We start from the raw sequence: 576716 nt of genomic DNA, 5'->3' as shown, positions 1-576716 counted from the left end.
CGGCGCGAGGAGGGACTCGCCTACCCCGCGGTGGGTCCGTCCTACACCTTCACCGCACACTGGCCGCCCATTGCTTAGTTCTACAGCTGTAAGAACACTGGGCGCAGGTGCTGCACCCCACTCGTTTTACTTATGGGAAAAACTGATGAGGTCTGAGAGGTGCCTGACTTGCTGCAGGGAGCACACAGGCCTCAACGCCCAGCTGTCTGGCAGGGGCGCTGGGGTCTTCGCCACCTCCCACCCCACCGGCCCTGAAACAGGCACAGGGCTGGTACCTGCTGTGTAACTGATATGGCTTTGTGGACTCCCAGGTCCCTTTGGCCTCTGACTGCTCTTGTTAAATGCTCGTGTCCTACCTAGTAGGCTGAGGCCTCAACCCTGGGCCTGAATTAACTTTAGTAGAAGTGTCCGACGATAACATGGTCAGAGAGATATGTTAGGGTCTATGAGGGAGGAATAGCGGCTGTCTGGCTCTTAGCAGATTAGATTCGTTTTAATTCCATTTGGTGGTCCCAATTTGCCCTTCATTAACTGCATAATGGAACATGCATCATGCATCATGTTTACTGCAGGCTTGCTGTGCGCCAGGCATGGTGGAGGCCTGAAGATGCAGGCAGGGCTGAGGGCTCAGAGAGTGGAAGGCGCTGGGGGCCCTGTGCGGTCAGCGGTGCATGGGAAGGGCTGCTCTTTACCAGGAGGCTCAGCTGAGGACCTCTCTGATGTGGGGCGACCAAAGGGACAGGGAAACAGCTCATTCTGAAGCCTTGAGATGAGAGCAGGCTAGGAATGGAAGGAGCAGCTGGGAGGTCAGTGTGGCTGGAGCAGGGTAAGGCGGAGGGTGGGGTGGGCCAGCCAGGGTCAGCCAGGGCCAGCCAGGGTCAGCCAGGCTGCAAGGACAAAGATCAGGCAGCTACTCTGCATTTCATTCTGAGTGTGATGGAGAGCTACTGGGGGCTTGGAGCTCTGACAGGTTCTTTTTTTGCATGTACATTTAAGGGGTACAAGTGCAGTTTCGTTACATGAATATTTGCGTAGTGATGAATTCTGGGCTTTTTGTGTACAGACATTTTTCAAAAACAGGTATACACCAAAATCTCAGAAATCACCACTAAAGAACCTATTCATGTAACCAAACACCACCTGCTCCCTAAAAACCCATTGAAATAAAAAATAAACTTAAAAAAATCCTTGAAAAAATACTATGCCACTCCCAACAGTTTTATTTATTTTTTTAACCTAAAATATATGTTTGAAAAGTAAATAACAAAACAAGATACACAAATGACTTAGGTTCTTCAAGGATCACTCTGAGGGAGGGTGGCAGCTTTGACTAGGATGTAGTGGAGGAGCTGGGATGAGTGGTCAGATTCGGAATTTGTTCTGAAGGCAGAGCCAACAGCATTTGCTGATGTATTGAGTGTGGTAGAGGAAGAGGGAGTTGTTTGGATGAGTAACTGCTCTGTCTAGGATGTGGACATCTGGAAAAGTTCAGTGGCTATGGATACTTCAGGAGGTTCAACCTGGGGAAGTTCCTGGCAGGAGATGGATGTCAGAAATAAATGTCTTCTTTGCAGCCTCTGCAATAGGTCTTGACTCTGCTACCTGAGTTATCTTTCTAAAGGTGGTTTAGTTATTTGCCTTTGTCCCAGACCAGCAATATGTCCCATTATCTTTAGACTAAAATCCAAGCCAGCCGGTGGCCCTCAAGGCCTCAACTTACCTTACCCGTCCATCTCCAGCCATTTCCTTCCCTGCTTGTTAATCTACGGCCTAGACACGTCAAACCAGTCTTCCCCATTCACCATGATACCACAAATCTCACATCCTCTGACTGGGTTCATGCTCTTTCATGCTTCCCTACTTTTCAAGAGCCTTTCGAAATATGATTAAAATTCTGCCTTCTCCAAGTTCGCCTCCCCAATTCTTCACAATGGAATTTTTTCTCTAATAAAACTTGACTTGTACATTTAGTCTAGTCTTCATCTAATTCTTCCTTGTAACACAGTTAGATCTCTTTAAATATATACAGCTGTCCCTTGGTATCCTTGGGGGATTGGTTCCAGGACCCCCTGCACATACCAAGATCTGAGGATGCTTAAGTCCTTTACATGAAATGGTATAGTCATTTCAGGTAACCTATGCACTTCCTCTCACATACTTTAAATCATCTCTAGATTACTTATAGTACCTAACACAATGCAAAGGCTATGGAAACAGTATATTCTGTATTTTTGAAATTTATATTTTTAAATTATTTTTATTTATTTATTTTACATTTTTCTATCTGTAGTTGGTTGAATCCACAGATGCGGAGCCCTTAGATGCAAAGGGCCAACTGTATTTTATATATATTTATATTGTATCTTTGTATGTATTATGTTATAGTCAAGTAGCATGATCATATTATTTTTATTAATATACTGTCTCTGGTATTAGATTAGGCGCTCTCAAGGACGAAGCCGCGTCTTACTCTATATCCAAGTTTAAGCCAAATTTTTAGACTTCCAGTAGAGGATTTGAAGCATTTTGATAAGTAAAGTTAGGAAGGGGCCAAGAGAGCAGTTCTGGAGCATCAATGCCCTCTGGCTATTGCTGGTAGAAGGAGGTGAATGTCAAGTGCTTTTAAAAACCTGTAAATAGGGCAGCTAAGTTTCAGATGCAGCCATCGCTTTCCAAATAATCTAGTGGTCCACCATATTCCCCAGCATCCTTTGCAATCAGATTGGTCACATAACTAGCTCTGGTCAAAGAACTGTGAGTGGGAAATCAGATGTGTCACTTCTGGCTGAGGTGCTTGGGAGCCAGTGCCGTCTCTCATCTCTATCGTGCCCTGCTGCAGTGATCCTGCAGCCACGTGGTGCTAGGTAGATCACAGAATGAGTGGGGCATGGATGCAGACTCCCCAGAGGGACGAGGGCCCTGCCATCTCCCGTCATACTTTACAAGAACATGAAATCAATTGTTTGCCAAACCACTGTGATTTTGATGTACTTGTTACATCATTATAGCCTATTCTGACAACTATATCTTCTCAAAGTAAAGCTAGTAAAATCTCACACCGTGATTAGCTACCTGAGAAAGTCATGTAAGAATTGGTCTATCCGTAGAATTTGCAGACATCAGACATCAGATTCCAGGTGATTCAGAGAAGGAGCTCATGGAGGCAGAAGTAGAATATGATTGTAAACAAAGCAACAGCAGAAATCTAATCAATTGTAAGGAACTGTGTTTCAGAAGGGGGATGTAAAAACAGAGATGAAGAGCCAGTAGTTAGTTATTTCCTTGAGACAGGGTGTCTCCTGGCTGAATGGGAGAACAGCATCTGAGCCCTTGAGAAGATGTAATTGTATGTGGAGATGGACATACCAGGCTGTTTTGGCCAATAACACAACACACCCAGGTTTCATAACTTCCTGCTCTTGCTGTGAATCCATGCCTGCCTTTTAACCTTTGATAATTCTCAACTTGCCATTAGTTAGTTCAAAGGAGAGAAGGTCCTCATGTGCTATCCCATGTATTAGCTGACTTAATTGATAGATCATTCTCATTGTGAAGTAATTTTCCAACAATCTGTTATTTGTAGTGACCCTTGTCACCAGGTCACAGGTCCACCCCAGTCACTATCATTTAACATTGCTTCATGGGGTTGTGCATTGTACAGCATATGCAAACTTTAGATGTGTCCAGGGACAGAATTGGTTGGGAAATGTTCAGCTTTGTAGATATGATCTCATGAGCCTTTACATTAAGGCTGGAGGCCCCCAAACACAGTTGCATAGAATATTCTCCTTGAAAACAAATTTGACTGTTTAATTGAAAAACTTATAGACCCAACCAAAAACAGACTCCAGTTTTGTTCATTTAAGTGAATTTTAGGGAGGAGAGTCATGCAAACATACTATAACTCTGCTGTTTTCCACAAAAATCTCAAGAAAAATTTGGATCACCAACAATAGGTATATTGGCAGCTATGTGTTTGAAGGCTACCAACAAATCCATACTCATATATAGTTATTTCTCAAGTATGAGAATCACAACTTGGAGATTTTCAGTTCTCTTTTTATCTTTCTAGTTTCAGATTTGAACATACTGAGTTAGGTTCTCATATCCCAAACACCAAGTTCCAAACTAAAAACAGAACAAAAATCTTTGTTACTTTTTTAATTGTAAAAACAATATATATATATGATATGAGTTTCTAAAAGAGTAGAAATATAAAAAATAGAAAGTGGAAACCTTCCTACTTCCATCCCCCAGAAATAGCCACTGTGAATATTTTGGTGAATATCCTTCCAGATCTTCTCCCTACACGTATACAGCCATATGTGTTATTATTTACACAAATGGGATAATTTTATGCATGCTGTCTTGCAGTTTGCTTTTCTTTCCTTTCAGCAACATATCTTGGGCATCTTTTTCATGTCAACGCACATTTGCATTTTTTAGTGGCTGCAGAATATTACATTTTATGTGTGTACTATAATTTATTTAGCCAGTTTCCATTGGTGGATATGTGGGTGCTCTTAATTTTTCACTTTTATAAGCAATACTGAAATGAATGTTCTTGTGTGTGTGTGTATATATCTCCTTAGGTACTATATGGTATTACTATAGTTAAATTTCAGGTAAGAAAATATTGTATCAAAAGATTTCCATATTTTAAACTTTAATAGCTTTTACCAAAAAGTTTATGCCAGTTTACACCCTCATCACCACCATGCTAGCATCTTGGTTGGATTTGATTTGATAATCTTATGTAATAGAAGCCTCAGGACTAGTGTCCACTCTGCAAGGCATCATTTTTGACTTACTAAAATATAAATATTACTCCATAGAGCTCCATTTTAATTGTGGTTTGATAGGGACAAGACAGTAACAGTGCTTTCCATGCTGAGTGGTGATGCCTAGGGTAGACCTGTTATCTGGCAGCTGCCTAAATGGCTGGCCAGAGGCTTTCAAAAAGTGTCATCCGCTGACTACACACACACACTAAACCACTGCACATGTACAAGGTTTGCCACACTGGCCGGAGTGGGAAGGTCTTTATTGCAAGCCTACCTTTTGCAAAGAAGTCTGTGGGGTTAAAATAGAAAGATCCTTAACTTCCATACTTGCAGGCTCTGTACCCTTGGGTGTGTCACTCATTCTCTGAGCTGATTTCCTCATCGGGCAAATGGCGTCCTGTGAGAATTAACTGAGACAGTACGTGCAACTCCTTTCCACAATGCCTGACACGCAGTATTTGCTGCATAGAGGTTTCCGGCGTGAATTAACCCTCTTCTGACAATCTTTATCAGCTAAGCATTCTTCCTCTGTGGACAGAGGAGCTTTCGTTCAAGGACGGATATGGTTTGACTGTGTCCCCACCCGAATCTCATTTTGAATTGTAGTTCCCATAATCCCCACATGTTGTGAGAGAGACCTGGTGGGAGGTAATTGAATCATGGGAGCGGTTACCCTCATGCTGTTCTTGTGATAGTGAGCGAGTTCTCACGAGATATGATGGTTTTTAAAGGGGCTTTTCCCCCTTTTGCTCGACACTTGTCCTTCTTGCCGCTATGTAAGATGTGCCTGTGCTCCTCCCTTGCCTTTTGCCATGATTGTGAGGCCTTGCCAGCCATGTGGAACTGTGAGTTCATTAAACCTCTTTTTCTTTAAAAATTACCCAGTCTTGGGTATTTCTTCATAGCAGTATGAAAATGGACTAACACAGGGACCAAACCTCACTGTGACAAACACCTCCAGTTTTAACCTCTTTCCTAGAGAAAGGTATTTAGTTTTTGGAATCTTCTATTCCTCTTGACTTGTTTGCAATATATTGGACATTAAATTATATTGTTGAACAGTATGTGTTTGTCTAGAGCAAATTTCTCTAAATATTCTAACCATATACATTTGGTTTTGCCATGTGCATCGTGAAATAGGTCACGCTACTGTTTGGCCACATTACAGAGACCTAGTTAATTATGTTTAAATCTACCTATTGTTTTCAAAGGTAGCTCTGTTGACAGTGATTCCAACGGGATTGACTTTAGCCCAGTGATACAGTGCTGGTTCTATAAGGCTTTTCATACTGTGCTCATGTGAAATTGCTTCCTGGGTAAGCTGCTCCGAGATTTAAAGAATCCGTCTTTCTTCTTTTGGTAGCTGCCTGGTGGTCTGGCCAGGCTCTTGCTATACTATGGACCATTTGACCTACTTCAGGGTGCTCCAAACTACATTGCTTACTATCTGGAAGAACCAGAAGGGTCCTGATGAATATGTAGGAGGCAGCTGCAGAGGGACACCAGTGTCCTGAGTGTGACATTACTCAGAATTCTCACTAAGCTGACTCTATAGAGATAAAGGCATCAGGTTTCCCAAAGGTCATTCCTAGAGAAATACCTATCACACAGAAAGCTGGTGTGAAGACAAGCCCTAGACAGAAGTGAGTCAGCACAACCTACTCAACATACCCTGCTTTTTAAAAAAAAAATTATTATTATACTTTAAGTTCTAGGATACATGTGCACAACGTGCAGGTTTGTTACATAGGTATACATGTGCCATGTTGGTTTGCTGCACCCATCAACTCGTCATTTACATTAGGTATTTCTCCTAGTGCTATCCCTTCCCCAGCTCCCCAATCCCCGACAGGCCCCAGTGTGTGATGTTCCCCGCCCTGTGTCCATGTGTTCTCCTTGTTCAATTCCCACCTATGAGTGAGAACATGTGGTGTTCGGTTTTCTGTCCTTGTGATAGTTTGCTGAGAATGATGGTTTCCAACTTCATCCATGTCCCAGCAAAGGACGTGAACTCATCCTTTTTTATGGCTGCATAGTATTCCGTGGTGTATATATGCTACATTTTCTTTATCCAGTCTATCATTGATGGACATTTGGGTTAGTTCCAAGTCTTTGCTATTGTGAATAGTGCTGCAATACACATAGGTGTGCATGTGTCTTTATAGTAGCATGATTTATATTTCTTTGGGTATATACCCAGTAATGGGATGGCTGGGTCAAATAGTATTTCTAGTTCTAGATCATTGAGGAATCGCCACATTATCTTCCACAATGGTTGAACTAATTTACACTCCCACCAACATTGTAAAAGCATTCCTGTTTCTCCACATCCTCTCCAGCATCTGTTGTTTCCTGACTTTTTAATGATCGCCATTCTAACTGGTATGAGATGGTATCTCATTGTGGTTTTGATTTGCATTTCTCTAGTGACCAGTGATGATGAGCATTTTTTCATATGTCTGTTGACTGCATAAATGTCTTCTTTTGAGAAGTGTCTATTCATATCCTTTGTCCACTTTTTGATTTTTTTTTTTTCTTGTAAATTTGTTTAAGTTCTTTGTAGATTCTGGAAATTAGTCCTTTGTCAGATGGGTAGATGGTAAAGATTTTCTCCCGTTCTGTAGGTTGCTTGTTCACTCTAATGATAGTTTCTTTTGCTGTGCAGAAGCTCTTTAGTTTAATTAGATCTCATTTGTCTCTTTTGGCTTTTGTTGCCACTGCTTTTGGTGTTTTAGTCATGAAGTCCTTGCCCATGCCTATGTCCTGAATGGTATTGCCTAGGTTTTCTTCTAGGGTTTTTATGGTGTTAGGTCTTACATTTAAGTCTTTAATCCATCTTGAGTTAATTTTTGTATATGGTGTAAGGAAGAGATCTAGTTTCAGCTTTCTACATATGGCTAACTTGTTGTCCCAGCACCATTTATTAAATAGGAAATCCTTTCCCCATTGCTTGTTTTGGTTGGGTTTGTCAAAGATCAGATGGTTGTAGATGTGTGGTGTTATTTGTGAGGCCTCTGTTCTGTTCCATTGGTCTATATATCTGTTTTGGTATGAGTACCATGCTGTTTTGGATACTGTAGCCTTGTAGTATAGTTTGAAGTTAGGTAGCATGATGCCTCCAGCTTTGTTCTTTTTGCTTAGGATTGTCTTGGCTATATGGGCTCTTTTTTGGTTCCATATGAACTTTAAAGTAGTTTTTTCCAATTCTGTGAAGAAAGTCACTGGTAGCTTGATGGGGATAGCATTGAATCTATAAATTACCTTGGGCAATATGGCCATTTTCCTGATATTGATTCTTCCTATCCATGAGCATGGAATGTTCTTCCATTTGTTTGTGTCCTCTTTTATTTCGTTGAGCAGTGGTTTGTAGTTCTCCTTGAAGAGGTCCTTCACATCCCTTGTAAGTTGGATTCCTAGGTATTTTATTATCTTTGTAGTAATTATGAATGGGAATTCACTCATGATTTGGCTTTCTGTTTGTCTGTTATTGGTGTATAGGAATGCTTGTGATTTTTGCACATTGATTTTGTATCCTGAGACTTTGCTGAAGTTGCTTATCAGCTTAAGGGGATTTTGGTCTGAGACAATGGGGTTTGACGATGGGGTTTTATAAAAATACAATCATGTCATCTGGAAACAGAGGCAATTTGACTTCCTCTTTTCCTAATTGAATACACTTTATTTCTTTTTCTTGCCTGATTGCCCTGGCCAGAACTTCCAACAGTATGTTGAATAGGAGTGGTGAGAGAGGGCATCCTTGTCTTGTGCTAGTTTTCAAAGGGAATGCTTCCAGGTTTTGCCCATTCAGTATGATATTGGCTGTGGGTTTGTCATAAATAGCTCTTATTATTTTGAGATACATTCCATCAATACCTAATTTATTGAGAGTTTTTAGCATGAAGGGCTGCTGAATTTTGTCAAAGGCCTTTTCTGCATCTATTGAGATAATCATGTGGTTTTTGTCTTTGGTTCTGTTTATATGCTGGATTACGTTTATTGATTTGCGTATGTTGAACCAGCCTTGCATCCCAGGGATGAAGCCCACTTGATCATGGTGGATAAGCTTTTTGATGTGCTGCTGGATTCGGTTTGCCAGTATTTTATTGAGGATTTTCGCATCGATGATCATCAGGGATATTGGCCTAAAATTCTCTTTTTTTGTGTGTGTGTCTCTACTAGGCTTTGGTATCAGGATGATGCTAACTTCATAAAATGAGTTAGGGAGGAGTCCTTCTTTTTCTATTTATTGAAATAGTTTCAGAAGGAATGGTACCGGCTGCTCTTTGTACCTCTGGTAGAATTTGGCTGTGAATTCGTCTGGTCCTGGACTTTTTTTGGTTGGTAGGCTAATAATTATTGCCTCAATTTCAGAACCTGTTATTGGTCTATTCAGATATTCAACTTCTTCCTCTTTAGTCTTGGGAGGGTGCATGCATCCAGGAATTTATCCATTTCTTCTAGATTTTTCTAGCTTATTTGTGTAGATAGTATTTGTGTTTATAGTATTCTCTGATGGTAGTTTGTATTTCTGTGGGATCAGTAGTTATATCCCCTTTATCATTTTTTATTACATCTATTTGATTATTCTATCTTTTCTTCTTTATTAGTCTTGCTAGTGGTCTGTGCATTTTGTTAATCTTTTCAAAAAACCAGCTCCTGGATTCATTGATTTTTTGAAGGATTTTTTGTGTCTCTATCTCTTTCAGTTCTGCTCTGATCTTAGTTATTTCTTGCCTTCTGCTAGCTTTGTCTGCTCTTGCTTCTCTAGTTCTTTTAATTGTGATGTTAAGGTGTTGATTTTATATCTTTCCTGCTTTCTCTTGTGGGCATTTAGTGCTATAAATTTCACTCTACACACTGCTTTAAATGTGTCCCAGAGATTCTGGTATGTTGTGTCTTTGTTCTCATTGATTGCAAAGAGCATCTTTATTTCTACCTTCATTTTGTTATTTACCCAGTAGTCATTCAGGAGCAGGTTGCTCACTTTCTATGTAGTTGAGTGGTTTTGAGTGAGTTTCTTAATCCTGAGTTCTAATTTGATTGCACTGTAGTCTGAGAGACATTTTGTTGTGATTTCTGTTCTTTTACATTTGCTGAGGAGTGTTTTAATACCAATTATGTGGTCAATTTTAGAATAAGTGCGATGTGGTGCTGAGAAGAATGTATGTTCTGTTGATTTGGGGTGGAGAGTTCTGTAGATGTCTATTAGGTCCGCTTGTGCAGAGCTGAGTTCAAGTCCTGGATATCCTTGCTAACCTTCTGTCTTGTTGATCTGTCTAATATTGACAGTGGGCTGTTAAAGTCTCCCATTATTATTGCTTGGGAGTCTAAGTCTCTTTGTTGGTCTCTAAGGACTTGCTTTATGAATCTGGGTGTTTCTGTAGTGCATACCCTGCTTTTATTTAACCACTCTCAACGGTGCGGAGGCTAGTTAATAGTATCCCTAACTTTCTGATAAGGAAATGAGAACTGACAGGATGACTAAATTGCAGGAAATTTATAGAGCTTGGGCTTGATCCTAAAACTTGTGGTCCAGTACCCTCACCACTGGGGGCTGGGGGTGGGGCCTGGTATGGTGGCAGCACCTGAAAGACTGTGTCACTGGGCTACAAATGCAGGAGGCCCAGACACAGTATCCACAGCACAGTGTCAGGATCCAGTTGCATGAAGCTCAGGGGGAACATGTTTTAGCGGAAACCAGATTGGAACTTGAGGAGAGGCCAGTTCAGTGGTAGGGATGGCTGAAGCCAGAGGTGGAAGGATTTCAACGGTATCAAGATGCTCAGGGCTCACCTCAGAGATACCAATAACTTCACCCATCCTGAGATATTCTGGGAGAAGCTGGAGGCTATTAACATACTGTTTCTTCAGGGTTTGTTTGTGTACAGGCAAGGCAGAGGCTCAGGGGAAAGAAGCATCATAGTTCCAGGTTAGAGGGGCCGTGAGCGGCAGAGATTGCAGAGACTGCAGAGACTGCACGCGGGGTTCACAGTTTGCTCCACAAACTGGCCCTGCTCAAGATGCTCCTCTGCCTTCCTTGCTTGACCTATGCACCACTGATTGAGTGCAGTGAGCAATGCCAGTAAGACCAAACTGTGCCAGGCTCCACGAACGTGCTCTGAGTCCACTCCACTCAGTTCTCTCCTTTCATGTTGCAACTCAATCAGTTCATTGTTGAAATGTGCACTGTTCAAGTGGTAGACTTCTGTTTCTGAGGAAATTTCTGAGCTGAGATTAAGCTGCTGCATGATTTCAGCCCCCTTCAAATTTAATCTCTGCTCATGGTGCTATTTATTCTGCAAAATCATTTGTATATAGCACATTTTCTTCATTATAGTCGCCAAGAATCCAATTACACTAAGGCTCTTGATACAGAACCATGATCTTGGATCATACTCATGACCAGTTGATTGGTTAACTGAGAGTTTCCCTATCTCCTCTCCCCCTATCCCAGCCCTCTAGCCTCAGACTAATATCTAGAAGCTTCTGGAAGACTGATAACAAAATGTTTTTGCAAAGAGAAAAGTTTGCTTTTTTTGAGCTGAGCTTTGGATAACCAAGTTTACTTACAGTCTGGCAAAGAATAACCATAGAAGGCACAGGCCTGGCTCAAATTCTTTCTCTTAAAAATGAATGTTTATATTGCTCTGAATTAGAAGATACTGAGGGTGATGGAGTGGGATAGGCCACGTAGGACTTGCTATAAGGTAAGGAGTCCTGTTCTTGTAGTGATTTAGAGAGAAGCAAAGAAAAGTGGCACATTGGAAGGCCAGAGGAATCTTTTGCATACGATGCTGTGTCTTTTACAGTCTTGTTTATCTCCTGGCCTTCATTTTTATTTTTGTGGGAATTAGAGGTAGGTCATTTATACTGCAATGTATAGAGATGATTAATAATTGGGGTACTTTTGACTAGCATTTCTCTCTCTCAGACTCTTTAGGCATTTGGGTAAGTAAATCAAATATATTTCACTTACATAAAATTGGAACAAATTGAAAGCTAGGAGAGAAAATAAAATCAGTAAAGCCTTGGATTAATCAAGCCTCTAGATCCAACAACGAATATACAGGAAAACAAGAAACAGAGGAACATGGTAAAAGACTATGGGATGAGGTTAGCAAAATCCAGATATAGGAAACTGGAAAGTTCTTCCTCTTTCTCCTCCTCCTTTTTTTTCTTCTTCTTCAACCCCACCACCACACGAGAAAAATGAATGAGGGAACCTGTAATTTAAAACAATCTTAAGTGATACAATAACCAATACTAATGTATGGAACTTAGTTGTATCCCAATTCATATAGTAAACTACATAAAAGATTATAAAGATAATTTTAGGACAATGAAGTACCAATGAACACCCCTAATAACAGATCTGGGCTCTAATATCACTTCCCACTAAAAGGAACCAGGGTTCCTAGGAAAAGTGGCCAATTTCGGGCATGATTTACAGTGTGCATATAGAAAATCTTGTCCTATCAGATAGCAAGGAAGGCATCAAAGACTACTAGGGTCATATTAGAAAAACTGAGAGCTAACTTGGCTAAAGATGGGGAAATCTGAGCATCATAAAGAATTACTGTGGTGAATAAAAATGGTTCAAATATGTTTAAATTTATGAGTTCATAATAATACTCTTAAAAGTAAAAATGAATTGATCACCATAGGAGGATGCCAAGGAACCAGCTTATTATTTGAAACTAATTGAGGAGAAAGAATCAAGCATCTACTCTGCCTTTCTAATATGAACTGTACCATGAGATAGCTAAGTAGAAGATGAAGAAAGTTTCTCATTATAGAAGTATTCCAACTAATAACTGAAGCGAGGAATATTACCATTTTGTAATCCCTAATGAATTGATGGATCTAGGCATTGAACATGAATGAATAGTAATATCACAAAGCTAGCGATAACCAGATGCTGTGCATCTCCCAGTGGAAAAATGGAAATCCTGTATGACATAGGCTTGACAAGAATACCTGAATATGATTAAGCCTCTAGCTCTAACTACCGATGTATAGGAAATACGGATGACAGGGAAACACGCTAAACTACACCACGGGGCTACAATCGCCAGAATCCAGACTGTAGGGACCTTAATAGGGCAAACAACCCAGTTTCTTCAAAATGTATAGCAAGGAAAAAAGTAAGAAGTGGAAAAGGAACCATTAAAATCACAGCAGACCTAAAGGACATCAATCAATTGCAATGTATAGATCTTTAAATTCCATTTTGAAAAAGTATCCTCATTTTTTTAAACTGTGAAAATATTTTTGACATTTATGAGTTAAGAAAATTTAAACATTGTGTAAGGAATTATTACTGTGTTGCCTGTGATACTGGTACTGTAGTTATGTCAGAGTCTTTATCTTTCACAGATACGTTTAAAATATTTACAGAAATGACATAGGGTCTGGGATTTGCTTTGGAAGTGTAGAGGGATGGGGATGAGGCCAGAAAGACCAAGGTTGATGGTTGTTGGGGTCAAATGATGTACATATAAGAGACTATTGTGCTATTTTATCTACTTTGGTGTAGGTTCGAAATTCTGCATAATAAAAGTTAAGAAAGAAAGATATGGACATGTGAATACCGACTCATGTTTACTTGTATTGAGTAATGTTATTTTTTAAGCATGTTAGTGGTAATTTAGATTTACATATTTAAAAATATAAAATGATTTCTAAAGTTTACTTCAAAATAATTAGTGCTTGGGGGGTAAAATTGCAATAAAAGTAGCTACTTTTGTATACGTTTGAAAATTTCCCAAATTTAAGGTAACATACAAAAAAGAGGCCAGGCTGCAATTGAAGAAAAAAATTAGGATTGCAGCAAAGAATAATGAATGTAAAAATGCCTTGTATTTATGACTAAATTGAATGAAAGCCAAGCGTTTATTTTTATTATTAACATTTCTCATGCTAAAGTTTTTGGTCATTAAAAACAAATCCTTGGCTGGGCGAAGTGGCTCATGCTTGATATCCCAGCGCTTTGGGAGGCCAAGGCAGATGGATCACCTGAGGTCAAGAGTTTGAGACCAGCCTGGCCAAGGTGATGAAACCCTGTCTCTACTAAAAATATAAAAATTAGCCGGGCATTGGGGCACATGCCTGTAATCCCAGCTATTCAGGAGGCTGAGGCAGGAGAATTGCTTGAACCCGGGAGGCAGATGTTGCAGTAAGCCAAGGTCGCGCCGCGGCACTCCAGCTTGGGGTACAGAGCGAGACTCCGTGTCAAACAAACAAAAAACAAAACAAAAACCAAAGAAACCCATCGCAAAAGCTTAACATGAATCCATTTAAGGCAAAATGAATAGAAATATGAATCTAGTGATGTTAGAGAATCTTCTTGGTAGCAATCTTAAAATAAAATAGAGAATTCCTCTGCCTCATTTTCTCCTTCTATATCAATTGAAGATATGTGATTGGCCAAAGAAAAGATTGTCCAGTGTCTTTTATGTAATCTTCATCCTAAATTAGTTTCCAAAGATAAACTCAAAGTTTATTAGAGTTAGACAAATTCATATGTAAAAAATAAGTCAAATCACATATTACAAAAGAGAAAAGATAAGCATCCATGTAGGTGAGCTTTAAGATGTATTAGAACAAGATGAGAAGGATTTTAAAAATCAAAATAGTAGGAGCTATAAAAGACAACATGTCTTGATTATATAAAGTGTTAGATTTTGGAGAATGAAAAATAAATATAGAGGTTGGCAGTAAGAAGAAATTTGGCAAATTCAGGGAGCCTTAACTTGTGGAGTTCAAAGGTCTTAGAAGCAGTGGGTGCTGTGGATTGCTTGCTCAAGCTCCATTCTGCTTTCCTTCTAGTTGGAGACACTGGAAATCTAAAATTGACATCTGCCAGATTCCCTTGCAGCTAGGATTCTGAATGAGAATTAGGTTCTGATAATTGTGTACTCCTAGGCTTTGGATCTGGAAGGCAGAAGTGAAGTGGAAGCCATCTTTCTTCCTTTTTTCTTTTTCAGTGAGATTGTCCTGCAGCAGCATTGCAGTATGCCTTCTTCAGCTTCCTGGGTATTGAGACATAGTTGCAGAGGCAGAAGCAGGTGTGGTGGCTTCCTGATTGTGGCCTGTTGATCTCTGGATCACAGCTATGGGAGAGAGTCTTGAAGCCATAGCTTCAATAGAAGCCTCAGAGTAAACAGCTCACCCACTGGGACAATCTGTTGTTCTGGGAGTCATTGCTCTAAGGGTCATCCACAACTTGTCTTTCAGCCCTTCCAAAGACTTTGTAAGCACCTAATTCCCTGTATTAAATATCTTTCTGCTTAGTATACCTGAAATAATTTTGCTTCCTGTACTGTACTCTGATAGAAACAAGCAGTGTTTAAATTTTTTTCAGGCCTTCACAAATGAAAGGCTTGTTGAAATTCACCCTCCCTTCCCCACACACAATCACCAATGCCACTCACATCTTCCCTGTGATCCCCATGTCCTGTTCTTTCAATTCGCTTACTCTTTCTTGCCAGTGGTCCCCGTATTGCCAGGTATCAGCAGTCAGGAAGGGACCTAGATTTGAGAGTGGCCAGCTGGAGAGAAAATGCTAGGTTGCCCCACACTTGATTGCCTCTAGGTTCAGATACAGATGCAACTATCTTGGAACTATGCTAAATTCTCCCTCCCCATAACATCTGTTATTACAAGAATCCTAAAATGTAGAGCTTTTATCCCTATTCAAGATGGGGCACCCAAAGCTCAGAGACTTTAAATACCTTGTCCAATGTCACATGGTGCTTAAGTGGCAGATCCAAGTTTGGACACCAGTGTTATCTGATTATTGAGTGAGCTTTTGAAAATGCACAAATGGGCTGGGCACAGTGGCTCATGCCTGTAATCCTAGCACTTTGGGAGGTTGAGGTGGGTGGATCACCTGAGGTCAGGAGTTTGAGACCAGCCTGACTAGCATGGTGAAATCCGATCTCTACTAAAAATACAAATATTAGCTAGGAATCGTGGCGTGTGGCTGTAGTCCCATATACTCGGGAGGCTGAGACAGGAGAATTGCTTGAACCTGGGAGGCAGAGGTTGCAGTGAGCCGAGATTGCACCATTGCACTCCAGCCTGGGCGACAGAGTGAGATTCTGTCTCAAAAAAAAAAAAAAAAAAAAAAAAAGGAAAAAAAAAAAAAGAAATGCACAAATGCAGTTATTCGGCAAATATCCTAGTTTAGGTCTATAATCCTGCCAAGGATTGAGTGGGAGCTGAACAAGAAACAGAATGATTTCTTTTTTCCTATGCTGGCGATAACAACCTCCCCGATTTTCTGTTGGTTAGTGGGAGACAGTCGAGGAAGACGGGATGGGAAAGGCCAAAAAAGCCAGTGAACAAAAGAGATTAAGGGGCGTGGGAATGAGTTGGTACTAGGGGTGGCAGAGCTGGGTGGCATTAGCATTTTCACAGTGCTGGCAGTGGCAGTGATGGTAGCAGTCCTGGTGCTGTTAGTGGTGGCTGTTTGCTGCTGGAACTTAAAGGTTGGTGAGCAGATTTAAAGCTGCCCAAAGTGTAACATTGCTTCTCCCTAGTTGGTCATTCCTGCTCACCTTTTTTTTTAATCTATGATGAGCTTCATTCGATAGTGAAGGTGAATGCTTCTTTCTGCCCCAGCAAATCCCAGACAGCTCAGCCAGGCTGCAAGTCTTGGCGGCGACACAGACACCTGTCTTTTCCATGTGAGTTAACTCACACTCTGGCTATAGACTCGTATCTCCGGAGTTTTGTTCTGGGACTGTGCTGATGAGTACTGGCCCACCTCAGCTTGACAATAAGTCTGGGATCTAGAAGACCTGGTTTGAGATCCCAGTTCCACAACTTTCTTCTGTCCAGGTGATTCTGGCCAAATTCCTTAACCTTGATGTGCCTCATCTCTTTTAGAGATGTTTCTTCATCTCAAAAACAAGGGGAAATAATACTACCTCACATGGGTGGAATGTGGATAATTGAGCTATCTATCTAAAACATTTTAAGGCAGATGCTTAAAATATGGTATCTATGCTATTAGCTATCAACACTCAACATGGAGTCAATGCATTCTCCTACTTGGGGAAGCTGATGAGAAAACAGGTGAGAATCAAAGTGTATTTTTTAATTGATCAGAACAGATTTTCCACAAAGAAACTCCGTTTTAAACTCATGTAAATAGTCCTGTTTCTTATAAATGAAGTGTTGATTTTTGAGATGGCAAGGGCAAGATGTACTCTTAACCACTTACCATCTGGTGTAAAACAAAACAAACAACAGCCAAACAACTGGTGTTGGCCTGGCTGACTCTGATCTGAGGTGTCTGCCCACAGCCTGATCAAGGCCTGGATGCACACTTCAAAAATTCATAGATTCAACATGACTTCCTCTTAAGAGAAGCCTGTCAACCTAATGAGTCATGTTAAAATAATTCCCGATTGTAAAAATGCTCATAAATGTTATTCTAAATAGCTCATGTGCCATTAGATTTAGTGGTGTCACTGAAATTTTATTCTGTTCTTCCTTTTATCATAAATATTTGTGTTTATTTTAACATAATTTACACATAATCAAGGCTTAAATGATATGTTTTTAAAGGAAATGAGGGAATTGATCAATCTGTGGATTTCCCCATTTCTGTTTATAGAACGTCTCACAAAGTTTCTAGATCTAGAACTCCATGAGAACAAAAACATGAAAATATCTATATGATTAGAAGTCAAAAACCACATATTTAAGTGAGACATTTTATATAAAATGCTCACACAGTGGTTGACTCATAGGTCACATCAGTAAATATTAGTTTCTTTTGAATATTTACTGGTGTCTTGTCTTTCTCTTTTTCTTTTTTTTTTTGAGACAGGGTCTCACTCTGTCCTCTAGGCTGGAGCACAGTGGTGCAGCCACAGCTCACTGCATCCTCCGCCTCCTGGGCTCAAGTGATCCTCCCTGCTCAGTCTCCCAAGTAGCTGGGACCACAGGCACGTGCCAACACACCCAGCTAATTTTTGCATTTTTTTTTTTCCCAGAGAGATGGGGTTTTACCATGTTGCTCAGGCTAGTATTGAATTCCTGGACTCAAGCACTCTGACCACCTAGGCCTCCCAAAGTGCTGGGATTACAGGTTTGAGCCACCATGCCCAACTATCTACTGGTGTCTTAATTTGATGATTCTAACTCATACTATGTTCAGAAATTGTGTTTTCTTCACGTTCCAAAGGATTCTTAATATTTCATTTCTTTCCATCCATTGGCTATTGAGACCATACCAGCTGTGGATAACCCGAATATGATATAACCTCATAGGGGTAGAAGTTGTGTGAAGTTGGGAAGACTGGAGTAAGATGGAATGTTCTAGTACTGTAAGGAAAGGAGATATTACCTTTTACCAGGGTACGAGTCATGTTATAAATGTTTGCTTTGAGGTTAGAAGTCAGGTCATCTCTTTGTGTACTCTTTGGTCTTCACTAGTAATTTGTTAATTCAGTCATCAAGCATGTAGTTAGTAGCCAGACACAACCTTAGCTGTCTCCTGTCTCCATCTATAAAATGGTTATCATGCCCACCCTACTGTCAGAGTATAAATATTTATTGGAAGATAATTTTAGCAATAAATACACAAAAAAAGACATGGCCCCTACCTTCATATAATTGATTGTCTCGCCTTAGAGATGAAAGTGAAAAATAAATAATATCGTGAGAAAAGTTTTTGTTCCCTAAGAATTGGATACAGACCCACAGGCAATGCAGCTGCTACTTTTGTCACTGCATTGCTTGCTAATCATGTTCCCTGGATAGACCTGTCCTTTCCCTTCCATGGCCCAGATCTCCTGCAGCTGCATGTTGGGTTTGAGAGGGCAACCTTTCCAGACAAAGATCATTCTTTGTTATGGGTACACACATGGCTGGGTCCCCCACCAGAAATTTCCAATAAGCCCTGAGGGTCCAGTTGTAGCATAATGAGAAGTGAAATAGAATCATACTCCAGAAGTTGAGCTTTGAGTCTTGAGTTGTATTTAGTGAGTTTTTTTTTTTTTTTTTTTTTTTCCTGAGATGGAGTCTCGCTCTGTCGCCCAGGCTGGAGTGCGGTGGCGCCATCTCCGCTCACTGCAAGCTCCGCCTCCTGGGTTCACGCCATTCTCCTGCCTCTGCCTCCCGAGTAGCTGAGACTACAGGCGCCTGCCACCATGCCCGGCTAATTTTTTGTATTTTTTAGTAGAGACGGGGTTTCACCATGTTAGCCAGGATGGTCTCGATCTCCTGACCTCATGATCTGCCCGCCTCGGCCTCCCAGAGTGCTGGGATTACAGGCATGAGCCACCGTGCCTGGCAAAGTTGTATTTAGTGATTGTTTCTGAAAGGCCTTCTGCTCTTTAAGCTGCAGCATGATTTGGTCTTCTCTTTAGTCACATAAGGGTTATAGCCCCCAATGAGAAAACCTGGCTACTGATAAGATGCTTACGATTTTTTTTTTTCCAGGTAGTCCAGGTGGGTCAGGAAGCAGGAGTGGAGGATGTCTTCTTGACCTATGAGATAAGAAAAACAAACCCATCTGAGGCAGGAATGGCATTTGTTCCAATGCCTAATTTTAGAAGCAGAATGTAAGGAGATGAGTTGAAGCATACATGCGTACATGAGTAATACCAATAAAAAGTTGAGATGGAATGTTCTTGTTCTCAACTTGAATGCTGGGCTGTGGAATCAAAGTGCACAGGATTTTGCAAACAAATAATTGCCTATAGATTATCATTTTCTACTGGAGGGTCTAAGAAAGTCTAGCTGGCTCCCTGTGAACAAGGAAACAAACTTGGTAGGAATTGAAGGATGAAAAGTAACTTTTCCTACGTGAATCATCCAGGAAACAACAAGGAAAGGGAAGTAGAAAATCCCCTGATGGATGACTCCCTTGATTAGATTTTTGTGGTGCTCTGTAATCAGGGACTCTAAAAAGACGTCTTAACTCTCAAAGGAAATGGGAAGACTAAAGACTGTGTAGGTGAGGGATGTCAGATTTGTGGTGTAAATGCCATCCTCCTTCTTCCTGTGCCATGGCAGACATCACCAATCAATCGTGACACTTTTTTCTCCTAAGCTCCTCAATACTGTATTTTAAGACCGAAAAATCACAAAGATCACCTCCCTCTGTGTGAAATCTCCCTTTGTCCTATTGGTTGGAATAAATTAGAATCATGAGACAAGTGACTGATATTTTAGTCAAAGGATTTCATTCTACCTTTTTTCTAATGTATCACAACAGTCATGAAGCCTCTTAAAGAGAAGCTTATTTTGGTGACTTCATTCTATTTCAGAGACTGGTCTTCTGATTTTTTTTTTTTTTTGCATGTTGAGACTAAGGTTGGTTTTCAAAGACAGATTCACACTAATCAAGCTTTAAGAAATTGATGTATAGATGAAAACACCACTATATTAGTTACTCATTGAGTATTATATTTGCATTAGTTTGACCTGGACATCATCTTTCTGTGAAGTAAAATTATAATTTGGAAGTTGTTTTGGAGTTGTGGAAACAGAACTAAACAAATCAGTTGCCTGAATTCATTAATTTATTTATTGTTCCGGTTATTCCACATTGAAGGCAAGGTGTCTCCTCTCATAAGGCTTACATGGCAATAAAGGAAACAGAAAAACAACAAATAGGCATGGTAATTTCAAATGGCATTTAGTGGTATAAGCAGTGTAGAACAGGTATCATGATAGTGAATTAGATGTTTAATAGTTTCACACTTCGTTAGCTGACTGACCTTTCTATAATTCATACATTCCCCATCCCTAGAAGCTGAATAACTGAGGATTTCGTCTAGGATGTGCCTTCTGTTGAACAGATATTTAATGAGGACTACCAATCACACCTGTGTGTGTCCATTGCTTACAGCTGCTCTTTGGATTGATCAACATGTCCCAATACCGGGGAGTAGCATAGAAAAGTGGTTGAGAGCATGAGCTCTGAAGTTTACAGATCCTGGGGGGTGCCACTTTTATTCATTCAACAAACGTTCATTGAGTATGTACTATGCACCAGGCAGTGTACTAGTGCTGGAGACAGGCAGTGAACAACAGTCCTTGTCCCCACAAAGCCTCCTTTCTAGTTTGGAGAGACAGAGAGGGAGAAAATAAATATAAATGTTACTGGTGGTAAGCATTAGGAAGATGAAGCAGTATAAAGAAATAGGGAGTGACCCAGGCAGGGTGCTACTTTGGGAAGAGTGGTTTAAGCACAGCCTGGCCTAGGAGGTGACAGAAGAGACCTGAGTGAAATGAGGGTGCAAGCCAAGAGGATCTTGGGAGAAGAAGGATCTTGAGAGAAGAACATTCCAGGCAAAGAGCCTGAGCTGGGAGCATGCTTGGCATGTCTGTGGGCCAGCCAGGTCATCCTGGACTGCAGTGGAGTGCGAGAGGATGATCCAGTAGGAAATGGAGTTTGAGAGGGAGACAGAGGCCAGATCATGTATCATCCTATTGGCTATGGTGAGGACTTTATAGTTCAAATCAATTGGGAAGTCATTGGAGAGTTTTGACTTGAGAAGTGTCACGGTCTTTGCTACATTTTTAAAGGAGTCACTCTGGCTCCTAGGTGAAAAACAGACCGCAAGGGCCAAGAGTGGAAACAAGATGGCCAGTAAGGAGGCCGATGCAGCGAGAAAGGAAGTCAGGATTGGAGACGCAATTGACTTGGGCCAGGGTGATATTGGTGGAGGTAGGGGAGTGGTGTGATTCTGCTTGTTACTTGAAGTTAGTGCCCAAATGTGATTGTAGTTAATACTGTGATTTTCCAGTAACGTGGTGGCCACGTGTTTGATCTCACAGCCTGCCCCTGTGGCCTCTTCACTCCCATCCAGGTCGATGCCAACCCAGCTGCCTCTCACCACTTCACTTGTCTTCACGGAGCCATGGGGGAACTTCTGGGCCCCGACCTGCAGCCCACCAGCCATGGCGACCCAGGCCATGTCCTCCAATGATCCATCTCCTCGCATCCCATGCCTCCTGGGCACCACTGTTCCTGCTTCATGTTGCAGATGGCAGACTGCCCTGGAAGGTCCCAGCAGCATGTGCTCAGCCGATGGTTTGGGCTCCCCATACCTAACCCAGTGCCTCTAAAGCCCCTGAGGCCCGCTTTGAGAGATGCGGGACTTAGGCGGTGGGGATCATACTCCTTGCCCCCAGATTTCTCCCTCTCTCTGTCTTCCTTCTCTCCATTCATCAGGCGAATGGGTGAGACCTCTTTCAGGCAGAACTCCGGGAGCAGGTTTGCCAGACTTGCCTTCTGAAATGCTAAAGAAAGGTAGAAAGAGGGATTGAGGAAAACCCTTTCTCTCCTAACAAAACCTTTCTGTAGCTTTGATAATCCTATTGTAGATGCTCACGTTGAACCTGTACCTTTCTCTTGGTGTTTACTTTCACATCCTAGTACTCCACCCCCAACACTCCTCCACTCACTAGGAAGAAGGTCATTTACGGAGAAGTGCATAAAACAAAAGCACATAACATATAACCTAATTGAACATCATCACTTTCCCCCGTTGTGGTCATGTTCCCCCTACGCGGAGTTGCCTCTGCTGGAGGTAGCTTCAGGGCGGGAAGGGCTCCGTTCCTTTGCACGGCGCCAGGCCTCTCCCTTTCCCTGATTGTTTGGCTGAGGAGAGTTTGGAAAATCTCCAGAAAATTAAAACTAATCTGAAACAGGCTATAAGTGGCATGGGAGAAGCGGGAGGTGTGGACACGGGCAACCCTGCCGTGAGATGGAGGTCTCTGAGTGTCGAAAGCGAGTGATCTGCAGACGGACAGTGCCCACGGGGCAGTCGGCCTTCGAGGGCAGCGTGGGAACATGCGAAGAACAGGACCCCAGCCTCCAGCTGCAACCAGGTCAGTCCCTGTTTTCAGCACCACTGGGGAGGCCTCATGGGGAAAGAGGGTACAACGGGGCTGGAAGTGAATTTAATGGGGGTGCGATTTGGAAGTTGAGGGTTTTACTCCAGCAACTGCTTAGTCGTTCGGATACAACTTCATGTTAAACTACGAGGCTCAGTCCTTGATCAGTTAAATAGGAACAATGCTGTAAAACCTCTGTCCAATCTACTTCACAGGCCTCCTGGCAATGCACATAAAAGGGTTGCATATATTCCTAAGCTGGGACCAGGAAGGGTGGGAGGCAGACGTTATCCTGAAGAGAGACAGAGAGCTAGTCGTCAATTTTTACCACGTCACCTGCCTGGGAACCCTCCGCACTTGCCTGGGCCTAGGGTCCAATGGGCTTCCTGTCTCTGACCAGAGGTCGGGAAACAGCTCTGTGCGGGAGTTGGCCGGATCTGCTGAGTGGGGTCGTCCTGGGGTTGATACTTGTTCTTAGCAACAGGCATTTCAAATGCACAATGCATGATTGTAGCCCTTGGAATGCAGGATTTTTGAGCAGCGATGTACAGGTTGCCAACTGTAAAATATCACGATGTTCACACTGGTTCTAAAGACATGCAGAGAGAAGGGAATAATTCTGTATTAAGACAAACCTTGCAATCTACCCTCCAGAGCCTTCTGGAAGAAATTAGAATCATTTTAAAGAGGCCTGCATTAACACAGTGGGGCATTCATTCCTTTTATTTTATTCCTTACATATTCACAATTGGAAAATTTTTATCATTCTGGAGTTATTAAGTAGTATGGGGGAAGAGTTACTTATTTTTACATTTATTTTTGAAGGAGGCTTTCCTTATTTCTTTTCATGTTAAAAAATTTACCCTCTCTGAAGCCCTTTTTTTTTTTTTTTGGCGTATGTGTGTTTCTCAAAACTTGGCATGAGCATGAGAGCTGACCTTTAGCTTGAGGAGGAGGAGGAAGTGCAGTGAGGGGCAGCTGCTGAGGGCGTGGAGGAGGCAGGATGACTCAGTGTCTCTGCAACGCCCTCCTCTCCCCTCTCGGCCGGCCGTGAGCCAAGCCTGTCCAACCAGTGCTGCATCAGAGAAAGAAATCCTGCAGAAGTGACCGCTGTGGTAATGACAGCATAAGTAGTTCCTCTTTTGAAGTTTTAATGCTCCTGAAGCTGTGGGAGAAACAGTCAGCTTTCAGATTCCTCCCTCGAGTACTGGCAGACCATGAAGAACTGTGTTTTCTCTCCAAGACACACCAGAGTGGTTAAAAGGGCAAAGAATGATTGGACTTTAGGAGCCGAAAAAGGACTAGAGGCAGACAAATGGACAGTATTTCAAGGGTGGGCCCTGGGTTCACAGTGACCTTGAACCCTCACCTTGGTTTCTGGCAGCTGAGTCTCCATAAGAGGGGGCCACTGCATTTACTGTCTGAGAACTGCAGTTTCTCTCTCTGGCTAAGTAAAGTTGGTCACTGACTATGGGGCATACTGTGGTCATCTCTCTGCAATGAAGGAAGCTCTGTCTTCCTGACCCCTTTCCTACCTAACTGAAATTGAGGGGTAATTGCCTCCTGCACCCATATTTTCGAAATCTCAACTCACATACACACCATCTTTTGCTCTTGACTTCATAACAGCAATAGTAGCATGTCATTATCTTTATCAGCAATGGCAAAACCAGCAAAATGAGCACTTACTATGTATAAGCCTAGTCAAAGATAACAGATGCAGAGAGAGAGAGAGAGCGTGAGAGAGAGAGAGATATTCTTTCAAGGGTCTTACAAGGGATTTGAGAATGAGGCCATTATTCTTTCCCCAGCACGACACTAAAACTCTTCTCAACAAAGTTGTCAGTGACCTGCTAATTGCCAATCCCAGCAAACACTTCCCAATACCTTCCTGAAATGGTTGATGTGACCTCATTATTTGAACACCCTTCCCTGAATGGCCAGGACAGCACCCTGCCTTGGCTCTCCTGCTACCTCTCACACCACACCCTGAGGTCAATTCTTCCTCTTTCTGTCCCATAATGTAGCTGTTGTTTCTCAGGGTTCCACCTTTGGTCTTCTTGTCAGTCCTCAATTTTCTTTTTTTTCTTAGCTACTTTGCCTAATCCTGGAGGATTTCCTAGAGGTACTGATATAAATCCCAAGCAGTTTTGAGACCCTCTGGACTTCTTCATCCTTCTAGTTCTTAGCATCTGCATCTATAAAATGGGGATGATAATGGTACTTGTTTAATTGGACTGTTGTTAGGATTTCGTGTAAAGCACTTAGAAGAGTGCCTAGCACGCAGGCAGTTTTACATAAATATCTGTTGTTAAGTTTGGGCAAAGGACTAATGGAAAATAAGTTTTTGAAGGTAAGTTGGGGCCTTTTGCAGAGACAGATGGTTCTTTCCCCAAATCTAGTATTTCCTTCTTCCAGAATCCCCCGGTGTCACCCAGTATCCCTGGCCTCTCGATGCTACCACAGTGGCTATGTTTTTCTGCAGTTCAGTATACCTAGAATTGTGCAGGAAAATTCCTCAAGGTATTTCTCTATTTCATGGTTACCTGCCTCTCTTGGAAAGGTGGAAGAGTGGGAGAAAGGAGGGAGAAGAAAAACTCATATTTACAGAATGCCCACTGTGTATTTAACAGCAAATATTTATTGAGCACCTCTAGTTGTTGGGCCTTTGAACATTTCATTTCATTCTTCCAAGAACCTTACTGGGAGGGTATCCTTCTGCTCATATTGTCAGCGAGCACTCTGGAGGTGCTCATTTATTCCTGCATATGCATTGGAAAGCAGGTTATTCTTTAAGGTTTTATGATGGGTGGTTCTTTCTCAGCATTGTGTGCATTTGATTCACAGTTGGCCGACAGATAATGAAATTTTCCAATACTCTGATGTAAGCCCTGGAATGATGACTGTGTGTGGGGTTGGACATTGTCTCGAGTTCAGCACCCAAGGATGTTTACCTGCTTGTGGATGCAGTAAAGTCTGCCTCCAGTCACAGGCCCCAGTTCTTTCTATACCTGGGTCTTGATGTAGAAATATAGAACATGGAATACTGGCTCAAACTGACATCCATTCTACATTCATTCATTCATTCATTCATTCATTCATTCATTCATTCAACAAAAACGTAATACGCTCTTGTTTGGCTAAACACTGGAACTGCAGAATCGAAAATCCTTTGCCCCTGCCCTGAAGGAGCTCACATGTTGCATAGCATTCCCAGGATCAAAAGATAGGTCCTACCTGGTCACAGTGGCTCATGCCTGTAATCCCAGCACTTTGGGAGGCCAAGGCCGGTGAATCACCTGAGACCAGGAGTTTGAGAGCAGCCTAGGCAATATGGTGAAACAAAAATACAAAAGTTACAAAATACTGAATTGGCTGGGCATGGTGATGTGTGCCTGTAGTTAGCTGGGCATAGTGGTGTGTGCCTGTAGTCCCAGCTACTTGGGGGGCTGAGGTAGGGGGATCAAGTTAGCCCAGGGAGGTGGAGGCTGCAGTGAATCATGACTGCACCACTGCATTCCAAGCTGGGTGACAAGGTGAGACCCTGTCTCAAAAAAAAAGGTAGGTGCTCCTCAGCCAGGTCAAAATCAGTTATCAAATACCTGGAACTTCATTGTGTAACCCGTGGCTTCTGTGCAATTTTGCTTTGTGGTTGTTCTTACAAAATTTCCTCCTTTTGCTTTGTATGACATCAGCGCCCTTGAGGAATAAGACTCTTGAGAGCTGGAACTGTGTCCCCACCAACTGGTGCAGTGTCTGCCACATAACAAATTCAATGGCTGCTTGTTGAATTGATGTATGAGGTACAAAGAGTGTTCGTTAATATTAGTATGCATTCTCTGTAGATACCAAACATGAAGCCCAAAGACATTGAATTGACAGTATATTTGGAATATGCTAGAATTTAGATTTTCTGATTTCTAGAAGTTCTTTATAAAATTATTTATTTATTTAATTTTTGACCTCAGGTGTACAGGGTTGAATTCAACACACTTTTTGAGTCATGAGTCACCAAAATTATCATGCCATGCATGGCCTGTCTGTTGGTTACATTTTATTTTTTTAAATTTCCTTATTTACTGTTCTCTCTCCACTGACATCCACTCTAATTCATTGTATGAGTCCTTAGAGATGTATATTTTTGGAGGCTGTATAGTGTTTGGACTGTGTATGTGTAGTGCTTAATGTCCAAGCATTTGTGGTGCTTAATTTCCAAGCATTCACAGATTTTCTAATTACCTTTCTGTTATTGATTAAAGAATAGATACTGTAAGATTTCAGCCTTTTGAAATGTTCCCAGGGTATGGACTAGGATATGTTCTATTTTGGTAAGTTTCCATGCAAATTTCAAAAGAGTGCATATTATTTAATTTTGGGGTGTAGTGACTAATATATCTCAGTTAGGTTATTGTGTGGTTCATATATTTTACATATTGACTTTATGTCTGCTTTGAGAAATATATTAAATATATTAATGTATTAAAATCCTCCACAAAGATTATGCATTTTTACTTTTTTTTAGTTTTGCCTTTTTGTTTTATATGTTTTGAGTCTATGATGTTAAGTGCTTAGAAATTTAAAATTGCTATATCTTCTTGGTAGAAGCTTTTACACTTATGAAGTGTCTCTATTTCTAGGAGTGCTTCTTGCCTTAAAGTCTACACTATCTAATATTAGTATAGCTACATCAGCTTTTTTTGGGTTAGGATTTGTATGATATATCTTTGTCATCCTTTTACTTTCAGCATTTCTATTTCTTTATATTTAAGGTGAGTCTTTTGTCAGCAGTGTATAGTTGAGTTTGGCTTGATTTCTCAGTCTTTCAAATGGAGTGTTTAATTGGTTTGCATTTATTGTCATTACAGGTATATTTCGGTTCATCTCTACTAAAAAAAATTAGCTGGGCATGGTGGCAGGAGCCTGTAGTCCCAGTTACTTGGGAGGCTGAGGCATGAGAATTTCTTGAACCCAGGAGGCAGAAGTTGCAGTGAGCCAAGATTGCGCCACTGCACTCCAGCTTGGGCAACAGAGTGAGACTCTGTCTCCAAAAAAAAAAAAAAAAAGAAAGAAAGAAAAAAAGAAAAAAAAAGAAAAAAAAATGTCTGCAAACATATTAAGCATAGTTAAATAGTTAATTTAAATTCAATGACTGATAATTCCATTGTCTGAATTTCCTCTAGTTATTTCTTTTTTCCCACTTCTTGGCTTCCTAATAAGTATTTTCTTCTCATTTGCTTGGTTATTTGAAGGTGTGTTTGTGTGTGTGCTAAAACAGATAAAACAAAATTTGCCATCTTAACCATTTTAAGTGTACAATTCGGTGACATTATTTACATTCAAAATGTTGTGCAACCATCATCAAAATGTTTTCATCACCCAACCAGAAATTCCGCCCCTGTTGAGCAATTACCCTCTATTCTTGCTTTCCCTCGGCCCCAGGTAACCTCTAACATACTTTCTGTCTCTACGTATTGGCTTATTGTAGATATTTCATATAAGTGGTATCATACAATATTCTCTTGTGTCTGGCCTATTTCACTTGGAATAATGTTTACAAGGTTCATCCATGTTGTAGCATGTATCGGAACTTCATATCTTTTTATGATGAAATAATATTCCAGTGTATGTGTATATCACGTTTTGTTTATCTATTCATCTGTTGATGGATACCTTGGTCGTTTCCACCTTTGGACTACTATGAATAATGTTGCCTTGAACAATGGTGTTCATATATTTGTTTGAATTCCTGTTTTCAGTTTTTTGGGGTATATATTTAAGAGTTGAATTGCTGGGCCACATGATAATTCTACATTTTTTTTTTTTGTAGGAATTGCCAACTGTTTTCTGCAATGCCTACACAGTTTTACATTCCTACCAGAAATGTAGGAGGGTTCCAATTTCTTCACATTATTGTCCACATGCTATTTTCTCTCCCTTTCTCTCTCTCTCTCTCTGTGTGTGTGTGTGTGTGTGTGTGTGTTTGCAATTATAGCCATCCTAGTAGGTATTAAGTGGTATCTCATTGTGGTTATGATTTGCATTTCCTTAATGGCTAATGATGTTAAAGATCTTTTCTTGTGCTTACTGGCTATTTGTATATCTTCTTTGCAGAGATGTCTACTCAGGTCTTTTTCCTTTTTTTTTTTTTTTTTTACAATGGGTTGTCTACTAGTTGTTGAGTTATAGGAGTTCTTTATATATTCTAGATATTAGACCTTGTAAATATGTGATTTATAAATGTTGCATTCTCTTCAGACTTGTTTTATGTTTTGAGACCACATTGTTAAGTACATAGATATTCATTTATCTTCATATTCTTCTTGAGTGTTTTACCAATTTTTCATGTTCCTCTTTGTCTATTATTATGTTTCTTACAAAACGTTGTGTGACAATTAATTATGTTGGCTTATTTTTGGTTCAGTTTTTTCTGATTATCTTCATTACATTTTTAATGATTATTAAAAGGGTGCCCTGCAAATGCATAATGCTGTATAAATTAAAAAATCTAAAAAAAAATCTAATCTGATTGGTGAGTTCAACTCATTTACATTTGTACAATTCCTGTTATATTCTTTATTTTTTGTAGAGATGGAGTCTCCCTATATTGCCCAGGCTGGTCTCAAACTCCTAGCCTCAAGCAATCCTCCTGCCTCAGCCTCCAAAATCATTGGGACTATAGGGCTTCTTTTCTTTTAGGTTCTTTTTCTGTGTCCATGATATCTGCTCCCTCTGGCATACATTGTTAAATGAGCTGCTGTTCTTGTTTAATGACTCATTTTTCCTCCTGAATCATATTGCCTTGGAACTGTATTAGGGACCCTTTCTCTGTTTGTACCTTTTCCATAACAGGGTGACTTTGCTTCTCAAAGACCTTCTTAACTCTGCTTTGAGCTGCTCCAATGTGTCCCTTCATTTCCAGCAGGCACTGGGCTGGGCTGGCATTGCTGCATTTAGATGATGGGCGGATACTGATCTTCCCAGGTTCATGTTGAGGAAAGAAAAGGGCAGAGACTGACAGCTCTCCCTGGCCTCCATGCTCATCGGTGGCCTGACCCTCCTCCAGCCTAGTATGCCGTGTCCGCATAGCAACCCAGCCACCTTCTGTGTTCTCAGGTGAGTCTCACAGCAGTAACACTGGGTTTTGGGGTTCACCACATTTCTTTTTGCTCCCAGGGTATCTCAGAATTTGGTTCAGGGGAAGAAGCAGCAAAGTGCATTAACTCATCATCTTATTGGAGCTTTTTCAACTACTCTCCTGCTTTGATGCACTGACTGATTGGATGGAGTTGGCTGATGGATCGACAGATTTCTTGCTCTATACCCAGCCAAAAAGTTTTGGTTGTGAGTGGGAATTTCACATTTCCTTATTCTGAGTGGGTAAATGACACTACCAACTCAGTCTCACAAATAAAAGTAAATGTAAAAGCTGGATAATGTAGCAGACCCACAACAACCCTGTTAGAGCAAAGAGATTCCATCTGTGGGAGATGGAGGAAGGAAAGGCATCTTGTTCTGTGCCTGCCTCCATCAGCGCTACTTGGGCACTGTCCTGGTACCCTACATCAATGAGTGCTTCTCTTCAGACTTGCATACGTCCCTCAGCCCATGGATGGCATTCTGTCTTTCTCCCTTTCTTTTCTTTTCTTTTCTTTTCTTTTCTTTTCTTTTCTTTTCTTTTCTTTTCTTTTCTTTTCTTTTCTTTTCTTTTCTTTTCTTTTCTTTTCTTTCCTTCCTTCCTTCCTTCCTTCCTTCCTTCCTTCCTTCCTTCCTCTCTCTCTCTCTCTCTCTCTCTCTCTCTCTTTCATTCTTTCCTTTCTTTCTCCTGTACTGGTTTGCATACGTGTATATTTTTTATTTTTTATTTTAGTTTAAGTTCTGGGATACATGTGCAGAATGTGCAGGTTCGTTGCATAGGTATACATGTGCCATATGGTTTGCTGCAACATCAACCCATCACCTAGGTTTTAAGCCCTGCATGCATTAGGTATTTGTCCTAATTCTCTCCCTCCCCTTGCCTCCCACCCCTCAATAGGCCCCAGTGTGTGATGTTCCCCTCCCTGTGTCTGTGTATTCTCATTATTCAACTCCCACTTACGAGTGAGAACATGTGGTGCTTGGTTTTCTGGTCCTGTGTTAGTTTGCTGAGAATGATGGTTTCCAGCTTCATCCATGTCCCTGCAAAGGACATGAACTCATTCTTTTTTATGGCTGCATAGTATTCCATGGGTATATGTGCCACATTTTCTTTATCCAGTCTGTCATTGATGGGCAATAAACATATGTGTGCATGTGTCTTTACAGTAGAATGATTTATAATCCTTTGGCAGTTTCAATGCTCTGGGATGCTGCTGCCACCCCCTTTATTGGTGTCATCCTGAATGCCACAGGCTGCCTTTAATTTAGACATCAGCTACGCCTAATGTGTAAATATGAGCACAGTGCACGGTTCACTACCAGGAAGTTCCTCTTGGATAGGGAGTCTGTGGAACAGCCTTATGCCTGCTCTCTGAGACAAAGTATTTCTCTTAGAGACTGGCCAGCTTTTCGCGTAGGCAGTGCTGGCCGGAGTGAGACTGTTTCTTTGCAGGTGAAAACTCCAGGCTGTGCTCTTTATATCCATGCAATATCCAGGTGGGTCCAGATGCAGGCAGCAGCCTGGCGAGGCACCCAGAGGAATTCCAACTCTGTCAGATTTAATGGTGCATAAGCAATGGGAACAGAAATTTTAAAATTTGAATTAAGCACTGTAACTGGTGAGCACTGCGTAGCTGCGAGTAATACAGAATTGTGGAGTGAAGCGGTTTAGAGAAGGTATTTCACTGGCCTCTCATATGGCATATTTTCAAATCTCTAACAAAAACAATAACAATGACTAACATTTGTAAGAATTTTGTACCAGGCAATGTGTTAAGAGTTTATCTGGATCATTTCTTTAAGGCACACAAAAATCATGAGATAGTCATAGTTATTAATCCCATTAGACGAATGCCAAATCTGAAAATTAAAGAGATTGACTTGTCCCATGTCACACAGAAAGCAAGTGGCAAAGCTGGTTCGACTGAATGAGGAGTCATGTGCTTACTAACTAGCTGTATTGCTGCTTAGCACCCAGATCCTCCGTTTGAAGGTGCACTGCCCATTATGGGTTAATCGACATTTACCATGGGAAAACTTGCCCCTGTATCGTTTTTGAATTGCTTATATAATAGGCCTTTATTCGCACAAGCGTCTGGTCTAGAAGAGTAAGTGTTCAAAAAGAAGCAAAGGTGATGGAGAGGCAGAGACAATTTAACAGGTTTCCTTTCTTCTGCTGCCATTATTGACCTTTTGCTCCTGGGCTTCTATTTCATTTTTCCTTGGCAACAAACTGGGATACACCAGCAAAGACGAACACAGCCAAAGTGCAGCTGCTCCAGGTCAGTGGGTAAGATGGCCAGACCTCTACTGCCAGGGATGACAATAAAGCCACACATGATCCTTAAAAATTCAGTTACTTGTTTAGCTTCTCTGTGCTCCCCAGTGTGAATGAAGACGGAGAGTTTCACTTACGTTTTCTTTTGCCATTTCAGTATTTTTCTCCTTTGTGTTTGGTGAACCTGGGCTAGTGTTTTGGATCCGCTTTATTTTTTCATGCTATTTTTTTCTAAAGTGGAGAAAGTAGAATGTTTCAAGCCAGGCACCCTTTCCATGTATCTTTAGCCCAGGCATGTTTACAGATAAATGGAATAACGTACTTCTTATTTATATTAGATTTACCCACGTGGAATCCCTTGGATATTTTGAGGAAGTCAGCAAAACCATGCCATGCATTTTCTCTTTGAACCATAAGTTGTCTTTAGCCAAACTAGATAAAACAATGGCCAAGGGTGAGAGTAAGTGGACATATTGTGAGATTTTATCCTGCAAAGCTGATCCTAAGCCTACTAAAGCAACTCCACCTGGCTCCATGGGCTTACTTGGGAATGTTGGAAGGACTCTCATTTCAGGGTAATGCATACCACGAACACAGGAATGAGGAACAGAGGAAAAGAAATAAATAAACCCAGCTATTTCACCTACTAAGATTTGGAACTTGGAAAAACATTGGCTGTAGCTTACAGTGAAGTTAAAATGGACTTTTTTTCCTGCATTCGTTCTGAAAAACATACCTGCACAGCCTTCTCTTTTATGACTTGAGGACTACTTTTCAAATAATCCAGGGGAAAGAGAGACCTCAATGATGTGATGTCATCTTGATTCTCCTTTCAATGAAAATCTCAACTTTTGTTAATGAATTAGGTTCCAATCTGTCAAAACACTGAAAATGATGCAGACATTGTCAAAATGGTGACATCTGGATCTGGTACAGGTGTGAAGTTGGGTGAAATGTCTGTTCATAACTTTTCCTGATATATTTTCAAGTCAAAAGCACCATTTGGGTAGCAGGGAAAGGACTGAGGCCCACTAAGCAGTTTTCTCTAAGTTGTGGGCTTCCCAGTCGTGCCGGCTGAGCCTCTGCTGCAGGTCGAGGTTGGTTGACCGTCTTGGCAGCTAACAAAAGCTGAAGTAGGTGTCTCAGTGGGAGTGGAGCACAGCCGTCGTCTCCAGGGGCTGTGTGTGCAATGGATGTGAATAGAAGCAGGTTTCAGTGAAAGCCTTATGACTGAGCTTTTTGCTTTTATTATTTGGTTTCCATGGTAAGTCTTTTCAAAAGACTTGGATAACAGTGTCTTTATATACACAGGAGAGTAATATGATGAAGGATGCTGTACATCAGCAAGGGCTCGGGAGTTTACAAAGTATGCTGTGCGCAAGGCCTCATTTGGTCTCCACAAAAGTGCTATGGAATAGGCAAGGATTATCATTTCTGTTTCGCAGAGGAGAAAATGGAGGCCCCCAGAGGCTAAAGGGCTTATTCCAGGCAATACAGTGAGAATGTGCTGCCTCCGGTGTTATCAGGCAACTCCACGGTGGTTTTTAGAGGATGCTCTGCAAAGGCCAGGTTCAAGGACGCCATCTCAGGCTCAGTGGCTGCCCTCTCCCTTGCAACCCCACTTAATTAGATGAGTTCCCAGTGGGAATGGTAACCACACGGGGCATGGAGAAATATGTGGGGCTTTTTAGTTTCAGTCACTTGAGGTGGCGGAGGGGGGACCACTGATATTGGGGATGGGGGCCAGGAATACTAAATATTTTGTGCAACAGGACTGTTCCACAAAACAAATTCTTTCTGGAATGTTCAATAGCATCCCTGTTGAGCAACACAGAAGAGTATATATTTTTTCTTTTTAAAAATACATATTAAGTTTATAATATGATTATATTTGAGATAAACAAGGTTTTCCCTGTAAAAGTGGACATGTGAAAATGACTGGACTACCTGTTTTTTGAGATACCTTCCAGCTCAAAACTCTGAACTATTCTTGACATCCTTGTTTCTGGCTTTCCCCAAAGGTACCACAGAGAGGGGCTCCGACCTTTTCTCTCTGGCCTAAAATTCCAAGATGGAGCCCTACAAACCTGACTGTCATCAAACTGGCAGGTAGGTTGGGCTCCATGCATGGACACTGGACCTTGCCAGTTTGAACCACCCAGGCTGGCGATCCTTAGAAACCTTGCTGCAAATTCTGCAGTTCAGCCGACAATCAGGCTAAGGACGCAGGCACCGGCTCTCCTCACTCCCCTGCCGGGAAGACCTGATGCTCACAAATTTCTCCATCTACTTGAAAGCTGCTTTTCTGTGCAGCCTGGGATTTTTCCACAGAAAGCGTTAAAGTTGGGGGTGGCAGGGAAGAGGGTGTTGCACACACATGAACCTGTCTGTCACAGCCGCACACTGGTGAGAGCTGAGATGTGACAGTTTATTTGCAAACCCCGTGAGTGGTGCTGGCAACATCTCGTTCCTTCTCCAAGCGTCTGACCGGCAGGGCTTCCTTACATCTGCTGCCGGCTGCCTCCCTGCAGGAACTGGGAACCACGGAGGAGTCTGCCATTCTTCTCCCAACTCTTACCTATACTTGGTGACAGAAGGAGGCACCGTTGTAGGTCAGAATAGAAACAGAAAGCACTTCAGTGCTGCCATCATAATCCTGACAGACGGTGCTTGTCAAGCATGTCACACACCTCACAGCCATTCTCTGCTCCTCACAGGGGGCCTCTGAAGGGAGTCTGTTTCCATTCCACAGATGAGAAAATTGACCCTTGGAACGACCCTGTAAACTGTCCAAGATCCCACAGCTTCGAGGTGATACAGCCAGCCTCCTACCCACATCTGTCTGGGCTGAAGAACATCTTCGTGGCCGTTGCCTACCTTGCCTCTGAAGCTGAGGCTGCTGGCTGACTGTCTCATCTGAGGGTTTGTTTCTGGCCGTTTATTTCAGGTCTCCTTGATCTTGTGCGAGGACTCCTAGGGTCACGAGTGGGCTGGCAGCCCAGGCTCCACGGGCTTCTTGCTCCCTGTCACATCCTCTCATCTAGCCTGGTGACTGGCACAGAGAAGGTCCTTAGCCACCCTGCTGAATGAACACACCGGACGTCTAGGCTCCCCTCGCATATCTGTGCAGCGCCAATAACCACATCCTGTTGTAAATTCTGCCGCCTCGCTCAGACAGAGCAGCTTCTAGAGTGTCAAGGAGGAGGATGGTGGCCATGGGCCATGATGGCATGTGCGTGACTGCAGTGGAGAGGACGCGGCACACAGAGGACAGTGATTGGAGGAGTTGGATGCATATCAGGTCATGTTCCAAAAACGCAGTGACCTCAGGGCCCTGCATTGCCTGTCCCTGCTCCTCTCGTACTCAGGGCTGGGAGGAGGGTGAGGCAAGTGAGGCACTAGCTCCAGGAGCAAAATGTAAGGGGGTTCTCCATTCTCAAGATGGACACTGTGCTGGGCCGTAGCAGAGCCTGAGGCAAAATGGAGAATCACTCATACTGATCCTGTCTTTATCTAAAATATTGATGTTTTATCATGATTTTTTGTGTTAAATATGATTAATTAAAATATTATTCATCTTGATTACTGAGCTTTTTGCTGCCCTTTAATTTTTTTTTTTTTCTTTTTTTGAGACAGAGTCTCATTCTGTCACCCAGGTTGGAGTGCAGTGGCATGATCTTGGCTCACTGCAACCTCCGCCTCCCGGGTTCAAGTGATTCTCTTGCCTCAGCCTTCCGAGTAGCTAGGATTACAGGCATGTGCCACCATGCCCGGCCAATTTTTTGTATTTTTAGTAGAGACAGGGTTTTTCCATGTTGACCAGGCTGGTCTTGAACTCCTGACCTCAGGTGATCCGCCTATCTCGGCCTCCCAAAGTGTTGGGATTACAGGCGTGAGCCATGGCTCCCAGCCTGCCCCTTAATTTTGTACCCATGGCAAATGTCTGCTCTGCCTGACCTCATGTCCCTCCGCCCCTGCCTCCCTCCTCCAGCCAGAATGTCCACTGCCCTTGTGGTTGAAGCCTGCCAGCTACCTGTTAGCCTCAGGGCCTTTGCACAAGCCACACTCTTTTCCTGGCCCTCCCTTTCTCATATTTGTGTGGCTCCTTCTCAAATCTCCTTTAAGTCTTGGTTGGTTAATTGGCTGCTTTTTTTTCTGTCCTCTATAGTGTAAATACTATGATATGGCTCTGTGTCCCCACCAAATCTCATCTCAAATTGTAATCCCCATGTGTTGAGGGAGGGAGGTGATTGGATCATGGAGGCGGTTTCCCCTTGCTATTTTCCTGATAGTGACTGAGTTCTTATGAGATCTGATGGTTCATAAGAGGCTCTTCCCCCTGGGCTCACACTCGTTCCTGCTGCCTTGCGAAGAAGGTGCCTGCTTCCCCTTCCACCATGATTGTAAGTTTCCTGAGGCCTCCCCAGTCATACGGAACTGAGTCAATTGAACCTCCTTTGTTTATAAATCACCCAGTCTTTGGTAGTGTCTTTATAGCAGCGTGAAAACAGACTAATACATAACAGGGAGGCAGGTGTTTGCATCTGTGATGTACCTTTTCCTGGCTGGGTATGTGGTAGATCTTCAGTAAATATTTGATGTATGAAAGAATAAATAAATATGAAAAATAGGTATAACTATTGAGGAGCTTAAACCACAATTAGGAGTTTTAATTTGACTATGACTCAATGACTATGATCCCTTTTAATTTGAGGTCATTGAGGTCATAGTCATTGAGGGACAATGACTATGATCCCTCAAATTAAAAGGGATAGACTTTTGAAAAAAGAAAATAATATGCAGCTACTATTTACATGTGCAGGTGCTATGCTAAGTACCTTTTATGGATATATTATCTTATTGAATCTTCACAGCAACCCTATTCTCCCACAGTTTTCAGTTGGAGAAAGTGAGATTGAGAGAAGTTAAGGATATGCCCAAGGATCAGGGTCTTGGATTTAAACATAGTTCTGTCTGAGCTTTAGCAAGGATCCTTGATGTTTGTAGAATGTGTGGGGTAAAAAAGAGATCGAAGGTTGGTGGAACACGAAAGAAGTAGTGTGTGAGATGAGGGAGGAGAGAGGCAAGGTGTCAAAACAATTTTCCGTCACTGGTTGCATTCCTCCACTGGCTCACTCTATCTACCTATCCACAGGGTACAAAGTCCAGGAAGGATTAGATGGGCTTATTGCCAATCAGTGGAAGGCAGGTCAGAACTAGGTTAAGAGTGGCTGGTAGACAAGTCATTAACTCAGCTAGACTGAACTCTGTTGAAAAAAAATGGGTTCAGGACTTCTGTTTAAATGAGATTGTAATCTGATTAGCAGTGGTCATCTTTCATAATAATGAGCCCCCAGTATTTATTTATGAGTTGAGCTCATTAACCAGGTCCATGCCAGTAGCTCTCAAATGTGATGGGGTAGGAGAATCTTTTTAGAGCTCTTTGAGGGACGATGGCACTGTCGAATAGAAAGAGTAAGCCAGGAACACCTTGGTTAGCATCTTGATTCTACAAATTACTTAACCTTTCTGAGCCTATTTCTTCAGGGATATGATGATGATAATCCCTTTCTTACCGGGTGCTGTGCAGATTTTCACAAAGCACCTAGCCTTATACCCGACATACAGGAGGTGTACCGTGGATGTTTGTGTCCTTTACTTTTTTTTGGTCTTTTTCTTGTTTTTCTTTTCAGGCTGGTCAGAGGGAAAGGATAAAAGGGGTGAGAGCAAGAGCTGAGAGTGGGTGACCTTCTAGGGAACACTGGCTAATAGGGTTAGAGATGCCCCTCAAGTATTGTTGCTTGGTTACACAAGCACAGATTTAAAAATCATACCAGATAATGAAATGATATTTAAAGAACACTGTTTCTCTAAGGAGTTCAAACAAGTTTTACACACATGGTCTCATCGACCCTGGTGGAATCCCTGGGAAGACACTGGAATCTCCATTTTCAAAAGGGGATGGAGACCTGGGAAGGACTAGAGACATACCTGGTCGCTATGCTCCCTCTGTTCCCTGCTCGGTACTGTTTTGTGAGCCCACATAGCAATCAGGGCCTGGCCAGAAAATAAGTGATGCCTTCAGCATGCCTGCATGCCAAGTCCCTGTAATCTTAAGCACCTTAATAAAGCAGTGGTTTCTTATGGGGAAAGTACAGCTTTCCAGGAAAGGTTTCTTGAAATGAATTACTAGAACAGCAACTTCATCTTGTTAGAATTAACGTGCTCTAGTAGAGCCCACGAGGGGATTTGCTTCATTCCAGAGTTCCAAGAGGGCAAGTTGAGAAATGCCTACTCAGTGTTAATGGTTTCTGACTAATCCACGGAATCAAAAAACTATTGTTTTTCTTTCCTGCTCCTTTTGCTTTTCCTTCTCCTCCTCCTTCTCTTCTCCCTCTTTTTCCTCCTTCTCCTCTTCCTCTTTCTCCTCCTCCTCCTTCCCTTCCATCCTTTCTCCTCCTCCTCCTTCCCTTCCATCCTTTCTCCTCCTCTTCCTTCCCCTTCTTCTGTTTCTTTTCCTCCTCTCCCTTTTCCTCTTCTTTTTCTTCTCTTTTCTCTCTTCCTTCTGCTATTTTATTTTTATTTCTTTGTTGGCCCAGGGCCATTAAAATGGACAACTCTTTGGAATGAGATTGGTTAAGAAGAAGAACTGCAGGCATAAAATTAGGGCACGACCTTGGAAAAAGCTAAACTACAACTGGAGTAGACTCCAAGTCCTCTAGGACTAAGAGACAACAATTTGTTAATTGTTTCAAAGTTGATCTTGATTCTGGAATGAGGCAGAGATCATCTGGTGGCCGCAGTGTATCTTTTACTCATCTGTTAGATGAACAAAGAAGGTGACCTTTGGTCCTCCCTTTGGGAGGCAGGACCCAAAGACTCAAAGTTGCTGGGATGTGTTTGACTTGATTGTAACAGCCCATGTTCCTAAAAAAGGAAAAAAAGGAAGCAACAGACAGAACCAAGGGTGGTTGCCAGTCTGTAATCTCTCTTGAAACCATCCCATCTGTTGAGCCACCATTGCTGAAGCCACATAAAAGTACTTCCATTTTAATTCAAATGTTCAGCGAACAGTTAAATAGCCGCCATATCCTAGAGTTTTATATTCATTCATTTGACAGGCATTTATATACCAGGCACTGGAAGAGATGTAAGTCATATAAAGATGGGAGGCCAGGTGCAGTGGCTCATGCCTGTAATCCCAGCACTTTGGGAGGCCAAGACAGGTGAATCACGAGGTCAAGAGATCGAGACCATCCTGGCCAACATGGTGAAACCCCATCTCTACTAAAAAATACAAAAAATTAGCTGGGCATGGTGGTGTGCACCTGCAGTCCCAGCTATTTGGGAGGCTGAGGCAGGAGGGTCACTTGAACCTGGGAGGCGGAGGTTGCAGTGAGCCTATTGTGCCACAGCACTCCAGCCTAGCAACAGAGAGAGACTCCATCTTAAACACACACACACACACACACACACACACACAACAAAAAAACAACAAAAGATGGGAGGGGGCAGACAGCACTTTCACTGATTTTCTTTCATTTACTCATCACAACAGTCTAATGAGGCTGAATGGATAATACTCCCATTTTATAGGAGGTGAACAAACTTCAGAGATGACTAAAATTTGCTCAGAGTATTAGGAGAGTATAGTATAAGCAGGGATCAAATTCTTACCTTCTGAAAACAAATGATAAAAACTAATATCATTGAACACTTACAGTGTGCAAATGCACCGACTTAGGTGCTTTACATGTACAGTATCACATCTAATTCTTACAGCAATCCTACAAGGTAGTTGCTATTTGTATGCTACCCAGCTTAGAGATGAGCAAACAGAGGCACAGAAAAGTTCATGTTTGCTGAACACATGCTCCCTTAGGCAGAGGGAGAGTGGAGCCAGCATCACACTCAGCCAGCATAGCTAAGCCCGCTGGTGCTGTCAGCTACTGAGGGGACTGAACTGCCCTCTGTGAGTGGGCTGTGAGTTTCAGTTTCTTTTTGTGAGGAGCATACGAGCCCTGATTTATTTGCAATCTCTTGATTCCAGCATGCGTTCAGCAAACATTTATGTTCCAGGCACACTTTCTGCTTGTCCTCAGAAGTGTTCCTTTTTCGGCTGTGATCACTGTGTAGCCTGGGTGACAGGGACGACATTGTGGGGTGGGGGATTGGCTTGTGGATGACTTAGTGCTATTTTGTGGGAGTTCTAGAAGGCGCTAGTGGTGGTCACAGTGACTCCCACTGCTGTCGCTGCACCCCTAACGGTTTTCTAGGCACTTGCTCTGTGTTGTGCACTGTGATAAGCAGCTGGAAAGCATTAACTCATTTAATCCGTACAACCTCTTTATTAGGTAACTACGGATATTATGCCCGTTTTACAGAGAAGGGTGTGAGGTGTCTCTCCTTAGAGACTAAGCTACTGACAGTCACTCAGCAAATAAATAGCAAAACTAGAGCATCGGGCAAGACAAAGGCCTTCCCTTCCCCACCTCTTGGGCAGGCTGGTCGGTCTGGCCTTCCACAGGAGCATAGCTCTGTAGGCTGCAGCCCTCTCCTGGAAGCACAGCCCGGTCGGCTCTCCTGTGGGACTCCCTGCTCAGCCTAGCGCCCTGCCTGCTCATGACGACCCTGGGCAAGGGCTGTCCGGTGGTTTGGCCAAGGCCTCCCTGGAAGAGTCACAGTCTAGGGGCTGCTCTTGTGCCTTCTGCCTGATTCCCTCAGGGAGACACATGTGCCGGCCAGGGCAGGAGAGGGCAGGCACAAGTATGTTAATCTCCAAGTGAGTAACTTGGTTTACTTGTAACTACACAAGTGGACCATTTTTCTGGTTTTATTCACTCAAAAAAAAAAAAAAAAAAAAAAAAAAAAAAAAAAAAAAAAAAGAAAGAAAAAGAAAGAAAGAAAGAAAGAGAAAGAAAGAAAGAAAAGGCATAACTTGCTGAGTGCGGAGGCTCACACCTGTAATCCCAGCACTTTGGGAGGCCGAGGCGGGCGGATCACCTGAAGTCGGGAGTTCAAGACCACCCTGATCAACATGGAGAAACTTCATCTCTACCAAAAATAAAAATTTAGCCAGGCCTGGTGGCTCATTCCTGTGATCTCAGCTACTCAGGAGGCTGAGGCAGGAGAATCGCTTGAACCCGGGAGGCGGAGGTTGCAGTGAGCCAAGATCGCGCCATTGCACTCCAGCCTGAGTGACAAGAGTGAAACTCTGTCTCAAAAACAACAACAACAGCAACAACAACAACAAACAACAACATAACTCAGGGGCTGTTGGTAGAAAAGGCAGGGGGAGAGACAGGCGCTTTAATGTTTTAAATGTGTTAGACCCTAGGTGGTGAGGTTGCTGCCATCACCCGGAGTGATGGTCTGCAGAGGAGGGTTTCGGTTTCTCCCAGGCCTAACAGGCATAGGCCAGGCGGGGAGAGCGGCAGGCAGTCACCGCGGCCCTGGGTCAGGTGGGAGGGTTGGGCTAAGGCCTCCCAGCCCAGGGCGGGCTGCTCGGAGACAACCTGCTCAGCCCAGAGCTCAGAACAGATGGGCAGATCCTACTTCACCTGGACTCCTCCAGTGCTCCCAACCCAGAACGCTGCCTGGCCTCTGCCACCCACAGAACCCAAAAGGACAAGAGGAGACGGGGCTGGGCCTGAGAACTGGGGTGCTGGACTCGGAGGCAGCTGTGAGGACCGACAGAGCAGGCCGCCCGCTCCTGTGTCCTAGCTGAGGCTGAGGTCCAGGGCTGGGCCGAGACAGCCTTGGTCTGAGGCCCCAGGGGAGGATTGGTTGCATGAGCAAACCTCTCAGAATGGGACAGCGGCAAAGTCCCCGTTCCTCATTTGGTGGGGCAAGAGCTGGCAGGACACATTCTCCCTGGGGAGGGGAGCGGAAGGATCTGGGGCAGAGGTGGCGGCTGGTGCCAAGTTCGTGGGAGGGAAGCTGCTGCTGCGGGGACTAGGAGGGGAGGAGCCACTCCAGGCCTGGCCACCGACAGTCCCAGATGTGGAAGGTCATCCAGTGGACTTTTCTAGCCTTTGTTTGTGAAGAACTAAGAACTGGACAGCTTGTCACTCGGGGCACATCACTGGACCATGTGACACAACTCAGGAAACAGGGAAGTTCAACAAGTTTAGGTTTCCAAAATCCAGACAGCCTGAGCTTTAGATAACGGATTTATGTCTGGGACACCGAGCACTTAATCCAGCACTTTGGGACACCAAGGCGGGCAGATCACTAAGTCAGGAGTTCGAGACCAGCCTGGCCAACATGGCGAAACCCCGTCTCTACTAAAAATACAAAAAATGAGCCGGGCGTGGTGCCACACGCCTGTAGTCCCAGCTACTCGGGAGGCTGAGGCAGGAGAATCATTTGAACCTGGGAGGCGGAGGTTGCAGTGAGCCGAGATTGCGCCCCTGCACTCCAGCCTTTGCAAGAGAGTGAAACTCCGTCTCAAAAAAAAAAAAAAAAAAAAAAAAAAAAAATCACTCAAAACACTTGAGGCTCCAGGCTGGGGTTTTCTCATTAGCTAATCTCCCAAGTTATTAAGATACATAGATTAATAGGTATGATCATGAGATCAATAGACATAGAGATAGATATTTGTATTATTTTTCTGATTATAAAAATAATATGTATTTTAGAAAATTACAAAGATATACAAAGTCACAGAGGGGAAAATTTAGAATCACCCATAAATTTAGAGAGAACCACTAGAAAGATTTTTGTTATTTAGCCCTCTGGGATGAACTTTATGCATTTGAGCAAATACATATAAATACATGAACACATATTTATACGTTATTTTTACAAAAGGAGTTGTACAATACAAACTTCTCTTAATCTATTTTGGACATTGCTAAGTTTTTTTATATCATTATGTTTAAATGGCTGCTTAGTAGTCCATTGGATGGATGGATGGACAGTAATTTTAAAAATTAATTCGCTATTGTGGGACATAGATTGTCTCCACTTTTTCACTATTAGAAACAAGCCTGAACTGTACATCCTTATAGAAAACCTCTCCACATTCTGTGTTATAACGGGTGCAAAGTTAGTTGTGGGGGGGACCTTTGAATTTCTGAATCATACGTTAGAAGAATTATGATTTGCACGTGGGAGCTTTGCTGCCTGCAGGAGTCAGGGCTGGGATCTGGGAGCCAATGGAGTGACATGGCAACTTCACAAATTAACCAAATTTTTATTTGGATTAATAAAACAATGTCCAGAAGAGAAAGTGTCAGGCCCTGACTGGAGAACTGTGAAAAGGTCTGATGATAACTATAACAGGGGAATTGGCAAATGGGAGTTTGTCTAGAGAAGGACACAGGCTGGTGGAGGGTTCTTCGAGGGAGCCCTCAGAGCACTTCCAAGTTTGTAGACTTGAGGGTGCCCTTTTGGCCACAAAATGTGTGGATTTGAGCTTTTTCAGTCATAACAGACCAAAACGTTGAAGATGGAATGCCAGCAACTGATTCAGTTGAAGTCCTGTAGCTTTCTGTAAAAGAACTCTAGAGGGCAAGTGTGATGACCCCATGTTCATCATAGGCCAAGGCTTTGTCTTGTCCATCATCCTTAGTGCCTGGCTTCCATCTTGATGATTACCTCATGGTCGTATGTGACAGCTGGACTCCAGACATCCCTAGCCATCACATCTTTGTCTCAGGCAGTGCTGGTATTCACGCAGAATGCATAGGTTTGGCTAATTAGTTGTTTTAACATCAATGTATTTCTGAACAGCTGGGCAAAGAGCCACTGCCTCTTGGCATGCCTGATCGTCTCGAAGATCCAGCAACTAAAGAGTTAACACAGGCTCCAACAGGACCCTCCAAGATTGCTCAGCCCTAAGGCTGATGTCCATTGGAATGGTTGAACCTGATCAAAATCACCCCCATATCCAGCTAGGGAGGCAGGAGGCTCACTTCCCAGGGGAGTTGGTCTCCTTGGCGGAGCCTTTCCTAGAAGACCTCCATCAGCTTTCATTCAAAGTTCTTTGACTGCCACACCTGCAATGCAAGCTGGGAAATGTAGTTCTGTGCTAATAAGGTGTCCTATATTTCCAACCATTTAAGGTTATTTCTCTAAGGAAGCAGGGGTGTTGAGCAGGCGATCATTGGCCCCTTCTCAGAAGAGTGAACTCTATGGTAGCTACAGTGTAAGAGGCTCAACCTCTCACACTTTAGTGTGAATAACATCTCAAATTAAGTCAGCAACATATTAGGGGAAGATAATTCTTCTTCCCCATTATAGTTGCTGACTGTGTGTGTGTGTGTGTGTGTGTGTGTGTGGTTTGGGAAGGAGAAGGGTGGATGGAGGGGCAGGGGTTATACAGTTGGGATGTTGGATCTCCAGAAAGAAAAGAAGGAACAGATTCCTATTTCTGATTGTCAGGGAAAAACATGACACTTCCCTCTGCTGAGACCAACTGCCTTAAGAAAACCCCTCCTTTAAATAAAAACAAACCCCTGTTTAGAACAAGAATAGATAAATAAAATAAAAACGAAACCTTTCCCCAAAGCTGGTAGAAGTTTAAATTGGAAGGCAATTTGGCAGTATTCAACAAAACAGAAAATTCACACACTGTTTGACCCAGCAAATCCACTTCCTGGAGTCTACCCTAAGAAATATTCATTTGCCTGTGTGAAGATGTGAGCACAAAGATGTTGATTGTGTGTGGTTTTAAAAGGGGGAAAATTAGAAACCACATGAATATCTATCAATAGGGGATTTGTTGAACCAAATTAGGATATATCCATTCTGAAGAATTAAAAGAATGAAGCAGGCTTATTGTATCATCATAGGAAAAAATCTACAAAATATAGTTGAAGGAAAATATGCAAATTGAATAACAATTAGAATGCAAATTTAGTATATTACTGTAAAAAATAAAAGTGTATGCATATAAATGCCAGTATATAAAAGGGAACTAGGAGAGGACCTCACATTGTTGACAGTAGGAAGGTAGTAGGGGCGAATGTTGAAGGAACTTAGAAGCTTTGTTCTATATACTGCTTCACTCTTTCAATCAAAATGTATTCATGAATTATTTGTGCAATTAGAAAACTCATGTTGACAAACTGTAGAGTCTGTTGGAGCAGGCAGCTGGAGAGACACATCGGGAGTGGTAGGTAAAAGACTGTTGCATTTTCAGTACAGCATAAAAATAATGTAATACTAAAATGAATGTCAATAAACCTATGATAATAACATAAATAACACAGCAAACTTACGTAGTTCTTGTTATGAAGATGGACAGTTCTAGACACACTACATACATTCATTTATTTAATCTTCATGATAACTCAATGAGATTCATGTTATTATTAAATATTTTTATTTCTCTTTGACAAATTAAGGAACCAAGGCACAGGGAGGTGAAGTAAGTTGCCTGTTTTAGGCTGTTTTTGCATTGCTATAAAGAAATACCTGAGAGCGAGTAATGTATAAAGAAAAGAGGTTTAATTGGCTCATGGTTCTGCAGGCTGTACAGGAAGCATGGTGCTGGCATCTGCTCAGCTTCTGGGAAGGCCTCAGGAAGCTTCCAATCATGGCAGGGGTGGAAGGGAGCAGACACATCACCTGGCCAGAGCAGGAGCAAGAGAGACAGGGTGGGGAGGAGGTGCCACACATTTTTAAATGACCAGATTGCAGGGGAACTCACTATCATGAAGCCAACACCAAGCCATGAGGGATCCACCCCCATGATCCAAACACCTTCCACCAGGACCCCCCTCTGCCCAGCACTGGGCATTTCAAGTCGACAGGAGATTTGGGTGGGGACAAATATCCAAAGTACATCATTGCCTAAGGTCACATTGCTGCTACGAGGCAGAATAGGGAATCTAACCCAGGTGTTCTGACTGTGGGGCTAATGCTCTTAACCCCATTCAGTGCAGCCTGTGTGCAATGGTGGCATTGCCTGTAGTTTACAGAGAAAATTCACATACATCATCACATTTGTTCTCAGAGGGGTTACTGTCTGCCCCCTGTGCCCAGCCCAAGGCTAGCTGCCTTACAGTTCAGCTCGTTCACGCTGAACTGTTCACCCCTCATGACTCATTCCCTCCACCATGCCCGCTGACGACTGTTCATTACTCTTCATGGTCTCCATGACACAGATGAAGAAACAGGCTCAGGGACTTTACAGCATTTTCTCAGATTCTCATGGCTGGCGTCTCAATTTGGGATTCCCCCAGAGCAGATGGACAAGGATTTAGTTGCAGGTGGCTTATTCGGGAGGGAATGGGGGTGTGAGCATTAGCGCAAGATGGGAGGAAAGCCAGTCACGTGTGTTGAGGACAATTATACTGTGGGACCTGGGCTTTGTCCTGCTGAGGACCTGCTGAGACAATGCAGAACAGACCACTGAGGGCCGGGGCGGGGGGTGGGCATTTCTGGGGCCAAAGAAAACCCCAGGCAGAGGTGCAGGAAGCTGCTAGCTTGTCCTGGGACTGCCGGCTAGCTGGTCGCAGGGATGTAGACGACCATTAAAGTTGATAAATGGAGCAGAATCAAGATTTGAACTCAAGACCCTCTTGCCTTGTCATCCACCGACCCATCTGAGGAGTGCAGAGCATGGCTCTGGAAACTGAGTGCAAGAGGGAGTTCCCTGGCTGCTTTCCTAGTCTGAGTCCTTTTGAGAAGGGGAGGATTAACTGAGGGGGAGAGGAAACCTTGAAAAAACTGCTTTGCAGCAGCTAACATGGTCCCTGGCTCTTTTTTTAATTCCTTATACTTGCCTTTAGGCTTGCTTGTTCCTTTAGGTCTTTACTGCATCGTTCCAGAGAGACCTTCTGTGCCACACACTACAGTTGCACCCCCTCCTATGCCGCTTAGCACTCACCACTGCCCAACATAGGAAGTACTTTGTCTCCCTCTTGATTCTCGCTTTCTCCTGTGTTGGAGCATAAACTGGACAGAGGTAAGACGTGTTCGCTGCTCTATCCCCAGTACCTAGCACATGCCTGCCATGTGGAGGGCTTCCAATAAGCATTTGCTGGTGGAATGATGAAGAAGGAAGGGGCCCTGGGGAGGGGGGTAAGGATCTCCATGGAGAGCAGCATGGTGGGGGGTGGTAGAGATGGGGTAAAAGGATGACAGGGACCCTCTCCAAACAAACCTGATCTTAATCTATTTTTTATTGAAAGCCTGTGGTCCCCAGACCCTCCTTCTACTCTGGCCCTGCTTTCCTGACTGGGAGAGCAGGCTTGCTGGCCTGGGTGGAGGATGGCATGGGTTTGGGCTTTGAGAGGCCTGGGGTTGCCTCTCTGGTGTGCAGAAAGGGAGGGAAGACAGTTGCCAGCTGCAATGCCCAAGAGCAGGGAGCAGGTGCCTTGGCAGCTGGGCCTTGACACAGGCAGCAGAAGCTTCCTGCTGGAGCCACAGCTTGGCCTTGCAGCCTGGGAAAGACGGGATAAAAAGTGAGGTCTCTGTTGCTCTGCAGTTGGGCCGTGGGCTGCTCAGCCAGATGGGAGTTTAATTGGCTTCCTGCTCCCATGCAGGTCTTGGCTCTCTGGGGTCATGGTCTAGCTTCTGACCCCCCACAACCCCTGGGACAGGAGCATCTTTTCCCATGAGGACCCTAAGACCCTAAGATTATAGCTTCAGATCACCACATGCTTCCTTGCCGCAGCCTTCTCTCACTGCCTATCCTGGTCCCTGGGAGTGCCGTTCCCTTAAAAACTCACCGATGGCTGCTTTTAGTTGAGCAGCTTCCAAGGTGCCAGGCCCTGTGCTAAGGGATTCCTGCCTATCTCCACCCTTCACCGTCAAACTCCCTGTGAGACTGATACTGTTATGTTTCCCATTTTGCACATGGATACGAATGATTGCAATCATTTGTTGAGGGTTTTCCACGTGCCAGGCACTGTCCTAAGCACTTCATATCTGTGACAGATTGTGTTCTTGTTCCCGAGCCTTTGCTGCCCCTCCCGGTGGGGCCATCATGCGCTCCACCCTGTTGACAACATGTGTGACTTGTTTGGCGAATGGAATGGAATTGGAAGTGACATACTTCTGGGTAGAAGCTCCAAGAGCCACTGCAGTTCTGCCTGTCTTCCCGCCACATCAGCCCCGCCTGGCGCAGATAGGGGCGGGTTCCTCTGTCTGGTTCCCAGAGTGCAGACAGGCAGCCAAGCCACACTGAACATGGAACGGGAGCAGGACATCAACCTTTGTTGTTGTAAGCCACTATGATTTGAGGGTTGTTTGCAGCATAATCTATCGAAAGCTGGTGGATACAACTTGCATTACCACATCTAATCCTAAGAATAACCCTGGAGGGCAGGTATTCATATACCCATTTTCAACATTAATACTATAACTCTTCTAAATCCTGGAGGAGGAGTCTGTGCGGCTCAGCCTCTATGTAGAGTCAACTTTAAAGAAACACAGGACAAGAGCCAAACTAATTACAAGGGAATTTTATTCTTACATCTTTAGAAAAAAGAGTCCAAATGTAGCTCTCAATTGAATTCCCTCTGCCCTCCCAACCACTTTTCTTTCACCCCCAGCTGCTCCCCAGCCTGACACAAATGTCCCCGACTTCTCCCCTCTCTGAGCTCCTTATTGCTTTTCTCTCCTCCTTCCCTCACCAAAGCAGACCTTTTTTTTTTTTTTTTCCATTTACAAAAAGCTTGGATACTCCTTCTCTGGAGAACTCAATATCTGCTGGTTTTCAGGATAGGCAGGTTTTGCACCCGCCGAAGAGCCTCCTTTCCACACCACTGCACCAGGGTCCAGCCCCCAACATCTCCTAGGACAGACTAGATGACTTGGTCAGCTCTGATCCCAGCAAGCAAGAATCTTCTGCTGAAATAAGAAAGAAGAGGGGAAATCAGGCTGGTAGAATTCTCACTGATGGGCAGTGGGAGGGAGGGGCAAAGGCTGTGTCAACCCCACGTTAATATTTACCCTGTTACAGTAGTAATAATAGTCGCTAATATTTATTATGCATTTATGTTCCAAACACTATGCTAAGCCTTTTTTTTTTTTTTTTTTTTTTGAGATGGAGTCTTGCTGTGTTGCCCAGGCTGGAATGCAATGGCACGATCTCGGCTCACTGCAACTTCCGCCTCCTGGGTTCAAGTGATTCTACTGCCTCAGCCTTCCGAGCAGCTGGGATTACAAGCGTGTGCCCCCATGCCAGGCTAATTTTTGTATTTTTAGTAGAGATGGGGTTTCACCATGTTGGCCAGGCTGGTCTCGAACTCCTGACCTCAGTTGATCCACCTGCCTCGGCCTCCCAAAGTGCTGGGATTACAGGTGTGAGCCACCGTGCCTGGCCACTAGGCCTTTTATGTACGTTTATGTCATTTATTCCTTATTGAAACCCTGTGAGATAATGAAAGTCCCCTTTTAGAGACGAGGAAGTTGAAGCATAAAGACATTGAGAAATTTGCCCAAGGATATAAGCTAAGAAGTGATAGAACCGAGGTTCAGATCCAGTTCTGAATCCGTGGCCTCAGTCTGTCACCCCTGTGCTGACCTGTGCTGATGCAGTTGGCTCAGAGCTCCAGTGGCTTCCCAGAGCCCCTGGGACACATTGCTAGCACCTGAGCATGCCTGGGAGCCCTCCAGGCTGGTCCCTGCATATTTCACAGGCTTGGTCCCTCTCACTTCGTCCATCAACTCCACGGCCATTCACTTCTCTCAACATCCCCGAGGTGCCTTGCTCTGTTTCCCTTTGGGGTCCAGATCTGCATGAGGACACCTGTCGGTCCAGCCTGTCAGTCTCCCTGGTTAAGGGACCCTGATCTTTCAGACCACAGCTTTCTTCACCTCCTCTGGGCTCTCCTGCTGACAGCCGTGCTCTCATGCTCCTTGCTGACTGTCCACAGTGTTTCTCCAGTTGCATGTGTGCCCAGGGCACAGCACAGGCCTAAGACAGAGTGTGTGCTGAATTAATATTTGTGTAGTGAATGGATGACTGCTGTTTGGTGTTCAGTTTGTGTTAAATGGATTATTTTGTTACTCTACTGGATGATATTTCCTGGCTCATGGTTCCAGGCCACATCTGTGGTGTTCACTGTCTTCCTTCTGGTCTGGTGATGTGGTTTGGCTGTGTCCCCACCCAAATCTCATTTTGATTTGCAGTTCCCATAATCCCCACATGTCGTGGGAGGGACCTAGTGGGAGGTAATTTAATCGTGGGGGCAGTTACGCTCGTGCTGTTCTTGTGATAGTGACTGAGTTCTCATGAGATCTGATGGTTTTATAAGGGGCTTTTCCCCCTTTTGCTTGGCACTTTGCTGTTGCCACGTGAAGAAGGATGTGTCTGTAAATTTCCTGAGGCCTCCCCAGCCATGCTGAACTGTGAGTCAGTTAAACCTCTTTCCTTCATAAATTACCCAGTCTTGGTATGTCTTTATTAGCAGCATGAGACCAGACAAATAACACCTGGTACTTGACCTTTTCATATTTGCCACATGTGATTTTCTGCCTTTATCACCTCCAAGCAGACCTGTTTTTTTCCCATTAACAAAAGTCTTGGATATCCCTTGTCTGGAGGAACTTGGTATCTTCTTTCAAATTTTTTTTCCAGGATAAACAGGTTTCATACACCCTGAGATAACTTATCAAGAAGGCTTCCTTCCACACCCATTGACCCAGGCAGGGTCCAGCACCCCCAGTGTCTGGATGAGTCCCCAGCCCAGAGAATGTTTCACTGGAGTTAGCATATCATAGATTTGTCACATAATGTTCTCTGCACTCCAGGCATCCATGACAAAACATGGATATCAGTCTCATCCAAAGAATAAAAAAATTATTTTACAACTTACAGCCAAAAACAAAAACAGGAAAGAAAAGAAAAAACCAAATAACCAACAAAAAAATGGCAAGCATTGGCGGCTTCATCTGAGGCTTCGTCTTTCCTTCCAACTCGAAGAGAAGCAGGCGGTCATACAGCTTCCCATAGAACCTTGGAATTTTCACATTTGCTGCTTCAGAGGTGCTGGCTGCATCCCCTGTGTCTCCCCAGGGCCAGGAGAACTTTCCTGCGCTTGGCATAGAGAAGGTTTGAGTGGGGATGGGAGGGGGAGAGTGGGCAGGGTCTGGAAAGCTGCTCCTTTAGGTCCTTTCACCCAGACTGCTATACACTTAGGTATACTTCAGACCTGTGCATCATCTGATTTATACCAAGTACAGATTGACAAGGGGGCACGCACAGTCATGGCTGAATTCTAAGCCTGAGAGTGGAGATGCTATTGGGGCCCAGCAATGTGCTCAGTTGACATATAAGGCTCCAAGTCAATAATCCCTCACATACGCTCAAAATCTCTACAAGGATGAACTAACAATGATTGTTCTCCAGGCACCGTTCTAGAGGCCTTATATTAGTGCTTCTCAAACTATGTCAGAATCACTGGGAGGGCTTGTTAAAATGCAGATCACTGGGCTCCATCCTCACAGTTTTGGATTCAACAGGTCTGGAGTGGGACCTGAGAATTTGCATTTCCAGCACATTACCAGGTAGGCTGAAGCTGCTGGTCCAGGGATCATGTGTGAAGAACCATTGCCTTACATGTGCTTTCTAATTATATTCTCAGAAGAACTCATCTTTGAATTTACAGGTGAAGGTTAAGGATGGAATTCAAGCTTCCATGGCCAGTAACTGAGAGAGCTGGGATTCTAGCCCACCGTCAGCTGATCCCAAAGCCTGTTCTCCTTCCCTGTAGCCGCTTTATCTTCCCATCACACCTCTCTGCCTTGGGAACTTTGCATAAAGACAAACCAACAAACCACCAAACACAATCACAAACACTTAAAGGAGCTGTTCCCCGTGTAGCCCTCTGCTACTTTTACCTCCGTGATAGAGACAAGCTAAGTAAGATTTAGTGGTATGACAGGCACGTAACAGTCCATGACTGCAAATCAAATGCTTGGCGGAGCTGGGGCTCGAGAGTCTGATTTCTGCCTGGTAGGGAAGTCCCAAGGCTGCAGCGCGTTTTAATCGAGGTGCAGCCGGATCAGGGATGCAGTTTTGAAATGGTCTGCAGCCATGGCAGCCTTCCATACTGCTTCCACGCTCCACTGGCCATCTCTTGGCATAGCAGGGAACGGCTGCACAGCCCCTGCTCTGGAGGGCGCCTCAAGAGTGGCTTTATAGGAAGCTCTGGCACCATGGGACCTTGCTTAAAAGCTGATGAATTTGTAAACAAGCAGAATAGCAGCTGCCAGACAGCTGGGAATCTATAGTCCCAACCAAATGGGCCAGCAGGGAGGGATGAGGAGAGTGGAATTTTTTCTTTTTATTTTTTTTTTATAAGACTGAGAGAATGGCATGTAACATTTAGCCTTGCAAGTAATACAGACATCACATTGAGAAACGTCTATGGGCACACATCTGTCTCTTGCAGTCATCTTGGGACCCGTGGGCACACTCTCCATCAGCCACATTGTCTTCCATTCCCTGGGCGAGGGCTGTCACATCAGCATTGTTTCAATTGTGACATTGACCGTGAGCACGGGGAACGGGTAAACTCACTCCTCCATGGTGCTTTAAGTACCTTTATGCATAGGAAAAAATCAAAAGATTCCTAAGGCACAAGAGGTCTCCTTCTCCAGTAAGAAAAACCAAATTTTATCAGAGATTTGGTTCCTTTTTAATAGTGATCCAGAGATTTTTATGATGTTTCTTGATTTCCTCTGCAAATGTTTACCTCTCAAAAAGTGACAATGAAAGTGAAAATGGTAATAACCTAAAGGACAAGCTAAACTCGAGGCAGGAACATCAGTAGCATCTTGGTCAGACATTAAAAATGAAAAATAGGAAACATACTCAAATCTTTCAAAGACTGGGGACTGGATAAAAGCTTGAAGAACTCCTGGGAAAAAACTCTTCTGAATAGATTTCAAAGCTCTGCTGAGCTGAATGACAGGAGGATTTTTTCTTTTTTTTCTTTTTTTAATGGAAAGAGTTATATGTACCACTTCTCTGGGTTCCGGGAGAAACCCTTTTTATTCACTGGCAGCGACCACCTTCCCTGGACCTCCTGTGAACAGCTTTTCCTTTAGCCTTTTCTGGGGTAAGACCTGACAATTCAGAAATACTGAGTGTCTTTTCATAAAGCCAGTAATGAATCCATAGGCAGAAGGACAAAATTGCATTGTGTGCAGATTCATTACATTTCATTGACGAGGCCTGCAGAAAGGTACCAAGTACTTTCGCACCATCAATGAACCCACTAGTGCGGTTGCCAGGCATGCATTGTCAAACGGCTGATGCTCACCTCTTTCAGCGCAGACACTTTTAATTCTCCCTCTGTCATACTGGGTGGAAGTCTTCCTAAAAAGAAATCACATAACAACTTTGCCTTATGTCTCGTTCCTTAGGCACAGAAACTATAATACAGAGATATCTACCAGGGTTATGTGCCCTAGAAGACCCTAGTTCTTAAAGTTTTCCTTTTGCCTATTCTGCTGCTGCTAGGTTTTCCTTCAAAAAGGAAACTCTCACTGTTCTTAACAGTGGCTGCGGAGGATTTGGACATCTGTATGGAAATAGGGAGGCACAGTAACTCCAAGGTTAGAGACTGTTCACCAGCTCCTTCGAAGAGGGGTCCCCAGTCACTATGTGAATCAGGCAAGTCATAACTATGCTTGAAGAAATAACTCAAAAGACACACTGTTTTTCAGGGCTGGCACTTCTGAAAGTGATTTTGCTCAGGAATTTGAGGGGGAGAAGCCCTCTTTTGCTTGGTGTCACTAAAAGTCTTTTATTCATCACATTGCTACGGATGTGGATGTGTCAGGGGTGCGGCAGGGAGGGCTTTCAGAGCTGAGTGCCAGTCCCTCTCCTGGAGCTGGGGCACCTAGAGGTGGCCTCACAGGTGGCTGGCCTTCGATTGTGAGCTGGGAGTGAGGGGAGAGTGCTGGTGAGCATGCAGCAGGTCCTGTAAATTAAGAAGGCACCCGTGAGTGTCTCCCCATGTCTCCATAGCCAGTCTCTTTTCCCTACCATTTCTCAAAGGACTCTGTTTCTCTGCCCTCCCTTCAGATAGTTATGAACTCAGGATTTTCAACCTTAAGTAGTTTTCAATGTCTGAAGCCCGAGTTGTAACAACAGCCCTTCTGATGTTCCACTTCTCTGGTATTCTAGTTCCTTTTTCGATGGTGATGGGTGTTTAAAGCCATTTTCTGGCTTTAGACATGTGGCTAGTTTGTCTCTTGAGCTGCCTGACACTTGTTTGTGGTCTGTAAAGAGCACGTGAGTTCATCCTCGGAATGGGGTGAGTGGTATCTACACAGCAGGCTTCCTGAAACAGGGATTGCACAGATTTTTCCAAATGTTACAGTAAAAGATGAGAGATCTGAATTCAAATAAGTGGACTGAGAATCATGGGATTCTTTAGGGAACATGTATTTTACAGATGGGAAAAAAGAGGTCCAGAGAGAGAAACTGATTTGCTGAGTGCCACTCAACCTGTGAGTGGTGAGGTGGGCACATAAGCCAGGCCTTCTGATTTCAAGTTTAATGCCCTGCGTGTTACTGCCCTGTCTAATGTCCTTTGATTGCTGGAGTAGTTTCATTTCCAGTGGAATAATTTCTTAATGCTTGTGACCTACTAATTTAGGAGGAATTAAAATGTACTAACATTAACATCAGTTACAGAAGATTTTTTTTTTTTTTTTTTTTTTTTTTTTTGAGGCAGGATCTTACTCTGTTGCCCAGGCTAGAGTACAGTGGTGCAATTGTGGCTCACTGCAGCCTTGACTTCCTGGGCTCAAGTCATCCTCCCTCCTCAGCTTCCCAAGTAGCTGGGACTACAGGTGTGTGCCACCACACCCAGCTGGTTTTAAAAATTTTTTGTAGAGATGGGGGTCTCGCTACGTTGTCCAGGGTGGTCTTGAGCTCCTGGCCTCAAGTGATCTTCTGCCTTGGCTTCCCAAAGTGCTGGGATTACAGGTGTGAGCATTTAAAAAAAAATAAAACATAGTGCCAGGGTCCTGAAAATTTCTTGATTTTCAGCCTCCACATTGCCCTGCCATATGCAAAGCTTATTTAAGACTAGAACATTTCCAAACTACTTCACTTTTCACCATGGAAACTATTTGGTAGATCCAAAATGAGTTTTTTTTTTTTTTTTTGTCCATGTGTACATCAAAGAGTATTATAACTCAGAAAAAAAGCATTTACCTGCTCTTGGGTTAGAGGAAATTAAAGGAATGAAAGAAAATATGCATGGGGGTGTTAGTTATCACACAGCAGCAAGAAGCCCCGGGTCAGTGTTTCTTCACTGTGAAAGCAAGTTTGAAACTTGAGCCCAGATTACACGATGAACCCTGGCTTCTAATCTTAATAACTAATATCTCCTAAGTTAACTTTTCCTCCATATATTCCTCTAGTTCTAACATAGCACTTTAGAACACTCTGATTATAACAGGAATTTCTCCAGGGATACAGGGAAATTTGAACTTCTTAGCACTTAATGAAAAACTCAGGTTTAATTTAATCCCTGTGATTGGGCTGGTTTAATTAATTTCTCATAGCACTTAAAACTTTGTTGATTTACCTGACTCGTGATAAGTTTGCTTCCAGGCAGTTTTTCTTTTCCTAACATCAAGCTTACTAAGAATACTGAATTGAAGTCATGAACTTAGGTGAAAAACAATCATGCTTTGCAGCCAGGGTTGCCAAATACTTCACAGGACATAATGATACTAAAAGAAAAAAGTTTGTTTATGTGAAATTCAAATTTAACTGGGTGTCCTGTATTTTGATTTGCTAAATGTAGCAACCCTAGTTGAACTTTGTAATAGATGCCCTCCTGAAATTTTGTGGTAGAGATTTTGCAAATAAAATCATAAACGTTTTGGGGAGCTGAATGTCTGTCCTTTGATAAACATGTGCATAACAAGTTCAGATTTTATATATATCTGGCTTGCTTTAGGTGCAGTATATCTGTGTGTTTTATAAATTCAATTAAAAAAACGTTTACTTTAAATATCAACCATTGCTTACCCTCCTTCACCTAGCCACAAATTATACAATTTCATAATTTGCAAACTTCACAGTACGGTTTAGAAGTATGCCATTGTTCATTCATGCCAACATTTAGGTGCCTACATTTCATGACTTTTGAGCCTCTTTCATGAAAACCCTAGCCTGGTGTGAACTTTGTGAAATTTTTCTGGAGCTCTCTGAGCCACTAACCCAAAAGAGTTCCACCTAGGACTTTGGTAACCACACTAACAACACTTAATAAATGCTCACTGTATACGAAACCATGTGTGTGCTCTCTGTATGCATTATGTCATCCAACCCCGATGCTCCTATGCCCAAGGGTACTGTTATTATTTTCATTTCACAGAGGAAACAAAAGGCCCAGTAACTTGCCTATGGATTCACAACCAGTAAGTGAAAGTGCCGGCATTTAAACCCAGGTCTGATTCCAACATGCCTTTTAACTCTTACCCACATCAGCAAGTTCCCCACTCCCACCATAGATAAGTTGGGGGCTTGTGGTGGGCCTTGTGGAGCATGGGAGGTGTAGAAGCTCACTGAGAGAAGGAAGAACCAACGGGGGTCTACTGCAATCAACTGGCGAGGGTTGATTCTGCGGCACCCTACGAAGAGCTAATGTAGGAAGGAGTGCGTTGTTTCCATTCTCTTAAGAGATGTGTTTGCAATAGAAAGCCCAGGATTTGAAATTCACAAATTATTTACAAATACTTTGAAATGACAGTGTCTATGACTTCTGCGTACATAAAAGTCACCTGGAGGACTTGCAAAAGGATTCCTGAGCCTGTGCTTTGAGGTTCTGATTAAGATTCCAATTCAGGCTGGGCGCGGTGGCTCACGCCTGCAATCCCACCACTATGGGAGGCCGAGGCGGGCGGATCACCTGAGTTCAGGAGTTTAAGACCATCCTGGCCAACATGATGAAATCCCATCTCTACTAAAAATACAAAAATTAGCTGGTGTGGTGTTGGGTGCCTATAATCCCAGCTACTCGGGAGGCTGAGGCAGAGGTTGCAGTGAGTTGAGTTTGTGCCACTGCACTCCAGCCTGGGCAACTGAGCGAGACTCCATCTCAAAAAAAAAAAAAAAAAAAAAAAAAAAAGATTCCAATTCAGTGGCCCTAGGAGTCTGAAAGCAAGACTTGCTGCTTCATACTTTGCAGGTTTACTTCACTCAGTTGCATGTGTGAGCCAATGCAGACACACTTTGAGAAACCCAGATAGAGACTGCGTTCTGCGAGGGCAGAATTTGAATTACGTATCTTTGTATCCTCAAACCTAGAACAGAGCTAGACACATGGTAAACATCCAAAAATTACTGAGAGGGAATTACAATGAATGATCTTAATAACTAATTTATTAATTAAGGGTTTCCGTTGACATTTCGGGCAGCTTGAGAATAACCAATTATAATTCTAATCATGACTACAGAATTTTCTTCTGGGTTTTATGACTATAGAGTTTTCTTCTGGGTTTTACAAGTGTAAGAGTTGACTTTGATCTCCTGGGTCTACATTTCTGGGGTGGGGAATGGGCTGCTGGTGGTGATGAGCATGTATTTGTATTTGTGTATGGTGAAATCCTCGCTGTTCTTTTTCCGTGAAACCAGTGGGCACACTTCTTAGGATGTGAATATGCATCTCTGCATTGCTCCTTTGCACAGTTGACACTGGAGATTAGAGTTGAGCTGTAAGCTTGTAAAAAGCCTTTGAGGAAACCCTTAATGAGGAACTGATCCTTTTAAATTCAAGTCTAATTACTTTTACAGCAACATTTCTATTTTGGATGCTTTCAATGAATAAAGTCTCTTTTATGCCATTGATGTAATACTAGCCCCTCCATTGCAGCAGAAAAAACACCCAACACGTGCCTGACAGATAGACGCCAATGAGGGAGCCGATAACTCTTTTCTGCTTGAGCAGTTCACTTGATTTCAAAGGCCACCAGGAGAGAAAAGCTTGGATCCCACGTTGACAAGCCCTTGAAAAGACTTCTATCTTTTTTCTGCTATCCAGTCATTTGCTTCCTCTACTCTCGGTGGGGTGACAAGCAACCTCAGGCCACAAGCCTTTGAGTGTAGTGTCCTATGGGTCCCAGGGAAATTGGAAGGGGTATTGCGGTCATTTTAGTCACACAGACACATGCCTTTTCAATATCTAATATTTGATGGAAGCCATTTGGGGGCACTCTGGCAATTGGGTTTTCACAAATTGGATTTTGAGACATAACAGACACTAAGGAGGTGTTTTACAAATTGTCCCCACCATAACATAAAAAGGTTACTTTAAGAAGCATCTCAGGGCTGGGTGCAGTGGCTGACACCTGTAATCCCAGCACTTTGGGAAGCCGAGGCGGGTGGATCATGAGGTCAGGAGTTCGCAGATCAGCCCGACTAGCCTGGTGAAACCCCATCTCTACTAAAAATACAAAAATTAGGCCGGGAGCGATGGCTCACACCTGTAATCTCAGCACTTTGGGAAACCAAAGTGGGTGGATTGCCTGAGGTCAGGAGTTCAAGACCAGCCTGGCTAACATAGTGAAACTCCGTCTCTACTAAAAATATAAAACATAAGCTGGGCATGGTGGCAGGTGCCTGTAATCCCAGCTACTGGGGAGGCTGAGGCAGGAGAATCGCTTGAACGCAGGAGGCGAAGGTTGTAGTGAGCTGAGATCATGCCATTACACTCCAGCCTGGGCAACAAGAGCAAAACTCCATCTAGAAAAAAAATAAAAAATAAAAAATAAAAAAATTAGCCAGGAGTGTGGTGCATGCCTATAATCCCAGCACTCCAGAGGCTGAGGCAGGAGAACTGCTTGAAAACCCAGGGGGCAGAAGTTGCAATGAGCGGAGATTGGGCCACTGCACTCCAGCCTGGGTGAGAGAGCAAGACTCTGTCTCAGGGTGTGGGGAAGTATCTCAGGTTGGTAGAGGAGAAATGAAGTCTGAATTTGTCTCTACTAACCTCCACCACAACAGAGTGTTTTTTTTTGTTTGTTTGTGTTTTTTTTTGTTTTTTTTTTTTGTTTTTTGTTTTTGTTTTTTTTTAATGCAGATAGCACTTTCTGACAAGAGAGAGGAAGGCAAAATGGGAAGAGCACTAAATTAGGAGTCTTTCACTAATTTACCAAGCTCACCTGAGCTTCATCTTGAAAAAAAGCGTCTGTGACTACAAAACCTTCTATAAATATAAGGTGTTAAAATTCTGGCATCTACTCCCTGAATAGTGGGTGAAGGAATAGAAGGCTGAGCTGCATGTGGGCGGAGGTGGCATGAATGAATTGTTTATGTTATGGAGAGAGGGTGTGCTGACCATTCTCCCACCAAGTGTCTGAGATAGTCGAGGGGTGTCGCCCATGGCCATCAGGTGATAGTACTGGGTTCTGGAGAATATGTGGTCAGCGAAGGCTCTGGGCCAAAACAGAGGTCAAAATAAAACAGGTACCAGATTTGCCACTTGTGGCTACATGACTGTGAGCAAGTGACCTAATGACTCTGATTTCCCTTTTTCTCATCTACAAGAGCCATCTGCAGGGTGCCTTGTGCTAAAAAGCACATCATAGCTGCTCATGAAATCAGAGTTATTGTTAATTACAAACAAGGATTCTTTAGTGTCAGGCGTTGGCTTGAGGTTCTAGCTGCCACAAGTCTTTGTCCAGTAATTCCTGCAGTTATTTAATTGCATGAGGTGGGTTCTTTTTGATGCCTCTTCATTAGCTATTCTGTGCTGTAAACATGGTCCTCGTGGACACTAAGGTCTTTTTCCCTTCTTACCATCAGGATAGTTCTTATCAATATGGGTGTTCATTTGTCATGATGGATAAAGAGAAATGAGAGAAAGGCCAATAAGAACATTAAAACCTTAAAAGTTATGGAAGTTATGGAATCTCTGATGCAGTCTGTGTGCTGGGGTCAGACTACTCAGGTGCAGATGCTGACACCATTAGTTACTTGTCGCATGACCTTGGGCAAGGTACATGACCTCTAAGCTGCAGCTTACTCATTTATAAAATGGCGATAATAATACTGTTTGTAATGTTTATATAGTATAGGAGAGAGTCATAAATCCTTATAAGAATTAAGGTAAAAATATATGCAAAGTGCTTAGCATAGTACTTACTATGAACTGCTATGAGAAAAATGTAAAAGAAGCTGGAGATAAAAGCTGAAAAGTAGCTTGGAGACTATCTAAAGTATATTATGAAAATGTAGAATGTCATAGAAAATGAGATGAAGTTTCAGCAAGAAAGATTAGGTCATGATGAAGAATAACATGACTCTAGGGGTGATTAAACACTTGGGTAGAATTTCATCCTGCTTCTGATTTCTTATAGGTTTTTTCCTCTAGTTCTTAGCTTTTGTGGAGCTACATATTAATAGAATAGCAACCAAAACAAAACTTGAAAAAATACAGTTAGAGACATTTGCTCCAAATACAACTCATGGCAAATACAGTTATAGTCATTAATACCATCATCATTGAATGTCAAAGTGCTCCTGCTGATTCCACAGGGAGTAGCTGGGATTAGGATTGGGCATGAGATGACAACACCAAAGACAAAGCCCACCTCCTACGTGCTTAGATACAGAGGTAAACACCGTAGTCCTTGCCTCAAGAAGAACCATCCATCTAAAAAGGGACATCAAGTAGTTAGGGAAGGTAGGAACACTGGCTGTGTATGTAGCATTTGGCTGAGAGTGGACTGGGCTCCTTGCATTTGTTGCTCATTTGTTGCTCATTATCCCCAGGAAGTGCAGTTCAGAAGGTAAGTTAAATAGCATCTCCCAGGCAGAGAGTTAAATCCTGGTTAGACAGTATTGAAATGCAGGTCCCTTTGATGCTGCAGAGTTTTCATGATGCCTCATAGCCATGCACACGTGGTATAGAATGCCTGGTGTTACCTTAGGTCAGAGATGATCAGTGAGGCCCAAACGAGAGGTGAAGGGGGTCTGAGAGGGCTCTGTGTGGGTCTTTGAGGAGGAGCTGGGAGTTGAGCGGTGTTCTGAGAAGGGGTTATCCATCAGACTCTTCTCAGGCAAGAGACCTACTCAGGTTTACTTAATTAATTGGAAAGATGCTGGCGGCTCATGGAACTGAAGAAAACGCTGAGGAGGAGGAGGAGGGCTGGGGCGGAGTTTTTTAGTGAGTGGGAAATGTAGGAGCCAGAGCAGGAAGGTGGCCACCTTCCCTGTCGGCTACATTGTCCGCTCCCATAGGTTTTAGTTCTCAAGTTTCCTGATTAAAAAAAGCCTCCTGACTTCTAGAGTTAAGAGAACAGAATCATTTCAATGATTCGCTCATGTTGTCTTGTTCCGGCCTCATCACTTCCTTTCCAGTCAAAACTCTGGGCTCCTGAGCTACCCACTAGGTAGTTACAAACATGGAGTGTGAGTTCCTCTGGACTGGAATATGAAGCAAAGCCATAGGCAGCCAGAGTGTGGGGCAGGGTTGGGGAGTGGTGAGTCAGAGGAAGACAGAGGCCTTGGAGGTTAGGTTGGAGGCAGGAGGGAAGGTGGCGCTACTGACAGTCAAATCCATTGGGTTTGGGTGAAAAGGTCACCTGTAATTCTTTTTTGTTTGTTTTTTAGAGACAGGATCTCACTCTGTTGCCCAGGCTAGGGTGCAGTGGTGCCACTATACCTCACTACAGCTCAAACTCTTGGGCTCAAGCGATCCTTCCACCTCAGCCTCCCTAGAAGCTAGGACTACGGGTGCACACCACCACATTCAGCTAAATGTTTAACATATATGTTTTTAGACAGGGTCTTGCTATGTTGCCCAGGCCGGTCTTGAGCTCCTGTCCTCAAGTAGTCCCCTGCCTTGGCCTCCTAAAGTATTGGGGTTGCAGCCGTGAGCCACCACACCTGCTGTGCCTGGCCTCTTCCACAATCTTGATGCCTTAGTCCACTTGTGTTGCTGTAACAGAATACCACAGACTAACTTATAAAGAATGGAAATGTATTTTTCACAGTTCTAGAGACTGGGAACTCCAAGATTAAGTCACTGGCATGTGGCATGGGCCTTCTTACTGCATTCTCACATGGCAGGAGGCAGAAGGGCAAGGGCGCACCTAGCCGAGCTTTATGAACCTCTTTTAAAAGGGCCTTAATTCCATTAATGAGGGAGCAGACCTCATGGCCCGAGCACCTCTTAAAGGCCCCCTTCTTCATACTATCGGATTGGCAACAGCTGAATTTTGGAGGGGATTAAGTTTCAACATGACTTTTGGAGGAGACAGAAGCATTCAAACCACAGCACTTGAAAAGGAGCATTTTCTATGGAGGAAGAAGGGTGTTTGGGGTATGTCCTTTGGGTTATTAATTACAGCCAGAGCTCTGAGCGCTGACCTTTCCTGTTCCTTGCTTCCTGCTGACTCGGGAGAATTGTAACTGGTTAGCCAGGCTCCTGGGACTGTGGAAGACACAGCTTCACCTGAGAGAGTGTGGGTGGCTGGGCGGTGACTGATAACGCCTTTGGTTTATCTGTTCCACTCCATCCTTAGTGAGAATAAACCAGGTGCAAGTTGGAGGTGCTTCCCCCATCTCAGGATGAGGAAAGAGTGGTGTTTGGGAGAACAGATTCCAAACCTTGTGTTTGAGCAGTAACAGAGCACCTGGGTTGGGCTTGCAGGTATCTGTTTCAGGTGTGCTGTCTCTCTTAAGCCAGAGCAGCAGGGGAAACGCTAGGGAGGCGGTGTGAGGAGAAGGACGCCTCTGTGAGGAGACACGGCGACTCCCTTCCATGGTGAGTGGCCTTACCTGTGGAGGCAGCTGGCAGTGTGCCTCCAGAGGCTGGATCCTTTGATCTGCAGTCATATTGCTGGAACTGCCACCACTTATTCGGTTTGGAGGTTCTCAACCCCGAGCCTTCATTAGCATCGCCTGGAGAGTTTGTGAAAACACAGATTTCTGGGCCCTATTTCCAGACTCCCTGATTTAGTGGGTCTGGAGTAGGGCCTGAGAACTTGCGTTCTGACAAGCTCCCAAATGATGTTGATGCTGACGGTCCATCTGTTGACAATATCTTGGGGGCCACTGCTGCAAAGCTTGTTTCCTCAAGTGCCCACCACCCTGAAGTGTTCTCAGGCCAACAAGACATGGAGCCTGGTGAACAAGTCAGAAGACAAAATCCTATCGAGGATCCTGATACGGTTTGGAACTGTGTCCCCACCAAATCTCATGTTGACTTGTAATTCCTTGTGTTAAAGGTGGGGCCTAGTGGGAGGTGATTGGATCCTGGGGGTGGTTTTCTCATGAATGGTTTAGCACCATCCGGACGGTGCTGTTCTCATGAGAGTGAGTTCTGGTTGTTTAAAAGTGGGTAGCACCTCCCTGCCTGCCCGTCTTGCTTCTACTTTGGCCGTGGGAAGTGTGCGCTTCCCCTTTGCCTTCCACCATATTTGTAAATTTCCTGTGGCCTCATCAGAAGCTGAGCAGATGCCAGCATCATGCTTGCTGTGCTGCCTGCAGAACCGTGAGCCAATGAAGCCTCTTTTCTTTGTAAATTACCTGGTCTCAGGTAGTTCTTTATAGCAATGTGAGAACAGCCTAATACAGATCTCAAAGTAAACTCACTGAGAGACTCCAGGGAAGTAGAGGGCAGAGGAAGAGTTTAGGGCTGCAATTTGCCTGGAGCAGAATGCATAACAATTGTTAGCTCTGGTATGCTATGGACAAGGTGACTTTTCGTGTTGCATGTCACATGAGGAGTTTTCCCCTGGTTTCTGGGAAAGACGTTGCACTGAGAAAAGTATTGCAGAGAAATCTGTGTCTTTCATACCCACCTGCTACATTTAGACAATAGACATCCTTTTAGAAAAGGATGAGGTATTTCTGTAGCATCTATTAGGTGCAGAACAGTAGGGTAGATACTTTGCAAACATCGCTTCCTGCAATTTTCAAAAATCTGCAAGGTCTGTATTGTTTTCATTCTATACATAATGAAACCAAGTCTCGGAAGGCCGAGGCGGGTGGATCATAAGGTCAGGAGATCGAGACCATCCTGGCTAACATGGTGAAACCCTGTCTCTACTAAAAATACAAAAAAATTAGCTGGGCATGGTGGCAGTCGCCTGTAGTCCCAGCTACTCGGGAGGCTGAGGCAGGAGAATGGCGTGAACCCGGGAGGCAGAGCTTGCAGTGAGCCGAGATTATGCCACTGCACTCCAGCCTGGGTGACAGAGCAAGACTCCGTCTCAAAAAAAACAAAACAAAACAAAACAAAAGCAAGAAATACACCAGAATCACAAAGCTGGTAATTGGCAGAGGCAGGACTTAAAAACATGTATCATTCTTATCCCAAATCTGTGTTCTCTTGATTTATCATTGGAAATTCAATGTTTCCTTTACAAAATCATGCAGTTTTTAAAAATGAAATATTACTTCTTAGTTTAAAAGCAAGGTTATACGTTCAGGACCAAGAAGACATAGGCCTGAATATGTGGGAGTTATAGATAGAGGGATAAAGAACATAAAACATGCCAAATTAGGACATCAGAGATATTGATATTGATCTGATTGGCTATTATGGCTTCTTCCCTCCTCTGTTCACTCCGGTAGTTTTCTCAGGTAAGAGTTCAGAAAAACTAAAATAAGATGCAGAGGGAAGACGTGGTGAATCTTATATGTAAAGTGCTTAGAACAGCACCTGGTGCAATATCGATGCCCAGTAAATGTTAGCTCTCATCACCATCATCATCTTCACTTCCGCCATCAGCACCAGGTGCTTCTGAGGGTGAGGGTAGGAATTAGGTGGGCACCAGCAGCAGTGGGCAGAATCACAAAGGAAAAAAGACATTGCAAAGAGCAGCCTGCAATGAAGTCACGGAAATTTTCGGAAAATTCTGGGTTGTGATTTAGAAGGCAAATATGACTCGATCGACGGAGCTGTGTTGGAGGAATTCGCGGGGGTGGGAGGTAGGAAAGTTGTAGACATCTGTAAGGCAGAAAAATGGATCAGTCAGGGAGAAGTGCTTGGGGAGCCCTTGTATTTCAGGAAGGGAAATACCAGCTAGGAAGGGAATTTGAAATTTGGGTTCCTCTTGCTAAAACACAAACTACCTGGTCAGAAGACTCATCCAGCATCTGTCAGGGAAACTCTGGGTAGTGTCTACTTGTTGCTGTACTTAAGGCAGTCCTTGGAAAAAAGCTTGGCAGGAGCACTTGACAGAGATAAATCTACTGACGGAAGGTGCCAGGACAGAAATGGATGTGGCTGCACACGTGGGGATGACTGGTGGAGGGGCAGGTGGGCTGTGAAGAGGGGCCAGGCTGGGGCAGCTGCGGCCAGGCTGCCAGAAACCGGTTTCCACACTGCATGAGGAAGGAACGCTAGGGGAGGGGCCGGACTACTTTTTGTAGGAGGCTAAAGGGAGACAAGGACAGAGCTGCCAACTGCCACGCATCTGGGGAGATCAACAACGGGCCAGATGTTTTAGACACAACCTGTGTGGCCACCTGAGCATATGCCAGTTATCAAGACAGATGATACGCAATAGCCAACTGGGGCACTAGGCTGTGTCTTTCTGAACTCACGGGCTGTCTGTGCCCTGCATGCTGATGTGTGGGACATGCAGAGATGCAAGTGACGCAGTGCAAAGTGTGTGCTGTTTCCGTAGCTAATTAGGAGCCTGGTGACAAAGCAGGAGCCTGGCAGAGAGGTGAGAGAGGGGGTCTGCGGGCAGCCGTCAGAGCCTGGTGCTGGGTATTCTGTGCTAGGATTGATGGATTGAGGCTCCAGGGTGGAGCCATTCTAGAACGTCCTGTTCCTGTCAGATCTGCAGCAGCAGGCGGGTGATGTGGCCTTGATTTAACTCTTGTAAGACTGGCCTTTCTAGCCTGTTTCAGCACACTAGGGCCATGTGACAGAGGATTCTTGGCACGATTCACAGAGGTCTCGGTACTTAACAGCCTCTCATTTTCCTGCTAGTCCGAGGGAGTTTGTACTGTGAGTTTTTCAATCAGAAGCAAGCAGCCCTGAGATCTGTGGCTGGCCAGCAGTCCTTAGGGAAGAAGCTAGCTGCAGCCCAGCACCCTGTGCCTGTGGCAGGCAGGCTGGGGAGGATACTCATTTGTCCAGGAATGGTAGGTTCGAGGCCCTTTGGCCATCCTGTTGGCCATCTCCAGCCTCAGCTGAGTAAACTCCCTTCCCCCGCATCCCAAAGTTTGAACTCAGTCACTGTTTTAATGTGAATCAACATAGGAGGGAAGTAAAAAAGAGCTTGCAAGTTAACACAAACAAAACTTCAGCTCACAGAAATCCAGACTAGCAGGCGCTTGGGTGGTGCACTGCAGGACACCCCAAATCACTCGCTCCTGGATCCCTGACTGAGCATTTTTCTAGAGTCAGTGTTAGTGATGGAAGAAAGGAATGAGGAAGGGGAGAAGGTGTCTGGAATGTGAGACAGCGAGTGGAGGGTTGCTGAGGTGGAAGGAGAGAAGCAGGATGTGGGCCCCAGTGGAGGAGGAAGGAGGCAGGGTCCTTGGCCTCAGCAAGTGCAGGGATTGCCGGTGACAAAAGAGGTCTGTGTCCCTCAGCCGGGCAGGCAGGGGAATGAGGCCTGGAGGTAGGGTAGAGGTGGCCAGGGGTTAGGACACGGAGGAGCTGTTTGGAAGTAGATTATTAACAGGATCCCAGAGGATCTGCAGGGGGAGTTGGGTGGGGAAAGCCCAGGGAACAGAGGGCTTGAGAATTGCCTGCATATTTAGAGGACTGATGAAATCACGTTAGAACAAAACCACTGGGCCCCAGTCTGAAGTTTCTTGCAGGATGATTAGAAAACATGGCTTGAGGGGACTTTGCCTTGAGAGGGTCCTCCATAGCTACTCCATTTTTTGTTTGTTCGTTTGTTTATGGTTACTCCGTTTTTTGCTTGTTTTCTTAAATCTTTTTTATTATTATACTTTAAGTTCTAGGGTACATGTGTACAACGTGCAGGTTTGTTACATATGTATACATGTGCCATGTTGGTGTGCCGCACCCATTAACTCGTCGTTTACATTAGGTAATGCTGTTTGTTTTTTAATTCTCATTTTCTCAGGTAAGAAACTGTCTGCCTGGTTATATCAGGCAGACAATATCAGATTGGCTGGTTCTTCCAGGTCCGTATAACATTCCCTGTTTGTATATTGAGAGCCATCTCATAAATACATTCCATGACTAGGATTATGCGTGTCCTGCTGTTTCTTTGCTTCTTGACATTCTCAGCAACTGCGCCTCTCTCTGCATTGGGCATTGTCTCCCCAAGCCCTTTAGCGGCAGCGAGACTGCAGGCCACCTTCAAGGCTTATTAATTTTAGGCAAAGTTTTCAGGTTGGCCATCCTGGTGCAAAGGAAGCAAAGTATGGGAGATTTGTTAGACTCATCTGGCCAATTCCTTTTCCGTTTTACATTCTCTCCAACTACGTGTTTGTTCACAGCAAGTACTGAGCATCAATTCCACACCAGGTACTATTTTGGGCTCTTGGGGTTATCCAGGTGAGTGTAGCCCTGGCAGCCTCATTCCTCCTTCTCTGCGCAGCTGGGTTTCCAGGAAGCATTCAGGGAGCTTAACATTCAGTCGTGAACAATAAGGCATTTTTTCTGAATAACCATGCTATAGGGCAGAACGTGATGAGTCCTCTAAGAGGTGTCTAGATTGAAATGCTTTGGGAGTTCAAAGGAGGAGAGATTTACTGTGCACGTCAGAATTGTATGGAAGCACAGGTTGTACTGAGAGAGGATAAATAACCTATTCACTTCATCGTAATATCATCCATAAAATATTATTGACATGGCTGGCAACACTGTTAATACTGTTTGGGCATTGCGAAAAAGTCTGATGTATAAATAACCATGGGTTCCTAGAATCACAGCATCTAGAATGTGAGCGTGGCAAGCAAATTTGGAAGACATCCAGTTCAACCTCCTCATTTTGCAAATGTATAAACAGATGTCCAGATAGGTTAAGCCAATTGCTCAAGATCATAGAGCTAGTTTTGTGGCCAAGGCAGGGGCAAAAGCCAGCTCTTCTTACTCACTGTCCCCAAAGCTCATCTCACACTGGAGTTGTGACATCAGCCCTATTCTGCCTCTGCTAAACAACAGGCCCTGAAAAATATTCGAACGACGTAGGTGGTTTGTGTCCCTGTCTCATGTTTCTTACCAGAATACCATCGGAGCTCCTCTGGAACATGTCCTTGGCTTCTCAGAGTGTGAAGTGTGTGTGACAGTGCTTTTCTGAGGACTCAGGTGACCTGGAGGCTGGAGAACAGCATGGAGCAAGGAAAACAAAGATGATGTGCTGGAGTGTGTGTTGCTTTTATAATTATGTGGAAGAAAATGTAGAGAAATGTGAAAGGTAAGATCTGACCACTTTGACCCCCTCTCCTCACACCAGCCTACACCCCACTTTCTTGAAGACCCACTCTGCAGCTTAGCAGCCAGGTGCCCAACACAGCCTGGCTTCAAGAAGGGAGCCCAGCCTGCCAGGTTTGTTCTCTCTCCATCGGTCTCTGTTGGCCAGTCTGTCCAGGAGTCACTCTGTCCATGGGTCAGTCTCTCCTTCCTTCTGACTGTCTTCCTATCATTCTTTCTCAGTTGGTCCCTCTCACTCTTAAGGGCTGCCTAATTTCTCTTTCATCATGTCTTTGCTTCTCTCCCAGCCTCATTTCCAGTTTTGGTTTCCTCATAACTAAAGTGTGCTGTGGCCCCAACATGGCATCCTGACTTCTTTTCAGAGTCTGCCTCCAAGCTTCTGGCTGGTCTTGCCACATACCCCAGTTCATATCCCTTCACATTACATCAAGCTGGCTCAGTCTGTCTCTTCACCTCTGGCCAGCCAATGGCAGACCACCTTGGTCAAGTGTGTCCTCTGGACCAATTGCCCCAGACCAGGATTATTTAAATACAACTTGTCCATCTGCAGTTGTCCTTAAAATCTGATTTATAGAGGGTTTGTGTGGGCTTGGCATCTCTGGCGTCCACCCGTTCTGTCTAGTGAATTGTCCTTCTTCCATGATGCCAGTGGTGATAGATCTCACCCTCCTCTCATCCCCGGGCCTGTTGTTGTGGAGTTTATGAGGCAATTCTGCAACTCGATGGCCTTGGGCCATGGAAAGGCCTGCCACTCATTTTCTGGCACTAGAATGGAAGCTTCAGTAGTATAGGAACCCCTATTTAGGCATTTCAGTTAGGCTTGGCATACTGTCTTGCACGGAGAAAGCTCAGAATAAGAGAGAGATTCTAAAGTATCTTCCACAGAACGAATCCGACAAATTTCCAAGGCTCCTTTGGAAGATAAAATCTACTTGGGGGAATGGGAAAAGGATGTCTACATAGATTTAGAATAACGACCACCGCCATCATCATGATCCTTGACAGAACCTTTATGCCAGGTGCTGTTCTAAAACACTTTAATACTTGATCTCATTTAATCCTAACAACAGCCCTGTAAGATAACTGTTACTATGCCCTTTTTACCTTTAATGAAGAAACAACCTCAGGGAGATTAAGAAACTCACCCAAGGTCACAGAGCTAGTAAGTGAAAGAGCTGGATTTCCAACTCAAGTGTGCCTGATGCCAACTCTTATCTAAGTTGTGGACGCACATGGTCAGAATGATGACATGCTCTCCCCAACCTCTCATTCAGCCAATGTGAGAGGGCAAGGCGTCTTCAGCAACCATTTCATTCGTAAACATACATGTTTTTATCCTTGGTCTACGCAATAGTACTACCACATAGGTAATACCAGTGGGTGCTGGGTTTTTTGTTTTTTTTTTTCCTCTTCTACATATTCTTTCCAAAATAAATTATTAATTGCCCCTCTTCTAAATCTTATGTCACTGTCTTTAAGGCCTGTATCTGAATTGCTGTTAAAACGTCTCTTGGACTCGTTCCCTGTGACATTACAATCTGGGTTCCTGTGGCGTAATCTCACTTGCTGGTTTTCCCCTTTGCATTGCATTTGGGTGATGAATGGCCCTTTGATGTTCCTGGCATCTGCCTTCCTGCCTCAGAGACTCACTGCCTGGGCCCTCTTTGCCCTGCTCATGGTGATAGAGCTCACCCTCCTCTGATCACGGGCCTATTGGTTGTGGAGTTTATGGAGCACTTCTGCAACTCAATGACCTTGGGCCGTGGAAAGGCCTGTCACCCGTTTTCTGGCACTAGAATGGAAGCTTCAGCAGGACAGGAACCCTATATAGGCATTTCAGTTAGGCTTGGCACAGTGTCTTGTATGGAGAAAGCTCATGCAAGACAGTTTGCCTTCCACGACAGTTGAGACTCAGAAACACTTGCATCCATGGCACCTTTGAACATTGCAGTTTGCCTCTGTTTCACTGCCCTTTCTTCTGGTTTTCTTCACTCTGCCTCTTCTGTTCTTTGCTCTAGCCTGCTCCTGTTCCCTGGCAGCTCCAGCCGCCATGCAGCAAACAGTCACCGGTCTTCACTTTATCCTCAGAACTGGTGACACAGCAGCTACTCTCTTCGTCTCTGTAGAGACTTCCTCCAAAATTTCCATGACTTAACCCTTTCTCCCAGACTCCTCCTTGCCGCTCATCACGGCTGAGGCTCCGCTCAGATCTGTTTCCCTCAGTTCTTTGGGAAAGCAGCTGTCTGACATGGATGTGCATTTGTTTAGCCTTTTCTATGTGCCAAGCACAGGTTTGTGTAGTCATAGAGTTGGATAACATAGTCTTAGGTGATTTCTTCTTTTTTGTAGACAGTGTCTTGCTATGTCACCCAGACTGGAATGCAGTGGCACAATCACAGCTCCCTGCAACCTCAAACTCCTGGGCTCACGCAGTCCTCCCACCTCAGCCTCTCAAGTAACTGGGACTACAGGTGTGTGCCACCATGCCTGGCTAATTTTTTAAATGTTTTGTTCTTTTAAGAGATGGAGTTCTTGCCTTGTTTCCCAGGCTGCTTTTTTTTTTTTTTTTTTTGGAGATAGAGTCTTGCTCTGTCACCCAGGCTGGAGTGCAATGGCAAGATCTCAGCTCACTGCAACCTCTGCCTCCAAGGTTCAAACAATTCTACTGCCTCAGTCTCCTGAGTAGCTGGGACTACAGGCATGCACAACCGTGCCGAGCTGATTTTTTAATATTTTTAGTAGAGAGGGGGTTTCACCATGTTGGTCAGGCTGGTCTCGAACTCCTGACCTCAAATGATCGCCCGCCTCGGCCTCCCAAAGTGCTAGGATTACAGGTATAAGCCGCCGTGCGGGTGTTTAAAAAAAGAGAGTTGATTTTTTAACTCTTTGGTCCACATAAGCACAGCCTCCCCTACTATCAACATCCCACACCAGAGTGGTACATCTGACATATTCAATGCACCTACCTTGACACATCATTGTCACTCAAAGTCCACAGCTTACTCTAGGGCTCATTCCTGGTATTGTGCATTCTGTGGGTTTTGACAAATGTATAAAGACATGCGTCCACCATTGTGGTATCATCAGGAGCAGTGTCACGGTTCTATACATCCTTTATGTCTTAGGGCTTTTTAAAGCCTAGTAAAAGACATTGGAACATAAACAAAAAATCACACTCCAGTTTTAGTAGTGTTGAAATAGAGACATAAATAAAAGGATGTCTGAGCATAAGGAGGAAATAGCTAACGCTCTTTAGTGGGATCCATGAGAAGTTTTGGGTCCAGGACATTGGAAGTCCATTTCTGCAAAGGGTCAGGGTGTTGTGAGACATGTGAGGCTGAGGTGACAGCTGACCAGGGCACTCAGGCACGAACACCCAGGCACGTTTAATGGACCTCAGAATGTGGTGTAACAGAGTTGGTTAAGAACAAAAACTCTTCCATCAATCCCATAGATAGAAATTCAAATCTGACCCTGCAACATACTTCCTGTGTGATCTTGGCCAAGTTACTGGACTTCTTTGAGCCTCAGTGTCCTCATCTGTAAAATGGGCATGATAATAGTACTTGCTTGTGGAGATGCTCTGAGATGCCTGAGAGGTATGTAATATTATCCCAGTGCCTGCCCTATGGTTTGGGGACTCATATATCAGCTCGTGGTGTAGACTGAGAAGCTGAAAATGGGACCCAAAGGCAGACTGTAAAGCCCATGGAATTGTATTAAGGAGTTTGGAATCTATCCTCTTGCTCAGTGACTTTCAAATCTTGACAGTACATAAGAATCATGTAGGAGTTTATTAAAATGCAGGTTTCTTAGTCTTTCCCTGGTATTTTTTGTTTCAGTTGGTCTGGGGTAGGGCCCGGGAATCCGTTTTTAGTGATTCTGATGTAAGTGGTGCAGATCACACTTTAGACTAGATCACTGGGAGGGTATAAGGCTTCTTGTAATATCTGTGCAAAATAAATCAAGAGTTTACAGAGGCAGAGAGAGGGTTGAGGCTTTCTGATAGTCGGGCTGCAAATCGCTCCGTGGAGCTAGAGCCAAAACTCCAGGCAGGCTTCCTGATTTCAAGCCTGGACTCTTTCTCCTTTGTTCAAACACCATCCACACAGTGCCACAGGAAGCCAAACCCAAGCCTCAGCCACTAGGGTTAAAGGTCTGAACAGCTCGTGTGCCCTGACCAGCTCGGATCTCTTCCGGCCACTGCTTTCCTTCTTCCCAACCCCCTCCCCCAACTACTTTGTGGATTAAGCATAAAAATGCCTATGGGCGTCCAGGTCCTGAATCTGACTCCTTGTAGGGCTGAGCACAGATTTTTAGGAAGGGAGACCAGGCACCCCTATAGAAAGAGCTTTTCATCAAGAGCATCAGGCAGCGCGTGGAGGGCCTCACCTGGTTCTTCCTCCTGGGCTTGGGCACGCTCTCCTCCCTGCTTGGCCTCTGCTGAGGACTGTATTTCCTTGAATTCTGCCTACCTAATCCCAGCGGGGCTACAAGCAATTGTCTGCACCAGTCCTCATAGGAGGGTGCTCCCTGCCTTTTGGCAGCCGGCGCTATTTCTCTGAGCTAGGTAGCCTGCTCTGTCTCACTAAGGTTTACAAAGAGAATCCTCCATCCCACCTCTTTCTGGAAGAGGACTCTGAGACACTGAGGTGAAGGCATGGGCCCTTGTTCACAGAGGGTGCCACTGAGTCCTGGAGGAGTCCCTGCCCTGGTTTCCGGTTTATTCTTAAATCTTCGAAATCATCCAATCCCCCCTCATCTTTAAATTCAAAAGCATAGAGTGCTAAGCACTCAGGACCTCTCTTTTTGACTTGTCGGCTTTTCCTGGCAGAGATATTCCAGAGCAATTTCACACAATTGGCTCAATGCTTCCTCTCCATTCTCCCCCCAAGTGCCTTTCAAGGAGAAGTGAAAACCCTGTGTTAAATGGGCATCCTGGGGCTGGGAGAGCATCAGCTGCCTTGGCCCCAGGTCATGGACGGAGCTTATAAACTAACAAGCGCTGAAAGCGACTGTGAAGGCCATGGCCTCAGAGAGCCACTGATGCTGAGCCTGGGGCCGACATGGGCCCATGCTGGGGCCAGTTACCACGGCCAGCCTTACGCTTTCCGGATACTGGAGGCTTTGCAGAAATGATACATCGAATTCGAACTTCCCAATGCCAACTGGGGCAACACAAACATAGGCCAGCTATTTATGTAGTTTCCCAGAGGCATATGGGAGAGCAGTGGTCTGGAGGGCTGTGGAATTGTCTCCTGTCTGTTAACTGTGACAATGACTGGACTGACCTAGATGTAACATGCCCTGCACTGCACTCCCTGTGGCTGTTGCTCTTTTGCTCTCATGCTGATGTAAATAAAAGCAACCGTTGAGGGAGCATTGGCTCTATGCGAGGTACTTTATATGCATTATCTCAAGTCATAACAGCTGGGGAGCTGTTCCTCTCCTATTTTGCATAGAGAGGCCAAATGGTTGACCCAGGGCAACTGCACAGAGTTCATACCCAGGTTGGCAAGAGTCCCACCTGATGGTGTTCCTGAACCCAGGATCCCACGTTGCATTGCCTTCCCTGGAAGTCAGAGTCAGGTCATTATCCTGAGTGACAAGGAGGTTGCTTAGTAACCTAAACCAATTGAAAAGCATGAACTATGGCTTGACAGATGACTCAGGGTAAATTGGTTCCAGTCCTGGCTGGGCATGTGCAGTTCTGGACATTCCCAGAACTCATGGAACTACTTGGAAAGAAGGTAGTGAGAGGGAATGAGAGCCAAAAGAGAGATAAAGTGCTGGGACTATATGTAGACAAGAGTTTGTCTACACAAACATGAAGGTTTTAAATTACACTTGCCTCGTGATTTCCCCTTCTATTGCTGCCTCTGTCTGAGGTTTCAGCCGCAGCAGCAGAGCTTCACCAGCTGCTTATGCATCCGGAAGGGCAGTGCTTGGGGACTCTCCCCGCTGACCAGGCACCCAGACCAGAACAAATGGTCCAGCCAGTGGGATTTTATATTCAACATCATTATTATTATAGGTTACTATTTTTGACATGTATTTTGTTTGGTGGTTTACTTGTGATTCCAGAAGAACTGGTTATCAGTAGTGCCATCCTCCTCAAATATCTTCAAATACACACTCACCACCATCCATGTGTGGGTTGATTAAGGAGCAGACATTCATTAGATCTGCAGTCTCCTGACCCGATGTGCATCAGAATCACTGGGAGAACAAACAAACAAAAATGAATCCAAAACAAGCAACGAACAGACAGATTCCCAGGTCTTGCCAAGTCCAAAGATTGATTTGGTGGAGAAATTGTACTTTGAAAGCTGCCCAGGTAATAATTCTGGCACATAACCAGGTTTCTAAAATCTTGAATGAACTGTCTTGGGCAAACAAAGGAATTCTAGTTTTTTATCTGCCAGCTTTTTAAAATTTCCCGTCTTTGGATGGAGAGTGTTACATTAATCACAAACTCCCATGGTCAAGGTGATAGCAAAACAACATTGTATTCTGGTTGGAACCTTGGAACATTCAGACCTTAGAGAGAACAAGCAAAACATTTTCATAATCATGATGTCATGTGGATTGAAAGTAGAGTCTTGATTTGAGTTCCACTGCTGTCCATAAACAGCTGGGTGGGAATTTGGGTAAATCCCTTCACTTCTCTATAGCTCACTTTCCTTATCCCTAAAATGAGAGTCTTGTTTTATTTCTGAGTTTCCTGCTAGGTCTACAATTCTGTGACTAGCATCTCTGCTCTCTGGAACATTCTTTTATGTCCAGTGACTTAAATCAGATTATCAAATATTTATTGAACACCTGCTATGTGTCCAGAAACTGAAATTATTTGAAAAATTGGATCTGCGGGGGAAAGAAGGGGCTGAGAAGGGACAAATACTAGTAAAGAGAAATGGATGGAGCTCAACAACTAAGAATTTTTGAACTCTAATAAGTGTTTCTACTTTCTTGCTTAGAGCCATTTTGTGTGGGTAAAGTGCAGGTTACAGTGAGACAACTGGCTGAAAGCAGCAAATAAATATAACCTGATAGATGGTAACCGAGGTACTCAGCCCTTTGGATGACAAATATTGCTAGGTGATAAAAAGCACTAATGCATCAGGTGTGAAACTGCTGCTTCAGGAAAAATGTATTACCAGAAGGGAAATACTGGTGATTTGACTGACAGGAACAGCTGGAGGCCCCTATAATTGTCCAGATAGAAAGCAGGAAAAAATAAAAAAGAAGTTGTGTGCTATATGGAAGGACCCGGTGTGAGCTGTGTCTCTCGAATGTTCTTGTTTCTGAAGGTTTCTGCAGGTGGTTGATTCTATGAGCTCTCGGTTTCTCCCAGAGCTCAGACTTGAGGTGTTCCTCAACAGTGGAAACCGCCCCCCAAAAAGCCCTCAGTGCAGTTCTCCTTTCTGTGGAGGAACCAGTGGTGGTTTTTGAATGGCTTTTTGAGTTGCACAGGAGTGCTAATGGTGGAGTGGGTGATAGGGAGCAGGCAGGCATGGCAGCACCAGCTGCATTGCCCTAAATGAGAGCCAGTCTCCTCCGACCTGATGGACATATTGGGGGCTCTCCATGAAGCACTGGGATGAGTTTCCCAGTTGGCAGAACTTGTAAGCTACTTTGCTGGCCTTAGTCACCCATTTGGCAAAATGAAGTTAGGCAGAGATTGAGTGCTTACTAAGGCCAGTTTGGCTGGAGCAGTGACTGTGTTCGGGGTGAGTTTGCTGGATAATTGATACGGTTTGGCTGTGTCCCCACCCAAATCTCATCTTGAACTGTAGCTCCATAATCCCACATAATCCCTATGTGTCGTGGGAGGAACCCAGTGGGAGGTAATTGAATCATGGAGGTGGGTTTTTCCTATACTGTTCTTGTGATAGTGAATAAATCTCATGAGATCTGGTGGTTTTATAAAGGGCAGTTCCCCTGCATGTGCTCTCTTGTCTGCCACCATGTAAGACGTGTCTTTGCTCCTCTCTTCCCCTCCACCATGATTATGAGGCCTCCCCAGCCATGTGGAACTGTGAGCCCATTAAACCTCTTTTTCTTTAAAAATTTCCCAGTCTTGGATATGCCTTTATTAACAGCATGAGGACAGACTAATACAATAATGTAACCAGATTTCCTGATACAGAGAATGGGCAGATGGTACATTTGTGGTTCCACACTCTCCTCCCAGAAGACAGGATGGTGTGGAATGAGTAAGAAGTGTAGGGTCCACCTAGAGAAAACTCACCGAATCCTCATAACAACTTCCTGGGTCAGCTGCTATCACCCACAACTTTGAGAGGAGGACACTGAGGCTTGCAAGGTTCAAAAGTCTTGCCTCAGACCATATAGCCAAGGAGAAGTGCCAGGGGACATTGAGGTGTGTGTTTGAAGTCACCTCCCTGGAGCTGAATACTCTAGAAGAGCCTAGACCTGGAAGCAACCAGAACCTTCTCTGGGTACCATGGAAACCAGTAGCCTGGGAGTCAGACCCAGCTTTGGCATCGGAGGAAGAAAAGGAGTGGGAGTCAGCCTTAGGGAGCTGTGATAGGATCAGCAGTTCTTCCCAGGCCTCAGCTTACAAGTACCTCCGGCCTGTGGGATCAGTCCGAGATCGAAAGGTGAGGAAGGACTCTATTTAATCTCTGGCCACAAACCTCCTGCAAGAGCTAAGTAAAAGCCCCTCTGGCAACAAAAACCAGTGTCATAAAATACTGAGCTGCACCAATAGGTAATATGAAGTCATAAATAGTTGAATTTCCAAAATTTATAAAGAGAAATATAAATAACTCATTATTTTCCTATAATGTATACCAATTCACATCCCTCAAAATTTAGGGATCACAATTTTACCCTCTGAGCTGAAGAAAGTCAAATATGCAGAGTAGGCGCTCCATAAACATTCCTTGAATGAATAGATGAGAAAGGAACAAAGACAAAGTTATGTTAGGCATTCATTCCTTGTGTCCAGGGATAAAGGCAGAAGACTGCTCTCCAGAAGAGAGCATTAATACAAAACAAAACATGTTCTTTACTTCTATAAAGTTGCTGAAAACTTGAGGCGATTTTCTGATTGTTTAATATAATTTACATTTTGCCTGTCTAAAGCAGGTGTGTTCCTACTTCAGATCTTTTAGTAAAGCCTACTGTCCACAAAGAAACTGGCTAGAGCGCTATCAGTGGCAGATTTCTTCTTCCCTTTTTTTTTTTTTTTCTTCCTTGGCAGACATCTCAGATAGAGTTTCTTTCTGGTATCTCTCTCAGGATATAGACCCCAATAAAACGTATGGCCTCACATAGCAGCAGCCTCACCGGGTCGCAGACACATGTTTAGAATTCCTCAGTCTACTGTGAGGCTGGCAAAGAAAGCCCCAAGCAAGAAAAGCAGACACTGGGCACTTTTGAACTTATTCTGGGTATTAAAGGAGCATTAAATGAGAAAGAGTATGTGCAAATAGCAGCCAGCGATTTCATCTGACTCGGGAGAGCCTTGTCATAGGAGGGAGTGGGTACACAGCTATGCGTGCAGCCCATGCATTTCGGAGGTATTTCCTAGGCAAACTGCATGAAGTCTGGCATGTGTACCTGTTGTCCTCATGTGCAGAATGAAGCCTTCTGTAAAAGGCAGTGAACCGGAGCTGCATCTGTGTCTAGGGCATCTGTGCCTTCCACCAGGTGGAGAAGTTCACAGCAGTTTGGATTTTTTCTGCCCAAGACCTGTCATTCAGCCTGTATCCGTGGGGGAAGGTAGACCGGTTGCCTGTGGCTGGTGTCCATTCACAGTGGTTGATGACGTGTTGTACCTGTTGTTGAATATTTTGAAAATCATACCTGCTCATACATATTCTCCATAATATCGATTAGGGGAGAATCTCTAGTCAACTTCTACAGACCTCTGTTCTTGTCTTCATCGTTAACTAATGGCTTTAAAGAAATGGTAGAAAATGCCACTTGGAGACCAAATAAAGTTGAAAAATTGAACTTAATCTCACTCTTCACTTGGATAATGTCTTGGGTCTTGGCTTAAACGATATTTCTCTAGAGAGGCCTTTCATGACCCCACAGCTAGATTAGGCCCCCTCCTACTGCTCCCATAGCTCACAATACTTCTCCTGTTAAAACATCATTCTACTCCATTGTTATTACTTGTTTTTGTGAACACTTATCCTCCTGGACTGTGAGATGCATAAGGGCAGGGACTTCACAGGGCTTGGCACCTAATAGGTGTTGGACTAATATTTATTGAATAAATGAAAGGAGTATTTATTCAATGGTAGATGTAATGCCTGTCTTCAAGGGGGTCATTTTAAAGAAGAGACAGTAACAAGTCATCAGGTGTTAGGGGCACAGATGGTGCCTATACAAGGTGCAATCAGAAATGCAGTGAGAGGCACAGTTAGATCATAGGCATACATGTGCCATGGTGGTTTGCTGCACCTATCAACCTATCATCTAGGTTTTAAGTCCCACATGCATTAGGTATTTGTTCTAGTGCTCTCCGTCCCCTGGCCCCCCACCCCGCAACAGGCCCCAGTGTGTGATGTTTCCCTCAAAAAGGGATTTAATTCTATGGGACTTCAGAAAGGAGGTTTAGGACCAATGACTGGAAGCTCTCAAAAGCCTAATTTGGCTAAATACACATAAAAATTTACCCACTAGGTAGAATTTTCAGAAACAAGTGGGACTTTTATCAGTTTGGTGCACTTGCTAGTTAATTTTCATGAGGGAAGGGAGCATTTCTGTTTGGTTCAGTATTAGATTTGTGGTCCCTGTATAGTGCCTGGCACACAGCATTTATTCAACAAATATTTATTAAGTCAATGAATGAAGGTGGTATTGAATGAGCTGTGAGTTCCTTTCTATTCCTGATATTATAGAGCTCTTACATTGTTATATTCTAATTTATTCTTTTAATATCCCCTTATCTCACTAGACTATGAACTCATTAAGTCAGAGGTTATGTTTTAATTGTGTCTTCAATGTTCAGTCTAATTCTTGGCATGTAGCAGGTGCCCCACCAGTATGGTGATCATATAATTTTTTATTCAAACTAGGACATTTTGGGAGTAAAGGGGGTGCTGACCAGGTGCAAACTGATACCAGAGTATAAACTATCACTGTCCAGACAAACCAGATGGTGTGGTTACCCTAACCAGTAAGCACTTGTTGAGTGTATGAAATGTAAATGCGTTTATGGAATACATAGAGGCAGGCTGTACTAATGTTCTTCCTAATATGGAGATTAAAAGAACAATTCTCCAGGAATTCTGCCCACTGAGCTCAGTTGTTTTCGACTAGACACACAGAACCCACCTAGACTTTCTTTCATGTGGCATTTAAATCTTTAAGTTGATAGACTGCTTCCCCTGTGCTGAATTTTCTCTTTTCCAGCCTAAACATTCCCTGTTTCTGTCACCATCCCCTCAAGGTTTACCTGGAGGTTAGCATGACTACATTTGGGATTCTCTGGTTCTGAATGTGCTTCCGTTTGATGAGGTCAGTTTAGGTACCACAGGCGTTGGCTCCCAGAAACCACGGGTCTCCATCCTCCGAGATCCAGCCACTCATTTCTCCCCATAATTCAAGTTCCTCGACTCCCTCCCTTTCCCTGTCTACCCAGCCTTGTCAGAGTCTCTAGGGCCACTTGTCGACCATGGACAAGGGACACTTAGAAAGTTCTGAGTCAACATTCTATAGCTCAACCTCATCTAAGCCTTGCCACGGGTCCAGCCCTCACCTGGTGACCTGATTCTCACCAATGTGCTCTGGCCTGGCTCCAAGATCCAACTCTCTGTGGCCCCTTTCCGGTGCCCGGGCCCTCTGACCTGATTCCTTGGCCTGACTTCCTGTGTCAGTCACCTAGCGAGGACTCACCTCGTTCTCACTGGTCTATCTCCCTCCTGCCCCAATGATAAGGCCCCAGCTTACTCCGCCCTGCTGGAAAGCATAGAATCCATCAAGTATTTGTCTTTCCAGGCCCTGACCCTCACCGCCCACCTGCAAGGCTGGAGCTCGGGTCCTAGCTAGTAAGTCTGGATTGGGGGTTCTGCCTGCTGGCACCTGCAAATAACTGTGCCATGGTACATTCTCTGGATGTGGCACAGTTGCTTTTTCTCTACCTCACCGATAATCTTCGTTCATCACCTTTCTTCCTTTCTTTTCCCTCTCTTTTATTCTCACTGGTTTTCTGTTCCCCCCAACCCCTCATTCACCTTCTTCTTCTTTTTTCCTACATTGAATTAATCTCAAAGAACACACATACCTCTCAGTTCTTCTGTTGTTGCTTGTTTTTATGGGATGGGAAAAGAGGAAGCAGGTTCCCCAGGAGTCTGAACTGCTTACATGGAGGGGCCGTGTTCTCCTTCTTCCACATGCATCCCCAGTGCTGAGAGCTCAGTGATCTACCCACAGGCACACTGGCCAATCACTTCCAAAACAACTGAGCGATGCTGAATTTTGATCGTCTTGTTCCTCTAGTGGAAAGAAATCTATATATGTATACATCCTTTTATAAAATTGCTAGAATACCCTGAAGAGGGAAGTGACCTTTTTCAAGTTAAGTCACTGTAGATCCTTGAGCTACCTGTTTCATGAATTCTAAAATGAAAGTTAAAGCCTCTAAAAGGTTAATAATCTCAATGGCAGAGGGAATTTTTTTCAGATGAGGAGGATGATCTTTTTCATCAGCTTCTAACATCGGGCTAATAGGCCCAACTGTATTTTCAGAAAAAGAAAAATAGAGATGGAGTAACTGGAACAGCATTCTGTTTTTAACTCCAAAACATTGTTCCTTGCTCTGTCTCTACCTAGTGATGGAATCCTAGGAAAGCCATTTCATCTCTCCAGGTCTTGCATTCTCATTTCTACAATGAAGATGTGGGCTGTGTGGCTTCTAAAGCCCCCTGTAGCTTGAGCATGTTGTGATTCAACCCAAACACGAAGCAGTAACTGCGGTTTTGGGCTTGTGGTGCAGGTAGGTGCAATGTTTTCTGTGATTGTAAGTGACTTGCTAGCTATGGAAATGGCAAGCTCCAGCTGAAAGACAGTCTCACTAGGATTCCGTAGTCTGGAAGTTCCCATAGCCTTGTTTACTGGAGAAGCTGCCAATATACTGCAGCAGTTTAGAGCTCAAAGGACCAAGGTGGGGGTAAGGCACTTTTATTTCCCGGCTGTGTGACATTGGACATATTACTTAGCCACTCTTAAAGTCTCATGTGTCAAATGGGAATAATGAAAGTGCCAACTCTGAAGGGGATTGCGGGAAGTTTTAAATGTTGACATGGTTCTTGGCACATAGTATGTGATCAGTCAATGTTAACTGTTGCTATTGTTTCTTAGCGGTGATACGATGGCCTTGGCATGGTTAATCTCTAAGGGCCCATCCAGCACTAAATAACTCTAATTATTTCAACTTTGTGGAAAATGTAGTGGCAGATGACCTTCAGGATGTTTGGTTAGCTGGCATTTGGGGAACGAGGCCAAAGTTCACATGAGGACTCCAAGTCTATGACAATAGCAAATGCTATTTTGGGGTTATGTGACATTTACTGACATAATGGAGCCTTTTGATTAAACACACCTCGAAGCATTTCTAGTTTGCAACTGCACTTGTGTTTTTCTGGGAGGAGGGGAAGCCAGGAAAGTATTTTGTGGGACCCTCTGCTACAGGCTAAGGAGTTGAAGCTGTTAACCTCCTAGAGACGCACTGCCCAAGGCAAATGGTTCCTTTAGTGAATCTGAAATGATCACAAAGGAAGTCAGGTAGTCTCTGGGCATGGACTGGACTGGGCAGCGCTGGCTTAGGGCTCTGTTTGGCCTCCCTGACAACACAGCTCTGGGTCCAAAGTCCAAAAAGCCTAGAGGCTCTTTGCAGGATCTGCTTTCAGGAGTCTTGGACTTGTGTGAATGGTTATTCTTCTGGGTGTTCTGTCCTGTACTCGGACAGTACTGGACATCGCTGGAGACTTTGTTACTTTCTGTCCAACCTCTGATGTGCTTCTGCCTATGGCTTAGCCTAGGATGGCTCAGCTGGAGCAGCATGGTGAAAAGTAGCTTACATGTGTGCACTGACATGGCTGGGCTGGCCCGGCCTCCTAGCAAAAGACACAAGTGATTCTGAAAAGATGTTCCAACACTCAGTGCTCAGGATGATCATCTGTTAAGGTACTCTCTTGCTTGTTCAGGTGATCTTTGGATCTGTTGTATCATATGCCTTACTTTTAAGGTCAAATTAATAATTAGAGTAAGTTTTTTTTTTTTTTTTTAAATCAATGGAAAACATAGTAAGTCATTGAGAGGAATGATACATATGGATTCAAAGGTTATCTGTACTTAAGAGTAAACCACAGAATCTGTAATTCAAATGGAATGACCCGTTAACTGTATATAAGGGAAGCAGGGGGTTAAAGTACCTGGAATGTTTAATTTGGTACATTTTATTTTGTTTTATTTTGGAGACAGAGTCTTCCTCTGTTGCCCAGGCTGGAGTGCAGTGGTGCCATCTTGGCTCACTGCAACCTCTGCCCTCCGGGTTCAAGCAATTCTCCTGCCTCAGCTTCCCAAGTAGCTGGAACTACAGGTGCGCGCCGCCACACCTGGCTACTTTTTTGTATTTTAGTAGACACAGGGTTTCACTGTGTTGCCCAGGCTGGTCTCGAACTCCTGAGCTCAGGCAATCCACCTGCCTCGGCTTCCCAAAGTGCTAGGATTACAGGTGTGAGCCACTGTGTCTAGCCTTGTTTTATTTTTGAGACAGAGTCTTGCTCTGTCACCCAGGCTGGAGTATAGCGGTGCAACCACAGCTCACTGCAGCCTTGACCTCCAGGGCCCAATCAGTCCTCCTACCTCAGCCTCCCTAGCAGCTGGGACTATGGGTGTGCACCACCATGCCTGGCTAATTTTTGTTTGTTTGTTTTTTTTTTTTTAATAGAGATTGGGTTTTGCCATGTTACCCAGGCTAGTCTGGAGCTCTTGGGCTTAAGTGACGCACCTGCCTCTGCCTCTTAAAGTGCTGGGATTATAGGTGTGAGCCACTGTGCCCAGCTGGGCCAGGTCATCGCATTTGAGAAATCCCCTCCATCATGTCCTCCACCCTCTGCATCTTTTCCTTGATGGGCAATGCCAATCTTCTTATATGAGAATGGCACAGAGTGATTTCTTGTCAGGTTTAGAGGTGATCTGGACCTTTCTGTTGGCTTCAGAATTACCCCCGGATCTGTAAAACAACACAATCAAGCACCAGGTTGAGGCTGCTGATTAGTGAGATCGATGATGTGATTGAAAGCATTAAGATAAGTAGGATTTAAAAAAAAATCCGGTATTCATTTCAAGGCCACATAATCAAGGTACAATTAGAACAGAAGTTGGGAACTGAAAGTAAAGATGCCAAATAAATCACATTTTGACCCTCAGCTCCCACCAGTGACTTTTTATGTCTCGGTCTCCAAGAGAAACTGATGATCACCTCCCCGGGGTGGGCTGCTGAGACCTACCCCACAGCCTCCCATCCCTGCTCCACCTCTGCTGGAGTGGGCTCGATGGTTGAGCAAGGTACCTTCCTTCTTATCTCTGCCACCTCCGCTGTAAGGGCTTGTATTTGCCTGGCTCTGATTTGTTTCTGGTTGTGTTGATCTACTTGTCATCTCTCCAGCATGGGGCTATGGTTCCTCTCTTGGACCAAATATTGGCTTTTGCCCTTACTCTCCCCTTTTTTTTTTTAATTCCTTTTTTTGGAGACAGTTTGCACAAGTACATTTACTAAACATGTCTTCTTTTATAAATTGACAGGTAAAATTATATATATTTATCATGTACAACATGTTTTACAATATGTATGCATTGTGGAATGGCTACATTGATTTAATTAACATTTGCATTACCTCTCATACTTCTTTTTTGTGGTGAGAACACTTAAAAATCTATTCTCTTGGCAATATTCAAGAATTCAATATGTTGTTCATAACTTTAATCACATGCTGTACCATAGGTCTCTTGAATGTATTCCTCCTGTCTGAAATTTTGTATTATTTAACAGACATTGCTCCAAACCTCCCCGCCCCCAGCCCCTGGTAGCCATCACTCTGTTCTCTGCTTCTGTGGGTGAGCCAGTCTCCGAGTCTGCTGCTTGCATCTCTTGCCTGGGTGTCGCCCTCCTGACTTGCACTGACCTCTGGTCCCCATGCCGCTTACCTGCTTCCAGCCTCAGCTGTGTCCCAGCCTGTCGGTATCTGTGTGCTTCTTGGTTTCAGTGTGTTCCTGACCCTGGTTTGCTTAAACTTTCCCGTCCCTACCTCTCATCTCATCCCTTTTTACATGTGGCTGTCTCTGGGTGATGCCTCCGCATGCCCAGTCACGCACCCCCAGCTCTCCTCACGGGACACTACTGGCTCTCTGCTTATCAGGCATGCCACGGAAAAACACTGGGCCAGAGTCAGATTCGAGCACAGACTTCCTACTTGCTAGTTGCATCATCTTAAGTCACTTGGTCACTTTCATTCTGTGTTTCCTCATCTGCAAAATGGGAATACTACTACTACTACTAATAGTAATAATAATAATAATAATAATAATAAATACCTACACAACTTACTTAAAAAGTGATTACTTGGACTAATGATGGTGGGCATATTTTGTATTTTTATTCGCTATCCATACTATCTTCTCTGGTGAAGTAGCTATTTAAATCTCTTGCCCATTTAAAAAAAAATTGGACTGTTCTCTTTTATTGAGTTTTGGGAGTTCCTTATATAGTCTAGACACAAGTCCTTTAGCTGATAAAGGTTTTGCAAAAATCAATCTGTGGCTTGTATTTTTATTCCTTAATATTATTTTTAGAGGAATAGAGGTTTTTAGTTTTGAAGATGCTCAATTCATTATTTTATAAATGTTATTATATTTTCTTTTGTGTCCCATCCTAAGCTTTGCCTACCCAAGGTTGCAAATGCGTTTTGCAAGGGTATTTTCTTTTAAAAGCTTTATTTTTCTTTACATTTAGGTCTATAATTTATTTTCATTTTGAGTTAATAGTTGGATATCAAAAGTGTGCGGTAGGAAAAAACAAACTGATTTTTCCTATTATATTATCAACACTCAACCGAGAACATGTCTGTCCACAGACAGGTGGGGATTTTCCCCACACATTAATTTACTTCTCTGGTGGACACCAACTGGGTGTTGTACAATTCTGACACTAGCTGGAGTTAGAGTCAGATCCCACAGATTAAGAGTTGAGTCCCAAAACCCTGACACCTCTCTACCCACCTTCCCATGGCTACTGCAAGTCCAGGCCTCTGGTACTTCCTTTATTTTATTTTATTTTTGTGAGACGGCATCTTATTCACTCTGTTGCCTGGGATGGAGTGCAGTGATGCAATCTCAGCTCACTGCAACCTCCACCTTCCAGGTTCAAGTGCTTCTCCTGCCTCAGCCTCCACTAGTAGTTGGGACAACAGGTGTGCACCGCCACGCCCAGATAATTTTTGTATTTTTGGTAGAGACGGGGTTTCACCATGTTGGCCATGTGGTCCTGAACTCCGGGACTCCAGTGATCCACCCACCTTGGCCTCTGAAAGTGCTGGGATTACAGGCGTGATCCACTACGACTGGCCCCTAGACCTCTGGTACTTCTGACCACTGGCTATAAACCGGGGTGCTCATGACCCCCTTCTCAGGTTCAGTCATTTGCTAGAATGACTCACAGAACTGAGGGGACCACTTTTCTTGCTATTGCTGTTTTATGACAAAGGACGTTTTAAAGTATGTAGATGAACATCCAGATGAGGATATACGAAGGGTTGGGAAGGGTCCAGAGTACAGGAGCTTCTGTCTACGTTGTTGGGGTGCACTACTATTCTGGCATGAAGATGTGTTCTTGTTCAGCAACCTGGAAACTCTCTGAACCCCATAGTTCAGGGCTTTTAATGGAGGCTTCATCACATAGGCATGACCTATTATTAACTCAGTCTCCCCTTCCTGGAAGAGGAGAGGTGGGGCTGGAAGTTTCAAGCTTCTAACTGTGGCTTGGTCTTTCTAGTGACCAACCCCCATCCAGGAACCCACCAAGAGTTGCCTCATTAGAACAAAAGACACTCCTACCACCCAGGAAATTCCAAAGGATTAAGATCTCTGTGTCAGGAACCAAGGTCAAAGATCAAAACGAGAACAAAAGCTGCACCTAGCACCCCTATTGCTCAGGAAATTACAAGGGTTTTAGGATCTTTGTGGCAGGAACTGGGGAGGAAGACCAAAATATACTTATTTCTTAATAAAAATCACAATATCACAATGTGAGATCAAGGTTGAAGTTTATCATTAGCCATTAAGGAAATAACAATGAGATATCACAACACACCTATAAGAATAGATGCAATGAAAAAGACTCACCATACTGACTGTGGATAAAGGTTTAGAGGAACTGGAACCCTCATGCACTCCTTGTGAAAAATGTAAAATGGTACACCTACTTTGGTAAACAATTTGGTAGTGTCTTCAAAAGTTAAACATATACTTACCATATGACAGCCACTTCACTTCTAGGTATCTAAAGAACTGAAAGCATATATCCCTACAGAGACTTGGACACAAATGTTTACAGGTGCTCGATTTGTAAAAGCCTCAAACTGGAAATAACTCAAATGTCCATCCATAGGAAAACAGATAAATAAATTGTGTCATCTCCATACAATGGAATACTATTAAGCAATGACATAGATAAATCTCAAAATAATTATGGTGCATGAAAGGATACAAATACTGTATAAATCCATTTATATAAAAATTCTAGAAAATGCAAACTAATCATCAGTAACTGTTAGATATGAGCTCTAAATTTCTTTTCAGAGAATTAATATGTCAGTATGTTCAATATTTTTAAACTTAACTTCCTCATAAAGCAACTTTTTCGATTTCGTACTCCACCCTGACTCGATCACCTGCTCCACCCTAACTCATTCCAATCACCTGCTCCACCCTAATTCATTCCGATTACCTGCTCCACCCTGACTCATTCCAATTACCTGCTACCTGCTCTGCCCTGACTCATTCTCAACCCTGCATAGCCATTTCCCCCCCAGCCCCCGCCACCAAAGCACTCACCCTGTCATTCTCTTTAAATTAGCCAATCGTAATTAGTTTAGCCTGTGCAGTCTAACTCTGGCCAATAAGGGAACGACACAGCAGCATCAGGGATAAGAACCCCTTCGCTTCCCTTGTCCAAGTGTGTGCTCACCATTGCTTCATCTGTAGGAGCGCACCTTTCTATAGAAGCACCTTGCCTTGCTGAGAATTAAAATTTTATATTCAAGTGCTATTTCTTTTGCAGCACCGAAACTTTATATATAACAGTAACAGAAAGCAGATGGGTGGTTGCATAGAGATGGGGGTGAGGAAAACATGGCATGATTATGAAGAAGCAGGAGGAGAGTTTGTAGGGTTAGGGATAATTTCAATGAGAATGTGTGATGGTTTCACAGGAGTATACATGTATAAAGATGTATCAAATTATATACCTAAACATGTACAGTTTATTGTATATCAATTATACCTCACTAAAGCTTCTAATATTGGTGTAAATATCCACCAATGTTAAAAAAAAAAAAAAAAGAAAAGAAAGGGATTACAAGGCCCCGGTGAGGTGATGTTATAGGACAAAGAGGTTCGTGTGCCCACTGCACAGTAACAGGCTTATCACACTGAGACAGCAGAGATGCAGCAGAGAAAGAGTTTAATGAAATGATCGCAGATTGCTGAGTGAGGACATGAGAAGTGAACCTCAAATTCATCTCCTCAAGGAGTTCTGGGCTGGGATTTTTAAAGGGCTCATGGAGGGCAAGGGGCTGGAAAATTGGGTTTGTTGATTGGTCGGGACAAGGGAGATGAAATCATCAGGATGTGGAAACTCCATTCTTCGGTGAGTCAGCTTCTCTTGGGGTTGCTCGGACCAATAGAGTCTGTGGGGTTCTTCAGACCAGCTGATGCAGTAGTTTCATCAGTGCGTAACACCTGAAAGAATGTCTCAAAGGGAAAACTTAATGTTTCATGATGTTCAAGTTGCTATCTTTAGAAGATTTAGGGGAACTGTAATCTTGTAACAGGGTCTGCATGATTCTAGGACAGCAAACACCAAGCAACCATAGTTTTAGGAAGCAGGTCAGAGAGTAAGTTGACTTAATGATTCATGTTAAGTGTGCTGCAAACTTGGTTTATTTTTGTTTCTCTCCCTCCCTTCTGCCCTGATTAATCTTATAAAGCTTATAGGGTGGTTTCAGTAATGCCCAGGAAACTAAATTGATAGCTGTAATCTGTTCTAGAAATGTACATTGTCATTATTATCTATACCACATAGACTAGGAAAGTTTCCTGCAAGGGAACTAGACACAGTTTCTGAGTGTCCTTAGACTTTAATTTTCCCAACCCTGCCCAGTGGAAAATGTCAAATGTCAAACTATAACACCCACCACTGGCCTGATTGCGTGAGGAAATCCAGACCCTTGAGGCTTTCTTTCAGGCCTTGACCTATCCCAGACCCTCAGCCTGCCCCTCACTCTCAACAAACGACAACATGGTGCCTCAAAGTGCACAGTCTTGCCTTCAACCAGAATAGGAGTTCTCAGCCTGGTTGTATGTGGGACTTCACTGGGGAGCTCTTGGGAAATGCTGATGCTTTGGTCCCATACCTGGAAATTCCTATCCAGTTGACGTATATTTTTAAAGCTGTCCGGATGGTTCTGAAGTGCAGCTGGGGTTGAGAAGCACTGAGGTGGAGCCTGGACCCTCTTCCCTCACCTGCCCCACCCCTGTGGCCAGGTCAGCTTGGCTCCTCTGTGTTTTGTTTCATTTTTGGTTCTCTATTACTAATATTAATAGACGCAAAGACTAAATATCAATAAAGGCCAAAATGAGCGAAGAAAGTGGCAGCCCTTTTATTTGCAAATATGCACGCACTCTCGGACAAGGTCCACTGGTCCGCGAGAAAGGGCCAGGGAAGTCGCGCCTGCGCTCTCGGGTGATGTTCTCCGGTCCACGAATGCGGGGGGCCGAAGAAGTCATGCCGGCTCCTGCCGGTGGCGGACTTTTATGCCTGGGAGCTGGAAGGGGAGGAGTTTGGGGCGTGTGTGTAGGAGTGGCTTCTTGAATTTCGGTGTCCCCGGCTTGACGTCATTCTGCGCATGCTCAGTTGATTTGGTTCTTTTCCCGGGCACGGGAAAATCTGTGATGAAGAACCCAGAAACAGTAGGGACTGCTCCATCTTGTTCACCTTCCTCCATCTTGTCCCTTTTTCCTCACCCAAACACTCTGCATCTCAAACTTTCTGTTCAACTAGTGATGGAAAGCAGTCCAGTAGAACTGGGTATGATAGTAATAGTAATTGACATTCAAATAGCATTTGGTCTTTTCCCAAAGGGCTTCCATGGGCATTTTCTCATTGAGTCTCATGGGTAACTTGAGAAATAAGACAGGATGACTTTACTAATAACACTTAATTGCCCTTTTCCTAATTAATTGTAAGTGCAGTAAATGGTCATTTTAGAATATTTTAAGGAAAAAAATGCTGAAATCTATGAAGAGAAAAAAAAATCTATAATCCAATCTCTCAGAGAAAACCAGTATTAACATTTGGTTCCTTTTAATGAAGATACAATATATACACTTAATTTTTTAAAAACAACATTGGCACAAGCTGTACCAGTTGTTTGTAACCTGGTTTTTTTTGTTTGTTTGTTTGTTTGTTTATTTTTCCCATTTAATACATTGTAATCATTTCCCCATATTGTTTTTTCATTTTCTTTTCTTTTTTTTTTTTTTGAAACAGTCTTCCTCCATCACCCAGGCTGGAGTATGGTGGCCCAGTCTTGGCTCACTGCAACCTCTCCCTACCGAGTTCAAGAGATTCTTGTGCATCAGCCTGCCGAGTAGCTGAGATTATAGGCACGCACCACCACGACCAGGTAAATTTTTGTATTTTTAGTAGAGATGGAGTCTTGCTATGTTGGCCAGGCTGGTCTTGAACTCCTGACCTGAAGTGATCTGCCCACCTCGGCCTCCCAAAGTGCTGGGATTATGGGCATGAGCCACTGTACCTGGCCCATTTCCCCATATTCTTAAATATGCTTTGAGAATAATATTCTTATTTTCTAATACATTACATGGAAACATCATGATTTTTTAAACCAATTTCCTAATGTTTAGCAGCTTGTTTCCATGTTTTCTGTATGAAAAATAATCATACTCTTTTGTGAAGTAACTAGAACTCTCTAGTTGGGGATATAAATTCATACAACTATGTTAGAAAATGTTTGACAGTATCTACTAATGCGGAATGTGTGCGTACCCTATGACTCAGCAATTCTCCTCTCAGGTGTGTACCCATAACAATGCGTACATATGTTCAACAAAAGACAGGTGCAAGAGTTTTCACAGTGGCACTGACTTTGGCCCTAACTGGAGGCAACATAAATACCCATCAACAATAGAACGAATAAGTTAACTGTGGCATATTCATGCAATGGAATACAACGTAGCAATGAGAATTAACTAACTACAGTGACATGTAACAATATGGGTGACTCTCCCAAACATCACTGAGTGAGAAAAGGGATACACAAATAATATATACAAAGGCAGGCACCATTAATCCATCCTCTTAGAAATTAGGGTAGGGGTTACCCCCTGGGGAATGGGGCAACAAAGGACTCTGGGTTTCCTTCTTGATTTGGAGATTCAACTGAACATGTTCACTTTATGAAAACTCATTGAGCCATATGTTTATGACTTGTATTTTTTTCTGTATGTTTATTTCAATAAAGTCAACTAAAATCTCACTATATTCTTACACATAAACTTTTTTGTTGTTGTTGTGGCTCTGTCACCCAGACTGGAGTGCCATGGTGCAATCTTAGCTCATGGCAACCTCTACCTCCCAGGCTCAAGCAATCCTCCTACCTCAACTTCCTGGGTAGCTGGGACTATAGGCACATGCCACCATACCTGGCTAAGTGTTTGTATTTGTTTGTAGAGATGGGGTTTCACCATGTTGCCCAGGCTGGTCTCAAGCTCCTGGGCTCAAGCAATCTACCCACCTTAGTTTCCCAAAGTACTGGTACTACAGGTGTAAGCCACTGTGCCTGACCGTCATAAACTTTCAAGACAACTATTGTTGCCTTGTCCTTTGTCTGGTGAAAATGTGGCTTTGAGAATTGTATGGGCTGCCTTGTGTGTTCCCAAAGTTCATATATTGAAAGTCTCATCCCCCGTGGCTCAGAATGTGACTGTGTTTGGAAATAGAACCTGAGAGGAGGTAATTAAGTTAATATTGGGTCATTAGGGTCCGCCCTAGTTTCAAAGGACACAGACACACATAGAGAAAAGGATAACTGTGTGAAAACACAGTGAGAAGGTGGCCACCTCCAAATCAAAGAGGAAGATCTCTGAAGAAACCTAATCTGCTGACGCCTGGATCTCGGACTTGCAGTCTCCAGGATCATGAGAAAATAAATTTCTGTTGTTTAAGTCATCTCCTCTGTGGTATTTAGTAATGGTAGCCCTAGAAAACCAACAAAAATCGAGGAAATTTTGTTCAACATTGCACATGGAATAAGCAGCTGAGCAGGACTTGGATATCTGCCATCTGACTTCCAATTTTATAGTCTTGCCATTGCCCCCAGTGTTTTCTCTTTCCGGAGAAATTGATGGTGGTGCCATGAGGCAGCAAAGGAGAGCACCATCTCCATGGACCAACCACTGCTCTGAAGAGGACATGTGAGGCCAGATGTGGTGGCTCACACCTGTAATCCCAGCAGTTTGGGAGGCCGAGGTGGGTGCATCACCTGAGGTCAGGAGTTTGAGCCTGACCAACATAGAGAAACCCCGTCTCTACTAAAAATACAAAATTAGCTGGGCGTGGTGGTGCATGCCTATAATTCCAGCTCTCGGGAGGCTGAGGCAGGAGAATCGCTTCAACCTGGGAGGTAGAGGTTGCGTTGAGCTGAGATCGTGCCATTGCACTTCAGCCTGAGGCAACAAGAGTGAAACTCCATCTCAAAAAAAAAAAAAAAAAAAAGAAAAAAAAAAGGACATGTGTATGACGACGCAGGCCACTTTATAAAAACAAATCAAAGCATCCTTTCCTTTGCTTGCTGGGGTGTGATGGGTGTGATAACTGTCACATTCAGAGAAGAAGACTTGCTGGAGAAAGAAAATTTCTTTTCCCCAAAACTTACAACTTTTCAGTGAGCAGCAGTGCTTAGTAATTAATTATCACTGGTTGTTACAAGTCATGCCAGTTTTCTGAAACATCCTGGGAAATGTCTATGGGTGATAGTAATGCTATTTCCTGTTCCTCTTGTTACTTCCATCCTCACAGATTTGGACTTCTGGGAGCTGAAATATTTTGTTTTTACATTTATCTGTTCCCAGTGATATTATAATGTTCTCAGTTTAAGGGCTTATCATACTAGGACTTCCTCTGGATGTTAAAACATCTGTTTCTAACTCTCGAAGAGAAAGGAAAAACACCCAACTTATTTGACTTTTAATTATAAATACAATAAAATAAAATGTATGTGGACCAGACCACCTTCTGGAATTCTCCTGATAAACAAGTGGATTAAAGGGATGTGAAAGAGATTTGGAGTATAAGCAAGGAAAGTTATCCCTCGAGGTCTTAATTGATTCTACTTTGGAGGATGTATTCAGTTTTCTTTCAGTTCAGCAGTTGGTTGAGGACCTATTCCTTGTGGGATATCATATCACAAACAGCATGGAGGAAGGAGTCTTTTCTGTTACAAATGTATGAGTTTGTATGGATAAGTAGATAAGTGACTCCACCTCTGATTTACACAGTTTACTGCCTTCAGAGAGTTTTCAGGATGCGACATAGGAAGGAAGAACCCAGGAGGGGACTGGTGGGTTTCCTGAGTTGAGAAGACAGACTGCTGAAAGGTTTCCAGGCAGACCATGGCAGCTAGAGTTCAGAGGGCAGAGCACAAGACACGAGGTTGCTGCACAGAAAGAGAACTCCAGAGATCTACAGAGGATCCTGCTTGAGGATTCAGGTGAGTGTGGACCGGTATATGCAAATGAGGAAATCTACCTGAAGCTAGGGAAAGAACCATCCAAGAGGATTAGAGAAAACAATGCACGGTGCTCACATAGGGCCAGGAATAATGACTGTTTACGCCAGCTAGACTGGAAAAAAATCCATGACATATGGGGCATTAGGTAGAGTACTGAGACTATCAGTAGTGGAATAATTAGCTGCAGATTGAGCATTGCTTGGATTCTGTCTAACAAATCTTACAAGCAAGACCTAAAAAGATAAAGCTTCCAGATACCATAACTGTATATCAGAATAACATATAAGAATATTTATAGAAACACAAAAATACCCAGAAACATTATAACATTCACAATGCCAAGTATCCAATAAAAATTACCAAGCATGAAAAGAAGCAGTAAAATACAAAATGAGAATAAAAAGCACACTTATTTTTGTTAAGATTAAGTGCAAAGTTGACACATATCATCCAGAACTGATATAGATGCTAAAATTAGCAGACAAGAATATTAAAATGGTTATTATAATTTTATTCAATACATTGAAAAAGATAATTACAGACATGAAATATATAAAATCTGTAAATCAAAATTCTTGAGATGCAAACTACAATATCTGAGATGACAAGTACAGCAGACAGAATTTATGGTAGATTACACATCACAAAAGTAAAGATGAGAAACTTGGAGGCATAGACATAGAAACTATCCAAAATGAAACACAGAGAGAAAATAGACTGAAAAAAAGAGCCCCAGTGGACTGTAGAAGAATGGCTAAAAGTTTTCTAAATTTGATGAAAACTATAAACTCCACAGATCCAAAGTTCAATGAACCCAAAGAACAAGACATACAATAAAAACTACAAGTTAGATTATAGTTGCTCAAAATTAATGAGAAAGAATACATCTTAACAGCAGCCAGAGAAAAAAGACACATCACATACACAAGGACAAAGATAAGGATGGCAGAAAATATCTTCTTGGAAATTATTAAAATGAGAAGATAGTGGAGCAATATCTTTAAAGTACTAAAAGGAAGAAACAAACCTGTCAACCTAGAATTCTATACTCCAGAAAAATCTCTTTAAAAAATCAAGGCAAAGAAAAGACCTTTTCATATATGCAAGAGTTGAAACAACTAATTGCCAGCATATTCGCATTATAAGAAATTTTAAAACAAGATTTTCAAGCAGAGAAAAATAATATCAAATGGAAGTCTGGTTCTACACAGAGGAATAAAGAGCACCAGAAATTTACAAGGACAAAGATATACGATTTTTCTTCTGATTGTTATTGAAATATCTTTAAAAGATAATTTGCATCTTAAACAAAAATAACAATGTAGTGTGGATTTTATTACATACATGAAATTAAAATGTGTGACAGCAAATTAGAACATAAGTGAAAGAAAGAAAATAATAAAGATCAGAATGGAAGTCAGTGAAGTGGCAAACAGAAAAACAATAGCAAAAAGCAATGAAACCGAAAGTTGGTTTTTTGAGATAATAAATAAATTGATAAACCTATAATCAGGCTGATCTTCAAAAAAAGAAAGAAGACACTTATTACCAATATCAAGAATGAGAAAGATGACGTCACTAGAGATATTAACGGAATAACAGGGAAATATATAAACAACTTTAGGCCAATAAATTTGACAACTTAATTGAAATGAGAAAACTCCTTGAAAGGCAGAAATTACCAGGCTGGGCATGGTGGCTCATACCTGTAATCCCAGCACTTTGGGAAGCTGAAGTGGGTAGATCACCTCAGGTCAGGAGTTCAAGACTAGCCTGGCCAACATGGTGAAACCCCATCTCTACTAAAAACACAAAAATTAGCCAGGTGTGGTGGCAGGCACCTGTCATCCCAGCTACTTGGGAGGCTGAGGCAGGAGAATAACTTGAACCTGGGAGGTGAAGGTTGTAGTGAGCTGAGATTACGCCCTTGCACTCCGGCCTGGGCAACAGGAGCAAAACTCCGTCTAAAAAAAAAAAAAAAAAAAAAAGGCAGAAATTACCAAAGCCCACTCCAGAAGAAACAGATAATCTGCATAGCCATATTAAATTTGCAGTTTAGAAATCTTCCTATAAGGAAAACTTTGTTGGAAATTCTTCCAAACGTTTAAATAAGCAATAATACCAATTCTATATAACAAATCTCTTCTAGAATATTGAAGTGAAAGAAATATATGCTAACTCATTCAATGAGACTAGCATTATCCAGATACCAAACCCAAGAAGACATCACAAGAAAAAAAGCTATAAAACAAAAAAATCACTCATGCAGATAGATGCAAAACATTTAAATCAAATTTTAGCAAATCTAATCCAACAATGTATAAAAGGGATAATACATCAGGGCCCAAGAATGCTGGCTTAACATTAAAAAAAAATCAATCAATTTAATTCACCATATTAAAAAACTAAAAAGGCAAAACCACATTATCATCTCAATAGGTATAGGAAAAAAGTACAGGATACAATCCAAATCCAGTGTGGAAAAAGGCTCTTGATAAACTAAGAGTAGAATGGAACTTCCTCAACCAGATAAAAAGCATCTACAGAAACCAATAGATAACGTTATACAAAATTAACTTAAAATAGACTAGATATCTCAATATAAGGTCTGAAACAATGGAACACCTAGAAGAAAACATGGGAGAAACTGTAGCTGACCTCAGAACGGGGGAAAAAACCACAAGAATTGTCCAGCTGGAATGATGCTGCTATCTTTGGAAAAGTAAAGATTGGCGGTAGTGAAGGCAGTGAAACAAACAAGAGTTTCTTGTGCTGCCCCTCCACAGAGGCCCTTGAAAACTCAATATTTTTTCTTTGTACTCTGTACTTAATAGTCCTTGTAAACCGTAGCATGTCTTTATCAAGGTACAACAGCCAATGTAGGTTAAATTTCAAGGGAACCAATCATTGTCAACGACTGCGGGGACTGTGGTAGTACACGATGTGCAGAGAATATGACCCACTGGAGGTACTGTAGCTGGACAACAGGCTGTACACGTGCAGCACAGCAGGGCCTTTATACCTGAAGGAGGACAGGGTCTGACATTTGGATTTCAGTGCGTTGTCCATCACAGGCAAGGCCAACAGTTCAACACAGTATATGTGGGGGAAGTGGAACCTGTGTGAAGAACACATATTTTATATCATACTATGTGTCAGGCACTATTAGGCACTTGATATCTATTAGCTATTCATATAGGATCCAGTGTTATTATTATTTTCATGTTAAGCTCATGGAAGTTACATTATTTGTCCAAGGTCAACAACTGCTAACAGCTGGTGCTGAGGGTTGTCTTATCATTGTGGTTCTATATTTTTAAAATCTTTTCCATTTTATCAACTGTCTCCATAAGACCAGGTTCACTAGGTTGCAAAGAATGGTATGCATATCTCTCTAGGACGTGAAGAGCATGGGCCCAGAAAAACTGTATCCCTTTATGAAAGGGCAGCTGTTAAAAAGCCTTGGCAAATCCCCAGTCTCCTAAGTTTTGGGGGTGAGGCCATATATCTGCCACAATGGGATACCTGGAATGTATTCTGTATGAGTGTTTCTTAGCAAAAAGATGTAAGGGTGACCCCATCTTTGGCCTTGAAACAAAAGAGATTTATGAGCAAATATGGTGTTGGTGTTGATTTCAATTGGACTCAGCATCACAAGGCTGGGTAGAGGTGATGAAAAACAACAAATCATGGTGCTACAGAAGAATTTTGTGACTCTTTCGGGCAATTCATTTCTAATGGCAGCTTATCTACTGAATAGAGTTTCAATACTGATGGAAATAGTCTCGTCTGGCATTGCTTGCAAAGTCAGTTCTGACACGTGGAGAAGAAGTGAATCAAAACGCTGTGATTTTAAGCAGAGGGGCGAGCCATTCCTGCTGTGATAATATTCCAGATTCCCATAAAATAGTACCTTTGGCTAAAATTTTCATTGTCGTAGAGCTTTCAAAGCAGTCACACATTGCCTAATTGTTTTTATATGAAAGTATAAGCTAACGCATAAGTAGATGAAAATATTTTTCCTCCTTACTGGTTTTATTATCTCATAGTATGTCCAGAGAAACATTTTTAAAGGGCCCTTACTATCTTTTGTTTGTTTATTTGTTTGGGTTTTTTTTGTTTGTTTGTTTTTTTGAGATGGAGTCTCACTCTGTTACCCAGGCTGGAGTGCAAGGGCATGATCTCGGCTCACTGCAACCTCCGCCTCCTGGGTTCAAGCGATTCTCCTGCCTCAGCCTCCCAAGTAGCTGGGACTACAGGCATGTGCCACCACGCTCGCTAATTTTTTGTATTTTTAGTAGAGACGGGGTTTCACTGTGTTAGCTAGGATGGTCTTGATCTCCTGACTTCATGATCCGCCCGCCTCTGCCTTCCAATGTGCTGGGATTACAGGCGTGAGCCACTGCACCCGGCTGGGCCCTTAGTTTTTTAAAAAAACATTTTTTAATCAAGGCTTTCAAAAATACAGCAGAGATTATCCTTATCCAGATTTTCTTCATTTATCTCCTTTTTTTTCCTCATTGATGAATATCTTTACCTCTATCTACTTGAAAGATCTTTTTCAGTGAAAATCACTTTAGATCCTTTTAACAAAGGTCCCTGGTGATTATAATAAGCTTAACACTCTCATGAGATATTTAAAGCTCTGTTCAATGTAGATTCAGCCTCCCTTTGTAGCTCCCAATATGCTCCTACAAGAATTCTATATCATAGACCATTTCAGCTACTTATAGTCCCTGAATACATACTGAAAATTTCTGCCACTGCTTATGCCATGCTTTCTGGCTGGAATGCCTTTCTTCATCCTATTTCTGGCAGGGAAAGTTGTACTTTTTGGGCAGACCCTGACTCTCTGTTCATCTAATGGCTAGACTACAGTTAAACTACATTTCCCAGCCTCTCTTACAGTTAGGTATGGGTGTAATTGATTTGTACCACTTCCAGGTCTTACCTGTAGAAACTCACCACATTCATTCTTCACTTGCCCACTTCTTCTGTCCATAAACTGTGTATAAACCGCATGCAAATATGACAACTAAGCTATGCATTTCAAATATTGATGATGGCAGAATCATCATCCGTTTTGTCCCTAAAAGATGGAGTAGCACAGAGCCTCTCTATGATTTTGAAGTTTTTATGCATTAGAAAAAATTACTTTTGACAACCCAGTTTGCTAGGGCTTCTTTAAATGCTTATATTCCCACAGTTCCCTCCTTGGCTGCTGTTCTACTCACTCTGTGTATTCCCCTTGTCGGGTGCTGCCTTTCCCCTGATTTTAGTTTCATTGAGAGGCCACCCCAGCCTCTCTGCCTGCTGCTAATATGTCATCGTTTGCATGGATAATTTTGTCAGCCTCCTAACTGCTTTCCCAGCCTGTAATATATCCCTAACAGTGACGGCCATGATCTGTCATATAGCCCCATGTGGTGTGTGGCCACCCCTCTCCATTCCCAACATGCGTTTATTTAATGTGCCGTTGCTGTAGCAGAGTCCAGTCTCCTCTGTGTGACTCTCCTACTGGCCCTGCCTTCCTCTCCCATCTCCCGTCTTGCTCCCATTCTCTTGTACTCTTTGTTTTAATCAAACTGAATTACTTTGCTTGGCTGTGCTGTCCCTCATTGCAGGTCTCTGTATGTGCTACATTTATTCAGCATGGGCTGTACTTCCTCTTCCAGGAAGCCTTCCTTGACCTCCACTCTCTCTCAGGCTGGGTTAGGAGTCCTCTTCAATGCTGGAGAATCACCCCGTATCTCCTTTACCATATTCCTTAGTACACTTACTTGTAACTACTGTTTAATTTCTCTACCTCTCAAATGAAGATGGTATTATGGTCAAAATTGTGTTCCCCCACCACCAAATTCCTATGTTGAAGTCTCAATCTTCAGAAACTCAAAATGTTACAGAATCTGTAGATAAGGTCTTCCAAGTGGTGATTAAGTTCATATGAAGCCCTTAGGATGGGGCCCTAATCCAAGAGGACTGGTATCCTTATAAGAAGAGGGAGAGGTACCAGGGGTAGGTGTGCACAGAGAAAAGACCACGGGAGGACATAGCAAGAAGGTGGTCATCTGCAAGCCAATGAGATGCCCCAGAGAAACCAACCTGCTGTCATGTGGATCTTGGACTTCCAGCCTCCAGAATGGTGAGAAAATAAATTTCTATTGTTTCAGCCACCCAGTCTGTGGCGTTTATTATGGCAGCCCATGCAAACTAATACAGATGGTGAGCAATTTGAGGAAAAGGTCGCCTTGTTTCTCTTGGGATCCTTATCATAAGCCCCAAGCCTGTCATATAGTAAAGACAAAATACATGTTTATGACATCTCTCAACTGATTAATTCATTGATTGATCAATAAATAAACAAATTTGACATGATAAGTAAATAAGATACAGTTTTGAGGAAGTTGCTTTGATATGGTAAATTGGAACCCTATTATGCAAGAACTTGTAAATCACAGATGCTCAGAAAAAATTTGTTGGTTGGAGAATGATAGGGTCATATCACAGCACTGTTTTGTATTTATAGAAGCTTTTCTCTAAGACAAACATGGCTCTGGATTCTATTAATACGTCCCTGTGTGAGCTGCAGTGAAAAGCACTAATCACTGGGATTTTTCTGGGGAGGGACCTGAGGTGACGGAGGTGACACACAGCTTGCCCAGAACCTGAGTGAGCCACTGGCCCAGCTGGCATGGAGGGGAATGCCAAAGTGTTCCTGCTGGCTGGCAGAGTGCCGCGTCCTACAGCCAATGCCTGTAGATAATCCTTACAAAGCTCTCATAAGATGACTTGGCCATACTTGCTCCAGAATGACAATAGCACCTGGAAGGCACATTCAGGGATTATGCAATGGCGGTCAAGAAATGGCAGATTTGAGGAGAAAGGAAAGATCAGCTCATCAGAGTTTACATAACAGCAAACAACAGGACACAAGGTGAAGGCAGGACCAATCAGACATCCAATGTTTCCTATCCACAAATGTGACAGTATCTGAAAACTTCTGAATGGCAAGTAGAAAAGCTTGTTTTTTTTTTTTTTTTAAACATATGTGGCACATTTGGGCAAACCTGAGCTAGGAACAAGCTTGGTCAGAAGGGAGCAGGTTCACTATTGTCACATTCTTCGAAGGATTTCACTGGATGGGAAGTGACTGGATTTGGCTGGGGCTGTGGTTTAACAGGCACACATGCACACACAAATAAGCACACATGAAGTTGGAGGCTGCTTGTGTGGCTCCAGAAGTACAGTGTGCCAGGACTTCCAGAGAGAAGAAGACCCCCCTCTGGACTGAAAAAAGGGTCATGCAGCAGCCTGCTAAACCTACAGAGTTCAGGGCATTGAACCAGCCCACGCCTGTGCACAGCTGGTGACAAGCACTGGTCATTAGCATCAGTAGTGATGAGAGAACACTGTAGGATAGTGTGCTCAGGGAAAGAATGCAGGTAGACTCAAGCCAGTGGTGAATGTGTTGATAGTCACGGTGGTTGCTATGGATAGGGATCAGGAGACGAGGTTAAATTTCAGTTGTTAGGAGCAGATACCATCTGCAGTAAACAAAGAGGGCTTGCTAGGAAACAGGGCAGTGGTTCACAGCCAGCACATGTTGCTGTTGATTCGTGGAGCTGTGGGCTCACTGGACTTGGGAGGGTCCTGAGACCAGATTAGGTGATGCTGTCACTTGTATTCATTCACTTGACCAATATTTATTGAATGCTTTAATGCATGGATCAACAACTACACTAGTTGGTGAAAATTAGACAGTAAAAACAGTAAAAATAGGAAACCTTGTCTCCTGATCTAGCCTAGTGGAGGATATAGGGAAAATGAAGAGGCCATTGCAGTACAGCATCCTCCAGGCTCCTAAGGGGGCAGCAAGCTGGGCAATGAGAGCTCACATGGGCCTGATGGGCAGATGCTCTCCTCACTCTCTAAAGGAAGTGAGACCCACAGGGAGATCTGAAGGATGAGAGGAACTGAGCCGGGGGGAAAACGGAGGGCTAAAGAGTTTACTGCAAGAGGGGACAACGGCTGTACGTTGGCTCAGAAGAGTCAATAGTTCTGAAAGGCTGGACTATTCAGTGGTAGAAACAAGGCAGAAATAACCTGGCCAGGTACTGGTGAGGCTTGTTTCTCCTGGTGGTGAGGACGATGAGCTGGCAGGCTGGGCCTGTGGGGCTGATGTTCAGAACACAGAGCAAGGCAGGAGGCAAAGACTGGGGAATCACTCACATGCAGCTATTAATCGAAGGCCTGAGAGTGAATAAATCCCCCCCTGCACCCCGCCCCCCGGAGACTGTCTGGGATGAGAAGTGAAATCCCAAGAAACCCTGACATTTAAGGAGTGGGCAGAGTCCCAGGAGCACCCAACGCCAACTGAGGCAGAGAGCTGTGAAGAAAACCATGGGTGGTGACAGTGAGGGTCAGCAGGTTTTAAGAACAAGGCCGTGATTGACATTGGAAATGGGGCTGAGAAATCGAGTAAAACCAAAACAGAGAAAAGGGTCTACTCAGCACCCTGGGATGGTAGGTGACCTTGGTCAGAGGCTTCCTGATGATTCAGACATGGGGAGGGGAGTAGAGGACTGAGTAGGAGGTAAGAAAACAGTGTGGCCAGCTTTTCTAAGCCCTTTGGCATGATGGCAAGACAGAGATGGGTTGGAACTGGAAGATGCTGGTGCGGAAGCATATTTTTAAGATATAAGAGATGAGAGTATATTTGAATCTTACTGAGGGCCATGGAAGGCTAGAATATTTTGGCAGAGGTAGGGGTGGCTTCCTCTGTTTAGGTCTGCTGTGGCTTCTGAGAAGAGCGGGTGGAAGATGTGTCCTACATTATGGCAAGCCCAGAACACGATTTGATGTGTGCGGGGGGCAAGGGACTGAGCTCTGGGAGCAGACGGTGGGGGCTGAGTCCTGCCACTTGCATATCCTGGCCGTGCGATCTTCAGCACGCCACTTAATCTCTCTGAGCCTCAGCTTCTTCATCGGCAACAATAAAACCTATGTCATAAAGCTATTTTAAAAATCAAATGCAATGGTGTACATAAAGCTGTCAGCGTAGTGCCTGGTGAATGTGCATCTGTGTCTAGCTTTCTTATCAGTCATTCCACGCCAGAAGGATGGCTGCATGTCTGTAGCCTGTCCATTCAGTGAAGATGCTGGGAGCCTCCTCCAGGTGTCTGCCTCTATCGTGAGCAGGATGAGGGTTCATTGTCTGTGCTCTAAGGTCTCTTTCCCAGTCCGAGATGCAGTGTGCAGCTCCCTGTTGATCTCTGGGATGTCAAGGTTGTATTTGCTGCATGGAGAGCCTCTGGCAGAGCCCAGCTGCTGGCAACACACCTACAAGATGCGGTGTAGCAGGGCTGGGTGACACCTCAGGGGAAACCCAGCTTCATGACTCTTTGCGGGAAGCTCAGCCTCCTTTTATTTTGTTTTTGTTTTCTGCAGGCAGGAATGTGCTTTCTGCAGGCAGGACTGCGCTCCCGGAACACTATATGCTACTTCTGAGATTTCTTCTTTGTTTTTGAACATCACCACCATGTCTAGTGTGATGTAAAGGGATTCCTCATTTTCTAAAGCAGATACTATGTTTCTTTCTCTTTTGCTGCCTGCTCTCTAATTCCTTCCAGTGGAGACCGTGGCTGTCTTTTTTCCCCCTCCCATTAGAGAGTTCAGTGGGCTTTTCCCTGCTGGAATCAGAGACTCTGGGATGGAGCTGGGGGATTTGTAGATAATCTAGTGACCCGACAGGAAAACGAAACTCAGGTCACACAGCAAGTAACTGAGTGGCCAGTCCAGGACTCAAAACTCAGGCCTCCTGACTCCTGGCCCAGTGCTCTTTTCAAAGCATCCTTCCATAAACCACGAGGATTTTAGTAATCCGTCCATCTCTCTGCAGCCTCCCTGAATGTCACTAATATTAAATACTCATCTGATACACCTTGCACACCTCCTGTGAGGCAGGTCTTTTCTAGGCACTGGGGACTTATCAGCAAACCAGAAATAAATCCCTGCTCTTAAGGGTCTTATGGTTGAGTGATGGGAGACATAATAAACACAATAAATAAACAAATGACAGATTTTCCACAATGTCTCTCCAGGGAACATTTTCTCAACAGAATGCTTCTTGTTTTTTTAAAGCCCAAGCTCCATAAATGTATATGCCTTTCTATACAATGCTTTTGAGTCAAGGATTATATAGAAAAACATGTATATTTATGACCACCTAGCTCAGTACAACATTTCAATGAAATGATTTGCAGAAATAGTCTTGAGTCCCATTCTAAATACTGTACAATTTCTTGAAAGGCATATTGAGTGTCGGCATGGGGTGTGTGTGTGTCTTGGTGGTTGTTAGAACTAAGAGGGGAGCCACTGCAGGTTGTCAAGCAACTCTTTGTTGCAAACATGAATTTTTTGGCGACCAGGAAGCCATGCTCGAGGCGTTTTACATTCTAACATGAAAGTTCATTATTTATGTACAGATAGATAGGTGTTTTGCTGTATATTAGTTACATTTAAAAATTTGATTGGGAGTCTTGGGTGGTGGATGTGAAACATTGTAGCTTTTCCCAGGTAAAGTCATGGGAAAGACTCTGCGTTAGAGTTTTTGTGCAGAAGACTGATTTTCAAGAATCTCTTCTTGATATTAAATATGTGGTTGGAAGGTGAGAGGTGTTAGAAAATACTAGACCTGAATTTGTTCAGAGTCTCCTGGCAATGCCTGGTTGAGACTGGTCTCAGCCTTAGTGTCCCCATGGGTGACAGGTCCCTTTTGTGGGGGGAGCTAGCACAGAAAACGGCCGTAGAGTCAGATATATTTAGGTGGGCACCCTGGCTATGAACATGTCCTTCCCTTGGCTCAGTGATGATGACTGTGACCACTTGCAAAATAACTTCAACAGGAAATGCAAAGTGATTCTCTCATTGAGTTCAATGTGAGTCACTTGCCAGGAGAGGTGGCTCAATTCCATGAGCCTTTTCTTTTTTTTGAATGGTAACTATGGAATGGTAGGAAGTGTCCTACAAAGGATTTCCTTTGGTCATTGTTGTTTTTTTTTTTTTTTTTTTTTTTTTGCTTAGGAAAAATATGTTATGGGGGAGGGATAAGAATCTCCCCCACTTTGTGAGTTCTGTGATTCAGAGTTTAAAAGGCCAGTGACAGGATCTGGGACACAGCCTTGGTTTCCTTCTTGTGTGAGATCTCGTGCTTCATATGTCTGTCCCTTTAAATATTGGGACTGGTGCTCCATATTCTGTCTCATGTTTATACTTGGTCACATGGGTGAAAGGTGGTTTCCTTGAAGCTAGACTCTGTGCTAAGGGAAATACTATGCGTTGGAATAAACAAATCCTAAATTTTAGCTTGTAGAGTTAAAAGGTCACTTCTTCCTACCTCCTTCCTAAGCAGAAGAACCGCCCCCTCCCCGCCCTCTCCTAGTGACAGCTGTGAGGCCAGTGTGCTCCCAGCCTATCTGATCTTGTGTGGGTGTATTTGCCAGGTTTTCCAGAGACAGAACCAACGGCATGTGTGTACGTATAGAAAGAGATTTATTTTGAAGAACTGATTCACAGGATTATGGAGGCCGGCAAGTCCAAAGTCTGCAGGATGAAGACCCAGGAGCAGCCAATGCTGCGGTTCAAGTCTGCAGGCCGTCTGCTGACGGAGTTCCTTTTTGCTCATTAGTCCTTTGTTTCATTCAGGCCTGCAAATGATTGGATGAGGCCCTCCCACATTAGAGAGGGTGATGTGCTTTACTCAAAGTCCACCCATTTAAATATAAGTCTCATCCAAAAATCCCCCCCACAGAAACATCCAGTATAATGTTAACAAGGTACCTGGGCCCTACAGCCTAACCAAATGGACATAAAATTAGCCATCATGGTGGGGTTCAACAACTAAAATATTATATGTACTAATGTTCAGCAACTAAACCACACACATACACACATGCGCACGCACACACACACACACGAATTGGACTCCCCCTCTGTGGAAGGAAAGGAAGGGCAGGCCTTGAGTGAGGACAGCCTCTTCTCTCTCCTTTCCACCTAGGATGGGCAAGGGCTCTGGCACCTGGGCTATGGCTGATTAAGAGCAGCCTTGGCTACAGAGACTTTAAAAGCTGGTGGTAGCCAGTTGCAGCCTGCCTGCGGCCCTAGGTTTGTGTAGGGAAGAAAGGCAAATAGCAGATGTGTGAGTATGAAGAGCACGCGTGCACATACACACACACATACACGTGGGAGGCAGAGTAACAGAATGGTTGGTGGTGCACAGAGTATATGGGGTATGGAGCCACACCGCCTGGTTGGAATTCCGGCTTATGCCAGACTTGCTGTGTAACTGTGGGCAAGCGATTTAACCTCTCTGTGCTCAGTTTCCTCATCAAAATAGGGAAGGAATTCATACATCCTAGGCTGTGAGGATTAAATGAGGTAGTAGCTGTAAAGTGCCTGTAAGATTGCCTGACACGTAAGTCCTGGACAATATCAATTCTCGTTATTATCCTTATCATGTACACAATCCTCATCAACTGTCTGTGTTCACATATTACACACGGTTATTGGTAAGCAAAGGCAACCTATACTTCTGGCAAATACACATACAGTGGGAATTTTATGCCAAAATCTTTCTAATGTATGCTTGCAGGGGCCGTGCTGGATATTGTTTCATAAAAAGATATTTTTTGGTACTTTATTAACAAAATTCCATTGGGTAGAAGCCAGGTCATATTCACTCTAAATTAAATTAATGTTTTCTTTTCTTTTTAAAGTCAACAGCGTTACAGCAAGACGCTTGCATGGCATTGGAGTAAATATAGCCTTTTGGGTGGGCTTTGAGGATCACTTCCAGCCAGACAGCCTTTCTGCTGGGGAGGGGGGAGTGCAGGAGGTCTCCGCCCTTGGTTGTCATACACTCAGTGAGCATGTCGCTAGCCACCTGAGGCTCAGGTGTGCCTGAGGCTGCCGGAGCTGGCGCGGATAATGACAGCTGGTGGGCTTCAGTGTGAGCTGGCTCCTTCTCTCTGATAAATGGCTCCACAGATGCTGCCAGCTTCATGCTCAATTAATCTCAGCTGAATTGATCATCCAGTTATAAAGAAAACCATTAGCAATAAAGCAAAACTTCCCAAAGAGCTTTTATGGGGAGGAGGAAAGGAAGTGAATTGGTTTTTTGTTTTTTTTTTAATTTTTTTTTAAAGAAATTAAGATGATGAACTGTGTTTGAAAGAACCCATTGCCAGCCTTCTCTCTACCCAGCTGACTCAACCCTAAGGGGGTGGGATAATAAGTAATTTTTTTTCCCACCTAGTTATCTCAAGAATCTTTGCAAGAAAATTTTGTTTTTAAATAAGCAAGCACACATAAAGCTTAGCATGTGCCAGAATTTATTTTAAGCTGAGGAACTTTACATACACTGTATCAACTCATTTAGCTTTCTGACAATGTGGTGAGGCAGCCATTTTACAGATGAGGAAATTGGAAAGAGATGAAGTCACTTGGCCTGGACCACAAGTGGCTGAGCTGAGATCCACAGCCTGTGCTCTGGGCCGTTTGCTGAATGAGTTCTGTGACTGTATAGCCAGCAGGGCAGATTCCTAGTGGGCCGGTCCCCTTCCCTGCCTCACCTTTAAGTCAGGTGCTCATTGCCTTATTCCTAAAAACTCACATTCATATTTGTAATACCACATGCACGTTCTTTGAAAAGGTAACGTTGTCATGCAATACATGTTTATGTTAGGGAAAAAGAGCAACAACGGAAAATGCTGAGAAGGAAACAGAAGAAGATATTAATTACTTGTATTCCTCCATCTATGATTATCCTTTTTAACATTTTGGTATAGTTCCTTCTAGGGTTTTTTTTTTTTTGTACGACATCCTTTCCTTTCAAGCAGTAATGAACTTATACAATGCATAGTATTTTGTAGCTTGTTTTTTTTTTTTCACCCAGCAGCGGAGTGTAAATGCCTTTCCATTTAAATATAAATACATTGCTATGACATTGTTTTTAGTTTGTAAAAAGTATTCCACCATATGGATATGCTACAATTTACTCAACTAATCCTTTTTGTTTTGGACAACTGTTTCCAAATTTTGAAATTAGAAATAATGCTATTATGCAAGTAACCAGTAAGTGTATGAGATGGTGCTTATGTTAATTCGCTTGATTTAGCCATTCCACAATGTGTATGTAGTCCAAAACATCATGTTTTAACAATACAATTCTTGTCAATTAAAACTATAAATAAATAAAGGCTACTGTGAACATTCTTGTAGCATAATCCATATGTATATTAAAAATATTTAAATGAAATTGTTAGTGGCATTAATTCTTAGTAACTATAAATTCCTATTAGTTCAAAAGATTTATCTAAAAATCACTACCAGTTTTCCTTTCAAGATACTTTCCTATTAATGGAAATAATCACTGGGATCAGTAGTAACTTCTATATTTTTCTTATACATGAATCTTGATTTCATTAAAATTGTATGAATCCAACATTAAAACTGTTGTGCATCATTTTCTAATTTTTTAGGAGCTAACATATGAACAAAACATTAGGAAAATGACATATTCTTGTAAACTCTCAGGAGGCTTCCTTGGGAGTCCTCATTGGTCTCTGTTTCCTAATCTTGTTGAAGATTTAGGACTGCTATTCCACTTTGGGGCAATCCCTCTGCACTTCCTTTGGCTCAGGCACTCAATTTGCCTCTTTCCTGAAATCTTTCCTCAGCTTCCTGCCTGGGTTTCCATCTCCTGGAACTTCCCTTCTCTAAATCCATTTGCACTTTGCTATCACAGTTAGCAAACATGCCAGTCTGAAATTGCTCAGATACCTAAAACCTTTTGTCATTAAAAATGGAAAGATTAGAGTAAAACCAGAGATTAGTGTGAGCATCAAGGTATTAACCTTCATCTACCTCCTACTGCTCTAGACTGCACACTCTGTCCAAGCTTAAGCCAGGGCCTTGCGTTGGGCTTTGTCTATCAATAGATAGAAAGAGCTCTCCTCTACTGCTGGGGGCGCTTCCAAACCTCTTTCTGGGAGATTTGGTCTAGGCCCCAGGCAGTGGGGGTGCCTCAGGCCACTTACTCTTCTGGACCAAGGGCTGAGATTCTGCTCATCAGCAGTCTTTTTTCTCCATCCCCCTGCCTCCCCACAACCAGGGTTGGCCAGTCTGAGCCCAGATGCATGTTTTCAGTGTGTCTGTAGAAAATTGTCTTCTTCCTTTAAAGAGATCTTTAACTGGGGAAACATAAATGGTAGGAATTTACAGCCAGCTCAAGGGACAGAATGACACTTTGCTTTCTCACAAAAAAGGCACTTGCGAGGGGTTTTAACATGTTAATATAGTACGGATGGAACTGGGCTTGAAAAAAGATTAATTGAGCTCTCAGAGTATCTCTTAAGGTTGTTGGTGTCTTTGGAGAGTGTGTAGCTTATCATAACTTTGCATATTTTACATTGTTTTATCCAAAAAAGTAATCATTCTCTTTCCTTCCCTTTGAAGGCCCTATATATGCCTGTGTATACAGAAGTTATAGATAACGCCAAAATGCTTCAGTTGTTTGGTCCAAAGGGCTGCACTTACTATGTGGAAGCAATTGAACAGAAAGATGGAGATGTGGATTAAGTGAAGACTGTCTCAAGCAGTTCGATGGAAATGACAAACAGTGCCCATATATCATATGGAGATATAGGCCCAATGACGTGGTTCTTTAACTGGCATATTTTTATAAAAATCTCTTTAATTCGCCTGATGCTTCAGTGTATAGAACACTGCTATTTACCTCACCTCATTTTAACTCAGGGAAATGGATTCAGAGATGTTAAGTGGTTGGCCCAAAGTCACATTCTCTAAGTGGTCAGGGTTAGACCTATGACTTTGGATCCAAGCCTTGCCACTCATATGCAAGTGTCATTTGATAAGAGAGATTTCTGTGCCATCATTTTCATTGCCTGTATATGTGGATTTATTTCATTTTATGGAGCTTCTAGCTAAAATGTTGAGATCAAGTTTTCAGTGTGAGCCTCCAAACTCCACCCTGCCTAGTGCAGGTATCTTCAGGGAAAGGGGAGAAATGGTCTATAAGCTCAGGCTGTGGGGAAGTGGGCCAGTGGTAGTGTGGGAGACGGGTGGTCTTCACTGGTGTTGGGGTGCAAAGTGCAAATGTTAGGGGTGGTTTTCCTCAGCATCCCCCAAAACTGTTCTTGTGGGGCTACTGGATGTCCACTGAGTAAGTGGTTGTCCACACCAGAGAGCTTGGGTTTGGACTCATGAAAGGGACCATTTGGGAGGGTCCACAGGAGATGGGAGAGATAATGGAACTAATTTTTTCTATGGTGCCATTGGGGTGATAGTTCTTATCTTTAGTAGTCAGGTAACTCCTTGTTTCAGGACAAAGTAGCAACACTTTTACAGTGTTATTTGATGTGCAGGTACTGCAATTTCCTGAGAATGTATTTTAAACTTCTTTTCTTTACTATCAATATCTGGGTTTCTTTCTAGATTGGTTTAGAATGTAAAAAACAAAACAAAACAAAACAAAAAGTGACATTGAGGAACAAGTCGACCTTAAAGGTGTCTACAGTTGTTCTAAATACTGCTTGGCAAAGGTTATAGACAATCTTAGAGATGAGCAAAAGTCAGGAAAATCAGGATTCTTGACTACTGTGACTGACCCTGCAAAGAGGCTCCATACGGGAAGGTGGAGCTGAACAAGGGGTTGAGGAAGCACTATATCTTCTGGTTTTTCCTTTCCACACCTTTTCTTGGTTGGCTTTCATGAAACCACCTGTGCTGAGGGAAATTCATGGAGGAGCAAAGGGAGTGGGAAAGTGAATTGAGTTCTGTAGAGTGGATGGGAAGCCTCAAGGTGTGTAGGTCAAAGTGCCATTTGAAGTGGAGATTTCTAACTTTGCTCTGTCTCACACTTTTTTACTGTCTTTTCTTCCCTTTGCATGAGGCAAGAACCTGGATTTTTCTATTAATGATAGTGGAGAAAAATATTTCCTTTCCTTATTTTTCACTGATTGAGTTAGACTCTTTGGACAAGATTTAAGCTTAATGTACACTTGATTCATGTAAATTCAAACCATAAATCTGCCTAACAACCAGCTAATAGTCATCCTCTCCCTTTCCACATTCTCCATGTTAAGAGCTCTGAAGAATCATTTCTTAAAATAATGATGATGGCATACCTATGGGTGCTGCTAATAATACTACTTTTGAAAGCTGGGACTATGGGATTGGTGACTGTTGTAAGGTCACCAAAATAGTCGAATAGTGAGCTGGAGTCTCTATCTACTGATTGCCTTTTGTTCTTTGATAGGAGGGAGGTGAGATCCTGAAAGAGGATTCTAGATAGGAAAGGTAGGTGATTGTCAAGAAAGGTGCTGTCTGGAGACTGGGGGTGAAAAGTGAAACTGCCTTTGCAAAATAATGACAGTAAGAGAAATCTGACATGGTTGCTTCTAACCTCTAATATGTCCTTGGTAATTCCTGGGTCTAGACGAAGCTAACTTTTGGACAAATTTAGTTTATAGTTTAATCTTAAAGCAAGGATGATAATAGCCCTTCCCAAAACTAAACCACCTTTGTAAAACTAATGAAGGTCCACAAGGTTAGGATTATGAGAGAAATCTGAATTCTGCTGAGATGTAGGCATAGTTAAATGATAACCAGTCATAGTTCTGGAGATCACAAGATTTGTAACTTCCTCAATTAATCTGGTGAATAACATCGCTATTGTGGAACCTAAGATTGGTCTTTTGTGATGTCTTTTCAGACTTTTGCATTTCTGATGATTGGCTGACTCCACCCAGACCTGTGATTTATGACTCAACTGGTCCTGTGGCCTGAGTGGACTCAGTGCACAAGAATCATTTTCCATACCATCATGATGGCATTCCCAGCCAATCAGCAGCACCCATTCCCTAGTCCCCTGCCCACTAAACTATCCTTGAAAATCCTAACCTCCATCGGTTCAGGGAGGCTGATCTGAGTAAAAACTCCACCTCCTGTGTGGCTGGCCAGCCTCGCATCAGTTAAATTCTTTCTTCACTGCAATGCTATGGTCTCAATGAATTGGTTTTGTCTGTGCAGCAGGCAGGAAGAAACACTGGGCAATTCAGGGGCTCATCCGAGATCTGTCATTTTAGGTGCCTGCCCACAGGTTGTCAGCCCTGCACCAGTATGACGGACTTGGAGATGAGTTCTGGTGGCCACTTATTTTTCTTTGGAATTGATGGCCATCCCTGGTGCTGCCCCTGACCATGGGGCACTGTCAACCCATAATGCTTAGGACTAATTGCATAGAGAAACGGTTCCTTGAAAGACGTCTTTAAACTGATCTGGTGAGTATTCTAAGTGCAACCAACACTTCCTTCTCCCAATTGCTTTGGCTTTTTTGGGAATATTGATTCTGTGCCTTCAGGGATCTCTGCTGCATCTCCCTAAACAGTAGAAAGAGTCTTGGTTTGGGGATATTTCTCCCCATTAGATGGAGAATAGGAGGTTAGTTTGGAAGAATACTCTTCTGGTCTGGAAACTGGTTTAGAATCTTGGTTTGGAAGGCCTTTCTGTTTGTCTTTACCTCATTGTTTGTGTTTGTATGTATGGAGAAGATTCCCTGAAGGAATTACTGACAGAAGTCCAGCAGGCTCTCCTAGTTTGGTCAGTCACATTCAGTGGACCCTCAAGGTGACTGTCTACTCTTCCATCTTTCCTGGAGACCACCCATTGAAACTCCTGGTTGGAGATCATCCCAACCCAACTTTGAGTGGATCAAAGATGACAGGGGCCAGCAGGGGCAAGTTGGAGCCTTGCCAGGTGGATCCTTGGGTGATAAACATGGTGATTAGTGTCTGTGTTTTGTTGCGTGTATTTCGTTGTGTGTATTTTGCTCCTATCAGAATGAGAAGTGTTAATTCAGTCCCCTCACACAGTCTGTTGGACGGCATCTCACAAAACTGAGAGGTTTTGCCTCTGGTTCCATAAAACAGAAAAGGATGATTTTCTTTCATAATGCAGCTTGGCCTCTGCAGCTATGGTGCCATTAAAAACCAATCTACTCTTCTGGAAGCCATGCAGAGAGAGGAAACCCAGAAACCTGGCAAGTTGGCAAAACGGTAAGAATTTCTTACCATCCAGGTATGTGGCCTCTCTCTCTCTCTGGCAAACTCATTGAGTGAATGGTAAAAATCACTGTTTGTCTCCTCTGCAAAATTCTGATTAACAGGAAAAAGGATTTGTGAGAAGTGTCTTAGGCTGCAGCAAATCTGTGGTACTTTGTGCTATGAGTTTGTCTTTCTGTGTTGTTCTGTCATAAAGAGGGGTACCATAGGATAGAACATGGGCCTGGGACCCTGAAAGACTGCCGTTTGATCTGGCTTTTCAGAATGGTCAGCTACAAACTTTGCTGTGGGTCCCTGAAATGAAAACCAGATGAGGGTTCCCTCTTGTCTTATGTCCTTGGGAGCTTGACCTTGTGACTATGTGGGAGTACTCTCTTGGTCTCTGCTATCCGGAGGGCAGGAATTTTCAGGTTTATGCCAGGCAGCTGGTCTGAAAGGACTGGGACTCTCTTTATCCTGAATGTGTCAAGCCCTTGGGTGAGTTTTGTCTTAAAAAGTCCCATCCCTACTAGGCTTTTTGTCATCTTTTCTACCTTAAGCCCATTTTTGACAAAGAATTTTTAGAGATCATGGGGATGCCCCCTCTATCCTCTCTCTCTAAATACCTCTTGCTTAAATGTTAAAAACCTGGAAAGTTATCACTGGGGCTTTAAAATGGCTTTTGAATTGAGTTGCTATTTGAACAGAGTACATAATAATAATAATAATCATCATCATCATCATCATTATCATCATCTTGGAGATCTCTTATTTTCAACAATTGAAAAAAGGTTGAAATTAAAAGAAGGATGCATAATGTCATGGCTAGCCTTAGAAAACTCTCTTAAGCAGTGAAAATCTTTTGTAAACTCAAAAATGACTGCTCCAGGCTCCTTCTCGGAAGCATAATGGTGACTGTCCTGTGCTGTCTCTCAGTAGCTAAAGTATTGCCCTTTCACAATGGTGACTGCCTCATGCTGTAGCTCAGTAGCTAAAGGTGCTGACCTTTTGCAATGGCAGCCTGGATTCAATTCCTGGTATAAGGAGTGAGTCCTTTCTGGGCTGATACTTGTGGGACTTTCGCCATTTATTGGGTCCTTTCCCCTCCATGGACTTTCAGATTTCCTGTCTCGAATTTTCCTTTCTCTGAGCCAGCCCTTGGGCAATTCTAGTAAAAACTGCTTGCCATCTCTTTGGAGATATCTCATGCATCCATAGTTAAGTCATAACCTTAGTTAAGGCTTATTGGTTTCACTTGGGAAAATACTTTTGGGGGAAAAAATGCTTAAACACGAGAGGTGTCAGCTGTTCGTCCTGGCTAGAGGCTGGTAATAAGAGATTTAAAAAGATTTTTTTTTCTTTTCTTTTTGAGATGGAGTCTTGCCCTGTCGCCTAGGCTGGAGTGCAGTAGTGTGATCTTGGCTCACTGCAACCTCTGTCCTCCAGGTTCAAGCGATTCTTCTGCCTCAGCCTCCCAAGTAGCTGAGATTACAGACCCAAGCCACCATGTCCAGCTAATTTTTGTATTTTTAGTAGAGACGGGGTTTTGCCATGTTGGCCAGGCTGATCTCGAACTCCTGACCTTAGCTGATCTGCCTGTCTCAGCCTCTCAAAGTGATGGGATTACAGGTGTGAGCCACCGCACCTGGTCTAAAAGGACTCTTTTAAAAAAGAGTTCTATCATTAAAAGTCAGCCTAATTAAAAGTAGATATTCAAGCTTTTAAAAATATATACATATGTATATACACACACATACATACATGCATACATACATACATATATATATTTAAGAGCCTTATACTTTTTCTCTTCTTGGATCTTGTTTTTTTTGTGAAAAAGGTTTTTTTTCTTAGTTGACTGAATTGTACCTCCACTTATTTTTGTCTGTCCACTTGCCATCCTGGTTGTCCACAGGACAGGACCTAAGGTAGTTTCTGGCAGTCTAGGACTCCTTGGGAGAAACAGAGGAAGCACCACATATCCTGTTTTGGGAGAAATCTCTGTTTTCCTCATGGAACCACAGGACTTGTAAGCAGACAGATCCCTCTCAAAATCGGAGGCTGTGCTCTCACTGAGTTACCTGGTATTTTTGACTTTTGGGAGCATCAGAAGTGACTTTGCATCATGAGAGAACTCTTAGCCCTGGTGTGTAATCACTAGGTAGGAAATATACTTTTAAGCATGGCTAATGGCCGTTGCTTAGAGTGAGTGGTCATTACTTCAGGTGATACTCCTTTGTCTGTTTCGGATGAGAAAAGCATGCTCTTAGACACCTATGAGGTGTGAAATGGGGAGGGTGACCTGATTACAGAGTGAGCTGATTGGCACTGGGCTGCCCCATAGCCTCAGGAAAATGCCCTTACAATGAGATGCACAGTGGAAGCATTGCACTGTCTTAGCCCACGGTGTTTCTTTCTTGTTGGGGACCCAGGATTCGCTGTGAAAATGGGATCTGTTGATTCTTAGGGATCTGTTCGGCTTTCAGCTGTGCTTGCCTCTTAGACCCTAGAAACGACATGCTTTCTTGGTCCTGCTCCTTAAAAGGCTCTACCCTAAAGCTAGCAATTTAATTAAAAAATTTACATTTCTAAGGAAATCACCACCTGTAAGGTTGTCTGCTTTTCCTGGCTGTTTTAACTGAATTTTTTTCTGACACATTTTTCCTTGGTTTGAGTAAAATATGAATTCCCTATTTTGTTTCACCTGAATTGTCCCTTCAGAGTTGCCTTGCTGATGATTGTTTAGGACAGGAATAAGTAATTAAGAGACTGATGGTCTAAAATGGGAAAGAGAAAATTAAAAACTGGCAAATGAAGAATCTACTACTCTACCAGATCTGCTTCTGTCTGTATATTTCTATGTGTTGTATGTGTGATGTTTCACTACCAAAGTATATGAAAGAGCTCTAATTAATTGGCTTAAAGAAGAATAAGGACTTCAGTGAAATATTTTACGAGAAAAATAAAAACTTGAGTACCTTTTAGTGCACATGGCTTTAGTAATCCCTGGTAAATAAAGACAGTTTTAAACATTAGTGATAAAATAAAAGCATCTTCAGAATTTAGAGATTTGATATGAATTAGGCAGGTCACATACTGTCTTTGGTAGATGTTTTAAGGTCAAAAACTGCTTGCATGATTTTTTGATAATTATTTGACCTGTCTATTTTACAACCATTAGATTCTAGGTAAGGCCTGGGGGCATGTGGAGTTAGCCATGCCCCCTGGCTGTGCTGGGAAAAGTCAGACATTGCAGTTCTGTGCTTGTCCTGGGCTCTGTAATCTGATACATGGTTAAAATTGCTTACTTATCTGGTTCTTCACCAAAAATAAAAGTTGCTAAGAGTTAACCTTGTAACATATGTAATTGGGACTACTGGAGAAACGGTTTTACATGCAAGGTTTGTAAGGCCAGTAAAATGTATTTTGGTAAAAGATTATAAGAAGGCATGGAAATATGATTTTTGTTAAAGGGAAAGTAATTTTGTCTAGTTTAGAGGTTTTAAAGATTGTCTTAAGTTAAAAGAATGATAGGACAAAACTGAAGGTTTAAGAAAGTTGTTAAATATTTGTGCAATATTGATCTTGTAAAAAAAGTTCTGTGGGCTGGGTATGGTGACTCACACCTGTAATCCCACCACTTTGGGAGGCCAAAGTGGGCAGATCACTTGAGACCAGGAATTCAAGACCAGCTGGCCAACATGGCTAAACCCTGTCTCTACTAAAAATACAAAAATTAGCTGGGCGTGGTGACGTGTGTCTGTAGTCCCAGCTACTTGGGAGACTGAGGCATGAGAAGCACTTGAAAACAGGAGGTGGGGCCGGGCACGGTGGCTCAAGCCTGTAATCCCAGCACTTTGGGAGGCCAAGACGGGCGGATCATGAGGTCAGGAGATCGAGACCATCCTGGCTAATACAGTGAAACCCCGTCTCTACTAAAAAAAAAATACAAAAAACTAGCCGGGCGAAGTGGCGGGCGCCTGTAGTCCCAGCTACTCGGGAGGCTGAGGCAGGAGAATGGTGTAAACCTGGGAGGCGGAGCTTGCAGTGAGCTGAGATCCGGCCACTGCACTCCAGCCTGGGCGACAGAGCGAGACTCCGTCTCAAAAAAAAAAAACAAAAAAACAAAAAGAAAAAACAGGAGGTGGAGGTTGCAGTGAACCAAGATCATGCCACTGCACTCCAGCCTAGAGGCCATGTCTCAAAAACAAAACAAAGTTCTGTGGGTGTGAGCAAGTTGGCCAAAATTTGAAGAGAGTTATTTGGTTTTTCTATAAATGAAACATTAATATAAGAAACACATTGGACTTCATTCCCCTACTACCTCCACCAGAGTGGATGCTGGTATCCACAGCTGAGAGACCTGAAGAAGGTTCACATCACAGGACTCTTTGCAGACACTCCCCAGTACCAGCCCAGAGCCTGGTAGCTCCACTGGGTGGCTAGATCCAGAAAAGAAATAACAGTCACTACAGTTTGGCTCTCAGGAAGCCACATCTCTAGGGGAAGGGGGAGAGCACCACATCAAGGGAGTACCCCCTGGGACAAAAGAATCTGAACAGCAGCCCCTGTGCCCCAGATCTTCCCTCTGACATAGTCTATTCAAATGAGAAGGAACCAGAAAACCAATTCTGGTAATATGACAAAACAAGGTTCTTTAACATCTCCAAAAGATCACACTAGCTTACTGGCAATGGATCCAAACCAAGAAGAAATCTCTGAATTGCCAGAAAAAGAATTCAGAAGGTTGATTATTAAAGTCAAGGAGGTACCAGAGAAAGGTGAATATCAACTTAAAGAAATTTAAAAAGTGTTACAGGATATGGACAGAAAAATCTCCAGAAAAATTAAATAAAAAACAATCACAACTTCTGAAAATGAAGGACATACTTACAGAAATGTAAAATACACTGGAAAGTCTCAGCAATAGAATGGTACAGGTGGAAGAAAGAACTTCTGAGCTCGAAGACAAGGCTTTCAAATTAACCCAATGCAGCAAAGACAAATGAAAAGAATAAAAAAAAAAAAAAAAAAAAAAGAAAGAAAAGAAAAAGAACAAAGCTTCCAAGATGTTTGGGATTATGTTAAATGACTAAACCTAAGAATAATTGGTGTTCCTCTTTTACACTGTTGGTGGGACTGTAAACTAGTTCAACCATTGTGGAAAACAGTGTGGCGATTCCTCAAGGATCTAGAACTAGAAATACCATTTGACTAAGCCATCCCATTACTGGGGATATACCCAAAGGATTATAAGTCATGCTGCTATAAAGACACATGCACATGTTTGTTTATTGTGGCACTATTCACAATAGCAAAGACTTGGAATCAACCCACATGTCCATCAGTGACAGACTACATTAAGAAAATGTGGCACATATACACCATGGAATACTATGCAGTCATAAAAAAGGATGAGTTCGTGTCTTTTGTAGGGACATGGATGCAGCTGGAAACCATCATTCTCAGCAAACTATCACAGAAACAGAAAACCAAATACCACATGTTCTCACTTATAGGTGGGAATTGAACAATGAGATCACTTGGACACAGTAAGGGGAGCATCACACACCGGGTCCTATTTTGGGGAGGGGATAGCGGGGAGGGATAGCATTAGGAGATATACCTAATGTAAATGACGATTTAATGGGTGCAGCACACCAACATGGCACATGTATACATAGGTAACAAACCTGCACATTGTGCACATGTTCCATAGAACTTAAAGTATAATAATAAAAAATAATAATAATAATAATGAAAAAAAATTGGTGTTCCCGAGGAAGAAGAGAAATCTAAAAGTTTGGAAAATATATTTGAGGGAATAATTGAGAAGAACTTCCCCAGCCTTGCTAGAGATCTAGCCATCCAAATACAAGAAGCTCAAAGAACACCTGAGAAATTCATTGCAAAAAGAGAATCTCCTAGGCACATAGTCATCAGGTTATCTAGGGTCAAGACAAAGGAAAGAATCTTAAGAGCTGTAAGGCAAAAGTACCAGGTAACCTAAAAAGGAAAACCTATCAGATTAATAGCAAAGTTCTTAGCAGAAACCCTGCAAGCTAGAAGGGACTGGGGCCCTATTTTTAGCCTCCTGGAGCAAAGCAATTACCAGCCAAGAATTTTGTATCCAGTGAAACTAAGCCTCATAAGTAAAGGAAAGATACAGTCTTTTTCAGACAAACAAATGATGAAAGAATTCACCACTATCAACCCAGCACTTTAAGAACTGCTAAAAGGAGCTCTAAATATTGAAACGAATCCTTGAAATACACCAAAATAGAACTTACTTAAAGGATAAATCTCATAGGAGCTATAAAATAACAACACAATGGGAAAAAAAAAAAAAACCCACAAGGTATTCATTCAGGCAACAAATAACATGATGAATAGAACAGTACCTCATATCTCAATGCTAACATTGAGTAAATGACCTAAATGCTCCACTTAAAAGATATAGAATGTCAGAATGGATAAGAATTTACCAGCCAAGTATCTGCTGTCTTCAAGAGACTCACCTGACACATAAGGACTCATGTAAACGTAAGGTAAAGGGGTGGAAAAAGATATTCCATGCAAATAGACACCAAAAATGAGCAGGAGTAGCTATTCTTATACCAGACAAAACAAACTTTAAAGCAACAACTGTTAAAAAGACAAAGAGGGATATTATATAATGATGAAGGGAAGTGGCCAACAGGAAAATATCACAATGTTATATATATATGCACCTAACACTGGAGCTCCAATATTTATCAAACAATTACTACTAGACCTAAGAAATGAGATAGACAGCAACACAATAATAGTGGGGGACTTCAATATTTCACTGACAGCACTAGACAGGTCTTCAAGACAGCCAACAAACAAAAAATGGATTTAAACTACACCTTAGAACAAATGGACTTAACAGATATTTACAGAGCATTCTACCCAACAACTTCAGAATACACATTTTATTCATCAGTACATGGGACATTCTCCAAGATGGACCATATGATTGGTCACAAAATACATGTCAATAAATTTAAGAAAATCAAAATTATATCAAGTACTGTCTCAGACTACAGTGGAATAAAATTGGAAATCAACTCCAAAAGGAACCCTCAAAACCATGCAAATACATGGAAATGAAATAACCTGCTCCTGAATGATTGTTGGGTCAACAATGAAATCAGGATGGAAATTAAAAAATTATTTGAACTAAATGATGATAGTGACACAACCTATCAGAACCCCTGGGATACAGCAAAGGTGGTACTAAGAGGAAAGTTCATAGCCTTAAATGCCTACATCAAAAAGTCTGAAGGCACAAATAGGCTATTTAAGATCACACTACAAGGAACTAGAGAAACAGGAACGGAACAAACCCAAACCCAGCAGAAGAAAATAAATAATAAAGATCAGATCAGAACTAAATGAAGTCATTGTATGAAAAAAATACATGAAAAAGATACTTGCATATGCATATTTATGGCAGCACAACTCACAATTGCAAAATTGTGGAAACTGCTCAAATACCCATCAATCAATGAGTGGATAAAGAAATTGTGGTACATGTGTGTGTATCTATACATATCATAGTTGTTCTGGAACTTTTGTCATCTACAATTGTTTTACTTTTATCCTTTTCAAAAAGTGATTTATAATAAACTATAAAACGCTGACAGGTGCTCTTAAATGCAGGTTTCTGACAACTTTGCCTATTATTCCATTGAAATAGAGAGAAAACTTCCAGGATTCTCAGGAAGAGCTGATATGTTCACAAATATTAAGCAGAACAGGAGTTAATTGCATGGACTGTACTAATGGAAGGTAAATAATCTTTTTTTATGAGACAGAGTTTTACTCTTGTTGCCCAGGCTGGAGTGCAATGGTGCAATCTCAGCTCACTGCAGCCTCCGCTTCCTGGGTTCAAGCAATTCTCTTGCCTCAGCCTCCTGAGTAGCTGGGAATACAGGCACCTGCCACCACACTTGGCTAATTTTTTTTGTATTTTTAGCAGAGACAGGGTTTCACCATGTTGGCCAGGCTGGTTTCGAACTCCTGACCTCAGGTGAGCCACCCATCTCGGCCTCCCAAAGTGCTGGGATTACAGGCGTGCGTCACCATGTCCAGCCTGGTAAATAATCTTTTTATGACTTTTTGTTTGAAACTTCACTGATCCTTTTTATAAAATCCTCAGTTGGTTTTAAGAGGCTTTTAAAAGGTCTAATCTGAAATTCCTTATGAAAAAAAAAAAAATCCAGAAAAGCCAATTTAGAAAAAGAGCCTATATAGCAAATAATCATTCTTCCTATGCTTTATGCAAATAATTAGGCCAAATATAATAAAACTAAAACTTATTTTGCAAATGAATTTGTTCTACTGTGATTCATCTTTGGTAGAAGTGAAAAACTGGAGAGAGAAAAATTACGTTTCAGAAAAACGATAGTACACCAGATTCCAGACTTGGGCATTGGTTTTGAGTCTCTGCTGGTGACCCAATACCTGATTGATTCTTGGTGTCATTCACCTGGATCCCTCAAGGCTTCAAGTCAGTTCTATAGGGTTTCACTCCTTATGTTAGGACTCTTATAGTCTGCTATTCTCTTAGGTGTTGTACTAAAGCTGTGGTTAAGAGCACTAATGTTTTTGTTATGCAGACCTTGGGATCCCAGCCGGGCACCCTTGAACAACTGCAAAACTGTTTCACTCCTCTCATCCTGAGAGCAACCTCTACCCCAGCTATGCCCACTGTCAGCAGGAAGAAGTTAGAGCTGTTCTTGGCCTTTTTTCATCTCCATAGCTCATACCTCAGGATTGAGATGTGCTGAAACCCAAGGAAGGAATTGAAATTGCCTTTGCAAAATTATAACAGAAAGATAAATCTTATATAGTTGATGCTGTCTTGGTTCTAATCTCCAAGCTGCCCTTGGACATTCCTAGGCACAGAGCAAACTAACTTTGGGGAAATTTTAGTTAATAATTTAACCTTAGAGCAAGGATGAGAATAGTCCTTCTCTGAACTAAATCACCTTTGTAAAACTAATGAAAGACCACAAGGTTAGGATTATGAGAAGGGTCTGAATTCTGCTAAGATGTAGGCATAGTTAAATGATAATCAGCCATAGTTCTGGAGATCACAGGATTTGTAACTTCCTCAATTATTTTTGTAAATAACATTACTATTGTAGAAACTAAGATTGGACTTTTGCAATGTCTTTTTGGACTTTTGCATTTCTGATTACTGGCTGACTCCACCCAGACCTGTGACTCATGACTCAGCTGGTCCTGTGGCCCCCACCCAGAGGTGGACTAAGCACACAAGAACCATTTTCCACATCTTCTACATTTCCCCCATGATGGCATCCCCAACCAGTCAGCAGCACTCATTCCCTAGTCCCCTGCCCACCAAACTATCCTTGAAAAACCCTAACCTCCAAGGGTTCAGGGACACCAATTTGAGTAATAACTTCATCTCCTGCATGGTGTGGCTGGCCTCATGTCAGTTAAACTCTTTCTTTACTGCAATGCCATTGTTTCAGTGAATTGGTTTTGTTTGTGCAGTGGGCAAGAAGACTCCATTGGTTGATTACAGGAGTTTGTCTTTAAATTGATACCTTAATAGTCTAAAACATAAGAATGAAAATTTTAAAAGACATTTGCCTTTTGGGTATTGATTGTATTTACTTCTTTTTGATAAATGTATAGTGGTGCATCATTAGGCATTTATCAAGTACCTGACAGGGGCCAGATGCAGTGTAGGGCACTAAAATTAACCCTAGATTATCTCTGGTATTGGTAAGCAGGGAGGAACATCATCATTTATTAATTTTCCAATGCTCTTGAATTGCTACTGGAGTTCCTGCTAATCAATACAATTGATTCATTTGAGTGTCATTCTTTTTCCCTTCTTTGTCTTCTGGCTGTAGTGAGTGTGACTGGTGATCACCTAGAGCCCAGGCTTCAGAAAGTTGCACCGTGTAGGAGGCAGAGTCTGGGGCACTGACCATCCACAATCAGAACTCAACACTCTTGAGCTCCTTGAATGCTCAGTCAGGAAATTCTGACATCCTTCAAATTCAAATTAATTACACCTTGGTTCTTTATTTTTAAAATGAAGGAAACTTGCAAAAAAGTACATTATAAATAAGTTGAGTGAAATAGAAATGGAAAACTAGAACCAAAGAAATGAGTCTATGAATATACTAATTGCAAGTAATTTGCCTTGTTTGAGACTTAAAGTTGGCTTTGAGCTTCATGGAAGCCTAGACAAAAGGGAAATAGGATGAACTGTGTCTTTATTCACAGCTCCCTGAAGGAGATAAATCTGACCATGCACCAAATCTCAGAAGGATTTTTATGGGGCTGTACTGGGAAAATTTGGATTTGAGGGATACCTGCATTTCTCACTGAAACAATGACCCAGAGCAAATTATTAATCATCTATAGCATGATCGAGTTTCCTCCTCATTCTTCAGTGCAGTTAATAGTAACTGCTCTTCAGGGTTGCTGTGAGAATTAAATGAGGGGCTTGGCAGAGTGCATCTTGCATGACTATTGATTGGAATCAGTCTAGTTTTTCATCTGTAGGGGCCTGGTTAAATAAAGGCTGATACATTTCTTCCATGGCATATTGCATCTTCCTTCTTGCCTCACCCTCCTGTCCCCAACCACACCCTGTGTCAATGACTCTGTCGTTGATCCCAGGAGAGGTGGAGTGTATTTCCCCATCCCACCCATACTGGACTTGACCATAGGACTTGTGTTGAGCCATGAGATGTAGACAGAGGTGACTTGAGGGACACTATGTGTTTCCATTCACTCCTCTTGAGCTTCTGCCATCACCATAAGAAGAATGACAGTCTCTAGAACAGACATGGGAAGCAGACTGGACCCAACCTGAAGCTCAGAGTCAAGACAAGACCCTCAGTGTGAATGAAGAAAAAGATAGTTGTTGGGAGTCATTGGTGATTTGTTATACATCATTACTGTGACAATAAGCTGGCTACAGTGGCCTTCTATGAACAAACCTGGAAGACAGCTGTAATATATTAAGTGAGAATAAAAGTTTATAAAGCAGAATAATATAAATTCTCCTTTAGTAGGAAAATATAAATGACCTCATTTTGTTATAAAAGAGTTTGCTTATACATATAAATTAAAAAGTGTGAGGGATGGCATTTACATATTTAAAAGTATAAATTTGAAAACACACATTTATACACATTGAAAAGAAAACCATAGGTAATTTTTCTTTATTGCCTTTCTGTGTATGTGCATGCACACACAGTGTGAGTATGTGCACATGAATTAAGAAAGCTTAACAGACCAAACACGCAGCTTCAAAGCAGGCTGCCACTGCAGCAAAAGTAGTGGCCACCATGTCTAGGGGTGTCTAGGAGAATTTGTCTGCCTGAATTTTTTGCTCAGACCTGCCCTTGTTGAAAACAGTCTTTCATTCTCTCAGCTACCTCTGGGCCAAGGAAGCATTGCCCAGAGCTGCACACCTAAGAAGTAGTGTCCTTAGGGGTAGAAACCAAGTTGATTTGCTAGCTTGCATTCTTATTTCCTTCCAGAAATATCTGTGCTGTGGACTAAGTACTTGGGGAGGCTGGAGTGAACAAGATGTTCTCAGAGAGCACTGGGAGATCAACTCCCAGACTAGCACTTGGTCCATTCTGCATGTGTCTCTACTTTATGCACACACACACACATACTTTTACATATATGTGTAAAGTCATCTTATAATCAATTTGCTTCTCTCTTTTTAGTGCAGTCTATATAATTATTTTTCTGTCTGTCTTTTGGCTCCCTTCATCCTCCCCTTCCTGTCCTATTGAATGTTCCATCCTTCCACCTCACCCCAACATACCCACGACAACAAACTTGTTGGTCTCGTGTATTTTTCTTTATGACTTTCTAAATGATCATGTGTATATCACATGTAGACATCTTTGTGGTCATATATCCATATCATATGTCAGTATATCCAGGCATATTCTGGCATCAGGTAGAGAGACTTGTGTCCTTGCCTCTACAGAATCCAGTGGTCACTTTTTATTTTACAAGCAGAGTAGAGACACATGCAGTTGACCGTGTCAAGGACAAGTCAAGGCCGGGTACCCAGGCAATGCCATTGAGATTCTCCTGCCCCACAGTTCTTCCACCAGCCCCTCTGTTGATCTTAGCATGCTGATGTTGCCCTTTGCCAGCAGGTGACTGTGGCTCATTTAATACAAATGCAAGAGTGTCCCAAATCACAGAGCCACGTGTACCATGACCTGTGGGGCTGGGTGAGGCTAGGTGGGCATGACAGGCAGGCAGCAGGAGGACCACTGGCCCAGTACATCACAGTCACACTGACTTTTTTGATCAAGGTGACCAGTTTATATAATATCCAAACTGAAAACTGTCAAAAGTGAAAGGAGGCTCATGAATCATTCTATCAGGAAAACAGATATAAATTGACACTTTCCCAGGCAAACCAAGTCATATTGTCAGTCCTTTTGGTGCCAGTGGGTGGAGATGAACTGACCATGTCTATAGCTTTGTGTTATTCATCTTTATTTTTTAAATGTATTAGAAGTCCCCACCACTGCTAAGCCCCAAATGTACATGGCCCATGCCTTTCAACCTTTGGGAATCCCTGGTGCATTCAAGTCACATATGTCACCTATTCTGTTACCTTAGCCAGGATGTCACCCTAGAGAGGGGATTGCCAGACAGGGTGCTCTAGCCTGACTCTACCTGAGGGATCCTGTGGGGGCTCCCCTTAGCTCAGGTTTCATTATCTCTAAAAGGTAGGGTTCAAGCAGGTGGTGCCTTCCATTTTTCTTTCTCCAATGTAATCTGGCTGTAACTGCTTTCCATTAGACAGCTATGATGATTCCCAGGTCGGCTTTCTCTCTGGCAGCTCTTCAACGTTTTGTAATTAGCACTGAGCAGTTACCACGATGACTGTGACCCCCGAGTTCCTTCCTTACCTAATTTAACAAATTGCCTCTTGCAGTCGACATTATTTTTTCTGGAATTGTCATCCACAAGTCAATTTTCATAGGCTGAAATCTCTATCAGGTAAAATGCTTATGAAAGAGATTTCTGTTTAATTGAATTTTTTGATTTAATGAGCTTTAAATAATTTTTAAATAATTTTACCTTTCAAATATGGTTTCTAAGTTAATGGGCCAAAATGTGACATTATATGGCATCTGGACAATACTCAGCACAGAGCTTAGGACATAGGGATGTGTAATAACTTGTTTTTTAATAATGTCACCACCACTGTCTCCTGTTGAAAGCAGTTTGGGTGAGAGTGAGGTTATGGGCCCTGGCACCAGGTGGCTTGGACATGCACACTTGCTCTGCCAGCTTGCTATCAACAGGACTCCGGCAAGGCACGTCACAATTCTGGAGGTGTAATCTTGCCAAATGGCCACAGTAATAATACCTATGGCATAAAATTACGGTGAGAATTAAAAGTTATAATACATTAAAGTGCTTACAATCATGCTTGATACATAAAAACTATCCGTGTGTGTTTGCCACTATTACTATTGCAGTTAAGCATTGCCTTTGTGCTCAGAGTTTTCCATGCATTAGCTCAGTTAATCATTGGAAAGAAATTTCATTCACTTACTTATACATACTTATACTTATACATACTAATTGATCATTAGTATTTTCTCTTTTCTGTATTTCAATCCCAGCACTTTAGGAGGCCGAGGCAGGCAGATCAATTGAGGTCAGGAATTTGAGACCAGCCTGGCCAACATGGTGAAACCCTGTCTTTACTAAAAATACAAAAATTAGCCAGGCATGGTGGTGGATGTCTGTCATCCCAGCTATTCAGGGGGCTGAGGCATGAGAATTGCTTGAACCCAGGTGGCGGAGTTTGCAGTGAGCCGAGACTACAAGATTGCGAGATTGCAACACTGCACTCCAGCCTGGGCGACACAGCGAGACGCTGTCTCAAAAAAAAAGAAAATTCTGTATCTCTTTAAGTGACATCAGCATCACATCAACCACGTGGATGAAATCTTTGATTCCTCTCTCTCTTGCTGTCCTTGCCTTCACTCTTTCTGTTCCCTATCAGATCAGGTGGGTTCAAAATCTGTCTCATCTTTTTCCTCAGTTCCTCCTCTTCCTGTCCCAGACTGGGCTCACTTGGCCATTAACGTGGCTTCCTAACTGGTTTCCCAACAAATGTACTTTATATATGGGCATCCAAAATATCTTCCTATGGCATACCTATGAAGAAAGTTCAGCCTGGAGTTTAAGTTCCTCTACTTTTTGATCTTAAAAATCACCTACTTTTTGGTATGCTCTCCTAACTAGCCTTCTTGGTATACTTTGTTACTGCCAAACTGTCTTCAAACTGCCCTCTTCTGTCCCACTTAAAATCCACGCTGCCCACCTCCCTGGAATGGTCATCTTGTAATTCATATGAATACTCTTCCCTTGTAAAATATTAAAAAATTATATAGAAGGAAATTCTTTGACCAGGCCCCTACCCAATCTCATCCCCTCCTGCTTCTCCTGAGAGATCAGCATCATTCTTGGCTGGAGAGGCACCTTCCACATCCTTTCTGTGCATTTATGTACATACACATGCACTTACAGAGAATGTATGGTGTGACTTGTTTTGTGTGTGGGTGTGTCTGTGACATAAATAGTATCACACCGTAGTTAGTATCAAACTGCACTTATCATTCTGCAACTTGCTTTACTCACTCAACAATCTGTCCTAGCAATCTGTCCATCAAGATGCATCTCAAACGCTACTAGGAATTCCCCCAAATTTTATGTTTCCATTTATTGGAAGTGTTCTCTTGACTGAAACTTCTTGAAATCTCTTAAGACAGTTTCTTCTTTTATATGTATGTGAGTATGTGTGTGTAGTAAGATTACGAGTGATTCTAAAAATATTTGTACTTTTATTGATGCTTTTCTATAATTAAAAAAAATTTAAACTGTCCCCCCAATATTATATTTTAAACAAATAGAAAGTAGTTAAGAAACACACATGTACACACACATTCATGCATGCACACACACATACATGTGTACATATATGCTATGTTAGTCCATTTGGGCTACTATACCAAAGTTGCATAGACTGCATGGCTTAAACAACAAACATTTATTTCTCACAATTCTGGAGGCTGGGAAGTCCGTGATCAAGATGCTGCAGATCTGGTATCCGGTGAAGGCTGCTTCCTGGTTCATGGAAAACTGTCTTCTCATTGTGTCTGCACAGGGTGGAGGGCAAAGAGAAGAGTTCTTGTGTCTCTTCTTATTAGGATACTGATATGGCTTGGCTTTGTGTCACCACCCAAATCTCATGTTAAATTAAGATCCTGAGTGTTGGAGGTGGGGCCTGGTGGGAGGTGATTGGATCATGGGGGTGGTTTCTAATGGTGTAGCACTGTCCCCTTAGTGCTATCTCGTGATAGAGTTCTCACAAGATCTGGTTGTTTGAAAGTGTGTAGCACCTCCCCATTTGCTGTCGCTCTTCCTCCTGCTCCCACCATGTAAGGTGTGCTTGCTTCTCCTTCACCTTCCGCCATGACTGTAAGTTTCCTGAGACCTCCCTAGCCGTGCCTCCTGTACAGCCTGTGGAACTGTAAGTCAATTAAACCTTTTTTCTTTGTAAATTACCCAGTCTCAGGTATGTCTTTAGAGCAGTGTGTGAATGGGCTAACACAGACACCAATCCTATCATGAGGGCTCCACCCTCAAGACCTAATCATCTCCCCAAGGCCCCATCTTTAGATACCATCCACTGGGGATGAGGGTTTTAACATGAATTTTGAGGGGACACAAACACTCAGGGCATAGCTCGGGCATCCACATATTTTCCTTTCTTTGCTGTAATTTTACACTATCCAAAAACCTAACTATTAATTTATGTTCCCAGTGACCTTGATCCTGGGAAAGTAGGTGCCATGGACAGAGAGGGAGGCCAGCATATAGGTCACCAGGAAAAAGTGCCGCTGCTGCAAACTCTCCCAACAAGCCCAACCTCATCACCGAGTTATGAGGAGAGTGAATCTTAGATGAAAATCCACCACCCCAGGCTGTGTCCAGCCATGCTGGAGCCTGAGCAAAATGAAGAATGTGTGCCTCTGTGTACCTTTATTAATAGTTAATATTTATATTATTATATCATTAGTATAGATTATCTTCTTTTCTCTTTTTTAATTTTTTGAGACCGAGTCTTGCTCTGTCACCCAGGCTGGAGTGCAATGGCGTGATCTCGGCTCACTGCAGCCTCCACCTCCTGGGTTCAAACTATTCTCCTGCCTCAGTCTCCTGAGTAGCTGGGATTACTTGCACCCACCACCACGCTTGGCTAATTTTTGTATTTTTAATAAAGATGGGGTTTCACCATGTTGGTCAGGCTGGTCTCGAACTCCTGACTGCAGGTGATCCACTTACCTTGGCCTCCCAAAGTGCTGGGATTACAGGCGTGAGCCACAGTGCCCAGCCTCATATATTATCTTTTATAAATATATTTACTATACATTATAAATATGTATTATATATTATATAACTGATTATAAAAATAGATGATCTATAAATACATATTATATAATTATATCATATTGATATCAAAAGCTAATAAAAGTTGTAGTCAAAAACCATGACTGTATAATGCCCACCCATATTGCCTAATCTGTGTTTACCATCTTCAGACTTCGTAAACCTGCTCAGTGGAGGCAGCCCCAGGCAGGGGTCCTGGAATCTCTGGCTGATTAGAAACAACTGTTCTTGATGCACAGTAATGCTGGGCTATAAAACAAACATCAACAGCCTGTCTTTATTTAAAACTGGGTATTTTGTTCATCACAGATTTTAAAAAATTGCGTTACAATATTTGCTTCGGCACCGTTTTAAATTTTGCACCAGAGGCGAACGCCTCACTAGGCCCACTGCAGTCTCAGTCGTGCTGCCACACAGACAGCCACTTATTCACTGAGCATTTATTAACAACCAAGCACAAAAGTGGCTAATGGAAGCTGTTCTGGAAGCTTGATGAGGTTCCAGCTGTCTGTCCACACCTTGTGTAAAAGCTGTGTTCACCAGAGGCAATTTCCTTGGGTTCCAGAGTCAGGCTCCTGTACTCTCATGGCTAGCAACCTGCAAGGAGAATCCTCCAAAGTCATGTCTGTTTACACAGGACTATTCAGGAGCTTGCCTTGTGCGCCATCCCTCAGGACAAGGGCTACAGGCCTCCTTAGATTCTTATACCCTGTTGCTGTAAGAGCTGGGAGTGTCTTTAAATATTTTAATCAACCCACATTTCTTTTTTTTTTTTTTGAGACGGAGTCTCGCTCTGTCGCCCAGGCTGGAGTGCAGTGGCCGGATCTCGGCTCACTGCAAGCTCCGCCTTCCCGGTTTACGCCATTCTCCTGCCTCAGCCTCCCGAGTAGCTGGGACTACAGGCGCCCGCCACCTCGCCCGGCTAGTTTTTTGTACTTTTTAGTAGAGACGGGGTTTCACTGGTTTAGCCAGGATGGTCTCGATCTCCTGACCTCGTGATCCGCCCGACTCAGCCTCCCAAAGTGCTGGGATTACAGGCTTGAGCCACCGCGCCCGGCCATCAACCCACATTTCTCAGCTACCTTGACTTACTTTTTACCAATTTCCAACATCCATCGTGATATTCAAGAAGTCTACTTTAATGAATTAGAAATTTCATTGATAACATTCACTCTGCTTATTGGCAAAGCCTCAGATATTGACCAAGGTATGGACTAGGGACATTCTTGTGATGGCCCATACCGGAATGTTGTCTTTCTGATGTAGGTGAGCAGACCACCCCTGAAATGTGGTTTGTCTTTTGGGGCAACCCTAGGATAAAGCTTGAACTAATCGGCACATTCAAAACATTATACTAACTTTGCTTTAAGTTTATTAAAGTAAATTGCAGCCTCTATAACAATTACACATGGTGAATGGACACATGAATGATCTGGTTTACCCATCTCAGTTTGCTGGAAGTGTGGTCATCCCGGGGATATTAAACCAACCCACATTCATACTTGGTAAGCTCAGCTTTCAGGGTAGAGACTCCAGGGGCCCTCCTGCCCTGTCATTCATCTGGTGTTCTCTTCTGCCTTGCTGTTCATCACAAGCCACAATATCTGCAGACTGGTGTGCAATCAACAATGACAACAGACGTGGCTGTCTGAACATGGTGGTGGTAGCATTGAGCAGGGGGTGCCAATGGGGAAAATCAGATGCTGGACTAGAGTGAGGGAAGATGTGCCAATCACTTTGGGTCTGACCCCAGCAGTAGACAGCATGAAAGAGTCAAGTGGCCACGGAGGTGTTAGCCAACAGGACCCACTGCAAAGGAACTGTGGGAAGATCGGGGGTCCCAGAAAGTGAACTAGTGAGAGCTCCAAGCCAAGAAACTGTGACTTAAGTGTAAAGCCCTCCCTGGCTGATGTGACAGGGGTACGTCCTCCCACACACTGGGGCACAAAGCTTGGTACATGCTCAGCACTAAACCAAGGTTCTGGGGTGAAGAGACCATGTTGAGTTTTCTGTGCCCCAGAGGCCCTGGCTGAGTGGTCATTCCAAAATTCTGTTGCATTCAAGACACACACACACACAGAGAGAGAGAGAGAGAGAGAGAGAGAGAGGACTCACTCTATGCCAGACTCAAGATACAGCCCCCTGGAATTTATTGTTCAACATCAAACTCAGCAATTAGGGACTCATTCTCTGGAGATCTGAAACATTCTAAAAGAAAATGGCAGGAATAACTCCTGGTTAAACAAAGACACACGCTTCCTTGTAGCAAGTTACCAGCTAGCCAACATTTTAATAATAGCTATTAACATGGATTGAATATTTGCTGCGTGGTATATTTAGCCAGGTATTTGGTATGCATTAATTTATCACTGTGTCATGCATGAGAAGATTGAGGGGATATGTCACTTGCCCAAGTTTAGTGGTAGAATTGGGATTTGAACTGGGTCTTTTCCCAGAGCCTATGCTCTCAGCCTCAATTATTATATATGGTCAACAGTACTGAAGAGTTTATCAGAAGAATGCGTGTGTTCCCTTGTTTTGCACCCAAAAGATGATGCCACTGTGCTGACACAGGAACTGTGAGAGTCCTTTCTGCTTAAGTCTAGAATTAATGGGCAATCTTGTTGAAACATCTGACTTTTGAAAGACTAGTGATTTCTTGATAAGTTGAGGCAGCTGTGAGCCACATTGGAAAAGCGGCTCTTACCACCAAAATAATCTGAAGACGAACAAAATGTGAAATTTACAGCCCAAAGTATAGCTATTTGTTTATTAAAAAAGAGAAGCTTAAATGAATGTGTTGTTTTGAACTGTCTCAAAACTCATCCATATACTTTATATTATCATATACCCCAGTAAATATTGGGTTAATTTCTGGCTCACGTCTTGCTTGTTGGATGAACTTAGATCACTCGGTTTCTTTGATTCTTTAGTTCTTGTTAGTAAAACAGAGAATTTTGACAAGATTATTATCTCATAATTTGGGATAAAAGATAAATAATCCTTTTTATTATCTGTCCTTCTCCCATCTTCCTTTTAAAGTTTAGAAAACTTTTCCAGTAGAATAAATTGCATCTAAGTGATTTTTTTATTTTAGTTTTGATTTTTTTCAAGAATTAGAGACATTTTTAACAGCCTATGTAACCTTGGCTGAACATGAGAATAATATAATGAAAGAATAGAGGTGTTTTAATTTGACCCATCACCATTTTGGACAAGTACATGATTTCTATGACAAGTTTTGAAATATTGCTTAAGCTAGTCTAGAAGTCTTTAAAATTCCAGGTAGGTAACTGAGGGACTAAATAATCATCATGATCCATTTTACTTGTAAAATTCAAGTCTATGTCTCTCTGTCAATTTGGCATCTCCTACTGTATTGAGGAAGACGCTGAGGTCCATTTCATTTCAGTGATTAATGCCCCAGAACTTCATAATGAATACATTGTAGACTTCCAAGTTCCTATTCCCCCTCTACGGTTTCTGGACTTCAATATGTAACCAGAATTTATTTTGAAATGCAGACAATTGTGCGTGCTGATGCAAACATTAGTAAATCATTTACTGCAAAATGGTCATCATTAAGAGGTAAAGTAATACTTTACAAGTTAAGAAGAAAATATGCAAAGATGTTTAACCACTAGACCTGATCAGATCATTCCATTAATGTGTCCATTTCAATCTTGCTGCTTTGCATTTCTTCAACCTGAAGGCCTTCATGAATGCCACAGTGGATCTACTCTGCCCTCCTCTTGCTACCATCACCCTCCCCAGGAGCTGGAAATCATGAGCTTTATTTCAAGATCCAGCCATGTGATCATAGATGGCTGTGTGGTCTTGGAATTTCAGTCTCATCATCTGCAAAGTGGGGACGATGCTTTCCTATATATTTTACAGAACTATCTGGTTCAAACAAAGCAATGCATGTAAAAGGTCTAATTTAATTATTTATCAAAGGTTAGTGCACTATAGAAATGTGAGAGGCTTCAGTTAGACCCAGCGGTTTCTTAGAAGTTCAAAGAGTTACATAGTTAAAAGTTGGTTAATAAATGATTAATTTGGCAAAATATTTGAGGTAGTGTTTTAATTTCCCAAAGCGATCACATTGATTATTTCTGTTTTCTCCTCATAATAGCAAGATTGGCCAAGCAGTACAGGCATAATATTCATTTTCTTTTCTTTTCTTTTCTTTTTTAACTAGCTAGTAAAAGGTAAGAAAACATTTATTGGAGCATGTGCACCTGGTGTCAATTTTTTCTCCCAATATTATATTATGAAATTTTCAAATAAGTAGAAAAGTTGAATGAAAGACTCTACCAAGAACACCTACAAACCCAACCCACCATCTAAATCCTACCATTAGCATTTTGCTACTTCATTTATTGCCAATCTGCCTATATATCTATCCTTCCATCCATTAATTAATCCTTCTTTCTTTTGGGATATATTTCAATGTTCCTTGCAGGCATCAGTAAACTTTCCCTTAACCAGTGAAACAGCATGGATATCATTAACAGGAGTTTGACATCTTCTTAGGGTACTTTATTTTCTCATTTATGTAAGTGGGGTCTAATTTAATGTTATAAAAATTATGCCATAGTATGCTATTTTGTGTGTGTGCTTTTTTGCTATTGAAGTGGCGAAGCTCTCTTTTCAAACTAATTCTCATGCAGAAGCTGGCATGTGAAACAGATACAAGCAGAGCTGCTTTGGAGGAAAAGGAAATGGGGTGTGGAGTCCCAGTTCCTGAGCCTTTCCCTCCTTCCCTAGTCACTCCTGAGGCCCCTCATAGAACATCTCGGCTGCCATGGACTATTAAAATTGGGTGAATTTCTTAACTTCATGAACCTCAGTGTGATCATCTATAAAAGAGGGCTTTGGAGGCCGGACGTGGCGGCACATGCCTGTAATTCCAGCACTTTGGGAGGCCGAGGTGGGCAGATCACCTGAGGTCAGGAGTTCGAGACCAGGCTGACTAACATGGTGAAACACCGTCTCTACTAAATATAAAAAATTAGCCAGGCATGGTGTTGCATGCCTGTAATACCAGCTACTCGGGAGGCTGAGGCAGGAGAATCGCTTGAACCTGGGAGGCAGAGGTTGCAGTGAGCCGAGATCGTGCCATTGCACTCTGGCCTGGGCAACAAGAGTGAAATTCCATCTTAAAACAAAACAACAAAACGACAAAGAAAGAGGGCTTTGGAAGTAGCTATTTTCTCAGGCCCTTTTGAAACTGTCCTCTTCTCTCATTCCAGTGGTGTTAAAACACTGCAGATTCTATAGACTTTCCCCTTCACAAGTCTTGCAGCAGACAGTTTTCTCTTGTTTTAATTCGCTCAGTGCAAGAAGACACATTTAAGACTGTGCATCTGAATGCCTGAAGTAAAAACCACAGTCACATAGGGATGTGTGTGGAATGGAAGAAAACTGGAAAAACAAGAACCTGACCTAAATGGATGGCCAAATAGAGCAGCCTGCACATGCAGGACGAGTCTATCAACACGGTGTGCAAGCTACCCTGCCCATCTTCCGGGGGCTTTGCCAAGTCACAACGGAGAACACCTCTCTGGAATTTTGGTGTTCTGACAAGAGTGAAGTTCACTAGGGATACTTACATTCTTCTGGTACCTCCCTGAGATACACTGCTTTTGCGTCTGTGGGAGGACAGATCCTTCCTTCACTACCTGGGGAGCCAGAAGGCTGTATCACTACCTGGGGGCTCAGGCAGGCTGGCCAGCAGCATGGGCATATGAGTGAGTCTTGGGTGGGAGCTGAGGCTGGGGCCAGGCTGGGCTGGAATCATATGAGGCAGAGAATAAGTGTGTTTGAGGAAAGGAGCAGGGCTTAGAGCCATAGTAAGACCATCCCTGTTACCCAGATATGAGAGGAGAGGGAAGGCAAAGTTGAGTCAGAAATTGAGCTGCAAAGCAAGAACTAGGAGAATGGGCCCAGGCCTGTGCTGGGAATAGTCTTGGTTGTCCAGAGGTCATTCTTACTAGATAGTAAGTGCTGTACTAGAAGCCCTGTGAGGATAGGAGTGTGCCCAGAGCCTAGGAAACTGGATGGTAGGCTGTAGATAGATGCTCAATAAATGTTTATTGAAGGAAGGAAAAAGGAAGAAAGGGAGGGAAGGATGAAGAAGGGGAGGGAAAAAAGAAGATGGGATGGTTGGGTTTATCTGAATTGTAGTCGGTCAGGACGGGCATCTAATACCATTGCTAACAGCAGAGTGAGGTTGTCCTAGAGAACTTAAATCTAACCTTTTCACCCATGACCATTGCTTCAAACATATTTTGACCACAACTCACAGTAAAAAATAGGCTTTACATAATGACCTGTACACACATGAAACAAGTCTCTTAAAATGTGAGGCATTCCAACAATTTCCATCCCATCTGGAATGGTTAATACTGAGTGTCAACTTGACTGGATTGAAGGATGTAAAGTATTGATCCTGGGTGTGTCTGTGAAGGTGTTGCCAAAGGAGATTAACATTTGAGTCAGTGGGCTGGGGAAAGGCAGACCTACCCTTAATCTGGGTGGACACCATCTAATCAGCTACCATCATGGCTAGAATAGAAAATAGGCACAAAAACGTGAAAAGGGGAGACTGGCCTAGCCTCCCAGCCTACATCTTTCTCCTGTGTTGGATGTTTCCTGCCCTTGAACATGGGACTCTTCAGTTTTGGGACTTGGACTGACTCTCCTTGCTTCTCAGCTTGCAAATGTCCTATCATGGGGCCTTGTGATCGTGTGAATTAATACTTAATAAATTCCTATATATATATATATATCTCCATCCTATTCTATTCCTCTAGAGAACCCTGACTAATACAGACTTTGGTACCAAGAGTGGTTCTAGAGGAACAGAATATTAATAATAGCGTTCTTTCATTGGTTTTGCAGTTTCTGGAGTTGGCGGCTTAATATGATTAGACCAAAAATGCTAAGGACTCTATTTATAATAGTATGGAGAACACTGACAGTCCTTGGTGTGAACTGTTTAGAGAGTTATGCAAGATAAATGCATTTGACACTCCTGATTCATCACTCGTGAGAGGCAAGGAGTTTAGTGACTCTATACATAATACCTTTGATTATATGTGGAGAACCAGGGAACATAATGAAGCTGGTTGGCTGCTCCTAAGTTCAGTGGACAAAGTGATGAAAGAAAATGAACCCTTGGATTCTAACTCCTGGCTTCAGAAATAGATATTGAGCCTCAAATCTGCTAAGATTGCCCCAAGTGACAGTTTTATCTCCTATGGAGAAAGAGCTGAAATAGTAGAAAGATAGACATAAGCTCTTATCATGTGAGTGGCTGACCTGCAACGGAAGGTGCATGCACAGCCTTGCCAGGTGTCTACTGTTAAAGTGAGGGCATTGATTGGAAAATAGTGGGACCCTGTAACTTGGAATGGGGACGTGTGGGAGGACCCTGATGAAGCTGGGGACACTGAGTTTGTAAACTCTGATGAAACTTTTTTGCCCGAAGAAACAGCTTCCTCATCCCCAGTAGTGGCAACATCCCCTCCCCGTCCCATGCTGCCACGAGCCTTTCCACCTTTGTCTGAGGAGATAAACCTTGTGCTACCTGAGGCAACAGTGATAGCCTCCCCTGAGGCAGTTGCCAGGCAAGATAATGTTGATCCTCCTCAGGAGCCACCCCCAATAGCCCTGTTTGCTTCTAGACCTATAACTAAACTAAAGTCCCGGCAGGCCCCTAGAGGTGAGGTTGAGAGTGTGACCCATGAGGAGGTGCGCTACACTTGGAAAGAACTGCTTGAGTTCTAATTTATATAAGCAGAAATCTGGAGAACAGGCATGGGAATGGATATTAAGGGTGTGGGATAGTGGTGGAAGGAACATAGAGTGGATAAGGCTAAATTTATTGATTTGGGCCCACTAAATAGGGACTCTGCATTTAATGTTGCAGCTCAGAGAGTTAAAAAAGGTTCTAATATCGAGACCATCCTGGCTAACACGGTGAAACCCCGTCTCTACTAAAAAATACAAAAAACTAGCTGGGCGAGGTGGTGGGCACCTGTAGTCCCAGCTACTCGGGAGGCTGAGGCAGGAGAATGGCGTAAACCCGGGAGGCAGAGCTTGCAGTGTGCTGAGATCCAGCCACTGCACTCCAGCCTGGGCGACAGAGCCAGACTCCATCTCAAAAAAAACAACAAAAAAACAAACAAAAAAAAGAACCAAAACAAACAAACAAACAAAAAAACCCAAAAAGGTTCTAATAGTTTATTTGCTTGGTTAGCTGAAATATGGATTAAAAGATGGCCCACTGGCTGTCCCTCTGGAGAACCCTGACTAATACACCATCCTATCCCATCCCATCGCATCCCATCCCATCCCACCCCCAAAATACTGACTTGTAACCCACGAATTGGAACACTCTAGATTCAGTTCCTTTTATCTCTTCTGGTACATTATTTTTGCAATGATCACTTTCACTTCCAGAACTCTTATTCTCTCTTCTATATGGAAGTTAATCCTCTCTTCCTGTCAGCATAATCAGGTTCATCCTGTTTTATAAAAAGCAAATGTGATTCTTCACTTGACTTTTTCCCTTTCTAGTTACAGCTCTTCACAACACCTTCCTTTACAGGGATAGCCTTCCCATAAGTGATCTGTGCATGCTACTGCCTTTGTATTCAGGCTTTCCTTCCTCACCCCCTGCACCTTCCTTAACCTGCAGGGTTATCTTCCTATACCATTTTCTCTCAAAGAATTGTAATGGCCTTTGACTATACCTTTTATTCTTCCTTCTCCTTATTTTTCTCCTCCTCCTCTTCTTAAGTCCAACCCTTCTTGATTTTGGATATTTTTAAACCCTATTCTCTTAATAAGCATCTCTTTCTTTGATTTATTTTTATTCATGCATGCATTTATTTATTTTATTAGCCATTCACCATTGGTTTAAGAAACATTTCAATGGATAAAATATGGGACAAGGTGCTGAAGGGAAAACGAAGATGAATAAGATGCATAATTTCTTCCCTCAAGCACCTTAAAGTATATGAAAGGACTTGGATTTACTCAGGTAAATGTCCAGTACCACAGGCTGGAGGGCCACTTGGATGGTGGAATGTGGTTAAGGACTCAGGCTCTGGAGCTGGACAGATCTGGATACAAATTTTGCCTCCATCTGTTTCTAGTCATCCGATGTAAAGCAAATAATCTCCCTTCTCTAAATGTCAGTTTCCTCTTCTGTCAAATGGTGATTGATATTCATGATACTCACCCATAGAAATGTTGTGAAGATTACATTATCTCATTGAATCCTCACAAGATTCCTATGAGGTAGGTACTATCATTAATCCCATTCTACAGATGAGGAAATTTAGGCTTAGGGAGATTGTACTGTCTCTAAGTGGCAGACCTGAGATATGAACTCAGGCATTCTGACTCAAGAATCTGTGACCTCAACCACAAGAATACCTTACTTCTCTGGTCTCTTAAAGTCCAAACTCTAGTCCTTAATGATACAAGACTGGAACGTAGTATTATCAGTATTTGCAAAGCTTATCAGGCACTTGAGAGGCTGATTAACAAGCCAGAAGAAGATCACTTTATCAATTTACTGTTCATGAGATGAGACTGTGCATCTGCACACAATACATTCTCTCCTGCAGATAAGGACATCAAAAAACAATGATAGCTACAATCGCCTGGCTGTATGCTATGCACAGGGCAATTTACACATACAGGCTCATCTTATCTCACAACACTCTAAAGTTGATTTTATTAGTCCAGCTTCACAGATGGGAAGATTTTTAGAGTGCACAATAAAAACTCAACACATTTTAGCTGCTACTGGTATAATAATTAGTAATAATAGTAGTACTAGGAGCGGTGGTGATAATGTTAAGGATTTTTCCTGGTAGTTCCTACTGGTAAATATCAGAGGCAGGCTAGAAATGAACCCAGGTCTATCTGATTCCAGAGATCACATTTTTCATCATCAAACATTACAAAAGTCTGGAGTCGAGGCAGCAGTAGACAAAGGGGACCAAGTTTTCCTATGGAATGTTTCGTCTTGTCCGAATTGCTTCTATTCCAAAAAACTATGTCTAGCAAAGAAAAAGCTTTCCTGGTAATCAGTGACATAATGATGGGATTCCTTGGATGACAACAGATGAATATGGATGGAGTGATCTTGATGGATTCCTTTCTCAATCAACTATCCAAGTTTGACTGATTTGATGCCAGTCGAATCACACTATGATTGAGTAGGTTAAAGCTTTCTTTTTTTTTTTTTTTTGAGGCAGTGTCTAGCTTTATCACCCAGGCTGGAGTGCAGTTGTGCCATCTTGGCTCACTGCAACCTCTTCCTCCTGGGTTCAAGTGATTCTCATGCCTCAGCTTCCCGAGTAGCTGGGATTATAGGCATGCACCACTATGCCCAGCTAATTTTTGTATTTTTAGTAGAGATGGGGGGGTTCACCATGTTGGCCAGGTTGGTCTTGAACTCCTGGCCTCAACTGATCCTCCTGTCTTGGCCTCCCAAATGGCTGGGATTATAGGTGTGAGCCACTGCACCTGGTATGAAGCTTTCTTTACAAGGCTTGAACCCAGAACTTTCCTTTGGTGAAGGTGCCCTGATCCTCTTTCCTAGATTCTAAACATGTTATTATTATTATTATTTTCATTAACTTTTATTTTAAGTTCTGGGATACATGTGCAGGATGTGCAGGTTTGTTACATAGGTAAACGTGTGCCATGGTGATTTGCTGCACAGATCAACCCATCACCTGGGTATTAAGCCCAGCCTCCACTAGCTACTCTTCCTGATGCTCTCCCTCCCCGCTCCCCCCGACAGGCTTCAGTGTGTGTTGTTCCCCACCTCATGTGTCCATGTGTTCTCATCGCAGAACATATTACTCTCGTACCTTATCATATTATTCTCTTCTCTTATCTGGATCTCTTATCCTGTCTCTTACAATGAGGTACTTCTTCAGAGGGCTCACGTGTGATGGTATATGTGGGGTCTTAAAGGAATCCTAATGCTGACCCAGGCCCCTGGTTGGAGGAGTATTTTGAGGAACACTTATTTCCATGTGAAGAGAGACTTCCTGATGGCAAAGTGGAGAGAACTTTACAGTTGATATTGAGGGGTTTGGGGCTTTATGGTGAGCCAGTGAATAAGCAGGAGAGGTGTAAGAGAACACTGGCATTGGAGCTTAGCTATTGGGGAAATGATGGTAAGACAGCAGCAACTGAAAAGAGAGGAGCAGAAAGAAATAATTTCATGCTGCTTTTCTGGAGAAGAAGTAGAGAGTCTGACTGTAAGAGGACAAATAGGGAAGATGACTTCACTTTCACACACCGTGGATTTGGAATGTGGCTGGAGCTTATTTTACTTGGATGTCTTTTTCTCCCTTTGCATTGCAAAGCAAATTTGATTAGCACAGCTAAAATATTTGGCTAAGTCATATATATATATATATATATATCCTTATGACTTTATACAAAGGAATAGGGTTTTAGACATTTATGCACAAATATATAAATATTTACCAAAAAAGTCTTTAAAGGATTAAACACATTTTACGAATATGATAGGAGAAAATTGAGAAGCAGATAAAAATAGAGTTGAAAAATTTCAGCTAACCATAGTAATTAAGTTAAAAATGAGCTGAAAATGTGAAAATGTAGGGAATGCATTTGAAAATTGTTTCTGAAGCAGTAAAACAAAACATTCAATATTATTCAGTAATGTGGCTGCATTTGGGTACAGATATCCTTTGTATATGGGAATTTTAACATGTTTAAACTGATTTACTCTACTAGAAGAAGTCAGTAATTCATTAGGACACATGGTTGTGATAGGCCGCTTTGATACGTTTAAAAGAAGTCATGAGCTTGGACATACAATCAAGTAAATGAGTGAAAACAGAGTGGAAAGCTATGTTTTGCAATCAGAGTCTGTGCTTTCACCACTGTAACACATCAGCAACAGCATAACCAACGATAATAGAAACAAAACCAAAGCCAACTCACCATTTTCAGATCAGCATTTAACACACAAGTTTCCCGAAACTTCTGGGTATTTGGAAATATCGAGGAGCAAGGTGAAGGCCAACGAGGTAGTGTTGAATGATGTGTGCATATGGAGAATAATGCAGGGGAATGGCTGTGCAAACAAGAGAGAAAGAGCAAAGGGCTCAGGGCAGAGACTTTGGAAACACCAACACCTCCGAGACAGAGGAAGAAAAATAAAGAATTGGGGCATTTCGACAGGGAGAGGAAATGGGAAGTACTGGAGAAGCCAAGGATTCTCTAGGTTCATCAGGAGGGCATTTGGCAGCATTGGAAACTGGAGAATCACAGAGAACGGGGTCTGAAAGCACGTTGCTGGACGTGGTCATCGGGGGTTACTAGAGCAACAGTCACAGAGATCAGTGAGCGTGAAGGATGTCAGGGGTGAGGTGAGTTGGAGGCCAGGCAGAGGGTACCTAAGAAGACGATGATGATGGAGGAGAGACAGAGGCAGAGAGAGAGAGTGAAAGAGACAGAATACCTCTCATTTTGAATCTTGTAATCACGTTTTCCCTATAAGCTTTGGGAAGGCCAATATTTAGTGAGACCAAAAAAAAAAAAAAAAAAAAAAAAAAAAACAGAGTGTAGAGGATATGAACGAATTCTTGATATCTGAGAGCCTTGAGGCCAGTATGGGCCGGCAAGCATGGAGGAGAAAAGTTCAAAGGCAGCACATTCAAATGCGTGTTCTGCAAAACACTTGTCTGCAGGATGTTAACACATGTTTGGTGAGCAGAGAACTGAGTCTCTCCTCTCTTACAAAATGGTTTGAGTCCTCTCTGTCCCACAGGAGAGGAATTCTCAGAGTCCATTGCCTGCATCCTGAACAAGGGACTGGCAGGTCTGTCCTTTGTATTTCCACTTCATTTCTGGTTTACTGAGGGTTGTGTGTGTGTGTGTGCGCACGCACGCGCGCCCCACAAGTTCTCAGCAGAATTCTTTCCTATGGGACATCTTGCAGCTTTATTCTCTGTGACTGTCCTTGACGGGAATGACCCATGCTCTATTTTCCAAATTCAAGTGATCATGGGAGTCCTCCTTCACAGGGCTCCTTCTATCGCCTGTTCTGTGAATCGCACTTTGAGAAGGTTATAAATGAGATGAAAATGACAGGAAGGTTCTTTAGAAAATCTATAAAATGTATCTGAATGAAGAGTGGGAGGAGGAATGGCTGCTCTGGGCGCCTCTTGTGGCTGAGTGTGCCAGGAACAGTAGGTACCTCTGGAAACAGGGAGAAAATTTCAGCCCAGTGATGTAGGGAGGCTGCCCGGGGGGATGTCAGCAGTCTCATCCAAGAATGGAAGTGAAAGGAATTTTCTTTTCTGTAAGGCCTTGGAGCTGAGATTGCTCAGGGAAGGACATTGCCTAAGGAGGCCCTGTGGGCGAGGCTGGAAGAGGTCAACTCTAATAACGCTAAGTGGTTGACATCTGTCCTTTTACCAGGGAGACCCTGGATTCTGCTTGTTGTAGTGAAGGCATCCGTGTACCCCTACACAGTTGCCATGTTCCCAAGCTATTTTCAGAGAGGAGAGTGCCCGGGTGACAGTAGCATATGCTCCTCATTCAGGACCGTGGTCTAAGGAAAATAATTCTGCTTCTTCCTTGGATGGTGATGAAAGGGCAGATGTTAGTGTGGATATTCATCAACCCACTCATGGAACAAATATTTACTGGGTTTTTACTGTGTGTGAGCACCCAGTAACAGGAATGAGATCAAATTGATAAAAAGTGAACAAAAAAGTAGTCCTAGATCTTCTAAACTTGGAGTCTAGCAGAGGAGACAAATAGCCCTACAGCTGAAACGAGTGGAGCGAGACCCCCGGCACAGGAAGTTCAGAGAGATACAGGAGGCCTAGGAAAGGCACCATCTCAGAGGGCAATTTAGGGTGGATGTGCTGGGGGACAGGAGACTGCTGTCCAGGCTGAGGGCCGAAAAATGGGATTAGACAGGTAAGGTGGAGGATATATAAATTCCAGGCCCAGAAAAGAATATTTTTGAAGATCCAGAGGTGAGAGAAATGATACTCTGTTGGAGGAACGAAAAGACATTCAACGTGGGTAAACATAGAATCCCGGGTGAGGGGTCAGGGTGGGGATGGGGGAGTGAGAGACAAGGCCTAGGCAGGCACAGCCCAGATCACAGGACAGAGATCCCGGCCCCTCACAGCAAAACTACCAAGCCTGGGCCTCACTCTCAGATGCTCTGATACTTTCTGGTTTCTTCCTACACTGATTTTGCCTGCTTTATTCTCCTCTCCAGCTCCCCTTCGCTTCCTCCACCTTTTAAATCTGCCCTTCAGAGAGCTTGACTCATCCTGTAGGGATGGGGAGTTTGGGGGTCATCCTGGGAGTGACCTGCCTGCTGTGGTGGGAGGACGGCAGCCAGGCAGGTGGACCCTGTGCTGCGAAGTGATGGTCCTGGGTTGTAGGAGTTACCTGAGGCAGATGGCCCATCAGGAAGGTTTCACAAGGGTGGGGATCGTCCAGAGGACAAGTGAAACGTGGCAACAGGGAAACTGAGCGCAGACAACAGGAGGACACTGGGACAGGCGGTCTGTCGGCGATGGCAGGGGGCTGGCCATCGGGACCATGGTACAGGGGGTCCTTCTTACTGGATCTGGAATCACAGAAATGAGAATCTCATTGAGGGAAAAGGCACACCAGCGAGTGTGACCTGAGGCTGAGTCACTTGGACTTGGGAACCTGGGATGCTCCAAGCTTCTGGTTAAGGACAACCAGAGATTCTGGCAGCCGAGGTCAGGGGCCTCGCTCTGAAGAGAGAAGGAATCTAGGCCAGGGAGCCATGGAGGGCGTTCATTTTTCTGCTTCCAACTCTCACCTCTTTATTGGGTGCTGTCAACCTTGACCTCTCCCCTGTTAATGCCTAGTGAACTCTTTCTCTTCCTTCTGCTGTCAGCCTGAATGTCTCCTCATTGAAGCCATTCCCAGTCCCCTAGCAAGGCCAGGGACCCCTTGCTGTGGGTTCCCACACCTCTGGGGGTTCCCTCAGCACTGTCTGTAGAGTTATCAGAGCAGTTACTTGTCTGTCCTCACTAGGCAGGGAGTCCCGTGAGGGTAGGGTCTGTCTATTCTGCTAATCATTATATTTCCACTGTCAGCACCCAATAAGAGCATGACAGTATCTGCTGAAAGAATGAATACATGAATATTTCCAAACGCCTGCAGGACTTCTGTGAGATGACTCTCACCGCCATTTCCACAGGCTCAAAAACAACTGTCCTTCTTTCTCATTCTCTGTGTGCATTTTATATCTAGGCTGTTGATCGGAATGGAAATAAGAAGGGCTGCCGATATGAAGGCTATGTGCATACTTCAAAAACACACCCGCGTTCCCCACGGCCCTCGGGTCGGGTACGCTGCAAACATTAAATGTGCTTTGAAAAGGGTCAGCTGTGCGAGTCAGGCAGCAAGGGGGCCTCGGCCCAGCTTTGTGGAAAGCTGCCTTTTGGTGCACGCGCACTGCCTACTGCCTGGGATTCTGACAGTCACACAGCGCTCCGGTGGAGGTGACGCTAATGATCCAGGTGCCCTGTGCCATCGCATTTGAGAAAAGTGCTGTCCTTAATAAGGCGGTAAAGCACGTCAAGATGAATGCCGAATTCAGGCCAGTGCGGGGAGCAGTTGACGGTGCTGGGAGAGCTCTTTGTTTCTCTCTGGCATGTGGCTGCGCAGCCTTTGATGTTAGAATTTTGGCTCATTAATAACTAATTTACATTTCCCAGACAGCAAATTGTGATCTGACACAAATTTATAAAAGAACTCCAAATGGTGAAACTCTCTTCTACAATGAGTCCTTTGTGGGCTTTTTCATTTTTTCCCCCCTAACTTAAGGAGTTTGTGATTAAAATTTTAATGCCATCATTGAAATCTCTTGGGCTACTTAAAAATAAAACACCATCTTATTTCCTTCCTCTCAGAGATCATGACAACTGGCTGTTCCTATGTGGATGCTGTAAGTGCTACAATTGCTTTTTCATCTGTTCTGAGCCTCAGATAAAACAGGATGTCCTTAGAGGGCCAGAGGAAAGCCCTGGCGAAGGAACTGGCAGTGATGGCAGGAGGGCGGAGGTGCTGGGCTCCTTAGCTTCTGCTGCTGCTTCTTTTAAAAGAAACAGGGTCTCACTCTATTGCCTAGGCTAGAGTGCAGGGGTGTGATTGTAGCTCACTGCAGCCTCAAACTCTCGGGCTCAAGCCATCCTCCCGCTTCAACCTCCCAAGGAACTGAGATGATAGGCACACATCACCATACCTAGATCATTTTTAAATTTTTTGTAGACACAGGGTCTCACCATGTTGCCCAGGCTGGTCTCGAGCTCCTGGCCTCAAGAGATCCTTCTGCGTTGGCCACCCAAAGTGTTGGGATTACAGGTGTGAGCCACTGTGCCCCGCCTGTGCAGCTTCTTGATGCTTCTTTGCAGGTTACTGGGATGGCAGAATTTGCATGAGCTCATCTCTTTGGTCTTTAGGAGTTCCAGGGGTGACTCTCACTTCTCCAGATGCCTAAAAGCCTGAATAGGTTATTTTGGCAACACAAATAGGTGAATCAGAGCTACCAAGATAAGGGTTTTATAGATTTATATACATATATGATGTTTCCTCTTGGCTACATCTTGGAAGGCTGAACGCCTCAGGGAAAACATGGCGCTTTTTGTGTTTTACCTCATGTTTCTTTGGGAGAATATACAGGTCAAAGGAAGTTGCAAACTAGCTCTTAGAAGGCAAATCTAGGTGCATCTTGAGCTTCCACCTCCATCATTTATCTTTGCAAAAGACTCTGTCATCTTGTGTGTTGATGACTCACAGCTCAGTGGGGGAGGCCGGGCAGAGCTGCTCTGCCTGTGTGAGAAGGAGAAAATGCCATGTGTACCCAGCCACCTGGAAACACCTTCCCTGACAATAAAGGGAAGACTGTGCTCTAGGGAAAGAGAGGACAGACCAGAAAAGTGGACCAGACAGCTGGCCATGGGGAGAAAAGTGGGGTGGAGCCAGGACACAAGACATTGGGTGGCTTGGCTGATTGCATCACATCTGGCAAGAGGCTTGGTTCTACTGAGTTACTCTTTGCTTGGAGAAATAGTTTAGGGAATAGCCATGGGCTTGTTGTGTGGAATGGAGACATACCCGGAAAGAAAAGATTTTTAAATTGGCACCACTTGAGGTCAGATTTTAAATGGTCACACAGCGTGAGCCAAATTGACTACATGCAGCGAAGCAACAAGCCCCCCGGTTGCTTATATTATTTTAATAACAGAAAGAATGCATTAGGAATTCCAGGCAAGACTTCCACCTGGACACAGTCCCAGATTCTAACTCATCTATGCATGCCTTTTCAAATCAGCTTTTCACGAAGAGGCTGTTTTCTCTGCAATCTCTTCCCTACCCATAAAGGAATCTGAGGTTCCTCCTTCCAGCTTCGGTTGTAGGAAGCAAGAACCCGGAGAGTGCTGCCTTGAGAAGGGTGGCTCTGTGGAAGGCCACTAAGAAAACTGCCATGCAGTCCAGGGTGGCCTTCAGTTCAAATAACAAAGCCTATCCTGGGAGGTGGTGTAAGGCATGCCCGGCCCCTTTCTCTGGCTCGGACTGGCTTGGACATGGTGGCTCCTGGAACCGAGAGTGAGTGTGGTGGTTGCTCCTGTCAGTCTCTGGGATGAGGCCTGGGTGACTCTGAGTGACGTTTTGGCTCCGCTAGCTCCACTCATGTGGCAGGAAGATGCCTGTAGCTCCTGCCGACCATTCTGAGAGCCACAAGGCAGGAAGGAAAACCATGCGTGTGGCCTGATAATAATTAGGGTCCTTCCCTATACCTGGAACATTGCTGACACTGAAAAATGAATGCTGCTGTCATGCTTGTTAATTTTACCCTCTTGGGTCCCGAATGGCTCACTTAGCACTTGACTATTTTTCCAAGTCACAGAGACCAGACTAGATTTTTCTGGAAGGGAGTCATTTTTGTTCTCAGCCACAGATGGATCAAAAAGAAAAATCTCATTGCCGTAAACATGATGGACCCTCCTGCCTGTGTTGTACTCACCTTCTTCAATCTGGGGGGAGTCTCTGGAGTCAGGTTAGGTTAGAGTCCTGATTCTACCAGCACTTGCCTCTAGTGAGCTTGGATTTGTTACTTAATCTTCCTGAGCTATGTTTCCCTCATTTGTTGAAAAAGAAATGATAACAGTTGTTAAGAGGATTAATTGCAAAGTTCTTAGCACATGGCCTAGCTCATAGGAGGTGCTCAAAGGGAGTATTGATGTAATTAAGAGACTTTCCTTAGAGTCAGGTATAAGAAGTCTCTGGAAGTGGAATCCTGGGAAGTGATGAAAGGGGAATACCCTAAGTTGCTCCCCTGTGCCCACTTCTGGGGAGATGTCACTATTATTATGGCACCCAAATTTCTGGGTGATTAGGGATCTGTGTTAGACCCAGATACCAACAGGAAGTGGCTCTTTCTGCCGATGGTGTTTATAACAAACCCCACAGACCAGTTCTCATAAAGAGAACCCAGCCTCCTGGGCAAACTCAGCTGTGGAGTATGAGCTCCTCTAAGGGAAGGACCTCATTTGCTTTTGTGCACTATTTTGTCCTATGCAGAGTATGGCATATCATGGGGACTCAGTTTGAGGTGATGAATGTGATGATGGAGGAGCACAGAGCTGAGGGCCCTGTATCGATTCCTGTGTTAAGCTGCAACTCATGTTCTGCTGAGCACAGTCAAGGGAAATGGAGCTTGCTATCAGAGGATATGCTCTTGGTTCTTAGGGACTTGCTTTGGGAAACTGCAGAGACACAAACTAAGATGGCTTTATTAATAGAAGAAAATGTCCTGGCACATAGACTGCTCAGGATGTAGAGAAATAAGAAACTGATCCAGGAGACAGCTGTATCTTAGCTACACTGCTTAAAGATTATCACCAGTTTCTGAGGGGGAGAAAATTTAGGATCAGGTTCAATTGTCCAAGAATATCTAGTGAAATAATAGGCAATTCTCATTACAGAATACCAGTCCAGTCTTCTCGAAAAGTCTTATTGTCAATTTCACATGGTATTCAGTTAAAGACTTCCTCCAGATACTACTGACTGTTAGAATCAAGCCTCTAGCCAGGTGCGGTGGCTCGTGCCTATAGTTCCAGCTACTCAAGAGGCTGAGGCAGGAGGGTCACTTGAGCCCAGGAAATTGAGGCCGCAGTGAGCTATAAGTGAGTTACCGCACTCCAGCCTGGGTGACAGAGAAAGACCCCATCTCTAAAAAAAGAAAAAAAAAATTAAGAACCAAAGATCTGATATTTGAGTGGGAAAAACTGAGTGTGTTAAAAACATTAATCCTGCTTAGGTGGGATATATGGTGCAGAGGAATTGATCTGCCCTCGGTAGTAATACTATGTATTATATTTTTGGCTTTGTTAGACCATAGTCACATCTGTACTTTCATTTTATCCTCACATTACGCATGAGAGGTTAGCAGGACAGGGAGAGTGACTAGTATTGTCCTAATTTTGAGAAATTCAGGTTACAGTTTACTTTACTAGGAAAGGGCAGATTCTGGGTTTAGTTGGAGCAAGAAACTTGAGTCCCCAGCTGCAGGGTTCTTTGTCTACATCCTGTTAAATCATGGTTTAAACTGTCCAGACTGAAGACTCTGTACCTTCAGTCATGTCATGGGTCATGCTTCTATCTTCCAACCCAGGAGGGTGGCCTGGTGGGATAGATAATCACTGCTACAAGAAAGGGTCTGGGAGGGGCAATGACAGATGTACATGAAGATGAGGAGAGGGAAGAATTTTCAAACCATCCGTGCATAGCTGGCTTTTGCTTAACCAGAAATCTCATCTTCCAGAAGAATTTGGATCACGGGGGCAGGTTTTGAAAGGGGATCACTCAGTGTAAGTGGTGTCTGTGAATAGCAAAAGCAGCAGCTGAGCCTTGTCCAGTTTGTTTGCCCAGCCAAATCCAAAGAATCTGGGAACGTGATGATGACAGAAGCCTTGGGTAATCACTGCAGCCATCACATATTTTGATTTTCATCAAGTGACTAGCATGTCCAGACAGAGAGGCCTTGCTGTCTGAGCCATCTGGTCAGTCCTGGAAGGACTGGCCATCTGGGAGTCAGCACAGAGCTCTTGATGAGGGTTTCTCCCTGCAGCTCTGGCCAGTGTCATGAGTCTGCTGAGGGTCAAGGGTGCGTTTCAAGTCTTATGGCTTCCAGGAAGCCTATGGATGGCTTAAGCCTGGAATGAGCGGAGCCAGGTGGGGAATTCTTGCATAAGCTCTTTGAGAACATAGGGCACATGGATGGGCTGGGATATGACGGGGGCAGAGTATGCTGAGGTTTTAGCTCACAGTTCAGATTGCTGTCTTGTGGTGACGTGAACGTGTTTTTAATCACGTATAAACTCCTTCACTTTGGCACGTGATAGATATTTGGACCTTGTTTGCCATCAATTTTGAACCTCCTTGGGATTAGGGCTGCAGAAAGAGTCAGCACCTGGCGGGGGAGAACCGTGTGCAGACACAGGAGGGCAGGGGCCTGCTGGCTGCTTATTTCATTGTTCTCATTAAGCCCATCTGTGACTTCCAAGTAAGTCCTCTGCATAGTTATCCACCTACCTCCCCCTCTCTTCTTTCCCTGTTGTGAAATTCAGGAGATGAACAGCAATGCTACTCTTTGATTTAGTGTCTTTGAAGCAAATCTAATAAGATATCAAATAAATGCAGCAGTTTATTATCTGAAGTGCATTTTACCCATTAGCTGAGGGTGGTGGTGGTTCTTTGTGTAAAACAATGAGGGCATTTTCCTGGATGCTGGAGTCCTTCAGGAGAGCTGAGGGGCCCTCCTTTGCCCACTCTTTGTCTAGAGCTGTGACTTAGTAATGTGAACTCCAAGAATGCAGTAACAGAGGCTTCCCATTGTCTTGCTATCACACATGTCAAGGTATTGCTCTGTTTCTGACAATCAGGTATTCCCAGAATTCTTGGGAAACCTGGAAGTCATTTATAGTGATTTCTGGAAAGATATACTTCTCCATGCAACCATTATGGAGAACACGTTGTGATAATGGAAAATGTTTCACTGCAAATCACAAAACTCCTGATGTGGAGGGCCCATGGGGTCATAGAAAGAGTGTAGGCTTTGGACTCAGACCAAGGAGCAAGTCCTAGCTCTCCAACACTGTGACTGGCCAAGCTTTGGTTTTCTTGTCTATCAAATAAGGCTGTAACAATTGCCTCATAAGGCAGTTGTGGGGATTAAATGAGGGACGGTCTGTGTTGATACTTCCTAGATCAGCATCCCTAATCCCTCTAGTCCAGAAATGCCTTCTGAGTTCAGACCTGTGTCTGCACCGGGATACCCATCCATGCATGTACCCAGCATGTCCCCTTCCACACTCACTCTTTCTCTCCCTCACCCTCCAAACTACCCACTTCCTCCTGCACATTCACTGTAGTGAAGGGTTTCATTATTCCCATTGTCCAAGCCAGTAACAAGTCACTCTTAAGTCTCCCCCTCCCTCAAACTGGAAAATTCCATCAGTCACCAAATTCTGTGAATTCTGCTTCCCCTATATCATTGCTCTCTATTTCATCCTCCCCACCCAAGGCCACACTCCCTTAATCCAGTTCCTCATCACTCCTTGTCTGGGTTATTGCAAAATGTTCCATTTAAAAATTTATACTGCCACCAGAGTGTCACACATCTATTAAAAATCCTTGGCCAGGCGCAGTGGCTCAAGCCTGTAATCCCAGCACTTTGGGAGGCCGAGGCAGCTGGGTCACGAGGTCAGGAAATCGAGACATTCTGGCTAATTGGTGAAACCCTGTCTCTACTAAAAATACAAAAAACTAGCCGGGCGTGGGGGCGGCGCCTGTAGTCCCAGCTACTCGCGAGGCTGAGGCAGGAGAATGGCGCGAACCCGGGAGGCGGAGCTTGAGTGAGCCGAGAACGCGCCAGTGCACTTAAGCCCTGGCAGCAGAGCGAGACTCCGTCTCAAAACAACACCACCGCCACCACCACCAGAAAACAAAAAAACAAATCCTTAGCATCTCCTTCGTGAACTTCAAGGGGAAGTTTCAATTTCTTTGGCTTGGGAGAACAAGCTCTCCATAAGGTGAGTCCTTCCCTTCTGTCCAGCTCCATTTCTCACCACTTCTGTGTTCTTACCCTCAGCTGATACCAATTGAAGTACTTCGTGTTCTGTAGGAGTCTCCTGGAGGTTCCTCCAGGATTATCTGTTCTCTCGGCTTGAAATGCTTTTCTACTCCCTGTTCACCTCACTTATTCCTATCTGCCATTCAAGCTTGAGGGTCACCTCCTCTTGGAAGAGGATTTTGAACCCTACAGGCTTAGTTGGATTCCTTCTCTCTGTACTACCACCATTTCATAGACTTACGCATTTATGAGAGTTGATTTTTTTCTGGTCTGCCTTCACTTGAGGGCAAGAACTGTGCAGCTTGGCAAGATCAGGCCCTAGCACAAGCCAAGCGCTGGTGAACGTGCAGTACGAGTTTACAGAATGAGAGAAGAGTATTGAAGGCGACTCCTAAAGAGCCCGGCTCATGGGACGAACTCAGTAAAACAATCTTCTCTCTGATTTTGCCGCTAAATAGGTAGCCAACTTGGGTAAGACCTATCACCTCTCCAGGCCTCAAGTTTTTCATATGAAATGAAATTCATAACTAATTTAACAAACATATAAAATTTCAAAATTCAATATAATATAAATCTGTAAACCAGTAAGAAATAAATGGAAAGTAATTTATAATAAAATTGCCTGTATTCCATAGGTAAAGGCATGCCTATACAAAGGCATTGTGTTTTCTCAAATGTTACTTGTCTTTTTTATGTCAGTTTTAAATATTTTTACCTATTATTCATTCTGACCCTAGTAATATTCTCCTTGCTTAGGAGATCTCTTGTTTCCGTACTTTCAATATTGAGAAATTGGTAAAGATTGTTTTACTGAGCTCCTCCTATGAGCCGGGCTCTTTAAGAGTCACCTTCAATACTCGCCACTCATCCTGTAAACACTGAGGCACAGAAGGTTAAATAATTGATCTATGGTCACAGATAGGACATGGGTGATCCTGGATTGTTTTTTTGTTTGTTTGTTTGTTTTTGAGACAGGGTCGTGCTCTGTCACCCAGGCTGTAGTGCAGTGGCGCGATCTCAGCTCACTGCAACCTCCACTTCTCATAATAAAGTGGTCAGATACTTGCACCTGCCTATAATGAATAACTTTGGTTTTCAGAGCAGTAAGACTAAACTATGTTTATACTTTTTCTTTAAATTTGTCATTTGGAATAAGGGTGACATAAAAATATTTGTAAATTAAAGTGGGATAACTTGGAACGAACAGCTGAAAGTGCAGACTGTTAAAGATGTTTTTGTATTGGTTATTCTCATACCACAAGAGGCAATGCTGCTGGTAACACAGTTTTCTACATGAATGTCCAAAGTGGTAGACAACTGTTGGTAAAGTTTCAAGCAAGACATCACAATTGTCTTTGGATTTTCAGTGTACTTGCATTCCTAGAAAATTCAGTATTTACTAAAATAGTGCAAAAAAGTGCATTTATATATAGAATGAAGTTAGGCTGTAGGCTAAGTTAATCACAAAAAGGTTTTTCACTTACATGAATGTGTAGCATCTTAGAAAGTCATGCAGGAGGTAGCACAATTCTCTGTGGGGTGGGGCTACCCTGCACATTGCAGGATGGCTGGCATTTCTGGCCCTCCCACGTTAAAGAGTAGTAGAGCCCCTTGCATCAATGAAACAGAAAAATACCTACACAAATAAATTTCCAAAACACCTTCTACATGCTTTCTAGGGAACTAGATGAGCTGTAATGCATTGTGTAGTGATGAAATGCTATCTAAATATCCATCCTCTATGGAAAAAAAAATGTACTTCACCCAAATTGTCTAAAGCTAAATATTATAAAGTGAATTTGCTCCCTGTAATTAAAACTTTGTAGCGTTAGGAGGAAAGTCACTAACTTTCAATTAGGAAATAATTAAATGTTAAATGAATATACAAAGGTAAGCAATTTTATGACCTTTGAGACAAGGGTTGTGTTTTCTCAAACGTTACTTGTCTTTTTCACGCCAGTTTTAAATATTTTTACCTGTTATTCTGACCCTAGTAATATTGTCCTTGCTTGGGAGATCTCTTGTTTCCGTACTTTCAATATTGAGAAATTTACTCTCTTCCCCTGCATGCTTACCATTTATAATTATGACATCATCTGACACCAGTTAAGTTAGGATTGCTTGATGATCACTGGTTGTTTGATCACTGTGCCTTGAACCCATTTCTGATTTAGTCTTTATACCACCTAGCTGGGATTATTTTTTTCAAGTCTGTCTCCACTGTTAGTGGGATCTTCTTTACCTAATGTATTATTGTCTGCCTTAAAAGCAGGCGTCATATGTTATTCATGTTATTATCTCCAGAGCATACCCCAATTATCAGCTACTAGCCAGTACTCAATTAACATTTGTTGGATGAATGAATGTAGCATGTGATGCGCTTCAGCCTGCAAATCTCATAAATATAAGATTCGAGGTCCATAAAACAAAGGAATCTTTTAACTCATCATTTCTGATTACTTGAAATTCTGCATTATTGAGGCTACTTAAAAGGAGCATAAATGCTGAGGTGAGGGAGAAAGGGAGGGTTATTGTTTACACAGTTTCAGATTTGCAAGATGAAAAAGTTCTGGGGATCAGTTTCGCAACAATGTGAATATACTTAATGCTACTGAACTGCACACTTAAAAATGGCTAAGATGGAAAAGTTTATGTTATATATTGTACCACAATAAAAAGGAGGGGCCAAAAAGGGGAGTATAAATATTTCCTTCTTAATTGGCTCCCCTTTCTGTTGATGGTACCACCATTCTACCAGGCTTCCCATCAGGAAATTCTGGAATCACCCTTGACTCTTTCCAGTCCATTACATGTCATATAGACCAGTCACCAAGGTTTGGCTTACTAAGTCTCTCAGATCTGTCCTTTTCCCTACTTCTACTTAAATAATCATGTCATCATATGACACTTGAATTAATGCAAAAAACTCTGATTGGGGTTCTTATCTCTAATCTCTTTTCTTCCCAAATGACTTTAATCATACTGTGGATGTTCTGCACAGGGAGCAATCATGGCTGTCTCCTGCCTAGAGTCAAGTTCAATCTCTCTAGACCCAGATCTTTCCAGTTTCCCCCAGTCAGACTGTACGCCCTCATTTTTACCACTCTCCTCCCCCTGCCTGTACATCCTCTCCTGACGTCCTGTATCAGGGCTCATTTATTTGCTGGTCATCATACCTTTTCTTGCTTTTGTGGCTTTCCTCTCCCTCCTCTCTTGCCTGGAAACCTTTGCTTCCTTTCCATGTATGTTGCATGTATCCTCCTGAAAAGTTTGCTTCCCCCCACTATTCTTCTGGAAAGGATTCTCTTGAGACTCCAGCATATCTTGAATTCTCCTATCCTGGGATTCTTGTATCATTTGTAGCCCCCATTGTATAATTGGGTACTTTATAATGTGCTGCAAATCCTTGCTTGCTTTCATGTACACAAGTCTTCTTATAAGACCGTGAACCTCTTGTCAGGGGCTGCTGTCCATTTTATTTGTAAACAACACTAAGCTTACTACAATGATGAGCTGTAAAATGTGACCCACCGATGAACTGAATCTATGAATATAGTTGTAGTTTGGGTGCTTAGAGAGAGGCTCAGCAAACTTTTTCTGCAAAGAGCCAGATAGTAAGTATTTTAGGCTTGTGGGCCATATGGTCTCTGCCACAACTAGTCAAATCTGCTGTTGTAGTGTGAAAGAAGCCATAGACACTATGTAAGTGAATCAATGTGACTGTATTCCAATAAAACTTTATTTACAAAAATAAGTTTGGCTAGAGGGCTGTTTTCTGACCCCTGGCTTATAGAGGGAATAGAGACACTCCCTTTGTGTCTCTATTCGTTAGCTTAGTTGCAATCCTAACATTTCTAACCCTGGCCAATAGGCTGAAAAAACAGTGCATTGCCTCTGTTGAAGAACTGATCAAAGCAGAGGGCTACTGCTTAGGGACATGCAGATCGTGCATCGCATAGCTCCAGAATTGCCACGAACAGCCCTCTTGATAAACAAGATCTTTCTAGGGCAGATGAGTCCTGTTGTGCATCATGGGCAGGAAACACAGCTGTCATTGATTTGAGTATCTTCTGTGTGCCAGGTATTCTATACATTGTATGTCACTTCATTAAATACAATTATCCTTTGAGGTATGATGTTACCATTTCCATTTTTCAGATGAAGATACTGAGGCACAGGAGATTAAATAATTGATTCATGGTCGCAGATAGGACATGGGGGATCCTGGATGGTTTGGTCTTTTTTTTCTGAGATAGTGTCTTGCTCTGTCACCCAGGCTGGAGTGCAGTGGCACGATCTCAGCTCACTGCAACCTCCACTTCTCAAGTTCAAGCGATTCTCCTGCCTTAGCCTCCCCAGTAGCTAGGATTACAGACCTGTGATACCACACCTGGCTAATTTTTGTATTTTTAGTAGAGATAGGGTTTTGCCATGTCGGCCAGGCTGGCCTTGAGCTCCTGGTCTCCAGTGATCCGCCCACCTTGGCCTCCCAAACTGTTGGGGTTACAGGAGTGAGCCACTGCGCCCAGCCCTGGACTGGTCTTTCTGACACTGAGTTTGTGTTCTTTCCACTCCACCATCATACAGTTATTAACATAACAACTCTGGTGCATCAAAAACTAAACTGAAGGTAATGCTCCTGACAAGACAGACTGATGGTAGCAAGTTCTATTTCTGGTCTTATGATCTTAGCTGAAATTCTGCAGTTAAGTTTATTAATTATTACATTTCTTCTTATACTCATTAGGCCAACTGGTGAATAATGCACTTGCAATGTCAAGTATAACTTAATCTCAGAGATCTTACTTTAGAAATAACCACTCACCTGGATGTACCAATATTTTTATGCAGTAGTAATTTTAATACAAATTGTAGTCTCAATGTAAGCTAAAAGGAAATTTAAATGAGAGTTAAAATAATAAATTTTCTTGTTGTAGTGTTTGTCTTTGTTGTGGTAAGTCAATATGAACCACATTGAGTTTTGAAAAAATGGTCACCTCTTTTCTGTACTTACAGCCATCCTCAGGGTAGTCAGATTGTTAAGGGAAGATGTTAAAGAAAACTATCTCAGTAATTCACAATCCCCTTGTGCCCAGGTTGTATTACTCAGGCCAGAAGGGAATGGAAATAGGGGAAAAAATCATATTCGTTTTAGGATTTTTAAGCTTGAGTTTCCTAAGGCCAAATAACTGCATTTGCTGTTTGTTTCTATCTTCTTTTCAAAACAAAGTACACGTTCAGATTCCTTTTTCCTTTCTTTCTTGCTGTTTTGTTTATTTCTTCTATTTTCCCGTTTTCTTCTTTTTCTCTCTCTCCCTCTCTCCTTCCTTCCCTCCTTCCTCCCCTCCCCTTCCCTCCCTTTCCCTTCCCTTCCCCTTCCTTCCATCTATCTATCTATCTATCTATCTATCTATCTATCTATCTATCAATCAATCAATCAAAACTCCAGGTTTTAATACTATTCAGTGGACTGTGTTCTCCTACTGTCATTGTGTCTGTTGCGACACTGAGTCTGTCTTGTCTGTGTTGTTTTCCTCAGTAGTCTTTAACATATACCTGCATCCCCAAATAATTGTGGTTATCATTCTTGACTAAAAAAAAAAAAAAAAAAAAACCAAGGTATACAGACAACTTGTCTTTTGCAGTTATACTCATTGTTGTCTTATCCCAGCATTCCTGTTTTATTGTTAAAGATGCCAGGAAGTGCGGAACAGTGGGAAAAGAATCTCATTGCACTTGGTGCCCTTTGTAGTGGTTTCCCAAAATACTGGATTAAACAATGACAGTGACAACATTAAAAACACACTACAACTACCAGCCATAGAAGTTTGCAAACCCAAAAGATCACTGTCCTCCTAGTGCTGAATACAGGCTAATGTGTTGTACTTTTGTGCACATGAAAATCAGGGACTTGCTGGGAGATGCTTCAGTTTTGGAGCAAAAGGCTTCAAAGGCTTACCGCCCAATAAATGAGGCTTTGAAGTGAGATGGGTGGTGTGATGATGAGAGGAAGCTCACCCCTCAGCGCAGCTACTCTATTATTCCAAGCTTTTGATTTCCATCTGCAAAGCAAACAAGGCCCCCTGGTGCTCTGACTTACCCCAGGTTATCTTTTACAGGCAGAAAGGGCTACATTTCCAATGAAGCCAGAGATGTTGCTAACCAGTCCGGTTTGTTATATATTCAGGCATCTGTGCACTTCTTATTTTGATTTAGTTATAGTCACAGTGCCTTTTGACACTGCTTTTTGTGTGAAAATTGGAGCTTAAGGAAATGTAATGGTTTGATTATATACTGTGGTGGCAACCACTGAGCGACTAACTTCACAGCCATTCTCAACCTTCTTTCTCCAGCAATAGCAAATGAGCCAGTTATTCACTTTCCCAGCTGCCTTCACAGCTAGGGTGGCCATGTAGCCCATTTCTAGCCAATGTTGATAGTAGTCCTGCTGGCTTTTGGGAAACCTTTTGCTTTCCTTGGTAAAGGGGACAGTTGAGATGGTGCCACCTTTTCCTTCTTTTTCCTGTCTTATATGTAGATAAGATGATTGGATCCTCTACAGCCATTTGGTGATGAATCAGTGACAATTATGAAGACATGCTAAGGATATTAGAGATGGTGGAAGGAAAAGATAGAAAGAGCCTAGGTCCTTGATGATTTTATTGAACACCTAAACCAACATTATTTGCAACTAGTCTTTGGGCTGCTTTGGTATATGAGAAAAATAACTCTCTACTTGTTTCAACTCCTATTAGATGGGTTTTCTGTTACTTGCAGCTGAATGCATTCTTAACTCATGTAAATAAAATAGCCAATCAATGGTAAGAGCAGAGGGTTTTTGACTTCCACTTTAAATTTGTGTGACCCTGGCAAGGCACTAGTCTTTTATTTATTTAATCAATGAGCATATAAATAAAATTGTAAATCAGCCTTTAGAGTTTGTAAGCTCTGACCTCTGTGATCTTTGTGGAGTACTTAACACATTATGCAGTAATTAATGATGACACCAAGATACACACAAAGGTACCACTTTAATTGAATACTTTCTTGTGAACTTCCTCAGCGCAGCTTATTTGGTAAAGCATAATCCTCTTTCAGGGTCCCCAAGAATACCTTTATTATAGCAGAAGCACCTTTTCTCCTAAGTTATAGGAAGTTTTAATGAAAAATGCCTTATACTATTGAGTGCTATCATATTAGCCATTGAGTGTTAGTTGTACACACAAACAACAAGAAATTCTGGGCGATTAAAGTTCACAGACCTGCATATTTTACCCACAACCAACAATATGTTATTTCTTTTCTGAATCAGACATGTGAGTTCTGAGATACAGTTCTTTTTGTGTTCAGCCTTCATGGTTTCTGAAGAATCTAGAGGAAATGCCAAGTCTCATAGGAAGCCAGGAATCTCTCTGTCTTGCCCCAGTAGGACTATCTCTTCTTTTCCCCTCCCTACTTTCTTAGACTTGGCAGTAGTCATTGCTTATCTCTCTCCCTCCAAAGAAAACAAGTCGCCAAATTCATTTTTTATTTCACCAGTGGGAGGAAAACTCTCTTACTTTTGTTTAGTATTCACAGGATAGTCATTAAATGTGGTCAACAGGACAAACTCAGGAATTAAGAAAGACAGATTCCCAGTTTCTAACACTATCTTCTTTTTTTTAATGTACCTATATTCTGAAAAACCACTGACCTAGTTTAGAGATAAGATAATTCCTTGTAGTAAGAGCGAAATACAAGTCTGGAGAGCTATACACTGCATACACATCATCCTGAAATGAGAATTTCTGAGCAGTTTGACTTTTACAAGTGTTTGCTTGGTATAATCATATGGTTTCCAGAATGTGCCTCCCTTCCTATGAAAACCTTGGTACTAGAACTTTTAATTGCACCAGGAACGTTTGTGTGTATATGCCTGCCTTCCTTCTAGATTGTAAATTCCTAGAGGGGATCAGTAGGCTTTGATCTGTCTCTGTATTCCCTGACATTGCCAAGTGTAAGATTTTATACTCATACGATAACTGATAAATGTTTGTTAAATTGAATTCTATCAATGCATTTGTAGCTTTGGAATATCTTGATCTTTGAGGTGAGTGACCTCTGAGTCATATACTCAGATGATTCTTAGCTAGGCTTCTGGGATTGTATTGAAGATCAATTTGTTAGTATCACCAAGCTCTGATTACTTGATGTTATATAATTATGCTGCAATTAAACTAAAAATAAGCAGCATATTTAAATAACTCTAGCAGAATTAAGGTGACTGGGTGATTCACACAAATGTCCCTGCTCCTCTTTTCTTGGGGATAAAATTAAGTGTATCATTAGGAAAGTTTGAATCTTTCCAATATTCACTGGCCTCATTAGAGGCAAGTACACTTACTGGCAATTTGGATTGATATGGAAAATAAAATTAGGGCATTAGTTTCCCTTTTAAAAGTGCCTATAAATAACATGGCTTTAAATAGATTTAAAGTCTGACTCAGTTTTTGAAAATTCAGTTATAATCTCTGAAAAAGAAAACAATAAGAAACTTCTATAAGTGGCCTCTTCTGGGGAGAACTGGGAGCCGAGGTGCCAGGAATGGCAGAAAGACTGATTTCTTACTGAAAACCTCTTTGTGTACATTTATTACCTATTTCAAGATAAAGACATAAGGAAACAAACAGATAAATCTCAATGCAATTTTCAAAAGGAACAAAATTCGAAGTCTTGCACAACCCGATTCTAAGACTTACTATAAAGTTGAATTATTCAGATAGTGTGGTATTGGGGTAGGGAGACAAATATAGATCAATGGAACAGATACAGAATCCAAAAATAGACCCACACACATATGGCTACTTGAGTTTTGATGAAGATGTGAAGTTAACTCATTCAACAACTAGATTCCACCAGGAAAAGAACTTCGACATTTACCTAGCATTACAAATGCCAAATTAATTCAAAATGAAACATAGACCTAAATGTAAAAGCTAAAATGATAAAACTTGTGGAAATGAAAATGGAATAAGATCATTGTGACCTTGGGTAGGCAAAGATTTCATAGGACACAGAAAGCAAAACTATAAAATGAAAAAAAAGAAAAAAAATGGACTTTATCAAAACAGAAACTTCTGCTTTTCAAAAGACATCATTAAGATAATGGAAAGCAAGCCACAGACTGGGAGAAAATATATGCAAATCATAAATGTAGTAAAAACATTGTACCCTAGAATATGGGCAAAATATTTGAAGAGACACTTCACAAAGAAGATACACCAATGGCCAATGAACTCACGGAAAGATGCTAAACATCAACAGCCATCAGAGAAATGCAAATTCAAGCCACAATGGGAAATTCAGATGACTGAAAATACTAAGTGTTGGTGAGGATAGGAAGCAACTGTAACTCTTTACATTGGTAGCTGAAATGTAAAATTTACTGCACTTTGGAAAACAGATTAGGCATGTATTGTAAAATTAAACATACCACACAACCTCTAGCAATCCCACATCTGGGTGTTTATGCATGAGAAATAAAAATACATTCACACAAAGATGGGTCCTTGAATGCTGGCTTAGTTTCCTGGGTTGCTGTAACAAACTCAAATTACGACAAACTGAGTAGCTTTAAACAACAGAGAAACATATTTTCTCACAGTTATTGAGAAAGAAGTCCAAAACCAAGGTGTGGACAGGGCCATACTCTCTCTGAAGGCTCTAGGGGAGAATCTGTTCCCTGGCTCTCTCTTAGCTTCTGGTGTTCGTGGCAACCCTTGGTGTCCTTTGACTTGTAGATGCATTATTCCCAGCTCTGCCTCATCATCTCCTGGCATTCTCCCTGCAGGCCCCTGTGTCTCTTCTCTTCTTACAAGGATGTAGTCATATAGGATTAGGGCCCACCCTGATGACTTCATCTTAATTCAATTACATCTTCAAAGACCCTATTTCTGTCTGTGCCTATCTGTGGCATTCACAGGTACCAGGGGTGAGGACTTCAACCTGTCTTTTTGGGGCACACAATTCAACCCACAACAAATGTAGACAGCAGCTTTGTTGGAAACAACCCAATGCCCATCAACTCATGAATGCATAACCAATTCTGATACATCCACATAATAGAATATTACACAGCAATTGAATTTCTATATAATAACAGATGAATCTCAAAAGGTTTTGCTGAGTCTCAAGAAGCAAAAGCCAAAGAGTACACACTGTGTAATTTCATATACATGAAATTCTAGAAATGACCAATCTAATCTAGAAATCTCTCAAAAAGCAGATTAATGTTTGCCTGGGGTTGGGGGCAAGGGAGCGTGGAACTGTTGGATTGATTGCAAATTGGCATTAGGTACTTTTTGTAGAGATGGAAATGTTCTATATTTCAGTTTTAGCAGTGGTCACAAAAGTGTGTAAGTTTGTCTAAACTCACTGAACTGAATATTATCAAACTGAACACATGTAAATTATATCTCAATAAAGTTTATTTAAAAGTTCAGTTGCAAACAACTATTTAGTAATCTATGGCATAAAGCAAGAGTTATCTTTTTGAATGAATTTACATTCTTATATGTACTCTGAATAAAGTTTGATTGTAACATCTATAGAAGGCAGTAGAATCTACCCATTTACCACTGGGAAGTTGGGGGGATGTCTATGCCTTTTTTTTTTTTTCCCTAGTGCCCTTTATCCATCTTCTGGAAGTAGCATTCCCTCTTTTTCCTTCTTTGGGTGAACTGCCTCTTTCTCATTCCAGCCACATATTTTTAGGTGGTCTTCCAGTTGTAATGGACTTCTTGCCTAACCCCACCCCCTTTGCCTCCCACCTTTACACCTTCCAACTCTGCCACTCGGAGCACATGGAGAATGTTGACCCACAGTAGAAGATAATAATGCTGAACTGGTGCAAAGAAGCCACAATAAAAGGAGGAGGAGAGAGGGAAGGTCCAGAAGTACAAAGTCTCTGGCCTCAGAAATCTGCCAATCATTCTCCACCTCCTTACCCCATAATTCCCGGTTTCTTGAGCCAATAAAGTAACACAATTTTACTTTTTGTTGAGAAGTTACAGTTAAGTTTCTTCCAATTCCAACCAAATAAATCTTCATAAATTAGGATTAAAAGAATTGTATTCACCCTAATCAGGCTGCCTCTTAAATCAAAGGGGGCAGTTTCTGTAAGAACACCCACCAGTCTATATATTTTCAAGTTGTCAATATTACTCTTAATGAAAGTCAGCCTGGACTTCTCTGTTTCCCAATACTCCAGTACATACTCATGCCTAGTATACTGAAGCTCTGACCTACTTTCGTTTCATTTTTTTCAATTTTAATTAATATGGCATAAAGTTGGGTTAGACACTTTGGTGGCTGTCTTACTTGTTGCCTTACATTAAGCATGAAGGCAACGACTTAAAACTAAACCTGGATTTTAAAATATAAATTGCCATCAAGCGGGGTTTTCTTCATCGAATGCTTTTGCAGGTGATAGTTTCAACCCCTAAACAAAAATGTAGATTTATTGCTGTCCAATTAAATTCTGATATTTTTTTCCTTTCTGATGGTTTAGAAGACTGTTGAATCTGTATTCTGTTATCTGTAGTACTCTTTTCAGTTCAGTTTCATCTATTAGTTTAATGAGCAATAAAGTAGAAAAAACACCTTTTCATGTGCATCTATATCTGTTGTGGTGTCCTCCTAAGAGCTCACCAAGGTCTATCTAATACTGCTTTGGGAATTTCCCTGGAAATCCACAGGAAGCTTACGGATTGGGAGCCTTTGCCTTGCTATGAACAACCAATTCTCCCTTTTATGACCATCAGGAAACCATTCGCTATATTTAACCTTTGGCATTTCCTCCATTCTCCAGGGTATTTAGAAACCCACTAAGGTGTCTCTCTAATCACTTCTTCAATGCTTCTGGTAGTTACTTTGGGGCCTACAGGCTTATACTCATTTTAAGACACTTAATGCTTTCTGAGTACATTCTCATCGACCTGGGTCATTAGTTTCCTCCTGTCTGAGTCTCATTATCCTTGGTGCAGAAGTTAGAAACAAAATGAAAATATAGTTATTAATTTCCTGAATCCCCTACATGACTGAATCCCTGGAGCATCATTTTCACCTTGTGGGCCTTTTGTGAGGGATCAAAAGAGATGGTATGGGCAAAGTACTTTGTGTAAGGCAATGGTAGTGATTTCTGGGCATTGCCCCAGAATCACTGCCCCTGGCGTGGACACCACTGATAGAGCAGGTTCTGTCGGGAGTGAGGGGTATAACTTTCTCCCTAAAGAACAACAGCTCTTTAGGCAGATAGTGTCTCTGCCCATCCTGTTGTTGCTTCCAGGAAAGGTCAAGGACAAGGTTTCAGTTCCTGAGAAAGACTGACACAAAGTCCCAGTTTCTGAGGGTTTTGTCAAAAGGATTCAGGCTTGGTTCTTGAACACCAAAAGGGTGCCCCATGATGGAGGGCAAGGGTGCTGAGACTCAGGGACACCAGTGGTCACTGGTGGGTCACTGCATCCTCAGTCAGATGAATGTGGCACTAGAGTGGCTTAAGATGAGAACAGCAAAAGTCTCGGCACAAATGACTCTGTTTGACCACTCACACTAAGAGACTTGACCAAACTCTAGAACATCTTCTATCAGCTCAAGGCCACATCCCTAAGATGAGGACACCAACTTCCTTAAATGCCTGCCTGAGAAAGTTGTGCCATGCCAAAAGCATCTGCTGCATGTTCCAGCCAAAACCTGACTGCAGGCCCCTGACTGCCCCTTTCTTAAAGCATTTACCTTAGAAAACTTATGATTGTAAACTCTTCCCCTGTCCCTTTAAGATGTATCTTCTGCAACCCAGGAATGCCTTTCTCAAGGACCTGGGAGCTATACCTTTGCAGTGAAATCATCAGGAAGGAGAGGGCTGCTGCTCCTAGTCTCTGTGGGAGATGCCTAATTACCCTGCCCAATCTCCCTGGAACATCCTCCAGGACTTTTCGCTTGGTACACCCCAGCATTGAAAAAGCCTCTGCCTTTTCTTTCAGTGAGGGTTAGCTCAGTTTATGCTGGAGTCTTTCTCCCCTGTTGCAGTGGTCTGAATAAACCTGCCTTGTCTTTTTTAAACAACTGTCTGGTGAATACTCTCTCTTTGACAAGGAAATCATTACTGGTCTGAGATACTGGGGTAGAACCAAACTTTATGGGATGGGAGGTAAAAGTAGATCCAGCAGTGGTGGGCCAAGGTGGCAGAAGGAGGAAGAAGGAGGTAGTATTTAGCAATGATCCACCTAGAGGACAAGCTGGAGAGATGCCAGCCTGGTGATAAGAGACAAGGTGTCAGATCAATGAGTTGATAACAACAACAACAAAAAAGCTCATAAATTAAGAGAAGCCAACAAGTGGCCTCCAGTAGTTGTACAAAACTCTATCTTTAGCTCTGTTACCCTTTGTATCGTAGTTTAGAGAACCATTTAAAAGCCATCTGTGTAGCAGTCATGATGGCATGATTATAATTCCAAATAATCTTAACAGTTTGATTAAAGAGCTAAAATTGTCAGGATGAAATCTAAAGGAAACAGAAGGGTGGAGAATCTAATATTCTAGGCAGAGCAGGCTATAGAATTTGCAGGGCCCAGTGCAACATGAGAATGCAGGGACCCCAGCCAGGACAGAGAAGTTATCTCCCTGTCAAACAGGCCCACTGCGCCAATGCACATCAGGGGTTGGTGGTGGGGGACGATCCTCAAGGAACTGCAACCTTAGTTCCAGGATACTTTTCATGCTTGAGTAGTTAAAAGGCTGACTGTGCTGTGGCACTGTGAGCCCAGGTTAGGACGCTTCCACCTTGCCATGGCCCAAGTTTCTACAGGGTACACGCTTGACCTCAGCTCTCTCTGGCCCATGCCCAGGCCCTTGCTGAGGGTGAAGGTGGCTGTGGGGCAAGGACAGGGAAGTGGAGTTGAGAGGGACCAGGAACCCATCTCAGGGAGGCAGGGAGGTGGTGGGAGGTGGGACTGTGCAGCAACTGAGGCTCCAATGGCCCATGGACTGACACAATGCAAGTTCACAGGCGCAATTACTAAGAACTTCAAGATGGTGACGACGGAGCATTAAGCCACTTGCCCTTCTGAAAGTGGAACCCTGTGTGAGGGCCCTGGTCTTACACCCATAAAGCTGACCTGGATTCAAGGCTAGAAAATAGTATTGAAAGAGTAGAAATGAGAACCCCCTTTTTTTGTTTGTACAAAACACTTTGAGTAGATAGAATGGTTCTGTAGGGGAATGAGAAATGAGCTTAGGAGGCAGGTTGAGCACTAACTTTAGAGAAGCCAGAGTGGGGATGCATCCACAGAGAAGACATCGTCTATAGAGAAGATTGGAGAGCTGGGGAGTGACAAGGTGAACTCGGTATTTTAGAAGAGGTAATTTCCAGTGAATGTCTTTTAGAAGCTTGTGTCTTTCAACTGTTCTTTTTTGTTGTTTTCATACATAAAAACTGAAGGAACACTTTTTTTTTGGATCAAAGAAGAGCAGTTGCCTGGAAGACCTTTTTCACTCACTTTTTCCTACTGTTCTGTGCCCAAAATCTACTGGAACTTTTGACATTTTTGCTCTTCTTTGCCTCTGGATTTTAATGCTAGTAAATTAATGTGTAAGATGTCGGCAGAAAATGACTTTCACAGGACAGAGTGACCTTGCATTTTTGGTCAGGAGAAAAGGAAAGCAGCAGACACATTAATTGCTGAATTACAATGAACCTTTCTATGAGCCTTTGAATCTCTCAGAGGAATCAAAACAAAACAAAATTAGAGCAGCGATATCAAGCAACCAGCTTTGCAGGCAGACAACAGGTGGAGATAAAAGCCAAATGCTCAACTTCTCTCAAATATCAGAAGAAAAAAGTGACTTCTGTTTCTAAGGGACTGGAAATCAATTTTCATCTGTATTCCTCTCAACTTAGCAGTCATTTAGAAAATCAGGCATTTCCATGGCAAATACACGTGCACACGCCCACACACATGCACACATGCACAGGCATGCCCCAGAATACTTACTCCACTTAGTCCATGTCGTTGAAGCTACTAGAGAACTGGTAATACAGTTTAAACAGAAGTTGTTGAAATGCTAGTGTTGTGAGAAAGAAAACTTCACCAGAGTGGCTTGTAGCCAGAATAAGATTTGTTTGTTTGTTTGTTTTTGTTTTTGAAATAGGGTCTTGCTCTGTCATCCAGGATGTAGTGTAGTGGTGTGATCATAGCTCACTTCGGACTCAACCTCCTGGGCCTAAGGGATCTTCCCACCTCAGCCTCCTGAGCTGGGGTACAGCCATGCACCACCATGCCTGGCTAACATTACATTTTTTTTTTTTTTTTTTTTTTTTGTGGAAATGGGGTCTTGCTAGGTTTCCCACGCTGGTCTCAAAACTCCTGGGCTCAAGTGATCCTCTCACCTTGCAGAATAGGAACTTTTATAGTGCTGAAAGCATTTGCCAGAAAAAAAAAATCTCTGGGTTTCCCTAGAGACAGAAAAATGGATGCAACCTTTGAATGGAAGAGTTTTGCTTTCTCTTTGTCATTCTTTCACTTGCATCACTGGCCTTGAGAACTCTACCTATTTCCTTGGTTGCCATGTTCTGACTGAGAAGATGAGACAATCTTTCCCCCTAGTTTTCCTATGCATTTTAAACTAGCCTCAGCCACTGTAAAGCTCACTCTACCCTTCAGAGTATGTTCTCCTTGCCTTGGTTATGTGCTCTTCTCATTCTTTTGAGCAGCTTTTAAATATTTTCAGCTTTTTGGACAGCTCCCTGCATAAATACACACATTTATGGAGATAGCACTACTGTTCCTTTGTTATTGGGTGCTTTTTCCTTGTATAGACAGGGTGGCTTTTCTGAGAAAGTATGGTTGAAACAGGATCAGCAGTGGAGTGAGGCGGACCAAGGTCCCAGTCCTGGCACTGTCCTTTGTTGTCTCTGTGACCTCTATGCAGTCACCTGGCTTCCTCCCTTCCTGACAATAGGGATGGTGATGATGCCCTCTCATGGGTGTGTTGTGAACATGAAAAAAAATCATGTGTATAAAGCACATGAACATAGTAGGCACATGGCAAATGTTACCACATGCTTAATTCACCTGCCTGCCCTCTCAACTGTTCATAGAGTCTTGAGCCATAAAATCACGTGAGCAAAATGTTTCAGGTGAAAGCCCGCGCCCTGTTATGACCAGGCTTCCTTTCCTGCATATCAGACATTGTAAGATGGCAGGTTTGCTTCTCCTCAAGATGTCCAGCAATTTCAATGAAAACCTCTTAGTTTTTCTCAATGAAGTTCAGAGAATCCACTCTTTTGTTGCTTCCTTTATTAGATGAGGGTTGAAATTATCATCAGGGCAAGACTGGAAACTTGGCTGATGATGTGTTTCTGAGACACCTCTTCTAGAAGATGCCCTAACCACTGTCACAGACTTCCTTGGGGCCATTTTGTGATGTCCATCAGGAACGGCCATGTTCCTTATAACACAAGCCCATAATCTTTAATTTCATAAGTTAGAGTAGACTCAGTGACAACTAGTCCTGCCATCTAATTATTTTCCCCCAAAAAGCCTTTCATATTGAATATTTTTAAATTAATTATCTTTTTTTATAGCTATGTCTCAATAGCTTTTGTCAAATAACAACTGGATACTATGAAACAACATTCATCTCTCTCTCTCTCTTTTTTCTTCTTCCAATGAAACATTCCTCTCTTTTGACGTAACATTTTGCAACCCATTTTTTATGGAAATTTTATCAGGAAGTTATGAAACTTAAAGTTACATGGGTGCTGCTGCCCCTTATTATTTTCTAGCTGGAGTGAGAATTTGGTAACATGTACTGAAAACATTTATTTAAGTTAAAATTATTATGTCCATATTCTATAGTGTATGACTTTAATCATCCATTTTTTGTATATAATGTGGGATCTGCATTGAAGAGAATCAATATTCTCCTTGGTCCACCTGCATTTAGAAATTAAATACTTGTCTTTTGTAGACAGTGGTTGTGCTTCTGACTTGCAACAGAGAAGAGCTCCTTTATAGAGACTTCTTGTTAAGTTTAACTTCAAACTTACTGCTGCTCAATAATTAGAACACACATAAACGAGAGAGACAATATTTATGAAGCATTGCTGAGAAGGTATGCAACCCATTCTATTTGATACACTAAAATCTTTCCTTGGTTTAAGCTAAAGATTTAAAGTTCCTGAAGCATTACACTATCACTCTATGTTGAAGGACATTGAGAAAAGCAGACATGTAGAATTTACTGCTGTATTTATTATAGATACTGTTGCTGAGAACAGTATTCACTTCATTACTACTTGTCCTCTTTACAAGACGAGGGAGAACTTTCTCTTAATTCTTAGGATAAGGCATGTGCCAGGGATTGATGGTTTGAATATGGTTTGTCCACATCAAATCTCATGTTGAAACTGGATTCCCAATGTGGCAGTGTTGGGAGGTGGGACCTAATGAAAGGTGGTGGTTGGATCATGAAAGCACCACCCTCATGAATAGATTAATGCCATATCATGGGAATAAGTGAGTTCTCACTCTCACAGAAATAGGTTAGTTCCTGCAAGAGTGGGTTGTTAAAGGTGAGGCTGCCTCTTGTGTTAAGTTTCTTTACACATGCCTCACACCTTTCTGCTTCTTTGCCGTGTTGTGATATAGGACATAGCCCTTCCCAGAAGCTAAGCAGATGCCAGTGTGATGCTCTTGGACTTCCCAGACACTAGAATTATGAGCCAAATAAACCTATTTTCTTTATAAATTATACAGCCTTGGGTATTCTATTATAGCAACACAAAATAGACTAAGACAGTACCATAACTGGCTTTCTCTATTATTATCTTGTGGACTCTATGAATCATTTAAATGTTACATTTTCGTCTTTGCTTGGGCTACAGAAAGCTCAACACCAAATTTGCAACCTACCTTTCCTGAGTGTGCAGAGTGTATGGTAACCTCATATCCACCTCTCTCCCAGTGGAGAGGGGTCCCCAGTGGTCTGGGTGCTCTGCCTGTCTCCAAGCTTCTGCACCTTCATCAGCAGAAATAAAGACCCTTCATGTGTCACATTCTTTAGTAAGAGAACAGTTCTTCTTTTCAATATTCAAAGCTTGGCTGCCATTATCTCCTTGAGATCATCATGATGTGTGCCTTTTATTATCCTTACTTATCAGTTACCACTAGATATGGATAATTCCTAAGTCGGTTCTCATTGCCTGATTTTCATCCCCTAAGGGTCTCCCATTCCCTTCTCTAACCCCATCTCCTATCTCTCAACACTTTCCACATTTTCTACTGTGATTTCCAGAGCTCTGGGTCAGTCATTAGAAAGACCTCCCATATTTCCACCACTTCTAATTCTCTTCACCTTCTTCCTGTACCTGAAATTTGACTCTCTGCTGAAGTCAATATTTTTCCAGCAGTTTTCTCAAGTGGGTGTTGTTTTCTTTCTCACAACCCTCCTACCACTGGGCCTAGAGGTGGGGTGCTGTCCTTCTTGCTCCGCATTACTCTTCTAAACCATTCCAATCTGTCGTCTCTGCTCCCTCACCCCAGCTATGTATTTTATACCATCAGCATATTCCACATCCATCTCTCCTAGTTTCAGTCATCCAGAGACTCCTTCCCCTAGGTCATTCTCTTTCCTTTTCTGAAGATTTTAACTCCTGGTTCACTGACCCTCTCCTCACCATAGTCCTTTTATAATTATAGGTGAATTCAAGTAGACATCCTAATGCATCTTAGTTCCTCAAGTTTATCGTCTTTTACCCAACCTCATACTCTCAATCCTTTGCTCATATCCTAAAACTTGACATTACCACAAAGGATCGGAAAGGAAATAAGCACAACTGAGTGGCTTAAAACAAGACTCATTGATTAGCTCAAGGTTGTGTAGGTTAGACATCTGGGCACACTGGTGGGATTCTCTGCTCAGTGTCTCACCAGTCTGCATTCTCAAATGGCCCTCACATGGTTGTGGCAGACTTCTGTTACTTGAGGTTGTGGACTGAGGTCCCCATTGCCTTGCTGGCTGTCAGTCTGGGCCATTCTCAGCCCTTATAAGCCACTCACATTCCTTGACACGTGGCCCCCTAAATCTTCATAGGCAACAATGGAGACTCCCTTTTCTGTAGGGTGCTTCTCATGTTTTGAATGTCTTTTATCATGGAGAGACCTGTCCCTTGTAAGGACTCACCTGGTTAGGTCAGTTCTTATTGGTCAGTTCTACATGTCTGATTAGGTCAGACTATCTGAGGCTAACTTCCTTTACTTAAAGTCAGCTGTGCTATATAACATCACCCAATCACCTATGCAATATTCATATCTTCATAGGTTCCTCCCACACTCAAACAGAGAAGACTATCCAAGGGCTGAGTCATGAGAGAAGGGGGGTCATTTTAGAATTCTGCCTACCACACCCTCAATGTTCTTAACTTGAAGAGTTCTATTCTTAAACTACCACCTACTATCTCTAGCTCACTTCCTCTGTCTCCATGACTTCACTGATACTTTGAACTCACCAGAACCTACGATACATCAATCTCCCACATTTTTATGTCCCTCATCCCCATCCTCTCTTTACTGCCCTCCTTTATCAGCATATGGTCAATCACCGTAATCACTCATTGAAATATACCATTAGCTCTCTTTTCTTCTCTCCCTTTGTTTAATTTGCCTGACAAAATCCCAACATGGTTAAATCTGACTCTACTTTTTCCTCATTCCTGTATCCATGTAGATTAAAGTGGCTAGAGAAAAGCATACTCCTATACTGACTGATCATCCTTTAAACCTGTGAGTACTAATTCAAACAGGTTCTTAAAGCTGCCCAGCACTCATAAGACATTTCCCTACAATTAGATACCCAAACTTTTAGACATAGGACAAAGGTATTCAACAATTTTTTACTTACAGATTTCCTAAAATAATTTTTAAAAACTCTGTACCCACTTGCATATTTTACATTGATATTTAAATTTTCATCAGAAATTCAAATAGTTGAAAATCTTATTACAATGTATTATATTTTTAAAACTCTTTTACTCCAAAAAACTCTTTTACTCCAAAGAAATATCAGCAATATCATAGCAATTTGATATCCACTATTACCATTAGAAATGTATAAATAAATTGGGCTGGGCACGGTGGCTCATTCCTGTAATCCCAGCACTTTGGGAGGCCAAGACGGGCGGATCACGGGGTCAGGAAATCGAGACCATCCTGGCTAACACGGTGAAACCTCGTCTCTACTAAAAATACAAAAAATTAGCCTGGCGTGGTGGTGGGCGCCTGAGGTTGAGGCAGGAGAACGGCGTGAACCCGGGAGGCGGAGCTAGCAGTGAGCCGAGATTGCGCCCCTACACTCCAACCTGGGTGACAGAGCGAGACTCCGTCTCAAAAAAAAAAAAAAAAAGAAGAAAAGAAATGTATAAATAAGTTTGTATCAATTAGAAATTTTATATCATTCTTTTTTCCTCATTGAATTTATATTTCCACTCCACATATAACACAGAATTGTATAATATATTTTATAATTTAAGATGTTTTGTTGTTCGCATTACTGCAATCAATCACATATGTGATTACATGTCCTGAGTGGAAGGCTTTAAATGTTTGATTTTTTTTCTGACTTAAGGTATCATTACAATCATGATTATTATCTAATTAATCAAAATTATGCAAATATCTATTTTAGTAAATTATCACTAAATATAAAATAATAAAATTTGAAAGCTACATCTTACAGTAAACATAGAGCTGATGTGTATTTCCCAACATTTTATTTTGGAAAATTTTAAATTCACAAAGTTGCAAAGATGACACAATGAACACCTATATATTCTTCACCTAAATTCAACAATTGTTAACATTTTCTTGTATTTGCATCCTCTCTCTCTCTCTCATTTTCTTTTTCCATGGAACCTTTTGAGACTGTTCAAATGGCGGTGAGGACATGCATCCATAATAATACAATGGAAGGCAGAGTACATGGGCATGATACAGATGGTGGGAAAAATGTGGTAGGGGACATATGGAAGCTTCTATTTTTTTTTGTGTGTGAAAGAGGAATCAAGAGGAAGGAGGAGGAGTTGTTGGATGTTTATAAAAAGGCGAGAAAGTATGAGTCATATTGACCCGTGGACTTGTGTCTCGGGTGGAGAACCCCACTTGGAAGTGTAAAAAGACCTTTTTTTTTTTTAATGGGGTACAAGATCATGTAGAGTTTTAAGCAATCCATTTCCATGTGTATTTCCTCCTTAGAATTCTGCCTGCCACTCCCTCCATCTTCCCAACTTCAGGAATCCCATTCTTAAATCACCACCTATTTGCAACTCGTTTCCTCTATTTCCATGACTTCAACAATGCTTTGGACTCATGTTCTCCTTGATGCACTTTCTTTATGAGCCTTTTAGGACACCATATTCATCTAGTTTTCCTTCTGCCTAATTGTTCACTCCTTCTGGGCTTCCACTGCTTCTTCATCCTCAGTCCTGACTGCTAAATGTTGAAGCACGTATGGCTGAAACCTTGGACCGCTTCTCTTCTCCCTCTGTACCATTGTCTATATTATCTCATCCAGTCTTATAGCTTTAACAACCATGTATGTGCTCACAACTTCTCGATTTGTATCTCCAGCCTGACCTCTTCTCTCAGTTCAAGATTGTGTATCTAACTACCTAAATAAAATCTTCACTTCTCTGAATAGTAAACATGCAAAATGTTTTAGTCAAAACCAAACTCCTGCTTCTTTTGTCTCCAAACCTGCTATACCTGAGGTCTTCCCCACCCCATTTATAGCAATTCAATTCTTTCCAGTGCTCAGGTAAAAAATGTCAGAGTTACTCTTTATTTCTCTCTCTCTTTCAACTCCCATTGCCAATTCATCAGCAAATTCTGTTGGCTCTACCTCATAAACATATTCAGAATCCAGCCACTTCTCATCATCTCCACTGTTACCCCCTGGACATTGCCACTGCCATGCCACACCTGGAATTACTACATCAGCTGCCCTACATTCACTCTTACCTGTTCTCAACACAGCTATAATTCTGCTGGCTGCTCAGAATCTGCCAATGGCCAGAGTCCTTACCATTGCCTACAAGTCCCTTCCTGACTGTCCCCATTACCTCTCTAGGTGCACCTCCTGCCATCTCACCTACTCCCATCCTGTTCCAGCCATTCCAGCTTCTTTGCTGGATGCCCAAAGTGCCAGGCATTCTCTCACCTCATGCTTTTGCACCTGCTGTTGTTGCTTACAGGCCTTATGCACCTGAGAGGTTCCAAATCTTAATTTTTCATTAGCTCTACCTCTGACTATTGCTCTGGAGAGCCTGACAAGACCAAACTAGGCTCCAGCCCAGAAATGCACTGACACCATGACACTACACAGGGTTCTTTTTGGCCACTGCTATGGTTTCTGACTTGCCCTGACTCTTGTGACCAGGGCTTGGCAGCCACCAACATCATACTGGTGGGTGGTCCTCCCAAGGTGGCCAGTGGCTTGGATGGCCCCATGTCTTATGAACCTGATCCAGTCTGTCCCATTTTTTTGTAGACTGGTGAGGTGAGTGAGCACAAATACTGTTTTGGGTTGGGGGATGGCAGTCAACTATGATTTTTGGCTCTTTCCTCTGATATTGGCATGGATCACTCCTGATCTCTGCTCAAATGCTGCCTTCTCAGTGAGGTTCCGCCAGCAGCCCAATTTAAGTTAGCACCCCGCCCTGTTTTAGTAGTACTCCCTTTTCACATTCCCTGTTTCATTTTTCTTCATAGCACTTATCTGTTTTACTGTGGTTTACCTATTTGTTTATTATCTCCATCCAGAAAAACAATGATTTTTGTCACTGCTAGATCCCTATACTATCTTTTCTTTAACATACTTTCCTGTATGCCTCTCCCTCAAGTTTGAGAATATCCATAGAGTTAGATTTCTTCTTGATATGTAATGTAACTCTGCTTCCCCACCCAACAAAGCTATTTCTTTTGACTTGAGTTTGAGCATAACTTCTGCAACTGCATCTCAACTAGGAGCTCCAGACAACCAAGGTTTTTTATTTATTTATTTATTTTTTTTGGGGGGGGCACAAGCTAAGTTGTATCAACCAATTCCCTTATTCATAACTCGTAAATGAACATTAAAATCTGATGTCATCAGTATTGCTTCTGACTTCTTGGCTGTTTACTGTTTCGAGTGAATTATTGGGTACATCCCATCCTGTTTTCTCCTTTTTGAGACTGACGCCCTCCGTGTTAACAAGCCTAGGTTCTCTCTGTTTTCTACTCTTCCACATATACTTCATATTCTACTAGCCTGCCCTCCTGCCAAATTATTCTGTTGGCATTTTGAAATTCTTTACCTTAGAAGCTGGGAAAAAATTGGAGGCTGAAGCATGGCATCATTAGAAGTTTTTATGGTTGGGATAAATCACTTTTATATTTTTACAGATTTGACAACCCAGCTTTCAAAGGCACAACTGTAAAATGACACATATCGGAAAATGTCTTGCTGGAGCCCATAACCTATGCTATCAGATACTTCACCCATTAATTATTTTCTCCAGCAAATAGAGGATTAGAAAGTGGCTGACAAAGGTGCTAAGAACTGATTCAAGACAGTTTGCATTTGCACGCAGTTTAAAAGCACATTCGGAATGATTTCCACCTTGTAAATGTGTCAGTTATTATTCTATGGTGTGTAACAGCATGGCAAGAATGATATGGTTAATGCAATAATATAATCTTCCATCACTTTTATGAGATATTTGCATCCTTTTATGCAACACCTAATTGACAATTGCCCCACCAGTCCTCCCCAGTGGGACCACCTATTAAATGGAATTTATGGTCGTTGCCTTTTAAGTTAGTTAGATGACGTGAAGTGAAAATCTATTTTAAATGATGATTGATGAAATCTTTTCTCTGGCTGGAAAAATTACATTTCAAAAATACTTGTTTATTGTGTAGCTCCTGCTGAGTGATAGCATCAATGTGTGTTGTGTTTGAGCGACCCTTTCCCGTTGTATGGTTACCTGCTTCTGTTTGAAAGCACCAGTCCCTGCCCTTGCTGCAGCCCTTCTGATGCATATCAGGACACAGCCAAAGAAATGCCTATTCTCAGGAAACACATACCTCTCTTTGCCCCAATACTCCAGATCTTCTGTATCCTGCACATGCCATCTCCCTCATCTCTCAGCTCTCACTGGTTGTCTATCTCCTTCTGCTAGAGTGTCAGCATCAAGAGGACAGTGATCCTGTTTTTTTCATAGATACATACTCTAGCACATGCTAGGTACTCAACAAATATTTGCTAAATGAATTAATGAATCAATATGCTGATCCTGGCCTTGCTATTTAAGTTAGCAGCACCCCCCCCCCCCACACCCATTTTAGTAGTACTAAAGAACTCAATGTACCTTGCTGGCCTTGCTGTTTTTGTGATTTTGAAACAATTTCATTTTTATCCTCCCCCAACCTGTTAAACCCTAACTCTACAAAACCTTTGAGTTTTGCAGTGAAGCCCAGGAATAGATGCTTTATATATTTATTGTTTAAATGGGTGGATGAGCTACTGCTGCAGCTAATAACTGGCGCTTCTTCCAGCTTGACTGGTGGGTGGTCCTCCCAAGGTGGCCAGTGGCTTGCGTGACCTCCATGTCTTATGAACCCGATCCAGTCTGTCCCATTTTTTTGTAGACTGGTGAGGTGAGTGAGCACAAATACTGTTTTGGGTTTGGGGTTTGGGGAGGGCAGTCAACTATGATTTTTGGTTTGGTCAAGGATCACTGTGGAGATCAATGTCCACATCTTTTTGAGTCACAGGACCAAAACAGATTGGATGGATGGTCAACTGGCTCTTTCCTAAGCTGTAAGAGCTGAACTGAGGAATTTACCTCATTATAGTAAATGTGAATTATAGGGAATGTGAATCTACCACGAGCTCACTGATATCGTGACAGTCCTACGAGTTCTCAAACACAAGGACCACATCTACCTTGCTTGCTTGTGTAACCCCAGTGCTTGGCATTCTTCCCTTCAACAACATCCACTGTGTTCTGTGAGCAGGAGTTGGTATTTGGCAAATGTTGTTGAATGAGTGAGGCCATTCATTCTTTTTTCTTGTTAACACTAGTTTAAGGGCAGGTTCAGGTTTTGCGGAGCCTGAAGCCTACATACTTTGTGGGAGGGATCATCTTTAAGAAAAATAATACAAAATTACAAATTAGGTATGAATATATTTATTTGGAATGAGTAAAGATATTGTAACAAATTACTGGAAGCTTAGAAGTTCATATCTCTTCTTTTCAAGCTCTTTTTGGCCATTTTGCCAGAAATGCTTTCTTAGGAATACTTCCCTCTTCTGAACTGTCTTTCCCTCCTCATTTAGAATTCTTTAAATGTGTTAATTATTCCTTGTACTACAAGGCTGATGCACCTGAGGCATTCCAAATCTTAATCTTCATTAGCTTCAGAGTAAACCTATCTCTGACTATTGGTCTTGAGAACCTGACAAGACCCTAAAAACTAAAGGGGTGGGAATAGGTGGAATGAAAGAGGATGAAGTTTTTGACCAAGGTAGGCCATTGACTTTCCGAGAAACTGTAGAAACAATTTGAAGCCCAAACCAGACTCCAGCCCAGAAATGCACTGACACCATGACACTACACAGGATTCTTTTTGGCCACTGCCATGGTTTCTGACTTGCCCTGACTCTTGTGACCAGGGCTTGGCAGCCACCAACATCATACCTTTGGGCTGCTATTCAATCAAGCCTCAGGCATACATAGAGTTGAATAAATTCCCATGCTTTGTAATGTATTTGTCAGCAATCAATGGGGCTAATGTAAGGTCAGTTGTTCTTTCTCTCTCTTTCTCTTTCATCTTATTTTCTATCTTCTCAGAGAGGAGAACAATAGATGAGTGTCTATGTCCTTTGTTCCTCTTCTGAAACCCAAAAAGAAGCTTCTCAGAGTCATTTATAGGAACACGGATAGTTCTGTTTGCTTTTCTCACCTTACGTCTTCCCAGTTGTTTCACAGATCTGTAAGACCACATTTGCATCAAACATTGGATGTTATAGATCTCTTCCATAATATTTCTGAGATAAAAAGCTCTGTAGGTGCAGTCATGTAGATCAAGTGAATTCAGCAAACGTGTATGACACTGTACAAAGGATGTAACAGGGAGTTTGGATAGACATGGAACCCTGCGGGGAGCCTGTGCTCTGGAAAGGGCAGACAGAGAATGGCAAATGTATTTTAGAGCTATAAGACGAAGCAGATGACAATGATGTATAACAAGGAAAGTTAAAACAAACTTGTGGGATGTAGGGTGTGTAGAGAGTTATAAGAATTCAAGAGGTATAAAGAGCGCATTGAGTTCTAAATTCTACACGAAGAGGGTAACATATTCTATGGAACTTTAAAAAGAGGTAGAATTTCAGCATACATAGATGGGCTGGGAGAGTAGGAGAAAGAGCAACGTTCCAGGCAACAAGCACAGCATGAGCAAAAAGAAGGGAATCAGAGGAGCATGGGGCAGTGTGGAAGAATATGTTGGGAAAGGGTTTTTTAAAATTAGAAGGAATAAATTAGGTAGAAATTATGGATGACCTTGAAGTATTGGGCTTACCAGGTGATATGAAAAGAAGTGTGCTATGTTGAGAAAACTATGAAGCATGGAGTGAGGAGGTCTGAGTTGGATTCTGATGTTATGACTTGTGAACTGACTTGAGCAAATCGTTAAATACTTGGAGGCTGCCCAGTAGAATGGTAGGGTAATGTCTGAACTGGTGGTTACAGGATTATGGTGAGGCTCAAAATAGAGGAAATAATGTTTGGTCATTAATGCTTGCCAGAAACACATATTCAGTGTAGGGATATCGAGGGAATCAGGCATACAGGGTTATGTTCTCAAAGAGTTGGCATGTTGGTGCAGAGAACCAGACGAAACATGCACAGACCACCCCAAAAGAAATAGTAAGACAATTTCAGATAGTAATAATTGCTGCAAAGTGGGGAGAACTGACAACTGGGTAAAGAGTAATGAGATATGGGTAGGAGACCTAGATTTTTGGTGCTTTAGCTGCAACAGTCAAGGAAGGCTTCATGGAGGAGTAGACGACTGACGAAAACAAGTCAGAGATGTGATGGTCTGGGGCACTGGAGCTCCAGGCAGCGGTAACAGCAAGCCTATGTTTTAGGATCAGCAGGAAGGCCAGTGTGGAGGGAGGGCACAGGGAGGAGAATGGAGGAGATGAGCTTCTTCAGATGGTCAGAAGGGATGTCTTAAGACCATGTGGTCTTGGGAAAGGAGCTTTTTTCCCCATTCCAAGAGCAATGAGAGACACTGGCTGGTTTAAAGCAGGGGAAAGGCACAATCCAATTTATTCTGTGAGAAGAGAATTATAATGGGATGGGAAGGGAAGGAGGAGATAGCCAGGAGATTTGTAATAATTTAGGCAAGGAATGGTGGTGGCTTAAAAATGGTGGTTGTTGGGTGACTGAAATACATGGTGTGATGGTGAATTGCATGTGCAGCTTGACTGGGCTAAGGGATCCCAGATAGCTGGCACAACATTATTTCTGGGTTATTATTTCTAAGGATGTTTGTAGAAGAGATTAGCGTTTGAATTGGTAAAGTAAAGAAGTAAAGAAGATTGTGCTCCCCAAAGTGGGCAGGCCTCATCCAGTCTGCTGAGGGCCTGAATGGAATGAAAAGAAGGAAGACTGAACGAAAGGTGAATTTTCTCCTCATCTGAGCTGGGCCATCCATCTTCTCTTGCCTGCCCTGAGACACTGCACCCACCCCATCCTTTAGAGTTGAACTGGGACCTACACCATTGTCTTTCCTGGTCCTCAGGCCTTTGGATTTAGATTGAATTACTCCACTAGCTTTCCTGGTTCTCCAGCTTGCAAATGGCAGATGGTGAAACTTCATGGCCACCATAATCATGTGGGCCAATTCCTACAATAAATCTCTCTCTCTGTCTGTCTCTTCTTCTTCTGTCTTTCTCTCTCTCTACATGTAAATATATACATACACACACATATATATGTATACACACATATATATGTGTGTGTGTGTGTGTCTGTCTGTCCATCTGTTTCCTGTTGGTTCTGTTCCTCTGGGGAACCCTAATTCAACATAGTTGGATTTGGGATATTTGGGGCATTACCATAAAATTGCTGATTAGATGTGACCTTAGATAAAATGCTAAATGAGAGTGCATTATGATCTGAAAGTCCTGTCTACATACATATGAAGTATTAGCATTGCCTGGCTTGAAATACTGAAAGTTGAAGATTATGAGTTTGGGAGTGGCAAGAAGCAGCACCTCAGGATGTGAATCAGGTAACACCACACAGCACAAAGTGAAGAGGCAGAACCCAGGAAGGAGAACATGAATCCGCCCAGTGCTTCTCATCTTGAACTGGCACATGAATCATCTGAGGATCTTGTTAAAATGCCGATTCTGATTCTGTAGATCTAGGGTGAGATTCAAGATCCTGTATTTGTAGCAAGTTTCCAGGTGATGCCAAAGCTACTGCTCTGCAGGACACACCTCCAGTAGCAAATTGTTCAGGAGGATAATTCAGGCGTAAGTTAAGGAGGGCTTAAACCCGGTCGGGAGTGTAAGTAAAGAGAGACTTTTCTTTTGTAGTGGAGGTAGAGATTGAAGAACAGAAGAGAATCATTTAAAAAAATGATGTTTTAAATCAAGTTGAGCAAGAAACGATTGGGTAAATCATATAAATACTGAAATCAGCAGGAGGTTTGGGGAAGGCATTTTCTAGATCCAGTTATTTTTTCTTGTGCTACAGCTTGGGATCTGACTTGGGTACCTGGGTTGGGAAACACCCCTAACCTATTCAGTTTCGTCTGGAGGGATAAAGGGTCAAAGTTTCCATTTTCAACTCCTCTCTGTTAGAACAGAGAGACTACATATATTTAAACAGCCCCAAGTGGAAGGAGGACAGAGACCCTTGTTCCAAGTAATGTGATTGGAATTTGAACACTAAATCATCTTGCAAGTCAAGAAAGGCCAAGTTTTCTTGGACTGTGGAGTCTTAGTCCATGCCTGTTTATTGCTGAGTGTCCTAGAAGGCCAATCCTCATTCCTCTCTCCAACACATGACATGCTGCTGGCTTCAGATATTAATACCATAAACCCTTAGAACTAGTACCAATGCATCTGTATACTAATATTAACAAGAGGCCACATTATTGAGCATTTGTTATGTGCCTAGCACTCTTCTAAGCATTTTATGGATATTATTTCATTAAAAGCTCACAACATAAGGAGGAAGGTATTATTATTACCTCTCCCCATCCTAAACACCACCCACCGCCATTTTATTAATAAGAACATGAAGTTTTGCAAGGTTCAGTGGTTTGCCGCACCCCCACAATAGGGTGGCAGAATTAGAATTCTGAACAATCCATCAAGTAATTCTTTCAACAAGCAAGCCCTGGGAGTCTGGTTCCAGCAGCCTCACCTCAACCATTTGTAAAATGGTTTCCCTGGCTGCACATCTACAAAATTATTGTTCTGCTTACCTGGAGTGAAAAGTTGACCCAGCAATTGGGATATCTAGGCTCCGGTCCTAGCTCTGCCCCTAATGATCAGTGTGACCTTAAGTAAAGTACTCAAATTCTTTGGAACAAAATTTTCTCATCTAGGAAAACAGGAGATTGGATGAGAGAGTGCTTTCTCAATCCCTGATATCCGTTAGAATCAATGGAGGGGACTTTCGCAAACACTGATGCTTCCTCTTCAGAAATTCCAATTCACACAGTTTGGTGAAAGGCTGAGGCATTCGAGCTCTGAAATAGTTTCCAAGGGATTCCAGTGGACAGCTGAAGATGAGGGCCCAGATGATTGATCACTCTTTAAGGAAGGTCCACACCTTCCACTGTCTTCTTAAGACTTCATCATACACATCTCTGCATGATGTGTGTGTCTAACTCTTGGGACCACCAGAGCGAATTTCATGAAGGTTTTTATTCTGGCCACAAAGCTGAGTGGCTCTGTGGTCTGCAGCATTGGACATTAGGGAGGTCTGATCTGGTAAGAAGAATTTCAGATTTTACAGGTGAAAAATATGAATATGGGAAAGAGGATTCATTTTTTATTTCTTGGTAAAAGAAGCTCCGTCTCGGGTTGATAGCTATGTGCAGCAAACCACTGTGGCACATGTATACATCTATGTAACAAACCTGCACGTTCTGCACATGTATCCCAGAACTTAAAGTAAAATAAAATAAAATGAAAAAGAAACTCCATCTCTAGAATGGCTCCTCTGAGGAGACTGAAGCAGCCCTGGTACTTTGTGTGCTGAGAAATAACCTGCAGTTGAGAAATGTACTAGACTCCAGAAGCACCCGCCTCGATTTGGCCAGGAAAGTGCAGTCACTGGATGTCTGAGATATTACGCAGTGACATGAATGTGAGGCACGGGTGCTACACGGAAATTATTTCTTCTTTAGGGTTGGGTGTTGAATATTCTCCTGGGCCTCTGGGAACTTGTGCTCCTGTGGGGTACGTGTGGCAGCACCTGGAGCCCCACAAAACCCCACTGGATGGAGGTAGCATCACGACCAGTAACCCTCGCCTGAGGGTGTTTTAGCAGCATGATCCCTCCTCACAAACTGCTTCAGTACCTTTTATTTTAAGATGATTTAGTTGTAAGGATTGGGTGCATGTCTCTAGGTTGTCCCGACAGAGTTAAGCCTGGGTGGATGCCATTTGGATCCCCACCTTTTCTCACTTCTGGTTCTGAACTGCTGAACCCAAAGATGTTTGCCTTTCCGTGGCAGGATGACATCAGCGAGGAGGCAGTTCCTTGGCCGAGGGAGCCAAGTCCTCAGACACCATCTCGGAAGTAGGACAAGTACATTTTGTTTCTGCGATTCAACCCAGAGAACTGCTTGGTCCCTGAAGCCTGTGCCAGATGTGTTTGCGCAACCTCAGCAGCGGCTTCCAAAACGTAGTTCAAGAATTTGCCAAGGGTGTCATTTCTTTTGGGACTGAAGATACATGGATGGCATGACTCGTGCTGGCCAGACACGAGTGAATTGGAGGCTCAAACCTCAGAAAGGGTTAGGGTCCAAAGTGGCAATCTCCCTGGCTAGGCTAGAGGAGACATGAGACATTGCTCCAATACTCACCCCAGTGGGGACACACAGCTGTGGAGAACATTGAGATCAGGTTGGCCGGGGCATGGTGCCATCTTGTTTTGGCTAGGGGCATGCTAATGCAGTGGAAAGGAGCAAGAAAAGCTACCAATTTGGCTGTGACTCCTGAACATTTGCTCAGCATTCTTGAATCCTCCTGGTCAAAGAGAATTTCCTTGCAAGTCCTTAGACTCCAGGCAATGGTATAAGAAAACACACATACACACACACACACACACACACACACACACACACACGCAGAGTTTAAACCCTTTAGGAGATAAAACTCATCTGTTGTATGTGTATCCACATACATGTGCTACAATTGGGAGAAATACAGGACTGTAAAAAGTGTGTGCACATATAAATGACCAACATTTTAAAGGCTAAAATGGTATCTTTCAAAGGCCAATCTTATAATAAACTCTTAAACCTTGTAGTATATTACGGTTTATAGAACAACTTCACATCTCATCCCATCAGCCTTACAACTTTGGGTATGTATTAGTTTTCTCACTATTTTAACACCTGAGGAAATTAAAGAACAGAGAGGTTAAGTGACTTGCTTAAGATGGCACAGCAATTAAGTTCCAGAATCAGGGTGAAAAACAGGTTAGAAAAATCCCTATCTAACCTCCTTGCTACATTGGCTCTCTAGTCTTGATGTTAGAAAGACTGAAGGCCAATAGGCATGTGACTCATCTGTTTATAAGACTAGATGCCGGGAGCTGATACCTCGAAGTGTGGTCTGAGGGCTGGCAGCAACATCCGCTTCACCTGGAAGTCGTTTGGCAATGCAGAATCTCAGGCCCGCCCCAGACCTTCTGATTTTTAATCTGCCTGTTCACAGAATCGCCTCGTGATTCATGGGCTTAATCGAGTTTAGGACACCCTGGAGGAGGGAGCTAGGGTTTCAGTCTTATTTCTGCCACACTCAAGAGCCCCTAAGGGCCAGAACTGCATCATCTGGGGAACTAAAAAAATGATTATGCCAGGATCCCAGGCCTACAGTTCCACCTCTGGAATGGGAGTTGGGTTCACTTGCTTAGAATACTGTCCCGGCGGTTCTCATATGCAACCAGGCTTGAGAACCATGCGAACGGATCATCTCTGAGGTTTCTTCCCACCTTTTTTGAGTCTGTGAGCCTGGTTTTAGGGGGTGGGCCTATATATGTCTCGCCCCCACCTAGTGCTTTAGTGACATTTCAGCGTTCGTAGAACATTTTGTATTGAACCCAACCTTTTTCCTTCTGCTCAGAGACTTGACTTTAAAAAGCATCCCTGAGGCTGGGCGCAGTGGCTCACGCCTGTAATCCCAGCACTTTGGGAGGCCGAGGCGGGCAGATCATGACGTCAGGAGATCGAGACCATCCTGGCTAACATGGTGAAACCCCATCTCTACTAAAAATACAAAACAAAAAATTAGCCGGGCGTGGTGATGGGTTCCTGTAGTCACAGTTACTGGGGAGGCTGAGGCAGGAGAATGGCGTGAACCCGGGAGGCTCAGCTTGCAGTGAGCGGAGATCGCGCCACTGCACTCCAGCCCGAGCGACCGAGCGAGACTCCGTGTCGAAAAAAAAAAATTCCCTGAGTAGGTCAACCTCATGTGGTAACTATACAGATTAGATGGGGTATTTGATTCCCTTCCTCTTCCCATGGCAAAAACGTTAAAATGTCAAGGAAGAGGTCCCAGCCTCCCTGCTTCTATCTGAGTTTCATGCGGAAGCCCCTGGGATCAGGAGGAAGGACCCACACGTCCCACTCTTTAGATGAAGCTCTCATGTGTCTTTAGGACTGGCGGAACAGTCAGTATATTGCCAGTGCCACCAAGAACACCATGAGAGCCGGATCCCAGGGAAAGCCTGGCTGATTTGGGTTAGGCATTGAAAGCTCAAAGACGTGATTGTGTTCATTGCACCTCTTAAGGAAAAAAGCAAAAACCAAAACACAACCTACATTTTCCCGTGTGTACAGAGTCATGCTGTAAGATTTGGGAATGCGCTCACTCTCCTCTGGAGCCATCTGCTTGAATAGCAAGAGAGAAAATTCATTAGGGAGAGATTAAGCCCGGGTCAGGAGAGGACAGCTGTGCAGCCCAGGCCGCTGAGCCAGCCCATGTGTGAAGGAGCTCGTAATCCTAGACGTCCCATATTTCACTGCTTTTTTAGATATGCAGGGATGACGCCAGGCAGTGGGACCCAGACTGATTTACTGGGTTTGGCAAAACAGTCTAGAAATTGATGGGGGTTTCTTGTAGAGTCCTGCCCTGCTAGTGTTAAGGCAAGCCCGGGTGCTCATATTTTCATCTGACATCTGTGCTTGTCAGGTCTCACACTGGACATGTGAGGACACGTGCTTAATCTGGGTGCCACACACACAAAAATGGGCAGCTGTCGCCATTCCTGGCTGCCACACTTGTGCCTGCTCACGTCTCACTTTGCTCACTGCCGTTCCTTTCTCCTTCACTCTCTGCTTCATGGCTTAGCAGCTGCATGGCTAATTATTTTATTTTCCCCTCCTAAAACTTCTTGGATGTCTCTCATTACCTCTCTCCCGTTTCTTCCCGACCCAGCTACTCAGGGCAAAATCCAATTCCTGCAGTGAAGTCTCCCACTCTCTCTCCCAAGTTCAGGATCCAGAGAACCAGGAAAGACTGGGGTAGAGCCTCTCTTGGATCTTGGGCTAGAGGCAGAGCAGGTTTTGGGCTCTCGGTACCTGGAGTCTTCAATGCTTAATCTCTCCACATAAATTGGCCGTCCTTGGCCACTGCATGGCCCGTCAAGGGTGTGATCATCCATCTGACAAAGAAGAGGCCAAGGCGAGGAAGAGTCCTGATCTCTCTGCACGTCTAACAGTGGGATTGGGATGGAGTGGTCGAGTGGCCCTTAGATGACAAAAGCCAGCGGTTCTCAATCCTGGTATATTTCAGAAACCTCCAAGATATTTTAAAAACATTCAAATTCCTGGGCCCCACTCCTGGGATTCTGACCTTATTGGGCTGGGGTGATGTCGGGTGTCAGTATTTTTTCATAAGCTGTGGGCTAGTTTGAGAGGCGCTGCTGTTGCGCCTTCCTTGGGCAGGGTCTTAAAGAGTATCAAATCGCCAAACCCCTATCTCCAAGACAGTGGGCATGCTACTTCCTGAATTCCAATTCTAGAGTCCATGTAAAAGGGAACAGGGTAATCTCATGTTTGCCAATCCAATGGGGGAAGGCCAGTATGAATGAAAGTGTTGGGGAAAATGCAATTTGGCTGCTGCCTGGCACATGCAGTGGCTTATTAACTGCTAACTAAGTGTTGCCTGAGAGTGCTCCTGGAGGGGCTGGCTGTAATGAAAAAGATGGAGGAATCCGGCTCATTTGTGATTATACATTAGTACAGCTGAAGTGCTGCTCACACCTATAGCTCTCCTTATGAGTGTCTCTGAGGCCAGTCTCTGTGCCGGGGGCAAACTTTCCATTGCTTATTCAATTACGTTGTGTCTATAGCTAATAGCTTTTAGATTTGCCTAATTCTTTTGCAAGGGAACACCTCTGGAATGGCTACTATTTGCATATCTGTCTGAATTACCCTTTCCTTAAGAGGAGAATGGGAACTGCCACTCTTAGCTGAGCTGATTGAGGCTGTGGAGAGAGGAGGAGCTGAGGACTCCTGCCTGTGGAATCCCAAACCTTTGCCGCTTCCAGCTGTCCCCATCAAACTGGCCCCGAAGACAAGTCAACATGCCTGTCTTTCCTTGCCCATAGTGGAAGCCACAAGTCCTCTTTGTGCCTTTAGACATCATCTCCAACTATGGCAACAGATGGAGAAGGAAAGATTTTTTAAAGGGACACTTGTACAATGGCTACGATCCCCTGTAAAGAATCTAGGATATCAGGGCTGAGAGATCCGAAATGTCACCTAGCCTGAAGTCGTATATTCAAATGTGCACGTAGCCCCATCTAATGGAAATTTCTGTGGCCATGATAACATTCTAAAGCTGTGTCCCATGGGGTGGCCACCAGCTGCCTGTGACCCTTGAGCACTTGGAATTGGCTAGTGTGACTGAAGAACTGAATTTTAAAGTTTACTTAATTTTAATTAATTTAAATTTAAATGTAAGTAGCCACATGTAGCTAGGAGCTACTGGGTTGGATGGACACAGTAGGTCTCTGTAGAGTGAGGCAGGGCAGGTCAATGTTTGAGGTGACCCGAGGGCTCAGATAAGCTCCCACCCAGGACGTGGTTGGGACTCATGTCCTATCTAAGGAACGACTCCTCTCCACTGCCACAAACAGTTGCGAAGTCGGAAGGTGATAGGCTCAGGGATGAGATATTTCTAATTTTTTAAGAGAAGACAACAATTTAGGTTTTTATTTGAAATCTACTGAGTTTTAAATGTTGGAAACTACTCAAAAATTGTAAATCACTTGTGACTTTTCTTCTAGTATAACTCCATTTTACTAGTGAGGAAACTGAGACTCAGGGAAATTCCAAGTCTTCTCCAAGGTTATGAAGGAAATGAGTGAGCCAGGCTTCCTTGGTTTAGGATTCTAGGTCTACCCTCTCATCTTGAAATCAGTATTCGTATTAGTTCTGTGTATTCTCATTCTAGACAGTATCTATTTTTATCCTCCAGACACTTTTATTTTGTCAGACTGACAGAATTTATCCACTCATCTTATTCTTCCAGGCAGCAGGAATCTTCCCCAAGCATCTGAAGTACCCCCGTGGGAGAAGAGAGAGAATCTTTGCTCTTTGATTTAGGGGGCTGGAAGCAGTCTGTCTAGAGGTCTAAAATTTCTTTGAAGTCTCATATTTTATCTTTAAAAAAAAAACCCATGCAAACTTGGCAGCCTATTCTTTAATATATTTGTGCTTATTTAATATTAAGACAAAATTCCCCTTCAAATTTAGTAAAACTGAAGTTTTAAAGAGAAGCAACCGTTTTATCTTGTGGTTTCATGAGTCATCTGGCCCACAGCTCCTATCATTGGGCACCTCAGACTCCAGTTTGAAAAGTGCTGATGATGCATGGCAAACGATTTTAATGGTCAATTTACAGTTCTCTGCCATTCCCACTTACCATCATTTCATAGGTAGAGAGGAGACTTCTTTCTTGGGAATGTCAGGATTTCTAGTCATTTCCAGGAAGATGTGAGCAGTTTGGGGGCATGAACTTGGATCCTGTCTTATTATCCTTGAATTTAAAATATGTCGAGGGCATAAATACAGAGATAGGGGAAAGCAGAGGCTGTAACCAGGAGCAAAGAGAGATCAATCAGTCCCTGGCTGTTTGAATGCCATTGTTTTCCAAGGCTGTTTTGTCTTCAAAGGAAAAGACACAGCAGATGTTATGGAAGTCGTGAGGAAGGAAACTGTGCTGTGGGGAGATAGTAAAAATGGATGTGGGTCATCTTTCCATAGCATGTTCTTTAGGCAGGTCAGTGTGGGGAGTGTTGTGATGGATATTCTAGCTCATGGACATATACCTTGAAGGGGGAAGGTGGGAGCAAAGGTAGGTCACTCTCACAAAGAGAAGCCATGAGCTTTTCATCCTGGGTCAGTTTTGTTGCTCTGTGGCTTCTTGGTGAACCAACTTATCATCTATGTATTTTGCATTATCTCCTTTTATCTCAAAGACTTCTAGTCAGGGATTGCATTGGGAGTTATACCTGATGTAAATGATGAGTTGATGGGTGCAGCACACCAACATGGCACAAGTATACATATGTAACAAACCTGCACGTTGTGGACATGTACCCTACAACTTAAAGTATAATAATAATAAATAAATAAAAAAAAAAAAAAAAAAAAAAAAAAAAGACTTCTAGTCAGTTAAAGGATGTAAAGAAAAGTTCGAGAATCCTGACAGTGAGTTTGTAGCTTGTCATGGCTTAAGAGAGGTAGTAGCCGAAGAGCAGTAGCAACGTAGCCTGAACATTTTCTGCTTAGAGGAGAGGTGAGGAAAATGTGGGAGGCTTTGCGTGTCTATTGTCCTCCTCCACAGTGACTGACGCAGGGCGCGGTGCCTCGTGGGTTGTCCTGAGTGATGGATCTTACAGGGTTGCTCTGAACAGATCTTTGGGACCTTTTGGTCTCCTCCTTCCTATATTTTGTTTTATGTATTGGTTTTAAATCTTGAATTTATCAGGTGACATCCACAAACTCCCAGATAGTTTCAACTATCACTCTTCCAAATTCTTGTGTCCCCGAAACATCACCCCCATATTTTGAATTGCCTACCAGATACATCCTCCCTATTGATAACATAAGCATCTCAAAGGTAAAATTTGCTAAACAGAATTTATCATGTTTCTCCCAAACCTGTTCTATATCTTACACATTTTCTCTCAGAAAGTAGCGAAACTGGCTCACTCAGTTTCTCAAGTTAATCCTTCATCATCTTTGCTTTCTCTTCTTTCTCTCCGACCACATTCAATTTCTTGCTTGATTTGTCAAATTTCTCCTCATATGTCTGGTAACATTCTCACTGCTATGATTTGATTCATATCATTATCATGTCCTGTCTAGACTATTGCTGTGGCCTTTACACTGTTTCTTTTCTTTTTTCTTCTAACCATTTCTCTCTCTCATCTCTGGGGTGACTTTAACACCATCTTCCTGCAATTATTATTATTTTTTTAAGATTCAGTATAACCATCTCTTGCTTCCAATTCCATGTTGACCCCTGCTGTTCCAGGATAAGGTGTAAATTCTTTGTAAAAGTTGCAAGATTTGTCACAAACTGAGTCCAATCTAGTTGTCCAGTCCATACTTTTGCCAGTTTTCACCTACATACTCGACAATCAAGCCAGCAGAACTGCTCGCCATTCCTCAAAGCTGGCATCCCATTTTGTGACTCTAGAGGCATTATCCCCTCTGCCCAGGATGCTCCTTCCTTTCTTTTTATTTTCTATTCATCTTTCAAGTCCAGTTTCAAATGTCAACTCCTTTTAAAATTTTCCACAACACCATTAATCTGGATGAGCTATCCTGTCTCTTGTACCCTCCAGTGCTTTGTCTATGACTCTTTTACAACAGTGATGTTTTGTAATTTATGGGTTTATAATTTATCTGTGTTCTCTAATAGATAGTGAGATATGGAAGACACATACCTTGTTCATCTCTGTCTCCAGGGCCTGGCACAGTTTTACTAGTCAACTGTGAATTCCTTTAGAGGAGGAATCACATCTTATATATTATTATGTCATCAGTGCCCAGCATAAGTGCTCTCTAAATATTTATTGACTCAATGAATCAGCAATGCCCAGAAATCAAATATAGTGATATCTAAGTCTCTCTCCGTCCCCTCCATTTTGTGGCCTTGGGAAGTTATAAATCACTGCTGGGAACCAAGACTTCTGAAGTCCATCACGGTGCCACACTTTCTGTGTTTGTTTTATTTGTACCCAGAAATTATATTAAGAATAGTGATAGCTATATTTATTGAGGGCCTGGCATGCGTCAAGTTTTGCATTAAATATTACCTCATCCAATTAGCATTTCTTTAAAGGCAGCTATGATTGAACTGAGGGCTATCATCAGAAAAACCCTGGAATTTATTTAAAATTACCTCGTGCACATCTGAAAGTCTCAAATTATTGTTTGAGCCCCGCAGACATTACACCACTAATCCTTTTCTAATGATCTCATCTTAAGAAATAGCACCGGCAGGAGGACTGTGGAGCCTCCCCCCATAAAGACGTAATGAGCAGATGTGAGTATTTACATAATATCTCAGAATGATTTCAGGGCATTTTAGACAAAATACACAACCACTTAGATTTTGCTGTCATTGCAGTTATCTCATCACTCTTCAGAATGAAATGGAGACGGAAATGGAAAAAGCAAAAATCTAGGAGTTTTTGGATGTATTGCACTTGGTTGAGCTACTTAAACGCTTTGGGTTTGTACCCAAGTGCCACAATTAGGAAATTTGGCTCATAGAAAATGCAACCATTAACGCTTCGAGCAAGATATCAAAAATTGATCTGAGGTAGAAACAACTACATTCCAGAGACCATTTTGAAAATGGCTGCTACTTCCCGTTTATGGTGGTAGAGAACTGACGCTCCTAGGGTGAGATAAGTTGCCAGATTACCTATTTCTGACTCATACGCTATTTTTGTTTAGTATTTTATTTCTCTTTTTTTAACTTCACAAATCAGATATCACATTTATTATTTTGTACCTTAAAATGTTTACCTGCATGTTTATTATTTTCTTTACTTCTGATTTCTTCTTGAGAACCATTTAATTCCTTTTGAGATCATTTTCTTCTTCCTGAAATTTATCCTTTAGAAGTTCCTTTACTGAGTGTTTGTTGGTAAAAATCTCTCAGGTTTTTCTTGTTTGAAAAAATGTGTTAATTTTACCCTCATATTTGAAGGATAGTTCTTCTGGGTTGACAATGATTTTCTCTCAGTGTTGTTGCTGTTAGTGAATTAGCTGTTGAGCCAATATTCTTTGTAGGTTATCTGTCTTCTTCTCTGTGTACTTCTTTGTCTTTTGTGATTCTCCAGTCTCATTGGATGTGTATGGGTGAGGATTTCATTAGGAATGTTGATGTTCATTGGGCTTTATGAATCCGAGGATTATTGTCATTAATCAGCTCTGGAAGGTCTCATTCATGATCTCTTTGTCTCTCCTTCCCCATTCTCACCATTGTCTCCTGTGGTACTTCCTTTTGATGTGTGTTAGAACTTTCCCCTCAATCCTCCTTGCCTTTTAACCTCTCCTTACTATTTTTTATCTTTTTGTCACTGTATACATTTTGCATTTTGTGTAATTTCTCTTTATTTTTTGAGACAGAGTCTTGCTCTGTCACCCAGGTTGGAGTGCAATGGCGCGATCTTGGCTCACTGCAACCTTCGCCTCCTGGGTTCAAGTGATTCTCCTGCCTTAGCCTCAAGAATAGCTGGGATTACAGGCATGTGCCACCACACCCAGCTAATTTTTGTATTTTTAGTAGAGATGGGGTTTCACCATGTTGGTCAGGCTGGTCTCAAGCTCCTGACCTCAGGTGATTCACCTGCCTCGACCTCCCAAAGTACTAGGATTACAGGCGTGAGCCACCCCACCTGGCCCATTTTGGGTAATTTCTTCAGCTTGATCTTTGATGTTACAAATTTTCTCTGTAGTTCTGACTAGTTACTTCAGCTTTTGTTTCTCAAATTTCTAACTGATCTTTTATCAAAATCTGTCTGATTGTATTTGGTAGTCTCTTTTTTCTCTGCCACATTTTCTATATGATGTTTCTTTTTCATTGTTATAAAAACATGAAATTAATTGCCCTCAACACATTTTTAGGGTACAATGTATTGTTAACTATAAGCACAATGTTGTCCAACAGACCTCTAGAACTTTTTAATCTTGCCACCTTTTACTTTCTTGTGTTATTTTATTTTATGTTTTGTTTAAGGCTAATCAAGTGAAGCAGTGGGAGTGGAGAAGGAACAAAGACATTTGTAACTGGTTGTGATCGATGAGTTGTAAACACCACTGCACTCAGTCGGACCAGCCACCACCTTTCAGTTTTTAAACATATCAAACAAACATATCTTACATTCTCATCTGATAATCCTGTTCCTGTATTCTTATATGGTCTGATTTTGCAATTGGTTGGTTCTATGGATCCTTCTCATGGTGACTTGCTTTCCTTCGTGTTTTGGGATCTCTCGATCTCTGTCTCTGTCTCTGTAAACACTAGTTACTTGGAACTTTATTGCAGCAATTTTCTGAGACATGGGTTGAAGTCTATTCCTTTTTAACTACATGTTTGTCTTGCATTTTTGGAAAAAATTCCAGCCCCCAAACCTCTTAAATGTAGGCTTATGGATAGATATTCTCTGAGGAGATGTTTTTTCCCACTCATGTTCCCCTCCATCAAGGGACAAGAACAAGACAGACTTATATCCAGCTTCTTCTTTGGTAGATTTTATTTTTTAAGTTCACTTATTGAGAGCGTTTTCCTTCTGAGGTCCTGTTTGTTTGTTTGTTGCCACGGTTCAGTCTGACTTTTCATCTCTAGCCAAGGATTGTCTCCTGTCTTTTAGGCACAGAGCCAGTTAAAACCCAGGCTCAAGGTATCCAGTGGTCTTCAGACAACACAGAACAGCGCTGGCTCCAGTTGTAGCTTACCTCCCTGCACTCATGTCTTCTCACTGTTTCCAGCCTCTCAGAATTGTCCTTAATTCCTGCCAGCTCTACCATACATTTCAAAATATATTTTAAAGGTATTCAGTGTTTCATGTATCTCTGGATCTCTAGTTAGCCATATTTCCAGGAGCAGAAATTTCAAGAGTGACTCCTTCCATATCTGATTAATACGATAGTTGTCATTACCATCTCAAAGTTGAGAAACGCATGCATCAACAGGATAAGTGATTTTCTTGATAAGTAATCAGTGTCTACACCAGATCCTGCACCAGGATCCTAGGTATCACCTTAGCTGACAAGGCAGCAGCATTTGTACTAGCTTAGATGCAGCAGATATTCAAAAGGCAGATGATGACCTTGCTTCATACTTCTTTGAGGTCACAGAGTTATTTAGATAGGAAATCCCTCATCTTTTCCCTGCCAAATCTGCCAACACACCTGCTTCTGTGCTCACATCTTCACTGCCCTGCCTTCTGGTTCCATGGAAGAACTTTTTGTTTTTACCCAAGTCGTCCTTTTCTCCCTGCACTTTGGGTCACTTCCTTCTCACTATGTCCTGGTTTTCCTCCTTGCAATCATCCATTTTATTTGCTGCTTCACCATTTCTCTCTCTCCACTGTATTATTATCCTTATCACGAGTGTTCCCACTTAAGAAATTCCACTTTATGACCCCACCTCCACCTCCAGCTACTACTTGCATCTGCTGCTCTTTGTAGCAACGAATTGAAAATTTATTGAAGCCATGGTCTCTACTCCTTTTTTCCATGTTTTGTCCTCAACCATTCCAACTGGGTTTCCATCTCTTCCAACTGCTCATGTCAACATCACCTTTGTGTCATCAAGACCAATGATCACCAATCAGTCCTTTCCATGCTTGACCTCTGCCAGCATTTGGCACCACTAACTAACTATTCTCTCTCCTTGAAACATTTTCTTTTGTGGCTTGCATGGCACCTCCCACCCTGCTGGTCTTCCTCCTACCATGAAAGCATCCTCTGTTCTTAATTCCTCCTCCTCTGCTGGACCTTTAAGTTTTGTTGTGCTCTGGGCTCTGAGCTAGACTCCCCTTCTCTTCTCTGCCTACACACACCTCAGGGTGATGCTGTATTCCAATGGCTTTTAATGCTAATCATGGACAATGATTTTCAAATCTGTATCTTCATTGGTTAATGGGTACCATGTATGTTATTTGGCTACCCTAAAAGCCCTGACTTGACCACTGTACAATCCATACATGTAACAAAATTGCACATCTGCTTCATACATTTGTATACATTAAAAAAAAAAACAAAAACAAAATCTCTGTTCTTCCCCTAAGCAGCCCAAGGTGATCTGTTAAAATGGTTCGCTATTCATTTGACCCAGAAAACTCCACAAAATCATGCAAATCAAGAGGTTCAAATCTTCTTGTTCACTTTAAGACCTCGCGTGATCTTCCCATACATGAACTGTCCCTGACACATTGAGATGATCCTCACTGAAAAGGAACAAATGGCTCTTAAACCAGAAGAGGAGGTTGCACAGAAGAAAAAGATACCCCAGAAGAAACTGAAGAAACAGAAACTATGGCATGGGAATAAATTCAGCATAAAATAAATGCAAATAAAAGTTAAAAAAATCTGTATCTACAACTCTAGTCTTTCACCCAGGGACCCTCAGCATCCCCAACACCCAGAATAGTGTCTGGAATACAGTGCAGAGGCATGAATACTGAGAATGCAAGAATCAGAAGACCAAACAGATCATCTCGAAAACTTTGTCTGAAGCCAGAAGTGCTTCCAATCAGGCAAAACGGTGGTACGTTTTGGAATTACTGCCCCTCACCTGGCACATGCTGGCATTTTCAAAGACTTAATGGCAAAAATCCATGAAGTTCTTGGTATCCCTTAGAAGAAAAAATTCAACCTAAGTCTTCTCTTCTGTAAAGCTTGACAACTGACTGGTTCAACCTACTGTCCCTTTAAGTACCCAATGTTTTCTTACGGAATAAATCACTTAGCATGTGAAAGAAATTCACAAACCCTGGGGCAATCCCCAGCAGAGCACTGAGGGGGCAAATATTTTTCAAAATCTGGACTGATTTATTTTCAAAAAAGAAAGAGGTGTATATGTATGTGATTATGTGTGTGTTTGTGTCTCTATATGCATGTGTCTCTGCACATGTGTCTGTCTATGTGTGTGTATGTGTGTGTGTGTGCACGCATGCATCAGGGGAGAGAGGTGGTGGTATGGAGTGGGGAGGGGGCACTGACTACCACATCAGTGGAGGAAGGACGGGGAAGATAATCTTCCTTACAAAGGTAAAGCCTGTCCAATGTCATGTCTGGGAGGGAAAATACAGATTGCTTCAGATATAAAATCAGGCCCTGGAATCGCAAGGTCTACAGAAGATTAATTAATGTCATGTGTACTTCAACCCAAGGCATTCTCAGATGGAGTCCTGCAGGGGTCCCCATTAGGCCTGGGCTTATTTGAATTCTGGCTAATGCTCTGGAGGAGGGTGTTGCCAGTCCACTAATGACTCTGAATCACATTAATTTTGAGGGCTTAAATCATCAGTGTAGACTGCAAAAGAATGCACATTGTATTAACTTTCTGTTGCTGCCGTAACACATTACCGCAATTTAATGGTTTAAAACAATGTGTATTTATTACCTTACAGTTGTGCAGGTCAGAAATCTGACAAGGATCTTGCTGGGCTAAATTCAGGGTGTTGAGGGTGCTGCATTCCTCTCTGAGGGCCTTAGGCGAGGACTTCTTTCCTTACCCTTTCCACCATCTGCAGATCTCTGGTCCTTACAAATAGCCTGCTGCATTTTACGACCAGGATTGGGACATCAACTCTTTCTGATGCTGTTGTCTCTCTCAGGCTCTCTGCAGCCAGGAAAGCCTCTTACCTCACCAGGGCCCTTATGATTACATTACGCCCACCCATTTAATCTAGGACACTGTCCCATCTCAATGTCCTTAACTTTAGTCGCATCTGCTGAGGTTTGCCATGTATGGTGACTGTATCTACAGTCCTAGGGGTTAGAATGAAGTTATCTTTGTGGGGTGGCAGCATTCTTCTGTTTACTGCACAGGTAAAGGGATTAGAAGTCAGAGCCAGGTAAAACTCCATCCCCCAAATGGAAATGAATGCAAAGAGGGAAAATGGCTGATCCAAGCTGTTGGGATTCAGCAGGCCAGGGATAAGGAGAAATTGGAGGCACAGTGCAAGCAGAGAGCTGAGACACATTTCAACTGTGAGCAGGAAGCCAGCCACGTAAGTACCTTTCTGGGCTTGGCCCAGAGAACCCATTCTGGGGAAAGGTAAGGGCCAGGCCATTGCTTCACGAGTCTATTAATATTCATCTTAGTGTTTGTGTTTAGTTCCAAATCCAAAGTTGGACTAATGTGTCTTAAATAATAAATTATTTCCTTGCGTAGGGTGTCTTAGAAGGAGACTTCAAGAGAGATAAGCGTGCACGCTAATGGTTAAAAGGAAAGCAGGAGAGGCCTGAGGACAATTTACAAAAATGATGTCTGTGAACACACCCTGAAAGCATAGCCAAGGAGTCTAATGAGGAATAATAGACCAAAACGAAGGTTACTCAGTTTCAATCAGGTCTAAAAAATAAAAACGATTGAAATGGGGACTGTGGGAAGCAAAATAATAGTGCCCCGAAGATGTCCAAGTCATAATCCCTGGAACCTGTGAATATATCACCACATATTTTGGCAATATCTGGTAAAGGGACATTGCAGATGTGATCAAGATCTTGAGAGAGGGGCATTTCCTGGGTGATCTGGGTAGGCCCAATGTAATCACAGGAGTCCTAAACAATGGAAGAGAGAACAGAAGAGTAGAGAACCAGAGAGCTGGTAGTATGAGAAAGACCCGGTCTGACACTGCTGACTGAATGTAGGGGAAGGGACCATGAACAAGGATTGTTTGTGGCTTCTAAAAGCTGGGAAAGGCAAGAAAATGGGTTTTCCTTGAAGTCTCCAGAAGGAGGCCAGCCCTGCTGACACCTTGATTTTCACCCAGAGAGACCCAGTTTTGACTTCTGACACTCTGATCTGCAAGATAATAAATTTTTGTGGTTTGAAGACACCAGGTTTGTGGTAGTCTATTACAGCAATGATAGGAACTAATAGCAGGAACGTGCGTCTCTTGCGGTCTGTTTCCTGTAACAGAGTCTAAGGCTAAATGGATGCTCGCTCAGAGTTTGACTGAAGGAAAGAAAGAAAGAATGAATGAATAAATGAACACATAAACTATGGAACAATCTTCTCATCCCAGAACACTTGGAAATGATGTCACTACTTTGCTATTTAAAGGTCTTTTTCTCTTTCATAAGCTTTCTTTGATTAGGAGCATAGAACACCAACAAACCCACAGACACACACACTCTCAGAATACACACAGATACGCATGCAAATAAAACAACTGTGGCTTCCAAAAGACACGCAGAGGCTCCCCACTACCCCCTTGATGTTTTTAAGTTAAATTAAGCCTGGGTTGGAGAAAATAAAAGGCTGACCTGTTTGGGACCTCACAGTGGTCTGGTAGGATGGCCCATAGCACCTCTAATGTCACAACTCAGGCTGTGAAATGTTCGGAATCATATGACCTTAGACTCTTGGTTCAGGCTAATTAAGCCTCTTCTGACCGTACAGAATGTTCTGGTTTGCAGCAGCGGTTGTGCAATCATTTAAACCGTACACCTTTGCTCCAGAGAGCTAGTTTGATTCTCTCTGCTTCTCTTTTGTTTTTCTATGGAGAATCCAGGCCCAGGTGGGCTGTTTCCTTTTAAATAGATAAGAATGTAATCTACTTGGTGCTCTCATGAGATGTCTGGGATTGTGGCCATCAAGGAGGCTATTTTCAGAGGTAGGCAGTGGGATAGAACCAGGCAGTACTTCCACCCTGCAAATCTCCTCTGTGCCTAACGGCCTCTTTCTTCCCTCCTGGGGAGGGCTTACCTACACGCACTCTGTATAAGGGACAGTGGTGGGAAAGGTCACTGGGAGTCAGTGGGAGAAAATGTTGTTTTGCAAATGAATCTCTGTCCACAGAGTTAGTGTGGGAGGGAGAGGAGCAGGTTATAGTTTAAAATTTATTTTATCAGATGTTCCATAAGCATGAACTGAGCTTAATGATCAGCCCATGTGACTTGGGTATTATGGTGTTATCTTAAAATTACTAGTGAATCCTCACTACGGGTGAATAAGGAAGAATTCTCAGAATCTGTGGAAGTGAGGATTGCTTGAGGCCAGGAGCTTGAGACCGGCCTGGACGGCATAGCAAGACCCCATCTCTACAAAAAAATGAAAACAGTTAGCTGGGTGCTGCAGTGAGTTATGAGTGCACCACTGCACTCCAGTCTGTGAAACAGAGTGAAACCCTGACTCCAAAAATAAAGAATTCTCAGAATTCAAGTGTGTGGTGTCTACATATTTCCCACAATTTCAGCGTCAGCTTGGACTAACGTTTTTACAACTCCCAGTTCTGCAATGGCGTTAGAAGTTTTCTCAATTTCAGGTTGCTTTACCAACTGTCTATCTAAAGTGATGAAGATCTTGGAAAAGAGAGTAGTGCTTTCATTTTGGGGCAAATTGCTTAGCTCATCTCTGCCTCAGTTTCTTCATCTATAAAGTGGGCATAATAGCACCAGACGTAAACAGTTGCTGTGGGTATTAAATGACTAGTGCATGTGAAGCTGCCAGTGTGGTGCCTGCCTCGGGGTGAGTGTTTGGTGAAAGTCAGCTACTCTTGTTATTGACAAATGCTCATGAGGTACAACCACGTATCCGGTAAAGGCCAGGTGACTGAGTACAAAGATGACTAAGACAGAGTGTCCTGCCCAAGGAATTGTTTGCAGCTTGTTTGGGGGAAAGATATGTGAATAAATACAATTAAGAATCATGGATGCTGTTAAAATTGTGAGTAGGGTAGAGTGAGAGGCCCACTGTGCCTGGGAAGGGTTTGAGGGTAGTCAAGAAGGGCTTCTAGATCAGACAATTCTGGAGCTAAGTCTTGAAGTATGAGTAGGCATTTACCAGGCAGATGGGTGGAAAGGCCATTCCAGTGGGAACAGGAAAGCATCCCTTTCTCCCTGCTTGCTTTAGCACCTATCACAGAGGGCCTGGCAGTGACGCCTGGTGGCACAACCTGGAGCATTGCCTGCACACCCCTAAACAGACTATTTACTCACCCTTGCTGCCACCTCATTTTGGTTTGCTGAGTGTGGAGGGCATGACCATGTACAGGGCGTAATAGAGACGAGAGCAGCCCTCCAAGATAGCTCAGTGTTGGTGATCACAGGCCTTACAGGGAATGTGGGGAAGACCCTGCACCCCAGCTTGGCTTCTTCAGTGGCCTTTCCCAATAGGAACTTTAACTCTCTGCAAAGTGATTGACTGCAGCCATGCCCGGACCTTGCTTGTAGGGTGCACAGGTGTAAGAAGGTGTGAGAGGTGTAGGGAGAAAAAGTACACCATAGGTTTGATCTCTGAGAAAGTGGGCTCCTTGCACAGACACATAAGAAGTCTCCTTAGCAATTGCTCAATAGTAATTAATTCTTCCATTTCTCTGGCCTGAAAATAAGACCCTTCACAAATTATTCTGAATCTAACTCTCAAGACATTACCTTCTTTTGCCATTCACTGTATTCAAATGGTACCACTCGCCATTCCATTAATATTGATGTCTTTCTGTCTTCATAAACTTGCTTGTATGAGTCCCCCCTCCTGGAATGCATTACCCTCTTACTCAGTGCTCAGTTTGGATGTTACATTGACTTACGTAGAGGCAGAGGGAATGAAATGTTAGAGGTTACAGGGACCTTGGAATCTTCCACTTCTGCCTCCTCACTTTGGGGAAACCAAAGCCTAGGGAGGTGATGGGTTTATGTTAGACCAACATTAAAATTAGGGCTGAAAAAAAAAATCTCCTGGCTCTTAATTCACTATTCTTTCCATGTGGCAATGCCCTTCATTCACTTTCAATAACTTCTCTTAAAACACTTTTTACATTCCATTTTGTTTTACAATTTCTTTTAATTGTATTTATAGCTCTGAGGGCACAGCTATAAATCATTTTAGTACATCCCACAATATTTAACATAGGCTTACACATGGTAGGTGCTTACTATGTGTACTGAGCTTGAATGAATGGATGGATGGGTGGGTGGGTGGATGGATGGATGGGTGGTCAAACAGATGGATGAATGGGTGGATGGATGGGTGGGTGGATATGTCAATGAATCTTTGGATAATTACTGATGTAGCAGTGCTCCAAGAATCTGCTCAGGTGTCCTATTATTCCCATAGAAGACTTTATCTGCAAATGTGTGTGTAATATAGCAGAGGTAAATAGAGTTGCAGGTGTGGTTTGCTCTTTTTCTGATGTGATGAAGAAAAGATTATGGAAGGGGGCTGGGTGAAGAGTATACCCTTCCAGGTGTGTAGGGTAATAATAATAACATAGCTTCTTATTTGTTCCAGGTTATGTATTAAGTACTTCTGTGTACATTATCATCTTTAATCCTCATAGCAACTTTATGAAACAAGTGTTCTTATTGCAGATTTGCATGCATTTAAGGAAGTTGAGTAATTTGCCAAGGAAATTACAGAAGTAGGACTTGAACCCAGGTTGTACTGACACAGAAGCCCAGGCCCTTATCCACTCTACGGAGCTAGGAAATGTCAGGGTGGCAGCTGGCTGCGAGGCCTTGGAAATCTTAGCTACTATGTTTGAACTGGGTCAGGCCACTAATTTCCTGAGTGGGCAAATCACTTAATTTGGCTTCTTGGTTTACTCTATGGTTTAATGGAAGTAATAGAATCTTCTTAGCAGGAGTGCTGTGAAAATTAATGACTGTGTATAAAGTGCTTTAAGATAAAGATTTTCAGATCAAAGGAGCTGGGGAAAGGGAGTTTGGAGTGCCATTAGGAAAGAGGGAGGACCTTCTGCTTATTCTATTTCCATGGACTGGTTGGTGAGTGGGCAATGGATTTGTAAAAAATTCAGCTTCAAATCAATTTCCATTGATGAAGAGTTCTGGGAAGGAAGTATAACCTGGTAAATAATTTCTAGATTTAATTTTCACACGTTTATGAAACACTATTTTTAGCACTATATGATTTTAAAAGAGAATTACTGTGATGAATTAATAATGATGGTAATTAAACACCACTGGGGAACCAGGGGAAAAAGTACACCATAGGTTTGATCTCTGAGTCAGCCTGACTCCTTCATTGACAAACTCAGCATGTCGTATTCTTCTTCTCCGTCTGCTTGCCCTCGGTCATGGACATGGGAAAGGGACAGAGAAAGAGAAACTCTTTGTATGTCACCACATCCCCTTTCCCCTTCTCTCCAGACAAGACCCTCTCTCTCTCTCTTTTTTTTTTTTTTTTTTCCTGAATCTTGCTCTGTCACCCGGGCTGGAATTCTGTGGCATGATCTCAGCGTACTGCAACCTCCACCTCCTGGGTTCAAGTGATTCTTCTGCCTCAGCATCCTGAGTAGCTGGGATTACAGGCATGCACCACAAAGCTTGGCTCCAAACAGGAGCATCCTGATTTTTATAGGTAGGTGTATTAGTCAGTTTTTCTGTTGCTATAAAGAAATATCTGAGTCTGGGTAGTTTGTAGAGAAAAGAGGTTTAAGTAGCTCACAGTTTTGTAGGCTGTACAAGCATGGCTCCAGCAACTGCTTCTGGTGAGGGTCTCAGGAATCTTCCAATCATGGCAGAGGTGAAGTAGGGAGCAGGTGCTTCAAATGGTGAGAGTGGGAACAAGAGAGAGAAAATGGGGGAGGTCCCAGACTTTTAAACAATCAGATTTCACGTGAACCAACTGAGAACTCACGTATCACCCAGGGTATGGTGCTAAACCATTCATGAGACATTCACTCCCATGATCCAGTCACCTCCCACCAGGCCCCACCTCCAACAGTGGAGTTCACATTTCAACATGAGATTTTGACAGGACAAACATCCAGACCTGATTGGTAGAATTTCTGTTCCTTGATTTCTTCACCCTTTATCAAATTGTTGGTGACCACAACACATGCCCTGTTGAATTGAAACAACAACAACAACAACAACAACAAACAAGCCCTTGGCCTTTTCTGTCCCAGGCAGGCACTACTGTAGATTCACATATGCTTTCCCATCCACTCCTTTGTTCATAATGATGGAATATTAGCTCTGTGCCAAGTGCTGCTCTAACACAGGAAGCACAACGGATGTGATCCCTACCTCATGGAGAGACTCGCTGTGAAGTAATCACACTGCTAAATAATTAAGTGGTGATGAGGGATGACAAGAGTGTGGAGGAAAATTGAACAGAAATGCAAAAGCTCATGATAGAAGACCATGACCCAGTAGGGCGAGGTTAAAGAAGGCTCCCTGAGGATGTGATTTTGCAGTGAGTCTGAAAGACAAGCAGGAATGAACAGGATGGCCAGTGGGCATTTTCTGTGCTAGATGTGTGGGATGCTGAGATGAATAGAACCGATAGCATAGCCCTGATCTCAAGGCGCACCTACTCCCATCAGGGAGATAAACAAACACACCAGCGGTGACAGCACTCCACGGCAGGTGCTGTAGATGGTGGGAGGAGGAGGGCTGGGGCATAGAATCTTACCCAGAAAGTCTCCAAGGAAGTCAAACTGTCTGGGGTGTTTGAACGGTTCTGAAATATAAGTGGGATTAGAAGATGAATGGCAAGGGGACTGGGGAGGGAAATAAAGAGGGGACATTGTGTGCAAAAGCGCAGATTGCTGAAGCATCCCTTTGAGAAAGGACAAGAAGCTTTTCAAATCCAGAGCGCGGGGACCTGTTGAGGAGTGGCAGTAGCCAAGTTAGAAAGGGCCTTGTGAGTTACAGTAAGGAACTTGAACTTGATCCTTTTTTCTGTGGAGAATTATGAATTATGTAGGGATTTTAGTCAAGTCAGTGAAGTGATGAGATTTGCACTAGAGAGATCTCCCTCTGGCAGGAGTGGGCTGAAAGGGCTGGGGGAGGCCAGAAGCCACATTAGGAGCTAACATAGAAAGCATCGAGCGTGCAGATAGGAGAGAAGGCAACTTCGGAATGACCCTGCGAGGTGGAGTTGACTGACTGCACCTGAGTGGAAGAATATGAGAGGGAAGTCAAGGACAAGATTGTTTGCAACAGTCACTGAACAGTGACAGAGCTTCACCCCACACACAGAGTGTCCTTGAGGACTCCTGCAGCACAACTTCCTGATGGATGGTTTAGGTTCTCCAAATATTTTTGACCATAGAACCATTTCTATTTTTAATGTATTACGACGTTTACTAACATCCAGAGTGATCTTGCTAAATTTAAAAGCTGAGCATATTGGTCCCTGCTTAAAATCATTCAGTGATTTTTGGGTAAAGTTCAAATTCCTTGCCTTTGACCTTGAGGCCCTTCTTGAACTACTGTTTGGCAGGACCCACTTTGGGAGAAGGGTTCCATGACGACTCTATTTGTGGTTCCTCTTTTAGGAAAATGTCTTTTCAAATCTTTTGCCTATTTTATTTGGTTGATTTTCTTTTTATTATTGAGTTATAGGAGTTCTTTATGTAATTTGTGTATTTCTCTTATCAAGCATCTGGGCCGAAAGTGTTTTCTTTCAGTCTGTGTCTTGAGATAACAGGAGGATGTGAAGGTTCAAGGGAAATGATGGTGCATTGAGTTTTGTACAAGATGAGTTTGAAATGCCTGAGGGATATTCAGAAGCAGATTCCATAGAGACTATCTTGGTTAAATTTCTACGTTTTCAAAGAGGACAACATCTTGGCTATTGTCAAGACCTATGCATCTATGCCTTAATTATTAACACCACTTGCTGTCTACATTTTAAGTTGTGGGCCAAATACTGAAACCAAGAAGCCTTTATTATCCAATCCTATGAATAACTTGGTTTCGAGAAACAATAAATATAGGAAGATACTTTTGAATAATTTGCAGCAAATATATTTCTTTAGATGTTCAGATCTTCACTTGCAAACGAGCCAGACCGTCAAACAGTTGCATGGTAGAGTTGTAATGTTTTGGCTCTTAAACACTCATTTTATTGTATTATACCTTGGCATTATGTCTCAGCTTTATAGAAGAAGATTTTAAATCACATCTATGTGCAACCTGTTGTTGATTCTAGGGTAGGGATGAAGTCTAAAACTTCCTCCCAAATATCCAAAATATTACAGAGCCAGGTTCCCTGCAAGACATTTTTTAGGACCTAAAGAGAATAAATATTTAGTTTGCTTTTTATTCAGATTTGGTAAATCTAGCAGCTATCATATTTCCCTTTGAATTGGCTGATATGAAGCTGAGATAATTCAACTGTTTAGGATTACATGGGCTCCCTGTGACTTTATGATTTTCTTCACTATATCTTTCCTTTGATATTTTAATCCTTCATCAAAATATATGTAATATATATAGTGACCTGTTTCAATGTTCCGTGGAACAAGGTGAGGAGTAAATACTTAAAGAATACTCAGTGAAGATGGTGTGAAGGTACTTGAATATAATGGCTAGAGGGTATTAGGGAGTTCTCATTTAAAAAATATGGATTTGAAGTCATATTAGTGCAAGGGATCGTTGATGCTCTGGTGATAGATGAAGTTCACATGGGATGATGACAAGGGCAAGAGGCAGAAACTAGGGTGATGCATGAAGAGCAAAAGAAAGCACAGAGAACACAAAGGAGGCTGGGAAAAAATATTTATGGAAGTGGGAGGAAAAGGGTGGTATAGTACCAGCAAAGAGTGTTATCACTAAAGATGGGGGGAGGAATTAAAATAGAGAGAAGGGGTCCACAGTGTCAGCTCCTGCAGAGTTCAAGAGAAATAAAGACTTTGGATGTGGGAATATGAAATCTGTTGGTGGCTTTAGCTAATGAAAGATGTCATTTGAGGAAAGAATCCAAGTACAAAGGAAGAAGTTGAAAATGTAGAAACAAAAGGGGGAAAATTGGTAAAGAAAAAACCTTGAGGAGGTGGAAAGAGATGAAATTCAAAGCAGAGGGGGAAGATTTGACCTTGAACAAAAGAGGGAGACCATATCTACTAAGGCTGAGGGCAGAGAGAATGGACAACATGGGCCAGGCATGGTGGCTCACACTTGTAATCCCAGCACTTTGGGAGGCTGAGGTGGGTGGATCATGAGGTCAGGAGTTTGAAACTAGCCTGACCAACATGGTTAAACCCCGTCTTTATTAAAAATACAAAAATTAGCTGGGCATGGTGGCACACACTTGCAATCTCAGCTACTCAGGAAGCTGAGGCAGGAGAATCACTTGAACCCAGGATGCAGAGGTTGCTGTGAGCCAAGATCACGCCACTGCACTCCAGCCTGGGTGACAAGAGTGAAACTCCACCTCAACAACAACAACAACAACAACAACAAAAAAAAAAAAAAAAAAAAAAAAAAAGAAAGGACAGCATGGCAGAGGCCAGGCAGCTGTTCACCAGACTGCCAGACCATTTTTCTTTCTTCTTCATATGCAGCCGGGTGACATCCTAGTCTTTTTTGCCATTGGGTGCAACATATGATTGAGTTCCAGCCCTTGGAATGTGATTGGAAATGCCGTGTGCCACTTACTAAAATTCCCATGCATGCTCCTCTAGACTCCCCTTCTTCTGATGGATGTGGATGACAACCTTAAAGGAGGCTTTGAAGATCACATGGTGGAGATAGCAGAGCCTCCTTCAGCCTGAGTGCTGGATTTTCTGTGTTGAGCAACTCCTTATGCTCCTAGTTTCTTTCTCCCCAGCTTAGAATCACCCTGGATTATCACAGGAGCGAGATATAAACTTCTCTTGTGAGAGTCATTAAATAACTACAAGTTGTTGCCTGTCACAAAGGTTGTAGGCTATAATGATCCTGAATTAAAGAATAACTTTTATTAATAAAAGGAGTTGAGGGAGGGCCTTTTTGAGGAATGGTATTTAGGCAGAAAGCTAGAGGATAAGAAGGCAGATGTGCAGAGAACCAGGGGAGAGAATTTCAGGGTGAAGAGTGAGCACAGAGTCTCTGTTGGGGGAGGCAAGTCTGTGTGTGAGTTGTCAGAAGTCCAGTGTGATTGGAGAACAGTTTGTGCAGGGATGACGAGGGGAACTTGGATAGTTTGGCAAGACCTGGATGGAGTATGCCTCAAGATCATGGCGGGATGTTTGGAATTTCTTCTGAGTACAATAGGAAGCCATTGAGTGGTGCTAGGTAGACGAACAACTTGTTTACTTTAAAAGCTCATGCTGGCTGCTATGTGCAGGAGGAGGGGGTTGTGGAGGAATGGAGAACCCATTCATAAGCCTCTATTTTATGGTCCTAATGAGAAATGTTGGTAGTTTGGATTACAGCAGGAATGTTTGAAACAGAGAGAAATTGATTAAGTGCGAAGTTTTGGAGTAGACCCAATAGGATTGGCAATAGATTGAATGTGAGAGTTGAGGAAGAGGGAGGGATAAGAGATGACTCCAAGATTTCTATTTTGATCATTTGTGTGAATGGTGGTGCCAATGAATCAGTTGAGGAAGATGGGAAGATCAGTTTTTAGGAGACAAATCAAAGCATGTTTGAATAAGTGAAATTTGACATGCATTGGAGTATGCAAATGGACATGTAAGTAGGTAGATTGATGTAGAAGCCTAATGCTTAGGGACAGAGCAGGTGAAGATGGAAATTTGGTAATCATGAGAGAGATTAAAATTCATGAGACCGGGTGAAACCACCTAGATGGAGGGGAGCAGGAGCCCTGAGGAATGCTGACATACCAACAGGCAGAAGAGGAGAGGAGGAAGGAGGCTGTGAAGGGACAGCCTGTGAGGTAGGAGGAAAGCCAGAAGAGGGCAGCTTCCCAAATCTAACAGAGGAGAAGGCTTAACAAAGGAGGCCATGGCCCACTGTGTAGACAGTTAATGAGAGATCAAGGAAGAAATTGTCCACGGTAACAGAATGTTCTTAACTGATGGCCTCGTTTTCTTAGTGGAGTTGGAGGGGGTGTAGAGGAACTGAGATAAACCAAGGTTCACAGGCAGAGGAGAAAGTTTGGCTCACAATTGTGGGAGATGGGAGAGGAAGGGGGTCAGGGGAATGGGAAAGGGTCACTGGGCAGAGAGTGTTAGAGGTGAAGAGGGGCAGCCATGGGCAGTTGTTGGCCTCAAGTGTCTGGCTCATGAGTATGTTTCTGACTGACATGTGGATTATTGCCTCCTGGAGGCCCCTTTCCTTGTTTATTCCTCCGGAGTTCATTTTCTGCCCTCCCCTCCCCTTCCCTCCTTTCTCCTCTGAAAGAAGCCTCTGCCAGTCTTGATCTAGTGCTTGGGTGAGATCAGCACCGTGGGCTGGTGAAACAAGGACCAGCCCAGGATTTCTAACACTGGCTCTACCACCCACTCACTAGGTGTCTTGGGGTGTGATGCCAAGCTTCTCTGCCTCCTTTACCTTATCTATAAGGTAAATAAATAAAACAGGGGTAATAGTATCAGCTTGCTCTCCTTCACAGGGTTATTGTGAAGATAAATCAAGATGAAATATAGCCATTTGTACATGGCTTTTCACTTTTTTAAAGTGCTTTTTCAAGTAAAAGTAAAAGCACTTTGAAAAAGTGAAAAGCCATGTACAAGTGGTCAGGCTACCTTGAATAATGTGTATGTTCCTGACCTCTCCCAGAAGGCGAAGACTTGGCACACCTTTCAGCTCCACATCTGTCCTATCTCTTTTCTTAACTTCTTCCTGGCTTGCCTTACGCACCTGTAAATTACAAACAACACTATTAGCTGTTTACCTCTCACAGTTGTTTGTAATTGGGTATAAGGTGTTTAAAAGAAAGCCCTGAATAGGGTACAATGTACAAGTATTCCGGTTCTGTATATGTTTATATATTGGTCATTATCTTTATTCAAGTCTTCATCCAACAAATATTTATTGCTTTTTAAACTATATTCCAGACATGGTACAAATGACAAAACAATACAGAGTTATTTCCCTCATGGACTGAAGTCTTTAGTGGGAGACAACCAGATAATCGTTATAATATAGATCAAGAAAGGGGGCTATAGGAACATCAATGAGGGACACCTAAGCCAGAGTTGTGCCATCATGAAAGCTTCTAAAGGAGTCACTTAGTGGAGGAAGCAGAAAGGAACTCTGCTCTGCAGTTAGCCTTCATTCCCAAAAAGCACCCATTAGAGGAAGTGTGGATTCACAAAACCCATGCCTCATCTGACCATGTTAATCTTTCCTTCACATCCTTTTTCAGGGTTAGTTGGTGGAGGCTCAAAAGGATTAATTTTCCTTTCCCAGCCCTCTCTTGAAAGGGAAAATGATAATAAGTGGCTCAAAACCATCCTGCTGAAAAAGAGAAAAGCTGGGTGTTTCCCTAACTTAAATGCCAACCCTTGAGGAATTGACATTGACAAAACTGCCCCTCTCAATGAACATGCCCCACCATTGTCCCTAGAGCTATGGATTCCAGATTTCCACTTGTTTCATGTCACCTTCTTGCACTGGAAGACGCAGAGCTTGGGCTTTGTGGCCATGATGAGCCCTATCTGCAGGGTGGATAGTGCTTGGGATGACAAGCACCCCTAGAAAGGCAAGCTCAGAGTGTCCAGTATTGCCTTGGGCCCTGGACACTCTGCCCTTGAGTGGGCTGTTTGGTGCATAGAGCAAAGGGCTATTTGTGCCCTGAGTAAGAGTTCAGATTAAAGGATTTATATAAGCTTTTTGTCTATGGGCCCTGATGGGTGCCTGCTGTCCAGATGTTTTGCTGAACAGATGTTTTGCTGGACATCTCTGAGTGGGCATGTTGCGCTGACTTTCCCCGGAGGCTGCTCCACATGAAAACATGCATTGTGAGTCTCTTGTTACCTGCTCTGCAGAGTCAGTGGCTCTCTCCAAAGTGATGCTGTAGGCCGAGACATTTTAGACAAAAATCAGCTAAAACGTTAATGAGAGCCTGGGAAATTCACATTGCCTATTCTCCATGCATCTCTGCTCTCTGTTGCTGTGGTGATATATCTGCATGGAGCATGAGGCCTCGTGGCTTTAATGATGCGTTTTAGATGAACATGCCCCTAGTTGACAGGTATGAATCCCCCTTGCTTTAATGGAACCATAGCCCGTAATGCAGCTATTAACTGGTAGGTTTTTATTTTAACCTCCTGTGCTTTTCAGAAAAATAATAAAAGAATTTCCCCAGTGAGGGAATATGGAGTTTAGGTTTTACTAAACCCAAGTGATGTTAAATCATCCTTTTTGAGCATGCTTTGTCATTTAACGATGGCCTAGTACAGAGCATGCCCCCTAGTTGGGCATAGTAAATGCTGGTTCCCCCTCCTCCCTAAGTGACTGGCAAGGAATTTCGGCCTCTGGCCTGGGTTCAGAAAGGTTGACTTGGGTTCTGGATGGGTTGTTGGTGTAACAGAACTGATGGAGTTTGAGAAAGGAGGTGTTCTGTTATCTTGTGTTGGAAGACATGGCTCATCCTGTGATTATCTCTCCACACAGGTGTCATCTGTTGAGACCTGGCGGCACCACCCTTTATCTTGCAGGTGTGAGAATCACTGCTTTCTTATGCTTGTAGAAGTTGGAAAGGAAACTCTGCCTTTCTGTCTCAGAGGCTGCCTGCAGCCTGCTGATCTCTGCTTGCTGTACACAGGACAACCCAGTGGCTGTTTCCCCAATTCAGTGGATCTCAGTCTTCCATGGGTTTCAGACGCGTCCGGCGTCTGTGTTAAACTGCAGATTCCACAGTGCCACCCCCGTAGTTTTGATTTGTAATATCTGGGGCAAGCCTCCATGTGTCAAGAAATACCATGTCCAAGCTTTGTAGTTGAAGGGGATTCTGCAGGTTTATAAGACTAAGACTAAGAGAAAGAAGGCAAGGGTTGGTACATCCTCTTATCACTGCTGTACATTGGCTATGTGTCCAATGCTCTGCGTGTCAAATATGCTATGTGACATTCATTTCTTCAATACCCACTAGGTGCCAATCCCCATGCTATGTGCTGGGAATACAGAAATGAGCAAGAAATAGCTCCTGCACTACGAGATTCATACTCCAGTGTGTATGGGCAGACAAATACAAATCAACTACAGTACATGAAGACAAATGCTGCAATAATGTAGCCTAAGCCCAGCCTGGGGCAATTCATCAATCCAAGGAGCCATGGCATAGAAAAATATTACCTACCTTTTATTGAGCAGTTATTATAGCCTGGGCTTTGTCTTACTTACATTAAGTAAATTTATTACAACAAACCTGTTAGGAAGGTAAGGAAAGAGTTTTGGGTTATTAGCATAGTTTGCACAAGGGTGCCTAGTTTATAAATAGCAAAGCCAAAATGTTGTTGCCAAGGGCCATATTCCTAACAGCTATAAAGTCTTTCTAGAGGGAAGGGACATATTATTTACTGAACATATAGTATGTGTCGGGGTCACTTAATTGAACACTTGTGACATTTCTGAGGGTGACCAGAACTCTGTAAAGGAAAACACTGCAAGCACTGGTAGGCCAGGCACACCCATCTGGATGCCACCATTACATCTATTAACCAGAGCTTGAATGGATGACAGGTATGCTGGGATATTGATTTCCTTAGCTTTCCTGCTGGCTGGGCAGGGCTCCTCACCTCTTCACTATAGCTCCCTAGTCAGTTTACCCAGCATGCTCACAATCAGGGCACAGGCTGCCCTGGTCTCTATAACCTTGCCTCTACAAGCAATGGATGCTACGTATTCAACAGATGTTTCAGCCCAGAGGTATGATGGGGGACTGCACTTTGCATTTCCATCCTCTGGCCACTTTTGAATGTGAGTGAAGTCTCCCCCAGTCCTTTGAATGAGACGCATCAGGTTGGTAGGTTAGTGCTTGGAGAAAGCCCCCATCTGCTGGAACAGCAGTTAGACTTTTCAGTTCCTCACAGTCCATTTGCATCCCACTGACTCACTTTGCGCACATTTTGTCTGTTGGGGTTTCAGTTGAAGACACCCTTCTTCACTTCCTCTCCTCAAAACGGTCATGTCTTGTGTTCCAAGAAACACGGCTGCTCCAGTATTAGCCATGTGTCATGGGTGGCCCCGGCACCTCAACCTGAAGATGGGCTTCATGGACAAGTCCTTAATCAATGTGCAATTTCTATTTTTCTTTTTTATATGTTACTGTTTGGGGCCAATTATATTTTTAAAAGGGCACTTCTTTTTCTCTTACTAGGTTCATCAAAAACAGGAAGTCAAAGGTCTGAATACTCTTCCTGTGAATCAACAGAGAAAGCTTTCTCATCTGAGCCCATGAATACGCAGCCTAGGGTCACTGACTTGTGAGAATGGAGGGTTGCAAGCTGGACCCTGGGGTATCAGGCAGGCAGGTATGGGAGATGGGAGCTGTCTCTCCCTTAAACCTGGGAGGTACTAAGTAAAAGAGGCACACAAGAAATGGTGGAGTGACAGGGGTGGAGCCAGGGCAGGAACAGCTTCATTCCAGGGTGCTACGAATAAGGTAACAGGAAGTGCTCACTCGCAGATCAGATGTACCATGCACTTCGGTAGCAGTGCAACTAGAATGACAGTCCTGGCCTTCTGGGGAGCTAGTGAGAGGGGTGGCTTCGTGTGGAGGTGTGGCGTGGTGGATGTAGGACATGGGTGCATTTCCACACATTGTGCTGGATCAAGCACACACACACACACACACACACAGACACAGAATTGTTCCACAGATCCCTTTGGCCTCGCTGATTCAGTCCAACACTGAATCACAGGTTATTAATTCACGATTAGCGATATACATTTCAATATTAACCAATGAGTCATAGGATCAAGAATAGAAAAGGGACTGATATGGTTTCAAATCATTCCATGATGTCACTGGGGTTGAAAGACAGTCCTTTCTTGACTGCTAAGTCGGCTGCTTGCTAGAGAGGAGCCATTCCGCCTGCTCTTGTCAAAACAGGCCTATGTGCCTTCTGTACCAGCCACCTGCGTGCTTCTTCCCAGAGCAGAGGTAGGGTGAGTGAGATCATACGTAGAGAATGCTGGAAGATCTGGAAACAAAGGCCCTCTACATCTAGAAGCTATTCGGTCACTATCCCCTGTCCAAAAACGCAGCCTTTTCTGCCTCTGTTTCTGAGTGCTGAGAAAGCATAATAGCATCTGTGCCAAACCTGCCAATTCCTCTCATTCCCACCAGCTTTACCTGGAAGCTGTGCTCAGGCCAGGCTCTGAGCTTCCATCTGAGCGTCTCTTTTTCTCTTGCCCACACTTTGAGCCTGCTTTTGGCAAAACCCTGGCCTAGGCACCAGTTTCCTCTGCATCGCTGACTCTTATGTGCTGAGCCAGATATCTGGGGTGGCCCATAAAAGCCAGTCTTTCTCTGAAGATGTCATTTGTGGCCTTTGGCCTTGTTCATCTCTTCATTTTTTTCATCTAGATTGTATTCGAATGCCTGTCCCTATGCCATCTACTGTGGGGTGAGTTGGGGGGACAGAGGAGGCTGTATGACTCATGTTCTTGTGTTGCTTCAAGTCCAGCAGCAGATCAAGTCTGTCTATGCAGCAGATACAAGGGACCAAATGATCAACATGATTACAGGAGCTATCTCACCATAGGGATACCTATGTAGGTAGCTTGTGTCATCTGCTGCCAGATCTAATGGTTAAACTGAACCCAACTCTCCCTTCCTGTGAATTTTAGTCATTTTTCCAGATTCCTTTCTCTGGAGCCGCACACACACCCCCGTCTTTCAGAATGAGGGGTTTTTGGGTATGTGAAGATGACTATCTTTCTTCCACTGCCTTCTCTTCCAAGGGTAATAGTAGTTTCCTAATTCTCACCTGTTTCACCCATGTCATTGGGTCCAGACCTGTCCCTGTTTGATTGCTCCCTTCTGAATATATTCCAGCTTCTCAATGTTCTTATTGAGTGGGAAATCTAGAACAAAGTACAGTATTTCAGAAATATAAACAAATGAAGAATAATAAAAATAATAAAAAGGAGCTTTGTTGTGTGTGTGTGTATGTGTGTTTAACACATGGGTAGAGAGATGGAACATGTTTTTATTTCTAATTTTACATAATGCAAATTCAGTTCAAAGACTTCTCAGTACAGTATAATTGATTTTGACTTTCTTAGATCATAATATATGATATTTTTATTCTCTAGTGTTTTTATGCTAAGTTCTAAGAAAGCTTGATGAAAATACCTGACCTACTTCTCTGGGCAGGTACTGTGGCTATCAGGCTCTCAAGTCAATCTTAACTTCCACTTGACCCTCCTCCTGTGGTCATGGCCTTAGCACCTTGAATGGTAGATCCTCCACAATGTGTCCATTTCTAAGTAGCTCCCTAATCTAGTCATATATATTGCTTTCTTTCCATGTCAAAGCTATAACCAAGACCTGCTTTGATGGAGACAGCTCTTGAGAAGACTGGCATAGATTATTCACTGAGTGGCTTCAGGATTGGTCACTCTATTCATAGTCTCTGTGACTAGTGCTCAACCTGAGTTCATTCCTTTCCTATACTAGGGAGTGCACAACCTGTGCAACCACACATGGCGCCTGAATGCAGATTGCCTGTGATGTCTGCCTTTAAAGTACAGACCAAAAATCCCATTTCTAGTCTGTCTTGGGAGACGCTGTTGATATTTCCAAATATCTGGGTTGTAGGTATAGTAGATTGGCATTAGGCATTTATTCCAACTATGTATCTCCCAGAATCCCTTGCAGCTAGAGTCATGGAAGCAAAGCAGTTTCCATAATTAGATGTGTCTGTGCAAGATTTGAAAAGAGGAAATGTGATGAAAGGAGAGAGTTCTGCAGCTTTGATGGCTTTTGCTGGCATGCAAGGTCTTGAAGATGCAGTGCTTTTGTGCAGCAATATTCTACTGTATAGCCACAGGCTTCATGTGAGTAGATAAGCGATTGTAGCAGCCTGTTGGTAGTTTCTGGATCTCACAGCTCCGGGGTTGTGTTCTGGAACTCAACCATTCCTGTGGCACCCCCACCTTCTAACTGGGGTAGAGGGAGCAGCTCCCTTGAAGGCCGGTTCAGCAGTGTCATACTAGAAGGCATTCCTGGATCCAACATTCAGCCTACCTTTCCAGCCCCTCCAATAGTTGTATGAACACTGAATTCCCTGTACTAAATCCCTTTCAGTTTAAAATAGCTAAAATAATTTCTGTTTTCTACCTCTGAGTTCTGCCAGATAGATTTATCAAAGGCAGTATAAAAAAGGCGATTTCAACACTTACTTTAACCTCAATTAAAAAGTGTTTTGTGACTGTTGCTAATGACTGCATCTCAAGAGCACTGTAAGGACTTGAGTTCTAGTCCTGTCTCTGCTGCCTATGTGTCTGTGTGTGTGACCTTGAATAAGTCACTTCAGCTTTCAAAGTTCTTTTCCTTGTCTATCAAACTGGGCACATAACGCCTGCTTTGTATATGTGCCCATGAGTGGAGAGAACGTGAATGAAAGTGGGCTTAGGGCAATAAAATGTGACTGCTGTCTTTTTTCCTTAATATGATCTAGTCTCCCTATGAAACCCTATCCCTTCCTCAAGGAAAGTACTAGTTAGAAAATGTCTATTCATCACAAAGTGAGACATAAATAAAATATCCTGTCTTACATTTTGTTCAGGATTTTCTACGGCTAATGTGTTTGTCCATTTTGCTTTGCGTAAAGGAAGACCTGAGGCTGGGTAACTCATAAGGAAAAGAGGGTTATCTGGTTTATGGTTCTGCAGACTGCACGGGAAGCATGGTGTTCGCATCTGCCTCTGGTCGGGACCTTGGGAAGTTTTTACTCATGGTGGAAGACAACGGGAGCTGGCATGTCACATGGCAAGAGAGGAAGCAAGAGAGAAGGAGGAGCTGTCAGGCTCTTCTTAACAGTCAGATCTTTCATAGACTAACAGAGCAAGGACTCAACTCATTACCATAAGGGATGTGCCAAGCCATTAATGAAGGATCCACACCCATGATTTTAAAAAACCTCCCACCAGGCCCCATCTCCAGCCTTGGTGGATCACATTTCACATGAAATTTGGAGAGGACAAATATCCAAATCATATGAACTATTTTCAAACCAAATGTCCTGAGACAATCTGGAGAGAGAGTTGACATACATGCAGATGTTTATAAATGAAGAGATAGAAAGTTAGTGATTTGAAAGTCAGACAACTATCAAGATAAACATTAATATTATCTACCATGTCAGTTTAACGGCTTTCCAACAGATCTTGTGGAAAAGAGAGTCAGTTTATAACATCAAATAATACCACATTGATGGCAAACCATTCATCCCCCTAGTTAATATATGTTGAATATTTGCAATGTGCAAAGTTTTCAGTTAGATGTTGGGGCCCTATGCTAGATGTTAAAATAAGTATATCAGGGGAAATATTACCGTATATAAATTATACATCAGTTAACATGACTAAAAAGAAGACACAAAAATACCTCTCATAATAGGTATTCATTTTTCATCCTTAACAAAGCCTGTTTGTCGTGAATAACAGACTCACTGCACAATGTACTATAATTCATGTCTCTGTATAATTCATTGCTCTTTGCCACACCCATGCCTGCCTTTGTGCCACCATTGCTCTTCATGGAAACCCCTTCCCCATCCATCTCTGCCTACCCAATTCTCAGCTCCTTTTGGGTCCTACAGACTGTGAGAAAGCTTTGTTAATTCTCTTTAACCCAAATTAATCCCTCTCTGCTATCATAGTCTTTCATATATGTTGACCCTAGTATATACCATTTTTCTGTCTCGTATGAATTTTTTGTATTATTTTCCAGTTATTTAGATACATATATGTATATCATATTTATGTTTGCTATTTTAGTTAATAGAATTTGGCATAGTATAGCAGTAGGTAGTTAACTAAGTTTGTTGAATTCGATTTTGAATGGATCTTATATCTATTTCACTGTACTGAATAGTTGAAAGAAAACAGCCATAAAATAGATATTGGTGGGGCCAGAGTGAAAAACAACATCTAACTGTCCATCTTTCCTGTCATTTTCTGTCCTCTTTCTAGCCTCTGCTTGCCTACCTTTCCATGTGAACAAGTGCACACCCATCTTGTTTGAGGCAGATAATTTATTATCATAGGCAAGGGCTATTAGAGTGATAAGAAATGTCACCCTTGGGCTTGGTGCAGAGGTTCATGCCTGTAATCCCAGAACTTTGGGAGGCCAAGGTGGGTGGATCACCTGAAATCAGGAGTTCAAGATCATCCTGGTCAACATGGTGAAATCCTGTCTCTACTAAAAATACAAAAATTAGCTGAGCGTGGTGGTGGCAGGTACCTGTAATCCCAACGGCTCGGGAGGCTGAGGCAGGAGAATCACTTGAACCTGGGAGGCAGAGTTTGCAGTGACCCAAGATGGTGCCACTGCACTCTAGAGCAAGACTTTGTCTCAAAGAAAAGAGAGGAAAAGAAAAAGAAATGATGTCACCCTTTAGCTTAAAGTTTAATTCTATATAGCGCTAAGTGCATGACATATCAGGGAGGAAAAAATGTATAATTTACTTAAATCCTGATTAAACGAAATGAGTGAAATGCATAGGTGTATTCTGTAAGCGGTTATCCTGTTCACACTATTGAATTACTAGTTAATTCTAAGGGATGTATAGATCCCTTTGAATTAAGAAAGAGAATGAGAACAACAGAAAACCAGGAAAAAGACATATTCAAGAAAGAGTAGAAGGCTTGCAACTGCCCGCCTGAAGAAGTGAAATCTAAGGAGTCATTAAAAAAAGATTAATATTTTTAATAAAATGTAATACATTCATATAGAGTTTTAAGGTGTATAATTTTTTTACATATATCCTCTCATTAGACCTTCACAGAAACCCTACGTGGTAAGCATTATTCTCTCAAGTTTGCATATGAAGAAATGGACTTTAGTCCTGTGATAGTGTCTTTTTGACCTGTGCACCTACCAAATTTCATTGTAAATGATTTAGAGAAATATGCCAACCTGAAAAATTTATCAGCTACCATTTTATTTCAAGGTGTCAGACTGTACCCCTCATAAACTTCATACCATTCGGTGGTAGCTTTCCAATTAGGGTCAGAATCAGTCAATGTTACCCTGGAGCTGACAGAAAACAAAACGATTTTCTTTGAAATGAGAAGTTTGCTCTTTGTTCATGTGGGCAATAATGTTGGCATGACCATGATGATGAAATATGCATTCAGCTTAAAGTCTGCACAAAACAAAGGATGCTAAACATTCTAATCCAGATGTCTGTTTCCCTCTCTGCTTTGTAGTGTGTATCCATGCCAAATAGATACGGAGCTGGAAGGGGCATGACTCGAAATGCTCTGGGTTGATTACAGGTGAGTGAGAATGAACTCTTGTGTACTTTCAGCTCTCTGTCCAGCTGGTGTGTCACCAACTAGAAACCATCCAGAAGCATGAGCTGTGTGATCTCAGGAAAGAGATTAGGCAACAACTCTCTTTTGTTTCAAATAGAGGCATGAAAAAGTAAAAAGGTATTACAAATAAGCAGAATTTTTGCAAGTTAGCTATTCATCTGTTTAGCTAAGAAAATATCACTGTGCCATGCTCTGAGGACACACAGATAGAGACTGCACGGTTCTCATCCTTGAGGAGCCCACGACCTAATGGAGCACATGAATAGGCAAAAAAAAGCCATGCAAGAAGAATGTCTACAAGAGTGTGGAAGTGAGAGTGATGACCCATTTGAAGGGATGGGAAGCCTCCTAGAGCAGGGGATGCTGGTGGGTTCAGAAGCTAGTTTTAGTTAGTGGAGAGTAGGAAAATTATTCCAGGCAAAAGGATTAGTGTAGGCAAAGCACAGGAACAGGGTCTGGATGATTTGTTAAAATGGGCAGTGATTCATAAAATATGTGAAAAAATCCAAATTAAATTGGAGGAGAATACACATAAAAATAAAGAGAATTTCTAAAAGATGCTTCCATACTCAAAAGCTTACCTCACATGCCTCACTCTGGGGAGCACAGCTCCGGAGCAATGTGTCTCAAACTTTAATGATGTGCATAAAATTTAAATAGGAATCTTATTTAAATACGAAGTCTGATTAAGTAGATCTGAGGTGGGGCCTGAGATTGTGTATTTCTAACACGCTCCCAGGTGATGCTGAAGCTGCTGGTCTGCAGACTGATCTGGGGCTATGGATAACAAGTGGAAGAAGGGCAGGTGATAAGCCCAGCAACCCCTTAGAGGCCAGTGGTGTATGTGTGTATGCAGGGTATTGCCATGAGCCAGATTTGATGCTCTTGGGCAATGGGCAGCAACCAAATTTGTTTTGTTTTGTTTTTGAGACAGTGTCTCACTCTGTTGCCCAGGCTGGAGTGCAGTGGCATGCTCTCAGCTCACTGCAAACTCCACCTCCTAGGATCAAGTGATCCTTCCACCTCAGCCTCCTGAGTAACTGGGACTACAGACATGCAACATCACCCCAGCTAATTTTTTTGTATTTTTAGTAGAGACAGGGTTTCTCTATGTTGCCCAGGCTGGTCTTGAACTCTTGGACTCAAGCAATCCACCTTCCTTGGCCTCCCAAAGTGCTGGGATTACAGGCATGAGCCACCATGCCTGGTCAACCAGTGTTTTTAAACAGAGCAGAGACAAGATCATATCTGTGGCTGGGAGTGGTGGCACAGGACTTGAGGGTGTTGTCAGTAATCTTGGGATGAATACTGGGGGCCTGAAAATCACCAATGACAGCAAGCAAGAGAGGAGACAGTGGATTCAAGAGATACTTAGGAAGTAAGACAGAACATTATGATTGTCTGGGTTTGGGGGTGGGTGTGAGTAGAGGCAGGAGGAAGAGAGAATGACTTTTTTTTTCTTGAGATGGAGTTTTGCTCTTGTTGCCCAGGCTGGAGTGCAGTGCCAATCTTGACTCACTGCAACTTCTGCCTCCCAGGTTCAAGCAATTCTCCTGCCTCAGCCTCCCGAGTAACTGGGATTACAGGCACACGCCACCACGCACGGCTAATTTTGTATTTTTAGTAGAGATGGGGTTTCACCATGTTGGTCAGGCTGGTCTTGAACTCCCAACCTCAGGTGATCCACCCGCCTCAGCCTCCCAAAGTGCTGGAATTACAGGCGTGAACCATGGCGCCCGGCGGGAGAGGATGACTTCTAACGATCCATCATGGAAGAGAGAGGTTTGGTGTTGCTACGATGAGGTATATCATGCAGAAAAAGGAATCAGTTATGTGCAGAATAGAAAGGAGCCTATGTGTCATCCAAGCAGAGCTCAGAAGGCAGTTATGATTGGGAACCAAGGTCCAGGAGATCTGGACACAGACCTGAGATGTACAGGTGCCATGACACTATGCAAAGAAAGAAGAAGAAAGCAGAGAAATGAATGCAGGATTCAATAAGAGATGGTCTAGGGTGTAGGAGGAGATCAGCAGACAGTGTTATAGCATGTAGAAGCCAAGTGCTTCAGGAATTAGGTCATGTCCATGTCAAACACTGCAGAATGGTCACATAAGGATGAGGATGGATTTAGCATTCACGTAAGTGTTCAAGATGACTTTCGGGAAATGAGTTTCAGAAGCATTGTGGATGAAGGCCATGTATTAATGGGTTAAAGAGAATGTGGTAGGCAGAATACACCCTACCCCTCAAAGATGTGCCTGCCTTAATCCTTGGAGCCTGTGAATATGTTATCTTACACAGCAAAAGAGGCTGCACAGTTGCGACTAAGGGCACAGATTTTGACATGGGGAGATTATCCTGGGTTATCTGGGTGGACCCAATTTAATCCCACGAGTCTTTGTAAGTCAAAGAACCAGCAGGAAGAGTGTAAGAGAGATATGATATTGGAGATGGAGGAAGAGGGCCATAGGCCAAGGAATGTGGTGGCCTCTAGATGCAGAGAACCGTTCTCAGTTTATAGGCAGGAAGAAAATAGAGACCTCAGTCCTGCCAGTGCAAGGAATTCTGCCAACCACCTGAATGAGTAGGAAGTGCAGTCTCTTCTGGGACCTTCAGAATGGAGCGTGGCCTGCTAACACCTAGATATCAGTCTGCTGCGATCCATACCAGACTTCTGATCTATAGAACTGTAAGATAATTAACTGGTATTTATTTTAAGTACGAAGTTTCTAGTGATTTGTTACAGCGGCCACAGGAAAATAACATAGAACCATTAAGACTTAAGAGTAATGATAACAATGAAAACGTCAACTACTCTTTCAAGATGTCTGATGGTTGAAAACAAGATTCTGATACCTGGAAATATATTAACAGGAAAACCTTTGGAGTCATTTTCTTTGGAGTGGGAGTTGGGATGGTTTGCTGCAGACACCCAGATGTTTGATGCTATGTCCTTTTATCTTCACCTGCATGAGGCCGCTTGAGATGTAAGTACTGCTATTTACTGCAGGGAGTATCGTACACCTCCCCAGACCCCACATTTGCAATTTATGTATTTATATATTGACTTTATGTCCTAGAGCAATTTTAGATTTGTAGTCACACTGAGCAGACGGTACAAGGATATCCCACACATCCCATTCCCTTCCACACCACCTCCCCTACTGTCAATATCCTGAACCAGAAGGGTACATTTGCTACAGCGGAACCTATACTGACACATCATTATCATCCAAAGTCCAAAGTTTACATTAGGGTTCACTTTTGGTGTAATACATTTTTAAACCTAAAAATAGAGAGGTCCCATCAGCAACCTTTCGATGCTCGATTTCCTTCTTCACTGATTTCACGGCTATCGTCACTACATAGCCCATTGGAGCCCACACCATGGCTTGATATGGGTGTGCACACGCAGTCAAAGGCACCCTTAATGCTTGCTGCTCTGCAGCCTTCGACGTCTCTTGCTCAGCAGTCCAGCTATTACAGTAAGTGCTTAATGTGTGCTCCAGCATTATTGTGGTATCATTTGGATGATTGCATGCTGGGCCGCACAAGTCAGAGGCAGCAAATGCATTAAAGGCTCATCGTTATCGGCTTGCTGGGGATGCAGTTGATGGAATGGTGGTAAACCTCAGATGTTCCGCTGAGACACAATCCTGTTTGTACTCTTTCCTCACCCTGTCCCTTCTCCTTATTTTCTGTCCCTCATAGAGGCTGTTTCTCTATTGTTTGATGCAAATGTGTAGCCTGGCTGCTTTTCTCATCTTGCCCACCCGCTGGGATCGTAGGAATATGATTAGTGAAGAGATTGTTATTGGCTTTCAAATGAGAAAGGGTTTGGGGGCACTGTAGTAATGGGTCAAGGGTGTTTTTAAACATCTTCAGAAATAGGTATGTACATTTCAACGTACTTTGAACATATGTACATTTCAATGTACTTCAGAAATAGGTATGTACGTTTCAACTCCTGTGAGTATTGCAGTTGTTCCAGCTGTACTCATTTGGTGCGAGAAGCAAGACCTACGTGTATTTAATATGTACTAAATATGCCCTAGCTATAGATTCCAGTGCCACACCACTGATTTCTTAACACTAGTGAAGGTCTATAAATCAAAGCAAGTGCTTCCTTTACTTTTTCTGCATCCATCTATATTTTTCTTTTTCATCTGTTATATGAAACTATTATTATTTCGCATTTCTTTATGCTCAACCTTCCATCCAATTATTGGACACATTACAGGATGCTAGGCACTGGACTCATACAACTACTAACCGTAACAATTCTATTTATGATGATAAGGATCATTGGTCCTCTTCTGTCTCTCAGGTGCTCTGTGGGACTGAGCAGGTGTCCATGGACACATGCATGCTTTTAGGGGCACACCCATGCTCTTCTTTCCCACAGAGAGGCACAGAGCTGAGCATATTGCTTCAGACCCAGAAGAATCTCCTCCATCCCAATTGGGTACAATTGTGAAGGAAATGTGTTGGAGGAAGTCACCTTCTGTAAGCTGCTTATCCATCAGGTTGCACTCTGTGTGGGTGTGTATCCTTCCTATCTTGGCTGTCTTAGGTCTCCATATCCTAGGCAGTGGCCAGGTCAGTCTTTCTTACTATGGACATTTGGGCAATACAGGTACTGGACAATATAGGTAAGTTCACAACTAATTATCTCCCTGCATTTGCTCCAGATCTGTGGACCAAATCCCACTTACAAACTTGTCTTTTTCCTATCAACACTAACACGCCACACCTTTTTTCTCCTCACCTTCTTGGAATTCCTTGATGGCTTTCTGATATTTGAGGCTTGACAAAATTTATTCCTGCACTGATTCAGCAGCTAGGATTTATTAACTACTGTGAAACAGCAATTTTGCCAGGCGATGAAGATACTTAATTAAGACAATGTTTCTGTGTTCGAGAAGCATTGTCTACCTGTGACCTATTTTTAATGTATGTTTCCCTGAGTTAGGGGCATTCGACTGGTATGTACTAAGTGTCTTATTGGATGGTTCATCCTGGAGGAGTGGCTGATGGAGGCCGGAGTCAAACTAGGTGTCTGGGCTCATGTCTACTTTCTTCTGAGTATCAGAGGGCAGACTCTGATGTTCTCAGAGACAGATGTTCTCAGAGTCTTCGGCTGGAGGAAATGCCCTTGTTAATGCCATCTGTTGACCTGTAGGTACCACGTAGACCTCTCTAAGGGCCTATGGCTCATCAGGAGATCTGATGGACACCTGAATCTCACAAAGACTGACCTATGGCACTGTTGTGATGGGCAGGTATAGGCACATCTTGAAACATACCCATAAATATCAAGTTTGAATATTTTCAAAATTATAAGCTTGTATATAGCTTGTATATTTGCATTGTAATCCATTTGTACAGTACCTAATTCAATGCTAGCAATTGCTAATTTGGATAATTGTACTGATATAAATAATTCCTCTCTTTATTGTATGTAACACTGTGTCAGTGATATAAAAGCTATGTATATATATACATATATATATAATATACAGATGTATTGAAATAACTTTTCTATTTGTAAACATAATGGAATCATTATAGAATGTCACCCCCAAGGGAAGGAAGAAATATGTGTGAGCACTTTCAGGGTAGTTTGCCTACATCTGAGCAGTTGTAGATACTTTGGTGGTATAACTGGTGATGAAGAAGGAGGGAAGTTGCAGAGGAAAGAAGCCTGGAGATGTTCGGGATGGCTTTTTGAGTTTTCACTGGAGTCAATTGTGGTATGGCTTGGTTTTGGGGATCTCTGGGTGAATGCTGATTGGAGTCAATTGTGGTATGGCTTGGTTTTGGGGATCTGTGGGTGAATGCTGATTGGAGTCGACTGTGCTAGGGCTTGGTTTTGGGGATCTGTGGGTGAATGCTGATTGGAGTCGACTGTGCTAGGGCTTGGTTTCGGGGATCTGTGGGTGAATGCTGATTGGAGTCGACTGTGCTAGGGCTTGGTTTCGGGGATCTGTGGGTGAATGCTGATTGGAGTCCACTGTGCTAGGGCTTGGTTTCGGGGATCTGTGGGTGAATGCTGAGAGGGGTGTGTGCTATTGCTTAGGCACAGATACCTGAACAGAACAGATATGGATGAGTGGTTCAGGGGAGGAAATATTATCTGCCTTCTTTTCATTCTGCTTCATGCTAGGCAGGGCAGTGATGATTGGTTTTCATTCAACTTGTGCTCCAAGAGTACCTCAGAAAATGGGGAGCCATTTTTCCCCAGTTTTGGTTTTTAGAGGTTGATATCCCCAACTGGCTATGGTTGGCTGTCAGCCTTTAGCCTCAGCGCAGCCACACATGATTTCACGTCCTCTGTACATTCTTGGACGGGAACCTTCCCCTTTTACTTCCAGTGGACACAGAACACTTCAGCTATGGGTATCCATAACTACTTCCTCCCGTATCTGAGGCTTTCTTGGCTCTGAAACCTTCCTGGGTTTGCTGACCTCACCCCTGTGAGGAGGAAGACTGGCCTGGCTGCTGAAAACATACATGTAATTGAAGGAATTCTATTAAGAAAAAGGAAAAGAAAACACACACACACACACACACACACACACACACACACACAACAAACTCAACCAGATACATCTTCTGTGGCCATTGTTCAATGCTGGGAATCTGTGGTTTGGTGCCATGGCAGGGAAGGAAGAGTGACTGTGAGAGGCATTTCCTCACTGAAGATTATAAAGAGTGGGTGAGGCTGGAAGTGGCTGAGCAGAAATGGAGAACAGTGTCTCCCTCCAAATAGAATGATTTGGAGGGAGTTGATTTGATGGAAATATGTAACAATGGGAGCTCAACAACTAGAAATCTCAAAACAAATTGAAACGAAACACCATTATCAGCACCTAACCAGCCAGGAGCTTCCGTAGAATCCAAGGGTTCCACCCCTTACTACGCATTAATTAGCTGGACCCATCCATCTTCCGCAGCGTCTCGGCATCCTCACTCAGTGATACATTCTAGTCAACCTTCCTCACAGCGTTTCAGCATCCTCACTCAGTGATACATTCTAGTCAACCTTCCTCACAGCGTTTCAGCATCCTCACTCAGTGATACATTCTAGTCAACCTTCCTCAGGCTGGAAAACTTTGCTCATGTCTCACTTGAATCTCACCTGCTGCAGCTGAAGTTCATTTCTCCTTGCTGTGTTCCGGTGGACATGGAAAAGAACCAGTCACCGTTTTCTCCTTAAGAATCCTGCGGACATGTGATGAGTTAAAAATACATTTTCCCCCTGCCCACCCCTACTTAGTTGTTCAGAACTCTCTGAATTGGTAAATTCTGGAGAAACTCTGTTAAATCTTTATGCTCAGGGGAACAAGATCTAGTTACCAAGCAAAATTAAAGTGCAGCAACAACACCCCTGTTCTGGTTTGTCAAGGAAAACCCTCCGCCTGGACTTTCAATTTCCAAACAGAATGCAGCACAGTTTAAAGAGTATTTTGTTTTCCTTTTCTGGAACCCATTGTGTGTCGCATCAGAGACAATGAGCTGCTCATACAGCTGCATTTGTCCAAGTATTACACTTCCCATGCAGGTCCGTGTTAGCTTGGAAGACAGTAAAACCGCTGGGTGAAGTGTGTGTGTCCCCGTGTGTGTGTCTGAGTGTGCGCAGACAGGGGTGCCCGGGGCGGAGGGCTGACTATGCCGTTTTCTAGCTCGAAGCATCCACGGCCTCTTTCTTTCAGGCTCAGGAGGCTATCCCCACAGCAACACTCACACACTGTGGAACTGAATAATCGTTGGCAAGATCTAGGGGACAGTAAGCCAGATTGGGCGGGGAGAGCATTCCATTATTATAACACAATGCCATAATAGGATACAAAATTCTTTTCATATTAATTCTTATACAACAGGAATCTTAAATCTCGACTTTTACAGTGAAAGGGGAGGTAAAATGCAACCAGCTCTTTGTTGTATTTTTGTAACTAAAGTAATCTTATTCACCTTGGGGGGCCATGTGGGCCTTAGCTGCCTGCACTCTGCTCCCTCTGCGTCTAGAAAGGCTTGCGTTTCTCCCAGGGAGAAGCATGGAGCTCATTCACACCGCCAGGCTCAGCACCTTCTCTCAGAGTCCCTCCCTGCGTGCGGGTGCTGCTCTTGGGAAACCGCCCCTCCCAGAAGGCTGTGCTCGTTCTTCTTGCCCCATGACCAGCATGCCTTTGGGTGTGGATTCAGAGTGTAACCAGGCCTCCTCCAAGGACTTGGGCTGGCAGTGCCTGCAAAGCTGATGGGGACCACATTGGTCTCTGAGTGACTTCAAGCCCCCACCCACCCGCCCCCGAGGTGATGGCGAGATGCTCACTGCTAGGGCTGTGGAGGGCAGGAAGCCCTCCTTCCTGGACCACTCTTCCTGAGCCTAGCAGAGCCCAACATGTACCTTGTCCATGTTGTTAACAGGCCAACTCACAGACCAGGCATGGACACTGGGACCCAAAAGCTTGAATGCTATTTCTAACTTGGCTGTGTCCCTGGGCTTTGGTTTCCTACCACAGAGCCTGGGTGGAGAAGTCGCTGGGCAGGGGCTCAGTTAGGCGGCCGACTTGGGGTGGATACCGGGAGACGTGGGGATTTCGCTTCATAAAAGTGTAGAAAATGAGTTTAGCAGTCTTTGTGACCTCGTCCATCTAACTCCAATCTCTGACTCTGGCCATGGTAGGGATTAAAACATATTCAAATAAACCCCTACAAACTCTGTAGCGTTTCAATATGGCTTTGATAGGAATTTAAACTCTTCTCCTGAATTCATTCTTGTACTTATTCTTGGAGCATACATTTATTTAGAATATTTAAAGAGAGCCCTTCCTAAAAATCTCCATAAACTTTAAGTGCAAATCAACAGCCTTCTCCAAGCCTCCAGCTCCCCATGAGATCAATTCCTTCTCAAGTACCCTACAAGTTAGGGGCTGCCCAGGCAATATTTCAAACCCGTTTAATAACACCTTGCGGGGAAATGATGACACATTTTCTTATTTTCCATTAGTTTTCTATTTGTTCTTTGAATGAAAGAGACTCCATATGTAAGTGTGATTATTATTCTCTGAATTTCCTCTGTGCAAGTTGGGTACCAGAATCTCCTGGGTTGTTTGAACAGGATTCAGGCTTGAATTTCAAGGCCAATATCAACGAAGGAAAGCAATAAAATCCATGAAAAATTAACATTGCTAAAGAGTACCACAGGCCCCCCAGAGCTACAACTCTGAGGGTCACCAGTAAGTGACCATGATTTAATGAAGTGGCGCTCCCTCTGATTAGGAAGAAGTGGGCCTGGCATCTTCTACAGCATAAATACCGTGTTTCTGAGCATGCCAAGCCAATGCTTTCAGCGTCTGAATTTTCTCCCAGCCTGAGTGAGCTGGCAGTGGACAGCAGAGGACATTCCACTGAAATCGGGCCATCGGGAGCTGAAGACAAAGGCAGCTGATTCAAGTGCACCAAATTGGAGTTTCTCTAATCAAATATATTAAACCCACCATCATTCTTGATTGTTTTAATGGGAAGAAAGGGCAGCTGTGGCCTTCATTTTCTAAGCATTTTATTTAGTGCCATGGGGGTTGGAGGAAGGGGAGGGGAGGGAAAAGTGGGTAGGAAGGGAAGAGAGGTGGAGATGGCTAAGAAAGCTACAGGAAGCTAATGTCTTTTGTCTTAAAAGTAAAATGATTTTGCATGCTGTTCAGATCCACACGGAGAGTTCCCAGAGCTGTTACTCACTACGAAAACCTTAAGATAAGCAGTTGATAAAGCACTTTTTCGTAGGAGTAGAAAAGCAGCCCCAGACAGACCGGGGCTTGGAATACTCGGGTAAAGAAACCCTGGTGACTAGCATTCAATGGATCTGCTTCACTGGTTACGTGGGAGCCTGCTCAGTGGAGCATTCCCCCCACCTAGCCCCACATATATTTATGCTTTGTATAAAAGGATTTAATTTTCAAATTTCACTTGCAGGAACTCATCTCCACTCCTTTTATAACCTTCCAGGCTAAGAGCAGAATTCACAAAAAGCTTTTCTCACCATTTGAACAATAGGATTTGAAATTCTAGTTAAGAAACTGATGTCCCAATCTTTTCTTTTCTTTTCTTTTTAAATAGTTTAACAGATGGTCCAAGGGTGATGTTTCCTGGCCAGAGTGCAGTACCACATACAGTGTCTTGGTATGCACCTCCAGCTTCAAAGCAGAGCTTGGGGGCGTGATGTCACTTCCTCCAGCTGCTGAGTTGATAACAGGATGAACCTGAACAAGATAGGAACCAGACACTCCACTGTGTAATTAATTATTTCACTCCACTGTAAGGCAGGAGACTTAGGTAGACACTGTTTTAGTACTTGGAGCTTGAATGCACTTTGCAAATGAACAAAGGTCTGGGAGCCGTGGTGTGGGGCTCGCAGGCTCACAGGCTCACACAAGCTAACGTGAGTCATCTGGAGAAAGGGCTTTGGAAGCTGGTGCCTGTTACAGCCTGAAGCCAGCCTGTTTCTGAGCTGGAACGTGAAAGGCAGCTGGCTGTGTCAAAGGGGCAGAGAATAAAGCCGCAGTGTAAAATGAAGACACAATTCAGCAAAGAGAAGATGCTATTAAAATGGTTTCTGCTCCTCCAGCTTCTTTTGGAGGGCCCCCTTTTGGAAACAAATGATTCTGTTCTTTAAAAAAAGGAGGTGGAGGTTCCTTTCAGAAAAATGTTATTGGACTCTTTTTAAATGTCCCTATTTGAAGGGAATTAAAGGGAACGGCATAAGGCAGCGTCTATATACTCAGGGGCCATTGTAGCAAGTGACACAATGCCGGCTAAATGAAGCCCTCTATCCTTTGGAGGAAATCTAATAACTCAATCAATCAGCTCCAGTCTCCAGGCATCCACGGTGGGCCTCCAGCCCCTCCAGGGAGGGTCCTTCCTTTGCCATGAGACAGCTGGGCGAGGCAGGCTTTGGGAGAGGAAGAAATTGCCAGTGCATTCCTCCCCACACTCCCTCCCCACTCCCTCTCTCACACACAATGCCCTTTTGTCCCTATGACCCCCATCCCTTAGCATGGCTTGAGCTGGCCTGGAGGCGATTGCCAGGGAGCAGCTCAGCTCCCAGCATCTTCTTCTTGCAGCAGCTCTGTGGGACAGGCCTCCTCCACAGCCTTGGAGTTGTATCAGGAACTCTGGGGAGGTATCAACTGTTCTCAGCTTGCTCTGGTCTGGAGGGTGCTGAGGATGGCTGTCTCTTTTCATCTATGGATAGTACCTGGGGCACAGCTGGGATAGGGGTGGGGGTGAGGGTGGAGAGGACACCAGGCAAGCGATTTAGAGACTGAGTGGCAGCCAAATTTGGTGATGAATTTAGCTCTATCACCAAATGTACTGAGTAAGCCTTAGGCAAGTAATCTAACCTCTGCTGTAGCGCATTCTTCTCTGCAGAATTAGAGGCTGGTGGAGTCAACATCCAAGGTCTGTTTCTGGTCCAGTGCTGTGAACCTCTCGCTGGTAACTGAGGAGATAGGATAGGAAACATCATGGGCTTCTGAGTCAGATGGGCCCTCAGTTTGTATTCTGCCTTCACCACCATGTGGTTTTGTGCAAGGTATAAAGCTTCTGTTTCTCTTTTGAAAAAATACTGGGTTAAGTCGTATCTACCATACAAAGATGCATAAGTTTTATGATCCGAATTAAAAGACAGAGTCTGGGATGATGCGCAACACACAATACATCCTTCTAAACATCAGCTTTCCTTGTAACCCATCTGACATTGAATGTCAAACAACTACTTAATAAAATCCACATTAGTTAAAGAGACTTGAAATTTGAAAACCAATTATATAGCACTTCCATGTCATAGGTTACATTTCCTAGACATTTCAATATCAGAGACAAGTAAAGTTGGAAAAACAAACAAACAAACAAACAAACAAACAAAAAATTAATCAGGATTGGTAGCAAGGTAGAACTACCAGCTTTTAAAATTTTGGCCAAGTAAGTTTGTTAAAGCAAAAGTCTCATCCGCCCTTTCAAAAACAAGGTCACAATGACTAATCAATCTTCACTAGGGATGGACACTTGTCCTAATTAAACAGACATATGTAGGTCACACATGTATTCTTATTATACATCCAATGCATATGAACGTTGTCCTTCCATTCCCTTCTATTTGCAATTCACTGTGGGTGTGTGACAATTTGTCCCATTCTGCTACCAGGATGGGGCTGTTTGTGGGAAACCACGGTCTTCATAAGTAAATTTATTTATGTACTTTTTTGTGTAAACTAGTCTCTGCTACTTTCCTTCTTTTCCCTTTTTACTTTTCTCTCTAAGCCCCCTACCCCTGTGTACACCCCCGTGTGCGTTTACACACATAACGCTTACACCCCCGTGTGCGTTTACAAACACACGTAACGCTGACACCCCCATGTGCGTTTACAAACACATAATGCTTACACCCCGTGTGCGTTTACACACATAACGCTTACACCCCTGTGTGCGTTTACAAACACACGTAACGCTTACAGCCCCGTGTGCGTGTACAAACACACGTAATGCTTACAGCCCCGTGTGCGTGTACAAACACACGTAATGCTTACACGCCCGTGTGCGTGTACAAACACGTAACGCTTACACCCCCGTGTGCGTGTACAAACGCAACGCTTACACGCCCCTGTGCGTGTACAAACACACGTAACGCTTACACCCCCGTGTGCATGTACAAACACATGTAACGCTTACACCCCCGTGTGCGTGTACAAACACACGTAACGCTTACACCCCCGTGTGCGTGTACAAACACACGCAACGCTTATGGTGCACTGGGCGCCCAATCTACCCCGATTTTTTCAGAAATGAGCAAACGGAATCGCAAGTGCCATCCATTTTGATTCTGTGCCCTTTCTCCCTCCCACCTGAAGTGAAATGGAAAGGGTTGCTCCCTCCCTTTTCTCGGGAGCCTCCTGAGCCCTCTCTAGGAGAGAGGACCCTCCTTTCTGTAGCCTCCACTGCATTTCGGGGCTGCCTGGCTGTGCTGACCCTTGTGGGCAGAGAACAAGGTACACAGAAAGCAACAGCAGCCTCCTCCCTTCCCCTCCTGTGGCCTCAGTGGGCTTGGGGCATCTGGAGGGCTTCCGCCCTCCCTTCTCGTCTCAGTCGCAACTTCTCCTCCTGTCCTGGCAGAAGTCCTAGGAAAGAAGGGCTTTTGAGTCAGTCGGTTTGTCTCCGTGCTCCTTTCCTTCTTGGTAGGAGAAGGCAGGAGACCCTGGGTTCTTTCAGGAGCTGGGAATCTGGATCGTCGCCCCCCAGCTCTGAGTCCGGAGCGAGGGCTAAGCGTGCGGGAGTGGGATGGGAAACTGGACTGCTCTCCACCTCCTACTGATTTGAGTTCTCACACGGCGGCCTCATGTGTTGTGAATTATAGAAATGCCAGACACACCCACAATTAAATATAAGCACCCAAAGGCTCTTGAACGCCAGTGTTAAGGGACTTTGAATGCTCCCTTGTTCGCGCCGCCTCCACACGGCTCAGTTCCCTTACACCCAGTGGAGTGGAGCTTCTACCAGCATGCACCCCACTGGGCTGGCCTGTTTCTGCTGCTTTCCTTTACCTTTCTGCCGCCAGGAACTACGGTGGTGCTGGGATCACATTTTCCTTGCAAGGGCAGTGACCCTTCTTGTAGACATATTTCGTCTCTATGGGAGGTCTCTCTATGGTCAGAAAGGAACACACAGAAAATTCATTAAGCCCAATATCCAATCTCTTTCTGGGGTAATAGATGTCAGCGCTACTCGCTGAGATCTGAGTCAGAAATCTGCAGCCTCCTGTAGCTGAGTGCGGCTGAACTCATTGATCCAGCTGGCCGGCCACACGGACATGCAGTGCGGTGCCACCTCTCTCCTCAAGGGGCCCAGACCCTGCAATAGGCAGATGGCAGACACACACAGAGGGTGGCCGGGGCCTTCGTCTCTTCTGTCTGTTCTCTCCCCCACCCCATGCTGTTTGGTGGAGCAGGTTCTGGCAATGCATGGGGGGAAGGAGCCAGCGAGGAAGTGGGGTGGGGTGCACGTTTAAGCTGGGCTTTATCTTTTTTGGGCTTGTGAGTCTCTTTTGAAGTGATTTGGACCATAAAGAACAACGGTGCTTGTTTTTCATTTGGGAGGCTTCACAAGAAGCGTCTTAAGTGTTAAGAGACTCACTGAGGTTGGCGCGCTCTCTCTTCATGTGGTTCACAGTTCTCATGTTTTACTTATTTTTGATGTGGTGGCTGTAGCCAATGAAAGCTATTCCCCAACCCCCCTCCCCGGGCCCAGTTCAAAGTTATAAACTGAGAGTTTTGGGTTTCTGTCTTCAACGTTTCCTCTCTTTGAGGTCTGTGTAGGACTAAAAATGCCAGTTTTTCAGTCACTCCCAGAGCCTTCACAGGGGCCAGTGGATGGAAGGAACATGGGGGGACATTTGGCCTCCTGCCTTGGCAGGTATCCCTGAGTGCAGACCAGGTTCCAGGAACTATGCTAGGAGCTGAGGATGCTTTGGGCACTCCCAGCTTACCTGGGGACAGAGGGAGGACTCCACCATGCTCTCTTGAATGCCATCAACATCCTCTTAAATTGGCAAATCCAAAGACTCTTTTCAATTTTCATAATCCTTGACCTCCTTCCAGTTCTAGGTCCTGGTGACCCTCCCATCTTTATTCATTATTTTATTCAGTATGTACCTAATAAGTGGCTAGTTCATGTGCCATGGGGAGTGGCACAGCATCATGGTTAAAGGCAGGCTCTGGTGTCAGAGCGTCTGTTTGCACAGCCAGCCCTGACTTGCCTTAGATGTGCGACACAGGTAAGTTGTGCAGCCTCTCTGGGGCTCAGTTTCCTCACCTATTAAATGGAGTTAACAATATTACCTATCTCATAAGGTTTTGTGAAGATTAGATAATACAAGAGACATGTTTAGAACAGTGCCGTGGCACATCCTAGGTGCTCAATAAATAATGGTGACTGTTACTATGATTAGTATTATCACTGTGTTAAGCACTAGGGATATAGCTAATAGTCACGGTCTCTTCTCTCCCAGAGCTTACAGGCCAGTGATGCAGGCCAGTCATCCAACAGGTGAAAGTGAGTTGCTCCAGTGAAAACAGCCGGGACAGAGCTATGCTCTGATGAGCTGTGCTGCTCACTGTTCCGCATTCCCCGGTCTCTAACCCTTCTTTCTCTTTCTCCACCCCTGACTTGTCTTTCTCTTTTCTTCTACAATGTAACGACTCCACAGGATTCTGTCTTTATTTCTTTCTCATGCCCCCTACACCTACTTCCAGACTTTCCAATAGGGCTAGCAGAGAAGCCTCAGGATGCATCTGAATATTTCACAGCTGTCACCCAGGAGTCATCTGGGGCAGGGGTGGAGCAACTTACATGTGCAGGCTTCCTTGTGACAGGGAGGTGGCTACAGATGGCCTCCCTGCTCAGCAGTCAAGTCTCTTGCAAGTCACCTAAGCTCTCTACGATTCCGTTTACTCATCTCTAAAAAAGGAGAGAATCCCTTATGTGAGGTTAGTTGAATACACACATACATACACACATACCCAATGTACATATATATACATATATACACATATATGTTCTCAATTAAATATACAGTGTATATGTACATATAAACCTATATACATAAATATATGTCTATGTGTATATATGCATATATTTATACATATATACAGATACATACACACATACATATAAATTTTAGTATACATAGATGTGAAAAAATCTCAGTTCCATGCCTGACCAAAAATAAGCACTCAGTCATTGGTAGCTGTAGCTGTTATTACGAGCTGGAGCTTTTGTGTGGATTGTGGTTATTAAAGCACAGTTTCTGAAGTATGGAAAAGTAGCCCTGTACAGTGTAACTCAGCCTTGTGTAGTCACTAAGCAAGGAATATGGAGACAAAGTTGACCATGACAGGGTCATGTCCTTAATTGGATTCACAGGGCAGATTGGTGCACAGGTAACTATAACGCAAGCCATACTCTAGAAGACAATCAAATTGAGGAAGTCCAGAGGGGAAACAATTCTTCTCAGGCTGTCAGAGAAGGTATCTTGAAGCTCAGGCATTTGAACTTACAGAATCAGAAAAATAATCATGGGTGGATAGGGGTGGAGGGAGGGCATTCTTAGTGGAAGGCAGAAGAAAGTGTTTGAGCCAAGGCACAGGTTCAGGCAATCTTGTGGCTGGTTTGGACTCTAACCATCTGCTTGGAGTGCAGCAGACATTGAGGGGCTATTTCTGGAAAGGCAGACTGGAGTCTGCGGTAGAGGGTTTGAAGGCTGTTAAAGAGTTTGCAGCCAACCACACTTTTGAGCTACAAATGCATTGTCCTAGAATAACTCAAAGGATCCATCAGGAAGATCCTAGCTTTCAAGGAGAAGACAGATTTAACAAAAGGAAGAGAATTTATAAAATAAGGAAATAAAACTGAGTTGAAGCAAGCCAGCAACAGCATCTTCTTTGTTTCTACTGGCAAAGGACTCTGACATTAATAGTCACAGTGCCATGGCTGCCATCAGATTAAAATTGTCAACAGATTTCTATGTGTAATAGAAACTTTAAACTTTTTTTATTACTTAAAAGAAAAACATGGAGCCAAAGCCACAGACATTTTGGTGTTATTAAGCTTTGGTATTTGAGCCTGGTTATGTTGAGGTAATAATCTCAACACCAATCTCTTTCCCCATCTGATCCATCTTCTGTACACAACAGAACTTTCCAATAGCTCCTTACTGCCGAATAAATAATTTTCAAACTCCTAAGTTTGATTTACATCCGCTTTACTCCTTTAGCCACTTCTCCTTGTGTTCCCCCTACCCCTGAAGATTTATATGTTGAAATCCTAATCCCCAGGATGGTATTGGGAGGTGGGCCTTTGGGAGGTGATTAGGTCCTAAGAGTGGAGCCCTCATGGAAGAGATGACTGTCCTTATAAAAGAGGCCCCAGAAAACTCCCTCATCCCTTCTGCCATGTGAGGACACAGTGAGAAGACAGCCATCTGTGAACCAGGAGGAAGAGGGCCCTCACCATACACAGCATCAGCTGGTGCTTTGATGTTGGGCTTTACAACCTTTAGAGCTGTAAGAAATACATTTCTGTTGCTTTTAAGCTGCCTGGTCCATGGTAACTTGTTACAGCAGCCTGAACAGGCTAACACACCTTGTTGTTCTTATGAGTCCTTACCCTGAATGTATTTAACTCCTCATAGTTGCTTGAGCATGCTCTGCTCCTGTCTGCTCCATGCTTTTGCAAATATGACTCCCTCTTTGTCTTCTTGGCCTAGTTAATCTCTTCTCTTTACCCAAAGCCCTTTTCTGAGGCCACCTCCTCTGAGCAGCTTTCCTAAACTCCTGTCTCAGGTGATGCTCCTCTTTGGCTCTCACATAGCAACCTGTGCCTGTGCTTGCAATTGCAACTCTTCCACCTTATTGCAATTGCCAGTTTAAGTTAACATCTTACCCATGTGCTCGCGAGCTCCTGAGGGGAAGAGCTGCTTCTCTCACCCTTATATCCTCAGTGCCTGGCACACAATATGGATTAGAAAAAATTGTTACCTAATTGATGAAGAGCAATTTGATAAGCCCAAAACATATTGTTCATCTCAATAAGGCATTAAGATATTTTCAAGGACTGGAGACAGCACCTAATCTTGAATACTTAGTATGAAAGAAATAAAATAATCCATCCTTCAGGAAAAGGCAGGGCCTTCTTGAGGATTTAAAAAATGTTAACTTTGACTGAGGTCAGTGTATAAATGCGGTCTTAGACTTTCTTGCTTCAAAATCAACAAATCTGTAGCTAAAAATTCAGATTTCTGTGCCCCTACTTTACATCTCCTAAATCAAATCCCTGGAGGATGGAACCTGGAAATAGGCATTTTTAACATGTTCCCTTAGTGATTCCGATCTACTCTCAAGCCTTGGAACCCCTGATGCAGGCAAAGTCTCAAGTCAATGCAATTGTAATATCAGTTTGGGAGCTTGAGAAGGGACAATGCACATCGATACAGTTTTTATGGTTCAAGAATTCTCAGTGATACTCAAACCACTAGAGTAAACTGTATCCCATGCAGGCCATAATAGGAGAGCAACTAGACTTCAGCATGAACTTTCTCTTTTGCTTCCTTAGTTCTGTGATTTTTGACACATTTAAAGAACAAGGAACGGGACCAAGATTTTCTGAATGTTACATTATCTGACTTGGGTATTGGAACAAGGACCATAGACATGAGCAGTCAGAACAATTTGACAGGCAAGTGAAGGTCATTAGAAATGGCCCCACCGTGGAGGGAGTGGGGAAGACCCGCGTCCCTCGATTTGCAAACAGAAATAAATAGACCACTCTGTAGGGCCCCAAGTAACAGTTTTCCAGTGTTTTGCCACTTTCTGGTTCCAAAGAGCAAACGATAAATCAACAGACAGGGGTTCTCAGCCTCCTCGTCAGAGGGCCTCCATCAGACTGTGGCCTTCCCTCAGGTTAGAGAAGATGGAGAAATCTGAGGTTGTGGTGACTCTGGTGTTACTCAGGTGTAGTTTCCATTGAAAACAGGAGACAGAGGGGGCTAGGGACATCTGGCTGGGCTTTTCTGTTCTATCTCTTACTGTACGAGAGGGTTGACCTGTTCCTAGCCTTGCTTCCAGCCTACTGTTTCCTCCCTGCGATAAACTGGTTCGGTTAGTGTAGAGAGGAAAGGCTGTGGGCCACATGGTAACTGAGACGAAAGGGAGCTAGGTGGTTGTGCCTCATCAGGGTGCTTTGCTAATAGGTGATTCTGGTAGCATGACATCACCATCTGGGGATAACACAGATGTGGAGGTAAAACTGTATTCAAGATAATGCTGTAACTGCAAGGAGACAAGAAACATCAACAAATAATAGAAGCAAGAGGTTGGAAATGTCCCTTATCTGTGAAACTAAACACAGAAAGAAAAACTGAGTATATGCTGCCAGATGGCTAAAGAGAAGATTAAGGGATGTGTCTCTGATGAATAAGGAGCTGTGATCTATTTCTTCATTTTATATATTTTTATTTTTTGAAATTGATAATGAGTTAGAAAAACCTTGGAGATTAAGTTGACCTAGAAGCAAAGGAGAACATTATTGTGTTTTTTTCTAGTCATTTCCCCCAACACTGAAGGTCAAAGAGACAAATTCTTTTTCTTTTCTTCTTTTCATTCATATACTTTCCCCTTTTGGCTTTAAATTTTGTCCTTGAAAATAAAATGGCTTTAGCTAATACAGGATTCTAATCACATTGTAAGACTATCATGATACAACTGTAACCTTTGACAGTGCAAATCTGCAAGAAGTGGCAAGATGCAGTGATTAATATTTACTGTGCAGGTACTTTAAAACTCATTTGCCCTGAAATAACCAAGAGAAAGTTCTGTATGATAGAACTTTATCTAAACTCTCACTTACCTTGTAACATCTTTAAATTCTTGCTAGTACAATCTAGAATAAAGGAAGTAAAGTCTAGAATAAAAAAAGTCAAGTAAAGACCCTCATAAAAAATATAAATCCTGGCTTATGTAAACTCAATGTATCTATCCAATTACCATAATAACAGAAAAAAACCCAAAAGCTAAAATAAGGGGTGATTGTTTGTATTTCCATTGATTTTTCAGATTTGCTGCAGGATTGTTTTAACCGAATATTCATCATAATTTACTTCTCCATTTTTTTTCTGCACACAAAGTTTAGGGATAGACTTAGCAAACAAAACAAGTATATATAATTACCCATTTGTTGAATCAACATGTCTCTTATAACTCTGTTCTTTGACTAGTTAGGTGTCACTTTTTCAGCTGTTGCTTTAAAAAACACTGATACCAGGCAGGTCTTCATGACCCTACCAGACTGACAACCAAGGACTGTTGTGGTGTTTACATTTCTTGGGTAAGTACAGCTTATCTGCCTCACATGCTGTGGGTGTAAGATTCTGGAACATAATCTATTATATGACTCAGTATTGTTAAGCACTGAAGGACTTCATGTGTCCATAGCTAGTTAGATGCATGTTTGCCACACATGGCCTCGCCACATGTGGTAGCTTCCCACCTTGGCTAAACTCTCTCTCTTTTGCTTATCTCAGAAATGTGTTTCCAGACTTCTCAGTGAGAATGGCATTTGGGTACCTGTTATATTTCTAGTTGGCTATCCCTGAGTCACCAGGGTATGCCAAAGCATCACATGGCCTTTTATTGTGATGTTAGACTGAATGCGATAGATGTGATAGACTGAATCATATCCCCCAAAATTTGTATGTTGAAGTCTTAAGCCCCAATGTGACCATATCTGGAGACGGGGCCTTTAGGAGATAATAAAGCTTAAATGAGGTCGTAAGAATGGGCCTCTAATCCAGTAAGTCTATGGTCTTACAGGAAGAGGCAGAGCTCTCTCTTTCTCTCTTTCTGCCATGTGAAGGCACAATGAGAAGGCATAGTCTTCAAGTCAGGAGAGAGTCCGCACCAGAATCCAACCATGCTGGCACCCTGATCTTGGACTGCCAGTCTCCAGACCTGGGAACCAGTGAATTTCTGTTGTGTAAGCCAGCCAGTCTATAGTATTTTGTTATAGAATCCTGAAAAGACTATTACACATGTAAAACCTGGTAAAAAGAAACTGCTGAGAGGGAAATTTCTTCTAACTGAAAATACCTTGCCTCTTTCTATTCTATCTTGGAAATATTATTCCCTGTTTCTTCTACGGTGTTATGACTACTTGTGGAAACCCTAACAATTCTTATGCTAATATACAACATATACTAAGCTGTCACTATAGCCTAAGCACTGCTTGTGCCGTAAGTGATTACGCAGTGTTTGGTATGTAAGCCAGACGCTGGTCTAAATTATATTAAAATGTTAATTTTTATAATAACTCAGGCTGTTAATATTATCACCCCCATTTTACACAGGGGTAACTAATGTTTTAAAAAAAGGTTGTTTTGCCAAGGTTATCAATAAGCAAGCTGCAGAGCTTAGATTCGAACCAGGAAAGTGGTTTCAGAGTCCAGACTGTTAACCCTTCTGTTATCTTGCCTATGAAAAGTTTGTTATAGCTCTTAAACCACACCACAGTCCTACAAGGCAGCTGTTATTAGTTTCCTTATTTTGCTGATGGAGAAACTGAGGTACAGAATGGTCATGTAATTTTCCCAGTATCAGACAGTCCAACCTGAGCCAGATAATTCTAGAAGCATCCAGCCTTTTCTCCTCTGTGGGTCACCTCAAGATGACAAGGCTGGAGGCTGACTGGCTTCTGCAGGTGGTATTTAAGAACTTCCATGCAAAGGGTCGAGGTGGTTAACAGCTACTGAAGAAGAGGGTGTGTGTTTCAGAGAAGCAGACAGAGGTTTGTAATATTTTCCAGGCTGTGGGTACCAGATCTATGCCCTACTGAGTTCCGTATGCTTTACCCAGGGACTACTGTCTCAGAGGCAGTGAGAGAATTCAAATCTGGGCTCTGACTGTCAGATTCCATGTGTTCAGGAGTCGAAGCTTCATCTGGAGCTGGAACAACTTCTCTGGTTCAAAGTCTGCAGTGCACCTGCAGATTTCCCATTAAACTGCCTGCTGAATCAGGAATAATGATTCTCAGGGGGAAGAGATATTATTTGCATTTGAATTAATGTTGAGTTCGGAGTCACAGATTCCTCATCAAGAAGGATTTAGAGCAATTGCTGATATCCTGGGGATCTGTGACCAGCTCATTATTTTCATCTCACAGGGTAGTACTAGCATTTTAAATTTTTTTCAAGTCTTCTTTCGAAAGTTTGGCTCTCTTTATCCCCATGATCATAATTATAATAATTTTGAAACATCAGTCTGCTCAGATATCAAGGTGTTGAACGGATAATTTCACTTTAATGAATTTGTCTCATATGGGCTTATTTTCCACATCTGTCCTAAGCTGAATAGCTAACTGGTTAATATGAGAACTGTTCCGTTTCATTAGCTTCTCCCTGTTGATTTCCTTGAGGTGGAACTGATGCATTGCCAGTTGCAAGCTCTGTCAGCTCTTTCCTTTTAGGCAAAGCACGCATCCAAATTCTATTCTAAGGCACTGATGCCAACTAAGAAGAATAAAAAATGAAATAGTTTGATCATCCAGATAAACTGCAGGATTCCATATACCCAGTGGCTTCTGAGAGATTAGCAAGTACTTGATACAAACGTCATAAACCCTTGTACCTGAGGTTGTGGTGGGTAAATCGTACAAGTAAGGCCACAGAGCCCTGGCAGGGATGGGTGTGGGCTGAGGAGTAGAGAGTGAGAAAGAGGTTTGGCTGGTGAACTCGGGAAGGGAGAGGACAGGGAAAAAGAAGGAAATAGAGTGGCAGTGGACCCAGGAGGCCTTGGTGAAGGTTTTGAGTTGGAGTATAACATTTCCAACCTTTTAGCACTTTGGGAGGCCAAGGCAGGTGGATCACCTGAGGTCAGGAGTTCAAGACCAGCCTGGCCAACATGGTGAAACCCCATCTCTACTAAAAATACAAAAAATTAGCCAAGCGTGGTGGTGGGCACCTGTAATCCCAGCTATTCAGGAGGCTGAGGCAGGAGAATCGCTTGAATGTGGGGGGTGGAGGTTGTGGTGAGCCGAGATTGTGCCATTGCACTCCAGCCTGGGCAACAAGAGCAAAACTCCATCTCAGAAAAAAAAAAAAAAAATCTAACCTTTTAGGAAGGATTGTGGCAGTGGCTAGGAGGGTATTTTGGGAAGGAGTTTAAGGTGAATGAAACTGTTAGTGGATTACTTAACCTCCTGGAGAGAGAAGGGTGGTGCCTCCTTCATGGGGCACTAAGTTCAGCTAAGATGGATAAATGATCAGTTAGGATGCTCTGTCTCTAAATGAGAAGATGACAAACAAGAAACAGGCAGATCACCTCTCACAGCAAGAACCAGAGTGCACTTAAGGCCTAGATGATTCCAGACTCTGTTCACAAGGACCCAGGTTCTTTCTGTCGTTCTGCTCCGATGTCCTTGGCAGTGGTTTCATTCTCAAGCTTGTTCTCCTCTAGGCCATATGATGACTCCCAGAAAAGATTGGGGCTGCACGCTTCCTTGCTCACTGTCCTAGGGCAGGGGAAGGGGAGACTCTGTCTTCATTCATGGGAGAAAAATTCTTCATTTAGAGTCTGATTGGGCCAATTTGGCCAAGAGACAGAGAAAGAATCAAGCACATATGAGGCCTTGTGCCAGAATCCTTGTGCATCTTCCTTCCTGTCAAGTGGCAGCGTGGATGACAAGCTGTAGGATGTGCCTGTGTGGCTCTCCCTGCACCCACCAAGTTGTTCCAGCTATGAAGTAAATAAAGGTGACACCACGGCCAGCAGGAAACGAGCTGCCAGGCCATTCCAGAGAGACTTGAAACTCCTGATGGGGCATAAAGGGTTAAGCAAGTTTGACAGCCTCCTTGTCAGGGGAAATGGAAGACAGTGAAAAGGATGGAAGATACTAGTTTAGTGGTAAGGAGGCCACTTAATGAGTTTAATGCCAGTCCAACTTTAAACTAGAGCAGCTTCTCAACCTCAGTACTGTGCTACTCACAACTCGGAGTCGGACGTTTCTCCATCGTGGAGGGCTGTCCATGATGGAGAAACACATAAAGGATGTGTGGCAGCATCCTTGGTCTCTACCCACTAGGTGCCAGTAGCATCCCTCCTCCCCCAGTGTACAACCAAAAACATCTCCAGAACATTGCCAATGTGCCCCGTTGAGATTTTTGTGCCCTCATTGAGAACCACTGCCTTAGAGTGAGGCAGGAACTCAAGTGGCCAGGAATTATGGAGCTGGTTAGATGCTTCTCTCTAAAATGTTGAGGGACTGACAAAGATGACCAACAACGTACAGATTGCCTTATAGCTGCAGAATTAACTTTGTGCCCACGTGTGAGGAAACTTCCAAAGGAGGTTTTAGGATCAAGAAGCCATCTGATTAAAGCACTGACCAGGGCCAGGTTATGCAAAAAGGAGTATAGGGATTGATTGAGAACTGCATGGAATATAACTAAATAAGCATGAACAGAAACCTGTATTGCATGTGTATAAAGATGATAACGCTGAAGACAGGACTACAAGTTGCTATGTACCTGGTAAGTGACAGGAACTGTGGCAAACACAGATTATACCCAATTTAGAATCCCACAACTACCCTGCAAGGTGACAGTTGCCCTCATTTTATAGATGAGGAATCTGAGGGTTAGGCAGGCCCTGTGACCTACTCAAGCTTCCGCCACCAGTTGTGGTGGAGACAGGCTAAACCCCAGTTCTGTCTAATTCCAAAGGCTGTGCTGTTTTTTCTACAACATATTATATATGATCAGAATGTGGAGTGTGTGTTCCACATAAACTACCATGAGAACTCAATTACCATGTATTGAGTGTATTATATACATACATATCAAATATGTATATCATATATGTATATAGGTAGAGATGCTCTTAATGCATAAGATCACGTGGTAGCTCACAAAACTTTATTAAATTCATAAAGCAGCTGATATTTACTATTAGAACCCCAAAACCCTCATTTGCTGGGAGTTCAGAGTCCTGAGACCCCTTGAGCTCTTTTGAATCCAAGATAGGAGGAGATTGGGTCGTAGCAGCCGGCCAGCAGCTGTGTGTGGAAAGGGTTTGCTGCAGGGGCCGGCACTGGGAAGGAGCCCCCTAGGCAAAGTCTGTCCTTCTCCTCCTTCTCCTTCTCCTCCTCCTCCTCCTTCCTTTTTTTTTTTTTTTTTTTTTTTTTTTTTTTATCATGGAGTCTTGCTCTGTCACCCAGGCTGGAGTGCCATGGCATGATCTTGGCTCACTGCAACCTCTGCCTCCTGGGTTCAAGTGATTCTCCTGCCTCAGCCTCCTGAGTAGCTGGGATTATAGACATGTACACCACGCCTAGCTAATTTTTGTATTTTTAGTAGAGACGGGGTTTCACCATGTTGGCCAGATTGGTCTCCAGTTCCTGACCTCATGACCCACCTGCCTCGGCCTCCCAAAGTGCTGGGATTACAGGTGTGAGCCACCACACCCGACCTGGCAAAGACTCTTGAGAACCGAGACGAAGATTCTCTAGAGCAGCTCCTTAAACTTTCATGGGCAAAGAAGTCATCTACTATTTAGTTAAGCAGATTCTTATTCAGAACCTAGAGTGGGGACTGGAATTCTGCATTCCTAATGAACCCAGAGTGCTGCTGCTGGTGCGGGTCACCCTATGAGCAGCAGCAGCAGCAGCAGAGAAGGAAACCTTACTCTTCTGAATGGTTCTCTATAAAGCAAGTCCATTGAGAAAGGAACTGGCCATAAAGAAGCTACGAGACACAAGTGGGCCAAAGTACTAAGATGACCAGTGGAGAGGCAGGGAGCAAGGACAAATAGGACCTTCCCCATCTGATAAACTATCAGATGGAGACAGAGAGAGAGGAGAGAGAGAGAGAGACAAGGGGCACAGTGTGACTTGAAACATTAGAGAACAAGGGTTTTGGAGGAGTTTGTAAAATTACAACTTCATACAGCAGGTAGTAACTTATGAAACTTGTCATCTCTAAGTAGAGATTAAAAATATAGTTACAAAAATGCTATAAATAAAATAGTAAATGACATCCTCGCAGTAGGTTACTGAGGGAAGGGAGGCTATGTTGGAACGTCTCCCTAACTTTTGATGTTGACACACATGTAAGCTCTGTGCTCATAGATTCTAAACCAAAATTGGGGATTTATGATTCAGCAAAGGATTCTGTTTTTTTTTTTTTTTTTTTTTTTTTTTCCCTGTCTATCTCTGGGTGTGAGAGATACTAGAGAATGCGGTATGGATGCTAGGATATTAGCATTTCTAAGAACTTTGGATGGTTTTTGAGAACAAAATGTTAAACATTTGAAGCCAGTGTTGTACTGGGAGTATTGTACTGTTTGTGGACAGTTCTTCAGATGTTACCTTGGGCCAAATTCCCAGGTTATTCTAGTAGTACAGGGTGTGTGGAATGAAGACTGGACATGTTGTTCTGTGCTTTGGAACTAGGTGGTCTGGACCTCAATCCCTCTATGCCAACTCTCTATTCCACTACATCAGTTCCTCTTCCCTTACTTCCTAAGGTGGCTTTAGGATGTGTCTTTAAATATTCCTTTCATTGCATTTCCTAAACTCACTTGTTTATTTCACAAATATTTGTAAATTACTATGTACCCAACGCTGGGCAAATAAAAGTGAACAGAACACTCTCTCTCCTCTCATGAAGCTTACAATTGAGTGGAAAAAAGATGGGCAACAAAGTTTGTACTTACTTCTCTTACTGATAACTTATTTAAAAAGTGCTAGGAAGCATGTACACAGTTACACACACCTGGGGACAGCCTCAGTTTGACGGGTCCCAGCAGGCCTCTAAGGAAATGCCTTTCCAGTTGGAACCCTGAGGATGAGTGGGAGCTAGCTTGACCAAGAGTAAGGAGATAAGAACGCTCTAGGGGTATGGCAAGATGCAAAAGCAGAGAAGAGCTTGGAAGCTGGTGTTGGTGGATATCATGATTGGAGCTAGGAGTGCTCTATTTGCTGAAACTGGAGAGACTGTTCTTAGGGGGCCTTCTACACTGAGGTCCGTTCTGGTTCCCTCCTGCATGGACTGGAAATCCATCAAAAGCTTTTGAGCAGGAGTCTGCCTTCATTTGCTGTGGGGCTTGGAATATTCTAATACAAAACCCACGACGGAGACTTGCTACTGAGGCTTGGGTTTGGACCCGGCAAGCTCAGCTGCCCAGTGGGCACCCAGATGGGCAGAAAGAGCTTCCTCCGTCACCCACTGGGATAAACCGAATGGGTTCTTTGTCATGTCCAACCTGTCAGGCACAGGCTGACTTTGTGACAGAGAAGAGGGGTGGTATGAACACAGAACACAAGAAAGGAAAGAGTTATGCATCTCCATCATTTATCCTTTGGCGTAAAGTAGGCGTAGTGAGTCCCACACAGAACCCTCAGGCAATTGCCATTAATTATGTTTTGTACTAACAGAGTCTTCTTCCAGGAGTAACTAACAGAGTGCTGTGAAGACCTCAAAAACTATTTTATATTCTGCATTCTCTCACCTGCATACAGTATTCCCTCAGGTTTGGGGGATAATTTATATTATTATCTAAAATGATTAACCACTTAATGGTAGCTGGTAGATTAAGCTTGAAAAACATTTGTTTTCAATGTCTTACCATGATGAATTAGGAAAATAATTTGCTTTCTCTGTCTCCTTTTTAAAAAATCATCTTATGATGAATGTAATTGTTTAATTTGAAGGATGTACATTCATATTATTCTCATATACCTTTGTCCTCAAGCTAGAAATCTCTTAACCCATAGACAGGGGGCTGACTTAGCCATACTGCTGCTTATGAATCAGATATTCCTTAGGAATAAAAGGGTATGAGTTTCAAACTAGAAAAGGCAAATCTTTCCTTAGCTTATAGACCCCTAGTTAAATTTTTCTGGAGATCCACTTGCAGTCTGGGAAAAAAGGGGAAAGATGGAGCTTGGAATTCTGTATAGTTTTTAACCAAAGAATTCACTTTTCTTATATCTGTTTACCATAAAAAGTTTTCAGAAAGAAATTCGTATACTGTTGTACTTCCCTCTTCACCTATATGCCCCCCAAAAATATATCTCAAAGGTGGGATCCTGAAAAACAAAACAAAACAAAACAGATGAAATTCAGTGTTTGCCTCTATGGGAGGGCAAGTATTGAATTAGAAACCCAACTGTCAAAGACTCTAAAGTCAGTATAACTGAGAACTTTGGTTAATTCCACCCAAAAGTTATCCCCATTTGTTTGTTTTCTGAGTGTCTTAAAGCAGTTTGGGAAGAAGTTGGGGCCATCATTTCATTCCAGCTATTTTGAGGTGAGATTTTCCCCATCAATCGCCACAGAGGAAGAGCTTCTCCAGATATCGTGTGGACTTGGAGATGAGGGAGAAAGTAAATGCTTAGATTTGCATGTCACATGCTTAAGGCACTGGGAGATGGCCTAAGTTTAAGGTTTCTGTCTCTGTGTGAGACCTCAGCTCGAGTGAAAACATAAATAGCAGCTCTAGAAGTTCCAAAGAGAAGTGCCCGTGATACACAGAAACAATGTTAGAGAATGATCCTCTGCTTCATGATCAGCGATAACAATAATTAAAGGGTTTTGGGACCTTGGTGGTCACCACTGCACTGTTTAATAGTAATTATTGGGTAATTACATATTATTATAGCAGAGATATATAATCATATAATTGTTATTATTAAGCATGATGTTGACCATTGCGGTTCCAAACCCATCTTCATTTGTGGGGCCTCTTTTGGGATGGTAATTGAGATAATAAGGGATAAGGTAGAGAAGAGGGAAAGTGACTGGGTGGGGGCGTGTTTGCTTGGCTCAGCTAGAACAAAGGGCTGGGAGACAGACCCTGAGGAATCAGTGACATCTGTGCTGGAGCGGCTGGCTGGCTGGCATCTCCGACTGACCCGTGAGATAATTATACTCAAAGAATTCCTGGCACAGAGTTTTCTGGCTTCATTTCCCTTCACTGACTTTGCAGAGTGTCTGACAGTGGCATTGCATGAGGGCACAGAACAAGTGTCCCCGCCTCAGTCTCTACTCTGTGAGGTGCCTGCGAACCCAGGAGATGTGGGGGACAGAGAGGTGGGTTACCAAAGACAGCTCAGACCAGGAGGACAATTTCCGAAGCCTGTCACTGTGTCTTATTTTATTGTTCCTCCGGCAGCCCTCAGAGGGGAGGCAATGTGTTCTAACTCACAGAGCCCGAGAGACTTAGAGTCCAACCCAAGTGCCAGCTCTCCCCATGCTGTGTGGCCTTGGGAGTGGGTTGACTTAATGTCACCTGGTGTGTCAAGTGGGGGAGAATAACGTCCTCTGTGCGAGGTGGCTGCAGGGATGGAGGCCAGGTGTGCACAGCACCTGCAGCGGCCTGGGCTGGGATGAGTGTGAGTGACAACTGTGGGCAAAGGTGATTCTGGACTGTCTCTGCCATTTCCTCAGGAGAGAACCGAGCCCCAGGGAGAATGGGAAGTTAGCTCTGGGTCGCCAGGGTTTCCAAGTGGCAGCCCTGAGATCAAACTCCTGCTCTTGTCATCGGGGGCTGGGCTCCTTACACGGACGGACTATGACCTCCCTCCATTCAGGCTGCCCCCGTGGCAGTGGCCCTCGGGCGGCTCTGAGGTGCAGGGTTGAGCTTTCGGGGGCGTCCTCTGTTTTTCGGAGTAGCGGGCACGCCAAGGCTTGTTTGCCTCTGTCTTGAGTGTCGCCCTACAGGGAGGAGTTGCTAAGCAGTGAGGGAGCCTCCCCAGGAAGAGCCGCGGAGGCGAAGGAGGTATAGTGCGGGTGTGGCCGAGCCCCTCACCCCGCGCAGCTCCCCCTCTGGAGGGATGACGAAGTTACAGGAGTCTTCAAAATGGAGGTGATGGTGGGAGCTAAGCGATGAGAACGCATCTCACAAAGAAGTGAGTAACACACACCGGGGCCTACTAGGGGGTGGAGGGTGGGAGGAGGGACAGGATCAGGAAAAATAACTATCCGGTACTGGGGTTAGTACCCTGCGCTTAGTACCCCAGTGATGAACTAGTCTGTACGACAAACCCCCGTGACATGAGCTTGCCTGTGTAACAAACCTGCACACATACCCTGGACCCAAAATAAAAGTTAAAACCACCACCACAACAAAACAAAATGGAGATAATGCCCCAAATCATTCCATAAATAAATCCATCACTTACTCACAAGCACATTTTCAAATACTCAATAGGAAAATGGCCCTCAAATACACACATTTAGAGTAAGAGACACCATTGGGAGCAGAAGAGGATTCGCCTCTGTGGTTTCTTCCAAGAACATTCCTCCTGGAGAGAAAACCAGTTAAAATTAGATGGAGGAATGCAGGAAAAAAAAAAAAAAAGAAAAAAAAAGGATAAGCCAGCCCATGAAATTAAGTCTTTAAAACTAAGCGTTGAGTTTCTCTGGTTCCTTCCATCCTGAGAACTCACATTATTTATATCTTCCTTTAATAGGAAAGAAAAGTAAAAGGTATAGCTAGTCTCTCTCAGTGTGGGCAAAGTCACATCTTAAAATAAGGATCTTATGACTTTCATTTACTCAAACTAGTGCTTCTACCCCTAGACTCTATGATTAACAAGAGTTTTCTTTTGTCTAATATGTATATGAATTTTTCAGTCTCCTCAGAATCAGAACATCAATTTCTGATTTTCTTATTTTACTGTAAGAGAATATAAGGTTGGTGTGAACAGGAGGTAAATTTAGCACTGAAATGAATAACTGGCCTGGGATCTGAGAAGTTGAAGGGTAGAGTGGTCATTTTGGGTAGATCATTGCAGCCAGAAGTGATGCGTGCTGGGTATTTTTAAGTAGTACTTGACATTTGGAACCCTGGGCAAGTCTGGTTGCTGTGGCAGTATTGAGTCAGCCACAGTGAGTCAAGAGAAAGTCACCCTTGGTGCTACCACCATTGCCAGCAAGAGGTTCTTCTTTCTCAGGTGAGTTTCACTTGATTTGTCACTGGCTATAATTCATGGGGGAGCCAGAGGAGGAGGCTCATTTCGTTGACTGACTGGTGTTTCAGTGACCGTGTTGGAGATGTGGCCATAACAAACTTGGACCAAGAGTTATAAGACTAGGTTCTGATTTTGACCTATGGTTAGGGAGACAATATACTTTATCTTTTAAAGGCACTCTTGAGAGTCAAAGGAAGCCCTTTAGTAGTTATTATGGAAGAACCTATGGCAATAGGGATTGCTAAGGGCAAAGTGATGCATACAGTTAACCCCACATTGGTCTTGGGTGAGTCACTTAACCTCTTTGACTCAATTTCATTAATTTTGAAAAAAAAATTCTGTCCTGTCTATCTCAAAGGCTTTGTGGCTCAAATGAAATAAATGTAGAAGATGTTTTGAAAACACCTTCAACTTTACACATTTACAGGTAATTTCCAGATGTCCAGAACAGAACTTGGTGGCTTAGCACTCCTTTACAGTGCTGAACCTGCTGATAAGCTCTAAGAGTTCCCATTTTTGATGACAGAGAAACTGCTTCATTGTCGTTTTCATAATCCTTGTACCCCTGTGGAGCCAATATCATTAGTGGATTTATCTTTTCGTGTAAGGAAGAGGTAGAACGTTCACCACCCAGTGGTGGAGGTTATACAATATCCTCATTTTCCTCTCCTGGTCAGAGAATGAGGAAGAGAAGTTTTCTTACTAGTGTTTTGAGACTCCTAATCATGGTCACAAGAATTAGCATCAGAAAGCCAAGGAATGGCATCAAGTTTGAGGTTTTTGTGTGGTTTTTAAAACGTTTACAGAATGACTGGCTATCCAAGCTCATCTGTCTCTGCTTATAACTATTTTGGTGGTCTCTAAGTGGCAATAATCAAAATATCACTGGTTTTGTGCCATATAATTTCTTCATAACACAAAGTCTAAATATATTCCTCTTGGCTTCCTTGGAAGACTGTTGCTGTAAGTGTGGGCTATGGTGATCTCCCCCACATAGTACTGGGGGGCCCTCTTGGAGTATCCATGGCCCCCCAGAGCCTAATTCACTGCTGCAAATGCTGACTTCGACTCAGAGATAGAAGCTGAAGATTTAAGGTCAAACAACAAAAAATATTAGGAAACTTGTTATAATTACATGGTGGGAGCACAGTATGCTGGGAGCCAAATGTTGATTAATGTTAATTTTAGGGCAAACAGAGGGAGAGAAAGACAGGAAAAGCAAGTGGACTCCAAAGCTAAAAATATTCTTGAGTTGAGACTCAGCATCGATGGGTGTACAATCTGATAATTACTCCTGAATGGTGATTACCTGTTCTTACACAATTAACCTTGAGGCTCATCTGGACTACTGGATCTTCTTTCCTGGAACGTACCAGTCACTGTGATTCACAGACCACTGAACTAAATCCAGAAATGCCTGCACACTTGGTGACTCCACACTGCCCATTCAGAACAAGTATCTTCTCTTTCTGGAATATAGGAGAGAGATTGTTCACTAGAGACTAAACCTGTTGGGAAGGTAATAAAGGCAGCAAAGTTGCAGATACTTGCCTTGATGAAGGCGATGTGATTTAGAAAAGAGACACAGAGGAACTTACAGCTTCCCTTAATTAAGGTCACTTGAAGAGCCTTCCCATTCTAGAGTCCCCTCTGTTTCACTTGGGAAAGCCTGGACAAGAAAATGTAAATCAGCCCTTCAGCATTCTGGAATTGATTAGTACAAGTTGTATCCAAAATAAAGAGAAAGTGAGAGACCCAGGGAGGCAAAAGAAAGATCTTTAAGTCTGTGAATGTGAAAGGAAATGTAATACTTTAAACCAGAACTGGGTTGAAATGACATGGAAGTGAAGGGTGGGGAAGGGGAGAGAATATTGTGCTCTTTTCTCTTTTAGAGACCTTCTGAGACTTGGCAGGACTACAGTCAGTCATAGCTAATTGATTTAATTCCTTTTCTAGAGCAGATATTGTTGGTTGCTTAGCAGTGGCTATCCTCCCTTTCATCCTTGGAACAGAACCCAGGCTTTACTTGGAGAATCTACCCTCCTCCACACTGTTGTGTGGCTGGCCATTCCATGTCTTTTCCAGGCACTGGTTTAGGCAAGGGCCTGTCGTGCGGTTTTGCCCAGTGACATGTGAAGGAATGATTACTGGATCACAGGGGCACCTGGGAAACCATTTTGCTTATAAGAAGAGATTGCCAGGAAGAAGAGGGAGCCAGCTTCAGCCTCTTCTCCTGGATGTAAGTGTTTGTATGTGGGGCTGGAGGCTACTATCTTGCTTCCATGAAATGAGCTAGCTTTAATACAAGCCAAACTGTTGAGTGGGGGGGGGGGGGGGGGGGGGGGGCGGCAGAGCTGAAAGAAAGGACCTTTGCTCACCTAGGAGATCTAGAAGCCCATGGATTAACTAACCTTGGAGCTGTTCTGCCTTGGAACTTCTGACTAGATGGACTAGATGAATAAGTCCTTTGTTGCTTGTAGCAGTTGAGTCAGGGTTCTGTTACTATTGGCTGGAAACATCCTAACTGATATAGTACATTCGTAGGCAAGTTATATCAATTTCTTTGTCTATATGAGGAGCCTCACATTCTTAGGAGGGAGTTTTCTGGACCCTCCAGTGGACAATGCACAAGGTTAGTAATAACAACGATAATAATGAGGTTGGGCATGGTGGTTCATGCCTGCAATCCCAGCACTTTGGGAAGCTGAGGTGGGAGGATTGCTTAATGGCAGGAGTTCAAGCTTAACAGTGAGCAACGATCTTGCCAATGCACTCCAGCCTGGATGACAGAGCAAGACCTCATCTCTAAATTAAAAAAAAAAAAAAAAAAAAAAAAAAAAAAGATGACAATAATTTGCACTTATTTAGGTTACATACTTTCTGAAATACTTTTACATTGATCCTTCATAACAGCTCTGGGAGGCAGGCAAGAGGAATATTATTAGTCTTATTTTCAAGATCAGAAAACTAACACAAAGAGGCAAAATGAGTTATCTGACATGTCTAACGACAGGTTGATGGCAGAGCTAGGGTAAAACCTAAGTCTGGGAAAGAGAAATGTTTTGACAGTGAAAAAAAAGTAAATGTAGGAAAAGATTTAAAAGCATGGACTTTGGAGGCTGCCAGAACTGGGTTTAAACTCCTACCCTACCTCTTGTTAACAGTGGGGTCTTAAGACAAGTTACTTAAGTCTCTCAGAACTTCCTCACCTGTAAAACAATAATAATAAAACCCATATCACCAAGACATTTTAAGAAATATAAGGAAAAAAATGTACTGCAAGTACTGAATTCAGTGCTTGGCATATAATAGACTTCCCTCTCCTGAGTACTACTCATCTCTTATGAAAGAAATTGTGGTGACCCTGTCCTTGAAGCTTTTAAAAGATGAAATGGGCAACCATGAGTCCCAACCAAGGCATATAACTAGTTAGAACTAATTATTTCTAGAAATCCTTCAAAATGCATGAGAAGAAAAAATAAAACAGAGGATTAACACTGAAAGTATTTCTGGCCAGTTGATGAAAGCAAGTGATAGAAAACAGGATGCTGCATAATGGAGACAGGGCTGGGTAATTTATGTGGGAATGAAAATAAGGCCATAAAAACAGGCCAGGAAGGAGCTGGTGATGTACAAGTATGGAAGAAAAGGAGCTTGGGGTCGTAGTGGTACGCAAGCTAAACGTAAGTCGGTTGTATTTTGCTCTTATTAAGAAAAAGGCTGTTGTGGCTTTGGAACTCATGAACACACACCCAGCATGCGGGAACACAAACTTATCCTCCCACCCTGTCCAGCATCTGTCAGGCCTCTCTTAGAGCTCTACATTCTCTGTGGCCCAGGCTCTTAAGTGAGATGAAGTGACCAAGAAGGGGTTTGAAAAAAATCCAGGGAAGGCAAATGGAAATAATTAAAGGGCTATAAAGCAGGACAGAAGAAACTGCAACGATTTCTCTTGTGGAAATAAGGGCAGGCAGGGAAACCACTAATTTCCACGCATGAAGGGGTGCAGAGGTCAAGAATGGCCTTCCACTCTTCTGTAGCCTCCGCACCTGAAATTTTTTTGAGTGCTGACTTGATGCTCAAAGGAATGCTCACTGGAACATTAGGATTTCAGATTTTCAGGTTTGGGATGCTCAGTCTGTGGTGCCTGTTAGTACTTACACAGTGCTTAGGACATAGGAATACGTCCATTAATATTAGCTATGATTATTGAGTAGGTAGAGAGTACCAACTTACTCATTTCAGGAGATGCTTTTCAAATCCCTTAGTCTTGGACTCCCAGCTCTAGAGGTGGTGTTAGCTCACTGTACTGCCCCACCCAAACTTTCCTTCCACGTTAACTTCTACTTCTTCCCAACTACAGCCCACCTGAAGGGGGAGAAGGGGTAGTTGCCGTGGTCATGTGGCCTCAACTCTGCCCTGTTCACAAGGTGGAAGATGTATACTTCCTGGCCCTGAGTTGGGCTGCTCATATTCTGTCTCTCCTCCCCTTACTTTCTTTGAGGAATTTCAGCTAAGAGACACAAGAGACCAGGACTCAACTGGTGGTGGTGTTGAAAGTTGGGAGGTCGTATAGATGTGATGGTGGAGACCTCCTTGTTAGGACTGGCCATGTAGACCAAGCTGGTCTCCAGATTGGAGACAGTGAAACAGAGAGGAGTGTTCCCTGCCTGGCAAGCTCCCCATTGTCCTGAGGCCTGGATATACTTCTTCCAAATTCTCTATGAGAAACCCCTTTGTGATTTGAGCTGCTCTGAGCTGCATAGTTCCTTGAAACCAAGTGACTCCTATCCTGAATACTGGCCCATGATCTCCTCTGTCAAGCCTGATAAGCCACTCAGTAAATGTCGATGGTGATGACAATGATGATGACAAGAAGGAAGGGAGGCGGACAAGATGAAAAATCTGTTTTAGAGTCTACGTGCTTCTTAGATACTGCTGTGTTCTTCTGAAGCCATCTAAGAGGGTGAGGGGTTTTTGTTTGTTTGTTTTGTTCTGTTTTCATCACTGCCCTGCCCTAGCTGTGGGTCAAGATGCACACTTGGCGAGTTCCTCGTTTTCTTGGATAACAGGAGAACTTCAGCTCCAGCTCCTACTAACTTCTCTCAGTCTACCCCTTACTCCTTTGTCCTTTTCTTTTTTCTTTAGTGTCTTTGACCCATACCTTTGGTGAGCTAGCATCCATCATTCAGCTGAACCCTGGGTCCATCAGGCTAACACTTCTTTAGTTTACAGTTCTACCAATTAGCATCATGAAATTACCTTTTATGGTTCCTTAAAAAGTGGAGATTCCATCTTTTTTCGGAGATTTGGTTCTAAGGTCAGTGTGTGAGGCAAAGAGTGAAAGCCTCTTATCTTATCCTAAAGTAGACAGCAGTATATGTGGCTTGTGTACATAAGCCTGTGCAGTAATACTAGAGTATACAAGATTAATAATACATGCAGTAATGTGGATTGTCTGGTAATGACTTTTATACAAAATAAATTTCCTACTTCCTCTCTCCCTTCACCTCTCTTTTGGCTGAGTGCACATAATCTACTGCACAGGACAAGCCCTGAGCTATGCTGAAATACCCTGTGTTTTCTGACCTCAGGGGCTCCCAGTGTGGGAGAGGACATGTGTCATCTCTGGTTTGTTGAGGAAGTTCCTATGGTGCTCCTGTCTCTGTGCACACTTTCCTTACAGATGCTTCTGCAGCCCTGCAGGCAAAATACCCATCTGAGACCTAACCAGGGAACTAAAGGAAAAATGAGGAGCTGGGAAAGATGCTAAACAGACAATTAGCCACCGGGGCAACTGCTATTGGCTTCCCTGCACAGACAGATTGTGAAAAGTTGGGGGAAGGGAAACCGAGTGGAAGGGCAATGGGGGGCTCTCCATCCCTGGATCGTTTTGCCTGCTGCCTCTGCTTTAAGAGTCAGATGTTAAACGGAGACAGCTGGAGCCGCTGGTTTTCACCAGGTGTGGCTAAGTTTCATATTGGAAACTGGCAATTCCTCTGAAAACTTAGATTGCCCTTCAGATACTGGTAATGCCACCCCCAGGAATAAAAATGCTCTTGTGCCCCCAGAGAGCAGGCTGTCTATCTGTATGTTCTTGCAGTAACTCAAGCCTGTAATTCCAGCACTTTGGGAGACCAAGGTGGGCGGATCACCAGAGGCCAGGAGTTCGAGACCAGCCAGGCTAACATGGCAAAACCCTGTCTCTACTAAAAATACAAAAATTAGCCAGGTGTGGTGTCCTGCACCTGTAATCTCAGCTACTCTGGAGGTTGAAGCAGGAGAATTGCTTGAATCCTGCAGGCAGAGGTTGCAGTGAATCGAGATCCCACCACTGCACTCCAGCCTGGGTGACAGAGCAAAACTCTGTCTCAAAAAAATAATAAAATAAGTTTTGAATTCAACATGACTGACTTTTAAATAAAAATCACCTATCATGGTTTACCATATGTCTGATGAAATCCTGTAAAAATGAAATGCAGATCTTTGCCATTCACTCTTGAGCAAATACATATGCTGTCACATCTCAGAACTATTTATTTCTCCTTATTTCAAGTGTGCCCAGTGCCATCCATCCAGATGCACATCAAACACACAAGTAAAAGTGGAACAGAATTTCTCAGTCATTTGAACATTTATAATTTATTTGTAACATGGAACAGATACAATGTTTTGGAAAATAAGAAAGGAAAAAACTCAAGAGACTATGGGCCAGACGTAGATCTCCTAGGAGCTGGAACCTAGATTCAGGGGTTGGCAGATGTCATTTGAGCCTTACTCAGGCTCTGTCCTGCCTGGGGTCATTGGGTAAGCCACAGGACTGCTCAGTGACTCATTTCCCTGACCCTCCCTGGAGAAGAGTCATTGTGCCTCGGTCATACCACCTTGACCCAGGTTGATGATCAGAGGACTGAGATAAATAAATGCTTAAAAGCAAACTAGAGTTCAGAAAGTTTGTCTTATATGTGTATGATTTCCTGCATCCTTTTGAGCCTGACAAGTGGCTTATTAGTTACTTTCAAGAATATTGCAGAAAAAGCTGTTCTGAAGTGGTTGCTCCTCTAAACCTGAGTCTGCTGTCCACGATGGAGGCAGATTGGAGCAAGGTGTGGGGGAAGCGCTCCTCCACGGTCTGAGGCCTGGAGAGAGCCTCTCCACTGTGTGGAAGTAGGTGTGATCAGAAGGTTGGGACCAAATAACTTTGCTGCCCCCTCAAGGGGTGTCAGAACTGAAGCCTCTGCACTGGAGCATGTGTGGTTGTAGCTAGCTGCCGGCTGTCCTGGTCTCCTACCAGCTCCTTAACATTCTGGCTTCCTGTGTGGCCCGGCAGCATCCCTGGAGAGGCAAGACTTTCAACATCCCTTGAGGCCAGGCAGCTCTCTGTAACAAAGAAGAGGGTACTCCACACCACCACTGTCACACAGTTAGACCTGCCTATTGCCCAGGAGAACACTTACCCAGAGGTTGGCTCTGACGCTACCTAACTTGTCAAGCAACCTCCTCTGTGAAGAAAGGAAAAGCAGATTCGTGCCACGCACTGAGCCTGGCTCTGGTTCTCCACTCCATTGGCTCTTACACGACACAGGCCAGGCCCTCCACAGAACACATGGAACGTTCAAACCGCCAACCCGCCTGCATCAACAGCATAATCAGCTCAGCTTGCTCTTCCAACCAACAGACTCCCCTTCTATGGCTACAGGAATCCTAGAATTCTAGTTGAGGAAGAGACCTTGAAAGATCATCACATCCACATGCACATTGCAGAGATGCCATTACACAGGCCAATGACTTGGCCATAGACAGTCTGCAAAACTGGCCTGTCTCCTGCCTGTGTGCACTGAGGGTTTGGGGTGGCAGCAGGTGGTAGTAACCCAGGATTCTTAAGTCTTGGCTCAGAGACCTGGTGTGGTGACACTCACCCCTCTGCTGAGCAGAAGCCCTGTGAATTCCTCCCTGAAGGCTACGCCAGTCTCTATGCAGTTGTCTCTTTCTTTTATGAGGCCACCTGTATTAGTCAAGGTTCTCTAGAGGAACAGAACTAATACACACACACACACACACACACACAGACACACTCGGGAGTTTATTAAAGAGTATTGATTCCCACAATCACAAGGTGAGGTCCCACAATAGGCCATCTGCAGGCTGAGGAGAAAGGAAGCTAGTCTGAATCCCAAAGCTGAAGAGCTTGGAGTCTGATGTTCCAGGGCAGGAAGCATTTGGTATGGGAGAAAGATGTGGGCCAGAAGATCACCCCTTCCTCCGAGAATGTGAGAGCCTGTGTATTAGCCTGTGTATTATGGCACCTTGGGCTGCCATAACAAAGTGCTGCAGATGAGATGGCTTAAGCATCAGAGATGTACTTCTCACAGCTCTGGAGGCTGAAAGTCCAAGAACAAGGTGTCAGCAGATTAGGTTTCTTTAGCGGCCTCTGCCAGCTTGTGGATGGCCACCTTTTGGCTGGGCCCTCACATGGTTTTTCTCCTGTACTGATCTGTCCTAATCTCCTCTTCATGTAAGGACAACTGGCTGAGTGGGTTAGCACCTGCCCTAGAGATCTCATTTTACCTTAATTGTCCCTTTAATGGCCCTATCTCCAAATGCAGTCCTAACCTCCTAACTGGAGGTTAGGTCTTTAACACATAAATTTGGGGAGGGGGCATGATCCGGCCCATAACATCTTGCTTGTATTTCAGCTGTCTGGAGCCCACTCTCACCTTCTCCCAAAACACTGGGCTCCCAAATGCTCAGGAAATGATTGACCATGCTGGAAAACAAGAAGAAGGAGCCGAGCTCTCTGCCCACCTCTCTGGTGGGCATGGACGGCAGCAGGGTGTCCCTGCCTGAGCTTCTTTTCTCTCTGTTCCTTAGAAGGGAGCTTCGGGCAGGAAGAAGGGCTCAGTTCACAGCAAGGCAAACTGAATCCCTGTTCCCCAACAGCTGTCCCCCTTCTGGTGTGTTGAGCCCTCCTGTGTGAACGTTAGCAGTTGTTCTCATGTTGGCAGCCCCCAGCATTCGGCCTGTGGCTCCTGTAAGTGGCAACTCTCAGGCAGTTATTCTCACCTAATCACAGTAGTAGCTGCCACTTATTAGATGCCTGGCATGTGCTGGGTTGGCTTAGTGCTAAGAACTTAATCAAATATTAGAATATTAGTCCCATAATAATCTGGTGAGGTCACTATTACCACTCTCCTGTTAAAGGTGGGAAAGTGAAGATTTTAGAACGGCTATGGGTCATAGCTGGGGAATAGAGGAATTCAAAGTTGAACCCGAGACTTGACTTCAGTGTTTCACTTCTAACCTTGACATGGTACTGCCTCCCTAGCTAACCCCATCAGCTTCTCTTTCAAAATCCTGTGTATTTCTATGGAACATTCTCTCACCTTCTGGAAAAATTCTCAGGTTCTAACCCCAGTGTCACTCTTTCAGTATCATCTCTTGAAGAGAGAGCTCAGACAGTGCGGTGTAAAGGGGGGAGGGTGAACTTCAGAGTCACGGTTGGGTTCAAATACTGGCCATACAGCTTACCAGCCATGTGACCCTGGGTAAGTTACTTCACTCAAATAAGCTTCAGTTTCCTTCTTTGTAAAAAGAGATAACGTCTGTTTCACAGGGTTGAAATAGATAAGGCAGGCCAAGCCTCTTGCATATTGCCTAGCGTGCAGTAGGCGCTCTGAAAAGGCAGACTTGGGCTAAAGGGGACTCAAGAAACATGACAATTAAGTACATTGGGGGCCTTGATGGGATCTTGGATTCAAAAAAGTACACAAGCACACATATTGGGGCAAATGGAAGAATTCAAACGAGGACTTTATATTAGGTAATAGCATGGTATTAGTGTTAAATTTCCTGAGTGTGGTCATGGTATTGCGGTTACAGAGGACAATGTCCTTCTTCCTAGGAATTACATGCTGAGTCACTAGGGACCCCCGGAGAGTGTCACAGTGATTCATGCTTACTTACAATTCTCTGGAGAGGAGAATGCTTGAAAAGAAAGAGCCAGTTTCATAGTGAATATCTGACATAAACTCTCAAATGGTTTATCAAACTAATACAGATGTGTGTATATGTGCCCATGTGCACACATACACCGTGGGAAAGAGAATGCCAGTGTGATAAAAACAGGTATTCATTGTGTGATGGTTGCAACGTTTCTGTAGTTTTGAAATTTTTCAAAATAGAAAATTGTGGGTTGAAAAGAGCTTCATGCAGAGTGTGGACAGTGAGCCTGTAGAACAGCACAAGGCCCATGGGCATTTATTTTTCTTTTTCTCCTGGGCCTGGAATGTCATAGGACTGCCTCTGTCCAGGGCAGAAGAAACTGCCTCCCTTAGTGTATTTCCCCAGAGGGCCTCCCCACACCCACCACCACCTGGACTGCAACGCAGAGCCCACCTGCTCCCTGGCTGTGTTCCTATTCCACATTTTAGAGGTTTTCATAAGCCCACATTTAGGGTTGCCAGATTTAGCAAATAAAAGTACAGAATGCCCAGTAAACAATGAATAATATTTTAGTGTGCCTCAAATATTGCATGGGACGTAACTTGTACTGGAAACAGTTATTAATCTGAAATTCAAATATAACTGTACATTCTATATTTAATCTGGCAGCTCTAGCCCTATCACCCTGTTGCCTCCCACAACCAGAGTCAGGTCATCTATGAAGACTGAGTCTTAGGAACACAGTAGAGAGATTTTCAGCCCAATGGCAAGGTTTGCAAACTGTTGCAGAGACCCTAGGCCCTCTGCCCTACGACTTATAAAGGAAACATACAAAAGGGTTATTGGTTGAGCCAGGATAGACTCATGGGCCTTAGGGAGAGAAAGAACTGTCCCAGAAGCCCTACCAGGGTATCTAGGCTGATTCATCTGGGTCATGCTCATGTGGGTGTGCCCGAATCCTGGGCATCTGCCTCCTTGCCCAGCTCCTTACCTCTCTCCAGCTGTGCCAGCCTCATACAGCCAAAGGGCTGTGAGCAGTGAACCTGAGGCTGGCCTGCTTGGGTTTGAATTGTGGCCTTACCACTTACTGGATGGGTGCATTCAAATCATCTACCCTATCTCAGTTTCCTCATCTGTGAAACACAGATAAGTAACAGTAACTCCCTTGCAGAGGAATAACTGAGCTAATATTTGCAAAGTACTTGGGACAGTGCCTGGCATGTAGTAAGCCTGGTATAGGTGTTTGTTAAATAACTAATCTACTCGGGGAGGAAGACTAGTGCTGTTGTGAGGTCAGCCTTGTGGCTTGAGGCTGGCAGAGCCTATAGGGGCTGTGCCTTGAGTGTCTTTGGTGACACAGGCAATGGGCTGAGCATTCAGTAGGAGTAAGTCAGGAAAGTGATGTGGTGGCAGAGAGGCTGGCAGCTATGAGGTGTGACTGTGTCCCCATCCCAGCTGGTTCCCACCTAGTAGAACTCAGGCACTGGGGGAAAAGAGGCTGAATGTGGGCTATTCTGTTTATTTTGTGTGTGTTTTCTTTTAAATTTGAGATGGAGTCTCACTCTATTGCCCAGGCTGGAGTGTAGTGGCATGATCTTGGCTCACTGCAACCTCCACCTCACAGGTTCAAGCGATTCTCCTGCCTCAGCCTCCCAAGTAGCTGGGATCACAGGCACACACCACCATGCTTGGCTAATGTTGTATTTTTAGTAGAGACGGGGTTCCACCATGTTGGCCAGGCTGGTCTTGAACTCCTGACCTCAGGTGATCTGCCCGCCTCGGCATCCCAAAGTGCTGGGATTATAGGCATGAGCCACCGCGCCTGGCCAGCGTGGGCTATTTTGGAAGTAACTCTCAGGAACTATCCTATTGCCATGATAATTTACTCAAAGTGTCTCCTTCACTCTCGGATTCTTTTCTTTCTTCCAGCTGGTACCCCTTTCCTGTTCTCTTTAGTTTTCCATTTTGTTTCATAGCTTCTTCTCCTCCAGTCTGACTTACGTTTCTTCACCTTATTCCTGGTTTCAAAAAGGAAAAAAAATCGCTTACACAGTGTCCAGGGTTATGGTTGGGGCGGGTCTGTTGGCACCCCCAGCCAGTCCCACGCCACTCTGATCATGGCACATTGCCTACAGAACAGGGGCTGGCCTCAGCCTTGCAGTCCCAGAGTGGATGAGACCTTAGGGACCCCAGGAGAGTGTCACAGTGGCTCATGCTTACTTACAATTCTCTGGAGAGGAGAATGCTTGAAACAAAAGAGCTGTTTCATCAGATACAATGAGACATGTGAGTGCCATGTGGCTCCTCGATCCCTTCCTTTCCTCATAGGCAAATTCTATGAGAAGCTGAATTATCAGAGGCATAGACATATAGGTATGTGATTCTCAAATTAAACAACATGAGCCCCTGATAGGCTGAGGTGTGCATCTTGACAACAGGACTCCACTTGCCACCTGCTCAGATGAGTGTGTCCTTCAGTATGGATGCTGTGGCAGATTGCATTTTCCAGAGATGGTAGCAACAATATCTGTTGTCTCATGCAATTTTCTGCAAGCAACCTTGCCACTCCCCCATCAAGAGGTGGAGTTGAATACTTTTACCCTTGAACTTGGGCAGGCTTGTGACTGCATGGGCCAATGGATCTGAAAAAAGTGACGCTGTGTCACTCCCGAGGCTCAGTCATAAAAGGCAGTGCAGATTTTGTCTTGTTCACTGGACCACTCATGCTCAGAACCGTGAGTTGCAATGGGAGGAAACTGCTTACCCTGAGGCTACATGCTGTGAGGAAGCCGAGTCACACCCAGAGAGGCCGCATCTAGGGACTCTGATAAGCAGTCCTGGTTTTGGAATCATCCCAGCTCAGGGCCTGAGTGAAGGGGCCTCCAGATGCTTGCAGTTCCTAGCGTTGGAGTCAACCCAACCTTCAAGTCTTTCCAGTTGAAGTCCCAGATATCATGGAGCAGGGATAAGCCCATCCCACTGTGTCCAGTCCAAATTCCTGACCTGCAGAATCCATGGGCATGGTAAAATGGTGGTTGTTTTAGACCATTAGATTTGGGGTTAGGTTTTTACACAGCAACTGCAATGAGAACCGACACATTTCCCGTTGGCAGGGAAGTGTTTGCCTCATTATTTTCCTTTTCTTACGCTTCCATGGCTGATTAATCCTTCTTATTATTGACATATTTGTCATGGTGGTTTCTGCAAAAATAATATTGCTATGAAAATAGAAATCCAAGATCTAAGACGTAAGTTACGCACATTCCCATCTCCTTAACAAATATTTTTATTTGTCCCAGCTCATCTTTTCTTTAGATCCATGTGTGTTTCCTACTTGCTTGCTGTGTAACTGGAAGTAAAGAGTCAACAGTCCCTCTTTTAATGGCCTCTGACAAAACTGTGTTTTCCAGAGTCCAGCCCAGGCTTGTAAGATTTAAAAAAATACCCTACAGTTGCAATTAGACCTTGTTCTCCTGAGATATATATTTTTTCTCATTAAGGTTGACTTTGGATATCATTGAAATTGATCCATTGCATATTAATTTAGTTTGAGGACCAGGGGTATGTTATTTACCTAATTTGCAAGTTGTTGGTGATGGTTGGCACCCACCTTCTTTCACCCCCATATTCTGCCTGCACTAGCTTTCCCTTACTTGTTTTCTTTCCTCTTATTTTGATATTTTTGCCCAAGATGGGGTTGTCAATCATATTGTCTAAGACATGGGGGTTTAATGAAATTTCAAATATCTAGATAACTTGGAATGTGGACTTAGCCTAATAAGATGTTTATATGATCTAAGAGTTTAGAAGAGTCTAGACAGAATTCACGATGTATGTTTCCAGTTTTGAAGTCTTCCCCTACCACTGACTTGACAAATAAAAATTGTACATATTTACGATATACAGCATGATGCTTGGAAATATGTATGCATTGTGGAGTGGTTAAATAGAACAAGTTAACATGCGTTTTATTTTGACTGAGAGACTTTTATTTATTTTTTACTTTGAGAGCATCTTTAGATTTGTGGAAGATGAAATGCAAGACCAGAGCTGGGGTTAGGGTGGAGTGAATGTGGCATGATTGCCTAACTACAGGGTTGGATCTGTCTTTACTTAAAAACTTAGTATTTTGTTTATGGTGAATTTGCCTTCATTTTCATTTTTTAACAGATTGCTTAAAAACATTTATCTTGACTGCTGAATTACAGGAACCCCTTTAAATTTTGTATCCTAGGCAAGTGCCTGCCTCACTAGCCCCTCTCTGACAGGACCACCCACCCGGTGTTTTTAAAGAGTTATTCTTGTTCTAGCTCTTGCTTAGGGACAAAGGACACAGGCCTTCCTGAACTACTGCTTTTTCTCTTCCTCACGCTTGCTGCACTCCATCGTCACCTTTTCTTAACCTTGGGGGGACCCCATCCCATGAAAACACTGAAACATGGAGTTGATGCTGCACCTGCAGCAGGAAATAAAGGACTGAGGCAACCAACAGGATTAATCAGGGCACAAGGTGACTCTCAGTTGACAGATGTGGAGAAATGAAATGGCTTTTTTTCCCATGAATTATCAGAGCAGTTATTGTAATATTCCTATTCATGCTAGATGTCCAGAAATGGCACTCCACTGTGACTAGTGCTAAAGGATAACATTTGATGCACATGTGTTGATGCATCAAGATGGTCTGGTCAAATATAAAAATCAGTTTTTAAAAGCAAGTAATAGCTGCCCCACCTGTCTCCTTCCTGAACCTCCCCACCTCGTGTGTGAGAACAGCAGTCTGAATTTCAAGGGTGAAGTATGGGCTTGTGTGAGACTTTGGAAGGGGGGAGGTTATCTGCTTCACCATTCATTTCTAAAAGATAAAAGCTGAATTTTTTTTTTAAACATGACAAAATATTCTTTCATCAAAATAGTTGTATCAAAGCGGCAATGTCAAAATGTCATGCCTTGACTTTGCTGATTCTAGGTTCTCAAACTGTACTTGTTATTATGATTGTTAATTTCACCTGAAATTTACAATGTAATAAAACTTTGAAAGAAAAGTTAATGAAATGGCAGATTTCTTTGACATTATGAACATATGCATACACACACACACACACACACACACACATATATATATGCTCCTTTCTTCCTTCCTTCCCTCCCTCCATTTGTCCCTCCCTCCCTCCTTTCCTTCCTTCTTTTTCTCCCCACCTCCCTCCCTCACTCTCTATCTTCATCTTTAAAATACTGAAAGTAATTTGGGTTGGCCTGTTAGCCATTTACAGTAATGTATTATGCATATCCTAATGAACCAGATACAGTTTTGTATACATTTTAAAGATGGATAAATTTGTTTGAATAATGGCAGTCTAAGGTTTTGCTTGGCCAGATTAGACACAAAGGAGAATATCTTTTTCCAGATGTCTCTGGGCTTTGGCCAGTGCGGTCTTCTGCTGCATAGAGAAAAGACACGTTAAGATAGACTGCCATATAGTACATGGCACATCAGAACATCAAAGCTTTTCTTTCCAGAACATGTTTTGACTGTAGCTTAATTCACTCTGTAAAGGAATTTAAAATAGATTCTTTACCTATAACATATATTTGACAACACTTTGAATTTTAATGTGAACCTGTGCAATGTAGACACAACTAAGTCTGGCAGCCTATTAATGTCACCAATAGCACATTTTATTTATAGAATTTACCCTCTCCCCAATTCTCAGCTAGAAGCCCATACACAGTAATTAAGCCATTATAAAAACACAATAGGATATAACATAATAGAACCATCCTGCTGTCAAGGCACACAGAGCAGCGAAATCAGGATAACACAGAAGAACACAATGCTTCCAATTCAGTTCTGCTGCAGAAATGTCACAAACTAGTACCCTCCCCAGGTTAAGTAGCAGGGGGAAATTACTTCCACAGACAACTGGGTTAATATTCAGAAAACGGCAAACTGACCAGCAAACTAATCAATCAATCAACCAATATCGATCAATCGATATCGATGTATTTGTATTCAAGAGTCTTACAATCATATTGTGAAGTAAGGCTTAAAATGAAAATACAGTACAACAATGATACCAGGTATGTCACAAGAAGGATGGGATTAAGCAAAGGATGTGCATAAAAGCAAAAGGAGGCCAGGTTCCTATGTGTAGAAATGCCAGGGAAGTCTTTACTTGAGGAGGTAGGGCTTGAACTGGGCTTACAAGGAAGTGGAAAATTTGGACAGAAAAAGAGGAAAAAGGAAATGGTATGAAAAAGGAAAAATATTGTGAAGGCAGACATTCAAGAAAATACTTATGTGCAAATACTTGGTGCAGTAGTTCCCAAAATAAAGCATTAGACAATTAAACTATGGATATATTGTTTTCCTTTTAAAATGTAGCAATGCTCTGTTATTATCAAATTATTATTAGCAATTTTATATAGGTATAAAATTGTAATAGATGTATACGCTCCAATCCATAAAAAATATTTATATGTAACAGAGAAAAAAGATTGGAAGAAAATACATCAAATGTTATAGTATTTTTTAAATGAGTGATAGTAATATGGGTAATTTTATTTTTTTCTGAGAAACTTTTTGCTTTCCAAATTCTAATTTAAACAATGACATTTCTACAGTGAAGAAAGAACAAAGGGAGACCCTCCCAAAAAAAACCACTAGAAATACACTTTAAAATGGCATCTATATATAAATTTTATATTCTATCATTCATTCATCCATAGACTAATGGACAGTGTATGTTAATAGGAATTTTTTGAAACTATCTGTAATGGACTAAATTACATTCCTCTGACATTCATATGTTAAAGCCTTGACCCCAATATGACTGTATTCGGAGATGGGAGCCTTTAAAGAGGTAATGTGAGAACATAGGGTGGGGCCCTAATCCAGTGGGACTAGTGTTCTTATAAGAAGAGAGATACCAACGATGTGTGCACAGAGAAAAGGCCATGTGAGGACACAGCAAGAAGGTGGCCATCTGCAAGCCAAGGAGAGAGGCCTCAGGAGAAACAAAACCTGCCAATGTCTTGATCTTGGACTTTCAGCCTCCAGAACTGTGAGCAAATAAATGTTTGCGTTTAAGCCACCCAGTCTGTGGTATTTTGTTATAGCAGTCCTAGTAGACTCACATACTATCTCTACAGAACTTACATCATGTGGAAAATATAATTTGTCCACCTATTTATTTTACTATAAAATTAACATAAAATAACTTGCGACATTCATCCACCAGAATGAAACTTCCATACCAGTTATGTCTCCTACTCTGGATAATTTATTTTGCTGAGCACCACCAGAAAATTGGCCATGGGTCATGGAAAAAGCTGCAGGTTGTACAGGGAGACCCAGAGGACCTCTGCAGTACCAACAGACAGAAAAGGGTAGCACTAACTGGCACTGCTGATGCTGATGTCCTGAATAGGCCATCCAGGTCGGAGATTCCATTTGATTTTTTTTCTGAATATGTGACTCTGCCAGATCTTCCTTCAGGATTGAAGGAACTGTTTCCGTAGCTTGTGGGCCTGCTGCTGGCTGACAGCACTCCACTGTCAGCCCTCTCTGGGCACTGAACTCTACAAAGACAGCCTCCTTACCCAAGAGCCACCTGTCTAGGACTAGCCTCCATTCAATGACAGGTCAGTGAAGGCAACTAATGATCTGACTCCATACCCCAACTGATGATGTCTCTGAAAGGCCAGTCCAGTTTTGGAGCTCCCTGTACAGTGAACTGAGACCTTTTCAGAGTCCACAGCCCAATTTTACCCTCTGGCAAATCCTGTTTCCTTCCCTTCCTTGACAGGTGTTAGTCCCAAGACCGTGCCGTAATAAATTTCTTATTTGGTAGTGTCTGTTTCAGAATTTCTAGGGAACCAACCTGCAATATTTCTCCATTTGTTTGCACCAGCTATTCCTGCCAGAAAACCAGGTTGCTTATCTATGTAATTGCAAGGCAATATTCTGTCCATCAAGGATTATAGTTGACCTTTTGTGAAACATCTACGTGTCATTTCAAGCCTTCTGGTTGAGAAGGGAAATTTATTTTATCCCTGATTTGATTTCCTACTGAAACTGTCCTTGAGCACTTGGATTAAATCATGAATTTTTTTGTAGTTCTATTGGCCTTTCCCACGAGGTAGCTTTGTCCTCATCCAGCATTAGGAGTTTGAAATGAGAGCCTGATTGGGTCTCATTTGGTCCTAAGTGGTTGGTCTATCTATATCAGAACTGTAAAATATAAAATGTCAAATCTCAGAAGTACCTTAGAAGTTATCTAACTCTAGAAGGACTGAGGGATTTTCATACACGCTTTGACTTGGACCAGGTGGTAGTGGCTGTTGGAATACTGTCTTGAGAAGGGCTTAGCAGAAAAGAGCAGAGTGGGTTATGGAAGTTGGGCAGGCATGGGTGTGGAGTAGGGACTGGTGCAGTCACCTCACGGACATCCCTGATAGTCCCACTCTCTCATATCACTGGAGATGAAACTGGCTCAAGGTGAGACTTACCCAAGGTTGTGCGACTGGTTACAGGTGTTTGGACCATAACCGGTGTGCCCCAACCAACAGTCCAGACTTCTTCATCTCATAGATGGTATATTTAGCATCTTTGGCTACACCTCCTCTGTTGCAGGCCCTGGTCTATGAGAGCACATGGGATCTTGAGTCAGATTCTTGTCCTCTCCTCCTTCCTGACTGCCCTCTGTTGCCATAAATGAGCATGACGCCTTGGGCCAAACACCTACAAATAGTTTCTGTTTCTTCTGTGTTTCTTGGTTAAACTCAGCAAAGTTCTAGCCCTTGGAAATGGGTATATCCAGCAAAGCTCTAGCCCTTGGAAGTGCGTATATTTGATAGATTAATTTTCTGCCTCTGGCCTGCCTCCCTTCTCATTTTTTTCATTTATTAATTTAACAAAATGTTTAGGGTAGTTGTTATTGGGAATATTAAACTTCCTATCTAAAGACCCCACTAATATCTTTGAGCAGTGACTTAAATGTGTAGTAAGGACCAACCTGCCTTGAAGGGGACATCTTTCCTCTTCTTTTTCCTGCTAGTAGCATCCTTTTCTTCACTAGGGAGTTTCCCATTCCTTCCCTTTTCACATGGTTCTGTTGGAGCTGTCAGTCATACCAGCCCTGGCCTGGCTTCCCTGGGTGGATATTCAACCAAGCTCTGGGTGTGGTGTCCACATAATGCTCCCGCCCCAAGGGTCGTGTTCTATCCTCAGAACCCTTGAGTATGTTTTACATATTCATTGCCGTTTACATAAGTATGCTATTTATGTATACATTGCCATTATGTGGCAATGGGGACTTTGTAGATGGAATTAGGGTTGTGGACTTTCAGCTGGAGATTCTCCTGGATTATCTAGTTGGGTCCAAAGTAATCACATGGGCTCCTGAAAGTGGAAGAGAAAAGCAGAAGGATCAAAGAAACACGATAACAAAAAAAAGAAGCAGGAAAGATTTGAAGAATGAGAAAGACTTGACTCACCATGACTGATTTTAAAGCTAGAAGAAAGGCCTATCACCCAAGGAATGTGAGCCCTTCAAGAAGCTGGGAATGGTCCACAGAGGGAGACAAGTAGGGAAACCGGGATCTCAGGCCTACAAGCACAAGGAACTGAATTCTGCTAACAAACTGAATACACAAGGAAACAGTTTTCTCCCGGAGAAAGGAATGCAGCCTTCTGACACCTGGATTTTAGTCTAGGAAGACCCTAATAGGGTTTGACCTTCAGAACCATAAGGTCATACGTGTGTTTTGTTGTAAGCCACTAATCCTGTGATAATTTGTTACAGCAGCAATACCAAATGAGGACTCAGGCTAAATCTCCTGGTCACAGGAATTGGTCCAGGGATGAGCATGTGATTCAAGCCGTACCAATGAAAGTCCTTCTTTCCAGACTCCAGGAAAGAGGTCTTTTTTCTTGATGGGAGCTATAAGGATGTGTGGTCCTGGAAGTGTAACTCTGGCCCCAGCTAAGTGGAAAAGCTCATAAGAACTGGCACAACACACCGGCAAGAGCTGTGACGGGAGTCAGTGCAGGTCCCGACAGGGTTCCTCCAGCCACTCCACCCCCACCCTTCCCAGTCACATAAGCCAACTAACTCCTTCTTTCATTCAAATTCATTTCAGTTGGCTTTCAGTTCCTTGACTAATCTTGTTCAGTCCCTTTAGAATCCCAGTCCTTGGTCATCCATACTTAAAAATCCCATCTTCTCCAGAAGGAACCCAGCAGTCACATATATTCTCTTGGAACATTCGCAGGAATTATTCCATCAGATAACCTGGTTGTCACTGAGTGATGACAGAGCCCAAAGGAAATGGTGCACACCGTAGGAAGTTCTGGTAGAAGACAGGGAGAGGAAAAGACCTGGGTCATGGGGGAAACATTTCGACCAGGGAGGGTAGAAGGAAGGTGTAATGTTGAGTGAATGAGTGATGAGGGTAGAAACAAACCATTGCAGCCCTAGACATTGAGAGAAAAATGGAGGTTAAAAAAAGAGAGGGGAGGTCAGGTGCAGTGGCTCATGCCTGTAATCCCAGCACTTTGGGAGGCCGACGTGGGTGGATTACCTGAGGTCAGGAGTTTGAGATCAGCCTGACCAACATAGTGAAACTCTGTCTCTACTAAAAATACAAAAAAAGTTAACCAGGTGTGGTGGTAGGCATCTGTAATCCCAGTTACTTGGGAGGCTGAGGCGGGAGAATTGCTTGAACCCAGGAGGCGGAGGTTGTGGTGAGCTGAGATCGCGCCACTGCACTCCAGCCTGGGTGACAGAGTGAGACTCCATCTCAAAACAAATAAATAAAAATAAATAAATTTAAATAAGAGAGAGGGGAGATAGCAAATTCTCAACTGTGTCTCGTGTCTCTCCACTCCTATTAGACTTTTCAGTCATTCTTGACTCTCATTAGTCCCGATAATGTATTCCAGTCACAGTTTCTGGAGCAGGTGTGTCAGCAGTGGGCCCATCCTAGGGGAGGGAGGACACCTATTCCTGGATGTCCTCCATGAGCTGCTGGCAGTGGGCATGGACAGAGTGCCCACAGTTTTCTGGAACATCCCACGGTAGAAAAAGGAGAGCCACAGAAAAGCAACACAAAACAATCTCCTCGTGCAGTTTGCTTATTGTTGGAGTTTGAAATTCTGCCAAGTGCTCATACTTCTTAGTTGTCAGCAGTTTAGTTTTAGACAATAGAGAAAACAACTCTTTTGGCTTCTACCTAAACTTTAGCAGAGAAAAGAACAGCTTCAGGAGTTGAACTCAAATGGTCTTCTTACCTTATTTGCCCCGACCCCGAGTTGCACTGCGCTAGCAAAGAATGGAGAATGTGGGGCCTGGAAACGCTGTGTTTATGAGACGAGGCTTGGGCTCACACATTCTCTGAGTCACAGCCTCTGGAGTTGGTGGTGATTAAGTAGGGATGTGGGAGGGAAGCACTGTGCCAACTTGAGAACCCCCTTTTTGGACTCAGCATTTTAACCAAACTCGAAAACTCAAATCTTTCAGCTTTAGGAGTTTATTTTCTCTTGGAAAATATCTGGATCCTTTTTATTTTCTGTAAGAGGGAAGGAAAAGGCCAAGAATAAAGATGACAGGTTTACTTGGACATAAAATCACTGTTGGACAGCTGTTTTTTGCTGAGTTAAGTGTCAAAAAGATCTGTAATTTACAGAATAAATTTTCCTGAAATTACACAGGGGGTGGATAATTGACAGCAAACTGCTTGAGCTATTTGGCTGTGGCAGTGTTGCCCTTTCAGAGAACTTGGGTCCCTCCCTTCCAGTCCAGAGCTTCTGGGGCAGAATATTTATTTTGAGCACCAGGGTCTGACCCACACCTGCTCAAATCTTCAGTTCCCAGCTTTGCCTAAAGGCCCTCACTTCTGAGCAGCCATGAGGCTAGCTTCTAGTTTGTTTGTAAGATCTCCAGGCATCCATTTTGATAGTATCATTGAACATTTAGTATGTGAATCTCAAGAACGCTTGTAAAGAATTTGAGTTTTCTATGGCCTGGAGGGGAAGGAAGTTGTATCCTCCCTATTTAGTAAAGATGATTGACAGCTTTCCTGTATACAACAGGCTACCTGTCAATTGGTGGCTTTACATCTTAGAGGAGGGCTCTCTGGAGTTTTCCATTCCTGTATCTATGTATCAGACCCATGGCTGTCTGACTTCCCTATTTTCCGACTGGTTTGGCAGAGATGCCTTATTACGTGGTTCCTATGTCACTGTGGAAAATGGCTTCTTTCAAAATAACATTTTACATAGCCTGGCTTTCTTAATTAATGTACTGTGGGGAGTTTTCTTAACTCTGACTTGTTCACTGGCTTTCTTGTGCTGGTGTTAGGACTCTACATCATCATTAATTGACATTAATGACATTACCTGATATTTAGGTAGCACCAGATCCACCTTTAAAACCTGAGGATAAATTATAATTTGTTGCAATACATAAGGAAAGAAGAGAATCTGGAAGGAGTCATGAAGCACAGGGAGTGAGACCTCCCTGGAGAAGCTGGCATAAGCTTTGATTCAGCCTTAACAGGATCCCATACATCTCAACGCAGAGAGAAAACAGTTTCCAGGTGTGGCACCAGGCTTCCCCACACAGGGTCCTGTGGCACAACCCAGCTCACTGCTCCATGCCACAGAGTCCCTCGCTGTAGGAGCAAGAATTGGGTCCACTCAGGGTCCACTGGGAGGGAGAGTTTTATGTTCATGGTGTTCAAGTGTTCTGACGTGGGAACACTATGGGGAAGTTCCCTTCCTCTGATATCAGACAGTCTGTGAAGAGGTGAAAGCTCCCCAGCGAGCAACCTTTCCCCGGCCTCTCTTGACTGAAGTGGAAATGATGTCTGAGAAGAATAAGCCAGTCGATGAATTCATTCTTTGAACTTCTCTGACTGGGAAGTGGTTCTGAGACTTTGAAAATCTTCAAAGATCTCAGCTCATGAAATCAATAGTTCATTTTTTAAGTTTCCAGAGTTAAGACAAGCATTCTACTCAGAAAAGAGTGGGAAGGTCCTCCTAGTTGAAGACCCAGACACTAAAAAGAATATTAAGCTAGGAAAGCTATGGTCCCTGCCCTTAAGGTACTGTCTAGGGAAGAATGAAAGTCAAGACTGCCCATGGTCCTGGAATCAGCACAGGAGTCAGAGGTGAGAGCAGGCACATTGGGCAGGGAGTGGGGGAGGAAAAACAGGGAAGGGATAAGGGCCTTTTCCGTGTAAGTGATTATATATGCCAAAAGTTGAGTGACAATGGAAATAATCTGAAATACGTCCCATCTGTGTGCATTTCTTGGCTGATAATTTTGAAACAAGGTACTAAGACTAATGACAAACAATTTTTTTGATATTTTCTTTTTTTTAAATTTTAGTTTAAGTTCTGGGATACATGTGCAGAATATGCAGGGTTGTTACATAGGTATACATGTACCATGGTGGTTTGCTGTACCTGTTAACCCATCATCTAGGTTTTAAGCCCCGCATGCGTTAGGTATTTGTCCTTATGCTCTCCCTCCCCTTTCCCCTCACCCCCCGACAGGCCCCAGTGTGTGATGTTCCTCTCCCTGACACATAATATTTATTAAGCACTTACTAGGTATCAGGTATTATGCTATGAATTACATGAACTCTCATGAATTATCTCATGTAATCCTCACCATAAATTCTATGAGCTTTGTACAATTATACCCTCTCTTTTTCAGACAAGAAAACTGAAGTGCCAAGAGGTCAAATAACTTGCCCAGGGCCCCTCAGCTAGTTGATGCAAAAACTAGGATATAAATCCACAGTTATCCGACATTAGTGCTTTTCCTCGTACTCATCTTTTTTGTTGGATTGCTTGTTTTTGATTTTTGTGTGTTATTGAGACCTGAGCAACAGTCTTACGGCCCTGGATCCTGAAAGAGTCTGCCAGAACCGAGGACGTTGTCATGCGTCTCTGTTTCGGAGTTGTGTGCTGCACAGCAGAAAGTGAGCATGGCTAGTGTTCGCCTATCTCCAGGATCATCTGCAGGAGGCCTGGCCTGTGGCGGGCACTATGCAGGGAGCGTTTGGATGGTTTTTCCCTCTCAGTCATGCTGATTCCCTGATCCATCTGCCTTGTTGGCTCTTAAACTGCAAACAGGAAATGAAACTGAAAAAAGCAGAAAATGGTGCTTTCAAGAAAAGGAAAAGCATCTTCTTTGAGGCAGTGGCACTCTGAGAAGGAGAGTGATGACTAAGAGGTTTGTGAGACGCTGTTACCTGGTGATGAGGAGCCACAAAAACTAGATGCAGAATAGGAGTGCCATGTGTGCCTGTGCATAGCTGGAGCCCAGGCCTCTTGTCAGTGGAGGGTGGAGTGTGAGTTGTCAGCTTCAAGCAGGATGTCAACTAAGCCTGCAGCACCCTGAGGGCAGACAGTTGAATAAAATGCACGCTTGATGAGAATGTTCAGCTTACAGATGTCACTAAGCTTCAGCCACGGTTGCTAAGAGCAAATAAATCACTGCTTGCAACACTGGATCCCACAAACCTGATGCTCTCTTTTCTCACCCATGGGGGAGAAGAGGTACAGGATAAACCCTGTTTTTGGCAGTCAGTCTCAGCAATATCATTTTGTGTTTTGAAACTGCTAGCAAATCATGACTGAGCCAGTCCACTGCTTTGAGCAGGTAGTGGTGGACTCTTCCTTTTGTGTTACCGACGAGAATCCCAAGAAGAGCAAAAATCCCGAGACGCAGGGAAGTAGACAGGCAACACCAGAGTCCCCAGCTCGTCCTGCATTTATTCCCTCTGACTCAAGATGGCAGGAGTAGGGTGTGACTGTTGCTTGATCCTGGGAAGGGCAGGATTGCATTTTTTCCTGACTTCAGTGGTCATTGTTCTTTAATGTTGTATCCGTGGGCGGCATGTGATCTGTTAGAGTCTAGGGGACCTGTTCTTTCCTAGTGAAGAAACATTGCTCCAAAATAGCAGTGGTGTTTGCAAACAGCAGACATAGGTAGCAAGCAAAGGATGCTCTGCTACGTGTGTGCCTAGGTAATCCTCCCACATATATTTTATCTTAAAAATATGTATTAAATTATAAGACTCTTAGAAAATACTTGTCCCTATACTTGGGAAATTAAGAAATAATACAGGCATCACCTCACCCTCCTCACTTCCCAGTTATTATCATGTTTGCATATGAATTTCTACTTAGGAAATTTCTTCACATCTGTGGTACAAGTCCACAAACATTTGCTGAGCCCCTAACACCCCTAACACGCACTAGCTACAAAGCTGGCTGGAGAAGCTTTGGGAAGTTTTGGGAGTGTCCATTTAACCAAATGGTGAGTAACTTAAATATGATTTTTAAAAAGTAAAACAAACGGGGTTATACTATGGGGTAGAATTTTAAAAAGTGGATGAATCAAATTTTAATACAAACTGAGACTTCAAAAAGGGGCTACACAGCTTCTGTGTGAAGAATGGATTAAATGGAGTAGAGGCAAGAATGTCTCCAGCGGCCTTTGCAGTTGGTTGAGGTAGACCCCATGGCAGATGAAAACCAAATGAGGTCAGTGAGTGAGAAGGGAGAAAACAGGGTGGAAGACAGACATTCTCATAAAGTGGAGCTGAGAGGACTTGTGATTGGTGCAGATGCACGAGAGGCAGAGGGAGGCGTTGATATTATTGACTGTTTTCCTTGACTAATTTCCAGAAATTAGATGTGTTGACTCTGAAGCCACATCGCAGCACTTCATCTTGCCCCATTGCCACATGATAATGTGAAGAGCAGTAATCCTACCAGCTCGTGTTGGTGCCTTCTTGTTACGTGCTAGGCATCATGTGACCTCTTCCCACGCGTTCTCTTCTTTAATGTTTACATCCACCTATGAGGTAGGCTCTATTCTCGGACTTCTTTCACTGATGGAAAAAACTTGAGGCTCAGAGAGGTTAGGCAACTTGCCCAGGATTGAACAGTTGTTCATATGTGCCAGCACCCAGGTGACTAAAACACCAAGAAGGTATCTTCCAGGATGAAGGACCATACATAAATACAAACAGCAACTCCGCAGTTTTATTAGAATCCATTGACTATGAACCTTTCTGCATAATCTGCTTTGTTTTGGATGTTAGTAACATACCCCACTTTACGTACCTTCTATAACATTTTAACAATTTTGTAAGAAGCCCTCTTAAGAGGTATAAACCCCTGACTTCTTATACAGAGAGTTTTGCACATCGTTCAGCCTTTTGTTGGAACTTCATTTTGCTATCAGGAACATCCATAGTGTAATTGGGAGAGAACTGGCATGCTGAGATGAGCAGGAGGCCAGCTCTTCCCTGTTTCTCTAGAGCCCACCTCACTCCACTGCAACCTCCATTCCCACAGCCTCCATCCCCATCTCATCACTCACTCTGATGCCACTTCCTTGTCTGCCGTCTGCTGAAGCTTCCCTCCATCCTCCCTCTTTTATTTTTCTGTCTCCTCTTCCCAGCATTTCTCAGCTTTCACAGGGAATGTGCTGTCTTGTACTGATGCTAGGGCTATGATATGCTGAGTGCCAGACACTGGGAGAGCTCTACTTCCACGGCCCTGCTGGATCCTCACTGCAGACCTAGGAGTGTCTCATTCTGGTTCCAGCAGAGAGCAGCAGGCTCAGGAGGCAGCCATTTACCTCAGCAGGCATGCCCACTGCTCTTGAGTGTGGAGCTGGGGTTCAAACCCACGTCTCCTTAGTTTCAGTCCTGCTTCCTTAGGTATAGGGAGTGCTACCTGTAATAAGGAGGCCCAGGGAAGGCGATTGCTCTTGGTCTTCCACGTAACAAACCCAGACATAAGCTTTAGTCTGCGCTGCTTCTGTTATTTTTATTATGGCAGTGACAAGCTCAAGGGCCATTCTTAGGGAGGCTGTTGAGTCCTGCCTGGGAGATGGTAAGGAGCACAGGTTCCAGAGGCAGATCACTAAGGCCCAGCTTTTCATTTCCACATGCTTGTTGCCCGGTGTGGGGATAATACCGGTACCTAGCTCATCATGCTATACGAGCATACACAAGTATACAAGGAATATTTAAATCAGTCTTACAAGTAATGATGATAGTAGTAGTAGCAATGATGATGGTGATGATGATGATGCAATGATGGCAGCTTGCTCCATGTCAAGTAGTGCTCAAGTGCCTTATGCAGAATAACACACTTACCCCTCACATGAACCCTCCGAGGCGCTGTGATTTTCCCCTCAGGAGTTGAGAGAACTAAGGCACAAAGCAATGAGGCAGCTTGCCTGAGTGCGCACATCGGGGAAGGGGTGGGGATGCGGTGCAGGCCCAGGCGGCCCTGCTTCAGTGCATGTCCCACGCACAAAGCGCAGGATATCCTGCTCTGCCATTTGCCGGGCAGAGCTACTTTCTCTGTCTCTCTGCCCGGCTCCCTCACCCTCACTTTCATGTCTGGGTGGGGTCTTTATGGCTTCACTCTCATGCCTCTCATTCACTTTCTCTCCTTCTCTCCTCCCTCTTCCTCTTCTGTTCTCCCTCCTTTGTCTCACTCGCTCTTCTTTCCAGTCCCCAGTTGTCTTCTGTCTCTAGAACCTGGGGTTGCTGCAAGGTTGCCTCCAGGTAATGGAGCTGTCACGTGTGTCTTGCCCCCGCTGCGTGGCCGCTACCCCCATAGCCACGCCTGCTCCTGAGCTCACTGGCTGCAGAGCATGAGTTGTTACCTTGCCACCCATGAAGCCTATGTATCATAATTGTTTATTTTTTCAGTTGAAAGCCAAACGATGAAGCTAATAAGGTTCATGCTGGGAACAGATGTTCTTACTTCTGCCCAGATGCTGTACATGACAAGGACTTGCTGGGACTTGGTGTCAGCGAGACTCTTGTACTTTCATTTGAAGTGTTTCTGGCTGAAGGACTCTTAGGAAGGGCTGAAAAGTCACGTTGTCCTTATATGCAGGAGCTGGGCACAGGTCTTGAGGGGTAGGAGGTAGCCATCCTCGGTACTTTATAATCCATCGGCTTCATGAGGACATCATCCCATGCCTATTTGCAAACTGCCTTTGTTCGCATTTTATAATGACGCATTCAGATTTTTGCTTTTCTGGTTGTTTCAATCTCAAGCTAATTGGCGGTGAACAATTCTTCCATTTTCTGCTTTATTTCCTCATCTCTCCCTACTTGGAAATCAAGAAAAGTTTTTTCTCCTCTCATTAAGAATCTTAAAAGATTATGCTGATATCATTCATTCATTCAATGTTTATTGAGTTCTTTCTATGTATAAGGCACTGGGGTATAAAACCGGATTTCTTCTTTTACAGCATTTACATTCTAGTCAGGAGAGACAGATAATAAACAAATAAATAAACAACCTAATTTCAAATTAGAGGAGTGCTGTGAAGGAATGAAACAAAAGGATGAGAGAGAGAGAGAGTGAGTGAGAGAGAGAAACTAGGACACAAAGTTTACTTTATGTAATGTAGTCAAGGTAAGTATTTCTGAGGAGGTGACAGTTAAGTCGAGGTGAGGAAAGAACATTCCAGCAGGAACTGGCAAGTGCAAAGGTCCTGAGGTAGGCAAGAGCTGGGGAGCTGAAGGCACAGGCAGAAGGCCAGTGTTTTGGGTACATGAGAGTAGGCAAGGGGAGGCAAGATGAAGTCAGGCAGGAACCACATCTTATAACACCCTCAGATTTCCTCTTCCACCCCTTCCATAATTTCTAAAGTCAGTCAGCAAAGGATGACTGACTAGAAATCATTCCCTGGGATTTGTCTTTGAGTTCTGGTCTCCTCCCTGAACCACTGGGCAAGTAGTTTGTAGCAGTCTGTCATTCACCAGCTCTCTTCATGTATACTTTGTCCTAAGGGCTATGATGCAGAAGGAGAACAATATAAACTTACCTATATAAGTCACAGATGGACTTCTTTAAATCGGGCTTCCAGACTGTGGTTAAATTGGCCACAGCCACAGCTGACATTTCAAAGTATCATGCCAGGGTTCCAGCATTGTGCTCGTTAATAAATTGTCTTGAGACAGAGATAAAATCTTGCTGCTTGACTTACATTGCAATGCGTATACACAGACAGGGGAAATGTGTGAGTTTTAATAGCATTGTTGAAGCCAGGGAGGTGTGTGATGATGATGGCATGCTCTGACTCCTGACAGCTCCTCCTGCTCCCACGAAGCTGCTCCTCATTCATCCCACTCTGAACAGGCAGAGCCCGGGGTTTCATCATGGAGTAGCTTCAAGTTGTCTGTGGCTACATGGTCAGCACCGTACTGGGGACCCCCAGGCAACACTGTGTGGTCCCAGTTTCAGAAGCAGAGGCTGTGGTCTTTTCACAGAGCCCTGGGCCTTTTCAAGAACTGGCCAAGCTTCCCTGGACACAGGCCACTGACCCAGCTTGGCTATAAAACCTGCGTTAAACCCATCTTCAAAGATAAGGGACAAGGTTAGCTCAGGCGCTTATCTGATTTCATTCACGAGGAAACTAGATCTACATGTGGTCTAGAAACATCACCAGGTGAGACATTTTGATGTACTTTGTGATGATGATTCCAACTAACCCAGTGATAGGCATTTCTAGGTTTCCCCTGGTTACTCACCAAAGTCAATCCCTGTGCACCTGCCACACTCCATTGCCCTTTGATACCTGTATGCCTAGGGATGGCTATCCACACCATCAAACCAAAGGTATCTCATTCTAGCTAATGATAGGCCAGGCATGCACTGGATGAGGGTCAGGGAACTGTCAGAGATGAGAGAGAAGCAAGGATAGAATGGGCTTTGAAGAGGCAGGGAGCTGCCAAAAAATGTCCTCCAAGTCACAGGAGAATTGGACCTCAGAACTGTCCTACTCAAGACAAAGGTAGGTCATCTGGGCTTGGAGGGATGCTTCTGTAACAACTGGAGGTTGTTACAGAAGGTACAAGAACAGAATTTGAACCTTTCTTGGTGCAGCTAGAAGACCCGTAACTGCTGTCTTTAAATATATAAAGTGGAAGAGAGTGTTGGCCTTGTTCTTTGTGACCCTGGAAGGCAGAACTCCACCAATAACTGTAATGATACATTAATGTATGGCATTAATTGAGTGGACACTATATCCAGGAACTGGCTATACTGTACAAGCAGTTCTTTAACCAATCCTCACCCTAGTTCTCCAAAGTAATTAATGACTGGATCCCCCTTTTACCCATTAGGAAACAATAAACTGAGACACAAAGAGGTTATGCCTTTGCCCACGGTCACACAGCCAGCAACAGGGAGAGCCAGGATTAGATTCTGTATCTCTCCAGCTCCAAAACCCATCCTATTAATGTGTGCATGTTGTCACATTGTGATTTGACATAAGGAATAACATTCTTAAACAATGGAAAGAGAAGAAGTGGGCTCCTTGTGGCCTGAGGTGCTTCAGCTGAGACTGTGCTCGCTCAAGAGAAGTCTGTAGGGGGAATTCTCATGCTGGGGATTGTGCAGAGATGTAGTTTCAGGATTGCTGAATCCTGTTCTAACCATAAGACTGTGTCATGACTGCTGGAGAGCTAGGGCGTCAGGGGCCAGCTTGTTCCCAGTTGACAGGGAGATGCGGAGTTCAGAAATAGCCTAGACTCATCTCATTGTTCCGTTCTAGATCAGCAATATGTTCTAATAAGGGCCAATATGTATATTGTCTTCTTTATTACACACACTTCAAATCTGTAGGAAATAAAATTGGAAACCGTGAGATACTGGCCTCAGAGGATGCGGCTGTCAGTGACTCACTTTGTGTTTTCAAATGATATCCAGCCTGAGCTACTTCTTACAGTAAAAAGTACCACAGTTATTAAGTAAGGCTTTTCTGTATGAAGAAGCCCTTCTTTTCATTTGTCAGAAATGACTCCAAGCTTATAAGCACACTGCTTGATTTCCCTATTTTTGAATATGGTGATTCAGGTGAAGAAATGGTGGAAAAGGGGAGATGGATGCAAGTAGAAAAGAGTTCTCGGCAGAGATGCACCAAAGCATTGACCTCCTAGCCTCCCAGACCTATTGGAGGCCCCACCCCAACCTTCGGACATGGTTTCTCTTGGGTCTTAGAGGGAAGGGAGTCCCCTTTTGTCTACACCTTGGTTGCATAAAGGTAGCAATTAATATTATTCACTTGAACCTTTGGAAACTGCCATTTTTATGGGTTAAAATGGTCAAATATTGTCATAATTATCATTATTATATAGAATAACATTAACAATACTAATAATTGAGCAAGTAGTGGGGCATTGAAATTTACTCAATAGTACTCAGATTTGCAAGGAACTAAAATGTGCTTTGATTTCCTCTCAAAGCCTAATTTCTCAGTAGCAGAACGGCAGATGAGGAAGGGAGAGAACACTTACATTTTCCAATTTCATGTAATTCTGTGTCTGATTTCTAATGGCCTCTTGCAGGTTAACATAGTTTATTTGGGGAAGCTGGGGAAGTCTTTGTGGATTTCTGTTGCCCTTCTTTTCTTTCTCTTCTTCTGATGGTGCCTGCATCTAAAGGGAAGCCTGTGTGGCACCATGATGGCAGGGAGAAGTCCTCAAGGGTGTCCTAGGTGCTTGCTGGCCTCACCTGAGACAGTTCTCCTCTCTCCTGGGGCTGGCCATCCTGCACAGGTGTCCATGAGGGCTCCTGTGGGAGTCTATGGACGGGGCCTCTGCTTCTGTCCAGAGATCCTTGGATCTGCAAGCCTCTTGTCCTTGACCTTCTGCCCTTTCTGATCTTCTGGTCTTTGCAGCATCACTGGGGCCCCTGGATGCTGGGAGACCTTCAGCCACATTCTCCCCACCCGCCTCTATCATGTGAGGCTAAGGACGTGGCTTCTGTGCCCTCCCGAGGTCTGTGCGTTTCTACCTGCTCCCTCACCCTGCTGGCTGCCCTGAATCCTAACCCGCCTTCCACAAAAGTCTTTTAGTCTTTCTGATTGTACCCAAGGAAAGAAGGACCTGACATCAGCACTCTGGCCATTTCCTAAACTTGTAAAGAGTCTCTCTCTACTCCTCACCTCACCCTGACTCCTCTTGAGGTTCACTTGAGGGCTAGTGAACGAAGAGTTATGGGGACCCCCTCAGAGCTGACCAGTATCCTGTCCTCTCCTCTGTTCCTGCCTCCCTCTTCTTCTTCCCTTCTAGCTGGAAGGAGCATCCCTTAATGTCCAATCACCCTCTTTTCCCACTTGATGGAATATTTCTACTGATTTATTTATGCGTTTCTACTTTATGACCTTCTTTAGCCTAGGTGGAATTAACTTTACCCTTGCTTGGGACAATAAGCCTTGGAATTTCAATAGGATATATTTCAGAAACACTATTCTCAATGTCTACAAGGGGCGAGATACGGTGCCAGCCACAAGACACATATTATTTGATTTGCTCGTCCTAAAAACTAATAACAAACTCATTTTACGGTGATACAGTGCATGTGGAGAGATGGCATGATTTGCCTTGGGGTCACACAGAATGAATGGTGCCAAAGAAGCAGGATTTAGACCCAGACCTGCCAGACTATGAAACATGAGGACTTCCCATTACCTGTGATCCTCACCTGCCTGAAATGTCACTAATACATCTGTGGCATACATATCACACAAATACAGTTTTAATGGGACCACTATATATTTATATATGTCAGAGAGCATGCCTCTGAGGGAAGCAGGAACCTTGACTTCTGGTAATTTTTTTTTTTTTTTTTTTTTTTTTTTTTTTGAGACGGAGTCTCGCTCTGTCGCCCAGGTTGGAGTGCTGTGGCCGGATCTCAGCTCACTGCAAGCTCCGCCTCCCGGGTTCACGCCATTCTCCTGCCTCAGCCTCCCGAGTAGCTGGGACTACAGGCGCCCGCCATGGTGCCCGGCTAGTTTTTTGTATTTTTTTAGTAGAGACGGGGTTTCACCGTGTTAGCCAGGATGGTCTCGATCTCCTGACCTTGTGATCCACCCGTCTCGGCCTCCCAAAGTGCTGGGATTACAGGCTTGAGCCACCGCGCCCGGCCGACTTCTGGTAATTTATGTAATATTTCAACTCATAATGTTCCTTCCCTCGGTTTTTTCATTTGTCAAATCTAAAGTGTGTTTCCTCTCCCTCACCTCTGAAAAGCTCTGTTGACTGCCTGAGCCTTTTGCCGACCATTAGGTCAGTCACCAACTGTCCCAGATGGGAGTCTGCAGAGCTGGAGCCTCCCAGAGTCAGGTTTCCTGCATGGTGTCTTCTCTGTCCAGCCCTACAAAGTCTAGCCCTGTGGCCTCCCTGTGCCACATTAGTGTTGACTGAATGACTGGCTGGCCGAGAGAAGCTGCAGGGTAGACAGTTGCCTCTGGCAATAAGAACTGGAGGGCATTGTTTTTGTGTCAAAGTGATGGTGAACCCTGAACTCCAGATGCAGGTAGGAGGAGCTCCAGACTCCACAAACACTGGCAGCTCCCACAGACCAGCTAATGGGTGGTGTGAGCTCAGTCTGAAAAAGAACAGTTTGTCACATGTCGGGCACCTGGCCTGGGCCTCCACATCAGACAGTGGGGATCATCCCATTCTGACCATGGAGGGCGATGACTAAGACATGAGCTCAGTGTGGCTCTGACCACTGCTGCTTCTCCCCATGCCAGCCTGTCCACCCTGGGAGTGAGCTTGGGGAGAAAAGGCCTGGGCAAGATCCTCCCACTGCCCTCACCCATACAGATTCATTTATGGCACAAATGCCATGATTGATTCAGGGACAGAATAGATCCCACAGCTATGCCAGGCCAGAGACCCAGACTTGGATACCACGGGGCGCTGTGTGGGCTCACAACAGCACTGACATGTGAGCTGGCTTGTGAAGAGTGAGCTAGAGTTTGCCAGATGAAACATGGAGAAGGTATTCCAAGGAAGAAGGAAGAGCAAATGCAAAGGTGGGAGAGTGGAAATGTGTGGCCTGGGTGGGGTCTGGAGAGTGCTTTGTTGCGGGGCCAGAGCCCATTACACACGTATGCTTTGGAGACAGCATTTCCTCCTCCCCAGTGCACTTTTGAACGTCATCATGATGACACATGTCTGCTCCTCTTCTTTGGTCTCTGACTGTTTCCCAGTGTCTCCCTGCATGGGGCCACCCTCTTACTCCAACCTATGTCAGCTTACCCTCATCCTTAGCCCCAGTTGTTGACCTTTATCTCTTAGGAGGGATCAAAACAAAAGAGCTCTGGTTTAACTCAATTCTGGATTCTATCTAGACTGTTTCCCAAAGACTTTTGCCTGGTTCCCATGGACTCATGGGTAGGCCCATAGACCAAAGGCCTGCCTAGTTTAAAGAATATTTCTCCAAATATTTCAATCTTTTTCCTAACTTTAGTTTAATGACTGTAAGACTTCCCTGGTACAAGCTGCCTCTAGATTGATTCTGTATTCATACAGAGGGGCTAATTCTTCCATTATTCTCTGAACAAAAATCCTGCTTCTAATTATTTGTGGTTCCCCAAATTGCTTCTGTCTCTGTCTCTTGGCCCTGAAGCTTTCTCTCATGTATGGCTGTATATACCCTGTGTTCTCAATTACTGGTTCTTGGCACAATCTTTTGTGTTCTCCATAATATGTCAGATCACAGGTACTTCCATTCATTCATTCATTCATTCATTCATTCACTCACTTATTCAGCAGATACTTACTAAACACTATGTGCTAGGCATTGGGAATGCAGAGGTAAGCAAGACAAAGTTGCTGCCATCACAAAGCTTTTATTTTAGTGAAGGGAGACCCATAATATCCAAATAGAGAAATCAACAGGCAAGATCCTGAAAGATTCTGAGATATGCCAGGAACAACAACAACAAAAACACTGTGGGAGAGAGAGCCTGGTGGGACAGATGAGGCAATAGTGGGATGACCTTTCAAGAAGCAACCATTTAACATGAGAAGTTAATGATGAAAATAGCCAGGGAAAGAGCACTGCAAGAAGGAGGAACAGCGAGAGCAAACCAGGTGGTAAGGGAGAAAGCTTGGAGTCATGCAAGATGGGGTAAGGTATGCGAAGAGACAGAATAGTAAGACAGAAAAGCCTGGCTTTGGAGAGCAAGGCAAGGAATTTGGGTTTTCTTTTGGGTTCATTCTCTGTTGAACAATATTATATGGGATCTGCATTAGTAAGGACGGATTCATTAAAAATAATCGCATTGAAAGATCCAACAAGCATGTGATTAAGATAGAGGCTTCAGTGAGGGTACCAAGTTCTACTTGAGAGCCAACTTCAGAGATAGAATTTCCTCCTGTTTCTTGCAGTGTTCAAGGGGGCTACAGAGAGATGGCTAACACTGCTTAAATGGCCATCATCAAGCAAAAACTGTGAAACTACCCAGAGGATAGCCATTGCTACCACCCCTTTGACCTGGCAGCATGATCCTCTCTCTTGAGAAGGGGTGTGTGTTGGGTGGGGGTAGAGATAGGGCTTCTACAATGTGCAGACCTGCAGAAACCCCCATCCCCACCCCGACCCAACACACACCCCTTCAATCTGCTGTGACTTGGATAAACTACAGCCATTTCGTTTACATTTTATAGAAGAAATATATATATATTTTACTATTAAAAAGTTGTTTTTAGCTACACTGGCATAGATTTGTTTTGTGTAAAAGTTCATTTGCTGGAGATAGCCCCAATTCAAATGTGTGCTGCCACATCTACTCATTTTTTTTGCAAATTTTAGGCTAAAGCTTCTCTTGCCATCTCGGGTGAACTAGATCATTTCCTGGGCCCCCCAAGTTGACCTATTTATTTTAAAAGTTACTCTTTGCAACTGCTTATCTGTATAAATCAAAATTTTCTTAAGTTGGTGTAACCAGAAATAAAATAAAATGGATTCTGAGGTTAACATAAGACAAGAACTGCCTTTTTTTTTTTTTTTTTTTTTTTTTGAGACAAGGTCTCACCCTATCGCCCAGGCTGGAGTGCAGTGGCACCATCATGGCTCACTGCAGCCTTGACCTCCCAGGATCAAGTGATCCTCCTGTCTCAGCCTCCTCAGTAGCTGAAACTGCAGGTGCGCACCACCATACTCAGCTATTTTTTTTTTTCCCCAAAGGGATGAAGTCTGTCTATGTTGCCCACACTGGTCTCCAACGCCCAGATTCAAGCAATCCTCTTGCCTTAGCCTCCTACGGTGCTGGCATTAGAGGAATGAGCCACTGCACCTAGTCTGCCCTCTTAATATAAGCAGCAACTGCTTAAAATATTGAAATGGCTTCATTGTCTTTATTTATTTAACTTTATGTGTTCTATAAATACTGGCACTCACTGAAGAACTATTGTCATAGGAAAAAAAGTAACCCCAAGTGAGGACAAGAGTAAGGAAGGCATAGGCAGGTTTGGAGCTTGCTCTTTATGGGCCCTCCTCTGGTCTTGGAGCACCAACATCTTTACACTTGCCTTTGACATTGGTTATAATTTCAACAGCTATTCCAATATGCATATACACAAATGCATATACATTTACATATACATAAACATAGGCCTTTATACGCATATACTTACATATACATATATATTTATTTGTTACAAAAATATTTCGTGAACATTCCTGCCTTCAGTCAATTGACTGACAGATGTTTGAGTCTCTACGATGTGCCAGACACTATTCTAGGGGGTAGAATTATCGCAGTGAACAAAACAGACAAAAATCCCTGCCCTGATAGTTTTCGTTTTGTTGGGGGAGACAGATAATAAAGATGACAAAAAATATATAGAACGTTAGATATTGACACATGCTAAGGAAGAAAGCAAAGCGGAGGAAGAGAGATAGGGAGCGGGGGAAGGGTTAGAATTTAGATGGTGGTCAGAGAAGCTGAAATCTGAGCCAAGTCCTGAGAGAGAGGAGGGAGCAGGCCCTGCAGGCAGGAGGAAGAGCAAGAAATGATTGCACAGGGGGAAGAGTCCATATCTATGTCCTTATCTCTGAATTGTAGAAGCATAGGTAGCAAGAAGCAGAAGCTTTTGACACCCATTAGCAACCCAGGCCCTGCCCCAGGGGCAAGCTGTACAAACAGGGGAATGTGTCTCCTTCCAGGCTATCTTTAAACATTCTTAAGAAACCAAACACTAAATATATTGTCTAATGAACTGATATTTTTCAAATTACATCTTTTCACATCATTCTATATAAACGTGAACATACTCCATTAACTCCAGTAGTTCTACAGTATGCTGTTAGATGCTTCGGCCATATTCTGCTTAACCATTCTCCTGCTTTTGGACCTTTCAGTTGTTTTTCACAATGATTAAAGATATTGCAGGAAACATCTTCATGTGCGTATGAACATATATCTGTATGATAGAGTTCTTACACAAAACATTCATGGGAAGTTATTTTCTCCAATTAAAAGCTTTTAAATGAGTTTTATTAAGCTTTGGTTAATGCCATTTTGCCAAACCCATAAAATCATGTTAATAAAAGGTTAGGAAAAAACTCCTCTAGGGTACTCTTTCGCTTCTTTGCCTTTTGCCATATGCCAAAAAGCCTTCTTCTTCTTTTTTTTTTAAAATAAATGATTTTCTTGCCAGCAACTGCTTCTGGTGTAGCTGGAAGCTGAACATCACAGTGGGGGTAGTCAGGAAGGTTTTGCTTTGAATTGCATAATTTGGAAAACTCTCCTGCTATGGTAGTCATGTTTTTGCAAGATTCAATGAACTTTTTTTTTTTTTTTTTTGAGATGGAGTCTCTCTCTTGTCACCAGAGCTGGAGTGCAGTGGCGCCATCTCAGCTCACTGCAACCTCCACCTCCTGGGTTCAAGTGATTCTCCTGCCTCAGCCTCCTGAGTAGCTGGGATTACAGGCACCTGCCACTACGCCCAGCTAATTTTTTTGTATTTTTAGTAGAGATGGGGTTTCACCATGTTGGCCAGGCTGGTCTTGAACTCCTGACCTTGTGATTCACCCACCTCGGCCTCCTAAAGTGCTGGGATTACAGGTGTGAGCCACTACACCCGACCAGATTCAATGAACTTTCCAAAGGCTGCTTCTCTATCCATAGCTTGCTGCTGTAAAACCAATGACAGCCTGGCTACCTCTCCTCCTGGATGCCTTCACTTCCCTAGAGCTCAGGGCTCCATGGAGATCATTTACTCAGGTCCTTGGGGTGTCTTCTTGTCCATGTTGTAGGCCTGATCCTGCTTTATTCTTTCTTACACTTAAACCCTTTCCCCTTATGAACAAGATACCTTAGAGATGATAATAGAATGAGCAGTTCACCCTCATACTACACTGGTGTGTTTGTGTGTGTGTGTGTGTGTGTGTGTGCACATGCAGGGTCCAAAAGCATGTGCTTCTTGGATGACTGATAAAATGCCATTTCACCTTTGTCTAATGCAGTAATAATAACCAAGAGTCGCAAATATTGTTGAGCACTTACTTTGTGCTAGGCACTATGCTAAGCCCTCATCCTTTTATTTCATTCCCATAACAGCCCTACAAGGTAGAAACTATCCTCCTCATTTATACAGGGGAAAATCAAGAATTAGAAAGTAACTACCTAGAGTACATGCAACTAAAAGGTGACAGGTCTGGGGTTTGAAGCCAGGTCTTTTGGACTCTAGAGTCCTCCCGTCTTGACCGTTGTGCGTTCTGCCTCACCTCCAGCATAGGCTATCTTTGAGGGCTTTTCCTGTTGAATGAGCTTCTTCTCTGTACTCCTCTGATGCAAGTCAAAGCCACAACCATGGGCCAGTGCTGGGTTTCAGAGAAATGTGATGTAGCTGTTTATGGCAATGCTGGTAATAACCATGACTCATCTTCCAAGACAGACCTACTATGTGGGGTAGAGAGGAAGAGTGGTTTAGAGTCAGAGACCTGAGTTAGAATATTGGCTATATAACTAAATGAGTAGTATGATCTTTCTTGGTTTCTTAATTTGGAAAATAGCAACCATAATATCTTCTTTATAGCTTATTGTGAAGGTTATGTGTATAGTACCTGGCATAGATAGCACCTACTACAGGATGTTTTTATTATTTATTATTATCTTTCCAAGGGAGTCAGATAAAGTTCTATGGGAAGAAACAGCGTGAGTTTGAGTTCCTAACTGAAAAGACACAGAAGTTTTTGAGAACTACAACATGGATGAACCTTGAAAACATTAAGCTAATGAAAGAAGCCAAAGGCCACATACTGAATGATTCTATTTATATGAAATGTCCAGAACAGGCAAATCCATACCAACAGAAAGTAGTTTAGTGGTTCTCCAGGGCTGGGAGGTTGAGGGGAAATGAGGAGTGACCACTAATGGGGACAGAATTTCTTTGGGGGGGGCAATAAAAATATTCTAATATTGATTGTGGTAATGATTGTACAACTCTGTGAACATATTTCAAATTGTTGAATCATAGACTGAAGTGAGTGAATTGTAAGGTACTATACTTATATCTCAATCAAAAAGTATTAAAAATAAGTTTCTGGTATACGTTTAGTTAAAAGAAATGGATAAACATCATGCTTATATTGAATACGTTTCCCTGAAAAGACATATCTTGCCTTTTTCTTAGCCAAGGCACTGAGAAGAAAGTATCAAAAAATGGATATTAATTTTTTTTTTTTTTACAAAAAAGCAAAAGGCAAAACAAACTCAGGAAGAGAAGCCAGACGGAAAAAAATAGAAAGCCCGGAATGAGCCTGCCTATAAGTCTCCCCTTACCCTGACTCATGCTCAGCAGGGCATGCATTTAAGCTGTTTGTTACACGGGTGATGGATGTGCTGTGACTCATCCACACTGTCTTATAGGGACTCCATGTGACAAAATGGCCTCCAGGAAAAAGCACTTTAACCTTGCCCCATGGGCCACACAGATGTCTGCACATTTGTGAGCCACGGAAGTGGAGGATAACTTCTTGTTTGTGGAATCAAACCCGGGTGTCTGAATCCCAATGAACTGACCTATCCAAGTCCAGCTCTAGCTATTTAATCCTCAGCAGGTATAATACCTGCCAAAATATGAGAAGATGCAGAAGTTACTTGATCATAAACATATTGTTTTGAAAAAAGAAAATAATCTATAAAAGCACCCGGCCCATGTGAGGACCTTACTGGAAGTTTTTGGAATCTGTTGTTGTTGGAATGAATCCAGCCACAGAAGATCTTGTCTCCATGACTTTTACATAATTAGTGAATTCAGCAGAAAAAAATAAAAAAGAGGTGAACTTCTTTTATGACATAGAAATAATTTTTATTTTTGTAGTCCTTACAGTTCATAGAGTGCTTCTACGCCAATGACTCCTTAATTTTTGAACAACACTATGGGGGACATGGACTGCTAGAGAGCAGACTCAGAGCGGGTGAGTGGTTTTCAAGGCCACATGGTCAGGGCAGGGACTAGACCCAAGTCCAGTTTTCTTCCCAGGACACGTGAGCTGGAATTACTTGCCCTAGTTGATGAACTCAGTTTTTCAACTTTGCGAGGGATTACACGGATGCTCCCTAGCATCAAAGAATATTGTTGGTAAAAACATTACATATGACAATGATAGGGGGTGGCCAACTTAGCCACTACTTCTTGAAGCCAAATAAGTGTGAAAGCCTAAGAGTAGAGAATTCCCCTCCCATGGCGAAAGGAGCTTAACAAAGGGGTTAGGAGTGCAGGTTTGGAACCAAATTCTGACTCCACTACAGCTTCATCACCTGTAAATTAGGGGTAATATCACTACTATATAAGATTGATTACGGGTAATATCACTACTGTATAAGGATTGAGTGTGCTGCTCTGTGCCAGTGTTTAGCACAGTGCCTGACAGAGAGTATGTGCTCATTAAAAGCTATTTTTTATTGCTCACTTCTTTCTTCTACTTCTCTTTGTTTCATTCACTCATTATCCTCTTTACTGTCATTTGCTTCAGAACATGCAGGATCATCTCATAACAACTGTGAATTTACACCACTTGTGAGGAGGCATATCCACAGGATTCCGTATCTGTGGAATCAGGGTAATCTGACTTTAGGAAGGAATGATGAGCTCCTCTTAGCTTACTTAAGAGTTGAAAGCTGAGGCCAGTCTGGCTATGCTTGTCCTCTTTCTCCAAATGTTATTCACTGATCAAGTCAATTCTCCATATATTTTTTTCTATCATTTGTTAAGCCCTAACCATGCTTTGAATTTAAAGCCAAGGCAGTTCTACCAGTGAAGACTGACTCATCCGCTGAGCGGGAGAGAGCTGGTGGCTCTTTCAGCGCCAGGTCACAGGAAGCACAGGTCAGAAATTGAGGCAGGAGAATAGGGTCTGGAGGCAGGGAACCTAAAGCTGATTCACACTGACTTTCTAGAACTAAATCAAAAGGAAAACCCTAACTATCCACACCCAAGTAACAAAAGGACCAGAGGCTACTCCCTTTGCAATGCTCCCCTTTTCTGTGTGGCAGAAATGGAAAGTACCTTTGATTGGTCCCCTCCCGCAACCAATCAAGCTATTCGCAGGCCAAGTCTTCGTTTACATAGGAGTATAACTTTGTAACTTCATTTCAGCTTCTGATTGGTTGCTTCCTGCAACTAATCAGATGTTTGCATAGGGCGTAACTATGGAACTTTGCTTCGGCCTCTGATAGGTCCTCTTCTGCAACCAGTCAAACTGACAGTGGGCCACTACTTCATTTACATAGGGTGTATACCAAGTAACCAATGGGAAACCACTAGAAGGTATTTAAACCCCTGAAAATTCTGTAACCATGATCTCAGCTGCTTGCTTGGCCCACTCCCGCCCTGTGGAGTGTCCTTTTGTTTTCAATAAATCTCTACTTTTGTTCATTCTTTTTTTGCTTTGAGGATTTTGTCCAATTCTTTTTTCAGGATGCCAATAACCTAGGCACCCTCCACTGGTAACAAAATGACCAAAATAATTTACAGCTGGGCTTGGGGATGGACCATCTAGAGAGCACATGGCACCAGAAGGCCAGATGGTGAAATGAGAAACAGGATTGATGTTAGTGTGAGTCACAAAGGTAGAGCTGTGGTCAGAACCAGAAGGCATGGCCATGGCCTTGCATCCCCATAGGCCAAAGGAGGTTTGCCCTTCTTATTTGTTTGCCCTCCTGTCAGAAGTCCAAACAGGACAGCAAGTACAGGTAGACAAGACAGGTAGGGTGGGCGTCACAGCTCAAGACCTCAGTCATGGAGGCTAAGGCAACAGGCACCTCAATGTTGCAATCTAAGCTCTCAGAGACAGGCCTAGGGTTGAGCGGTTGAGACATTAGTGCAGAATCTGGGATAGGTGAGTGGTTCACTCAACTCCCCACCACACACTGGGGAATGGTTGTGCCCTATGTCAGGGGTGTCACTCCTCTAAGCTCCAGGCAGGCCCAAGCTAGCAGATGCAGATGGTTGCTTCTCCTCCAGGCAAAGCACTGTCATTCAGAGACTGGGGCTTACAGCAGAGGGCCCTAAAGGAAAACATACTAGCTTTCAAATGCCCTAATTTATTATCGACCTGTCTAAGAAATGAGAGGTAAATGTAAACTAATAAGAGGTTCGAGTTGAAAATCTTTTGTTTTCTAAACTACAAGAGTTACTGACCCATTAATCAACTCTGTTGATCAGCAAAGGCTCTCTGACCCCGGGAACCAATCACTACAGCTGCAGGTAATCTCTGTGTGGCCCAAACATCCATCCTCTTATCTTCTGCTAAATCTTTTGGTGGTGTGCACCTGTGCAATGAGGTGAACTACGTTCTTTGCCATTTGTCCAGCTTAAACCGGTTCTTGCTGTAGGTGAATGTTGATTACAAATCTACCTTGCATGAACTGTTAATGGTGTGCTATTGGGGAGAGTAGAAAATACTCTGAAATGCATCTCTGTGAAGAGATGAATTAAGTATGCAGCATAGTGAGAAGAGCATTGAGTTAGGATTCAGAGACCTGAATTCCAGTCTTGGCTCTATTAACTAGACTGTAATCTGAATTGGCCTCAGTGTCGCTGACTGTTAAATAGGGATAGTACTTTCACTGTCACAATGATCTGATGAGATAATGCAGGTGGAAGGATTTTGGAAACCAAAAAGTACTTAATTCTTTCATTCAAAAGCATTTGCTAATAGCAGCATGTTTGCTAACTAAACGCAGCAGGCCAGGAGAGGGCAAACAGATAAAGAAAATGAACAGAGTTGGCATCATTTGGGAGTCCATGCCGACTAGAGGATGAGGCTGGGCCTCAACTTTTATGAGAGAAGGAAGCATAATGGGGAGGTCTAGGCAGAGGAGCAGCATCTGGCGCCTTGGGAGATGAACTGAGGTGGGAAGGAAGAGGCAGCTGCTTCAGGTTCAACAGGCAGAGGTTATGTCCAGGAAGCCAGACTGCAGGGACCAGAAACTACAGCCAGGAGCCTGAAAACAGAAGATGAGAGGTTCAGGAAGGGGGACCTGGGAAGAAGTGGCCAGTAACCCCAGCTGCTATTCTGCATCAGCAATAAGCAGTCTGAATGGAGAACAAGCACTTTCAAAGTTTCTTCCCCTTTCCAGACCAGTTGAACAAATGGCCACAAAAGCAAGCTCTAAGAAGCGTGAAATGAAGTAGTGGTTCTCAAACTTGAGTGCGCATCAGGAACTCCTGAAGGGCTTCCAAAGACACAGGTGGCTGGGCCCCACCTCCAAGGTGTCTGATTCAGGCCGTCTGAGGTGGGGCCCTCCTCCGGAGTATTTGCATGTCTAGTAAGTCCCCAGGTGCTGCTCATCTGTAGGGTCTGGGGAAGACACTTAGAGAACCCAATAAATTGCATCAGTGATTGTGAATTCCTAACCCAGGAGAGAAGGGGTAAGCAGAGGGAGCATGTGAGGAGCACCCTGGCTCCCTTCCTTCAACCTGCCTTCTGCAGCTCTTCTCACCTGGTTCCAGTGCAGGCTCAGACCCACCCAGGGAAGGGTCCCAGGCCAAGAGCCCTGGTGTGGATTGCACTGCTGCTGCCTTCTCCATCTCTGATATGGGGCATGGGCAGATTAAGTCTTCACCAGAACATCTGGTGCCCTTTCTGCTTTGCCTCAAAAGACACAGGGATGCTTAGGACAGGTTTAGAACTGCCACTTACAGACACACACAGTTTGGGGGTATTTTTTTGTTTGGAATATTGCAAGTGAGAAGATCATGGGCTGTGCCATGTTAAATCTCTTATCTGATGCTTTGTCTGCCTGCCTTCTAGAGTTCCATGTTCTCGCTTTCTATGATTCTTCTGCAGTAATGGTACAACTTAAACTGGGGGATGTTGGGGGTCAGTTTAATATCCATTCTGGCAAAGTTCTCTTTGCATAGTTTTAGCAATATGATAGATCATGCATGTAACTTCTTCCTTCGCCACCCCTCACTTCCTGTCCCCACCCTCAGAATACACCCAGAGGCTTACATTCTTTATTCATTATTTTCTAAATGCTTTGGTGGTGAAGAGAAAAAGACTATGTAGAATAAAAGAAGTGAACTGCTACTGAGGCCCGGAGGAGGGAGTGGGGATTGGCATGACTGGGACATAGAAGTTTCTCTAAACTGGTATTTCCAAACTTTGGCTACTCATTAGAATCACCCGGGAGCTTTTTGTAACCACTGATGCTCAGGACATGGAATTCTGATTTAATTGATCTGGGGCCGGGACCTTTGCATTGGACAATTTGAATCTCCCTGGGGGATTCTAATGTGCAGCCAAGCCTGAGAGATTCTGTTTGCAACCAATTTTATTAACAACACCTGGCCACTGAGCACAGCTGCATTTTTGTTCAACTCCTTTTAACAACCACAAGCCACCTATGGAGTAAAAGTCAATGCTGCAAACCTCTAAATTTAGACAGGTAAGAACAGAAACCTCCTCTAGGTATCTTAAGACTAAGTGGGGTGGCTCATGCCTGTAATCCTAGCACAGCAGGAGACCGAGGCAGGCAGATCGCTTGAGTTCAGGAGTTTGAGACCAGCCTGGGCAGTATGGCGACACCCCATCTCTACAAAAAATGCAAAAATTAGCCAAGTGCGATGGCACATGTCTGTAGTCCCAGCTACTTGGGGGGCTGCGGCAGGAGAATCGCTTGAGCCCAGGACGTCAAAGCTGCAGTGAGTGGTGATAGCACTACTGCACTCCAGTCTGGGTGACAACGTGAGACACTGTCTCAAAAAGGACTCAATGGGGAAGATTTTAAAAAATGCAAGTTCACAGAGCAGCAACAAAATCTCAGGCTGGGGAAAACAGAGACTGAGACCAATTCAGGGACATGAGCCAAAGAAGGTATCAGAACCAAGAGAGCAAACTTCCAGGATCAGGGATGAATAAAGCTTGATTCTAAAGCCAATTGTCACCCAAGTCAAAAACTCTGTATATGTCCCATGTTCTGGGCCAGTCCTGGGTGGGTGGGACTGAATTCATCTGGGGTGTTCACCACCAGGGTACAAAATATGGGAAGCTAGACGGGTCTTCAAAGGGAGGAGATAAAAAGTAAAGAGTGCAGAGAAAATAATTTGGTTTCCATGATACTCCACAACCAGTTCCACTGTGTTTTATTCACCAAATCAAATATTTTTGATGTTTTATAGATACAGCCTGAGACTATGGTACTCCAAGCACAAACATTATCTTAGAGCAGTAATTCTCAAACTGTAATAGCACAAATGAATTCCCTGGGGATCTTGTTGAAAAACAGATTGATTCTAATTCCATAGACCTGGGGTGGGGCCTGAAGGACTTGAGATTCTGCATCTCTCACAGTCCTCGCAAGTGATGCTAGTCTGAGTAGCAAAGACACAGAGGACAGAGATGGTATTTATTTACAGCTCATCGAAGAACACCTTGAAGAAACCTGTCTAGCTGCTATTGACGTGTTGGTTGACACCTGTGTTTCCTCATTCCTCAGCTAATTTAAGGGGGTCTATGGTTTTTGCAGAAAGTCCCATTTCTTGAGAAAAGTAACTTTTTGAAGACATTAAGTACTGGAACATACCTATTTCGTGTCACCCCCTCAGACACTACCTCTCTTTCCCCACATCTTTCCCCTATAAAACCCTAATATTCTAAAGACTGAAACTAGACTTGCATTGACCTAGTGAGGCAAGAAGCCCAAATAAGTAACCTGTTACCTGGGAATGGAACAGCAATTCTTTCATAAATGAATGTCAATGAGGGATAATTTTCTGCTGTAGCAGAATTTCTACACCTGACAGTTTTCTTAATATACTTTAATTAAGAGGTTAATCTGTTGTAGAAATTGCTTTTCTCTGAAGCCACCTGAAATCAATTTAAACTCAATTACAAGTGGTTAGCTATTGTTTGTGTGGTTAAAGATTAGAGAATCCATTTTTGCTTGTCAGGAGCCATCAGAGCGAATTTTGAATGTCACGATCAAAGGAGAGTCTGAATAGTTGAGTGCTCTTTAATGGGCATAGAGAAACCATTAGAAAATGTAATCAGTCATATTTGATGACTTGACCTTGGGACTCAGCTAGAAAAAGGTCTAATCATGTCTGTCCCATAAGTGACATCAGGATGGCTCTGCTGAAATTAATTGATCATTATGTACTTTCTGAGAGTCTAATATACCCTATTTGATGGAATATAAATTGCAAAAATAATCTGTAAATTATATAACAAGCTTCAGAGTACATTTGCCCTCTGTCTCCTTAGCAGAGATTAAATCTGACAGCTAGTTTCAAAATGATCAAAATTGCTTAACTCCTTCAATAGTTTGGAATGCTTGAGATTTACAAAGGAAAAAAAAAATCTATTGCTCGGCATGTGCCCAGTCTATAAATTTGAATTAGAATCCATTCTCTATCAGTAAAATGTAGAGATGAAAAGAGGTCTGAAAAGGTTTTCTGGGGCTTGAATGCATTATTTTATTCAATTGCTTAGTAAGGTACTTAGCTGTTATTAAAAATTTGGATGCATGTCAGAGACAAGGAAGCTGTTTTGAATCCTATCCACTTCAGTGCTAAGTATATGAAAGAATTAGATGCCTCTAATAAGCCAGGCAGCTTGCTAATGTGATATCCCACAGACTGGCTGAGCCACTCACAATGACAGTGCACTCCACTGATTATCGGTAGGTTAAAGGTTCCTCGTCATCCTTTCAGGTGTCAGAATGATGATTCCAATTACCTCCCTCTGTTTATGTGTGCTTTTCTGGGATCGAGACATTCTGCCATTATAATGTACACATTCCATGACATTTTGGTTAAAGTTGCAGAAAGTCTCCCTCTAGAACTACCTCTCCCACTTCGGAGAATTATTCAAATAAGTTTCCTTTGGGCTGGTACTTTTTTATATTTGAAATAAACCCTTCTAGGATTTTTCTCCATAAATGTTGAATGGTTAACTATTGAGTAGAAGAAGACCATCTGTTCTTGCCTAATTGGCATAATAAAGGAAAACCACATTTTTGGAGCCTGGAAAAAAAATATGTGTCATGAAATGGGCTCAAGCTAGTGTTTTGCATAAGAGACTATGCTCTAGATGCCAGGACAGTGGTAGGTTTTCCAGGAGAAGGCTTTCTGGGAACTGGGCCTTTGTTATCTCTTGGGAGTGGAGTTAGGGGTGGCTCAGCTATAGGAACCATATTTATTATGTTAGGGCTCTGAATGACACTATGTAGATTCAAATCCTGGCTCTATCACTTGCTAACTTTGAGTCTTGGGGCAGATTCCATAGCCTCTTAAAGTCTCAATTCCCCCCACTGTAAAGTGGAGATAATCTTCATAAAATGAAGATTATATGCAATAATGCGTGTAGAATGCTTGATAAGATATCATGCACATAGGCTTGCTAAACTCTTCATCGTAATTAAAGCATACAATGATTTGGTGTCTATTTTTTCTGAGCCCTAAATTGGGATATATGATTTGAGAAAGGATTATTTTTCTTGGCTTGTTAAATTTTTGATATGAAGAGTCTTACAAAGATACCAAAATACTGTATTCGATTTTTCATTTCACAAGTCCTCTTTATAACAACTTTTCCTGGAGTGAGGATGGGGATGAGGGATAGGAAAGGGTTTCGAGACAAGGTCTGCACTGGGAGGCAGGGGCCTGAGCTACTGTCTCAGCTCAGCTGTAAATCAGCTGTGTAAGGTTGGGAGCAAGAAGTCTGTTTCTTCTTTGGGCTCCGATGATTTGTGTAAAATGACAAGGTTGAAAAGACTGTTGAGATCGTTTGGAGCACTGAATATCCAAGATTCTATATCGCTGATGGTTTCTGCCAAAGTCTTTCCTGCCCCACTAGCCATGACACGGTCTATAGGCAGAGGATGGACACATACATGGCTGCATGGGTAGTGGTGGTGACCCCACACCTGTGGCCTTCAACTTCATGCTCCCTGACTCCTCTGTTCACAGCACATGGTCCCATGTGCATGGCTTCTTGTGGGTGGCCACTCACTAAGGCAGCCTTTAGGAACCATGGCTTTCTTTAAGAAATATCAAACAAAAATCCTACACTTCCTCTCTTTGTGCCACCCTGGGAGACTCTGATAAGCCTTCTTCAAAACCCCCAGTACCACTCCCTACGTTACAGGATATTATTTTGGGAGTGTTGCTTTGTCCTACTTTGTTCCACCCCTCCCTAGATGCCTACTCCAGCAGAGGTCATAAAAGGGCATTCATTAAGGGCCAGGTTCCCTAACAGGAGTTTTCACAATTGCAATTAGTTTCCAACATTTAAAAATAAAAGGATATTACATAAAACCCAGATTGCTGACTTCTATTGAAAAAATTTAAAAAGGAAAATATGACCAGAGTTTTCCTAAGAAGGATGACCTGGTCCCTACACCAGAGGGTGAGGAGTCAGTCTGGGATCTGAGCAGGGCAACGCCCTGGGTCCCCACTCCAGGAAGTCTCAGGAGCACATTGAGCACTGTCCCTTCTCACCTCTGTTAGCTCCACAGGACCATCATGTTCAGCAGTCACCTTGAGACCCTTGCTGGTAGAGTGTCAGGCACATAGGCTTGCTAAACTCTTCTTCATTATTAAGCAAAGCATACAGTGATTTGCTGTCTCTTTTTCTCTGAGCTCTAAATTGGGAGGCATGATTTGAGAATTGTTTTTCCCGGTGCCACTTTGGAAAACCTCACTTCTGTCCCCCGACTTGCTTCAGTCCTGAAGTTACCTGCTGGGCATTTTCCCCTTCCCTTAGGTTCATCCCTGAAGTCAACCTTTATGAGTTACAGTCCTTGAAGAGTCCATCCTTGTGATCACGCACATCCCTGGAACAGGATTGCACTTTGAGCTTTAAATAAGATATGCATTTAAAGACCAAAGGCCCTGAGCACACGTTTTGCTAAGAACTGGGAGGAATGAGTTTGAGGACACATAGCAGCTGGGTTGGGTTAGAAGATTAAACCAAGAATCTGAGAAGGGTGGGAGTGAGGGTGGCAAGAGACTTCCAGCTTTTATAATCCTCCCTCAACTGGTTCTGGAGTTCTGAGTGGAAGCAAGAGGCAGGGAGAAATGGGGCATGAGCCAGCCCTGTTTCATATAGTGATTCTCCTCTTGCCTAGACTAGTTCTATGCAATGTTTTGGGGGCACTGGTGCTTCCAGCCTTCTGCTGTCTATAAGGTGACAAAGAATCCTCTAGGGACAAGAGGACAGTGGAGAAGACACTTGGAGAGGAGACTTGGAGCAACCTCTCTGCAACTAATTTTAGGACAGAAACACATGCAAATAATTTATAGCCCCTGGACCTGATTTTCCTCAGATGCTAAAGTGCCTTTTAGCTGTGGATTTCTATAATCTGGTTTCATTTGCTGTACCTTGAGAATTGTGTCTTGTAGCCTCATATAAGGGCCCATCACTAATATAAGTATGCATTAGACTTTCCATCACCTACCACAGTTTGTTTGCTAAAAAAGCCACAGGTAAGTCCTGTCGAAAGCAATCCAGAATAAATTGTACTCTAGAGAAGGTTTGGATTAGAACCACAGAATCATTAAATTAAAACTAGTGAGGACAATACTGGGGGTGGCTAACGTCAACCCGTGAGACCAAGTTCAATGTGCTGGTCAATGACTGACCTCAGAAGGAGTCACAGGCCACGAAATCAATATCTACATTGTAACTTCAATGCAATATTCAGCATTACTTTAAATTGGGTCATTTACTTGAGGACTTGACTACTGAACCGAAAGCAAGAATAGATGCCCGGAGAGTACACGTGCAGACAAAGGAAATTCTGACTGAGGGGATAATCTTCATTGATTTAGTCATACAATGAAAGTTTTCACTCTTGTGCAAAATACTTTAACAGCCAAAGGCTTTTTACTTTGTACTCTAAAAGCTCTAATGCCATTCCCCTAGAAATAGCAAGCATACTATGTCACATTAAATTCCTTCTGTCAGCTGAATATTTTGGCATGGAATTTCTGGGTTGAATCATTTTGTCCAAAAAAGAACAAAAAATAGGTCATTTACTTTTTCTCTCCATAATTCTTTTGTTAATTCACTGGTTACTTCAGCCAAATCCTATTGAAGAAATGTGGCTTGTGCCACACGCAGATATGACAAGAGGTTTGAGTTCTCCACTAAAGCTGTCAGAATATTTTTTAAAAAATAGTTAAAAACACACATCCTGCCAACCTTATACAACCGTCGTTTATGTATATTTTTCTCTAACCTTTTTGCATGTATATTCATATGGCTGTAATAAAAGTTAACGCATAATATTTTCTTTTGTCCTTTTAACTTCCTAAACTTGCTACGTAGGCTTCATTTTTAATGACTGGAGAAGAATCCACCCAGTGAATATACCATTGTGGTAGATTGCAAAACTGCCCCTAATTCTTCACCCCTCCCTGTTTCTACATTCTTTGCAACGTGATTTTGCAGTTTCTCCCATTAGGGAGTGAAGTTTATTTTCCAGTTCCTGGAATATGGGCTGGCCTTGTGACTTGCTTTGGCCAAAAGAATATAGCAGAAGTGATGGGGTGCCAGTTCCGAGCTTGTGCCCCAAGAAGCCTTGTGCACTTCTGCTTGCCTCCTTGGAATCTTGCTGTAGACAAGCTACCATCATTGAGACTTCAGAAAAATCACAAATGAGTGGAAAGAAACCTCAGAAACCTCAGTCTTCCCAGTCATCACAGTTAAGTCTTCCTAGACCCGTCAGCTCCCAGCCGAACTGCCAGCTGACCTCAGTTGCATGAATTCAGCTGAGACTAAAAGAAACCCCTAGCTGATTTGTAGGCTTATGTGCAAAAACAAATGCTTGTTGTTTTAATCCAAAACAACAAAGTTTGGGGGCAGTTTGTTAGGCAGCAGTAGCTAACTGATATACCCACAATCCTCTTATTTCCCTTTTTCTTGTTTATGTAGACATTTCCAAATGTTTTCTATTATAAACTAAAGTGGTAATCAATATCTTGATGCAAGTGGAGAATGTTTCTGTGAGTCTTCATTTGCTTTAAAAAAAAATGGACAATTACATTTTAAGACCTGCAACTTATCAAATACTATGTAATTGAGTGAAATTCTGGAGTCATCTCTACAAAATTATCATTGTCAAACAAATATAAGCTTTCATATTGCATAATTATTTCATGTAATTGTTGTATATGTAAATGAATGTAGGACCAGTAAACATGTATTTTTCTTAGGAAACTTATGGCACAAGTTCCTATCCAACCTCACACCAGACAAATCTCAAGAAACCTCAGAAGCTCATAGAAACTTATGTGTTGGCCTAGCAAACCCTGAACATATTGACTCCTTCCAGATGGTTCCAAATAATAATCCATATTATTTTTTTTTTACCAACCCATCTTTTCTAGAGAAAAGATGGCTACCCCGCCCAACATTTGGCCACCTGCTGCAACGGCCAAACCATTTGTGGGTAAGTTGTGACTACTCAGAAGGCATATTGGAAGTGGTTCTCTAGCAAGTCATTTGCCTAAATGAAGTCATTCTAATTAATCTAATGACTGCTTCATATAAGTTGAATGGCCTAATAATAATAGCAGCAATCATTTATAGTGCTTTTTCATTGCATGTATATAGGCCTTGCCCAGTCATGCCAGTCTGAGATGGTTGATATTTGAGAAGTATTGTCTAAGGGAAATACTGACGACCAAAGGTCTATTGCAATATAGTCATGTTATTTATTTTAGGTCCCTTGGTTCATTATTATTATGGTCATTATTGGTGGTGGTGTTTTGTTGTTATTGAGATCTCTTCAAGAGAAAGAGACATCATGAAACACATTTTTGGAGCTTTGAAAATCTGTTCTTACTGATATTGTCATTTGTGTTTTTCACCATTTCTTATATAATGAACCAGACAATAAATTCTGTTTAGATTTTGAGGCTGTTTTATAGTCTCTCTCCTTTGACAAACTATTAAGTTTCCTTTTACTAGCTATGGAGAATTATAATTGTCTTGTTGTCCCCTTTTTTGGACTAACAAGGAAGCGTAATCACATGTGTATCTTCAACTTAGAACATTCTACAACTCTTCCACTCCCTCTGTCCTTTCCTCCATGACTTAATTATTATTTGTGTCTTTACTATAATGGTTCTATTACATTTACATATTTTTGTAGGCTCTTGGACTGCTTTTTGGTAGTATTCCTGCCCTATCCTGACTATGTAGGCCTCTGGAAAATTCTTATTTATTCTGACCTTTTATCTTACCAGAAAATAGAGATATCCTCATGGAGTATAGTACCACGTGGCTCATCACTCATTTTGCAGAGAAGCGAAAGCTCAGAAAATCTGCCTACTGAGATGGTGTTCTTGTGGCAGGTGACAGAGCCAGCTCTATATCAGAGGCCCTGACTCATGTTCTCTTTGAATTACTGAAAATGTGAAAACTCCCTGTATATCATTTCAGACGGTGTAAGGGGCTTCATTTTTTAAATTTTAATTAAAATCTTTTTTTTTGTTGTTGTTGGGGGGGGGAGACAGGGTCTCACTCTGTCACCCAGGCTGGAGTGCAGTGGTGCAATCTCTGCTCACTGCAACCTCTACCTCCCGGGCTCAAGCAATCCTCCCACCGCAGCCTTCTGAGTAGCTGGGACTACACGTGTGTGCCACCACACTTGGCTAATTTTTAACTTTTTTCGTAGAGATAGTGTCTCCCTATATTATTCAGGCTGGTCTGGAACCTTTTGTCTCATGTCATCCTCCTGCCTCAGCTTCCCACAGTGTTGGGATTACAGGCATGAGCCACCATGTCTGGATTGGGGCTTCCTCTTTAGAGAAAGATATTAGAACTTTTTTGTTATGTATCAGTGAAAGTTATATTTTCCAAGCATTCCTGGCATTTAGTCCTTCTTACTCAAATCCAAGTCCGGAGGTCGGTGAGATAATTATCAGTTTAAGTCCTGAATTTTGTAGTGTTCTTTTTCACTTACGTAATTTCAGAATCTTAAGTTCCACTCACTAAGAAACCAAGGGTCTGGGTTATCTGGTCCAAGATTCTCCCTGTCTCTACCATACCATCCTGAGACTCCAGACTGGGAATACTCACAAATCCTCTATATTCCCCCAGGGGCCACTTGTCACTTTTCTATGGATGGAAAGAGAGAGATAACCCTGTAAGTGCCTGCCTCCCTCTCCCCAGGCAGTTGGTATCTCTGGGTAGAGTCACTGGGGGAAAAGGGCTCCTTGCTCCCCTCTGCATCCCATGTAATTCTCCCGCATCCATCAATCTCCAGTCTTCTCAGGACGCTTCTGGGGCAGCACTGTCTTGTGAGACCTGGGGCTCTTATATATACTCAAGGCCTGCTTGGGTCAGGAGCCTGTCTGAGTGACCAGGTAAAATTAGACCTAGCTTGTAAAACTGGATCATTTGTATCTGAGCTGCCACCATATAGTAAAATCGCATCTCCCTAAAGGCATGTTTTTTAAAATGATCCTTTCATATGTCTATATTGAATACAAGAACTTAGCTGAACTCAGGAACTAATAAGCATCAATCATTAGCTGTATGCTAAAAAGCTTTCAAGTATTTTTTGCAACTTTTTTTTTTTTTTAAAGAATGCCTAGTGAACTATCTCAAATCAAATAGATATATAAGTGCATTTTATTGAAAGAAACTAGAATCTCACGGCCGGGCACGGTGGCTCACGCCTGTAATCCCAGCACTTTGGGAGGCCGAGGCAGGTGGATCACGAGGTCAGGAGATTGAGACCATCCTGGCGAACACGGTGAAACCCCGTCTCTACTAAAAATACAAAAAAATTAGCCAGGCGTGGTGGCGGGCGCCTGTAGTCCCAGCTGCTCGAGAGGCTGAGGCAGGAGAATGGCGTGAGCCCGGGACGGGGAGGTTGCAGTGAGCGGAGATCATGCCACTGCACTCCAGCCTGGGCGACAGAGCGAGACTCCATCTCAAAAAAAAAAAGAAAGAAACTAGAATCTCAAAATGTTCTCTGAAACAAATTGATTAATCAGTCTCTGCTTTTTCACTGCCTCATGATCAGAGTTTCCTCTGATAATAAAGCCCTCTGTCTTCTTATTGCTGCTTTTACTTGCTCCTTCAACAGGTTTTTCCTTTACTGTCTAAATAAAGAAGAATTCGTGCACAGTCTGAATGGGTCAGAATTTTATCCCATGGCCATGTGGGAGCTCCAAGATGTGATCTCTGGGTTGGTACCTCACTTAAAATCAGAGGCTACCTATCCGTGAGAAGAGGACCTAGGTAAGGTGAAGAATGTGGGAAGGAAGACAGAAGTGGTAAATCTGAGGTGACCCAGATGAAAACAAAATAATGATTACGTTGTTGGCTAACACTAATTGAAGACCTATTTTAGGAAGTCATTTAATCTGCCTCCATTCTCTTTTTTAAACTTAATTATCTATTTAAAAATTCCCATAAATATTTACTGAATGCCCTTATAATAGGTATTTGATTAGATTCATTAATTCGTTCATGCCTTCTGCGAGCTGGGTAGTGACTTCCGTGTTGGGGATATAGCAGTGAAAGTAGCAAAGTCCCTGTTCTCAAAATGTTTATATTCTAGTGGGTCGTGGGGCAGACAGTAGACAAACACATGGCATGTCAGGCAGTAATAAGTGCAACAAGGGAAAATATATCATGCAGGGAAGAGTTATAGTGATAAAGGCGGGGTGGGAAGAGAAAAGACTTTTATACTGGTGGTCAGAAAGAATGTAAATATAGGTTTTTGTTGGAAAGTTTTGGAATTGTTAGATTTGTTTTCTTAGAATATATTCAGATAATTTAAATCCCTTTTGGGCAGCAATTCTGAAATTGGGACTGTAACTTACTGAAAACCCCCTTGCCGTGCATTGGTACACCTTTAGCCATGGGACCTGGAGGAAAGGAAATAATCTCAAGAACCCTGTAGCATGTAACCCCAGAAGTCACCTTGTCCTTAACTTGTAAAACACCCTTTGTGGCTGGTCTGACGTCAATCAGCAAGGGTTGGTGGATGATTCATCACCATGTTCATACCATTGTTGGTTCGTGTTATTGTTTTTCTCCTCACATTGTAGTTAATCATTTGTTGGAGTTGGGTTAAACACTCACGTGCTTTATTAGGTCTTTTCCTACAGTTTCATGCAGGCCAACTCCCTTGTGAAAATGTAGGTGTGGATTGGGTTCTATTTAGTTTGAGGCTGTGTTTCCTTTTCCCCAAGGGGCCAGCACATTGAATTGAGAGGCCAGAATAAGGGAACCCAATTTGTAAAACAAAAATCATGAGTCTCCATAGGTTGGAGGACAGCATGCCACTCTTTGGTACAAGCAAACTCACCTGGAAGGTCTTAGTTCTACTCCAAAATTACCGTAAAGTTTAAAATAATTCCATAATAAGGCATTAACCTGAACCCTCATCAGCAGATAACAAGAGAAGGGAGGACAACCAGGATTTAAGACTAAACACGAGAAGGATGGAGACCAGACACCACTAGGATTTCAAAAACCCAGATCTGTTTTCAAAATATACTCTAACCCCAAGTTTCTGAGTTGAAAAGTCACTCCTAAGCTATGCAGACTTGAAGGGAATAGCTTAATAAAACTCTCCCACTCCCTAGCCAGGGTGAGGTACGGTCAAACAGCAGGAGGCCTTTAGCAAGTCTTTCTTTCCTTTTTATATTTTCTTCTAAAATATCCTCCTTCTTAGCTTAACAGCAAACAAGACAGACACTGCAGACCTGACTCGCTCCGTTTGGATTGAGACACTTTCTTTCCACCAGCTTGTCAGAAGACTCTTTGTCTTTAAACACAGAAAAAGATAGATCTCCCCACCATCAACAGCATATTTCTGACCAGGCTCCAAATGAAACTTCAGACCAGACTGGATTCTTTCAAAGCCAGGCTGAGCTTAGGCTGGGTCCTGCTTGCAGAAACTACTAATGACTTGCTGGTAACCACCCAAGTCCAAAAAGCCTACAAACACTTGAAATAGGGCTTTAGAATTGAAAAAGAAGTTTCTTCTCTTAGTTCACTCAACACCATCTGGCTAGCTTTTATAATCCTTATTGCACTATGATTAATTTTTTTATACCATAGATTTCTGCTAATTAATTGTAATTACCAAGGACAGGAAATTTCAGTGTGACCAGATCATGTTTATTCAGAACAGCAAAGTTAGAGAACTGTGCTTAAACAGATGTTCTCAGGATTATAGAATTTTAAAAGCTGGGTAGAACCCCTGAAATCAACCAGTTCAAATAGTTCACTTAATAGATGAGGAAGCCTGGGCCCAGGCTGTGTAGCCAGTTAGGAGCAGAGCCCTTAAGAGAATCCTGACTTCCACACTCCCTGTCCAGGTATGTTTGTACTATGTCCCACTGCCTTTGAGAATGGGTGCGAACCAGAAGCAGCCACTTCTCTTCTTTTGGGTGGATTCATCAAATTCAGGATGGAATTTGGTCAAAATGTCTCATTGCATCATCATGTAGCTTTGAAACTCCAAGTTCTTTGGACATAGAGTTCTTGTCTATGTGATGTGAACCAATAAATTCTCTGGAAAAAAAAAAAATTAGTCCAAACACTTGGCTGGTGTCTGAGAGGGAAAAAAAAAAAAAATCTAGGTGATTGAATTTCTTAAATCAAATTAAGCAGCTGTTTTTGCATCTTGTGAACACTCATGTTGGGTCTAGATAAACTTGTCCAAAGCTGGGACTGGGCAATTGAATTGAAAGGAAATTGTGTGGCAGCTCTGTAGCACGTGACTTACCAATGCTTGCCGGGCTTCTGGGCCGATGGGGAAGCTGCTGCTGTAGTCCAGTGGTTTTCAAACTGTCAGTCTACATGTTTATTTTTAAACAGCACAATCCTTATTTCAAATGAAGTATTTATGTGTATTGTCTACATGTAAAATAGATAAGGGGCATATTTTTGTTTAAAGTGATAACTTTCTCTTTACAAACAGCAATAAATGAGAAAAATAAAATGGGCTTAACGTACTAACATTTGAAATTGTGAGTTACAGGAATCCATTTTAGTCATAGAGCAGTGTTGGCACCTAATTTGTTTCTGCATGTGGATCTACTGGCACAGCAGCTCACTCATCTGGTGTAGCCAGTACTGTACATGATCGGGCCCGCAGGAAGGATGCATGCATTGATTGCTCCTGGCTTGTGAGCTTGTGAAGGCAGGAGCTATATCTCAATTCACCATTTAATCTACCCCACCCCAAAATGGCACCTACTATCAGACTTTAACAAAGTAGGCATCCAGCAAACAGTGGCTGCATTAGGAGGTAATGAGCTTGCACCTGATGAGGTTAACTAATGGTAGTGTACTGGAGAGCTCAGAGGAGCTAAGAGCTATGGTCAGGTCAGTAAGTTTAATGAGATACTCTTAACTGCATCATGAAGGTTGCATCAGAACTGAATGTGCCAGCTTGGTTCGTACAAACTCTCCCTCCTTCTTGCGTAATCTAATTAATGAGATTCTCTTCATTCAAGTGGTCATCAGAACAGGGACATTTTTCAACTCTTTTTCTAACGTACTGTCCTCCCCTTTCAGCCAGTAATAAGCTGCATAGATTTTATCTCCTATATGGACCTTTTTGGCCTCTTTAGACTATTCTTTTTGCTAATGCTTGGGCTTAGGCCTTTATCATCTTTCACCTGGACTATTGCAATAATGTTCTAACTGACACACTTGTCTCAAGAGTCAACCTTTTGTAGCCTATGTTGTGCTTTGTTATAAAATCTATTTTCTAAAAACCCAAACCTTGTCAGTTAAATCACCTACTACCAAAAAACCTTCAATGGCTTCATAGTGTCTATTGGTTAAATTTCAAACTCCTCTGCAGAGTATTCAAGGCTATGCTTTGCCCTCTGTCCCCACTGCCCCACCTCATGAGACCCTTACTTTACCAACGTGGTGGACACAGGTCTTCTTGGGGCCTCTGCTCCTTTGCTTGTGTTCTTCTGCCTGAAATGGCCTTGCATGCTCTCTGCCTCTGATGCCTGTCTCCCAGTAGACAGCACTTCACATCAAGGCAGCTCCGTGTCTGTTTTGCTCAGTGTTTTATTCCCAGTGTTATGTACAGTGTCTGGCACAAAATTGTTATCCAGTTAATATTTGTAGAATAATTAGAAGAATATAAAAAGGATGATAAGTACAATTTGCATTGAATTAATATTCAACTGCATTTCCATTACTAGGAGGTAGTATACCATTTAGTATACTTTGCATTGAATTGACACTCAACTGTATTTCCACTGCTAGGAGGTAGTATACGTTGAATGAGACTGCTCAATTCAATTCAGGACCAGACATAATAGAAACACAAAGATTGGTCAGACATCATCTCTACACTGTAGAGAGACAGTCTGAAGTAATCAGTGCTGGCAGAGAATGTGATAGCCATCAAAAGAACCAGGCAGACTATAATAGGTAAAACGAGGTAGTGGTCTCCTTACTGGATTCCTATGATTTCTGTCCCTTCCGATATAATCTGCATGTATTTCCCAGATTCATCTTTTCAAGTGCTCTTTTGGACACATCCTCCCTCATCCTAAAAATCAAATGCCTTGTGACCCTTGTTAGTGACAGATAGAAGTCCAAACAACTTATTAAAGCCATATAGTTTTCCCAAAGGATCCCAAAGGATCTGACTGTCATGACCTGCCCTTGTGGGATTCTGTCTTGCTCCAGGGAACATCTTGCATCCCACAAACCTATGTTGCTCCATTCCTGGAAGGAAGAGCCATGGCATGAGGCAGCAACACCGTCCTAGGAGCAGTGGTCGTTTGTGCTGGTTCATGATACCCTTGCTTGTCTGGATCCTAGGAGGCAGGTCTCAGTCTCCTAGACTGAACTCTGTTTTCTATCTCTTGCTCTACAAACTGCCCCGCCCCCAATCAAATCATATATTCAAGGTGTTTCTCAGAAAACAACTGGAGTTCCCTGTCCTGGGCTCTCCCTGCCTTATAATCAGGAGCTTGTAGAATTATTTCTTAGCTTAACTTACATTGTTTTCCAAAGTCTGCTCCCTCCCTACTTTATAGCAAAGATTCTAGCAATTAGAGCTCATCAGAATCATCCGAGAAGCTTACTAAAATGCAGATTTCTGAGCCTCACCTTTGAGAATGATGAGTTTTAAATCAGTATTCTGGTTGATTCTGATGCAAATAGTTCACTAACAACACTCTGAGAAACATCTAGAGTGTGGTCACCAATAGTTCTTCCGCATGTATTCATTCATTCATTCATTCATTCATCCAACCACAAACATTGGCATTTCTTCTGCAACAGAGCTTTTGTAACAAGAATTGGATATGATGGGATCAATTAATTAAGAATAATGGATTACAGTTACTGTTTATTCCAAACAACTGTATTCTAAAACCACTCAGTAATCATACCTTCTTAAGGAAGAAAATGTTCGAATTTGCCCTGCACAGCTGCTTGGAGAAGCTGTGTAGTTTATTTGGCTCATTAGTGAATGATAAGAAAATGTGAGCAACTCTGCCCTTACATGGTGATAGGAAAAGAAATGCCTTTCTTAAGCTAGATGAATGGCTTTGCTCAAAGATGTTTGGTTTTGTAAAGCTATGCTCTTATATATGTATTTTTAATTCCAGAAAGAAAAAAAAAACTTTGTAATCACACATCTGAAAATTTAACCCCTAAGTCCCTATATGATTTTTGATAAGTAAATGTTTGCCAAGAACATAAATTTTAAAGTATAGAGAACAAATTGCATTAGTTCTTTTAGCCTACTAAGTTCCAAATACTGTGATAGGGTCACAATGATAGAATGACAAACAGGACTTGCTTTTTTGGCCTGAAAGAGTTTATCAGGGTTTATGATGATCATAGTTTCCCAAACCAAAAATTAGGAGCTGTAATATTATATATAGTCTTCCAAATCTGAATGTGAAATTATTCAAATTCCTGAATGCACATTCCTCTTTCTGTATGAATTCACAACTTCAGCCAGACTGATCTATTCACTATCATCAACCTTGCCACGCACATTCCTGCCACCTCTCCTTGGTTCTTTGGAGTACCCTCCTTTCTCTTGTTCTACTCATCTAAACCTAACTTTATCCAAGATCCAGTTAATGTTGCACTTCCTTTGCGAAGCCAACCTAAACCATCTCCGACCACAATGAACTCCAGTGCCCCTTTCTCCCTTATTGTCTACCTTCTTACTTGGCATTTAACAGACACCAAGGCATTATTACAAATCTTTTTACACACAGGCTACCTCCCCAGTTACACTACCGCACAATCCTTTGGAGGGCAGTCATTATACCTTATGTGTCTTTGTAGTTTGATTGGGCGTAGCCTCTGACCCATGATGGGTACTCCTTAGACCTAAGGTATGGATGAGAGGGTGAACATTGTATGTATTCTATGTTTACCAAATATTCTTCATTATTGTCCATTCTGTTATGCAGATTCTGAATTTCAGTTATGTCTACAATATCTAGTTTCAATGATGAGTGTTGTCAGGTTAATAACCCCAAGCTATCACCTAGGAGTAATGTCTGTTTAAAACCAAGAGTTTCAAACTCATGCCTTCCTGGGGCAGGCAAGTAACCAAGTTGGACTATGTCCATCCAGCTCCATGTTTTTCCCACAAGGGAACACCAGGAAGATCAACCAAGCCTGTCTGTGTGATGGCCACTTCTGGCTGGTGGGCTGCTGGGTTGCAGTCTCTGCTTAGAGCCAGCTGGGCTGAGCAGGTTCATGCCTCTGCAGTGTATAATACTAGGCCTCTAGCTCTATCAACTCTCCATGGTCTTTTAACCCATTGCTATGGAAGTTTGTTCTCTGGTTAAGGCCCTTTTGCCACCCAGATCCAAATGCAATGCTTGACTGAAACCAAGTACAGAGATCTGTCTCCAGGTCTACCCTAATGAATTTATGTCTATCTCTAGATAGATCTTTATTCTCAAAGATCAATACAAGCTCACCAGGCAAAGCTTTTTGTTGCCTTTCCTCTGAATTTGACAGCCAAGGGTGCTCCAGCTAGTTCCAACTCTCTGCTGCCCTTTACAGGTCCTTGACCTCATTGCCTTCACCATTTAGCTGGGTTGACTCTCTTGAGTTCCAAAAAAAGAAATAAAGAAGATCTTGTGGTCTGTGATTGATTGTGTATTTTGTGTCAAGTGATTTTGTGTGTGTTTGGCCATTAATTTTTGTTCCGGTTGTGTGTGGGGAGGTGATTTTTTCTTAACTTACTTTCAATTGTAGGCACATTCTGGTCTTTCTTCTTTATGTATCCACCGTCTTTCTTTTCTTCAACTTAAAACAGCAATGCTATAAAGTAGAAGAAGTTGGCTACTTTGGTAAAAACAGAATGGTTTAACCAAAAGCACATGAAATTTGGGGTGAGATAGATCTAGGTTTTAATCCAGCCTCTACTAATCATTGCCTCCATGAACTTAAGCAATATTATTATGGTTTTTCCTCTACAGAAAAGGGCATTATGTAATCATGCGCAAGCAAAACTGACTCATAGATGGTGCTCAATCCTGTTTTTTTTTCCTTCCTTAAGAAATATTTTCACTTTGAGTAAAGTAGCCACAGTATCTGCTTTCTTGCTATAGAAATTAGCACTCACTGTGTGGGAGACATTTGTAACCTACTCCCCTCTCTCCCTTCTCCTTCTTCTTCAGTCTGTGGTCTCTTGGATTCAGGAAAGAGCATATACATTGGGCAGATGTTTAGTCAGCAACTGAGCAATTACTTTCTCCCATCCCTGACTAAAGGGATGGCCTGCAAGCTCGGGTAGCATTCTTAGACTGTGAGCCACAACCCTTATGCAATGTTAGCTCTATGAAAACGAGGCACCCTGCTGTACCCTGTTAAATGACACTGAGTCTGGGATGGCTCCTTGGAAGACTTGCTTCTACTTCCTACCTATAATAGCTATGATTCTACTAGCACCATCATAGTACAGGGCAGGACCTGATTCATGTTGTGGTTTGTTGTCAGGCATTTTACCCATTATATTATGTAACCATCAGGAGAAACTTGTATGTTAGGTATCCTTCCCATTTAACAGATGAGGCAGCTGAAGCTCAGAGAGGTTGAAGTTCTTGCTTAGGGTCATAGAGTTAGTAAAGGTCAAAGATAGGATTTGAGCCAAGTTCTGACCGGACACAAGTTTGTACTTGTATGGATTGTGTTCCATTGCCTCTAAAAAGCAAGGGATTCTGAGAGTCAGCTAGTGGGGAGGGCAGCCTGCAGGGATATAGATCTTCATTCGGCTCCACATGGAGCCACAGGTATTTGGCATCTCTCATTGCCCTATGGGGGCTCGTAAAGAGTAAATTGAAGGTCAGTTTTAACTGCTACTCCATAAAATAATAATGTCAGATCATAGCCTTTTGTCTGTTGCTGTTCCAGTGTTGATTGATAGGTTACATTTTTAAAGATTGCATCGGCAATTCATGCTTTATTACTCCTGAATTAGCGTAATGCTTCAAATCATCTTGTAATTCAGAATAATTATCTATAATTAAAAATAAATTCTTGCAGGGTGAGAATATCAATTCCTATTCAAAACCCTTTACTTTGATTGTGCCTATCAGCCTCTACCCAGCTCCTACCCAATAACTCTGAGCACTCGTTGTGGAGCTAACTTTGCTCTATCCAGTACTTTTGTATTTTTTGCACCATTGTGTATTCTCTTTTGAGATCAGCATTCCTTTAGGTATTTTGCCTTAGTTGATGCTCTTAAAGATACTGGCTTTTGTTTGGTTGGTTGAGTTAATTCACTTTGAGATTCTGATGAAAGCTATGAAACATTCCTTTGAACAAAAATCACACAGGCACATACAGACAGATCGTGCATGGAATTTCAGGAGACTCAAGCATCCCCTAGGACTCAGGTTCTCTAAGTATGTCCCTGACCAGCAGCATTAGCAGTACTGAGAACTTGTTAGAAAAGTAAATCCTTTGGCCTGACTGAATCAGAAACTTTGGGGGTGAGGACCAGTAATCTGGGTTTTAACAAGGTCTTCAGGGGATTCTGATGCCTGGAAGTTTGAGAACCACTACACTAGGAAGAGTTAAGAACTCTGGCCTGGCAGGATGTCACTGAACATGCTGGAATAAATATTAACACTTCTGAGAGCAGAAAGGGTAATGGATCCGTGAAAGCTCTGAACTTATTACCTTCACCGGGTGTTAACACCTGTTTCATGTTTCAGACTAAGGATCCATTTTCTCCCATGGGAGCAAAGCCAGTGGCACTATCATCTTCCATGTGGAGAGGTGAAGAACCAGCTGGGGACACCCCCAGGGAAATGCTCCAGGTGTCTGGAAATATTGAAGAAGATAGAGGAAGTGATAAAAATAGGTGGATTCTCTCACTAGGTACATACCCATACTTAGATGGCCCACCTGGCCTGGCCTAGGAGTCACCTTTCCCTGAGGCAGGCAAGTGCTGGAGACTCTCATGCTATACAGCAGAGTCTGAGTATGATTAGAGAAAACACAATTTGGTACTTAGAGTTTCAAGAGGACAGAGATGAGTCCCAGCTGCTTGGGAGGCTGAGGCAGGAGAATCGCTGGAACTCAGGAGGCGGAGGTTGCAGTGAGACGAGATCATGCCATTGCACTCCAGCCTGGGTGACAAGAGCAAAACTCCATCTCAAAAATAAAAAATAAAAAAAATAAAAAAAGAAGTCAGAGACTGACTTTTAGAGTCAGTCTCTAAGTTTTTCCATGTAGGAGATTGTATGTCTCAGCCAGATAACTGTCATTAGATTTAATCTTTTAACTATGCTTCCATGCCTGGGTTTTATGATGTGAGTAAAATCTAAGTAAAGTTACCTAGATTCATAAAGAAGTTCTCATTTAAGACCTGAATTTCTCTTGAGCAAACACTTTCATACACACAGTTTATTGCACTAGATACCATAATCATTTACCCTCCATGAGGACAGAGACCTGGTTTCCTTGCTTATGGTGAGTGCCCAAAAATTTTTTGGCTAAATAAGTACATTTATTATCTCATTGAATTTCAAAACAATGCCCAGAAATCTGACCTGAGAATTATTAGGAGGCACAATTCTTCCCCTCTCCATATTTGTATCTTAACCATAAAGTGAAAAGATCTGGCCTTTTATTTTGCTGTTCACAAAAGGGAGGAGTACCTGGACTTCTCTGGCAAGTTTGGGAAAAGGAACTCTTGTTTCATGCATCTGCTCAGACACAGAATGTGCTCTGCTCACTGCTTGCTTATTGCAAAGGCTTCTGGGGTGAGTAGACTTGAGTTACTTCAGTTTGACTAATACTGATGTGGCTAGATTTACCTATTTCCAGCATGAAATATTCCGAAGTCCATTTGGTGATGGGTCTGAACTACATTATCCAGTCCAGCTTTATCTATGCATAGATAAAGATTCTCTTCTGTCTGACCTCTTTATTTCCTCCATGGCTTCAGCACACCAGTGCTAAGGACGGGTGCTATTTAGTATCCAAATAGAGATTGCAGCCTTCTGAGATGTTGCCTTTCCCTGTTATATTTCATGCACTTGTTTCCTGAGCTGACTAGGTTTGAACACTTTGTTTTCTACAGATCCTGGTAGAAATCTCAGAGTTCCTTTTTTCCTCTGAAACTCCTTCCCTGTTCCAGCACTAGTTGTTCTGAATGTTCCAGTTGCTTCCTAATGGAGTCCTCAGAGTCACTGGCTAGAGAAGACTCCCTCATCCCCTAGCTGCTGGCCTTATCCAGGCTTCTAGTACAAGAGCTGCCTCAAGCAGACTGTGTCCTGTACACACCACACAATCTTCCAATCCACTGCAATGTATTTGACCAGGGGTGGACACTGGACCCATGAGTAGAGGCTCAATGGAATCAAATTTTCCATGGCTTGCAGTCTGTGAGGTAGTCTGGTACTAAAGCAGTGTTCAAATAAAGTCAGAAAATGATTAACTAGGCCCAAACTGGAATTCTTCTTTGAGGTAACTGAATTGGAGATATAGACAAATGTCCAGTAGTTGGAAGGACAGCCTAGGAACAAAGGTGCATAAGGGAGCTGGAATCTGACTGTAACTGAGGCTTGTTAAGGAAGAACACCAGAGAGAAATCACCAAGAATCTGCTGCTGGTTGCTACATGGGTAATCAGGTTGCTAGAATTGCCATGGATCTCAAGTCTAGTCATGTTCTACCTCCAATACTTTTGGGAATCTGGATATGTCTTTTTCCTTCGCAGCCAGTGAAACCCAACAGAGACTCTCATAATCCATGATGCTTCCATTTTTCTTTCCTGAATTCCCTTTCTGCTTCTCCAGCCCCCTCAAGAAAATTTCTGCATGGTATTCCTCAAACAAATAGAGCATCTCTCTCCATTCCATACCAAGCAATTCTGTCCATGGCTGGGTTACTCCCCACCTCACATAGGACCTTCTTGGCCTCAGGGTCTTGTGTAATTGATGGGGTGGAATAGAGGAGGAAGAGTAGGGCAGATGTGGAAAATACATCTTGGGGGCCGATCTCCATTCTTCGATGTGCCTAGTTTGGCTCAAGTATTTGTAAGAAAATACTTGTGCCTAGTTTGGCTCACAAGTATTTGTAAGAAAACATTTTTTGAATTAATTTCTAATGTTTGAAGAGGATATTCCCTCCTTAAAAGTTCAGATTTCTGGATTCTCTTAAACTTTGCATGCGTGATGATACTGGGCCTCCTTTACCCCGAGCACAGTCGTTCAGAGCTGGGTAGCGGCCAGCCAGCCTTCTCCAGTTGAGCACATCCTTAGCACTCGTTCCTTCCTGGCCTGCCTTGGTCATGTATGTTACCTCTCTGACATTTGCTGTCATTTGACTTTGCGCTCACTGATAGAGACAGAATGAGGGAGCAGATGTGGAGGAGAAATGGAAGAAGTTATTCATTAAGCCAGGGCTAGGAAGAGCGCTAAGGAAGAAGTTCTAAGGATGGGAACCCAGCAATGTCATTGAGTTTGATGAGAAGGAGATCATTGATGGTTTCCATGAGTCCAAAAGTCAGATGGCAAGAGAGTGAAGAAGCTGATGATGGTTATGTAGGGTATAAGAAATCCAAAGAACTGAGCCATGAAATGCAGAAGAGAGGTATGACAGTTTCAGGGATGTAAAATAGTGACCACTGATCATGTCTTCAGAATGAGACCCATGAAAGAAGATAACAAAGAAGGTCATGCTTATACTATGAAGGAAAAATAGATGTTGTCCAAAAGGGAGGTGGCATATCTATGACAAAATACATATGGTAGATGGAGCATTCTGATTAAACATGGGGAAGATTAGTTTTCCAGAGCTAGAGAGGGTTCATCTGTCTCCTCTGCGATTTGTAGACTCTGATGGCATTTTGCTCACGTTTTAGTTTTCCTTTTAGAATGGAGGGAACCTGAAAAAGTTTTGGTTCACCATCGATAGCAGTAGGTTCCATTAAAAGAAGATCCCCACGGTAGTTTCTTTTGTTGAATATTGTCCTGTGGCACTGTTTCCTTTTCTTGGTGCCCTTAGGAAGATCACATATGCAATTAGCACCTCAAATTTACATAAATACATTTGATTTACTGAAAATACTATGTAATAGCCATTAAACATCATTTGTGTAGCCTGCTTGTAATCACTGAGAATTATGACTTCTGTTTACAAAATCCATGTGCCTCAACTCACAACTGCTGAGACGTTAACTTCCTTCAAGACCTTGAGTAGACTTGGTTCATGTTCTACTTCCTTACCTTCCTAGGAGTCTTACTAAATATACCCACTTCTGTCTTCCTCAGGCTCCCAGACTAAAAATATTAGCTATTGAATAAATACGTAATTATTCATCGGGGCTGAGTCTTCACACAAAGCTGTGATCTGCTCTTTATCTTCTCACATAGCTGTGACCAGCACTTGAAGGAAGCCAGGACAGTTCTTTTAGATTCTCTTCCTTGAAATGCCACCTCTTCCTTCCTCGGTGGCCTCACACTCCTCAATTCCTGCTTTTTTGAAAGCCATAAACTAGGTGTAATGTTTGCCTCCTTGGCTTTATCTCTGCCTGAGGCACCCAAATGCCCTCCTGAATTTGGCAAGAGAAGAGACTCCCTGTGCTGGTGGCTGCTATCTTATTTCTACTCCTCAACTCTGATATTCCCCTAATCCCATCTTGCGACTTGGCTACTTTTCCCAGTATAAACGCTTTTCCGTATGGCAACTCCCACAATGCACTGCTGGGGAGTTTCTCTGTTTACGGTTTCCTATGGGTTCATTATATTTATTTGATGGGGAAGGTTTCAATTACACCTCAGCCAGCTCATCCTCTTTAATTCATACTCCCACTACCTGCTCTTGTTACCTGTCCTCCTAAATATTCGTCACCTATGTGAAGGTAATAAAAAGATCCTTCTGGGTTATCTCCAATTGTATGTCTCTTTTCAAATAACAACTGATTGCCTGAGAGAAAAAATTAAAGTCTAAGGGCAGTGAGCGATTTGTAGAGTGTGCAGCATCTACATTCATTGGAGCTGGAGAGATCTTGGAGAGAATTTAATCTAAATTCTTACTTTCCAGATGAGGCCTAGGGCAGAGAAAGGATTTACTCCAGATCATTTTATTCATTAATAGAAGATCTCCTGCCTTCCCACACAAGACTCCACACATGCATGATTCTTTTTTGGATTTTTATTTCTGCTATGATGACACAGTCATATTTATGTAGTCCTATCTACATACAATGTAGTCGTGTGTGTGTATGTGTGTGTGTGTGTGTGTGTATACATATGTACCTGGAGAATGGTTCCCAAACCTGTCTGAATCATCAGAATCAACTGAGATGCTTTTTAAAAAGACAGTAGCGAGGGTTTCTATCATATGTGCTGAAACAGAGTCTCTGAGGCTGGGCCCTGGAACCCAAGGTTTGGCCTTGGGGTTGCTGCTTGATAGAGTTCCCTTGCCCTCCCACCCTCTTTTCCCCTCCCATAAGGCACTGCATTTTCAAAGATTGGCCCCAGATTTCATAACATCATGAAGAATGTGAAAGGGACCCTGGGTGGGTTTCCTATGTTGTCATGGTAGAGTCCAGCATCCACAACAAGAGAGGCGTGCATAAGGCAGCCTGCTGCCCCAAACGCAAGGCCCTGTAACTTTAAGCAGAGCTTAGCAAGCCTAGTAACTGGCTTTGTTTGTGTGTCTACGTGGAGGAGGAGACCAGCTTGTGAGCAGTACCTGGAGCCCGTGGGCGTTCTCTGGGGAAGCTGCTGCATGAGTCAGGCCTGAAGAGGGTTGGGGACTGGAGTCCTTGACGCACTCAGCAATGATTCAGGGGCACAGCCGAGACCTCGGCATGCCAGGTTAAGCGGGTAAACTACTCTCCCTGGCAGAGTGGGCCCTGGATGCATAGTAGGGAGCCATCTTGACTTGAACAGCTATATAATCAGCACTACCAGTAAAAGAGAGGGAGATAAGACAGTTTTCTCCTGGAACTTGCCCTGGGGTCTGAACACAAGGAAGTGGAATTGTGGGGTCAAATGGTCTAGGAGATCTGCTCCCAGTGAATAAACAAATTCACTAAGGCGTTAGCTCTAGAAAGATTTTATAACTTAGCTGGATGTATTTCAGGGTGATATCCATCAGCCAGATACAAGAGGTAGGGGATCTAAATCCCTGAATGTGTTTTGGGGGTTGAATAAGTCCCTTCTGTTGTCAATGACTTGGGACAGTCCTGGGTGAAAGAGGTGAGGTTGATCAGTGACATTCAGGCTGCTTCTAGCCCCGCTATGCACTATATACATATCTGAACTGAGTTCAGGTACTCCTTCTTCTTGATCCCTCTGAGCGTGAAATATTGTCCTCTTTGACCCTGCAGTTGCCCAGTGTGGGACAGTGCTCATAAATATTCACTCTCTTCTGATTTTATGACTCTGATTGTACCCAAAACCTTGCTGTCTGGCAGGACAGCTAGAGGCTGAGACATAAGAGAAGAAACAGTGTGTCACTCAGATTTTTTCTGGCATCATTTTTGCTCAGAGTTGGAAAGTGCCTCTCCTGCCACATACCTGTGAATCATTTAGAAACCAGGACTCACAGAACAGAGGGCGGACTTCATGCATAACCAAAAGGTTTCCTGGAGGCCGATAAGCTGATACAGCCAGAACAATTGTCTCTTTCCAGGTAGACAAAGGAGTGCAGGGCATATGACCTTTACGTATTTTTGTTTGTTTCTTTTTACCTTGGATCCTTTAGCCATTCTTGTTGGAGAGCCAGTCCTGGGAGAGGGGGTTTTTGACTAAGCAGCCAGTCCATGTTGAAAGAAGCATTGTGGGGCAAGTGAGCTGAGCCCCATCGTGTAACGACAGTTACAAGTTAGTGGCTTGGCCCCTTGTGTCAGTTTCTCCACCACCCAGGCACGGGTGGGAGCAGTAGGTGTGGGCTCATTGAGTTACAAGGAATCATGACCCATGATAACCAGGTCACATAATAAGGGCTGGGTTATTGCAAGAAACAAGGGGTAATGACGAAGGAAGTTCTCTCATAAGAAACTGCTGTGTGGTTAGTCCACATAGAGACTACAGCTGGAGGGATTGAGGCTCTTGGGAACTTGGCACTTGGGAGGCAGTGAATCCCATGCTCTGCCATTTAAGTGGCTTGGCCAACCCTGGTTTCGATTATTCTCGATGTATGTGCTTTAGCTTCTCCTCTTACCACCGTGACTTAAAGCAACTTCTCTACACTGTATCTTCTGCTCAATCGTAGTTTCCACTTTCTCACAATTTTGACTTACTCTACACTCCACCTAACTCAAGGCTACTCATTCTCTCTTTCAACCTCAGCCCCTGATAACAACTTGAGTCTCTGTGTATTTTCCAATTCAAAGTCCTGTGAGTGAGAATATGATTGGTCCAGTGAATTCCTGTTAGAGCTCAGCATTTTATAGTAGATCTCCCAGTAAGCCTGAATAGACACCCTGAGGCAGGTGTCTACTTCCAGACCAATCAGATGAGGACAATGTAATCAGGGCACATCGAGAACTGCTGTTTCAGCAGTCGCCCTGGGTGGGACAGTGTCCCTTAGAAAGAGCTGTGGATGTGTTCTGACCATGTTGTACTATAAGCAGTCAAGAGTGAAAAACATTTCGATTAAAGGGAAAAGCAACAGTTTTAATCCCAGGCAAATATCATAAACTGGGATATTGTCAGTATGTACTTAAAATATGGAGAAAATTTGAAGTGGTCTAATAAACTATGTATAGGATAAAATGTTGCTGAAACCAATAATAAATTAAGGTTGGGCATGGTGGCTCACACCTGTAATCCCAGCACTTTGGGAGGCTGAGGCGGGTGGATCACTTGAGGTCAGGAGTTCAAGACCAGCCTGGCCAACATGGTAAAACCCTATCAATACTAAAAATATAAAATACAAAAATTAGCTGGGTGTGGTGGCACAGCCTGTGGTCCCAGCTACTTGGGAGGCTGAGGCAGGAGAATCACTTGAACCCAGGAGACAGAGGCTACAGTGAGCTGAGATTGTACCACTGCACTCCAGCCTGGGCAACAATTTTTGAGACTCCTTCTCACAAAATAAAATAAAATAAAGTAAAATAAAGTAATTAATTTAATTTAATTTAATTTTTTAAATTATTTTTTATTTCAATAGATTTTTGGGGAACATGTGATATTTGGTTACATGAATAAGTTCTTTACTGGTGATTTCTGAGATTTTGGTGCACCTATCACCTTTAGGGGTAAAACAAATTATACAAAGATATAGGGATACTGGGGAAAGGGAGAGATCGGGAGAAAGGAGGTGGAAATCCAAGCAAGTGTGACATACAAAGATGTAAGGGTTCATAGTGGAATACAAGCACTGCTGAATATGAACAAGCAAAATATGTACAATTAGGTTGAGTTAGAACATGATTAATAGGAGCCAATAGAATTTCTCGTATTCTTAGCATTGCCTAAATCTTTATTACATTTAGTTTTGTTTTCTTCTCTTCTAAAGAGATGAAAAGGATACTGAGGAGATTGAGGGATGTGGGTGAAAGGAAAGAAATAAAAGGGCTATGAAATTATAGTTGGATTCCTTTAGTCTGGGAATTTAAAAAATAGGCTAAGGATTGACTTTTTAAATTAAGCTTCAAAACCTAAGGCAGCAGATGGGTAGACTATCCTTTTATTCCAATGCCACAATTAAAATCAGAAAGAAAAATGAGGAGGCAAAGACTATTGGCGAGTTGATTGCCAAGCAACCGATCAAATTGCAAAGGGCCAAGCCAATTCACTTTTCTTAACAACAAAATAATTAGGCAGTATCTGAACTATGTGAAATTATCTCCGTCTTAAAGACACCAAATGAATTTGATTGTTTAGTAATCAATTCACTCCTCAGCACTAGTATCTCAGCCACAAATTCCAGGGCCCCTCGGGCCTCCATATTTCTGACCAACTGGCTACAAATTCAGGAGTTCCTACAACCCCCTCAGGCTCAATAGTTTGATAGAATAACTTGTAGAACTCAGGAAAGTGCTATACTTAAAATTACGGTTTAATTATAAAGGACGCAAATCAGGAGCACCCAAAAGAAGATACTAGGGCAAGGCCTGGGATGGTCCCAGACGCAGAACTTCTGTGCCCAGTCTCCATGCAATCAGAATGTGTCACCCTCCTGGCACACTGATGTGTTCACCACCAAGGAAGGGCACCCAAGCCTCAGGGTCCAGAGTTTTAATTGGGGTTTCACTGTGTAGGGATGATTGAATCGTTGACCATATGTCTGAACTCAATCTCCAGTGCCTCTCTTGGGAGGCTGGGTGAATAGCAAATGGCTTGAAGCCCCGAGCCTCTAATCACATGTTTGATCTTAACCTGACCAGCCTCCATCCTGAAACTATCTAGGGTCCCGCCAGGAGTCACCCTATTAGCAAAACTCAGGTGTGGTCCCAGAGGCCACTGTCTTCTGGTGAGGCTGGAGGCTCCCAAACTGCTGCTGCTGCTGCTGCCACTTCCCGTGGGGAGAAACAGACAGCTTAGGTGGTATTTCTGTTTCCTAACCTGTCTCCAGGTGGGTTGGCCCTTCCCCTCCCCTCAATGCCTTTTCCCTTCTGCTCTCCGGCTTTCGCACTTCAGGCCGCAGAGCTCTAAGATGGAGAAGTCACTCTTTCCTGTCTCGTTTTTTGATTCAGATGATCCATATCCCATGATAAAAATGGTGGAATATTTATCCCAAAGCCCCACCAAGAGTTCCGAAAAGAAAGAGTCGGTCATTGGAGCATTTTCCAAGGTCTTGGTTGAGTTGCTTAGACTGTGTGCACCTTAATCCTTATCATCAGTGCCATCCACAGTAACCCAGAAGCGATGGCCACTAATGCGTGGAAGAGAGAGCCTTCTGTGTATCTACCTAGAGAGCGAAACTAAGCTCTGGGGAGGGAGTAGAAAATGGACCAGCAGGCACAGCAGGTGAGGTGGGAGGAGGAGAGCATGGGGAGGAAGGGTATGAAATGCAGGCCTTCCTGCAGACAGCTGGAAAGACCAGGCTACAGTCAGCCAGAACATGGCCTCCCAGGGAGACTGCTCTATGGGGGCAGCCAAGGCCAATTGTTTGAAATGGAATGAAGGAGGCAGACTGATAGCAGATGACAGCCCTGGACCTGGCCCTCTCCCTTTTCTGGATGCAGCAGGGGTCAGGTGGAGCACAGGGCCAGCACGTGGGCTGCATTCGTGAGGTGCCCACATGGGACACACACGCCAGTGACTGTGGCTTGGTTGGGTCGAGATGGTCGTTGTGGGGACATAGGGACACTCCTGGTTCTCCTCTTAGTTGCCTGGTGTGCAATCTTTGGGGGCTGTTTGGCATCAGGCTGTTTGGGTTCAGATCCTGGCTCTGCCAGTTGTGAGCTGTGTGCTGGGTGCATTGGGTGACCTCACAGAGCCTTGTCTTCCTCATGTTGCTGTTGCTCAGTGAGATGATGTCGGTTGAAGCTTCTGTGTTACCTGGCACATTGAGACCTTTTCCCTCTTCCTCCCTGTCCTCACGGGTGCCTCAAGACCTGTGCAAGCATCCTGCCTCATTCCATTTGGTTGAAGCTCCTGCTCCACTTCTCGCTGGGCTGTGACCATTCAGGATCCCCCACTGCCCACCAGAGTCTGCACCTAAAAGTGAATAGCGCTGAATTTGGGCTTCACATTTCCCCCTTCATTCATCCAGCCAATGGCTCAAGGACAAGCAAGGCCCTTCCTTTGCTCTGCCCACTTTCCCCTGAAGAAATAAAAACAAAGTCTCCCCTCTACAGTGCCTGCTGAAATGCATCTACTGGTACATTGTTCTTTTGTTTATGGCTTTTATGCTTAGTGAAAATGCAGATTTTCTTAGAAGTCATTATATTTCAAGTCATTCTATTTGTTTATTGTATGAACAAATGAGTCACACTCTCTCCTCTGAGGACCCCATTGACCAGGAAGGAAAAGGAACAAACTCTACTTATACCTCCTTATGCTTCCACTCTACTTACACCTGCTGCACAGTTTTGCTTTGAGTCCTTTCCAACAAAGCGCACAAAACCAATCTCTCATCAAGTTTGCAAAACTCACGTTGTCTGCCTTTCTTTTCCTCCCCCTCCACACCCCATTTCTTCCCTACCTCCTATACTCCACTATTGCAGGAAAGAAAGATGTCACGCTGGTTGAGGGCCCACTGTGTGGCTGGCTGAGGGATGACCTATGGCATATCATTTAGAGCTCACCGCAATCCCAGCAGCAGGGACCATCAGTCTGCTTTATGAGCAGAACAAACATATAACAGGAGAATTAGTATTTCCCCAAAGACACCAAACCTCTGGGTGGTACAGCTGGGATGTGGGCCCAGGTTTGTCTGGCTCTAAAGTGTTTTCGTAAGGCAGTGTTAGCTGTTTGCTCTTTCCTCTGGACCCTATCTTCCCCTTTCTATTTCTAGTTTATTAACCTTATTACATGAAGTTTTTTTTTTTTTTTTTTTTTTTAAGTTTTCTAGAAAGAGGACAATATATTTCAAACAAAAACAATCTATCACAAACTCCTGGCATTTTAAAGACATCTTATTACGAAAACATTTAAATGTTCACAAAAGGTTAAGAATAGTATTACAGCCCTCCTAGCATCATAGCCTATTTTTACAGGTTAACAGGTAAAGGCAGGTTAACAAACTGGCAATATGAACAGCATCGGCAGAGGCACAGAACAAGCAAGCTCAGCTTATATTCTCTTCACAGCCTTGCAGCAATTCCTTTCTACAACCACCTGTCCTAGCTCAGGTTCCCATTATGTTATTCACTGGGAACAGTGATCACTAATCCTTATTGAGAGTTTACTACACAGCAGACGTTACGCCTTGTGCTTTACAAATGATAACTAAGTGATTCTCACCATCTCCCCGTGGGGAGGGCATAATTTCCACTGTCCTATTTTGGAGGATGCTGAGCACAGAGATGTTCATTTCTTGCTCACGGCCACATGTCTAGTTAGTCACAGTGCTGGGGCAGGAACCCAGGCAACCAAGCTCCAGAGGCTATGCTTTATACCCTGAACTTGACTTCCTCCATTCTTTCCCTGGCTACATTTATATTGCACAGCAGAATCTGAAAGCGTCACGTTCCCCATCTTTTGCCTGTTGACAGAGCTATGCCAGCCATTCTTGTTTCTCATATCAAATGCAAACCATTTAGAGTTGTCATTTGGAAATTCTGCAATGTTTGTCCCAAGAACAGGGGAACAGGACTTTGAGCTTTCAGCCCAAATGTTGTTCACCCTCCCCATAAGTCTCTCTTTTACGTAAGCTTCACTGGGAAATCTTCAGAAACAGGGGCCCTAACAGTCCCCTGACCCAGCCCCAACCCTCTGATCTACCCTCCACTTCACCCTCCCATCCCTATTTTTAAACAAGATTGAGACTCACTTGTTTGTGAAGTCGCCAAATCAATTCCAATTTATTAACTGAGAACAAGCAGGCAGACAAGTAAACAGAATCTGAGGTGCAAAGCCAAAAATGCAGGTTAACAAACAGACAATGTGAAAGGCATCTGGACAGGCACGAGAACAAACCAGGCCGATCGCTCGGCCCCTGCAGACAAAGTGCCGAGGAAGGGATTAGAACACACAAGGACTTCAGCCCCGCTGAGTCCCTTTCTAGCAAAACCACGTCTTGTAGCCATGTGATAATAGCTCAGCTTGCATGAAGCATGGAGGACAAAAAGCTGGCCCCAGGGAGCCAGAGTGCGGCCACCTGGTCTGCTCTGAGAAGGACTGTGACCAGAGCAGAGGGCCTGGATGCCTTGTATCAGAAATGAAGGAGAGAGAGAACCAAGGGGTCTGCGGACATGTGCTGGGGGGGACACCCCCATTCCACACTCAGTGCTAATGCCTTACACCCACTATCTCTGGGCAACTCAGTGAGGTGACCTTTCTTATGCCTCTCCTCCCCAATGAGTGCTACCACCAGTGCTTGACAGCATGGCCTTGGGACCAGAGCACCTGCCTTTCCATCCAGTCCCTGTTTCTCACCTGGAAGGTGTCCTTGGGTAAGTCTCGTAATCTCTCTGTGCCTCAGTTTCCTCATCCAGCTATGAAGACCATAATAGTTCTTATTCCATAGAGTGGTAGTGAGGATTTAGTTAGTATATATAAAACACTTACATGGCTGGGCACAGTGGCTCATGCCTGTAATCCTAGCACTTTGGGAGACCCAGGCAGGCAGATTACCTGAGGTCAGGAGTTCCAGACCAGCCTGGCCAACATGGCAAAATCCTGTCTCTACTAAAAATACAAAATTAGCTGAATGTGGTGGCGGGTGCCTGTAATCCCAGCTAATCGGGAGGCTGAGGCAGGAGAATCACTTGAACCCAGGAAGTGGAGGTTGCAGTGAGCTGAGATCTCACCATGGCACTCCAGCCTGGGCAAAAAGAGCGAAACTCCATCTCAAAGTAAATAAACAAACAAAACAAAACAAAAACCCACTTACGACAGTGCTTGGAACCTAGAAGACACTATACAAAGACATGGTCAGACACCAGAGGAGGATGCTATAGGGTTTGGCGTCTGGCTGCCAGAGTCCAAATCCAGCCACTGCTATTTTGTTGCTGTGTGGCCTTTAGCTAGAGACTTAAATCCTCTCAGCCTCATTTTCTTTATTTGTATGGGGAAGATAATAACAGCCATATCATGGGGTTATCAAGAGGCTTAAATGAGTTAATATTATAAAGCACTTCAAATAGCACTTGGCCCCTGAAGAACGCTCAGTAAAATTATTATTTAACTATTTGGCTTCTGTCAAATCTTTTCTGCCAGTGACACTAAGAAAAGAGATCGCCTGTAAAGGAGGTAACAGGGTGATCTGTGATATCTATGGTCCTGTTGCCATGAAGAGATAATATGAAATTTTGGTGAGAAAATGACCCCTTCTATTGGTCACTTTTAAATATCAGCCAGGACTCATTTATTCATAGTATAGCATTTATTTTCGAATGCTACAGTTTCCGTCACCAAAGTCTTCATCCAAAACCTTTCTCCACCTACCTCTGCCACCTGAGTCCATGCCCCCTGACTTTTCCATATCAGTGATCCATCCATGCGACCGTCTTTTGTAACCAGCTCACGGGTTCCTGCCTCCTGCCTGAGTCTGTACGTTAGCCGTAATTGCATCACAAAGTTATATGGCTCATAAAACAGAGCAGGATATTGAATGGAAAATTAAACCACAAGTAAGCTGGTTTCATCACACCTTGCAGGGGTGCATTAGTTGTTCCATGCGATTTGATTCCAGCTCAAAATTTGCAGTAGGGTTTAGGAAACGCAGCTCTTCTTTACCTATTATAGTGTTCAAGGGGTTTTCCTGATTCTCTCAGTGTTGTGGGCATTCTGTAAGTGTGTTGTCTGTCAGCTCCTCCCCTTATAGAGCTGCTAAAAGTACATAAGGAACATGAACTTTTGAGATTTGCTTAACCAGTGGCCATAGTGCTAACATAGCTGCTTTTGGAGAAATGGAGAACATAGAATTTGATCTGGATGCTCCTGTTTGATCCTGTCTGTGTGGCACTGGATCTAATAGTGGGCTGTGCAGGCCAGGCCTAGGGCTGGAAAGCTGCAGATAGAGAAACAGATCCGTCAGAGGTCATGGGAAAAGGATCCATGGATTTGGTGATAGGGTGAGAGGAGGAATTAAAAGAAGTCTCTTCTTTGAGCCTGGAATTTGAAAAAGATCATCATGATGAGAAGGCTGGGAAGAGCCAAGGGCTTAAAGAGAAGGAAAAAAACACCGTCTCCTGTGAATTGAGCACTGCAGGAGAAAAGTGTAAACCTTGCAAAGTACTTACACGCTCCCTGGAGAGAAAAGTCACAACTTTACACAAACCTGAACAGCAAACAATTAATTTTGAGATCGGGCTGTGAAGAAGAATGCTTTATGGCATTATAGAATTGGTTTGGTGTTTAATTACTTTCCGAATGGTTTATGTAGATAAGAACCATTGGAAGGTCACTTCTGGCCGAGGGTAGGAGGGGAGATAAGGCTGCAGATAAAAAGTGCTGTCTGAGCTGCCTTTGACACTTTGGTAGGAATTGCAAAGGTGGGAAAGACAGGCAAAGTGGCACAAGCAAGAGTATGGAAGCTGGAAGGCCAAAGGGAGGACTAGTGCTCAAAAATCGGGCCACAGGAGGTGAATAGTTGGATCTACAGCTGAAAAGGTAAAACAACATGCAGGTCGCTTTTCAGCTGTTTTGGCAATTTACTTAGCCTCTTTCTGACTCAGTTTCCCTTTGTATAAATGAAAATCATGACAGTAATTACCAGATGGGGCATTGTGAGGACCATGCGATACAATGTCCATGAAGAGATGATCATAGTACCTGGTACATAGTAAACACTCACTGAGTATTTACTTGTCATGATGATGATGATGATGGCAATGATGGTGACAACTATCAGTGGTTCACTGTTACCAGAAATGCAGTGGAAGGCAAATGGTGAGCAATGAAGCTGAGGTCACATTGATTTTTTATCCTATTGGCCAATGGGGATTTTTAAAGGGTTCTAAACATGGAAATGACCAGATTTAAAATTCAGATAGTTTCCTTCGGGGGTCAGTGCAGTGAACAGATTTGGGGAGGGAGGATAAGACTAGAGGCCAGAAGTCCGGTGAATAATATTACAGTAGTCCAGGGGAGAGGTAATAATGGCCTGCCTAACCCAGGGAAGCAGCCACAGGGATTAAAAGGAAGGGGCCTATTTGAGAACTTTAGGTGGTAAATGCGATAGGAGTTGGTAATGGAGAAGAAAGAACTGAGGACATCCCCAGGGTTTCTAAGCTAGGTGACTAGATGAGCAGTGACTGATCTACTTGTATAGGAGACACATCAAAGAAGCATCTACAGGAAAGACACAGGAAAAGATTATTCAGTAACACTGAGTTTGGCAGGGTAGGTGGCTCATGCCTATAATCCCACCACTTTGGGAGGCCGAAGTAAGTGGATCACCTAAGGTCAGGAGTTTGAGACCAGCCTGGCCAACATGGTGACACCCCATATCTACCAAAAAATACAAAAATTAGCTGGGTGTGGTGGCGTGCACCTGTAGTCTCAACTGCTGGAGAGGCTGAGGCAGGAGAATCGCTTGAACCTGGGAGGTGGAGGTTGCAGTGAGCCAAGATCCCACCACTGCACTCCAGCCTGGGTGACAGAATGAGACCCTGTCTCAAAAAAAAAAAAAAAAAAAGACTGAGTTTGAGGAATCTGTAGGTAGCCAGGTGGGCTTCTGTATATATGACACTGAAGCTTGGAAGAAGATCCCAGCTGGAAACGCAGACTTGGGTGTTGCCAGCACTTTGATGATTATGGGACCATGTGAGTGAATGAGATTGCCCAGGGAAAGAACATGGTGTAAGAAAAGAGAGATCAAAAACGAAACACTGGGAAACACTACCATTTAAGGAGTATAAGAAGAAAATTAGCCAATAAAGCCAAGAAAATTAGCCAATAAAGCTGATCAGAGAGGTTGAAGGAGAAATAATAGAGTGAGTTGTGACAGAAACTAAGAGACTAAGAGAATAGAGAGTTAGGAGAGGGAAGAGATCCGCCATCTTAAATGACATGTGTAGGCCCACCAAGGTAGGACAGAGAGGGGCCAACTGATTTTGCAAATGTAGGAAAAGGAGATGAGAGTGGGGAGGAAGGAATGTGAGGTGAGGAAGCAGAGACAGACAGTGTTGACCCTTTCTTTATTTCAGCTATTATATCAAGAAAAGAGAGAAAGGGAAGTAGCCAGAGGAAGGAATGGAAAAACAGAGCTCGGGTATGCTTAATGTTTTTTATTCTACTGGGAGAGATTGAAGAAAGTTTCCATCTAATAGGAAAGAACTTACGGAGTGGAAGAGGTTTTAGAGCCAAAATAAAAGGAAGTTCAGAAAGAGATAGGTGGATATAATACCAAGAACTTCACAAGGAAAGAGGCTGGTCTAGAATAAAATAGGAGAAAACAAATAGGCAAAACCCGCCATCTTTTCCATCTTTTTGTTAGGTTCTGGGCAAAAGATGAGTGGATGAAAGCTTTTGCAGGTGTGCACCAACTTAAAGTTTGCACGTAACAGTCTCAAGTTTTTAAAATATGTGGAAGTGGAGGCCCTGTGCTATAAGTGAGGGATACAGTAGATTATTAAGACCTCTCTGGAGAGTTGTGAAGATTTGGAGTTTCTACTCAAAGGGCACTGTGGAAGGACGAGAGAAAGATGGAAGACCATGAATTGATGGCAGCACCCATCTTCAGTGCTGGGCAATATTTCTCCTTCCTCATTTAATGAATTGAGTATAAGAAGAGAAATGCAGGTTGTAGTCTTCACTCAGGCTTGGAGCTTTGCCACTTAGGCACAGAGAAAGTTCAGGAATGCAAGGCAAGTCGAAATGCTGGTGAAATGGTAGTTTCAAGGAACAGCCATGAAAATAGGCTCAGGAAAGCTAATGGTAGTCCTTCTGTCTTTTTGTTTATCCCCAAAAGGTTCAAGGACAAGAAATTATCTCAAAAGAAATTATGTCTGTCTTATCATTATTTCATGGATGAGACCCCATGTTTATTTTTCCTCCAATTCATAATCATGAAAAATAATATATTTAACCTTAAAAGTTTCTTTCTAGACTGGTGCAGTGGCTCACACCTGTAATCCCACTGCTCTGGGAGATCCAGGAGGGAGGATCACTTGAAGCCAGGAGTTTGAGACAAGCATAGGCAACACAGGGAGACCCTATCTCTACATAATTTTTTTTTTTTTTAATTAGCTGGGCATAGGGGCTGCACCTGTGGTCCCAGCTACTCAGGAGGCTGAGGTGGGAGGATCACTTGGGCCCAGGAATTTAAGGCTGCAATGAACTACGATTGTACCACTGCACTGCAGCCTCAGTGACAGGAAAACTCTGCCACTAAAAAAAGAAGAAAAGAAAAGTTAAAAAGTAAAAGTCTCTTTCTCCTTGTCCTGGGGTTATATATCAGCTTAAAGTTTTGGAAGTTCCTAACTTCATTGGATGAGCTCCCATAGCAATCAGTCATTTCCCTGTGACGTAGGGGCTAGCATGGGCTTCATGTAGCATTAGCAAGGGAAGAGGGAACATTGTGCAAAAATGCTGAGGGCAGGGCATTCAACTCTAAATAGAAGTGACAGAAGGAGCCAGGCGCAGTGGCTCACACCTATAATCCCAGGACTTTAGGAGGCTGAGGTGGTCAGATACCTGAGGTAAGGAGTTTGAGGCCAACCTGGGCAATATGGTAAAACCCCGTCTCTACTAAAAATACAAAAATTAGCCAGGTGTGGTGGCAGGTACCTGTAATCCCAGCTACCTGGGAGGCTGAGGCAGTACAATTGCTTGAACGTGGGAGGTGGAGGTTACAGTGAGCCAACATCACATCACTGCACTCCAGCCTAGGCAACAGAGCGAGACTCCATCTCAAAAAAATAAAAAAAATAAAAAATAAAATTAAAAAAAAAAACAAAGGACAGAAGGAAGACCTGGAAGTCACTTAGCAAACAAGCATCTGGAATATATCAATGGAACAAAATAAGCGTGGAATGAAAGACCAAGAGTTTAGTATTAAAAGAAACAGGCTGTGGCCTAATAGAAGTCAATTGGTTGGATGAAAAAGTTAAAAACATAGGAAATAAATTTGTCATGCTACCTTAATTTAATCAGCAGAACCGTCTTTTTGGGTTGTTGTTGCTGATGGTGGCACAAGGGCAATAATTATTTCCTCTCCCTCATTAGGGACCCACCCCCTCAGTAGTGGCTATAGAGGAAGAAGTCCCACCACTCTAGAAGTGCCTTCTCCTCAGGAGGCCAAGGAGCTCAGAGAATGCACATTCTGATTCCTCTGGTACATCATTTAGAAAGGCCTGTCAATATTGTCAACTGCAAAATCAAAAGCTTCTTTGAGATGGCCTGTCCCATTTTAATGGCCCTTGGAGACATGCAGATAACTTACGGAGCATCCTGACTTTGAACAAAAGACAACTGAATTATAAAAGTCACATAAATATATTGTTGAAAGTAATAATGGCGTTTGTGTGGCACATTATGGTTTGCAAAGAAATGTCTCCTGTTACCGTATTTGAGCTTCGTAAAAACTCTTTGTAGTAGGTTTTTATTCTGAGTAACAATAGCCCCTTACATTTCTTAGCTTGAAAATGTACTTTTTCATTATATTTATTTGATTGTATTTCTCTATTGCTTTCCTTGGTATTCGTAAGTCATTTTTATTTCATTCTCCTACTCCTAAAACCGTCAATACATTTCTAGAATTAGGTAAAATCTCTCATTCAATGTCCTTCATATTTCAGCTCAGACCATTCTTCCAACGTATGTCCTTATGCTCACCTTCTTGAAAACACCTTTATCTTTGTTCTCTCTGTTCTCCCTCCTCCAATCCTTTTCTCTTCTCCCGTCTTCTCTGCTTTTACCAAGGCTCCATCCTTGACTTTGACCAGCCCCTACAGGCTTCCTTAGATATCACCTCCTTAATTAAAGTCTTTCCTACCAACACCCTAAAACGTGGATGTGATATTTTCCTTTTCAGAATTTTCCATTTATTTGATATCTTTGTTTCAAAACTTATGTCCTAACAGTGGCAAGGACATTTAGTGAACTGTTTTATTAGATTAAAACTTCTTGAAGGCTATGGCTTTGTTTTCTTCTTGATTCAAACCCCAGATCAAGTATCATTTCAACTATGAATTGTTTTCCATGGACACTTAATAATTCCCTTTTCTCCCTACCATATTTTTTTTATATACTTTACCCAGATGTGCTAATCACATTGTATTGAAATGGTTGGTTTTACTGTTTGTCTTCCCCATTAAACTAAAAGCACCTCAAAGGAGCATAGCATAGTGGTTAAACAGCCAGACTGCCTAGGCTTAAATCTCAGCTCTGCTATTTACCAATAGTGTGACTATAGGCAAGTTACTTAACCTCTCCGTGCTTCAGTTCCCTTATCTTTAAAATGGAGATAAAAATAGTACCTTTCAGAGTTGCTGTGAGAATTAAATGAATTAATACATATAAAATGCTTATCAGATAGTATGTAATTATAATTGTTATACTATGTTGTCCTTCGTATTTTTATTGACAAGAACAATGCTTAAACTAAGCAGGCACATGTTGTTGAATAAATAAGTGAAAAAAATGAGGGAAGATGCATAGGATGCTTCTTTCTAGTAGATTCTATACTCAAAGGTAGAGACCGTCCTTCACCCGTAGCTTTTCCACAACAAATTAACGAAGTTTATAATAGATGATCAATAAGTACATGTGGCGCATACTTCGTAAATATTAATCCAGTGACTGGCAGATTGAGAAAAATAAAAATAATAAATTATGCAATGAATTCAGTTTAATCAAATAAACGATCACACAGGATTTTACATTAAGGTTGTGCGGCACATTTCCCACTTGTTTTAAAGTTCCCTGTTGGGAAGATGTTTCAACATGCATGGCTATGCTTAGCCAGACCTTAGCTCTCCAATGATACAGGGGAAACCTGCCAGGTAGACATCACCCGGGGATGCCATCCCTGGGAGACAAACATCACAGTGGGAGCCAGGACCACGCAACAGAGGTGGAGTCTTAACACAGCTTCTGTGGCTCCCAAAGCGTGGAATGCAGACTCCAGAATGACTACTCTTTGGAAAGGTGTAGACAGCTGTGCAGTAGCCCCACTCTAGATCTGATAGATATGGACTTTGAGCCAAAATGGAGGCTTTGGCTGGAAAAGTGAATCAACCGAGGATTTTGAAAAGGCAGATTTAAAAAAAGAAAAAGAAAAGAAAAAGCCCCTTCTTGGCAGATGAATCGGATAGGTATGGGGCTATTTCACAGTCCAGCAAATGTGCACACTCATGTCAGCGACCACAGCGTGAAAAAAGCAGGGACCTGTTTGTTCAGCTAGAAATGCTTACCCTGGCCTCTTCCCCTCCCTTTCTGCTTTGTCACTCATTCTGTGTTGGAGAGGTGTTCTTTTTTCCCTCATCCCCTCGGCTTTTTAAAGTAACATTAGCGGAGCAGTTAATGAGGCAGTGGAAAGCAAGCTGGTCCGTTCAGGGTTGCTAATGACTCCGTTCCCGGGAGCCTAATCAAAGATTTGTACATTTAATTGCTGTCAAGTCAGCGCCAACCACCTGCCATTTCGGCAGCACCTGAGCTCCCAGCTCGGTAGCCCCTGATTCTAAATGAATCCATCACCATTTCTAAAGGCCGGGAGGCTAGGCTGCTGGGCAACCTTGAAGTGGGCTTGTCCAGGAGGGCAGAGACCAACAGGCCTAATGGAGAGGCGCTGCTTCCCTGACAGGGCCAGCATTGGAGAGGCGCCTGCACTTTTCTAGGATCCAATTTCTGCTTCCCCCCCCCACCCCCCGGGGGAGGAAAAGATAGGTGTGGTGAGGGGAGGGTGTGGAAAGGAGGAGAGGAGGAGAGAAGGTGACGTCTAACCACATTCTTCAGAATCTACTGATGCTTGTATTCTCAGGGGTGACAATTTCTGACGCCAGCGCATGGTTGTGCCACGGATGAATGTTTGCTGGAGGTCCCTTCCAGTTAAAATGGTGGTGGTTCTATTGCTTACCCCCATACAGGTTGTAGTTGTCCTCTAAGCCTTTTTTTTTTTGGAGATCTGGGGAAAGAGAAAACAGTCAATCTGGACCTGGGTGTAACCTAATGCTAAAACAGGCTAGCTACTTCATGGGGTATAAATCAGGTAAGAAAATTATGTTTAGCCATTGTTTGAACTGCAATAAAAATTCTTTAAACACACATACTAAATTCTGAGTGTATTCTTTGTACCTGTAATAGGTACATCAGGTATACCTATGATAGCTGATCTTTCAAAATCAGTCTCTAGAGTAGCCGTTCTCAAACTAGAGCATGCCTCAGAATCACCTGGGGGATTTATTAAAACACAGCTTGCTGGGCTCCCACCCCAGGGCTCCTGGTGCAGGAGGTCTGAGGTAAGGCCTGATGATTTGCATATGTAACAAGTGGGTGGTGCTGATACCACTGATTTAGGGAGAACCATCTTATAGCCTCTTGGGAATGTCCAGCTTACTGTTTGTAGGAGGAGGAGATTCTCATTTACCAAGAACTTCATCTGCTGTCAGTACCTGAGTTGGCCATGGGAAAGAGGCACCAACTGGAGAACTTATGGAGGGAAAAGAAGGGATTTCTCCTTTTTTTTTCTTTAAACCTTCCCAGCACAGTCCACTTACCATGTATTAAGGAAGGATCCAGAACCACTGAGTCAGTGGGTGGGTAGGAAGGGTGCTTTGAGCTAGACAAAAACCCTTTCTATTTCAGAATTTCTCTGGTAGGAATGGATTTGGGAATTCATTCTCTTTTTCTGACCAACCATCCTGGTTTGCCCAGGACTGAGAGATTTTCCCTGGCACTCCCAGTGCTGTAAAACTGGGGGAGTTCTGGGCAAACAGGGACTCTGTTCACGCATCTCTTCTTTAGTTTAGTAGAATCATGAAGGGCATATTGTTTGTTCAGATTTACAGATAAAATGAAGGTAAAGATTGCCACAGGATTTATTTCCATACCTCTGCGCCCAAAAAGAGAAAACTAAGGTATTCAGGCTGATAAATCTTCATTTCCCCCCGCAGCTTGCCATTGGCAAGTACTTGCTCTAGGTGACTTTGGAGCTGGACCCATTTTTCATTATTTACTAACAGTAAGGACATTTCTTTTTTATTTCTTTACAAAAAAAATTTGCTAAGCTTCAACTGATTTTTAAAATAAATTAGGAGAGACAACCCCATCTTTTCACTGCAACGTATAGCTTCTGCTTGGCTTGGAGCTGAATTTCTAGCATAGTCCTTCGTGACTAACCTGTTGATCTGATGAAGATACTCTAGGTACTAGCTCTGTCCTAAAGCTTTCTGCTAATTGTCGTTTTCTTGTATTTACTGTCTTTCTCCACTCCAAATAGTTGTCACTGTGTTCCAGACAAATGCATCCTTGTTTTGATTTCCTTCTTACTGCTTAGTCTATTTATATCAGGGGACCCTGGAAAGTGTGCGAGATAACCTTACTAGAAAGCTAAATTAATTCTAAAGAGCAAACACCATATGATCCACCAATCAGATGGGAAAATATTGTTAATTGTTATTCATTTACTACCCTAAATCTTTCCCAAGAGTGCTTGACATCACAAAAATGAGGTACATTTGCTCTCTAGTCACCTTTGGAATTTAGATCTGAATGCCTCCCTGACCTGGGAAGATAGAACAAAAGAAATAATTGCCATCAATCTGACAAGACCGAGAAGGGCAAGTGCATGCATGTGTGTGTATATATTTTCATGGAAAAATAAATTGGCAGCCTTCCTGATAGAAAATCCATTGCTTTTTGGGTTGAGAATTCCTCAGAGGCAAAAATGTTCTAAAGAAGGGACTTCTGGTTCTGGAGTCACTGGAGTGGCTGCATCAGGATGGTGAGGGCACTGCATCGCTTTCTGCTCATTATCGGCATTCTATCAAGCACCATCCTCTGGGGATATCCTCCCCTAACCAGAGCAATTCCCATTTACAGGTCCCTAGGACCGCCCTTACCTTCATGTCACTTTATTCCCCTGTTTTAACTCTTACTAACATAGTTCTGGGCCATGTGGATATGTATGTGTCTTCTGACTTGATTGTAGACTCTTTAAGGCCAAGATCCAGGATATATTCATAGTGGGTACCTTGCTGGCTCATGTAGAACATGTCACCCAGTAGGTGCTCAATAAACACTGGTTGATTGAATGAGTGGCTGTTATGGTTGAAGCAGTTTCCATGATTCTAAGCCCATTCCTGGCTGATCATTTCTACAGAATTCACTATGATTTTAACACGGTAAATAGCTTTGGGCCAAGTCAAGTGATTCTTAGTGTTAACACTCAGATTGGGCACAGGCATGCTCAAAGGTTAAACTGGCTGCTTCTTGAGAGACAGGATTAAAAACATACGGTCAGAAAGGCAATTGGATTGCTTCATTTCACTCATAGCTTATGCACTTCATTCCCTTTGGCCCCATAAAACCCAGAACCATGGAAAATAAAGTCATCAGGAAGCTCATCCATCTCACTTTCTCTTTCCTCTCTCCCCCTTTTTCATGTAAGTTGGGAGGCTGCCTTCTACGCTAGCACAGGACAACTCTGGCCCAGAGAAAGCTTTATTGTCACCCTGTAAATCTTGCAAAGAATAATGCTCAAAACGGTTCCACTGTGGCTTGAGGCAGAGGTCTTTGCTCTGCTCAGCCTAGCTGTCATGTTCACTGCTTCTCCATTAATCCCAAGTATGAGGGTAAATGGTGGAAGAAATGGAGAATGTTCTTCTCTGGAAACCTTGACTTTATTGCAGGCATGACTCACTTTACGCAGTAGGTGTGGTCTCAAAGAGCTATGGGAAAATCACGTTTTTAGAAATCAAGTCATATTTAAAGTGTACTAGAAAAAAAGCTGACCATTTAATGAAGGTATTTATGATTACTTTCAAAGTATCATCGTTGCTAGTGGAATATAAGCCCGTAATTTCTCTTCTGTGAAAATCCAGATTTTCACAAGCTGTGTTTGCTCTAGGAGAGGTGCAGGAGATTGTGACAGGTTGGATGCAGGTGGCATGGAGACGTATAATTACTGTGTTTAGAGTCCTCTAAGACACTGGGGCTTGACGGCTTTCGCTTCTTCTCTTTCATCCATTGTTGTGCTGCCTCACTGGTGCCCCTCTCTATCCCATCTCTCCCCTACCTTCCGGCCTACTGCCTCCCAGACCCCCAAGGAGAAAGAGAAGAAAGACATTTGAAATACTCTTAACTTCATCCTGAAGAGGTGAGCCGCTTGCCAGTGAGTTCTAAGGGAGGTTGAGGTTCGTGCCAGGGTAGGGTCACTGCCATCATCAGAGTGCAGGGAATAGCAGCAGGGTGGGATTCAGCCAGCTCTGAACTCCTTGCTGTCTTTCGGACACAGGGCCCGAGAAGGGGAACTCGGTGTGATATATCATGGTGCACACACACCACTCGTCCCATCCCCACTCCCATGTTCTTTCTAGGCTCACTAACCCTGCACTCCATATTTCTGGGCCTCAGTTTCCCACATAGGCACTTCAGGGCCTCGAAAGGTCTGCGGGCAAGGGTGCCTTGGGAGGGTGCAGTCCATTTTGTTTTGTGTGACTATTACAGAACCACACGGGGCGCTCTTTCAGCTAGGCCACATGCCAGAAAGAGAGGAGAGAGTCTAGTCAGGATATTTAACTTACCGTGGTCACGGCAAGAATTTTTCCTGCTGCAAACTTCCTAACATTCTGACCCTTCTGGTCTCAACATTTCCAAGGCTGTTCCTATGCCAACTGAAAAACATTCCACAATCTATGTTTCTTGTGTAGTGTAACAGTGGGCTTTGCAGTGCCAGGAAGATGTGTGAAAGGTTTGATTTATTGCCCATTCTTTTGTGTGGGAGAGTCTAGTGATTTCAGATACAACAACAGAACTCTGTGAGATGCTGAATTGCCCAGGGAGTGTTCAACTTCCCCGTGTCTTCACTGTCTCACTTGGGAGGGTGTCAATCAATCATTCCTGGATACCTGACCAACATGGACGATATCATACAGTTAATCTCAAAACTAAATATCCAGGTGTTTTCAATTGTGTAGTCAACATACCCAAATGCTTCTCTGAAATACACCATTGTATTAGTAAGCCAGCTGCTTGGTTTCCTGTCATCATAGCCTGACCATTCTGGGCAAAATCCTGACCTTTGTTTTGTCTCTTTTTTTTTTTTGAGATGGAGTCTCGCTCTGTCGCCCAGGCTGGAGTGCAGTGGCCGGATCTCAGCTCACTGCAAGCTCCGCCTCCCGGGTTTTCGCCATTCTCCTGCCTCAGCCTCCCGAGTAGCTGGGACTACAGGCGCCCGCCACCTCGCCCGGCTACTTTTTTTTTGTATTTTTTAGTAGAGACGGGGTTTCACTGTGTTAGCCAGGATGGTATCGATCTCCTGACCTCGTGATCCGCCCGTCTCGGCCTCCCAAAGTGCTGGGATTACAGGCTTGAGCCACCGCGCCCAGCCTTGTCTCTTTTTTATAAATCACTCCTGCATTTATCTTTGCAGGGAGAGAAAACCTTTTTCTATCTGGTCTTTTTCAAAAGTTTGTTGGACTCACATCAAGGATGAAGAACTTCGATGTCATTTGAACACCACCACCACCACCAGCATCAACAAACAAACAAGCAAACAAGCGAGAAGTCAGGAGCCCTGTGGCCCAGCCTCCAGTCCATTTCCTCACTGTGATCTGGCTAAGTCACCTCCCCTCCACCTCAGTTCAGCCACCTACACAACAGGAATGGTGGCTCCTAGAGCGACAAGTTCTTAGGCGTATTCAGCACAATGCTGTGTGGAGCACTTGGAAACTGCGTGTGGATCACCTCATATTTCTGGCCACAGGTCGTTCAGACATCCGCCCTTTGCCCTGGAGGAGGACTACTAGGAACTTAAACCCATAGGCACCAATTCTGGCTTTTACCCTACCCATCCTTTGCCATCCCAAACTGTGCCATCAACAAGTTCTAGAAATCAAGTTAGAAATGCTGTTCCCATGAGGGCCTCTGTGATCTCTCAGAATGACAATCAGCTGGCCCTGCTGGGCAGATGGTACCCAATCCTGATCCACACTTAGCTGTCAACTTAATCATTCTCAACTAAAAACACCTACCTGAACACTTTCAGGGGTTAAGAATAGTATAATCTCACTTAGCCATTTGTGTTTTTTCTTCTTTTTACAAAAAGAAATTTATCTTATAATTATTTTTAATCAGTTTCTTGAGGTATAACTTAAGTGTACTAAAATTTGCTCTTTTTAGTGTACAGGTCTAGGATTTTTGAGAAACGCATAGTCTTATGTGACCACCCCCAAGATCAACATATAGAATAGTCCTTTGCCACCCAAAATTACCTTGTTCCCTTTTGTTGTCAGACTCTTCTTGCTCCAGGCCCTAGCAACCACTGATGGATGTTCTGTTCCTATAGTTTTGCCTTTTCCTGAATGTTCTGCAAATGCAGTCATTTAATATGTAGCCTTTTAGGTCTGATTTCTTTCACTCTGCATAATGCATTTGAGATTCACCCACATTGTTATCTGTTTCAATAGTTTATTCCTTTTTACTGCTGAGTAATATTCCCTTGCATGGAGGTACCACAGTTTGGGTAACCATTCTGCAGTTGAATGAGATTGAATTTGTTTCCATTTTTTGGTGATTATAAATACAGCTATAAACATTTGTGTAATGTGTTTCGTATGTACAAACATTTATCTTAGACGTTTGGTTTTAAGAGATGTGTTTAGGTTTAGTTCCAGATGAACAACAAGAGACTGAAAGACTTAAGGGACCCCTGGGAAGAGCAGAAGGAATATTCCCTGAGGCAGCCATCAGTCAGGCCTGGGCCTGTCATTTAAATGTGGGCTAGTGGTAGCAAGATGCTGTTATTATTTTCACCAAAGACATTTTTTGAGTAGAAATTAAAATGAACTCTATTTCTCTGAGCCCCTAGAGAAGAACATAAGTACATGATGGTAACCATCAATTTAGTGGGCCTAACGTTATCTAGGTGGTTAATGTTTCCATGGCTTCTGGCAATTCCCAGTGTGGGTCACCTGTGTATACTGGGTGGATGCTTCTTTAAATTAAAGATAGGCTGTTCAGCTTAATAACAGCTAAGGGAGAATATAGAGCTTGTGGGTGAACTGTTTACTAACAAACTTCTTCAGGGTCATTCAACTTGAATGAACTCTCTTTTAGGCTAACTTGGTTTGTGGAGGGAATGCATGTTTCTTAGTTAAAATAGTTGTATTGGAATGCCAGCTGTGCACAGGACTTTAAGGTAATTATGAACTCCCACTGCAGATTTCAGGCTTAGCACCAATTCTCCTTGCTTTCTACTTGTATCCATCAAAAACATGAGTTATGATGGAGTTAGAGCTATACTTGCAAGGGTCTCAGTGAACCTCTCCCACTATTCTGCCTTATCACCCTTGGGTTCCTGTGTTCTCTACCCCCTCCTCACTACATGTTTTCATTCAGCCAGGAAGCAATTACTGCCTGCCTGGTATCAAGCCCTTGCATGAGGGCAGGAGCTCACAAAGATGACTACACTAAACAATCATCTGACCTTTCTCATGTAGACCTCAACATGAATGAGTTTCAGTGCCGATAGGGCGATCATTACCTTTAGACAAATTTTCAGGAACAGCCAAGACTAGAGAATGTATGGCTAAAGCACAGCACTATGCATTTATAATCGTCATGGGTTCTACTGTTTTAATTATACATCGAGAATATTTCAGCTTTATTTGTATGAGCTGGCCCTATGTAAAACATTATTTCAATGAGGAAATGTGTTTGGAGTTCTAAATGACTAACTTACAAACACAGCTTTGAATAAAGTCCATGAATAACTTAAGGATTTATGTCTATCAATGGCTGATTTATAAGACTGTTGGCTTTGGGTTTATTGCTATCCATGTTGAGAGGCATCAGATCCTCCAAGGTTCAAGTTTCATCATCACTACTGACTAGCACTGAGACCTTAATGGGATTAATAACAATGATAATGATAGTGACAAGAGCTAGCTTTTTGTGAGCACAGTGGCTAAGAGAGTTAGCATCAGTTCTAGCTGCTTTCATTGACATAGATGTAAGTGGGGAGGGAAACCATGACTAGACTCAAATCTCTGCTCTAACATCTGATACCTGAATATCACTTTGCAAGCCACATCATCTCTCTAAGTTGTAGCTCTTTGTCTGAAAAATGTGGATAGTTAATACATTATAAATAAATTATTACATTAATACTATTAATATTAATGTATTATTACATTAATACACAGAAATTCGGAACACTATTGTGGGGATTACATCAGATGATGGAGATATTTAATCTAGTGTCTTGTATATGGTGAATAAAAAATAAATACTGCTGTTATTATGCTTGTTGTCTTTTGTGTGTATATAGCCAGACTAAATGAATCTGAAAAGAAATGAGTGAGAAATTATGCTTTGATATTTCAAAATGATAGACTCAGTGTAGAGGTTGTCCTAGCTTTCCACAATTTGGGAAAGAAACTGAGATCTGGACAAAATATTTTAGTCCAGAACATGAGGGAGGTAACCTCATGCCTGGGTTGAGTAGGGATAATGTTGCCTCCAACACGGCAGAAAAAATTTCCATAATCCTTTGTAAATTCAATTTTCTTCAACAACAACAAAGAGAAATTATTTTCAGATCAGACTAGAAAGGGTTGAGCCAACGTGAGGAAGGAAGAAATAATGTAATATGTTGGGACAACATCCAAGTGTCCGGAGAATCATGGAGAATGGAAAAGGTGCAGAGGACTAGAAATGAGAAAATGTCTTAGTTTTCAAAATTCTGGTTTAGATGATTAAAGAGATGACCTGTAATTTTTTAGAAGAGACTGGGATAGAATAAGGAACTCTCATGGGTTCGTGAAGACCTGGCCGTACCAACCCTCATTTTCTTTCTTCACATGGTCACTAGCTTGAAAGATACAGGGAACACGTTGCCTAAAGTTGTGAAGAGAGACTTAATGAAATCTGAAATTGTGAAGTACTGACATGATAGACAAATACAAAAATGTTAAATTTAATAGGAGGAAATGTAATGCTTGCTTCTTGGTACACAAAAATCAGTAGGCTGAGAGTCCTGATTAAGTATCCCTGGTTTCAAGGAAACAAAATGCTGTGTGTGTTTCTGGTGTTTGTGTGTGTGAGTGTGTCCTGGGGGGAGGTACCGTGGTGAGGCACAGGAGTAAGTTTCAATGCTGATAGGGCATCATTATCCTCAGACAAATTCTCAGCAACAGCTAAGACTAGAGACTGTATAGCTAAAACACAGTACACAGTGCTATACATTTCTAATGGTCTTGGGTCCTACTGTTTTAATGATATATGCAGAACATACACATATAGTTGGTGAAGGGATCTAGAATCACCCCCCGTGCCGCCCCGCAATCTCCACCCAGGAACAAAGCCCAAGTGGACGTCACATAACCAGACCAGAGACTGAGGCAGCTCCCTTCCTCCTCCTGCTCCTTCCCCCTGCCTCCCTCTCTTCTCCCTCTCTTCTCCCTCTCTTTCTTCCTATAGGATCTCTTATTGCCCTTTCTCTGGGTGTCTGTCCCATTAGCCCATTGCTTTCTGCTAACTGAATCTCTCTGCTTACTCCTCAGTGTACACATTAATCAAAAGGCCTGCCCCAGCTGTACATAGCCCCACCGCCATCTAGCCGCATCCTCCATGGGCCTTAGCTCAATGTCTAGAAGGAGGAACTGGTGGTCCAGGCCTCAGGAAGAGCGGAGAGGCCTACAAACCATCCAATCAGCTATGGTCAGGGGAGCAAGGGTCATGTGGGCAGCGGGCATGGTGGGTAGTGAAGTTTCTAGAGAAGGAGGTATGTGTGCTGCACATTCCTAGAATGAGACATCATGACACGGAAGCAAGTCATGAGAAAGAAATATTGGGTAGGTGGAGTTTAGATTTAATATATACCAAATAGAACAAATAATTTGCTTTAGCTGTATTTAGTCACAGCTGTACAGCCAAGTACATAGTTACTTCATTGGTCAGACATACGTGGGATATTTTGTTTAGCTCTAGAACTCATCCAGGTAGAGTAAACTATCAGGAGAGTAAAATGTCTGCAAAAACTATTTTATGAAGAATAATTGAAGAATGTTCAGTTAGGAAAAAATACTATTTCAAGACAGTTTTCAAAATTCAGGGTAGGACTAGCTGTCTGTAAACATTAAAGACTGTGGTGTGGGAAGCCAACTTATTCCCCTCTTCCTTCCTCTCTCTTCACTCCTTCCCCTTTTCCCTCCCTTCCTCCCTCCTTCCCTTCCTTCCTTCCCTCTTTCCTTTCTTCTCTTCTTCCTTCCTTTCTTTCTTCCCTTCCTCCCTCCCTCCCTTCCTTCCTTCCTGCAACAAACATGCAGAGAGTGGTTGAGCTATGCTACTTCCTGCAAGTCAGATACTTTGCTCTTCCCCCACGGCTCCAAACGTGGATAATTTCATGAGGTTACATTCTAGTGGGGAGGTGAACATTTGAACAAACACCACTGAAAACAATAGTTATTGTGATTGAGGTTGACAGAAGGCTCAGTGAAGGTACAGTGAGACAGAGAGGGGGTCAGGAGAGAGTGGATGCTAGGGCACGGCCATGAAGGATCAGCGGCATTTCACTACATAGACCAAGGAGACAGTCTTTCAGGCAAATTAACAATATTCATGAAAACATATGGGGTACGAATAACCACCGCACATTCCTGGAACTAACCATAACTGTTCCATGGGGCTGGCGTGGAACAGGCAATGAGAAGGGTGTTAGGAGGAGCACTGATGCCTACATTTGGGGAGGTAAGCCAGAGCCTGATTATAGGGGAAAGGCTTCATCCTCTAATGTTATAGGGCTTCATTGCAGGGCTTTCCCAGTGAAGTCTCGATTCATCTTGGATGAGGGACCATAAAGGGTGAGATTAGAGGCAGAGTGATCAGTTATTGGCTAATGTGATAATTCAAGAAAGAGGCGATAAAATCCCTGGGACAAAGAGAAGGCAGCAGGCCCAAGAGGCTGTTTTAGAAAGACAGACTTACTTGGGTTTGGTAATCCATTGAATGGAAACAAGCAGGCTGTGTAGAGCCTGGTTTTGAAGTGGTCGATTAGTGGTTCTATTAGTTAAAATGGGAAACATAAAAGAAGGAGCATTTTTAAGAGGAAGACAAGTTTGATTGATATCATTACGACAATTACTAGAGACACAGTATAGCTTGATGTAAGGAAGATCTTTCTAATGTTTACATCTGTGTAGAAATGAGATCCCCATCACAAGTGTTCAAACAGAGACTTGTATGACCATCTATCAAGGTCACAGAAAAGGCAATTCCTGCATTGGGTAGGAAGCCAGAGTAAACAACCTTTAAAATCCCAACTTTAAGATTCAATGGTTCTGTGGTACTAGAGAAAAAGGCTGTTTATTTCATGCATTGTTGATGTCTCCTGACAGATTTCAAATACCACTGTGACATATACCATGAAATTAAACAAGTAGAAGAAGGGAGTGATAAATGCACATGTTTGATGTGTGTATTGATAGCTGTGTATTTCCTTTATATGCATTTTTACATGAGGCTATTTATATCCAGAACTTTAGTTGCTGTTTCACAAATCAGCAGTCAGTATTTGACATACTTGTCAATGTCAGGGGCACTGACACAGCCAGCTCTACGTGCTTGTGTGTAAATATGTGGTTATGTCTGTGTAAATAAGAAGAAAGGGACTATGATTTGTAACTAAATGATTACTATTTTCCATTTAGTGCAGTATCTATTCTATTACTGCAAAGCAGTCATTTATAAATCTTTTGCAAGGCAATGATTCTGAGGAGAGTTAAATATCAATCTAAGTATAACATCAGTATGTAAACAGATTGATGAATTGCTAGATTGCTAGGATATAAACCATATGGAACTGCAAATAACGCTGTAAGGAGCTGGGGATAATTTTAGCATTTCATGAAAGCCGAGGACGAGATGGAGTTATACTACCAGTTGATTAAACTTCCCAACACTCTTCTGCTTTTGCTCGCAGGGCTATGTGGGACAGTTAGCGTTGTGAACATTAAAAGTATAACTTGATAGATGGTTTCTCTCCTAATGCAGGATGAACGGGCCCTGTAGGGATGGTACTGAAAAAGACCGTAGAGGTGGACTGGGGAGAGATTGGTACCTGAGGGCTGGCCCTGAGCGATGCTGCCTCAGATTTCGTGGGTATTTGATTAAGGCTCAAAAGCATTCAGCAGATCTTCCAAGGAGCCTATGATGCAAGTAAAGGTTAAGAACCATTTACTTTTTAAGTGATAAGAATAAGGCTTGAGTCCAGGTTTTCTGTCTCTCAGTTTGGGGCTTTTTAAATGAAATCACACTAGCTTCACATACTAAATCCTGTGATGGCATAATACATTTTATACCTTGCTATCATCTTGATTCTCTCTCTTTTCTGGGTTATGAAGGTAGATCCTTCTCCCTTTGCAGTTGTATACGTAGCACCCCTACTAATACTCAGGGTGGGTAGAATTAAGTTGAGGGGTCTTGGGGCTTTTATGATTTAAAGAATTTTCAGCTACATCTATGCGGTCAGAGTGGAGCACAGAATTAAGCAATTTTCAGCTAAATTTGAGCACAAAAGGCAGCCAATGTGGAAAATTACTTAAGCCCTGTCTGAATCTGGCTTCGCAAATCTGACCTGAATTACCAAAGAAGAAAGCATTTTCTATGGAGTGCTCAGAGGGGAACCACAGAGATTAGTAAAGAAGGCTCCCAGGAAAGGCTCTAAGGACTGCAATCATTTTGACAAGGAGGCCGTGGGTGAATATGCTAATGGCTGCCAAGTTTACACAACATTTTCACACAGAGAATTACAGCCTGTGGTCTCCGAGCACAAAGGGAGGTCGGGGTTAACCTACAGCTTGTGGCCTGTGTGTTAGCTCCTGGGGTCCTGTTGGCCTGACTGAGACGTGGCTACCATCTGGGTGATCAGGGAGCATTTCTCTTCTGACTCTCAAAATGGCAAGCCAAGGACAGCTCAGGGAAAGGCTGGGGCTGCCACGCCCTGAGAGCAAAAGGGTCCCTGAGTAGGTGGCTGGGTTCTGGAGCAGTCAGGCTTAGAGCAACCCTGCACATCTCATCCCAAACTGCCCCCCTCTCTCTCAGCAGGGCCTCCAGGAGGAAGACTGGAAAGTGATAGGGGTAAGGACCATCATTTTGCTGCATTTTCCTTTTTATTTTTATTATTATTATTATTTTTTAAATGGTGTCTCACTCTGTCACCCAGTCTGGAGTACAGTGACGTGATCTCAGCTCACTGCAACCTCCGCCTCCTGGGTTCAAGGGATTCTTCTGCCTCAGCCTCCGGAGTAGCTGGGACTACAGGGACAGCCACCACACCTGGCTAATTTTTTGCCGCATTTTCCATCTCATGCTGTTCGAGTGTGGATTCTTTGCATAGTGTTTTTTTTTTGCTTTTTTGTTTTTTAATTTAAAAAAACAAGTTAAAGCGTTGTTGTAGTTTTCCTTTGGGGACTATCCTAAGTGCCTCTTACCATTGGATATGGTAATTTATTCTAACTTCATTAGGTATTTATCCCAGATGTGCCTCTTGAAACTTCCTGGCTGCGTTTCTAACATGCTTAACTCCATGTAGTGTAACAAGGTAGGACCACTCGTCAGCACCTTGCTGGAACAGGCACGAACAGGACCTAAAGGAGATACAATTTCTTGAAGTGAGTATATTAAACAGGAGCAGAAAATGTATGCACACCTTTAGTAGTACCTGGTAGGGTTTAGTGTAAGGTATATCTAATGAGGTTTTAGTGAAATAAAAAATTACAAACACCAGCCTGGCCAACATGGTGAAACCCTGTCTCTACCAAAAATACAAAAATTAGCTGGATGTGGTGGGGGGTGCCTTTAATCCCAGCTACTTGGGGGGCTGAGGCAGGAGAATTGCTTGAACCCAGGAGGCAGAGGTTGCAGTGAGCCAAGACTGCACCACTGCACTCCAGCCTGGGCGACAAGGTGAAACTCTGTCTCAAAAGAAAAAAAAATGTTAAACACAGATATATGAAAGAATAGACTTTGAGTTAGATAGATTGATTACTGTCATATGAAAGAATGGGTAATGGAAATAAAATGGAGGAGAAGCAGGAGGAGGAGGAAGAGGAAGAGTGGAAGACACCATCTTGAACCTAAAGACACTAAAACCCACCACCCTTCCCAAAGGAAGTTTCTGAGTTTCACTTGCTACCTAGATATTGGTATCATCTCTTCATCACATGTGCCATAGTTAGAAGCAGTCACAGTGGTGTCAGCTGCCACCCTAGGTGTGTAACCTTCGGCAGAAAGAATGCATGTGCTCGTGCCTGACTCCCAGTAGCCAGTTAACTTAGATAAAACCCTCCTCTCAGGGCCATCCCTTTGCTGATGACCTTTGTGGCAGCCCGGATCCGCTTTCCTGCTCTGAGAACTTCCAGTTAAGTCCCCCTTATCACTGGGAAAACTTGACCTCTAGCACACAAAGCATGTTATGGAACAGGGGGAACGGAACTTTCTGACTTTAAAGTCAATTTGGCTTTGCTTACCTTTGAAATTGAGCATTTCTGTTTTGAAACTGTTTATGAGAAGTTCTCTGAGCACTGACCTGCAAACACAGATACCAAGAAATTCAGGGGCCAGAGTGTCCGAATAACTAGGATAAGGACAATTGAGTTGAACAATAATAAAATCTGGCACCTATCTCTTGACCTTTTAAATTCTCCAACCGCAATTTTTCCTTGTCCTGGGCCCTTGGTTCAGGGAAAAGAGCACAGGCTTTTGAAACGTTTCTCATAAAGAAACAATTTCAGTCTCCACTTGCTGGTGACTCCCTTTGAGAACTTAGGTAGAGGCCGTTTCATTCGTGAAACTGAGCTTTGGTTCTAGCAAATGCAAAAAAGGAACAACATCTCTTGCACAGTGCTGTGAAGAGGACTAGATGGAGTAATAAGGGTTTTCTAAGTGTTTACAAGTATTTTATTTTTTTCCAAATTTTAACGATAAAGAAACTAAAGTCCAGAAATGTTAAGCAACGTGTCCAAGGTACAGGTAACCCATCTGGTAAATATCATATTCTAGAACTTAGGTCAGAATGGGTGGTCAAGAAATGCTTGTGAAAATCAGATTAACATCCGGTTACTATGACCTTAACTCCCTCAGGAATTTGCCTTTTGGGCTAAAAGAACTGTGGTGCTCCTTGATATCTTCACAAACTGCTTAGGGCTCAGTTTTCTTCTATAGGACACTTTGGAGATACAAGGAAGAATAAATTCCTGTCGCATTTGTTCTGTGATCCTTGTAATACAAAAGTTACGGCAGAATTAATCCAGAACTATAGATATGAATTCAGGAAAGCATCAGCAAATATAGCCCTTAGGATAGGGCTTGCAAATAGTATGTGTTCAACAAATATATGTTGATGGGGTGATTAGAAGAGTTCACCAGTAGTTTGGTGAATGGCCAGGAAGTCTTGGAAAAGAGACATTTCATATTGCACTAAAGTGTCCTACTCTGGAGAAAAATAACCAAACATTGAGTTATGACGGCAAAACTGGAATCAATAGGACAATCTAAGAACTACAAATCAAAATGGTATTTTGGCCAACATAGCAGGTTCTAGACACCTGCCACAGCACCAGATGATATATATTCCAACCAGAAGGTTGTTATAAGGCATCTCTTGAATTAAGTTTTTCTTATTACTTGTTTCTTATTACTTGGACATTATGTCATATTCTGCTAAAATAAAGTCATGATAATTCTGCTTTCGAAATATATTTGTTTTTCACCTTCAAAAGCACACCTCCATCTTTATACATTGTCTTTTTGACTTGATCCCCAGAACCGTAAGAAATGAAAATCTCTGTGATCTTTAAGGAGTGGGACTGGAGGCTCGTACATCTTCTTTGCACCTAGCAAAGTTACTGGCACATAACGAGTCCTTAATAAACGACAAATTATAGCTAACATGGAGTGTTTACCGTGTAGCAGACACCGCTCTGAGCACTCACATACATTGGCACATTTCTTTAAGGAGTTCAGCATAATTGTGATGGGTGTGCGAGATTGCCGCTTGCTAGCAGAGTGACCCTGGGGAAGTTACTGAAGCACTTTGGCTTCAGTTTCATCATCTGTGATATGGGACTAATAACTGAGATAATTTCACAGGGTTGTTGCGCAGATCATTTGAGTTAATATCTATCATGCCTTTGGAACAGTACTGCATACATGACTGCTCAGTAAGCACTGGCTTGTGTTTGTATTTATCCTAAGATCACCCCTCTCAAGTCATTAGGGGAAATCAAGATTTGAACTCAGACGGCCTGGCTCTAGAGCCTGTGTCTCTAATCACTATTTATTTTGAATGAGTTACTAAATAAGTGAAGAAATAACCCTAAGTCGTATGGTCAGATAGTGACAGAATCCAGATCTCCTATCCCTCACCCCACAATTCTAACCCTAGACCCATACTGAGTTGCCACAAGTGCACAGATCCAGGTTGTCTGGGAGGGAAGCAGGAAGTTGCTGCTGTACACATGGGTCTCACGCTCCCCCTTCCTCCTCAGACTACACCTCCTTTCCAGGCTGCGGAGGCTGGTGGAGGCAGTGCACGCAGGTAGAAGCCAACATCTTCTCCATGGGAGCAGATTAATGGTAAAGGATTGTACTCTTCAACTCATGCAGAGAAAAATGAATGGACTGAGCAGAACAATAATAATAAGTGACATTTGAAGAGCACTTTCCAGTTGACAAAGCCCTTTCATATCCATTGTCTCACTTGACCACTGGAGCAACCCTGTGATGTAGGTTATTATTTCCGGTTTTGAAGATGAGGCAACCTGAGCACAAGGATGTCACGTGACTTATCCACATTCACAGGGTGGGCAAACCCTGGAGGCCAGGCTTACACTGGCTGACTCCAGATCCCAAGTTCCTTCCTTAACAAAATATTTGACCCAGTACACTGAGGGAACTTTGTCCCTGGCCTTAGAAAAAGGAGCTCATGGTATTTCCTAGTGTAGACTCTGATCTGCTTAGGAAAGTAAGTTTGAACCTTCCTGAAGGCAGAGGCATGGACGAGATGACCCAGACCTCATCTAAAGTCAGGCAGCTTTGTGATTCTCTTCCAGGACTTTATGAAAGAAAGAAAATTATTCACTTGGAATATTTGCTACCAGAAATGTCAGAGAAGCTGTAAAGGGCCATTTATTTGGGACCTTCTAACCATATGTTATGGTAGAAAATATGAGAGAAGGAACAGACCATTAGGAAAATTATTTTATTCATTTCACTTGTTATTGTCTTGTTCTGATAATATTTTATTTGAAAACTTGCATTCATAGCACTCTTTCACATAAAATCCTGTTCTCTGGGTCCTCCCCACCTCATCATGCTTCATTCTCTCACATGTATAGAGATTGTTTTTCATTTTGAACCCAGTTGCTTCCTCTTTGATCCCGTAGAAAATCACCCTTCTGGGCATGTGGCATAATGACTCCCATGGCAATGGGCTGAAGTTACAGACAAGCCATTATGTGAGCACCACAGGCTGAGCAGAGAGACCAGAGCCAGGAGTTCTTTTAAAAACTGCTGTCCTTGATAATAGCAGGACAGAGGTAGAAAATTACTGGCATTATAAATTGCTTTTTCGATAAAGGTTTTGACTCTGTCTTTTAAAAAGCTGTGCCACACAGGGAAAATCTCTCTGCATTTTTAATTGTAGATAATTTTGCGTAACAAAAACCTCCCCATGAAAATGGTCTAATGAAATGTGCTTCCTTTGACTTTGGCAAAGTTCCAGGTCATTCTAAATGAATACATAAAAACAGACACAAACAATATTTGCTATTACCTAAAAGTGTAGGAGATAATTTACATCAAAAGCAAAAGAGGAGATTGAGAATTGGAGAGTGGCCCCTAAGCAGAGTTCCCACTTTTACACGCACGCATAAAAGAGCAGGAAAAAAGGAAGTGTGGTGTACTGCCACCCAGCGGTGAGTCAGGGAAGACCGAAGCCTACCATGACCCCTCAGTGTCCAGAGCCCAACCTAGATGGACAAAAACCAGGGCAAAAACATACAAGGCCCCAGTCCCGCTAAAGGAGAAGGCATGTCCTCAAGTTCATGTTTTACTCAAAGAATGCCATCTCAGAATCTTGTTAATGCTTATCTTAGGCATAATTCTAACGTGCCTAACTTTCAAACCCTGTCAGGAGATCAAAACCATCCTGGCCAACATGGTGAAACCCCGTCTCTACTAAAAATACAAAAATTAGCCGGGCATGGTGGCTGTGCCTGTAGTGCCAGCTACTCAGGAGGCTGAGGCAGCAGAATCGCTTGAATCCGGGAGGCAGAGGCTGAATGGCTGTAGTGAGCCAAGATCACGCCACTGCACTCCAGACTGGGCAACGGAGTGAGACTCCATCTCAAAAAAAAAAAGAAAAAGAAAAAAAGAATCAAGTAAATAGAATGGAAAGAGGAAAGGAAGGCCCACTGCGTGTAGACTCTGGGTAAGCAGTATGGTGCATCCCGTAGAGGACAATGGTGGACTCCTTAGAGCCTGAGATCCAAGTGTCTCTGTGCCTTTTATTAGCTGGGGAACTTGCTCAAGTCACATCACCTCATTGTACTTCATTTCCCTCATCTGAAAAATTAGCACGGTAATTACCTACCTGATAGAACTGTTTTGGAGGATTAAAGAAGAAAGTCGTAGATATAGGGCAGTTAGTAGGCATTCAGTGTCAGGCGTGAGCATTTTAGAAATACAGAAGCTCAAATCCATTAAGGAATAAATCCTGGTTGTTATTTAAATTATTCATTTGTTCATTCAATTCATTCACTTCACATTTATTAAGCACATTTTATAAGCCAGGCAATGTATAGCCACTACGTAAATAAATACAAATAAGCGACTGCCCTTCCCATCTAGGAACTCAGACACGAAAGCAAAATTTACATCAACGGTGGGAAGTGCTGGAGGAGCATTTCTGTGGAAATACAGACCCTGTCTCTGCAGTGGTCAGGATGGCTTCCCAGGGGTGACATTCAATGGGGTGCATGGGAGGTGAGAAGGGGAAGCACATTCCAGAGGAGGATACAACGTGTTTAAACAAAGACTCAGATGGAGGGAGAGCTGGTGATTTTGCTCCTCAGGGTGTAAGGGGTTCTGAGAGGGGCGTTGAGGCTGAAGAGGCAGGCTGGGCCGGTGCTGGAAGGGCCATGCCTGTGCAGCTAAATCCTTAGGTTTGCTCTATGGTGTTCAAACTTCTTTAGCATTAAATAGATTTTTCCCCTACAAAATCTCATGGAAAACTCCAGCATATGAAACAAAATAAAACCAACATTTTGTTAATAGACATTTTGTTTGTAAGTTCAAATTAATGACAATTACAGAATGAATCAATAAGATCAATAAGGAGGTATTAATTTATACAACAATTTGCGGGTATGTGTGACAAACTCAACTTCCATTATATATATATAATATATAATATATATTATATAACATATATAATATATATATAACATATATCATATAACATAATATATATCATATATCACATATATATAGCATATATAATATATAATATATATTTTATGTATATATATTTTTTCTTTCTCTTTCTTTCTTCTTTCTTTCTTTCTTTCTTTCTTTCTTTCTTTCTTTCTTTCTTTCTTTCTTTCTTTCTTTTCTTCCTTCCTTCCTTCCTTCTTTCCTTTCTCTTTCTTTTCCTCCCTCCCTCCCTCCCTCCCTTCTTTCTTTCTTTCTCTTTCTTTCTTTCTTCTTTCTTTCTCTTTCTTTCTCTTCTCTTTCTTTCTTTCTTTCTTTCTTTCTTTCTTTCTTTCTTTCTTTCTTTCTTTCTTTCTTTCTTTCTTTCTTTCTTTCTTTCTTTCTTTCTTTCTTTCTTTCTCTTTCTTTCTTTCTCTTTCTGTCTGTCTGTCTGTCTGTCTGTCTTTTTTTTCTCTTTTTCTTCCCCCCCCGCCTCTCGACAGAGTTTTGCTCTTGTTGCCCAGGCTGAAGTGCAGGCTGAAGGTTTGATCTTGGTTCACTGCAACCTCCGCCTCCTGGTTCAAGTGATTCTCCTGCCTCAGCCTCCTGACTAGCTGGGATTACAGGTACCTGCCACCACGCCCAGCTGATTTTTTTTTTTTTTTGTATTTTTAGTAGAGATGGGGTTTCACTATGTTGGCCAGGCTGGTCTCAAATTCCTGACCTTAGGTGATCCACCCACCTTGGCCTCCCAAAGTGCTGGGATTACAGGCATGAGCCACCACTCCCAGCCCAGTCTTCATCTTTCTCCTGTACTGGATGCTTCTGCTCTTGAACATCAGACTCCAAGTTCTTCAACTGTTGGACTCCTAGACTTACACCAGTGGTTTGCCAGGGGCTCTCTGGCCTTCGGCCACAGACTGAAGGCTGCACTATCGGCTTCCCTACTTTTGAGGTTTTGGGACTCAGACTGGTTCCCTTGCTCCTCAGCTTGCAGACGGCCTATTATGGGACTTCACTTTGTGATTGTGTGAGTCAGTACTCCTTAGTGAACTCCCCCCCCACCCCGCCCTCTCTCTCTCCCCCCCCCGCCCCCCTCTCTGTGTGTGTGTGTGTGTATATATATCTCCTATTCAGTCCTTCAGGAGAAACGTGACTAATACACATAGTGTGTGTATGGCAGCTGAAATCCTCCACAGCTGTTAATAAACTCCTGCATGGAGGGTGGATAGAATGAGAGGAGAAGAAGGTCACAAACCTGCAGAACATCAACATAATTGAGGAACACGCAGGAAGCAAAGCTGGTAAAAGAGAGCAAGAAAGTACCAGCTGAGTTTTACAGTTGGCCTTAGAGAGTTGACTATGGTCGGCCAGATTGCACTGTGAGGATTCCTTGCCCACACTATATACACCTGCTTGCTTTAGCACTAGAATTAAACTACTCTTCATTTAGTTTAATGGCCTATAAATGAGAAAGAATAAACAGTGGCCACACAATTAGGGATAACCTTTTTTCAAGAATGTGAGTGTGCAGATAGCAAGTCTATACTACTATTGCAAAGTCATGTGTGGAAGATTATATTAGGCCAGAGCGCCTTTGGTAGACTCGTCTACTCCTCATCTTCATTTAAGTTTTCATCTCAAAATCTTACACTAGTTCTGTGTAGTGCAGCAAACTCGTCTCTTTTCCTCCGTCAATACTGTAATGGTGACTCATTGCATCCCTCGGGAGGGCTCTCACTTGGAAGGGGTTCGTTTGACTCTAGAGGATTATTGGGTTGGCAACCAAATTGGTGTATATTGAGGCACTGGGCTCTCTTATGAGGCTGAATTATATGTCCTGATGGAAACTTTCCCCATCTTGGGAGTCATTAATGTGTCATAAGCCATAATTTAAAAATTATTGGGTTTTTAGGACTTCCTTTCTTTCTCAGCCCACAGATTCTTATCCTCACACACAGAATAAACCTTCTGAATATAAATGAAGGGGAAATCCTCCCGCCACCTCCTCCTGGAGCAATAATATGAGAACAGACCCAGCCAGAAGCCATATCCTCTGAGCTCCTTAGGAAGACAGTAATTTTTACCCGACTATACTCTTGTGACTGGCTGTCACTTATTGTCCTCAACATCCCAACACTTTTTGCTTCTTGGAATGCCCTGAGTGACTAGACAAAATAAAGTACTTGATGACTCATGAACAGCCAGCCAGGAAGGGGGACCTCCAGGATGAAGTGACAGAGGTCGTGCCTCTCTCAGGGTGGAAGCCAACCTTGCCAGTGTTTTACAAGCACAGCCTGATTCCCAGGTGCCTTCAACATGCAGGCATCTTTGATTTCCACGTTGGCCTTTGGGGATTAGGAAATGGAAGTTGAGAGGGATGGGACCAGGTGTTTGCAAAGGTCTTTCAATTTCCTGTCTGAAAAAGTGAGCAGTTGATCCCAGGTCTCAGTGGGTGGACAGTGAAGACGAGGGCAGGATGACAGAGAAAGGGGTGTGTGGAGGCATAAGCACCTGAAATTTTCCCCATTTCCCCCTCCTGGAGTCCTTTTGTGCACCCCTGATACATTTAGATCTTGATGTCTATATTTAATTTTATCTGTGGGAACAAGGGAAAATAGAGCTAGTTAGACATTTAAAGGTAGGCATCTGTGTTTCTTATTTACTTTCAGAAAAGGAAAATGCCCACATAATTTACTCTTGATAAAGATTACTGGGGTACTTGTTTGCCAAAGACATGTGACTTTCAAACCACGAACAGTTTGAGACGTCACCAGTGCAAAACTCTGAATTCTGACTTGCCAGCTTTCACTCTGGTCCCTGTTCCCTGGTCCTCCCGCTCCACACAGTATTTTTTAAGCTCCTATTTCCATGTGTCACCCATCGCCCTGTCCTTCCATCCGTTCCTGCTGAAACATCTGCACGCCCATATGTTCGGCTCACAGTATCTGTCACACTTAGCTCTCTGCCAGCTCCTCTGTGCTCCCCACATGCCTGGGGACTCCCCTCCTCCTCTCCGCAGCCTGCAGAACCCCATCTCCCTGCAGAGAGTTCTACAAGGAAGAGGAGGGTCTCCGGGTGTGCACTGACATGAGAACCCGACAGCCAGGCCCGCGGGACGAGGACATCTGTCTCACTGCTCTGCTCCTTCCTGCCTGTGACCTCACAGAGGCCTCAATTGGATCAGGCAATTTGTATGGTCAGGATCAAATGCTGCCCAATTTAATTCAATTACTCTTCGCCGCAAGAGAAAATATGGTTATTATAGTGACAGGACCTCTGTGAGGAATGCAGGCTCCCGGCCAGCGACCTGCCAGCACATTGCCAAGCTGTAGGGAGCAGCCACGGTGCCGATGACGCTGATAGGAAGGGATGGGGCGGAGCTGCGCCTGCTCCCGGGCACTCACACGAGTGACTGAATCCTCCGCCACAGTTGCCCGGGGGCACCTTTTCCACAGAAGCCCACAGAGAAGTGGGCATAGCTGTGGTTGAGGCTCAGAGTGGAGCTGCCAGGTTGAGCTGTGACATGATAACTGAATTATTTACCAAATCCTGGGGAGAAGAGAAGAAGTAGAAGTGGTGACAGCAGCCAGCACAGGAAAGGGAGCTATTTTCCAAGATTACCATTTTAAGAGAAATTTCTTACTTATGGTTCATAAGTCTCTATGATAAATTTGACAACTAAGAAGATAATGTCGACCTGGAATCTTTTCTTAAACTTCATCTTATTCTAACTGCGCCTTACCTCAGCATATTTAATAAGAATTGAAACCACAATTTACTCAGCATTTACTTTTGGCCAGCCACTGTTCAATGCTGTTTTCATGGATCCATTCCTGTTGGTATCTCAAGAATCCTGTGAGCTAAGGGTCCTATTAACCCCATTTTAGAGATGAGAAAAATGAGGCTGCAGGAGACTAAGCAACCTGCCCAGGGTCATATTACTTGGAAGTGACAAAATAGGACTTAAGCCAACTGATCACAAAGCCCTTCTTCTTGACCTTTATGTCCTTGGCCTCATTTTCTCAAATTGCCTTTGCCTTTATAGGTGTGTCCTCATGTCACTGAAGAGGGAGAAATGCTCCCCAATACTCTCAAGTACCTTAGATACAGAACCTGTGTCACACGGAATCATATCATCATTTCCTAGCCAGTATAGTGGCTAGACGCATGGGACTCTGGGTTCAAATCCCAACTCTGCCACTTCCCAGCTGTGCAGCTACTGTAGGTTACCTAATTCTCTGTGTTTTAGTTCCCTCGTGTGCAAATGAAGAGACTATTTCCTCATGGGCTTGTGGAGAGGACTAACAGAATCAACACGCTTGAAGCACTTACAGTGATACCTGGAAAAAGTGTTCAAAAATTAATCCATTTTTATCACTTTCCTTCTGAAAGCAAATAATGCAAAAATAGGAGGTGAGGAGGTGAAGGATGTTTTCTTGGCATGCACCCACGACACTTCTGGAGGTAGTCTGGTGCATATTTGCAGTGCCCATGATAGAGTTAAGCTGGGTGCCACCGTCAAGAGTAGTCATACTGGCTGCCAGCCCAGCACCCGTTGAGGGTGGAGGAGGCTGTAGGAGATCTGAGCAACTCATAAGCAAAATTCTTCTGGGATCGGGTGAAGGATTCCTTTAACTTTATCTCCTGTCCTAAGCTCTGCCTCTTTTCACTCAGGAGCACAGCCAATGGCAGAGACTGGAGGACTGATACAAGACAAGGGGGCAGCGCCCACTCCCCAGGCCACCTTGTTAACAGGCACTGGCTGTGCTGATACACATTCCCTCAGACCCACCTCCCCCTGCTAAGGAGGGCGAGGCAAGCTGTGATTCTTTTGTTGACCACTGTGAACACAGATAAGCAGGGGCCTCTTGGCCCAGTACTCGGTGTCCATTGACACAGAATGTCCTTCACCCGTATCTCTGAGTTTGCCCACATGCTTCCTTTAGAAGCAGTTGGACCTAGCAGCTTTGCAGGGAGTTATGAAAATTCTAAAAGCCCACAGGAATTTTCCCAAGGCCTTACCACACTTGCCTGGGTCATCACGGTGACTCTGTTGTGAAGCCAGGGTGAAGTGTCTTCAACCTGAAGACATGTAGTCCGAGTGCTTTGAGTCGTACTTACATTGTTAATGATCATTCTTGGACTTGAATTTTTTTTAGGGCCAGGATCACTTTTTCTAGGTGTCATAAATCCAAGCTAATATGCATATCAGTATGTACCAAATAATACCAGCTCTGGCATCCAGCTGTATGGTACTTTTGACGCTAGGGATGGCAGAGCTCAGCATGGGGAAGCTGTTTCTTCTCCATCAGAACCCATGCGAGGCCATGCTACTCTGACGTATGGGATGATGCTCACCATGGTCAGCATCTCTTGTGATTGTTGACAGAGACTTAGTTCTTGTCTTTTGCTTTCAGATCCTGGTAGAGGACACAGCTCATTCTAACAGAAGCCAGCTCTTCTTGGTTAGTTTTGACTGAACTTTATGGAGTTGTGATTCTGAGAATGGTGTTTTCATACAGTAAAGAATAACCAGTTTGCTGTCCTAACTAGAAATGGTACTTTTTTTTTCCTATGAGATCATCGCTCCAAGAAATGGGATGAGACTGAATAGAAAAGCAAAGACCTGGCTTCTCTTCTTTGTTCTACACTTTTGAGCAAGTCCTTTTGCCTCCCAGCCTCAGTTTCCCTATTGCTATGGATATTGGCATCAATGATTCCTACAGCCCACCTGTCTCTTGCAAATGAATTGAATTAGTCTTTAATGCCCTGAATAGTTCAGTCGTAGGCACTGTAAATCTAAGTTAAAATTGCTGGTATTACACAAGGGAAATAAATGTTTCCAGCTCCAGGAAGATCAGCAGCTCACAGCTGTAGCTGGAAATGAGGGCACAGAGGCTGACAAACTGTAGACACGCCCATCTCTTGGGTCTTCCAAAGGGAACCTGGAGAGAAAACGGCAGCCCCATCAGGTAACTGCATCAGTGTACCCTGAAGAGATGCTACCTTGATTTCTACACCAGCTGAGCACCTGAATAATTATATTTGAAGCAGCACAGGGCATAGAACAGATTCACTTAGCATCTGGGGAGCCAATTGCACCCAGGCCTGCCCAAACTGGTCTTTCTCATTGCAGGGTGTGGGAGAACATAGGGCTTTGTGGGTCCCTGGGGACCTGCCAGGCCCAAGGCTGTTGCTCAGCTGTGGGAGGCACGCCAGTTCTCAGGTCTGCTAATGAGTGGTGTGGTGTCTGGCAAGGAACTTGCCTGGAGTGAGTGTGACTAATCATGAATCTTTTCAATAATGCTGACAATTCATTCTCTTTTCTCTCCTTCACCCGCTCTCTTTGCTGGAGCTGGCTGAAATAGGAGCAAATTAGTCTCATTCTGGAAAAGGCAGGGCATGATAAAGGACCCCCTAAAAGGTTTCCAGAGCTCTGCGCCTGAATGTTTTGCGGTCTGTGTAATTATCTGACTTGGGTGAGTTGACAGGGTATTTTTTTTTGTTGTTATTTTCTACACTCAATAGCAGGTGGCATCTGAAGAAGTGCCTTGTTACTGTTCCACTGGACTATTGAACAAATTTACATTTGACGCCAGCAAAGGTAGTGTCATTATTATTCTATGTGTGTTCCAGCCCGAACTGACGACCCTCCATTTCCTGTTCAAAGCCTATGTTTCTTGCAAGGGAAAGATAATGTTTCCGTTCCTACATGGAAATGTAGTAGACCTGAAATGCCCTGGACTTTTAACTGGGGCAGGGAGCTGAAGAGGGAATGAACCTTTCCTCTTCTCCCTGCTGCCACCCATTTTGTTGTTTGATTGAGTGTTCCCTGAGTGTCTAACACCTGAGCTGAACCTTGTATTCTCTCACTGGGAAGGTGTGTACCTGTGTGCAGCTGCGTGTCTCTTGGGAAAGTTGGTCATGCCATCTGTTGGTTAGTGAGTTGGAAGGCTTTCAGGTTCTGCTAATATTGGACCGAAACTTTTAGAAAGGAATAGAAGTTGTCGAATGAATGTGGTGTCATCATCATGAGTTAGACCTCTGAGAATGATTCGAACACACTTTCTTAATAACAGAGGCAAAGCATTTAATATTTGAAATACACGCAAGTGAAAGAAAAAGAAATACACGGAGAGTTGGAAGGTGTCAAACAGTTTTAACGTTCCTTATTCTCTAAAATAAGCATACTGTCTAGCTCAAACCTGCTTTCCACCTTTTCGTATTTAGGCTTGTTTCTTCTTTCTTTCTTGGCCTTGTGGGACTACTATTAACTTCTAAAGAGGTTCAAAATGGTAACTGGAGGTATCAAAGCTGTCTTTTCCAAATTAAAACTTGGGACATGTGTTCCAGCATGTGTCAGAATGTTTTCAGGAATGATACATGAACGTATTTAAAATTAGAGTTTTCTCTGACTATTCTGAACATAGAACTCCCTTTCATTTTCTGAGTACCTTGTATTCAGAGGCATCATAGATTACAGTTTCATGTAAGAGTTGCAACGGGTGGCCCAAGGTCAGATCTCGCTTTTAGTCATGTTTTGTGTAATGTACAAAATGTGCTGTTGTATAATGTACAAAATGTACTTTTTCAAAAACCAGGAAATTTCACATAAACATCTAGATTTCTAACTTCTAAAAATCCTAAAATCTGGCAACACTAACTACAAAGGCCCAGAATGGTAACACTATTAGAACTAAATGGCTGCTGCCTGTTCACAGGATGCTTTGCCACATTCCTCACCACTCTCTAGTGTCTCATATTTAGCCTTCCTCGCCTGTATCCATTGCGTGTCTGGCCTCTATAAGCGTTTGAATTTGTGTTTGTGGATTTTGTCATACAGTCCACTTGTGGTCGAGGCTCCTGGCTACTCATAATCGGAGAAGGGATATGACTTCTTGACTTTGGTTGAGTCAGGTCCCATCTTAGAGAGCTGGTCCTCAGTACAAAGTTCATCATAAACTGACATTTTATACCTGGGTTGTTGACAACCCTAATACCTCTGATATGCTCCATTTTTGCTTCTTTGATGAGAGTAGATCTCCAAAAAGGTAATCATTAATGGGTAATGTGGGTTATTTCTTGGTAATGTGAAATGAGAGACATACACATCTTGTATGTATTGTTTGCTACATGCTTGTTCATTGCATTTGGAACCAGTTTTGTAACCACAATAACCATTTATACAGAGTAGATGGCTGGGTCGGGAGTGAGACTGGGAAATAAGACAATTATTTGGCTTTTAGAGAATAAACTGATTGATTATGACATATTGAATAAATTAGTAATTATTATTATTATTATTATTATTATTATTATTTGAGATGGAGTTTTGCTCTTGTTGCCCAGGCTGGAGTGCAATGGCACGATCTCGGCTCACTGGAACCTCTGCCTCCCGGGTTCCAGCGATTCTCCTGCCTCAGCCTCCTGAGTAGCTGGGATTACAGGAATGTGCCACCATGCCCAGCTGATTTTGCACTTTTAGTAGAGACAGGGTTTCTCCATATTGATCAGGCTAGTCTCGAACTCCCAACCTCAGGTGATCCACCTGCCTCAGCCTCCCAAAGTGCTGGGATTACAGGTATGAGCAACCACACCCGGCCAAATTAGTAATTCTTACAATGTTTCACACTTGTTCAGTAAGGGAAAAGCACTACATCTATGGAGCTTTTTGAATACTTTGACATTGTCTTAAACAATGCTTCATAACTTCTGTTTGTCTGAAAATATTCATATACTGTCTATGTCATTTTCTTATAAAAACCTATAGATACAACTTAAATTTTTAACAAAATTCTTTTGGAAAATGAAAAGGAGATTGACATGTACATTCAGGCAGCTAAACAAGTATTACTGAAAATCATGGTGTCATTTAAGATGCTTGTCAGACAGTAGGCCAGCAGGAGTGGAACTTTATTCATTCATAAATTCAGCAGATATTTACTAAGCACCCCACTCCAAGTGGAACCACATGAAATTGGAAATATCTATAAAAACAGAAATCTCATGTGGTTCAATCTGAGGCCTGCTAGGTGCTATGTTAGGCACTGTGGATACAAGGAGAATAACAGGGATAGTCATGCTAACAAAGAGTGCGATGAAGAGTTCTAAGTGCTGCAACAGATGCATGGAGAAATCCAGTGAGGACCTGGAGAAGCAGGTGCCAGTTCTACTTAGGGGATAGGATTGGCGAACAGCTTCAAAACAAAGGGGATGCACAAAATGAATCCTTGAAGAAAATGTTAATGATATTAAAACATTCTTGCCTATGGTGAAGGCAGAGTGGGTGTGGGCGTGGGTGGGGATGGAGATCAGCATACAAACCCAAGGGAACAGTGAATAGACAGAAAGGCATGCCAGAAGATTCCTGGAGTTGTGAGTGCTTTAGGCATGTGGCAAGGCCAGGCCAGTGGGCCTGGGGCCACAGAGACCATCTTGGGAGCTTCTCATTATTGTGTTAGAGAAAAAAAAGCCATTAATGCATTTCCAGCAGGGATGGGGGCATGGTGAGACTCGGCTCTCAGGAAGGGCATTCTTTTTTCAGCACGGGGCAGAAGCCAAGATGTAGGCCAGGAGAACTACACGTATCACTGATTTTACCTGAACAAGAGCCTAGTGAGGTAGGTAAGTGAATGCCACTGTTATTTTAGGTCAGAAGATATTCTGGAAGAGATTCATAGATTATTCAAATGGAAGAGATTCCAGGGATATTTCATAATGGATATGGTAATCCCCTAGATTTCTATGGAATATTTCCATGACCTACACTCCATGGAAAATGCAGTCTTCTTTTTATAATTATTAATAGCATTGGCTAATATAAATTACGGGATACTACATGTGTTCAGGGGTTTCTAATTATCTTATATTATGTTCATATAACTCTTATCAAGTAGGTGTCATTACAATTCCCATATTTCGGCAGAATAAACTGGAGCACAGAGAGGTTGAATACTAGGCACAAGATTACACAGCTCCTAAGTGTTGGAGGCAGAGTTCACATCGAGTCAATGTTGCTCTAGTTGTGACATAGAAATGACAATAATAAGCACTTCTAACTCTTCAAATACTTCTAGAGATGCATAATCAACTAGGTTTCAGTCCCCAGGATGCAGTTTTCAGATGCTAGTCTAGACCACTTGATGTTGAAGTGAATAGGAACCCACCCATACATTGACATGTGTGCTCACATAAACACTTGGAAATGGACTTACTCCATTCTGAATCTGGAAATTGTACATATCCAAGAACATGACAAAAAAGGCAATAACATGGCTTTATTGGTGATGTTTCTCAAGCAAGTTTCCTCTTAATGAAGTGGAACTAGAATACTGCCATGACCTAAATTCCAGAGATATTGCAGGCAAGAGCCAGCTACCATTAATACAGTAATTGATTCTCCTTGGAAGAATGGCAATGGCAATTATTCATTGGCACAACCTTAGGGAACATGAAAAGAGAGAGAATTACAGGTTAGACCTCTTGAGACCCTTTGTCAATCACCACCTTTTCACAAGTACAATAGGACTTGATTTTCTGTGTGGTCCCAAAACCCCTTATGCTGCAGGTCACTGACTCTGTCCTTTCCAGAAGGAGCCCAGAAGCCCCTTTTGCAACTCTGCCTCCCTCCTGATCTCAGCAGAGCACTAAAAGCCAGGACTTGGTATGACTCAGGTAGTCCTGGAATGGAAAAGAGGAAGAATGTGGAAGCCAGGACAGTAAAGGAGGAAGCCCTCCTTTACTGGTCCCATCATCTCTTCCCTTCCCACCACCCTCCTCTCATTTCCCTCACTCCTGAGCTCAACCCTCACTACTTCTTACAGAGTAGCCTCTGTAAGAAGAAAACCAAGACTCGATCTCAGATGGATTGACAGGTGTTTCAACATTATTGGGAAGATGCCAAAGGGAAAGTATGAAGAGCAAAGAAGTGGAGAAGTCAAGAAAAGAATCTTCTTGTTAATTACTATTAGTGCAGGGAAATCTTAGCCCTGGAAGGGGGAAAGGGGAAAGTGTTCCTGGCACACCACAGCCTACCATTCTAATTAACCCTGAGCTAACTCCAGTGACGGCTAAACCCCCAATTTCATTGGTTTAGAACAAAGTTTAGTTTTTGATTAAAGAACAACATAAGGTGAGTCCTTGGCAAACAACCTTCCACACAGTGTTTCAGACATCCAGGCTCTCCCTATATTGTGGTTCCACTAACCCCAGTGCCTCAGATCCTTCATTCCAGCCAGTGATGGGGATTGAAAGAGAGCTTGAAAGATCACAGGAAGGTTTTCATGGGCCAGGTCAAAGTGACACACATCACTCTCATCCACGTTCCTATGCCCAGGTCTGAGTCTGTGTGAACCCACAGTGATAGCAGGGCAGCTGCTTCCTGGTCACAACTTTGTAGAAGGGATCCTGAATCTTTGGTAGGTAGCTGGTTTCTTTGCTACCAAATATAGTGAATGAGCTTCAGAAGATTGTTTTGGAGGGTTCCACTCTCTAAACCACTCCCCCATTTCCAGTGATCACTACCATGCCACACAATTTAAGCCGGACTTGGCTTACTTCAAGTGTCAAACAATTGAGGAGACTTGTGATTATATTATTATGTGCGAGATAAATTCTACTTATTATTAATGTCATTCTTTTTGTGCTGCTATAATTTTGAAATGTTTTCTATTAGAATCCAGGTCCCTGGAAGTATTACTGTATTAACTACTACTATCAGCATTAGCATTTTTATGGTAAATTGAAATTTTCCAGTATACTTACAATATTGTAGACAATTTCTTTGATTCCTGTATATGATGGAAACATTACAAAGGAACTTATGCATATGTCTGCTTTAAGAAGCTGAAGTGAAGAAAGGAACTGCATGTAACGAATCTTTAAATTATTTCCTTTATGTCTTAAGAAGTCATCTCAACAGTTTGCTCAGTGTTCTTGTAACGCAGGAGATGGACTTATGAGGCATAAAAGAGAGGGGACAATCTACTCTGTGGTTATGATTCTGTTGGTTCATGGTTACTGAGGGGCCCTCTCTAAGATCATGGTAGGAGCCGGGCATTAGTGATTCTTTACAGCTGTGAAGGGTGAGTGGCCTTTCTCTATCTCATCTTTTCTAAGAGTTTCAGTTCTGAACGCATGAACGGCTGTACTGAAACTCTATATTAGCATAAAGGGAAGGAAAGTGATCATTTACAATTCAGTTAAAGATACCTACTTTATAAACGGATTAAAATATATCTATATGTATTGCTATGTATCTGTATTTATTCCTTGTATATGTTCTGTTATCATTCTCACCAGGTGAGTCCTATCCTCATTACACACTTCTTGCCAGAGGTTGCTTTGTCTATTACTTTCATAACCCCACCTGTACTCCCAAAGTGTGTGCATGTGTGTGACATTGCTTGCAAAAACAGTCCCTGACTTTAATTTGCTTTTGATGTATTTTCACTGAAGAAAAAAGACATAGGTGCAAAAACAATACAAAAGAATCTATAAGAACCAAGTAACATGGTTAGCAAGTGACAAAAGAGTGCCGGTGTTTTAGGCAGCAAACTAAGGGCGAGGAAGGGTCAAAGTGTACACTCCACCTTGAGTTATCTTATGTAAAAGGCTACTCTGCAAGCTCCACAAAATACTTCAACTTATATCTCCCTTGCCAGAGTCTAGTTACAGGTCTATCACCAGCCACAAGGGAGACTGGGAAGCATAAACTTTGGCTGGATATTCTGCAATTGGGAAAAAATTACAGTATTTTGGTGAGAAAAAAAGAAGATAATTGACTTTAGATAGGCAACTCACAGTCTCTAGCAAAGCCCAGTTATGCTTTGGAGCCCATTATTGGGAATGAAGTTCTAGAACAAAATTTCAAAATGACAAAATAGAAAGAATTGCTCAACTATATTTTCCCCAATTTGAGTTATCTTATGGAGATTTCAACTCCTCAAGATCCATGCTGCTGTGGTGATGCTAGTCAGTTGGAAGACCTCACATCAGTGAGCAGAGAGAAGAGGCATGGTGTCAAGCGAAGCTGAAACCCAAGGACGGTCCTCTGTTTACTGAAACATGCAAGAGCTTTGCCACCGGGTAATACACAGGAGATGACCAGGCAGCAGAAATCAATGTCTACAATGGCTGCCAAGGCTGAAGGTCTGCCCTCTACTCACAACAGCACCAGTCATTCCAGAGCCTGGAAGGGCACTGGGAACATACACACAAGGGTTGGGAACCATCAACTCCAGGCATTACATCCTTTTCCACCCCACTCTGCCTCTGCATAGCTGGGCCTGGAGAGGATGAGTGGGACTGCATTAAACTCAATCACAGGTTAATATGAACTAAGGCAGCTCTTTGAACTGTGCATGGCATTTTAAAAAGTACCCAAATGTATCAGGCTGATGTCCAAATGCAGTTTAACACAAGAAAGACTTGATATCTCTCCTCTCCCACATCTTTTTCCTTACTCCTATTTTTGACCCAAAAGTGAGTGAGTTTATTGCCTGAGCAGAATTAGGTCAGACTCAAGCTGAATATCAAGTTGACAGAGCGGGTGGGGGTTGGTGCCAAAGCTGATTAAATGAGAAGTGAAGAGAAAGTTTCACTCTGTATCCAAATATGGGAATTTAGAAGACAAAAGGCTAATATTAGACTACTTAAGAATAGTACAAAAAGATATATGTATTGTCAAGAATCAGGGAGTTTCCACCCATGTCAATACTTCATTGTAAAAAAGCCACACTCTGATGTTAATAGGTATTTAAGATGCGCTTTAACTGTTAATATTAAACAGTTAATTGCTGTTAATTGGATAAAAATTGCTAATCTCTTGTATGGAAAGTCTTGAAAAACTGTACGCATTTCTGCTCTTCCAACATATAGTCTGCCACACATTGTTAATGCAGGGTCATTTTTTAAGAGTTCTTTAACTGGTACCATTCCCCTCCCATAACTAAAACAGCAACTCTCTGTCATAAAGGGGACAGCTTCTGACAGTCTGGCTTCCATATAGAAATGACAATCTCATTAATGATGCTAAGTTTATATTGTAAATATATTATCATCACTCTTACACCAACTGCTCATGTTAAAAAATAATTACTAATTGGATTCAGCAAATGTATTATAAAACGGTGGCTAATTTTAACTATTTTCTTCCTCTCCATTTTGAAAAAAAAAAAAAAAATGAGTGATTCAGATAAAGCAATCTGTTACCTGGAGGAATTTAGAATTTTTTAATGATCTTTGATCGGAGTTTTTAAGAATTGCATGAAAATGATAGTTCAGGTAAGAATGACAAGTGAATTGCAGCCTAAGGCTTGTATCTTTCTGCCCAAAATTTAATGATCAAAATTAAATCTACTAACTGGTTCTACCTTTGTTTCTAATTTATTTCTAGGATGCCTTAACAAGATGTGGTCTGGACACCCATTCTACTCTCCATGATTGCAGGCTCATATCCTTCTAGGTCTCTCTCTCTCTCTTCCTCCCAGGACACCTGCTCTTCAGTCTCATTTAGGTGTCTGGTCCTTCTACCACTGCACTCACTCTCTTTGTAGCCTCCCTACCCAGCCTACACTCTCCAAAATCGAATTTTGTTAACCTTCATTAACCTCTCTTTCATACCCTAATCTTCCTTGTCCATCTTGTCTTCTGCCACTTTCCAGCATAACACAAACCCAGAATCCATCAACTATCCATTTTCTCCACTCTTAACCAGGACTGCCAGGTAATGCTAGAGAACAAAACACACATTTTTCATAGATTGGTTCTATCACGAGTCTGCGGTTTCCAATGTCAATTTCTTCCTTAACACTTTCCAGAAATTCTGTTCATTCCCAAAGAACATTTATTCCTCATTGTGGTGGGACTACACTTTACTCTTCATCATCCCCCGCTGCAGTTTGGCTTTGCCCCTAAGGATGGCCTTGGCACAGTTCTTGCCAAGTTCAATGGTTCCTGGTCTTGGCTGAGTCCAGATTAAATGGCCGCAAGGGAGCACTTGGGATGGAAAGCTGGGCTCAAATCCTGACTCTGCCACTCATTACCTGTGTAATTTTGGCAAGCTTCTTAACTTTCTGAGAACCCATTTTCACCTTTATAAAAATATAAAAGGGAAGAATTTCAAAAATTAAGTAAACAAAATGGACATAATTTTTAAATTTTGTCTAATATTCTTTATCTTTTAATTGGAGCAATCTGTTAACTTATTACTAAATTTAGTTGCTGATATATTGGGTTTAAATTTTACATCTTACTGTTTGTTTTCTGTTTGTCCCATTCATCCTATGTTCCTTTTTTACTCCTTTCTTGCCCTTCTTTGAATTAATTGAACATTTTAATTATTATTTTGTTCCCTATCATCATTATTAACGTAATTTTTGTTTGGTTTAGGGTACTATCTATCATAAACTGTGGAATTAAGGATTTAGAGAAAGGATATTAAGGGTAGAGAAATGCACAAGGATAAAAATTCTTCATTTGGACAAGCATGCTATTGTTCTTTTATTTATTGAGCATCTATTATTTACCACATTCTGTTCAAGTCTCTGGGAACGCAGCAGAAAATAAAAACAGGCAAAGGCTCTGCCCTTATGCAGTTTATGGTCTAAAGGAGAAAGAGAATAAATTTTGAGGTCAGAGAGTCTTGGATTCAGAAACTAGTGTTGTCATTAACTAATTGTGTGACCTTACACAATTGCCTCCACATGATTTTTTCAACTGTAAAGGTTGAAATGATACTGTCTTTGGAGGGTTATTATGAAAACTAGAGATTAAGTATAGAAAGTTCCAGCACAATTGGAGCACATAGGAGGTAATGAATGGTGCTACAATTATTATTATTATATTCACCAAACTTCAATCCTATGATTTTTTTGGCCATAAACTAGTATTATTAAAAACATTCCAAGTGGTATATATTTAAATATTTCTTGCTCTTTCTCTTTCTGCCTACAAAAGAAAGCTGTGTTATATATGTGTTTTAAACGTTTGTACTTTTCTGCACTCTGGTTTTCAAGCTTGTGAATATGATTTAACCCATGGTACACAAGTTTGCAATAAGACCTTGGAAGAATAATAACCATGTGTAACATATGGTGACATTTGTCATCTTCCTTGTCAAGGCAGATGTTCACACTAGTGTTATATTACTTCTGGTGATGATTATTGACTGATAACTTTAATATTCATGCAAAAGGGTACATTAGGAAATCAGGATCATGATTTTAAAAGAGTACTATCTACAAATATATCCACATAGAACTGCATAATTAATTAATATGAAAACATTTTTTAAAATCTCTGGCTCATGACTACAATTTTTTAAATCGGAACTACTAGAAATCCAAACTCTTTATAATAATTCTCATGTCAAAGATATTACTGGCACTTTAATGTATTTATTACTTACTTGATTTCACTGACGTACCATTAACTGCATCTCTCATGCTGTTCTATAAAATGTGCCCTCAGTTATACCTCCCAGGAAAGTGCAGTTGAACTGGGAAAATGTGACTGATTATATTGCTAGGGAAGGTTATTACCAGTGGCCCTGGAACTTCACTGTGCATAAGAATCACCTGGGAGGGAGCAGGAAAGGAGGGAGGATATGTTTGGGGGCAAGGGTTAGAGATTGTCTGTCATAAATGCAGATTCCCAGGCTCTGCTCTGTGAGACTGCTTCATAGGTTGGCTATACATAATCTCTTAATCTAAAGAGGGGCACTCAGTGGGGATCTTTGATTTTCTGGACCAGTGCCCAGGAATGAAATCTGAAGGTGGATTCTATGCTGAATTATCACACTCCACATTTCTTATGGCACTCTAGTTAAGCCCAGAATTTTACCTAGGTCCCACTTAATTTTTAAACGGATATTTATTTATAATGAAATTATAAGAGCCAGATTTCTTGAACTGAAAAGTGGGCTATACAAACTGACCAGTATAACTCTCAATTGAAGGAAAAACATGAAATTGGAAATATCTAATCAATAATGGACAAAAGCGGTTTTTGAATCAATTCAGTTACAAAAGTACTTATTGGGCCAAGTGCTGTGGCTCACGCCTGTAATCCTAGCAGTTTGGGAGGCCGAGATGGGCAGATCACTTGAGGTCAGGAGTTTGAAACCAGCCTGGCCAACATGGTGAAACCCTGTTTCTACTAAAATACAAAAAAAAAAAAAAAAAAAAATTAGCCATGCATGGTGGCGGTTGCCTGTTATCCCAGCTACTTGGGTGGCTGAGGCAGGAGAATCTCTTGAACCCAGGAGGCGGAGGTTGCAGTGAGCTGAGATCGTGTCACTGCACTCCAGCCTGGGTGACACAGAACATGAAAAGTACCTATTGAAGGCCTCTTGAAGGCCACACAACCCAATAGGCATACGGTAGAGAAATATTTGAGCTGTCAAGGAGCCCCATGTCCATCAGACCAGGTACACACATAAACAAAAAACTAATAATACAATATTTCAAACATTAGGGCATGTAAGAGATATTATGTGAACAATAATGAAGAAACATCTCATTTCATTTGGGTGCCCAGGGAAGAAGTGACATTTGAGTGGACTGGGAAAAATAGGTAGAAATTCATAGAGTAGAAAAGGGAGAAGGGCTACTACCTCATCAGAGGGAAAAGTGTGAGTGAGGATGTGACTGGGGCACTCATGTTATTCAGGATGGCTGGTGTAGTAGAAATCAAATGAACCAATTCGGAAGGGCTCTGCATGTTTGCTAAGGAGTTGGAACCTTTTTCTGCAGGGAGCAGGAAACCATTAGAGGTTTTTCAATAGAATGACATCTGTGTTTTAGAAATATAATTCTTGCTGTGACACGGAACTGAAATGTGCCGTGATCTCGCTTGACCCTGGAGTGTTGTATGTGGAGACCCCTCTGCTAGGATGCCTTTCTTCTTGCGATTCCCTCTGGTCTGGATTTCCTGTCCTGTCTGATGTCACATCCTGAGGCATGCAGCAGGATGCTCAGGTTAACTTGGCTCCTGCTCATTTCCGGGTCTCACCTTTACATTGTTCTTCCAGGAACTCTTTTCCTGTCAGCCCTACCCCCACCCCCCCAAATGGGTCAGGTGCTCTTGCCATACGCTGCCTGAATGCCCTGCGATTATTCCTACCAAAGATCTTACCAGACGGTATCAAAATGCTCTAGGTTTCTCAATAGACTGCAAACTTCCTCCAGTGAGAGAAGGTGTCTTGTTCAGTTTTGTATAGACAGTGGCTGCCACCTCCCTTTTCTGGCTCATGTAGACACTTTCTTCTTTGAATTAATTAATTTTAAAATGAGAAAATTGTGAGTTTTTCTCAGTTTAGGTGCTGCGATATTGTGAAATATTTGGTCTTACACCCTGTCCTGGTATACAACTCCTAAAATTCTTAAAATCTTCCAAGTGATGTCTTTGGTACGATAGTGAGTTGACTGGTGGCTGGTATCCCCTAGGTAGCTTCAGGATGGGGCTGGTCATCAGAAAGACCAAGCAAGATTAGACGGTTGGGACTTTCAGCCATCCCCATTCTCAAGGGAGGGGTGAGGGACTGAAGGCTAAGTTGATCATCAGTGGCCAATGGTTTAATCAATCATGCCTATGCAATAAAACTTCTATAAAAATAATCCAAAACGAACAGGGTTTGGGGAGCTTTCAGATAGAGGAATACGGGGAGGTTCCTCCAGGGTGGCACACCTGGGGAAGGCATGGAATACATAGAGAGAGGCATGGAAGCTCTACACCCCTTCCTCTGTACCTTACCCTTTGCATCTCTTCATCTGCATCCTTTGTGATATCCTTTTAAGTAAACTGGTAATCATTTTTTCTCTGAGTTCTGTGAGTCACTGTAGCAAATTAATAGAACCCAAACAGATATTCGTGGGAACCCCAACTTATAGTCAGCAGGTCAGAAGCACAAAACAACCTGGGGCTTGCCATTGGCATTGCAAGTCAGGAGCAGTCATATGGGACTGAGCCCTCAACCTGTGGGAACTGCCGCTATCTCCAGGTAGATAACGTCGGATCTGGTGTCTGCCACAGAATTGACTGGTTGGTTATTGGTGAGAAGAAATCTCACACACTTGTTGGTGGCCAGAGGTCACAGAAGTCTAATGTGTTGATGCTTGTGGTGTGAGAGCAGAGGAAAAAAACAAACTTTTTTCTTCACAGAGGTGCATGAACTAAAATCAGAGCCTACGCTCTACACCTGTTCTGCTGCTCGCCACCATATGATTTGGGGGAATTTACCTAATTTCTCTGTGCCTAATTTCTTGTTTCTCACAAGGGATTAACAATAGTACCTAATTCGTATGGTGGTTGTGAGTGGTCAATGGGATAGTGCAAGGAAAAGCTGAATTTCAGTGTCTGGCACTTATTGCATGTTCAAGAAATACCTGCAGGACATACGTAGAGAGACGCTCCGCATGCTGGTCAAAAGCAGGCTGGTCTTCACACCTACTGACACAGAATGTCTAAGGATCAGGTCTGAGAATCCATATTTTAAAAAATAGATGCATTTTTTTTCTTTCAAAATCAATTCTTGCTTACTAACATCTAAATGATAAATGATATAGATGTGTGTAAAATAAAAGGTGAAATTTCTGCCTCTCTTAATCCCATGATCCAACCCTACCCAGAGAGAAAGGTTTTTATAGTATGCACAATCTTTTCTAGGCATAGATATAGATGATATAGCCCAAATATATATTTCACAATATCACAGTACCTAAACTGAGATAGATGTGGATTAATAGACGTACAGATACATGATAAAGCAAGTTTAGTAAACTGTTGGTGGAATCTAAGTGATAGATACACAAGTATTATAAAATTCTTTTAACTTTGCTATATGGTTGAAATTTTTCATAATAAAGTGTTGAAAAATAACATAGACATCGATAGAGACTTCTATAATATATATTAAGTAGGAAAGAGCAGGTTACAGAATATCGTGTATAGTATGATGCCAGTTTGTTAAATACTAGATAGATATTTGTAGTAAATATACTTTTAAAGTAATAATGACATAAATTTAGATGTAGATAACATAGTAGATACAGATCTATCTTTATGTTTGTATCATACCTGTATCAATATTCCTATATATATCTAGATCTGGAACATAATATACAGCTTAAATATACAGATACAAAAGTTGAGATCATATAAATGCTTATCAAAAGAAAGTTGTATGGTTATTCTTATATCAAACACAGTAGATTTTGAGGGAAAAAGCATTACTAGACATGAAGAAAAACACTTTATCATGATAAAATGGACAACTCACCAAGAATATATAACAATTCTAGATTTGTTTCTAAAAACATAGCCTCAAAATACATATGGAAAAAATCACAGAATTAAAAGGGAAAGTAGATAAAGCCACAATCAGAGAACCAAGTATCAACCAGTGGACAAAAAAATTAATAAAATATAGAAGATCTACACATACTAAGTAACAAATAGACCCGATATCTGAAGAAATATTTACCAAAATGTAGACAACATACTAAGCTATAGAGCTTTCTTGTAAAAATTCAAATGATTGAAGTTAGTCAGAGATTTCATGTTCTCTCACTACACTAAAATTTGGGTAGAAATATATAAAATAAAGCAAATGAAAAAAGTGGAACTAGAAAATGAAAATTAGAACATATTTTAAACTGAGTCATAGTGAGTATTATATATATCAAAACTTGTATGCAGTTAAAGTCATTCTCAGACTTTCAAATGTATGTAGTTGAAAAAGGAAGATCAAAATTAATGATCTGAATATCTATCTCAAACGGTTAGATATAATTAAAATCAAATAAAATGGAAGGAAGGAAATAATAAAGAACAAAAATCAATGAACCAGAAAGCAAATGTCGACAGATTCAACAAAGACAATATATTAAATTTTTTAAGACTAAGAAAATATATAAATTCTTAGCACAACTGATTAAGAAGTAAGACAGGGTGCAAATTATTCTTATCAAGGGCTGAAGGAAGGAACTTTGCCACAGAAATTACAGACATTGAAAAGATAGTAAGGGAGTATACAAACATCTTTATGCTAATTAATGTGAACATTTATATGAAACAGACAAATTCTTAGAAACACACAATTTTCCAATGGAAATGGAAATTTCTAAAATCTGAAAGTTCCAGTATTTCTTTTTTTTGAAATGAAACTTGAAAAAAATAGATAGCATTGTGTGTATTTGAGGGTCACAACATAATGCTATGTTGTGCTATTAATACATATAAATAGCAAACTGTTACCAAAGTGAAGCAAATTAACAAAGCTATCATCTCACATGGTTACTTCATGTGTGTGTGACAGGAGCAGCAGAAATCTACTGATTTAACCAAAATCTCTAATACCATTCCATTTTGTTAACTTTAGTTCTCATGTTGTACATTGTGTCTATAGACTTGCTCATCCTACATATCTGGATATAAAGAAATTGAATCTTAATACAGATAATGATGATGATGACATTTGGAGAACCTCTCAGACCCTGGCTTCAATTTTTTTATATCATGGGATTTTTTTATTAGCCTAACGCCGTGTTCTCTCCCCATCCCTTATTGCTTTGTCCTGACTGTACAAAGTATTACCTGATGGAGGAGTTGAGAGAAAGAACTGGGCATGCTCAGTTCAGTCATCTCTTTCCTGTTTTCAGGTCTGACTTCCTGCAAAGAGGACGCTTTCTGGGCTCTTGGCACATCATAATTTGCTTGCTCTTCCTGAGGAAACCTGCAATTGTGCAGTGATGTCTGTAAGCAGGAGGACATGTTGTCTTTTGGACAAAATATTAGCCAGGGTAAAGATCTGAGGTATTTCCTTTGACTGCCTTCATCAATAAGAAAAGCAATATTTTGAGATTCATCTGGCTTACTCCAATGTCTAGCTCTCAATTCTATTCCAGCTTGGGAAAGTAAGAAAGTAGCATTATTTATTCATTTTTTAAACTTTCAATAAATAGGTAGCTCCACTTTCACATCTGAAAAAATGGAGTTAATAATATTGTTAAGTGAGTTAATATGTAGAAGGTGTTTAGAACTTTGCCTGGCAAATAATAAGCAGTTAATAAATATTAGTTACTGTTATTTGTGTTAAATTACTGCATGCCAGAACTGGGCTAAATCCTTTACATTGCATCTTCTTATATAACATTCAGAAGAATTCTCTAAGGTAGACACTAGGATTACTCTTAAGTTACAGAGGAGGAAGCTGAAACTTGGGGAAGTTAAGTCATCTTGTTAAAGGCTGAAGGTTGCACACTTTGTGAGGTCTAACTTCAAAGTGCATAGCTGTCTTTTGCAAACACAAGCCATTGGTGATAAGGGGGAGAAACAAGAGAGAGAAAACCATTTGTGACAAATTTGTCACTATTACTGGAGAAGAAATTGAGAGTTGCAGTTCCTACTGATGATTAGCCAACTAATAGCATCAAGTCCTGAGAAAAGGACAGTTAGTTTCTCATGATCTTTAGAAGGACCCAGTTGAACAAGAGTTAAATCCAAATTGATGTTACATATTCATAGATCATCAAGCATGCCCAAGAGTATTCATGAACAATTTAGATATCACACCATTACAAGTGAAAAGATTAGGGTCTTTTCTAAATGTTTGGAGCCCCAATTCCAGTTCTTTTGGTGTTTTATCTCCTTCATGAGAAAGTCTGAAGGAACCCTTTCCCTCAGCATTCCAGTGCAGCTTAAGTTACACTGCCCCACTCTTAAAAATCGTTTCAAAATCACTTAGCCTTTTCTCTCCTCTTCAGTACTCTGGGCTAACCAATACCTTTCTTTTCAGCATTAACAGTCTTGCAGTCAGGCTTACCGCACATGCTTCTCCTAATCATTCCTGAAAAGGATAAGAAAAGATCTTTTAGGAAAGAATATATGCTATTTGAAGCAGATCTTGGATCAGTGCTTGGTGGAGAAAACATTCAGAGAAAAACACACAGGTCCCTCAAGCAGATCTGGATCTTGCTAACATTCACGCAGGTGTTTGGAAAACCACGTATCTTTACAACCTGAATCTGAGCCAGGAGTTAAAGAAAGAGATATGTTTCTTACACTTTTGTGAGAAGATATATGTGATGGGAGACTTTCAAGAACTACAGTCATTTCTGGAGCCAAAATTTTATCACACTGAGAAGGGGGCTGTGCATTAAATTTCAAAGTGTTACTCAAATCAAGCCAAGCTGTCCACATATCTGGAGTTAATGAATTAACAAATATTCAGAACATGTGAACAAAATCAGACACACTTTGAAGTTTTTTTTAAAAATATGTATCATATTTGTGTGAAGTCTAGTTTTTATTATCTGGTTTATTATGTCTTTGGGCAAATACAAATAGATTCTCAGGGACCTCAGTTTCCCTATCTGCAATTAGGACTAAATAAAGCACGTTGGCACATAAAGAGGCTTCTTAGATAATGCCTATATTTCACTCCGACTTTCTTGGATATAGCAGCTATAAAACCACGAATATCTGAGCCAGATTTTCCTTATGTCTGAACGACTCCCCCAAGGAATAAGTAAAGCACTTTTCAAAAGTACCATTAGCTCTTCTGAATTGCTGCTTTCTTGGATTGTATGGTACCCAGGTGGCTTTTAAGTGTTAACCCAACTTCCTGAAAACTGTCTCCCTGGTTTCCAAAGATTAACTAAGGCAATTGGAAGGTAAGATCTGCTCATTATTTTAACATTTTCTATATTTTCTTTATAGGGCATATTCAGCTAGCCCACCCCAGAGTTTCCATTTCATAAGAATGCTCTTTCCTAACAAAGAAGAATATTTATGAAGCTTTTTCTGACATCTCCAAAATCAAAGTAATAAAAAATTGTTTAAATTGCTAATCCAAAACTAATGTTAAACTATGACAAGCAATAAGGTATAATTGCATGAGAGATAAAAAAATTTTCTACCGTATTATACACTTGTAACTATTAAGTTCCAAGCTTCAGAAAGAGAAAAAGAGATACTGTGTTAAATGGTAGGATTCAGGAATCATAAAAAGGATGGTATCTGCCCAAACTTCACATAAATAAAATCTATGTGAAAGGTGTCAAGGGGTTTTGATGGAGACACAAATTTTACTCACACATTTTACTCTTGAGGATTTATCATGTTTCCAGGATCACAGTTGAAATTACAGCTTTGAAATGTCCAGAAATGTACTCTTGGTTCTTAGGTAAATTATATACGAAGATGTGCTTTAAGTATTCAAACAAATTACAGTTGCTTTAAACGGTATTGAATCCAAGAGTCTTTGGGCCTCAAAATAGAGGACAAAAACACTGCTGATTTAAACAGTAACATTTCCTTTTTCTTAAAACATTTCCCTTTTCTTATCTGCATTGCAGAATATTTAGGAATTGCATATAAGCACAAAGAAGAAAAAATCATGTATAATTCTAACATTTAGGAATCAAGATCATTGTACTGTTATTACATATTATTTTCTCCATCATTTATAATGACCATGTGGTGTAACATTTTATGGATATACCATAATTTATCCAACCAACTCCCTATTGTTAGAAATTTAGATTGTTTTTCTGTTTTTTTTGTTGTTGTTGTTGTTGTTTGTTTTTTTTTGCCAAAATACACAAAATGACAATGGGTATCGCTGTAGGTAAATATCTGTACAGATCAATTGGGTCATCTATAATTAACTTTGGGCAGAGACAGAACTTACAAATGGAGAAAATGTAAAAGGTGGGGAAGCAAAGAAGCCTTGTTTTCTAAGAAGTCTGCTCTGGCGTCCAAGGTCATCTAGGCTGGAGTCAGTCTCTTGCTGCTCCTGGAGCTTTGAGAGGCAGCCTCCCCCTTCAGAGACCGCTCCGCACAGCTTCATGGTTAGAGATCTTTAAGATTCTAGGAACACCTCATCTTCCAGTTGCTAGAAGGAGGGATGGCTCCGGGAATAATAGTTGTGACCAAGTTGGAGAAGGTTACAAACAGAATTGTAGGCATGAGGGGGAGTCACAAAAGGGGGACGGGGTGGAAAGGTTCTCTCAACATATGTCCTAATGATGCACTGCCTCATTCACTGTCATGCTCCTGACAGGACTTCCCCCTATATGCGGTGAGCCCTCAGGTGGGTGCAGACTGACAAGAACAAGCTACTGCCTTGGTTTTGCCCTGGCAGGGACGGGCCTCACTCGCTGCTCTCATTGTCAGTGATGTCTTAGAACCCATTGTGTCCGGACTTGGTTCCTTGATATGTGTCCGGAGTTTCCTCCTTCTAGTGGGTTCTTGGTCGCGCTAACTTCAAGAGAAGCCGCGGACCTCGCCGTGTGTGTTAGAACTTTTAAAAGGTGGTGCGTCCGGAGTTCTTTGTTCCTCCTGGTGGGTTGGTGGTCTTGCTGACTTCAGGAATGAAGCAGCAGACCCTCGCGGTGAGTGTTACAGCTCTTAAAGTTGATGCAGACCCAAAGAGTGAGCAGCAATAAGGTTTATTATGAAGAGTGAAAGAACAAGCTTCCACAGGGCTGAAAAGGAGCTGAGAGAGTTGCCCCTGTTGGCTGGAGCGGCCAGCTTTTATTCCCTTATTTTTCCCCGCCCATGTCCTGCTGATTGGTCCATTTTACAGAGTGGGGACATGTCCATGTTACAGAGTGCTGATTGGTCCATTTTACAGAGTGCTGATTGATGCGTTTTACAGAGTGCTGATTGGTGCATTTACAATCCTCTAGCTAGACATAGAGCACTGATTGGTGCATTTACAATCCTCTAGCTAGACAGAAAAGTTCTCCAAGTCCCCACCCCACCCGGAAGCCCAGCTGACTTAACCTCTCACCCTGGAGCATGATGTAGCCTGACGTATAAATAACTCCTCTGAGCTTCATCCTCGTCTCCAGACTCATTGTCAAAGCAGAGTCAGGCCTCAATACCCTTGGCGCCCCCAGCTTGAATATCTTTCCTCACTTCCAGAGTCTCTCTCTTTCTATAAAATACAGGATAACCTTTATTTCCTAAGTAGAACCTCTTTCAAGATTCCAGGCAGAATTTATTTCTCCTTACTCTTATTCCAGTAGCAATGACACTATCAGGTTGGTTGCCTACACGTTGCCTCACACAGTGGGCTGTGAATCTTTTAATGGTGAAGACGAAGGGCTCTGCACGAATGTGTCTTGGTGCTAAGAACAGTCTGACATATGCAAAACATAGTTTTTACTTCTTCTCTAATGAATGAGTTTAACTATTTGAGACCACTAACTCAGTAATTTACATGTCAGCATTTCTAAACAGCACTCATTATACAACAGCCATTTTTATAATTCAATCATTCATGCAACTCATCTGACCTGGTTATTAAAATGGGAAGAAAATTCACAAAACAATAAAAAAATTGCTTTTCATTATATGTTGTTCTTAAAAGGAAAATAAAAAGAAGCAAAACCACAGAAAAGCTGTAGCATCATGCTCTACTGTTAAGAAGCATCTCTCTCTCATTTGCCTTGGTTCACTTTAGTATTCACAGAATCTCACAGTTTATGTTAAACCAAGAACTGAGTCCCAACATATGTTCTTATTGGAAGGCTTAGTATAGTACGGCCTCAGTACCTTTAAAACAACTAGGAAATATATATAAAGATGGAAGTTCTTATCATATGATTATAAATCAGTAATAGAAACATACAATAAGTGCTTCAAAAGTAAATATAAACTAATACATAACTTTACATGGTCTTTAGTTTTCGCTCCTTTAGTTCCTAGAAAAGGCCACCCGAAATTGATGGTGTGCAAATGGCCAGAAAATTTTACTGTGGTGTGATCATTTTAAAGAAATAATATCACAGTTTAAAAAGTATCCTTTCAAAACTTGAACTTTATTTTGATGATCAGAATTTGGTAAAAAGAGAGTTTATCTTGTATACCATCCTAAGAAATGAGGCTAATCTATACTACATATAAGGTGAGCTTACCTGCAAAGGATATCACAGTGCAGAATCAAACAGTCACAGCGAACCCCAATAACTAAGTAAGATGCACGCCTATTCATTTTGGGGTAGGCATGTCTTCCTTTGAGTGTCAATAATCTGGGGATGAGAAGTCTGTCCATTGTGTATGAAGGGATAGCAAAGACCCTGGGCAGAAGGGAGGAAGGGAATAACATTGTGTCTGAAGGGGTTTCCAAAGGAATGTCACCTTGGAGAATTATGTAAAATGAGAGTTTCCAAAGGAAAAGAAGCCTGCACTTTACCTACAATATTTCTGTGCTTGCATTCACATTATATTAAAATGCAAAAGTTGTTAACATTTTGCAGTTTTCTTTCACTTGAAAATCATTTAAATGATAACCTAGATAATGTATTCTCTGAGAACATGCTTGAGAAGCACCCAAGATGTGTTGCTTCTGGGGAGAATCTTAGGAAATTGTGGGTTAGCATACATATGCTTAAAAAAGCACAGTTCTTAAAAAGCATAGAGGCATCTCATATAAAATATAAGACCACCATCAGAGGAAATAAATTTAGAAACTGTTGACAGTTTGTGCCTCTGGGTAATGGGAGTAGAGGAAGATTTAAACTTCTTATTTTGGCTCTACTGTCTGGATCTTCAAAAAATTTTTATGATGTGCATGCCTTGCTTGGAATGAAGAAAAAAACTTAAAATAAGTATAAAGGATATACCCTTTAAAAATAAACAGCTTAGAACTTAGGTCCTCAGGCTACGAGTCTGATTTTTTTAAAGAAGCAGATGCTACACACTGATTCTTTTAAAGAAGCAGGTGTGCGTCATCATGCCTGGCCAATTTTTAAATATTGTATAGAGACAGGGTCTTGCTTTGCTGCCCAGGCTAGTCTAGAACTCCTAGCTTCAAGCAATCCTCCCAGCTTGACTTCCCAAAGTGGTGGGATTACAGGCTTGAGTCACTATGCCCAGCTAAATTTAATTTTATTTAAAAAAATAAAGTTGAATGAGGAGACCTGTTCCTCCTTCTTGGAACTGTTTTCTCTTGAGTTCTCCATTACCTCCTGGTTTTCTTTGTACCTCTCTCAGACTCCTTCACTGAGCTTATCTACTACTTAAAATGTGTTTCACTCTGGAGTTTCAGCCTAGGCCTTTTCTAATGTTTAACCCTTTCTCTTTGGGAAACCCCGTTTGTTCCATATCTTTGCATAACACCTGTCGGTATGATCTATATATCCAGTGGGGATGTGAAGCTGCTATATCTTCAGCTTGCATATTTTATCTGACCTTCATATTTATGTTTCCAACTAGACCTGGTTACTGGAGTGATCTGTTTACCACATGGCGATGGGGTGGCCAAAGCACTATTTTCTTTTTTTTTTTTTTTTTAATTTATTTATTATTATTATACTTTAAGTTGTAGGGTACATGTGCATAACGTGCAGGTTTGTTACATATGTATACTTGTGCCATGTTGGTGTGCTGCACCCATCAACTCGTCATTTACATCAGGTATAACTCCCAATGCAATCCCTCCCCCCTCCCCCCTCCCCATGATAGGCCCCGGTGTGTGATGTTCCCCTTCCCGAGTCCAAGTGATCTCATTGTTCAGTTCCCACCTATGAGTGAGAACATGCGGTGTTTGGTTTTCTGTTCTTGTGATAGTTTGCTAAGAATGATGGTTTCCAGCTGCATCCATGTCCCTACAAAGGACACAAACTCATCCTTTTTTATGGCTGCATAGTATTCCATGGTGTATATGTGCCACATTTTCTTAATCCAATCTGTCACTGATGGACATTTGGGTTGATTCCAAGTCTTTGCTATTGTGAATAGTGCCGCAATAAACATACGTGTGCATGTGTCTTTATAGCAGCATAATTTATAATCCTTTGGGTATATACCCAGTAATGGGATGGCTGGGTCATATGGTACATCTAGTTCTAGGTCCTTGAGGAATCGCCATACTGTTTTCCATAATGGTTGAACTAGTTTACAATCCCACCAACAGTGTAAAAGTGTTCCTATTTCTCCACATCCTCTCCAGCACCTGTTGTTTCCTGACTTTTGAATGATCGCCATTCTAACTGGTGTGAGATGGTATCTCATTGTGGTTTTGATTTGCATTTCTCTGATGGCCAGTGATGATGAGCATTTTTTCATGTGTCTGTTGGCTGTATGAATGTCTTCTTTTGAGAAATGTCTGTTCATATCCTTTGCCCACTTTTTGATGGGGTTGTTTGTTTTTTTCTTGTAAATTTGTTTGAGTTCTTTGTAGGTTCTGGATATTAGCCCTTTGTCAGATGAGTAGATTGCAAAAATTTTCTCCCATTCTCTAGGTTGCCTGTTCACTCTGATGGTAGTTTCTTTTGCTGTGCAGAAGCTCTTTAGTTTAATGAGATCCCATTTGTCAATTTTGGCTTTTGCTGCCGTTGCTTTTGGTGTTTTAGACATGAAGTCTTTGCCCATGCCTATGTCCTGAATGGTACTACCTAGGTTTTCCTCTAGGATTTTTATGGTATTAGGTCTAACATTTAAGTCTCTAATCCATCTTGAATTAATTTTCGTATAAGGAGTAAGGAAAGGATCCAGTTTCAGCTTTCTACTTATGGCTAGCCAATTTTCCCAGCACCATTTATTAAATAGGGAATCCTTTCCCCATTTCTTGTTTCTCTCAGGTTTGTCAAAGATCAGATGGCTGTAGATGTGTGGTATTATTTCTGAGGACTCTGTTCTGTTGCATTGGTCTATATCTCTGTTTTGGTACCAGTACCATGCTGTTTTGGTTACTGTAGCCTTGTAGTATAGTTTGAAGTCAGGTAGCGTGATGCCTCCAGCTCTGTTCTTTTGACTTAGGATTGTCTTGGAGATGTGGGCTGTTTTTTGGTTCCATATGAACTTTAAAGCAGTTTTTTCCAATTCTGTGAAGAAGCTCATTGGTAGCTTGATGGGGATGGCATTGAATCTATAAATTACCTTGGGCCCAAAGCACTATTTTCATACCACACCTCACCAAGGTTTGCCTGCAGACATCAGTTTTCAATCACTGCCATCAAACACATTAGCAGATATGTATGAAGAAGCTACTTCTATTGGAGGAGTATGTGTATCAAAAATTATACTTACCACACTTTGTCTTAAGGAGAGTACCATGTAAGATGGTAATGTTTGTGATGTGATGGGTAATAGCTGGCAGGCTAAACTACATTCTTGGAGGATGGATTATTTAATTCCAGGCTTTTGATTTGCTGATTGGGGAGTGCAATTTTGGGCCAAGAGCCAGACTGTTCAGAATAATACAGTAAGGCTGAGAACCTGCCTTGGTTTTTCTAACTTTCCCCACATTGTATTTGCTGCCTCCTCTAAACAAACAAACAAACAAACAACAGCAACAACAAAAAACTTCAGTAAAGTTTCAGGATACAGAATCAAGGTACAAAAATTAGTAGCATCTCTAGACACCGATAACGTTCAAGCTAAGAGCCAAATCAATAATGCAATTCCATTGAAAATAGCCAGACGAAAAATAAAATACCTAGGAATACACATAACTGAGGAAGTGAAAGATCTCAACAAAGAGAACTATAAAACACTGCTAAAAGAAGTTGCAGATGATGAAAACACATTTCACGTTCATGAACTGCAAGACTCAACATTCTTAAAATGGCCATACTGTCCAAAGCAGTCTACAGATTCAATGCTTTTCCATCAAACTATCAATGCCATTTTTTCACAGAACTAGAGAAACTATTCTAAAATCCATATGGAACCAAAAAAGAACCCAAATAGCGAAAGCAATCCTAACCAAAAGAACAAAACCAGAAGCATCACATTACCCAACTTCATAGTATACTATAAGGCTACAATAACCAAAACAGCATGGTACTGGTACAAAAATAGACACATAGAGTAATGGAACAGAATAGAGCCCCCTAAAATGAAGCTGCACACCTACAACCACTTGATCTTTGACAAAACAAGCAATGAGGAAAAGACTTACTGTTCAATAAATGGTGCTGGAATAACTGGCTAGCCATGCACAGAAGAATGAAACTGGACCCCTACCTTTCACCATCACCATATAAAAAAATTAACTCAACATGGATTAAGATTTTAAATGTAAGACCTACAACTATAAAATTCCTAGAAGAAAACCTAGTAAATACCATTCTGGACATCAGCATTGGCAAGTAATTCTTGACTAAGTTTTCAACTGCAACAAAATCAAAAATGGACAAATGGAACCTAATTAAACTAAAGAACTTCTGCACAGCAAAAGAAACTATCAACAGACTAAACAGACAACCTACGGAATGGGAGAAAATATTCAGAAACTATGCATCCAACAAAGGTCCACTGTCCAGAATCTACAAACAATGTAAGCCTTTTAACAAGCAAAAACCAAATAACCCAATTACAAAAAATGACAAAAGGACATGAACAGACATTTCTCAAAAGGAGACATACAAGTGACCAAAAAAAACACATGAAAAAATGCTCCACATCACTAATCATCAGAAAAATGCAAATCAAAACCACAGTGAGATACCATCTCACACCAGTCAAAATGTCTATTATTAAAACATTGAAAAAATAACAGATGCTGACGAGGCTGTGGAGAAAAGGGAATGCTTACGCACTGTTGTTAGAATGTAACTTCGTTCAGCCACTGTGTAAAGCAGTTTGGAGATTTCTCAAAGAACTTAAAACAGAACTACCATTTGACGTAACAATCCCATTACTGGGTATATATCCACAAGACAACAAATCATTCTACTAAAAAGACACATGCACTTGCATGTGCATCATAGCCCTAATGCAATAGCAAAGACATAGAGTCAACCTAGGTACCCATCAACAGTGGATTGGATTAAAAAATATGGTACATATGCACCATGGATTACTACACAGCCATAAAAGGAAGGAAATCATGTCCTTTGCAGCAACATGGATGCTATTGGAGGCCATTATCCTATTATCCTAAGTGGATTAACATGGAAACAGAAAACAAAATACCTCATGTTCTCACTTATAAGTGGGAACATTGGGTGCTCATGGACATAAAGATGGCAACAGTAGACACTGGGAACTACAAAACAAACAAACAAACAAAAAACAAGAAACTGCCTTGTTAGACTGTCACACTAAATTGTTACTGTTGCCTCAATTTAACGTCTATTAACTATAACAAGATGGTTTACAAAATAAAAAATCAGACATCATTTGTAGCAATTTCTTTAGTATTTAAACATCAGTGGAAGATAGGGAAAATAATACGGGCTTAAAACAGAATCTTCTCTCTTTTTCCCACAAATCACCATGTTTTATGTGTTCTCAAACAAAACCATCTAATGCCATGAAGCTAAATATTTTCAACTGAAATATAAGAGTAGTCTATATTATCATCAAATAAGGGTACTTTTTAAATAATGTACTAAAAGAATCACTGCTGTTTGAATTCTGTTTCATGAAAATCTAATTTTCTTCTTAATTCTGCAGCCCTGGTGAAATTATATTGAGTCTTAACAAAGCATTTTGTTTATTGTTTTTTGTTCTCTTGTTACAATGCTATTTATTAATGGGGACCAATGAGACCTTTTAAATAAAATGTAGTTCAGTAGAATTAGTTTGAAAATAAATACAGCACATGTAGTTAGCTTTGCTTTTGAAATTAACCTATCAGGTGCTGATCTCTGTAATTAAAGAATCCTAATTCATAATTCTCTGAATCACTGCATTTGGCAGGCAAATGCCAGTAATTTTCATTTCACAACACAGTGCCTCAGACAGTAATAAGCCAGAACAAAACACATGCAGGTTTAATCAGGTAACAAAGCATGTCAAATACTTATCCTGAAATAAGGGAGTCTGGCGCATGAAGTGTGAACCTCTGAAAAGTCCCTTAGGGGAAGTTATGGTCTCTGATCTGTACCTTTTTACAGCTTCTACTTACACCTTTAAGAGAAAAAAAAGTCTCACCCGCACAGGCATCAGTATTCAAAGCAAATCACTCTCAACGGGACTTCTGGGAGCCAAAGGTACAAACACACACATGTGTGTGCACTTCTGTACCACAGTGCACAGGTGCGCACAGGCACAAATGTGTATAAACACAAATAGAGACGCAGACTGAATAAAGAGTACTTGAAGAGTAGTCTTTGTTTATGCTCGTGTAATTTTGGTTCAAATACCCAAAGAAAAAATATGCTGTGTTTTTATCTTTTTGGAAAAGGCTCTGTCTCTCTCAACCTCAGTCTATAGGGTTCCCAACTGGCTGTGGTAGAGTCAGAAAAAAGCCATCAAGGACTGGGCGTGGTGACTCATGCCTGTAATTCCAGCACTTTGAGAGGCTGAGGCGGGCAGATAACTTGAGACCAGGAGTTCAAGAACAGCCTGGCCAACGTGGTGAAACCCTGTCTCTACTAAAAATACAAAAATTAGCTAGGTGTGGTGGCACATGCCTATAATCCCAGCTACTTGGGAGGCTGAGGCACGAGAATCGCTTGAACCCAGGAGGCGCAGGTTGCACTGAGCCAAGATAGCGCCACTGCACTCCAGCCTAGGTGACAAAGCAAGACTCTGTCTCAAACAAACAAAAAAAGAAGTAAGCCATCAAGTATCAAGTTCTCCCTCTCATATGGAGAATCAAGCGGCTGGAAGATTTTCAATGGCCTTCTTATGGCAGTTCCTGGGATCCTGTGTAAGTAACTCAACACCTAAGATCCATGACGTAGGAGCTGGTAACAAGAAAATTTTGCAAAATATTAATATACCATGCACAACCCGCATTTCAAAACTAATCACATCCACCAGTGAACAGGCGTTGCCCACGATAGTAACTCCTTCAGGCCTAGATGACCAGGTTTGCCGGCCTCTTCTACAGTGTGAAGAGGCTATAGAGTCAAGAGAAGTGCTTGACTCAAGCCCTACCCACTACCCCAGGATTCCCCAGCCTGACAGCCGTGAGCCTGTTTCTAAGGTCTTCTGTGGCTTTTTCCAAGGTCATTCCTCCTGAGGGCAGCCTTTGTTGCTGAGGTTCACACTGCAGGCCTGAGAGGGTGGCCCACAGCTGTCTCTTGGGGTGACTATGGCATGCACCTGTGGACTGGGGTACCCATAGGTATGAGCTCAATGCCTTTGATGGGTCAGGCAAGGCCTAAAGGGGAAGAAAATGGGAACTAGCCCTGAGCAGATGGGAACGGGCTTATTTGTTCATCTTCCCCAGACCCCAAGTACAAGAAAAAAAGAACTTGGCCACGTTTCTGCAGAGAAAACTTACCTAGGATACCATGAGATTTCAGCACCCCAGAAGGATGACTTACTAAGCTTCCTTTCATTTTCCTGTCTAGTTATGACCAAGAGCCTCTCCTCTGTCACTTTCAGTGGGCATTTGACATACAATGACAAAATAAAAATGCTTGGTAAAGAAATACAGTGAAGTTTTTTTTTTTTTCTTGGCCATTATTGAGCCAGTCAAAATAAGTTTAACATTTTATGGTACAAGAAAGGAATCAAGTTGTGGACTAAAATTTTTTAAATTAAATTAATGTATGATTTTTTGAAAAGAGTGGAAAACCTATTAGGTTGGTGCAAAAGCTATTACGGTTTTCACTACTGAAAGTAATGGCCAAAACTGCAATTTCTTTTGCACCAACTTAATACATGTTTATAGCAATAATGAACAATACATTTCAGTTTAATAACAAGTGCAATTATAAGAATGACAATTTTTTTTTTTGAGATGGAGTCTAGCTCTGTTACCATGCTAGAGTGCAGTGACGCGATCTCGGCTCACTGCAAACTCTGCCTCCTGGGTTCAAGTGATTCTCCTGCCTCAGTCTCCTGAGTAGCTGGAATTACAGGCATGCACCGCCACACCCAGCTAATTTTCGTATTTTTAGTAGAGACGTGGTTTCACCGTGTTGGTCAGATGGTCTCAATCTCCTGACCTCGTGATCTGCCCACCCCGGCCTTCCAAAGTGCTGGGATGACAGGCATGAGCCACCGTGCCTGGCCAGGAGTGACAATTTCTAAAGAAAAATAAATTTAAATTTTAAAACTATTATTTCAAAGCAGTAAAATACTTTGGGTATGAACAAAAATTTGCATATAGCAAACAAAAATTTAACACTTTGCAATTTGTACTCTTGTTTTTTTAAAAACTGTAAACACAAATTAAAACACTGCATAGTTACAACAAATGACAGAATTGAAATAATTATGGTTCTGTTCCTTGTTCTTTTTTCTTTTTTTTGAGATGGAGTCTCACTCTGTTGCCCAGGCTGGAGTGCGGTGGCACTATCTTGGCTCACTGCAACCTCTGCCTTCCAGGTTCAAGCGATTCTCCTGCCTCAGCCTCCCGAATAGCTGGGACCACAGGCGCATGCCACCACACCCAGCTAATTTTTGTATTTTTAGTAGAGACAGGGTTTCACCATGTTGGCCAGGATGATCTCAAACTCCTGACCTCAGGTGATCCGCCTGCCTCGGCTGCCCAAAGTGCTGGGATTACAGGCATGAGCTACCACGCCTGGCCGTTTTCTTGTTCTTTACATTCACTATTTGTTATGAACTAAATTGTGTCCCCACAACCCCTAAATTCATGTATTGGAACCCTAACCCCCAATGCAACTGTATCTGAAGATGTGACTTTAAAGGAAGTAGTTAAGGTTAAATGAGGTTATTAGAGTAGGGCCTTAATCTGGACTGGTGTCCTCATAAGAAAAAGAGACACCAGAGCCCTATCTCTTCCTGTGTGTGCTCAGAAAACAAGGCCACGAGAAAACACAGAGAGAAGGCAGCTGTCCGCAAGCTCAAGAGAGGGGCCTCAGCAAAAACCAACCCTACTGACACCTTGATCTTGGCCTTCCTGCCTCCAGAAAAGTGAGAAAATAAATTTCTGTTGTTTGAGCCACCTCATCTCTGACATATTTTCTTATGGCCTCCTGAGCAGACTAATACACTATCATTGTTATATCATTTTTTATTTCGAATCTAATTTTTATGCACATTAGTACATAGTGCCATAGGAAATAGAGACACACAGGGCTACCAAAGCTTAAACAATTGCAAACAGCTAGCCACAAACTCTGGAAAAAAGCATGCATACATGCATAGCCAAGTCTGCGGGATCAGAGCCACTGGGAAACTGTTGTCCGCATTCATTATAAGTAGAGTCACAGTTTTTATATGTAAAATCAACTTTTATATGTAAATTCAGCCATTGTTCTAAGTGTTAGCACATTGGTGAAAAAAGTATTTCAGGAAGGAGTGTTTTATCACTGGCATTGTTTACATTTTCTGGCACATGGTGACAGTGAAGAGCAGACAGACTGCTAGTCAACGTTATGGCTTTTCAATTCTCTGCACACCCACACTGTGCACCCCCCGATTGCCTGCACTCCATGGTGCTGCTTTTTTTTTTTTTGAGACGGAGTCTTGCTCTGTCACCCAGGCTGGTGTGCAGTGGTGTGATCTCGGCTCACTGCAGCCTCCACCTCCCGGGTTCAAGCCATTCTCCTTCTTCAGCCTCCCAAGTAGCTGGGACTACAGGTGCTCACCACCATGCCTGCCTAATTTTTGTATTTTTAGTAGAGACGGGGTTTTACCATGTTGGCCATAGAGTGTTAGTAGAATCCAGGCCACAGGGGAAGTCTGGTTGCTGAAATCAGGTTAGAATCCTGATCTTGAACTTCTGACCTCGGGTGATCTGCCCGCCTTGGCCTCCCAAAGTGCTATACGGTGCTGCCTTTGATGTGACCCTGCCTCTCCTTTTATCAGGGTTCTTCTAAGAAGCAGCCCGTTTGCCTCATGAGACAATAGCCAAAGTCATCCCAAGGATCCCATCATCACATAATAATTCAGGCACCATGATGCCTGAAAGAGGAGAACTGGCAACCTGCCACTGTCGAGATCGAAGTGTGAACAAAACCTCCTAGAACTAAGATTTAAGAAGTGTTTCCTTCAGGTGACAGTGACCATAGTTCACATGGGAGGAGAAACCGGGAGTGTTAGAGAATACATTAAGTGTCTGTCTAGCAAAGAAGCATTTCTTAGACTTCCACTTTGTCAGCAAATGATAAAGAGAAGTCTTTCAGAGTCTGTTTCCTGGTGGATCCTTGGATTCTTGTTATTATAGCAGGATGTGCTGATAGCTGGGAGACCTGGATTCTACTATTGGCTCCATACTAATGTTCCTTGTGATTTAATGCGTCTCTGAGTTTTGGCATCTCCAAGGTTATTTACAGCTTAAAAGATGCATTTATATTCTGATTAGTCACCGGTGAGCTATGAAGTAGAAGGAAAGGAATTTGGGTTTTAGGAGCCACAGGGGAAGTCTGGTTGCTGAAATGAAGGGATGATAAGAAGCTGTAGCTCTTCTTTCTGAAGGAGCCTCATGCAGACTGTTGCTGGACGCCTGAGCATTCATCTCTGTCTTCATAAGTGAGATTTTTAAGGGCTCCCTGGTTCCACATCACTTATTGGTTGAGTGCCAACTACCTCCTTGGTGTAGAACAGACTCTATTCCTCTGTCTCTTGTGGGGTAGAAAATTCAAGACAGATTTGTGACCGAGGGGAGCAGAAGAGTCACCTAAACACATCATTAAAATGATGTTTAAAAAGGAAAAGATTTGTCAATTTCAAAATATATATTTCAAAGAAAAAGTGGGATTTGGAAAAAAAAAAAAAATCAACTAGACTTCTAAGGGAAACAATGCCTGGCACATGGAGGAGCTCAGTAGATACTTGTTGATTGAAAGGTTCTCAGCACCACAGAAGAAAGTAATAGCTCACTCTATTTTAATTGACTCTTTAATTGATAACTCTTTAATTGATTTATGACAAAATACATAAATATTTTGCCATCATACTGGCAAACTCGATGACTGAAAATAAACCAAAGAAAGAGAAAGAAATGGGGCTGGTTGGGTAGTGGTGTCTATGGGTTGCGATGACAAAATTAGCATCAAGGAAGGAAGTCCAAGCATCCACATCTGCGGCCTAGAGCAGGCTGTCAAGATGTATGATAGGACAAACAATCCCTCAGCAAAGGTTAGGCCACAAATCAGAGCACAGAGAAGTGTGACAGGCCTCCTAGAGTGGCTTGTCACAGTGACATGTGGCAGAGGAAAAGAAAAAAAACAAACTGGAAACAGAGCCAGCGGAAGTGCTGGCCACAAATGTTTGCAGACCTTTTGGCTTTTTTCCCACGTCATCTTAAGCTCTTCTCCTTGCACAGGGAACTGCAGTCGGCCCTCCGTATCCGCGGGTTCCACATATACGAATTCAGCCAACTGAGGATTGAAAATACAGTATTTGGCTGGGCACGGTGGCTCATGCCTGCAATCCCAGCACTTTGGGAGGCTGAGGCAGGCGGATCACAAGGTCAAGAGATCGAGACCATACTGGCCAACGTGGTGAAACCCCGTCTCTACTAAAAATACAAAAATTAGCTGAGCATGGTGGTGCACGCCTATAGTCCCAGCTACTCAGGAGGCTGAGGCAGGAGAATTGCTTGAACCCAGGAAGCGGAGGTTGTAGTGAACTGAGACTGTGCCACTGCACTCCAGCCTGGTGACGGAGTGAGACTCCCTCTGAAAATACAGTATTCGTGGGGTGTGGAATCCATGGATGTTGAGGGCTGACTTTTCACATCCATGGGTTTCACATGGCCAGATGCAGGACTTGAGCATCCATAGATTTCTGTATGGGGATGAAGGAGGGTCCTGGAACAAAACCCCTGCAGATGGCTGAGATGTCGTAGTAAATAAGGCTGACCATGTAGTAAATAAGGCTTCCTGGAATCGAAAGAACTAAAGATGGAAACTGTCATCCAGGATTCTCACCAGTGATCTAACCAGATTATTGGCATAAAAAGTCCACGATCAGGACAGTGAGCATCTATGGCTCAACTTTCTACACCTCTAAGAGTGGGAGGGTCCTCTTGAGTACACTGCATCCTTCTCAGCACAGTGGTATCCACACTTAGAGTGTGCTGCTCTATAAACTGTTATTATACCTAGTCACCAGGTAATGGCTTGGCAGAGATGTTATGAATAGTTTAGACTGTAGATCATTGGGTAGAATAGAAATGCTTTATGGTCCCTTCCCCAGCCTTATTCTATGATTATGTGATTGCTTTATATTCCCACATAGCATTCCCCCTTCCCACTGCTTTAATTGATGCTGGGATCAAGTAGATATAAATTGATAAAGTTCAAGTGAGACAAGGAAAAAAATCATCTACCCTCCTCTCCAACCTATCCCCCTCTTCTTCTGGATGAAAACCCACATTAATAATGCAAGTTCAACGTAGGCATCCAGTACAGTGTAGCTTACTTGTGCGTTACTTCCACTGAGCTATGCTCAAGTGAAGTGCAATCCAAAGACAAACAGACAACATTCCCTGAAACTCTTCCCTAGATACAGAACATCATCAAATTGCCATTTTTCATCCAGCAATATAGGCCACCAGATTTTGTCCCAGTCCAGAGATGTTGGAGCAGAAGACAAAAATGAGGGGATCTTATTTGCATGACTGTTTGGGAAACACAGTTTCTGCTTTACCTCCCATGAGGGGGAAGAAGCAAGAGTCCATTATGAAGATTCTTTCCAATATGAAGCTCCTCAAATGGTGTGTGTGTGTGTGTTTTTTTTCTCTTAGCAAGATTTTGAGAAATAAAAACAATCTTTGATAGGGTTCAGGAACCAACTTTTTTAAACTTTGAAGTGAAGACTAGGTGCTCATTTCCTCTGGCCCTGAATATGGTCAACACACCCCATCACAAAAAGCCTCAGGTTGCCAGAGGAGATACATGGGCTTGGAGAGAAATAACTACAGAAAGGAACTCACTTGGTGAAAACCATAACCACAACAAGATGGAAAAAAGCATAGAATTGCACCAAAATGCAATGTCCCATTCAGGAGGAAAAGCTTCATGGTTTTTTTGCTTGTTTGTTTTTGGTGTTTTGTTTGTTTGTTTGTTTTCTTTTTGAATCCACTGTTTTTGGACTTTCAAAAGTAGTAAAGGCAGCATGTTTTACAGTGTCATTTCATCCTGATAGAAACCTCTTCCAGAAAAGACTATCTGAGCTACTCTGGAAATGAATGGAATTCCTTCCATTATGTCTGAATTTATAAAAATCTGAGAGAAAACTGAAGTTTACCAAGAATGCATTCTTGTTTGCATGGTGTTCCTTCTGCATGATGCGTTGTTACCAATAAGGATGTCATGCGTACCTTTCAGCCACCCATTGCTTATTGGAGAAAGAACTGACATCAGATGAGAAGGAAAGATCTACAAATTTAGTTGTTTTTGCCATTTAGACTTCATTTTATCATACTTTTACGGTTTTTAAAATTGTATAACATGGTTTTGTATTGGTAAATTTGCTTTTTTATGTAACAATTCTTTATTATAGATATGCACTGATTGCTAAGGACTAGTAATTCAAGCATAAAGGAGGAAGGTTTCATTTTTATTTCAAGGGCTTAATGGGCTGTTGAAGAGGATGTACAGTGATGACACTGTACGTCACTGAGCCAGTGATGACATACCAAGTAATGACTGCCTCAGTATAAGGCAGGTTCAACAGTGGGACGCTGGAGTAAAGGGATGGCTGCATACTCCATGGGGAATAGACATATCGGGGGCTGCCATGAAAATGTTCTTTTTCTTTTTCTTTTCTTTTTTCTTTTTTCTTTTTTTTTTTTTTGAGATGGAACCTCACTCTGTCACCCAGGCTGGAGTGCAGGGGTGCAATCTCAGCTCACTGCAACCTCTGCTTCTCAGGTTCAAGTGATTCTCCTGCCTCAGCCTCCCGAGTAGCTGGGATTATAGGTGCCTGCCACCACACCGGCTAATTTTTGTAACTTTAATACAGGTGGAGTTTCACCATGTTGCCAGGCTGGTCTCAGACTTCTGACCTCAGGTGATCTGCCCATCTTCGCCTCCCAAAGTGCTGGGATTACAGGTGTGAGCCACCACGCCTGGCCAGAAAATGTTATTTTTCCATAAGAATCCCTGTGGTGAAAATTGTAAGAGAAATGATCCAAAGGCACATATTAAAATTACTTTTGAGACCCCATTATTTAATAAACTTTCTGTGGGTAAGGCTATGGATAATTAAAAAAAAAAATAACACATTCATTCATTTGTTGCCAGTGGGTTTAATTTATTTTCTTCCTTCTTAATAAAGTAGAAGGAAAAAACATCCGTGTTTATACAATGTCACTGCAGTTCAGAATAAGACTCATTAATTATCAGAATGAGTAGCCACTGAGCAAGCTGTTCCAGTGAGTGGCTTGCATAGCTCACTGGAGTTTATGTTACATTTGACCATTTACACACTCACTTTCCAGAAAGCCTGCTTTACTTATGAGCTAAGTCAGATCCCAAAAAATGGATCTTCTTATGTTGAAAGTTGACTGATCCTCCAAGGTGGATGAATTTTTAATAAACTACTTTTTAATCTGAAGAGAAGTCCTATTTGTGATACACTGTTGATCATCACTCAGCTCCAAACGACTGGAAAGGTTATCTAGGGACACAGGAAGCCCCAGCATAAACAAATACCATAAGTACAAGCCCTTAAAATCAAAATGCCTAGATGTTAAATGAATGTCCCTGTTATTGTTTCACACGGGACTCCATGACATTTCTAGAGAAGGAATGATTCTTGGTACTTTTCTTAGAAGAATGCCTTCTGCTTGTTGCTGGCTAGATGAGGGAACACCTTCTATCCAGCTAACAAGGCAGGGGTCAGCAGGAGAACACACTGGGGAGGCTGGGGATATGGAGAAGGGTCCTCTCTGCAGCTGCTATGTGGGGCAGGCATGTCCTGATGACAGGGTGTCCTCAGCTAGAGTCGTGGGGGAAAGCAGCACAGCACACCTCCTGGGTTTCCCCTTAAGTTCCAGTGAAGATAAATAAAAAATACTTTCATTTTCCTACTAACCACACTTCTTCTGTGGGGAAATATGAGTACTTCGTAGCACCTACAGGACAACAGCTCTTGTAGATGTCAATTTGGAAGCTTCATCTCTTTGAGAAGTTGCAGGATAAAGCAGCATGTTTTATAATCTCTTTGATAATAATCATTTGGCCATGCATAATATATACATATATATGTATTACATATATACAGTTTATATGTATTTTTATGTGTATGTGTGTATATATATATACACACACACACACACAAAGATAAAATGAGAAAGACCAGAGGCAGAGAGAGAGAGAGACACACACACACACACACTCACAGAGAAACACACTCTTTGATGATGATGAGCCAGATACCACAAAGGAAAAGGTTTCTGCCTACAGGTCTAGGACGATTGATGAGTAAATTCTGTTCTTTGCTTCCCACCATAATCAGCCCTTGGTTGAGCAAATCTTGAGGGTTGAATAGGGTTTCACTTTCAACCTCACGCGGACAGAAATGGTCATGATTCACCTAAATTCCCTGTGAACAGAAACGACCTGGCTTCTCACACCTCCGGGGAAGGCTGGACGGTGGTGGTAGGCTGCTGCTTATCTCAATTTCAACTTCTTTTGCCTCATTTCGTGCCACTGAGAGCATCATTTGGGTTGGCCATCTGCACCCTGAATGACATCCACATTTTACCCACTGACATGGAGCAGCCACAGCTGATTAACAGAGCCAGAATTCCTCATGTGGACCAATTTGCTATGCAGTCATCAAGGAGTCAAAACCCAGCTTAGCTGTGTAGTGGTTTGAGAATGGTCGTCTTTCAATGCCATAACAAAAATTAAAACTCTGCTAACAGCCGAGCCCTGGATTCCTGTTGAGAATTCTGCTCAGTTGCCTGTTAGGGTAATTTGCCTAGATGGGCTCAACCTTAACAGACAAGAATGCCCAAAAACAAGCTGGAAGCTAATGTTTTGTTCTGAAAGAATGTTAAATAATTTTTAAAATAAAAAGTCTTGTTAATAATCTTTTTTAAAAAATAATTGCAACTTTTGTTTTAGATTCAGGGGGTACATGTACAAGTATATTACGTGATGCTGAGGTTTGGGGTATGAATGATCCCGTCACCCAGGTACTAAGCATAGTACCCAACAGTTTCTCAGCCCTTGGTGACCTCCCTCCCCCATCCAATAGCCACCAGCATCTATTGTTCCCATCTTTATGTCCATGAGTATGCAATGTTTAGCTCCCACTTACAAGTGAGAACATGTGATCCTTGGTTTTCTGTTCCTGCACTAACTCAGTTAGGATAATGACCTCCAGCTGCAACAATGTTCCTGCAAAGGATCCTATCTGTCAATGACAGTGCTAGCTGTTCTGAGATAGACGACTCAGAGGAGTATGTGATTTCAGGCTTGAGATCATTGGGTTCCAAGTAGCAGAAACTCTCCAAGGAGTGTTTGCTACAAAGTGGGATTTGTTGAAAGGATATGAGGTTAGAGGAGCAGAAGGTCTGCATGAAGACCTGGAGTACAGTCAGGAACCAAGGCAATGCCTCCCACCGTCACTCCCTGGGGGTCAAGCAGCTGCTCATCCCCACTGCTCTCTGGATATCAGCATCATTTTTCTCTCTTTGCAGACTGTTTTTTCCTGATTTTCTGGAAGAGTGTAAGAAATACACTGCCTAACCCTTGTCTCTCCATCGTTGCCCAGTCTCAGGCTCCCAACCAACTGACCTGCCCTAAGAGAGGCAGACACTAGCAGGTCCAGCTTATTTAGAGATTGGCTTCCTTGATCCGCCTTTGATTCAGCTAACTATGACCAGGGGCTAGCATCATTTGAATGATCTGGCTGCCAGTGCCCAGTCCTATGCAGGGGGAGGTGGTTCTTTCGGAAAAGGGAGGTTTGGGCTAGATGAGCACCCTTGAAGCAGCCTCCAATAGTTTTCATTCTAGGAAGGGGCTTAAATTGATTCATAGATACTGTAGAATTTATTCTAAGGGTAGCGAAATGAGCAAAATTGTTTCACAGATAGGAAAATGAAGGCAAAGAGTTGTCAGTAAATTGCCAAAGTCAGTTTGAAACCTGAGTTGCTGACTCCTGACTCAGGCTTGACCATGTCAAGTATTTCTTTCCGGCACTGTGAAGGCTGGCTGGCTGTGGATGCTTCATGGCTTTCAGAAAGGGGTAGTGGAGTTTGCCCAAATAATCTGCAATAAAGCAGAGAAAAAAATCTAATAGATTTGTGGCTTATGCCATATCATTTCACAAATAAACCATCTCTTCCCCAAAATACAGGCTGGCTCACCAGGGAGTGGCCTGGTCCCTTGAGAATGTGTTCTTTCCAGATCGAATGGTGGTGGTTCAGCTCAGTCTGGGTGAGCCTGGCATTTTTTCATCAATAAAGAAGACTTGCTAAAATTAATGTTGAAATAGTCTTCCATCATTCTGAAAGTATGCACTTTGCTCATCTGAAAAATATAATCAACCTGCCAGTTTCTAAGTTGAAATTTGTGTGTACTGCCTAGAATAACATTGACTCAGTATTCCTTTCAACATGAACCTTGGTAGTGTTTCCTCTTAGAGTTTTCCTCTTCTATACACTTCTTGTGGTCTTCTACCTAGGTTCATGCATGCACACGCAATGCACATACATGCACAACACAGACACGCAGAAGTGTACATGCTACTTATCTCCTGTGCATCACAAATTCCGAGGAATTAATGAAAATGGAGTATTTAGCACTGAAAAAGCTCTGGAGCTTAACTTCTCCATGTCAGGGTCTAACAAGTCAAGGATGGGATAAGTCAGTCCCTTCCTACACTGGGTGCCTCACTTTTTATCTGCAGAATCCCAGGAATTTCTTGTTTAGAGATTACACTGAGGTTTCTACGTCATTGTTTGCTGTACAGAATGTTTGACAGCATAGTTCATGTTAGATTTCAGCCTGATAATGCACAATGCAGTTTTCAAAGAAAAGAAAAATTAGTTCTAATGGAATTAGTGCAATGATCCTCTAAGAATACAGCTTATGAACAACCCTTGGATGGGCTATAGCAAATTCCAAAGCCAGAACCCAGGTTCTGTTCTTCATTATTTTCTGATTCAAAACACTTGTGGAATGATTAATCTTTATAAGAATTATTGTCTCCCGTGTACATGTGGAAATAAAAACCAGGACCTCCAGATGCGGAGTCATTACCTTAGTTCAGAGCCTCCTTCAACCCACCTACCACTCACAGCTTGTGTTTACTCCTTTACCCCAGACTCCTCTGTTTGCCTCCACTTGACCCCATTCCCATCCTACCCCATGCGATGTGGAGGGCAAACATGCCTCTGGCAGGCCTACCTAGCGCATGAATAATACATGAAGTAGTCATGGCTGTAATCAAGATTTCTGAATCCTTTCTATGTAGCTGCCATGTGCTAAGGCCACAACAGATATTATTCAATCTTGTCCTCATACAGCCCTGTGGCATAGGTTTAATTTCCGGGTTGGATCTAAGACCTACCTGATTACAAGCTCCATGCTCTTAACCATTAAACTGAATTTTTCATTCACACCAATATTCTTAACAGTTATTTAGAGTTTTTAATGTAATTTTTTTTTTTTTTTGAGACATTATCTTGCTCTGTCACCCAGGCTGGAGTGCAGTGGTACGATCTCGGCTCACTGCAACTTTCACCTCCCGGGTTCAAAGTCATTCTCCTGCCTCTGCCTCCCGAGTAGCTGGGATTACAGGCACCTACCACCACGCCTGGCTAATTTTTGTATTTTTAGTAGAGACAGGGTTTCACCACATTGGCCAGATTGGTCTCGAACTCCTGACCTCAGGTGATCCACTCACCTCGGCCTCCCAAAGTTCTGGGGTTATAGGCATGAGCCACAGCACCCAGCCTTAATGTAATTCTTTAGTGTTTTACTCCAAGGGTGTTAAAGGAAGAAAGAACACTGATGATGACTCTATGAGGACAGATCCCAACCTTCAGCTCCAGCTTTGGCCTCCATCCTGGCCCTAGACCCACAGAACAGCTGACACACCAGGGTTCATAGAAATGTGTGGCATGAATGGAGAGAATGCCAGCCTAGGATCAACAGATACTTATAAGATCTGGCATTGGTAAAATTCTCCCTCCTGGTGGATTATATTTTGTTTTTATTTTCCGTTCCTCACAAAACAGATGTGCCTTCCTAAAGAGAGAAAGTGAATCCCAGAAAATGTGAATTGAAAAGAGAATGAATTTTAAGTAATGATTAATTTTCTTTAGATTTACATGAGAAAAATTGGAGATCAGTACCACAGAATCACAGAGTCTTTCAGTTGAAAATGATTCTTGTCCAAATGACCACCAAATCAGTAGGTTGCATTTATGGTGACATTTATCTTCCCAACTCATGGCTGGTTTACCCATAAAAGGGAATTATCACACTAAAAATTTGAATTTGGAAAATTCTTATCATCCCCATAAAGCAAGCACCATGTTGTCAAGTATCTTCCATGGCTAATTTAGCAAGGAGATGTTAGCTTTAACTCTTCAATTGTGAATGACTCAGAGAAGGGTATTCATCCTTAGACAGAATTAGTAAATTTGTTGATTAATTCCCAAGTTTTGGGTTATCTTAAATAAATGTTTCTAAAACTAGGATACTTGTTTATGCATCTCACTATAAAAAGTTGGTGTTGATTGACTCACCTTAAAGGAAAATAAAATAATTACCTACACTGTTTCCCAGTGTCCTCAGGGAATGTCATTGTCAAATCATAGATCTGTAATGGTGGTGGCCTCCAAGAACACTTAAATCCATCCTTCTGCTTAGCCAACAAATGGACCAGCCATAACTTACATAGAGCAGTTGTTCCCTAGGGCATGGGGAGCAGAGAAACTCTTAGTTCTTCCATATCAAAAATCACTAATAATAAATATCTTCAGAAGCAGAGACTGATATAGACCCTCTCATTAAACTTGGGCATTTGTTTCATAGGAGCAGCATTGTCTTACGAGCTATAGTGCCACAGCCCATCTGCTATCAGTCACGATCTGCTTACTGTATCAGTACTGGGGCTGTGCTAGTCTACTATACAGCCACAATACGCAGACCAAGATTTTGCCTCGCTTTCCAAAGACATGATGAAGATCAGCGCTTCTTTAAATTATTACTGTTTAAAATCGTATAAATGACACAGGTTCAGAAAAGCACCTTTGGAAAACATTGGCAGGTCATTTTGAAACCTATAAAAGGAACAGGTTGATGTGGGAGACTTGACTTCTGTAATTCAGAAAAAGTTAGTAAATGCTTATTATATGTTGAAACTTTTATACAAACCCTTTCACTTCCTTATAGTCATCCTTTGAGGTATGAATTTTTATGCCATTTTATAGGCCAGGAAATTAAATCTTGGACAGCTTAAATAGCATGCCCAAGGCCACACAACTAGCAAGCCTCTTGCCTTCTTTGCCACAGCTGCTTCTCTTTCCATCAATGAGGAACTGCACCTGCAAAGATGTACAATAGCTCATATTCTACAGAACCGTAAACCATGAGTTTAACTCAACTGGCCTATATATACTTTTACAAAACTATATAAAATAGCCATGGCATATATGTTTATTTGCACACAGATGGTGAGATATCATTTTCAGCAAGTGTTGTATATATGTGCAATTCCAAACATCTTTCAAATGTATTATTTGTAATGTATTATTACATGGAATATTTCATTTCATCCTGACAAAGTGAAAAGGTATTATTCTCCCATTTCAAATAAAAAATGCTAAGACGAGAGATATTCCGAGGCAATTTCTAGAATGATCAATGCTGTTTTTTGTGCATTATCCATTTCCTTTTCCTGTGAGATCATTTCAATCAGTAAAGAAATAGGCTGTGCTTTCCCCTCCAGCCACTGCCCGATGTCTCTCCTTCTATTCACAACAAGATCTCTTGACATAGACTATGCTTTCCAGCCCAACGTTCCCAACTTCTCTAGAACCCATTTCAAGCAGACTTTTGGCTCTTTGCCACTTAAACTCTCCACATGATTACTGATGACCTCCACATTGACTGACCCAATGGTTAGTTCTCAGTTATCATATTACTTGACCTCCTGCAGAACTTAACTGTGTGGATCCTGTGAATAATTTTCTTTTCTTCATTTCCAGGACACAATACTTGACCAGTTTTCATACTGCTTTTCTAGCTGTTCCTTTTCAGTCTTTGCTGTTTTCCTTCCATAGCTGTAAACCGTACATGTTTAAGTAGCCAGGGGCATAGCACTTTAATCTCTTCTCTATTCATACTCTAGCCTCTTGGCTACCATGGACCATTGATTTACTGAAGATGGATCTGCCCTCTGAACCCCAGGGACATATACGGAGCTGTACTTTGGCATGTCCATTTGGATAGGCGTCTCAAACTTAACATGTCCCAAACTTCCTTTTTTCCCCACCCAAACTTGTTTCTCGTGCCATTATCCTCAAATCTAAAAATGGTAGCTTGCAGTTACTTTTGGCTCCTTTTCTGACCCTCTACATTGGATCCCCCAGAGAACCGTCAATGTACAGTGTATCTAGAACCCGACTGCTTTCATCAGCTTTATCCATTGCTCCCACCACCATTTCTTGCCTGAGTTATTGCAAGAGCCTCCTGCCTGATGTTCCAGCTTCCATTCTCAGAACAGAAGCCAGACTAATTATTTTAGACAGTTAGGTCCTGTACTTCTGTGCTCAAAAAGCACCAGTGGCCTTTGTTATGAGTTGAACTGAGTTGAATTTTCCTCCCAAAATTCATATGTTCTAACCTCTACTGCCTCAAAATGTGACTTTATTTGCAGATAGGGCCTTTACCAGCTTAGAATGAGGTCATTAAGGTGGACCATAATCCAATAAGACTGATGTCCTTATAAAGAGAGGAAATTTGGAGACAGGTTCGGGTGTAGTGAGAGCACCACATAAATATACAAGAACATGCAGAGGGCCATCAGCAGGCCAATGAGAGACGCCTGTAACAGATCCTTCCCTCACCTCCCTCAGAAAGAATAAAACTGCCAATACCTAGGTTTCAGACTTCTAGCCCCTAGAATTGTGAGACAAGAAACTTCTGTTGCTGATGCCTCTGTTTGCGGTTCTTTGCTGGCAGCCCTAGCCAAAGGAGACGGCTTTGCTTCCTCTGTCCTCAGAGTAAAAATAAGGCTCCCCTAGTGACCTACAGGTCCTTCACTAGGGGTTCCTTACATTTCTGAGCGCTTCTCTACAGCCTTTCCTGCAGCTCTTTCTGCTCCAGCCCTACTGGCTTCTTCATTCTTCCTTGAACAAAACTGTCTTGCTCCTGCATTACCCCTTTGTACTTATTCTCTCCTCCAGGGAGTATTTTCCTTCCAGATTGTTCCATAGCTTTCTCCCTCCTTTTCATGCTCCCTCATTTCAAAATCATTTTCATGGACTTTATTCAGATGCCACACCTTGTTCTCCTTAGTACTTTACTGAATATTTAACTTACTTATTTTGCTTATTATCTATCCTTCCCACATGAAAATGCAAGCCACATTAGGTCAGGAATTTTTGTCTGTTTACTGCTGAGTTTAAAACAGCTCCTGGCATGTAGTAGGAGGTCAAAGATATTAACTGAATGAAATAATGAATCATAAGGATAAGCTCAACTCTACCATCAAATTGCACCATGTACAAGAGGCTCGGCATACCTTCTGAAGGGTAGTAGGGATTCTGGCCATACAATCACAACAATGAAAAAGAGCTTCCACAGAGTAAACGCCACCAAAGGAAGGAACAAGTACAACTTCTGTCCTTGAGACAGTACACATTAATCGGAGACCAAACACATAATGCATGAAAAAAAATAGACTAGATCCACAGAGCAACATGTCAACTTGAACAATTAGATATAGCAAGAGATGATTTCTAAAAGCGGTGAGTCATGGAGCTTTAGCATAAAAGAGTCTGTTATAGAAAAACAAATCAATACGTAACAAAACACCAGATAGTCTCATATAAACCTTATATAAGGGCATTTGCAGAATTATTTTTAGAAGGGCTTAAGAACATACACTGAAAGTGTTTATAATGTGAGTACATAAAGCATATTTCTTAGCAATAACTTTGCTCCCTGAATAAACACATTCTACTAAGTGGCAGCACCAGCAACTTAAAGAAAGAGAAAACTTGAAACTACTAGGAGAACTCTGAACAGGCACAGGGTAATCACCAAATTGAGATCTGGGTACCATCTGATGGAGGCCAATTAAGTCTTGTAGAGGTGGAAAGTGACAGAAGGAAATAAAGTTAAGTGGAAAGTAACCCTGAGATATTTGCTTTTGATCTTTCTCCTGCTCTGCCTCTTTCTTTCTCTTTTGTTTTTTCTTCTTTACATTAAATCTCTCCCTCTAATTTCTCAGATGAGCAATTAAATCCCCACTTCAGGTATAAGTCCCCGAAGGCAGTTGTTAATAAAGAACAATCTGGAAGTAGCTTGTGTTATCAGTTTTGGTGCTGATTCACCAAGTGTTCTTAAGTTGTGTAGGAAATGCTCTAAGTTCTTTGGAAGAAAATCTCTACACAAAGCAGAGGTTTATTATGATAGCATCAACTGCCGTTCTTTGCCTAAAAGCATATTGTGGCTGACACAGAGCCTTTACTAGGAAGAGAGGAAAGGCCAATCTACCACCTTCTTTCCTTGTGCTTACCTCACCTGCCATGACGCATTGTAGGTTTCATCATGGGTTCTTTGCGGGATTACTTTTAAGTCAGTATTTTGTGATGGTTGGTTTAACTAAAACTAGATCATATAATCCACAAACTCTTTCAACAAGGGCGCATGTAAATGCCATGCACTGTAATATTCTGGAAGCAATGGAGGCAGGAGGGCACCTGTGACTCTGAGTGGTGGAGCTCTTCTTTCATGTAACTTCAGACATGAGGACTCATAGATGATAGTAAAGCTTATTATCTTTCTCATTTTTTAGATGAATATAGAAGATCGAATACATTGTTTCCCATGTGAGGCATCCACTTTGAAAACTACTGCTCTAGAAATTTTTTCAAATGTGGGCATCATCTTATTTTGAAAATACGATATTTTATGATGTTGGTAGTCCCAGTTTTAATTTTGAGATACCTGTATGGAAATATCACATTAGAATAAACCTGGCAAACCTTTCCCCCATTGAGGCGACAAGATAGCCAAATGTCAGATTTTATGATCGTTGTGTTTTATTGTCTTTCCTGGCACCAGGTAATAATGATCCTTCATCAGTAACATTGTGTCTATAATCACTACTGTTTCTTTTTAAAAAGTTGAAAGTGTATGATACTTCTTTAGTAAATAACTTGTGAAACTAGCAGAGTTAGTGAAGTAATATGCCAATTAAGCAACTAAAAGTGTGTTAAGGCATAAACTACCAAAGATGCAGCAATATGGATGAATTCCAAAATCATTAGGTTGAATGAAAGAAATCAGCTATGAAAGAGTACACATTCTATGATTCCATTTATATGAAGTACCAGAAAAGGCAGACTAATCCATGATGATAGAAATCAGAAGGGTGGTTTCCCCTTCAGCATGAGGACGTCGGATTGACTGAGAAGGGTCACATAAAAACTTTCTGGAGCGATGGAAATAGTTCGTATCTTGGTAGGGATGTGGGTTAAATGGGTGTATGCATGTTTCAGAACTCATTGATTTGTACAGTTAAGATCTGTGCATTTCATTGTGTGTAAATTATACCTCAATGAAAAAATTTAGGCATATTATAAATCAATTTCTAATCATCACTTTATGTCAACTTTATGATATCTTATTTAACACTTGAGTAGCTAGTTTCATTTAGTCACAATAAAGGGAGAAGATATCAGTTGCTAAAACCTGTTCATGAGGTAGCAGAATGAAGTGATTCTAATAATAATATTACTTTATTGTTTATTGACTATGTGCCAAGCACTATGCTATTGCTATCTTTGAGAAAACACTCAGACATAGAGAAATTGAGTATTGTCCCAAATATTAATAAAAAATAAACGGCAGAATTCAGATCCCTGTGAGCATGGCGTCCCTTGCCTTCAACTACTGGGGCAAATGTGGTCTCTTTTAGAGAAGAATGTGAGACTTTCCAGTCTTTTCAATGATGTCATATGCAAACAAATACTTACTGAATCTGTGCTCTGTTCCAGGCACCGTGCTAAGTGTTTCATGTTGCTATCTCTGTAGAATTACTATTATTTTCTTTTTTATGGATGAGGAATTTGAAGCTCCAAGAAGTTAAGCAACTCCCTCAGATCACAAAATAAGTACAAGATCTCAGATTCCATTCCAGAGCCAGTGAAACCAAAGTCTGGTTTTTCTACTTTCAGTGATGCTTAGCTAGGAGCTACCTCAGAATCAATGATAGGGAATTTTTGAAGTACACATTTCTTGACCCTACCTTGGGTGTTCTTATCCTATAGATATTAGGAAGCTCAAAGATTGGTCTTTTGTATAAAGCCCCACTGGTGATATAAGGAGCTTCCTATCTGAGAACCAGTATATTAAGCTGTCATTGGTTTGTCAATAGTATTCCTTCCTCTTAAAATGTCTACAGATTTATCTTATTGTAAAAATTAAATAGAGAGGAGGACTCCTGTAATGGCAGACAAACAGGAATAGACCTCAGTAGATCTCAGTTTAGCTTTCACATCTGCCATTAACTGATTGTAGGGTTATAGGCCAAGTCAGTGACATTCTCTGAGCCACGGTATTCTCATACGTAATATTAAAGTGTTGAGCACACCTTTCTTTAACATCTCATCTCATTCTAACAATTAATAAATTAAAATCAATTTATTAGTTAAATTCTGCAACCCTCTTTGAAGTACTTGGAGAGATTCTGGAGTTTCATACAGTTGGGTAGGAATTTGTTGAAATGTTGAAAATAAACATGAGACCGGGCATGGTGGCTCATGCCTGTAATCCCAGCACTTTGGGAGGCCGAGGTGGATGGATCACCTGAGGTCAGGAGATCGAGACCAGCCTGGTCAACATGGAGAAACCCCATCTCCACTAAAAATACAAAAATTATCCAGGCATGGTGGTTCATGCCTGTAATCTCAGCTACTCAGGAGGCTGAGGCAGGAGAATTGCTTGAACCCAGGAGGTGGAGGCTGCAGTGAGTCAAGACAGCACACTGCACTCCAGCTTGGGCAATAGGGCAAAACTCCATCTCAAAAAAAAAAAAAAAAAAAAAAAAAAAAACAGAAAAAAGAAAGAAAAAGAAAAGAAACATGAAAAATAGCTTAAATGTAGTGATATTTTCCAGGGGAACCTAGAGATACCCATTAGTTTCTACACAAACTGATTTGTCAGAGAAATCCAAGTCCTTGTAATTCAAGAAAATTAAATAAAAGTAACAATTCCATGTTTCATACCTGGGTAAAAGTTACAGCACTGTTCAGATACAATGTTTTGCAAAAAGTGGTCTTTACATCCAAGCAGGTTCAGGAGATGCCACGAAACGGTACGTCATAAATTGCCCAGGGTCTGTATAGACTGTAGGTGCTTCTAGTTGTGTTCAGGAGGTGGGAGCAGTGCAGGTTACAGCCACTGGGCCGTTTGTCATTTGACTTGACAATATGAAACCTGTGTCTCACAACAAGTCATTCATTGAGAAATTCCTCAGAAAATACAGGTTAAGACTTTAAACTTGCTGTATTAGGAGTAAGAAGTCAACCAAAGACCAAGGAAGCCTGAATTGAGAGAAAAAAGAGAAACGCACTTGATCTGTAAAACTGGAAGAACAGACACAGATGGAAGGAACTGGAATCACGAAGAAAGGGAGCCAACAATGACAGGTAGATACGTGGAATTGGAAAAGCACAGAAAATAGGGCAGCAACTGCCCACTCAGGCCCCACCAAAAGGGGGGTGCTAGCTATGATACACCGGTGACTCTGGTGTCCACATTGCTCTCGACCCCCGTTTCTGCACTGATGCCGTTCTCCTACTCTGATCGAGCTCGGCTCACTCTTCCTCTCACCCTACTGCATGGGCTTACTCAGATCCCCTGCTGTGCGGGGCATGCCTGCTGCCTTCTCTCCCTTGACTTCGGCCTCCACTCCACTGCTCTGGTCTCTTCTTGGAGCCAAGTTAAAGCCAGGTACTTACAAGGGGGAGAAGCCTGGGTGAGAACTTGCTTGAGTGAGGGAAGTCAGGGTCTGGGTTCCTGCAGTCTCAGAGAACATAGTCCAGCTTTGACTCCTTTTTTTCTGCTTCTTTCTTAATTTTGCTTTTATACTGCTTCCTCTCATATGTAGTCATATATATATACACACACACACACACACATTTGTATATATGTTTGCTGTATAAGTATATATATACTTATATGTATGCATATATAAATTATGTATGCCGTGTAAGTATATCTCAATGTATATATACTTATACAGCATGGATAATATGCCATATAAGTAAATATGCTGATAAGTATATATCTCTATATATACTTATACAGCATACATAATTTATATATGTATATGTACATATATAAGTATGCTTGTATATAAACATATGTGTAATATGTAAATTGTATAACATGTAAATGTATATATAAACACATATATACATAAATTTACATATTATATATGCGTATGTATTTATGTATATATAAATTTATATGGTCTTTATATATTATCTTAGTTTATAGTTTATATATAGTCTCATATTTATATAGTAATTTTTATATATAGTTTTATATATAGTAATTTATATTGTTCTAATACATAGTGTTAATTATCTTGATTAAAAAGTTTGAAAAAATACTTAAAATAATAAAGTTCTTAAAGTTGATTAAACTAACCTTGATAAAAAGCTGAAAAGGTACATCTTTAGAAAGAGGATGAATTGAGGCATTCGGCTATCTTCCTATAGACTTTTACTCTCTCTATGTATTTTGTATTCTTCAAAGAAGAGGTTTGATTTTGTTTTGTTTTTAAATATAGAGCAGTTAATTTAGGAAGAACTCTTACGTCAAATCCTACCTCACGGCTGTCAGGTTTCCTTTGGGCCTAACCTGCAGATTTCTGCCAATAACTGATTATACTGATCTCTTGTCTAATTAGTTGTATCCAGAATATGTTTACATCACTCAAGCAGGAAGCCTATGGAAAAACTGACCTCAACAATTCCTGTGGTCATCCTGTTTTAGAAAGAAGCTCTGGACAGAGCAATCAATAAAGAGTTTATGGACTTTTCATTTGTGTCGTCAGAAACAACTAGATTTCTCATAGTCACATTTTATTAAAACAAGGAGAATAGCATGTTTCCCTTTAATTAAGTTTTTCCATTTTAGAACACTAAACATGAGTTTTTAGTGACATAGATATCAAATGCAACTTAAAGTTTAAAACAATGTTTATGAAAATGTGTAAGTAAGCTTTCTAAAGCACTGATGTTTTACTGAAATGTTACTTATATATAATAAAATTCACCAAGTTGAAGAGTATAATTTGATGACTTCCACAAATGTATACAGCCATGTAACCACCGCTACAATCATGACCTATAATATTTCCATCACCTTCAAACATGTCCTAGTGCCCCCTTGCAGTCAGTCTTCACCCACACACTGTCCTTGGAAGCCACTGATCTGCTTTCTGACACAGTAGTTTTTCTTTTCTAAAATTTTATGTAAATGGCACCATGCAGTATGCAGTCTCTCATATTCGGCCTTTGTCACTTTTCATAATTCTTTTGACATTCATTTGTGTTGAAGTAAAACATTCCTCAGCAAATGCAAAAGAACTGAAATGATAACAAATTGTCTCTCAGATCACAGTGCAATCAAATTAGAATTCAAGATTAAGAAACTTACCAGAGACCTCACAACTACATGGGAATTGAACAACCTGCTCCGGAATGACTCCTGGGTAAATTATGAAATTAAGGCAGAAATCAAGAAGTTCTTTGAAACTAATGAGAACAAAGAGACATCATACCAGAATTTGTAGGACACAGCTAAAGCAGTGTTGAGAGGGAAATTTATAGCACTAAATGTCTACAACAAAAAAGGTAGAAAGATCTCAAATTGACAACTTAACATCATAACTAAAAGAACTAGAGAACCAAGAGCAAACAAACCCCAAAGCTAGCAGAAGACAAGAAATAACCGAGATCAGAGTGGAACTGAAGGAGATAGAGACACAAAAAATCCTTCAAAAAAATCAATGAATTCAGGAGCTGGTTGTTTGAAAAAAATTAATAAAATAGGTAGACCACTAGCTAGACTAATAAAGAAGAAAGGAGAAGAATCAAATAGACAGAATAAAAAATTATAAAGGGGATATCACCACTGAGCCCACAGAAATACAAACAGCCATCAGAGATATGAACATCTCTATGCACATAAACTAGAAATTCTAGAAGAAATGGATAAATTCCTGGATGCATACACCTTCCCAAGACTGAACCAGAAAGAAATTGAATCTATAAATAGGCCAATAACAAGTTCTGAAATTGAGGGAGTAATAAATAGCCTACCCAGGAAAAAAAGCCCAGCAGAACCAGATGGATTTACAGTTGAATTCTACCAGAGGTACAGAGAGGAGCTGGTACCATTTCTACTGAAACTATTCCAAACAATTGAAAAGGAGGTTCTCTTCTCTAACTCATTTTATGAGACCAGAATCATCCTGATACCAAACCTGGCAGAGATACAACAGAGAGGCAAAATAGAAAACTTCAGGCCAATATCCCTGATGAACATCAATGCAAAAATCCTCGATAAAATACTGGCAAACCAAATGCAGTAGCACATCAAAAAGCTTATCCACCACAATCAAATTGGTTTCATCTCCAGGATGCAAGACTGGTTCAACATATGCAAATCAATAACTGTCATTCATCACATAAACAAAACTAAAGACAAAAACCACATGATTATCTCAATAGACACAGAAAAGGCCTTTGACAAAATTCGACATCCCTTCATGTTAAAAACTCTCAATAAACTAGGTATTAAAGGAATATGCCTCAAAATAATAAGATCCATATATAACAAACCCACAGCCAACATTGTACTGAATGGGCAAAACCTGGAAGATCTCCCTTGAAAACTAACACAAGACAAGGATGCCCTCTCCCACCACTCCTATTTAACAAAGTATTGGAAGTTCTGGCCAGGACAATCAGGTAAGAGAAAGAAATAAAGCACATTCAGATAGGAAGAAAGGAAGTCAAATATCTTTCTTTGAAGATGACATGACCCTATATCTAGAAAACCCCATCATCTCAGCCCAAAAGCTTCTTAAGCTGATAAGCAACTTCAGCAGTCCTAAGATACAAAATCAATGTGCAAAAATCACAATCATTCCTATACACCAACAAGCATGCAGAAAACTAAATCATGAATGAACTCCATTCATAATTGCTACAAAGAGAATAAAATACCTAGGAATACAGCTAACAAGGGAAGTGAATGACCTCTTCAAGGAGAACTACAAACCACTGCTCAAGGAAATAAGAGAGGACACAAAGAAATGGAAAAACACTGCATGCTCATGGATAGGAAGAATCAATATCATGAAAATGGCCATACTGCCCAAAGTAATTTATAGATTCAATGCTATTCTCATTAAACCACCATTGACGTTATTCACAGAATTAGAAAAAAACTATTTTAAAATTGATATGGAACAAAAAACAGCCCATGTAGCCAAGACAATCCTAAGCAAAAATAACAAAGCTGGAGGCACCACACTACCTGACTTCAAACTATACTACAAGGCTACAGTAATCAAAATAGCATGGTACTGGTACAAAAGCAGACACATAGATCAATGGAACAGAATAAGGAACTCAGAAATAAGACCACACATCTACAATTATCTGATCTTCAACAAACCTGACAAAAACAAGCAATGGAGAAAGGATTCCCTGTTTATAAATGGTGCTGGGAAAACTGGCTAGCCATATTCAGAACATTGAAAGTGAACTCCTTCCTTACACTTTATACAAAAATTAACCAAGATGGATTAAAGACTTAAATGTAAAACCCCAAACTATAAAAACCCTAGAAGAAAATCTAGGCAATACCAGTCAGGAATAGGCATAGGCAAAGATTTCATGACAAAAACACCAAATGTATTTATGTCTATATATATTTTGTTAAATCTGAGGCAGTAGGTTGCCAAGAGACTGCAGCCATTGATTGCTACAGGTTAGTAATACAGGAGCATTGGATTTAGAACAGAAAATGAATTTTGATACTTGCTATCATGTACAGTTGACCCTTGAAAAATGTGGAGGTTATGGTAACTGACCCCTCACCCCCATACAGTCAAAAATTTGCATATAACTTTTGACTCCTCCAAAAGTTAACTACTAATAGCCTACTATTGTCTAGAAGCCTTACAGATAAAATGAACAGTTGTGTGTTACAGGGAATTGGCTTATACAGTTGTGGGGTCTGGTTGAGCCATCTCTTCAAGGCTTTGTCTCTGTGTCTGATGTGGAACTTGAGATACACATGGCAGACAGTCACAACAAGAAGATCATGAGTGGGCAAAAAAACTGCAAGCACAAGCTGGGACCCACAAGAACAGACAGACAGCCTAGGCTGTTGTTTTCTCTCTGACTTTGGAGTGTATCCTGCAGACGCTGGCCCTTGTGTGTTCAGCACAGAGCTGCACACACATGTACCTGACCTGGGGGTAAAAGAAAGCGAAGGAAGATCCAGGGGAAAGGGGAGCAGGTGCAGGTCCAGCTGCTGCCTCACATCAATGAGGTAACTCAACAGATCCCAACAATACTCATGACCTTCAATGTGGCCACTGCCTCCCTTTCCTGTCCTCATCTTGCAAGAATCCTCCTTGTGACTCTCTAACCAGAAATTTGCAAGAAAGGCAATTTTGGAAAATGTAGCTCAGCCTATTCAAACTGTCACATTGTAAGTCCCCACAGCAGCTTTTAACATTTCATTTTCTTTTGATATTGAACAGTTTTGCAAATACTGATCCACCAGTGAAACTAAAGATTCCTGCTTTGAGCTCTCTAACTCTAGGCAAAAATTGCTAAATAAGTGTAACTTATTTGAGCTGTTTCTAGTCTAGAGTTTTAGATGACCTTACCATCTTGCTGGTGCCCAAGCTGTGATTTGGCGGTTAATTCACTTTGCCAAAACCTTTTCTCACGGAAGATGCTGACACTGTTCACAAACACCTTTAAGTCAAAGTTTTCTCTGCTGGGGGCACTCACTTCTTAACCATCATCTCCCTTTGGAGACCTCAAGCATCAGTCACAGAGGACCTTAGAGGCCTGTGAGGACCACATCCAGCAACAGTGGTTCCCAAAGAGTGGTACGGGTATGTGAGGGCATGTGAAATGAGTTTAGGCAATATATGAGCATGCTTATTTTTAACATGTCCTTTTAACGTGTGTTTTAAAACATATTAAGAGTTATAACAAAATAAGTAACAATTTAAGGGTTTTTTTAAAAAAAATACATTTATATTTTTTAAATGAATCTTTTAAAAATTATTAAATAAATAATGAGTTTGTGTTAGAAACAATTAACTAAATACCACTGCAACTAGTTCACCAACACTTCAAAAATTGAGAACTGGGAATTCAAACTGTAGAATATTGAGAAATACTCCCATTTGCGGGAGTTTGAAGTCCTGATGTTTAAGGTAGTCCAGTGAGAATCCTGAATTCTACAAACGAGTTAGTAGAATTCTCCCCTCTGAAGCTGAAACTCCGACCCAATCTCCCCAGCTCCCTCCTGAGTGGAGTTCAAGTTCACGTGCTCCCATGCTGTAACCTCCTAAAGGCGTTGACACTGTCAGGTGCTTTGGTTTGTACCTAACTAAACAGAAGGTTGCCCAGACACCAGCTCAGGGACAACTTCTTCGCCAGAACAGCCACACCTGGATATTTCAGAAGCCCTTGGGATCACTGACTATATGGTGTCTTCCAAAAATACAGGGAGGAAAAGCAGAATATGCCCACTTGTTTATACTCCACCCTCCTCCCAACTTCTTGTACGTGCAAAACTCTAAATGAATTCTCCTTCTCTAGAATTCCTAGCCAGCTTTTGAAAATTGAAATGTTTTTGTTCCGGGGCTGTGGGTGCCAGAGTCTGAAATGCCAAAAAGGAGTTCTGCCAAAAAGGGTGTGTGTGCACCTTGAGATTGGCCTTTCTGCTGAGTACCTGAAGGCCAACCTTGGCCAACTGTGGCTTGTTTGTTTTAGGTTTACTGGAGTCTTTTTAGAAAAGAGGCTGAATCCTATGATTCATTCATTCTGGGTCACTCTTCATAGGTTTCTACCCCTTTGTCTCTATAGTTGTGTCTTATGGGGAGTTTTGGGGTGCAGGATATCTGGGTACACCAGGGATTTTCTGCAGCTAGCTGCCCCAGCCTGGTCATGCCTCAGAAGCAGCCGGATCGGCCATCCCTTCCAACCTAGAGAAGAGCTTTGCTGATGATCAGCTGTGTCTCAACATGGTTCTTGTTAATGTTGATGCTGACGCAGCTGTGCCCAGAGTTTGGCCTCCGAACTCCAATTAATGGCAGGAGAAGATGGTGGATGCATACAAGCCAGGTCTGGTCTTATTTCGAACACTTATCAGTTGTTGATAAAAAGATTATTGTAGAAAGTAGAGGAGAAGCAACTAGTCAAAATGATCTAGGCTGGGTTTCTTGAATGTGTTCTGGTGTCCCTGTGAGTGTCTGTGTGTGTGTGTGGGGTGTGTGTGCCTGTGTGTGTGTGTGTGTGTGTGTGTGCGTAGGATAGTGTAAGTAGGGAGGAGAGTGACTGGGGTCTTGGAGGTGGTATCCTGCACACAGAACCTGGAAAACGAAGGGCCAAAGAAGAGAAAATTAGTCTCCCAAAATTAATTGTGGACCCCAAACTTGTGATCATTCAGATCTTAGCTAAGATTTAGAGATTTCAAAGGTCTGATATTTCCTAGCACCAAAAACTTGCTGCTACAAGCATGCAACTTGCTATTACCCAGTCCCATTTTATGCCAGCTCCAGGCTCATCCAGGAACTCACTGTCATAGTTCCCAGTGTCTTCACCCTATTCTGCTCTCCAGTTAGCCCCCAACCCAACAAGGAGAGAAACCAGACAGTGAACTGTGCCTAAATACACCCGATCCAGCTTCATCCTCCTGCCCAGTATACAAATTCTTCTTGCCGATGGGCAATTTGGCAACCACAAATCATGAGCGTTATTAAATGGGGTGTTGGGAGACATTTGGTGCCAGATTTCTGCGTTTCAGCTTTTTGCTTTTAAAGAGGACTTACCTTTCTGTTCACATTTTACTGGAATGATTGTGCTAGTCAAAACCCAGAGGTAAACATAATCCCTAGCATAAAAAACTTAGAATAGGCTTAGACATAAATTCCAGGACATCTAATTCAATGCTTTACTATATCCATATGTAGGTCATTTGAAATAATGTAGATATGCTTCAAAGGGAGTTTCTGCCCATTTGAAATAAATTCCTGATTTTTATCACAAGTCTCACCACAAATAGTCAAACCATCCTGTAAGGATTAATACTGAGAAAGATCTGTAAGACCTAGTACCAAAGCAGCATCATTAACCCTATATAATTCTCTTCAGTGAACTCATACAACAAGTTTTGTTTATACTGTTCATTGCTAAACGCTACTTTTGTTTAAAGCTAGCACCAAGTATCTGTGTGTATTTTGTAATTGAAAGCATTTAGGCTTTACGTAATTATGCCAATGATATTTAGAACCAAGTGAACCCAGTACGTTTAATTCCTGTGGACCATTTAAAAGTAATCATGAGGTCAAATGTGATTTTTGGATTGCAGAGCATTTCAAAAACAATGCTATAAAGAGACTTGCTTGAGGCACATAAACAATCCCGGCTTTATAAACTCCACAGTCTACACACTCCAAGAGTTACTTATTTGGGGGAAAAATATCCATATTTGTGTGAGAGTCTGTTTTAGATTCAGTTTGCAAAAATTGTCTGACTGATTGTATATTTTCATTTGTATTTGAATCATTATATTATTATAGTGACATAAGTTGGTAAAAATAAAAAATTAGAAATTAGTTTTGATCAATCATCTTCAATGAAAAATATATCATGCTTTCCTGTTTAAGATTACAAAGCCACTTTACAATGTGATTTTCCACCAAATGTTTTGGTGATTGTTTTTACCAACTTTCCAAATCAGTTTTATTATGAAAGCTGTTACATCTGTAGCTATTGTTCATTTGGAAGGTGTCGATTCTGATTCATGTATACCACATTCTTCAAAATGTTATGTGGCAACAGAGTTTTAATGTATTTTTGAAACTTTCTCATTAGAAAAAGAATGATCTCTTGCCACCCCTCACAGCTCTTTTTCCTGTGTGCCACAGGGCGACTACTTTCCGGTTGGCTTTCCCTAATAAATTATTTGCTAGTCAAATTCCAACTGAGCCCATATAAAGTGTCTTACTTTGAATTTTTCCATTGTTCAGCCAGTATCCTGTCTATACAAAATAAAGGCAGAGTAGCGAGGAATTGAGGAGCAGGGGAATGTTTCAATCTAAGCTTTTCATTCAGTATTATAATTACCCTTTTACATGTATCCCCCACCAGAAGGAGACTCTTGCAAGTTGGGGTCATATCTCATTCATCTTTTTATTCCCACCTACAAGTACAGAGCTTGACCCAATTCACAACTCAAACTTACATCAGGGTAATGTTTTTGAAAAAAAATTATTTTCCCTTTTGCATGTCTAAGACTTTCTCTCAAGTCAACCCAGGATACTATCTGCAGGGCAGTTGAGATGGGAATGCAAAGAAACAGTCAATGTTCATTTTTTATTTTCAATTACCAAAGTAAGATTTTTGCATCAAGTCCTGGAAGCTAGGCTTTGTCAAGAGTGAAAGGATTTTCTAGAAGTTTCTCTGTTCCTTGGGAAGGGATCCTGATGTTAGCTCTTTCTACAAGATTGCCATCGGGTTCTCTATCGTGGCCTCACAGGGTCCTGATACGATTTGGATCTGTGTCTCCTCCCAAATCTTGTCAAATTGTAATCCCCAGTGGAGGTGGGGCCTGGTGAGAGGTCATTGGCTCATAGGGGTGATTTCTCATGAATGGTTTAGCACCATCCCCTTGATGTTGTCCTCCCAATAATGAGTGGGTTCTCGGGAGATCTAGACATTTAAAAGTGTGTAGCACCTTCCCGCTCTCTCACTCTTGCTCCTACTCTGGCAATGTGACATGTCTGCTCCCCCTTTATCTTCTGCCATGACTGTAAGTTTCCTGAGGCCTCCCCAAAAGTCAAGGAGATGCCAGCATCATGCTTCCTCTACAGCCTATAAAACTGTCGGCCAATTAAAGTTCTTTTCTTTATAAATTATCCAGTCTCAGCTATTTCTTTATAGCAATGTGAGAATGGCCTAATACATTAGCCTTCCAGCTGCAGGGAAAACCCCTTGAACCAGGGTTCAGTTGCAACCACATCTCATGGGAATAGTCAGCACCCATGTCAAAGCTGACATGGGCTTAGACAAAAGGAGAGTCACGTTTGGGGTGTCATGTATGAAGAGAAATATCTACATCCATGAATCTTTACAGGTATTAATAACTGTATAAATTTAGATATCTAAAAAATTATATTTCATTCCCTTATCTTCATTGGTTACTGATTTGAATATGAATATTGTTATTGTGAACATTCAAAGTAATGAAATCTATGAATGAAGAACATCGGTCCTTATCTTTTCATTGATGACATAAGACACAATATGGATAAGGACATGGACATAGCTGTAGCTAGAGATACAGGTATAGATCAGACAAAATATTGGGGTCTGCTGGATGGAACCAGGAAGAACAAGAGATGGTCAATTCACAGCCTCCTTAACATTCTCAATATGTGTTTCATGACAATGGCAAAATACCTGCCATGATGGTTCATTTTATGTGTCAGCTTAATGGAATTAAAGAATATCCAGATAGCTGGTAAAACATTATTTTTAGGTGTTTCTTTGAGGTTGTTTCTAGAAGAGATTAGCATTTGAATCCGTAGACTGAGTAAAGAAGATCTGCCTTCGCTGATGGACATAAGCAGGACTTATTGCTCTCCCTTCTTCAGTTGAGATATCCATCTTCTCCTGTCCTCAGACATCACAACTCCTGTTCTCCAGCCTTCACACTCCAGGACTTAACACCAGCACCCCCCAAACCCCACTCCTCCAGCAAGGCTCCCCTGGTTCTCAGGCCTTCCAACTCAGACTGGATTACACCACCTCCAGCTTCCCCAGTTCTTCAGTTTACAGATGGCACGTTGTGGGACTTTCTGGCTTCCATTATCATGTCAGTCAATTTTCGTAGTAAATCGTCTCTAACATGTCTAATCTCTCTCTCGCTCACTCGCTCGCTCTTGCTCTCTCTCTCTGGTGATTGTTTTTACCAACTTTCCAAATCAGTTTTATTATGAAAGCTGTTACATCTGTAGCTATTGTTCATTTGGAAGGTGTCGATTCTGATTCATGTATGCCACATTCTTCAAAATGTTATGTGGCAACAGAGTTGCCTGTTTCTCTGGAGAATCCTGACTAATATACCTGCCTTTCAATGGTTTGATTTTTTTGTAGGTCAGAAATATGTGAGCAGGAGAGGGCTTGTTAGGTTTAGAACTGGGAAAAGTAGCTTCCAGAGGCCCAGATCACCAACTGCCAGAAAACAGAAAATGGATAAGTGTTCATGTTTTAAAAAGTCACTTTATATGGCGTTTTTCTTATGTGGGAACATTGGCATATCAATAACCTATATTACTTTAAAATGCCTCACTCTGTTCTATCAACTTAAAAGTTGTCAGTTAGTGTTTCATTTTGGTCGATAAGCATTATCTTTAGAAGGTAAATTAGGTACATCTTAATGTAGATAAACTTAAAAGGTATACTCATCTTACTGAGTTTTAATTGTTCTACAACCCAGCAGTGATTTGGCTTTACGGAGGGTTCCTCTGAGGTAGACCTTGGTTCCTCTGAGGTAGACATTTGACAACACCTCTAGAAGATTCTGTAGGTTTTCAGGCACATTTAACTCTAAGAACCATCTTATTTTGATAATTCACTTACAGATATTAACAAGTTCTGTAGCGTCTAAATCAAAACATCACTCTCACATGAGTAAATGGGCGGGAGGGGTGAGGGGATTGGATAGTCATCTGAAGACAGGAGATGATCCTAGAGATCTGGGGGAACAGGCAGAACAACTGGGAGAGGAGTACAGAAAGGATAAAGGGAAAGACCCTAATATGAACCTTCCTTTTCTGGATGCTTGTGATTTCAGCCAGGTGCAGTGGTGCACACCTGCAATCCAGCAACACGGGAGGCTAAGGTGAGAGGATCGTGAGTTTGAGCTCCGTCTGGGCAAAACAGAGTGAGACCTCATCTCAAAAAAAAAAAAAAAAAAAAAAAAGACTAGCTTACAATTTTGTCGTTGTTGTTGCTTATAAAATAACAACTTAAATCAAGTAAGCATACTTACCTAAAATACCAAGGCCTGCCACGAACTGACCCCATTTGACCAGATTATAAGATCTGTTCCCTGGCTCATGGTGTCCACATTGTTCTTTCTTTCTTCACTCACCCCAAGCCTGGACCAACCAAAAGCCTTTGTTTTTGCTATGCTGTTTCCTTGTAAGTCTCTGCAAGACTCTAGTTTTTCCTTCCTGTGGTTAGAATCTCAGTCCAAGTGTCTCATCCTCCGAGAGGCCCTCCCAGGTCACTCAATCTAGCTCCTTTCAATTAAAGGAGACTTATTTTTATACAGATCGCTCTGACTCTCTTGATTTTATTTTCTTCACAGCGCTTAGGGCTCTCTGACATGATCTTTTTTTCTTTTGTCTGTCTCCCCCCACTAGCGAGCATCGTTTTTGTCCAACTCATTCACCACTCTTTCTCCAGCACCAAGGGCATCTTCACTGAATGAGTGAATTCATGAATGAATATTTGGATAGTGCTTTATATTTTGCAAAGTGATTGATAGAACACTACTTGTATTTATGTTACTATTTAATCCTGCAACAAAGCTGTGAGGTAATGTTGCTGTTTTCTTCATTTATAAAGGAGAAAGCGGAGGCTCACAAAAGTAGATTTCTTCTCTAACATTCTGAATAATAAACAGAAAATTATGACTTGGACTCAGAATTTTTGCGTGTGATGTAGATGTGCTCAATTTTTTTTTTCTTAAAAATAACATTTATTATGTGTATTATATGCCAAGAATTATGTTTGGAAGCCACTGAGAAGATTTCAAGTGGAGGAGTGACGTGATAATTTTGACTTTGGAGTATAAGATGTGAGTTTGCTTTCATCCCAACACTGCTTTTAAATGTGTCATACCAGATCTTTCGTCCTCAACATTTGAAAACATCTCTAGAAGATTCTGTAGGTTTCCAGGCACATTTAACTCTAAGACCAGTCTTATTTTGACAATTGACTCACTTACAGATATTGACAAATCCAGTAGCGTCTAAATCAAAACACAACTCACATTTAACTTGCACCTTCTGCCCCTTATCTCCATCCTGACCTGGGGGCTGGAGCCTGCAGTTTGAATCTACTCTATCGTCTCTGTTTCTTGCTGTAAGATTTGAAAGAGGGAAGAACTGAAGGAAAATGGGGAAATGTTCTTTTGTGTGTGTATTTTCAGATATTTTTTGGAAGGTTCTGCAAGACCTCAGTACTGCGCACTTCTTTGACATAGGTGATGTATTCTAGAGATTGTTTCTTTTGACAGCTTCCTAGCTCTTGACTCCAAAAATAGACTCCTGAGTCCCTTGGATGGCAGGAGTCCCACTTCCTTCTGGGGCACGTATTTTCCTATGGAAATGTGTGCATCCTTGCTGGGACTCAGGTGGGTCCACTGTTTCTTCTCTTCCCCTATCCGAGCAGTGTTCAGACTATGGAAGGTGAGAAGCAGGCTCCTATCTGCCTCTGTCTTCACATATGTTGACAAACTCCAGAAGATGGAAGTCAAATTCTCCCAGGGGCTCTCTGTCATGTTTTGTTTTGGGTGACTGGGATGGGCCTCCTAGTTACTGTCATTCAATAAACATCAGTCTGGGAGTGAAGGCTCAGGGTCCTTTTGTGCTGGCAACTCCACTCTTCTGGAAGAATTCTCTTATATCGCACCTCCCTGGGGTACATGGATAGTGCCCCACTTCTCCCTGTGGAAGAGAGAGGGGTAAAGCCACAGCACTCCTCCCCTTCACCAAAGGGCTCAATGCCTCCTCCTCCTTACTGTCGGACCTAATGAGCTCCAGGCTTCTCTTTGTACTTGCTGGACTCAGTGGTGGGAGTGAGAGATGATGCACCCATTCGGTCTCTTCTCAGCCAGCCCTGGAAGGAGGTGGGTGGTAGTTCTTTCTATGGCTCTTCAGAGTGGCTTATGGTTCTCAGCAATGGGACTCTGGGCAAAGGCTCAAGACAAGTGCAAACCCCCCATGACAGAGAATGTTCCATCTTGTGGAAACACTAATGTGGTAACTCTGAGGAGCTGACTGGAAGGTGAGACTGGAGAGAGGGATTCCAGATAGCAGCCCGGTGAGGAAGACAGGGCATCTGAGCTGAAGTCTTGGTGATGGGAATGGAGAGGAGGAGACAGACTTGGACGATGTATTCAGGTTTCTGGCCTGGGTGAGTGATAGTGCTGTTCACAAAGACATGACTCGGAAACAGGGCAGGCTTTAAGGAACATGGGTGAGTTGTCCTGCCCCCATGGAGTCTGATGTCTCTGGAGGAAGAGGGAGTAGAAGCACGATGGTTAGAAGTGTAGGCTGAGGCTCAAGAGTGGGGCTGACTTGAAACTGTCGATGGGAGAGTCCTCGGAATTTGGGTAGCTACTGATGCCACAGAAGTATCTGGGGATTCCTGGGGACTGTGTATAACAGGAGAAGGGAAGGGGCTCCACTGGTGCCCCCTAGAAGCCCCAGCATTTAAAGTTGGGTTGATTTGCATGGGAGAGTGAGGCAGGGCCAGGAAAGTAAGAAGGAAAATTCCCTGAAGGATACTGAAAAGAGAATTCCCCTCCCCGAGACCTTTTACTATAGACTTCACCAGTCGATCTAAATTATGCCACTTCTATGTCTTTCCCTTGTCCTGCAGGTTCTTATCTTCATGTTCCCTCTTCCTTCATGAGCTATTTCATAGGCCCTCAAAAGGAAGGGGTTAATCTGTTTGTTCTAGGGCTTCAACAGCTTCCCCCAGCCACAGGCTCCCTAACAAAGACTCCTGGGATGAAAGCTAACTAACTGGAGGAATGTTCTTTCCATTTCTCAGGTGTGCTGGCTTCCCCTGCAGATGGGCAGGGAGCCACGATCCTGCTATGGACCTCTGCTCCTTCTGCACTCACAGTCTGCAGCTGCCACTTTCTAGTGGGAGCTGTTGCATTCTCTTTCTCAGCATCCTCAACCCTCAGAGGTCCCAAAAGGCTGTGCCTCTGGTGCCCCTCAGACTTGACAAGCAAGTGGAATTTGGTGGGCCTGGTCAATTCTTCCCATTGCTGGGAAACAGCTCTGTGTTCCTGGCATTAGAGGAAGACAATCACCCAATGCCACAGGTGGTACTTTGTCGTGGGGTGCCCAGTTCTCCTCTTTAGAAGTGATTATTACCAGGGCCCTCGTAAATCCTCAAGAGAAAGAGAATTTTATTCTCATCAACGGATTTTTATTTGGTGGGATGGACAAATGGAGAGAAGAATCGTAAGAATGGCGAAGAGAAAACCTTAAGTTTCTCAAGACAACCCCATACTAAATCAATCCTACCATTTGGGGGGTATCAGATAGGTAAAATCTGGTTCACTTATAAAGTCATGGGGGGGGGTGCGTAAAAGGCCATGTTCAGCAGTTGTATACCTCGCTTGCTTAAAACAATGCTCATTAGTATTTCCGCTTTTCCTGCACACTCGCCATCCTCAGCTCCCAGAGAGTATGTCAAAACTCACGTCTGCTTTTGTTTCCCAGTTCTTTTGAACTAGCGTGCCAATTTGCAACTGTCGCTTTCATGCCAAGATAACCATGCTATTGTGTGGGCAAACTTTGGCTTCTATGCCCCTGAGAGCTTTGCCAAAGTCACGGAGGAAGCTGGTGGGGAAGGCCAGAGCAGAGCACACAGCTTCAGTCCCTCCGGCCCTCAGCAAGCTGCAGGCTTGGGATTCTCTTCTATCTCTGCAAGTGCTCCTGGCTCTGATGGAAAGTAATTTTCCCCTTTCAAATGAAAGACGTAGGTGGTCCCTTAAAAATCTCTTGCAAATATGAGTCTACATCAGCACCTACATCGATGTAGGGGCATTGTGTGCAAATTCCTAGTAGCTTCCTTAGCACAGGAGTCTGTGCTACTATCAGAAATATCAGTATCATTTAGGTATTGAAAGAAAATAATTTACGATGATAAAGATGATTATCTCTGTGGACTGATTAGAACTTTTTAGGGCAGGAAAGTATTTTCTGTATGTACATTGAGGGCACTGAAAAAGTCAGTTTGTAGCACAGGCAATATCACAACTACAGAGTAGGTGAGAGGAGAAACATGTCAACTGTGGTATGGCACTTGTGAACTTGCCTTAGACAGGACAATAGTAAGTATTTGCCGAGCACTTCTTTTGTGCTGCACACTCTGATTCTCATTTAATTCTTTTTTTTTTTCTTTTTTTTGAGACAGAGTCTCATTCTGTTGCCCAAGCTCGAGTGCCGTGGTGTGATCTTGGCTCACTATAACCTCCACCTCCCCAGTTCAAGCGATTCTTCTGCCTCAGCCTCCTGAGTAGCTGGAATTACAGGCACTTGCCACCACACCCAGCTAATTTTGTAGTTTAAGTAGAGATGGGGTTACACCATATTGGCCAGGCTGGTTTTGAACTCCTGACCTCGTGATCTGCCCACCTCAGCCTCCCAAAGTGTTGGGATTAAAGGCGTGAACCACCGCGCTTGGCTCTCGTTTAATTCTTACAACAATTGTAAGACAGAACAATTATTTACCACATTTTAAAGATGATGAAACTGAGATGGAGGGAGGTTTAATAACTTGCAGGAAGTCACCCAACTCATAAGAGAGTAGGGGGAATAGAAGAAGATGCTATTAACTAAATCGACTGTACTTGCTTTTTAGAGATTTTCTCCTCCTACTGGGAGTGATAGAGGAAGATGTGCAATGCAAATTTTCTTACTTGACCCCTTTTACTTGGAAGCCTGCCAGAGACAAAACACAATTTGTAGTCATAAAAATGAGCTGCTGCTTCTTCTTTCTTTTTACTTTTCTTTTCCTTTCTTTCTTTTTTTTTCTTTTTCTGAGGCAGGGTCTCGCTTTGTTGCCCAGGCTGGAGTGCAGTGGCACCATCTTGGCTCACTGCAACCTCTGCCTTCTGGGCTCAAGTGATTCTCATGCCTCAGCCTCCTAAGTATCTGGGATTACAGTCGCATGCCATGACATGTGACAGAAGTGTTATGTAAAGTGTCATGGAAGTGTCACGCTCGGCTAATTTTTTGTAATTTTTGTAAAGACAAGGTTTTGCCATGTTGGTCAGGGTGGGTCTCAAATTCCTGGACTCAAGTGATCTGCCGGCCTTGGCCTCACAAAGTTCTGGAATTACAGATATGAGCCACCATGCCTGGCCACGAGTGTCTTCTTGAAGCTTGAAAGCACTTAGTCCTAGACCTAGAAAAGTTCTAATAAATATTGCATATTTTAGAACAAATATTACATTTTTATGACATTACCACAATATTTCAGTATTTATTATGAAAAAATGTTTCTCTAATGTTTACTTTTTAATTTTAATAAGTATGATAGAATAAAAATATCTAAGATGATGTGAGACAGTCTGGTGTCTCAGGTAATTGTTTTGAACACAGAATTGCTGGGGCACACACTAGAAAATGTTAAGCTCTGATTGCTTTCTTGTAACTTACCTCCTTCTCCTGTTAAGTGTAGCTAAAAACAAAATAAAACAGAAGGAGTCTGAGCAGAACAATAAAATCTATCAACCTAATTTTATGGGCTAATTTTCTTTTCCACACATTCTTCTTCACAGAACTTGTTTCAGTCTGTCCCATCTGTAGTCTGAGGCCGTATCACTCTATTGGCAGAACTTCGTCTGTCCAAGGATTTTGGAAAGTCGTTGAGGTGCAGACTTCAGGACCTTGGTTTCTCCCCCTTGTTCCTGGACTGCCAGGCTGCTGTCGCTGTGGTTGGTAGTTGTCTTGAGGTCACAAATCCACTGGGCACAGTGGTCATGGACGACACAGTCCCTACAGCTCCCCTCTTCCCTTTCAATACTTAAGGCCAAGCTGTGGACAGGCCATTTCTCAGAATTCCTTATTCACAAAGGAGGTTAGACTGTAACTTTTAACAAGATTAAACTGAAGATATAGCTATAATGGAAGGAAGTGTCATGTAAATAGTATTTTCAATGTAAATAGCAATATGAAGACTAGAATATAGATATTTCCTGCATGAGGATCCATTGGAATCCTCAAAGTTAGTTACTGGGTCACCCTTGTTTGGCCCCAGCTCAGTCCCACATGACAGAGGCAATATCCTTTTCCTCTACAAGAAGTATTATATACCAGAGTTGTAGCTGAAATTAGCACAGAGAGAGGAGAATGCCGTGTTTCTTGGTGCATTCTCTTTCTTTTTTTCTCTTTTCTTTTCTTTTCTTTTCTTTTCTCTTCTCTTCTCTTCTCTTCTCTTCTCTTCTCTTCTTTTCTTTTCTTTCTTTCGAGATGGAGTTTCCCTCTTGTTGCCCTGGCTGGAGTGCAATGGCATGATCTTGGCTCACTGCAACCTCTGCCTCCCCAGTTCAAGCTACTCTCCTGCCTCAGCCTCCCAAGTAGCTGAGATTACAGGTGCCTGCCACTACGACCAGCTAATTTTTTGTGTTTTTAGTAGAAATGGGGTTTCACTATGTTGGCCAGGCTGGTCTCGAACTCCTGACCTCAGGTGATTCACCCGCCTCAGCCTCCCAAAGTGCTGGGATTACAGGGGTGAACCACCGCGCCCGGCCCTCCTTGATGCATTCTAAGGCTAACTTCCTCATTTGCCTAGGATATCTTCTCCAGGATGATTGACTCTGTAAATATTCATTCCTTCAGGAAACATCCCACCGTTTTCACGGGTGAGACCCAGATGTAAGTCTCCAAGAAAATTCCACAATTGCTCCATTTTGTTAGATTTATCAAAGCCTAGATTCAATTTTAAGCAACACTCTATGTGGGAGAGCAACACTCCAATCCACAATGAACCACACAGAACTCTGCCTGACTCCTTTCCACCTCTCTGTGATCACGGCCTGAATGCTTGGCTCAGGTCTTCATCATAGTTCCGCTTTTCCTGCAAACAGGTGCTCAAGAAAGAAGTTGCAAAACTAGGAACGCCAGCAATAGAAGAGTACTTGGTTACTACAATAAACTAGTTAGTTTGTACAATTTAGTTCAAACTTCGAAATTTTTCTGTTGTTGCAAGAGACATAAGATGCAACACACATCTGCTGACTTCTAATTCATCACATCCAGACCTTCCCCTGAGATTTTCATTTGCTTCGCTGAGGAGCCTACTCAAGAGTCTCTCTTTTTTTTTTTTTTTTTGTTTGTTTGTTTTAGAACAAAAGGACAATGGGCATCAAAGGCAGTTTTAAGTTGCCACCTCCTGGAAAGCATAAAACTGCTTAAAACATCTATAATAAGTTCAAAGGCACTTAGAGTTTCTACTCCATTAAGTCAAGCCTGCAACATAAGCAAATATCTCCTTGTTTGTTCAGAACTTCACTTGAAAAACAGAAGCAATGCCAGATGCATCTAGGAAGCAGTGTGTCTATCATCCATGGGAGTGCTGGAGGTGTCACCTGCTATCCTGGCCGTGGGCAGGTGTGCTACATGGATCACACCAGATAGACTGGACAGGCAGACAGCCTACTGAGGAGAGATGGCAAGAGGGTTCCCTCTAGTCCAGCTGAGTATTCTATAGTTAGAGTTATACCCAGCTCTGACATAAGCAACCAAAGGGGCTCAGTGAAGTACCCACATTTATGCTTAATTTCTTCCAATGTTCCCATAATTCAAAATGAACAGTGTCTGTGGCCTTTTGTTTGTTTTACTGAAAATAGAAGTAATAATATTACTGACTCCAGACATTTGTTGTAAGAAATAAATGGCATGATATACAGGAAAATACTTTTCATTACAAAATACTATTATAGATGTTAATTATAATTATTATCTTCCATAAGAAATGATGGGTTCATTCTAGTTCACTCTTTAAAGTACTAAACTGCTGAGTCTATGAAAGCATTATGAAATTCTATTCTCTATCATGATTTCTTACAGTTACTTATATTCCCTCTGTGTTCTTTCCCCAGAGTTTTGTAGGCACTTCAGATGGGAACCTACTGACCTAACATTACTGCTGTTGGCAGGTATTGCCTTGTTTTTCTAAGAACAAAAGTTTATGATACCTTAAGATCATCTCTAAAACGTCTTGATTCTATAATGATTGTGTTATTTTTGAAACATTCCCTGAGACTGTACTATATCCAGGACTCACATCTACAGTTGTTTTGAAAGTGTATAGTTGATCAAAAATATTTTGGGGAACAATTGAGCAGTAAGTATAATTTTTAAATCGGCATGGTGTCTGAGTTAGTGCCCTGGCCCCAGATCTGATACTTAAACCAAAGCCTTGCCTGTGGGAACTTAGTCTGCTCAATTGTTTCATTGTTATTGAACACAATGAACATGATGACCCTGAAAATTCAAACACTCTTCCCAGAGCTATCTCTTTAGACCACCGCCTTATTTTTCTAACTGAAGCGTCTAAGATTTCTTTTTTGCTCTTTATGAAGCATGAGAATTCCAAACGGTCAACCGCGGAGGCTTTCTTCAAATCTATTTCACATTCAATGAATCTTTGTTCAACACTATGTTAGGTCCTATGAGGGGGGTGTGAGACATGATTGCTGTTCCTAGAGTTTTATCTAATTGCTGAGATGCAGCAGACACATTAGAGGGAAACACAGGTGCTTCCTGGGTCTGGTTAGCTACAAATTTAAGCTGTCTACCCTCAGCTGGACACAGAGTAGGGCTCCTATGCTTTACTGCACTAGCAGATAGATCACAAAATGTCAGTGGGTTAGCAGAAGAAAGGTCCGTATCTCCAGGGTTGCTGTTTCACGAAGAGAGAGAGGAAGATGACCCCGCAGTTCTCAATGATGTGTTACCCCTCCTCATGGAGGTAACACAAGGCATTTACACCCACATTTCACTGGTCAGAATTTGCCATGTGGTCTCACCTCATTGCTCATTGGCTGGAAAATGTAGGGAAGAACCTGGAGCATGAAGTCATCATAGCTTGTGGATTCCTTCACTTCCAATTAAATCCCATTCCTAATACTTGACACGTTATCTTGCTCCCAGTTCGCTGAGAAAAATCAAGCTACTATGATAAGCATTTCCTCCTTCCTTATCCCTGTGTTTTCTTTATAGCTCAATGTAGATGTCCGGAAGAAGTGGTTCTCCTCATTTCTAAGGTTTACTCTGACACTATACACTTCATTTTGGCATTTTGCTACCTCCAAGGGGAAACTTAATTCTATAATTATCCATTCTGTCTCCAATATCTTCAAATACTCACAGTGAATATCTCAAACTCAGGGGTTCAAGAACTATAATTACCTTTAGTTTTAAAAAATCATCATTTAATTTCTGAGTCCCCATCCTGTTAAGCTCATAGAAAGCTTCACCTTCTTTGCTTTCTTTCTCATCAAATTAGGCTGAAGTTGCCTCTGATATTTGGCCCATGATGGTGAATTTGTTTTTTGAAGAAATAGCTTTCTTCTGCAATGACCCCTGCCCATGTGTATGTCTGAAGGAAGAGGGGTGGACACAGGCAAGGGGACGTGGCCAGCTCTTCCCCTCTGGTCATCATTTATAGTCTGAGTCAGAAGCCACCTCCATCACAGAATTTTCTCTTGGCCCTCCTAGCTGAAATTCTCCACCCATACTCTGATTTCCAACAGCATTTTATTTGTGTCTCTACCACAGCATTTATGACTTTGTGCTCTGAACTGGGGTGATCATGTTTACATTTAAGCTCCTCCTTTATAGCAACAGCTATATCTGACTCTGTATGCTCACCTCCTAAAATAGTGTGTTGCAAGTAGGTGCTCCATAAATATTGACAGAGACAATGCATAAACTGTCTCTGATATCTGGGAGTTGTTTACAGTATTCTAGGGGGAAAAATGAGTGGGTGGAGGGAACAGTTGAAACAAGCTTTGTGAGCCTTGATGACCAATGACACTGGGTGATGAGCATGTAAGGGCTTATTATACTGTTCTCTCCACTTTTGTGTGTGAAGTTTGAAATTTTTCATAAAAATGGTTGAAAAAAGTGAATAATTAAATGTCTCATTTAAAAAAAAAAAAAATCATGGCTCACGCCTGTAATCCCAGCACTTTGGAAGGCCTAGGTGGCCTTCCACCTGAGTTCAGGATTCAATCTCCTGAGTTCAGGAGTTTGAATCCAGCCTGGTCCACATGATGAAACCCCATCTCTACTAAAAATACAAAAAATTAGCTGGGTGTGGTGCCATGTGCCTGCAGTTCCAGCAACTCAAGAGACTGAGGCACGATAATCACTTGAACCCCAGAAGAAGAGGTTACAGTGAGCAGAGATTGCACCATTGCACTCCAGCCTGGGAAACAGAGTGAGACTCTGTCTCAAAAAAATAAATAAAAAATTAATAAAATAGTTACGTTTAGAGATAGACTTCCCATTTCAAACGTCTGAGTAGAATAGTTCATTCCATTAAGTTAATATTAAGATACTGAAAGAAGAGAATTCAAGAATATTTTTTTGCTCCCAGCACTAGCTCTTTAAAACCCTGTGAATTATATACATTTACTTTCACTGAAAGCTTCTCAGGGCTATTCTTAAGTAAGCGAGGACTTGATGTTGCTGGGCTCTATGACATTGCTCCCCCGGGTCAAATGCTCCATTTCCACTGTGTTATTGCTAGATAAAGATGATTTCCTGACATGCTCTGTAAATCTGTGTGCAATATTACTATTTCTATTCGGTTTTATAATAGTCATAAGTATAACCTTTTATTGTCCCACCTCCCTTTGCTTTTCAACACCTTCTTTGCATGTGAAATCACTTTTTAAAATAAACTTTTTATTTTAGAATAGTTTCAGATTTACAGAAAAGCTGTGAAAATAATTCTCATATACCCACCTCCAGTTTCCCCTATTATTAACATCTTATATTGCTATGGTACGTTTGTCATCACTAACGAACCAAAATTGATACCCTTTTAACTCAAGTCTATACATTTTATTTTATTTTATTTTGTTTTATTTTATTTTATTTTATTTTTGAGATAGAGTCTCCCTTTGTCGCCCAGGCTAGAGTGCAGTGGTGCGATCTTGGCTTACTGCAACCTCCATCTCTCAGATTCAAGGGATCCTCTTGCCTCAGCCTCCCAAAGAGCTGGGATTACAGGTACATGCCACCACACCTGGCTAATTTTTTTGTATTTTTAGTAGAGACAGGATTTTTCCATGTTGGCCAGGCTGGTCTTGAACTCCTGACTTCAAGTGATTCATGTGCCTTGACCTCCAAAAGTGCTGAGATTATAGGCATGAGCCACCATGCCTAGCCTCAAATCTATACTTTATTCATGTTTTCTTAAATTTTACCTAATGTCCTTTTGCTGTTCCAGGATGCTATCCAGCATCCCACATTTAGTCTTGCTGTATGAAGTCATTTTTTTTCCTATTCTTCCCTTTCCCCTTCTCTTCCCAGCCTCCAGTATCCTCTGTTCCACTTTTTACTTCTACAAGATCAACCTTTTTTTAAATCTTTCACATATGAGTGAGAACATGCAGTATTTAACTTTCTGTTCCTGGCTTATTTCATTTAACACAAAGTCCTCTGGTTCCATCAATGTTGCCACGAATGACAGTATTTCATTCTTTTTATGACTGAATAATATTTCATTGTGTATACAGACCACATTTTCTTTACCCCTTCATCTGGTGCTGGACACCTACATTGATTTCATTTCTTGGTTATTATGAATAGGGCTGCAAAAAACATGGAGGTGCAGACGCCTCTTCGATATAATCATTTCCTTTCCTTTGGATAGATTCCCAGTAGTGGGATTGTTGGATTGAATAGTAATTCTATTTGTAGTTTTTTGAGGACCCTTCATACCGCTTGCCATAGTGGCTGTACTAGTTTACATTCCTACCAACAGTGTTTAAGAGTTCCTTTTTCTCTGCATTAAATCATGTTTAAAAGAACATTTAATTTTTTTCTAACCCATGATATCAACTCAAGGTTGTCCTAGAATATCCATCTTGCCTGAGAAATGTATGGTCCCTTTGCTTCCTTTTAAATAGTTTATTGATTTAAAATTTGACTTTGTTCTGATCGTCCCTTTATGAATAGGTAATGGCACTTTGACATTTCAGGATAGGGAAAAAAGAGTCCTCCTTTCTTCCACCCTGCAAAAATCTTCTCACCTCAGAAAGGCAATTTGAGTTGTTCCAGGCTTCAGGCTTTGAGCTCAGGGCTTTTTAAAGCCTAAAACAGAGGAAACATGCCCTGAGTGAGATAAAATCCTCTACATGAATTTCCTGCTTTCCACTATTATCAGTGCAAATTAGCTCAGGATCCCCTGAGCAGATGCTTCTAGTGGAGAGGGGAGAAATGAGAGCTTTTGAAATCTGAGGGATGGAAGCCTGATCCTGATAGCAATAAAATATGCCCCACATGCAAAGTAAGTGGCGCAAAAAATGACCAAGAAGCCCCCAGATTGAAGCCCGCTTGCCTTTGTCGTTGGATATATGACCATTCGCATTCCCACTGATATCCCTGTCTGAGTCACAGATAGGAGCAAGATCGCCATGATCAGTGTAGAGGCAGTGACTGCAAATTTACTGATGGAGATGGCTGAGTAAAGGTGGGCAAAAGTTTAAAAATTATTACATTAATTAGTTTGTGCTCAGGACAAAGCTCCAGCTCTTGCACAGTTTCAGATGGCCTCAGAGTGAGTTTCAATACAGTAACCAAAAAGGAAAGGTAGGTGTGCAGGAAACAGCCTTTGCCAACTGCCTATTGTTCAGAGGGGCCTGCTTGGCTTCTTCCCAGGTCAGACATTGCTATCAAGATCTGAGGCCCAGCCAGCTACAAATGTGACCGACCACACCTTCTCCACTCTGCTGTCACCACCTCACCTCCACCCTTTGCACCTGCGCTCCTGCCGCCCACCAACCACCTCACAGCTGTGACGATCCTGGGAAAAGCCCTGGGTTTGCTGTCAGAAGACCTTGGCTTTAAGGAGTTTGCAGCCAAACACTACTCCTGCCTGTAATGAAAACCCTACTGAAGGGCATCAGAGAGCTGCCGAAACTACCAGGACTGGGGGCTTCATCACTCCTGAGAGAAGAGGAGCAGTGGATAGTGAGCTGAGTCTTCAGCCACTTTCTTCCTGGGAAGACTTGCTGGTTCTGGGTTTAGGAAAAGAAGCTGAAAATCTGCACTTTGTCTGGGCAAAGAGACACGGCTGGGGAGAAGAGAAACCAGCAGAGATTGTGGTCGTTATGTTGGGCCAAAAGCATAGAATTAGCGACTTACTGGACTAAGCTCCTGGTGAGAAGAGCGGGTCAGAGAACTAGGCCTAGCACAGTAATGGATTTTCCTTCAAGATATCTACTTGAAGTTTAAGAAATAAGCAAGATGTTTCTGAAAAGCGTATTTGGGTTTTTGGTAATTTGCCATTCTTAGAAGACTAGGATTGGAGCTCAGGATCAGCCATAAGGAAGGGTTGTGAAGGGAGGACATTGGGATCCCACGGTAGGCGTTGGAGGAAGTGTCGCCAAAGAAAATATAGGACGAGACCCAGTTAAATCTGAATCTTAAATAGACAATAAACAATTTCTAAGTATGACTCATGCAATATTTTGGACATAAAATTTAAAATTATCCATCATTTATCTGAGATTCAGATTTAACTGGGCATTCTGGGCTTTTATTTATTAAATCTGGCCACCCTACTTGGCGGACGTGTGGTGGGCAAGATGGTGACCCCCAAAGATGTCTGCACACTCTTGTCTCCAGAACCCGTGCATATGTCACCTCACCTGGCAAAGGGGACTTAAAAGATGTGATTAAATTAAGGATGTTTAAATGGAGAGATTATCCGGGATTATCTGGGTGGGCCCAATCTAATCACTAGGGTCCTTATACGAGAGAGGTGGGAGTATCAAAAGTAGAAAAAGACGATGTTACTGCAGAGGTGGAGAAAGAGAGGGCTTGAGGATACTATCACTTCATATAGGTTGGAAGAAGGGGCCATGAGCCAAGGAATGTAGACAGCCTCTAGAAGCTAGAAAAGACAAGGATGACAAGGCCCAGTTAAATTTGCGTCTGAGATAGACAATAAATTATTTTTTTATAATTCATGCAATATTTAGGATATAAAATTTAAAAATGATTTATTGTTCACCTGAAATTCAAATGTAACTAGGCATGCTATGCTGGCATTTCACTGAAACAAACACCAAATACCTATTCTTCCCTAGGGTCCCCTGAAAAGCTGACCATGCTATAACTTTATCTCAGCCCAGTGAAACCCATACCAGACTTCTGATGGACTTATAGTAAATTTGTGTTTTAGCTACTAAGTTTGCAATAATTTGTTACTGGAACACCAGAGAACTAATATAGGGCTATTCCTTAGGAAGAAGGTAACCCAGGGATAAACAGAGTCTCCTTAAAACTGCAACTCAACTTCTAATGATCTCAGTGCATCCTTGGAATAAGACATTCTATCTACCAAGCAGAGGGAAGGATGAAATCTCTCTAGAGGAAGATTAGCATCATCTGGAAGTTCTAAAAAGTGTTATTAGCCACGTCCCACATTAAATAAAATTATTAGATGGAACCATATGATGAAAACCTGAGGAAAGTCTCACAGTTGATCCAGATATTGAAATTAGTAGACAAAGACGTTTCATCTATGATTAGTATGATTAAGATTTAAATAAGGTGAAAATAGATTTCAAAAATAAACAATTTCACAGAGAATTGAAGTCTTTCAAAAAGAATAAATATTCTTGAACTGAAAAGCTAAAAAAATACAATAACTAGAATTATGCGCTCAATGAATGAGTGTAATAGCAATTTATACACAGTAGGAGAGAGGAGAAGGTACTCAAGGACAGGTCAAAAAAAAAAAATCCCAAATTGAAGCGTGGAAAAAGAAAAATAGTGGAAAATAAAAAGGAGTGTTAAAAGAATGTGGGACATTACAAAAGAGCCTGACCTTCACATAATCAGAATCCCAGAAGGGAAAGAGGAGAATGGGGAACAGTCATATTTTAAGAGACAACAGTCAAGAGTTTTCTGAAATGGTGGGAAACATCAAGCCAGAGATTTGAGAAGCTCAGTAATACCGAAGCAGAATAATAAGATCTATGAGATGAAAATTTTAATGCTATTGAAGATACACAAGGAGAATTGGACAAACAAGAAGACAGAACATCTACTTGGATAGGAAAATTCAGCCTCATAAAGATGTTAATTCTTTCTGGGTTAATTTACAAACTTAATGTAACCCCCATTTTTAAAATGGTAAGTTATTGATTTCTGAATCTAGACAAATTAATTATAAATTTTATTTGACAGGATAAACAAGCAATAATAATAGCAGAAAACAATAAAAAAATGGGGAAGGTCTAACTCTACTAAATGCTGAAACATATAAGACTGATATTAAAAGAACATGATATTAGCACATGGATCAACAAACAGAACAAAAGAGAAAATTCAGAAATAAATTCAGTTGCATATAGAAATTTACTGTGTGATAGAGGTGAGATCTCAAATCTATGAGGAATAATGAACTTTATATCAGGGAGTACTAAGATAACTGGATAGCTCTATGAAAAAGAATAAAATTGTATCCATTTCTCATACCACATGCCAGGATTAACTTAAAATCAATCAAGGATTTAAATGTAATTATAAATTATATGAGTTCTAGAAGAGAACATATTACTCTGTTACCTAGAATGAGAAAAGCTTGACAAATTCAGTATCTAGAGGCAATAAAGGAAAAACATAGATAATTGGTTTTTTCACTCTTTGTATGGTGAAAACACCAAAATAGCAAAGTAAAAAACCCAATCATAATTGAATGAAATATTAGTATCACAAAGTGATACCACAAAATATTCCCCAAATTCAATGAACTTCTAAAAATAAATTACCACCAATTCTATAGTTTATTGGAAAAAATGTAAACAAGTCAAAAAAGGTGCTTGATTTCATTCATAATAAGAGATGCAAGTTAAAGATACAATGACATACAATCCTCATCTTTGGATTGGCAAAAATTTGAGAGTGTGACAGTGTAGTCTCTTAGCAAGGCTAAGGGAAAATAGGCATGCTTGTATGTTGAAGGTTGGAATGCAAAATGTAAAAATCTGATGGAAGATAATTCAACCTCTAAAACCTGACTCCTGGGATATATTGGCAAAACGCAAATGCCAAAGGCTATTTATTGCTGTGTTATTATAATAAGAAATGACTGAAAACAACCTAAATGTCCATCAATATGGGACTATTCAAATTACCTAGGTTAAATCTACAAAATGGAACATGTTAAAGCTATAAACAATGAGGAATAACTCTAAATACTGCTATGGAGTGACCTCCAGGATACATTAATAAGTGGAAAAAAAAACAAGATGCAAATAGTATACATAGTGTGCCAGCTTTTATTTAAAAAGATAAAGTAAAAATTTTCATTTTTTTCATGAGATGACAAACCAAAAATTATTTTTAAAAGATCACCTGTGGTGGACAGCAGAAACAAAGTAGGGGGAAAAGGATAGAACCAATACTTTCCTGAATATAACTCATTTTACAGATTTGTCCTTGGAATGATATGTGCACATTTAAATTAATTACAAAGCAAAATTAAAATAAAAAATCAGTACCGTAAAAAAAACTATATAATAAGTTGTTGACTTAATCTCGGAAAAGAATATTTCAAGTGACAAAACACATTCTCATTTGACAGTACATCTACAGTTGGACTATATCCTATGGTCAAAAGGAATTACAAGGGAATTTAAAACTATTCTTAGCAGTCATTTCAAAAGTAATGGCATTGCGTTTGTCATTGCAAAGTTATTATATTTAGGAAACAAAGTTTTCAGCATAAGAGAAATAAGATTAAATATAAAATAAAAAAGATAACACCACTAAATCATAAATTTGAATTGGGTGTATTTAAATAAACTCATTTAAATACATTCTCTACTTCTGTCTATTGGAAATGCCAAGGAATGATGACCAGTCCAGTAATACTGACAACTTCTAATAACCAGGGTGTGATTTCCAAATATTATTTGCCAGTAAAACATGACAGGATGATTTGGGAAATAATTGATTTCAGATTAGACTCAGAAAAGGTCCAATATGAGTCTAGACTCTAGAACATTTTGTTTTTATGGAAAGCAAGGAAGTTATTCAAGGTTACTGGGGTTACGTTAAGAGAATTTAGAAACCAACTTGTAGGCCGTTACACTCGCCAAAGATGAAATAATTTGAATGTCAAAAACAAGAGTAACTAAAATGAATTAAAACACATTAAATATATTAAAATTCATGCATTCATAATTACACTAAAAGCAAACAGTACAACGTTGGTGGCCACCTTTGAAGAATGCCAGGGAACCAACTCATTCTGAAAACTGGTAAAGTGAAAAAGGCAAACATGTATAGTTTTTCCTGCCCGTGTTTTACCTAAGCATGACCAAATGCTTGTTGAGTGAAAGTTTTTAATTACAAAAGAATTCCAGCCAGTAAATAGAAAAGAGATGATAGAATTAGAATATCGATATTTTGCAAACCCTAATGAAACACTCATAACCAAAACCATTCCATGAATTTTATGATGAATGAATCAGTCTGACCATGCTCAAATCCACTGATCAGTCTCAATACCACAAAGAAAACCACACAACATATGCCTCCTGAAGATGCAAAGGGAAATACACAACATCGTCTATAAGGTATTCTTAATATAACCTTGAACTTGAATAAGACTCTGGATCCAACTTCCACTTTACAAGAAATATACGGGACAGAAGAAAGCATTAAAGACATGGGAATGGAAGTAGCAAAATCCAGAACACAGGAAGAATATAGGAAGCTCTACAGAACAAGCAACCCGATTTATTTAACAAATATATTGCAATAGGAGAAGGAGAGAGAGGTTGAGAATGATAATCTATAGATGTAATATGAAAGACATATCAACTGAATTAACGCAGCAAGAAATCTTGGGAGAACAAACACATTGACATAGGGTCTCCGAGGTATTTATGATTGAGGATGGCCTGTGTCATCAGCAAGCAAATGTTGTGTGAGGTCACTGGTATGGAGGGAGAGGTCTCAAAGAGAAAAGTACACAAAGAGAGAACGTGAGTGGAGGCCTTGGTGACCAATCTTCCCTCCTTTCACTCACATTCAAGGTCCACATGGCTTGCAAAACGTACAGGCACATTTAGGGTATCTACGGGGCATAGGGCTCAGTGCATATTGTCCCTGTCTAAGATCGTCTCTCACCCTAACAGTAGCCTGAGGGTAAGCTCCCACTACTGCAGAATTTAAACTCAATGTTTTGTTCAATACAAATGTCACTGTCCACGCATGTAACTCAGTGAGCACCTGCATGTACACGACCTCACTTAATATTCACATTGTGCTAATTTAGGAATTATTTCTAGTTTGCAAATAAGAAAACAGATTCCAAGATATTAAAGACATGAGTAAGTTTACATAGATAACAAAAAGCAGAGCCTGGATCCCAGTTTCTGACGACAAATTCTAAGTTTTTTCCCCCTTAAAGTCCCTTAAGTGGGGAGAAATTAGGTTCTATTGGGCTTCTCTGACTTATCCTTTCCTAATGAATGATGACAAATGTCATGCCCTCCCTCTCACCCTGAAGTCATCTCCATCATCAGGGCAATCCTGTAACACTCCATATGAAAAGTAGATCTCTTGGGGAAATTTTCTTTCTCCTTCTCAGATCATTTTTTATTTTGGAGTTGAAGGCAAAAGAGAACTTTTTTCCTCCCCAGTCATTTTGAGGCATTCAGACTAAAATGACACCCTTGTCAAAGTATTCTTAATGCTGTGCTCAGAGCTACACAAATGCAGACAGATGATGGAGGGGAGAGGAGGGGTGAAGAGGAGGTGTCCCTGAATTGATTAGAGATTGCTCAAAATGGATCATGCTCAACTGAATGATCTCCATTCTCCCCATTGTTTTCCATGCTGATGGAGTAGGATCTGACTGGTAGGCGGAAACTATTTGGTGTCTTTTTTTATGTAGTTGCCAATTCTCCCCACTTGTGTCTTGTCACTTGCAGGCTCATGCCTCCTGAGAGGCAGATTACATGCTACTGTGTGGGAGTGGGGTTGCTCAGAGGAGCGGTCTCCCCGACATGAAATACTGCCTGTGCAGATAAGAACTAAGTCTTCAGAAAAGGAGGAGTCTCCCCAGAAGCTACTTTTTGCTCATGCTAAATAACAAGGAAAGAGGAGACTGAGAAAGGGTTGTAATAAAGAGGCACTAAATGGTGTTTCAGAGAAGATGTCCTGTGCCCTGGAGCGCCCAGCTGCATCTTTATGAAACTGGAATCTTATCAACCCATTTTGCTGGAGAGTAGATCATGAGCACATTTGCTCATTCTCTTTTCCTGCTCAGCTACTAAATGCATTAGAATGGGGGGTTAAACTCCCTGTTTTAATCTATAGAAGCCTCCACCTTACATATTCTTCACAGGGAAGAAATCATAGAATGAGATCTCCTTCTTACAGTAGTTCAGTTTTTTTCTACCATATTGTCCCTTGAGGTTACAGCATAGATCATGAAGAGAATCTTTTGTTTCTATCACTTATGACCACATCAGTTCATATATTTATAAATAAGATGCGCTTTGGTATGACATAAAAAATCAAAACCAAGGGAGCTAAATAATTAATGTATGAGCTCATCCATAATGATAATGGTGACAATGCCTGCACAACACCATTCTTGTTAATTAATTCAAAATAATAGCACAAAACTCAAGAGACCCTGTGCTTTCAGTCCTTTACATCTTATTGGTTGTTGCTTTGTCTGCATCATGAAAACCATGAATACATGAGCCTGAATACAAAGGAATTATGTGGTTTCAAAAGAGAGCCCTTGCGTAGCTAGAATACCAACCACCCTGTTAGGAATTAGCTAAAGATGCTTGGGAGGACTGCTTCAAATTATATAGTAAATACACTGGTAAGGACCTATTTAATAACATGAAGGTAGTATTTGCCCACTGATTGCCTGAATGAGAGTCCTCTTATCTCATATCATTGATTAGTTATCTAAAGTCAGCAGATAATCACCTGTTCTTATCCATTCAGAGGTACAGTGAACATGATTGACTATGCATAGCACTTAAGGTTATAACAGTGTCAAGTTCAGTTACACTGTTTGGGCCAATTGAGATTGGCAGCATCCTCTTGTAGTATTTGCTTCAAAGAGGTTAGTGCCTATTTAGGGAACTACCATAAGCTATCTCAAGAGTCAAAAACGAGTTTATGTAATTTGTTCAAAAGCTTGTCGTGGATATTATTCAGATTTAGAAATTGAATCAGAGACAAACAAGCTTACCTAGCATCTTTTGGCACAAAAGATATCCAGTCTTAGAATTTGGCCTTAGGACCACTAAGACTTTTTATTGGACAGAATACTTAACTCTTCTGAATACTTACCTCATTGAAGGTGTCCACTGGAACACTTTATGCGGACTTGCTAATTTAGAAGATGTGAGTTGACATTGCGATGACCTTGGGAAGAGAGACAAGAGGGAAGAAGAGGAGATAAGTGGAAAAGGCTTTTGCTCTCTATTAGGATGGAAATTGATAAGCCAGTTTTAAACACTCCATAACGGATCTGTCATCCAATATCAATAAAAGTATCACCTGTCTTTGTGAGGAAACCTAAATCAGGAAACTCACACTAGAGTAAGCCATGGCACAAGGGTAGAAAACTTTCCTCATGTCACATTTCTTAACACGGATCTGATATGTCACAGGTGCCTGATGACTCCCTGCTGTGTGTATTCATTCATTCATTCATTAACAAATGAACTAACCATAGGATTTCAAATCAAATGCCATAATCTTTAAAAATCCTAGAAAAGATAACACAGCACACACTCATATAACTAACACCTTGAATTTAAAATATACCAGCATTTAATAATATTTTCTTCCAGTATTTTTTAATGAAATAAAACATTACCAAAAACGTTAACATTCTTTACCCCTCTCAATCTCAACCTTCTTCCCCCTTTCATAGAGGCAATACTAGGTATTCTTTTTCTAAGAACCAATATTGGTGTGCATTTAGAGAAACTCAAAGAGAAAGCATGATCAAACGGCCTTCTGTTGACTATAAGTGTAATATTTAAAGAACTTTCTAAGTTGTAGGAGCAACCTGATAGTAATCAAGGAGATTATGTATAAGCTCAAAATATGAGGATAGTGTATAATCACTTGGAAACTTAAAAAAATATGTGTGCGTATGCCTGCTGTGCTCTGTGTGTGTGTGTTTGTGTGTTACCATAGATGCTCCTGAAGGCTCCTTTCCCAGGTGCAGAGCTTTAAGCAAAGATAGAAACTATATACTCAGACCCATGAACATGATTTTTCTATTTTATCTCTAAACGAATCATTTCAAGTTGAGGAATAGAAGGTAGGAAAAGTGATAATGGCGTAGAAGAGTCTAAGCTTTTTACACAGCATTTAGGCAATGCATTTTATAAAGCATTTATAGTACTTTTTGTAAAGCATTTAGGAAAGCAATTCTTCTTATCCTTCAGGTCTTATTTGAAATGTCATTTTCGGAGGAAGTACTCCCTCATCCTTTAAACCAAGTAACTCACCTGTCATTCATACTCACTGTAAACTTCACTTTTATGTATTTTATTACAATTGTAATAAAATTACTTTGTGAAATTACTTGTTTAAAGTTGCCTCCTGCTCTACTTCAACTTTCATGACAACAGGAGTCACATCTGATGTGGTCACTACTACAGCAGGAGCACTTGGCACAACTATTTTTTGACAGAAATAAACAAAAGAATGAACAAATAAAAAAAAAGAAAAAGAAGAAGGAAAGAAGGAAGGAAGGAATAGAGGGAGAGAGGAAAGAAGAAAATTATCGAACATTTACATTTGCATTGGATTAGTGCTTATGTCATGATATTTAATGCAAATACTTAGTTGTTGAATACCAGATTCTTTTTATTTCGTCTAAGTCCAACTATCAGGCAGGACATCATTGTTCTTAGATAAATCTGTGAGTTCAGACCTCTATCTCTGAAGATTCATCTCAACTTGCCAACTTTATGCTTCTTGTATTTCAGATTGGTACCTTCTGCTATCCCTGTGAGTCCCACAGTCTCAAAGCCTCAGAAAAAAAAATTCTTCTGTTAAGTCTTATACCCATTTTAAGGGTAGAAGTGTAGGAGAAAAACTGAGAGCCTCAATAAGTGGAAAATGCAGGGTTAACCAAGCAAAAAGATCTCAAAGACCCAGATGGTTAGAGTATAATTCACTGCTAACAGCAGCTCTTTATCATTTGTCCGTAATTTTATCATCCTTTTTGAAGAATCTGATGACATACTTCAAAGAATATGGAGGTAACTTGGTTTTTTTTTTTTTTTTTTTTTATACTTTAAGTTCTAGGGTACATGTACATAGCGTGCAGGTTTGTTACATATGTATACTTGTGCCATGTTGGTGTGCTGCACCCATCAACTCGTCAGCACCCATCAATTCGTCATTTACATCAGGTATAACTCCCAATGCAATCCCTCCCCCCTCCCCCCTCCCCATGATAGGCCCCAGTGTGTGATGTTCCCCTTCCCGAGTCCAAGTGATCTCATTGTTCAGTTCTCACCTATGAGTGAGAACATGCGGTGCTTGGTTTTCTGTTCTTGTGATAGTTTGCTAAGAATGATGGTTTCCAGCTGCATCCATGTCCCTACAAAAGACACAAACTCATCCTTTTTTATGGCTACATAGTATTCCATGGTGTATATGTGCCACATTTTCTTAATCCAGTCTGTCACTGATGGACATTTGGGTTGATTCCAAGTCTTTGCTATTGTGAATAGTGCCGCAATAAACATACGTGTGCATGTGTCTTTATAGCAGCATGATTTATAATCCTTTGGGTATATACCCAGTAATGGGATGGCTGGGTCATATGGTACATCTAGTTCTAGATCCTTGAGGAATCTCCATACTGTTTTCCATAATGGTTGAACTAGTTTACAATCCCACCAACAGTGTAAAAGTGTTCCTATTTCTCCACATCCTCTCCAGCACCTGTTGTTTCCTGACTTTTGAATGATCGCCATTCTAACTGGTGTGAGATGGTATCTCATTGTGGTTTTGATTTGCATTTCTCTGATGGCCAGTGATGATGAGCATTTTTTCATGTGTCTGTTGGCTGTATGAATGTCTTCTTTTGAGAAATGTCTGTTCATATCCTTTGCCCACTTTTGGATGGGGTTGTTTGTTTTTTTCTTGTAAATTTGTTTGAGTTCTTTGTAGGTTCTGGATATTAGCCCTTTGTCAGATGAGTAGATTGCAAAAATTTTCTCCCATTCTGTAGGTTGCCTGCTCACTCTGATGGTAGTTTCTTTTGCTGTGCAGAAGCTCTTTAGTTTAATGAGATCCCATTTGTCAATTTTGGCTTTTGCTGCTGTTGCTTTTGGTGTTTTAGACATGAAGTCTTTGCCCATGCCTATGTCCTGAATGGTACTACCTAGGTTTTCCTCTAGGGTTTTTATGGTATTAGGTCTAACATTTAAGTCTCTAATCCATCTTGAATTAATTTTCGTATAAGGAGTAAGGAAAGGATCCAGTTTCAGCTTTCTACTTATGGCTAGCCAATTTTCCCAGCACCATTTATTAAATAGGGAATCTTTTCCCCATTTCTTGTTTCTCTCAGGTTTGTCAAAGATCAGATGGCTGTAGATGTGTGGTATTATTTCTGAGGACTCTGTTCTGTTGCATTGGTCTATATCTCTGTTTTGGTACCAGTACCATGCTGTTTTGGTTACTGTAGCCTTGTAGTATAGTTTGAAGTCAGGTAGCGTGATGCCTCCAGCTTTGTTCTTTTGACTTAGGATTGTCTTGGAGATGTGGGCTGTTTTTTGGTTCCATATGAACTTTAAAGCAGTTTTTTCCAATTCTGTGAAGAAACTCATTGGTAGCTTGATGGGGATGGCATTGAATCTATAAATAACCTTGGGCAGTATGCCCATTTTCACGATATTGATTCTCCCTATCCATGAGCATGGTATGTTCTTCCATTTGTTTGTGTCCTCTTTTATTTCACTGAGCAGTGGTTTGTAGTTCTCCTTGTAGAGGTCCTTTACATCCCTTGTAAGTTGGATTCCTAGGTATTTTATTCTCTTTGAAGCAATTGTGAATGGAAGTTCATTCCTGATTTGGCTCTCTGTTTGTCTGTTACTGGTGTATAAGAATGCTTGTGATTTTTGCATGTTAATTTTGTATCCTGAGACTTTGCTGAAGTTGCTTATCAGCTTAAGGAGATTTTGGGCTAAGACAATGGGGTTTTCTAAATATACAATCATGTCATCTGCAAAGAGGGACAATTTGACTTCTTCTTTTCCTAACTGAATCCCCTTGATTTCTTTCTCTTGCCTGATTGCCCTAGCCAGAACTTCCAACACTATGTTGAATAGGAGTGGTGAGAGAGGGCATCCCTGTCTTGTGCCAGTTTTCAAAGGGAATTTTTCCAGTTTTTGCCCATTCAGTATGATATTGGCTGTGGGTTTGTCATAAATAGCTCTTATGATTTTGAGGTACGTTCCATCAATACCGAATTTATTGAGCGTTTTTAGCATGAAGGGCTGTTGAATTTTGTCAAAAGCCTTTTCTGCATCTATTGAGATAATGATGTGGTTCTTGTCTTTGGTTCTGTTTATATGCTGGATTATGTTTATTGATTTGTGAATGTTGAACCAGCCTTGCATCCCAGGGATGAAGCCCACTTGATCATGGTGGATAAGCTTTTTGATGTGCTGCTGAATCCGGTTTGCCAGTATTTTATTGAGGATTTTTGCATCGATGTTCATCAGGGATATTGGTCTAAAATTCTCTTTTTTTGTTGTGTCTCTGCCAGGCTTTGGTATCAGGATGATGTTGGCCTCATAAAATGAGTTAGGGAGGATTCCCTCTTTTTCTATTGATTGGAATAGTTTCAGAAGGAATGGTACCAGCTCCTCCTTGTACCTCTGGTAGAATTCAGCTGTGAATCCATCTGGTCCTGGACTTTTTTTGGTTTGTAGGCTATTAATTATTGCCTCAATTTCAGAGCCTGCTATTGGTCTATTCAGGGATTCAACTTCTTCCTGGTTTAGTCTTGGAAGAGTGTAAGTGTCCAGGAAATTATCCATTTCTTCTAGATTTTCTAGTTTATTTGCGTAGAGGTGTTTATAGTATTCTCTGTTGGTAGTTTGTATTTCCGTGGGGTTGGTGGTGATATCCCCTTTATCATTTTTTATTGCGTCTATTTGATTCTTCTCTCTTTTCTTCTTTATTAGTCTCGCTAGTGGTCTGTCAATTTTGTTGATCTTTTCAAAAAACCAACTCCTGGATTCATTGATTTTTTGGAGGCTTTTTTGTGTCTCTGTCTCCTTCAGTTCTGCTCTGATCTTAGTTATTTCTTGCCTTCTGCTAGCTTTTGAATGTGTTTGCTCTTGCTTCTCTAGTTCTTTTAATTGTGATGTTAGAGTGTCAATTTTAGATCTTTCCTGCTTTCTCTTGTGGGCATTTAGTGCTATAAATTTCCCTCTACACACTGCTTTAAATGTGTCCCAGAGATTCTGGTATGTTGTATCTTTGTTCTCATTGGTTTCAAAGAACATCTTTATTTCTGCCTTCATTTCGTTATGTACCCAGTAGTCATTCAGGAGCAGGTTGTTCAGTTTCCATGTAGTTGAGCGGTTTTGATTGAGTTTCTTAGTCCTGAGTTCTAGTTTGATTGCACTGTGGTCTGAGAGACAGTTTGTTATAATTTCTGTTCTTGTACATTTGCTGAGGAGTGCTTTACTTCCAATTACGTGGTCAATTTTGGAGTAAGTGCGATGTGGTGCTGAGAAGAATGTATATTCTGTTGATTTGGGGTGGAGAGTTCTATAGATGTCTATTAGGTCTGCTTGCTGCAGAGATGAGTTCAATTCCTGGATATCCTTGTTAACTTTCTGCCTCGTTGATCTGTCTAATGTTGGCAGATCAGTGTTGTGTTGAAGTCTCCCATTATTATTGTATCGGAGTCTAAGTCTCTTTGTAAGTCTCTAAGGACTTGCTTTATGAATCTGGGTGCTCCTGTATTGGGTGCATATATATTTAGGATAGTTAGCTCTTCCTGTTGAATTGATCCCTTTACCATTATGTAATGGCCTTCTTTGTCTCTTTTGATCTTTGATGGTTTAAAGTCTCTGTTTTATCAGAGACTAGTATTGCAACCCCTGCTTTTTTTTGTTCTCCATTTGCTTGGTAAATCTTCCTCCATCCCTTTATTTTGAGCCTATGTGTGTCTCTGCATGTGAGATGGGTCTTGACTCTTTATCCAGTTTGCCAGTCTGTGTCTTTTAATTGGAGCATTTAGTCCATTTACATTTAAGGTTAATATTGTTATGTGTGAACTTGATCCTGCCATTATGATATTAACTGGTTATTTTGCTCGTTAGTTGATGCAGTTTCTTCCTAGCCTCGATGGTCTTTACATTTTGGCATGTTTTTTGCAATGGCTGGTACCGGTTGTTCCTTTCCATGTTTAGTGCTTCCTTCAGGGTCTCTTGTAAGGCAGGCCTAGTGGTGACGAAATCTCTAAGCATTTGCTTATCTGTAAAGGATTTTATTTCTCCTTCACTTATGAAACTTAGTTTGGCTGGATATGAAATTCTAGGTTTAAAATTCTTTTCTTTAAGAATGTTGAATATTGGCCCCTACTCTCTTCTGGCTTGTAGAGTTTCTGCCGAGAGATCTGCTGTTAGTCTGATGGGCTTCCCTTTGTGGGTAACCCGACCTTTCTCTCTGGCTGCCCTTAAGATTTTTTCCTTCATTTCAACTTTGGTGAATCTGGCAATTATGTGTCTTGGAGTTGCTCTTCTCGAGGAGTATCTTTGTGGCGTTCTCTGTATTTCCTGGATTTGAATGTTGGCCTGCCCTACTAGGTTGGGGAAGTTCTCCTGGATGATATCCTGAAGAGTGTTTTCCAACTTGGTTCCATTTTCCCCCTCACTTTCAGGCACCCCAATCAGACGTAGATTTGGTCTTTTTACATAATCCCATACTTCTTGCAGGCTTTGTTCATTTCTTTTTCTTCTTTTTTCTTTTGGTTTCTCTTCTCGCTTCATTTCATTCATTTGATCCTCAATCGCTGATACTCTTTCTTCCAGTTGATCGAGTTGGTTACTGAAGCTTGTGCATTTGTCACGTATTTCTCGTGTCATGGTTTTCATCTCTTTCATTTCGTTTATGACCTTCTCTGCATTAATTACTCTAGCCATCAATTCTTCCACTTTTTTTTCAAGATTTTTAGTTTCTTTGCGCTGGGTATGTAATTCCTCCTTTAGCTCTGAGAAGTTTGATGGACTGAAGCCTTCTTCTCTCATCTCATCAAAGTCATTCTCTGTCCAGCTTTGATCCGTTGCTGGCGATGAGCTGCGCTCCTTTGCCGGGGGAGATGAGCTCTTATTTTTTGAATTTCCAGCTTTTTTGCCCTGCTTTTTCCCCATCTTTGTGGTTTTATCTGCCTCTGGTCTTTGATGATGGTGACGTACTGATGGGGTTTTGGTGGAGGTGTCCTTCCTGTTTGATAGTTTTCCTTCTAACAGTCAGGACCCTCAGCTGTAGGTCTGTTGGAGATTGCTTGAGGTCCACTCCAGACCCTGTTTGCCTGGGTATCAGCAGCAGAGGCTGCAGAAGCTAGAATATTGCTGAACAGCGAGTGTACCTGTCTGATTCTTGCTTTGGAAGCTTCCTCTCAGGGGTGTACTCCACCCTGTGAGGTGTGGGGTGTCAGACTGCCCCTAGTGGGGGATGTCTCCCAGTTAGGCTACTCAGGGGTCAGGGACCCACTTGAGCAGGGAGTCTGTCCCTTCTCAGATCTCAACCTCCGTGTTGGGAGATCCACTGCTCTCTTCAAAGCTGTCAGACAGAGTCGTTTGCATCTGCAGAGGTTTCTGCTGCTTTTGTTTATCTGTGCCCGGTCCCCAGAGGTGGAGTCTACAGAGACAGGCAGGTTTCCTTGAGCTGCTGTGAGCTCCACCCAGTTCGAGCTTCCCAGCGGCTTTGTTTACCTACTTAAGCCTCAGCAATGGCGGGCGCCCCTCCCCCAGCCTCGCTGCTGCCTTGCGGTTAGATCACAGACTGCTGTGCTAGCAATGAGGGAGGCTCCGTGGGCGTGGGACCCTCCCGGCCAGGTGTGGGATATAATCTCCTGGTGTGCCCACGTGTACAGTATTGGGGTGGGAGTTACCCGATTTTCCAGGTGTTGTGTGTCTCAGTTCCCCTGGCTAGGAAAAGGGATTCCCTTCCCCCTTGCGCTTCCCAGGTGAGGGGATGCCTCGCCCTGCTTCAGCTCTCGCTGGTCGGGCTGCAGCAGCTGACCAGCACGGATTGTCCGGCACTCCCTAGTGAGGTGAACCCAGTACCTCAGTTGAAAATGCAGAAATCACCGGTCTTCTGTGTCGCTGGCGCTGGGAGTTGGAGACTGGAGCTGTTCCTATTCGGCCATCTTGTTCCCGGCACTCGGTAACTTGGTTAATGAAAATACCATTCACTGTAAAAAATATCTATTTCTGCATTGCTTCAAGAACAGACACTAACATGTCCCAGGAAAGAGGGAGTTTTTATTAATCCCTTCTTGAGTTGCTGCTGATGAGCTTTGAAGTGGGAAGGACTTCAGGGCCCTGGCTTTACTCCCACTCAGTTGCTGCTGTTGTGTGGAAAACTGGAACCCCACACAGAAACAACTGAAAATCCACGTGTTTGTATTTCTCTTAGAGTTTTTAATTCTTGTGTTAAAATAACAAAGGAAATAGTTCTCTCAATTATCCTTCATTTGACAACATTTTTTCTGAACTGTGCCAGGCTCTGGAGATACAGTGGTGAGAAAAATGTACATGATCCCTGTCCTTGTGAATCCTCTACTCTATTTTTTTTCTTTTTTTTTTTTTGAGACAGTGTCTCACTCTCGTAGCCTGGGCTGGAGTGCAGTGGTACAACCTTGGCTCACTGCAGTCTTGACTTCCTGGGGCTCAGGTGATCCTCCCACCTCAGCCTCTTGAGTAGCTGGAACTACAGGCACATGCCATCACAGCCGACTAATGTTTGTATTTTTTGTAGAGATGGGGTTTCACCATATTTCCCAGGCTGGTCTCAAACTCCTGGGGTCAAGCGATGCACCCGCCTTAGCCTCCCAAAGTGGTGTGAGCCACTGTGCACAGCTGCATCCTCTAAAGAGGCAAATTGAATGAATCAAACAATTATAGAGAGGATTCAATTAAGGTGGGTGAGAGAATCAGAGAAGTCCCCCTGGGAGAAATGATAGTAGAGCTGAGGGACGATGGAAATGTAGGACTGGCTGGGTGATTGGGTTATGCCTGCGGGAGGATCAACCACTCTGGGCCAGTATGTGTGAAGGCTCTGAGGGAGGAAAGACCCTGACATCTTGAAAGAGGACCAGAGTCCTAGAAGGTTCTGTGCAAAAGAAACAGTGGCAGGAGATCATGCCGGGCTGATAAGCAGTGGCTGAGTAACACTGAATTTTGTAGGCATTGACAAAAATTTCTTATCTTCTCCTAAATAGAATGAGAATTGATTAAAGGCTTTTGAGCAGGTGTGAGAAGATATAATTTATGTTTTACTATGACTCTGGCTGCTCTGTGTAAAATGTAAGAAAGAAAGCAAAGAGTAGAGGTAAGGGTATCTGCCTACCTAGGCTGTAGCACTAGTCAGACAAGATGCGATGATGGCTTGGGAAAGATGTCACTGAGAACAGAGAGGAAGTGTAGAATTTAAGGGATATTCAAAAAAAGAGAAAGTGACAAATCTGCTTGATGGGATTGTATGTAGAGATGATGGAGAGGAGGAGCCCAGATGCTTTTCGGGTTTCTGTTTGGAGAACTGTGGTGATATTTATGAGTTTAAGGAGAAAAGAGCTAGCTTGTGGGTGGGGAAGGCTATGATATCTCTGAGACACATTTTTGGGATAAGGAACGTGATAGACTAGCCAGTTCCAGAAAGAACACATTCCTGTACTGTGGCTGGTGACCTCACTGGTTGGGCCTGCAGGCAACTGGAGTAGAGGTTTCCCCAGGTGCCATCTGTCTCTTTAAATAAAACAACTAGTAACCTTTATTAATCTCAAGGAAACTGTGCATTGGGTAGGTAATTTAAGGAGAGAGAAACGATTACGTTCTGTAGACTGGCACTTTTCATGTGCCTGAGAAGTGGTTTCCAGCATGAAATATTTGGGTAAGGAAACCAGATCATGAAGCTCAAACATTTTTCATCTCATCTGGAGGTGGGTTCTGCACAGACAGCCCATGATTTCCATTAGTCTGCATTGTTATTTTGAGTATGTGTTTTCTTCCAATGACCACTTTAATATATAAATACCAAAAATGTTTATATCACATGTTTTTAAAAAGTCTTTGTTACTCGGTTTCCTTGTTAGCACAAAAAAGGAAGAATTGACTATATCTGAAAATATTTACCTTTTGTCTTCTGCACAGAGAGTGGCTTCTATGATATGTAGTTAAGTCAAGAGATTTTACACTCTGCTATTACATAGAACACAAATACAACAACCTTGAGAAGGCGAATCAAACATGCTCTTTCTCTCTTGCTATCTTTGTCCACCCTGAAGTGATATCTGAAAACTACGGGAACATAAGCCCTACACCCAAGTTTTCTCATGAGCTAGAAACCTCCAAGCAACACATTGTTTTGTTTGCTGAAATCCCCGCACTTAGAACATCCTTTAAATGAAAATAAATTGCAATCATTACTTGGGTTTTGAAACCTGTTCAACAGAATTTCTATACTGTCAAAAGAAAAAAAAAAAAAAAAAAAAAAAAACCACACACATGGCGTAGACCCATGAATTTAATAATCACTTAGAACTTAATGCCACTGATAGGCGCTTATCTCTTCAGGCTTGTCTACAGAGCCTACTAAATAATAATTCTAATTAGAACCGTAATTATGTTTCTGCTCAGAGCATTTTTAGATAGCCTTAACATTTGATCTGTTTAGTCTAGTTTTACAGGTGGCAATAGATTAAAAACAGGTTTTAAAATAAGATACGACTATTACATTTCTAATAATAGGTGATTGTGGTCCCAGAGCCACTTTGTATTTAGTGACGCATGGAAAAACCCTTTGATGATGGTAATTGTGCCCACACGCCCTATCCCTACACAGGGAAAAATAGGCCGCCCTTTGTAGTCAGTGCCTCGTTTCTCCCATGCAAACTTTAGCCCTTTCAATTCAGGATCTTGAGTTTCTTTCATTCTTTTCCTCTAAAATAACTTTCCTTTTCAATTCTGCCCAGATCCTCTGGTTACATGCTCCCGGGGACATTTGTCCTGGTATTACCCCCATAGCCCTGCTACCCTTTCACAAAAGCAACACATGCTTTCAATGTGGCTTCTCAAAACTTGAGTGTGCAACTCACCCACGGTGCTCACAAAAAATGCACATTCCCAGGCTGCACCAGATTGCTTCCACCTCTTTGTGTCTTTCAGTAGTCTGGGAGCCTACCTTTTATTTTATTATTAGTTTTTAAACTTGTATTTTAAGTCCAGGGCTACAAGTGCAGGTTTGTTATGTAGGTAAACTTGTTTCGTGGGTGTTTCCCGGGGCTTTGTCGTTCAGGTTATTTCACTGTGAATAGTGCTGCAACGAACATATGTGTGCATATGTCTTTATAATAGAATGATTTATATTCTTTGGTTATATACCCAGTAATGGGACTGCTGGGTCAAATGGTATTTCTGCCTCTAGGTTTTTGAGGAATTGCCACACTGTCTTCCACAATGAGAAGCTGTATTTGAAACAAAACATTCTAGGTGGTTTTAGACAGATTTTGAAAAACAATGCTTTATGAGACTCATTTTCTATTTTGAAATACACAGTTTCAAATGTGTCCGTCATGCTTATGGCTGTTTTCCATGAATGGTGTATATCCTGTAATTCTAAAACACTGGACAGATAGACAAATACGAAGTGATACTTTTATTATTTCTAATTTTTTTTAGAGTAAACATGGTTCCACCTCATATCAATTTGATTCTTTGCTCACTTTACAAAGTGGAAGAAAGGGAAGAAAGGAAAGAAAGAAACATCAAGACTTAAGCAAGAGCAGAGAGAGACTTTCCAGGAGTTTTCATTTTGGGCGGGCTTGAGGGAGATTGTAGTTCTACCATACCTACTTGAGAAGCATGCCCCACTTCACAGTGCCCCGCCACCATCACTGAGGCCCTGATGATTCTGATGCAGGTGAGCCACTAGCCACACCCGACAAACAAGCCATATAGGACCTCTCTGTTTGCCTGATACCTTTTAAGGTTCAGGTTCTTTTTATTCAAGACTTCACGTAATACTCAGACTTCAGCTTGAACATAGCATGCACTTATGCCTTCTAAGTGGTCAGTTCCATTGTCAAAATCAGGCAACTCTAAAAGCAAGTCAGCGTTTACATTTTTATTGCAGGGACAAAACCAGGACAGCCCTAGAGCTGCCCATGGTCTTTGCAACATTCCTGGGAATGTTGATCTCAAGTGAGACCGGTTTGCAAAGCCAAGAGCTTTGGCAGCTTAAAATATTAATTCAGGCCATGGTAATAGGATGTTTTAGTTTAGCACTAAATGGTGATTAACTCATTACCTGAGCTTAGGCGCATTCTACAGGATGTTCCCTTAGAAATAAATGGTACCTCTTGGGTTCCTGCATCATTCGGAAAGAATGAATCAGCCATTCACTAACATTTATTCACAAGAATATATGGAGTATCTACTGTGTACTAGGCAACAAAGAAACAGGGTAATAAGAAGCAAGCTTGGCTCTCAAGAAACAAACTCTCTAGTTGGGGAAGCATCCTACTTGAGTGTGTTGTGTGCTACAATAGAAGGGAACATGTTTTACCTAGAGGTACAGGGAAGGGCAGACAGAGAGGAGAAAGGGGAATCAAAAGGCTTCCCAGTGGAATTGGCATGTGAGTTGAGTTTTGAAGGACAAATAGAAGTTAGTCAAGAGGATTATGTTCAGATAAGGTAGGGGCTAACATTTCAGTCAAGCGCTTTGTGTCATATGTGTTACATGCTCCCAGGGCTACTTGTCCTGGCATTATAGCTACAGTAGCAGAGCATGTGTTGTCAAGAGGTGCAGGGAAGGGCAGACATATGGAGGTTAAGAGAATATGGCTTAATTAAAAATGCAAATAATTTTTCAACACTCGATAAGAGAAATCGCATCAAGGTAGCATCTCTAGATTATACAAAGAATCCAGTCTTTTTCTTACAAGCTATGGAGAGCCTTTGAAGGCCATTAGATAAGAGATAAATACGGTAGAATTTTAGTTCATTCATTTATTCATTTGCTTCAAAAATATTTATTGCAAACCAACTTTGCATTAGGCATTTTGCCATGATGGGCACTGAGAATATAATGCTGAAAAAGAGACACAAATGATCCCTGCCTTCAGGGAGCTTAAATTCAGATGGAAAAGACACATAATAAACAAGTGAACAACAAAAACAACAAAAGAAAAGAAGAACTATAGATAGTGGTAGGTGCCAAGAAGAATATAAAATGTGTATGTGAGAATACGGGGAGTGATTCCTTTTGTTAAAATAGTTAGAAAATATCTTAGGACCTGATATTTAACATGAAGTATGACAAAGAGCAAATAATAATTGGGTTGATTTATTCATTCATTTACTCATTTACTTTAACAACTATTTATTACATACCAACTCAAGAGTGATTTGGGAAAACTGGGTGAAGAGTGTTCTAGGCAGATGAAACAAAAAGCAAGAAGAAACGAGTTTGGCTTAAGAACTGACAAAAGATAAGAGTGGCAGGTGTGTCTTGGACAGACAGGGTACAAAGAAGAGATGAGGGGGTAAAGGTGGGCAGTGAAAAACTGTGGGGTATTTAAGTAGAGAGTGGCATGCCTTGATTTACTCCTGTAAATATATTCTGACAGTTGCGTGGAGAGGAATGGGTTGGAAGGAACAAGAATGAGGCAGGCACGTGAGTTGGAAGACAGTTGGGTGGTGCAGATAAGACAGCAACATGATTTAGACAAGGTCATGGCTGTGGAGATAGGGAGAAGCTTTAGAGTTTGCTCTGAATGTGGTGCAAAGGAGAGAGCCTTGCAAATATCATACCATTGCTTATGACCCACCTGGGGAATCACTGCCAGAGCCAAGACTGGAAACCAGGTCTTTCTATCTTCTGGCAGTGGTTTTTCTACTACATGATGCAAACTCTGAAGAGTCAGAAGATCTACAAAATTTGGGCAAATACTTTCTTTGCTCTGAGTCAAACTCCTTTGATTTAATATACAGCTAAGCTTTGCACAGTGGCAGTAATGTGGGCAATGAGGTTTATCCGAGGTGGTGTGATTATTGTTAATTGATGTACTGCCAAGAAGTATGACACATCAGTGACATGGATATTCCAAGTAAAAAGAAACGAGAAAAAAGTAAGCAAGTGATTAGATACAGTTCCATATTTTCTTTATCATTCATTTATTGATCCATAAATGAGTTTTCTTTGGAACATTTTTACCAGATGCTTTTGTTACATCAGAGTGTGCAGTAAGTTTTCAATAAGCCCAATGACTTCCTTTTTCATGCCCAAGAAATATTAGCTAAGTGCCAAACAGAGGACAAAAGATTGAGTTGGTGCTCCTCAAGCTGTCTGCTTTGGTCTTCATAGGTTGGAAAGCAGAGGGGCAGATGCAGCTGGAAGTGCCCTGTGCTACTTCAAACCATGCCACCAGGATTGAAAGCAGGCAGAGTTTTTCATTCATCCTATTGACCAGACACCCAGAACAACCACATGGGAGAAAGTTCATTTCCTCTAAAACAGTCTACATGCTCTTACTTCCTCCAGACATAGCTGTAGTCATGGTTCATCTCTCCCTATACCCTTTTCTCTTCCAAGACAATTCTTCTCTTTCACTCTTTCTTCTTCTTTTCATAGTCTTTCTGTCTCTCAAACATGCACATACACACACACACACATACTTGCAATAGTCCTTAACAACACAAAAAGTAGGAGAAAGACAAGATAAAATGTCTCAGGGAGAAAAATGGCAGAAGACAATTGCTGTTACAATCACCACACATAAGTGCCATTCATTATGTATTGTTCCTTCAAATTAGTAGCTTCATTTAACTGAGTTAGGCTGCTTTCTTGAAAGCGTCTCTATCAATGTCAAAATCGAAGATAGAGGGTGGAGGGAAGATTGCGTTTGGAAGATGGCATTTTAAATGTGGGTTTCTCCAAAGGAAGTGCCACTCTTCTTCCAGCTATCTTTGTAAGCCTTTGTTCTCAGTGTGTCACAAACTCCACGAGAGTTACTGGTTTTAACAGAAGTCCCAAGGAGAATTCTTCTTGGGAGTTAGACATGCAGAGTTAGTGGTTTGGAACTTATTCTGTGACGTGGAGGAAGCCAGAGCTCTGGATTTGGAGCTCAAAATTTGCCACTCGATTGCTTAGTAACTTGGGGATATTTCAGATTAGTGATGGCCCTAGACCCCCTTCTTTCTGGGCACATGAAGTCACTCCACCTCTCTGGGCCTCAACTTTATCGCCTGCAATAAGAAAAGCTAAAAGGCATCAACTGACCATGCATTGAACCGAGTGCCTTCATCATTTAGAATCCATGAGGTATTATGATTCCAATTTTATGATGAGAAAACCAAGCCTCCACACGTCAGTCTAACATTAAGGCCTGGGCTCTTTGCACTGCATGTGTCATCTTCCACAAACATTTCCACAAACATTTCACATAAAATTCACTTCTTGAAAATCTGTTTGCTTACACTAAAAAAAAAAAAGAGAGAGAGAAAGAGAAGTATAATCAAAGGTATTTTATTACACAGACAGCCACATTGGAGATCTTATATTCATTTCTTTCTGTTTTGGGGTTAATCGACTTTTTGAGGAAAATGTACTAATAATTCCCCTGACTGCCTGCTTTGTTGAATTCAAAACAATCCAAAAATTGCAAAGGAGATGTTCAAAATCTACATCCTTTTGGAGCTACTTGCTTGGTGTATTCGTTATCAATTGCTGCACAAAAAGTACTCCAAAACTCAGTGACTTAAAATAACATCTATTATCTAACAGTTTCTGTAGGTCAGGAACTTAGGTGCAGCTTAACAGGGTTTGCAACTCTCACATTGCAATGAAGGTTTTGAGTGGGGCTATAGTCATCTAAAGGTTCCACTGGGGAAGGATCAGCTTCTGAGCTCACTCACGTCCTCGTTGGCAGAATTCAGCTTCTCAAGGGCTGTTGACTGGAGACCACTCTCAGTTCCTTGACATGGATCTCTCCATAGGGTAGCTCACAGCCAGGCAGTGTGCTTCATCAGAGACAGCAAGCAAGAAGGGCCAGAGAAAATGAGTTCTAGCAAGATGGAAGTCACAGTCTTTTTGTGAACCAATCGCATACATAGGGAAAAGGCAGCTAATTGTCTTTCCTGTATCCTATTCATTAGAAACAAGTCACTGGGTCCAGCCTGTATTCAAAGGAGGAAATTACATGAAGATATAAATACCAGGAAGCAAGGATCATTAGGGACTGCTACGGTTTGAATGTTTGTCCCCTCCAAAACTCATGTTGAAATTTAATTGCAATTGAAACAGTATTAAAAGATGGGGCCTTTGAGAGGCGATTAGGCTATGACGGCTCTGTTCTCATGGGTGGGATTACTGCCATTATAAAAGGGCAAATTCAACTCTCTTTTCTCTCTTTCTTGCCCTTCTGCCTTCCTTCTGCCTTTCGCCATGGGACAATGCAGCAGAAAGGTCCTAGCCAAATACTGGCTTCTCAATTTTGGACTTCCCAGCCTCCAGAACTGTGAGCCAATAAATTTCTGTCCATTATAAATTATTTAGTCTATAGTATTCTGCTATAGAAGTGCAAAGTGGATGGAGGCAGGGACCATCTTGGAAGTCTCTCTATCCTATCTGCTGGACCAGTGTATTCCAAATATTGTAAAACTGAAACAAGTGGAGAAGTGACTCAATAGTGAGGATAAGAGAACTATAGTCATTCCTAACCCCAAATTTCTAATTAGCTCTTGTGTTTGGAAAGCTAGTATTATTTTCATTGATTGAACTCATAATAAATTTCAATTTATACCATCAAATTCATATTAATAAAATGTCATTTTATATCCAGGTACATATGATACTTCCTTAGAAGAGTTTGTTGGGTAGGAGGGATGGGATAGAATATTTCTGTTTAAAACAAGTATGAAATTGTTTGGACTACCCTATGTACAATGGAAAATCAGAGAATTGGAATTTTAAATTATATTAAAGCTTCTGGCTGGGCACAGTGGCTCAAGCCTATAATCCCAACACTTTGGGAGGCCAAGGCGGGTGGATCACCTGAGGTCAGGGGTTCAAGACCAGCCTGGCCAACATGGCAAAACCCTATATCTATACTAAAAAATACAAAAATTAGCTGGGGGTGGTGGCGTGTGCCTGTAATCCCAGCACTCAGGAGGCTGAGGCGGGAGAATTGCTTGAACCTGGGAGGTGGAGGTTGCAGTGAGCTGAGATTGAGCCACTGCACTCCAGCTTGGGTGACAGAGAGAGACTCTTTCTCAAAAATAAAAATAAATAAATAAATAAATAAATAAATAAATAAATAAATAATGTTAAAGTTTCCTTCCAGCTCTACAACTCACTTTTCTCATCTGAAAAACCATCAAACTAATTCTGACTACCTCACAGGAGAGTTGGAAGTATTAAATGATAGATAATAAATGTGAATATATTTTTTAAATTATAAAATGCTGTTCATTAAAGAAGTTTCCAGTGTTGACCCAGTATTGAATTTGATCAGAATGCCAGGTCCCTTGAGTTGTCCACGTGTGGGACAAGGGAGGACAGGTGAAAATAGTTTTCTGAAGAAAGAAGTGGGAGCATTCAGAGGGCTGCAGTGATTGGTTGGTGCTTCTTGGTGGGCACAGCTGCAGACCGAAGCAAGCACCCGTTTCCCTGGGCCTCTCTGTAAATGAGTGGGACTCCGTGAGCGCACCTCAGAACTGGAGTGACAGAAAATGACTCGGGAGCAGGGAAAGAGATGTTTCCTCCAGGTTACATGGCTAAAAACTATTTGATTATAAGCAATTAGATTCCAAACAAAATGGCAGTGATGAAAATCAGCAACTTAGCTTTGGATGAGTATTTGGTTTGAAAGATTGTTTCTTTTTTTACAAAATAAATATGTCTCAAATACAATTTTTTTTCCTACATGGAAAAATTGGGTTCATCATCAGTTTTGCAACTATGCAAATGTTAATTATTTTTGCTTTTAAAAAAATGTATTGGTGAATAGATACATTTCTCTTTTTTCCCTAGTTTTCTTTCTTCCAATACATTTTCTGCTAATGAAATAATTGTACTCTATGGAGTTCGTAATAGTCAAACTGTGCCAGCAATTGGAAAGTTGCTTCCAACTCCTCAATGTTACAAATAACGCAGGGCAGGAACATTTGGCTGAAGTAATTGTGAAATTAAAAACCATAAAAGCAGAAAAAATCTGAAGAGACATAGATGTCAATTGGGGATATTCCATTTGGACCATGTCATCATGTCAACCAAATTATCGTCCCGAGTTACTCATTTTCCTCCAACACACGCTTCAAGTTTCAGCATCTTGGGGAAGCTGCAGAATGCAGAGCTCTGGGCAGGGTCAACATTTTCACCACAGACCAAAGCTCTGGGGACAGTGGCAAAGCATCCCCCTTGCATGAGGGCCTGGACAGCAGACACGAACAAGGAGGGCATGGAGGAGAGCTTGAAAAGATGATTAATAAATACACGTAAGATGTCCCCGGCCAGACCATCAGTCATTTAACAGGCTTTAGGGGAAATTGAATGTGTTTCAGTAAGCAGTTAAGTCCAAAAAGACAATGAAATTTAAAATGTCACTGTGGATGGTCTTTCTCGTGAGGTCTAGGGAGATTCAAATTATACAGCTGTAAGAAGTCATTGTACGCTTTGCCATCCCCTTACCACTCGTTTAAGGTAGTGATTGTCAAGATAGGGTGCATACTATTCACAATAGCAAAGACGTGGACTCAGCCCAGATGCCCGTCAATGATAGACTGGATAAAGAATATGTGATACATATACACCATGGAATACTATGCAGCCATAAAAAGCAATGAGATCATGTCCTTTGCAGGGACATGGATGAAGCTGGAAACCATTATCCTCAGCAAACTAATGCAGGGACAGAAAATCAAACACCACATGTGCTCACTTATAAGTGGGAGCTGAACAATGAGACCACATAAACACATGGCGGGGAACAACACACACTGGGTCCTGTCAGGGGCATGGGGAGAGGGAGAGCATCAGGAAGAATAGCTAATGGATGCTGGGCTTAATATCTAGGTGATGGGTTGACCTGTGCAGCAAACCACAGTGCCACACATTTACCTGTGTAACAAACCTGCACATCCTGCACATGTACCTCAGAACTTAAAATAAAAGTTGAAGGAAAAAAAATAGGGTGCATGCAGAGCTACAAAAGATGATCCAATTATCCTAAAACTGCTCTAAAAATAGCATATTTTTTAAAAAGATAATCCACTGAGGTATGGAAAAACATGACAACTTTCATTTTTCTCTATTTTTATATGCAAAAATATCAATGAGATGAAACACACCAATATGTGATATGAGAATTAGCACCACCTCCCACACTTGCTCCATACAGTCAATGGTCCTAGGTCATCAATACCATGGGAGGAGCGAGTTATTTGCCTGAATCATCTGAATTGTGATGTGTTGCTGTTCATATATGCCACAGTTAAGTGGATTGTATTATTTAATTCTAACTAATCTAATGATCTCAAAATATACAAGTGGTTTTAAAAAGTTTCTACAAATTAAAAAGAGATTACATTCAATGTAATACTAAAATGAAAGAGCAAGTGATTCAGTAAGAAAATTTTAGAGCTTTTGCGTCTCCTTCTAATAGGAACTTTTAATGAGCCATAAATGTAAACCTTCCCTTCACTGTAATGGTAACCTTACAACAATATATTAAAAGCCACCTGCTATTTGAAAAGAAATGTTGGCTATAGAGAGAACACTGTGGAAGAAAATGTCTGGAAATGTTTCCAGCATTTTATTATTTTAGTGCCAGAAGCAATGTATTTTACCTTAAAAACTTGTAACTTACTCACTTAAGAAACTCAGAAACATTTTTCTATCATGTTTAAAATTACTCTATTTTTTTTAAAAAAGATTTTTTGCTGTTTTTAAACTTATTTGTTAAAAATGTTAAAATGTAACTACTTCTGATGAATTGAAAGAACATCTGATTGACATTAGGGAAGACAGAAAATTACTAGCCACGTTTCAGCTAAAACTTTTATACAATTCATGGAAGGGCTGGATAAAAACATGTCAGGAGTTAGCGGGAGCGGTAGCTGATCAACAAATGCTATTGATTCATTGATTTCTCTGGTCTGCAATAATTTTCTTTTTCTCCATCTCCATTTATCTTATGGAGCTCACTTCCCTTCTCTGACACATTCTTCAGATAGCTGAAATATTATCCTTTCAGCCAAGGTTAAAGGCCAAGCTTCAATTCCATTCAGTCTACTGTTTTTGATGCTATCCCCTTCCCAGACAAAGTGAGCTCCGAGTGAATGAATCCACTGTTTGTTAAATAAATAAATAAATAAAATGTTGAAAGCTCTCTGAAAGCTTCGTGAAAGAATTAACCTAAAATATAAAAGATAACCACCATATAAACCCTTAGGTAAACATGAATTTTTATTAAACTAGGCTTAGAAGTAATTATCTTCAGATTTTACACTCTGATATTATCATCAAAGTACTTATATGTGTCCAGCAACACTAATTCACAATTTTACATCCTGGGATTATATTTTTATTTCAAAAATTAATTTTAATAAATTAAGATCTTGTAAATTCACCTGAGGTTCTGACTCATAAAAGCATTGCTGAGTTGCCCTCTCTACTGGGAAATGCAAGACATTAGAAACTCAAACAAATGTGTGAAATAAAAACCCAGTTTCAGTTAGTAATGGATTAATCAAAACAGAATCTATTCAAGTAACTAACTTTGGTAATAGATTTAAAACAAAAACAAAAACCACGTATCTATTGACTTTTCCTCTCATGTTATGGGCATCAGTGTTTATTTGTTTGCTAGCTACAACATGCTTGCAGCCAAAATGAGTGGACTGGAGCTCATGTACAACGCAAGAAAACAAAATGTGTATTTTAATACTACCACAATTGCACTTTTTGCCTTTGCTACTTTTCTTGACTTTTATTTTCATTCTGTGCACAGCAGCTTCTTAATTAACATTTTAGATGAGAATGTCAAAAACAGGGAGATGACAGACTGCTACTATTCTTGGTCTTGCTGACACTTTTCCCATGGCAGAATGACAGTCACAGCTGCAAGTCATTGCAAGGAATCTGCCTGAAATTAGCTTTAAGGTTGGGTCAAAAAAGCTTCAATTTTCTGAAGCAGCTTTATTGTCCCGAGTAGTTCCCAAGCAAAACAGAAATCCACTCTAAGGAGTGGATTTGGATGTGAGCCTCTTTTGAGAGCCACAGCCCATATGCAATGGGAAGACCACGAATCAAACTATGCATTTCTCAAGAACTTTATTGAGCTTATATATTCATGGCATTGCAAAAAATACAAAGACGAGTAAAAAACAGTCTCTGCCTACAAATAACGGTTTGCAATCTTATTGGGTTAAACGAGGCAGTCCACAACTCATGACTTTTATGAAGGCTCAGCATTCTTTTTGCTGTTCACACCCAGCTGCACAAAACAACTTCGTTCGAGTTATGTTTTACAAGAAAAAAACTGATTATTACACAGTCACTTATGCTGAGCACTTCAATGATAAAATCGGTCAACTCAGTGAATAAGCAACTCAGTGAACAGACGTGTGGGGGTGAGGTGGAGTCCAGGACTCCTTCCTTAACAGGAGGTTCAGAAGATGCCAGAATTAAGCAGTTGGTTTTGTCCTGTCCTCTTCGCTTCACTTTGCCTGTGTAGACAGTGATATCTGGTCATGCAGTAGTTTGACTCTGAGTTAAGATCCTGAGTGCACTCAAGGGTCAAGGGATGTTGCTGACTGCTTCCTGTCGACTTAGAAGTGCAGGGCTGATGGCTACCCAAAAAGGAGTGCTGGATAAAGAGGCAGATCGACGTGGGTAATCTTAGCATTCACCCTTCAAATAGGATTCTGTTCTGCAGAGTGGAAAACTCACTGGCTTATGATTTTATTTCACTTTGTGTACCTTCACTGGATGCTCCAGTGGGAGAGGCTTTTGCCAGAAATCTTCCTTTAACTACTCATCTACTCTGTTAGCAACAGCACTTATTGTTTTCCCAAAATAAAATGATTGTCAGGTAACTCATTTTTTTGTCATAGGTTGAGATTTGCCAAGTTTTGGTTTTGGTTTCCTTTTCCCTCTACCCTTGAGATTTGTCTAATTACCAAGATAAAATTCAACGTAATGCTTAGTGGAATTGCAACAGCTTGGCCTCTAGCATTTCCTGACATTAAAATTTCCGGACATTTTGAAATTACCTATCCCTTTCAAAGATATTTAAAGTACTTTGAAATGACAATGGATTATCGATCTGTCTCTGAAGCCATCTTTAAGAGTGCTTAGAAAGAAAGTTCTGTTGTCTGTTAGATATTACAGATTATCAAATCAGTTAATTGGTATTTTTGAGCAACCAATGGGTATACTCTTGCCTATCATATTCAGAGGAAATTCATCAAAATGTACAGAAGTATTAGATACAAGGAATCCATTTATCAACACCAGCATGGGTTTAAAGACGCATGAACAAGAGCCTTTATTTCACAGAGACCATTCAACCTGTCCAGAAAGTCTATTCTGTACACATTCTTGTGTGCTGGAAGTGAGGGGATGGAGGAGATGCTCCCCTTAAATGCAAACTGCCTTTTCATCCTGTTCCCACACCTGCCCTCCCGCAGTACCTCCTGCCCTCCTTGACTGTATCCCTCTCCTGTCAAAGTTTCTTCCTCTTCCACAAAGCAAAAAGTGCTAAAATGAAGACTCCAACCTAAATAGACACTTTCGAGCTTGCTGCTTGCTCCAGAACTACTTCCGACTAGTTGTAAAGCTCAACCACTTCTCCCCATCATTTCTGCCACCACAATCTTCAGACCATCATCATCTTTTCTGTGGACTGGCTTCAGCTTTCTAGCTGACTACTGGTTTGATAATGTTGACCTGTACTCCATCCCATGCCGGAGGGGGCTTTCAAACACACACATGTGAGCATGCCACTTCAGTGTTTAAAACCCATTAACAGCTTCCCATTGTTTTAGGTTAGGAAAAGTCTCAACTTCTTAACCTGACTTACCAGACCCTCTGCGGTCGGCCCCTTGTACACATCTGCAGTCTCATCTCTCACTTTTCCATCTTCCATTCCTCCTTCGAGCTGAGCTGAATGTTTGCCCTGCTCTCTGTTACGCCTGGGCATTTTTCCATGTGTGATCCTCTCCCTAGAATATTCTTTGCCCTTTCAACTCCCAAGGACCCACCCAACTTAATTATTATTATGGAACCTTTGTATTTCAGCTTAAACACTGCATCCTCAGGTCTCAACTTCTCAGCAATTTAGGGCCCCTTACTCTCTGTTCTCCTATCACTCTTCCCCTCTCAGAACAATCAGCATGCTCACAATTATATACTTAGAGACTTCCCTTCTAGACCAGGGGTCAGCACACTATGACCCTCAGGCCAAATCTGGGCCTGTTTTTGTAAATAAAGTTTCACTGGAACACAGTCATGCTCACTCATTTATGTTCTGTCTCTGGCTTCTCTTACACTACAATGGCAGAGTTGACTACTTGGACCTACTAAAATATTGACTATCTGTCCCTTTACAGAAAAGTGTTTGCTTGCACCTGCTCTAGACAATATGTTCCATGATTGTAGAGACTGTGTCTGTCTTAAGTATTGATGTATCCTTAGTACCTGACACAGTGCCTAGAGGTCAGTAGGTGGTCAATAAATACGTGTCAAATGAAGAAAAAAGTGAGTGAATGAAGTGAGTGTGTGGAGGATTTGATGAAAACCATGGAGACTCTTGTATTACCCCACCTTTGGAAGGACAGGAATTTAACAAAGTAGGGAAGCAAAGGGAACGTGCAGACCCTGACTCTTGCTTGGTTTTTAACTGTGTCTGTTTGACTGGGATCTGGGGGAGATTCAGGCTTCATATCTCCCCAAACCTGCTCCTGATCCTACCTTCCACCTGTCCCTTCCTGCAGTCTACTGCCTAGTTCAGCTTCTTTAATCACCCTGTCAGAGCCTTCCTCTATCCGGGTCTCTGCTGGCTGTAGGTATTTAATAAGTAAGTACTGCATTAATTGTAAAGTCTGCAGTTGTCCTCCAGTGGCCTCCATGTTTAGTCTCAGATCCTCCCCATGATTCCTCTTGCCCTCCAGGCCTCATCCAGCCATATGACTTGGTGTGACTCTCTTCCCACATGCCAGGAGGTTTACTTCCCTCACCCCCTTTCCAAGGGTAGGCCCTGCTTAAGGTCACCCTGATGCTTCTGTTGTGTCTTCATCAGACTCAGCAGAACCTTCAAGCTATTCAAGTAGCCCCAAGGAAGCAAGGCAATTAAAGCAGACTGAGTCACCAAGCAAACCATCCAGGAAATCCCCTTGGGGTCTCCTGTGATAGACCTGGCTTCTGCTTGAAACCTGGTTCCATTCTCTGCCTTCTAACCCTGCTCTCACACTGGATGTCAGAAGTCTGACACCCTTGGAGTATTTGTCTGTGTCTTCTGGAGTGAGCCCCTATTAGCTCTGCTATCCTGTCACTGCAGACAGAATCTGATGTCCAGCATCACATTTTACTGTCTTCTGTGACAGCTCCTTCAGTGAATGCCAACCCTGATCACAACTTATCTAGCTTCCCGTCTTCTTAAATTTTCAATCTAGAATGACCTCCTCTAGGTAGGGCATCCCCATCTATGCCAAACTACCTGAGGCAGCATTTGATGTTACTTTTTGGGAATCTAAGAGGATCTGAGAGTAGAAAATGAGGCTACAAACTAGGTATGATACAAATCCATTCATATCCATTAGCCTCAAACCACAGACACAGTTTTGAGCTTGTGACTTACTCTAGAGATGCCCCCACAAGATCAGGGAACCAGGAAATCTGTTACTAGAGTGACAGGTTTTTTTTGTTTGTTTGTTTGTTTCCGAAAGACTGAAATCCAATCTGTATCTCAATGGTTACTTCAATCACAGTTTAGTTTCATGTTGAAGCTGTGACCCATGTAATACAGGCAAGGACAGTTATTGAAATATCTTGCTTAAGAAATGAAAAGAGTGGGCTGGGCCCGGTGGCTCACGTCTGTAATCCCAGCACTTTGAGAGGCCGAGGTGGGCAGATTACTTGAGGTCAGGAGTTCAAGACCAGCCTGGCCAATTAGCGAAACCCCATCTCTACTAAAAATACAAAAATCAGTGGGGTGTGGTGGTGGGTACCTGTAATGCCAGCTACTGGGGAGGCTGAGGCATGAGAATCACTTGAACCTGGAAGGCGGAGGTTGTGGTGAGCCGAGATCACACCACTGCATTCCAGCCTGGTGAGAGAGTGACACTCTGTCTCAAACAAAGAAACAAACAAACAAACAAACAAAGGAATAAAAGAGTGCAAACAGAACCATTATATAATGGAAGTTTTCTGGAATGACAGTGGTAACTTTACAAGAGTTTTTGTGTGGATGGCATGCCACAAAAGTGAGCAGGAGAATACTTATTATTTAATCCTGTTTTTTTGGTGTTGGGGAATGAATCTTCTGAGAGAAGCTAACCGGAGGAGTGTGGATTTGAAGCAGCCTGGGAGAAAGAAGCAGATGAATTTCCCGGGACCTGTGCAGGCTAGAGCTAAAGTGAATTCCAGGTATTCAAAAACACTGAGTGCCCACTAGGTACATGACATTGAAATGGCATCAGAAAACAAGGTAGATATGGTATCTAGCTTCACTGAGCTTTCAGTCTAAAATTGACCTGATTCAGAACCCAACAAGGGAGAAATCTTATCTCTACCAGGAGGCTTCAGTAATGAGATTGGTCTTGCCACAAACCACCATGCAAGAAAGAAGCATTTGCCATCAATATATGAGTGCACGAGAGGCCCCGATGAGGCAGCTGCCTGTCTTGACAACTGGGAGGCACTCCTGGGAAGATGAAGGTTTGTGAGATGTTATCAGGATTCCTCTTCCTCCCACATTAGAAGGGCTGGGGTTGGAAAGAATATTTTGCAAGTCAGCTGGAGATCAGGGCACAATGCTTAATTTGCCTCTCCCAAGCTCTTGTGGCTGAAGAAAATGCCTGTTTCATTAGCACAGTGCTTGGCATTCAGAAGACACATTTCTGCTTCATTCTTTTCAACTCTATTAAGGATTATTTTTATTAATGCTTATGGTAATTTAGGCATGACATGGATGACAAGGTATAACAGTATGAAACTCTTCTAAAGGATGCTGAAAATACTAAGGCATGGTAAAATCCAAACGTGTCCTCCTTTGATAGTTTAGGTAAGGAAAATTTAGAAGGAGGATGGACACACCCACATTTAGTACATGGTTTGACAACTTTTCCCAAGCTGACCCTGACTTCGAGGAAATAGAAGAAAAGCAACAGGATTCCAAATCTGAGCAGCCCTAATCTGAGAAGAGGAATTCTGGCCCCTGTGTGTGAGGTCATCTTAACGATGACACTGGAAAGTCCAGATACCTGATTTGGGATGGTGGGTTGAGGAGCAGATCTCGGTATCTCAGATTTTAAGTAATAAAATCTGCAATGAGAGAAAGAAAAGGAAAAGAATTAACTTTAGTGCCCCTCATCCTATGGCATTTGTGTCAATGTGGCTGAGGAGGGTGATGATCACAAAATCCCTGCAAAAGGAGTCCAAGAGGAATCCTCTTGGGTACTCCAAGGGCAAAGTCTATGTTCCTGCATTTTAGCTCAGCTCCTGAGCCAGCCTGTTGGGGGCATCTATACTTTCTCCAACTTTGATGGGTTCTGTGTACTAACAGTATAACTTTAAAAATGTATAATAAACTTCAGTGTTTTTTAAAAATAAAACTTGATAATTATTGTATCTCCAACCATGCAGTCATCAAAATACCAGTATTTATCAAGGAAACACAATTTTCACTGGCAACTCCAGGATTCTCGAGTCTCTGTGCCTGAGCTGTTCACAGCTCCGTTGTCTGCAGGATTCATCCCGTTCTCATAGACAACGTTCCTCCTTTTGTTTCAAGGGCCTTGTTGGGTTTGCATTGGGATATCTGGCAGATCACTGTGCCTCCCTTCTTTCTATTCTCTGCAGCTGCTCTCTTCCCTATGCTTCTCTGGGATCTGATGGCAATGTGGTAACTTCCTAGTGCTCTGTTGGCTAAGAGTGTGGCTGTCAGAGATTTTCCTCCTGTCTTCTCTTTTTCATGTTGGATGTCTACACAATGATAGTGAAACAGGATTGCATTATGGGCAAGGGAGCTGAAGAGGGTTGCCACACCCTTCTCGTACCATCTTCCCTTTCAGTACTCAAAGCTGGGGAACAGACTGAAGAGCGGGGTTGAAAATTGCCCACCGGCTGCTGTGAGCGCTGTGCCCCCTGTCTGGGCCCTGCCTCTTCTTCAGAGCATGGCTGTGCTATGGGTTCTGCTGCCTTAGGTAATGACTTCACTCAGTCTTCCCCTCTTGTTCCTAAGACAACCCATAACTGCAGGCTGGCTTGAGACGCTTCAATGCATAGATCACTAAGGTTACCTACCTAGTAGGGGAGACATTATATCCTGGGTGTTTCAGGTTGACCCACGACCAGGGAAACTTCCCAGGCCTCCTGCCCCTGTGGTACATTCAGAAGGAACCCCTCACCGATCACTGTCCCCACAGAACATACACTGGGCTCTGAGGCTGGGCATCTCCTTCTGAATTCTAGCCTGCAGGGCACTCAGTCTTTCTCTCTCCATCTCCAGGGTTTATTTTTCATCCTACCATCCTCAGGAACCCAGTTGTGGCTTTTTTGTGGTGTCCCAGTCCCTACCCCCAACACTCCCAATGGTTCTCAGTCCTGTCTCTGATGTTATCATCTGCAGGAAATCAAAACACCATGTGTGTGAACATAAAATTCTGTCATTTATTTGTGCTACAGACTTCAGGAAGGGAAAAAAATCACAGCTCTCTTTTCATTAAAAAAAAAAAAAAAGGCACAATGTTTAAGCATTCGTGACCTTAAATCAGCCTGTTATTAACAGCCAGGAAATGCCTGACCCACAGGTCCTCACTGCTATTATAAACTGTGAAAATTATAAAAATGGAAATAAAAAATAAAGTAATTACCTCTTCATGTATTAAAAAGTTAAGTTGAATGGCCTGTTGCCATGGAGATGATTTCCTGTTTACGGAGCTGGTCTTCCCCAGCAGTTAAAGACCAGTCACCCAGCCAATGGGAAAACAGCATTTTTCTTTCCATATTCCATTAGCGTTTATCATAGTGACTCAATACAGTCTATAATTTACCAGTCAGTAAAATTTAGTAAGTTGTATTTTCAGATATATTAGTGGGTTTTAATTTTTATTCATTGTATGAAATTACTGCCATGGCTAAAACAGTACTTTATAGTTTGAGAGGGGAAGAAACCCTATATTTAAAACTATCCTATTTGCCCCTTTTAAAACCCTGGTACTGTCTTTCTACTGCATCAGAAGGACTTTCACAGTAAAACAGTTTCTCATCTCTTTATTGCTTTGAAGGAAGGCTATATTTGTTACCAACAGTAATATTACAGATAATACCCACATTCACAATAGCAAGAACCCAAGCTGCCGTTCCTGTTAATTATCTATCAGTTCTTTGGGCTTTTTACCTGAAAGATCCCAGGATTCTAAAATAAACTACTTGGTGCATGATAGTAAATAAAATTATTTGAAAACCAAGGAGTTATTTTCCTGAATGTAAAAATAAAACTTAATACAAAGATATCTAATGCCTCTTAGGAGATGGGACTACAGATTTCAGTAACTAAGTCTTTTGAAGGAGAAAGATGTGTTGACTTGTTAAAAGTTCCAAGCACCATGGAAATACAAAGTGTGGAGATAAAAAGGAAAGGGAATTGTATACTTTCTCTTGAACATTTAGCTGAGAGGAAGGCAGCCTGAAGTGATCTGAGCAAAAGCTTCAAAGTGCTCATTATAGATTTGGCCCCAAACAACAGCTCTGGGAACAGGGACCTTCACGGAGCTCTTTGTCTTCCTTCTTCATTGGCCTGCCTTCACCTCTGAGGAAGCCCAAAGCTTCCCTGTTCTTCCCACTCTGCTTTCCCACCATTCTCCTTCCTGCCTAGCTCTCTCTGACCTCTCCTTCCTGCCCCCTCCCCTCCCCTCCCCATCCACCCCCTGCCCTCCCTCCTCCCCCACAGCTGATCCTGTGTAACATCTGTAGCTGTTGGACACATACAGCCCTGGAGGCACAAAATATGGGCAACAAAATTATTCAGACGCAGCTGGGGGCTGGGCACTTAGTATGATTGAAGTTTATCTCAAAGAATTAAAGCATTTATTGCCTTTTTAAAGAGTTGTAATTAACAATAGACACGGATTCAACATGAAAAATTGGAACTGTGGAGCGTAATTTTAAAGTACCATTGATTCGTGTCCACTCTGGGTACATGACAGAGGTCCTAGAGTTATTTGTGCACTTGTCTAGTTCTTCCTCCCGAGATAACCATGTCTTGAAAGTATCGTTCCTATTTTATTGACCCTTGTATCTCTCACAATATCTACCATAGGGAGGAAGAGAAATTAATTTTTTTATACTTTTATTTTAGGTTCAGAGGTACATGTGCAGGTTTGTTATAAGGTAAATTGTGTGTCACAGGGGTCTTGTGTACAGGCCATTTCATCATCCAGGTAATAAGCATAGTACTCAATAGGTAGTTTTTTCCATCCTCTCCCTCCCCCCACACTCCATCCTCCAGTATACATGAATCCATATATACTTAATGTTTAGCTCCCACTTATAAGTAAGAACATGTGGTATTTGTTTTCTGTTCCTGCTTTAGTTCACTTAAAGACTTTCAGCTCCATTCATGTTTGCTGCAAACAACATGATTTTATTCTTTTTTATGGTTATGTAGTATTCTGTGGTGTATATGTGCCATATTTTCTGTATCCAGTTTACCACTGATGGACACTTAGGTTGATTCCATGTCTTTGCTATCGTGAATAGTGCTGCAATGAACATATGCATGCATGTCTTTTATGGTAGAATAATTTCTATTCCTTTGGGTGCATGCCCAATAATGGGATTGCTGGGTTGAATGGTAGTTCTTAAGTTCTTTGAGAAATCACCACACTGATTTCCACAATGGCTGGACTAACTTACATTCCCACTAGCAGTGTATAAGCATTACTATTTCTCTGCAACCTTGTCAGCATCTGTTATTTATTGACTTTTAATAATAGCCATTCTGACTGGTGTGACATGGTGTCTCATTGTGGTTTTGATTCACATTTTTCTAACGATTTGTGATGCTGAGCATTTTTCATATGCTTGTTGGCCACTTGTATGTCTTCTTTTGAAAAGTGTCTGCTCATGTCCTTTGCCCACTTTTTAATGGGGTTGTTTGTGTTTTGCTTGTTAATTTGTTTAATTCCTTATAGATTCTGGATATTAGACCTATGTAAGATGCATAGTTTGCAAATATTTTCTCCCATTCTATGGGTTGTTTCCTCTGTTGATAGTTTCTTTTGCTGTGAGGAAGCTCCTTAGTTTGATTAGGTCCCATTTGTCAATGTTTGTTTTTGTTGTACTTGCTTTTGGCATCTTTATCATGAAATCTTTGCCAGAGCCTATGTCTGGAATGGTATTTTCCAGGTTATCTTTCAGGGTTTTATAGTTTTAAGTTTTAAATGTAAGTCTTTAATCCATCTTGAGTTGCTTTTTGTATATGGTGTAAGGAAGAGGTCCAGTTTCAATCTTCTGCATATGGTTAGTAGCACCCTTTATTGAACAGGGAATCCTTTTCACATTGCTTGTTTTTCTTGACTTTGTTAAAGATCAGATGGCTGTAGGTGTGTGGCTTTATTTCTGGACTCGATTCTGTTCCATTGGTCTATGTAATTGTCTTTGTACCAGTGTCATATTGTTTCAGTTACTGCAGTCTTAGTATAAAGTTAGGTAACATGATGTCCCCAGCTTTGTTCTTTTTGCTTGTAATTGCCTTGGGTATTCCGGCTCTTTTTTGTTTTCATATGAAAATAGTTTTTCCCTATGAAATAGTTTTCCATATGAAAAACTATTTTCAATGGAACCAAACTTATTAAAATAGTTTTTCTAATTCTGTGAATAATGTCATTGGTAGCTTGATAGGAATAGCATTGAATCTGTAAGTTGATTCAGGTAGTATGGCCATTTTAACAGTATCGATTGTTCCTGTGTATGAACATGGAATGTTTCTCCATTTGTGTCATCTCCGATTTCTTTGAACAATGTTTTGTAATTTTTGTTGCAGAGATTTTTCACCTCCCTAGTTAGCTGTCTCCTAGGCATTTTATTATTTCTGTGGCTATTGTGAATGGAATTGTGTTCTTGATTTGACTCTCAGTTTGAACATTGTTGGCGTGGAGAAACACTACTGATTTTTATACACTGGTTTTGTACCCTGAAACTTTATTGAAGTTACTTATCAGATATAGGAGCTTTTGGGTAGAGACTATGAGGTTTTTCTAGGTATAGAATCATATTGTCTGCAAACAGAGATAATTGGACTTTCTTCCTGTTCGGATGTCTTTTATTTCTTTCTCTTGGCTGATTCCTCTGGCTAGGACTTCCAGTACTATGTTGAATAGGGAGGGTGAGAGAAAGCATCCATGTCTTGATTTGGTTCTCAAGGAGAATGCTGCCAACTTTTGCCTATTCAGTATAATATTGGCTGTGGGTTTGTCATAGATGGTTCTTATAGTTCTGAGATATATTCCTTCAATGCCTAGTTTGTTAAGGATTTTTTTTAACATGAAGAGATGTTGAATTTTATTGAAAGTCTTTTCTGCATCTATTGAGATGATCACGTGGTTTTTGTCTTTAGTTCTGTTCATGTGATGAATCACATTTATTGATTTGCATATGTTGAACCAACTTTGCATCCCGGGGATAAAGCCTAATTCATTGTGATGAATTAACATTTTGATACGTTGCTAGATTCAGTCTGCTAGTATTTTGTTGAGGATTTTTGCATCTTTGTTCATCAAGGATATTGGCCTGAAGTTTTCTGTCTTAAACTCTTTTTTATTGTTGGGTCTCTGGCGGGTTTGGGTTTCAGGATGATGCTGGCCTCATAGAATGAATTAGAGTGGAGCCCCTCTTCCTGAATTTTTGGGAATAGTTTCAGTAGGAATGGTACCAGCTCTTCTTAATAAGATATAACCCAAATCAGGTAGATTAGGGTAGATATCTGGTAGAATTCAGCTGTGAATCTGTTTGGTCCTGGGATTTTATTTGTTGGTAGGCTTTTTTTTTACTGATTCAATTTCAGAACTCATTATTGGTTTCTTCAGAGATTTGATTTCTTCCTGGTCAATCTTGAGAGGCTGTGTTTCCAGGAATTTATCCATTTCTTTTAGATTTTCTAGGTTGTGTGGCTAGAGGTGTCAGAGTGGTCTCTGAGGGATTTTTTTTGTTTTGTTTTTAAGTTTCTGTGAGGTTGGTGGTAATGTCCCCTTTGTTATTTCTGATTGTGCTTATTTGGATCTTCTCTCTTTTTTTCTTTATTAGTATAGCTAGTGATCTATCAGCCTTATATATTCTTTCAAAAAAAAAAAAAAACCAAACTACTCCTGAATTCATTGATCTTTTGTATAGTTTTTCACATCTCAATTTCCTTCAGTTTAGCTCTCATTTGGGTTATTTCTTGTCTTTTGCTAGCTTTGGGATTGGTTTGCTCTGTTTTTTCTAGTTCCTCTTGGTGTGATGTTGGGTTGTTAATCTGAGATCTTTCTAAGTTTTTTGAAGTGAATGTTTAGTGGTGTAAAATTCTCTCTTAACACTGCTTCAGCTGTGTCCCAGAGATCCTAGTATGTTGCATCTTTGTTCTTATTAACTTAAAAGAATTTCTTGATTTTGTCTTAATTTCATTGTTTACCTAAAAGTCATTCAGTAGCAGGTTGTTTAATTTTCATATAATTGTATGGTTTTGAGAAATTTTCTTAGTATTGATTTCTATTCTTATTATGCTGTGGTTCAAGAGTGTGTTTGGTATGATTCTGGTTCTTTGAATTTGCTGAGGATTGTTTAAAGGCGGATTGTGTGGTCAATTTTAGAGTATGCGTTATGGGCAGATAAGAAGAACGTATATTCTATTGTTTTTAGGTGGAGAGTTCTCTAGATGTCTGTTAGGCCCATTTGGTCAAATGTCAAGTTCAGGTCCCAGCTATCTTTGTTAGTTTTCTGCCTCAGTGATCTGTCTAATACTCTCAGTGGGGTGCTGAAGTCTCCCACTATTATTGTGTGATTATCTAAGTCTTTTCACAGGTCTCTAAGAACTTGCTTTATGAATCTGGGTGATCCTGTGTTGGGTGTATACACATTTAGTATATTTCATCTTGTTGAATTGAACCCTTAGCCATTATGCAATGCCCCTCTTTGTGCTTTTTTATTTTTTATTTTTTTTATCCTTGTGGGTTTAAAGTCTGTTTTAGCTGAAATTAAGATAGCAACCCCTGCTTTTTTTCCTGTTTTCTTTTCTTGGTAGATTTTCCTCCCTCTCTTTACTTTGAGCCTATGGGTGTCATTGCATGTGAGGTGGGTCTATAGAAGATAGCATACACTTTGAGTCTTGCTTCTTTATCCAACTTGCCTCTCTGTGCCTTTTAATTGGAAGCATTTAGCCTGTTTACACTCAAAGTGAATATTGATATGTGTAGGATTGGTCCTGTCATCATGTCATTAGCTGGTTATTCTGCAGATTTGATTGTGTGGTGGATTTATAGTGTTAATGTTCTATGTACTTAAGTGCGTTTTTGTGGTGGCCAGTAATGGTCTTTCCATATTTAACACTCCCTTAAGGAACTCTCATGAAGCAAATCTGGTATTAACCAATTCCCTTAGCATTTGCTTGTCTGAAAGGGATCTAATTTCTTCTCTGCTAATGAAGCTTAGTTTGGCTGGATATGAAATTCTTGGTTGCAATTTCTTTTCTTTAAAAATGCTGATAGTAGGCCCCCAAACTCTTCTGGCTTGTAGGGTTTCTGCTGAAAGGTCCATTGCTAGCTTGATGGGATTCCTTTTGTAGGTAGCCTGCCCCTTCTCTCTACCTGCCTCTAACATTTTTTCTTTCATTTTGACCTTGAAGAATCTGATGACTGTATGTCTTAAGGATGATCTTCCTTTATATCTCATAGGGGTTCTCTACATTTCCTGAATTTGAAAATTGGCCTTTCTAGACAGGTTTCTTTCATAGATGATACCTGCACATAAATTTTTCAAGTTGTTTGCTTTGTTTCCCTCTCTTTTAGGGATGCCAGTGAGTCATAGATACGGCCTCTTTACATAATCCCATATTTTTTGGAGGTTTCGTTTATTCTTCTTTATTGTTTTTTCTTTATTTTTGTCTGAGATTCTTGAGCTCTGAGATTCTTTTCTCAACTTGGTTGATTCTTCTATTAATACTTGCAATTGTGTTATAAAAATATTGAAGTGAGTTTTTTTCTGATCAATCAGATCAGTTTGCTTCTTTCTTAAAATGGCCATTTTGTCTTTTATTTCCTGTATTGTTTTATAGTATTCCTTAAATTCCTTGGATTGGGCTTTGACTTTCTCCTGAATGTTGATGATCTTTATTCCCATCCATATTTTGAATTCTACTTCTGTCATTTCGCCATTTCAGGCTAGTTAAGAACCATTGCTGGGGAACTGATGTGGTTGTTTAAAGGAAAGAAGAGACTCTAGCTTTTTGAGTTCCCAGAGTTATTGCACTGGTTCTTTCTCATTTGTGTGGGCTGATGTTCCTTCAGTCTTTGATGTAGCTGTCCTTCAGATGAATTTTTTTTTCTTTTATCTTCCTGGATGCCCTTGGGGGTTTGATGGTGGTATCAGTCAAGGGGTTCATTTCTGAAAAATTGTAGGGGGCCAAGGCTCAGCTCAGCACTCCACTTCTGCATACTCTAACTCCGAAGGGCTGGTACTAGGAACCTGGTTTTGGTCTCTGACTTCTCAAGGTTAGGAACCTGCTGCACTGGAGGGGCTGAAATATTCCCAGTTCACTGGCTACAACACTCTCATGGGTGATGCTGGCCAAAGCACTTGGTTGGGGCAGTAGCAGTGGGATCTGTGCTTGCCTGTGTGTGCCAGCAGTTGTAGCAGTGCTGCAGGATGCATGCATGTTGGCTGGGGCAGGGTCCTGGCAGAAACAGGGCTGCTGCATTCCTGCATGTGCTCAGGTTGGCAGCAGGACACAAGTACGGAAAGGGTTGCCAATGTCCCTGCTTGAACTTCTGCCGGCGGTAGCGGGCATGGGGCCCTGGTGGGCAGAGAGGTGGGTGGGGTTGCCAGCATAGAAACTAGATATTATTGAATAAAAGGCTATGTAGGATTTAAATAAGATGAAAAAGTATATTTGTTGTGCTTACCTTCACTGCATTTTATTTTCTTTGTATTAAGCCTCATTACTACTTTTGAACAAACTTGTGTGTGCTTTTGTGAGATGTACTCAGGTTGGAAGGTGGGTACAAAAGGGGGATGTGATATCATTTCAATGGGTTAAATGTGCCCTAAGTGAGAGGCACAATTAGTTTTTCTCTGGTTTCAAAAAAAAAAGGGACAATGTAAAGTTCAGGCAAAAAGAAATGCTATTGAATAGTTGCTCTTGCATTCATGGTGCAGTTGATTTTTGTCAGGTCTATTAGAACTTGTACATTCATAAAGGATGTCCTTTTTATCACTGGGGACTCTGTGCATTTGAAGTATAGTTTTTCAAAAAGCCATTCCTTGAAACTACAGCTGACAGATGCACAGAGTTTTCTTGTATGTTTTCTAAAACGAAGTCTAATTCATTGTCAAATGTCAATCCCACCTGCCTGAATGTGAAATAAATATTTACATTTTTGTCATACTAATTGTGGAATAAAGGATTCTTCAGCTTTGGTTGGCAGGTGGAGAAAGCTTCGTTTCTTCACTTTGGAAAGGTTAGAGGGATGAGGGAAAGGGAAGAAGAGCCCTGTAGGATGGCTGTGGCAGTGCCTTGGAAATCAAAAGTGAACACTCCACTGTGGACATCAGGGGCTGATATGGAGAAGAGGGGTGGTGAGGTGGCACAAGGAGGCCAAAGCCTTATTCTGAAAGCAGTGTCTTGAATACTGGTACCATCAGCTCCTACCACCTTGACAGTCTAAGGAATACCTACATCAATGTCCCAGAAATTAGAATTATAACTTACTTTATTACTTTGCACAATTGCCTACATTTTATTTGTTTTGATTTTTGACCTTGGCCAAAACTATTGGGGAGCCTTTGTTTTAACAGTTTGCATTATTCATCTATCTTCAGCAAATTACATTAAAAATATTGAAAAGTAGTGAATTTCTGCCTTCTGAAAAAGAAGGAAGATTTCCACTGTGTTGCTCTGAAAAAGGAGGTGATGCACAACATGCTTATCTGTCTGACACATGCCAAGCAGTGATAGGTGATGTTAACAGAAGGGTCAGATGTGTTTGCCTCAAAAGAGACAGGTCCCACAAGCAGCAGTATTTTGTGAAAGCTCATTTTCCCAGTCTCTAAATGCTAAAAGGTCGAACACGTATATTCTAGGAAAAAAAAAGATAAATGCATGTGTAAGAATTTTTATGTGTGTGTGATTTTATATGTATCCAGGTTTGACGTTAGTTATTTGTTCTGATTCACACAGAAACTCTGGGGCAACTGTAGGATGCATTTAATGTGCTCGGCGTCGAGTTTAATCTGGCATGCAGAATTTTTTTACTGGTGCAATTTTGGACAGGTTCATCAGGCATGAGGTTTACGTATGCGAAAAGGGAACTGTGGCAATGTGAAAACAGAAATGAGTATGGCCACATGGGCATCTAGGGGACATGGCTGTCTTTCAGCAGTACCTAGAGAAATGAAGGCTGCAACTGAAAGAGCCTTGACAATTTCATTAGGGGAAAGTTGTCCTTGCCATTATCATCATCATCACCATTATCAAACTGTTAGTGAGCTCCCGCAATGAAACCCTATCCCAGGCCAGGGACCTATGTGAAAGGTCTCTGTGAATTGGCTCAAGCTTCTTCTCAGGAATTCTCGGTGTATCTGTCCCTTCCACTTCCTCCCTCACCCTCCACCAAGTTCCTTTCTCGCCCTAGCAAATGGCATAGCACAGTACTGTCTTACAGATGTATACTATGAGTCACAAAATATACAATTTTAAATTTCTTTTAAAAAAATAAAATGAAACAGGTGATATTAATTTTAATGTATTTTACTTAAGCCAATATATTCAAAATGTCATAATTTCAAAATGTAATCAATATTTAAAATATTGAGATATTTTGCCGCCTTCTCTTTCATTCCAAGCCTTGATGATATGTGATCCAGCGTGTACTTTGCACTTAGAGCACAGCCCAGTTTGGACTGGCCACATTTCAAATGTTCAATAACAGCACGTGGCTCGTGGCTACATATAGAACAGCACCGATAGAACTGCTCCAAGCGCCATCCTCTGAATGACTCATACATTGTCTGTAGAAGCTCCACCAGCATTTACATTGCCAAGGTTACTCCTCTGAGGTCTTAGGAGACCCATCAGTTCCCCATCAACTCCATGGCTCTGAGCGGCTGGACGGCTGAGCACCACCTTTCTCAGCTCCGCCTCTAGAGGGCAGCCCCGAAAGGCGTCTCTGTGAGCCCTCTACTGACTGCTGTCAGAATGGACAGGACTTTGCAAATAACTCTTAAGGAACTTTAAAAACCAATCCCATTAAAGTACCATTACAGGAGCCCAGCTCTAGGTGATTCTTTTAGCCATCGCCTATAGAGTACACCGGCCCATAAACTTGCCCTGCAGGCAGCCGTGATCCGTGGAGATCCCTTCAGAGGTATTGCAATAGAGAGTTCATCACCCCTTTATGCCATCCCCAGAATTAGCTGTCTAGGAAGCTGCTAAGCAGTGTGCTTCTCTTCATTTGCCCTCATGGCCCTCAGGACACAGCCTGCTCAGAACCCATTTCACCCCTTTCTGCTGCCTCTGAGAGTCCCAACTTTGATCCAGCACCCATCTTTCCTCACAGAGCTCGTGGGCCTCAGAGGAACTGCCCAACCCCAGGACTGGAGCAGATTGGTCTTGGGACATCCAATCCTCTTCGACACTGATTGGTCAAGATGGCAGGACTGGCCCAATCAATGCATGGGCCTAGAGAATCTGGGTTAATTAGATGCTAGAGAAAGTTTGACGAGAGCTTCTGGGCAAGACATTTCCCTTCTCTTAAGAGTAAGCATGGGAAGCGACAGCTATTTTCTCTTCCTGTGACATTGCGATATGTGGATGTGAAGTCAGAAACTACTGTAGCCACCCCACCACGGGGGAAGCTGCATGGGATGAAGCTGACACACAAATATGAGAGCAGCCAGGGCCACTGTAGAAATAGAGTTGGAACAACAGGATTAAACCGACTCTGAAGTACACCTTTTGGTATTTTCAGTTACATATTCCGTAAATTTCCTATTGTTTAGGCAGCCTGTGCAGTGGTTTGTGACTTGTAGTAAGACTCTCCCTAGTGGAAACAAACATCAACACAAACTGAATTCCAGAAACTTCCCTGCATAATCTACAGCTCCTGATAGCAGGGGAGCAAGTGAAACTTCTTGGAATTATTTGTGTGCAAAAGTATGTATTTATTTAGAGCAGGGGCTAATATCTGATACTCCTAAAGTTAGGTTTGATGCGTTGGTTATATACCAAACCGGGCAACCTAAGGCAAGTAAAACAGAGCATCTGTTCACTTGCTCTAGGATGGAGACACAGATTCCGTTTGATATTTAATGAGAAACATTCTAAAAATGGAGAAATTCTAGCACCCTACCGACTGAGTTTTCCATTAGAAATGGAGGAAATAGTAACATTGAAATAGATCTTTGGGAACTTTTCTGTCAAAAGAACTTTCTCTGGCCCCCTTGAAGCAGGGGATGTGATCAATTTTGTTCAGCTGCTGATAACAAAGATGACAGGACAAAGTCACAACCTACCTCGCGGTAGGCCAGTAGGCCTCCCAACTCCAGGGATACAGGCTCCTTCCTTTCTTCCCTGCCAGCTGCTTCAAAACTTCGTATGTGCAAGGAGTGGGGCTGGGGCCCAGCATAGACTCACTCCTGTGACTTGCCAAGCAGTCTGGCCCTGACCTTGTGAGAATGGTCTCTCCCCGGGATTCGTTTGGCTTAACAAAAGCTGGGCCCACTGCAGCTCCCTTTATTTCTTGAGGGCTCCCTTTTTGCCTGCCCTGAGAGGATTGTTTTCTTTATTTCCTATGATCTGCAAGGCCCTAGCTTTAACCTCACTTTCTCACTGATTAGAGACCTCCCCTCTTACATTTTGTAGGAGCCTTTAAACCATCCATTGCTAATTAATGCCAGTCTGCACAACCTCTCACCTCTCCATCTGTGATCTTTTTTAATGCCACTTTTAATTCAGAGGAAGACTCTCATCTTTGCCAATATTGCCTCTTTCTAAATATTGATTTAATTGAATCTCTAGTCTGTGGCATCTTCCTTTCCCAGCAGTTTGTCTAGGAAAGGCAGTATGCCATAGAGGTTATGAGTCTGGTACTCTTGGCCACAACCCTTGCCTTTGAATACGGGCTGTGCCACTTACTAGGAGGGGGATCTTGGGGATGTAAACCTAGTTGGTTTCCTTATCTAACCTATAGAGATAATATTTCTGACACCATGAGAATCAAAGTTATTGACACATGTAAAGTATTTAAAATAGTAAGTGCATTAAATGTTAAAACATAATCTGTCACATAATAGGCACTCAATAAATGTGGTTCCTGTGAAGCCTATCTCATAAAGAACTTAATATGTTGCTTCTCATAACATAAAATCTCAGTAACTATTAGCTGTTATTTTACTGTTATTACCATGCCATTCGTCTTGACTACTTTTATCAAACGTTAATGGGGGAGTTGGAAAGAAAATAGAACAGATCAGTAACCACACAGATCTGGGTTCAAACATTATCTCTGTGACTTACGGGTGTGTGACCTTTGTGGAGTCATTTATATACTCTCACTCACAATTCTCTCACACAGAGAATGGGATTAAGAACATCTAACTGGAAGATTTTGGTGAAATAGTCATGGTAAAACACATGGCACTTCGTAGGTATTCAAAATGATTACCATCATTATGACCTTCCTGGCGAGCACTTCTGATAAAACAACTCAGTGGAGGAATATGCTATGTTATTGACTAATATATAGTTTGAATTGTCAACTGATTTTATTTATCTGAGGCAATGCTATCAACACATCCATGGAGACAACTGCATAAATATCCATTTTTTGTAGAATTTCTCTTGTAATAAAGGTATATCTTTTTATTTTTACTTTGTATCCAAAATTTCAACATTGGAAACCCCTGTTCATAAAAAGAAAAAGACACACATGAGTAGATGTAAGTATTTCTAACAATCAGCTGAAGATGTACAATGCCAAATACAAATGGTAATGACAGGCTGAACACAGGGTCTGTCAGCCACAAAGTGACTCAATTTACTGATTAGTCCTATATTTCCATTTGGAGCTATTGTTTAGTTATATAGGTATTATGGACAAGTCTCCATCACCATCACCACCACACACACACAAGCATACACAATGTGTTGAGTATAGTCTGATTCTTCAGTTTCTGCATTCAAAGTATCTCCATTTGGCACATGTGTCTTGAGCACCAGCTGTGCTCACTAGCTGCAGAATTGGCATCTCTTCCAGATCACCTCAATGAAAGGATGGGGTGATTTATTGCACTTGCCCCCTCTTTTTTTTTTTTTTTTTTGAGATGGAGTCTTGTTCTGGTGCCAGGCTGGAGTGTAGTGGCATGATTTCAGCTCACTACAACCTCTGCCTCCCGGGTTCAAGAGATTCTCCTGCTTCAGCCTCCCGAGTAGCTGGGACTACAAGTCCGCACCACCACGCCCAGCTAAGTTTTGTATTTTTAGTAGAGACGGGGTTTCACCATGTTGGCCAGGATGGTCTCGATTTCTTGACCTCATGATCCGCCCACCTCAGCCTCCCAAACTTTTGGGATTACAGGCGTGAGCCACCATACCCGGCCCACTTGCCCCCTCTTTGAACAAGAAACATGTAGTCACTGCAGAGAAATGGGATGAGCTTAGAGACCTAGTGGACATAAAAGAATTCAAATAACTTTATCTTGTACCTCAAAGTACTTTTTATTTTCAGAGTTTGTCTAGTCTTTGCAAAGTTATGCAAATTATAAAGCAATTCATTATTGTTAAGAAAAGAGTTTTTCCCAAAGAGCTGCAAATACTCACCAGCGACACAAAGTAAACAAAGACCCAAAGATGGAACCAAAAAATAGTTCTTTTCTTTAGAGCAGGAATATCCAAGTTGCATTAGACAGAACAAATAATACCGTAGTGTGTTAAACTGTTTGAGGGGAAGCTTGGTAGGTTTTTCCTCAAAGTTTTTTGAAGAGGTACTCTTAATTTAAAAGTCCTTTATCACATAAAGCAAGAATGAATGAGACATATTCTGCTTTCCTGCAACATTCTGTAAATTGACCATGAGGGAGAAGCTGACCAGTGGTATTTGTGGGCTAGACAAATGTTCCCATTGTTATTTTCCAATGTTTGAATTGTTCTAAACCCAAACCATGTTTTATCCTAAGCTCTTTCCCCCTGGATTTTGCAGTCATGTGTATTTGGAGGGAAATTGAATCCACATGTGTTTAATCTATTTATACTTAAATCATTAATGTGCTGTTTTGTAAGATTATTTATGTGACCAAGAAACCCTCTGACCATCTTTAGAACTCTGCTTGTCACACCACAGAAGTCCTCATTTTATAAAGAGGTCACATTTGCCCATAGGCCTTATAACCTGACCTTATTATAAATTCATAAACCAGGTCCGTGGGACCATTCTTATTTAATGGGTTGATACCACATGATTTCCCAATTTCAAAAAAGGAAATAAGCTTATAAATGTGCTACCCTAAAAAAGAAGAAAGAAAGAACAGAGACTCTAAAAACCACTTTTTTTTCTACTATTTGGATGACATAACAGTAGATTAAGAATAAAAATATGCCCTACAGACACAAATTGGAAGGATAATTGAAAGCGTGAGATAGATCCAAAATAGTGCTTGAGATTATCAGTAATCTGGAAGGATGGGAAGAAAAAAACTCTTACCTGGTGGGCTCCATAACAGACTATATGCCTAAAAGACTTGTTCTTAAAGGTGTTTTCAATAATAGTTTTAAAAACCACAACTGAAGAGGGAAAGAAACCTAGGCAGGTTATTATGCCACACTGGATGGTGTTTTATGCAGGGCTGATGCAAGAACAAATAACAATCATTGAGTTAAGGTATCCTGCAAAGACTTGCTAGAACTTCCCCTTGGAATCTCTACTGGACCCAAACAATAGGAATCCATGGTTTTGACCATGGCAAGGCAAAAGAAGGTTTCAGGAGTAAGCTGATATTTTGAATATCCCAATTTGATAGATTCTTCAAGCAAAACTAAGTCCAATTACTACTCTAACCCACCACAATACAAAAAAAGTCAACTCTAATGGTTGCATACTTTATGCCTAGGTAATTTTGTAAAAGCCATTGTAAAAAACACCAAGTTTAATTTTTTAAAAAAGCATAAAGGGAATTTTGTCTTCTAATGAGTGCTGGCAACCCAGCAGGATGTCCTGAGGTCTCTCAGGACAGTTGTAATATTTTACATTTCTCGCATTTGCTTGTTTTTACTTTTATCTCTAAAATTCTTTTTTTCTGTAATTAAAACAAATCTGAATAAGCAAGTAAATCCTTGCATTTTTGTTTAAAAATTCACATTTAATGATGGAAACATTTGAGGTTATGATTGTGTCCTGGAGGACTGTTTTGATCTCATCCTATAGGTTTTGATATGTAATGTTTTCATTTTCAAACAGCCTATAACTGTAGTTCGATTACCTATTTGAGTTTATAAGTTAGAAGAGTAATTTTAATGTCCAAGTAGTCACAGGGTTTTGTTTTATTTTGAACATAAATTACTAATTTCTTGTATGGCTTTATGATGGTCTGAGAACTGGGCCTATCTGGTGATATCATCCAAAACCCAGACCTCTTTTCTTTCTATTTCTCCATCCTTAGCGTATCTTTCACTTTCAGACATTCATGTCATGGCCAAAAGATGGCTGCTGCAGCCTACATCAGTGTTTAAGGCAGAGATAGGGAAAAGGATCTGTGCCGGCCAGGGTGTCCCCTTTCATCAGGAAAGCAAATGCTCCCCCAGAAACCTCTCTGGCATACTTCAACTCAGGTATTATTATCGAAAACCAGATCCATAGTCATCACAAACTCCAAGGGAGGCTTAGAGAGAGAGACAAGGATTATAATGATTGACTTAGCCTAATCATGATCGATTTATTTTCTAGGGTTGGGCGCATGAATACCCTGAATAAAATCAAGACTCTATTAATGGGAAAGAAGAGGTGAACAAATTTTGTTGGGAAACAACTGACAATAACAAAGTAAGAATAATCCAGCATTTTAGGGCAGTATCATCATTATTGTTTAACATTATTTAGCTTCTTTCTAAATAATAGTTTGACATTTGCATATGTTTTATATTTGCCAACTATTATTTAGACTTAATCTATGCAAAGATTAATGTTTCTCCTCAGATCTTTTAGATCACAATTTTCTTGTTCTTGAATTCTTTGCAATGATTCATCAATTGATCTCTCATGAGTTCAATCACATTATCAATTACTTTTAATCAGGAAGAACACATTACTCTTGCATATACAAGATTCTTGCAACTGAGCTGTGTATAAAATTATGATGTGTCAAGTTTTATGCCGTTAAACTTTGAAGACATTATGTTTTTTTCTCTCTTTGTTGCAAAAAAGAAATTTGATGTGCTTAATTATTAATTATTAGTAGATAAATTGTGCAAGTGTGATTGGTGGGATTTTTTTTTTTCTGCCTGGGATGATGCTTTATTTTTGTAATGTAATCTGAAAATGTCTCCAGGATAAGTCTATTGTGAATTACTTTACATTAATTATACCCAGTAACAGATTAAGTCCACCCAAATTGAAGACCCAGGTCTTACTTCAAATTAAAAAAAAAAAAATTCTATTATACTTTTGATCATTGCAATTGTTTCTTGTTTCCCTCAAAAATATAAGGAAATGTTAGAATGCTACTATATGCCTTTTACTTTTATTTACTTTTATTTTATTTTATTTTTTGAGACGGAGTTTTGCTCTTGTTGCCCAGGCTGGAGTGCAGTGGTGTGATCTCGGCTCATTGAAACCTCTGCCTCCTGGGTTCAAGCAATTCTCCTGCTTTAGCCTCCCAAGTAGCTGGGATTACAGGCATGCACCACCACACCCAGCTAATTTTTGTATTTTTAGTAGAGACGGGATTTCGCCATGTTGGCCAGACTGGTCTCAAACTCCTGACCTCAGGGGATCCACCCTGCTCCACCTCCCAAAGTGCTGGGATTACAGGTGTGAGCCACAACGCATGGCCTCATTTACTTTATTTTTATGTTATTTCTTATCTTTTAATTTCCTAGAAACTTTAGGAGAATTTCTCAAGTTTATTCTCTATGCTATCGATTATATTTTCTATGTTACTGATTTTTTTTAATTTTTATTTTTTACCATTTCTAATGAAGATTTAATTCCATCATTGCATTTCACTTTGGTATGTGTCAGGCACTGTTGTAGTTACTTTAATTATCACAATAATTCGTGGAAGTAGGTGCTATTTTAATATCAATTTAACGGATGAGAAAACCAGGGTTGGCAAGGTTGTGTGACTTGCCCAAGGTGCAAATAAGACACAGAGCCAGATTTTGAAACACTGGATCCACAGTCCTCATTATAAACTACACTTCCCATTTCTCTCTCACTCTCTGTCTCCTCTCTCATGTATGCACCACTCCTCCGTATCTAGCAGCACAACCAGACCTAAGTTTTGGACTGGTGCTTGGGGTTCCTTTGCATAACAAGATTGAGTACATTATAGATCCAGTCCTGGAGCTTGCAGGCAGTTCACTCACGTTCTGGGTGTGCAGTGATTTTTGTTTGCTCCCTCTTTGCAACCCATGTAAATAGATTTATTGAAGCCAAAGCTTCAGCAGTAGTTGTAACTTTTTCCATTTCCATACAGAGTTTAGGGGTGGGGTGGCCTACCTCAACTTCATTTCTAGGTAAAGGGCCCAGCTCTGGGCTGCTGACATCTATGGTGTACTCTATATTTCCCATATCCTAAAGGAACCAGTCTTCCAGATACCTGGATGTATGCTAGTATCAGCACCGAGGTGACCTGTGGCATCAGCCTTTACCTACTTTCTAATTTCTGCTCCACTTCTGGTCCATAAATATGTGCATCTTTTTATATGGCAACAACTGTGTTTTTTAAAAAAATATTGTTTTCTCTTTCCTACTATTTTTTTTTTTTTGTACTTTAAATTCTAGGGTACATGTGCACAACATTCAGATTTGATACATAGGTATACATGTGCCATGTTGGTTTGCTGTACCCATCAACTCATCATTTACATTTGGTATTTCTCCTAATGCTATCCCTCCCCCAGACCCCCACTCCCAGATAGGCCCCAGTGTGTGATGTTCCCTGCCCTCATTGCTCCAAGTGATCTCATTGTTCACTTCCCACCTATGGGTGAGAACATGTGGTGTTTGGTTTTCTGTTCCTGTGTCAGTTTGTTAAGGGTGATGGTTTCCAGCTTCATCCATGTGCCTGCAAAGGACATGAACTCATCCTTTTTTATGGCTGCATAGTATTCCACGGTGTATATGTGCCACATTTGCATAATCCAGTCTATCATTGACGGACATTTGGATTGGTTCCAAGTCTTTGCTATTGTGAATAGTACCTCAATAAACATACATGTGCATGTGTCTTTATAGTAGCATGATTTATAATCCTCTGGGTATATACCCAGTAATGGGATTGCTGGGTCAAATGGTATTTCTAGTTCTAGATCCTTGAGGAATCACCACACTGTCTTCCACAATGGTTGAACTAGTTTACACTCCTACCAACAGCGTAAAAGTGTTCCTATTTCTTGACATCCTCTCCAGCATCTGTTGTTTCTTGACTTTTTAAAGATTGCCATTCTAACTGGTATGAGATGGTATCTCATTGTGGTTTTGATTTGCATTTCTCTGATGACCAGTGATGATGAGCATTTTTTCATGCGTCAGTTGTCTGCATCAGTGTCTTCTTTTGAGAAGTGTCTGTTCATATCCTTTGTCCACTTGCCCACTTTTTGATAGGGTTGTTTTTTTCTTGTAAATTTGTTATTATAACAATGTATATATTATTATACCAACTTTACCAAAGTCTTGTAAATCATCTTGAGATGTTTCAAGATGTTTCCATTTTCTTATTCTATGATATTTGTTATACTCCATGTGTTGTTGCTATTTTTCCTATTCGCTTATTTTAAAAAGAATTTCAACTTTCATTTTAGATTCAGGGAGTACATGTGCAGGCATGTTACATGGGTATATTGTATGATGCTGAAGTTTGGGGTATTGATCTCACTCATCAATTACCCCAGGTTTGGGGATCGATCTCATTACCCAGGTAGTGAGCATAGTACCCCATTGGTAGTTTTTCAACTCTTTCCCCACTCCCTCCTTCCCACCTTTTGGAGTCCCCAGTGTCTATTGTTGCCATCTGGAAAATCAACATGAAGAAACTATTTACTTAACTTTGAACAAAAAGAGATTGATCAAGACTTCCTGTTTGCTGGCAGACAAAGTCTGTGACTTGCCTTTGGCCTTGTCTCCTGTGCATTTAGATGTGGTTACAAAATCCCTTTTGATTGACAATTGAGGGCACATTGAGGTGCATAATTTTCGGCCTAATTCCCAGTGGGTGGCCCATATGCATGTACTTAGACATTCTCTTACACTCAGTGCTGGTTCTTTGTCCTGAAAAATTAATCATGGCATGTCCTTCCTGTATCCACTCTCACTCCAACCCTTTATTGCTGGGATTTAAGTTCCCAGAATGCAACATGCCACTGCCAGGCCGCCCTTCCTTCTTCTCTTCTCACTTCCTTCCAAACATGCTTCCTACCATGTGTTTTCTTAGGGGTCCAAATATCCAAATAAATGAGGAAGGAAAATTACAGATGGGGGAATGGGTTATATGGAGAGATGTATTTTGAACCACAAAGAAAATTACAGATGGGGGAATGGGTTATATGGAAAGATATCTTTTGAACCACAAAGATGTCTTGTGAACCACAAAGAACGCAGGGTGGCCACATTAGTTTTTGCTTGGAATAGACCTGGTATCTCTGAACTAGCATACAGCATTGAGAAGGGTACCACAAATCTCTCTACCTCATCTGAAACAATCTGTTAAATTCTATTTCAGTGAGAAAAGGACATGCAGGTCAACAATTATGATTTTATTTCCACCCCATATACTCTGTAATTGATGGAATTTCTTCCAAGCTTCTGGCAATATGTTGGCTGTCAGTTTTCATTTTGTTCAAATGTGCATTCTTTTTGCTGTCTTTATGGTTGTTTGAATAGGAAGATAATAGATGATTGCGTCAGAATCTGTTTGCCAAATGACTTTCTACCAGAAATCTACTGCTGATTTTAGCTTTAAATACAATTTTGTCTGCAACTATTACCAATTAGTAAGATCCCATTTCACCATGTTGACAAGAAAAATTTTGATTATTTCTGTTACAGTAGACATTCTAAAACTATCCAATTATGCAAAGGCCACCTGTTGAAACTCCTTATTTGCTTGGCATTATGAAACTCTGCTTAGTTCTTTTTGGAAATCAGTCTGGTCCAACTTAAACTATGAGACTCAGAAACATCTTGGCAATCAGAAGTCTTAGTTCATATCCCTTGTTCAGAACTGCTATTTATGGCTTCTTTATGTACATTTAGAAAAAAGTTATCTTTTCATCAAGAAACTTTACTTCTCTCTGCTAAACAATTGCTATATTACCCTGATTTTTGTTGAACAAGCCACTTTACCATCATTTTCCAGAGTTTGTCAAAACATAGAAATGTATAATACTTATGACGGACATGGTTTCTCTTAGAGTTGTGCACTATACACCTACACAACTGTAAATGACAGTCCTGCTCTTCTGTTCTTGAGAAAACTACTTTTGGAGATCATAAGACTTATGGTCAAAGAAAGTATATTAAACACATTCACTCTCCTGAAACCTGATTAAAATGAAAGTAAAACTTTCAAGGCATTCGTCTATAAGGACAAAGAGCAGGAGAGGAAGATATGGCAATGTAACAGTGGAACCTGGAAAGCAAAAGGATAAATGGTTAATGACATAGCATAAATCAAAAATCCTAACACTACACTGCCGGTGGAAAATGCTGAGGATAACATGATTTGCACTGTGGAACTCCCCTAAACTTTAGAGACTGGCAACGTTAGGTAACTATAAATTTGGAAATGACAGGGGAGCTGAAAACAGGATGGTTATTTGAGAGTCTGTGTAAGAAACATTTAGGCTCTCAGATTCCACACTGAGTTTCCACTCAGTGAAGCGTGACCTCAACATCTCCCCACCTTAGTGGAAGGATGGAGGCTTATGCTTAGGACTAGGTGGAAAAGGGGGGGTCTCTGAGATAGGGGAAACCAGGCACAGCTAAGGAAGGGAATGCCAATTGAAAACAGATGGTTGAAGTCAAAGTCTATCTAGCTATTGAATGTTGGGACTATAAATCACTATTATCACTCAGATCCCAGAACACAGCCAGCCAGGCCAATATCCTACAGGGCACAAGAAGTTCTTCATTTGAAATCTGAGCGTCCCAAGAAAAAAAAAATCCATAGATATTGACATTGTGAGTTCCCAGATCACCCTCTTGTGTGTCTCAAAGGTGAAAAGTTCCAGCCCTGTACAGAACTGCCTTCCAACTTTTGAGGGCCTGTTTCTCAAATACAAGCAGACAGCCAAGGATCATCCTGTCTCTGATGAAACATGAAAAATAGAGACCAACGCTCAGAAACAGCAAAATTCAATGTGGAGAAACAGAAGCTATGCAGTGAATTAAAGAAGAAAACTATCAATATCCTCTGAGAGATTAGAGAGATATTTGCTCCTTAAAACACACTAAAAGGATACTTTTCTTTAAAAATAAACATTCTAGGAAAAAATTCCTATAGATTAAAAATATTGTAGGAGACATTAAAAACTTGATAGAGACATTGTACTGCAAAGCTAAGAAAATCTGAAAAAAAGATGGATAAAAGAAAACCGAACTAGAAAAGAAATTTAGAGGATCAGTCTATGATGACCAATATTTAAAGGGTAGAAGTTCTAGAACAGAGAATAGAGAAATTAAGGAAAAGCACGGGGGTGAATAGTAATAAGGACACAGAAGACAAAGGAAGTAAAACCCAAGGCAATTATTAATTCCAAGGAGAATAAAACATTGCACCAAAAAAGTTGTATTTTTACATGACTCAGTTTTAAACAGCATTAACATGGCAATGGTTATGTAATCACTGATTATATGGGACATGCATAGGTGTTGGTAGCTAGCTAGGGTAGAAGGTAGTAAATCCTTACTTAATGGGGGATCAAAAAATACCTAAATAGAAAAAATCAAAAAGTATGTTATCTGGAGAAATGGAGATAAATACTATAAAAAGTGAAAATGGTAACCTCTCAGAAATGAGAACAGTGGAGGGTGTAGAGGATGCAGTTGTTTTTTGTTTGTTTTGTTTTGTCAACAAGCCTTGATAAACTATTTGATGATTCAAATTATATAAAAGAATCACCTTAATTTTTAACAAAAACTTTTTTAAATCTATGTAAATAGAATCATGAAAGGAAAATCATGGCTAGAAATCTAAGAGGGAGATAAATTAGAAGACATGAAGGAAAGAAAGATGATTGCATAAAGGAAAACATAAACAAACAACTCTTATCCTACACCCTAAAATTATGCTAAATTTGGAGAAGCAGTGTAAATGGAGCACATTGAAAACTGAAATGCAGGAAGATGCTGCCAAATGCCATCTGGATGTCTAGTCCTGTTAAGGGTGAAGCCTCCAATAATGCATGATGTGAACTATTTTTAATGAGCTGGGGAAGGAGGAAGGGCAGACATCATTTAGAGATAGGCTGCACTGGAAGATTAAAGAAAATTCCCATGCCCCCAACTGCACCTGCCTAAGTTAATGCTGGCTTTTCCACTTTCTTTTCCACCATCTCCACCACCAGTGTGATTCTACTGGCTCTCCTCCCATTCTGGAGCTGATGGTACCTACTATCACCTATCATCTGATAATGAATTATATGGCTATTCTGACAGAATGTGGGAGAATCCCTTTTGTCTTAGTGTGGATACCCTCAGGGTCAGTGTTTCAAGGGTCTATATTGAGAAAGCAAATTAAAACTAACAAAACAAACTTGCAGAAGTATAAACACATCTTTTTTTCCCCAAGACCCAAGACTCAGGCACCTTTTTCAACGATGTGGTCACAGATTGACATTTATTATTAATTTTTAAAATTAATTAATTAATTATATTTTTTTTTCTTTGCAACGGAGTCTCGCTCTGTTGCCCAGGTTGGAGTGCAGTGGGGCGATCTCAGCTCACGGCAAGCTCCACCTCCAGGGTTCACACCATTCTCCTGCTTCAGCTTCCGAGTAGCTGGGACAACAGGCGCCCGTCACCACGCCGGGCTAATTTTGTTTTTGTATTTTTAGTAGAGAGGGGGTTTCACCATGTTAGTCAGGATAGTCTCTATCTCCTGACGTCGTGATCCACCCGCCTCAGCCTCCCGAAGTGCTGGGATTACAGGCATAAACCACCGCGCACGGCCCCTACAGATTGACGTTTATAAAGAACAGTCTTCAATTCTTTTCTCCAGCTTTGACCCTATCTAGGAATATTTGCCCAGATCACACATTTACTGAGATGAAGAGAAAGACTATTGTGGAATTATGCACTAGAAAGGGAGTTACTGAAACCAAATTAAAATGAAAAAGAGAAGCACAATACAAAAATAAATAATTTTAAAAACAGATTTGAATTGTTCAAGGCAAACTGTATTAATTATTTTGAAAAGATCGATTTTTTTTAATCTGAAAACACGAGAAGGGTATTTATACTATCCACTGTGTTCTTCAATTCCAGTAGAAGATTAGTTCATGTAAAAAAAAATCAGACATTGAATAAGTCATCTCTTGTTGGCAAAAGAAGTGGTCACAGTCAGGAAATGTATACTTTCTCACAGCACCGTTATGGGCAGAAAGACCACCTTGTTAAATACCCTCTTTCCAATGATGCATTCTGGATTATTTTCCCATAACAGAGTCTGTTATGTCCCACAACAGTAGATGTGACTGAAACTTTCATTATGCCAAGAAAAAGAGTTGAGTAATTTTTACTTTGTAAACATAAGAAATTATGTGGACTGTTTATAAAGATACAAGGCCTGCCGTTTCAATTACCTGACAGAACACAGACTTTTAAAGATAAGTTCAAGACAAGATGGAACTGTGCTGAACATAAGAAACAATGTGAGTTTATAACAATAAACCTCATTAAATGTGAATTTCTGATAAAATTCAGGAGAGAATATCAGCATTTTATTTACCTTTATTTGGATTATTTATACCTATTCTTTCTATCAGCTTGGAAACATTTTATGTTAATTATATTTGTCTAAAAATCAGGGACATTATCAAGACAGCTGACTATAAGTGTCCAGTGCTTGCCTCCTCCAAGAAGAACAGAACAAAAAGTAAATAACTGCACTTTGAGTAGAGTTTCTAAGGGAGAACACAGGAATTCAGCAGGAATTGACAAAATTCTCTGAAGAATGTCAACTGTTGGTGAGACAAAAGCAAAGGGCCTGGCAGGGATTGGCCTGGAGCCAGAAGTGACTCCCCATTGTGGGGAAAAGATTCCCAGGATATCCCCAGCAGTGCCCATTACTACCACGGATGCCTGCAATCCTAGCTACAGGAGAGTGTCACAGCTCTCGCAAGCTCTGAGCCTATAAAGAGCTGCCTAGAGTCACATGGCTACATTGATCCAGAGAAGAAACTAATGCTATGTCATCCCTCAACTTGCCGGGACCCAAGCTGCTACAGCACGGTATCACTTTGAGAACAAAGTCACTGCTACAGTGCATCCTTCCCTGGGACCCAAGAGTGTCGGCATCTCCATATCCCTGGAGCCCTTCCCTCTTTCCATCACACCCATACAATAGGCAGCAATGTCAGAACTACAGTTGGACCCAGTGGTACAGTTGTAACCCCAGCACCTGAGCCCACACAGTGCTTTATACCTCAAGGAACAAGCAGTATAACACAGCAGGGAGGCCTCCCCAAGACCAGGGGAGCCAGCAGGCATACTCCCAGGACCTGAGAACAAGCTGCCCAGGTGCCTCGACAGGCAGAGCTGCTGCATGTCATGCATGCCTCTCAGGGTCAGAGAACTAGCCTACCCAGCACCTACTGCTGGCAGTGCCACTCTCACAACTAGCAGAACTGCCATGCCTGGCATGCACCCTTCCAAGGACTGAAAACTGGCCTACCTGGTGGCCTCTATCCCCACCAAAGCTGCACCAGTGCCTCCACAAACACCCAAAGTCTAGACCACTAAGGGACTCACAGACATTGCTGAGATTAATTATAGCTGAAGAAACCACATAAAGATTATACAACTACACCCACCCAGAACCAAAGCCAAAGCATCCTACCTCATTGATTTCATCAAGAGGAAGAAGTCTTTTCTGACAAATACTACTCCATAAAATTGGAAGGGTGACTATTCTACCAGATGTGCAGATATCAATGTACGGACACACAAAAACCATGAAAATGTAAGGAAACATGAAACCTCCAAAAACAACACAATAATTTTCCAGTAACAGATCCCAAAGAAAAGGAAATCTATGAAATGCTTGAAAAGGAATTCAAAATAATGATCTTAAGAAACCTCAGCAAGATTCAAGAGAATACAGATAGACAATTTAATGAAATTATATAAATCATTCATGACACATTATAGTAAAACTGTCAAAAGTCAGACAGAGATAATTCTCAAAACAGCAAAAGAGAAGCATCAGGTTACATATAAAAGAGAATCTCTAATAGACTAACAGCAGATTTTCTGAGTAGAAACCTTACAGACAAGAAGAGAATGGGATAATATACTCAAACTGCTGAAAGAGAAAAGTGCCAGTCAAGAATTCTCTAACCAGTAAAGTCATCCTTCAGAAATGAAGTAGAAATAGTCTTTCCCAAACAAGCAGAAACAGAGGAATTTTATCACCACTAGGTCAGCATTAGAAGAAATGCTTAAGGGAGCTCTATATCTGGAAGCAAAAGGACAGTAACTACCATCATGAAAACATGTGAAAGAGTAAAACTTCCTGGTAGAGCATATATACAAATGAGAAAGAGAAAGGAATCAAACATTATCACTTCAGAAAATCACCAAACTGCAAACATAAACAATAAAAGAGGAAGAAAGAAACAAAGGACATTCAAATATACAAGAGAAAACAATTAACAAAGTGATGGAATTGAGTCTTGGCCTATCAGCAATAACCTTGAGTGTAAGTGGATTACGTTATCCAATTAAAAGATACAGGCTGGCTGAATAAATAAAAATATAAGACTTAACTATATGTGAGCCTACAAGGAACCCATTTCACCTGTAAAGATACACACAGACTGAAAGTGGATGAAAAAACACATTCCATGCAAACAGAAATTAAAAGGAAGTAACTATGCTTATATCAGATAAAACAGACTTTAAATCAAAAGGTGTAAAAAAAAAAAAGGATGCATAAGGTCACAATATAATGATAAAGGGATCAACTTAGCAAGAGGATATAACAATTCTAAATATAGATGTGCCCAACAATGGAGCATCCAGATATATACAACAAGTATTAAGTATTATTATATCTGAAAGGAGGGAGAGAGACCCTAATACAGTAATAGGTGGGAATTTTAACACCCCGCCTTCAGTATTAGACAGATTATCTAGACAGAAAAATCAAGCAAAAAATTGATTTAAACTACACAGTAGACCAAATGGACCTAACAGACATTTTTAGAACACTTTATCCAACAACCGCAAAAAACACATTCTTCTCATCAGCACATGGAACAGTCTCCAAAATAGACCACTTGTTAGCCACAAAACAAGTCTCAACAAAGTTTTAAAAATCAACAGAATATCAAGTATCTTTTCTGACCACAGTGGAATACAACTAAAAATCAATAATAAGATGAACTTTGGAAACTGTACAAATACATAGAAATTAAATAACATGCTGCTGAATGACCAATGGGTCAATGAAAAAATTAAGGAAACTTAAAAATGTCTTGAAACAAATGAAAATAGAAACACAACATCCAAAACCATGTGATACAGCAAAAGCAATACTAAGAACAAAGTTTATAGCAGTTATCATCTACATTGAAAAGTGGAAAGACTTCAAATAAAAACTTAATGATGCTCCTCAAAAAACTAAAAAAGTAAGAACCAAACCCAAAATTAGTAGAAGAAAAGAAATAGTGGGCCAGATATAATAGTTCATGCCTGTAATCCCAGTTATTTTGGTGGTCGGGACGGGAGGATTGCTTGAGGCCAGGAGTTCAAGACCAGGCTGGGTAACACAGCAAGACCCCATATCTACAAAAAGTAAAAACAATTAGCCCGGCATGGTGGTGCACACCTGTACTCAGGAGGTTGAGGCAGGAGGATGGCTTGAACTGAGTCATTCCAGGTTACAGTGAGTTATGATCACACTACTGCACTCCAGACTGGGTGACAGAATGAGAATAAGTAAATAAAAAAGAAATAATGGTGATCAGAGCAGAAATAAATAAAATAGAGACTTTAAAAATACAAAGGATCAACAAAATCAAAAGCTAGTTTTTTGCAAAGATAACTAAAATCAACACATTATTAGCTAGAATAATTATGAAAAAGAGAGAAGACCCAAATAAAATCAGAAACAACAGAAGAGACATTACAACTGAGACCATAGAAGTATAAAACATCACTAGAGACTATTATGAACAACTATATGCCAATAAATTGGAAAAACTGGAGAAATTGATAAATTTCTGGACCCATAAAATCTACCAAGATTGAACCATGAAAAAACAAAATCTGAACAGACCAATAAAAGGTACTGAAAATGAATCAGCAATAAAAATTCTCCCAAAAAAGAAAAGCTCAGGACTGGAAGGTTTTACCGCTGAATTCTACCAAACTTTTGAGGAAGAACTAACATCAGTCCTCTCAAACTGTTCAAAAAAAGAATTGAAGGGAAGATAATTCTTCCAAATCCATCCTACTGATACTAAAACCAGACAAGGACACAATAACAACAGAAAAACATTAGGCCAATATCCCTGATGAAGAGTAATTCAAAAATCCTCAACAAGATACTAGCAAACCAAATCCAACAGCATAGCAAAAAGATTATATGCCATGATCAAGTGGGATTTATCTCAGGGATTCAGATATGGCTCAGTACATGCAAATCAATAATTGTGATACATCACATCAACAGAATAAAGAACAAAAGCCATTTGATTATCTCAATAGACACAAATAAAATTCAATATCCCTTTATGATAAAAACTCTCAACAAATTAGGTATAGAAAGAAAATTTCTCAACATAATAAAGGCCATATATGACAACTGGCATCTTACTGACCAGGGGAAAAAACAAAGCTTTTGGTTTTTCCTCTAAGGACTGAAACAAGACAAAGATTCCCACTTTTATTCAACATAGTAGTGGCAGTACTATCTGGAGCAAATAGGAAAGAGAAAGAAACAAAGAGCATCCAAATTGGAAAGGAATAAGTCAAATTGTCCCTTTTGCAGATGACGTGATCTCATATATGGAAAAACTTAAAGACTCTACAAAAAACTCTTAGAACTGATAAATGAATTTAGTAAAGTTGCAGAATACAAAATCAATAGACAAAAATCAGTAGTGTTTCTATATACTAATAATGAAGTAACTAAAAAAAATACTAAGAAAGCAATGCTATTTACAATAGCTACCAATGAAAACAAATCTAGGAATAAATTTAGTCAAAGTAGTGAAAGATCTCTACAATGAAAACTATGAAACATGGATGAAAGAAGTTGAAGGGGACACAAAAATGGAAATATATCCCAAGCTGATGAATTGGAACAATTAGTATTGTGAAAATGTTCATACTATTTAAAGTGATCTACAAATTCAATATAATCTCTGTCAAAATACCAGTGTCATTTTTTACAGAAATAGAAAAAACAATACTAAAATTCATATAGAACCACTAAAGCTCTGGAATCTTCAAAGAAATCCTGAGCAAAAAGAACAAAGCAAAAAGTCATCACACTACCTGACCTCAAATATACTACAGAGTTATAGTAACCAAAACAGCATGGCATTGGCATAAAAACAGACACATAGACCAATGGAAAAGAATAGAGAACCCAGAAATAAATCTATGCATTTATAATGAACTGATTTTTTACAAAGGCACCATGAATACATAATGGGGAAAGTATAGCTTCTTTGATAAATGATGCTGGGAAAATTGGATATCCATATGCAGAAGAATAAAATGAATTCCTGTCCCTCATCATATACAAAAATCAACTCAAAATTGATTAAATGTTTAAATGTAAGACCTGAAACTGTAAAATTACAAGAAGAAAATACAAGGAAAGTGCTTCAAGACATTAGTCTGTGTAAAGATTTTTTGGATAAGCCCTCAAAAGCACAGAAAGGAAAAGCAAAAAGAAACAACAGAGATTTTATCAAACTAAAAGTCTTCTGCACAGCAAAGAAAGCAATCAACAGAGTGAACGGACAACCTGCAGAATGGGGAAAAGCATTTGCATACTATTCATCCAACAAGGAATTAATGTCCAAAATACACAAGCTCAAACAGCAGCAGCTACTACAACAACAATTTCCATTTAAAAATGGGCAAGTGATCTGAATAGATATTTTTCAACAGAAGACACACAAATGGTCATGGAGCATATAGGAAAAAATGCTCAACAGTACTAATCATCAGGGAAACGCAAATCAAAATCACAATGAGATATCGTCTCACCCAGTTAGAATGGGTATTATCAAAAAGACACAAAATAGCAAATGTTGGTGAGGATTTAGAGAAAAGGGAACTTTTATACACTGCTAGTGGAAATTACTACAGGCATTATGGGAAGCAGTCTCAAAAAACTAAAATTAAAACTACCATATGATCCAGGAATCTCACTATTGAAATATATCCAAAGGGAAGGAAACACTATGTTGAAGAGATATGTGCACTCTTATGTTTATTGCGGCACTAGTTACAACAGCTAAGATGTGGAATCAACTCGTGTCCATCAACAGATGAGTGGATAAAGAAAATGTAATATATACATAAGGGAATACTATTCAGCCATAACAGAGAATGAAATTCTGCCATTTGTGGCAACATGGATGAGCCTGGAAGACATTATGTTAAATGAAATAAACCATGCACATAATTATAAATACCACATGGTTTCACTCATATGCAGAAGCTAAAAATTTTGGTCTCATAGAATTAGAGAGTAGAATAGCGGTTACTAGAGGAGGTGATAGTTAGGAGGGTGGGGGAGATGGCCAGAGGATGGTTAATTCATGTTAATATGAATGTGCAGCTAGACAGGAGGAATAAATTCTAGTGTTTTATAGCACTTTAGGATGGCTATAATTAATAATTTATTGTATATTTTTAAATAGCTAGAAGAAATGATTTTGAATATTTCCAACACAAAAAATGATAAATGTTTGAGATGATGGATATGATAATTATTCTGATTTATTATATAATTGTATATGCATATCAAAATACCACACTGTATTCCATAAATGCATACAATTACTATGTGTCAATTAAAGATAATAAAAAATAAAAATGATGAGATGCAAACAAATGGAAATAATGGGCTGGCACTCACATTTTATTCCCCTTATTTAATAATATATTGTGTATCAGATTTTGCTAAGGGAGGATCATCCAAGGTGCACAGTTAAGCAGGCATACTATAGTACAACAGATTTCCAGACTATTTTTTAGAATCAGTTTAAAAATAGGAACCTTCATCTCAGAAAAATGCAGAGGAGGTTACGCTTAAAGTTCAGAGGTTTATGTTTTCCCATATGTCTACTTTTGCTTTTGTTACCTGTGCTTTCAGTGTCATAACCATAAAATCATTGCCAGGACCAATGTCATGGAGATTTTCCCTATGCTTTCTTCTGGGAGTTTCATAGCTTTAGGTCTTACATTAAGTGTAATCCATTTTGAGTTGATTTTTGCTTATGGTGTAAGATAAGGGTCCACTATGATTCTTTTACATGTGGATATCTGGATTTTCTAATACCATTTGTTGAAGAGATTATCCTTTCTCCATTGTGTATTTTTGACACCCTTGTCAAAGATCAGTTGTTCATACACATGTGGGTTGATTTCTGGGCTCGCTCTTCTGTTGCATTGGTGTATATGTTTGCCTTTATGCCCATACCACACTATTTTCATTGCCGTCATTGGGAATATATTTTGAAATGAGAAAGTGTGATGCTTCTAGCTTTCTTCTTCCTTCAAAGATTGATTTGGTTATTCAGGGTCCTTTGTGGTTCCATATAAAATTTGGGATTATTTTTTCTATTTCTGTGGGAATAAAAGTCATAGGGAGTTTGATAAGAATCCACTGAATCTGTAGATCACTTTGGGTAGTACAGACATTTTAACAATATTATATCTTCCAATCCAAGGCTATAGATGTCTTTCCATTTATTTGTGTCTAATTTCTTTCATCAATGTTTTGTAGTCTTCAATGTACAATCATGATTCTACTTACATGAAGTATCTGAAATAGTCAAACAATCAGGGAATAGAATGGGTGGTTGCCAGGGGGTAGAGGGGAAGAGAAATAAGAAGCTGCTAATCCATGGACATAAAATCTCAATTATGCAAGATGAATAAGTTCTAGAGATCTTCTCGACAACATTGTTCTTTTGGATAATAAGATATTATTGTACGCTTAAAAATTTGTTAAGACGGTGATCGTATGTTAGGTGTTCTTACCACAATAAAATAAAAGTTTAAAAAATTCTTCAGGGGTTTATGGACTCTCCAAAAGCCATTCATGGCCCTATAATCATCAGATATACATTTTTTAATTTTCAAAATAAAGAGTGGGCAACTTTGAATTGTTGCTAACGTAATTCTCAAGCCCACGTGTGACTTGAAGACATTTTTAGTGGCTAGCTTCTATCTGCTCCTGGGTAGCTCTGGTCAAGGAGGAGCATGACATTTGCAATGCAGCCTCAAGGTTTCCTTGTAGCAGCCATTGCTCAATACGCGACCTGACTCATTTACCCAGAAAACTCCTACGCCTCAAAGGGTTGCTTCAGAAGATTGTAAAATCAGGACAATGGGCAAAGAAAACCCGTTCCAAAAAAAATAGGGAGGATGTCCATTAAATAGAAGAGTGTGGCTGTCACCTAATTTACAATTTACAGCTGTTATAACAACAAACAGGATGTCAGGTTGTGTCCCTCTCAGAGGGTGTATAAATCAAGGGAAGTGTGCTATTGTTCCACTAAACAACACCAGAGAGGCCAGCTTCCAACACAATTCGCTGGATTAGACGGCTACTATCCATGAGGCCTAGAACTGGCAAGATGATGTTCACCAAGGCCTGGAGAATTTGAATTCTTTATCCGGTGACCAGCATCAGGCAGTAATGGATGGTGGTGCTGGATGAGTTGCGACAGTTGACCATTTTTCCCAAACCTTTCTCACTCTTTGATATATCCCTTGGCTTAGTTCTATGTGCAATATAATTTGACCGGAGCATTTCCCATGCTTTTAGAATTCAAATTAGTTGGCTCCTCTTAATGTTATCATTATTTGATTGGGATTCCTGCAGCTCCATTCTCTGGTATGTGATGGTCTTGAATCCAATTTTATAAGCACTTTTAATCTAGGAGGTAAGATGACAGTCCCAGATAGCTGATGTTTATTAAGGAAGCCTGGATGCCTCAGTGTTGCTACTCTTGTGCTGATTTGGAATAGTATATTTTAAAAGGCAAAAAGGCCTTTTCTAAACCAAGGACATTATCTGATAATAAGTTTAAGAAATGAGTAATTAGCATTAAATGTTTTGTGCGTCATACCACAAGAGAATAATCCCAGAAAAGGGCAGGCATTATCGGCTTCACACTTGTGCAGAAATCTGCTCTTCTGTGTCTTAGAAGGAAATTGTTTCTAAAAATCATATCAGGCAAATTCAACCTTAATTATTAGTTAGCCAGAGGCAGTACATTTGAAATGCAAAGTCTCTGTCTTCTAATCACTGTCCGGCAAGTTGTTTGTGCTATGACTTTAGGCAAATTATTTGACCTCTTAATTGTTCACATTTTCTCATCTGCAAAATGTATGCATTAGTGTTAGAAATCATGAAAAGAAGCACTTGCAAAGTATTGATGTAAAGTCATGCTGTCCTTATTTTCTAAGACATGATTACTGATCTGAAGTTTGGCACATACTAAGCAACTTCATAAATGCCTATTATATTTATGAGTGAATGGATGGGTGAAAAGACTATTCAAATGTGCCTTGCCATATTTTTCATGCAGGCAGCCCTGGAATTTCATATTTTTGTATATATAAAACAGTTTAATTTAAACAATTTATATATACACAATTTAAGCAATATAAACAATTTACATATGTGTGTATACACATATGTGTATATATACACACACATATATATGTGGGTGTGTATATATATGTGTTTAAACCATATACACACATGGTTTATACACACACACACACACACCCAGGGGCTTAAACCTCAGTGCACACACACATACAGACACGTGTATATGTACACACACTCTTACAATACTATGCGATCATCCCAGCCTGGTAGCCATTGGATTAATCTTCCCTCTTGACGCCTTTGAATTTCCTTCTACTCTTCTCTTTCATTCCCATTTCTTTCTCCAAGACACCTATTTCTCATTCCCCAAACTAGCCTTGCCTACCAGTCTTCACTAATTTCGATACAAATCCAAGCTACTTCAGAGCTGGTCTAAAATGGCAAGACAGATAACAATAGATGCTCATGTGTCCAAACGGCATGAAGAAAGAATATCAGATTAAAGTGGTGATTTTCCAACTGTCTACCTATCTTAATAATACCTCAGTTACCAACAAGTGAGTCAGTGAAAAAGAGGGGATAACATACATGTTCAACACATACAGCATTCATGACCTTGGGGATGATTCTAGAGTAGATGATCACATGGGCAATATAAAAAAGTTCTCCTGGCTCCAGGGGATGAGTAATTTGCTACATCATAAAGCTTAGCAAATACCCTGTGGGTCTTCCATTCACAGTGCAGACTAGTCTATAGCAGTGTGTGGGCTCAGCCTCTGATTTTACATAGGTTATGTAAAGTTTCCTTGAACCTCAAGTTTCCAAATCAAAATAATAGAATTGTTGTTATCTTAAAATAATCAAAAATGTATTCTTTTTTGGACTAACTGGTTAATTCGTAACTGCAAGTTCAAATATTCTCTGAGCCTTCTGGATGCAATTACAGCTTCTAATCATTTTAGTTTAAATTTCAAACTTCTACAAACTTGGAAGAAAAGATAAAAATACTAGGACAACAAGGGCCAAACAGATGTGGCTTTATTGACAATATAAAGTAACTAAGTTTTTAAAGCAACCATTGGACAGTTAGGCTTAAAAGCTACAGAGACCCATCCACTTTGCTCTGTGACTCCAATTCAAAGTCATGACTCAAATATTTCACAGTTTCATAACTTATCATTGCAGAAGTTTCAACAGGGTAACTAGATGATGGAGTCAGGAAGCTTGAAGAAAATCCTCTGTATGATTAAACCAAGGCCTTGAGAAGTCAGTTGACCAAGATCAAGTGCTTTGCAAATGAGCAACAGCTCCCAAATCTGGAAAGTGAAGTTTTGATGCTTGGTATTCAGGTAATATGTACATGGTTTGATAGGTCATTTAATTGTTATCACCATTAACCAGATTTGAGTCCTCTGAGTCCAGCCAACAAGAGGGCAAGGAAGGGTTGAGAAGGCAGATTCATTCCTTCATCTCTAAAGTGACTTCATTCCCACCATCATTTCATTTGTAAAAGCAAACCACATGTCTCCAAATAGATGCCAAAGGCTGGGAAATCTAGTCTCTAATGAACATTCACAGCCACCCGGTGACAACTCTATACCATGGAAGGGGAGTGTTAATTTTTGAAGAGCATCTAACCATCTCTGTAGCATTCCACTCTGTCTTTCACATTACCGTGATTCTTTCATAGTTTATATCATGATCTAAGGATAGGGATAGTACAAGATCAGGTTGAGGTATAGACATTCCTGGATCCAGGGAATTAAACTACATCAGCAAGATTTTTTTCTCTCTCCCCATTTCCTGGCTTGTTTTTCTCTTCATTGGCTTCCTTCTCAGGCAGGCTCTCCCCATATGCCAGCCATGATGGCCAAGAGGAGTTTAGATTGCATCATCTTTAGAGCAAGTAATCTCAGAAGAAGAAGAAAATAATAAAAGCACCTCTCTCTCATGATACCCACAGGAATCTCTGAAAATAAATCTGATTGATCTTACTTGAAACACGTGCTCACCATTGAATAAATTATGTCCGGAGCAAGGGTGCTCTGTTCAGCCTCTCCTGTGGCTGAAGAGGTAGAGTCATGGGATTGATTGCTCAACAGATCTTTTGGGAGGAGAAGTTTCTGAAGGGAAAGATGCTGGACATAAAATAAAGGACCAAGTAATGATAGTGAGTAAGAAAGGGATGTAAAAGGGCTGCAACTTCTGAATTTGCTTGTTATTATTCCTATCATTGTTAGTTCTCCTCTAGTTTTGAATAGCACGTATCTGCTCATATGTTTCTGATTGTATGTTTACAAAAAAAGAAAAACTATTGTTCTCATTTTCTCTCATTATACTATAAACTTTCCTAGGTGAAAGACCATGTCACTCCTGTTTAACAACTTTAAACAATAAGGTGTTACATAAAAAATAAATGCCGACAAATATTCTGATAAGAAGATCAGTTAGAATACATGTAAAACTAGACCACACTGTATTTCTTTTCACTTTGGAGGATGGTGTTGATTTGGTGGGGGGCAGCTTTTCAGGTATCTTCCTGTGTATGTTCATTCTGTCTACTACGAAGACTGCAAGTTTCTTAAAGACACTAGGAAGGTCAGAACTATGGACTCTTCACAGGTGCCAGATCTCTGATTCTTTTTCAAATCTGTACCATTTGGATAGTACCTAAACTGAAATATTGATTGAATAATTAATTAGTTAATTTAGTTATTCAAGAAAAATTATCATTACCATTGTTAATATTAAATATTAGCACCTACAGTATGCCATAGGCACTGAGTTAATCCTTGCGGATGCAGCCAGGGACAAGTCATGCCCTGCCTTCCCAGCACTCATAGCTGCTGGATCAGACCAAATCCCCAGACAACAGAGAGTGATGATTCTTAGGAAGGAGGACTCATGGGGGCCTATGGACACACACGACCAGAGACTACACCTGGTATAAGAACACAAGCTCTGCTAGTTTCCTAGGGCTGCCATAACAAATTACTACAAGTTTGGTGGCTTAACCAACAGAAATTTATTCTCTCACGGTTCTGGAGGCTTGAAATCAAGGAACTGGTAAGATTATACTTTCTCCGGAGGCTCTGGGGAAAATCTGGATTCCTTATCTCTTCTAGCCTCTAGTGGTTGCTGATTTCTTTGGCTGCAGCCACATCACTCCAGTCTCTTCATCTGTCTTCATGTGGCCTTCTCCTCTGTAGGCCTTCTCCTTTATGTGTCTCTTATGAGGACACTTGTCATTGGACTTAAGGTCTACTTGGATAATCCAGGAGATTTTCTTCATTCAAGATCCTTAACTTAATTACATTTGCAGAGACCTTTTTTTTCCCAAATAAGGTAACATTTACAAGTTCCAGAGGTAAAGATGTGGACATATCTTTTTTGCGGGTACCAGTCAGCCCACTGTAGAGGGCTGGCCTTCCAGAAGCAAGTCAACAAGAAAGTTAAGACCTACAATATGAGTAAGCGTCTGGGGAATCGAGTTTGGAGGAGTGTTCCAGACTGAGAACAGCATGTTCAAAGCCTAGAGGCAACAGCATGGTGTAATCAAGGAACTGAAAGAAGTTCCTGTTTGGCCTTAGCTCAGAGCACTAGAGAAATAAAATAGAGACAAGGCTGGAGAGGGGGGCAGGAGCCAAATTGTGTGTAAGCCACATAAAGGAGTTTTGTGTTTATCCTTAGGCAATGGGAAGTCATTGAATGTTGTAAGAAGAGGAGAGATATAATCAAATATGCACTTTTGGAAGATCTTGCATATGGAAAATGGATTAAGAGAAACCTAAAGTGGAGGCAGGGGACCAGTGAGGAAGTTACTACCTTAGTTTGGGAGAAAGAATGAAAATGGTCAGGGGGAAAATAGCGAGAAATACCCAGATCCAACGTGTATTTAGTGTAAAGCTGGCAGAATATGCTGATCGATTCAATGTGGAGAGGAGAGAAAGACGGGGTATCAGGAATGACACTCAACTTTCTGAGTGTCACAGGTTGACTTGTGTCCCCCTGCAAAATGCATATGTTGAAATCCTAACCCATGGTGCCTCAGAGACAGGGTTTTTACAGAGGTAATCAAGTTAAAATGAGGTCATTGTGGTGGGCTCTATTGCAATATGACTGTGTTCTTATAGGAAGGGAAAATCTGGAGACAGACATGCACACAAGGAGAACACCATGTGAAGACGTGGGCAGACATCAGGGTGACGCTCAACGTACCAGGGAGTCCCAGAGATTCTAGCAAACCACCAGAAGCTATGGCAGAGGCATGAAACAGGCCCTCCCTGCCATTCCTCAGAAGGAATCAATCCCACTGAACCCTTCATCTCTGGCTTCTAGTCTCCAGGACTGTGAGACAATACATTACTATCATTCAAGCCAGTTAGTTTGTGGTACTTAGTTATGGCAGCCCTAGCCAAGTAAGAACCCAGGGACACTGGGTGATGCCATCTGTGGACTTAGGGAGCACTGGAGAAACAGCCACCTGGGGAGGACTGACGCTTTCACTTACCAACTAAGTAATTTTCCAGCTGCACATTTAAAAATTGTTTTTCTTCATCTGAAATTGAGGTAATATATAACTTACAGCAAAATCAGTTCCCAAATGATCAAGCAGCTAGATCATTTGAACTAAATCAAGATTGTGTTGTTACTTGAATACAAATTAGAGGCAAAGTTTTAAAGAGAAAAACCATAATGTTTTCATTACTTTCTACCCCAAAGCAAAGAAGACATTCTTGTCCCCCAGGTCATTATTTGGAGAAGCAGGCTGAAGGAATATTCTAATGTCTGATCTTCAAGTAGGATACTAATAAGTCTGAATCACTTGAATTTATTTAATCTATGTAGTGTTTCAAATAAGTGAGATCTGTGATTACAGTAAAATATCTGTCAATACAAGGCAGCATTTTTATTAAATCTGTTTATACCAAGTAAAAGAACATCAGTGCCTAGCCCAGTACTTGCCATAGAGTAGAAGAAACTCAGTAACTATTTGTTGAATGAATAAGTAAATTATGTAGTCATCAAACATTAATATTGGAAATGTAAGTGAAAGATTATCTTCACTAGTAGTTTTCAGATAATTTTTAGCTTCAGAACTTCTTGTTCAAAGACATCTTGCATGAAGCTCATTCCATGAAACTGATGAAACAAAACTATGCTGGTTAAAGCGTTGTTAAAGATTCATTGTACTAAAACTCCACCATCTCCCTCCTCATCAATCTTCTATTGAAGTAGAAATTTTAGGGCCCTAATGGAGAACATTTTTGGAAAGTACTGATTAGAGTTCCAGCTATACATGGCAGACTGTCTCTTACTTTTGAAATCCCTCCTGAACCCCACTAACAGTATAACAAAGAACTTTGATTTTTTAAAGTTATATTTCACAAGGGCCAAGAGAAAGGTAGAGTGCATGAAAGATTTCAGCAATTTTTTGGAACACAGAAAGTCAGTGAAGGAGCAGAAGGGAGGAAACTACCAGCTAAGTACTGGCAAAAGATGCACCAATTTGTGGGCAGAGCCCTGAAAAGCTCAGGACTGGAGGCCCCTGGTGCCACAGAAGGTGGGGGTGAAGTACAGGCTGGAAATGGCATTAGTCAAAATCAGTGAACAGAGCCACAGAACTTCCAGAATGTGATGTACACCTGCATCCAGGTGACGATAACTCTTCAGGAGACCAGAGGAGTTTCCCCAGAAAATGTTGATAAGGCTCTGAGATGGAGACTGAGGGGCTCCAGGTATGGCTACAAAGAAAAAAAGAGAGTGAGAAGGAGGTAATGAATCTGTAATCTGAATGGTGAAGTCCCTAATCTTTTTATTTCCCTTGCCTGGTCTCAGAATATCAGCAGCCAGTCTGAACATTGAAGCCTTCCAGGTAAGAGATTAAAGAACTTGTCTCTTAAGAAACTGCATGACCCAGAACAAAAACCTCCATTGCGTGCTGACATTTAGAAGCCCCTCAACTAAAGAGCATGTTCCATACCCACTCACTTTAAGGTGAATTCCATTAAAAATTATGCAAGAAAAAAATTAAATGAGAAAATTTCTCAAACTTAAAACTTCAAGTCTCTAGTTTGAAAATCCTCTTCAAATGCTTAGCAAAAAAACCTTTTTAATTGTTTCGAATAAAGACCCACATCAAGACTCACCAATTAGAAATTTCAGAGCACTAAAGATAAAGAAAAATACCTAAAAGCTTCTAGAGATGTTTTTTAAACATGTCAAATACAACCAAGGGATATAGAAGCCAATGGAAAATGCCTTCAAAATTGGATGAAAAAAAAAAAAAGATTTTTGATTTAAATTCTAATACCAAGCCAAATAATAAGACAAGTATAAAGGTGGAACACAAACGGTCTCAAAAGACTAAGGAGATCTTCTTAAATTTAATAATAAGATTAGCTTATAAAACAATAGTGTAGGCATCCTGGTTTCCCCTCCAGCCTTGCTTTTCTCCCCAGCTCTGGGCTTGGCCACATCCTTTCTCCTTCCTGGGCTGTGCTGTTTCTTCCCTTCAACACCCCCAGGCCAAATAGCTGCACAAAACTTGATTGCCCCAGAGGACCTCCACTGGAGGCCAAAAGCCAGCAGGATAATAAAAGTTGGCAAGAAGAAAAGAGGGAGATCTTGAAAAGATACTTTTAATTAGGTGATTCAAAACAGCTAGATCATTTATTGACTCAATTCCAGGGTGTTGTGGTTTCCAGTTATGACTTTCAGATAGGCATGATTTTACTGTATTTGCTTAGGAAACTTAAAATAATTCAATATCAAACTTAATGAGACAATGATGGTAATTTATAGATTTTTAAAAGAAGGAAAGTAAAAGAAAAGCAATGCTTATACCATGGTAAGTCCAGATCTTCCAGATCTTCCAGAGCAGCTGATGAAAATATCAAGTACCTTGTCATTAGACTAAGATTTATGCTTATGTTGTTTTATACACACACACACACACACACACACACACAGACAGACACACACAGTTTTTAGTAAGACCTTCAAGAAAAGGACGTAACTCCTTTGGACAAATGCCTGTTCACAACGATAGCATAAATTAGGAATCCCATGCAATAATCAGAAGCATTGAGTCTATTTCTCTTCAAATCAAAGTTACCCTCTCCTAGAATAGGTAAACCTTGTGCAAAGACAAAACCGTGGTGGAAGTGTCAAAATTAAAATTGTATTCCTTCAATGTGAGACTGTGATCCTTGGTAAAATGCAATTACACCGAGAAATAGCAGTGCATTGAACTGTGAGAGGAGCCTTCAAAGGTTTGCTGCCACCAAGTTTGAGAACCTTTGAAAAAGCAGGTTTGTACAGAGGGGGAAACGTGAGCACAGACTAGAAAATGAGCACAGCAATGAAGCACATCAGAGACAAACGTCTCAATGTCTCAGGTGTCACAGCTGACCTCACAGTTACCTGCATGGTGCTTGCTTATTCACTAAGAGATATTAATTCCACGCTTAAAATATGCCAGGTATTGTTTGAGGCTCTTAGGACATGATTGAATCAAACAGATAAAGACCTCAGCCCTCAAAGGGCTTACTTTTTAGCAGGAAGAGACAGAAAATGAACAATAAACAGAACATAAAATTAAATCCTACGGTGTTTTAGAAGGTGATAAATTGTCATAGGAAAAAAAGAAGAAGAAAAGCAGAGCACAGTCTGGGGATTAGGGATACCAGGGTAGTAAGAGCGGTTTCTAATTTTAAATAAGGTGGGTGGTTTGCATTTTCAAATAGGTAATTCAGTTAAGACTCCGCTGAGATGCCAGGTTTAAAAACCATAAAGTGCATCTGTGACAACTGCCAGACACTGAAAATTCACATAACACATGGGCTAAGAGGTAGTGAAGGCGTTTATTATCCTCTCTGGATATTTATAGGTTTTCAAATAACATCACATTATCTCCTTTATTGTTTCATGAATGCAAGGGGCATGCTGAGTTTCACAATCAAAAGCAAAGAAAAATATGTCTGTTTGAGCAATGTCACACCTTCACCTCCTCTTCATCTGTAGACCTGCCTGTGTACAAATCACGTTTAGTTTGTTGGGTGTTTGCTTCATCAATATGTGAAAATGTTTAAATATTTGAATTAAATATTCTGTTTAAAGACGACAATTACTGTGTTGATAGTGTTGTGATCTGCCTCATACTGAAAGAATAAAAGACCAGAGAAAGCATTGTTTCAGTATGTTCTTCCTTTCTAATAGAAGGTAGGTCCTTAATCACCAGGTTCTGCTGTCTGTCATTAGCATTCAGGAAGTTGAAACAGCATTACTTGGTAATTGAAGCTCATTGAAAATTACAAGGAAGAAATAGTCATGAAAATCACACATAAGAGCAAGAATTCAAGTCAAGATTATTTTATCCTGGATTGATCAAACTATATCTTGAGATTTGCTTTATGTTGACTTTAACCTTCAAATCACACATTCATTAATCATGTCTGAACAAAACCTATGTGCTAGGACTGGAAAAGAAGAGAAAGAAGTCATTTTGCTTTAAATGTCTTGAGTTTGAGGTAGCTTTGAGACACCTGCAGTAAACGTCTCTTATTGGGAGGGAGGATTTGCAATGCAACAGTCAATTCCCATCCCAGCGGTGGAAATCCCTTTGTATATTGGGGTCAGCTAGATCCTCTCTCTGCTGGCTTGTAGGGCACAGGCACATGATCCAGGATCAGCCATTTGGATAGTCCGACTGGAGGCTCTGAATCTTGCATGCGATGCCAGGATGGTGGCCAGGGGGAGTCCGTTCCTGACACCCAAGACACAGTCGTAGTGCTGGAGGCAGCAGTGGTGGCAGCAGAACCCATGGTTGTGGCAGTAGTGACTGCAGGTGCAGTATGTCTGCAGAGCCAAACTTTCCCTTTAGTGAGAGTTGTCTGTGATTCTAGCTTTGTAAACTCCTGGGGATGTCCTGCTCCAGTCCTTCAATCTGTCTCCCCTGTCTCACTCACAATCCTAAAACTGCCAGATACCTTATGACAGATTCACTTTCTGTTCAAGCTATCCAGGGTTGTTTCTGTCTTCAACCAAAAACCTTGACTGATGATATTCGTGTGAAATCTGAATGAGTATCTAGCCCCTTCATCTCACAAAAAAGGAGAGCGGCTCTCAGAGAGGTCGTGACTTTCCCTGGGTTACTCAACAACAGTTGTTATCAACACCATGAACACCACGACTCAGATACCAAAGAGATTACTGAAAATGTATACATAGAACTTGGGAATTAAAATAAAGATAAATTTGTTGCTTAAGCCTTGAGAATGAATAGCATCACCATTTGAGACTGTGCAATGGGACCAAAAGGGAGAGCTAAGAACTGAACCTTAGGGATAATTCACTTTTAAGACTTGAATTTAACAAAACAGCATGCAAACTAAGCAAACTAGGAAGAGGTTGATAAAATATCAAGAAAGGAATAGGAATGTAGAGCCATTGAAATCAAAGGATAAGAGAGTGACTCAAAAGAGACTAATTGATTAGCAGGTGATGATGTAGTCAGTAAACTAAGAATTGAGAAGAGAATTAATTCTGTGATTATGAATTCATTTGTAAGTTAAGATATGTTTAAGATAGAAGTCCTTAGAGAGGCACTGAAGCCAAAGCCAGCTTGCAAAGTGTGCAGAGCGAGTTAGGCTATGAGGACAGGGAACGTTAACTTTTGTTTTAGAAAGCTTAGTGTAAGAAGAAAAGAAGAAATGAGATTGTGTGTCAAGCAATGCAGGAGTGAGGGACGGACTTTTGTGTAGGATGGCTGATTTAAACCCCAAGAAGAAGGAACTAATGAAAAAGGACATGAGAAGTAAGGATAAGGACGGAGACACTTTCTGTTGAATATTTGGGTTCACACCCGCTTTCTCTTCAGTCAGTTGATGACTGGCTGAATATTGTTCTTGCTTGGTTTCATGTAGTTCTGGTCATAGCCCGTTGTGTGGTTAATCACATTTTCTATATTTGGCTCAATTGCTGTCTTTTTTTATTTTGTACTACCGCACAATAAGAACTAGATGTTATTCATCTAATAGGCACAGACATGTTCATCAACAGCAGGCTTGCACTACCCTCAGAAGGCAATTATCTCAATAAGTCAAGGCAGGGACAGTTAGTTGCCTGGAATACCTGCTGTTCCATGATCGCGTATGAAGTTGGAATGGATTTTGAGGGAGTAGCACTATTGGTTTCACACTACATCTGTTATACAGGAGTCTCCCACAGTGAAAACCTAGCAACCTCACCTGCCATTCCCAGATAACATCACTGGAGGAACTGTGGTGTCACTGAGTGTCTGGAAGGAAAGATCTTTTTGATAAATTCGCAGATCTCAGAAAAGACATTCTTGTTGCTGCCATCTGCGTGAATGGAGATGAAGCATCCAATTCCAAGTTACTCTATCATAACTGTTGTGGTAGAGGTATTGGGTGGTAGTGGGTACAGGCATTGATAAAACTCCTCTTCTATCTAGACTCTGGCTGCATCTTGCGTATAACAGACTTTGGAGACTGATGAGGTTGAATTCTCAACCAGTCTCCAGATTATTAGCTCAAAGTATTTGTCTCAAAAAGATTCACCATCTGTTAGCTCTGGGATCTTGGACAAATTACTTAACCTCTCAGAGGCCCAGTCTTCCCCTCTATAAAATAATTTTGTAGACTTCTGGGGCTCCTGAGGTGATAAAATAAGACATGCAAAGCACTGAGTCAAAGGCCTCAATAAATGATGGTGCTTTTGTTCAGTCTCTTTGAACTTTGAGATGTATTTTTTCATAATTAACAATTCCAGAACATTTGTGTGCTTGATGGGTAACGCTTGATGGGAAACAGCAGCCAAGCTAGTGAACCTCGGCTTGATTCATAACCTTAGCATTCTTAAACTAGGACATGGTGTGAGCCTGTGAGTATTAAAATGAAAGTTTTTAATATAAAATAAACATTTGGATATTAGCTCTTATTGGTTAAAAAATAAATCAATCTAATGTGAGACTTGTAGGCATTCAAACCATGTTAGGTTATGATTGTTTAGGGTGTGTTATATTTGCACATGACATTTATCTCTTGCTTCTCATGAGATCTCATAAAGCCTCAATGATCTCCACTATGTATATATGTGTGTATATACACACATACACATACACACACATATATCACCAAGCATAAACTTGTGGAAGCCATATCAGTGCAAAGATTGCCTTATATCCCCTAGTGAACCTGTCACGCAAATGTAGTATGTTACTGAAATATGCAGAAATATATAATATTTACACATTTGGAAGCTTTAGAAACTTTTATGGGCCAATCTTCTTTTATTTCTGTGTGGCACGTAAAGAACACTTTTAGTATAATAGAAAAAGAATCTTGGACTCATCCTTGACTCCTCTTTCTTTCACTCTCAACAACCTATCTGCCAGCAAACATTGTGGGCTCCTCCTTCAAACTATATTCAGGATTCAATAATGAATATCTTCTTACTAGGTCACCTCCATTCACCCTTGTCTCTTTACAGCCTGTTCTCCTCACAGCAGCCAGAGTAATACAGTAAAAACTTAAGTCACCTGTCTGTTCAAAAATCTCAAAAGACTTCCACTCTGGGTGTACACTCAAAAGATGTGAAAGCAGGGACTCAGGCAGATATTTCAGTACTAGTGATCATAGCATCATTATGAGCAATAGCCAGAAGATGGAAATAACCCGAGTATCCATGCATGGATGAATGGATTCCAAGTTCTCTCTCTATATATATATATATAAAATATATATATATATATTCCATTGTGTGTGTATATATATACATGTATATACTATACTATATAGGTATATATTTGTATATATGTATATATACTGTATAAATAAAATATACATATTCCATTGTGTGTATATATATAAAATATATATATTCCATTGTGTGTGTATACATACATATATATTATACTATATATGTATATATTTGTATATGTGTATATAGACATATATAATATACATATATTCCATTGTGTGTATATATACACATATATACTATACTATATATAATGGGTATATATCCTATATACATATATATACTATATATTCCATTGTGTGTATATATACATATACACATACATATATACTATACTATATAGTGTGTATATAGTATATATGTGTATATACGTATATAGTATATGTCTATAGGGTATATACATATACATATATAGTACATATACGTATATAGTATATGTCTATAGGGTATATACATATACATATATAGTACATATACGTATATATACTATATACATATATACACATATATACTATATACACACTATACTATATATGTATACAGTATACATATATAGTACATATACATATATAGTATATATACACACATATATACTATACTATATATACATACTATACTACATATACTATACTATATATGTGTATATATACACACAGTATTATGCACACACACAATGATATACACTACAACACGGATGAATCTAGAAGACATTATGCTAAGTGAAATAAGTCAATCACAAAAGTAAAAATATTGTGTGATTCCACTTATATCAGGTACCTGAAATAGGCAGACAGACAGAGGCAGAAAGTAGAATAGTAGCTGCCAGAGTCTGCAGGTAGTGGACGATGGAGAGTTATTGTTTAAAGGGTACAGAGTTTTAGTTGGAGAAGATAAAAAAGTTCTGGAGATGGATGGTGGTGACGGTTGCCCAACAATGTGAGTGTACTTAATGCCAAGGAACTGTACATTTAAAAACAGTTAAAATGGTAAATTTTATGTCACGTCTATGTTACCACATTGTGATGGTTAACAATGAATGTCAACTTGATTGGATTGAAGGATGCAAAGTATTGTTTCTGGGTATGTCTGTAAGGGTGTTGCCAAAGGGGATTACCATTTGAGTCAATGAACTGGAACAGGCAACCCCGCCCTCAATCTGGTGAGCACCACCTAATCAGCTGCCAGAGCATCTAGAATGGAGCAGGCAGAAGAAAGTGGAAAGAGCACGCTTTCTGAGTCTCCTGGCCTTCATCTTTCTTCCATGCTGCCCTCAAACATCAGACTCCAAGTTCTTCAGCTTTTGGACTCTTGGACTTACACCAGTGGTTTGCCAGGGGCTCTCCGGCCTTCAGCCACAGACTGAAGGCTGCCCTGTCAGCTTCCCTGCTTTTGAGACTTTGGGACTTGGACTGGCTTCCTTGCACCTCAGCTTACAGATGGCCTATCATGGGACTTTACCTTGTGATCATGACTCCTTTATTAAGGAGTCAATTCTCCTTAATAAACTCCCCTTCATATAAACAAATATCCTATTAGTTCTGTCCCTATTAGTTCTGTCCCTTTAGAGAATACTGACTAATACACACACACACACACACACACACACACACACACACCCCTATAAAACTGGAATGGCCACCCATTTCAGATTAAAAGCTCAAATTCTGATATTGACCTAAAGATCCTATGCAATTGGATTCCATATTATCCTCTGCTCTAAGTTCTTTTGCCCTCACCCTTGTTCACTCCACTCCAGCTCATGGCAACTTCTTTGTAATCCTCAAACACCCAGAGCATGGAGCCTCTACAGGTGCTGCTGTTCACAATACCTGGAATGCTGGGGTGCAAGACCCCCAGATACTTGCAGGGCTCATATTCCTCCCTGCCCCCACCCTTCATCTCCATGGAATGTGTTAATTCATTACTTGTAGTAGAATTTTGATAGAGTGAATATTAAATTTAGGCATCAAATTTCGAAGCAACAAAAATAGGAGAGAAAGTAGAGCTGATTTGTGACTGCTCTGAAATACATTATATTAGAGAAAGGTAAAACAGGGAAGGGGGAATGTGTTTTCATTACAAACAGTGGTCAGGGAGCCTCCCTGAGAAGACACATCTGAGTAGGAACTGCTATTAACAGACCAGTGTCTTGACTTTGCCATTTGTCTTTTCGTTAATTTATTTCAGAGCAGTCACAAATAAGTGCTATTGTTATAGAGATGCGTGCACCATGAGAATCCATCCCACCCACTGCCTGCTCCAGGCAGGAAGTGATTTTATACCATTTTACTAAGTAAGGATATATCTTCTTTGGAGGTTATTCTTTCAGAAACACTTACTTCTACCATAATTATATATAAAAATTAATTGTGAGTTATATGATGATCCTCATTTTATAGATGAAGAAATTAAGGTAGATAATTTAAGTTTCCTACATTATCAAATCAAGTTTGTGATAGGATTAAAATTCACACAAAACTCAAATGATCCACTTCTGAGTGGCTTTCTGAAGCTTATTGTTTTTGTTTTTGTTTTTCTTGAGACGGAGTCTCACTCTGTCTCCCAGGCTGGAGTGCAGTGGTGCAATCTCAGCTCACTGCAACCTCCACCTCCCAGGTTCCAGTGATTCTCCCACCTCAGTCTCTTGAGTAGCTGGGATTACAGGCACGTGCCACCATGCCCAGCTAATTTTTTGTATTGTTAGTAGAGACGGGGTTTCACCATGTTGGCCAGTCTGGTCTCAAACTCCTGACTTCAAGTGATCCTCCTGCCTCAGCCTCCCAAAGTGCTGGGATTACAGGCATAAGCCACTGCACCTGGCCTTGAAGCTTATTGATTTTTATTAGCACACAATATCTCTTCTTCGGCAAGTAACATTTTCCACAAACCAGTATCTTTGGAGTAAAAGCGTACAACTTTTGACCCCATAAATGACTCCATTTTGAAACTCTGTCAAATCAGGTTTTTAACTTATAAATGGCAACATATAATTTTCAGGGATGCAGTTAAAATTCTAGCATATCCAATTCCATGGGATGTGTCAATTAATTACTTGTAGCAGAATTTTGGTAGAGTGAATATTAAATTCAGCCATTAAATTCCAAAGCAGCAAAAATGGGAGAGAAAATAGAGCTGATATGTGAGTGCTCTGAAATAAATCAACAGACAGACAAATAACAAAGTCAAGATGTTAATCTGTTAATAATAGTTACCACTTACTGATGGCAAAGATTCTCTCCTTGACCAAAGTTCAGTCAGGCCTCTCTGAGCCGTCTCTGGACTGGACTTCAGCCTCAGCTCCTGTTCTTGCCAAACCTGCAGAGGCCAGACTTAGCAAGAATCCTGCTAAGTCACTTTAGAGAAAATTTCTTACCCTTGATGTCTGATTACCCTTGATATCTGATCAAGCTCCTCTTCCTCTACTTTTGATATGTAAGTCCTTGACCTGCCTTCAGCAAGAATCCTGTTAAGTCAGTTTAGCAAGAATCCCTCCTACCCTGGATGTCTCCCTTTAGTAGTGTTCCATGCACTGAAGCCCTCACTCTACCCATTGGCTACAAAGCCCCAGCTGTCTCTGCTGTATCTGGAGTTGAGCTCAGTCTCTCTCCTCTGTTGTAATAGTCTGGACACCTATGGCAAGAGTCCTGAACAGAGTCTTTCAGTCTTACCATTTTAACAAGTGTCAGAATAACTTTTTCTTTACCGCTGAGCATCTTTCCATTTATTTGTTCTGTCTGTATTCTCTTTCAAGGTCTTGCAATTTATTTATTAACTGATGGGAAATTCACACTTTGGGGTGCTTTGGGTGAATAATAAGAGAATTACACTGTTTGGATTGATGCACTGTTTTGAAGTTAGTGATGAGAACAAACAAAGAAGAGAAGGAAAAGATGGTAAATTTCAGTTTATCACCTGGAAGATTGGTTAAAAGGTCCTGTTCTGCCATCTGGTTCCTAGATATCTCTAAACACATTTTTAATAGTTTTGGTAAATTGAGACACTGTCTTCAGAGGCTGCTGCTCACGATTTAACAAGATTCTAAGTTGAGAGGGACAAATAGTCCTTACTTGGACATTGGAATATTGGAGGTGAGGCAGCTCACTCTCCAGGGGGTATTTTTCCACAGTTCTGTAGCTGGTGTGGGAAAGGACCATGGAAAAAGGAGAATAACCTGGGCTGAGAACTAATCTCTCCAAATCTTACTGATGGACTCTTATTTCATTTTATACGATGGAAATGCTTGTGAAGTTTTTGTGTACGGTTTTTGGGAAGCAATGCAATTCATTTTTGTTATGGTGCATTTTACTTTGTATTTTCATATTTTTGTTACAATTTCCAATTGAACTGCAAGACCACTTGTACCTACTTTATGATAACTAACTTACGTGGCCTTGCAAACAAAATTTTAGAAACTCACTAACCCAGAGAGACACTCATAATCTTATCCCATCAAAAGCAATTTTGTTGGCTTTTTAACCTACAAGGCTGCATTTGGGATTCAAAGCCTTAATAGGCTAGCATCACAACCAGCAAAATAATCACACCAGTTGTTAATTAAATCTAAGACAGTGATAAGGAGAAAATGGTCACAGTAATCATGTATTAAGAGATTAAAAATAACTCCCCCAAATAGGCTGCTGAAATTCACATCACAGAGTATGATGTTGAGCATTTTAAAGCTCTCACTACCCAGCACTCAACAAACAAAGGCACGGAAACTCAGCTGAATGAGAGGAAAATTCTCTTATCTTGCATGGAATGATAATGAGAAACTTGATCTGTTATGCTGCCAACTCCAAGGTTGCTGTAAGTCAGTGATTTCATGGGGTCTTGCCAATAGTATGTTTATATTTAAGTGCAAATCAAGCTATGTCAAGGTTACAATGTTTAGTGGAAGAGAACATTTCAAACACCGAAGAACTAAATATTTTTAACCACAGGATCAAAAGGAGATGCCTTTTCCTCCTTATTGTGTACAAATCAGGACCCGAAACATTTGGGGCAGGAGAACCTGACAGGGAGAAAAATTCCTTTTAAAGGATAACACTGTTCTCCAGGCCAAGTGTAAAGTTAGAGCATTTCAGGACAGGAAAGAACCCCAGGAATCATCTGATTCAGCCCTCTCGTGTTCCAAAAGAGGAGACAGCAGCGAGGGAGAATAAGCTGGACTGGAATCCAGGTCTCCTGACTTACTACTGTTTCTTTCTGCCAGAAAGATGCCTTCCCTTGTGTTGGGGCGTGCAGGATTCGCTTCCTCAGGTGGAACACAAGGCTAGCCCGATGCCATACCACGTACAAATCATGTGTAAATGGTGTAGACCACCTCTGTCTATGTGGGGTGTCATCCTTGTGTGGTGCTACAAATCCCACAGCCCACTAAGGAACAGCAGCTGGATAAAGCCTACTTCTTTACTTCCATCTCTTCAGTCTATCTGCATTCTCTTTCAACGGAATAAAGGCTTTGTAGGCTTTGTTTCTGCATCAATTCATTAATATCTCAAGTACTTACTGTTTCCATATTTAATACTCTTTTTAGTGCCATTTCAACTAAAGATTTGATTTCAAACATTAGTATATACAGGCTCCTGCCTGTAATCCGAGCACTTTTGGAGGCTGAGGTGGGTGGATCACTAAGACCCAGAAGTTCGAGATCAGGCTGGGCAACATGGTGAGAGCCCGTCTCTGTATAAGAGAATAAAAGTATATATAGAGCCCTTCATATTTAAGCAATAACCTTTTTCTTTTACTGTATTAGCTCTTTATCATTCTACTGAAGTTTCCAGAAGGATTGGAAAGTGTCTTCTTATGCCAATATTTTCATAACTATGCAAGGTATGGGACTTTTCCCTAAGGCTATGCCTGTAGTTAGTCAAGTTTTATAAAGAAAGTCATAAAAACATGGAACCAGTTATTTAGATTTAAGATAACTAAAATATTTATTTCAAATATCATTTGAAACTTTCTTCACCAACACTGCCATTTTTGGTCACAATTTTTCAACACCCAAAGCATTAATTTTTCTACACCAATCTAGGCTCAGAAGTAAGCTTCTAGGCAGGCCGATACTGGTGGAAAAGTAAACACAACACTTTTTATAAGTGAATTTTAAAATCTTGTAGATATTGACTGATGAAATTCATCCCAGGTCCCCCACTCACTCAATATCAAAGGAGATATAAAAAAGAGTTTTCTTCTTCCTGTCCCTCTTTTTCCTTCTTTCCTTTCTTTCCTTGAAAAATAAGTCTCAGTCACCTACTATCAAGTAGGCACTGAATTAGTGGCTGTGGAGCCAAAATAATTCATGGTTTCTGTCCTTAGGAAGGGGAAAACATGTTAGTAGTAAACTTTTTTTTTTTTTTAAGTATTCTTTTAACATTTTTGTTGCTGCAGTGAGGAGGGGAACAACTCATATACCAAAAAAGACATTTGAGTCAAAGGATCCCCATGGAAACACCCTGAGATCCTAAAGTGTTGATATTTTAATCTACAATTTTCCAAATGTAAGAATTTTCTTAAGCCATCTGATCAATTTAGTTTTTTCCTGGAGTTTGAGTATCAGTCCCCATGCATTCTGGAGTCAGGCCATGATTACTGATAGGAAAGAATTTCAGGAAACCTAACCAGTGAATGGGTTCTTGTAACAATCCAAAAAGCTGATAATACCAAAGGTTTCATCCTGGATGTAATGAAACTCCAAGCATAAAAACTCTAAAGCCACAAAGCAGAAAAAATACAAGAAAAATTACCTAAGAAATCCTCTGAAAGAAGTCCTTGCTTAGCTGTGAACTAACTACCTGTCACTCTGACAGAGCACTGCACTAATTAAATACCCTGCATGAGAAATATCCTAGGGAAAACCAAACCTAATTCAATTGATCATCTTACTCAATGTATTAGTTTCCTAATGCTGCTGTAACAAATTACCACAAACTTAGCGGCTTAAAACAACACAAAGGTATTCCCTCTCAGTTCAGAAGGTCAGAAGCCTAAAATCAGATTCACTGGGCTGAAGTCAAGTTGTTCTCAGAGCTGGTTCCTTTTGGAGGATCTAGGTGAGAGTCTATTCCTTTGCCTTTTCTAGCTTCTGGAGTCAGTGTACTTTCCCTGGTTCCTGATCTGTTCCCCACATCACTCTAAGTTCTGTGATTGCCACATCTCCTACTTCCTCCTTTGACCTTCTTTCCCCACTCTTACAAGGACCACTGTGATTACACTGGGCCCCCTAGACCTTCCTATCTCAAAAACCTTAACTTAATTACATCTGCAAAATCTCTTTTGCCTTAAGGATCGTACACACAGGTTTTGAGCATTACAATGTAGATATTTTTGTGGGGCCATTATTTAACCTATCACAGTCAGCCGGAAGTCAACTGGACTGAGAGAAAACTTCCAATTCACTCATCAATGTGGGTTAGAACAAGGCTGAAATGTGGATGTTTAGATGACCTATTGCTCATCTTTCTGGACTATTTCTTTTCACGTTCAGTGTGGGAGTTTTTGTTACTGGCTAGACAGAGACACAGATTCTGGTTTTTTTTTTTTTTTAACCAGTGCTTGCTAAGTCATGTTCCCATCTCTAATGTAATTTGCTTTACACTCTAACCCCAACGTTGCTTTTGGCACTTGGTCCTGACCAATTCCCTCCTACTCATGGTATTTGTAATTGACTCCCAGTGATACTGATGTTCAACTTGAGAGATTTCCCCTATTTCCTCCCCTCTCCAGTTTTTAAACTTTCTAGGGTTTTCACAATATGTTGTGTTTTTGAGCCAAATGCAAATTTAATGGTTGTACATTATTTCTTTGAAAATTTAATGAATCTGTTTAAGAAGATGACATCTAATTTTGATAGCCATCCAATGATTTCTATAAAATAGAGGACCCTTAGTTTATAATCTATACAAATTTCAGTCAATACAATAATTTTTCAACATTTTTAAATATGTTTAGGGGAAGAGAGAATCAAAATCATACTATAAGACACCATAAGGTCATACTATTTCACTCCTACTGTCACTTATATAGAGATATAATTGAACAACGTAGTGCCTTGTGCTATTTATATTTGTTAGTCTTCTCAATTAGATTAGTTGCTCTTAATAGAAAAAAAAACCCTTTGCTTCTTTTATATGCTCAATGATAAATTGTATTGAATTGGCCACACAATTAGCAATCAAATTATTTTTGGCTGATTGATTAGTCTTTTCTTATAAGTCACATATGGCTATATGATTTTATTCCTTTCTACATATTTGAAAACATTTCAATTTAAACAAATTATATCTATGAAAACTTGGGTTGCAAAAAAGAAAAATGATAATATGATGATTTATTTTCAATTAGAATATAAATTCCTATCCATGAGAACTATCCACTGGAAAATATATATATATATATATATTTGTACAGGAATATATTGATTGAGAAATTAGGATATGGTTGCACCCTGATTTATTGCTTTGTTTTTAATCTTCAGCTTTCAAGCAATATTTAAAATATCTGTGTACTGCTTTATAATTCCATTATTCATTTCTTTTTAGAGAGAGAAAAACAGAGTGTTGCTCTGTCACCCTGGCTGGAGTGCAGTGGCACAATCGCAGCTCACTGCAGCCTCAAACTCCTGGGCTCAAGTGATCCTCCCACCTCAGCCCCCCAGAGCACTGGGATTACAGATGTGAGCCACTCACCATATTATTACTTATTCTTAATACCCCACCTTTGATTCTGGTTTATAGATCATGATAGTTTCAACATTTACCATTTTTAAAACTTTCATTGTATTTTGTTTTGATTTTTACTTTTTACTAATGTGTAGCACATCTAAGAAAGCACATGGGTCACGGTGTCCAGCCCAATCTATCTTCATAAAGTACCACCCCTCTCATAACCCCACAAGGGTGTAGAAATGGAACATTGTTAGTGTCCCAGAAGCCCCAGTCCCTCCTTCCCAAGTTAACCTTCCCTCAACTTCTAATACCACAGATCAATTTTGCTTGCTTCGGAACTCATTTTATTATAAAATTTGCTTGTTTACTTGTGTCCAATTGTAAAAAGCTTCAAATTCTGCTGCCCCTAACCCCCCGCCAAAAAGAAAAGGTTCCAGGGGATCCTCAGGATATATTTTCTTTCTTCTTTTTAATAGAGAAATTTAGTAATGCAGTTAATTATCTCAATAATGTTATTTTCATCATTAAATCCATCTTTCTTCTTACTTACTAATGGACCTCCTGTTTCTTTTCTCTCCATTCCTTTTACAAAAGCCTTGGAAGTCCCCCTAATCCTTACACCTACACATTCCTTCCAGGGACTGCTGTCCTTTCCTGTCCCTTGCAGTTCTCAGGGGTCCTCTGGTCAGAGTCCACCTTCTTTCTCACTCTCAGAGGGAGATGCATTTTATATCTTTCAAGGTGAACTCTCCTATTTTCCTTTGTGAGTTCTCAATACAATTATACTTTTCTTGTCTTAAAAGAAAAAAAAAATCCCATATGTATTAATTACAGAGTGTGGTTTACATCTCTGAAGATTCCTGGGGGCACTTACAAGCATTTAATAATTATCATTTCTTTTGTCTGGGTTATTTTATTCTTAAAATTTTAAACCTAGGAATCGTGCCTTATACTGCTTTGGGCTATATGTTCACCAGTTTTTACCATGCCAAATTCAAATGGCCACTGTGTCTTCTTTTCTGTGACTCTCATCCTCATTGACTTCCCTCTCCTGTGTTCAGAGGCAGATTGAAGCTTTGGCTGAGGCTCTGTCCTCTGCTTCTAATATCAATGCTTCTTTCTCTGATTAATGAACCATTTGGATGATGGATATACTATGTGCTTGTTTTCCAGAAGATGCTTCGAATAATTCTTTCCAAGGAAATATTTTGAGCACTCTAAGGAATTTGAAGAATTGAAAACTCTAAGTACATCTCACATTCTTGACACACTTGAACTGTAGAGCCACAGAATATTATAGACGATAAAGCTCTTGACTGGAAGAGAGGAAACACGTGTTCTTATCTTGGGCAGCCAGCTAACCAGCTATAGGATTTGTGGCAGGCCATCTGTAGGCATTTTTCCTCATCTGCTACAGGGATTGTGCTACAGAGATTTTCCATGGATGTGAGGAGGAAAAGTACCTTGCACCTCTCGGGACACGGAAGAATCTATAAGGGTGCATATTTTTATGACCTAAACTATAAGAAGTGAAATTACTGAAAATTATCTCAGGTTGTAGAGATGCATAGAAGCTTCACTGAAAAGGTGTTGTGTGAGAAGATTAGTTTTAAAATGTTGAAAATACTGAGCAACAATATCTTTAGGATCTTTGATTTCTGATATTTATGAAGATCTTTAGGTTCCTTTCATTTCTTGAATTTTTGATGGCATGAGTCCTTCTCTTTTCCTGTGCCCTGCCCTCCGTGGAGTTTGTTATAAATTATACAGTCCTCACTGAGGGTTTCTAGGCCTTTTACTCCTCCAGATTTCCTAACGAAAATAAATAATTCTTTCTACTCAGTAAGAAATATAATCAAAAACCAAAGGACCAAGTCCTCTGAGCAGGAAGCTCGCCCAGCCCGACTCTCCCGTCTGTGTTCCCTGCTGCTCGGTGCTGCCAGAACTGGGATGCTGGAAAGAACAGTGGGTTGAATTTCAGATCTGAGTCTTTTTGGTCCTGTGTTTCCCACCGTTGATGGGGTTCAGGACACACTACCCCAAACTGTTTTAAGTTGAAAGAGTTTTAGAAAACTGCAGAAGCAGGAAGGCCACTCCGATCCCTCACCTTTCTCACCTGCAGCACGTCAAAAAACCTAAAAAGCATTTTCTGACCTTCCACTGACGCAGGGCATGAGACCCTCATTCATGAGGTGCCCTCCCTATACCCAGAGAAAAGGCATAGCCTTGTCTCTGAAGACACAGGGTCACAGAGAAGAATCTAAACAAACGAGTCTCGCAAAGTTCCCCCCAGTTACTAGATGCAAGCATATTCATCCACAACTGTCTACTCCTCATCAAACTTAGCATAAAAATACACAAGTTTACTATGTCTTTGTCTCTCTGTTGCCTTATGAAGGCTCTTGTGCCACATAAAACTTATAATAAATACATCTGTATGCTCTTCTCGCGTTAATCAGCCTTTTGTTATAGAGGCCTCAGCCACAAACCTAGCTTTGGTGAGAAAACGGTACTTTTCTTCTCCTCTACTGACTGTGCGGATGACAGGAGCACTCTTTCACCTCCTGGGGCTCAAACCCTGAATGAGAAATTTCCATTTTTCTTCCTGTACTCTTAGAATTGGCCTAGAATCAGCTCTGGGGAGAGCTCCCTTATTGCAAGGAGACCAAAAGACTCTGAGGGCACTCGGTCTGCCAAAAGAGCCTTCCAACTAGAGCTCTGTTTTTCACGAGAGTCGCTTTGGGCTGGGGTGAGGGGCAGGAGCCCTCAGAGAAAATCCTTCAAGAAAAGCCCCAGCAGAATGGCCCTCCAGGGACAGGGATTTTAAACGAGGGGAGCCAGCTGCTCCTTCTCCCCATTCCCATCTCAGACCTGCAGAGACACCAAGAGGAAGACTGGGGTGACAGAATTCCTTAGCAGTTGTTTGGTGATGGTGGCACCTAGGAAACAAACTATGAGATATATGACCAACAGCATAGGGACGACCAAGGTGAGAGAGATGCTGGAGAAGTAAGGACTCCGTGAAAACATCTGGAGATGATCATAAACTAAACCTTTTTAAATACTATTTTGGAGTAAGTTAAATGACACCATATTATTTATCTGTCTTTGCCACTTGGCCTCAGGAGAAGTTGGTCTCAGAATGAAACTCCAAAGACTGGATCTCAATGGGCAGCCTCCCAATGACTTTTTCCTCTCCTAGGATGATGTATTGGAAAGAAACGCTGTGAGTCCCTGCATCCCAGAATGCAAGGTAGAGCCCCTCTGAAGAGGGACCCTGGTAGCAGTGAAGAGGTGGGGTGAAAGTCAGTTCCAGTGGGTAGAAGACCTTTCCCTGCACCTGAAGACCTACATTGTCGTGGGACAAGGGAACAGATCATTACAACTGTAAAGAATTCACTTGCATGAATAGTGAGGCACTGGAGTGCAGTGAGCCCAAAAAAGGTTAAGCTTTCTTATGCGCACACACACACACACACACACACACACACACGCACGCAAAGGGGGAAAAGATACCTGAGAAATGGACACTATTTTCCTAATGACTGCCAAGAGTTGACTATGGACTCCTTCCATCAAATGGCCAGATAAGCAATGAGGCCCTTCCTAGCTAGGACTTGGAAGCATTTTGGTCAAAGTAATGGAAGGGCTGAGCCTGTTTTGCTGACTCCCACAGGAAGTGGTGGGCCGAGAGCACAGCTACAGGTTTTCCTGTGCAGCATAAATTGGCCCAGTGTGCGCAAAACATTCTTATCTGATAAAGAACTGGAAGTGCGAGTGTGTGCTAAAATGTTGGAAATAATATTGGGTCTCTGCTTCACTAGTCCCTCATTTTTCTTTCTCTGTTGTCTCTTCTTCATGTTTGGCAATCATACTGGGCTCTGGGTTCTTTTCTAGCTTCTCATATGGTTTTGATTAGGAAAGACAAATATAACAGAGAACAGAGCTGATCTGGGTTTTCCCTCTTCTTTTGGATGAATGTGCTTAATTGTTAATCTTCTTGTATATTTACATCAGAAATACACATACACACACAGACACACACACACACACATACACACAAATATTCAACTTAAAATCATCCCTTTTTGACCTATCCCTTTTTAAAAGATGTCAAGGCAAAAAAGTATTAATATAAAACCAACTACACTTGGCTAAAATCTGTTTCTTTTCTAGGAGGAATAAACTAAACCTGTCATCAGACATTTGATTTCCAGTCCTGGCTCAGCATCTAACTAGCTGTGTGCCTTTAGACAATTTTCTCGAAGCTTCTGGTGTTAATTTCCTCATCTCTAAAGATGACAAATTTAGATTAGGTAAACTCCCAAGTACCTCCCAGGAGATGTTATGATTATCTTTGTAAGGTATATTGGTACCACATTTATGATAAAAGCTAAAATGGGTCTCTACATGCATAGGAAAATGAAGGCAAAAATAGCAAAACAAAATGGGCATTTGTATTTATTTCTCTAATGAAATTTTTTAAATGGCCAAAAAGTAAAGTGTTTTCCAGTTTATTAGCACCATTTTACTAAGCACATAGGCACAGCAGGAACATAGATTTCAGAGCCATGTACAATATCTGACACTTAGAATGCGCATAGTAAAAGTCTGCTGGAGGGTGTACTGCTCTAGCTGCAAACCAACCAAAGTGTAGTTGGTTTTCTGTTAATACTTTTTTTCCCTGACATCTTTTTAAAAAGGATAGGCTAAAAAGGAATGCTTTTAAGTTGAATATTTGTGTGTATGTGTGTGTGTGTCTGTGTGTATGTGTGTGTGTGTATTTCTGATGTAAACACACAACACTAGCATAGCCTAGTGACAAGAGCACAGAATTTATAATAGTAAGACTCAAGTCTCAGCCCCACTACTTACAGCTCTGTAATTAAGAATTAACCTTTCTGAGCCTCAGTTTCCTCAACTGCACAATGGGATGAATACCTGCACTTCAAACCTTAGGGTAAAATCAAATGACAAAATACATATTAAAATGCTTCACAAAATGTTGAGTACTTGCAAATGTTCAATTTGTTCTGTCACTGTCCTAAAGATACATGTCTGTCTCCTTAAACTCAGTATTCATTGGGCACCTTTGCACACTGTGATAAACCAATAATTTTACCCCAAATTATAGCTGACTCATTCAACTTTAAACTGCAGGAAGTATACCTGGCCACTAAGACGAATGAACAAGAGAAATGAACACACCCATATAATTTTTTTAAATTACCCAGTAAATCCATCTCACCAGATGAGTTGAGAAGTCTTTGCTTTCCAAATTCTACAGCCTGCAGTAGGGTGCTAGAAGCCTTTCCATCCTAAACACGGCCAACTCAAGGCAGAGGCCTGAAGGACTTTGCCTCTTTTATCATCCTAAAATAGCTTTTGTGTGTGTGGCAAATTTAAAAACTTTTTATTTGGAAATAATTTGAAACTTACAGACAGCTTGCTTAAAAATAAAATGTATAAACACAGTTGAAATCCTCTACCCAGATTTACCTAACATTTCACCCATCTGCTTTATCATTTGCTGTTCCATCTATCTATCTATCTATCTATCTATCTATCTATCTATCTATCTATCTATCATCTATCTATCTATCTCTCTCTCTATCTATCTATCTATCTTTTATCATCGAATTTCTTTCCTGAGCTATTTGAAGTAAGTTACATATGTCACGGTCTTTGACCCTTAAATATTTCAGGGTTTATTTCCTAAGAATAGGGGTATTTTTATACATTACTGTAATATAGTTATCAACTTCTATACATTTAATATTGAGACATCTTAAGATATCTTTTGCAGGAACTATGGCTTCCTTGAAAGACAGTGGGATAGCTAAGTGTCAGAATTCTGTTTCCGTTCTTGTCCTTGCTCTCCCACTCGAGAGTACTAAACATTGAACATTCAAGCCTTAGCATGTATATCAAGGAAGTTGGCCTCTGCGACTTATAAAGTGACTTCTGGCTTTGAGCATTAATTGCTCTAAGACAAGGCTGCAGTTCTGTCCCTAGGCAAGTTCCCAGTTCCAGGAAACTTGGAGCAATACTTATTGGGTCTGGAGGTTTGGAGAGAGTGGCTAGAGATTCATATAACCTCACTGTTGGCTCTACATTGCATCATGTGGACCTTCTTCAAAGACATTTGTGGGCATAGTGAACTCATCTTGTTCACCGTTATCTGCTAAGACATTCCACCCCAGGGCTCAGTGTGCTGTTATCATCAAAAACACTGTAGTCCTGGCCAGGCAAGGTGGTTCCCGCCTGTAATCCCAGCACTTTGGGAGGCCAAGGCTGGTAGATCACCTGAGGTCGGGAGGTTGAGACCAGCCTGACCAACATGGAGAAACCCCGTCTCTACTAAAAATACAAAATATTAGCCGAGTGTGGTGGTGTATGCCTGCAATCCCAGCTACTCGGGAGGCTGAGGCAGAAGAATCGTTTGAACCCGGGAGACGGAGGTTGCAGTGAGCTGAGATCGCACCATTGCACTCCAGCCTGGGCAACAAGAGCGAAACTCCGTCTCAAAACAACAACAACAACAACAACAAAAACAAAAACACTGTAGTCCCAAAATATAAGACTTTTTTTTCTAATATCAGTGTGTATGCATGCAATCTAGTGGAGAAGGGGGAAGAACATGTGGTAGTAAGCAGCACAAGATTTCAAGTTATATATCCTTGTGTTTCACTCCAATAGAGTGTCTCTTACTTTTATTTTACCATTTACTGAAAATAAGCAAATTGCTGGTAAAGTATCCTAAACTTGCAACGGAAAAATGACTGTTTACAGAGTCACCTGCAAATCGACATTACATAACGTGAAAGTTAGTTTATTATTGGAAAGTGTAGGGGAAGTGTCTTTACCTAAAGGATGTGGGGTCACAACTGTTCTATCTTCTGATGCCCCGAATGTACCAATACGCATCGTCCCCGGCCAGCCTGGCAGTCAGACCTCAAAGAGAACGCATGGAGTGTTAGTGCCCCTAACAGGGGAGAGGTGCCCTGTCCACAGTCTGGTAAATAAAAGGTTGTGAATGAGGGCAACTCCTTCAGTTTATAAAAATAAAAAAATTAAAAGGGCAGAAGAATTGAGCAAGGAACAAAAACTCCAGCTTACAATGGAAACATCTTTTGAAATGTGGGATATTTGTTTTTGTGTTTTGGGATCAGTTTTTACCCATTGTTCTCTATTGCTTACCCCCAAAATTACTGTCAATATGATTATTCATCCCCCATGAGTCTGTGTGTCACCAGTACAGTAAGGGGTGGCTCTGCTATTTTTAGACACACAGATTATCCAAGCAGAAGGGCACATTCCACCTCCATTCTGCTGAGGGCAGGCTACACCCTGGCACAGTTTTACTCCTAACCACACAAAGGCTTGTTTTGAGAGGGGAGTGAGCAGTGGGTTGAGGAAGGTTTCAGAGAATAAGAAGAAAAATATTTCTAGATTTGAACTTGAACAAAGTTAATGCTGATAGCAGAGTTAAATGACCTGCAAAATTCAAAAGTGCAGACAAGGCATTGCAATCCACAGCCAGTGTTCCCTGCAGGCAAAGACTATGTCTCCTGTGACCCACAAGGGTGAGATTGATTTGGAAAAACCCCAGAGGGTAGAACTGATCTTTGAGGATTAGCCAGTCTTTTGTTTAAGAGTTTAGTCAATATTTTAGTAGGGAAGTGGATGGTATCACAGGCTCTGATTAGCATGAGTGGTATGTTTCCTCCCTGGGTTGCTCCTGATCAGGGATACCTGACCTCCAGGTAGACTATACCCGCTAACTTGCTGTCCCCACTCCTGTCCCCACTCCCCAGGTTTTCTTAAAAGCCAAAACTACCTCCACCTGGAAAGGCAGGGCTATAAAGAGGCCATCAATACTTTTGCCTGAAACCTACCTGGACACTCTACCTTCAGAGATGAAAGGCTCAAATGCCGCCTACACCCAGTGGCATAAAATTCACAAGTCTGTCATTTTGGCTGCAAGGTAGGACATCTTCTGGCAAACTTAATAAGCAGATTCTCTCAGTGATAGGAAATTATTGCTTAACGCAACTCTATTTCCCGTGGTTAAAGCATTTAGATAGCAGTAGTCACCTGACCTGGTGTGAAGTACAAATAGAAGTTTTGTTTCCTTTTTTCAATCTTTTTTCTTTTAAGCTTCCATTCTTTTAGGGGGGATGGGGAGGTTAGGTTTTATCTTTAATAGGCCTGGTTCATATAAAATAACTTGGGTTTGAATTGTGAAGCTGGTATCATATTAAACCTGATTTACAGAGTGGCCAGCACTTGCTTAACATGAAGTGCTCCTCCTGTTGTTGGGAGGTCTATGATCCCTGTGCATGTGGCTGGTAATGGAGAGAGGCTGTTGCAAGAGCTATGAAAGAGCAGAGGGTGGCCAGGCACGGTGGCTCACGCCTGTAATCCCAGCACTTTGGGAGGCTGACGTGGGTGAATCATGAGGTCAGGAGTTCAAGACCATCCTGGCCAACATGGTGAAACCCCGTCCCTACTAAAAACACAAAAAATTAGCCAGGCGTGGTGGCACATGTCTGTAGTCCCAGCTACTCGGGAGGTTGAGGCAGGAGAATTGCTTCAACCTGGAAGGTGGAGGCTGCAGTGAGCCGAGATTGCACCATTGCACTCCAGTCCAGCCTGGGCAACAGAGCAGCTCTGACTCCAACAAAAGAAGAAAGAAAGAAAGAGAAAGAGAGAGCGAGCTAGCATAGGGCAATAAATGGAACCTAAACTGAAGTGTGGGGTTACTTATTGTACGTAATGCCAGTAAAAGCCAGTTCACATGCCGGGCATTTCTCAGAAATCACAAGTCTCGACAGCTGATAGAAACCCAGACTTTCAGACTGAACTAATGTCCCTTCACCTCAGGCTGCATCCCAAAAATTGGACCCTCATCTGATCTTCCACTGCCTAGCCTGAAAAGACCACCTATAAAGTGGGAACACCTGACCCAGGTAAACACCTCCCCAGCTGGTATGCTAAGGCACAGTAGTAGATTTGAGAGTGGTTTTAAAAGTTTAACATGTACGAATTCAGAAGTCTGCAGAAGCACATTTTTGAGTTTCACTACAAAAAGGGTATAACCTCAAAAGATCTCTTTTATTCCAATAGTCCAAGTAAACAAATGCCACAGGCATTTATGTGACTTAGCAGGTCTGCATTTCATCAGTTTGTCAGGAAGCTAAACAATGTACCTATTAAAAACCCATAAAAAAATTGGACACTGTAATTCTGATTTTTATTTATAACTTAATTCCAGTGAGCTGGCACCAACCTTTTAGAGAGTTTTTTTTTTTTTTTTCCCCCCAAAACAGAGTATGACTCTGAGTCAAAACCAAATTGGTTCCAGCTTTCTCAGTGTATTCATTTCCTTTTGATTTTCTGCATCTTTTAGTGGCCCTGCTGTTGCTGCTCCATTATTATGCCGCTAATTCCCTACACACCCTTTTTTCCCCAAAGAGATTGTAAAAAGTGAAGGGACAACATCCAGCAGTTCAAAGTCAGTACAGAAGTGAGATGGACAGGACCCATGTTTCAGCAAAAGAAGTTAATATATAATCAAAATAATAGTACTCTATTAGCAGTGGGGAGGGGAGGGAGATAAAGATACCAAAGACCGTTTTATGAAGCCAGTCAGCTTTTATAAAATTTCTCAATTTTATGAAAATTGACTTTCTCAAATTAGAGACCTTCCTTTTGACTCTCCTTTGGGACCTTCCTTTTGATTCTCCTTGGATGCCAGAGCAAAAGACACTACACAGGAGAAACAGCCTAGGTTTTGTAATCTCAAACCTGAGGTATATGTACTGACTCTACTCCTTGCTTATATGTATGATTTTGATAAATTACTTCAATACTCCGAACATCAGTTTCTTTATATGTAAGAGGAAGACATTAGTATAATATATGTTTTAGGGTATGGCTCTAAAACATATAATAGAATTCAAAAGATTCTACATTAAACAGCTATTGTAGTGCTTGGCACATACTACATTCCAAATAAAGATAAGTCACAATTGTTACTTTGTCAAATGCTTTTTTTGGGCATCAATTGAGATGATTATGTTTTGGGTTTATTTTCCTTCATTCTGTTAATGTGGTATATTTCATTGATTTTCATTTATCAAATCATCTCTGCATTCTGAGAGTAAATCCCACTAGGTCATGGTATATAAACCTTTTAATAACCAAATTTGGGTGCCAGTACTTTGTGAAGAATTTTTGTATCAATATTCATAAGGGATACTTATCTGTAGTGGTTTATTGTTTGTTGTAGTATCTGCTGGTTTTGCTGTCAGGATAATGCTGGCTTCATAAAATGAGTTGGGAAATGTTCCCTCCTCTGCAATTTTTTGGAAACATTGAGGATTGTTGTTAGTTCCTTAGATGTTTGTAATTTACCAGTGAAGCCATCTGGCTCAGGACTTTTCTTTACTGGAAGGTTTTTGATTACTCATTTAATCTACTTACTACCTATAGGACTATTCATGTTTTCTAGTTCTTCATAATTTAATTTTGGTAGCTGTGTATTTCTAGAAATTTGTGTATTTTATTTAGGTTAGACAATTTGTTGGCTTAATAATGTTCATAGCATTGTCTTAACTTTTTATTTCAACAAAATCAATAGTAATATCTCACTTTGCTTTCTGATTTTTGAGTCACCTTTTTTTTATTAGTCAGTCTGGCTACAGGTTTGTCAATTTTGTTAATCCTTAGTCTTGTTACAGGTTTGTCAATTGTGTTAATCTTTTCAAAGAACCAACTTTTAGTTTCACTGGTTTTTCTCTATTGTTTTTCTATTCCCTATTTTGTTTATCTCTCCACTAATCTATTATGTCCTTCATTCTTCAAATTTAGGTTGAATTTGTTTTTCTTTTTCTAGTTCCATAAGAGGAACTTTAGGTTATTTTTGTTTTTGAGATCTTTCTTCTTTTTTTAATATAAACATTTATAGTTAGAAATTTCCCTCTTAATACTGCTTTTGCTGCATCCCATTGCTCTAGGTAATTTCTAATTACCCTGGTGATTTCTTCTTTGATCCATTGATTGTTTAAGAGTATATTATTTAATTTCCAAATATTTGTGTATTTTTCAGGTATTCTGTTACTGAGTATTAGCTTTACTCTATTGTAATCAGAAAAGTACTTTATATAATTTCAACCTTTGAAATTTATGAAGACTTGTCTTGTGGCCTACTATATTATCTATTCTGGATAATGTTCCACATGCAATTGAGAAAAATGTATTCTGCTGTTGCTAGGTGGAGTGTTATCTACATGGCTGTCAGGTGTATTTAGTCTATAATGTTCTTCAAGTCACCATTTCCTTACTGATCTTCTCTCTTATTGTTCTATCCATTATTGAAACTGGAGCATTGAAGTCTCTTAGTATTATTTTAGAGCTGTCTATTTATCCCTCTAATTTTATTAATGTTTGCCTGAAATATTTTGGATCATTGATGTTTGGTGCATACATGTTTGTAATTTTTATATCTTATTCATAAATTGACCCTTTCATCAACATATAGTATCCTTCTTTGTCTTTATAACAACTTTTCACTTAAAGTTTATTTTGTCTGATATTATTACCTCAGTTCTCTTTTGGTTGGATACTTTTAGCTGGAATATCTTTTCATATCCTTTTACTTTCGATCTAATTCTATCTTTGTATATGAAGTGAATCTCTTGTCAACAGCATATAGTTCTATCATTTTAAAATTCATTCTGCCAATCTATGCCTTTTCACTGGAGAGTTTAATCCATTAATATCTAACATAGTTACTGATAAGAATGGACTTGCTTTTGCATTTTATTGTGTTTTCTACATGTCTTGAAGCTTTTTTTCCCTTATTTCCTCTATTACTCTGTCTACTGTGTTGAGTTTTTGTAGTGACACCCTTCTCATTTATTTTTGTATATACTTACATATATTTTCTTTGTTGTTACTACTGAAATTACATATAACATCCTAAAGCTATAACCATATAATTTAAATTGATATGAACTTAACTTCAATCATATTTAAAAACTACTCAAAGCTCCATCCCACCTCATGTTATTAACGTTACAATATTAATCTTTATATATTGTATATTCACTAAGAGATTTATGACCATGTATTATGCATTCATCTTATAAATCATGTAAAAACTAAAGATGGAGTTAAAACCAAAATTACAACACTAGTGGCATTTATATTTGCTCACATGTTTACCTTTAACAGAGATCTTTATATCTTCATCTGACATTGAGTTACTGTCTAGCATCATTTCTTTTCATCTGAACAACTCCCTTTAGCATTTCTTATAAGAGAAGTCTAGTGGTAGTGAGTTCCCTCAGTTTTTATTTGTCCAGGAATGTCTTAATTTCTCCCTCATTTTTAAAGGACAGTTTTGCTGGGTTGAGAATTCTCAGTTGACAGTTTTGTGTGTGTTTTGGGCTAAGGGTGTCATTCAGTACATTACATGTATCATCTCACAGCCTTGTGATCTCCATGGCTTCTGTTGAGAAAGTGAGAAATAGTCTTATTAACGGTCCCCTATATGTGACAAGTTGCTTCTCTCTTAATGCTTTTAAGATTGTCTCCAGCTTTGCCTTTCACCAGTTTGACTATAATGTGTCTTGTTGTAAGTCTCTTTTGGTTTATCCTACTTGGAATTCATTGATCTTCTTGGATTTTTAGGTTCTCATATTTTATAAAATTAGGGATGTTTTGGTCATTATTTTAACAAATAAAGTCTTTGCCATTTTCTTTCTCTTTCTGTGACTTCCATAATGCACATATTGGTCCTCTTGATGACATCCCATAAGTCCTTTAGTCTCTGTTCACTTTTCTTCCTTTTTCTTTCTGCTCTTCAGAGTCAATAATTTCAAATAACCTATCTTCAAATCCTCTGATTATTTTTTGGGCTAGTTCAGATTTGCTTTTGAATCCCCCTAGTGAATTTTTCGTTTCAGTTATTGTATTTTTTAGCTCCAGAATTTCTGTTTGGTTCTCTTTTATAATTCTAATCTCTTTGTTGATATTCTCATTTTTTATACATCATTTTCAAGATTTTCTTTACTTCTTTTTTCATGTGTTACCTTGGCATTTTGAGCATATATAAGAGAGTTATTTTAAAGTTAGTCCAATGACCGAGCTTTCTCAGGAATAGTTTTTGTCATTTCATTTTATCCATTTAAATGAGTCATATTTTTCTGTATAGATTTTTTTTGTATACTTAGTGATTTTTTGTTGTTGAATATTGGGCATTTGATAATTATAATGTGGTAATTCTGAAAATCAGATTATCCCCCTCCCCAAGGTTTGTTATTTTGATTTTGATTGCTGAAGGCTATAGTAGTCCATTTGTTCTGAGATTTTTTTTTTCAAACATTTTTTGCAAAGGCTATTTCTTGTCATGTGTGCTCACTGAAGCATGTGTTCCTCTAGCTTATGTTTAGCTAATGTTTTGATAGATTTCCTTGAGTCCCAGGAGTTAAAACAAAATTTTAAAAATACCAGAGAGACAGGGTGGGGTTGGTAAGGAGAAACTACCTCTCAGTCTTTTCAGACCCAGCTCTATGATTGGGGAATCCTTTAGCACTCAGGCTTGTTCTGAGCCTAGATATCAGCCTTGGGTGAACATCTAAGGTCTCCTTAGAATTTTTTTAAGCATGTATCTTATCTGGCCATGTACATGGCTTCCCAGATTCCCCCATATAAACAGCTGCTTTTGAATGTCCTAATTTCCCAAAGAGTCTCACCCCAGCTTCTCCTTCAAGCCGTAGTTGGACTACCATATGTCTTCAGGAATACTCTCTTGACTCAGCCAATCAGTGGGCTTGTAGTCCTCTTGTACCTTTTCTGAACAGTACTCATTATTTCTCCTGCATGTTTTCTGAGTTACGTAAGACAGAGAAGAGCAAGTCAGTTTTTCAGGTATCCCCAGGCAGGTTGGAACAGACACGCATAATAATCTGCAAAGGAGGTCTACTCTCTCCTTGTGGTTCAAAGAAGGGAACTGGGAACCGGGTTGCTGCTGCTCAAGACCAAGACTGTTTCCACCAGGGGAAAGGAGTGGGGCAAAGGAGGGTAAAACACCATGTGACTTCACTGACATTTGGAAGATGGCCTTTTCTTGATTCACTGTTTGCTTGGTTGCTGTAAACTTTTGATTGTTTTCCAGAACTTCACGAATTTGGTTCACATAGCCTCTGGTTGATTTGGAGTTTGTTTGTTTGTTTTAAATAATTTTTTGATGGAACAGGAATTTGGAGCTTCCTAGTCCACAATTTTGCTAATGTCCCATCATTATCATTTTAAGTGGATTCACCACATACCAAAAACTGTATGGAGCTTAGTATTTTCCCTTTGCCCTGCAGACCCACTCTCACCCTTTATGTCCTGCTGTGTCCCCTGTAGGCTGATCTGTACAGACTGTGTCAGTGGTCTCCCTGCTCCAGTGAAAGGAAAAGGTGACTGTGCCTTTAATTCCCTTCCTGCAGTATGCACAGATGGGCTACGTTTTCCATCAAATGTCACAGCTTCTTACAGTAACATTCTACCTATGGTTATCCTCTCTGAGATCTGGAACTGGCACACTTCCCTTCAGATTCAAGAGCAATAAAGAGCTCATGCATCATTATCAGTTTCTGCCATTTTAGTCCAGGGTCCTTCAACATCCCTTGTACATGCGCTTACATCTTCCCACACTGTTTTAAATCACTCTTTTGTTAACATTCATCCCTGAGTAACAGTTTGAGAATGCCATCTGTTTCATGCTAGAACGCTGATGGACACACTGCACCATTGGCTGCTATTGCTGTTTCAAAGAAATGCATCTGATTCTGGAGAAATGTGCTTGGATACTAGCAGATTCTGGAGACTACTTTGTATCAAGAGATAGGAATTCATTTCCCTGAATGAATTTATAGCATTCCTCAGGGTTGGTAGTCAGCTTGGGGCTCAGAAAATGTCTCTTATTGAACACATAGCCTTGGTCATATCCTGTAATCTGAAACATGAACCAATTTATGGCTTAAATACTACAGGGCAAGATTGCTCTCCCTTCATGGGTGGGCAGTGCAGAGCAGCAATTTCTCATCACAGTGGCCTGTCCCAGCAGTGACCTGTCCTGCCTTCCCCCAAATTGAGAAAGCTAGTGCATCCTGTGTTCAGCTGAGCTATCCATAAGGTAAGATCAAACACTAATTGTTCTCTCTTGAATTCATCCTTCTCACTATTGACATCCTTTTTTAAGCACAAATGAAGCCACACCTTTGCCAGAAAGCACCAGTGGCTGACTTTGACAACAAGACCAGGATGACAAATACTCAACATGTGAGCAGTCACTCCTGCTCTCACCTTCCATGGCATGCTCACCCTCTAAAGCTGCTTTCAGTCTTGGACACCTTCGAATTCCAGCTCTCCAGGTAGTCACTATTTATAGTGCTCTCCACTCAGTAGAAATGCCTTTTACCACCTTGTTCTTCAAAATAAAATGTGCTTCAAATTCAAAAGCATAGCATTATATAATGTGGTCCCAAATCATCTAGGCAAGCATCTTAGCACTTCTCTCCTATTCTTTTGTGCCATATCTTTAACACTTTGCACTAGTCATAGCACATATTGGGTATTCTAAATATATGTTAGACCAACATTTATACAATCCTATGAATTAAAGTTCTCTGTATTACACCCAGGCACATGCAACATTTAAATCTGGAGCTAACCATAGTTTGAGTCAAATATGTTTGATGTATTGCAATAACACCAGATAATGTTTGTAAATGAGCTTAGAACATTTGTTCATACATTTATTTGTACAATTTAAAGAGTAGAAAAGTTCTATTAGATGAAAGTTGAGAAATATTTTCCTTACAGAGTAAAAGTTACCAATTCAGCTTGATGTGCCTTCAATTGGTCTTTTCAAGCAAAGGGCCTGATGACATTGGTTTTCTCACAAGTGAGGGGACATAACTTTCACATGTGAGATTGACCCTTGTTTTCACTGTAGCTCAGTTATCTGGACGGTAGCTTATTGTGTCTGAGACAAGGCCCAAAGCAAATCACAAATTATTGTCATTCTCCCAATTTTACCTCTCCTTGGAAAAACCAATTACATCATTTATCTGCTGACTTTTTTTAGGTGTAAGCTTATTAACACTAATTTACTGAATTTGCATTAGAATTTCAAATTTAGTTGCTTTAACAGAAGAGTAAAACAAAACAACTATCTTTTAAAATAGCATTAAAATTTTTAAGTGTATTTCGAGAAAAGAAATTGAATTCTAAATACAGACAACTCCTACTTATCAATGCCAATAGGGAGCATGGCAAGTTGATAGTCAGATGAATTTCTGTCCAGCAATATTTACTGAGAGACTGCTGTGTCAGGACAGGCTGAAGACTGGAGAAGGCTGAAGGTCAAGGGAGGCCACTGCCCATCCTCCCAGAGCATTCAGGCTCATAGGGATAGAAGATGTACACAAATTGTTGTAAATGTCGTAAATTATTAACTTTAAACTGAACTCTTTAGATAATATTTTCAAGCACTCTTTATGGAGCACTTAATGTGTGAAGAGCAATCATTATTTTGCATGTCTCATGTCATTTACTTCTCATGCTAATTTTATGAAGTAGATATTACTTATTCCACTTTAAAGATGGAGAAACTGAAGTTCAGAAAGTATGGATAATGCAAAGTTTAATTCACTAAGAAGCCAATGCTCACAAAGAGCCAGAATTTTGGAGTTATATTTTTAGACAGACACACTTTGAAAACATTAAAACTTAAGAGTACAAATCATTCAAACACTTAACTACCAGTTCCTGGATAACTCAAGATATTCCAAATACATAGTAGTTGGTAGTTGACAACCTAAAAACTAGTTTTGTTCTGAGTAATTTATTTACGAAAATCTTTTCTAAACAAATAAACTCATTGGAAAATATTTTCAAAATCATTTCTAAAGCTGCAAAAACAAATTTAGACCTAGAAAAAATAGATTGTAGATTTTGATCTCAGCACAGGATTTATCTTTATAAATAACCCAGGGTGGTATGTGGATGTGTGGCTGAAAGTGATAAGATTATAGAATATCAACTAGAAACACAGTCACAATAGTGGAGTCTGGGGGAATTTGGCATAATTGAAATAGCTTTATTATTGTTGTTGTTTTAACATATTTTGAAAGTGGAAACAGTGGGCTAAGACAGAAAAATACTTTTGCTATGAGGGACTTTGATTTCTCTGTAACTTCCAAAATAGGCAACAAACTGGAATTCAATTACTTCCTCTAAGAAATTACAGCTGCTAAAATTTGAGGAAATATACCTCTCTTTCAGTGCAGTGTCTCTAGGTGCCATAGAATGTGATCCCGAAAGCAGCTTTCACAATTTGAGGAACTGGGTTTAGCTACAGAAGGGTTGCAGGACTTGAGTCTTATATCTACTCTTATTTGCAGAGAGTCCAGAAATGTGTCGACAGACACAGCTGAACAAAATCTGAATGTCCTTCCAAGAGCTCCCTGCACAAATATAAAAAAGCAGAGGAAACTTCTCTAAGAAGATAGCTCAAGAATCCCACAACCACGATTTCCTCGGTCAGGGAAACTGCTCCTCGGTTGGAAGTAGTGGGCCAGAAGGGACTTCAGAATCCTTGGAAAGAAAGGAAACTGAGGAACTTGAGTTGCATATATAAAGTCTTGGGTTTTTAGTCCAGGGTTCTAGAACACCCAGGCAGTGTTTGTGCTTGTGCTTTGTGCATTAGGGGGAGAAATGAGAGAGTCAGAAATTGCTTTAGTTTTAGTGTTTAAGCAAACCCACTTCAGAACTATGCAATGCGAGCTCAAGTAGTGGAAACTCTTAAACCAAGAAAAAAAAGCAATTGTCCATTTTAATCTTGGAACAGGATTTATTTAATAGGATTTACTCAGTTTGTGTACATCTGTGTATGTGTGTGCATGTCCCAAAGTACAAAGGTAATAGAATGCTAACCAGAAACACAAATTCAAAAGTTCAAGTTCTGCCATTTACCAGCTACATAGCCTTGAAATTTTGCTTCATTTTTGTCAGCCTTAGTTTCTTCACCTGTAAATCCAAGATGATGAAAGTACTTACTTCACAGGCTTCTTGTGAGGAGTAAGTGAGGTCAGTGTTTAACACTGTGCTTGGCACTTAGTAAGCATTTTATCTCATTAGATATTACCATTATCGACTGGGCACGGTGGCTCACGTCTGTAATCCCAGCACTTTGGGAGGCCAAGGCGGGTGGATCACCTGAGGTCGGGAGTTCAAAACCAGCCTGGGCAACATGGTGAAACCCTGTCTCTAACTAAAATGCAAAAATTAGCCAGGCATGGTAGCTAGCACATACTTGTAATCCCAGCTACTCGTGGCTGAAGCAGGAGAATCGCTGGAACCCAGGAGGGTTGCAGTGAGCCAATATCACACCATTGCACTCCAGCCTGGGCAACAGAGCGAGACTCCATCTGAAAAAAAAAAAGAAAAGAAAAGAAAAAAAAAGATATTACCATTATCAGCACAGAGCTTCTTTGAATATTCATACCAATCTAACCTTTAATCAACCATGACTTGCCGAGTCTTTAAAAAATTAGTCTCTTTCCCTCCCTCTCCTCCCTAGCTATTTTCTTTTCTTTTTTCTTTTTTTCTTTTTCTTTTCTCTTTTGTTTTGAAATGGAGTTTCACTCTTGTCACCTAGGCTGGAGTGCAATGGCACAATCTTGGCTCACTGCAACCTCTGCCTCCCAGGTTCAAGTGATTCCCCTGCCTCAGCCTCCCGAGTAGCTGGGATTACAGGCACATGCCACCACGCCCAGCTAATTTTTGTATTTTTAGTAGAGATGGGATTTCACCATGTTGGCCAGGCTGGTCTTGAACTCCTGGCCTCAAGCGATCCACCCGCCTTGGCCTCCCAAAATGCTGGGATTATAGGCATAAGCCACTGCACCTGGCCCCTAGCTATTTTCTAACATTGAAGAGCTCACCTGGGAGGTCAATAAAGTCTCATTTCAGAGAACAAATTTAAGCGTGTTCCCTCTACTAGTTTCCTTCTCGTGCATTCTCAGAAGACCCTCTCCTACAATCCCACTAGACTTCTCCAGGGATGACCCAACCCAGCTGGTCAGTTGGTACTACAGGTTCCAATCAAAGAAAAAATATTGTAAAACCTCCTGGGGCAGTTTCCAGAGGGCAGGCAAATCTCTTTGTGTGATTCCCAGTTCTTGTGCTGAGGGTCAGTGAAGATGGCCATCAGCCATGGCAAAGAAGGGAAGGTGGGGAGCACCTTCTCCAACAGCGGGGTCAGAGACTGGCTCGATGCTGGGCCTGGAACAATGTAATCTGTTCCTGATGTGCAAGAGGCAGGCCGGGTAAGCAAAGGAAAGTGTAAGGTACCATCTGATCTAGACTTCCGAAGGTTTTCACTCCATTCAGATCAACTTGATAAGATACCCTAATAGACACCAGCATTTTTCAAACAGGGTTTTCAGGAGCTTTCTGAGGACTGCAGAAAGCAGAGCTGTGGAACTTGGCAGGAGCTTTAGCACAACTTCCTGCTGGAGCTAGGTCAGCATCTTCAGCGCCGTTCCCCTGGCGCCTCAGCCCTATACACTATCTGACCTTTCTGCACTTTCCTTCCCCCACGCCCTTCTGTCATCTTACCTCCACTGCACCTCCTCATTGGAAGAGGATTCTTACCTAGGTTGTTACAGGGGCCTACCCTTTAATCAGGATGTTCACAAGCGGTTTCAAAATCACCCTGGTGGAATTGAACTATGCACCAGGGTGGTTCCTCCGTCCCTTCTTTCTTCTCTACCTTTCTTTCTTCCTCCCTTCTTTCCTTTCTTCCTTCTTTTCTTCCTTTTTTCTCCCCCCTCCCCTTCATGTTTCCTTCTTTTCCTCCCTCCCTCCCTTCTTTCCTCCCTCCCTCCCTCCCTCCCTCCCTTCCTTCCCTCCTTGTATATTTACTGACTGTCTGCTATATCCCTGGCACTAAGACTCTGTTAATTACATATACTTAGACCAGGCTCTTGAATTTGCAGACAACAGCATATCGTGTTAAGTTGCCAACACCTTGAAAGAGAAGAACATTTATAGATGTGTTGAATAAATGCATTCGAACTAATGAGAAAACTTACAAAATTATTTGAATTCATATACGTTTAGATTTAAGGTAGCACAAGAGCAAACAGCAAACTACTGGGACAAGTGAAATGAGATTGATAGGGCAACACAGATCAGCAAATCAAATCAAATATATTTGTTAAGCACCTTCCATTCATCCTGACCTGTACCAGGGACTATGGGAGATGGGAGGAAAGTAGAAAAGATGCTTTGAGAAGGTGTCTTGAGACAGATGTCATTAGGAACCGCTGACCAATAACACTATGCATGGATTCCCCAGGGATTTCCAGGCCTGTGGCTATGAAATAGCCACAACCACAGCAGAAGTTTAGCAGTTGCTTAGGAAGACGTAAATTCCCAGCCGTGAGTCACCGTGTGTCAAGAAGGAGGATTTTTCTGACATCAGTTTCCAAGCAGCTCACCCAGACTTTCTTACCCAAGTGGGTACCAGACCATGATGCCACCGGAGCTTGCATTTTATTTATGTATTTATTTTATTTTCCAAAGAGCCATTTGAACCAAGAGTGACCTGTGGCCCCTGGAAACTCTAAGCAGCGGTTTGGCATCTTGAGAGTCTGTCATGCTTTGTGGAAGGGTCTAGTCCTGTCTGGAAAACAAAACTGGTGGTATTTAATGTGAAAGTATAATCCTACTTTCTCTTTCCTAATAAATGCTCAAAACTCAAAGTAGAAAAGCAATGAATTCCCCTTGGATATCTCAATGTAGCACTTAAAATCAATTTGATTTTATCTGAATTCTGTTAACGCTGGATTATACATGCACGGCTGCAGGCTTTGAGTATTTTCAGGTTCTCAATATTTTAATTTTTCCATACCCACATTGTTTTAAATGTGAGGCCTAATGTCTTCCAGCCCTAGGCTTGCAAATCCGTGTTCATCTCTGTGACTGACCCCATAATATTTACTTATAACATTCATAAAAATACCCTGCATGCCAAAAGCTGTTAGCTGCAGGAAGATGATAAAACATAAAAATATTTAATCAGCCAGTGGGAATTCCCTTACATGTGAAATCAAAGGCTCTCTCAGAGGGCCCGCGGTGACCTCGGAAGGCCAGAGGGTTCAGCCGCACTGTGCGGCAGCAGGAGGGAGTGCCTGCAAAAAACCCACCCTGTCCAGGGCCCCTTTGTGTCCTCCAGAAAACACAGGCCTGAGGAGATGCTCGGCTTCACTGCCAAGGGACTCAGGGGCAGGCATGTCCAGGCTCCGTGTGGCTTTTCCACTGAGGTTTGTGTAGCTTGTCCCCTCTCTCTCAGGGCTATCTCACCATGTGACATCTGCTCTGTTCCTCTTCCTCCCAACCACCAGGACTCAGTGTTTCTCAAAAAGGAGCAGCACAGAGACTTTTTAAGGAAGAAGTGCTAGAGAAATAACACAGGGAGTGATGGGGTGGGAAAAATATCCCAAGGAAAGGAGTGCTGGATCCAGCCCTGCCTTTGCTGCCACATGTGTTGAGCGAGTCATTGAACATCTCTGGAAGTTGGATGGATCTGTGGTTTTCAGCCCTAATGGTTCCAAGAAGTATCCGTAGGTTACAGAGAGGATGACAAGGGGCCGTTGGGTTTTTATACGCCTTCCACCTGCCCCCCATGCCCCATTCCTTATGTCAGTCAGCCCTGCAGTAATCAGGTTTTTGTTCTGGGTTACACGCAATATTTAACTCGCAAAAAGTGTCTTGCTGTTAAAAAGAAAAGTTTAAAAACCACTGGAACGACGAAAAAGTCCTATTTAATATAAACATAATTTGAGGCTCAATAATATCCTGGACTTCAATTTCCTGCTCATTGGAAGTCCCTACTAAAAGCTAGTTGAAACTAGTTCTTTACATCCCAGTGCCCACTAAGGAGCCATCGGAGCATAAGCTAGACCTAGCTGAGGGGTGGGGTTGAGTGGCATAGTTCAAGGATGCTACTCTGCTTTTGCGGAAGAGTAAAACATTCCAAAGGCTGCAACTTGAGCCAGTTGGCAGAATGCTTTTCACCCCTTTTGCATTACTTTCTACTTGAATGGCACCAAAGCAGTGTGCTTGTGTTCCTACTTTCTGGAAGCATTTTTAAAAACTAAATCAGGTCTTTGAATTTTGATATAAGCATTTCCTTTCCCAGGACTCAGGAAATTCACCAGCATTGTATTGGGACACATGTGAGTGACAAACACGATGATAACTGAGAACCACTGAGCCTCTCACTGTGGTGCTCTGCTCTTAGGCCGAGTTTGTCCTGAGATGATCCTTCCCAGATGGCTGCTCAGGACTTTATGCAAACCAGTTCTTGAAATGTCCACCAAACGAACTCATCCAAACCCCAGTACTGGATGCCACCAGCCCAGCTACATTAATCAGATCTTCCTCGTTTGTGCCAAAGTCCTCATTTTAAGCCAGATGATTTAAAATCACTCCATCACCCCCAAATCATTTTGTCATTCAATTTCCATCTATCATGCTAGATGTCCTAAGTTTTGTCCTTGATTCAATTTTGTGTCAACTCAGTAATACTGAATCAAAATTCTATTACAAATTCAAACCAAAAGTGACAAAAACAGAAAGTTTTACAGCGCAAAGCATAAGAACTTTTCCATTCAGCTGCTTAGTATTACCTGTACTCCTAACTTCAAAAGATACTTTTCACTGGCATTTTGTTGTATATTCTTTCATATCTTCTTGATATATACACAATGTTTTTAACAGCTATAAGATCACCAATATATGCAGTTTTGCACTCTGCTGTTTTGACTTTAAACAAGAGCCTAAATTTATCCAATGTTAACAAATATTCTTCTACAACATAATTTTAAAAGAATAAAAATTAATTCTACAATATAATTCACTATAAAATTAAAACTTTTAATGACTATGTAAGATGCTTAATTTATTTAACTCAGTTCTCTACTGTTGGAATGTTTGCTTTTTCAATTTTTTAATGTTAAAAATCCCAAGATGAATATACTTATACCATCATTGTGATTTTTATAGTTGAAATTCCAGTATCAAAAGGAATGCTTTTAATAAATATTAAGGAATTTTAATAAATATTGACAAATTTTCCTGTGGAAAGATGAATACTTGTGCCACCATTTTTGGCTTGTTACTTAGCCAATACTAGATATTATCATTTTTAACCTTTATATAATTGACAGAGGAGGAATGGCATCTTATTATTGCTTTTAATTTGAACTTCTTTGCATTATAGTAAGAATGAATATTGGCCAGGCATGGTGGCTTACACCTGTAATTCCAGCACTTTGGGAGGCCGAGGTGGGTGGATCACCTGAGATCAGGACTTTGAGATCAGCCTGGCCAACCTGGTGAAACCCTGTCTCTACTAAAACTATAAAAATTAGCTGGGCATGGTGGCGGGCACCTGAAATCCCAGCTACTCGGGAGGCTGAGGCAGGAAAAGTCACTAGAACCTGGGAGGCGGAGGTTGCAGTGAGCTGAGATCATGCCATTGCACTCCAGCCTGGGCAACAGAGAAAGACTCTGTCTCAAAAAAAAAAAAAAAAAAAATGAATATTATGTCAAATGTGTTTTGGTCATCCATATTTCTTTTCTGAGCAGAGCCTATTCATGTCCTTTGCCATGTTCCTTTTGGTATATTCATCGATCATTGATTTCCAAGAGCTCATTATATGTTAAAGATCTTAACCTTTTATCTGATATGTATACAACAAATATTTTTTCAAATGTTTTAAGCCTAAAAATATTGTTTAGGCTATTTACGCTCAAAATGATAAAAACAATTGATCTTTTCCTTAATTGTATTTGATTTTGGTGTCATGATTAGAAAATGCTTCCTTATTCCTAGGATCATATAAATATTGCTTTTCCCCCCTTTGTTTTTGTTTCACATTGAAATTATTAATTCATTTGGAATTGATATTGTAATAAGGTATGAGATAGGCTTCTGTCCTCTAATCCAAATATACAGTCTATTGGAAAATCTTTTCGGTTCCTCTGTCACAGTTCCTGCTGTATCTAGTTTTCTCTGCATAAAGTGACTTTAGTACAGATACTGGTCTGCTGTCTAAAAGTGGGCTCAACGGTCATCTGGCAAAACTGTTCAGAAACTCAGGGTGATTAGAAAAGTTGAGTCTTCTTATGCTCTTGCAATTAAAAAGTAAATAAATTTTTATTTATTTGACCCATTATAACAATAATAGTTCATAGTGTCTTAAGTTAATTTTGATTCACTAAGTCCAAAATGTCGCAGTTGGTTATTAGGAGACAGCTATCCTTTGTGAAGGCTCTCTTTTTAGGTCTATAAGTCATTTCTTCATAAACTCTGCAGACCCTCTGCTGTCCAGGCACCTCACCACTACCTGTGAGCCTCCCTGCGGCTCACACCATGTGGCTACAGCTTCCTCCCTAACCAACCATCTCAGTTCCCTCGTTCAAACTGCTATGAAATCCTGCTTTTCACCAGAAAGTGTTAAAAGATTGCTTAGCTGAAAGCCCAAGAGCATTTCTGACTTCTCCATGAAGTTCTGTATTATTCACCGTTGCCACCTCCACCAAATTTCAATCACCTCCAACACACATGGAACCTAAAGGTTTTATTTTTTAAAAAACTTATTTTTTATAAGGGTTTTGGGTTAACAGAAAAATTGAGAAGATAGTCCAGAAAACTTCCATTAAAAATTTGTTTTTTAAGTGAGAATTTCCGTAACTCTCTATATGTTTTACTTTACCATTTTACAAAGGCAGACATCAGTATGGTTTTCACTCATGTAGACATTTCAGGGTGGCCTACTTTTACAATAGTAGCTCCTAGAAAAGTATAATATAAAATTCTCTTTTTACTGTGTCACATTTTTATTAACATACAAAGCTCTTCATGGTTTTGATGATGAGGATGAGGATGACAACTATAATATTTGTGGTCCTGAAAATACTTTTTATGTAATGATATGAATTTGTATTTACTCCTTATTTGGATGTCTTTTTTTTTTTCTATAATTCTATTCTTCCTTTAATATTAAGATACACTTGGCCCATTTATTTTTCTGTAAAATATCGATTTTTTAAATATTGTGTTTAAAAATGATTTTCTGGTGCTGAAACTGCACATATATTATCAATTTCCATAGCGGCATATTTTTCTGAGTAATTCTCTCTTCTTAACATAAGCTGGCATTTCATTTGAAAAACAAATGATTTATGAATACCCTTTGCATGGAAACATTCATTTACATGTCCACCACGATGCCTACATGTGTTCCCAAGTTTGAAAGGAATTCAGAAACAATCAGCGTGTTTGGGTAGCTTAAATTGTTTATTCAAAGAAGCGTAATTTGAAAATTCTAAGATGTATATTAAATTTAATTTTGCACCAGAATGTCTAACTTCCCATGTTTTGTTAGTTTTTTCCTAGAATCTTTATTTCCCTTCCAGGTTACATTTTATTTTATTTTTTTAAATTTTGTTTTTAGAGACAGGGCTTGACTTTGTCACCCAAGCTGGAGTGCAGTGCTGCTATCACCACTTACTGCAACCCTGAACTCCTGGGCTTAAGCAGTTCTCCCACCTCATCCCAGAGGATGCCATTTTGGCTGGCTAATTTTTTATTTTTATTTTTATAAAGATGGGGTCTTGCTATGTTGCCCATGTTGGCCTCAAACTCCTAGCTTCAAGTGATCCTTCTGCCTCAGTCTCCCAAAGTGCTGGGATTACAGACATGAGCCACCATACCCAGACCCAGGTTACATGTTAAAGAAAAATCACAGAAGCTGTTTCACCACTTCTCTAGCCTCATAGCTTTTTGGATTAGTTAAAAAACGAATGATTTTAATAGTGATGCCAAAATAGCAGAATATGATAAAGAAGTGGCTGTCTTTTATTTTGGTGAATTTTAGTTAGTTATTGTTATTGCAGAAGTGTGATTTAAAAAAAAAAAAAAACAAAAAAACTGTACTAGCACTACAGCTGAAGCACTTGAGCAGCATACTTCCTTCCAGAATGAGATGTGACCAAGGGGATCACAGGTCATTCAAGAACCCAGGGAAGCAAGGAAGGAAATAACCTGGGTTAAGGAGCATTTGATTTCTCATTGAGATCAACAGCTTCTCGTTGCCTTCATTCTGCAAGGATATGAGAACTGGAAGGACACTTCTGACAGGAAATAGTAATTTTGTGCATCCCAAAATGTATTCACTTACTTGGAAATGTGAAGCTATGATGAATCTGTGGCTGGTCATTGGATGAATTGATGTAATGTGGCCAGGTTCCAAAGAACAGCAGCACTTGTCATCAAAGCCACATAGCTAGACACTGATTATTATAAGTAAAAGAATCCAGCATTGCCTGCCAGCTGTAAGTCCCATTAAATTAAAGTTCCATGAGCTCAGGGATCAAGTGCCTGTCCATGACTGCTTGTTCACTGCCATGTTATTCATTCATCCAATCAATGTTCATTAAGTATCTGCCATGTGCCAGGGACTGTTCTAGGCACTGGACTGTGATGGTGAACATAATAGAAAAAGCCCTTGCTTCATGAAGCATAGATTCTAGTGACATGATAGACAATATACCTGGCAGATAAGTGCTCAGTAAAATACAGAATGGTTTAAGTGATTAGATAGTGAGTCTTACTCCAACAGAAAATATTTACAAGAAAACCAAACAAGATGGAATAAAAGACCAGGAAAGAGCTTTGAGAGTCAGAGTCACATGTCGGGTAAAAGAATACTTCTGTATGGGGCATCCATAAAGACAATCATCTAAAGCTGGTTGCAGTGCCTCATGTCTGTAATCCCAGCACTTTGGGCAGCCGAGGCAGGAAGCTCACTTAAGCCTGGGAATTCAAGACCAGCTTGGGCAATATAGTAAGACCCCATGTCTACAAAAAATTAAAAATCAAAAAAAAAAATTAGCGAGGTGTGCTGGCACACCCCTGTAGACCCAGCTACTTGGAAGGCTGAGGTGGAAAGATTGTGCTTGAGCCTGCGAGATCAAAGCTGCAATGAGCTATGATCACACCACTGCACTCCAGCTGCGTGACAAAGCAAGATCTTGATTAAAAAAAAAAGACAATTATCTGAGGTAAGTGAGGAGTATACTGTTACTTTAGGAAGCCAGGATCTCTCTCTCTCTCTCTCTCTCTCTCTCAGTATATACACATTTTGGTAGGCTGAATAATGCCTCCTCAAAAGATACCTACATCCGAATCCCTAGAACCTATCAACGTAACCTAGTATGACAAAAGACAAGACTTTGCAGGTGTGATTAAGGATTTTGAGATGCAGCAATTTGTCTCAGTGGGCCCTAAATGCAATCACAAGTTTCTTTATAGGAAGGAGGTGGAGGAAGATGATACCACAGAAGAGGAGAAGGCAATGTGACCACAGATGCAGAGATTGATGTGTTTTCCACAGAGTAGTCATTGAGAACTTTAAAAAGATATAAATCAGATTAAATAATTCCCTGCTTAAACCTTGCAATGGCTTTCCACAGCCCTGTTGTTAAATCCTTATTTTCCCATGATCACAATGGCCCTCATGATCTGCCCCTGTATACCTCGTTGGTCCTTCCCTTACTATGCCCAAGCCCTACTGGCTTTCTTTCTACCACTCCAACAAGCCCAGCTAATTCTGACTTCAGAAGCCCTGCACTGTGCTTTCTCTGCCTGCATCAGCCTTCCCTGGCTTTGCATAGCTGGTTCCTTCTCATCCTTTATATGTGAGCTCCAAAGTCCTCTTAGAAAACCCTGATGTGACCACTCTACCTAAAGTAGCCCCTCACTCCTTCCACATCTTCTTTTGCCATGCCACCTTGTTTATTTCCTTCAGAAATTACCTTCATTGTTTGTTTCCTTTTATTGTTTGTAACCCTACCCCACACCCTTCCTGCTAGAATGTACACTCCTTGAAATCAGGGGCACCTTCTGTCATGTTCAACACTGTTTCCTTCTTAACTAGAACAACAGCTTGCTTGTAGTGCTCAACAAATATTTATTGAATAAGTGAGCATATAAATGACTCAAGAACACAAGGTTGCTTTAAAAGAAAAACTTATTCTGATGAAAGCTGAAAGAGATGAAAGATTGATTCACTACATTGGAGTGTCACAGTCAAAAGCTGTCCTTGACTGGAAGTTGTTTAGCATCTCTTTTCCATTCCACAGAGAGCTTTAGTAAGGAAAACACACTGAAATGAGTACCCAGAATCTGTACCAGTCTCATGTGTGCTCTTAAATTAACAACGACAATGAAAGAAAAAGAATAAGGAGAAGCAGGAGAAAGAGAGGGACAGGAAGGAAGATGAGGAGGAGGAAAAGGAGGAGGGAGATGAAGAGTAGGAGAGGCGGAAGGAAGGGGAAAAATCACTTTTTTTTAACGTTCTTAATTTTCTATAAAGTTTCTTTGGAAAAATTCCAATCTTGCTTCTCAGCTGAATGGAGAAAGAGGATGTTCAATGCAATGGGCATTCAACTGGGGAAATCAGCAGGTAATCTAACAGTCAATTGTTTAGTGGCAACTGAGATGAAAAGAACAGGTGAGCGGAACAAAAAATGAGTAGAGAATCTGTGACCTTGACTATTCCAGTTAAATCTGAATACGTATATTCAGATTTACCTCCCTGAAAACTTCCACACTATTGTTAGTTTTAATGGTTAAGCCTCACGTAACAAAAACATCCCAACTCAACTGGATTAAACAATAAGGCAAATTTGTATCCTCATCACAGGAAGTTTAGCTGTAGAGCAGCTCCTGAGTTAGCTATTTCAAAGGCTCCTGATCTCACTAGGCACTTGTTCTCTTCCTATCATTCCTCTTGGCTATCCTCAGCATGGGGCTTGTCCTCAGGCTAGCACTGCATTGCTGGCTGGCTGTAATAGCTCCAGGCGTCTCATACACAGCCCTCAACATCCATCAAAAGAAAGTTGTCCATCTTTTTCTGTGCATCTCTTTTTGTCAATGAGGAAGACTTTCTCAGAATTCCTCTATCAGATTTTTCTACAGTTCTTATTGGACAGAAATGATGTCTCCTATAACAAATGATTAGCATAAGTACCGCTTCGTTGCTTAAGATTATACAAGATTTACCCTTGAGGCAGGTGATATAGTTTGGGTATTTGTCCCCTACAAATATCAGCTTGAAATTTGATCCCTAGTGTTGAATGTGGGACCTAATGGTAGGTATTTGGGTCATGGGGGTAGACCCCTCATGAATGGCTTGGTGGCATCCTCATGTTCCCTCTCTCACCATGTGAATTGTCTACTCCCTTTTGCCTTCCACCATAATGGGAAGCTTCCTGAGGTACTTACCAAAAGCGGATGATAGCACCGTGCTTCTTGTACAGCCTGCAGAACCATGAGCCAAATAAACCTCTTTTCATTATAAATTATGCAACCTCAGGTATTCCTTTATACAACACAAATGCACAAAGATAGTATGTATGTGATTTCTCTCCTGAAATATGGATATGTGAACAAAATCAGAATACTTCTTCTAAGAAACAGGTTGGGGAATGAATTTTGAGTTGGCAACTAACAGGGTTTGACACGCATCCTTCCTGCGCTCTTTTTCAATTCTTACCTTTCCTCATTTTTGCCTAACACAGATGAAGTTGATATTCCCGTTCCTTGAGTAGGTACTTGATATATGAGTCTAATTCAGAAGAGGAGTAGGGGTTGGACCCATAGATCTGGGAGTTATCTGTATAAAGATGGAATTTAAAGTGAAGAGACTGAATTAGATGACCTGTAAGTGTGAAAGAGAAGAGGTCCAAGGATTGAGCCTTAAGGCATTCCAATGTTTAGAGATCAGATGTTTAAATGAAACATCAAAGGAGACTGAGAAAGAGAAACCAAAGAGATAGGAAACTAAGAGTGTGGTATCTTAGAAGTCAAATGAAGAAATAGTTTCCGGGAGGCAAGAGCAGTCAATTATGTCAATTATAGTTTAAATAGTATGACTAAATTTTAACTACTGGATTTAGCAATGTTGAGGTCATTAAGTTGAGAGGCAAAGAAAAAAGCATGACCAGAGTGAGCTTGAGAGAGAATGGACAGAGAGAATTAGGAGACATCAAGTGTCACCAACTGTATTAAAGAGTTTTGCTGTAAAGGGTAGGAGAGAAATGGCACAGTATATGGGACAACACCTGATGGGAATCTTTCAAAAGGTGGAGTTGGGAAGCTGACTCTTCAGGAAAGACAAGAGAGAATTTCTGGGCAATATCTTCAAGTAGAATCCAGGGAATGGAATTCCATTTTCGTGTGCAATACAGGAGTTGACGTTGTTGAGAAGCCAGGATAGTACATCCACATTTAAAAGGAGAGAAAGTGGAAGGTACCGTCTCATATGCAGTCAGTCACACATGATAGGAGCACTTGTGGAACCCTCCTTCTGATTGCTTTAATTTTCTCAATTAAATAGTAAGCAAGTTATTAGGTGAGAGGAAGGATGGAAGGGATAATGAACATTTGAGGAAAGTAACAAAACATGAAATAATTTTCAAGAAATGTAGAAAGTAGAATGGGCTAAGGAAATATACAGTATGGTTAACTTGTTTACCTGGATGTTGCTATATATAGAATTCCAAGCTACAGATAGAGTCTAAAATAAGCTCATCTGGGCTTATAATGTACAATGGTAATTAATCTGAGTTTATGAGTTTCCAGAAAAGCAAGTTACACTATCTCAGAAGTAGTTGGGAAACCCCCTATGTAAGAGAGGGAAACTGCTGCACTCTTCATCCAAAGTAGCTTTCCAGCCCCCACATTTATTTTAGTCTTAGACAATTGAAGATTTATGCTAACAAGATAGGTCATGTTAGCATGATCTCTTCCAAACTCACTTCCCAGGGAGCTCTGGGCATTAACATTCTCAGACACGTGTCAGACCTCTCTGGTAAAGAGAGAGCTCTGACCACAGCTCTGTATGAATTGGTTACCTGGATACATATCAGAATGATTAAAACCATGGGCTCCGATGCCACCTACACTAGAATGCTGACTCCCCTTCTTTCACTGTGTGGCTTGAGTTAGCCACCTAACTTCACTGTGTCTCTTTCTTCATCCATAAGTAGGGATAAAAATAAGGTCGTTATGAGTGTTATTGAATGAAGTAATTGAGTAAAGCATTCAGAACAGTGCCAGCACGCAATAAGAGTTCATAAATATTAACTGCTTTTATGATTGTCAGCATTGTTCAGAACTAAGAGGTACCTGGAAATGGGAACCTGGGAGAATACATCAAGGACTGGCCCTGCCTAGCTATGAAGATCATGACTGGGGTGGAAGTCACATGGGCTCTGGTGCTTAAAGTCCAAAAGAAATTATTTTTCATGGGGCTTTCAACACAAAGCTGTTAATTTAAAAATAACAATAGCACCGGGTTAATTATACATAAGTATACATAATAGTTTTATGCAGCTATATTTACACATGTCGATGTCATTTAATCTTCATGTGAGAGAATTTCTCTGGATAGGAATTGGCATAATCTTGCTACTGCAGATGAGAAGCAACATCTCATCCTGGGGAGCTCTTTGTACCCTGTTCCTTGGTTTCTCCAAGAAGCTAGCTGGACTGGCTAACTTCCCTTACTTGTCACACCGTCTCCAGAAGCTTGCTGGCTGCAGGGACTGCTAAGACTTCCCCCTCCACTTCTCATGTTTAAGGCATTCTGTCTTTATTGCTTCTAGTCTGCAACTATTTGTCTTTTATCTTTCATGTATCTCTCTCTTTTTTTGCATTTCTGCAGATGTCCAGTGCATTTTGTCTTTTTCTAAGTGGAAAAGACCTCTCCTCTCTGTTTAGGTTCAGTCAGGAAAACGCAATTCTCATTTAATCTCTTACTCCTAGATCTGCAACTTCAAGAGTAAAAGGCAATGTGACTGGGGTATCTGGAGCCTCAGTATCTGCTTGCTCTGTATTTAAGGTGGATCGATTTCATCAAAGGTATATCTTCTAAACTATTTTATCCTAAAATAAACAGATGTATTATGCTAAATGCTCATGATTTTTTTGAATATGAAACCCAAGATACCAAGAAATTCCACTTCATAAAGTTAACTATGTCAAACAATATTCCAGGTATCGTTCACTAGCTTCTGCCATGAGGCATACCTGGGTGAAAATCTGGGGGAAGGACTTTGTTATATTTAGCACCTAGAGTACTTCCCTGTCCAAAATTATTAAATGGCTACCATTGCCTTAAGATAAGGCCCAAACCTCTTGACACAGCCCGGAGAGCCCTCCATCATCTGGCCCCATCTACTTCTCTAATCCCATTTCTTCCCACTTGCCAACCTCTTTTCACATGCTACTCTCCAGCTCTATTGAATTACTTCTTCCAAATGCCCTATACACTTCCTGTGTCCTGGATCATGACTTCCTCACATTGCATGTGGTTAATTTCTTCTGGCCTTTAACGTATTCATCTCCTTCTTGGGAAGTGTGTCTGGTTTACTTCCCCTGCCTAGATGTTCTCCGAGCAACTTGCCCCTTCCTCTGTCATACCACCTCCCATACTTTATTTGATTTCATATACACTTATCTGTCTTCCACTCAACAATCTTGTGTTCCACTTGTTCAATATTATATCCTTACCTTAACGCTATATCCTTAGCTTCTTACACAATGCTTGATACAGAAAACTAAATGCCTGTGTATGGGTGAGTTCCTTTTTGCTGGACTCATTTTCCTTCTTGTCACACTATCTACTTGCTTTTCTTTCTTATGGAATTTCTCTCAGCATTCACTTCACAAGTCAAATGTTTTTTAGGATCACCTAACTCCAAGAACAATTCCATCCATTTCAGTTTTCTAAAGGACTCCTCTTTAATCACTGGGTTTTAGGGTCAGGTGATCACCATCTCTATTAATTCTTTGCATTTTGTCATGACTGTCTCAGGAATTCCACTCTCTCTGCAGTCTCTTAGGAGTCTACAGGTCACAAGGAACTCTCAGGCCTCTTGTGTCAGCGCGCCGGGAGAGGTTATTCTCTCTGGAGTTGTTTAGATGGGAAGAGGCCACTTGAAAAGTTATGCTCATAGGAAATAAGGAGCCCTTTTTCATTTTAATTTTTATGAACTTAGCTCTAAGGAATCCTGAGCTAACTTTTCAAAATGTCCTGCCTTCACTCTTCTAAGCTAAGGTTCTGAAGCAAATACTTGTTGATTCGGGCCTGCTGGGTTGTTCTCACTCTAATCAAATCCTTTAGGATCCTCATTTTTAAGAGCAGAGAAGGTCTCAAGTCAGTTTGATCTCCCTGAGCAGAGGGTTCCTGGCACACACATACTGATGTATGTCGATGGTGGGTCATGGGGAGTAGCAAAGTGTGTATAACAAAGAGGAACTGAACAATGGTAACACTGTAACACAGGTGGTACAGAGACAATTTAGAGTCGTGAAGGAGGAGAGTGAACTTGGATCCAGTCTGGACTGATATTGAATTCAATAAACAAAATCTGGTGAATGCAAACTTAGAAATAGAATATTTTGGGAAGTGATGAGCCTCAGAGTCAAGTGGATAGCGAGTAGTTTTATTTTTCTGGAATGGAATGACATAGGTTAAAACAAGACCCCAACCAATTACTTAGGTGTAGGAAAATGGCCCGTCTTTTCCAGAGTGTGGGATAGCTAGGATTAGATAGATCATTAAGGAACTAGCAAGTCAGGCTGGGATTCAGGGAAGACCTCCCATCCCAGTAATATACTGTAATATGAGCCAGGATGTATTATTCAGAGCCTAGTTAGAACCTTCAGGAAACTGGTTCCACTGATACGAAAATGCTGAAAAAGCAAAAAGCAACCAGTAGGTACTGGGGATGGTGGAGGAGGGGGGTGTTGGTGGGGACAGTAAGAAGCAATTTCCATCCCTTGAGGAAGGAAGAGGGAAGGAGAAGTAGCCAGAACTAGGATCTCCTAGAATGGGCCCCAAGGAGCTATTCCCAGGTTTCTGGTCACAAGATTGGACAGATATGGTAGAAAATGGTGTGAATGCATTTGGTAAGTATACTGTAGACACACTAGGAATGGTTAAGCACAGATCAAAACTAAATCTAGGCTTCACTTGCTCTTGAAATGAGGAACCCAAGAGATTTGGTCAATATTAGAACCAATGTACAGTCCTGAACCAGCAGAAGATGAAGCACCTTCAGAACCTCGTCTTAGAAGAGTTGAGGCAGGGAATATCTTGAAAATTTGGCATTGGATGAGGAAGAACATTATATGTTAATCTAAGATACATGAGATGACAAAAAGGCAGAACATAGAAAAGGGGCTAGGCAGGGTACCTGGAAAATGCTTTTATGTAGGCAATTAGAGCAGTCAGAAAAAGAGAGAAAATATGGTCAGAAAGGTAACAATTGGTTCAAAAAACACAGGTTCTAGGAAGACAAAGGAGAAAAAAATTTAAGCAGTGGAGCAAGGTTAATAAGTTCCCTAGAAGAGTTAGAGGAGAATTGAGAAAATACCATTGCATTTGGTGTCCTTGTTTCAATTGTCAACCTTTGGAAAGAAAGTTTCCATGGAGTGATGAGGACAAAAATCTACTGCCCTGGTTTGACAAAGGATTATGGTGTAGAAAGCGTAAACAGTTTGTGTCGACTTCTCTTCTAAGGTACTGACTGTGATAGAAAGGAGAAAACAGGGTTAGAATCTGAAAATGAGCAGTGTCAGTGAAAGCCATGAGAAAGGCTGATCACATATGTAATCTGAGGAAAAGGATATATTGGAAATAAAGAATATAAGCATTCAAAAAAAAGGGAAGGAATTAAGTATAGAATAGAAAGATGCCAAAAAACAACAATCCATCAATGGGTCAAACCTAAATTTATTCTCCTAAGAAAACTGTTGAGCTATGCCTTTGGTGGAGGTAGTTAGCGATCCTTATTAAATATCCCAGCAAATCATTCTCTTTTTACCTGGAAAGTGCAGAAAGTTGACCTACCATCAAGGGAGATCCCCAGGTGTTATCATGGAGGGAAACTGTTTCTCCCCACCTGATAGAAAAATGCAAATACATGCAGAGAGAATGAATATAATCATCTCACTCTTAAGCAACTTTTGTTAGCTGTTTAATTCTCAAGTCATTCGAGTCTAGCAACTGTCCTGACCAGTCCAGGGAAACTACACTTGCAAAGCCATCAGTGATTTTCATGTTACTAAAGTCAATAGAGGGTTTCCTGTCTTTGGTTCATCAGAAGCATTGGCTTACCACTCTCTCCTAGCTTCCATGACAACACCCTTCTGGTTCTCCTTCTACCTAGAGCTTTCCTTCCCCTCCCTTCCCCTTCCCTGTTCTCCACTACCTTGTCTCATTCTTTGTCTTTTTAATGACTCATCATTTTCTACCCAAATCTTAAATGTTGGAATTCCTTGGTACATTGTCCTAGGCTCTATTCTAAGACATGGCTTTAAATACCATTATAAGCCAATAAAGATTATAAATACCTTTAGATGCCATTTATATATAACAGCTCCAACCCAGGTCTTTCCTCTGAGTTCCAGCTACAAGACTTACTTAACATCTCCAGCTAGGTGTTCATATTAGCACCCTAACTTCCCATTCCCCCAAAACTGTTTCTCTCCAGTTTTTCCTATCTCAGTAAAGGGTGTCATTATTCACCAGGTTGTTTAAGCCAGACACCTAGAAGTCATGCTGGATTCTTCTTTAACAACTTCCAGATCCAATTCAACAGCAAATATTAAGTTTTCCTCCAAAATGTAGTCAAATAAAAATGACTTTTATTCTTCTTTTCACTGCCATCACCATCTCACACCGTGACTATTGCAATGATGATCTAACTATGTCAGGTGGATTTGGGCTTCAACTTATAGGACACTCAATTCAAAAGGTTTAAATAATGAGAATATTTATTATCTTGCATAACAAAATATTCATAGATTGAGCATTCCCTAGATTTTCAAATTAGTAGCTCAAAGATGCCATCAAAGAATGAATTTCCTTCTCTTTTACTGCTTTGTTCCCATGGGACTTAGGGAATCAAGGGGAACCAATGCAAACCTGAAATTCATGCTGCTTCCTGGGTCATAAGAAAGTACTTTGTCTGTGACCCAGGATTCTTATGTCTTCTGTCAGCCTCCATGAAACTGTGGCAGTCTAACTTGTGAGCTTGCAAGAAGGGCAAGATCCCAGAGCCCTTCCCAAGTTAAGACCCCTAGAGTCCCTGTTACCATGCACTTGTAGTTATACTTCTGTTTTTGCTTGTGGAATTATTCTCTGATGCTGACAACTTGCTTGAACTACCTCTGCAACCATGCCCTGTCCACACCTGCTAAGCAGGACTTTCTCCAGGTCCTGAATCTCATGACCAATTTCCAACACCTGGCCACAATTTTCAGGCAGGTCAAATTCCAGACAAACCCTGCCCAATCTTCTCCACGGTATCATTTTATTAACCAAATTACATCATAACTAAGTTATTAACATATTACTAATGAGAATACCCTGGCATCCAAATGTAATCATTAAGTGGTCAAATATCCACATTTGAACCTTCATTGCTGTGGGTGGTCTTGTTAAAGAAAAACAGAAAGCCAGTGACTTTTTCTGACCCACAGTCCTTTGGTTTTGTTAAACATTCATGAATTGTGATTGGACTACAAGATGGATGTAAAGTGAGCCCCAGTCTCTGAGGCCACACAGAAAGCTTAGAAAATGCAACACAATCGTGTTAATTGAATTAAGAGGAGGGAATATTGCCATCACCACTTTGCCATACATATTTCAGACACAGCATAGAGCTTCCCAGATGACAAGAACAGATGTCACACAAGCAATGGTGTCATAATCATGTGAAATCATTTGTGTGCAAACTGCTTAACAATTAACACTAGGGCAGTGATAGCTTGTGTAGTCATTAAGGTCACAGGTCTAAATGAAATTGTCATCCTTTTAGAGTTTGCTTCATATCTAATAGTAATATTCATCAAAGAGATGAGAATATTAACTACAATTAGAAAAATGGCACCTCACCCTTACTTTATAAGTTACAAATCTCTTTTCACATTAGCTGTTATATGTTATCCTCACAACAATTCTTTGAGACAAGTACTCTTAACTCTGTTTTATAACAAAAAAAGGAGGAGGCTCAACCCTAGAACTTAGCAATTTGACAAAACTCAGCAAAAGCACACTTATGCATTTTAAATATTTTCCATCAGAATAAAAAATGGTAAGCAAATATTCAACTCTAGTTAATGCTATATATGCTGAAGTATTTAGGGGCAGTATACTAATATCTGCAAATTTACTCTGAAATCCATCAAAAATGTAAGTGGATCAGTGAATGGATAGAGTGATGGACACATGAATAGATATGTGATAAAGAAAATGTTAATGATTAAGTTTAAATGGTGGGATTATGGGTGTTCACTGTAAAAGTCTTTAAGCTTTGCCGTTTGTTTGAACATTTTCATAAAATGTTTTGGAGAAAACTGGAGGCTTAAAGAAATTAAATGACTGTCTTCATGTTACAACCTGAGGCTGGACTGAGACCCAAATCCAGTTCATCTGATCCTAATTCCCATGCCTAACGTGAGTATTTTAGAAAACTATTATTGTTCAGTGTTTAAGGGAAAGCATTAGTGCAGGTAAGCACTAAATTCTGGTTAACTAAGAGCTCTGCAAAACCAGGGTGATCTACCATAAAAGGGATGATATGTAAGTAAGGAGAATGCATTTTTAAATCCCGTACTGATTCATCTCAGAGAGTTTTGTCCCTTTTATAGTAGTCCCTTTGGGGTGTTTGACATTTATGGTAATGATGCTGTCTTGCTCAGAGCATTGTTGCCCCTCTTACGGGAGCACTTTCGGAACTTAAAATACCTCACGTATTCTCAGTGATGACAAACCTTTGTCCAAAGGTTTAAAAAAGTTAAACGTTTAAAGATTAAAAGATCCAAATGTCAGCAGAAGCCCAGTCAGGTGAATGAAACTCAAGGTTTACAATGTCATTTCTGTGCAAAGCTAACAAGTAACTCCAGGGCCTTGGATATATTTTTGTTTGGTTGGTTGGTTAATTTTGTATTTTAAAATGAGATATGCCCTCTAAACTAACAAAACTATTTTTCTTGTGTGACACAAAAATTATCTCTGAAACCTACTCTGTGCCAGGGCAGGTCAATGGCAGAGTCCTTCCTGTGTCTCCCCCATCCTAGCACTTACCAGTCCTCATGACAGCCACATGTTTAACAGCTGGCTTCTCCAATAGACTGGACACTCCAAAAGCACAGAGACCCTAGAAACTGTCTCACCATACCCCCCAACGCAGTGCCTTTGTTTTTATTTATAAACAATTATTAAAGAGTCAATGAACGAATAAGTCAACTGATGGACTAATCATGTCGATTGATTTGAGAACTGACCTGACCATATCTTGAGTATATCAGGCCTAATATTTCTACTGCAGTTTAATTTGTTTAGTATGATGTCCCATACATGGAATTCTATGCAGAAACTGAAAAGTAGCAACACCATATGTACAGGTAACAGGTTTTCTGTGGATTTTTTTTTTCTGCCTTTTAATTACCATTAATACTTCTTGGCTACCATTCTTGAGTTCTCTAAGTAGACAGTTTCATCTATTGTAAAGAGAAATCTTACTTTTCTATATTTGCCTCTTTTATTTTTTCCTTTCTCTACATTTTCTCTACTTTCTGGTACACATCTCACTGAGATAAGTAACAAGGTAGCCTGAACCCCTCAGTCTTGGCGCTTTCAACTTTTCTACCAAATATAATGGTAACTCTTGGGCTAAGTATGTAGTGTTTATTGTGGCCGTAAATAAATTTGTCTTTAATACACTTTTAGAGTTTTACTGATTAATGGATTCTGAGTATTACTGGATTTCTTCTCACTATGTTTTAAGCTTATGATATGCACTGTTTCATGTTACTGACTACTGTGATGAAGTAGCCAAGATCCAAATTATGTATTTTGCTGCAATGAAAATAATAATACGTACTCTCCAGATTACTGTGAAGTTGGGAGAAAACTGACAAGCAGATCACCTGAAAGTGCTGGTTACGTGGTAGACGCTGGTGAAAGATTCCCATTGCCTTTCTTGGATTTCACTCAGCTCTAGAGAACTGTGTCGGCTCCTCCTCATGCATCTGGGCACATTCTGTCCCCAGGTCCTGCCCCTGCTTAGGTATTGTCTTTGCATTTCCGTTTCCTGGTTTGGCATATCTCTGGGTCCTGGGGTTCCTCATCTTCCTTCATCCCTGGCTCAGAGTTGGCTTCTTTTCAGACTGTGGCTCTGGCTCTGGCTCTGGCTGTGCTGGCACTTAGCTCCTCCTCTACTTACACACAGCCTCTTCCCCCAAACCCACTTCCACCTTACCCTCCCGCCCCCAACCATGGATCTCCCTAGAACTCTCCGCCCCCACAGTTCTGTACTGCTGCCACTTGACATCAGACGCCAATAGCGACTTCTTGCCAGACATGCCAACTGGGTTTAAACCCTTGGGTTTGACAATAAAGAAGAGAAAGGAATTGTTTACAACAAGAAGTTAGGCCAAAAAATGAATTTTAGAAATTCATTTGAGATTGATGATGTCACCCCCATAAAACCACTCCTTAGGAAATCTGAACAAAATGAATGAAAACTGACTAGTTGTTCTCATTGAGGCTGGACCCCAGGATTCTGATCTTGATTCAGGATCAGGAAATTCACTTCTGTGGGGGTGCCCTGGTCCTTCCTGGTTTCCAGCTGACTGCAGCCAGCTGCTTCCACAGCAGGAGGAATTTCCTCCGTGGTGCTGGGGGCCCATGACCTGAGACGTGGGGGAGAGATCCCAGCAGACGTGTTCCACACGGACCATCCGTGAGAATGGCTGACCTCCACCTGAATGACTTGCTGCTGCAGCTGGACCGTGAGGCTGACCTCCCCAGCGGTGTGGCGCTGGGGTCGCTGCACCTGCAGAATGCCACAGTGGGAGCCGGCACCAGCTGCCAGGTCGCTGGTGGGGGGACCCAACAGAGAGGGAGGCATCTCTCATGCCCCCCGGGGGTTGTCAATGTGATGGTGACCCCTGAGGTGGAAAAATTCATTAAAAATGAATAATTTCTCAAAACCACTACAGGCAACTCCCAGGTACGAAGCCTAATTGAATGCCACTTTTTAAGAACCAGTTTAGTCCTAAGTTAGAGGTGGCAGAAATCTTCATACTACTTGCAAATCAGCTGCGGTGCTTTAGCCAATTTCTGCAGTGTTCTAAGTTCTATTAAAGCTTACACTGAAAATGCTTAGTTAACAAATGTACTTTATCAATACAATACAGATAAGTGTTCACCTACTATTTTTAGGCAATAGCTAGGCAACCCACTGTGTTTCCTTCATCATTTTAGCTACTGAGGTGCTAGAAGTCTGTACTCTAGTAAGAAAAAAAAAAAACACTTATTTTTTACTCAGGTTTCTGATATAACCATTTTATATCCCTCCTTCCTTTACTGTGTTAGTCTTGTCATTTTATTCTTGCATTATTACGTAAAAACAAACAATCTTGTCATTTTATAATTGCATTATTGCATAAAAACAAACAATCACTTGGGGTCTTCATTGGGTTGCATTTGTGTAGTTTTTAAAAAGAAGGAAAAAAGTAATTTTCCCTTTTACTCTCCCTATAGAAAGGCTAGCAAGGCCTTACAGGTTGAGTTCCGAAGTTTACTGTCTTTAGGGGAATTTGCAGTTATTTTGTATTTCAAGGACTAAAGCTCTAAATAATCCACCCACCCCACTGTCGTGCTGCCCCAAAACTGTGTTTGGAAATGCTCAGCACTTTTGAAAACGACAAAAAAGTAGATGAGCATCTGGACTGGAGACTTGTGCTTTGACTGATAAGGATAAAAGACAGAGTAAGTGGTATTGCTTTTCCAAGCCCTCAGAACTGGGAGACAAGAGAGGGGACTATGGGTAGCAGACATATGGGTTTAAGTCCTATGGGTTTAAGGAGGCATGTTCAACCTCCCATCCCACCGTGGCTGGGAACTCAGCTTCCAAGGTTTCCCTGGGGTCTTCTTAGCCAAGAGGGGGTCTGTTCAGTCTGTAAGGGGACTGATAATTTCATTTTTATTCTCATCCTGAAAAACAGCAGAGTGTCTACATGGTAGAGCCCAGAATGAAAGAACAAGTCACTGTAGGGGTATCTCTGCAATCCTCATTAAACATCAGAGCCCACAAGACAAGTTTTGGATTATTTCTGAAGCTAATCATAGAGTAAGACACTCCATCAACTGGGAACCAGACTCCTTCCTGTGTTGCTGGAACAGAGTTCTATAAGCTAACAGAGGTAAGGAAAATATACAAATTAATATTTGGTTTTGTATGTCTTACAAAATCTTGCTCAAAGACAGATTTTGCTTGCTACTTGGAAAAAGAAAACCTAAGATTTCTTTCATTCCAATGGTTCAGCAATTCACACTTATATAACTGGATTTATCTTTTATTTTATCCACACTATATAATATTGTAAATTACCATACAATCCTTTTAGGAAATACATAAGCTATGAATAAGTACAAGATAAGCAAGTTTGAATGCTTTGCTTGTATCTCCCCAGAATTTCTAAGGCATTCAGTTTATGAGGCTTTGACTTGTAAATATAATGCATAGTTCAACTTTTTGATCTGAGGCACAAAACTTCAATCCGGCAGAGGGATAACAAAGCTTCAGCTTTCCATTTCTATCACTGCCTCTTTACTCAATATTTTCTTGAAAAGGGAAGGTTCCAAGATGACCAAATAAGAACAGCTCCAGTCTATAGCTCCCAGCGTGAGCAATGCAGAAGACGGGTGATTTCTGCATTTCCAACAGAGGTAAAAGGTTCATCTCACTGGGGCTTGTCAGACAGTGGGTACAGCCCACGGAGTGTGAGCTGAAGCAGAGTGGGGCATCGCCTCACCAGGGAAGCACAAGGGGTCAAGGAATTCCCTTTCCTAGCCAAGGGAAGCCATGACAAATGGTACCTGGAAAATCAGGACGCTCCCACCTTAATACTGTGCTTTTCCTACAGTCTTAGCAAATGGCACACCAGATGATTATATCCCGTGCCTGGCTTGGAAGGTCCCACGCCCATGGAGCCTCTCTCACTGCTAGCACAGCAGTCTGAGATTGAACTGCAAGGCCACAGCGAGGCTGGAGGGGGGTCTGCCATTGCTGAAACTTGAGTAGGTAAACAAAGTGACCAGGGAAGCTCTAACTGGGTGGAGCCCACTGCAACTCAAGGAGGCCTGCTTGCCTCTGTAGACTCCACCTCTGGGGACAGGCTGTAACTGAACAAAAGGCAGCAGAAACTTCTGCAGACTTAAACGTCCCTGTCTGACAGCTTTGAAGAGAGCAGTGGTTCTCCCAGCATGGAGTTTGAGACCTGAGAACGGACAGACTGCCCCCTCAAGTGGGTCCCTGACTCCCGAGTAGCCTAAATGGGAGACGTCTCCCAGTAGCAGCTCACTGACACCTCATACAGCCAGGTGCGCCTCTGAGACGAAGCTTCCAGAGGATCAGGCAGCAACATTTGCCATTCTGCTATATTTGCTGTTCTGCAGCCTCTGCTGGTGATACACAGGCAAACAAGTTCTGGAGTGGACCTCCAGCAAACTCCAACAGACCTGCAGCTGAGGGTCCTGACTGTTAGAAGGAAAACTAACAAACAGAAAGGACATCCACACCAAAACCCCAACTGTATATCACCATCATCAAAGACCAAAGGTAGATAAAACCACAAAGATAGGGAGAAACCAGAGCAGAAAAGCTGAAAATTCTACAAATCAGAGTGCCTGTTCTCCTCCAATGGAACACATCTCCTCCCCAGCAAGAGAACAAAGCTGAATGGAGAATGACTTTGATGAGTTGAGACAAGAAGGCTTCAGACGATTGGTAATAACAAACTCCTCCGAGCTAAAGGAGGATGTTCGAACCCATCGCAAAGAACTAAAAACCTTGAAAAAAGATAAGACAAATGACTAACTAGAATAAACAGTGTAGAGAAGACCTTAAATGACCTAATGGAGCTGAAAACTATGGCACAAGAACTATGTTACGCATGCACAAGCTTCAGTAGCTGATCCCATCAAGTGGAAGAAAGGGTATCAGTGATTGAAGATCAAATGAATGAAATGAAGCGAGAAGAGAAGTTTAGAGAAAAAAGAGTAAAAAGAAACAAACAAAGCCTCCGAGAAATATGGGACTATGTGAAAAGACCAAATCTACGTCTGACTGGTGTACCTGAAAGTGACAGGGAGAATGGAATCAAGTTGGAAAACATTCCTCAGGATATTATCCCTGAGAACTTCCCCAACCTAGCAAGGCAGGCCAACATTCAGATTCTCACAAAGGGAAGCCCATCAGACTAACAGTGGATCTCTCGGCAGAAACTCTATAAGCCAGAAGAGAGTGGGGGCCAATATTCAACATCCTTAAAGAAAATAAATTTCAACCCAGAATTTCATATCCAGCCAAACTAAGCTTCATAAGTGAAGGAGAAATAAAATCTTTTACAGACAAGCAAATGCTAAGAGATTTTGTCACCACCAGGCCTGCCTTACAAGAGCTCCTGAAGGAAGCACTAAACATGGAAAGGAACAACTGGTACAAGTCCCTGCAAAAACATGCCAAATTGTAAAGACCATCGATGCTAGGAAGAAACTGCATCAACTAATGAGCAAAATAACCAGCTAACATCATAATGACAGCATCAAATTCACAATAACAATATTAACCTTAAATGTAAATGGGCTAACCGCTCCAATTAAAAGACACTGACTGGCAAATTGGATAAAGAGTCAAGACCCATCAGTGTGCTGTATTCAGGAGACCCATCTCACGTGCAGAGACACACAAAGGCTCAAAATAAAGGGATGGAGGAAGATCTACCAAGCAAATGGAAAGCAAAAAAAAAGCAGGGGTTGTAATCCCAGTCTCTGATAAAACAGACTTTAAACCAACAAAGATCAAATGAGACAAAGAAGGCCATTACATCATGGTAAAGGGATCAATTCAACAAGAAGAGCTAACTATCCTAAATATATATGCACCCAATACAGAAGCACTCAGATTCATAAAGCAAGTCCTTAGAGACTTACAAAGAGACTTAGACTCCCACACAATAATAATGGGAGACTTTAACACCCCACTGTCAACATAGACAGATCAATGAGACAGAAAGTTAATAAGGATACTCAGAAACTGAACTCAACTCTGCACCAAGCAGACCTAATGGACATCTACAGAACTCTCCACCCCAACTCAATAGAATATACATTCTTCTCAGCACCACGCCACACTTATTCCAAAATTGACCACATAGTTTGAAGTAAAGCACTCCTCAGCAAATGTAAAAGAATAGAAATCACAACAAACTGTCTCTCAGACCACAGTGCAATCAAACTAGAACTCAGAATTAAGAAACTTACTCAAAACTGCTCAACTACATGGAAACTGAACAACCCGCTCCTGAATGACTACTGGGTACATAACGAAATGAAGGCAGAAATAAAGATGTTCTTTGAAACCAATGAGAACAAAGACACAACATACCAGAATCTCTGAGACACATTTAAAGCAGTGTATAGAGGGAAATTTATAGCACTAAATGCCCACAAGAGAAAGCAGGAAAGATCTAAAATTGACACCCTAACATCACAATTAAAAGAACTAGAGAAGAAAGAGCAAACACATTCAAAAGCTAGCAGAAGGCAAGAAATAATTAAGATCAGAGCAGAACTGAAGGAGATCGAGACACAAAAAAAAACCCTTCAAAAAATCAATGAATCCAGGAGCTGGTGTTTTGAAAAGATCAACACAATTGATAGACCACTAGCAAGACTAATAAAGAAGAAAAGAGAAGAAAAGAATCAAATAGACACAATAAAAAAAATGGTAAAGGGGATATCACCACTGATCCCACAGAAATACAAACTACCATCAGAGAATACTATAAACACCTCTATGGAAATAAACTAGAAAATCTAGAAGAAATGGATAAATTCCTGGACACATATACCCTCCTTAGACTAAACCAGGAAGAAGTTGAATCCCTGAATAGACCAACAACAGGCTCTGAAATTGAGGCAATAATTAATAGCCTACCAACCAAAAAAAGTCCAGGACCAGATGGATTCACAGCTGAATTCTACCAGAGGTTCAAAGAGGAGCTGGTACCATTCCTTCTGAAACTATTCCAATCAATAGAGAAAAAGGAAATCCTCCCTAACTCATTTTATGAGGCCAGCATTATCCTGATACCAAAGCCTCATCCTGATACCAAAGCCTGGCAGAGACACAACAAAAAAAGAGAATTTTAGACCAATATCCCTGATGAACATTGAAGCAAAAATCCTCAATAAAATACTGGCAAACCAAATCCAGCAGCACATCAAAAAGCTTATCCACCACAATCAAGTTGGCTTCATCCTGGGATGCAAGGCTGGTTCAACATACACAAATCAATAAACATAATCCATCATACAAACAGAACCAAAGACAAAAACCACATGATTATCTCAATAGATGCAGAAAAGGCCTTTGACAAAATTCAACAGCCCTTCATGCTAAAAACTCTCAATAAACTGGGTATTGATGGGACGTATCTGAAAATAATAAGAGCTATTTATGACAAACCCACAGCCAATATCATACTGAATGGACAAAAAACTGGAAGCATTCCCTTTGAAAACTGGTACAAGACAGGGATGCCCTCTCTCAACATAGTGTTGGAAGTTCTGGCCAGGGCAATCAGGCAGGAAAAAGAAATAAAGGGTATTCAATTAGGAAAAGAGGAAGTCAAATTGTCCCTGTTTGCAGATGACATGATTGTATATTTAGAAAACCCCATCGTCTCAGCCCCAAATCTCCTTAAGCTGATAAGCAACTTCAGCAAAGTCTCAGGATACAAAATCAATGTGCAAAAATCACAAGCATTCCTATACACCAGTAACAGACAAACAGAGAGCCAAATCATGAGTGAACTCCATTCACAATTGCTTCAAAAAGAATAAAATACCTAGGAATCCAACTTGCAAGGGATGTGAAGGACCTCTTCAAGGAGAACTACAAACCACTGCTCGATGAAATAAAAAAGGACACAAAGAAATGGAAGAATTTTCCATGCTCATGGATAGGAAGAATCAATATTGTGAAAATGGCCATATTGCCCAAGGTAATTGATAGATTCAATGCCATCCCCATCAAGCTACCAATGATTTTCTTCACAGAATTGGAAAAAAACTACTTTAAAGTTCATATGGAACCAAAAAAGAGCCCGCATTGCCAAGACAATCCTAAGCCAAAAGAACAAAGCTGGAGGCATCACACTCCCTGACTTTAAGCTATACTACAAGGCTACAGTAACCAAAACAGCATGGTACTGGTACCAAAACAAATATAGACCAATGGAACAGAACAGAGCCCTCAGAAATAATACCACACATGTACAACCATCTGATCTTTGACATACCTGACAAAAACAAGAAATGGGGAAAGGATTCCCTATTTAATAAATGGTGCTGGGAAAACTGGCTCGCCATATGTAGAAAGCTGAAACTGGATCCCTTCCTTAGACCTTATGCAAAAATTAATTCAAGATGGATTAAAGACTTAAATGTTAGACCTAAAACCATAAAAACCCTAGAAGAAAACCTAGCCAACAACATTCAGGACATAGGCATGGGCAAGGAGTTCATGACTAAAACACCAAAAGCAATGGCAACAAAAGCCAAAATTGACAAATGGGATCTAATTAAACTAAAGAGCTTCTGCACAGCAAAAGAAACTACTGTCAGAGTGAACAGTCAACCTACAGAATGGGAGGAAATTTTTGCAATCTACCCATCTGACAAAGGGCCAATATCCAGAATCTACAAAGAACTTAAACAAATTTACAAGAAAAAAATCAAACAACCCCATCAAAAAGCAGGCAAAGGATATGAAAAGACAATTCTCAAAAGAAGACATTTATGCAGCCAACAGATACATGAAAAAATGCTTATCATCACTGGTCATCAGAGAAATGCGAAGCAAAACCACAATGAGATACCATTTCACACCAGGTAGAATGGCAATCATTAAAAAGTCAGGAAACAACAGTTGCTGGAGAGGATGTGGAGAAATAGGAACACTTTTACACTGTTAGTGGGACTGTAAACTAGCTCAACCATTGTGGAAGACAGTGTGGCGATTCATCAAGGATCTAGAACTAGAAATACCATTTGACCCAGCTATCCCATTACTGGGTATATACCCAAAGGATTATAAATCATGCTGCTGTAAAGACACATGCACACGTATGTTTATTGCAGCACTATTCACAATAGCAAAGACTTGGAACCAACCCAAACGTCCATCAATGATAGACTGGATTAAGAAAATGTGGCACATATATACCATGGAATACTATGCAGCCATAAAAAAGGATGAGTTCATGTCCTTTGTAGGGACATGGATGAAACTGGAAACCATCATTCTCAGCAAACTATCGCAAGGACAGAAAACCAAACACTGCATGTTCTCACTCATAGGTGGGAATTGAACAATGAGAACACTTGGACACAGGGTGGGAAACATCACACACTGGGGCCTGTCATGGGGTTGGGGGAGTGGGGAGGGATAGCATTAGGAGATATACCTAATGTAAATGACGAGTTGATGGGTGCAGCACACAAACATGGCACATGTATACATATGTAACAAGCCTGCACATTGTGCACATGTACCCTAGAACTTAAAGTATAATTTTTTTTAAAAACTGGGATATATATATATATGTGTGTATATATACACACACACACACACATATATATATATATATATTTTCTCATTATCCTAGTGTTTTCCAGAATTCACTCTTACTACTTTTACTTTTGTATTTGGGTTAAGACATATGTAATTTCTTAGGGTGTGCATCAACTTTCCCCAAAAAGAAAACAGAAGGGAAGACTTTATCCTTTTTTAATTTGGTCTTTGTTCTTTCAGTTAATTGATTTGTAAGAAAGTTTTATGATGGGCAATATCTGAATCAGGACAGTTTCCAGAATTTATGGTGGATCAAGACACAGGTAAGTAAGTTAGTTTAATTGTACCAAGGATACCAATAATATACCCAAAAAAGTATCGTGTGTAAAAGTCTTCTCAGACTTCCTGTTATGCTTTGAGAGAAAAAGCAAACGTAGCAAAGAATACCAAGTGCTCTGGACTAGACCCTGCAACCTAATCAATCAGAACATGAGGAGCAGGTGCTTCCCTCCTGAGGGAACTCATGTTAATTGGACCCTCAGTTACTGATGTATAATAACCAGGATGGCAATGTATTTGTTTACAACAAAAGATGTAGAAAACAGCAGACTGAATCCTCTTGTTTGTTCATTTGCCACCCTGTAGACAAATCTACAAGGAAAGCCAAATTATTATCAGAGAGAAGTTTGACAAGATGAAAGTCAAGCAAGGAGAGCAAGCTGGGCGATCTTAACAGCTGCTGCCACCAAGCCAGACTTGGGAACACCAGTCTAGTCCCCAGGGCTGTGCTGGAAACATTAGCCAGTGTTGATTTAAGTGGCATTGTTTGCTATACACTCATAGATCCTAATGAGTACATCATACTTCCTAATGTATGAAGTGAAAGTATTATTTCACTTATTTTAATTTTACATTATTTTATTTATTATTTGACACTACAATAATTATTTCAATTATTTTATATTAGAAAGTAAAACAAATTTTAGTTCTGAGATATAATTGAAAGCATTGTGACTATCTAAAATTTTTTTAAAAATATGCCACAACGTATATTAGGGCATCCTGTTGCCACAGGATCCCAGTACCATGATGGGGCCAGAAGTCCTCTAACCTACTGGAGCCCACATGAGACAAAATTAGCATTACAACTTTGATAACTGGCTGACCATCAGGTGTGTGGCGTGTCCTTCTGACCCTGCTCTGGCTTCTGGGAATCTATGCCTTCCGATGTACTCATTGTCAGCTTGGACAAATTTATTCTAATCTTTGTTTCCCATGGGCACAAAAAGACTTTTTCTTGTCCAGCTTCCCAATGGCCTTGCTTACTGTAGATATCCATTTGACTTCTGTCGCTTCTCCATTCGTTTGACCAACCGTGTCCTTGATCTATCTTTTACATTCAGGCTTCATCTTCATATCAGTTGCCCTCTGAATGCCAACACCTTTTTTCTGCTTTGTCCATCTGAAGTTGTAGAATTTTACATAAACCTAATGATGGCAATATTTTTTGTTGAGCATCTTTATGTTTTACGGTTACTAAAGTAGTAAAATTTGTAGTTGACCATAAAAGAATAGTTTTGGCTTGTTTTAAAACATTAGCAATTTCTACTACAATGTTTCACAGGCTTAACACTTACAGTAAATGATAAACATAACAACAGAATATTTATGAAATATGACCTTTCCTGAAAGTATATGGTTTTACATTTCTTATTTGTTAAAACCTACAGGATATAGGTTTTAATTACTATATAATTATTTTATGGTAATTAATAATTACTTTATGGGATATAATTACTAGTGAAACATAAAAGAGGCTGATAATTACTGTCCACGGGCATACAAATGTAGAACAATATATCTTTAATTACTTTATCAATAATTTTACTATAGAGGCAAAATAAGGCAGAATCTATATCATCCCCTCTGAAAAATATTAAAAGTTAACCATGTTCGTTTGTATGATATACTTAAAATGATTGTTATGAAGTAACCAAATATCCATTAGATTGTTTGTATTCTTGAATGAACTATATTTTTCAAAATGATATGTGACCATAATAATATTATCATAAAATAACTAAAACCCCCATAATTCTTAAGTGAAACTAAGTATACTCTAATCCACCAATGTCGGTATTTGGAATGGGTCATTTGGTATGTGTTGTGATAGACAGCTAAGTAAGAATAGAGATTCAAGGGGAATTTGGAAAGAAAATCATTCATTTAATTAGAATGTAGTAGCTTCAACAGCTTCTTTCTGGTCCACATACTCGTTCTTTGGGTATATGAATATCTTAAATAAAGCTACCTTCAGAGTAACTTTCACCTGACAGGCATCTCTCTCTGAAAAGTATGTTAAATGGGATCCCTGCTTATATAATTTAAACGTTTTAAGAGCAATCCTATTTCTCTATGCCAGTTTTATGGGATAAAAAGAAGGGGAGAAGGCCGGGTACAGTGACTCATGCCTGCAATCCCAGCACTTTGGGAGGCCAAGGCGGGCAGATCACCAGGTCAAGAGATGGAGACCATCCTGGCCAACATGGTGAAACCCTGTGTCTACTAAAAATACACAAATTATCTGGGCGTGGTGGTGCACGCCTATAGTCCCAGCTACTCAGGAGGCTGAGGCAGGAGAACCGCTTGAACCTGGGAGGGGTAGGTTGCAGTGAGCCAAGATCGCGCCATTGCGCTCCAGCCTGGGCGATAGAGCAAGATTCTGTCTTTAAAAAAAAAAAAAAAAAAAAAGACGGGGAGAAAAAAAGAACACTTTTATCATTAGTCACATGTTTACTGCCGGTAACCTGTACTAGTTTGTTTTTATTTTGTTCCCCTCACACCCCCCTCCCCACCATTTTCCCTACAGATCCACACTCCACCCTTTTTCATGTGCAATCAACCCCGGAAAGTTGGACAGGAAGTGAAAGATACCAACAGTCCCCATGTCCCCTGGCTTCTAGTTGGGTTCGGCCAGGGACAGTAAGCTTGTAGTGGTTATTCCCTCAGCTCCCTTCCTACAGTGTCACCACAGGCAAGCTGCCCTTCAATGCTGTGAGGCCGCGCTCTCTGCAGACCCCCTCTGTCTCCAGGATCAGAACCGCTCGCCCCTTCAGGTGTGTGTGGTAAAAGCTCAGGATGGTGCTAGCTCCCGGGTACCACTGGTAGACTACATCCTGGCACCTTCATCTGTGCTGTGGTCCCAGTATCTCTGCTCAAATTACCCCATAGGAGTGTCCCATCCATTTCTTCCTGGGATTCTACCTCAAAGTTTATCTTCATCATCAGACAAACTATCTTCATCGGACCCCTTCCAAAGCAATGAAATGAGGATTCCAGTATGAGACTCTACTGAACCTGTGTGTGCTACAATAGTGAGGTTAACACTTCAGTTTTTAAAGTGTAGGAATTTAGAAAGAAATTCCAATTGCCAAAAGACAATCACTCAACTTCTTCATCTAAACTGTAATTAAACTTTGAAATAATTCTCCTCTTTGACATATATAATCATACCTTTCTAACAGAAAAGTCAGATTAAGTGTTTTAGACCTAATATCCTAACTAGAAGTGAAAAAGTTTCTAAATTAAGACATGAAGGCTTTAAAATAGACAAGAACACCCTGAATTGCCTTTCTCTTATCAGTGTTTTGCATTATCACTCCTAATAATAATATTAAAAATAATAACAGGTAATAAGTATTGAATGCTTAGTATGTGTGAGGACTGTTTCAGGTGCTTTTTGCATATTATGTCATTCAATGCCTCCAATAAATCTGTGATGTAAGGACTGGTATTACCCTTGTTTTACAAATGAAGAAATAAAGTATGAAAGATTAAATAACTTGTCCAAAGTTGTTTTCTTTAAGTTGCTGCCTTCATGGGTTTTAGAATATAATAGTTATTTCTGCCCAGAAAAATCACATGTACAAATACTTATCTTTAATTAAAACCCATGTTTACTATCACCTCCACATTGCTAACAGATTTCATCCAAAGACCTAGATGTTATAATCATTGAGTTTTCTATTTTTTCAACTTGAAAATTTGTTCTGAATCATAAATTTGTAATTCTGAGGACTTCAGCAAAGATGTTTACAATCCTGAACATTTCTTTCAAGAAATTTCCACATGTATTGGCATGTTGGAGCTGTTGCTGGCAAAATAGGAAAATCATTGTATTTAAGTATCATGTTCTTAAACATCATTTCAAAGTTAAACTAATGAAAAGATTAGTATTATCTTAACTGATGTAAAAAATCATCTGCTTAAAACTAATTTGGGCAACCAATGTACAAAAAGGCTTGACAGTGGCATCTTGTCAAGTATGTTACAGGAGTACCAAAAAGAAATATATTGAGGGTGTGAATCTTTAAAAAACTGAACTGTGAATACATGTCTCTTTAATACATTTCTGTATTTTAATCTAGTCTGTCATCTTGCAGTCAGAGGTCCAAGGAGCATTTCTACTTCTATGTAACTGTAGAAACACAATAAACCTGCTTTTCTGGCCCATTTCAGGCAAGCAGTGAGCGACAGATTGCAACTTGGAAGCCAGATCATGACCAATAGCTCAGCTGCCTGGTGATAAGGTTAAAGGTATACAATCATATTTTCTGTTTCTGTGTCATGTCTGTCACTGAAACAAAATCTTGCTGCCAAAAAGTTCTTGCTACTAAAAGAAAAAGAGTTAACTCTATATTCTGAGTTACAATTAACTCTCAAATAGTATAAATAATAGTTTTTAAATCTCTGCTATGTCATCGAAATATTAAATAAAGGCAATAAATTTTGTTTTCAATCCAACATTTTGGTCACAGTGTAAATTTGAAGACACTATTTTGTACAAATTCGTTTGTCATGACTAAAATACAAAGGAATAACATGCTCAGAAAGAAGAAAGCTAGAGTACCAGAGAGGATCTTAAGGATTATCTACTTTAGAAGGTGAGGTCAATAAAGATGAAACAATTTGAGTATTCATTAATGGAGTGATGTTGTTTCTCATATTGATAACCACAATCACTTCTTGTTTTCATTCAGCCTTCAAAATCTTCTGGTTCTTACGGCATTTCACTAAATGAGACACTAAAACCCCAGTGCTTAAAAACCCAAACCTATATTAGCATGTATATGTGGCCTTTTCAGTCTCTCTCAATATTTTACCTAATATATATTGGTTATAATTAATATGTAAAGCCTCATTTAAACTAATGAATGATTATCCTTCCCAATTTTCAACACGCAAGTTCTCCAATTAATAATATGCTCTTTGTTTATCTCTATTTAACAAAATTAGTCTCTATTCCATCTGTAGCCTGGAATATAATGAGCTTTTATTCAGAGGTTTCAAGGACATGAACTTATTTGTACTAATGCCTCTGCGTGAAGAAAATGTTTCATTGCATCCATATTTCACCAATGATAGCAGTAGAGCCAGGGCTGCTGACTTCTTCAAGGTCATGCCAAGGATCATCAGCCAAATCTAGGGAGCCAGACCTCTCAGTCCCAGTTCTCAATTAATCTATGATTTTGATACTAATGTCAAAACTGTGTTAGTATTAGATGAATCAGAGTTGCTCCACCCATCACCCGTTCTTTGCCACTCATTATTGAAAAACTGTGAACTAGCACTTCATGGGTATTTGGTAAATCTGTTGAATGTACAGTTAATTAATCTCTTAGTCACTAATCTCATTTCTGTGCTTTTGTTCTGTTCCTTAAATACCTTTCACATTTGTATCCAAAATAGATAGATGAACAGTAGGTGTTTAATCCGTTTTTGCAGTGAAAAAAAATGAATGCTTAATACAACTTAATGAAATGCCATCATAGAAAAAAATCTATGAAGCCACAAAGTGAATTCAACAAGTTAGCAGCTACCTCTCAAGTGGGAAGAAAAGAGAAAGGAAGCCTGCAGAGTGGCTTTAATTACATATGTAAGTTTTGTATTCCATTAAAAAAATTGGAGATCAGAAACAATACAGCAAATCCTCCCAATTTGCTTGATGGGCTCCCTTGGTATCTGTTGCATTGTTTTCTGAGATTTGAAATATTTCATATTTTAAAATTTTAGTAAAGCAATGCTTCTAAATTTCAGTCATTGGATAAAAACTTTTAAAGAAAAAAAAAAATCACAAAGCTTCAAAATGTATCTGCAGACCCAGTTTCAGAAAAACTGAAATAAGGTGTTTACTGGAGGAAGAAAATTAACAGAATTTTTTCTTCTCTGTGCTTTGCTAATTTTGCTGTGTGCTTGGAGTTCAGGATAACAGAAAGTGTGTCCCCATTGAACATCTGTACTTTGGGGGCTTGACTAGTACCTTATTTTCACTTACTTTGTTATTTCACTTACTCTTTTCAGGCCTTCTAGTCCTTTTGTGAGCTCATTACTAATCTGAATTTGTTCAATGTCCTTAAAAAATTCTAAGTATAAACAAGAATAGGATATGCAGGAACAATGAACCTAAGGTTTTATTGTGGTATTTTGGGATTTCTAATATACAGCCAAAAGGAAAAGAAAGAGAAAAACATACAGTGCGTGAGTTATGATGAATTATATTGAAGGTTGAATACTTTCATTTACTTGAATGCTGAAAATGGTTTTATAAACAAGTGAACTCAATGTACTCACAGTAACCCTCAGACAATACTCTCACTGGTTAGTCCTTAGGTTTAGAATAATTCGCATAACTGTAGTTGGCATCGTTCTCAAGACAAAGAAAATAAAGTCTAAGGAGGTTAAGTTCTGTACCTGGGAGGCCAGGAAATGGCATGAATACTACCAGTTGTCTTTCTGATCCTGGGGCAGACATCAGTAATCAATCATCAGATTCTTTGACATATGAAATAAACCTAGTTAGTGACCAGGTGCAGTGGCTCACGCCTGTAATCTCAGCACTTTGGGAGACCCAGGTGGGCAGATCACTCGAGGTCAGGAGTTGGTCAGGCCAGCCTGGCCAACATGTTGAAACTCCATCTCTACTAAAAATACAAAAACTAGCTGGGCGTGGTGACTGGCACCTGTAATCCCAGCTACTCAGGAACTGAGGCAGGAGAATCACTTGAATCTGGGAGGTGGAGGGTGCAGTGAGCCAAGATTATGCCACTGCACTCCAGCCTGGGCAACAGATCGAGACTCCAGCCTGGGTGACAGAGTGAGACTCCATCTCAAAAAAAAAAAAAAAAAATTATTTTAATTTAATAAATAAATAAACCTAGTTAGTAGGCCAGTTCCAGACCAAGAACACATAATGGTCAGGAGATAACAAGGAAGCCAGATTACCACCCCGTCACCACTCGCACCCAGCCAGGTCTATCACTACTGCTTCTTATTTTGACACCTTTTTCCACATGACTTCATTCTCATAAATGCTCTTCTTCAAGAAAAATAAGCCATTTATCCAATTGATGACTAAAGCCACTCTCCTTTCCTAGTGACACTTTGCGGTTGATGATGACTGAGAATCCTGTCTTCATACTTGATTCCCCCCATGAGCTCACATGGTTGATGCAAACGTCTCTGCTTGCTCTCCCGGGGCCTGGTGCCCCAGGCAGGCTCTTGCTTTCTCTGGCCAGCCCCACTGCCTAAAGCCATCTGTCTAAACATGGAATCCCTCAGCCCACATTCCCTCATTGCTCATGTTCTGCCCCTCTCATCTGTCTGCGGCTTTGGGCTTGGCAAACACCAGGGAAACTCCTCGTGGCTTTACCTGTATTCTGAGTAGCATTTAACCATGGAAAACTAGAAGTTTCATAACAAATCGTGTTTTAATCTTCTTTGGGGAGGCTTCTCTTTCATCACCTGCTGTTAGAGCAACAGGCAAAAGAGACATAGAGAAAGAAATAGGTTATTTTGAAGGGGAGAACTAATGAAATAATAATGATGGATGTGTACGTTTGTCTTTTAGCTTAAAAAATGCTTATGGAAAGCACTTGGTATTGCAACATGGTGGATGGGGAGTGGAGATTCATCTTTCTCTAGCCTCTTTGAAGGTTTCTACAGCACAGAGCCAAGGGTTCGGCACCAGTGGGCTAGCTGGGGACACTTTCTGGAGTGCTGTAAGCTTTTCTTTACACCTGACAGTAATAATTTTGAGAAATACATTTTCCCCCATTTTTGTGGATTTAGGCTTAACATACGGAACAATGGTTTCTACCTAACTCAATTGACTAATTAACCAACTCAAAAGTAGGCACTGAATGGCCAAAAGCCACTGCCATTTCATTCCGTTTCACCTGCCCACATGCTAACACTATATAAGCACTGGAAAGTATTAGGAATTTGAGTGAGGAATGCTGGCTGGGGGAAAAAGAAGAAAATATCTTCCAGGCAAACTCCTTCAAAGCAAAACCTTGATGACTCCTTCTTCTCCCTCTATTCATCAGTTTATTCATTCAACATACATTTATTACACTCCTTACTTAGGATAGATAGAGACAAGCATTGATTACTAAAAGATAGATAACACTAAAAATTAGGTGTAAACATTCTCATTTCCAGAGCACCTAACATATAGCAGGTAAGTTCATATCCATTCCATACTCAATCCTGTGATATAGGGAGGTATTATTAATCTGTCTTTTTCTAAGCAAGTGATAAAATGGAGATTTGGGGAGGTTATGTAGCTTAACCTCAATCTCAAAACTAAACCACGGCCTAGAGCGGATTTAAACTCAACCCTGACATTCTACCGTATTGCCCCCAACCCTCACAATTAAGTGAAAGAAAGAAACATGTAAGAGTGCACTTCCCAGACCAAAGTCCTGGAGTGTTTCCCCACTGTTTGTTCATATAGTTTCATAGTTTTGGGTCTTAGATTTAAGTCTTTAATATATTTTGATTTGATTTATGAGTATGATGAGAGATAGAGGTTTAGTTTCATTCTTCTGCATATGGATATCCAGTTTTCCCAGCACCATTTATTGAAGACTATCTTTTCACCATTGTATGTTCTTGGCAACTTTGTCAAAGATGAGTTGGCTGTAAATACCTGTTTTCATATCTGGATTCTCTATTCTGTTCCATTGGTCTGATGTCTGTTTTTATGCCAGTACCATGCTGTTTTGGTTACTATGGCTTTGTAATGAATTTTGAACTCAGGTAGTGTGATGCTCCCAACTTTGTTCTTTTTGCTCAGGATTGCTTTGGCTATTTATGCAAATAAATTCCATATAAATTTTTGGATTCTTTTCTATTTCTTTGAAGAAAGTCATTGGCATTTTGATAAGGATTGCATTGAATCTGCAAATTGCTTTGGATAGTATTCTCTCAACAACATTAATTTTTCTAGTCCAGAGCATGGACTATCTTTCCACTTATTGTGTCCTCTTCAATATTCCTCTCAGAAGGATTGTTTTATAGTTTTTCTCATCTAGATCTTTCACTTCTTTGATTAGACTGATTCCTAGGTAATTTATATTTTTGTAGCTATAATAAGTGGAATTGCTTTATTGGTTTCTTTTCCAGATTGTTTGCTGTTGGTGTAAACTCCAGGCAATCAAAGCAAAAATAGACAATTAAGATTACATCAAGTGGCTCCAGTGGTGAAATCAGTTAGCACACGGTACTTATAAGATTACATCAAGCCAAAAAACTTCCGCACAACAGAGGAAACAATGAACAAAGTGAAGAGACAACTCACAGAATGGGAGAAAATATTTACAAACCATCCATTTGACAAGAGATTAATAATGAGAATATATAAGGTGCTCAAGCAACTCAATGGGAAAAAAAATCAAATAATCTGATTTAAAAATGGGCAAAAGATTTGAACAGACATTTCTCAAAAGAATACATACAAATGGCCAACAAGTATATGAAAAAATGCTCAACATTACTAATCATCAGAGAAATGCAAACCAAAACCACAGTGAGATATCATCTCACTCTGTTAAAATGGCTTATATCAAAAAGACAGGCAATAGCAGATGCTGACAAGTATATGGAGAAAGAGAACACTCATACACTGCTGGTTGGAATGTAAATTTGTACAACCACTATGGAGAACAGTTCGGAGGTTCCTCAGAAAACTAAAACTAAAACTACTATATGATCCAGCAATCCCACTACTGGACATGTATCCAAAAGAAAGGAAATCAATATATCAAAGAGGTATCTACACTCTCATGTTTATTACAGCGCTATTCATGATAGCCAAGATATGGAATCAACCTAAATACCCATCAACAGATGAATAGACTAACAAATTGGGGTACAGATAAACAATGGAATATAATTTAGCCATAAAAGTGAATGAAATCCTGTTATTTGCAGCAACATGGATGGAACTGGAGGCCATTATGTTAAGTGAAATAAACCAAGCACAGAAAGACAAATATCACATGTTCTCCCTCATATGTGGGAGCTACAAAAAGTGGATCTCATGAAGGTAGAAAAGAGAATGGTGGTTACCAGAGGCCAGGAAGGGAGCGGGGAGGGGAGAAGGAAAGTGGGGGAAGAATATACATATATTTATTGCTATTGAACTGTATATTTAAACATGGAAAGAGTGAATTTTGTATGCATATTTTACCTCACTAAAATCTATTTTTTAGAGAATGCATTTCCCTTGAAAGGGATTAATGCTGTCATGCAGATGTGTCCATGATGCTGTAGGAGCACATGGTGGAGAGCAACATTCTTTTCAGGGACTTCCAACCCTCACTGTTATGAGGGCTAACATGTGAGAGACCCCAACATGGGAAGAGGGAGCACAAGCATTATTTTTATTCATTTTAAACTTTCTATCAATTTAATAAATATATTTTTAGGAGAAATGCATGTGTGGCATAGTTTGTAAGTCCTTACATATATAAAAGTCTTGTTGCTAACAGAAGTTAACTGAAACATATGATTTGGGAAGAAAAGAAGCAAATTAATACAATTTCCATAGCGAACACTGCGGATTCACTTTTGTTGTTGAGGATGAAACCACAATTTAGGAGGCTATATTCCCTAAAAACTGTATAGATGTTGCTTCATGATCTATTCCTGACCTGTAAAGAATGTATGCATGTAGGCCAGGCGCGGTGGCTCACACCTGTAATCCTAGCACTTTGTGGGGCTGAGGTAGGCAGATCATGAGGTCAGGAGATTGAGACCATCCTGGCTAACATGGTGAAACCCCATCTCTACTAAAAATACAAAAAGTTAGCCAGGCGTGGTGGCGGGCGCCTGTAGTCCCAGCTAGTCGGGAGGCTGAGGCAGGAGAATGGCATGAACCCAGGAGGCAGAGCTTGCAGTGAACCGAGATCGCGCCACTGCACTCCAGCCTGGGTGACAAAGCAAGACTCTATCTCAAAAAAAAAAAAAAAAAAAAAAAGAATATATGCATATAGATGAAAGTCTTCACTATGTTGCAGGTACCATAAATAACGAATATAACTTGCCCTTGTGATGTTATCAAAATTATAGTTCAGAGAAACAACTGAGAGTAATCTAGACAGATAAAATCCAATATCCAATATCTCTAAAGAAAAAGCATCAGATTGGCTTAACTTCTACCTCCACATTAAATACTCTAAATCATGGAAGAGCATTTTTAAGCTATTA

At 41.5% G+C, this 576716-nt stretch overlaps 1 long non-coding RNA gene and 1 other non-coding gene across 3 annotated transcripts; both read left to right on the top strand.

The window, feature by feature from the left end:
* The first annotated feature begins 90064 nt into the window (after positions 1-90064).
* LOC119620084 (uncharacterized) lies at positions 90065-575238 on the top strand. 2 transcript variants are annotated; one of them, XR_012091946.1, is made up of 7 exons: positions 90065-90319; positions 93213-93424; positions 216937-217005; positions 219920-220032; positions 558532-558729; positions 565407-565489; positions 574632-575238. It is a non-coding gene; the product is annotated as an uncharacterized lncRNA (long non-coding RNA). The 2 variants fall into 2 exon arrangements; XR_005236529.2 differs by lacking the exon at positions 93213-93424.
* LOC119620135 (small nucleolar RNA SNORD116) lies at positions 556985-557078 on the top strand. Its single transcript, XR_005236599.1, has one exon. It is a non-coding gene; the product is annotated as a small nucleolar RNA SNORD116 (small nucleolar RNA).
* Positions 575239-576716: the final 1478 nt, after the last annotated feature.

This window comes from Chlorocebus sabaeus, chromosome 3 (genome assembly GCF_047675955.1).
Source record: "Chlorocebus sabaeus isolate Y175 chromosome 3, mChlSab1.0.hap1, whole genome shotgun sequence".
Taxonomy (NCBI): domain Eukaryota; kingdom Metazoa; phylum Chordata; class Mammalia; order Primates; family Cercopithecidae; genus Chlorocebus; species Chlorocebus sabaeus.
The sequence above is the reverse complement of the archived record's forward strand: the minus strand, read 5'-3'. Positions and strand labels throughout refer to the sequence as shown.